General features: G+C 39.7%; 3 protein-coding genes and 2 pseudogenes across 10 annotated transcripts; 2 read left to right on the top strand and 3 right to left on the bottom strand.

The window, feature by feature from the left end:
- The first annotated feature begins 97,126 nt into the window (after positions 1-97,126).
- CDCA7L (cell division cycle associated 7 like) lies at positions 97,127-148,473 on the top strand. Of its 8 annotated transcripts, XM_072764530.1 has the most exons (11): positions 97,495-97,630; positions 129,635-129,726; positions 130,698-130,838; positions 136,074-136,211; positions 140,210-140,584; positions 142,124-142,195; positions 142,311-142,481; positions 144,785-144,910; positions 145,451-145,600; positions 146,466-146,602; positions 147,362-148,473. In XM_072764530.1, exons 2-11 carry the CDS (start codon positions 129,679-129,681, stop codon positions 147,390-147,392), a joined length of 1,389 nt encoding a protein of 462 aa, XP_072620631.1. In that variant the 5' UTR covers positions 97,495-97,630; positions 129,635-129,678; the 3' UTR covers positions 147,393-148,473. The 8 variants fall into 8 exon arrangements, with proteins under 8 accessions (XP_072620628.1, XP_072620630.1, XP_072620626.1 ...); XM_072764525.1 differs by lacking the exon at positions 129,635-129,726 and having other exon boundaries at positions 97,296-97,630; positions 142,314-142,481; XM_072764524.1 differs by lacking the exon at positions 129,635-129,726 and having other exon boundaries at positions 97,302-97,630.
- DNAH11 (dynein axonemal heavy chain 11) lies at positions 147,807-462,338 on the bottom strand. Its single transcript, XM_072764523.1, has 82 exons — positions 461,867-462,338; positions 460,463-460,606; positions 450,924-451,120; positions 449,903-450,101; positions 448,603-448,702; positions 445,291-445,502; positions 435,065-435,298; positions 433,824-433,991; positions 426,117-426,233; positions 419,951-420,088; positions 419,520-419,644; positions 418,750-418,945; positions 416,158-416,262; positions 415,618-416,010; positions 409,464-409,796; positions 408,992-409,246; positions 408,745-408,914; positions 408,261-408,483; positions 404,231-404,347; positions 404,017-404,103; positions 400,248-400,406; positions 399,255-399,338; positions 397,457-397,615; positions 394,487-394,609; positions 393,389-393,511; positions 391,924-392,148; positions 390,818-390,909; positions 389,139-389,265; positions 371,219-371,368; positions 367,713-367,946; positions 348,318-348,449; positions 346,323-346,483; positions 342,498-342,654; positions 342,235-342,380; positions 339,033-339,149; positions 334,351-334,489; positions 330,261-330,353; positions 328,203-328,397; positions 326,967-327,044; positions 324,828-324,960; positions 321,170-321,297; positions 320,009-320,157; positions 312,834-312,984; positions 309,401-309,532; positions 303,689-303,862; positions 300,217-300,421; positions 297,528-297,693; positions 296,760-296,862; positions 295,184-295,423; positions 292,877-293,038; positions 292,413-292,606; positions 288,784-288,946; positions 287,521-287,644; positions 286,943-287,085; positions 268,591-268,752; positions 260,506-260,739; positions 255,993-256,139; positions 250,298-250,411; positions 247,597-247,740; positions 246,792-246,974; positions 244,738-244,839; positions 238,684-238,818; positions 232,078-232,248; positions 219,667-219,902; positions 218,333-218,455; positions 200,357-200,561; positions 191,093-191,257; positions 189,221-189,361; positions 185,408-185,578; positions 183,779-183,901; positions 182,380-182,573; positions 181,053-181,201; positions 179,984-180,111; positions 176,097-176,324; positions 169,221-169,412; positions 166,425-166,544; positions 157,045-157,287; positions 154,246-154,428; positions 154,050-154,165; positions 149,666-149,778; positions 149,096-149,236; positions 147,807-148,385 (listed from the first exon to the last, which is right to left on the bottom strand). The coding sequence occupies exons 1-82, from the start codon at positions 462,209-462,211 to the stop codon at positions 148,138-148,140; spliced, it is 13,530 nt and encodes a 4,509-aa protein (XP_072620624.1). The 5' UTR covers positions 462,212-462,338; the 3' UTR covers positions 147,807-148,137.
- Positions 322,463-324,453, bottom strand: LOC112915789 (iron-sulfur cluster assembly enzyme ISCU pseudogene; annotated as a pseudogene).
- Positions 360,416-360,575, top strand: LOC112915886 (U4 spliceosomal RNA; annotated as a pseudogene).
- A 22,712-nt stretch (positions 462,339-485,050) lies between the features above and the next one.
- SP4 (Sp4 transcription factor) lies at positions 485,051-562,855 on the bottom strand. Its single transcript, XM_025993158.2, has 6 exons — positions 562,586-562,855; positions 562,050-562,174; positions 559,889-561,443; positions 517,906-518,134; positions 509,895-510,094; positions 485,051-488,495 (listed from the first exon to the last, which is right to left on the bottom strand). Exons 1-6 carry the CDS (start codon positions 562,590-562,592, stop codon positions 488,248-488,250), a joined length of 2,364 nt encoding a protein of 787 aa, XP_025848943.1. The 5' UTR covers positions 562,593-562,855; the 3' UTR covers positions 485,051-488,247.
- Positions 562,856-576,716: the final 13,861 nt, after the last annotated feature.

The following is a 576,716-nucleotide window of genomic DNA, read 5'->3' as shown; positions in this document are numbered from 1 at the left end:
TTTTTAAAATCGTAGTTACCATAATTGTCTCTGACTATGACTCCATGAAATCGGGATTCCTTGGGGACAATAGCCACTTACCATCTATCTTTGCAGCCCTCGTCTTGAACTCAGTAAAGGACAGCTAATAAGTTTACAAGGGGCATTTGTTAAGTGAGAGAACAGTGTGGTGGTGGTAAGGAGTAAGGCATCTTAAGCTATCTGAAATCAAACACTTCAGTACCTATACTTACTAGTTGTATGAATCAAGACAAGTTACTTGAACTGTGTCTGCTACAGTTTACTTGTCTATAAATTGATTAAGTAATAAAACTTATTTCATGCGATTATTACAAAAAGTAAATAAGTTAATAAATTCAGGCATTTTCTAAAATTCTATGAAAATACTCCCTCTCTTTTCTCCCCCTAGCAAGTACATATATGAATTCAGAGACCAGGTACGATCTTGAAATCACCTGTGGCACCTAACCCAGGATAGTGGTTAAGATCAGCTATGTCATAGGATGATTGTGAGAATGGATGAATTAACACATGTAAAGGACTTAAAATGAGGTCCAATACATATTAAGTGTTCCATAAATGTTAGTCCCTTATCCTAATGATAATTTTTGTTATTATTGCCATTACCTTCCCCAATTCCTTCAGTAGCATTCCAATTTTAACCTAGTTAAGTACAAAATCTGTGGCCCAAGAATATGCCTGATGTACATGCATCTCATTTATAATTAACACTTACTACTTTTGCAAATGCTGTTCTCTTGGGCCAGTATTCTTTGCCATTCCTAGTCTTCTTCACTTGTTAGAATCCACTCACTCTTTAAGGCTCATCTCAAATGTTAATTTCTTAAGAAAACATTCTTTGAGTTTCTAATTCTTCAAAGAAAACATTCTTTGAGTTACATATGAGCTCTTCTTCTGAATGCTCTGTGAACTTTCTTGGTATATATATATATATATATATATATATATATATATATACATATATATATATAAATACAAAACATAGGGGTCATGTCATTTGCGAGAAGGAGGATGAAGTGGGGCAATATTCAGACTGGACCATCGAGGGCATGCAGTGGGTAAGTAGGTTGTGGCTATGACTGTGCTTGCACCTGTGTCTGGGTTTGGCTTTGGCCTTTTTTTTTAAATTTTATTTATTTATTCATGAGTGACAGAGAGAGGCAGAGACATAAGCAGAGGGAGAAGCAGGCTCCTTGTGGGGAGCCCAATGCAGTACTCGAGTTGGGACCCCGGGATCATGACCTGTGCCCAAGGCAGACACTCAACCACTGAGCCACATGGGCATCCCTAGCTTTGGCCTCTTTTTTTTTTTTTTTTTTTTTTAATTTATTTATGATAGTCACAGAGAGAGAGAGAGAGAGAGAGGCAGAGACACAGGCGGAGGAAGAAGCAGGCTCCACGCACCGGGAGCCTGATGTGGGATTCAATCCTGGGTCTCCAGGATCGCGCCTTGGGCCAAAGGCAGGCGCCAAACCGCTGCGCCACCCAGGGATCCCAGCTTTGGCCTTTTATACAGAAAGTAATACAGGTATTATTTTCCTTGTTGGCAAAACAGGACCATTTATTTTTGTCTTGGAGGGCAGGAATTGTGCTTTACTCATCTCAGTAGAACCTTTAGTATGGAAATAGTGTATTTTGCAGCCGGTAAATTTTTTTTTCTTTCAAATTGAATAGTATATATAAATTTTACTAAATCTTAACATTAGAGAAAATGTAATATATTTTCTCTGTGATCCAGACATCTCCTCTGTCAATAGAAAGATCCACAGTTGGGCTCTACAAAACATACAAGTACAAAGAAAGATCTCTTCTTTATGTCACAAATGAGCTATTATTATATCCATTTGCATTTGTTCTTATTTTATTATATTCCCTGTCAGTGCAAAATATGCTGCCTCATTCTCTGATCAATCATCTATGTTCAAAGTATAGCCAGTTGGATTATTAAAACCCTAATTGTGGAACAGTTTGGGGATCAGAGCATCTCCAAATATGTAAATTGTCTGAGGAATTGGCTCCCCCAACTACCTGAACAGAGACTATATCATTCTTGGAATAATTCCTAATGTGCGTTAGCCTATGTGGAACGTTAAATATGTTGACATCTTGAGAGCATTTATAGAACTTTTTTGGATAGCCTGGTGGGCTGATATCCCCTCTCCTTATTCTACTCTGCGCTCTGGAAGGCTGACCTGAAATCAATGAGTTCCTTGATCTTCTGGTTCCAATTGCATTTCGGCCAAGGAGGAGCACCACTAAGAAATGGAAAGAGGACGGAAGTGACTGAGTCTGTCTTTCCTGGCTCCTCCCTGCAGCAGTCCCTTTGTGGTAGTACCCACCAGTTCACACACAGAGGCAGGGGGCTCTGGCTATAGATAACCACGCCCTCCCTCTTGTCTGTTGAAGCCTAGGGGTGGTAACAGCTTGAAGGGCACTAATCTTGTGCCCTGTTGACGTCTTTGCAAATGGTTCTCCTATCACACTGTCTTCAAATTCCCATACTTGGGTATGCCTTCTGTTTTTTTCTAGAGACTGATAACCCATTGTTGCATTTACTTCTCTTAAAGTGATTCAAAGGTCAGGTAGGCAACAAAAAGGCACTTAGGTGCAGCAAAGAAGCCTTTCCCAATCTTTAACAAGTTCTAACTTGAGGTCCTACAAAAGCTCTCAAGGAAAAGCCCTGAATGAGTGAGGAATTTCTCATACGGTTCCTACTGTGTCTTCCTTGAATTGGATCCTGAGCAGAAATGCCAGTGAATTTGTCCATTCAAATCCATGTTTACTTGAGAGTTTGTAGATTTGCTGCAGCATGTTTTGAGCAGAAAATATTTGTTTAAAGTGAAAACCTGGAAGCCAAAAACGTATGATTAGAAAATAGAAAATGTCATATTTTAAGTGGGGAAAGATGGTCGCAAAAGCAAAAAATTCCTTTCTGTCCTTAATTATGTGGCTGGGTCTTCCTGGACTCTTCATCTAATCTGCATAGATACAGAAATTACACAGCAATCTGGAAGCAAAAAAAAAAAAAAAAAAGAAAGAAAGAAAGAAAAGAAAAGAAAGAAAAATGGCAGTAATTAAATGACAAAAAACTATATTCACATAAAATTAAGGGTTTGACTTAAAGCCATGGGGGGGCATCTCCTTTTGTTTCTTCCTATGTAGCATTTAAAGGAGAATGAGACAAAAAGTGCTTTCTGCAAATATCTGAGCACTAACTTGTAGCCCAGCCTCAGGAGAGGTTTGCTGGTCACAGGTACTCTATATGCCCAGCACGGAGACTTGACAATTCTTGGTCCCATCCCTGGGCTTCATGCAAAAGCCCAGAAGAGGCCCAAGAGTCAGAAAGAAAGCAGAAATTCAGAATTCAGGCCTCTCAAGAGGTTAAAAAATCCATTTCTGACCAAAATGGAAGTTATGATAATTCTGAGAAAGAATAAATATCTCAGATATACAGAAAAGCACCTATATCCATGCCCACCCATATTTATGTATGTGAACATTGTGCCATTTTGCTTTTTTTTTTTCTTTATTTTTTTAAATAAAATCTTCTGGATATAGTTGGAGCCACCAGGGCAACCCTCACTCTCCCCACCCCTCCCACTCTCTCCAGAGGTAACCACAGTATTGATGGTCATGTCTACCTTTTCTGTTCTTTGTTTTAGTTTTTTACTTTAAGATTTTAAGATTTTATTTTTAAGTGATCTCTACACCCAACATTGGGCTCAAACTCATGACCCTGAGATCAAGAGTCATACCCTCCACTGACTGAGCCAGCCAGACATTCCCTGTCTGTTGTAGTACTTTGACTACATAGGTATATACTCAGAAATAGTGTACATAGTAGTAGTATTTTGTGAGCTTTTAAACTCTAGATGAATTGTGGTATACTCCATTGTATTTTCAAGAATTATCCGTGTTGATACATGTACCTCTAGCTCATGCATTTGAAATGCTGTACTGTATTCTATTATATAAGTATGTACGGTGGTTTGTTTCTTCACCTTCTATTGATTAATATTTAGAATGTTTCCTTTTCTTTCTGTCATTATAAACAGTGTTTTGATGAGCATCCTTGTAAACAACTTCATGTGTATATTTGTGAGAGATTCTCTAGGATCTATATTTTGGGAAAAAATGTTGAGCAAGTGTCAAGTATGCCATCAACTTTACTGCCATTGCTATACCCTTCCTCTCCAGAGTGACTAGACAATTAATGTTCTTACCACAGGACCTGAGAATATTCATTCCTATCCCATCCTTATTGGTAGTTTATATGATGAAACTTTTTAAAATTTTTAAAAATTTAAAAAATTTTGCTAATCTAATAGTGGTTTTATTTGCATTTCCCTGGTTATTAGTAGTGGAGTTGGGTTTTTTCTCAAATGTTTATTGATATCTCAAGTTTTCTTTTCTTTTTCTTTTTTTAAGATTTTATTTTTTCATTTGACACAGAGAGAGACAGAGTGCGAGCACAAGTAGGGGGAGCAGCAGAGGGAGAGGGAGAAGCAGGCCCTCCACTGAGCAGGGAGCTCCACGCAGGGCTCAATCCCAAGACCCAGGATCATGACCTGAGCCAAAGGCAGACGCCTAACTGAACCATCCAGGTGCCCCAGTTTTCTTTTATTCAATGATCCATTCATCTCCTCTTGCTCCTTTTTCTTTTGGGTTGTTCTTCTTTTCCTAACTGATTTGCATGGCTTCTTGTTGCTTCATTCTTGTCCTTTGGCAATTATATGTATCAAATAGTTGTCTTGAGGGATCCCTGGGTGGCGCAGTGGTTTAGTGCCTGCCTTTGGCCCAGGGCGTGATCCTGGAGACCCGGGATCGAATCCCATGTCGGGCTCCCGGTGCATGGAGCTTGCTTCTCCCTCTGCCTCTCTCTCTCTCTCTCTCTCTCTCTCTCTCTCTCTGTGTGACTATCATAAATAAATAAAAAAAAAATTAAAAAAAAAAAATAGTTGTCTTGGGGGAAGTTCCAGGTTCTGTATGCTAAGCAGCAAGCATCCCATATGCCTTTCTCAAATGATGCATTATTCCAGGGTTGATTCTAGGCTTTGCCAAAAGGAAGAAGCAAACCTTTTATGATATATATTCTCGAACATAATAGAAGGAGAGTAAGTCACAGTCCTCTGTGGATCAGGGCCTGAGTTTTGGGGATGAAGCTTCTGGGAATTTGGGAAAAATGATGGATTAGGAATATGTTGGAGAATGAGCCAAAGCTCATACAGTCAGGGGAAACCTGGACATTTACAGTGGGACAGAAGCAGAGGGGATTCTATGAAAGCATGTTAAGTGGTGGGGAGTGGTGTGGGCTCTGTGCTGGGCAGTGTGACTCTACAGTATGATGGCCTCTAATGGCTTTCAGGACTAGAGAAGGAGCCATCCTAACTCCCTACTGTCAGCCCAGTGTCACAGCATGCCAAGGTAGGCGGGCAGGAGGAGAGAAACCAAAAGGGATTCAAGAGAAAAGCTCCCAGTTAACTGCCATGCCCCACTATTAGAGACACTAAGGACTTTGCAGTGATCAGCCAGAGAGGATGGCCAAGAGCCCTCACCAGCCAACTCTCCTGCTGAGAGTGTGACAACTAAGTTGGGATAGGGAATGTGAGCTCTGATCTGTCACCAAATTGAAATTTGGCTTCAGACCATCAAGCTTTGTTTTAGGCCGCCTCCAATCTACAACTAGCAAAGAGCAAAAGTGAATGGTTTGCATTTTACCTTTGCTTTCCCTTCCTGTCCCCCTAGTAGAGGTTGTATTAGTGGCAAAATAATCCTCAAATAGGTGGAGGCAGGTCAGAGGAAATTCTCACTGTATCTGCCTGGTCTGCAAAAGGAGGGTTGATGATAGCCTATTAGCACCAGTGCCCCTCTAGCTTGTACAGTACAATGACCTGTGTTTTCATCCAAGATGGTAGGTAAAGGCTGAAAAGCAGTTAAACACTAAAATCCCCCCATCTCTTAGGTTTCTTACTATTACACGTTCAAATAAACTAATCTGCTGGATAAGTTTCTTTTCACTTGGGCAGTGAAACACCGTCTCATAAACCAACCAAGTAAAGGAACTGAATCAACCCGTGTCCTGGGCACAGTGAGAAAAGTTAGTAAATGAAATAGGGGCGCTCCTGCCGCTTCTGGCTTCAGCTAAGTGCACCCTTTCCTTGTTAAGCCAGTCTTCCATCTCTGCTGTTGTGTTGTGTTGGGATTTGTCCTGGTAATATCTGTGTTCTCATTTGAGTGAAGACTGTATAGCAGATGCAGTAAGGCTTGATAGAAGCACAAATATGGGTGCTAATAAATTAACTAGCCCTGCAGTATTGATGAATTCTCATGATGTGTTTCCTTTTGTTCTGTTTCATTCAGCAAAATCTGTATTCTCTTAACTTCTACCTTTCTGATCCATCAGAACCAATTCTGCATGTCCTCAAAGCAGGTTTGGAAAACAAACAAAAGCAGATGAGAAAATTCCCAGATTTCTTTCTGGCAGTATCAACTGGTTATTATCCCAGAGCCAAACAATGTTGCCAGAGACTATTAAAAAAAAAAAATCAACAAATAGGGGAGAATCAAATCAGTTTAGTGTCATAGTCTGCCAAGGAGTGAATAAGCATGTTAGAGCATGTCTCCTGCCTCTTCCAACATTTGGGAATAACAGACAAACAAAATCTTGGGTTAACGTGACACTTCAAACTAAGCAAATGCCTAGCTCATCCTTGACATTCATCTTTACAATCCTATTAAAAAATCTTGGTAAGAGTAGATTATTGGGTTTTCTGAGATGAACAGTCATCACGATGTACATTTCTTTTCTAAGGGTATCATTTGCACAGTCTCTGGAATTTCTCCTGCATTGCAACTTGTAAGCAAAATTTCCTTTGCCCAGGTCATGCTCCAAAGTATAGTGGGCTCTTAAGCAGCAGCCCATTGTAAATTCTACAGCCAGATCCCTTTTACAAGGAATCCAACTGTGTCTAATGTTTCTAATTGCACTTCTAAGAAAAGAGAAAAAACTGTGTGCTTTAAATTAGATTTTATGGAAAATCACCAAATCTGGTTCCCAGTCCTATCCTGATCACCCATTTGTGTACTTGGATCACATTTCTCCTCAAATAAAGCAACATTACCATTCTCTTCTCTCTAGAACCCAATGAAGAGCCTTCTCCCCTTAGCTAAGAAATCCTACAGAGACTGAGGGCTGTCCCCTTGCTGTGTGGGAGAAGGATGTGGGCTATGTTGGTCAGGTATGCGTAGGGAAAGTTTCTGCCTTACTCGAGGGTTCTCCAGCCTGGCTGCAATCACTGGAGAAATGCCGAGAAAGAAATACTCAAGTCCCACCACCTGCTGATTCAATCAGGTTCTCAAAGTGACAGCCCTAGACCAGCAGCAGCAGCACCTAGGAACTTATTTGAAATGCATGTTCTTGGGCCCCAGCCCTGAGCAATCGGAAATTCTGAGGTGGGGGTGAAAGGGGGGGCAGCACTCTGTGAACTAATGCTCCAACGTGATTTCTGATCACATTCAAGTTTACAAGGAAGTGCTCCTGCAGTTGACTTTTTTTTAAAGATTTTATTTATCTATTCATGAGAGACAGAGAAAGAGAGAGGCAGAGACACAGGCAGAGGGAGAAGCAGGCTCCATGCAGGGAGCCAGACGTGGGACTCGATCCCAGGACTCCAGGATCACACCCTGGGCACTAAACCACTGAGCCACCCGGGCTGCCCGCAGTTGACATTTTTTAAGTGGTGATTCTAATGTGTGACCAACAATGAGAAGCTTTCCGTTTTTCCTTCTCATCCTATTTATTTACTTCTACTTGGTTTCAGCGGAGCAAAGGCCAACTGCTTGTTTTGTTTCTGGTGCTGAAGATCAAACAGCCATAGCAGAGAGAGTTCTGGCTTCCTAGCTATGGTTCTAAAAAGCCATTAAGATTCTTAAAAAAAAATAAATAAATAAATAGATTGGAGAAGACTTCCAAACATAATGAAAACCCCAAAGTCAGCCTAAGATGTGTCTGGGAAAACCAATGTCCAGGACCTACCACTTAGCCAGAAATGAAACCCTCATCCCAGAGTACCAAGAAGTATTGCAAGACCCTTGGAGAAATGGGAAAACACAATATTATTTTATTAGTATAATATTAATTGCAACTTTTTTTCTTATTGATAATGTCGAAAATTTCAGCACAAATTTTCGGGCTAATTTTATTCTGGGAGGGATCTGAGAGTGGCTTCCTTACAGCTATTCACTTAATAAAACCTCCCACCTCTGTCACTGAGCTTGAAGTCTGATTGATATGCATTCTTGGTGCTTTAAATAGAGTCAACTGTGAGAGCATTTCCTTCTCTCCAGCTTCTCCCAGTTTTCAACCTCTCCCTTCCCATCCTTCCCATTAACCCTGGCCATTTCCATTCCATTGCCTTTATTGGCAAGCTTTCGTTTCTGTGTAAGACAAATGACTCTTAACAGAGTCCCAGTTCCCTTTCCAAAATCCTTAGGACCGGATATGTTTTAAAAACTCATACTCTTTTCAATTGAAAGAATACTATGCAGGGTGCATACTGTATACGGAGGTCCCCAGTGAAAGGTATGGATAATCGGACTAAACAGAATAGAAGCTATAAATTACTTTATGATGGATAAGTTTAGATTTTGCCATCAAGTGAATGACGACAAAAACTTGTGGGTTTTCTGAGCTTTTTGCATTTCAGCATGCAGAATACGAGATTGTAGACAGTGTTCTATTCTAGAACAGAGAGGCACCAACAGAATTGAAAAATCCTAGAATCTTGAAACAAGTTTAAAACATCTTGGTTCTACAAAGTAGAGATTTTTGACATTTAGGGACAGCAGTTATGAATATGTAGCTTTGAGTATTCATGCCTAGATCCATGATAAATCAGCAGGCTTAAAACACTTCTATGAGATGACAGTCTGGGGCAGTCACACGGCCCGTTAAGATAGACTACGGAACAGCGTTAGGATAATGGCCAACCATGTGGAAACAAAGTGAAACTGGTTCTTTCACTCTCTTCTCAACTACAACTCATCCCAGATGGATAAAGCCATAAACATTCTTAAATAAAGAAGTGACTATTTTTATAATACTAGAGCAGAGAGGACTTTTTAAACATAATTGAAAACTCTAGAAAGTCATGAGAGGTAAGAACTGTTAGATTTGCATAACTAGCCAAAAACCCCTTTAGGGTAAACATCATTATAAAAGAGTCAAAAGTGACCCAAAGATTCATAACACAAGCTGGATCAGCATGCATTAAAGGGGTGCTTTTATAAATCAGCAAGACCATCACCCAAACTGGAAAGTGGGCAAAGCAGTGAGCCACAGAAAGAATTGCAAAGGAAACACAAAACAATTCTCAACCTCATATTTAGTTAAATAAGACTGAAGTGGAAACCAATCACCTGTCATATTAGTGAGGATTATACTGTTTGGTAAGTCTGTTTTTAGGAATTCACCTTACAGTTATACTCATAAATGCATGAAAATATGCATACAAGGATTTTCACTAGAAAATATACTTGTTATTTTCAATAACACTGAGTTTCTAATTTCCAATGAGAACTGGAAATCCTTCAGTAGGAGAGTGGTTAAGTCCATGAACATGCACCCACACACCAGCCAAAGAATTCTAGAGATGTTAAACAAATGAGATAAATCTACATGTGTTGGCATGGGAAGGTGTCTGCTCTGTCTGGGTCAGTTGCAGAACAGGGTGTGGAGGATGATTGCCTCCATGAGTGCACTGGTTTAAGCACAGAAAATGTGTGGGATAAGGGTGCCTAGGTGGCTCAGTTGGCTGAGCATTCAACTCTTGGTTTTGGCTCAAGTCGTGATCTTAGGGTGGTGAGATCAACCTCTGTGTCAGGCTCCACACTCAGTGGGGAGTCTGCTTGAGATTCTCTCTCTCTCTCTCTCTCAAATAAACAAGTCCTAAAAAAAAAAAAAAAGTTTAGGATAATACACAACGTACCTCATAACAGTGGTTACTCTTGGTAAGGCAAGCCCAGAGGGACCAGTGTTTTATACAATTTTCTATACCATTCGATGTGTCTAAGAGAAGCAGGCATTAATTCAGTGTTATGGAAAGCTTTTGATATCTGTGCACCCTTCTTGCAAGTCAAAGACAGCTTTGTATTAGTCTTATTTTGATAGATCCGTCACTGTGCCCTGATGGAGGTAGGGTTGAAGATACAGTAGATTGTACTTTTGCAAGGACGCCTTATTGGCGATGGACCCCTTATTATCAATTTGCAAGAATGCCTTATTTTATATTAGCTTTTTGCAAGAACCTTGGGGAATTTGATCCCATCCACAAAGGGGTTCCAGACCGAGACATGAACTTTATCCAAAAGGAACTCTCTGATGTTCAAACTTTCTGGACTGAGGAATATTCTTCCTTTCACTCCTTGTATCACGTTCTATATTATCCAGTGTGTCAGGGAACGGTTGACACTAAGTTGTATCCATAAGTGTCCAGGAAGGCCTGTTCCTGGGGGATGCCAGAGCGTGGGCCCATGGACATCCTTCTTCACCCGCTCTCGCAGCTTCTCGGTGTACACATACAGCGAGGCTTGCAGTCAAGCCAGATTGCCCAGGCCCTTCCCGGGAGCTTTTTTTTTTTTTTTTTCCTGCTGCCTAAGAGGACATGATGCATAAGTCTGAAGCCAAATGGGGACTGCCAGAAAGAGGAAAAATAGGTGCCAGCTATGAGACCCCGTTCGGTTTTATTCCTGATGGTGTGGAAAGAAAATTGCTGGTGCGGTACTCCTTCCAGGCTGTCCTCCCACAACCCAGCAGTGTGACTGCAAAACAGTCAGAATACACTTGAAATCAGAAAGCTCGTGGTTGCCCTATCTGCCAGGGCCTGCAGTGGAGGAGAGCCAGGAGGGTTGGCAGCGGGAGCGCAGCCGAGGTGGAGACCCCAGGCCCGTGAGGAAAGCACCCCCTGCCCTGTCCCAGGACGGAGAAGCCGGATATCTGAAGTCTCAAAGTTTGAGACTATCGAGATTTCCCTGTCATCTTATTTTACATCCCCCCCCCACTAACCACCACCACACTCTTTTAACTCATTTTAAGCTTTACTTTAGCATGCAAGTCGGATTTCTATTAGCAGCCAGTCGCACTGTTTGCAAAATAACTGATGAATCAAAAGGGGGATCGACATGGAAAATAAAAGCCATGAAGCTTTTTTATCAGTGCGATTTGCATCCCTGGCTTCCTAGCAATCCATCTGATTTACAATGACGTCTTCCTGACTCCAAATTTAGACTTATTTATTCGGGAGCTTCGCTTCCGCCTCTTCACTGCTACCTCCTGACAAGGCACCGGAGAAGTGAACGCTGTATGTTTTGGGTTCGCTGATCCAACAGTCATTTCTGAGATCCATACAAATGGAAAACATACCCATAAGACACGAAACCCTTCATTATTCTAACGTATGTACCAGGCCCTGCTCTGGGCGCCTGCCCTCCCCTTCTCCCTCCACCCCCACCTTCCTTCCACTCCTCCGGGGGCAACCCAGAAACCCAGAGCCCAAGCATCCAGCCCTGCGCCTTCCCTTGCACGGCTGCAGGAAATTTGTTTTACAAGGCTGGTTTTAACTGAACTACCTGCTGTGCGGCACATTGCTACTGTTTGTGAAATGAATGATGGGAAAGGCAAGTCTGTGATTTCATTTGTTCAGACCGATTACTCACACGTTGCACACGGTATCATTTGCTTGTCACTTAATGACTGACCAGCCTGCCTGCATCATTAGTGCTGTGGCGCAGTGAAAGGAAGACCTCGCCATAATGAGGAGCTGAAGGAAGCGGAGTGCTGTTTTACCTAAAAGAAATGGTGCGCAGAAATCCAGCACAGCTGCAGGTGTTCCGATGACAATGTGGGAAGCAGTTAGCTTCCAATTTAGCAGAAAATTAAGAGCGAAAAAACTGTTATTTGTGAGAGAAGATCCTCATGGCAGGCAATCATCCTCGCTCTGCATCCACAAGATGAGCATTCAGCTGTCTTTGTCCTGACTTAAAACAATTGGTATCTTGGGCTGCATTCAACACCAGATTGGTGCTTATTATCTGCAGTTTATTCTTTCTTGGGATATTTTGTTTTTTTTCCCCCCCCTATTTTATGGTTAATTTGCTTGCTTGAATGTAAAGCCATTTAAGCTGAAAAATCTGGATTGTGGCTGAGCATTGTGCCAGGGCTCTGAGCTGTATGATACAAGATAATTGGCAATTTTCAAATTCATAATCCATTTTGTTTCCCTCACCCCCCCCCCCCTTCTTTGTCCCTTCTGCTAGCTTTTTTACCCTGGTCTTTGGCATAATCTTTGAAAATGGTAGTGGAGGGAAGGTGAGGCGGTATAGATGCCTCCAGTCAAGACATCTAGACTCCTTTCACTTGAGCAAAGTGAAAGGGCATGCAAACTGGGGTGTGCACCTCTGGGAAAAGCAAACTGGTGCTTTCCCTGGGGAAGAGTGAGGGCCTCTTGAGACCAAAGCTCCAAGTCCCTTTGTAGGATAATCCAAGGATCATAGCTTTCCTTGGGGGCTTTGTCGTGGAGACAGGCAGGAAAACCCTCACCTCCTACACACCCTACAACACCTTTCCAGGTTCCTGCTTGGTTCTGCTCCAATTGGTCCAACTAATGTAGCATCATCTGGTCCTCTTGCCCTTGGCCGGGTCAGTCAAGGTGATGACAGATACCTCAATCTGTGTCCGCTGATGCTCTTTTTTCTACTTTAAACAGGTCTAGCCCATGGGGTCGACTTCTTAGCGTGGGATCTCTTCTTGTTGCATTCTTTTCTGTGCTCCTGACATAACAGGGTCCCCAGAGTTCATTGATTTCAGCCAAGTGATTCCTGAGCAGCTGAGTCTCTCTTGGGAGAGTTCTTTAGGAATGAGGCAACTGCTGTTATTCTGGTCCTGACCCGGACTCAGGACTCAGGATGGTGGTTGTGCTCCTGCTGCACCCCCAAGCTCTCCGGGCTAGTTGCACGGCTGCCACTGCAAGCTGGTGGACAGGCCCGGAGCTCCCCTCCGGTGCTTCACTGCCTCGGCTAACCAGAGGAGGCAGGGATTTGCTCTCATTGAGACAATGTGCTTTTTGGTGATTTTATTCTTTCAAATGTCCAGGCCTTCTCTCCTGGAAAGCAGGAGAGTAGCATCCTTGCCACTTTTCTGCTCCTTATTAATTACAATGTGTTCATTTCCCCCATCCTGTCACTCTGCTCTTTCTTTGGATGTACCTGCTAACAGCACCAGTGAAAACCGTAAGACATTATGTTTCCCCGTTTTGCAATAATTTTCCACTTGGTTTGTAATGTTGTTTTTCGCTTACATTTGTGTAAACTCGCAGAAGGAAGATGCGAAAGCAAAAGAATGGAAAGCACGGTGGCCAAAGATCAAACAAGCAACAAATTAGTAGACTGAGGAGGAAACAAGGAGCGGGAAGGGATGGGGAGAAAAGGTTTTCCACCCTCAGCTTCTATTTGATGTTTATCTCTCATTATTCTGCCTTTCTGCATTCACCTTCCTCCCCAGCTCAGATGCACACATTCGCCCTCGCCATAGCTGTGTTTATTTTTCAAAAACGCTGGCAGGCCTCAATTTCCAATTTATGCACTGCTTTCTGTGGTCTAACTTGGATTTCCAAGTCCTCCCCATCGCATGTGTGGCTGTTCATTTTACTACTTCCTCGCGCAGATACTCTGCAGTCACCAGCTGGCCTGAGAACACACTCAGCCACGCTCTATTTTTGTGTCCACTAATAGTCACTCGGTCTTCTGTTCTGCCAATTTGGTGCATAATATTTTCATTTTCTCTATATTCATTTCCAATACTCCTGTCAGCCTTCAGCATCTACTTCATTAAGCTTCTCCTCTGGTTTAACAGCAATCAGCAATGAAGGATCCTTTGTGAGGCCGGGGGAGAATTGATCTTGCTTTCTTGCCACACTTGCCGACCTGCCAAAGCAGGAGGATTTACTACGTGTCACACAGATTGCCTGGAGGACGCTCTGTGTCCCCATTTGTCACGGGGCTTCCATTGCTCACCAGGCACAAGGGCTTGTAAACTTATTTCTGAAAATGTGAAAGGATTATCCTCGCTCATAAAATGCAAAATTTGCTTAACTGCCTTAGGAGATTTAAGGCTGCTCCACTTGTTTTTCAAGAGAGGCTTATTTGAATTACAAAGTAAGATTGCCCCGGTGTTGGGAGAGAGGGAGGTGATGGCCACCAACCGGTCATCCTCTTCGTAGGGAAAGCCAGGCAAGAAGTGATGTCAATGGCCCGTAAAGGAAGCTGTTACGTTGCCTATGTGTGATTCTACACTGTGAAACAAAGTAGTGGATGAAGGCTTCTCTTTCCTTTTAATTTAAGGATTCTTGGTCCGATCTGCCTAATTTTCCTAAAGGGTGAAGAAACTTCAGTGCAAAAGAGCACTGACAAGAATTAAACTCCATTTGCTATTTCACTTTATTAGGCTCCCAAGAAATCATGGATTCCAGAGGGAAGACGCAAAGGCCCAGAGCAACGATAGAACCTCCACATTTAATAAGTCCAGTAACAATTTCCTAAATATGCATATGACAGATTTCCTGTCTTTTATCATTTATGGAATCCCACAGTCAGCTTATTTTTGTGCCCAACCCAGACAGAAACCAACTCCTACAAACTAAGTTGGATGTGATGTTTGTAACACACTCCAAATATGACCATACTTTTTGTAAAACAACCAACTAAAAACACAAAACAAAACAAAACAAAACAAAAATCATGGCTCCTTTATTAAATCTAGATCCTTCAAAGAGCACACCTACTTGCACCAGCAATAAAATAAAAATCCGTATAAGAAGAAGGCAGTTCTCTCTCTTGATGGTCCTTTGTCCAGGGCCAACCTGGAAAGGCTGACTTATTCATCTCTCTCTCCCTGCAGATTCCTCGGCAACAATGATGAGGTCTTAGTGAAGTTTATATCCCAAGCACCTATATTGGCAATTCGTACATAGTAAATTGACAGCTGAATAAATGGCTGAGGAGTGTGCTTCTGTGCTCGTCTAATTCTTCCTCATTCTCAGCGGATAATTTCAGGTCAGATCTGTCCAATCACAGCATTCAGTGAATTCATGAATTTACAAAAGGCTAGGATACATAATTCTGGTAGGGAGTAAACTTTTCTTGAGGCAGTGTGAAAATGTAAAGAAGATTTATAGGGCACCTGGGTAGCTCAGTGGTTGAGCATCTGCCTTCCGCTCAAGGCATGATCTCAGAGTTCCAGGATTGAATCCCACGTCGGGCTCCCCACAGGGAGCCTGCTTCTCCCTCTGCCTATGTCTCAGCTTCTCTCATGAATAAATAAATAAAATCTTTAGAAAAAAATTTTTTAATTAAAAAAATAAAGAAGACTTATAAAAGAATTTTCAGGTGTAGTGTCATGTGATGGGTGGAATAAATGATAGCTGCAGATGTAGAAGAAGGAAACAAGGATGTTTATGTGACCAGCTGAGCCAAACATCCATCTTCATCAGAGGTGAGAGGAAGAAAACATATTGCGGCATGTGGAAGTGGGCATTTCAGGACCAGGCTGCATCAAACTCATGAGTCAGGGCAGCCTGGGTGGCTCAGCGGTTTAGAGCCACCTTTGGCCCAGTGTGTGATCCCGGAGACCCAGAATCGAGTCCCACGTTGGGCTCCCTGCATGGAGCCTGCTTCTCCCTCTGCCTGTGGCTCTGCCCCTCTCTCTCTCTCTCTCTCTCTCAATCTCTGTGTGTGTCTCTCATTAATAAATAAATAAATAACCTTTGAAAAAAAATTTTTTTAATAAATAAATAAAATCTTTAAAAAAATGTTTAAAAAAAACTCTTGAGTCAGGGGGACTGCTACTCTTTTCTGTCTTTCTTTAAATTTCTGGTCTTTACTCACGAGGTACACAGGGGCCTTAGGCTGCCACATTCCTCTATCACCAAGGGGACTGCAGGGCGATTCACTAAGTCTTACCAAGGCAGGACACCAGAAAGTCCTGTCATGTCACTGAAATTAAACAGTGTGTATCAGGAAAAGGAGCTGGGGATACAGAAACATAGAGAGCTATGCTGTGTGACACAATCAAGAGTCTCCTCTAAGCCCCATAGGGGCTGTATCCAACAAATGAATATTCTTTTCCTTCAGTTCTCTGTGAGGGTACTCAATGTTTGTCCCATCCCTTTTGCTGATTTCATTTTTGTCTTCAGTTTTCTTTGTGTGCCTTGCTCCTGACTGTCCCGTCAGCCCCAGCCTCTCATGGGGAGATCTGGTGTTCTGTGTCCAGCCCTCTCGGGGTGGCTCCCTTTCAGTGTCACTTTTACAGTCTAAGTGGCACCATTCTGTGCTTTCCCTCCTGTCACTGGTTTCACCCTCATAGGTCCCCCCAAGCTTAAATTGTGAAATGTCCTTGACCCCTCATTCCTTTTCCCTTAACTGATCGGTTCTGGCCAAATGAAGTCAACAGTTCACTGTTGAAGTCTTTTCCACTTTTGCTGTCCTACCCCGATTGCAATCTTGATAGCTTTATAACTAAATTACTGCCTTCTCATCACAAACACTGCTTCCCCACAAATACACACACACATCGTCCCCTTCTCATGCAACTGACATGCAGATGCCAGGTTAATAGTGCAAAAACACAATTTCTGTTAAGCTTATATCTTTCAGAGCTAAAAGCGGTTTTCTAATTGGGAGAATGGCATCAATCTTTATGTACTTAAAAAAGTACTATCTCTCAATATAAATCTACATGTGACTTTTTTGGTACCTTCATATCAGGAATATAATTCTCTACAGTTTGAAGTGCAACTAAAATGCCCCCAGATGGGGATCCCTGGGTGGCTCAGCAGTTTGGCGCCTGCCTTTGGCCCAGGGCCCAATCCTGGAGTCCCGGGATCAAGTCCCACATCGGGCTCCCAGCATGGAGCCTGCTTCTCCCTCTACCTCTCTCTCTATGTCTATCATGAATAAATAAATAAAATCTTTTTTAAAAAATGCCCCCAGATGATTACCTACAGGTTAAAAAAATAATACTTTTTTTTTTTTTAGAATTTAAGGATCTCCCCACTCTGATTCCATTTACCTGGAAGATGACTTTGTCTGCATTTTACCCTTTCTGCATCCCCACAAAGACAAAACTTTTCTCTTATCCATGTAGATGGTTTTCAATAGGAAGAAGAGGAATATAGATACACTTGGAAGATCTAGAAATTACATAAAAATTAGTACACATTCCACTTAGGAGAAACTTATCTTGATACCCAACTGACACCCAACTGGTTCTTTCTTTCCAAATTCTGCCAAGTTTTGGACAACTTCGTGCTTTATAAAAACTTTATTTATTGAAAAACTGTTTTACATAGAGTGCTTTTATATTCAAGACTATATTTTAACATTTCTCACTAATAGGTTGAACCATTCAATGTCATTAATATCTTTTTGTAAAAGAACTATGGATATTTTTCTTTTGGATTATTTTAAAGCACATAGGAACAGAGCAGTGTTTAAACATTTTTTTTCATAGTTTTGCACAGGATGAGAGGTACTAGGGAAGTAGAAGATGCTTTGTTCAGTAGAGACAGTGGCTGGTTTGTAGCTATACAGTCAGGCTGGGACTTGTGTCTGAGGCCAGAGGTGGGAGAGCTAAACAGTGGTGTGTAATAAGGAGAAAAGACTTTGGAACTCCAGAAGGCCAACCTGAGAGGGAGAAAAGGAAGAAGCAAGTACGTGGTGAGAGAGAAGTCTGGCAACTAGGCTGAGATGCAGTGTTGTGTGGATGGGTCAGCCCATGAGACATCCCTAGGGCATGGACAAATGAAAGGCAAATGGAAGGGCTATCAACAGGAATGATGGAACACCCTAGGAGTCCATCAAAAGGATCAACAGAGGGCAGCCCAGGTGGCTCAGCAGTTTTAACGCTGCCTTCGGCCCAGGGCGTAATCCTGGAAACCTGGGATGGAGTCCCACATCGGGCTCCCTGCAGAGCCTGCTTTTCCCTCTGTCTGTGTCTCTGCCTCTCTCTCTCTGTATCTCTCATGAATAAATAAATAAAATATATATTTTTAAAAAAAGGCTCAACAGATTTGGATGTATTCATACAAAGGAAGTTTCCATAGCAGAAAAAAATAAATTTAGCTATGCAAATTAACATGAACTTTATAAGCTTAATGTTGAGTGAAATGTTTGCCAAAGCAGATGTCATATGATGCAATTGGTACAAAATTTTAAAACATGCAAAACAATGTCATAAAGTGGAAATAATAAATACCAAATAAAGGGTAGTGGTTGCCCCTGGCAGAGGGCAAATGGGAGCATAAATGAGGAGGCGTACAAAGGGGCCTTCAGTTCTGTTGGTAAGCATCCATTCTTGAGCTGGGAGGTTGGTACATGGTGTTCATTTCTTTTAAACTTTTTTTGGTATTTCATAAGTACTTCATAATATATTTTACTGAGTAAATTTTATTTCTTAGAAGTTTCAGATTTATAGAAAGTGAAAAGTTTCCATACGCTTCAAACACTCAGCTTCCTCTATCACTTAAGCATCTTACTTCGGTCTGGAACATTTGTACAGTTGGTAAACTAATAGTGATACAGTATTTGGGGCTGAAGTTCATATTTTATTCACATTTCCTTGTTGTTGTTTTTTTTAACTAATGTCTTTTTTCAATTCTAGGATCTTATCCAAGAAACTATATTATAATCAGTCTTTATATCTCCTTGGGCTCCTCTTGGCTGTGACTGTTTCCCAGACTTTCTTGTTGTTGATGAGCTTGAGTGTTTTGAGAGTACTGGTGTTTTGTAGAATATCCCTCTACTGGGATTTGTCTGATGTTTGTCTCATGATTAGACTAGAATATGTGTTTTGGGGAAGAAGAGGTAAAGTGCCATTTTCATCACATCATATAAAGGGTACTCAACTTATCACTGTTGATGTTGACCATGATCACCTGGCTGTGATAGTCAGTGTCTGTCACATTTCTCTACTGTAAAGTTACTCTTTTTGTAGTAAAGTTTCCCCTTTTTATACTCTATTCTTTAAAAGGGTGTCACCATGTGCAGCCCCCACTTAATAATAAGTAGTACTGTGTCATGTTCTACCTCCTTGAGGGCAGAGTATCTACATAAGTTATTTGGAATTTAGAATGGGATACTTATTTCTTCTCCCCATTTATGTATTTGTCCAAAAATTTGTCAGTATAGTCTTACAGATATTTATTCTATACTTTGAGTTATATTCTAATACTAGTTTGTTCCTGAAATTTTTTCAGCCTTGGCATTGGAAATATTTTCAGTTGGTTCCTATGTCCCTTTGACATGTCCCCATGGTTGTGTTTTGTTTGTTTTTAAATCACTTCCTTACTTTCTGGTACTATAAAATTCTCTAAACTCACCTTGCATATTTCCTGCTCAGGTCCTAGAATCAACCCTTTCTCCAATGAGCCCTGATTACTTTAGTTTATTAATGGTATTAGAAAGCAAGATCTGGGTGCTAGGTGTGCTTGGTGGTACTGGGGTGTTTTTGCTTGTAGGTCTTCTCAGCAGACAGAGCAAAGAAATATATGTGCAACAACCCATGCATAGACACATTTATAAATATTTTCCATGTATAATTATCTGTATCTATCTTTTTTTTAAGATGTTATTTATTTGAGAGAGAGAGAGAATATGAATGAAGTGAGGGGCAGAGGGACAAGCAGACTCCCTGCTGAGCAGAGAGGTTGACAATGGGCTCAATCCCAGGACCCTGAGATCATAACCTGAGCAGAAGTCAGACCTGAGCTTAACAGACTGAGCCACCCAGGCACTCCTATCTGTATCTATCTTAAGCTAAATATGAATTCATACCAATGTCTCCAATTGTAATCTATTATCATATGAATCATTCTAATCTCTTCCCTTTACTAAAGGGAAGAGATTCTGATCACTTCCCTTTGTAAATTCTCATTTCAACAGTAAGAAAGTGGGCTCCCACCACAATGCATTTTTAAGCCAGTCTAAAAACTGGAAGAAGAAAAATGGCTGTATACATGTGGGGAGTGAATGTTAATAGTTCTTCCACTACAGAAAGTTAATTCTACCTATCTTAAGTCTACTCAGGGAAGTGAAAAGCACGGTAACGGAATTGTCATAATACTGTAAATTTCTTAGAAGCAGAATATATATATACATCCTACTTTAGTATACAGCTACACACAATTTTAATGTAGGATAAGAACACTGAACTAAATACGTACCTAAATGTCTCCTACTTACAGAAGAAAAAATTTACAAATCTAGTGAGCTTAAACATTTCCACATCAATTTTACGAATACTCAGTTAAAATTAAAATGTCAACTTGATATTATTTTTACCCTAAATAACTAAGAGCTTTCATATATTAAGAAGAAAAACTGACGTTCCTCATGAATATGTGGTAAGCTGGGCATTCTCCTAATGACCTGAGACTGATGTAGGTTGTTACTCCTTTCCTAGAGAGAAAGCTGGCAATGAGGATGTTTTTGTCCTTTGGCTCAATGATTTCTCTTCTGAAAGTCTTGTCTGGAAGTTAACACTCCTTCAAAAGGTAGGCAAATATTTTTGCTCAAAGATATTTATCACAGGATGATCTAAATCAGCAAAAGATGAAAACAGCCATGTTGGTGACTGAAAAGACAGCTTAGCTAATTTATGGCAGCCTCATAGAGACACTATTTTGCCCTGAAAATAATGGGTGTAAGGAGTTTTAAATAATATGGGAAAAGGATAATACTCAGTTAAGGGAAAAGAATCAAGAATCAAAATTGTGTTAGTATGATCTCATCTCTGTTATAAAGTAAATACCACAGGGCACCTGGGTGGCTCAGTTGGTTAGGTGTCTGCCTTTGGCTCGGGTCATGATCCTGGGGTCCTGGTATTGAGCCTTGCATTGGGCTCCCTGCTCAGTGTTGCAAGGGGTTGGGGGGAGTATCCTACTTTTCCTTCTCCCTCTGCTCTCCCCCACTGCTTCTGCTCTCTAAGTAAATAAATAAAATCTTTAAAATAAAAAAAAAGGGGATCCCTGGGTGGCGCAGCGGTTTGGCGCCTGCCTTTGGCCCAGGGCGCAATCCTGGAGACCCGGGATCGAATCCCACGTCGGGCTCCCGGTGCATGGAGCCTGCTTCTCCCTCTGCCTATGTCTCTGCCTATCTCTCTCTCTCCCTCTGTGTGACTATCATAAATAAATAAAAAATAAAAAATAAAAAATAAAAAAATAAAATAGCACAATTTCATAATATCTAGTAGAAAATTCTGAATGCATATGTCGCCCAGGAATTCATCCTACACTCTGTATTGGCTTAAGTGTCAGATGTGTATGTGCAATGAGATGTATTCTGGGACTGTTTGTGACAACAGAAGATGAGCAACAACTTCAAATATTTATCAAAAGGGGACTGATTAAATAAGTTATAATATACCCAAACGATGACTAGCATGCATTGAGGCAGTTTTATTGTAGAATTATATGTGATCTCAAAAATTTAGTATTAAATGAGAAAAGCAAGTTGTGGTATACAAACTTTTTTTTAAAGATAAGCATTCATTCATGTTGTTTTTATACTGATAGGACAGCTCTTAAGGATATACAAAACTATTAAGTGCAGTTGCCTCTGGGGAGGAGAACTGGTAAGCAGAGGGTCAAGGGGGTGGGAGAAAGAATTTTTACTTCTTTGACTTTTGCATATTTTGACTATTGCTGCAGGCATGCATGCCTTTAAGATAAAATAATGTTTTAATTTTAAAGAAAAGAACAAGGGTGTCTAGTAAATAGTTTTAAGTTGTTTGCGATGTGTTCCAGTCTTATAAAAAACAAAAACAAAAACTCTCAATCTCTCCCAAACATAACATCAAGGCTTCACTCAAGTGCCCTCTGGGAATAGGTCTGTCTGTTTGAAAATCAAGAAAAGCAGCTGAATTTCACATCTAGGCTAGAACAGTGAAGAAAGGGAGGGACAGCAGTTTTCAGAGAGTAAAGACATTCTCAAAATCAGGTGAAGCCACAGAAGAAGGAACCCAAGGGGCCCAGGATGACCATAAAAATGCAAGCTATCCAGAATGACAAATATCCTGAGGAGGGTTTCAGAATTCACACAAGACAAGAAAGAGCTGGAGAGTGAATGAGGTCATTTTATCTGCAAGGGTGGATGCCTCCATCTGGCAAGAGGATCTACATTTCTATGTAAAAGCTGTTGACACCCTTACTGATAGTTTCTCAAGGAAAAAGACCCTGGAAAAACAACTAACAGAAATATTGTCTCGTTTAAAGACAATGAAACAGCAGACTGAGCTGGGTTCAAAAGTTTCCCTTAAAATTCCAAGCAATGTTTGATACTCATTCATTGAAATTCTTTGATGCTTTTTCAGCAGATGGGAAAGTTGCATACACGGATGGGTGCATGGATCATAGTAATGCACAAATCTGACAGAAGTTTCACAAAAAACCATAAACCCATTAGACACCTAGCTAAAGAATATTTATAGCTCTAGTAATTAAAAAAAAAAAACAACAAAACTTTGGCTATAGATCCAAACCAAAGATTTAGCATGAATGGGCTCTTGGAAGATAATGAGAGAAATCTAATGCACTACTTTTTACTAATTTTTTTTTTCTTAAGATTTTATTTATTTATTCATGAGAGACACAGAGAGAGAGAGAGAGAGAGAGAGAGAGAGAGAGAGGCAGAGACACAGGCATAGGGAGAAGTAGGCTCCATGCAGGGAGCCCGACGTGGGACTCGATTCTGGGTCTCCAGGGTCAAGCTCTGGGCCGAAGGTAGTGCCTAAACCGCTGAGCCACCCAGACTGCCCACTTTTTACTAATTTTTGATAGATGACTAATTGTTCATAGTAAATACTAATAATAGAGCTAGAAAAAAATCATGAGTTGCTTATGGAATCAATGACTTTCAAAATTTGTGATGTAGAGAAAATTCCGAAACAGCTAACACACTGCAGTGACATGGGTCATGTAGCTAGTCTATCTGCAGTCTATTTGCAGCCCATGTTGGATTATCGCTGCTCTCAGAATAATAAACAATGCTCTGTTGAGAATAAGATTTTGAAACTGTCCGAAGCTCTCATGTTGGTTACTGCAGCAGAGAGAAGACAAAAGAAGGCTTGTGGCTTCCATTATAAGGAATCATAATGTGTTGGAGCACATGGGGCTTAGCCTGAGGCAGGAAAAAAATAAAAGTAAGTTCATTTGCAGTTCAGTTATGTCTGAACTGATTAACAGTAAGTATAATTTGTGAACTATTACTATTTCCTACCCCAGGCAGGTTTTATGATTTTCCACAATTATCTCAAACGTATTTTACAAACTTATGACAGCAATAAAAACATAAAGGTCTACAATTTAGGTGGGTAGAGACAAGCTCTGCAGTAAAACAATTTGACAAGTTTTCCTGCCAACGTAGAGAAGGGATTTACAACATAGTAACTGAGAAAAAACAAAGTGATTTTAGATCCACGGACATTGCTTCATAGTTTCCTTTTAATTAGTGGTTGAATTCCTTGTTAAATGGACATTCATATTTCTGATATCATATTATCTTTTCTAAAAGAGGGGATTTATATTATTTTTAACACACTATCAAATTTACTATAAAAAACGTAGACACTGAAAATTTTTCTAGGCACTGGCTGCAAATCTCGGATTATAAAATCAATGATAACGACTCAGAATTTGTAGCAATGCATTGAGTTAATGGCCTTCTTTGCTATTGCTAGTTATGAAAATATGTGATTTTAGAAATCACCAAGAGGAAATGTGACCCCTTAAATCACCAGTTTGGTCATAGGCTTTTATACAAAATTATTTTATTGAATCAAAAAGCCCTATTACGTTGAACAATTCTCCAAATATCATTAGTTAGAAAGGTAGTTATGCTGCCTTAAATTTTATTTATTTTTTAAGTCATAGTATCACATATGTATTGCTGCAGACAACCAATCCCAAAACTTAGTAGCTGAAAGGAGTCGCTTATTAATTCCCATAATTCTGTAGTTTGGCTGAGAAATTATTCTTCATGTTCAGGCATTTAGCTGCACTGGTCCAACATGAGGCTAAGCTTAGCTATGAGAAGGTGGAAAGCCATTCTCTCTACTTCTGACAGTTACCTGGAGCTGTCAGCTGGGACCCTGTAAATTCTCCTTTCCATGACCTCCCATCCTCCAGTAGGTTAGACTGAACCCCTGTATAGAGTGGCGGAAATGTACCAAAAGGGCAAAGGCAAAGCTGCGAGGTCTCTTGAAACCTACAGTTCTGAACTTGGACAACATCACTTCTCCCACATTCTATTGGCCAAACCATGTCACAAAGCAGCCCAAAGTCAAGGCATGAATAGACTCCAGCCCTTGATTGGAATAGCTACCAAATATATTGGCCATGTTTTCCAGCCTACAGCCCTATAATTGGAGATGCCAAAACTCAGTTCCTACAGCTAGTTCTGCAGATTGTGAAAAAGATGACTTGAGGTACTTCACTACTACCTTTTAGAAAATTGTGGAAATGATACAGGTGTATCAGGATTATTCGTGGGAATGATGTTTCCTGGAACCATGCAAAGCACATAAACGAACCTGACAATGGTTGTCCTGCCCACTTTCACATTAATGGGAACTACAGTAAAAGTAATACTGGCTGGAATATCAGGAGACACTTGGACATGATACAAAAATAAAGAGGGTTAGAAACCAGAAATCTGGGCAGCCCAGGTGGCTTAGCAGTTTAGCACAGCCTTCGGCCTGGGGCATGATCCTGGATGGAGTCCCATGTCAGGCTCCCTGCATGGAGCCTGCTTCTCCCTCTGCCTGTGTCTCTGCCTCTGTGTGTGTGTGTGTGTGTGTGTGTGTGTGTGTGTGTCTCATGAATAAATAAATAAAATCTTAAAGAAAAAAAAGAAATCAGAAATCTTACTCTCAAGTATTAATGATGACAATAGATTGTAATGGAAGAGCTCAGACTGTAGAGTCAGATGGTCTGAAATGAAATCCTGGTTCCATTGTTCATGAGCTCTGTGATCTTTTTTTTTTTTTTTTTTATGATAGTCACAGAGAGAGAGAGAGAGGCAGAGACACAGGCAGAGGGAGAAGCAGGCTCCATGCCCCGGGAGCCCAACGTGGGATTCGATCCCGGGTCTCCAGGATCACGCCCTGGGCCAAAGGCAGGCGCCAAACCGCTGCGCCACCCAGGGATCCTGAGCTCTGTGATCTTAAGCAAACTACTTCTGTGTCTCAGTTTCCTCATCTGTAAACTGGTGATATTAATGATACCCCACATCAGCTTGTGCTAGGAAAGTGGCCAACATGGAGTAAGTGCTGCCTCATAAGTACCCGTTGTTTACATTCCCATCACTGTCATCGTCATCAGTAAAAGGGAACATCCATCCAGTTCAGTACACTATTGAAAAGGGAGGGAAATAATTCTTTTAAAACCAAAATAATCATATTACATCAGATATCATCTTCATACCCAAGCTAAAGGGAGGAACATTTAAAAAGATCAAACTTTAACCAGGAATTTATCTAGAAATCTTCCAAATTGGGATACCTAGTTCACTTCATCAAATAATTTAAAATGGCATAATGGTGACAAGGATAGAACTAAAAGATAAAATGTAGGAATTGTCCAAGGGCTTTGGTTTGAATATTTTGTTGAAGAAATCTGAAGTTTCTAAGAAGCCTCTGAGTCATCTCCTAGAAATTGAGGGAATGAGTATCATAGTGAGTACTCATAGTGAGTATCAGTGAGTTTCCACAGAAAATATGCTAAATACGTATCTACATATTACATATTAGTAACCTACCCTGTCCTCTCCCCTCTAAATTTTGTTCCATGAGCATGGATGTATATATATATGTGGGTTTGTACTTGGTAAGAGTCCAGAAATCCATGTTTATTTTGGTTTTATCTTTGTTTTTGTTTCTTTTAGGAATCCAAATTTTTAATAATCACCTCAGGGGATTCTTAAAATTTACCATGATTGGGGTACACTACTCCCCCTCAAATAGGGTCTATGAGCCAGTAGTGTGGGCAGTGTCTGGGAGCTCATTAAAATGCCGAATCCCAGGCTCTACCTCAGACCTCCTGAATCAGAATCTGCATTTTTAACAGGATCTTCATTTGATACCTATATATGTTAAACTTTGAAAATACCTAGGTAACAACTTTTGTTTGGTTTCATTTTCCAAATTATTCTCAAGCACTACAGTTTGGCATTGAAATTATTAGCTAGGTGATTACTTGTAGTTTTCTCATATAAATTTTTTCAACAAACTGCCCACAAAATGATAAACCAAATGATCATTTTTGTCATACCTGGTGTTTATGCCTCAATATTATTAAGTCTTATAATGGTGGCTTTAAAATGCTATTTTAATAAATAATACAGTATATAATTATTCTGTATATAAAATTATTCCATATAGATATGCACAGACTGAATATAATTATATATACACACACACACACAGAATCTTCATTACTGATTCAAAAAAAGATACCACCACCACAACAGCTATCATTTTATAACATCTTTGACAACAGACTGTTGTATACATTTATATATGCTTAATAGGTATATTAAACACAAACCTCAAATTCTTCATAATGAAACCACAACATTATATTATTATATGGTAGTAATTTATATGCTCCTGCTTAATATATAGGTAAAATCCCCTATAGCTATGTTTTTCCTTCCTCTACCTTTTAAGAAACATTTAAAACTTCCGTACTTTAAAATTAATTCCCCTTTAATTATGTTCCTCAGTTATATATCACTTTACCACTAAGCAAGTATTTTAGTGGGTAAGGCATAGTGCAGTCTCTTTTTATGACTTTTTCCCCCTTTCTTTTTTTTTTTCCTCAAAGATTATTTATTTATTCATGAGAGACACAGAGAGAGAGGCAGAGACACAGGCAGAGGGAGAAGCAGGCTCCATGCAGGGAGCCCGATGTGGGACTCGATCCTGGGTCTCCAGGATCAGGCCCCGGGCTGAAGCCAGCGCCAAAACCCTGAGCCACCTGGGCTCCCCTTTTCCCCCCTTTCATTCACTAATTCACCTAACAAATTATTATTGAACTGAGCATGTTTCAGGCTTTATATTCATGCTGGAGACACAGAGGATAACAAAATATCCATATCTTTGAGGAGCATCATCTAATAGAAAAGACGGACAAGAAAGTCGGCAATCGCATAAGTGGATTCAATAACTAGTTTTTAAACAGCGTTTTCTGTGGTGCAGAGGAGAAGCTCACAACTGGGGAGGGCTCAGGGACCACTTGCACAGAATGAAGTGACCCAGGAGCTGAGGCCTAATGCATGAGCAGAGTTGGCCAGGGGATGTGGTGAGGAAAGGCGCTACAGACAGGAGAAGAAAAAAAAATTGAAAGTGTGAAAGAGCCTGATATGTTTGGGGGAATAGTTCAGTATGGTTGGAGTAAAGTATGTGCATGTGTTTAGACATGTTGAAAATGTTGGCAGAGGCTGAATTGTGGATGCCAGGCTAAAGAATTTGAACTGTATCCTGACAGCAACAGCAAGCTATTGAAGGATTTATTCAGGGGATTGGGATAATCAGAAGTACAGTTTGGAAAGATCATCCTGTCAGATATGTGGAAGATGGAATGGAGACAGTGGGGCAGCCTTGAATACTAAGCCCATGAGCCAGAGCAGTAGGCATAGACAGGAAAAGACGAATTAGAAGCCTAAAGGGCAAAATGGACTTGGCTTACTGTCCTGTTGAGTATAAGGGATGCAAGAGGGAGCCAACTTGCTAGCAGAGGTCCCAGGCGATGGTGGTGTCAGTCACCTGAGTGGGGAACACCACAGGAGAAGCAGGGGGAAGGGAGGAAAATAAGATATGTGGGTTGGCACAGGTTGAGCTTAAGGAGCCTGCCCATTACCCCCTGGAATTATGAGGTGCTCAGCTAGTGTAGGACCCAGAGGAGGGGCCTCAATTTATTTACAGAGTGTCTGCAATGGGTGACTGACCATGAGTCACCATTCTCCCTTGTAACCATGTCAGCTATCACACGTGGAAAGGGATTTTCTTCCCAAAGCTCTACAGAAGTTCCCCTAGCTGACCTCCACTGAAACAACGTGCAAACGTTTTTCTTTCGTGTAAATCATCAACACTGACTTCACCGAACACTGCCAGGTGTAGGTTCCTCTCAAGTAGGACCTGCATCCTTTCCCACCGATTGAGTTGAATACTTACCAGGAATTAGCTGTATTTGTTCCCAGATGTAGTTGCTATTACAATTATGTAATTTAATTAAATATTCTATGGAGCAATGAAATATAAATGTGCCAATAAAGAATAAAGTTAGAGTTTCTATGAAAACAAAAGATGAAACTTTGAAAAGACCTCATAAAAATATATTCAGTTAAAAATTGCTGTCAAATTAGTGATGAGACAAGTGTGATAGATTAGGGGAAATAATCATAGTCTGGAAGTACTCAAGTATTCAGATTGCTTGTGTATTAATTCTCTTCATTCCACTCTGAGGAAAGCAAGCTGGGAGCTGCATGAAGGATTGGGTGTATAGTTAATGCGAGAAAGACATTGAGGAATTCTAATCAGGGGACCCATTTTCAATGACAACGTCTTGGCCTTCCATCAAAAAACTAAATTGGCTGGTTAACGTGCATTTATCATTTTATATTAGAATGTTAAAGCTATGTATAAATCTTTTTTTTTTTTAATGTTTCCTCACTTTAACTTTTTGATTAAGTAACTAGTAGTGGTCCTGGTCCTTCTGATAACAGGGTTTCCAGTATATATGAAATCTGTGTCACATACTATCTACAGAATTTAAAGAAACAAAGCAGCCACAAAAGAACCTAACCTCAGGTCCCCACAAAGCAAAGGATCCTCTGATGGTAGCTCTGCCTTTCATTGTAAGTTTGAGCTCAACTTTTCCCAGGCCTCTACCCCAGTTATTTCTCTTGAAAATGGTAATTTTACTTTTTTCATTTTTTTGGAAGATGTATTTGAGAGAAAGTGCAAGAGAGTGTGCAATTGGAGGAGGGGCAGAGGGAGAGGAAGAGAATCTCAAGCAGACTCCTTACTAAGCATGAAGCTCAAAGCCAGAACCCTGAGTTCATGACCTGAGCTGAAACCAAGAGTCAGATACTTAACCGACTAAGCCACCCAGGTGCCCCCAAAATGGTCATTTTTAAGCAAGTAACTGCATTAAAAAAAAAAAAGTTTGATGTGTCAGAGGCAATGAAACTTTTGCTTTAAAGCAAGGCAACAGGGGATCCCTGGGTGGCTCAGCGGTTTAGCAACTGCCTTTGGCTCAGGGCGTGATCCTGGAGTCCCGGGATCGAGTCCCACATCGGGCTCCTGGCATGGAGCCTGTTTCTCCCTCCTCCTGTATCTCTGCCTCTTTCTCTCTCTCTCTATGTCTATCATAAATAAATAAATCTTAAAAAAAAAAAAAAGGCAACAAATTTCATCTCTTGCTCCAACCAGACCACAAGAGATGTCATTATTCAGTATCATTTAGGATTTCCTGCAGCATACTGATGTTGAGAGCTGAAGACTTCCTAGGAACATGACCTTGCTGCCTTATTTGCTTTCACTTTAAAAAAAGTGTGTTATGTAAACAAATATATACTGTTTGTTCAAGTGAAAGCAATTAAGTGCAATTAAGGCCTATCAGTCAATATTTCCCAAGCTTCCTGCATCATAACACATTATACCTGTCGACATGCAGGACTAATGGGGCTTAAGTGACACCCCAGTGGTTAATCCATTGGCTAAATTTGGAAACACAGGGAAAAATACTGTGCAATTGAACCAATCTGCAACCCAAACATCTCTAGAAGGAATCTTCTCAATGATTATAAGGAAATCAGCAAAGGAAATGCTTGGTTTTTCATTTTTTTAAAAAGGAAAAATGTCTTTCGTTACAAGCTAGTGGCTCTTGGATCAAGGATTTTATGGACATTGTTCTGTAAGACTGTTGTGTTTTGATTTGTTTTTTAAAACAATTGAGAGATTTCAAATAGGAATTCAGACTTTGAGGCTTTTTTCATATCAGAAGAACTTGCAAGGATCCACTAAAGCTGAGCTGTATCTGCCCATTTTGGCAGAGTGTATGTTCTTTCTTCACGATTCCTACGCATCACCCATGTGTTTGCTGTAGGCAATTAAGCTTGTTACTCTCTCTAGTTTTAGAGAGTTGACATTTTAGGGGTGCCTGGGTGGCTCAGTCTGCTAAGCACCTGCCTTTGGCTCCGGTCATGATCTCAGGGTCCCGGGATCCAGTCCAGTGTTGGAGAGAATCCCTGAGCTGACTCCCTGCTGAGCAGGGAGCTAGAGGCCAGGCTGGATCTCATGACTCTGAGATCAGCACCTGAGCCAAAACCAAGGGTGGGAGGCTCAACTGACTGAGCCCCTCAGGCGCCCCACCCCCATCATTTCATCCTAATTACCTCCAAAAGCTTTATCTCTAATACAGTCCTGTTGGGACTTAGGGCTTCAACACATGATTTCTTCCGAGGTATGGGAGTGAAGAGAGGATTCAATTCACAGCAGACAACATGTAAACAAATGAGCCTAACAGTATTTCAGTAAAACTTCTACTCATAAAAACAGGCAGTGTGGGCTGCTGGGCTGGGCCTGTGTGCTTGCTGAATTTGGGTGACCCCTGTCCTGCATCATTTCTTGATTCATTTTAAAGCTGTATTTTTTCAGGTTCACCTCTTTCTTTCCATCTCTTGTTGCTATTAACGTTGGTCTCTCCCTAAGCAGGCTCCCCGGAGCGCGGGCTGTGAAAAATGAAATGTGGGTTTTCTAATTGCCAAGACAGCTTTGTAGGGGTGAGGTGGAGGGCTCAGCCCCTTACCCCAACGGGCCTAATCTCCCATTTCCACAACAGGTTTCTTTAATCTGGGGGGGATCAGAGGCCTGGAGGAGGGACTCTTTTTCTTTCCAAGACACCTGGGGCGGGGGCCTGGCACCTTTCCCCCAGGCGCCCAGGAGACTCCTTGAGAGTGTGTTTCCGAGGATGCTGCCTTCTGGGCGGGAGGGGCGCGCGCACGGGCCCCGCGAAGCTGCAGGGGACCCCGCGCCGGGCTCTCCCTGTTTACCTTCTACCCACACAACCTTCCTCCACCAGCATAAACAGTGTCGCGGCAACACTCGCTGCTGTTTTCGTGGCAAGGATGTGTTGACAGGAGCTACCTAGCTGTGAATGCAAACACGATGCTGCCGCAGCGAGTGCAGACGGGTTAGCAGGTACCGCTTCCCGCGGGCAGATGTTTAACCTTGACGCGGGTAGTAATTAAGCAGAACCTTGGAAACGGGTGCATCCCCGGGAGCCAATTAATAATTTGGAGGGGGAGATGTTCTGTGCAGAGCTCCCCCACGAACCACCGCCGAGTGACATTCCCCCCTCCACCCAGTGGACTGGGCTGGGGGATCATTTGTAACAAAGCCCTGTGGTGCGGGTGTGAACAAATTGTAATTAGGCAAATTAAAGGAGTGTTGCATGTACATCAATTAATTTCTGGTCGCAAGATATACAGCGATCGGTATTCCTTTGGTTGCGCATCAGAGACTGTGGCTTGGCAGCAGGGCTTACCCTCCTTCCCCCTCTCCCCTCCCATCTACACCCCCAAGCCTTCGCCCCCCTAATTCTCCTAGCGCTACTTCGTCCCAGTTTATTTACTTCTTTTTAACACCAGTGTAGCAGTACACACATTTCCATGCAGTCTTCTGCCTTTTGAAAGAAAAAAAAATCCCTTAGCCTGCTTAAAATGATGTTTATAAAATGCATATGTAGCATATATTGCTCCTCTGGGCACAACAGTGATAACATCCATTTCCTCTCCCACTGAGGCAAAGAAAATAAAATAAGGCTTCTGTGAAAGAATGGCAGGCGCAAGTTGGGGACTTCCCCACAGAGTAAATTGTCTGTGGAAGGCGGGTGATTCAATGTAATTGTCCCAAGTTAGGTGCCCCTACTGTGGATTTCTGCAGGCCTGAGTCATCCGCCCAAGAAAAAAAGCCTTACAGGAAATGGAGTTAAATAATCAGCCTCTCTTCTTGCTGCTTAGACAGATTGTATGGCGTTAACCGCCCTTGCCCCCTGCACAATGCTGTAGTCATGCCCCTGTAGAGCTGTCTAAATTTGCACACTAAAATTTTATGGAAGAAAAACACAATAATTTCTTTTACTATATAGAGCCCGGCAGGCAAAGAATAAATAAAAGCAAAATTTAGGCCTCCACTATAATTTAGCCCTAATGGTTCCTTCATCTTTGACTGAAGTTCCTGGATGCCAAACATTCATTCATGTACCATTATTTCATTTTTTACAGAACCTATTATCCATTTTTTACTCTGGCAAAACTGAACGCTCAAGAGTTGGGTTGCTCTTCTGTCCTAAGCAGGTTGAAGAAGAAAGTTGTCTAGACCATGAGCGAAAGGATGCAGGGGCATCCTGTTCAGTCCTCGTGGCAGAACCAAAGCTCCTCCTAAAATCAAGCCCTCCAAAATAGCAGAATGCCCATGCTTAATTTGGAGACACTTTTTATAGCTAAGCATTTTTCATTTATACTTATTATATAAACATCAGTCTACATAGATGTGAGTATATGGATAAATGGATGGGGAAGTATTTACTCATATAGAAGTCCTCCTCTGCACCCCATAACGCTCCCCATTTGTGGCACTCACCTGGTCCTGTCATCCCACACTAGACATTGTTGCCTCCCTTTGCCATAAACACCTCAAACGCCAAGCCTTTCCTTGCTTTTGCATCACGTTCCCAGCCCCACAGCCACACAGTATCGGGTACAGCACCATACCATAGCATAGGTGCTCAGAAAACACTCATTGAATTGAATAGAGAAGGAAAGTAAAGCCCTGAAGAATTCTAGATGTCAGGGAGCTGGAGTTATATCATAGATACTTGGGAGAAAGCCCCTGGTGATGGGTACGCCCCACATGGCTTCCCCAGCAGGGCCAGCACCTTCTCCAACTGCTCCTTCCCTCTGCTCACTCTGCTCTAGTCAGATTGAGCTCTTTCAGTTTTTCAAAAAACAACCATGTTCTTTCCCAACACCCTTTATCCTTGTCACGTCAACTGATGAACAACTTCTAATTGTTTTTCATGTCTCAGCTGAAAATTCATGTCCTCCGAACCCCTCATTGCCTTCTCAGGGAGAGGTTCAAGTGTCCTGTACACTCCCATGGTGGCTGCTTTCCTCCTGATAAGCCTCACTCCATATGTAATGTTCAAGAATTGTCCTTACTGATGTACTTTTGATTTGCTGAGAGGGAAGGGACTGTGGCTGTCAGGCACACCATTTTATTCCCAAATATCTAACATAGTAGATATATTTGTTGGAATCTGGGTACCTGGATGGGTCAATGGATGGAAGGATGAACGGATGCATGAATGGTGGGATGGATAAGTAGTTGGGTTGATGGATTTGTCTGTCCTGGCCCCCCTTTGGGAGCTGGAGATATAGTGCTCTGCTCTGGGTTGACCTCTCTGGAGTTGAGCCCAGTAGGGACTTGGGCTGTGGGGACCATTTTACTATAAGTGGTAGGTCAACAGGCAGAACCAAAGATATGGAGGCAAAATGAAAAACCAGAAAACTGAAGAGAAGACCAAGAAGGAGAGAGAGGTGTGCTCTGAGGATGGGGGACCATAGCTAGGAAGAAAGGGAGTCTGAAAATTGCCTTGTGAGGGGCTATACTCAGTATTAGGCCCTATTAAGTAGAGGTTTTCTGTCTTCATCTGATGAAAAAAACTGTTGCTCAAACCAAGCTGTTTTAATGATTTTTTAAAAAAGATATATATATATATATATATATATATATATATATATATATATATATATATATAGTGGGGCGGGGGAGAGAATCTCAAGCAGACACCACACTGAGCTTAGACCCAGAAGCAGGTCTCAACCTCATGGCCTTGAGACTATGACCTGAGCTGACACTAAGACTTGGATGTGAGCATCCAACTGAGCCACCCAGGTGCCCCACACCAAGCTATTTTAGACAAGCATACAAACTTGGGAAAAGAGTCACCATTTAAAATATTTTCTCCCAGAAGTTAAACACAAGGATATCCTCTGTTGTTCTACATTTCTGATTTCATCAAGCCAGTGACTTATAATGGACTATAAATCTCCAATTTATCATGTCCTACCTGAGTGGTTCTCAAACCTGGCTGGAAACTGGAATCACTGGAGAGCTCTTAAAAAACACCCCCCTGCCTCGGTCCCACCACTGAGATTCTAGTATATGACATTGCAAAATTATCCCCTGTGACACTGAAGTGAAGCCACAGTTGCAAGGCAGCTACTCTTGCTCTTCAAGAATGCTACAGTCTTGCTTCCCAAAGTGTGGCCTATGGACCAGCAGCATCAGGGTTACCCGGGATGGAGTATCTCAGGTTTCACCCAGACCTCCTCTATCAAAATACATGTTTCAGCAAGATCCCTAGGTAATTTGTATGCACATTACAGTTGGGGGAACACAGCTCTGGTTAACCCAGGAGTTATGAGAGTTCAGAGAATGTCCACCAAGCCCTGGACCAAGGGAAATGAATATCTGTACTAGTGGGCTAGGGCTGCTGTAACACAGTACCATAAACATAGTGACTAAGACAACAGAAATTTATTTTTTCATTGTTCTGGAAGCTGAAGCGTGGGACATTAAGGTACAGCAGGGTTGGTTCTTTGAGGGCTATGGGGGAAGGATCTGGTCCAGGCCTCTCTCCTTGGCTTGACAGTTGACATATTCATGCTCACATGGTATTCTCCCTGAGTGTCTGTGACCAAATTAATTCCCCCTTTTCCTAAGCATACCAGTCATATTGGATCGGGGGCTACTCCTACCCCAGTAGGTTTCACCCTACCTTAAATAATTACATCTGCAATGACCCTATTTCCCATAAGGTCACATTCTGAGGGACTGGGGACTTCTACATAGGAATTTTTTGCATCAGACACTCCAACTTGTAACAGTGCCCAGGCCAAGGTCAATAATTAGGCATTCCTTCAAATACTCTTGTGTATTTTTCATAATCTCAGATCCAATCTAAAGCAACTTATTCTAAGTCATGAAAAATAAGAAATAAGGACAAAATGAGAACTTTATAGTTCTCCTTTCAGGATAAAGCATATCCCACCCTCCATTTCCTTCTCTTATTTCTTTGCTTCCACTTGCAGCATAAAGACAAAAGAATGATCTCAGCAACCAGGGAAATGCTAATTTACAACAGGATATGGTAACAGGAGCTTGCCATAGCAAAGTACCACAGACTGAATAGCTTAAACAATAGAAATTTTTAAAAATTATGTATTTATTTATTTAACAGTTATGGAGACTAGTGTCCAAAGTCAAGACAAAGGCAGGTTGTTTCTTCTGAGGCCTCTCCTTGGCTTGTAGATGGCCATCTTATTCATCTTCCTATGGTTTTTCCTCCATGCATGGCCGTGTCCTAACTTCTTCTTATAAGGATGCCAGTGATATTGGATTGGGGTACACCTATATGACATCACTTACCTAACTATTTTCAAGGCCAGGTCTCTAAATACCATCCTATTCTGAGGTACTGGGGTTAGGACTTTAACATATGAATTTTGAGGGGACACAATTTGACACAATGTGGCCCATGGCAAGCAAAGTTGGTGTCAACTGCTTCCAAAAAGCATAAAACCCAAAGATGAACCAGTATAGAGAATCAACATGTTGTAAACTCTAGTCATTTTGCTTAAATGGTGGTCCCTGTAAATTCAGTGCCCTGTTTGCTAATCGTCCTCTCCTGCAGGGAGGGGCCAGGGCTTGTATAGAACAGCTCCTTCGGGGCAGTCCCTCTACCTGGGCGGGCTGAATGCTCCTTCGGGGCAGTCCCTCTACCTGGACAAGGTGTGCTGACCAGGTGTGTGGTGGCCTAGGACCTCCAGGTGGAGGTGGGAGTGGGGGCAGAGCTTCTAGGCCTCTGTCTTTTTCTGTCACCAGAATCTCCAGTCCCACTAAAGAAGCTGCGGTCACAGAGCCACTATGGATGTGAAGCCCTGTTCAGTGAGGCAGAACAAAACCAGCTGCCAGCACCTTGGCGTGGCTCTCTGTTTATATCTTTCCCTTCCTCAGCCCTGTGCTGTGCACCAGGATTTCCCAGGAAATGTCAACTTGCTTTTCTGACCAGTTTCTCTGTTTCTGATGTGTGAGCAGCCAGAGGGAAAGATATGGAACAGGACAGACCAGGAAAAGGAGAAAATCTGAGATGAACTGGTAACCAGATGGGTTTTTTCACTTTTACAGGTGGCCTTAGTAGCCATTAAAAATTTTCATACCGAGGAAAAGGCTGGGAGGTTGGGGATACCCCCAGTCCCTCCCTTAATAATTTGCTTGAGTGGTATAGAATTACATTCAAAATCTGAATTTCAGATGAATTCTTGTTTAATAGGTATTCTATGATATGTAGAACCTAATTAAAATTCTTAATCTCAGTTAATGTATCTTAACATACATTTCTATAATGTGTGGGACTACTTAATTTTGCATAATTATCGAGATGAACCACATCTAACATTACAAGAAAATTGCAACCTGTCATAAAATAAGAGGGCCATATTATAGCAGAGTCCTCACCCTCTGAGATTCCCAGTTAGAAAAACCGAATAATGCAAATAAATCGTCACTCCCCAATTTGATGCTGCTTTGGTGATTTGATTAATTATTGTGAAGTGAAACAGCTAACAAAGAAGGATAAATAAAAATAACTTCTTGCATCCAGAAAAGGGTGTAAATTTTAACTGCGATGCATGACAGCAAATGTAAGCAAGAATTATAAACAATGGGGCGGGCTGAATGAATTAATATGCATCAGCCTTTATTGCTGGAAATAGGCCCCTATGTTGTACTGGTACACTGTGGTTTCACTCAACTGCAGATCTGGCATTTCTTTTCTACTTTTCTTGTGAATTCAGAAACTGTGTTCTCATTAACAACAATGAGGAAACACCAGGGCAAAAAGAGGAGCCTAGAAATGTGTCACATCTGTTTGGGTGCTTTGCCCTTTTTTCCTAGATCCCGCTATTTTTATAAAATGTTTCTGGGTTTCGTTTTTATTTCACTGGAAAGACAAATGAAATACAATCATTTCTCTTCATTTCTTAATATGGACCAGCTAACTGCCGACATTAAAGTCCCACTGCAAATTCCTGCTGGCTAATTTCCACTAGATCCTCAGTCATCTTTTCTTTGGTTCATTCTTCATGAGAAGTCAAATCCCAACCTCAAAAGCTATTCTAAACATTTTACCTTTCTTTAATCCCCTAACCCAGGCTGACCTCTAAGCACTTACTATATCAAGTTTAAGAGACGTGCCAAGCACAGACCCAGCAACTATTAAGCACTTAATAGTTATCTGTGGAGTGACCTACTACCCCAGTATATATCTGTCTACATATAGACTTCCCAGAATGCTCTGCCCCCAGTTTCAGCTCTTTCTGGTCCCGGGGAGACCTTCTGCCCCATATTTGCATCTTTTATTTTTTTTCAGATCTCTTTAAAAAGATTTTATTTATTTATTTGAGAGAGAGAGAAAGCATGCATACATCGTCAGGGGGGAGGGGCAGAGAGAGGGGGAGAAGCAGACTCCCCATTGAGGAGGGAGCCTGATGCGATGTGGGGCTCCCAGTGAGGCTCGATTCCAGGACCCTGAGATCATGACCTGAACCAAAGGCAGCCACTTAACTGACTGAGCCACTCAGGCGCCCCTAAGATTTTGTTTTTTAAGTAAACTCTACACTCAACATGCAGATCCACCTGAAGATCCCAAGGTCAAGAGTCATGAGTTCCACCCACTGAGCCAGCCAGGCATGCCCCTCACACTTGCATCTTCTGTAGCTTCTTAACTGCTCTTTTTCCTAACAGCTCCCTGTTAGTCTCCAAACATGTTACCAAAAAAACAAAAACAAGAAAACCCCTGATTTACAAAACAATCACAAAGCAACAATGACAACAAAAACCAACCAACCTACTAAATAAGCCAAAAAAACAAAAACCAAAAGCCAGAAGAAACCCCAACGTTGTAACCTGCCACTAAGGCTCTCAAACCCCTGAGATTGATTCCATCACAAAACACCCCCATTCCTGCTTGCCAAATACGTATGCACCTGGGTCCAGAGGAGGGTGTACGCCTTCCTCTACTGAACCTTTCAGCCCAGAATAGGCCACTTGCCATGGGTATCTAAGAGGGCCTCTCCCCGAATCTCCTCCTCTCCTTCCCTCATCCCTTTGTCATCTGTCTGGATGCAACCTGTCATAAAATAAGAGGGCCATATTATAGCAGAGTCCTCACCCCAAGCCTTCTCTTGAGCACTATGTGGATCTTAGCCAGCAACTCCCATTTGTCCTGGATTCTCATATTCTTCAGTGTGGAACACCTTCCACACCAACAGTCCTGTCTCTTGCTAGTATGCATCACCTCTCACCACATAGCATGGATGTATGATATCCTCAACACTGGATGTGAAAGAAAGATAATGGAAGAGAAATACAGCTTTACCTGACCTGACTGCTTGGTCCATCTGCGTTTCTATTTCTCTTTATTTCCTGATAAACTTCTCCAAATGGTCAACAACTGCAGCTCCCACCCCCTTATTCTCCAAGATGGGTTCTGGCCTAAACTATCACGTCCCTCTTCCTCTCTAGGGCCACTCTCTAGCACCTTCTAAGTGTGCACGTTCCCCAGCTTCCCCTTCGTCTAGCCCCCGGGCACCCCTTCCATATCTGTTCTTGGGCCCTCAGTCATTTCCTCTTTTCCCCTGTAAACCCATCCAGTGCCCATGGCTTAAAGTTTTCCATCTCTTTTCCTCATCAAAACTTCCATTCCCATCTCCTTGGCACAGGAATAGCTAGGCTGCAAATTCTAACTATTCACATTTAATAGCTCTGCCTGGTCCGCTAGGTTCAGAGGGCTTATGGACTGTGACTTCACCCAGACTCAAACCAGCTTGTCACGAAATCATCAGATTCAGTCACCTCTCCAAAAGAACTAGATGCCAACATTTTTCTTTGGCATTCTGTTTAGTGGGCATCTGGTCTTAGTATTGCTAAGTACCCAATTTCACCAAGCCAGTCATGCATTCCCCACATCATTCACTAAAGCCAGAAGTAGAGTAGGCATGGGTGCGTGCGTGCATGTTCACATGCACACACACATGCATAGACACACGTGTCTGTATGCATACACATAGCTGTGGAAAACTAACCTTGGCTTAAAAGTCTTTATATAATATGGAGGAAATGGAGCAGGGTCAGGCTAAGGTTTTCTTTCTTTCTTTTTTTTTTCTTTTAAGATTTATTTATTTATGATAGACATAGAGAGAGAGAGAGGCAGAGACACAGGAGGAGGGAGAAGCAGGCTCCATGCTGGGAGCCCGATGCAGGACTCGATCCTGGGACTCCAGGATCAAGCCCTGGGCCAAAGGCAGGCACCAAACCACTGAGCCACCCAGGGATCCCCAGGCTAAGGTTTTCAAAAACACATCATGTGTTTTCATTTTTCCTACTGTAACTGCAAAGTACAAAAGCCACAGCTTTTGCATTTAATTTTACTGACTATCCTATGTCATTCAATTTCCATTAACATTTTATTCCTAGTATCAGTCTTACTTTTGTTAGGGCACTTTGAACCCCTTCATGCTCAGGTGGCAGCTAACACCTTTCAACATCTCTCACCTGACAATTCTCTTGTGGCAACAGAGGTGTTTATCATCCTGTGGCCATTCCTCAACACCACATACATGTGGGAGGGCCATGGTGGGACACTATTGAAGAGCTCTGTACCAAGAAGTATGAGGTGAGGGTCCTGCCCTAAAGAGGCTATAAATATATAAAATGATAACTGAAAGTTCAAAGGATTATTAGAAGTAGAGTGGTAAGTGGGATTAAAACCATTAGCCAAAACATATGGATCAGAGCAGAGGGGAGAGGCAGAAAGGACGCTAGGGTTGAGTATGAAGGGATTAAACCTGTTGGGCTTAACATATCTAAAGAAATAAGCTGTTGGGCAAAAGGAGGTAGGCCAACAAAGAGGATATAGCTCACAGAGAGTCCATGAGACAATGACTGGCCGGGTCCACTGGAACATTGCCAGGGAAAGAAACCAGTGTAAGCAAGCGGTCTAGTGTGAGGATGGGAGCAGCAGGCTAGCAGAGCCAGATGCTATTATACACTAAGAGGTTTGCTCACCAAGCAACCCTCTGATAATTTGCGCCCCACCTCTTTTTCCAGTACAGCTTACATACATGAAACAGTCGTGTCTAAGACCACCCAGTGTCCTTGGAAAGAATATTTTTCATAGTAATTTTTATTGCATTCTGATTTCACACATCAAGCTCTTGTGACATTTGCAGTGTGAGTCAGCTTCCCTGAGCGTGATCAACTCTGGGATGTTGAAAAGATTAGATCTCTTTGAAGTTTTACAGCTGGTACCCAAACTCCATACTTAGGGCAGAGACTGATATTTTTTCCTGAAATTGATTCTCCCTTTTTCTGTAAGTAGCAGAACTTCGGAATTTTAGCTAGATATATGACCTTACAAATTACTCTATTTCCTGCCTCCCTATACCCGGTGGCCATATGACTTAAGTTCTGTAGAAGAAAGGTCAGTGAAAGTGCTGTACACAATTTCCAGGTCTTGACCTTACAAGGAAAGAATATGCTCATGTGCCCTGTCCTTGCCCTTTTTCTCCTTCCTACTTGCTGGAAGGTGGACAAGTAGACTCAAGATGAGATAAAAAAAAATGGCTTAAAAGATGGTGCATCCAGGAACCCAGGTCCCCAAGACCACCGAGTCAACAATGATTCCCTGAAATTTTTACTCTCAATGATTACATGAGAAATAACTAATGTCTATGCTGTTTAAGCTATTATTATTTAGTTGGATAGTGGAACCATATCTAGCAAATAATGAACCATAATCAGTTCTTTTGGAGGATAGTCACTATACCTTCTCCAGGCAATTTGTTTCCATTTATCTCATTGGGGGCCTTTCCACCAGAAACACCTACAGTAAGTCCAGTTAATACTGTAATCAAACAAGCAATATGATGAACATGGATACCAAAGTACTAAGAAAATATGCACAGGGATAAGTTAAAAGGGAAAAATGATAGCAACTACCTTTTTGGAACACTCATTATGCATTGAGCACATTAAAGGATCAGAATAGTCATTTTGTCAACAACCCAATTTGGTAGATATCTCTATTTTTTACAAATAAGTAAACCAAGGCACAGGGAGTTTAAAGTTCCCCCCAAAGTAACACAGCTAGAAAGTAGTAAACCTAGGATTATAATCCAATTCTGTTTGAATCCAACCCTGTATATTGGCCAAGTGAAGCCCCATGAATAAGTCAAAGTGGTAAAACAGCAATTCTCACACCTTTACACATCAGCATCCTGGCTGCAGCAGGAGGCCAGATGGGAAGAAGTCAAGATGATGTGTTTCAGGAAGACTTTATTCCTAACTTATTCAGTCCCCCAAATGCTTATGCACAGGAAGAAGAGGAATTGTTCAGGACAGCAAATGCAAAAAATTCATCACACCATTAACTTGTAGAACAAATAACAATTGCTTCAATTGAGAACTTCCTGTGGAATGACTCAGGAACCTGTGCTTGAAGTCTATTATCCAACCGTGTGATTAAATTTCATTGCCACCACCATGTTGATCGGCACTAATCTTTTTACCAGTTCCCAGAAAGATGTAAATGTTCTTAACCAAATCATTTTATCTTTAAATAACTCCCATATTTAAACTGCTCTGATTTTTAAAAATACTTTGTTAAGATGCTAAATTACTGTTTTCCCTATTTACTTGTTGCTTCTTAGAATAAATGTTAAAATGGAGTCCTCATCATCATGCCAGGCATTCTGCTAGCCTTTGGGAATGCAGGGATGAATAACCCCAGAGGGGCCCCTCAGAGTGGAAAATATTCATCCCTATAAATAATGAATCACAGAAAAATGCAACAGGCAGATCTTAGAGCATCCACAACATGGGAAGTCTTGGCCCTGCCTCGAATTAGGGAGGTTTTCAGAGCTGCCCTGTCTTTTCTCCTTTGGTATGAGACCATTCTCTGTTCCACCTCCACGAGTCTCTCAGGAAAGAATGCTGGGAGAGTGATTGCTCGTCAGGTAGATAGTTCTTTATCAAACATATTATGAAATGTCGTATTTGAGCCAACATATTTTAAATTGAAATATAGGCAGTCTGGTCAATGTCTCTTTCTTCTGGACTGGTGGCCCACCATTGTTGTAGGAAAGGCGAACTTTCCCAGTTTCCTAAGAAATACTACAAAGCTCAATTAACTTAGTAGTTTTTAGAAGATATAATTTGTTTAATTCGTTTGGGGACTAGCTTTGTATATCATGCTGCTTACCTTTATTAAATATACCTATGTGATATTTTGTTAGTGATTTCTTTAAAATCTCATCAGGAAAGAGACAACAGAAAAATCAACATCAAATAAGGACATATCTGGGGTGCCCAGGTGGCTGAGTCAGTTAACCGTCCAACTCTTTGCTTCCGCTCAGGTCATGATCTCATGGGTTGTGAGATTGGGCCCCACATCAGCCTCCACGCTCAGTGAGGGTCTGCTTGGATGTTCTCTCTCTAAAATAAATAAATCTTTAAAAATAAATAAATAAGGACATACCTTAAAAATTATTTAACTTTAGCTTTTTAGCTATAAAAAATTCCCAAAGTGATTAGACAGATGGCTACCTAGCTACCAAAAAAGGGTTGAATATGGAGTAGTAAAGGCAAGCGAATCCATATTTGGAGAGCAATAGCATCAATAAAGATTTTTGACATTATTATATCTATGGGCACAATAAACTACAGTGATTTTTGATGAGTGCTATCAAAATCCTATTGCAATCATCATCCCAAATATCATATAGTGGGGAAGCAGACCAAAGATAGGACTCAGAATGACAGTAACCAAAAGAATATAAAAATGTTTAAAAAGAAAACCTCTCATTTCCAAAATTCGTATTAAACTTCCATTTTTTATTTCCATGGAAGGTAATAGCCTCATTTATATGGGTTTATTTGAATATTGAACCAATTCTAGCTTGTAAGTTATGTGACATTTACACTAAACACAATAGAATTTAAAGCGCTAATAATAAGTTCCATATGTGTTATTACTTTTGAAAAATCACTGAAAGAATAACACCTCAGAGAAGAGTATCTATTTTAAACAGATGCATGAAAACAGTTATGAACCTAACAGTAGGAAAACGGTTCAAGAAGCAGTGGTATATTCAGAGAGTAAAATCTTACCTAAAAATGTTCTTTTCAACAGTTCGAACTTGTGAACACATGGGCAGTTGAAGGTGAATTGAAAAGGCAGGATTCAAAATTGAGTCTGTAGTGTGAACCAGACTCAGGTCCGTGGACCCAGCCACACATGTGAGGTAAGCATGTTAGGACCTGTGCTCTCAAAGGTCATGCTTCCTCACATGTTGCACACGTGTCTACTTCACATATTAAATCTCCATCCCTGAGTATGATTTTTAATATTATCCTGAGTGGGGAAAGTTCAGAGCTGGGGGCCATCTGGGTGCAGGCTGCTTCAGACCCGTCTGGGCTTGCTCCTCTGCGGCTGCTTTGCTCCGCAAGAAACATGATAACTGGCCACAGGGAGCTTTCCAGATGCCCTGGGCTTGTTCTTGTCCTTAGGGTCCTCAATTATCTCAACCAGAGCCTTGTCAACAGTGAACCAAAAAAAAGTGAGCCTGAGGGGACCTGGGTGACTCAGTGGTTGAGCGTCTGCCTTCAGCTCAGGACATGATCCCGGGGTCCCAGGATCGAGTCCCACATCGGGCTAGGCCTGCTTCTTCCTCTGCCCGTGTCTCTGTGTCTCTCATGAATAATTGTTGTTTTTTTTTTTTTTAAGAAGTAATCCTAGAATATGGCTGGAAGAGTAAAGAGAAAGATTCATTTACCAAGGTTATTCCTTGGTGGGATTCTGTGTGATTCTAATTTTCCTTTTTTTTTTTTTTTGTATCTTTCTGTGTTCCAAGTCTCCAGAACCAGTATATATTCCTTTCCTTCCCCTTTCCAGTCCTCCCCCTCCTCCTCCTAACCATCCTTCCTCCCTCTGTCTCTCCTTCCTTCCCTCCTTGTATTAATTACCCGCTAGGTGCCAGGTGATAGGCTAGACACAGACAAGAGGCAGATACAAATAACAGCGTCCCCTGAGGAAGATGCTGAGCCCCCGCCACGAAGCCTTGAAACTTCCAAAATGGCTGCAGATGGCCTGAGGATGCCTTTCCCATCCTGGGGCTGTGAGAAATGGGGGCAGAGAGTGGCATTCTGAAACCTGTAATAATGACAATTAAAAAACACAAAACACACACACACAAAAAAACAACCTTCCTTGCATTTTCAAGGGAAATGTAGCCGGCGGTTAATGTGTTGTAAATGGCGGACACCTCTGGACAAACACAGACTACAGACTTTTCCACACAGAGATGCATGACCTGGGGGTGTCGGCACCCATCTCCTGCCACGGGTGTGAAGAAGCACGAGTCATTTTGGGTTCTCCCCGGAGGATCCTGGTGAAGGCTGCAGCTGTGGAGGCTCGGTGGTGGGCGACTCCCACAGGGAGCTACTCAGCTTTGGCGCAGCTGCCACTTGTCACACACCTGCTCCTGACTTACTGCCTTGTGGGTGGACTTCCGGGACTCGGGATTGGAGAGGGAGGCAGCAAGGCAGCCCCGCTGGGTTCTTTTGACCCTCTGCAGCCTGGGGGCCTTTTGTGAAACCGCGGCCTGCCCTCCTGGACTCCCCTCTCAACGTCTGAGGGACCAGCTCCCCAGCTCTCCCCCCAGGGGAGCCCTCAGCAAGGACTCTGAAGGCCCACGGTTGGCAGAGACAAAAGCCATCTATGCCTGGTGACCGAACAGCTGTAGGAGAATATAAAAGCCTTCTCTTTCTCAGACCTTGCTATACAGTTTCTTTTTCTTTCTTAGTGTTCTTTTTCTGCCCCCCCCCCCTTTCTTTTTTCTTTTTGCTTCTGTTTTGGTCTGAGAAGCTGTTGTGAAAGACTAGCTGAATTGTAGCCCGGGAGAAGAAAAAAAAATTGAAAAGACAAGTAAGCATCCAGAAACCTGGAAAGAAAAAAAAATCTCATGAATAGGACTCTGACCTCAGCTGACTCAAATAAGGTGTTCATTACCAAACGATTAGAACCACCTACACAGGACAAAGTGAATTTCTAATCAACAGGTAGTAATAGCAAGACCCCCTCTCAACAGCCGAGAAGCATTAGAGTGGATTATCCATGAAGAGAGGATTAGAAAGAGAGAGACCCGGAATCCAGCAAAGGAAACCCCAGCGGGCCAGCTGGCTAATGTTTGGGATAATCATTCCAAACGTATTAAAATAAATTGTAAGAAAGAAAAGGCTGAAGGCAATAAAAGCAAGCTTCACACGATACTGTATATTGTGGATAAAATCATGTACATTTGCAATAATCACTTCCCCAGAGGCAAGCAGAAAAGGCACCGCCAGCAGGGAGTGCTAGAATTTAAAGACCCAATGCCTGATGTGTGCTAACAAGAGTTGCTAGAAGGTGGGGTGGGGGACTTATAATAGAGTCCGCTTGATAGACTTCCTCCTGGTCCATTTTTCTGTGGCCTGAGGACCATTTCACAATGCTGAAATGGGAAGGATTAGGCGTAGACGACTCCACTCCTCCAAGGTCTTAAAGTCAATCTTGCTGGAGAGGACTTCATTCCCATAAGCGAGGACAGAAATGTCTTTTCTTTTTTTTTCTTTTCCACTAGAAGGGAGTTCTGCCAGCACTGCAGATGTAGAGGGTTAAAACCCCCTTGCCCTCAGGGCTCTGCTCCACCAGGGGAAGCACCAGGATTCAGAACCCGACAGGAGAGTAGAGTGACCTGCTTTTGTTTTCAACTTATCCAGAGCCTGCCTTACCTTGACTGTCTGCCATTTTCTTGTTGAGTGTTTCTGGCCTATTTGAGGTGGTCTTGTTACATCCAGGAAATCTGTAAATGCTGTTTATTTAAATGCTCCTGAAATTTTTTCCAGTTTTAGTCTAGGCCAATAAAGTACACCAGCTGGCCTAAGCTGGGGGGATGTCGCTGGGCGCAAGCCCTTTGTTCCTGTAATTATAGGCTCCTTCTTAAACGTTTTCATTGTGAAATCTGAAATTCCTTTATCCTTAATTTTTGAGTGATTAAGGGTATCTTTACTGAGGAGGCTCCTTTCTGAGTTGATTTGAGAGTATGTCATGAGTCCTTGGCTCAAGTGAATCCCATCCGTTTGATTAAGTACCTAACCTGCAGTAGGCACTGTTTGAGGTGAAGTTGAGTACAAGATGGTTTTATGGTTTATTGGGAAATCAGACACACAATACATAATCAAAGCAGTGGGTGAAGAAAGAGTAAAGGCTTTCAGAGGGCTCCTTGGGCAGCCTAAAGAGAAAGCTCCTGATTCTTTTAAGGAGGATGCAAAGAGGTGTCTGGAAAGGATCTGAATGTGAACTAACCTGGAAGGAAAAGCTTATGTAAGAAGCCAGGGGTCGAGCACACCTCAGGGAAGAGCAAGAGGCAAATGCACATACAAGAGCTGGGAGGTTAGAGAGCTCATGACCTGTTCAGGGATCTGCAGGACATTTGCTGTGGCAGGATGGCAAGTGCGTCCTGGCATTTTGAGGTTGGCAGGAAGGGAGCAGAATAGAGGAAGGCTGCAGAAGATAATAGAACAGAGGGAATCAGAAGCCAGATCAACCTCATTGTTATGCCCCATAAAAGAATTTCACCAAAGCAGAGTTTGCTGGGTACTGAATGTCGCACCAACCTTACTTTGCTCCTATTCTACCTCCTGGCTAATTTTATGTCTTGCTAAAGTGTCCTTTGATTTGGATAGCTGCTCATCTGGTTGGGCTTGATTCATGCTGATACACGAAAGTGTCAGAGTCCCTGACATTTGCCTCCTTTGGGAGGTCTCTCAAGGAATCAGACCAAGGTTAAATCTATTTCCCCAAAACCAGGGATTGCCTTGCACAGCCATCTAACCAAAGAGCTTGAAATCTGTCAGAGTTTAGAACAGAAAACTGAAGACCTGGATCCACCAATACATTTCAAAGCAGAATGGTCTTTCCCCAAGTCTACCAAGTTATTGCGCTACAGAATCGAACCCCCGCAAGAGAGGTCTGTGTTTGTGAGGAGTAAGAAAAGTCAACGTGATAGGTTCAGGCTATTAACATAATAGTTTTTTATTTGTTCAAGATTTTATTTATTCATGAGAGACACACACACACACACACAGAGGCAGAGACACAGGCAGAGAGAGAAGAAGGCTCCATGCAGGGAGCCTGACGCGGGATTCAATCTCGGGTCTACAGGATCACGCCCTGGCAGATAGATGCTCAACCACTTGAGCCACCCAGGCATCCCTACGTAATAGTTTAGAACAAGAAATTTTTTAAATAAAAATTGCTTATTTATGGAATGATGCTTATTGCAACAAGTGAAGCAGCAGAAGTTAGATACCTAGGAAGACAAAATTGTAATGCCTATTAATCTACACTAAACACAGTAAAACAATATAAGAATGGAGACAGCCTGATAGAGTGGTTAATGGCCTGGGCATATTGGTCAGACAGACCAGGTTGAAAATCCTGAGCATGCCACTTACTAGCTAAGTGACCATAGACAACTTACTAGATTTCTCAAAGCTTCAGTTTTCTTATCTGCAAAATGGGAATAATGGCACCACCCCCTAGAGAACTGGAGTGAGATTTTAAAGAGATAACATGTCTTAGGTGCACGTGTGAGGCTGACCAGGTAATGGGCATCTGTGAGCTGGTGCTATTTTAAACCTGATGGGATGAGTGGAGTCTTAACTCCTCCATTAATTCCTCCAGGAAAAATTGTTGATATTTCTTACTCATCCCTTACCCCACAAGGCTGGGCTGGTGCCCCTCCTAGGAAATACATTCCCATAACATCTGCTTCTACCATTACTTGGGAACACTGTCCATTATGCAGTACAATTGCCCACTAGTGGTCTGTCATCCCTGCTCCCCCAGCCTGTGAGAAACTTGAACCCAAGGGTGTCTTTTTCATCTCTGACTTTCCAGGTCTTGGTGTAATGTCTGCCACTGGGTCCACTCGACTTTTCAGAGAATGATTTATCTTAAAAAAAGCTTTGGTTAAGAAGAAATCTGTCATGATCAGAAATGCATCTATTTCACTGTGAGCCAAACTATTGTTATTATATCAAATAAACAATGCACGAAGGTTATCAACATTTAGGATGCTGTCCTCTGGCTTATAGCTGGAACGGCAACAGGCTTTAGCAGTAGAGAAGTCTGGATTTTAAACCAGGTTTTGGCAGTTGGTGGCTGTGACCTTAGGAAACTGATTTAATTTCTTTGTGACTTTAAAATGGGGATAAACCAACAAATGCAAGAAAATATGTAACATACCTGACATATAGTAGACTCCAATCAAATGGAAGTTGTTGATTATATTAATGTCATTTAAATTGTGTTAATACTTTTGCTGATGTTTTTGAGTACCTGGAAAACTATTGATATATGATTTTATAGACTATGTCAAGAGTAGTAACTAATATTTATTGAAGGATATTAATTTGCCAGGCACTGTTTTAAATGCTGTATAAATTTATTCCTCATTATAACAACTCTATGATAATGTACCATCATTATCATCACGCCATTTTACAGATAAGAATACTGAATAAAGAGATATCAGCAATTTTCCCAATGCACAGTTAAGTAATGTACAGAACCTAGACACACAGCCAGGCATCAGGTCCATACCGTGGGCTATCACCCTCATCAAGGACAGACCGAGAATATGACTTCAGACAAGTGCATGGTGGAAGGAGGACCGAGATGCTAGCTGCTGCTCTGCTTCTTCGGAGACAAAAGTCCCCTGAGTCGGAGACTTCAGTTCCCTTCTGTAATATATGAGGACTCGTGTTGTCCTCACAGAACTCCAAAGTCAGGTACAAACATCCCACTTTTGCTTTCTACAACGGTCTTCTGGAAACCACACTGTGAAGTAAATCTTTGCCAAGTGTCGCATATTTTCCCATAGGAATGATGTTCTAATTGGGGATTGTATTCCTGAACAAGGCCTCAGAATCCAGTAAATCATTAATATGAGCCAAAATCTGTCAGGAAGGAGATATAAAACAGAAGGAGATATAAAACAACCATAAACCTGTGGCAGGCTTTAAAAAATAAAACTATCTTCCAAGTTCCTCAATATAGGCACATAGTACTGTACCCAGATCAAGCAACTATGTAAAGAGGAAAGCATTGCTAACAAATTAAACTCATATGAATTCAGTATCCTTTCTTTTCTTTCTTTTTTTTTTTTTTAAGATTTTATTTATTTATTTGAGGGAGAGGGTGAGCATACAGAGGGAGAGAGAGAAAGGGAGAAGCAGACCCTCTACTGAGCAGGAAGCCAGCAGAAGGCTGGATCCCAGGACCCCGGGATCAAGACCCGAGTCAAAAGCAGATGTTTAACCGACTGAGCCACCCAGGCCCCCCTGAATTAAGTATCCTTGCTACTAGCAACCTCTAATTTATGATAATATTGCTCTGTTTAGAGTAATCTCCGAGGAAATCATTCTCTGGCTTGTGGCTTCCAAATTTCTCTGGAAAAGCAGAGGCATTCAAAATAATTCCAATGACCTTCACATTGCTCTTAGAATGAGTCTTTCCCAATTTAGTCACTACAGCTTCTAAATATTTAAGGAACCATGGAGGACTCGTGGTTCAGAGCCTTTTGAAACTGGTCTTTTAATTTATTTTTTGTTTTGTGATTCAACCTCCCTGCCACCTCACTTCCCCTCATCTGTGTGAGGGACAGCCTGAAAGAGGGGGAAACTGACAGTTGGGGAATATTTAGCTTCTGGTTCCTTTGCATTCTTAGTAATGGATGGTGTTTTAGGGCTGATTGCACAAATACATACCCACGAGAGAGCCAGGCCCCTACTTAGAGATGTCCTCAGACCCTGTTGTCCAAATGGAACAGAAATAAAATAGTTATGTGCACTGACCTAAACCATGAGAATTGAAATTTTTGAAACAGTTGCATGTATTTTCATCAGAACAGTGATGATTGTATCATTATTACTAAGTGGAAGGAAGAGTTTATAGTACAATTGCTAGGATTTCACAATTGTGAATAATAAAAGTATAAAGAAATCCAAAGAAAGGATCGCTATTTTTTAGTGGAATTTTGATAATTGTGTTCCCCTTTGGCCCCTCTAAATGTTCTTATCTGCCTGCAAAGAACAATTTCTTTGCAATAATATTTTTTCAACTTCAAAAGAAAAATCCGGACTGCCAGATACACATCTGTTTCTCTTTATTCCAGTATGAAATCCTTGAGCGACATTTGCAGGCTGTTGTGTGGTTTCAGTGCATACCCAGGAACCGACCAGGTCTTTGCCTTATGAAAAAATATTTATTAATAAATAGATCCATTAATAACAGTAACTGAAACGTGGAGATTTTACTTTTTAGCTCATTTTAAAAGTAAAGGAAACCAAAAAGAGGCTGAAAATTTCTAGAGTGTTCTGTAATTCTAAGTTATTCCAGTAGATGGCACTGTTGTATAAAACAGCCCATCAACTGGGGTCTAAGGAAAGATTTTTGCTGTCCTACAAGAACCCTTTCTCCCCTAATGGACAAATCACAGGAGAGAGGTGAATAATGAAGAGAATATTTCTGTGGTACAACAGGGATGGCGCTAATGGGAAAGTCGTATTTGAATGTATATATATTGGTCATTCCAGGGACCATACGCTTTTATCTATGATATGAATGAAGTCTACAAGGCTAACCCTCTCTCTTCCCATGCCCCATCCCCAAGTTTAACAAACATTTGTGTTTTTTTAAAAGAAGAGGCCAATATACCTGAGCTGTATTTTGATTATTACCCATTAATTATTTCCCCATTATTACCACTCTTAGATAACAAGGTGGACAGACAGATTGACCCAATTTTTGTTGTGGTGGTGGTTCATATTTTCCTCAGCTTGCTCATATTTATGGAATTGCATGGTGGGAAGATGATATGCTCTGTACCCAAAAGACTTCACATCTTGGGTTTTCTGCTTGCTCAATCCCTCTTAGCCCCATGGTCCTTGTTTGGAAGGAATGAATCAATGACAAGTTCCAACTGTGCAGCTCTGAAGGATTAGACGTCTCCATATACACAGCCAGGCAACATACACTGCGCACAGCAGATCCTCAATAAATGGTGGCTATTGATATTAAAACTGATATTGCCACAGGATCTGAGTAATTGATTATTCGGTGACTAATTTCTGGCCTTATTCAAACTTTGAACATTGACTTAGGGGTAAGAAAATTGAGGTAAGAGAATGGCTAGCCTTTAGGTGGGATCAGTCACTTCTTCAAGAAATATAGACCCCAATAACTACTTCAAAGTAATGCGAGTACACCCTCATCAGAAACAAAATACTGTTTTAATAAATCAAGATGATCCTCACAGCTCAAACACACCCTGGTAGGGAGGTGATGTTTGTCCAGTATAGCAACTGGGGAGTAAGGATTTCATATCCAAAATGGGCCTTATAAAACACATGCTGCAAAGCACATATTTTTCAGATAAGAATCCTCAGGTTCGGCAAGGTTTTTTGTATTTATTCCCCTTTTGAAATAGTTTTAAATTTAGAGAATAGTTGCAAAATTGTACAGAGAATTCCTGTACACCGTTCACTCAGCCTCCCCTACTGTATAACATCTTATGTAACAACAGTAGGTTATGTAAGGAAATTAAACTTTGGTTCAGTACTATTAACTAACTGCTTCTGGGGTGTCATTGCTTCTAGGCTGTTCCAGCAGACAAAGAGTGTCATATATGTTTACTAACCCATACATACACATACACCTCTATTTATTTCTCTTTCTACTTACACACACGCACACATACACAATTTTACACTGATACCTCTGATTCTAGTTCAATACCACAGTGTTCATTCTTGTTGAGATTGTCTTCCTTCTTTCTTTATTGTGACCTCTTTCTCTGACGGTGACAACCTACTCTCTTTATCTATATCTGTTTTTTTGTTCAATTCTAGGATACACATAAAATAGTTTCAGAATAGCTAGCTCACATCCCTGTTAGAAATGAATTGACTAGTGAAGGCGTTTATATACAGGGTCTTGAGCTTTTAGCTTTATGATATCAAGTCAAAATCATGTTTTCCAAATGTACTCAGCTTAGTTCCCTTTCTCCCCACTCCCATCAGTATGATTGTGTTATTCACCTGTTATACAAGTAGGCTTCTTTGTTGCTGTTCATGTTCCATGTGGGGTTTTCTCCATGTTCCTGCTGATTTTAATTCTGTTTTGAGGTCTGTGGAATAGTTCATCATTCTAAGAATTGGAGCTATAAAAGATGTGTTCTGAGAGAAGGTGGCTTCCCCCTCATTCTTGCTACCCCATTCCCATTCTCCCATCCCTTTTAGCCCATTCCTGCTCATTCTCTCTGGAAACTTACAGAGTTTATATTCTGGTGTTATCATCCCTGTGTTTCTCTTTCACAAGGAAGCAGATACGTGTATGTTTTCTTATGTCCTTTTATCTGTGAAAGCTAATCATACTATATAGATAGGTTTTTGTACTTTGCCTTTTATACCTAACAGTGTATCCTGGAAATGACCTCATCTTGGTTCACAGAAATCTTCCTCTTTCTTTTTTACACCTGCATACTGCATAGTTTTCCACTAAGTGGATGTACTTTAGTTTATTCAATCCACTCTACTCCATGTGAGCACTGAAGTTGTTTCATATTATCAATTACAGACAACACTGCGGCAAATAACTTTGGACATATGTATTTTTACATTGTTGGAAGTATGTCTTCAAGATTCCTAAAAGTAGGATTGCCGAATCAGAAGATAATTACGGCTGTGAAAAGTGATTTGGTAGTTTCTTGAAGAGTTGAACATATAATTACCATAGACCTCGCAATTCCACTCCAAAAGAGTTAAAAACAGGACCCAGCAGGTACATGCATAACCTATTTACATAGCAGTATAATTCACAATAGCCAAAGGTGGAAACAACCCAAAAGTCCATCAAGAGATGAATGGATAAACAAAATGTGGTGTATACATACAATGGAATAGTATTCAGCCATAAGAATGAGTGAAATTCTGGTACATGCCACAACATGCATCAGAAACATTAGTCTTAGTGAAATAAGCCATATACAAAATGAAAAATATGATTCCACTTATATGAGGTACTTAGACTCATCAAATTCATAGAGACAGCAAATAGAATAAAGATTATCAGGGGATAGGGAGAAAGGGATTGGGGGTTAATGTTTAAAGGATACAGAGTTTCTGTTTGGGATGATGAAGTTCTGAAAGCAAATAGTGGTGACAGTTACACAATGTACTTGTGCCACTGAATTATACCCTTAAAAATGGTTAAAGTGGTCAATTTTGTCATGTATATTTTAATCACAATAAAAAACAATTTAGGGCAACCCCGGGTGGCTCAGTAGTTTAGCACCGCCTTCAGCCCAGGGCCTGATCCTGGAGACCCGGGATTGAGTCCCACGTTAGGCTCCCTGCATGGAGCCTGCTTCTCCCTCTGCCTGTGTCTCTGCCTCTATCTCTCTCTGTGTTTCTCATGAATAAATAAATAAAATCTTAAAAAAAAAACAATTTAAAAATATACACATGTAGTTTTGTTAGGTATCACAAATTCTCCCCCCCATCGCACAGGAGTTCAGTGCGTTTTCCCACAGCCTTGTCAACAGAAGATATTATTAGCTTTTTAATTATTGTGAATCTGATAGGTGAGAAATGCCATCTCAATATTGTTTTAATTTGCATTTCTCTAATTATGTGGGAATCTGAATATATTTTTAGATCCTCGAGGGCTATTTTATATCCTTTTCTGTGAACTGTATGTTCCTATTTTTTTCCTCATTTTTTTAGTGGATTTTTGGTCCTTTGCTTCTCCATTTTTAAGATATATATATACACACAAACATTTACATACACACCAGGGATATTAACTTTTTATCTGTAGTACATGTAGCAAATACTATCTTCCAGTTTGCCAGTGGTCTTTGACTTTGACTATAATGCTTTTGCCATGTAGATTTTTTTTATTTTGATGCAGTAAAATTTACTGAATTTTTTTCTTATATTGCCTCTCTATTTTTGAATCATATTTTAAAAGCTTCCCCCACAAGGGGCACCTGAGTGGCTGAGAGGTTGAGCGTCTGCCTTTGGCTCAAGTCATGATCCCGGGATCCTCAGATCAAGTCCTGCATCAGGCTCCCTGCAGGGAGTCTACTTCTCCCTCTGCCTGTGTTTCTGCCTCTCTCTCTCTGTGCTCTCATGAATAAATAAATAAAATCTTTTTTTTAAAAAGCTTCCCCCTCTCCCCACATACACTGAAGTTGAAGGAATCACAGTATATTCTTCTTGTATTTGTATGGTTTAATTGTTTACACTTAGAGTCCCTAAATTTATTCTTGGGAGTTTTGAGAGAAACGGACCTAATTTTATCTTTTTTCCCAAATTGTTTCCCTGTTTTCACAGCACCATTTATTAAAATGTCCATCTTTTCAGCAATAATTTGAGATGCCACTCTTATCATATATGTTTGATTTCCATATGTACTTATGTCTTTTTTTTTCTGGGCTTGTACTCTATTCCTCTGTTCTCTATATGCATGTACCATTATCATACTGTTCATCAATGCTTAATACTTTCATTGGGGTTGTATTAAAATTTATACATTAACTTATGGGAGAACTATATTTTTATTATGCTGAGCTCTTCTATCTGATAATAGAGTACATCTTTCCAATCATCTATTTCTGTATCTTTGAGGAGTGTTTTAAATTTTTTTCTCATACAGGTTTGCACATTCTTCATTAAATTTATCCCTAAGTATTTTATCTTTTTGTTAGTTTTATAAGTGAGTTTTCTCTACCACGATATAAATTATAGCTATTTATTTTACTATTTGATAATACTTTTGTAATACTAAAAAATCTCTTTTTCAGGGCACCTGGGTAGCTCAGTTAGTTAAGCATCTGAGCCTCAATCTCAGCTCACGTCTTGTTCTCAGGGTTGTGAGTTCAAGCACCACACAGGGCTCCACAATTTTAAAATCGGCATGGAGCCAATTTTAAAAAATAAGATAAATTAAAAAGTCTTTTTTTCAATTAAGGCATTTTAGCTACCATGAGCTAAAAAATATAAGTGTATCTGCACTTAAAAATTAAGTTAGAAGTTCTGTTTCTCATGAAAGTTGGTGGTGAACTTGTACCTTGCCCAAATTGTCAATCTTTACCACCTACTACGGTCTCATAATTGTATCATATCACTGAGCATGAAAACCAGAAGACACAAATCTACTTAAAGAGTCAGCATCTACTTCAAAAGTTACTGTTTTATAGGAAAAGTTTGCCTGAACTTAACATTCAACCTCAAAGATGCATATATATATATATCAATCTGTGGAGCACAACTTTTCAAAAGATTGTTGTTCTAAATCGGGAGTCCACAAAATTTTCCTGTGTAAGTCCAGATAGTAAATATTTTTGGCTTTGAAGGCTCCATATGGTCTCTGTCACGTGTTCTTTGGTTGGATCTCGACTTTGATTTTCAACCCTTTAAAAACACAAATACAATTCTTTCCTTCCAACTGTGGTCTGTGGTTTGCCCACCTCTGTCCTAAAATAATTTTACTCATTTTCCATCCCACATTTTCTTGTGCTTGTTCAAAAATAAAGCAATAGCTCTTACTGTGTTGATTCCATTATCAAAAGAAGAACTTCAAAAATAAATAACATTTTTTATATCAGTGGTGTTTAAAAAAAACAGTTAATTTGAATAATTGTCCTTTTTTTTTTTTTTTTTACCTAATTCATGGATTCAACATAGAGTGTTTGGAAGTTCATTCTGTCAAGAAACCTTATTGTGACATTATTATTGTGAATATTATTATTATTGTGACATTATTGTGAATTTGTGACATTATTGTGAATGCTACTATAAATTCCATTATAAAGTTTAACATAAAAAAATAAGCCCATAAGTTTTTGAGTTTTTTCATTGGTGATACGAATACAAATATTGGTGGACCTCAGTATCATAATATCATGATGAAAACAATATTCTTTTGCTTTGTTTGTTTATACTTATTTATTCAATAACCTTTCTTACAGAAAAAATACCACTTGGAATAATGTCAATTGCCGTTGCTCCTATAATAAGTTCACTGTGGTTTTCAACTTATTAATTGTCCTCTTGGTCTTATTACAGTCTTTTATTGGAGTATTAGGAACATGAAATTGCTATTTATACTTTACACCAAAAAAAAAAAAAAAAGCAGAAATCACACCAAAAGACTAGTTCATTGCTCTTAAGTGGATGAATCATGCTCTTCTTCTGAATATCCAGAACTTATGTATTTACTTATTTTTTTACACCAGAGATTTGCTGCTTATCCAGATTCTTAAAATGGGTTTAAAGTTCAGGCAGTTCAAATAATTCCACCTCTTCTAGTTGAAGAAAAGGTTCAGGGCAGGACTTTTGCAGAGTGGGGCTTCCACTGCTCACTCCTTGAGAAACTGAAGATAAAAATTTGGTCGTGTGCTGCTTAAACTACATATTACCACTGACATCGTATATTTCCTTAAATACTGCTGAAAAGGCCGATGACATGCTTGAGAGAGGACACTTCCTAGCTATTCTGTATTTAAAATCTGAAATCTGGGGATCCCTGGGTGGCTCAGCGGTTTAGCGCCTGCCTTCAGCCCACGGCGTGATCCTGAAGTCCCGGGATCCAGTCCCGCATCAGGCTCCCTGCATGGAGCCTGCTGCTCCCTCTGCCTGTGTCTCTGTCTCTGTCTGTCTCTCTCTCTCTCTCTGTCTCTCATGAATAAATAAAATCTTAAAAAAAAAAAAAAATAAAATCTGAAATCTCATTATTAAAGTGAAGCTGTAGTCTTGGCAAATTCAAGATGTGTGATCATAATATTGTGGTAAAAACACAATGTGCCTTAGCTTAATCCCATAAATAGTTGGAAAGGGAGAAGGAACCTCAAATGAATTTTGCCTCCAGTGAGTATCACATATCTTATTGAGGGGTTTCTTCGCAAAACCTTGAGGACCTCAGAATCATGTCATAAAATTTATTTTCTTTCCCCCAGCTTTACTGGGATATAAGTCACAAGAATACATCTTACATTATCTTACATGTGGAATGTAACAAAATTAAGCTCATGGAACAGAAGAGTAGAATGGTAGCTACCAGGGATTGAGGAGAAGGGGAAAGTGGGTAGATGTTGGTCAAAGAATACAAATTCTCAATTATAAGAGGAAGAAGTTCTGGGGTCCAATGTACAGTCTGGTGACAATAGTTAATAATACTGTGTTATACACTTGAAATTGGCTGAGAGAGTAAATCTTTCTTCTTTCTTTCTTTAGATTTATTTATATATTTGAGAGAGAGAAAGCGAGCAGGGAGAGAGGGAGAGAGAGACTCTCAAGCAGAACCCCCCCCATGGACCATGGAGCTCAACACGGCGTTTGATCTCAGAACCCAGAGATCATGATCTGAGCCAAAATCAAGAGCCAGGGCAGCCCAGGTAGCTCAGCAGTTTAGTGTCACCTTCAGCCCAGGGCCTGATCCCGAAGACCCGGGATCAAGTCCCATGTCAGGCTCCCTGCATGGAGCCTGCTTCTCCCTCGGCCTGTGTCTCTGCCGCTCTCTCTCTCTCTCTCTCTCTCTGTCTCAAATAAATAAATAAGTAAATAAATAAATAAATAAATAAATAAATAAATAAATAAATAAATCTTTTAAAAAAAAAAATCAAGAGCCAGATGCTCAACTGACTGAGCCACCCACGAGAGAGTAAATATTAAGTGTTCTTACTAAACTTAAAAAAAAAAAAAAGCTAACTATGCAAGGTGATGGGTATGGTACAAGCTTGATTGTGTTCAGACTGCACAATGTGTATATATATCAAACCACCCTGTTGTATACCTTTAAACAATAATCTTATGAAAAAATAAACCCAGAAGGCACAGAAATGTACTTGGAATTGGTTACATTACATATATACTTATAATTTCATTCACATAAGTTGCAATATTCTAATAAAAATGGAAGCAGTAGTTATCAAACAGATTTTTAAATGTAAACAGACTAACTGAAACTCAGAATTTTTGTGATGAAGCTGTTGACTTACAGAAAAACAATAGAGCATGCCAGTATTCACTGTCTCTCCTGCCTGCCACCAGTTGGCTTCTAGAAACTTTCAGCAGTAAGGGGGGCCTGGCTGGCTAAGTCCGTAGACCAGGTGCCTCTTGATCTCAGGATTGTGAGTTTGAGTCCCACACTGGGTGTAGTAGATTACTTAATAAAATCCTAAAAACAAAAACCTTTAGCATTTAAAGAACCACTTTATAAATCAATGTAGGTGTTCTGTGATGTGTAGAACTTTTAAATAAGTTAGTCGTCTATATTTTAGTTGTATTTTGTCAAAATCAGCTGGAAGTCTTTAATAATATACAATCCTCAATACACAAAAATAGAGCATCAAAAAACGTTAGCTTTTGACTTATTTAGTAAATTGCAATGACTAAAAATAGAGTTTGCGAACAGGAAGAGATTGGAATATATTCCTACAAAAGCAGGGGAGGACCTGGGCTAATAAACCAATAAGCACCCAAGAGGGGTACAAGATACAATTTTTATTTTATTTATTTATTTATTTATTTATTTATTTATTTATTTATCTTTTAAAGATTTTATTTATTTATTCATGAGAGACACACACACAGAGAGAGAAAGAGGCAGAGACACAGGCAGAGGGAGAAGCAGGCTCCATGAAGGGAGCCTGATATGGGACTCGATCCCAGGTCTCCAGGATCAGGCCCTGGGCTAAAGGCGGCACTAAACCGCTGAGCCACCCGGGCTGCCCCAAGATACAATTTTTAAATCCTTCACGTGATTTTGGAATATCGCCACATATAGAAAACATTTTTTGATGGTGCTCCTAATTTAAGTTGTATAAATTTATATTCTCTGCTAGAATAGAACATTGAGTAGCATATTAATTTGGCTTAATATTTAGTAGAATCATAAGTAGAGAAATTATTTGATCAGTGTTGTCTTACAAAAATATTTTTTTAAAAAAGTTATTCAGAGTGGGGATGAAACAGGACACATGAGATTCTTTGGGCTGAGAGATTTTTCACAATTTACTATGAAGTAATTAGAATTGTGGATAACCTCCATTTAGCAACATTTGCTCTGACCTTACCAGGTATAGCAACACTTGTAGAGAGAGTATCTTCTCAATGAAAAATATGGCCTACTTAGAAAGGTCAGTTTCAAATACATCAACCATAAAATATAAATGTGAAGAAGATTGATGGCAATTTTATGAAAAAGTTAAAAGTAGGACCACATATTCTCTCTGGAAAAATAGTAATGATTGTATAGACAGATATAGCCAAGAACTGGATTAAAATGAAGGGATATACGATTTTTTAAAAATACTTACATTATTTTTAATATTGTTGTGGTATCGGGACCCCTGGGTGGCTCAGACGTTGAGCGTTTGCCTTTGGCTCAGGGCGTGACCCTGGAGACCCGGGATCGAGTCCCACATCGGGGTCCCTGCATGGGGCCTGCTTCTCCCTCTGCCTATGTCTCTGCCTCTCTCTCTGTGGGCATCTTTCATGAATGAATGAATGAATGAATAAATAAATAAATAAATAAATAAATAAATAAATAAATAAATAAAATCTTTAAAAATATATTGTGGATATAATCTGAAGGATTGTTTTGATGATCAGTATAAAAAGATTTTGTTTCAATGTACATAATTTTTATTTTGGGAATTTTATTTTATTATTATTTTTTAATATTTTATTTATCTATTCATGAGAGACACACACAGAGTGAGAGAGAGAGAGGCAGAGACACAGGCAAAGAGAGAAGAAGGCTCCATGCAGGGAGCCCGATGTGGGACCCCATCCTGGGACTCGGGGAGCATGCCCTGGGCTGAAGGCAGGCGCTAAACTGCTGAGCCACCCAGGCATTCCTAGAATTTTATTTTGAATAAAATATCTGAATAGAACTATTATATACGTTTATCAACCTCAAAGAAGTTCTTTTTCTTTAAGATTGTATTTATTTATTTGAGAGAGAAGGAGAAGGAGCACAGGTTGCGGGGTGTGCAAAGAGAAGAGGGAGAAGCTGGTTCCCCACTGAGCACATAGGACTCAATCCCAGGACCCTGAGATCATGACCTGAGCTAAGGCAGATGCTTAACCAATTGAGCCACTCAGGCACCCCATTAAACAGTTCTTAATAAAGTAATCAAAGTTTGTTTGAAATTATATATTTACTTTGTTAGTATCTTCGTATCTTCTTCATGCTCCAGACTATCCTAGATGGTACAGCATGTGGTTATATATGATTATCCTGTATCCTACTTAAAGATCATTTCTCCTGCAAAAGATAAAACTCACCAGACAATTAAGAGAAATATTTTATTCAGGTTATTACAATAGGGAAAATGCTGATTAAGAGGAATGTCTCAAGAAAAGGAAGAGAGCCTGGATCATATTATCTGGAGGGAGGAAAATACTATACATTGACACAATGAGAGGTAAAGGCCTTTCTGAATTGCATAAACATACAACAAAGAGCTTCTGGCTTCTATTCTAAAATTTCAGCCATGGATAAAGTGTGAATACAGAATTTCAAACTTCACTGAACAGCATCGAAGGGCTCTTTTCTTCCTAGTGGGAATGACTTCTTAAGTGAATTGAGCTCTAAGCAGACAAATAGACAAAACAACAGGAGAGACTAACAATTAGATTCTATCTCGTTCACCCAATTGAGACAAGAACACTATGAACCACCAATCCATTTGCAAAGACCGCCAAATGGTGAGACCATAAAACCAAAAGAAGGAGGTACCAGAAATGAAGAAAGTACTCAAAAAGAATCCAGGTCAAATTCATATAAGCAATGGGTGAGAGCCTGCAGCACAGGGATGCCTAGGTGACTCAACGGTTGAGCATCTGCCTTTGGCCCAGGGCAGGATCCTGGGTTGGGGATTAAATCTCACATCAGGTCCCTGTGGGGAGCCTGCTTCTCCCTCTATGTCTCCACCTCTCTTTCTGTGTCTTTCATAAATAAATAAATAAATAAATAAATAAATAAATAAACCTAAAAAAAAAAAAAAAAAGAGCCCGGAGCACAGGTTAAGAAGTTGGACTCACCACTGGGTTTCCAGAACACCGGTCAAGAACAGAGCACAGAGGGCTCCCAGGGCCTCCTTTCTTACATGGAGTGATTGCACTTCTGAAGGTGAGGTCCAATCCTATCCAAGTCACAGACCAAAACGGAGCACGATGAAATGCACCCAAAACTAGAGATGGTTTTATTTAGAGTCTAGCATTCGGGAGAACCTTCAGTAATGCAGGACCTCTCAAAGAAAAGGAAGAGGATCTGGGGTCTTTTAGAAGCAAGTATTTTTCTGAAGAATTTCTTCTATAACACTGAGGTAAACAACTTTGCAGACTATTCTTGAAGACCTGCTTTTATGGGCACTTCCCCTTGAGACAGTTCGTTTCACACTGAAAGAGCATTCTTACTGAAAGTTTGAGCTAGAATCTGCATTATCTAAAGTCTAAAGTCTTCAACTCAGTTCACCTTCCGTTTTGGGAAGCACCTGGGCCAGGTCTAATCCCTCCTTCACAAAACAGCCCTTCAGTTATTTAAGGAAATCAATGAAATCTCTCTCTAGACTCGGCACCTCCATTTCCTTTCACTGGGGCCGCCCCACTCACCCCCATGCTTTTTACCTCCACATCCTGTGTTCTCTTCTAAGCTCAAACTAGAAACTGAAGTAAGTTTTCTGGCCCACACCTCAAATAACTTGCTAATTGGGGGTCAGGTGGATCCCCAGTTTTCATTTTAATTGTGGTAAAAACACATACAGCATAAAATTTGCTATCTTAACCATTTTTAAAGGAATGGTCCAGCAGTGTGAAGTATATTCACATTGCTGTGCAAGTACTCTCCCCAGCTGAAAACTCTGTACCCACTAAACAGTAACTCTCCAATTCCCCCTCCTCAGCCCTACAACCACAGGTCTACTTTGTGTTTCTACCAATTTCACTACTTTAGGTACCTCTTATCCGTAGAATCATACAATCCTTTATGGCTGACTTAATTCACTTAGTGTGATATTCCCAAGGTTCATCTGTGTTGTAGCACACGTTAGAATGTCCTTCCTTTGTGAGGCTGCATAATCCATTGTATGCGAACACCACATTCATCAAGAGACACTTGGGTTGCTTCCACCACTTGGCTACTTTAAATGACACTGTTAGGTCTGGGTATATAACAGTAATGAAAGACCTAATTGGCTAAAAAAAATACCAGGCACTTCAAGTCATACCTTACGTGCTCATTTCTTCAACATTTTTTGAGGATTTGTGGGTATGACACTATTCAGAGCACTGTAGGGAGGAACAAAGATTAAGTCAACGGTAAATTCTACTCTCAATGGGATATGTATCTAATAAACTTGACCATATGCTGTTATTCTCAGTAAGTTATGTTCCCCATGAATAAAGTCTGGCCATTTTCAGGCTTAATTTCAAAAAGACCACTAGAAGAATAACAGAGATCAAGAGATAGTAACTGAGATCAAAGGAGGAAGGAGAACTCCCCAAAATGGCGTTTGAGAGACTTCTGAGCAAACCCATTTCCACCAGTGTGTAAAGCCTTGCGCTCCGTTGTCTCTGAATGTTTTGTGGATTTCTCAAAAAGCCCTGGGATTTGATGAACTAGCAAATTTGAACTTGTGGATCCCCTGAGCTAGAGGATTCCTTACATTATCTGCTATTAGATAATATTCATCACATAACTGATAGATTATGTAAAAGTTCTAGGGGAGGGAAAATGATGCTAAGAAGTAGATATTCAAGAATGCTTAATGTAAGTTTTTGTGGAACAAGCACACTTGTATGTGTTTGGAGTTGCCCATTTTGTGTAAGTTGCTTTAAAAATAAGGGGAAGCAGGGATTGGAGACATATTAAGTTGAAATGGTGATGACTCACTGATACCACTAATAGAGTCCCTCAATTCCAGAATCTCAAGCACTTTACCTACTTTATGCATAAAAACTCAAAATCGTTTTGCCTGTTTCACATTTTAAAATTAATTCTGGTAAGTATATGCTGCTAATTATTTACTCCTACAATTTTGCAATGGCCTTTCGTCAAATGCATTTAAAATTTCTGTCCCTTACATCAAATCCTTTGGGAGATAGCACAATATAAAGGATAGAGAAACCAACATTCTACTCTGATAACCTAAGGTCTTTCTCCAGAGTGTAGCCATGTGACAAAGAACTATATCAGGCAAGCCACAGGACAGCACATGGAATAGCAGGTCTGTCAGGCACTGAGCACCCACCCTGGAGTCAACTCAAAAGTCCCTCTGGGTGTCTGCAAGTGCTAGGTGTGGTCTCTGCCCTCAGGGACCTTCCTGTCCAACTGGGAAAGCAGCTCTTGGATGAACAGGGGGCAATAACAAACAATAGAGAATAAAATTAAATGCAGAGTTTTCTAGTATGAGACAACAGTTATCGGAATCGTGACTAATTTGAGGATCTTAAATTTATTCCATCCATTGACTGAATCTATTCAGGAATCAAAATAGCACATAATTGAGATAAAATATCCAGGCCTTGAGTACTTCTTTGCAGCTTTTAAGCCAGGATGGCCTGTCTGGAATGACACTTGTGGTACAGTCTAACCCACTGATCCTCAACCTTGGCTGCATCTTGAAATCACCTGAGAGCTTTAAAAAAAATCCTGATGCTTCTGTCCTACTTCAGAGATGTCAATGTAAGTAGTACAGAGTGTGGCCTGGCTTTCTGGAATTTTTTAAAGCCTCTGTGGTGATTCAAATGTGAAGTCAGGTTGAGACTCTCTGCTCAAAATGCTTGCTACATCTCGTTCACTTTATGAATATTTATTGGATGCCTACTCTGTGCGTGGCTCCAACTGCTGTGCTAGTGTGGCTGTCAGGGAGGTTGTTCACAAACATCATGGTTTTCTTTCCAGGCACATGGTAGGATTATATTTCTCTGTTCCTTTAACTTAGATGTGAACAAATGACATGATTTGGCCAATGAAATTTGTGCAGAGATTCTGTGTGATGCTTCTAAGACAATCCTTTGAGAGCCAGCACACAATTTATCACATTCCTTTTCCCCCCTTGATTTGATGTAACTGTTGAGATGATCCCCTGTCATCCTGGGTCCTATCTTGGGATGCTACTACGAGCAGTGTCCATGCTGGCCTGTGTCAGACAGGCATGTAACAAGAATGAGCAAGTTTAGGGGGCTAACCCACTAAGATTTGGAAGTTATTGTTGCAGCATCACATGGGCCACCCCTTAGAGGAGATGGGTCACATGTGAACCTTGACCTCCATCTATTCTTCAAAATAGGTAAAATGTAAACCTAACTAACTATAATCTAGGTTGGTAGGTAATATGAGTTTAAAGCATTGGAGTCTTGAGTTTGTTGCTTTGTTTATTGAAATATTATCCATGTAAGCAAATCTGTGCCTCCACTTTCTCACATGTACTAGAGGAGTGTTACACAGATGCATGCTGTGGGGGGGGGGGGGGGGGTAAAGAGAATTAGCCATACAAAGGGCTCAGTCCAATGGCAGAGTCATTTTGCACGCCTGACAAATTATACCATTAGCTAATGCTTACATGGCATTTATTATGAGCCTGCTGTAATTCTAAGACCTTGACATGATGTTCATTCATTTAATCCTCATAACATTTCTAAATACTAATTTTAGCCCCAAATTAAAATGAGGAAACTGAAGCATGGAATGTATAAGTGACTCGCTTGTTTATTCAGCTTGTAAGTAGAGGAGCCCATGGCTCTGAAACCCATGCTGGTCACCACATCACTGCTACCGCTAATGATCACCAGTGGAGCTGCCTCTGCTACAGAGTCTTGTCTGGTAGTGATTAGTGTCTGGACTGTGAGGCTTACTTCTCTGGGGAGAGTGGTAGCCTTCAGTGCCATGAGACTTCTGGTTCTGAGCAATCAGAGACCACAGTAGCCCAAGAGTACACGGGGAAGACCCTACATGGTGGTGGCATTATGCATCAGAAGGTAATTTTAATGATATCAGGACATAGAAATTTAATAGATATTGGTCAGTGTTCAAGCAATTATGACTTTTTTTATTTGAGAGAGCGAGCTCAAGTGTGGGAAAGAGAGAGAGAGCATGAGCAAGGGGAGGGGTAGAGGGAGAAGCAGACTCCCCCCTGAGCAGGAAGCCCCATCAGGACCCCGGGCTCATGACCTGAGCTGAAGGCAGATACTTAACCGACTGAGTCACCCAGGCAGCCGGTAATCAAACAATTCTAAAATCAAAGCAAATGATCCTTCTTTCTATGTCTGAGATTATCCATCCCTGAAAGCCCAGAGCAAAATTTTAGAGAATCAGAGAATAGTCTCCCCAGGCCAAGTAGGGACCTGCTGACAAACCCTTCTTTTCTAACTCTCCTTCTGTGGTCACTTCCACTTACATTGATTGCATTTTCAATTTGTCTCCCAGTGACATAAGGGAGAGGAAACACAAATTTGCTGTTTGAGTTTTCATTAACTCCAGGCCAAGCTCTTAGACTCCTGCTTGGCTTTTACCAAGGCCACAGCTCTGCTGGGGCATTGCTAGTGTAGGAACAGAAAAATATTCCCTTCTGTTTCATGGCTCTTTGGCTGAGCTAATCACTAAATTGACATAAGACAAATTAACAGGAGAAAAACAAAATTACATACTTAGGGGAGCGCCATAAAGATGCAGAGACCCAACGGGCAGCCAGGTAATGGAAACTTCTATAACATCCCAGCTAAGAAAGTCAGGCTGCCAGTGAAGGAGCTCAGCCAAGGGGTAGGGCTGAGAGGATAGAATGGGGGAGGAAGGCCCTCCAGAGGAAGGCAGAAGCATTTCCTAGGGAAAAGGTTACCTCTGGTAATCGTCCCCAGTCGCCTTTCTCCCTGGTATACAGGCCCTTTTCCAAAGTCAATTTAGGCAGTTGTGGAGGAGATAGAGTTTTTCTGAATCTACTGGGTTTTGACTGCCTTTTCTTCAAAATAATCCTCATGCCCAAACTGACATATTTTGGGAGGCAAATTCTGCTTGCTTGCACTGGACCACCTTACCTGTTCTCTTCTTCCTCTCCTCTTTATTAGATCACACAGCCCTGTGAGTGGCCATGCCTCACCTCACGTTCTGCAGCACTTTGAAGATAGTGAACTAACCCATGCTAATTAAATTGAAAAGATTTAAAATTCATTTCCACAAATATTTATCAAGTTCCCTGTGTGCCAGGTACTCTTTAAACAACTGGCGATGAGGACAGAAGGATCTAGTATGGTGATGTACAATAAATATCAGCTCAGGTGATGTATGCAGCATGAAGGAAGAGCACAGTCTCTGTTCTCACGGGCTCAACATCTGATGGGAAGCATGGACAATTCAAGACGCCTACTGCCCAGGGTGGGACATGCTGTGGAAAGAGGTGAGCACTGTTTGCTCAGGGATGAGGCCTTGACTATACAAGGCCTGAATTCAGGACAAGCAGGAGACAAGTTACATAAACAGTGAAGGAGAGTGGCCTGGCCTATGGAGGCACACAGCGTATGCTATATCGGATCCTTTCTTTAGGGCTGCAGAAAGGAAGGAGTGTGTGTGTGTGGTGGGAGAGGAGGACAGAAGAGGCCAGCCCTGGATGGTCTCATTTGCATTTTATCCTGGGGAAGCTTTTAAATGAGGGGGGTGAATGATCAGGTTTGCGAGTGCAGAAGGTGGTTGTTATAGGTTGAAAGTTTGTGACTCCCCAAAATTCATATGTGAAATCTTATCGTCCAATGTGATGGTATTAGAAGGTGGGCCTTTGAGAGGTGACTAGGTGATAAGCCCTTATAGATGGGATTCATGCCCTTGTAAGTGAGGTCCCAGAGAGACCAAAAAGTGGATCCCCACCAAACACCAAATCTGTTGGTGACTGCTTTCCATTCTTTTGCATGTATATCCAGAAATAAAATTGCTGGATCATGTGGTAATTCTTTTTTTAATTTTTTGAGAGGTTATATATAGTACCATGCTATATTTGATAGTGGCTGCATCATTATACATTCCCACCAAGAGTGCGCAAGGATTCTGATTTCTCCACATCCTTGCCCAAATTTGCTATTTCAGTTTATATTTTTGTAGTAGCCATCCTAATGAGGTAGTATCTCGTGGTTTTGATTTACATTTCCCTAATGATTAGTGACATTGAGCATCTTTTCACATGCTCGTTGGCCATTTGTATATCACCTTTGGAAATTATTCAAATCTTTTTTTTAATCAGGGTTTTTTTTTTTTTTTTTGGCTGTTGAGCTGTAAAAAAGTTTTTCTATATTCTGGATATAACTTCTTGTCAGACATATGGTTTGCAAATGTTTCCTCTTATTACATAAGTTGTCTTTTCATTAATGTTAAATGTGTCCTTTAATGAATGGAAGTTTTTGGTTTTGATGTAGTAGTTTGTCTATTTTTACATTTCTTGCTTGCACTTTTGGTGTCATATGCAGAAAAGCCTTGTCATATCTAATTTAATGAATCTTGACCCCTATGCTTTCTTCTAAGAGTTTTACAGTTTTATATACACCATTCTTTAAGATGTTGGACTCTGTAGGAAAGGAGAAAAGAGAACCTAATGCCATGGGAAGATTATTTGGAGATAAGTAGAGAAATCCCATATTTATAAGCTAAGAGGAAAATGCCAGAATCGAGGTAGAGTTTGAAACACAGAAGAAAGTGGATGATAAATGGTGGATCAAGGTCTCAGAGATCACAGAGGTGTGTTTAGAGTGGAGGGTGGAGCATGGAAAGAAGTGATATCCAGAGGTCAGAAGAAAGGAGCAAAGCAAGGTACGTTGTCAGATGGTTTCCATTTTTTCCATGAAGCCATGCCCACATCATTTAATAAGAGGAAGGAGAGGGCAATGGTGAGTGGTGAAGACTTAAAGAAACTGCTGAGAGGATGGGACAGGGAGCTGGCCACAGACATGTTAGAAGGCCTGCAAAACAGCTAGTCCGTGCATGTGTGCTGATAGTGGTACCAACCACATAGTGTTATCTTACAGGTTCTAGCAGCTCAGGTGGAGAATGAACAAGTCAGGGTGTTGGATTGAATTTGGATAAGGGTTTTCATCTCAGACATCCTATTTTTCATTTTTTGATACAGGTCCAGACAGATACAGCCTCAAGTCTTAGTTTCACTAGTTCCTAGCTGCCTAACCTTGGGTAATCGACATAATCTTTCTGAGCTCCAGTGTCCTCACCCATGCAGTATAGATAAAGATTGCTGTATTACAGGAGATGAATGTAAAGTCAAAGGCATGTAGAAGTCTGATAAATTGTAACTACAGAAAATGTCATTTCAGTAACTCTCTATACTCAGTTTTATGATAAAGAGCTTTAGCTCTAGCCTAAAAAAATAATTCAGCAGCATTCTATAGATCATTACATTTTTTTTTATCGAGGTAAGATGTATATAACACATAATTAACCATTGTTAAATGAACAATGCAAAGGCATTCAGTACATTCGTGATATCTTACAGCTATCACCTCTAGTTCTAAAACATTTTTATTGTCCCAAAATGAAACTCCGTACCCATTAAGCAATGGCCTCTCCTCTCCTTAGCCCCTGAAAACCAGCAAAATGCCTTCTATGTCTAGATTTACTTACTCTGGATATTACAAGTAAATGGAATCATACAATATTGACCTTTTGCGCCTGTTTTGTTTTTTCATAGCATGTTTTCAAGGTTCATCCATGTTATGGCATGTATCAGCACTTCATCCCTTTTTATGGCTGAATAATATTCCATTATATGAATATGCCACAATGTGTTTACCCATTCATCTGTTGATAGGCATTTGGGTTGTTTATAATCTTATTGACATAAGAAGGGAGGAAACCCTCAAAAGGAAAAAAAATAAGCAAAAAGATTTGGCAACCATAGAATTGATGCTTAGAACTAAGGTAGATCTAACACCTACTCTAACCACATCATTTTTCAGAAGAACAAGGCCCAAGCTCTCCCAGGTAGTTTAAAGCAGAGTTAAGATTAGAACGTGAGGTCTAGGCTGTAGGAAGTAAACAACTGAATAAAATTATCTTAGGAAAAGCCCATTGAATGAGTATCATCAAGAAACACACATTCAGAGGGAAATGTATGAATGACGGTCTTGCCAAATGTGAAAGCAACAGCAAATTCAGCTCTGTTTTGGATTCTGTATGTCAAGACATCAAAAAATTACATCCCTGCCCATAATGGTCTGGAACTGCTTAGTTTAGTGTCTTATGACTCAACATCATGATTTTCCCAGAAGCAGATCCTGAGATCTAAAAGCATTGTATGCAAGGGATGTTATATTTGAGAAAGTTTAAGGAACATTCATAACGAAGTAGAGAAGTACTAAAGTCTCTACCATTAATTCTGCTGCCTTCGTGGGAACTGGAACTTCATCTTCTAGGAAATGGTGCAAAACACATAGAAAAGAATCCCTCCCCCCACCCAAGGGGACAAAAAACTGGGGTATTTACACACAGGTCAGTAAGCCCAGACAGGCGCGCAGACCAAATGATCCCTGGCTCAAGGAGGGAATCTAGAAAGTCGTATATTAAAAAGTGGAAGCAAAATATAAAAATAATTGCTACCAGTGTCAGGGAAAAAACTCATCATTTGCTGCTGCACGAACACCACCAAGGCTGAGTGACATCCCTCCTTCCCTTTACGTGCTCGCTTTACCACAAGTAAGAAATATCTGTCACAGGTGCACGAGCTGTCAACACTAAAGTATGTGGTATTTAGAAGAGATTTGGAAAGTGACAGGAAAATTCACTGCAAGACAGCAAGAGAGAAGAGGGCAGAGCTCTTTGCCTTCTTACTTAACTATGACCTTGTCCATTGGTGCCAAGAACTGATGACAATACAAATAGGGCCTTGGGTGGAAGCAGGAGGTGGTGGGGAAAGCACTAGAATAGAAATCAGGAGAATGTGTTCCCAGTCCTGATGCTGCAGGACAAGTCAGTTCTCTGAATCTGTTTCCACATCTCTGAATTGGTAGGTAGGGTAGATGTTTCAAAGAGGTCGTTCTTTTCCAAACAAAGCTATGTGATTCTCAGTTGGTTTTGAAAGCTCAGACAAAGTCTTTCTGAAAAAAAGAGATTTAGTTGATTGGTTTATTAATCCATTTAAGCTACTCTTACTGGAGGTGGAGGGGTTTAAAGGATCAATATTAGTACAGGTGTTGAAAGCTAGAACCTAACTACCTGGGTTCAGATCCTGGCTCTGACACGTACTTACTGTGCCATTCTGGGAAAATTACTCAATTGTTTTGTGCCCAGCTTACCAATCTATCAGTTAGGCCTGTTCCCAGGAACAGTCCCATGGACTCTCTAGCACTTTCAGCCATGCACAGGCTGACTGAGCCCCTTGTCATAGCCTAAAAATGCCCTCAGCTGAGAGGAACAAGAAGCTGTTGGCCTTAAGAGAACCCCGAGAGTGTGATTGAATACAAGAGGATATGGAGTGGGTCCTGACAGTAGCTGCCACATTTCAACCACCCCTCTATTTCTAGGAAAACACCCTTCCTATGATCTATTAGCTGTTGACGGGGGAAGAGTGTGGTGATAATAATGCAAAGAATAAAGGCTTTGGGATCCAGCAAACCTGAGTTCTAATCATGCCGCTGCCTCTTATTAGCTGTGTGACTTTGGGCAAGTTCCTCACCATCTTTAAGTCCTTGTTTCCTCATGTGTGAAACAGCTAAAAATATCTCACAGTAAAAACTCACTAGAGCCATGTATAAAGAATTGAGTAAGGCTAGCTCTCTGTCCTCTCTCTAATTCTGGGAGGTACCTTCAGTGACATGAGGGAAGAGGTTTTTTTTTTTTTTTTTTTTTTTTAAGGTTTTGTTTATTTATTCATTCATGAGAGACACAGAGAGAGGCAGAAACAGAGTTAGAGGGAGAAGCAGGCTCCCTGCAAGGAGCCTGATATGGGATTCGATCCCAGGACCCCAGGATCAAGACCTGAACCAAAGGCAGATGCTCAACCACTGAGCCACCCAGGTGCCCAAGGGAAGAGTCTTGATGCTGAAAGAATGGATGGGGAAGTGAGGGACAGAAAATGCTACATGGTGACATAGTAACCAGAACTCCTATTATTCTTGTTTGTGGGCATATTTTTTTCTTTCTGGACAGGCTACTCTCCTCTTCCACAAAATTCATTTATTTATTCATTTGTGTGCTTGGTTTTGCCATTTTTTGGGAAGGCCCTCAGGCTGGGACAGGATGAGGGAGAAAGGATAGGGCTAGAGTAGACTTTGTAAGAGTCTGTGCATGGATGTCACCTGTTGGGACCTGAAGAGACCTATGTAGGGAAAGAGGCCATGGGATTGAAACCACTGGCTGAGATCGGCTCCCTATGCTGTGACTTCATGTCCTATGATCCGTAAACACTTGATGAGCCCCAAACTCATGCTAGGCTTAAGTGCAGTTGGGTTTCCTATAGAACCAGGCAGTGGGGTATCCATGTCAAGTTAAGGCTGAGCCAGGATGGCCCATAAAGGACTTAATTTGTGAAATAGAGGAGTTTAGGAGAAAATATAGTCTGGGTTTGCAAGAATTATGAGAAGATGGAAATGGTATTGTCTCTCTTCCATTATATCACGTGGCTGCAATGTTTGAATTTGTTTATACATAGTAGATAAGTAGGGAAATTAAAACCATCGAGATGTGTGTGTTAGTTGCAATCTCTGAGAAGATGCCAAGATGAGGTGGAACATGCCAGAAATATATTAGGAAGAACATCTGTGACAGAAAATGGGGAGGGAGTCAGGGTAGAACCACACTGCAGGTCAAACCTCAAGAGCAGGAGAGGGGGAAGAAAGGGAGGACGTGTGGGTGGGAGCGTCTTAGGCTGCAGCACAGTTCAAGGAAAGTTTGGCACTGCCATCAGGGAGTCCTCCAGCCAGACACCATGTCTTCCAGAAGAGCACCTGCTCTGTTGTCTCTGTCACAAAAAGAAATGGGATAAGAAGGTGACTATACTTTTTTGCTAGTGAACACAAAAAACATCATCTAGCTGAAAATAGTGACCTATGGAGGAATATACAACACACACACAGGGACACCTGGGTGGCTCGGTAGTTGGGCATCTATCTGCCTTTGGCTCAGGGTCTGATCCCGGGGTCCTGGGATTGAGTCCTGCATTGGGGTCCCTGCAGGGAGCCTGCTTCTCCCTCTGCCTATGCCTCTACCTCTCTCTGTGTGTCTCTCTGAATAAATAAATAAAATCTTAAAAAACAGAACAAAACCAACACACATACACCCTCATCTTTTTTCTCTTAGCCCAGTTCACCTTCTCTGTGGTGATATCACACTGTTGTCTCAAGTTTGTGTCATTTTCTCGACGAAAATGTTTAATAAATGCATCAATGTCACTTTCCTGCTTTTGATCATGTCCTATAGTTATATAAGAAATTTTTACTGGGGAAGCTGAGTGAAGGCACGCCTACCGTTTTTGCAACTTGTTAGTCTGTAATTATTTTGAAGTTAAAAGTTTAAAAAGTGTTTAACACAGAATCCCAAACATGAGTAAGCCTACTGGTTTTAGGAACCCACATCATAAATGGGAAAGCCTTAATTATGGAGGAGGGTCTTGAAATAATAAATAATCTTTGAAAGAAATGATAAAAGATGAATGATACCACAAGAGCAACAGGCATAAAGGCATATGCATTTTACCTGCAGGGACAGGATTGTAAACCCAGCTAAAAGGAGAGCTTAACACATCAGTTTTCTCTGCTTTCAGTGGAGTTGAAAAGCACTTGCTGTGGACTGAAATTATTGATGATAATGCCAAGTGCAGCAGGCTAGCATTTCCTGGAATCTTGGTCTTATTTGGAACCATACCAGCTGCTTCTGTATAGAAAGGGGGAGACTGAAAACAACAACAAAAGGTTTCTCTCTTAATCCAGACTGGAAAAAAGAAAATCAAGACAATGAGTCACAACATTTGTCTGCAAATACTATGACCCCCTTCACTACATTTCTGCTCCACTGTTCCGATGCACTGCAGCCCATTACCAGGTCCACTTTCGCTACGCAAACTTCACGTCTTAAACCCAGGCAAAGGCTGGTATTAAATCCTACTAGGAATTTAAGATGTTCAAAACTGTGATAATATTTGGAGAGAGGGAAGTTTGTTTTATTTGAATTACTTTCTTAGCCTATTACTTTTGAGACTTTATGGTTTTTAACGTATGTTTGTAATGCCTTTAGCTTCATAGCCTGTTATTTATCTGGTACAAGATCCCACAATGTGGTGATTTTTTAGTAATACATACCCCAAATTAGCATTTCCTTATTCATTAAAATCATTCATATTTTCTTTTGTTTTCTGGACATTTGTGTAACTCTTTCTATATCCCTTTTGTCATGACACAAGTCATAAGCTTTACCCATTTTTCTATTGGTTTGTCATTTTTCCAATGTGTATGAGTTTTAAGAAATATATGCCAGATATTAATCTTTTATCAATTATGTATGATCCCGGTATTTTCCCAGCTTTGTAACATTTTTTTTTCTTTCCATTCTGTTTTTAATCAAGATTACATGTTCACATAATTTAAAAAAATAACAAATTCATATCCAAAGTAGATTTCCCCTGAAGCTAATGAAGCTTAAACTTCAGGGCCTTCACTTACATTTACTTATTCTTTCTAGAATCTGGGAGAGGCTCTAGCAAAGTAGACATACAGTCATGGGTTTTCACAAAGTTTATAAAAAGCAAAATATATTAATGACAATCTGTTGAGACTGCTCCCTCTTTCTGCTCCTACTTGCCTTCATGTTTGAGGGGTGGTGCTGGAATTATAAGGATCTGAGGGGATGTTGACTTGGAGACATATTTTGTTTGGGTGTAATGGGATATATTTATGTGGTTCACAGTCACTTGCATGTTGAATGAAGTTATTGTTGGCTATCATGGTGGAGAAGTGGCTTTCAGGGATACTTCTGCTTATCCTGCCAACTCACCTAGTATCATGTCACAAGGTCTGGGGTCAGACATCACACTACAACATGAACGTATTCCAATTTCCCAGCACTAGACATATGTAAGAGAGGAGAAACTAAATTTGAAATTTACAGAGACAGAAACCAGTCTATGGAACATCCTTCCAATGATAAGATATGTGAATTATAAAGAGAGGATTAGGTTATTCTACGCCTACAAATTCTTATTTGTCATAACAAATCACTACATTAATACATAATATATCACTGCAGGAACATGGATGACAAATGGGTTTAGGGGTATCTTCAAATTAAAGGATACTTTTTAAAAATGTTTTTTAAATCAAGAGTATTTAAGATTAGTCACTGCACGAGAAAATTTAAATGCCTTGACATTTTACTGCTCATACATTAAGAAAAGTAAATAGAGCTTTTCCCAGATTTGTCATAAATTCTAATAATTTAAATGATGTTATCAATATTAAGTTGTGAAACTTAACAAAACTTTTCTAAACTCAATAATAAAGAATGATTTCAGTCACCCATGTGAAAGGACTGATATAATCCCTGGTATTTACATTCTTCTTAAATTTGTAAGTTTTGTGGCATTTTTTTTCATTGTAAATATCCACTTTTTAAAAACGATTTTATTTATTTGTTCATGAAAGACACAGAGAGATAGAGAGAGAGAGAGGGAGAGAGAGAGAGATAGAATGGCAGAGACACAGGCAGAGGGAGAAGCAGGCTCCATGCAGAGAGCCCGATGTGGGACTTGATCCAGGGATTCCAGGATCACTCCCTGAGGATAGGCAGATACTCAAAGGCAGATACTCAACCGCTGAGCCACCCAGGCGTCCCGTAAATATTCACTTTTAAAATTAATTTTGATCCATAAACTTTATCCTTCCACTTCAAAGAGATAACTGCCTCCACCACCAACAATTATATGAACTTCCAGTGGCACACAACCTAGATCTCCCCTTGGTAATATTTTTAAATGCTTATAATAGAAACGAGAAGGCCCATCTATTATTTTTTCTTTCCTCCTAATCCCCGGAGTCCTCCATATTTTGCCTTTTTTTTTTTTTTCAGCTGTGATTCTATCAGGAATTTTCATATCCCTAAATAATATACTGGCACTGCTACTTCTTGATATATTTATTTTTTTTTGTTTTTATTTATTTTTTTTTTTTTACTTCTTGATATATTTAATTTTAGATATTATCCAATGGCTTCTTCCTGATGGATAAAAATGTGCACCTCTTTATATTGCAGTTGCTTCTCCCTCTTTTACCTTCTCAATATACTTTTAATTATTTTTAGTGTAATAATCAGTATTTATTTAGAATTCTTCATTCTCATACATTGCAGAGCCAAGATGTACATCATAATTACAGTTTCAGTATAGCACAGCTTTATGTTTTTGTTCAAGTTTCAAGTCACCTCTTCCCTTGTCTAAAGTGCTATCCTGTGTTTTCCCCAAATCCTTCATCTGATTCTGTATTTCTAAATTTCCCTCTTACCCCAGTGACCTACCCTTACAGCCCCCTTCTCTGCTCCAGTTTGACTTTTGCTTGCTGGGCCAGCTCTGTAGTCACTGTCCAGAGCTGTCCTGGCACCTGTCTTTCCAAGGCCCTTACTGATTTTATTCTGTGGTCTTGCGAAGTCCATCCTCTGCTATCTTTCCTCATACAAAAAAAATGTCTTATTTTACACTTACACTGAATTGTTAGTTTCGTCAAGTGTTTAGTTGTCGTTAAAAATCATTTTCTGACTGTATTTTGATAATATTTCTCCATTTCTTTCAAGATCCCTGCCTCTCCCAGTCCCCCCACCACTCCTTTCTTCCTCTCTATTTTATTCTTCCCTCTATTTTCTCTCTTCTCTCATTCTGAAACTCACCTTCAGCAAATATTGAAACTCCTACCTTAATTCTCTGTGTCTTAGCTTTTCTCGAATATTTTCTTTTTCTTTTTTTCTTTATTTTCCAGGAGATTTCCTGAACCTTATCCTCAAAATCTTTCATTGGTGGTTTTATTTTGATGATCATATTTTTAATCTCTGAGAACTATTTGTTATTGTTCCTTTCTCCCGGCATCCTGTTCATCTCTATGAGTATAATATCTTCTAGTACCTCCTTGAGGGTACAAAGATTTTAAAAATATTTCTTCTGTGTGGATTATCTTTTTTCTTTTTTTTTGCCAGGTTTATTTTTCCTTTTGGTTTATTCGAGTTTCTTTCATGTTGGACGAGTTCTTAAATGCCAGGTGTTCCTTGTTTTATTGTTTATATTCAAGAGGGGTCCATACAATGCTGATTGGAAGCTCTGATGGCCTGCATCTGACTTGGTAGCCAATGGCCCTCATGTTAGGACAGTAGAACAGAGCACTGAACATTGACTTGGGGACCCTCAGAAGTTAGTAGGTGGGGTTTCCCTCCTTGGCTTTCCAGTCTCCCTGAAGAAGAAAATGCTGATTTTTCTGCCCCCAGCTAGGATTCTAGGATGTGCAAGGAGTAAGGAAAGAAGTATGCAGGTCCATGTAACCACATTCTATGTAGACTTTGAACCAGTCTGCATGTTTTCAGAGTCATACCTCACCCTGCCCGCAGCTGTGCTTCACCTCCAGGCTGTGGAAACAAATTGATCTCCTTTGTCCCCATTCCCCTATGGATTTTCACTTCAAATTCTTCCACTCTGCTAGATCGATTAGCAGTCATCCATTTGCTGGGTTTCTCCAAAAATAGAAAGTGTCTCCCATTGGTATCTCCTATTCCCTTCTCTTTACCCCTGTGAGTTTATGCATTTGATTATGACTTCACAAGTATTTTAGTGGAGCCTTGAGAAGGAGGGAGGGTAAAAACAGTCAGTCTGTCATCTTTAACCAAAGGTTGCTTATCTTTAGCTTAACAAAGAAAAAAAAAATCTGATGGAGTTGAATTTGTCAGTATAATGTAAAATATTTCCCCCAGAAGACTCACCAATTATCCCAACAGTATTTACAGGATAGTCTTTTGTTTCCCTATCAGTTGAAAGTATTGATTGTATCCTGTACTAAAGTTGCATATGTACATCGATCTCCTCTTTAACATTCTACTCTATTCTTTTTCTGTATTAAAACCACAGTAATTATTCTATCTTCCTAGTATATTTTGATATCTGATAAGGAACATCTCCTCTTTGCTCTTCTTATATAGGATTAGCTTTACTATTCTTGAGGCCTCCTCTTATATATAAATTTCAGAATTTGAAGTTTGTCACATTGCACAAAAATTGTGTTGGCCTTTTAATAGTGATTGATTAATTTGTATATTACATTTATGGAGAATAGAGTGTTATCATTCACCAACAGTGTATAGCTGTTTCTTTATTCAGATCTTTTTTAAGTCCCTCAGTAATGTGACAATTTTCTTCACAGGCTTCATGCATTTGTAATGGTTCCAACCAGTAGAGCCATCTAGCCACCCATTTCAATTTTCTAAAGGCTATTTGGGCTTTGAAGGCAGTCTATGTGATGTAACCACTTGCCATTATTTCAGACCATGTTTTATATTGTTGACTAGTCAGATGTATATTCTAGATGGAGAAACTTGAGGCTTGAGGTCCTAGTTGATGAAGCGTTTGCCCTTGTATAGTGCTAGTGGCCAAGCCTGTGGGGGAAGGAATGCAAATTCTAAATCCAAAGAGATGTCAACTTCCTTTACTACACAGTAGGTGCCTCTTGCCCTGTGGACAGGCTCTGATACAGTCCATCTGCCAGCAGTGGGTAGTTTGTATACATTTGAGATTGTGCCAGGTTGTATTCACTTTGTTCCCTTTCTGCAGCAATATTTTGATTTTCAGAGATACAATGAGACCTACTGAGCAAGATGTGCAGCCTACCACGTCCTGATACTTTGTGAACCCACTTGATGTTCCTCAAGTTGATTGATAAAACTCTCATCGCTATGTACCATTCAAATTAACCTTGGTGGGCTCAGTTTTTTCAGCATCTATTGAGCCCAAACACAGTGTTACACTACCCAACTGTCCATCATCCACTTGGCCTTATTGGACTTTTGGCAGTTATTCAGGAGCTGGTATGAATATGTACCAGGTGGTCAGTAATGATGGCCAGCCACGCTTTGGCCTAACAGACTGGTTGTTCTCTGCTCTTTCCACTTACATACTCTAAACTTTTGGCCAGAGAAGGGCAGTTTACCAGCAATAGCTATCAACTAATATAATTGGTGAAACAAGCTATGGCTTGTGATTATTCGGGAAGGATCTCAAAAGTAGAGCTCAGTTGAGCCACAGGTGAAGACTGTTCATCCAAGGGCACTAAGGAGTCATCAGTCTTTGTGCTCTTCTGGCTTTGTTCAGGAACCCGGCTCTCCACCTGGTCTTTCCACTTGGCATATTCCTGACTACTGCCTTCCATTTGGAGGAGACACTCTGGAGTTCCTTTTTATGAGTTAGTTGCTCTGACGTACCTAGACATGATTGCACACTCCAAGAGGAGAGTAATAAAAGTGCCCATTAGTAGTTAGGGTGAGCTCCAGTGAAGCTCAGTAGAAATAACAATAAATGACGAAGATGATGATAATAATATTAAGGGTTTACTCTATGCCAGGTACTATTCTAAGTGTTTTACATATATTAACTCATATAATCCTCACAACCCTGTGAGGTAGGTTCTCTCATTATTCCCACTTTAAAGATAATAAAACTGAGGCACAGAGAGGGTAAGAAGTTTGCCAAAGGTAACATAGCAAATAAGTACAGAAGGTAGGATTTAAGCTCAAGCCAGGTAGTCCTGTGTCTGTGAGTTCAAATACTGTCTCCAGACTTAATTCAAATTGTGAGTATCAGTTTCAGGAAGACACTGAGTCCAGACCACAGTGTTTCACAGACCACTGTCAGCTGGAATAGTCGAAGCTGATACATCAAATGTCGTTGGACCTCAGATGTGCTACTCACATCATTGTCTTTTAGTAATAACTTAGCATAGTGGGTGTTCAGTTCTCCATGAGGTCACTCCATCTTCTTCCAGGTTACCTGAGATGTAGGACCCAATAGGATCCACAAGCGTGGGGTAGGATTTTGTCCAAATCCTAATAGTCCTACCAGGGGTCGGACTTCTTACTTGGATTTGAGGACTGTCAGGGCTAGTAACTTATTCTTCAGTATTCAGTATTCTTTGGTAGCTGTGTGTCCCTCCCATGCTATTCCCGCGGGCAGGACTGACAACCATTGGACTCAGAGGGCACAGTGCCTGGGGCCCAAGATACTTTAGGGCCTACAAAAATGTTTTAATTTCTTTTAAAATCAGAAGAGAAACATGAGCATCATAATAGTGAATATGTAATCATGAATCCAGGCAAGGTTATATTTGTCTTTATACCAACAAGATCACAAAATAGAATTTTTAAAAAGATTGTATTTATTTGAGAGAGAGAGAGAGAGAGAGAGAGAGAGAGGGATGGAGAGAATGCACGAGCAGGAGGAGGGGCAGAGGGAGAGGGAGAAGCAGACTTCCTGCTGAGCAGAGAGCCCTCTACTGATTCCATCTCAGGACCCTGGGACCATGACTTAAACCAAAGGCAGATGCTTAACCAAATAAGCCACCCAGGCAGCCCCCTCACCCCGCAAAATAGAATTTTTAATATTTATGGAGAAAGGCACCTACAAAGGTGAAAGTGCCTAGGGCCCACAGAAGTCACAATGAGGCCCTGTCTGTGTGCATTAGTTATTTTTGCTGCATGACACCCTCAAATTCAGCAGCTTCAAATAGCAAACCTTTAATGTCCGGTGCAGTCTCTAAGGGTCAGGAGTCTGGGAGTGGCTTAGCTGGGTTACTCTGGCTGCAGGTTCCTCTCAAGGCTACCATCATCTGATGGCTTCACTGCAGAAGATCTGCCCCTCGGCTCACTCCTGTGTTTGTTGACAACTCTCTATTCCACACTGGCTGTGGGCCAAATACTTCAGTTCCTCACCACTATGCCTCTTCATAAGCTTCCGGAGTATCTTCACGAAGTGGCAGGTGGCCTCCCTCAGAATGAGTGAACAGAGAGGGAGAGAGAGAGAGAGAGGGAGAGAGAGGGAGGCACCATGACAAAAGCCACAGTCTGTTTGTATTTTGTTTGTTTGTTATTTTTGTTGTTGTTTGTGGTTAACCCAGCAGAGCATATTTCACACATATGCTCTCCATCTACCGTGGGTGGGCAAGGAGGTCTGCTCATCACAGTCACCCAGAGACCCGGGCTGCTGAAAGTTCCATCTGGACACATGCTTCCAGAATTGTGGAGCCAAGAAAAAGAAAGTATGTCGAACTGCATGCTAGCTTTTAAAAAAATATTATTTTTTTATGATTTGAAATTATTATAGACTCACAGGAAGTTGCAAAAAGAATACTGAATTTTTTTTATTTTCCACTTAGAAAACAAGTATCTCTTCCAAAAAAAAAAGAAGTGCTTCTGAGACCCTCTCAACTCTGTTTTTAAAGCCTCTGTTAGCTTTACCACCCCATAGAGTTCCAAGGACTCTACTTGTCTTTCTGAAGCTAGAGGTTCTAATCTGAAAAGAGTAGGATGATTGACTCACAAACATTAAAACAGAAACTCTACTTAAAAGTGATCATGTAACACACATGTAGATGGCACTAAAAAGGAGGGGGAAAGATGATTCAAGATCCCCCCGGGAGCTGATGTGCATGAGTTGGGGGGCGGGTGACAGGAATAAAGAGGAACTTTAAAAGATTTTACTTTCTATATGTCTATATAGTTTGTTTTGTGAGAATTTATCATGTATATATAATAATCAGGAAGTCTTTAATTTTTTCTTTGTACCTACTTCCCTCTTTTGAATCAATCATGCAGGTAGAGTTACATTCAGTAAACATTTCTCAGGTTCATTCTTGCTCCTTCCACACACACAAAAATTGGCTCTGATCCGATTTTTGCCTACAGGTCTCCAATCACAAGTCCAGTGTGGGTGTGAGGAGCCCTCAGACCCTCAACCTTTCCTATTTTACTACCGTTGGGGCTCCAGGTGTCAGATATTGGTCCAAGACCCACACTCTTGGCGCCTCCAACTAGAGGGATTCTCTGTTAGCCAGACCACCTCCACCGTGTCTGAGAAACCAGGCAAGCATGTCTCAGGGCACCCTGCCATCAGCTCAGGTTTATGTAACTGCTGGGCAGAGCCAAGTGGTAGTCATGGGAAAGCTGGGTAAATTCCACTAATACACTCCTTTGGGGGTGCAAAGACTATCCTATCTCTCTCTCCCCAAGTGTCCTTGGTCTTTTCAACTTCAGATGGACCCTTCAAAATATAACTGAAGCAAGGTGGGGAGTGGGAGTGCAGCCAGTCCCAATGATGACACTGTGTGCAGTATTTATTGAACTGCAGATTGATGGAAAGGCAAATGCACAACACATATACAATACACACATACACATACATCCAGATATGTGCACAACACACAGATACATACACACACACAGTAAATTACCAGTTTACATTCCAAAATCCCAGCAGAAAGGATGTGGCCAGATAGGACCAGAGCAGGTGCAGTCTTTGGGCAGCTCTCCCCAATCCTGGAAATCTTGTAAGGAGGATGTGAAGCTGCCAGAAACGTTGATGACCCAGGAATGGTCTGGGACAACTGAGAAGGCTTAATTTCCTGCTTTACTGCTGACTTTTTCGCATTACTCTTCAGGAAGAATTTGCCTAAATTCACTGTTTACTGCTTCTATTTACAGAAATGCTTTAAAATATTGGACTTTCCCATATCTTAAACCAAGCGGAGCATCTGGAAGGCCTCATTTCACCTGGGGAAGAAAGCAGTCAGTTCCTTGGGTATTCTTTTTTTAATAAATTTATTGACTTTTTAAAAAGATTTTATTTATTTTAGAGAGAGAGAGAGAGTACATGTAACTGGGGGGAGGGGGTGGTGGGGTAGTGCGCAGAGGGATAGAATCTCAAACACTCAGCCCTGATTGCAGAGCCCAGCACAGGGGCTGCATCTCATGACCCTGAGATTGTGACCTGAGTCTACAGCAGGAGTTGGGTGCTTAATCAACTGAGCCACCAGTGTGCCCAGGATATTCTTAACCAGAACCTCCTCTAGCTTCCCGAGGCTCAGGAAAGGCTATTTCCCTGCATTTGCCTTTTCTGTGTCCAGTGTGTACAGGTGCCTTTTCTCTCTTTTTGCCATCAGCATTCTTGTCAGATGACTAGAAGTTATTTGTCTCTTCCAAGAATCAGCTTGGTTTTTCTATGTTACCACCATTGCTCATTTTATTCATTGTCGTTTTTATCTTCATTATTTTTTTTCTTCTATTTCCTTTGAGTTCAGTGCATTCTTTTTTTCTCTGATCTTTCAGCTGAGTGCTTAGCTCATTTATGTCCAGTATGTCTTATATTCTAACGCATTTTAGTTTAAGGCTATACATGTCCCCCCAATTTTTTTACTGTATCCCCACGTCGTGATTAGAAGCAGTTTGAATATTTCTTGGTACTATTTCATATTTTGTATTTTATTCCCTTTGAACCCACAGTTATTCAGAAGTAAATTTGATTTTTGTCTGTTTTGAGTTTCTTTATCCTTCTGTTTCTAATTTCTAATTTGTTTTGCATTGAGATTAGAGAACATGACAGGTGTGATTTTTGACTCTGCAAATATCTGATATCATCTTATTGCCTGCTCATAGTCCATTTTTGAATGTGTTTTAGTTGTATGTGTGTATTCTATAGCCTTCCTAATAATCGGTAAACTGGATAAAATTTGCCAGGAGATAGATATGTTTAAAGTTTCTAAATTGAACACCAATAAAAAAATAATTAAAAATAATAATAAAGTTTCTCACATTAGTGTTATGGATTTGTCAATTTCTCTTTGTAATTCTTAAATTTTTTAATATTTGAGATTATTGTTGCAGGTATGCAAAAGCACAATGATTTTACCTTCTTAAGGGATTATTCCATTTATTATTCTATAATCTCTCTTGATCCCTATAGTGCTTGTTATAGACTAAATGGTGTCCCCCTCCCCCACCAAAATTCATATCCTGAAATTCTAACCCCATCCTAGTACCTCAAAACGTAACTGTATTTGGAGATAGGGCCTATAAAGAGGTAATTAAAGTAAAACAAGGTCACGTGGGTGGGCTCTAATCCAACACGGCAGGTGTCCTTGTGAAAAGAAGAGATTAGGGCACAGACATTTACATACACAAAGGAAAGACCATGTGAAGACACAGTAGGAAGACAGCCATCTGCAAACCAAGGAGAGAGGACTCAGAAAAAAGCCAACCTGGCAAAAACCTGAGTTTGGATTTGTAATCTCCAGAACTAGGAGAAAATAAAGGTTGAGTCACCCAGTCTATGGTATTTGGTTATGGAAGCCCTCTCTGACTAATATAGTGCTTTTTATCTTTTATTAATAATGTTATGCTAGTTTCCTTTTTGTTATTACTTGTCCGGTACATCATAAAGATTGGTAAAAAGGAACAAGGGTATTCTTTATTTTTAAAATAAACTTATTGACTTTTTAAAAAGATTTTATTTATATTTTAGAGAGAGAGAGTGAATGTAACTGGGGGGAGGGGGTGATTTATAGATGCCATGATTTTCCTGATAGAAAATCCTATGGAACCTTACAAAAATCCCTAGAATAAGTGAATCTACCAAGATCTCAGGAAACAGAGTCAATATACAAAAATCAATTGTATTTGTATATACTAGCAACAAACAATTGGAACATGAAATTGAAAAAAATAATCCAACTGGAGATGAAAAAACAGACAAATAAATATTTAAATCAGGAGTCATGGAGTGAGACTGATTAGAGATGAGTAGAAATAGGCCAGGGAAGAGGTCTCAGGATCCAGCTCAGGGTGTTGCAACATTTACACATGAAACTGAAGAAGAGGGGATCAGCAAAGGAGACCAAGCAGGAGTTGCCAATTGGATAGAGGAACCAGAGGACATGGTGTCTCAGAAACTGAGAGAGGCCATGTGGCTGAATGAATCATTGCTGCTGAGCGCGCATGAGTGAGACAGAAATGACCATCGTTGTTGGTAACACTGATGTCTTTGTTAATGAGGACTGAAACCCAATTAATTTGGATTCTGGAGAGAATAGAAAATAAGGAAATAAAGATAGCTACTGTAGGCAACTCTTCCAGAATGTTTTGTTGTCAAGTGGAGGACAGATTTGGACTAGTAGCTGAACAGAGACTGTGTAATCAAGGGAAGTTTTTCTTCTTCTTTTTTTTTTTTTCTCTTCTCTCTTCTCACTTTTTCTTTCTTCCCTTCTTTCTTTCAAGTTTGGAGGCTTTTCACAGGCCATAGAGAATAATCCAATAGAGAGGGAGAAACTGATTACAGGAAGTAAGGAGATGATAGTTGCAGAAATGAAACTCTTGGGAAGAAGAGAAGAGATGAAAATCAGGGACCAAACAGAGGGGCTGATCTTTCATAGAAACAGAGTCACATTACCCGCTTTGCAAGAAGGAAAGCAAAAGGTCTACATTCAGATACAGCTAGCTTGGTCTAACCAGGGACAGCAAGTTGAGGGACCCTATTCTAGGATGGTTTTTGTTTCTGCCATTACATGGGAGAAAATGTCATTAGCTGGCAGTGATGGGGAGAGAGGTAGAGTGAATGAGAATGGAGGAGAAAAAAATGTTGTAAAATGTGAAATAGTATTTGGGAAGGGAGGGAAGAAAATACACCAGGAAGATATAGTCAAATTGTTGAGGAATATTGAGAATCTGTTTGAAATGTATGGTCATGAGATTAAAGTGAGACCAGTCAATGGTCAGCTGTCTTGGTGCAGGCGGGAAGTGGTTGGATTGTTTGGGCTTCACTAGAGATGGCATCTTGATGGGCAAGTAGGACACAAGGAGAGAAAATCCAGGGAGTTAAAAATAAGGAAGTGGCTCTCACGACATGGAATCCAGGCTAAGGAGGCAAATACAGTCAGAAAAAGAGGGATGGTGAATGTCTGTCAAGTGTCAGTGGATTGGAGGGCTTTTTTTTAAAGATCTTATTTATTTATTCATGAGAGACACACACAGAGAGAGAGGCAGAGACATAGGCAGAGGGAGAAGCAGGCTTCATGCAGGGAGCCCAATGCGGGACTCGATCCCAGGACTCCAGGATCATGCCCTGGGCCGAAGGCAGGTGCTAAACCACTGAGCCACCCAGGCGTCCCTGGATTGGAGGTTTTAATGAAGTTGATGTGGTGTCGTAATCGAGGTGTTGGAGTGAGTGAACCTTAGGTATGGGAGTAGTTGTCAGAGAGTGAGATGCTTGAGATGATTATTTCAGAGGTGGCACAGATATTAGTGGTGACAAGCTCAAGCACATGATCATGGGAAAGACTAGTGAAGGTGAAGTGGGAGAAGTGTCATAGGAGATACAGCCATTGCTACACCCTTGTCTTTTAGCTCCAAACTCACCTTCAATACCTCCCTTTGTCATACTGAGGCTGGAACTTTGCAGCTCACTTGTACTTTGCCAAATGGCTCCCTGTGACACTCTGCCCGTGAGGGAGTCCAGAGCAAAACTGCAGAGCTGGAGGAGGAAGAAGGGGCTTGCTCCTACCTGTTTCTCATTTCTAACACTGTTACCCCAGCAGTGTTTCTTCACCCAGGCAGCAGTTCCTTCCTATAGCAGCCAACGAGTCCAGTTTGTGTTTTCCCACTACTTGCAGAACCAGCTTTATGGAGCCCGTCTCAGAGACACCAACAGCAGCCAAGCAGACTGCCCTTCAGACGTGTGTATTTCAGCTCTGTAGGTCCTCTTCTTCTTAGCGTCTAATTTATTCATGAGAGACATAGAAAGAGAGGCAGAGGCATTGGTAGAGAGAGAAGCAGGCTCCCTGTAGGAAGCCTGATGTCGGACTTGATCCTAGGGCCCTGGGATCACGACCTGAGCCAAAGGCAGATACTCAAACTGAGCCACCCAGGCATCCCTAATTTTTATAATTTTTTATAATCCTGGCTTCCTCCCTTCACTCCACCCAGCCCTTGGGATGGTAGCTGTCTATTGCAGTAGTATCTTAGTGTTCTCTATTTACCCTTTCAGTTATCTTGTTAAGATTTTTATACCTAGCTAACAAGTCTTCATATTAAATTCTCTCTGTGCAAATAACTGGCGTGGTTCCTGTTTCCTGACTGCACTCTGATCGACAAAGAATGTGAGAAAGTCAAGAAACAGGACACCTAGATGTCGAAGTGACCAAGAATGATGCTAGGAGTAGGAGTAAAAAGCAAGGCAGTGATTCAGAGGCAAAGGTTACCATGAATGTGACAAATTGAGCACTGTGAGAAGAGGGACATTAGGTGCTGATGTCTGATTGATTTTGCGTGCTTATTTAACTTGCCATCTTCCCATCCACAATTTAGGCTTGAAAGTGACTACATTTAAAATCCACCAAGTTCTTTTCAGTGGTATATTTTATCACATCTTCTCCCTCCACCTGGTTAAAATTGTAAGTTAACATCAACTCTCCAGTCACATTTCTCAAAATATGGTCTGAAGATTATCCACATCCAAATTTACTAGAATGCTTGTTAAATGTCCAGATTCCAGCAGATTGATAGATCCAGAATGGAGGGGTTTCCTAAGTAGCGTGATTTTTGTAAAACCAGGACCGTTCTGGGCAAATTGGGATAGTTGGTCATCCTAATGCTGGACCTACTGAATCCACATCTTAAAGGGAAGGGCAGATAACTGCAATTTGAAGAAGCACTTCAGGTAGTTCTTAGGCACACTAACCTGAGAACCACTAATCTAGATATCCCTGGGCTTGGTGTGTGCATCGACCTTTTTTTTTTTTTCCCTCAGGCATCAGGCTATCTCCAGATTGGGGAGCATTTCTTGACTTATTGTCATGGAATATTGTGGAAATCCTAGCAATCTCTCCTGCTGCTGAATGAGATCTTGAGGGTAAAAAGTGAATCACACTTCTTTTTCTTTCTTCCCTTGGTCCTTAGAACAAGAGGTACCACAAATGCTTTCTCATGGTAGTGTGGGTTGACCAAGTGTAGTTGAGGGCTTCTGTGCCAGACTATCACTGGCACCTATCCAATGTATCAGTTAGCTTAGATTACCATAACAAAAAACCATAGACTGGGTGGCTTAAGCTACAGAAATCTATTTTCTCAGAGTTTCAGAGGTTGGGATGTATAAGATCAGGGTGCCAAATGATTCAGTGTCTGCTGAGAGCTCTCCTCTGGCTTGTAGAGAGTTGCCTTTTTCCTTGTGTGCACACATGGCAGGGAGAAGGAGTAGGAGAGAGATATCCTCCTCTTTTTTTAAGCCCATAGTCCCACGGCTCTGATTCTTGGACCTTATTCAACCTTAATTACCTGTTAACGACCTTATTTTCAGATATAGTAACATGGAGGTGAGGCCTTCAACATATAGATATGGGGGCAGGGACAATTAAGTCCTAGCATCCAACAAGAAATGTATCACTTTGCAGCTGTCCCACATGATGCTGCCATGGTGAAAAAATGTAAAGTGCTTGCTCATTAATCCCCACAAGAAATGCTAAACTTTCCTCTTTTTTTTTTTTTAACAACCACATCTGTTGACTACTACCTGACATTTTGAATAATGTGCATGGACCAGATGTTCTAGTCATCAAGAAGAGGGAGAGGGTACAAAGAAAGGGCTGCAGAGGAATTTTGCTATTTGCCAGAACCTATAGATAAAGCAATAAAAACTTAGAAAATCCAAACATTTAAAATGATTCTTTTACTCTTACTCATTGTACAAGAAGATCTAGCCACTGCAGTAAGGCAAGAAAAAGAAATAGAAGGCATATCATTTAGAAAGGAGGTAATAAAACTCTCTCTATTTGCAGGTAACATGATTGTCTATATAGAAAATCTCTAAGAATTTCCCAAAACCTCCTAGGAGTAATAAGCAAGTTCAGCAAGGTCAGAGGATAAAAGAACAATGTAGAAAAATTGATTACATTTCTATATAGTATCAGTGAACATGCAGAAGCTGAAATTAAAAATTGTTTGCAACAGCATTGTAAAAATATTATTTACAGTTGCTCCAAAGCAAATGAATACTTAAGTGTGCACTTAAAATCATGTATAGTATCTATATGCTGAAAATTACAAAATGCTGATGGAAGAAATCAAGAGATGTAAATAAATGGATAGATATAATTGATCATGGATTGGAAGAATCATACAGTAAAGATATCAATTCTCCCCCAATTAATCTATAGGCTTAATGCATTTCATATAAAAATTCAGTAATCTTTACGTTGCTATTGGCAAGCTTATTCTTAAATTTATGTAGAAAAGCACAGGCCCCAGAATAGCTAAAATAATCTTTACAAAGATGAATAAAGTGGGAAGAATTAATCCATCTGATACTAAGGTCTTAACTATACAGCTACAGTAATAAAGATAGTGTAATACTGGCTGAGAGGTATCAGTGGAACTGCATAGAGAACCCAATAGTAGACTCATACAAACATGTTCAACTGACTTCAACAAAGGTGCACAGGAGGGATAGCCTTTCCAAAAAACAGTGCTTAAAGCTACTGGGTAAAGGGGGAAAATATGAACATTGACCTAAACCTCGCACCTTATTAAAAAAGGAACACAAAACCGATCATAGACTTAAATTTAAAATGTAAAACTATGACTGTTTTTGGAAGAAAAAATGGTATTTTGGAATGGCTTCAAGACTAAAAACTTTTGCTCCGTGAAATCACCTATGCAGAGAATGAAAAGACAAACTACCGACCGACAGAAAATACTTGCAAATCACATATCTGACAGAGGACTCCTATCGAGGACGTAAGAAGAATTCTCAAAATTCAACAGTAAAGAAACAGTCCAATTAGAAAATGAGCAAAAAGAAAAACGACATTTTATCAAAGAGGATATGAAAGATGGTAAATAAGCACATGAACGATGTTCTACATTATTAGCCATTAGGGAAATGCATATAAAAAGCACACTGAACTATCACTACACACTGCTCGGAATGGTTAAAATAAAAAAAATTAATAACAATACCAAATACAGAAGAGGAGCAGGATACTGGATCCAAGAGAGGAGATCAGATCATTCACACACTGCTGATGCTAATGTGAAATGCTACAGACAGTCTGGTAAAAGTTGGAGTTTCACCTGAAACCAACTTACAACTACCATATGACCTAGTAGGCGCACTCTCAGGCAATTATTCCAGAGAAATGAAGAATACCATCACAGCAGAAATGTTCAGAAATGTTCACAGCAGCCTTATCTGTAACGCTCCCCAACTAGAATCAACCCAAGTGTCCTTCCACAATTGATGGTTAAAACCTGTGATACACACGTATCATGGAATCCTACTCAGCAATAAATAGGAATGCACTAATTGATAGATACAACTCTTTGGACCAATCTCCAGAGAATTATGCTGTGTTTAAAAAGCCAATTCCATTTTTTAAAAAGTAGACTCCACGCCCAACCTGGTGTGTAAACTCAGAACTCAGAGATCAAGAATTGAACTGGCCACTGACTGAGCCAGCCAGACACCCCTAACATTTTTGAAATAATAAAATGTTATAAATGGAGGACACATTTCTGGTTACTGGGGGTTAATTTAAGGAGGGGAGTGGGTGTGGTTATGCAAGGGCAACAGGAAGGATCCTTGTGAGGTTGGAATGTTCAGTACCTCCACTGCTGAGATGCAGGCACAAAGCTACGTATGTGATATACACACATGTGCGCACACTTGCAGGTCAAATGGGGGAAATCTAAATTCAAATGGTAAATTGTATCAATGTCAATATCCTCAATGAGACTGTACCTTAGTTTCCCAAAATGTCACTATTGGGGGAAACTGGGCAAAATGCACACAGAATTTCATCTCATTCCTCGTAAACTGCATATGAATCTGCCATGATCTCAATAAAAGTTGCAACCAAAAATGACACTTTTAGAGGTGTATTTCATCTCTTTGTGGATCCCTGGAGAGAAAGAAACAATCTACTTTTTAAAAAATGAAGGTACAGTCTGCTTAAGGGCTGTTTGCCACAAGACCACAACTGTGTTTATTTGCAGCTCTAAGGGATGCAGGGGGACTTTAAAGCTTAGAGGTCGGCAGTGATGATCAAATACTGGCTGAAATGTGAGGTTACACAGCAGTTGCCTTGCTGGAGGGAATTGAGAGCAAGATGCTGAAGCAGAAGCTGTCGGTGCAACCGTTTTTGCTCATTTCCAAGGTTTTGGTTAAATGATTTTGTGAGGATGAAAGATACTTAAACACTTTCAAGCAGTTTTGCCCAGAAGTTAATAAATCTCAGAAGCTAATTTTAGTATTTTAGTGTGTAACTTTTGCCTAATCTATTTCAATTGTTTAGTTTGCCTTTTTTTTTTTTTTTTGAAAGCAAGAGCAGAAAGCAAGTGTTAAATTTATGATGGCTTGCTTGCATTGCTTTTTCTGTTCACCGAATACCCTTTTGGCTGTAATGTGGGCACTGCTTTCCCTTCTCTCAGAACACATTTTTTTAGGCTCTGAGTATTAACCCAGGTACTCATCGTCAATAGAACACGAGCAGTTTCTGAAAAAGTACAACTCCATATATTACTATTATTATTGGCTTGGTTTCTGTTTGATTGTTTTGCTTTTCTTCCTGTTTTGGAAAGCATGTTTCAATTTTTCAGGTGTAATAGATTCCGTCTGGGTCATCACATACCCCAGCTTTTCTAAACAGTGGCAGAAACTTCTATTAGAAGGAATCCTCGGCCTTTCCTGGGTTCTATAGAGAACTGCAAGCTCTGGTATATATAAAATGCTTGACAGTTTTAGAGTGTTTGGAAAGAAAGTGAGGAGGAAATTGGAGTGGGAGCAATTCTAGGAAGGAGGCAGGGGAGCTGGTATGTTGTTTTTCTAAGAAAACAGAAAGACTGAATACGTAACATTTCAGTTTACTTGGTCATGGTTTGAAACAGTCCACCTCCTGTTTATGAGAGGAGTGTGCTAAGGCTGTGGGTGCAAAATGACATTCTGTAATAAGCCACGTTGAACATGCTTTCCCAGTATATGACTTCTAGTCCATATTTCATATACAGATATGACTTGCTTTGGAAATAACAGTCAGAAATGCCCAAGTCCTGTTGAATTCTGTTTCCAGAGCCCACCTTGGAATTTATGGTTATGGGTTTCATTACATAGTCTTAAGATGAGACCTTGAGTTTTTACACTGTCAGAAATTTCCTGGTACTGGGCTACAGTTAGCAAGGTCAGGAGCTCATTTGGACTCAAAAGCTATAAACAAATCCAGACGTGATAAGCAAAGTCAGAGCCCAAAGCTGTAGAAGACATGGTGATCAGATTATCAGCTGGGAGTAATCTTATCTCAGTTTAGCCACATGGGAGTCCAGACCACGTGTAGATTTTGGAAAAGAGAGATGATACAGTATGTGTTGTGGGGTCGGGAGGCAGGGGTGGGGGTGGGGTGGGGGAGACTCTTGAAAAGAATGCAGACACCTGCTAAATGTGCCCTGTAGAAGGAGAAATACTTTGAGAAACAAGGAAGGAGAAGATGACAGAATTCTATGGACAGTAAATAAGTAGGTTGCAATGATAGTACATAAGGAACTTTGTTCTCATTTTTTTAAATTAAAGGTTAAATTTCTCTTCCCACCCTCAAGCTACCTGAATCAAAGCAAAAAGTGAGAGTATCCCTTTGTGGTATGATCCATCTGGGTTCTCTCTTGTCTCTGCTGGGTCACCACAATCAAGTTTCTTAAACCCTTGCAACATCAGTTTCCTCACCTGAGAAATGAGGATTCTCTTACGTATATCACGTTACTGGTGGTAACTGAGTGCAATCATGTGTACACGGTTCCTGGAATGTGGTTAGTGTTTAATAAATGAAAAGGTTATTACTATCAATACCACTTTACAAGTGTCCACCACTCTAGCCTTCTCAAAATACAATCACATCTGATACTACGCGTTCCTCTTTGTAGCAATAGTGTTGCATGGATTGGGCAGGTATGCATGTCCCCATTTTACAGATGAGAAAGACGAAGCTCGGTGATTAGTTCCTAGGTAACCCAGCTGGTGAACAGTAGACCTCGGAGGACAGCCACAGTGGTTTTAAGCAAAAATCAGAATCACCTGGATAGTGATTAAAACCCAGATTGCTGAACTCCCCCACCAGAGTTTCCAATTCAGTAGGTTTGGGGTGGGGCCCAAGAATTTGAATTTTTTTTTTCCAAGTGATGCTGATATTGCTGGGCGGAGGATCCCACTTTGCAAAACACTGAGTTAGACGAGGGCAATAGTTGTCCAACATCCATGCTCACAAAATCACCTGGAGGCTTAAGGGAATAGATGAACAATAAATGAACCCATAATTGCCCAAGTCTGTGGATTTTCTATCGCAAAGATGATTTGATTATTCCAAGTAAAGTAATCTATAATAACTTTGGAAATTCAACAAAGTGTGGAAAACTGTGTTATTAAAAAATGCATATATAGAATTAATACAAAATATTTGTAGAGCCAACTGTTTAGAGAAATTTTACATTTCTGATCCCAAATTTTCCATTATGCAACATTTCCTATTATTGCTTACTGAATACAAAATAGGGCTAACAAGTAATTGAGATTATGGGCTTTAGCTAAAGCAATAAAATTTCCTTAATATTGTAATGAATAGTGACACTTTGAAATTCTTTTCTGAAATACTAGATAGTTGGTGTTTTAGCTTTGACAAAACAGAAATTCAAACTCTGTTTAAAAAATATTCTGCATTTCACTACCAAACTCATGAAATGTTTTAGGACTTTTAGTCACTTAAGAAGTAATTAAAAGTTATGTTTTATAGATATACTTCTTTCTGAACTCTTTATGTTGATATCTTATAGTTTATTTTTATTTATGTATTTTTTTAGTTTACTTTAAAATAATGTGACACAGGGGTGTCTGGGTGGCTCAGTTGGTTATACAGCTGACTCTTGGTTTCAGCTGAGGTCATCATCTCACAGTGGTGAGATCGAGCCCCAAGTCAGGATCAGGCTCTGTCTGTACTCAGTGTGGAGTCCGCTTCAGAGTCTCTCTCCCTCTCTCTCTGGCTTTCTGTGTATCTCAAATAAATAAATAAAATATTTTAAAAAATAAAATAATTCTGCACATATAATCTATTGTGAAACCCCTTAGTTCTTTAAAAACTGCATACCGCAGTACTTTTGTTGGTACTACTAATTAGAAATGGATCATTACTGTTTCTCTTGATAATACATTAAGTTCTTAGAAAAGTAAGGGCTTTGAATAATGTTTTCAATAAAAAAAATCTTTAAAAAGAAAAAAAAAAAGGGTTGCCTGGGTGGCTCAGTGGTTGAGCATCTGCGTTCAGCTCAGGGCATGATCCTGGGGTTCCAGGATCCAGTTCTCCATCAGGCTCCCCTCAGGGAGCCTGCTTCTCCCTCTGCCTCTCTCTGTCTCTCATGAATAAATAAATAAATAATCTTTTAAAAAAATTTAAAAAATAATCTGTTTTCATTTTCATCCCTTTATTGTCAATACCTTGTTATACTTGTTATAATTATATTTTATGTTCATAGACTAAATTCTTAAGATATATTTTCCAAAAGCCCTATGAAATATGGATTGCATTAATCATATTTTGAGTTTATATAGCATCTCTAAGAAATCTCAAATGCTTTGAAAATATTTTTTCATTTATTTTCCCAGCACTATTTTTGAGAGCAGATGGGTAACTGTCACAGTTGAAAGATTAAATGAGAGAATGCTTGCAAAGATGAACTCAGCCCAGGGTTTGGTGCCGAGCCAGGGCTCATTTAGTCAGCTGCTGTTACTGATACCATTACTACTATTGGCTTTTTGGTAGAACCCTGGGCATTACAGTTTCATCATGATGTGTACTCTTCTGCACCCAATACATGATGGCATCGATTGTTGGTAGTTCATGCCTTTTTCTCCATAGCCATTCAAGTGGTTATTATCAGAATGCATTTAAATTGGCTGTGACAGCAGTATCTTGACAAGCCAAGTCAGGAAGATAGAATACCAGCTTGTAATTAGAGAAAACTTTCCAGAACGGCACCCAGTTTCTGTTAGATGATGATTTTGCCACAAGAGACTTGATTTTAGATCTTTTATTCTGCAACAACTTGAAGATGTTACCTCTGAGTGTCGCAAATTTAGTGATGTCTTCCCTTCTAGGTGAGGTCTTATCTAATCTCAGTGAGATGGAAGTTTCAAGATACCAAGAGAGAGAGAACAAGTGGGGGTGTTATCTTATGTAATTATCACTTCATTTATTCATGATCAAATATAATCTAAGTCGTATTCAGATATTGCCCGCATTGCTTCCACTCCTCTGCCAAAGGTGGATTCTTCGCTGGGCGTCTAGAATACCAAACTGGCACACTTCTCTGTTATAAGGGGTGTGCTGAGGATTTGCCCAGAGCTGAGCTCTGTGGGAAGGGCAGAGATACTACTAAAGAGCAGAGGTGAAATGTTTGGACTCATTTTACAGAGAAAAAGTTGTGGACCAGGGCTGATTAACAATCACAACTATTTCATGTCATTTGAAGCATGTGTGGTAGCATTTAATCACACATTTCTTATCTTCTTGAAGGTACTATGGACTAAGCTTAATCTCATAGAAACATTTAAAAAGCAAGCATAGATTTCTAGACAGATTCTTAAAGAAATTCTGCAAATATGACATCTCTTTTCTCTCTGTTGCAATATGTATACTATTGCTTCTGGGAAGGGATACTCATTCTTGCATTCTTTGGGGGAGTCAAAAGCTCAACCTGGATTTTTGACTGTGCTGGGGGTTGGCACTCCTCACCTCCATGTTGTTCAAGGGTCAACTGTAAATGGAATGGAACCAAAATCTAACAACAAAACACACCACTACAGAATCAATTTCTAAGTACTATTCGTGTGCATGGGCTTTGCCAGACAAAGGGAGATTCGAGGTTGCCATGTGAAGACTTAGGACTAGTTACAGCAAATTCCTAAAGCAAGAAGGCTCAGCTACATACAGGTTTCTAAATAAGAACTCAGTTACTCCAGGTGCTTTGCAAAAACCTGACCTATTTCAATTTTACAATCCCTTTTGCAAAAGGGATTTGATGCATCCTACAATGAAAGGAAGTGAAAATAAGATCACTGGTTCACAGTGAAGCAAATATACCACCCCCCCACCCCCGCCAAAGTTCTAATGTAATAAAATTCACTTGAGTTTCCCAGCACCCAAAAGGTAAAGAAGAATGGAGACAATGTTGAATTTGGAGGCATAAGGAATGTTTTCCAGTTTGGCAATCTGCAGTTGTTATTTACTAGCAGGGGGACAGGGATCTTTCTCTTAATGTAGCTTCTTAGATCCTGTCTCCATGTTTAAAAAATGTGGGTAAAAAGAACCTGGAAGAACACTGGGAAGATTCAAGGAGATACGCTATATGAAGGAAAATTCTAAACCATAATAAAATCAAAGTGGCTATAATGAATCGTTTGCATGACCCAATAAAAAGAAAACATTTTTTAAAGAAATCATACCCTGTTTTATTTATTTATTTATTTTTTTTAAAGATTTATTTATTTATGATAGAGAGAGAGAGAGAGAGAGGCAGAGACACAGGAGGAGGGAGAAGCAGGCTCCATGCCCGCAGCCTGACGTGGGACTCGATCCCGTGACTCCAGGATCCCGCCCTGGGCCAAAGGCCGGCGCTAAACCGCTGGGCCACCCAGGGATCCCCATACCCTGTTTAATTGATCATTCTTCCCCCACAGTCTGTAACATGGGGAGCACATAGCACATGTTTGCTGAACCAATGAAAGTAGGAAGGGCAGTTCCCAGATGTTTTCTCCTCAAGCTTGGGCAAATGTTTGGCCAACTTGATTCACTGCTTCAACCAAAAAAACCTCAGTGTCATCACCAGGGAGGTCCGCCGAAATGTCTCATGGTACAGAGGTTTCCACTCTGAACTCCTGACCACAGTGCTCAACAGGCTTTCCATGCCGCCCCGCACACCTGCTATCACTTCAGGCCCACTTCATCTACCTCCCTCCACCAATACCTACTTGGAGCCTTCCGCAATCTCCACCAACTTAATTCTTCGCTCTTCCTACCTGCACTTCAAGAAGTCCTCCCTGACCTGTGCCAAGTTAAGTCTCCCTATTTTAAACCACCGTAGCACCACTTACCTTTTCCCTTGTGGCATCTATCACAGCTCCCAATTTACATGTATTTGCATCATTATACATGAACTTCTCACATTAACGGTATCTGAATGGTCGACTCATTAATTGTTACATCATTATTACGTTTGCTTGCATCATTATTAACACATATCATCGTGCTGGCGGCTGGCTCCCTGACTGTAAGCTCCAACAGAGCAGGGCTCTGTTTTTTGTTCCATCTTGGGTTCTGGCGTTCAACACAGTTGACGCATAACTGGTGCACAGCCGTTGCTCAGCCAATCCCTCACCTCTAGAACTCTCTGTCTAGTGGGGCCGTAGGCCTACACGTATCAAGGCATAGCAGAGGCTTTCTAAAGTCCGAGGGAATTTTGCAGCGCCCCAGCCCCAGGGCCTTGCTAAAGAGCTTGCTTTGCAAAGGGTGAAACCGCGTAGCGACTGTTTGGGGAGGCAGCAGGACCCCGCCCCTTTACAACAGCGAAGCCAAACGAGCTCTCCGAAGTTAAGCTCTAAGCTGCGTCCCTGGAGCAGACACTCTGCCGGCCGCAGAGGCGGGCGCTGCTGCAGGGCAGGACCTGGAATGAGCCCTGCAAATCTCCGGCGCGCGGAGCCGGGCGTGCCAGCTGGAGGCTGCGCCGGGACTGCCCCCTCGCCTCTCCCGCGCGCAGCCCGGCCGGACCGCTCCACTCCCTCCCTCCGCTGCAGGGGGGGAGCCCGGCGCCCCCGCGCTGGCCGCCGCCCCGGGCCGCGCCCCCCCGCAGCCCCCGTGTCACGCCGCGGGCGCGGCGGACTTCACCGGCCGCGGAGTTCGGTCGGAGCCCCGAGGCTCGCAGCCCGGGGCCGCGGCGCCGAGTGGGCGGCGCGGCGCGCTCCCCCCGGCCCGGGCGCCGAGTGCGCCCCTCCCCCGGCCCGCCGGAGCTCGGGCGCAGCGCGCGGGCTGCGCGGCCGCGGGGCTTCTGCGTGCGCCGGGCCCGTGGCGAGCCGCGTTCCCGGGGCCGCGTGCTCGGAGGAGGCCGCAGCGCGGGTGGGAAGAATGGAGCTGGCGTCCCGCTCCCAGGTGAGGGCCCCGCCGCAGCCCGGCCCGCCTGCCCCTCCCCCTCCCCTCCCCCTCCCCCTCCCCCGCCTGCGCTGGAAACGTGGCCCGCGGCCGCCGCGCCGTGGACCTGGCCGGCCGCGCCCCGCAGGTGTGCGCCCTGGGTCTCGGCTGCGCCCGCGGGGCTGGGGAGGCTGGGCAGGCCGGGCGTCGCCTCCGCCCCGGGTGGGGGCCGGGGTGGGGGCGGGCGCGGGGGTGGGGGCCCCGCGGGGTGGCCGCGTTTCGTGGGAGGCGGCGGGGGCGTGGAGCTTGCGTCTGCACCGGGTGGACCCGGCCTGGAGCCCGGGTTGTGCGCGGAGCCCTTCTGGTGCGCGCCCCCCGCTTTCTCCGGGGATTGGCACAGAGATCAGGAAGTTTCAGAAAAGTGTGATATTTTTCTAAAAAAAAAAAAAAAAAAGTCGGGAGTCCAGCTCAACTTGGATGATGGAGTGTAATTTACAAGGAATTGCTCTTGTATTCGTTCTAGAGCTTTTATGTTTTGCAAGGGATTTGTAACGCTTTGGGAGGGGGAGATGGCAACGTCATGAGACCAAGTTAAAAAACAAAACAAAGCAAAAAAAAAAAAAAAAAACCCGAGATCACAAACCGTAAACACAGCGGGACCCCGATTACGCTTTATGGTTCTAACTAGGTTTTTAAAGTCTCGTTAACAAACACTTGAAGAAGCCCCCCCCCCTCCATCCCCGTACCCCCTGTTCCAGTGGGCGGTGGGAATGTGGACCTGACTTCAGTTTTCTGTTTTACTTCTTAAAAGAGCTTTTCCTTACTTTCTAGTAACGAATGTACCTAGTATCTTCAGAGGTAAGCAGTACCAAGTTTTTTCAAATGGACTAAAAATAAAACTTTTAGAGGGGGAAGGAAGCAACTTGTGGGAGCCCAAGAGAGGCTTTGTGTGACGGTTGGGTCCCCCCCCCTAGTGTTTGTGAGTGCCTTTGACTCACCGCCTCCACTTTATCTTGGACTGGTGTTTCACCTCTTCTCCACCTGGGTGCTGGGCCTTGGAGGCGGGGATCCGGGCGTTGGCCTTGGGAGAGCGAAGCGACCCAGAAGCGACCCCGCGAGTCAGTGGTGCCTAAGCTCGGGCCGCTGTCACCTGCCTGGGTCCCGGCGCAGATGAAAGCAGAGCCACTCGTGGTCGCTTTGGCTATTGAGTGATATCCTAAAGGCCTCCTGAAAGTAGACATTTGAGAAAAAATTGTTGTGCATGTTGAGAGAGTACTATTTTTCATTTTCCCCAAATGAAGGGAGGTATTTAAAAGCAAGGGGAAAAAAAAAAAACCCAACAAGAGTAAGAATAAGAAGGACCTTGAGACAGGCTTAGTTTTTTGTTTTATTTTCCACTGACCTTGACCATATAGGTTTAGTCTCCTCTGCTTCTGGGAGGCTTGGGTTTCTCTAGGACTTAACCCTTTCTGCAAGGAGCCTTGCGGCCCATGTGACTTTCATCCGAAAATGTTTCTTGAGAACGTAAGCTGGAAACCTGTTGTTCTGCTCCACCTGTACTTCCACCACTTAACTACACAGTTCATGTTTAGATTTAAAATGTCCCGGAATGTATCTTCGGGAGTGAACGTTTTACCTTCGAATAATAAGGCTAATTTTTGATACCTCTAAAACGTTAAATAAACTATTTACCGGGTGGGGGTAATCCGCAAATTATATGTCCCATTATACACCAATTAGGGCAAATTACTGTATGTAAGATGATAAGGTCCCACCCCCCCCTTTCCAAAGACCTAATTGACAGCACAAATTAAGATGCGTGATGATTTTTCCAGTGGAAATGTTCCTGTTCATCATAATTTAAATGTGAGCAGATTATAGTCTCTTTAAATTAGTGGAGAGGTTCAATGGGGTGGGCAGGTGACTGCAAATAACAGCACTTAATGAACGTTTCAGGCACAGCAAGATGTTAAATTCATGTGGTTCTACCCTGTACCCCGGCCTTATGAATAAAGCAGTGTGATGCACCGCCTGAAGCGGCATTAGTGCACAGTGGCTTTTAGTCTCACACATATACTAAATATAATTTCCATCCCTTGGAAGGGGCACAGCCGGAACGGGTTCCAGCAAAGCAGCTTAGGCCCGATGTTAGGGGAAGACCGTGTTTTAAACTGAAGTCCTTTCTAGCTTCTGCTTTTTTGCAGCCCTCCCTCCCCCCAACCCCAGCGTCTTGGATTTGATGTCCAGCTGTGTGGGACCACACCTCCTGTGGGTGTAGACCTTGTTGGGCTGACCACTGTTGTCTTTGTGCCTTTTTGTGCAAGGGTAAGATTAATACCCCATAAAGGCGAGGGTTTGGTCCCTTTCTGAATGCTCTCAGCCGTGCAGCTTAGAATTGCTGGAGGATCAGACTGCTTCAGCTTCCTAGCAGAGGAATCAGAGAGTCCTGGATGTCGGTGTTACCCTTTTACTAAACCGTTCTTGCTCTAGGGTGCAGGTTGGACTCTTAGAAGGAAATGAGGCTAAACTGTTTCAGGAATAAGCATGGAGTTTGGGATTGAAGTGGTAAAGAGGAATTTGTCTGGTATGGTCCTCATAGCTACAGAGTATGCTCTCTGGTTCTCTGACTTCATGTCTGTGTCCAGAGCCTCAGAAGCTGCTTGGGCAGGCCGGGGTGTTGTGTGTGACTTCTTGGAAGGACAGCACAATAATTTGCCATTTTAATGTCCCATATATTTTTTTTAAACAAAGTATTTTTTTAAAAATTTTTTTTATTTATTTATGATAGTCGCAGAGAGAGAGAGAGAGAGAGGCAGAGAAACAGGCTCCATGCACCGGGAGCCTGACGGATTCGATCCCGGGTCTCTAGGATCGCGCCCTGGGCCAAAGGCAGGCGCTAAACCGCTGCACCACCCAGGGATCCCCTTTAATGTCCCATATTTAAAAAAGACTGGTGGGTGGTGGGTTTGATGTATTTCTGACAATCGCATCCATAGAAGAACTGAATTCTGAGTAATGAGAAATTTCAGAGATCACAGCAATTCTGATCTGGGCAGGTACGCAGGACAAAAATCCGTGAGATAATTGTGTGACTTAAAAACCACTTTATGACTATTACAGTAAACTAATGAAAGAGGTCAGAAAAGCCATTCAAATGGAACAGGCGTGTTCATTTTAAACTGTTCTTGCGAGTTCTGCTTTACCCATCAGCACTTTCTCTGAGCTACAGTTTAGAATTTTTACCTCCAAGATTTTTGTTTCATAAAAGACCTAGCTTTATTCACCAACGTGGGATTGACAGAGGCTGATGGAGGAGGGATAGAGATAAGAAAATATTAGTGGGATCATTTTATTTTCTTTTTGGAAAGCAGTGGTTTCTGAATGCTTTATTTATTTTACTTGAAGTTTTTAATTTTAAATCCTGTATCGTTAACAGTGTTTATTAGTTTCAGGTGTACAGTATAGGGAACCAACAGTGTCTGTACGTACATCAGTCAGAGCTTATCATGAGATGTGCGCTCTTAATCCCCGTCACCTCTTTGATCCATTCTTCCCCCAGCTTCCCTCCGGTAACCATCAGTTTGTTTTCTCTCTGAATGTTTTTAAATAGGACCATGCAGAGGCATATTTGGTAAATATAGCTGAAGATAGACATGCAGAATACTTGGTCTTCCACGGTGGTAAATGCTACCATCTGTATTCGGTGCAAAAATACCCGGTGGAGTCTCAAGGTTAGAGGGACCAGAGTTCGGGTGTAGACAGCTGATGGCTTCCTGCCTGTGCTTCTTCATAATCGCCAGCTGATGACAGAGGGGCTCCCTGACTGGGCTAGTCTGTTTGTCAGGTGTCCTTTGAGCACTTTCTCTGTGCTGGATATTACAGTCATTCTGGAACTCCTTGCCTCTTCTGCCTTTGCTGGAACTCAGCTGGCTTCTGCTGTGCTATGGAGGCCTACAAGTCCTTGGGGTTTGGGGAATGGGAGAAGACCTTAAGAGCCACCCCCTGCTCCCCATGGAAACTATCCTTTCCTTTTATTAGATTTGATCCTCACTGTAGTTCTGAAGTGTCTTGTATTAACTCTGTTTTAAAGATAAGGTGAACTAGAGTGATTTGCTCTGGGCAACCCAGCCAGGAAGGGGCTGAGCCAGGATTTTGTCTTCAGAGCCAGTGCCTGACTTGCCACTGGACTCACGAGATCTCGGCAAGGCACAATTTTGCGAGTTGGCAAGGCTGGGCAGTCACTTCACTGAAGTAGTATTAGGAGGATTGAAATCTCTGTCCACCTTCTAGTGCCATTGAATTAATCCAGGGCGGGCAGCCCCGGTGGCTCAGCGGTTTAGCGCCACCTTCAGTCCAGGGCGTGATCCTGGAGACCCGGGATTGAGTCCCACATCGGGCTCCCTGCATGGAGCCTGTCTCTGCCTCTCTCTCTCCCTCTCTCTCTCTCTCTCTATGTGTGTGTCTGTGTCTCTATGAATAAGTTAAAAAAAAATCAATGAATTAATCCAGGGCATGCTAAGTATAATGTATTATTTAAATATAAGGGGTTGGGGGATCCCTGGGTGGCGCAGCGGTTTGGTGCCTGCCTTTGGCCCAGGGCACAATCCTGGAGACCCGGGATCGAATCCCACATCGGGCTCCCGGTGCATGGAGCCTGCTTCTCCCTCTGCCTGTGTCTCTGCCTCTTTCTCTCTGTGTGTGACTATCATAAATAAATAAAAATTAAAAAAAATAAATATAAGGGGTTGTTAGCACTCGGATTTTCTCATAATACCTTTGCTCCTCCCTTTAGCTAGAAGGGCTGGACATTAATAGCAGCTGGTTCTGGTTCTTTTTAGACACTGGCCAGATTAGTCTTTGGACAGGCTTCTTTTGATACTGTATAAAAGCCAGCATGGGAATATGAATAAGACCCAGAAAGCTTTTACATAGCAATGATATTTAGATGAATTTTGTATTGTACAAGTACTAGAATGCTGTTCATAGAAGCTGAAATAAAATAGTTGGCACTAGTGCCCTACCTCCCCTACTCTCTGGGTGTCATTTTCTAGATCTTTCCCATCCAGTGTTTGCTTGTGTTTAGTTAACGTTTTTTGCCTAATTTTGCAGTATGATGGCAGTTAGAATTCTGCTGTCTTTAGCACTGTCCGTGCCATTTCTGGGTAGCTCAGAGTTTTTCATGGTTTTCATTTTTAATGACTGCAGCATTTCACTGACGTGTAAGTGTTTTATATACTTTACTGTTGAAAAACTTTTGCTTTATTAGAAAGACTTTATTAGAAGGAACTTTACAATAAATGTCTTGTGGTGGTACGTGCCTCGTGTTGGAGTCCAGGCTGTTTTTAATTATCATGTATTTAACTATCTCCTGAAAGGAATGTGCCTACTTTGCAGTGGATGGGAGTCTCTGATGGATGTTTTTTTTCCTGTATTGTGCTGTGTTAGCTAAGAGGAGTGTTGGCTCAGGGTAGAACACAGGCTCATGATAACTGGACTAAAACATTGTTTTATTCCTTAAATTAGAGCACCTCGCAGTGTATTTTTAGTTTAAGGGAATGTGGAGAGTAGTCTTAGAGGTGTGTTCTTTAGCATCTAGGAAATGAGAAGATGCAAGCATGTGCTAACGGATACAGAGCGGCAGTGCCTGTGGATTGGGCTGTCCTGGAATTTTGCAAGTTGGTCACGTGGATGTGGAAGGGCAGAGATAGCCTGCTCTTAGCTCCTCTCCTCTGTGGCACTGAATCACTTTGTTTTGCCTTCTTTTGTATTGCTTATTTCAACTATAAAGCATCTCTTAGATGTCTGAAAATACGTGTTCATCGAAGGTTGGATGTCTAAAGGTAAAACAGTAGGTTCATAATATGGGGTTTCTGAGAGCTAAGAAGAATGTATTTCTGGATCTGGGTGCTGGTTATAATGAGTTGGTGCCGTTTGTAAAACTTTACCAGGCTGTGCACTTAAGCTATATGCACTTTCTGTTGTACTTAAAACGCTTGAAAAATAGCGTGTCAAATCCCTGTGAGTCCCGAAGCCCATGCTTTCAGCCTGCCCAGGGGTGTGGGTGACGACTTCCCAGGTGGCTTGTGCCCTACCAGTTGTACCGATATCCTCAGCACTGGGTGTAGTCCAGGGATCCCTTCCCATAGACCCCCTCTGATGTTGCCCCAAGCCCTCCAGAGCAGCAGCACAGCTGTTTGGGAACCCCCCCGCCCTTTCCCCCATCTTTAAACCTCTGCTTACAGGAGGGTCCTATGTACCTGGAGAGTCCCTTGCATCTGTGATTGAGCTCTGGCATCTGGGTCTTTTGGCACAGAGCCTGGCCTGGCACTGCCTTAGCTGTCTGCTGGCAAAACTTCTTCTCCATTAGGAGGGCCCTAGCATTTACCCCAAGGTGGTGGGTGGTGACCCTAAATCATGTGGCAGGCCAAAATGATAATTATTCTGATCTGTGCAGAGCCTGGCATATAGCAGGTGTTAAATATTTGTTGGATTGTAAAAAAAAAAACCAAAACAAAACACGATAGTTTATGACTGTCACTGGGTAGCGAGAGGAAGTATGAGTTAGGACAGGTTTCAACATCATTTAGTGGGGTTTCTCAAATTCTTCTGTTGGACTAATGGCGGAGGCCAGTTCCAGCCTGCCCCAGAGGCCCGGAGGTGCAGCAGCTCCACCCTGTCAGTGCGGGGGATTTTTTCATCCGTTTCCAGTTTTATCTTTGAAAGTTAGGCCTACTTTGCATTCTGTTCCATGATATATTTTTATTTATTTTAACACAAAAAGGTTTTTAAAAATTATTCTCCTGGGGAAAACATTCCCCCTCCCCTATCCCACCTATGGTCTTGAAAGTCTTCGGGCTGTACTAAGTCCCTCAGTTTGAGAAGCGTAGAACTGCTTGCTGAGTGTAAAATTTAGAGAGCATACCTGTAATAAATCCTGAAATAGAAAAGCTACCTCCCCGCCTAGTCCCCCAGCCCATAATATCTTTGTATTGAAAACTCCACGAGTCTGAGGGGAGTTAAATGAGAAAAACAAAACAAATCAAAAACACTTCAATTGATATTGAAATAAATCCCTAAGCATATTTTTTTAAATGCAAAATATCTAGTGCCTTTATTTTGTTCTTGGTAACACTGGTTTAACATGGAAAGTGAAGAAAAATCAAAGTGTCTTTAAAATTAGTGCTTATTCTTGGGACACCTGGGTGGCTCAGTGGTTGAGCATCTGCCTTTGGCTCAGGGCGTGATCCCAGGGTCCTGGGATCGAGTTCTGCATCGGGCTCCACACAGGGAGCCTGCTTCTCCCTCTGCCTGTGTCTCTGCCTCTGTGTGTGTGTGTGTGTCTCATGAATAAATAAATAAAATCTTAAAAAAAAAATTAGTGCTTATTCTTCATCTTCTCTCTCTTGCCTTTTTTCCCCCCCTGACAATTGGTTCCAGGCATTTGTTGTTGTCGTTGTTATTGGGAGAGTTTTTAAATTAAAGTAAAGGAAGACAATGGGGTTTCATCCAGCCATTCCCGCACCTGCCCCGGGGCCTCTGACTTAAAGGCCCTCCTGCTGTTGGCCCACCCTGCCAGCTTCAGCATCTCCCTGCAGGGGGTACCTAGGCCCTTCATTGCACCTAGCGTGTCCTCCTCCTTGGCTGTAACTGGGACCCAAGAAGGGACGCACTCAGGAGCGCGTCCGTTCCCTGCGGCACAGAGCCAGGAGCTGAGTGGTGTCAGCAGCATGCACACGCGTGCAGAGGTTGCAGAGGTTGTTCAGAAGCCTTCTCCCGACGTGCATGCGTCAAGAGGACCCCTGTATCAGGCCCTGAGGCCTGGGCTGTGGGAGGCACATCCTCCCCCACTTCCTGTCACCGTGAAGGTCCCTTCAGTGCTGGTCTGGAGTGAGCCCAGGGGCGCTCGCTTGCCCTGAAGGACAGGCCCCTCCTGCCTGGCTGTTGCCCACATTCTTGGTTCTTGCTCCCACCTGTCCGCGCCCTCCTCGAGGCCGACTCTGCCCTGTGGCTGTGGGCACGAGGCGGCCTCTCTCACCTGTACCCCTCACCACCTGGTTGTTGCCCTCCTGCACTTCCCTGGCGGTCCCATATCTTGCAGCACATTGAAATTGTGTTGGAGATGGGACACCTGGGTGGCTCAGCAGCTGAGCGCCTGCCTTCAGCCCGGGGCCTGATCCTGGAGACCCGGGATCGAGTCCCATGTCAGCTCCCTGCATGGAGCCTGCTTCTCCCTCTGCCTGTGTCTCTGCCTCTCTTTTTCTCTCTCTCTCTTTCTGTCTCTCATGAATAAATAAATCTTTGAAATCATTGGAGCATTGTCTCACCCTACAGGGCATGGCTCATCCCTCATGGGACTCCTTCGCCTGGTGGTACCCTCGTAGTACTCCACTAAGGCAAACACACTCTCGAGTAACTTTCAGTAATGAACGTGGACATAGCCTGCTCACACAGTGCTTTTAAGTCCTAGTTGGGAAGCTGTCAGGGGTCTGTGCAAATGATCTCTCCTTTTCCTTCTGGGTGTATGAGGGGAATGCATTTTCCTGGTCCTCATAACAGGCAAGGTTGTTGGACCTGGTTTGACCTATAAGATGTAAGAAATGTTCTGTGTCACTTCTAGGTGCTGTTTTTTTTGTTTTTGTTTTTGTTTTTTTTTTGTTTTTAAAGAGAGACAGATGGGTGGGGAGAGAGGCAGAGGGACAAGGAGAGAGAATCTTAAGCAGGCTCCATGCCCAGCACAGAGCCCAGTGGGGGGCTCCATCTCACAACACAACCCTGAGATCAGGACCTGAGCTAAAATCAGGAATCGGAAGCTTAACCTACTGAGCCCCCTGGGCTCCCCTTAGGTGGAATTTTGGAATGCCAGTGCATCATTTGCCACGTCTCCTTCCCTCTGCTGCTGCATCTGCCAGCCTTCCAGATACTGGTAGCGGTGTCCGCCCAGGGCCTGTGTGGGGACAGTGTGGAAGAGTGTAGAATGCTTCACCTGGCTGGCCCAGGATGCCAGGTCATGAACAAGAGAGAAACCTTTTTTTGTCTCAATCCTTTAAGACTTGGAATTGTTACTGCTTTATAACCTGACATGTCCTGACACACAAAGGCTCTCACGTTTCAGTTGTTCATCCGAGTGAGCTGGGATTGTGGTAGCAGTAGAAATATGTGGGCTGCTTTTCGATTCTAAGTGAATGGGGTCAGGCCAGTGTTCCTGTATTAAGGGTTTGGTGTTCAGGGATGGATAGTGGTGCCCTGTGGTAGGCAGGAGAGTCCCACTGGAAGTAGTAGTCGTTCTGTCCAAAATGCTGACAGTACCTGGTTGAAAAACACTGAGAGCAGACTTGTCCAATTTGATAATCAGTCTTTCAGAGTCCAGTGAAATCTTGATGTTGGCTTCATATTTCTTGTCTGCTGACCTTTTTGGAAAAGGAAATCACCCAGCACTTCTCAAGTGGTTTGGCTCACTTCCCTCCCAGGACCTCTGCCAAAACTCCGGTTCCTCTTTTACTTACCTGGAAAACTCTTCTAAGCCCTCTGCATATCCATGTCTGTAAGTTTCTTCTTACATTATCACTTTTTGAAATAACAGTGGTCATTTTTTTTTTTTTTTTGCGATTTGTCTTGGAAAAATATGCATAACATATAATTTACTCTTTCACCAATTTTTAAGTGTATAATTTGGTGGCATTTGGTACAGTCACATTATTGTGCAGCCATCACCTTTGTCCATCTCCAGAACTTTTTCATGATCCTAAACCGAAACTCTGTACCCTTTAAACACTAAGTCCCTATTTCCCCCTCCCCCTCATCCCGCCACCAATGGTAATCACCATTCTACATTTCTGTGCCTATGAATTTGACTATGCTAGGTACAACATGAAGTGGAATCAGTATTTATCCTGTTGGGTCTTGTTTATTTCACTCAGTTTAATGTTTTCAAGGTCCATTCCGGGATGTGTGTATCATAATTTCATTCCTTTTTAAGGCTGAATAACAGTGCATTGCATGTATATACCATGTTTTGTTCATCCATCCATCCATGCCCGTTGGGCTGTTGCCACCTTTTGGCTATTGTGAATAATGCTATTGTAAACACTGGTATAAAATACTTGTTTGAATTTCTGGCTTCAATATTTTTGCACATATACCTAAAGTGGAATTAGTGGGTTATGTGCTAATTCTATTTTGAGTTTTTGAGGAGCTACTGTATTTTTGCCATTGCAGCTGCTTTTTTGTTTCACCTCCCCACCAATGCTGCACAGAGGTTCTAATTTCTCCATATATTCACCATCACTTAATTTGTTGTTGTTGTTTTATAATAGCCTCCCAATGGATGTGAAGTGGTATCTCATTGTGGTTTTGATTTGCATTTCCCTGATGATTAGTCTTGTTGAGCATCTTTTCACGTGCTTATTGGCCATCTGTTTATTTTTGGAGAAATGTCTATTTAAGTCCGTTGCTCTTTTAAATTGGGTTTTACTGTTGGTGTTCAGCTGTAGGAGTTCTCTATATATTTTGGATATTAATCCTGTATCGGATGTATGATTTGCAAATATTTTCTCCCATTCTGTAGATTCCCCTTTTCAATCTTCTTGATAGTGTCCTTAGGTGTAGAACAGTTTCTGATTTTGCTGAGGTCCACTTTATGTGTTTTTTTTTTTCTCTATTGGTTGTAGTGCCTTTGGTGTCATATACAAGAAATCATTGCCAAGTCCAGTGTCCAGAACTTTTTCCTTTATGTTTTTTTTTTAAGATTTTATTTATTTATTCATGAGAGACACAGAGAGGGGGGCGGGGGGAGAGGCAGAGACACAGGCAGAGGGAGAAGCAGGCTCCACGCAGGGAGCCCGATGCGGGACTCGATCCAGGGACCCCAGGATCATATCCCGAGCCGAAGGCAGGCACTAAACTGCTGCGCCACCAGGGATCCCCTCCTTTATGTTTTTTAAAAGAGTTATGTAGTTTTAGTGTCTAGTTTTAGGTCTTGGATATGTTTGTGGTTTTTTTGTTTGTTTGTTTTTGTGAGTGGTTGTTTTAAGGTAAGGATCTAGCTTCATTCTTTTGGATGTGGATGTCTAGTATTCCCAGCATCATTTCTTGAAAAGACCATCTTTTCCTCCATCAAACAGTCTTGGCACTTTGTCAGAAATCATTTGTTCATCGTGTATGTGAAGGTTGACTTCCAGGCTCACTGATTGTTCTAGTGCCCTGGTTTGTAGGTCTGTCTTTATGTTAGGACCACACTCTTTGGATTACGGTAGCTTTGCGGTAAGCATTGAAATTAGTAAGTATGAACCCTCCTTCATGTTTGTTCTTTTATTTTTTTAAAGATTTTACTTTTAATCTCTACTCCCAATGTGGGGCTCGAACTCAAAACCCCTGATCAAGAGTTGCATGCTCCACTGAGTCAGCTAGGCACCCCTAGTTCTTCTTATATATATGTATTTTGTTGTTGTTGTTGTTGTTTTTTTGTTATTCTGAGCCCCTTTAGATTCCACCACATGAGTTTTTTTTTTTTTAATTTTAACAGAGAGAAAGAGAGAGAGGCAGAGACACAGGCAGAGGGAGAAGCAGGCTCCATGCACCGGGAGCCTGATGTGGGATTCGATCCCGGGTCTCCAGGATCGCGCCCTGGGCCAAAGGCAAGCGCCAAACCGCTGCGCCACCCAGGGATCCCTACCACATGAGTTTTAGGAGGGGCTTTTCTCTTTGCGAAAAAATGTCAGGATTTTGATAGAATTGCATTGGATCGATAGATAGCTCTGGGGTTGTATTGCCATGTTCACAATATTTGGTGTTCGATTTGTGAATATGTGATGCTTTTTCATCTGCTTCTGTCTTTAATTTCTTTCAGGGATGTTTCAGTGTAGTCTTTTGCTTGTTGCCTCAGTTAATTCCTGAGTGCTTTAATTCTTTTTGATGCTATGTTAAATGGAAATGTTTTCTTAATTTCCTTTTCAGATTGTTCATTGTTATCATGTAGAAATGCAGCTGATTTTTCTGTGTTGATTTTGTACCTTGTAATATTATTGACTTAGCTAATTAGTGCTCACAGGTTCTGTGGAATCTTTAGGCTTGTGTGTGTGTGTGTGTGTGTGTATGATCGTGTCACTTGCAAACATAATTTTACTGCTGCTTTTCCAGTTTGGGTGTCTTTTATTTCTTGTATAATTGCTCTGGCTAGAGCTTCAAATACTGTGTTGAATAGAAGTAGTGAAAGTGGGTATCCTTGTCTTATTGCTGATTTTTAAGGGAAAGCTTTCAGTCTTTCATGGTTGAATGTGGGGTTACCTGTTTTTCATGCATGATCTTTATTATGTTGAAGTTTCCGTTCATTCTTTGTTGACTGTTGTTTGGTTTGGTTTTTACCATGAGAGGGTGTTGAATTTTGTCACATGCTCTTTCTGCACCTGTGAAGATGATCACGTGTTTTGTTTTCTTCCATTATGTGCATATGTAGTGTATTACGTTGGTTGATTTTTATATGTTGAAACATCTTGAATACCAGAAATATGGCTCACTCAGTCATCTTGTATAGTCCTTTTACTATGCTACTGAATTTGGCTTGCTGGTATTTTGTTGAGGATTTTTGCTTTGATATTCACAAGGGATGTTGCTCTGTACTTCTCTTGTAGGGTCGTTGTCTCTCTTTGTCCTTAGGGTAATACTGGCCTCATGGGATGAGATAAAGAAGTGCTGTCTTCAATTTTTTGGAAGACTTTGTGAAGGGTGGGTGTTAATTCTTTAAATATTAAGTAGGATTCACTAAGTGAAGCCATCTGGGTCATGGGATTTACTTTGGGGGGCTTTTGACTACTGATTCACATCCTTAGTAGTTAAAAATCTATTCAGATTTTCCATTAATGAGTCAGTCTTGGAAGGTTGTGGGTTTCTAGGAGTCTTTCCGTTTCAGGTAGCTAACCCAGTTTGTTGGCATTCAACTGTTTCATAGTACTCTTCAATTATCCTTTTTATTTCTGTAAAATTGGTAGTGATGATCCCACTTTATTTCAGTAATTTTTTTCATAATTAGTCTAGCTAAAAATTGATCAGTTTTGATGTTTTCAGAGAACCCAGTTTTGATTTTGTTGACATTTCTCTGTTGGTTTTCTGTTCTCTATTTATATCTGCTGTAATCTTCATTATTTCCTGCTTTCTGTTATCTTTGGGTTGAGTTTGCTATACTTTTCTAATTTTATGGTGTAAAATGAGTTGGGTTTGAGAGCTTTTTAATACAAGTGTTTACAGCTTTAAATTTCCCTTTTAGCATTGCTTTCTCTGGGTAGCATACATTTTGGTACATTTTGTTTTCATTTTCACTTGTTTGAAACTATTTTCTAATTTCTCTTTTGATCATTTCTTCTTTGGAGTAACTCTTTGGTTACTTGAATGTGTTGTTTCATTTTCAGGCATTTGTGAATTTGCTAGCCTTCCTTCTGTTACTGATTTCTAGTTCCAGTCCATTCAGAGCAGAAAAGATAATTTGTATGATTTCAGCTGTTTTAAATTTATTCTGGGGATCCCTGGGTGGCGCAGCGGTTTGGCGCCTGCCTTTGGCCCAGGGTGCAATCCTGGAGACCCGGGATCGAATCCCACGTCGGGCTCCTGGTGCATGGAGCCTGCTTCTCCCTCTGCCTATGTCTCTGCCTCTCTCTCTCTCTCTCTCTCTCTCTCTCTCTGTGACTATCATAAATAAATAAAAATTTAAAAAAATGTATTCTGACTTATTTTGGGGCCTAATATTTGGTCTGTCCTGGGGAGTTTTCCATGTGACCTTGAGGAAAATGTATCCTGTGTTGGTTGGGGTGTTCCATATATGTCTGTTAATTCAAATTGGTTTACAATGTTGCTGTTTCTGTTTCCTTATTGATCTTCTGTCTTATTCTATCCATTATTGAAAATGGGTTATTGAAGTCTCCAACTATTATCATACAACTATTTCTCCTTTCATTTCATTTTTTTTAAAGATTTTATTTATTTAGTCAGGAGAGAGAGAGAGAGAGAGAGAGAGAGAGGCAGAGACACAGGCAGAGGGAGAAGCAGGCTTCACGCAGAGAGCCTGATGTGGGACCCAATCCTAGGACTCCAGGATCATGTCCTGGCCAAAGGCAGGGGCTCAACCGCTGAACCACCCAGGGATCCCCTCTCCTTTCATTTCTGTCAGCATTTGCTTCATGTGTTTTGGAGCTTTGAATTTTTATGCATGCATATTTTTAATTGTTATGGCTTCTTGGTGAATTGGCCCTTTTATTCATATGCAATGTCCTTGTAATATTTTTTTACTTAATGTTTACTCTTTGTAATAGTAGTATAGTCATTATACCTTTTTTTGGGTTTCTATTTACATTTGTGTATCTTTTCGTCCTTTCACTTTTCAACCTAAATATCTTTTTAGGTATGAAGTGGGTCTTCTGTAGACAGTGTATAGTTGGATTCCATTTCATTTATTCGTCTTTTGATTGTAGAGTCTGATCGTTTGCATTTAAAGTGGTTACTATTAGGGAACTTTTGCCGGTTTTTTGTTTTTGTTTTCTGTATTCTTCTTATAGCTTTTTTGACCCTCGTTTTCTCCATTACTGCCTATTTTTATGTTTTGTTGATAAATGGCATGTTTTGATACCCTTCTCATTTTTTGTGTATTCTATAGATTTTTTCCCCTCTGGTCAGCATAGAGTGTCACATATAACATTCTACAATTGAAGTAATCTGATTTGAATGATACCAGTTTGTCAGAGGCATACAAAAACTCTGCTGCTATACAGCTCTGGCCCTCTTTTTGTTATTGGTATCACCAGTTACATCTTTATGTATCATACACCACAAAATATAGATTCATCAGTGCATTTTTACATTGCAGAAAAATAAAAACTAAAGTTACAGACCGAATTTACATTAATACCAGTGTTTATATTTTACTTAAAAACTCTATATTTCGGGATCCCTGGGTGGCGCAGCAGTTTGGCGCCTGCCTTTGGCCCAGGGCGCGATCCTGGAAACCCGGGATCGAATCCCACGTCAGGCTCCCGGTGCATGGAGCCTGCTTCTCCCTCTGCCTGTGTCTCTGCCTCTCTCTCTCTCTCTCTGTGACTATCATAAATAATAAAATAAAAATTTAAAAAAAAATAACATTAAAAAAAAAAAACTCTGTATTTCATATGGCTTTGCTACTGTCTAGTGCCCTTTCATTTCATCTTGAAGGACTCCCTTTAGGATTTCTTGTTAGGCAGTCTGGTACTAATGAACTCTCTCAGCTTTTGTTTATCTGATAATGTTTTCTTTTTCTTTTCTTTTTTTTTTTTTTAAAGATTATTTATTTATTCATGATAGGTGGAGAGAGAGAGAGAGAGAGAGAGAGAGAGAGAGAGAGAGAGGTAGAGGGAGAAGCAGGCTCCATGCCGGGAGCCCGACGCGGGTCTTGATCCCAGAACTCCAGGATCAAGCCCTGGGCTAAAGGCAGGCGCTGAACTGCTGAGCCACCCAGGGATCCCCTGATAATGTTTTCATTTTTCTCATTTTTGAAGGACAGGTTTGCCAGATAGAGAGTTCTTGGTTGACAGTTTTTTCTTTTGGTGCTTTAAATCTATCATTACATTGTCTTCTGGCCTCCAAGGTTTCTGCTGAGCAATCTGCTGAGCAATCGGCTGACAATCCTTTTGAGAATTTCTTGTGTGTGATGAGTTGCTTATTTCTGGCTGCTTTCAATATTCTCTTTGTCTTTCACTGGTTTAGTTAAAGTGTGTCTCAGTGTGGGTCTCAGGTTTATCCTCCTTGGTTTATTAAGCTTCAAGTTTTCCATCAAACTTCTGGAGTTTTTAGTCGTTATTTTGTCAAATAATCGCTCTGATTCTTTGTTCTGTCTCCTCAATTTGATTTTGAACTTCTCTAATGACATTTTCTGTTTGGGTATTGTATTTTTTAACCTCCAGAATTCCTGTTCATTTTAATAAGTTCTCCTTGTCAATATCATTTTGGTTATCCAGTTGACCCTAAATGACACAGATTGGGACTGTGTGGGTTCATTATGCATGGATTTGTTTACAGTACAGTATTGTAAATATATGGTCCTTATGACTTTCTTAACATTTTCTTTTCTCTAGTTTAGTTTATTGAGAGAATACAATGTATAACACACAAACCATGTTAATGGACTGTTTGTGTTCTTGACAAGGCTTCTAGTCAACAATAGACTATTAAATTTTGGTTTGGGGGAGTCAGAAGTTACATGTGGATTTTCAACTGTATGGGGGGGGGGTCAGTGCCCCTAACCCAAGGGTTCAGAGGCTAACTGTGTATCATTTTCCTGATTTGTGTGTGTGTGTGTGTGTTTTTTCCTTTTGTTCTTTGAGCATAGTTAAGGCAGTTGTCTTTATTTCTTTGCATGTCTTCGATCCTTTGTTGAAAAGTGGGTGTTTGAGGAAATAGCCACCTTTTCTAGTCTTTGCAGACTGGCTCTGTGCTGGGGAAGTCATTCATTGATTAGCTGGGTATGCTGTGAGCTTGGAAACTTAAAGTCTTGTCAGATCTTTGCTGAGCATGTGCCTGGCCTGGTGTGAGGTTTTCTCACTTTCCAGATGTACACAGCTGTTTTGAATGCCTTGGGAAACCAAGGAGTCTTTTTTTTTTTTTTTTTAAGAATTTATTTATTCATAAGAGACACAGAGAGGCAGAGACATAGGCAGAGGGAGAAGCGGCTCCCTGTCGGGAGCCTCATGTGGGTCTCGATTCCAGGACCCTGGGATCACACCCTTAGCCAAAGGCAGAAGCTCAACCATTGAGCCACCCAGGTGCCCCTCCCAAAGAGTCTTCCCCATGCTTCTCTTGGGGTTTTGGGTGGTCCCTTGTATTTCTCCATTTGTCAACTCAACTCTAGCCTCAGCCTTTTGTCATCTGTAGTCCCCTGCAACTTTTGTGAGCAATCGCTGGAGCTTCTTGTTTTGGAGCTGAGTTAGGTGAGGGAGGGCCATTCCCTTCAGGAGGTCCCCACTTGGTTAGAATGTTGCAGTCAGTGTCCACTTGGGTCTCTCTACTTCAAGGAACCTGGGAAATGGGCTGCAGCATCCTCTGGATCATCCTCCACCATGGAGGGGGACCAGCAAAAACAAATGAAAATGCTACATAATTTCTTACCATTTTGAAGGTGACTTTTTCCTGATTGGACATTTTCTTGGTTGCCGTAGACCTTTTATCATTTTCCAGAGTTCCTATAAGATTAGTTTAGCCAGTTTGTTGTTGTTTGTCTCCTTGTGGGAATGAAAGCTTGGAGCTTTCTAGTTCACCATTTTGATGATGTCACTCCCTGTTTGCTATTTGGATAAATTTTCTAAAGCTTTTAAGATACAGAGAAAAATTAAAGCCAACAGTTATTAAGAAAATAAATTGTTTATTGTATACTAGGTATTCTAGAACATTTTACATATATTATCTTATTCAGTTGTCAAAGTAATTACATAAAAACTACTACTTACATTGCAAATGAGGAAACTGGGCCTTGGTCACTCAACTTCTTCACTGAGCCATGAATGCAAACAAGGCAGTCTGGCTTAAAAACAACAGCAGCGCACCTCTTTACTACTCTGCTGACATTCATAATCTCCTTCTCCAGAAATCATTGCTATTAATTCTCTTAGGTGTAACCTTATAATTCATTTCTGTTGCATTAATGCCTATTTATGATCATACTTTTTTTTAATCCACTGGGTAAATATACTTTATTCAACAGATACTTGAGTTCTACTCTATGCCGTCCACTGTTGTAGGCTCAGACACAGTGAGGAACAAACCCAAGCCCCTGTCCTCATGGCTTAATTTGTGGGAGAGGCAGACAATGAATGAATAAATTTAAGTTATATAATGTCAGATACTAATAAATGGACTGAGAAAGTAGGGTAAAGGGAAGGAAAGGTAGTTAGTTATTCTTGGATAGTGTGTTAGGATAGACAAGGCTTGCTGAGGAGAAGAGACTGGTGCAGGAAGACCTGAACAGAGTGGGCAAAGGCCTGAGGCAGGAGTGTGCATGGTCCTTTCAAGAAATAGCAAAGGGAGGGTGCTTGGGTGACTCAGTTGGTTGAACATCCGATTCATGATTTCTGCATAGGTCATGATCTCTGGGTTGTGGGAACACATTCCATGGGGTGTCGGCTGGTGATTCTCTTCCCTTTCCCTCTCGGGGAAAAAAAAAAGAGCAGGGATCCCTGGGTGGCGCAGCGGTTTGGCGCCTGCCTTTGGTCCAGGGCGCGATCCTGGAGACCCGGGATCGAATCCCACGTCGGGCTCCTGGTGCATGGAGCCTGCTTCTCCCTCTGCCTGTGTCTCTGCCTCTCTCTCTCTCTGTGACTATCATAAATAAATAAAAATTAAAAAAAAAAAAGCAAAGGCGTTGGGGACTGGAGGCCATTGAGTAGGCATAGTGGAAAGGAATGAGGCCCCGGAGAAAGCCATGGTGGGAATGTAGGGTTTTACTTTTCAGTATGATAGGCCAGTGAGGACTGGGGTGTATGTGGAAGGGTAGAGGTCTAATTCAGGAGACTCTTCTGCTGCTATGCAGACTCGGGCCTGTAGAGGGAGCTCTGGGAAGCGCTTCACTGTGTGGCCAGTTGCGGCCCTGATGTGGAGCTGTATTTTACATTCTAAATATGATTTTCAGTGTTTAGTAAACCACTTGGCTACTTTTACACAATTTTAGACAAATTTGAATAGTAGAATAGTAAGTCTTTAAATTAATGAGTTTAGGTTTTAAAAAAATGAGGTGAAATTCACATCATGTCAAATTAACTGTTTTTAAAGGCTTTTATTTATTAGGGGCCGGCGAGGAGGGGTAGGGGCAGAGGGAGAGGGAGAAGCAGACTCTCTGTGAAGCAGGGAGCCTGACGCGGGACATGATGCCAGGACCCTGAGAATCATGACCTGACCTGAAGGCAGATGCTTAACGCACTCAACCACCCAGACTCCCCACAAATTAACCATTTTAAAATGAACAAATCATGGGGCCTTTTGTGTCTTATTTAGTATAATGCTTTGCAGGTTTGCCTACATCATAGTGTGGACCGATACTTCATTCTTTTTATAGCTGAATAATATCCCATTATATATTGTATATACTACAATTTCTTATTCATTTGTGATGGACCTTTTGGGTGTTATAAATAGTACTGCTATTAACATGCACACATATCTGAAATACTTTTTTGCAGTTCTTTGAATTATATACCTGAGAGTGAAATTGCTGGGTCAGATAGGAATTCTGTGTTTGACTTTTTTTTTTTAATATTTTATTTATTTATTCATGAGAGATACAGAGAGGGAAAGGCAGAGACATAGGCAGAGGGAGAAGCAGGCTCCATGCAGGGAGCCCAATGTAGGACTTGATCCCGGGTCTCCAGGATCACGCCCCGGGCCAAAGGCAGGCGCTAAACCGCTGAGCCACCCAGGGATCCCCCTGTGTTTGACTTTTTGCTCGACTGATACGAGCAAACCTGAGCTCCTTCTAGGACACAGGCCCAAATGCCAACATGACTGATGCCAGGGACCCAGGGAAAGCTATTTATGGGGTCTCTAACCAGGCCTTAGTAGTATAGCTGGTTTCCAAACCAGCTGTTGGAACCAAACTGTTTTCCATAGTGGTTAAACCATTACATTCTTACTAACTATATACAAGTGTTCTGGCTTCACGTATATGAGATGTACAAGAGTAGATCTTCTCCAACACTTTTTCCCTATGATTTTTGGACCCTAGACGATGTGAAGTGGTATCTTGTATTTTTTTTTTATTTGCATTTCCCTAATGACTAATGATGTTGAACATCTTTTCATATATTTATTGTCCATTTGTGTGTGTGTGTGTATTTTTGGGGGGTGGGATGAGGGAAGAGATATATATCAAGTCCTTCATACATTTTTGATTGGCTGATTTTTATAGTGGCATTGTAGATCTTTATATATGCTAAATGCTGGATCCTTATCACTTACATGTTTTGTTATTTTTCCCATTCCATAGGTTGCCTTTCACTTTCTTGATAATGTTCTTTGAAGAGAGGTATTTTTAGTTCTGATGAGGTCCAGTTTAATATGTCTTTTTCTTTTGTTGCTCATTCTTTTGGCCTCATAGTAAGTTTAGGCTTTTTGATTGAATTAAATACTAATTAATAGGTAATTATTTTATTGAAAGATAGCATTTGCCTAGAATGTCATTTGTAGGGGTACGAATGAGCTGTGTGCCCTTGAGTAAGTAGGCTAAGGTTTGTTCCTTTTTGAGGGGAAGTGCTCCAACTGATGGATGAGAGCTCGTCATACTTTGGTAATCCTTGACTTATGATCCTCATAGCTATTAATAAATAGTTCATGTACTCTATCACCCTGAGTTGAGCTGTATTTTCTGGAAGTTTTTAAATCTCACTGAATATACCTTTTTTTTTTTTTTTTTTTAAGATTTTATTTATTCATGAGAGACAGAGAGAGAGGCAGAGACACACACAGGCAGAGGGAGAAGCAGGCTCCATTCTGGGAGCCTGACGTGGGACTCGATCCCGGGTCTCCAGGATCACATCCCGGGCCAAAGGCGGCACTAAACCGCTGGGCCACTCGGACTGCCCTCACTGTATATACTTTAAAAACTACCCTGTTGTAGATGTACATGACTACGCTTTTGTTTGGAAACCTCAGGCCTGTCTGTCCTCACACCAGTTCTGTGTAAGAGAGCTTGTCACATCCTCCCTGTCATCAAGCGGGCCCTTCACTGCCAATGTATTGCTGAGTTGCTAGTTGAGAAGGAAACTTCTCTTAATTTCTCTTTTATTACTTACAGAGATTGAAGACTTAAAATATGTTTTAAGCCTTTTCTATGTTTCCTTTTTAGTGAAATTTATTTTACCTATTTTATCTGACTCTTGGAACATTTCATTTTGTATGAGCTTTTCAGTAACAATTTGTCTATTTGTGGCAGATCTTTTCTCCAACTTTTGTTTCTTTCTAATTTTTTTTTTAAAGATTTTATTTTATTTATTTATTTGAGAGACCGCATGAGCAGGGGAAGAGGGAGAAGGGAGAACAGGCTTCCTGCCAGGCCAGAAGCCCGATGTGGGGCTCCATCCCAGGACCCGGGATCATGATCTGAGCCGAAGGCAGACACTTAACCAAGTGAGTCACCCAGGTACCCCTAAATTTTTTTCTTTTAAGGACTTTAAAACTGATCCATGATATTACTTTTTTCCATTTTAATCTCCTTTATGTTGGTGCTTAAAGTCTTCCTCCTGCAGGGGCCAGCTGCATATTCACATGAATTATATTCTCCTTTGTAGTTTATTTTTTAACTCTTTGATCTTCTGATTTGTCGTATCAGGAGAGAGGCAAAATGGACTGTTTTTATTCACCTCAAATAGGCAGTTTTGCCAGCATCATTTATTGACATGCTGACATCTCTTTCTCATTGATTTGTGGCGTTTTCCTATCAAATTTTAATTATATGTGCTAGGATCCATTTCTAGGCAGTCTTTATGTTCCACTGTTCCTGCATTGTTTTCTTTTTTCTTTCTTTTCTTTTTATGTACAGTAAAATTCATCTTTTTCAGTGTTCGGTCCTATGAGCTTTTTGTGTAGTCACTATCACAATTGATTTTATCTCTTCTCAAAAAAAATTCCCTCTGACCTCTAGCGTCAGACAACCATTGATGTGTGTTCTCTCTCCTCTCGTTTTGCCTTTTCCAAAATGTCACATAAGTGGAATCAGACAATATGTAGCCTTTCTTACTAGGCCTAATGCATTTGAGATTTATCTGTGGTATTGTGTCTATCGATACTTCATTCTTTTTTATTGCTAGCAGTAGTCTGTGGAATGGATGTACCGTGTTTTGTTTATCCATCCCTAGCTGGTTTGGATTGTTGGGAATAAAATTGCTGATAACAAGTTTTTTGTGAACATAAGTTTTTATTTCATTTGGGTAAACACCTAGGAGAGGGATTGCTGCTGGATCATGGGGTAAGAGTATATTTGACTATATGAGAAGCTGCCACCTTGTTTTCCAAAGTGGCCCTACCGTTTTTTGCATTTCCACCACCCATTTTTGAGAGTGCTAGTTGGTCCAAATCCTTTCAGTCAGTACTTGGTATTGTCATGTTTTCCTAAGCAATTCTGATAGGTAGATAATCGTATCTCATCATAGTTTTAATTTGCATTTCCCTATTGGCTGTGGATGTCCCACATCTTTTCCTGTGCTTATCTGCCATTCCTGTACCTTTGGTAAAGTGTCTGCTCACATGTTTTGTCCCTGTTTAAATTGGGTAGTTTTTATTATTGAGTTTTGAGGGTTCTTTATATATTTTGGGTACAGGTCCTTTATTAGGTGTATGGTTTGTAGGTGTTTTCTCCCTTTCTGTTTTTTTTTTTCCCCCTTGTCATTCTTTTTATTTTTTCTTTTTATTTATTTATTAATGAGAGAGAGACACACACAGGCAGAGACACAGGCAGAGGGAGAAGCAGGCTCCACGTTAGGAGACCAACTCGGGACTTGACCCCGGGTTCCTGGGATCACACCCCTAGCTGAAGGCGCTAAATGCTAAGCCACCGGGGCTGCCCCCTTGTCTTCTTTTTAAAGCGTTTTTTGAAGAGCGGAAGTTTTTAATTTTGATTGTCTTAATTTATAAATTTTTTAAAAAGGTTCTGCTTCTGGTGTTGTATCAAAGATTTCTAACCTAAGGTCACAAAGATTTCCTCCTGTTTCTTCCAGAAGTTTTAGATTTTTTATATTTAAGTCTCCTCTATTTTGAATTAGTTTTTGTAAATGATGCAAGGTATGTCTGTATCTTATGGAACAATTTAATTGTAAGAAATTTAAAGAAATGACAGTGTTTGTGATAGAAAATGATGCAAAACAAACCTATTTGTGGAGGGTTGAAGGAAAGCTTTCTTCTGTGTAAAAGGTTCTTTCACAGATGCAAGATAGTACACCGGCAAATTCTACTTTCCTTGCTATCAAAATTGCTTTCAAAACACTTAATAAGGAAAATGCAAAAGTGTGCACAGATTTCTTTTGTGCTGTTCCTTAAGGCTACGAATGGAAATTTGTTTCTGGTTGAAATATATACAATGTTTCTGGGATAAGAAACCTTTCCTGAAGCTTTATCAAAATCAGCTCTGGAATCAGTTGGCTTTAAAAAAGAATCGCAGTTTCTTTCCTTTAAAAACTAGTTAATGATAAATATGTGCCTTCCAGCTAGGAGGTGGTATTTCTTAATCTAGGAAGAATACATTTATATATCACTGAGCTGTAGAAAAGCCCTAATTAAAAAAATTATATTTAATTTTAAAATACAAAATTTTAAATTGATACACTAATTTGTTTTCAAAGGTAAATACTTGATTGAAAAGCAGCTGGCAGTTTGAGGCATCTTTTTATGGCTTTTTTTTTTTAATTGAATTTTAATTGAGGGTTAGGCTGAGGTAGTTAAAGTGATACGAAGTGTCCCAGAGCACTGCTTTGTGTTTCTCAAGAAATGCTAGAAGGGCACCAACTAAGTAAGAAGCAAGCAGCAATTTGGCAGGGTTGATTTTTATTAGTATAGCTTAGTTGGGATAGAACAAAACTGGATTTTAAACCCAGGGTGGTTCTGCAGACAGCTGTGTCTCCCAGGCTTTCATTTAACTTCTGGGCTTAGAAGCCCAGATACCTGGGTTCAAGGTGTGATGCTGCCAGTCATGGAGGCTGAATACTGGACTCATGAGGTGATGTTTCTGAACCTGCCTTACAGTGAAGGGTTGGGTCCTTAAACCGTGTGCCCTTGAAGTGCTGGTAGCATAAGAAGTGGATGGAAATCTAGACTTGCTCTGTGAGTTTGGGAAAAGATTGTGTTCATTTAAGGAGGGAAGATTTTCATCGTTAGTGTATAGAAGTACACCAGACTTTTAAATCTTGTGATTTTGCTGAATTCCTGTATCATTTCTAGCAATTTTTTGATGGAGTCTTTTGGGTTTTCTATGTAGAGTATCATGTCATCTGTGGAAAGTTTGACTACTTTGCCAATTTGGATGCCTTTTATTTTTGTTGTCTGATTGCTGAGGCTAGGACTTCAATACTATGCTGAACAACAGTGGTGAGTGTACACATACCTGCTGTGTTCCTCACCTTAGGAGGAAAGCTCTCAGTTTTTCCCCTCTTTGAGGGTGATATTAGATTGATGGGTCTTTTGTATATGGCCTTTATGATGTTGAGGAATGTCCCTCTATCCCCACATTTTGGAGGGTTTTGATTAAGAAAGGATGCTGTATTTTGTCAAATGCTTTTTCTGCATCTGTTGGGAAGATCATATGGTTCTTCTTTTTTATAATGATTTTATTTATTCATGAGAGACTCATATAGAGAGGCAGAGACATATAGGGAAAAGCAGGCTTCCTGTGGGGAGCCTGATGCGGGACTGGATCCCTGGGCCCCGGGATCACAAGCTGAGCCAAAGGCAGATGCTCAACTACTGAGCCACCCAGGTGTCTGTGTCCTGATCATAGGATTCTTATCTTTTTTTTTTTTTTAATTAATGTGGTGTATCACATTGATTGATTTGTGGATGTTGAACCACCCCTGCAACCCAGGAGTAAATCCCACTTGTTTATAGCAGCAGTGCCCAAATATGGTAAGAGTCCAGATGTCCATTGACAAACGAATGGATAAAGATGATGTGTGATGTGTATGTATACACACACACACACTAGAATACTACTCAACCATCAAAAGGAAGTCTTGCCACTTGGAATGACATGAATGAAGCTAGAGGGTATTCTGTTAAGCGAAGTAAGTTTGAGAATGACAGATACTGTATGATTTCACAATCATGTGGAATTTAAGAAACAAAACAGATGAACATAGGGGAAGGGAAGGAAGAATAAAATAAGACAAAAACAGGGAGATAAATCGTAAGAGACCCTCAACTATAGGGAACAAACTGAGGGTTGCTGGAAGGGAGGTGGGTGGGGGGATAGGGTAACTGAGTGATAGGCATTAAGGAGGGCCTTTGATGTAATGAGCACTGAGTGTTATATGCAACTGATGAATCACTAAATTCTACCCCTGAAACTAATAATGCACTATGTATTCACTAACTGGAATTTAAACAAAAATTAGAAAAGGCCTTTCCCTCCATTTTTAAATTGCCTCCTAAAGTTGGTCTTTTTTGTTAAATTTTTTTTTAGATTTATTTATTTATTTATTTATTCATTCATTCATTCATTCATTCATGATAGACATAGAGAGAGAGAGGCAGAGACACAGGAGAAGGGAGAAGCAGGCTCCATGCTGGAAGCCCGACGCGGGAATCGATCCCGGGTCTCCAGGATCACGCCCTGGGCCAAAGGCGGGCGCTAAACCACTGAGCCACCCAGGGATCCCCTCTTTTTTGTTAAACTTTTAAAGGTTGTGGTAAGGTACACATAAAATTTTTCCTCTTAATAATTTTTAAGTAGCGTTAAACACATTTAAATTGTTGTCAACCATAAATTGTTGGGCAGGCAATCTCCAGAATATTTTCACTTTGTAAAACTGACACTTTGTACCCATTAAACAACCACTCCTCTCCCCCATCCCTGGCAGCCACCCTTCTACTTCCTGTGTCTGTGACTTTGAGGTATCTCACATGAGCAGAATCATAATATTTGTCTTTTTGTGACTGGCTTATTTCACTTAGCATAACGCCCTCAAGATTCATTCCTTTTATAGCATGTGATAGGCTGTCCTTTTTTTTCTTTTTTGACTTAAGCTGCTCATCAATTATAAATATCAATTAAAAACCTCTAAGTACTCAAGACTGTTCTTGGTGTGGGACGGAGTGATATGGTGAGAAAGATGCCAGAGAAATGGAGAGATGCTGTCCATTAGCTGTCCATTAAGGAGGATAAGATATGCACGTTAATAGCTAGCGTGAAGTAGGAAAAGTCACACTCCACAGGACAGAAGCAGAAAATGGGCCTGATCATCTCTCCTCTGAGTGTGTGTTCGGCAAACTAGTGTCTGTCACCAGAAGACTTGGCTAAAGATGCAGAGTCCCAGGCTCTTCCCCCGACAGACTTGATTCGGACTAGTTTTTTTGTTCTTCTAAAAAAATTTTTGGAGATATAATATATTTAAAACCTTAAACATATTAGTTTCATGATTCAATATTTTTAGAATTTCCTTCCGAAGGCTGAATAGTACTTAATTTGACGTGTATATGAATTTTGTTTGTCCATTTATGCATTGATGGATGCTTGGGTTGCCTCTGCTTTGTGGCTGTTCTAAACAGTGCTGCTGGGAATAAGGGAAGGGCAATTTTTAAATGAGTTAACTGATTTGTCTGCTCCAGTTAGTGAAAGGGAAACATTATTGAGGTGCCAGGGCCTTGAGGCAAGGGAAGAGCCAAGGGAGGGGCCTTATTTGAAACTTCTTGGGGCGCAGGTATGCAGGTGAGCAGAATGCTGGCGGGGGATCATCTGGTTGCAGTTGTGTCTTTGGCCAGCAGGTGGAGGGAGGGCTCAGTGGTGCCACCCTGCAGGCACAGCACCAAGTGCAGGCTGGACTCTTTCTGGATACTGTAGTCTGAGAGGGTGCAGGCATCCTCCAGCTGTTCACCTGCAAAAATCAGATGCTGCTGGTCAGATGGGCTGCCCCTCTTGTCTTAGATTTTGGCTTTGACATTCTCAGTGGTCTCACGGGGCTCGACCTCGAGGGTCATCACCCTCTTGTCCATCAGGGTCTCTGTGTCCTCAGGGCCTCTGCCCCTGCCAAACTGCTGTCCCACCTTGTTGTAGAGAAAGAGGGTGGCTGGGCTATCTTTAATTTGAAGTCTTTCTTCTTACTTAGTTTTCTTAGAACTTCAGTGTCCACTACTGTTAGTTCCAGACACTAGTAGATACGCTGTTGGTAATATTTGAAATTTTGCATTTAAAATTTCCTTGCTGTTCTGCAAAGCACCGTGAGTTCTGATGCACGCTTTCCCTGAATGAGTGTGAGATCCAAGCCCGTGTTTGGTTCTTAAATTATTAAAAGCTGACGTTTTACAGCTGGGAGATTTCTCACCAAGACCAAGATTCCTGGCTTCTCTGGGAAGGCTGAAGGTGGGGCACACTGGATCCCCGTTCCTGCATGGCAGCAGTCTACTGGGGTGGACGGTGGCCAACCCTTCTGGACTCGTGCTTGAGTTCGTCAGTGAGCCCTGTCCCATGGTGTCTTATCCTGAGCTGCTGCCGTGTCATCCTTCTGTTTAGCCCCAAAGCCTGTTGGGCTTGCATTCTTGTTCCCAAGCTGAACTCTGAGGTAATGTTTATAAAGGGCCTATAAGTGAAATCTGTCGTCCTTTCTGGAGGAGGAGCTGTGTATGTGACTACTTTGTAGGTAGATGGTCCGGGTGAGAATCTTTAGTTCCTCTTGGATAGGAGTGGTATAGAGTGCACCTTTTCATCCTATACACCTTCCCTAGGAAACTGACTGCAAGGGCAGATGCATGTGATACCTCCAGCACTCCAGCATGGGTTACTGATGACCTGCTCTTGGCCAGGCCCTGTCTTAGGCGCTGGGGACTCCATCCTAGTTCCTGTGTTCTTGTAGGGGATTTGACTCCTGGTCCCCAGTTGACTCTTGGTGATGCATTATTATCCCTGCAAGGACAGAGTGGGGAGATGTAACGAGGGCATATGAAAGGAATAGAATAAATTTGTGTCCTTTAAAAAATTATAAATCCATTAAACAGTCTTTTCACTTTTAGAAGGGAATTTCCTTGATTTCTTTTTGGTTAGCTGAATTGCAGTTTTCCTACTGTGCAAGTTTGACTAGTTATATATAAATGCACTGGTTGGCAGTTTTTAATATTTTCTTTCCTGTTACTTTAATTATTACCATTATTATCAGTAGTAGTATTTTGTGACACAATCAAATGGAACATAAGCTTTGGAGGAAGAAGTCTGTTGCACTCATTGCACGATGCAACTACCCAGTGAGTCACTGGTGATCTGCACAGAGAAGTACAAATCCTTGGGCCTAATATGTTATATTGCTGAACTGGTGACACACATTAGAAGGGTGTCCCTGTGAATCTTTTAGCAGGTTCTGCTAGAAATCCTGATATCTTCGTCAAGTATGTTAAACAGTGTCTTGCATTGAAGACACTTGAACATCTTACTGAAATTTTTGCTAAATCCTGGAGCTTGTGACTGAAACTCTTCTCTTAAAGCCGTTTGAAGTGAGGCAGCAAGAAGCAGAGCTCTGCATGCCCCAAGAATGCATAGTGGTTTTTGCTTTTTTGAAAATGTTTTTTTTTTTTTCCTTTTGTTCCTAATTGGTAATTACAGCCCCCCTGTGACACCTCTGGAGCAAACTCGAAGTCCTAGATGATCAGGCGGGAATGGGGAGGGTGGGACACAGGATTCACAGCCCGGCGAGCTGCAGCTGTGCCCAGGCTGATGCAGTTGCCGCCGGAAGCACTGTATTCATATTGCCAGCCTCTCCATTCCTTCCAGGTGCTTCCATTAAATCATGACAGGGTCTGCCCCTCCTCCTTTAACTTTCTATTTAAAAACAAGCTTTTGGGCCTGTGGAGCTTTCTGACTCTTAGAACGGTGAGAAATCAAACGAAGACAGCCGAAACCAATCACGGCCCCTCTCTGACTCCACTTCAGGGACTGAAAGGGTGGGTTACGTAAAATGTAGCACACTTACACTTTGATAAGTATTATGTATGTTTATCTCCTTACAAGCACTCTCTTGACCTATTGGTTTCATGAAGAAACAACAAAAAGTATCTTCGAAAAGATAACGGGTGCCAAATACCTTTTATTTATTTTATTTTTTTAAATTTTTTATTTAAAAAAAATTTTTTTTTAAATTATTTATTTATTTATGATAGTCACAGAGAGAGAGAGAGAGAGGCAGAGACACAGGCGGAGGGAGAAGCAGGCTCCATGCACCGGGAGCCTGACGTGGGATTCGATTCCGGGTCTCCAGGATCGCGCCCTGGGCCAAAGGCAGGCGCCAAACCGCTGCGCCACCCAGGGATCCCCCTGCCAAATACCTTTTAAATGTACCTCCTTATGGGGACGGCTGGGTGGCTCAGTGGTTGAGCATCTGCCTTGCTCAGGGTGTGATCCTGGGTTCTGGGATTGAGACCTGTCAGGCTCCCCTCCGGGAGCCTGCCTCTCCCTCTGCCTGTGTCTCTGCCTCTCTCTGTGTCTCTCATGAATAAATAAATAAAATCTTAAAAAAAAAAAATGTACCTACCTCCTTATGAAAAGTTTTACTTTTCCTCCCAAGAGTCATTTCAGGCTTTGTTAGAGTTTCTCAGCATAAATGTGGCAGGTTTTTTTTTTTTTTTTTAATTGTTTTTACTGGAATTTTACTTCGATGTTGGCCTGTTTGTCCCAAGAAGTAATTTCATTAGATGGTGTGAAAGCGTTTGTAATTAATCCTCTGACACTATTAAACTTGGCATATTCAGTTTCTGGATTCGTGCTCTGTATAAACCAAATGTTAAACTTCCTTTGTTTGAGCCATTGACTTTCTAATCATTTTTTAAACAAGAAACATAAAAAAAAACATTAAAATCATGGTAAAAATAAGATTAGAGATTAGTAATTTCTTAAATGAACCTAACTGTAAAATTAAGTCAATGCACAGAAAAAAAGAATTCAAAGAATTGAAGTAACTTTTGAACGCACAACTCTGTATATGCTAGTGCAACACAGTGTGGTCTGTGCAACCTCGGGGTTCCCCAGACACAAAGTTATTATAATAATTCTAAGTGCCAGTTTCACATAAGAATGTCTTATAGCATTTGGGCACCTGGGTGGCTTAATCAATTAAGCATCCAACTCTTGATTTTGGCCCAGATCATGATCTCAGGGTCATAGGATCAACTTGCTTAAGATTCTCTCTCTCCCTCTCCCCTTCCCTTCCCTCCTCCACCCCCCCCAAAAGAAAGCCTTATAGCAGTAAAAATTGTTTTATTAAAATCTCAATCCTTGAGGATGTCTCTTTAATATTCCCATGATGAATGAGAAGTACAGATAAAGTACATTTGCATCCCCAAGAACAGTGATTTACTGTTGATGATTATCGTTGGTAGTGGTGTTGATGGTGTAAGTTTGAAACTTTTTTGTGTGTATTGTAGATAAAGCAAATGGGTAAATGTGTGAGAAATACCGAGGGTAGGAATTTTCATCGTGGGGAAGGGAAATAATGTGGAATTGAGGGAGGTAAGGAAGACTCCTGCTGTGTTGGATTTGAATTCAAGGTGTTACTATAAACGTGTGACTTGAGACATTCAGATGTCCTTACTCTGTCCAAAAGCCTAGAAGCAATGATACTTAGCAAAGAGCGTATGAGTTCTCACTTCTGATTTCTAAATGCCTGAGTGCCTTGGTCTGGGGCAGGTAAAGTATAAGGCTAGCTTGGTACCCTTGTGCTGGAAAGCAAAGAGGTGCCCAAAGACCGTTAGGGTTGTGTCAAAAGAACATAGCAGCTGGCATGAAGGAGCTCCCAATGGCCAAAGTTAGAACAATTTGAACATCAGAAAGAACAGTGACAATGATGGATTATATGGCACAGTAAATTAAAATTCCATAAATCTACATGGGAGCGAGAGAAGCAGAGAGAGGGAGAGACAGCAAAAGAGAGAATATTGTGTTGGAGAAGAATGCCAGCTAATACATGAAGAACGAATAGAATTTGAAAACGACCATTGTACAATCGCTAATGTGTGGTAATTGATTCAAATAAGAGTTATCTATCAGTGGATGCTGAAACCACTCAGTGAATTGGTTAATCACCAATTAACCAGGGAAGGATAATCCCAGAAGGTCAACTATCACCCTACTTATTTCTTACTAAATACAAAGAGGAAAAGGTCTTTTTGCTAAGGAGAAATATGACACATCCTGCCGTAACTTGATCAGAGAGCATCACCACTGAAGACCAGAGATGGCCAGACATTAGGTGCTTTCTGAGTAAAGAATGCAGCACTACCTATGAAGTAGTCATTTTGCCAGAAAGAAGTGAACTTGAATCTGACAGCCTGTAACTCTAAATACCGAATCATAGGAAATCCCAGGAGATGTTGGAGTCTACTAAATACCATCTTGCAGCTGCAAAAAAACAAACAAAAACCCCAACCTTCCAGACTCTCGCAAACTTCACAGTGAAAGGACCCAGTTTTTTAAAAAAATAAGTTGCCAAAGGAAAAAAAAAGGACCCATAAGAAAAGACTTTTCTGTTGATCAATGTATGGACCTTATTCAAATCATGATACAAATAAACCGTGAGTTAAAAAAAAAATATATAGGTTGACGGAACTGTGAAGACAGACTATGTATTTCCTGATGATACAGGGCGAAATGCTGTTATCTTCAGTTGCTTCAGAATAATTTGGAAGGAGGGCAGTTGGATAGGGATACAGCTGGAGCAAGACTAGCCATGGGCGCAGGACTGCTTGATAGCTGGTCCCTGTGTGTGTTCACTATGCTGTTCTACCTACTTGGGATTATGTTTGAAAAATTTTATGATTACGTTAAAAGACACTACTAATTACTAGGGAATAACTTGTTATTTTGTGCCTCCTTATGCATTGCATTGAGAAGTGCATGTCATCTGTATAGAATTGTTGCCAAAAATATTTCAGTAAAGTATATCAGTGACCAATGAGATAAACTCGGAACGTATGGCATTCAACAAGGCGGTAGTCTTGGGTTATTTAAGTAATATCAGTGTTACGAAAAGCAGCAAAAAACAGTGTCATAAAAAAAATAAAATGCATGATCTTTGCTTGAATGGATCCCTTTAGCCCCCTTAAAGTTAAAAAAGACATTTTGGGACAGTTGTAGACATTTAAATATGAGCTTGTAATGAATGATACTATTGAATTAATGTGAATTATTTTAGGTATGATTGTAGTTTTACGGCTCTAAGGGGAATGGGGAATGTTTTTATTTTCAGGCGATGTGTGCTGAAGTATTTGAGGGTGAATTAGTATGATGTCTGCAACTTAAATATAGGTGGAATAAGCTGGCTCGTACTAAATAAATGGCTATTTCTTTAGGTCAAAAACTGTGAAATACTAGCAAATGCTGATGGTTCCACTTAATGTTTGTTGACAGAGAAAGCAAAGGTGGTGACACATGGGGACTCCAGGTAAAGAATATGTAGATGGTTGTCCTATTCCTTCAGCTTTCTATGTTTTTTTTTTTTTTTTAAAGATTTTTTTGTTTGTTCATAGAGACACACACACAGAGAGAGAGAGAGAGAGAGAGAGAGGCAGAGACACAGGCAGAGGGAGAAGAAGGCACCATGCAGAGAGCCTGATGTGGGACTTGATCCAGGGTCTCCAGGATCATGCCCTAGGCTGTAGGCAGCGCTAAACTGCTGCGCCACCGGGGCTGCCCGCTTTCTATGGTTTTGAACTTGTTCAAAATAGAGAGTTGGGAACAAATAGGTACTCAGCATATGAAAATGAATTCTGAACTAATACATACTTGTTAGATTAAGAGTGCTGATAACATTCCTTCTTGGAATACTTGCCTACAGTAGTGTTTACATTCTCTTGAAATTAATTTTGAAACTACTTGATTGAGAGAGAAAAAAGGAGCAACAAAGCTACTTATTTCATTGTATGAGTTTTCATGTCTGAATCAGCAGATGACAAAGAACAAAAAAATCAAAGAGCAATAGGTGGAAATGAGGAAACGAGCTTATTAGTATCATCTTATTTTGACATGGATGATATTTAAAGACAGATCCACTGCAGGAGAAAAATAGTTGTTTTCTCACAAATGATGACTGTTCCTTTATTTTTTGTGTAGAGATCACATAGGGTTTCCATCTAGATATGGCCTTGACATTCTCTGTAAGATAGGATATATCTCTAGAGTTTGAAAAACAGTCTAATCTTTCCCTCCCCTACCTTCTTTTGTTGCCATGAGGGATCAGCTGAAGCACATTTTGCTCCGGGGTATCTGGGGTCTTCTTGGCGACCATGGCAGATCTGCGACCTAGTAGATTGATAGAGCTAGTAGATGCTAATCCCTCCTCCTTTCTAGAAAATTTCCCTAAGTGATTATAACAGCCCTTGGTCTTATCCTTCTTCTTTTTTGAATCCAAAACAGATCCCTAAAGAAGTGGCTGACATCTTTAACGCCCCCAGTGATGATGAAGAGTTTGTCGGTTTCCGAGATGATGTTCCCATGGAAACCCTCTCATCAGAGGAGAGCTGTGATAGTTTTGACTCACTGGAATCAGGGAAACAGGTACAGATGCTTCCTTTCATGGAAGGCATGGTCTTCTGGAAGCCTGGATCTTGGTTCAGATATTCTTTTATTTGAATATGGTCTGAGATTGGTGATAGCAGTTAATTGTCGAGCATTTTATTTTATAAATGTTTTGCCTTCATGTTTTAAGAACCAATGAGGCTACCTAGATCACTTTTACTGTTTAAGCCCTTTCTATAATAGTTTTTTTTTTTTTTTTTTTTAAAATAGGGCCTCACATGATCAGATCTATTTCCTTTGCAACCTCAGGGCTTGCAGCCTGTGTCCAGGTTGTATTCAGAGTGCTCCCATGTGGCTGGGAGGGGAGAGGTGGTCCTGCACAGCCACCGTCCACACCGCAGTGCCATGCAGGAACATGTGGTTACCACGAGATAGTCGTGTCCCTGTGCTCCTGTAGCGGGTTTCTATTGACACCCCACTCTTGGAATTGCCAGGTCGAACCTTATTCTTTCTTGGATTACTTTGATCTCTGGCAAACACAAATTACGTTTCTCTGAGAGTTAGTTTCCTGGAGGTTTATATTATGCCTTAGCAGTGGTATGGCCAGTCGAAATAGCTAGCTTTCTGTAGCATTTTCTTCTGCATTCATTGTGGCTCTCAAAATTCTTCATTCTCCCTGGACCATAGCCTCTCTCAAGAGGCTGTAAATTAAACCCACCTTGCTTCAACTGGGCAAGTGTAGGAGGTTCTAGAAGCACTTTATGATACACTGTAAGTGCCTGCTTGATCACTTGGCTGCCTGTGTGTTCCAGCCTCCTGCAGCTCCCCTGATGCTCATGGCCCTTACCTTAGTTACAGCACTAAGGTCTGGCCGTGAGCTTTGCCTTACTCAGGAACCATTTGAGCATGGTCAGGCAGTGAGGGAGAGTAGAGCCCGTGGACCCGCCGTGAGGGGCATTCTGAGCAGCGCAGCATGTGTGTGAAGAGCTGAGCCTGGAGCCCAGCAGTGCAGTGGCATCCAGAAACAAAACAGCTTCCATATCTTGGCTGTTGTAAACAATGCTGGAATAAACATAAGTGTCAAATTAGTGTTCTTGTTTTCTTTGTGTAAATACCCGCTAGTGAAATTACTGGATCATAAGGTAGTTCTATTTTTAATTTTTTGAGGATCCTCCCTACTACTGTTTTCCACAGTGGCTGTACCAGTGTGCGCTTACACCAGTGGTATGTGAGGCTTCCTTTCTCTCCACATCCTCACCAACACTTGTTTGTTGTCTTTTATTTTAGCCATTCTGACAGGTGTGAGGGGATACCTCATTGTGGTTTTGATGCGCGTTTTCCTGATGATTAGATAGGGAAACAGCCTAAGTGTCCATCAATAGAAGAATGGATAAGGAAGATGCTAAATATGTGTTCAGTGGAATATTAATGCAGCCATGAAAAGGATGAGGTTTTTGCCATTTGCCACAACATGGAAGGACCTAGAGGGTGTTAAGCTAAGTGAAGTAAGTAAGTCTGAGAAAGACAAATACCATATGATCTCATTCACGTGGAATCAAAAAAATAAAATAGATAAAAAGCCGAATCAGACCTATAAATACAGAGAATAGACTGATGGTTGCTAGCAGGGAGGGGTTGGGGAGATGGGTGAGGTGTGGGGAGACGGGTGAGGTGTGTGAAGGTGAGTGGGAGGTCTAGGCTTCCAGTTACACAGGAAGTATGTCACTGTGGGGGACGGGGGGGTGTTCGAAGGCGCACCATAGGGAATGTAGTTGATACTGTAACAGAGTTGTGTGGTGACAGATGGTAGCTACACTGGTGAGCACAGTATCAAGAAGGTGAATCACTGTGTTGTACACCTTAAACTAATGTAACACTGTGTGTCACCTGTGCTCAAAAAAAAAAAAAAAATTTGTAAATGGGCAGCCCGGGTGGCTCAGCGGTTTAGCGCCGCCTTCAGCCCAGGGTGTGATCCTGGAGACCCGGGATCGAGTCCCACATCGGGCTTTCTGCATAGAGCCTGCTTCTCCCTCTGTGTCTCTGCCTCTCTCTCTGTGTCTCTCATGAATAAATAAATAAAATCTTAAAAAAACAAAAACTTAAAACCAAAGCAGCTGCTTTTGCTGCTCTGACCCCTGCTACTTCTGTGCATTCAAGCCCCCCCCCCTTCCTGCTCCCCACTGCCAGGTGTGATGCCAGCGTGCCTCAGATGGCCTGTGACCGTGTGCTTTTAATTCAGCTCGCCCTGAGTTCAAGCACCTCCCCAGGGACAGGGTCGGTGTTGTTACTGTCCCTGTTTCACAGGGGATGACACAGGCTCAGGGCAGCAGCGAAGGGGCTTGTCTCAGCCCCCACATCTGAGAAGCGTGTGGCCGGGATGTTTGAAATCCGGGAGCATCGCTTTGCAGCCTCCTCTTTTCTTCAACTCCCCTGTAGCGTGGTGGACCAGAAGCCTCACGGACACCCTCCTCGTGCACTGGTTTTGCCTGCATATATGCTGGTCTGTGCTCTTTGTTCTGCTTATCTGTCTTCTCTTCGTTTCTTCTAGAGTCCACCCCGGTTTGGATCCAGTTCAAATGCTGCTGCTCCTTGGAAGTTTTCCTGAATTTTCTTTCCTTTTTTTTTTTTTTTTTAAAGGTTTTATTTATCTATTCATGAGAAACACAGACTGAGAGAGAGAGGCAGAGACACAGGCAGAAGGAGAAGTAGGCCCCATGCAGGCAGCCGGATGTGGGACTCGATCCCAGGACTCCAGGATCATGCCCCAGGCCGAAGGCAGGCACTAAACCGCTGAGCCACCCAGGGATCCCCTCTTTCCTTCTTTCCATATGCCATCTTGCTTGCATCTCCCTTAGAACGAAGATCCTGACTGTGGTTACTGTGGACCTGTCCCACTGCCCCGCTAACCTGTTACCTCCTCAGTGGAAGGCGCCTCATACTTGAACAATGCTTTCTAGCATTCTAGGGCTGGACTGCTTACTCGTGTTTTCCTTTCCCCATGTTCCATATGCTCAGCTCCCACTGGTAAATGAGTACCCATGGGGTGGAATTGAGGTGGGATGCTGGTCTCACTCTTTAGCTTACCATCATTTTCCTGTCTGTTCCTTCACGTTACATGAGCTTCCAAATAAAAAGTTTAACCACTTTATTAGTTCCTCTTCTCATCTGTTCTTTGCTTACATTCTTGATCATGGTAGATAGATATAGGTGATCAAGGTCCAGAACATACTGCCTGGTATTGATTTGAAAGGACAGCAAATTCTGGAGAGCAAAATGCTATGTGAGTGTTGTAACCAAGATTGCAGTGAGACTGTGGAGTAGATACTTTGCTTTATAAAGACTCACAGTAAGGATGGTTTTTTGTACTTATCTTTTTTTTTTTTTTTCATTTTTTCAAGGAGGTTCCATATGTAGTGCGGAGCCCGCAGTGGGGCTTGAACTCCTAACCCTGAGATCAAGACCTGAGCTAACATGAGGAGTCCGACGCTTAACTGATGGAGCCACCCAGGCTCAGTTCTTGTTTATATCTTGTGGAATAAGGAGAAGAAAAGCAGGGGCCTTGGTTTAGGACTGTGGCTAAGTTGTTTTTGTGTTCTATCTGGTCACCAAAGATACTGATTTCTCTCAGCCTGACCATTTATTTCCCTGTGAGGCTTTTCAAAGGGAAAAGAGAGCCAGAGAGGACTGGACGGTTAGAACTTGCTGCTCTAAGAGGTGACTTGTTCTCTCTGGGCCCTAGGCAGGGACAGTGGGTATATGAGGAAATGTACACATAGACCCCCATTGCTCTAAACCCGCTTGTAGAGACCGGCTCCGGGCTCTGTGAGCCAGATGTTTCCTGCTGGTGGAGCTAGCAACTTCATGGTGGGTTTCTGCGGCAGCCAGCTGTGCACCAGTCTTCCTTACAAAAATAAGCCCCAGGACTGTTGCTTCCCCACCCCGACCCCACACATTCACAGTCCGTGTTAACCAGCCAAGAGGAGCTGCACAAACTTGTATGGAGTATGAACAATGTTGACTTTGGTCTTCCTTAAACACAATTTGAATTTCACTTTAAGGAAACTTCTCTTTTCTGTTTGTATTTTTTTTTTCCAAGCAGCTGCACCACAGCTATCAACAAAGGGACAAAGTAATTTAGCTCCAAGCACACTCACTCCAATTACCCATAATAATTCATAGGAGACATTTAAGCTTAAGAAAATGCTGGATATAGGCATTTCTTCCTCTATCCCCCTGTAAATTTTCCCACTCATCTATTATATCTGTTTTTCTCCAGAGATTATCTGAGCTTGAAGAAGTATATAATTAAAGTCAGGGAGAGGCAGTGGGGGAGATAAAGATTCCCCAACCAAATGTGGTGTGATGGGGGGTCATTGCTATATCGGGTGTGGGAGGAAGAGGCGTCAGAGGCAACTGGGGACACGGACTCCAGCCCTGGTTGCCAGCTTGGAGGAGGCTGGTCTGTGCGACTCCTTCCCGCACCGCAGGTCTGTCTGTCCCCTCCTTTCTTCCCGGAGTGCCATTTACGGAGCCCCGGTTTCTTTCCTTCTCTGGGTTCAAAAGACAGAAAGTCCTTTGAAAATGTCTTTCTTTTTTAAGGGTCCTGGCGCGTCTTTCCTCCTGCTCACCGGCTACCTGGTGGGGGCTGCTGGCCTCGCACCTCCCACAGGAGAGGCAGGAGAGGCTGTCCCGGGGGCCGGGGAGGGCCGGGGAGGGCTCCGGCCCCTTCCCGCAGAGAGCCAGGCAGGTGCGCTCCCGACGTGGGGGAGTCGGCCTTGGACAGGTGCGCGGAGGGCAGGCCAGCGCGTGGCAGGGAGCCGCTCTGGCCCCCCTCGCTCGGGATCGGTGCTGTGCCCGACCTTCCTCGGGCCCTGGCAGGAGAAATGGAGCCCACTGCCCCCCCCCCCCCCCCCCCCCCCCGGCAGCAAAGTAGCTGGCTCAGCCTGGGCCGTTCTGACATTTGGAAGTGGTGCAGTTGATCATCTCAGATTGCCCAGTCCTGTTTCCCTAATCTGTAGAGGAACGTGTGTGTGCGCGTGTGTGTGCGCTGGGGTAAAATACACATAACCTGCCATTGACCGGTTCACCCTCTGGTAAGTGTGAGCGAGCGCCAGGCTCTTGCGGGCAAGCTGCCAGGTGGTCCCCGTCAACCAGGGCGCTCCCCCACCTCGAACAGACGCTGCCCGTTCAACAGCCCTTGCCTGCCCCCTCGCCTCCCCCCCCCGGAAGCCTCCGTTCTTCTTCCTTTATGATGTTTGCGTGTTTTTAATGCAGCAAGATGTGCGTTTCCGTTCCAAATACTTCACGGAAGAGCTGCGAAGGATTTTTATAGAGGACACGGACTCAGAGATGGAAGAGTTTGAAGGATTTACACAGAATGAGCTGAATGGAAATAGTAACCCAGAAGTGCTGGTAATAATCCTCAACGTGGGAGAGCGCGGGTTCTCCTGTTCTCAGTCCTGTTCCTGAATTGTAGTTTCACTCGGAAGGAGGAGTCACGTCCCAAACCAATGACTTTTTCTTACGTGTGTGTGTCTTAGAAGCCGGTTACCGAGATTGAGAAGTGCTAGTCTAGGCTAATCCCTGGTCCACCAGTCCATTGTTCTCCTAGCGGAAATCCACTGGTACCTGCGAGTTCCCGGGGTGGGCGCGTGTCTCAGGTGTCCCTTAATTGTCCTCGTGAAAGAATTTATTTCAGGCTTTCTTAAACATCTTTTTTTTTTTTTCTTAAACATCTTTTATCTGAAAAGAGGACCGTCTGCCTAGGAGTAGCAAGTTCCTACAAATCCTTTCTTGTGTGTAAAGTCATGTTCTTACGTGTGGAGTTAATTTGGCCAAAACTGAGCTGTGGTACAAAGTTAGAGTTTTCCCTGTGTGTTCTTGATTTGGATGCAGAAATGCTCTTTAGGGCAGCGCAGGTGGCTCAGCGGTTTAGCGCCACCTTCAGCCCAGGGTGTGATCCTGGAGTCCCGGGATCAAGTCCCATGTCGGGCTCCCTGCATGGAGCCTGCTTCTCCCTCTGCCTGTGTCTCTGCCTCTCTCTGTGTATGTCTTTCATGAATAAATAAATAAAATCTTTAAAAAAAAAAAAAAAAGAAAGAAAGAAATGCTCTTTAAATGATAAAGATGGCCTGGCCATGTCAGATTCCTGAGGGAAATGTGCTCTCAGCACTTGCCTTTCGGAAGACTGGGGATTTCTTCCTTCACTGCATAGATTTAGGCTTCTGTGCTGCCAACTAGTATTTGAATCTCCGCGTAACTTTAAAGAACAGCCTTTGGGTTTTTTTTCCCCAGGCATAAAAGTATTTTATACTAACTGAAAAATAGCACACATTTATCCCCCCAAATCAGTCCACCATCTCCTTCTTGGGTATCAGGATAAAGGATGGAGGTAAAACCTCGTCACGTTCAGAAGCTCCTAAGGAGGAACCCTGTCTGGTGTGGAACTTGTATGGAAATCTAAATAAGCTGTAACTAGTAGGTTTGCTTTGTTCCTCACCTTTTCCTAGGGTGGTGGTGGGGGGGAGCTTAGGCCTGAAAGCCCTAATGGTAGGCTGCCTTGTTTGATGTTGATCCCCCCGGGAATAACAACACAGAGCTCTGCCAACCTACAGGCCCCGGCCCTCCTTTGGCTTTCTTTACTGAAGCTGCTTGTAAGGCCGTTGATGTGTTCTGGCCAGCCGGGCTCCACAGTTTTCCTTGCCAGCAAGGCACTAAAATCCTTCCAAACCTTAATGGTATCTTCTACTCCTAGTGACTTATTTATCTTCTGATTGTTAGCTAAGTGATCTCAGGGTATTCAAAGGATCCATGTTTTTAGCACAGTGAAGGCTACTCCAGAATTTTTTTTTTAATGGTCTGTATATTTAGGGTATGAATTGGGACATGCTGACTGCTGTCACTCGTATCGTTGGGCAGGTCCACCTGCAGATTTTATTTATTTATTTTAAAGATTTTATTCATTTATTCATGAGAGACAGAGAGAGAGAGAGAAGCAGAGCCACAGGCAGAGGGAGGAGCAGGCTCCACACAGGGAGCCCGGCATGGGACTCGATTCCGGGTCTCCAGGATCACGCCCGGGGCTGAAGGCGGGCGCTCAACCGCTCGGCCACCCAGGGATCCCCTGCAGATTTTATTTTAAAATTCAATGAACACATAAGCATTATTGCCTCCCTCCCCAGCCTCCTGCTCACCCTAGTGAAGGCGGAGGAGACTGCCTTTTCTGATACTAGGATGTTACTTGGTGTCTGGTGGTCTAGCCACACATGAGGCTACCACAGCAGTGGTGCGGCCCTTGAGTTCTTTGCCTCCCGTCTTTATATTTGCTCTCACCTACTGTAGTCCTTCAGAGAGTCCTTAGTAAAGAGATATGGGTTAGGGGATGATGAAGATAAATAAAACCAATTTGAGAGAGATTTCCTCTGAAGTTCTCCAACACTCTCTTTCTAAAATTGGATTCCTCCAATCCCACTGTTTTTGCATTCCAAAGCTACCAATGTAGAAAGTTCAGGATACTAAAAAACAAACAAAAGGATAAATCAATAACGCTATAGTCTTCTCTACTTGACTTGTTGTGGATTTATATATACACCAAGGTTTGGTAGTTGCATGAAGGGGTTTTTTTTTTCCTCCCTTTTCTTTTCTTTTCTTTTCTTTTCTTTTCTTTTCTTTTCTTTTCCTTTTCCTTTTCCTTTTCCTTTTCCTTTTCCTTTTCCTTTTCTTTTCTTTTCTTTTCTTTTCTTTTCTTTTTTCTTTTTTCTTTCTTTTTTCTTTTCTTTCCTTTTCCTTTCCTTTTTCCTTTCCTTTCCTTTCTTTTTTACGTAGGCTCCAGCCCAGCGTGGAGCCCAACAGAAGGTTTGAACTTAGGGCACTGAGATCAGGATCTGAGCTGAGATCAAGAGTCAGATGCTCAACCGACTGAGCCACCCAGGTGCCTCAATATATTTTTAAAAATTAATTTTCTTGGGGCACCTGGTGGTTCAGTGGTTGAGCCTCTGCCTATGGCTCAGGTTGTGATCCCGGGGTCCTGGGATCAAGTTTTGCATTGGGCTTCCCGCAGGGAGCCTACTTCTCCCTCTGCCTGTGTCTCTGCCTCTCTCGTGAATGAATAAATAAAATTTTATAAAAAATTTTTTTCTTTTAAAGTAGGTTCCATGCCCAATGTGGGGCTTGAACTCACAACCCTGAGATTAAGAGTTGCACACTCCACCAACCGAGCCAGCCAGGCGCCCCTCCTCTGCCTTACTTTTAACTTGAGTCAAGCTAGAATTCAGGGGGCGGTCACGGAGGGGGCAGCTGAGTCCTTTACCTCAGTCGTGGGCCCATCGTGGGCTATTCCCTGTTCTCAGAGTGGCCCTGTTGTCCAGAATCCCTGACAGAGGGTCTCAGACTAAACTTTCCAGCATGTAGTAAAGGAAAGATGCACAGGAGGTAGCCTTGATCTCGATGTTCAAGCCCAGCTCTGCCATTGCTAAGCGTCCCCTCGCATCTCAGATGTCACCCCCTCATCACCTGGGTAATGTCCCCACCCTGCCATTGCCTTATGTTCTGTGTCTCACGTGTAAGGCTGAGTTACGTTTTAGTGCCAGAAACCTGTACCAAGCAGAATTAGAAAATTCAGGGCAAGAATTTCCTGGGCTGCCTGAACAGGTGCTTCACAACAACCCAAGAGCTGTCGGCCTTGATTTCACCCCGCAGCTCTACGGGTTGCAGAAAAGGGAAGGGATATCCCTGGGAGTGAGGACCCAGCATGTCCTGGGGAGAAGTTTCCCCCACTGACCCCGATGGCCAGTCCTCTGCTTGCTCTCCTGTCACTTCACTGAGGTGAAGTCACCTCTCCTGTCCCTCCTGCCCATGAATCCTCTTCCTGTTCTTCGGGGCAGTATGGTCAGTATTTTTTTTCCCCCTCAGCACTCCATTTGTATTTGAAGATAACTCTAAGGCCATGCATTCCCTTTTCTTTGGCTCTTCCCCATAATACGTGGCCGGAGGAGGAGCCCTGCTTTGTCGGCGCCCCGCGTCCAGCCCGTGCTCCTAGGAGCCGCTGCCGGTGGTCATGGCCGGGGCACCGGGCTGCAGGAGGCAGTGGCTTTTGGACCAGATTCACCTGCAGACCACCCGAGCGCCTAACTGAAGAGTTCAGTGGGAACTCGGAAAAAGGAGCTTTCTTCTCATTTTTTCTCTACAATAATGTCAGAGTGCTTAAAAAAAAAAAAAAGATTTATTATTTTTTTGGGGAGCCTGATGGCGGGATTCGAGCCCAGGACCCTGGGATCACGACCTGAGCCAAAGGCAGGTGCTCAAGCACCGAGCCACCCAGGTGCCCCCAGAGTGCTTTTAAGTAAGGTGTTTTTGAAGGTCTGTTAGGAAACATTGTTTCTAGTCTTTCTCCTTTTCTCTCCTTTTGTTAGCTCGTGGAGTCAGATTTGAGTGATGCTGGTAAGGAGTCTTTGGTGAGTGAAGAAGAGGAAGAGGATGAAGGAGAGAAGGCTACACCCAGAAGAAGGAGGCCGAGGAGAAGCAGCATTGGTCTTCGAGTCGCCTTTCAGTTCCCCACCAAGAAACTGACGAAAAAGTCAGATGACAGTTCCTCGGAGCCACTGTTTTCTAGCACACGCTTACAGGACAATAAAAAAGCAATTCTTGGAAGAAAGAGAAGCTGCAGAAAGGGGAAGGAAAGGGAAGATTCGGTCTCAGAGTCTGAGGATGACTCCAGGGATGAGGCTCAGGAGGGCTCGGATGCTCTGCTGAAAAGGACCATGAACATCAAGGAGAACAAAGCCATGGTAAGGCCCCTGGGCGGGCAGTCCGGGCGCTGGGTGCGGGCACTGAACAGTGGCTCCTGAGGCTCACAGAACCGCCCCCAGAGCGGCTGCCCTCGCATCTTTCAGGAAATGTGCTCTGGGCATCGGGTGTCCTTTTCTGTGTTCTGGACCCCAACCAGTTATTAGCTGGTCGGCTCTGGTTCGGGATCAGAAAGCGACTCCCCAGGACCACTTTTAGCTCCGCTTCCTGGTACCGTGAACTCATGCTGCTTACTGTTTGCTATGAAGAGAAGTTCTAAATAGTAGTGGTGTCGGAGAGCAGAGCCAAGTGTACACAGGCAGTCGAGAAGCCCACTTAAGAACCGCAGTGTGTGCTGGGGCTTCAGGACGTCATACGGGAGAATGAGAGAGGCCTAGGTACTAAACTGAGTGGTTTTCAGCCACAGTAACCCATCTTTGCTAGGATGAATGGCAGTACAAGGGGGAAACCTTTGTCATGTGTATTTGGTTTTTCTGTATTTGTTCAGTAACAAATTTGCTTCTAATTTTGCATATGCAGAATTAATTCTACCACTCAACCACTGTTAGCATTTTGGTAGATTTTTAATATTTTCTTTTTAAAAAGCACAATATGATAGTGTGTTTGTACTCTTCTATGTCTAATAAGAACATAAGAAGCTTCACTTTTGAGTGAAATTTACCCTAAGACATATTTATGGTTATTAGCTAAGGGAAATTTTTAGCACTGTGTCGGCATCTTTAAAATAACTATGTTCATGAGTTTTGAGTGACACTTAAACGTCTGTATAACTCTAAAATTAAAAAGAATCCTCATTGGGGCAGCCCGGGTCGCTCAGTTTAGCGCCGCCTTCAGCCCAGGGTGTGGTCCTGGAGACCCGGGATCAAGTCCCATGTCGATTCCCCTGGATGGAGCCTGCTTCTCCCTCTGCCTGTCTGTCTCTCTCTCTCTCTCTCTCTCTCTCTCTCTTGCTCTGTGTCTCTCATGAATAAATAAAATCTTAAAAAAAAAAATCCTCATTGGCGTATTAATGCCTGTTAGTTGGTATTCTTAGGTGTTTATTTGGGAATATTTCCATAAATTATTTTTGTTAATGAGAAATGAATCAACATAAACAGTTTCTTTGGAGCTCTAAATAACTGTCAGAACAATCTAGTTGAACCTTTTGTTTTGAACATGATGAAACTTGATCTTGGTGTGTACCGTGATCTGTGTCGGGGTCACACTGCTAATTAATGGCCCCATCAGAATTCCAGCCTCGTGCAGCCAGCCTCATCATTCCAAGGACCCATTCATCTTATGATACGATCTTTATATGTAAGGAACGGGCATAGATTTTATTCCCATGAGTGATGATAGTAGCCTCTCACCCCTGGAGATAACAATCTTTACAGATGAGGTTAAAAATAAAACAACTGTTGCGATCTTACATGAACTACTTTAAGTCAAGTTTCTCATGTTGGCAAAACTGAAGACGTGTTACGAGGTGTTAGATGAATGAGGCATATTGATGTCGGTCCTTCTTCTGTTCTGAACTGCAGCTCGCCCAGTTACTGGCAGAACTGAACTCCATGCCAGATTTCTTCCCGGTACGAACCCCGAACTCAGCTTCTGTAAGTAGAATGCCTTTATAATTCTTTATCCCGAGGCTGCTGGACATAATCTGTCGCCAGATGGCTTTTGTTCCAGGAAGCACCCAGTTGCATATGTCTGTGCTCTGACTTTCAGAAGAAGAGAACAGCGAGGCGGGCCTTCTCAGAGGGACAGATCACGCGACGCACAAACCCGACCCGCAGCGCACGGCCACCCGAGAAGTTTGCCCTGGAGAACTTCACCGTCTCAGCAGCCAAATTTGCAGAAGAGTTTTACAGCTTCAGGAGGAGGAAGACAATTAGTGGGGTATTTTCTGAGCACAGTGAACATATTATGCTTTGTCTAAGGCCACACTGAGGTCCTGAAGAACCGGTATGTCTGGAGCAGCTGAGCAGTGATGCTGCTGATGGTGGTGCTGGTGGTGCTGGTGTTCCCAGGGCCACACTCCAGGAAGAACCCTCCCTTCCCCCCATCTAAGCTGTAGGCTGGAGAGTCTCCTTTACCTCAGTTGAGCAGAGGAGCTGCTCAGAGTTAGGACCCTCAGCTTAATCTTTGAGGGAGGCAATAAGGGCCTGTCGATGGCGTCCGAGGGCCTCGTGATTTGCCTTGTGGGAAAGGGCAGTGATTGCTCTTTGCCTTTCAGTTTTAGGAATGGGGCGTTTTTAGTGCCTTCAGAGTCTGGAGGGAGAAACTAGGTTCTTCCCATTTGTAGGTTTGGCCATTCATTGTGGCTCCTTTTCCTGTCCTCACAGAGTTTAGAGTTGGTGCCCGTTAATTGGGCAGGTAAAAACCTGAGCTGCTCCTGTATTGTTGTATCACCTTGCCATGAAGGAAGTTGGCTCCGTGTCTGTGGCAGGAGGCTCCGTAAATGATTGATTCCCAAGAAATAGAAGAGAGCTGTGGTTACCATTAATGGTACTAGAGCTCTGAGACTGTGGGTTTTTTTTTTTTTTTTGTAAATTTATTTTTTATTGGTGTTCAATTTGCCAACATATAGAATTAACACCCAGTGCTCATCCCATCAAGTGCCCCCCCTCACTGCCTGTCACCCAGTCACCCCCACCCCCCGCCCACCTCCCCTTCCCCCACCCCTAGTTCGTTTCCCAGAGTTAGGAGTCTCTCATGTTCTGTCTCCCTTTCTGATATTTCCCACTCATTTTTTCTCCTTTCCCCTTTATTCCCTGTCACTATTTTTTTATATTCTCCAAATGAATGAGACCATATAATGTTTGTCCTTCTCCGATTGACTTACTTCACTCAGCATAATACCCTCCAGTTCCATCCACGTCAAAGCAAATGGTGGGTATTTGTCGTTTCTAATGGCTGAGTAATATTCCATTGTATACATAAACCACATCTTCTTTATCCATTCATCTTTCGATGGACACCGAGGCTCCTTCCACAGTTTGGCTATTGTGGACATTGCTGCTAGAAACATCGGGGTGCAGGTGTCCCGACGTTTCATTGCATCTGTATCTTTGGGGTAAATCCCCAGCAGTGCAATTGCCGGGTCGTAGGGCAGGTCTATTTTTAACTCTTTGAGGAACCTCCACACAGTTCTCCAGAGTGGCTGCACCAGTTCACATTCCCACCAACAGTGCAAGAGGGTTCCCCTCTCTCCACATCCTCTCCAACATTTGTTGTTTCCTGCCTTAATTTTCCCCATTCTCACTGGTGTGAGGTGGTATCTCATTGTGGTTTTGATTTGTATTTCCCTGATGGCAAGTGATGCAGAGCATTTTCTCATGTGCATGTTGGCCATGTCCATGTCTTCCTCTGTGAGATTTCTGTTCATGTCTTTTGCCCATTTCATGATTGGATTGTTTGTTTCTTTGCTGTTGAGTTTAATAAGTTCTTTATAGATTTTGGAAACTAGCGCTTTATCTGATACATCATTTGCAACTATCTTCTCCCATTCTGTAGGTTGTCTTTTAGTTTTGTTGACTGTATCCTTTGCTGTGCAAAAGCTTCTTATCTTGATGAAGTCCCAATAGTTCATTTTTGCTTTTGTTTCTTTTGCCTTCGTGGATGTATCTTGCAAGAAGTTACTGTGGCTGAGTTCAAAAAGGGTGTTGCCTGTGTTCTCCTCTAGGATTTTGATAGAATCTTGTCTCACATTTAGATCTTTCATCCATTTTGAGTTCATCTTTGTGTATGGTGCAAGAGAGTGGCCTAGTTTCATTCTTCTGCATGTGGATGTCCAATTTTCCCAGCACCATTTATTGAAGAGACTGTCTTTCTTCCAATGGATAGTCTTTCCTACTTTATCGAATATTAGTTGACCATAAAGTTGAGGGTCCACTTCTGGATTCTCTATTCTGTTCCATTGATCTATGTTGTGATTTTTTAAAAAAAGATTTTACTTATTTGAGTAGGAGAGCAAAAGAGAACATGAACAGGGGGAGGGAGTGAGGGAGAAGCAGGCTCCCTGTTGAGCAGAGCACCTGATATGGGGCTTGATCCCAGGACTCCAGGGATCATGATCATGGTCATGACCAGAGCTGACGGCAGATGCTTAACCACCCAGGCATCCCAAGAGTGTGAAATCTTTATAGGTGTTTTTTAGCTACTGAAAATAGCTTATGCTTTGGCTTTGGCTCATTTTGCAGGGGAAATGCCAGGGGCACAGACGGCGTCACCGAATCTCCTCTTTTCGGCCAGTGGAGGATATCACTGAAGAGGACCTAGAAAATGTTGCCATAACTGTTCGAGATAAGATCTATGATAAAGTTCTGGTAAATTACATATGATGAGTCATTTGCATGATTGTGATTCTCATCTCCGTTGTTTGAAATCCTGCATGGTCTTTAAGCTGTACCTGGGCTTATACCCTCAGGCCTCCTCCCCTCTGAAAGGGCGGGTCAGCTGTAACGGGGAAGGGGAAGTCAGCTTCCTGCAGGAATTCTCTTCAGGAAAGTTCTCTTCAGGGGATGCATGTGATCTGTGGGAAGGCAGGAGTATGGTTTGGAAAAGCATATTTATAATAGTAACGTTTTAAATATTTATATGGCATTTCAGTTTTGAACAGTGAAAAAACATACTGTGGGGTTTGTGTATGCTTTTTGATTAATACAGGAACTAAAGGTTGACAGCATCTTTGGTCAGTAGGAAATGGGTTTAAATTTTTTTAAACATGATTTGGAGGGAGGTTTTGTGGTATCATGCCTCATTTTTTAGGTAAAACAGTGTCCTATTAGGGTAGTAGTGGCAGCACGTGGCCTTGTGGGTATCCCCCCATAAATCCCATGTTCACCCCCACCGCCTTCCTTCCCCAGGGCAACACCTGCCACCAGTGTAGGCAGAAGACCATTGACACCAAGACGGTGTGTCGGAACCAGAGCTGTGGTGGGGTGCGAGGACAGTTTTGTGGGCCATGCCTGCGGAATCGCTATGGGGAGGATGTGAGATCTGCGCTGCTGGACCCGGTAGGAACAGTGTTTGCATTTGTCATGGCTTGTACTGGCAAAGGGAAGCGGGTTGACTGTGAGGCTCCCTGGGCCCTTGCTCGGGGACCTGTAGCTGCGGAGCTCTGTGTACCCTTCAGCACTCTAGAGGAAATGAAAACTGCAGTTTCCTTCTGGAAAGAGAGCAAGCTGACCAGTAGGGCAGAAGAGATGATTGCGTTTTCCAGGGTCAGAGCCACATTTTCTTACAGTTCTGGTTTGGAAGGTGGACCTGTGTGCCTTTCTTCCAGTGGTGTGGTTACCTTGGGCCAGGCCAAGGGCAGGTGTGTCACCCAGTAGGGGGCTTTCAGTGTGCCCGGCCTTGGACTAAGATTTTTCTCTATTCACAGTTAACTTCGTTTCAGTTGTTACTAATTCAACCTTATAAAGTAGGTATATAACCTCCCTGTTCTTTAGTTCCCTCTGTAAAATGAGAAAATAGTATGCTTACCATATATGCGCTTGAACCTGGGCAGACTGGCTCCAGAGCCTGTGTCCTTAGGTGACCCCTGCGCTGTATGGCCTCTTTCACAGCAGGGGGTAAATACACTGACCCCAGTTTGTGGACGAATATATATTCAGTGGCTTAGGAAGTAGAAGAGCCTCATTGTTCTTTTGTATTCCAGAAATTCTCCACAGATTTTGATCAAGTGTCTATAATTTTCTGGGTTTCTGCACATGTGGGACCCCGGTGGTCAGCCTTTCTGGGCCTTTGAAACGTGGAGGGAGGAGACACGCTGGGTCACCCTGTGCCATCTACTAGAAGGGACACGGGACTCGAGGCTGGAGGAGAGGCTGCAGGAGCCAGGTTGGGGCCCGGAGGTCACGGGGGAACTTGCTCTTCCAGGATTGGATGTGCCCTCCCTGCCGTGGGATCTGCAACTGCAGTTACTGTCGGAAGCGTGACGGCCGCTGTGCCACGGGTATCCTCATTCACCTGGCCAAGTTTTATGGTTATAATAACGTGAAGGAGTACCTGGAGAGGTAAGTCTCACAAACCAGAAAGAGGCCTTGAGCCAGCCCCAGCCCCAGCCCCAGCAGGGAGACCCTGGAGGCAGGGAGTGGCTGCTACGTTGCAGAAGATTTTACTGATTTATTTGAGAGAGAGAGTGCACAAGCACGAGATGGGGGAAGGGGAGAGAGAGAAGCCAACTCCCCAGTGAGCAGGGAGCCAGTGAGCAGGGAGCCGGACGCAGGGCTCCACCCCAGGACCCCGAGATCATGATCTGAGCCGTAGGCAGACACTTCACTGACAGAGCCACCCAGGGCCCCGCAGATGTTTCTAAAACCCTCTGGAGTGCTGTCCATTCTGTGTCTGCTCATGTGGGAGCAGTTCAGGACCGTTACCTTCCCTATTGGGACATTCCCTCCTTTGCTAGCATTTTCTGCTTGGCACTACCCCTCCCATATTCCCCCTCATTGTGTGAAACAGGAAGCAGAAGATCCTGTGAAGGCTGAGTAGAGAGGCTGGGGCACTGTGCTCTTAGGACGCATGATGAGCTTCTGGGGCTGAGGCTACAGCACTGAACTCCATGGCCCGGTTGTGGGATGCGGGAGTGAGGCGCATGGCTCCTGGGGTCTGGCTCACTGAAGCGGGATGGGTCGGGACAGACCTTGCACCAGAGGATCCAGGTTTGGCTCCTTACTCCACACGTGGAGGTGGGGAACCTAGAGTGCAGCTTTTTTTTTTTTTTTTGCCTCCGTCCTCATCACACTAAAGCCCCCCTCCCCTCTCGTTCTCAGTTTACAGAAGCAGCTGGTGGAAGACAATTAGGAGAAAGAACCAGCCACCTCACTGTACAGCATATGCCAGCAGGACATGCCATACCACTTGTGCCTAAGATTTTTTACAGTTGTGTTTTTATACAGATATTTTGTAGATCTAAATGCTATTTTTTTTAAGGTTGTTTATATACTTAAAAAGATCTCTCAGGAAGATGGCACAGCAGAGCAATCTCTATACATGTAGCCATAGGCCCCTATGTATATTGAATTGTTTAAAAGCATCTGCATACGATGAAAAAGTTTAAATGGGGTGGAGTTAAAGTGCAGGTAAGTTCCAGAGAAGACACTGTATATCTATGTGGCCTTGATCTTTAGTTCCCAGTCAGTGACCACAGTTCTCTGGGCCATTGGAATTTGTTAAAGAATGTTCTGCTAAATTACGAAGTGCAATTAATCATAGATCTTGAGAGTACTAGAGTTTTATTTTTATTAAAACTTGAATGAACACAAAGTGGACTGTCCCGTTCCCGACACTGGAGGCCTTGGAGCACTGCCCCTTCATTCAGGATTCACCTGCTGCCTGAGGTCAGCGGCTTCAAGATTTAATTTTTAATTTAAAAAGATTTTAATGTCTGCAAGAACTAAAATCCTGCTTAACTGATGGGGAGACTTTAGTGTTTAATGCAAATGTTACATAAGTGGGAGGATGTTTTAGGGCTTTCAGTAGAACAAATTAATGTGCGCAGATGCCAGTTAAAATCCTCACTGTTCTGGCTGAGGCTGGAGGGGCCATTTCATGCTTCTAGAAGCAGAGCCACACCTGCCAGGACCCATTTGGCTGTCTTGTCTTGGCTCTTCAACCTGAAGGTCCACACATAATTAGAGCCCCTCATTTTGGTTTTATACACAGGACATTCATATGTGTGTTTGGTTTCTTGTCTGTCCACGGGTATGGCTTTTGCAAAGATGACTGGCATCACAGAGGTGACCTCCTTGAGGCAGGCTTCAGCAATGGTTCCTGACTGTGTGTCCCATCTGGCACCTATGGCAAAAACACAAGGGTTGCAATAGTGTGGCATGTTGGTGCTGCTCCTCTAACTGTTGGAGGCAATAAATGTTTGGTTTTGAAATGTTTGGTTTTGTCACGTTACTGCTTGTCAGGGGCTTTCTTACCCTTACGGGAGGTTAAGACAGCTGCTCCCCAGGTGCCATAGAAATGCTGGAGGCAGAGCTCACTGCTCTACACCTAAACTTTCCTTTGAGAAATCAACTAATTTGAATTCAAAAGGTGTAAGACTCCGGGCACAATGAAGCAAATGCATTTGTCCTCCCTTAAAAAAATAATGGGACTCTGACTTCTTCAGCTGTAGAAGTAGTCTCTAATCCAGTACATTCTCTCCTAACCCCCGCCCTTGGAGATTCACTGTTAATGACTTACAGAAGTTTTAGAGTAAAATAGCAATGAAGTTACAGTTTTTAATAAGATTTTGAATAAATTCAGCGTAGGTCTTAATACCACAGGGTAATTAACATTAGATATAGATGCAGGTTGAAGTGACAGCCATTACCCTAAATGCCTTGAAATTTGACTGATGTTGATCACAGCCTGGGATACAGTTTTTTGAAACTGGAAACAAGGCAAATAACCACTAGATGTAAGTAAACACTGACGAGTAAACAAAGGGCACATACCTACCCGAACTTAAGAAAGGTCTTTAATAACCTGTACATGTGCTTCTCATGGTATCTTACCTTCCAGGAGGAACCCGTGGAGATAAGCCCCTTCCCGTGGAGGATGGCCATAATCTTCCTTTGTTTTTTTGGTTACATCAACAGTCAGGCACATTTTATCCAGTGGCCATTCATTTTTTCGAGCCATGGTCTGCATGATTGCTGTGGGAGGAGAAGGATTAGGAATAGGATGAAGGTGGTACAAAGGTTTGCAGCAGCTGGTAGGAAGCTGGCTGTCTAGCCGGGCCTGCTCTGGTCCCACAGTGTGGTTCCAGTTTGTGGGCATCTGCACATGTCTCCATTAGACTGTGGCCAGCTCAGGCCTGCAGGACCCCCTCCCTGCTCTTGTAAAAGGAGTTTGACTGGAACAGCTATGCCCATTAGGTCACCTGGTGTCTGCTTTTGCACTGTTGAGGCAGAGGGGGGCCACTGGGGGAGGGGCCACGTGGCCCTGGGTGGAGAGTGAACTACATGCCACCTCACGTGGCTGTCGTGCCTGGAATGGGACTTCCTCTATTCTCCCCTTCTGTACTGGCCACGACCTGTGTGCTGGGGAGCAGGGCAGGCGAGGAGGGGGCCAGCAGCCCTTACCTGTTAGGAAGGACTGAGGGTTGAAGAAGCCAGAAAGCCACACCACAGCCGGGAGGGCAAGATCATGTGTCCATGTTTCGAGTTCCCGGCATCGCAGAAGGAGGTCATTAAACCTGATCAACAGAAGGTAGGGAGAGACAAAAACGTGCTTTTTAGTAATAGAGGAGTTTTCCTATAAGAGGAGGTAGACTTAGGGAACTGATAACCACAAAAATCTTACAGAACACTGTCCCTTTAACATTAGATTTTTTTTTTTTCCCTGTTGAAAAAAGGAACAGGGACCTTGTTCCTATCAGGGACAAGAAACACAGGAATGTGGAAAATTCATCTCTACTTAATTCAGCGATTCTTAGATACTCCCTAGTGCTGGTTGGTGATCACATACAGGTGATCTGTGTATGATCCAGCTGACAGGCTCCAGTGCTGAGTGAGGATGGGGAGGGGAGGGGAAAGGAGGGGTGCCGGGGAAGGCAGGGGTGGTGCAGCTGCGACCATGGTCTTCCCATGTACATGGTCACTGGAGGGGGGTATGGGGAGAGAAAGGTAATGAAGAGATACAGCACCTCCCAGCCTGGGCATGCCTGCTTTTGAGAAAGTGCTGTTTTTACCCAAGTTCTGAACTCATCAGCACAACAGTTTTGCAAGAGGGGAAGCCAACTCCCAGAGGCTACAAGGAGATGAACCTCTTTGATAAAATCAGAAATGATAACCCTTGAAATGTAGAATTGAGGGCTGCCAGAAAGAGTGGGAAGATGGAGCAGGGGTAGGAGGTGGAGGACAGGCCCGAAGATCAGAGCCAGCAGGCAGTTCTCCAGAGGGGAGAGCCACACAGGCTAGCTCTGAAGTGTTCTGGGACCTGGTTTGGATTACAGAAGCAGTAGGGGGGATAGGTCACCATGAGGGAAGTTCCTGCTGTCTTAGAACATGGCCCTTATCCTGCCCCAGTTATATTCTTTCAAATAGCTGGTTTAGGGAAAACATACTTGAAGATAGGTAAAGTGAAGACCAGGAAAAGCAAGGAGAGGAAAAGACTTTTTATCTAAAATTGTTGCCATGAGAATATACATTATAGCCAGTATGCAACTTTTTTTTTTTAAGATTTTATTTATTAGGGAGAAGGAGAGAGCATGAGCAGGGAGGAAAGGGAGAGAAGCAGGCTGCCTGCTGAGCAGGGAGCCTGTCGTGGGGCTCGGTTCCAGGACCCCGGAATCATGACCTGAGCTGAAGGGAGGCACCTAACCGACTGAGCCACCCAGGTGCCCCTGCAGCAGGTTTTTAAAAAATTGCTAGGAACGCTGTGGTGGTTCAGGGGTTGAGCGTCTGCCTTCAGCTCAGGTCGTGGTCCTGGGATCGAGTCCCCCCTCATCAGGCTTCCCACAGGGACAGGGAGCCTGCTTCTCTCCCTCTGCCTATGTCTCTGCTTCTCTGTGTCTCATGAACAAATCTTAAAAAAAAAAAAAAGTGATTGCTGTATAAATACATTGGGATTATGGTTTGGAAGTGATGAGGTAAAAAAGGACACTAAGTAGGAAGATCTCAAAGTAAAAGTTTTTTTTTTTTTTTTTAAGAAAAGTATTTTAAAATGAAATGGAAAAAAAGGTGAACACAATTCTAGGAAATTTGAGTTTTCTTCAATTACAAATTTGACTCTAAAATCAGGGACATAGCCGGTTTCAAGAAAAATTGACCACAAATAGTGCTAGCATATATCTTAATATAAACTAAAGACAGACTCCTCTGCACAGATAGAATAAACATGAAGTTTTTTTCTTTCCTTTCTAAAAGTTAGCTGCAGACCCCTCCACAGCAGCATTTGATCAGATAATGCTGCCTACAAAGCCTCCAACAATGGGTTAATTTTTTTTTTTTAAATAACCAGCCAGCTTGTCATTTTGACTATAAAGACAACTGATTATATGGCATAAAAAACTGGCAGCAAACCCAATGAACAAGAAGGTTGATAACCCTGTAGACAAGAATAAGAGGAATCTGGACAAAAGACTTTAATATGTTTAAACTCCCAAGAAACTGCAATAATAGTTGTAAAAACAGGAATTTATAAAACCAAGTCTGGCTCCCCCTCTGCCCCCCCCCCAATATAAAGAACTTGGATTTGAAAACTGACTTTTAAAACTTCCCATTGTCCAAAAATCAAGGGCAAGCACAGTAAACCAGCAACAATCGAAGACCTAATGAAGTTCCCTCCAATACTGATGAAATCAACATAGGATACAGCAGAGAAAGATATAGACTGATAAGAGATTTCAGGTACATAAATACAGTGAAGACAATGGGGGAAGGCAGTATTTGGAGAAATAAGGGCTAAGAATTTTCTGGAGTAGAACCAACAGACTTACACATTTATAACTGCACACGGTCCCAAGGACTGTTTTAAAAGTCCACACCTCAGGACAGCCCGGGTGGCTCAGCGGTTTAGCGCCGCCTTCAGCCCAAGGCGTTAATCCCGGAGTCCTGGGATCGGGTCCTGCATCAGGCTCCCTGCATGGAGCCTGCTTCTCCCTCTGCCTGTGTCTCTTCCTCTCTCTCTCATGAATAAATAAAATCTTAAAAAAAAAAAAAGTCCACACCTAAATGCAATAGGAAAATTGCAGAACATTAAGAGTGAAGAGAAATACCTTAAAAATGTCCCAAAGAAAGATTAGTTGTGAAGGGATGACAAGTACATTTAAGAACAGTCTCATCAGCTCTAATGCCAGAAAACAATGGAGTTACCAAATCTCAGGGCCAAGAGAAAAGCTCTCTTACCCTAGAATTGTATACATAGGTGAACCACTGAGCAAGAGTGCAGTGAAGAAAGTTCAGACACACAGAATGCTGTTTACTCCACGTCATGTACATGAAAAGTTGTATATTTTATCCTTTAGCAAAAAGATAACAGGGCTCAGAACAAAGGAGCCCAGAATGAGATATAAAAAGTAACAATGAGCGGATAAATCAATATATGTAGTTAAACCAAAAATAATTATGGTCTATAAACAAAACAAAAATACTATTGTCTAAAATAAGGTTGAATTACAATGGCAGACCAGAGGAAGCAGACGTTCAGAGGGATGTTAAAGTGCTGACTTTACGTTGTGTTAGAAAAATAAAGTATAAATTACAATGAAAAGTGTCTCCACAAAAATAATAGGAAATATACAGGGATGAACATGGAATAAAGAAAACTATCAGGGGTGCCTGGGTGGCTCAGTTGGGCATCTGACTTGATATTTGTGTGGGTCTTGATCTCAAAGTCATGAGTTCAAGCCTGCCCCACGTGGGCATGGAGCCTACTTTTAAAAAGGCAAAAGAAAACTATTAGACTGACAGAAGCCAGAAAATATTGGAATAAAAGAAGAAAAATTCACAAGTTAGAAGGCACAAAAGAAGATGGTGGAAGTGACTCCAACGTTACCATTACCATAAAATTTAGGTGTAATATGAATATTTTTGATAGGAAATAATAAAATCTGGTGTTGGACATCCATAGCATTCACAGAAATCCAGCGAGTAGCTCAACCCACTCTTCCCTGCCATGGTTATTTGCTGCCATCTGCATCCCTTCCACATTACAACTTCCATTATTAGGTTTGTACACATCCCACACAGCCAACACCTGGCTGCCTGGGGGGCAGTTCGAAGGTACAGTCATTGGAAATTCTTTGTAAGAGTTTATTTTTGAAAGCAATTTCTACACCCAACATGGGCCTCGAACTCAACATCCTGAGATCAAGAGTCACATGCTCTACAACTGCACCAGCCAGGTGCCCCTCATCTGGAATTCTGATGGAGCCTTCCAGTTTAAGGCTCAGAGTAGCATTCTGGTTCATGGAAAAAAGGACAGGAAAGCAAGGATAAAAAATTTCTGTACGAGGAGACAGGAATAGAGAGAATCTCCATCCCTGGCTTTGGAACACCTTTATGCACTCAAGTCCACACACTAAAGCAGTCAGTTTTACTGTATAACCTTTTAAAAGTTAGCTATGAGTTGGCATCAGTAATCATTAGCTTCGAAAGTAAGCATATGAAGTGACATGAAAGCAAACTCAAGTTGCCTCCCATGGCCATTTAAATAACGACGGAATTTTATTACCTACGGTTTCCAGGTGATAAACTGAGAAATTAGGAAGATCAAGTATTTTGTCCTAGATCAAATAGTATAGTAAGGGGTGGAATTTGAATCTTGCTTTGACTTTGACTTTTCACTGATTTTTGTGTTGAAAGCACACTAAAAATCAAGTGAAACTGGTGGTACTCTGTACAATTACAGGCCAAGTATACTTCCAGAATACAATCTTCATAGTTGTTCTGACATAATAGTAATAACACTGAACCAGCACCCAGGTGGACAAAGGCCAGTGGGAGCAGGAAGGGGGCAGCTTACCACTGGGCCAGGCCGTAAGTAGATGGATAAGCCACTTTGCTCCAGTTGTCTGGGACTGTGTCGTAACTCAGCTGGGACTGCTGGGCTTCCATCTCAGGAGATAACATCAGCTCCCCCTTGCATGGAGAAGAGAGGCCACATAGTGACTATCCTCCAATGTGGTAAAACCCACTCTAGGATCCCTTTTTAAACTTACCTTCCAACCAAGGTCTAATTGTTGAAGTGACGAACGGATTTCCCGAAGGAGAATATTCATCCTTTCACATTCTTGGAAGCAAACAAGAACATAGGGGCTTCTGTTTGAGTTTTTTTGCATTATCTCCACCATGTTGAACTCTTCTGGGAGTTTCTCCAAAATGTCATCCGAGACATTCTTAACCTTAAATCATTAACACATATAAGATTTAGCTCCTTTGTATTTCATTTTTAGTCACAGGGACTAATGTCCTTGACTTTTCAAAGTCCCAGCATATATTCTACAATTCCCCAAGGTGCTTGCTAATGCACTTAAAAGATACCCACTACTCCCTGAAGATGGGCAGAGAGGTGCTGCGGACTAGCTCAAGGACCTCTGCATCAATGCAGCCCCTTCCCCTTCTTTGGGTCCCATCAGGGAGGAGCTACTATTCGTTTGCAGTTTATTCACTGTTAGCAGTTAGGGAATAGAAGAACGTCATCAACTACATTTCACTTGTACGTAAAGATACAGAAAGAGGAAGTAAGATCCTGACATTTAGGTATTAAATAAAAATTTGAAAAGTCACACGAAGCAAAAATGCCCTTTAGGCTTGAGCTAATTCTGGTGAATCTATGATATTGCCTTCCCAACTGACATAGCCTAAAGTTTTGGGAGCAATTTGGATCAGCATTTTTAACAGCAAGGAAGCCTCTGTCTTCTTTTAATTATTGCTTTGAAGAAATAAAAAATTTATACATTAAAGATGTTCAGAATGTATGTAATACTTCAATGTGTGTATTTTTTGTCCTTTTTGCTGAGCTGGGGAAAACCAATAAGTACCTAAAATGGACAAAAGATTGAAGAGCATTGCCTGTTTTCCACCTTAGGCAGCTTTCCTTCTTTCCTTGATTTTTTGGATTACTGCCTGTGCTTCTGGTATCTTAATCCTAAAGTGCTTTAGCATGTTGGCAGGTTATTTTTCAGGTCCTGGAACCTTAAAAAACTCATCTGCAGCAGCGGTAGAAAATATGAAGCACAGTGTGGTAGGCAAGTTAGCTGATTCCAAAAGCCATTCTTTCACCTGGAGTTTGGTTTCCTTCACTGGCCCTTTGTAGCTGTCTGGCAAGTCACCATTAATTAATCCTGGAATAGGGATCCTGATATTAGATTAATTAGATGGCTTATCTGTAAAGCACGTTCTTTAGTGCCCAGGATATAGTAAACAACTAATAGAGTCGCTGCTGTTTGTCTATTTGGGGTGTTGAGGCATCTAAAGCTCATTGGCTTTGCAGTTTTTGGTTTAATGGTCAGCTTCTTTGTTGGAAAGATTGAAGCCCAACATGAAACAAAGACTTCATCCATCTTTCTGTTTCTATTGATACTATATAGCCTTTCCCAAATGGATGAATGTTTCCTTTTTCATCTTTGCTTAAAAAAAAAAAAAAAGGTCTAACATTCATAACAAGGAAGGTGTTAATATATAGGATAAAACACTCACAACAAATTCTAAAGCCCTTACATGTCAACCAAGGGCCTCAACAAATGGCCACATTTCAAGAAATAATGTAGTAAATTCCTCAGACCTCAATGCAGTTAAATTTGATGCTTAGTGTGTTCCAACAACCTGAATCTGTGTCAGTCAAATCCTGATTAAATTGTGAGGGGAAATAAGGGCTAATTTATCTGGGGGTGGGGGGATAAACTATTAAGGTTTTAAATTACTGAGAAATGAGGTTTTAATCTAAATGTAAAAAAACCAGCATTTGATGTCCATTTCTCATCATCATTTTAGGGCAATACATACCTTCAAAAGAATAATGCCAAGAGGAAAAAAAAATAATGCCAGTCTCCCAAGATAATGTAAGAAAGACACTGTAACAAAATGACAGAGCCAAAGACAGAGAAGGGCAAGTCACAGATTTGGAGATGTTTGCAATACATCTATCTGACAAAGGGTGCATGTTTAGAATAAAGGGTCCTTAACAAACCTGGAAGAAAACCTGACAACTCAATTTAAAAAATGGGCAAGCAACTGGAACAGGCATTTCACATAAGATTATAGCCAGATGGCCAAGATCAAATGAAAAGATGCTCAACATCACTCCTTGACTAAGGAATGTGAAATTAAAACCACAATGAAATGTTAACCTTAACAAAACCTCAAGGACAGAGAATGGGTGAAACTTGCACACTGCTGGTGGGAGTGTAAGTGGTACAAACACTTGTGAAAACTGCTTGGGAGTATCTACTGAAGCTACGCATTACAGTGCATGATTCAGCAATTTCACTTCTGAGCAAAGAGGGGTGAGCAGAATGAACGGACACCTTGTGGAGTTGCCAGTGCCAGCTGACAAAAGACTACAAGAATGTTCGTGGCTATGATAAGTCAAAATAGGAAAGAACTAGAAATAACCCAAACGTCCCTCTACTACAGACTGAATAAAGAACTATATATATTCAAACAAAAGAATACTAAACTAAATGAATCCCTGGTCCATGCAAGAACATGGGTGGATCTCACAAGTGTAACAGAGAGTGAAAAGAGCTAGATGGAAATCAGTACATAAGGTATGAATGCATCCATCTGGTGTTCAAACACGGGCAAGCCTAATCTGTGGTGATCAAGGTTAGAGTAGTAATGTTTGGCCAGCAGAGGGAGGGATATACTGACTGAGTGTTGGAAATTAAGTATTTTTATTTGAGTGATGATTACATGGGTATATGGAAGGAGAAACATCTATCGAGTTGTACACTTAAGATTAGTACCCTTCACTGTACAAAAATGTTACAGCTCAACAGAAAAGAAAGATCCTCTACCTTTTCTTCTGTGGACTGCCCCAGCTCCTCATGGGTGAGTGCATTCCTGGGCTGCAGCTCTAGCAAAGTTCTGAAGAGAGTGTTGGACATCATTGTCAGGAATTCTATTTCAGCATTTGGGTGGAGGCCATACAGTGCTGGGCTTTCTGGAGGAAGCTTCTCCTCTACATACTGATGGTAGCCTGAATAATCTAGGTTAGGTGGGGCTGCAAATCCTGGTGCCAGCATAAGTTCATCTTCAATCTTCAACCACAAAGGAAAAAAGTCAGTTACTCGGAAGTCTAAATGGATATGAATCTTCACACCCTAAGACATTAAGACATTTTGAGAACACTCAGTAAGAATGTCCTGTGCAATGCCAGATGGGTCGCAGGCTCCCTAAAATATTTCATGAGGCTTCTGTAATCAATCATTTTGTTCTGTGTGTGGCACCAGGCTGACCTCTGGGGAGGAGTCCAAGGAATGCACGCAAATCCTTGCTCCAAGAAAACCAAGTCTGCAGTTTTCTCGGAGCAACGTGATACATGCCCACAAAGGAATGACTGGGTGCTGAACCATCTCCTGCGTATCGGTCATCCATCACATGCTCCAAGTCATTGTCCCAAACTGCAAACATTTTGCAGAGAGAAGATGGGACTCTAACTTCCCCAGGCAAGATGTTTAAATCTTAATTCTGAACTCACTTTAGTAGACTCAGCTTCAGTAGGCTCAGCTTTCCTAATGTAGAGACTTTCCACAATATTGCTCAATTTTATATATGATACATATGAATTTTATAACCAGAGTTCTATGTACATATATGGAAAAATAAGTCTGTATGTAACATTTTATAGGGCCATATACACAGAGAGATCAGTGCTATGTCACCTTTGAGCTACTCAGGGCATAGTTCTTGTTGCTCATTTCAAGATCCATAGACCCTTTGAGCTACTTGGGGCAGAGTCCTTGTTGCTCATCTCAAGATCCAGTATTGTTAGCACATCCTGGTGCTCAATACACAAGTGCCTAATGAATGAAAGGCCAGAAAAAGGCATTTATCATGCCCATCTACTTCATTAAGGTTGGAGTAGAGGGTAGACATTCCATGTGGATGAAGGTTCTTAACAAAGGCAATGTGAGTAGCAATACCAAATCTCAGTGTGTGAAGGTAGTTCTTTCTTCTTTCTTCCTTTCTTTCTTTCTTTCTTTCTTTCTTTCTTTCTTTCTTTCTCTCTCTCTCTCTCTCTCTCTCTCTCTCTCTTAGATAGTCAGAGAGAGAGAGAGAGAGAGAGAGAGGCAGAGACACAGGCAGAGGGAGAAGCAGGCTCCATGCACCGGGAGCCCGACGTGGGATTCGATCCCGGGTCTCCAGGATCGCGCCCTGGGCCAAAGGCAGGCGCCAAACCACTGAGCCACCCAGGGATCCCCGAAGGTAGTTCTTATAAACACAGTCAAGTGCTTAAAATTTTCCAGTTCACTCAGCATAATCTCAGATTTTTTTCCTAATTTGTTTTTAATTCCCAGGGGCCATAACCACCTCTGTTTTCATTTTCCCTGTTTCTCTGGCTATAGATTGTCTACATATGCTTCAATGTACAGTGAGATACTTTTTTTTTTTCCAGTGGGATACTTTTAAAAACACTTACCTAATGAGCTCTTTTATGCCTAGATTTTATTAATCATTTTCTGAAACTGGGGTTTCCCTCTATAATTGTGTATGTTATGCCATCTGGTGCCCTCACTCTCACCCAGAGACAAAGTATTCACAAATTCTTACTTGATACTATGTACTCATCACCTAGTATGGCCTAACAAGCCTTGGAAGTGTAAAAGGTTCATGGACCCTTATTTCTTAAGAAACTCACAGTCTGATGGGGATAAAGGAATTGATTTTTACACAACCATTTCATCTGCAAGTACTGGCTGTTTGTTTCTTCCCAGGCCCGTTAGGCACAGGTTTCCTAGAGCGCCCGTGTCCTTAGAGACAATGCTCAGTGGCTGGCTGTGAATTCCAAAAGGCATTTTAAATATTTGAGTCAGCATTTCTCTTTTGGACTAGGAAGATTTCCAAGTCCATCTACTCTTTCATTTTGTGAGAAAAAGAAATCTGAACCAATGAATATGAGAAGCAGGAACTTGGCCCATTTCCCCACCAGTATCCATTAGCTTGGTTCATTTCACTCATTTATCCGCATTTTCTATCATTTTGTTTTTATAAATCAGAATAATCCATTTTTTAAAAAAGATTTATTTGAGAGAGAGCGTGCGAGTGCACAAGCAGGGGGAGGGGCAGAAGGAAAAGCAGATTCCCCACTGAGCAGGGAGCCCGACAAGGGGCTCGATCCCAGGCCAGGGATCATAACCTGAGCCAAAGACAGATGCTGAACCAACTGAGCCACCCAGGTGCCCCCGGAATAATCCAATTTCAATCTCACCTGTTCGGGTGACAGAAACAAAACTGTGGGGGAGACTTCAACTCATGTTGTAGTCAATGAGATAAATTAGCCAAAATAAAGATAAGGGCACAAAATACAAATAATGAAAGCAAAAGTTAGACTACATATATACAAACCAAACTTTGTGCCCTGCAAACAAGGACTTGGTCTTCCCTTAAGTGCTCACTAGACTGTTGAAAGAAACATTAAGAGCCACAGTTAAATTGTCTTTCAATTAAAGACAAAGTTAAAAACAGAGTTTCAAGCAAAGAAACAGACCAAAAAGTGGAACCACTTACAAATGTTCAAATGCATGCAGCCTGGAAGTCTGTCTGAATGCAGACTCCTGGAGTGCTGGTGGGCATGCAAATGGAGAGACCGTCAGGCTGTCTTTACAAACGCATGAAGAGTGCCTCTTACATGTTCGTTAATGAGCAGCACAAAAGAAAACCACGAAGGAAAGGCAAGGGCTTGTGGTTTACAGTCAGCCAGATGTAGTTCAGTTCCCATCCCTGAATGGGTTGGTGGCTCGGGGCTTTAAGAAATGGCAGTTTTTCTGAATTTCAGTTTCATCAGTGAAGCAGTGCTCCTGATAGCTACCTCATGATCCTGGCTGTGGGAATTTAGGGACCACGTATGCAAACGGCTAGGCACATAGTGAGTAGTCTTTTACATTCATTTGGATCTTTTTTGTGTCCTAGGAAAAGACATGATTATTTCAAATACATTTTGGTTTCCTAGAATGAAAAAAAAAAAAAGACTGCCTGAGGAATGTTCCACTGTAAATTCCTACTATGATGTCAGAAAAGCAAAGTTTGAAAAGTGAGTTCATATAGGTTCTTAAGTGTTCTCTTTCTCCTTTAAGAAAACTGTAAAGATTTCAGCATACTCCAGGAGCTCTGTGAATCCTGGCCTGAATCCCTTTCCACTCAAGGCTTTCACGAAAAGCTGCTGCTTGTTGATGGACCCAGAACAGTAGAGCGATCTGCATACTGACCACCTGTCTTGCCTTTGGGAAACATCATTTGAAGAGGTTATTGTTACTCTTAAAAGAATAAGAATCAATACTTCTAAACAGACCCTTCTCCAAAGATGATAAATGAACTGCCAATAAGCACAAAAAGATGCCCAACATTGCTAGTCTTAGGGGGATTGCCACTCAAAACCACACTCTGATACCACTTCACGCCTACCAGGATGGCTTAAAAAAAAAGTAGTGGATGGGATTACAAGAGTGTTGGCAATAACGTAGAGAGTGTAGAAACTGATACATTGCTAGTGGGGATATAAAATGGTGCATCCACTTTGGAACTATAATTTGGCAGTTCCTTAAAATGTTAAATAGAGTTATACCATATGATCCAACAATTTCACTCTTATGTATATACCCAAGGGGGAAATGGAAATGTCCACACAATGATGAATGAATAAAGAAAATGTATCCATACAATGGAATATTATTTGGCCATAAAAAGGAAGCACTGACACATACTATAGCATGGATGAACCTTGAAAACATGTTAAGTGAAAGGTAGCAAACATAGAAGGCCACATAGTGTATCATTCTACTTATTTTTTTTATTTTTTAAGATTTTATTTATTTATTCATGAGAGACACAGAGAGGCAGAGACACAGGCAGAGGGAGAAGCAGGCTCCATGCAGGGAGCCCAACGAGGAACTTGATCCCAGGACTCCAGGGTCACACCCTGGGCTGAAGACAGATGCTCAACCACAGGGACCCAGGTGTCCCTGTATCATTCTATTTATATAAAATCTCCAGAATAGGTGAATCCATAGAGACAAAAAGTCAGTTAGTAGTTGCCTAGGGCTGGGGACTAGGGAAGAGGATGATGAGTGACTCCTAAGGGATGCAGGGTTTCTTTGGGGGGTGGGGGGATGAGGTATCTAGGACTGTGGTGATGGCCGCGTAGCTGTGGATATACTTAAGACCTGTGGATTGTCCAAGTGAAATTGGTAAATTTCCATTTGAACTTGTCTCAGTAAAGCTATTGAAAAAAAAAATTGATGGTGTTGCGCTCAAGGAGAACGATCCTCCACAGTATGAGAAAAAAGCATCAAGGATTTGAAGTCATTTTTGCAGAAATCACTGTCCGGCACAATTATGAGAGACACCAGGAAAGCCAGCATCCTGCCACTCTGCTGACTCTGTCCTTCTTACATCTTGTTTTCTGATATTTAATAATCTCTGATATTTATTTATTTATTATTTATTTATATTTATTTATATTTATTTATTTATAAATATTATTTATATTTATCTGATATTTATTTATTATTTCTGATATTTAATAATAAATAGACCTATCTCCTCTGCTGCCTCTCCAAGTGGTCTCGCTTATTGACAAGAAGCTCCTAGTTCACTGTGGGTCTGAACAAGTGTATTTGTCCTTGGCCTTCTGAGTAAAATATGCCATGGCCCCAAAGTGCCGTGAGGGATTTTCAGAAATTACTCAACATTAATTTTATGATCAAGGTGTCTTGAGAGCTGACAGGTACATGAGTGATTTTCCAGACAGTACCTTCATTTTACAAATGAATAAATGAGGCACAAGGAGGTCTTGCTCAAAGCTGGACAGCAAGTGAGTGGCCGAATGAGAACCTAGAGCTCTGAGCTCCTGGGCTGCCCACTTTTGTGCACGGCGGCACCCCATGCCGCGTACCACACACAGTGCAGACGTGAGTCAGTGTTTGCTGACCCATGCCCCTAATACTACAATCAGATCAGCGTTCCAGCCGATGCAGCGTGCCATACACAGAGACCGTGGTCTGTAGAGTCCGATTTTGAGTTCAAATCCTGGTTTAGCTACTTACCAACTATTTGACCTCTGTCAATCGGGGTTTCTTTTCTGATGACATGGGGTATTAGTACCTACTTGGCAGGATGATGGTGAAGAGAAGAAATAATACACATGAGTTGTGTAGTACTGACCCCTAGCAAGTATTTAATAAATGGTTTCCACTGTTATAATCACAGATTAAATCTAGTCAAGTATGAAATATAGATCATGAAAATTTATACTTCATAATAAAATACCTTCCATTTAGTAAGCATGTTGGTCTAGTGCTGTACCAGTGTTTAAACCTAACAAAAATACCCACGAAATGGGCCATTCTTGTTTTGTAGAGGATGAAATGGAGGTTCAGGGGAGGTGTCTAAAATCAAAGCATATACAGGGAGAACTGAATTTGAACCCTAGTATTGTTTTTTATTTAAAGCCCAGCCTCCTGATTGTTATTCTCTATTACCAGAAGAGTTTTTAATATATGACAACTTTCATTGCAACCAGAGGTCCTAATTTCTAAACAAGTTAACCAACGTGAGAAGTGGTGAAGAGATGTCCTGCAGATGCACAAGTGCTAGATGGAGTTCCCAATATAAACAGCAAGAGTAGGACACATCTGCAAGAGAACAGAAGAACTGGGATTTTGCAGCATCTGACACCAAGTCGGCAAGTGTTTTAACTTCCTCTGTTGAGAAGGTGGCACCGTCTGGTGAGGATGCAAGATTTCAAACGGAGCATTTGGAGCCGAAAACGTCAGCAGGTCTCCATGGGAGCGTGGATACCTAAATTTCTAAAGGGTTCTCCCCCACTCCAGTGCTGCCCCTCTGGTTTCATCATTTATATTTATTGTCCAACTATTTGAATGGGAGTTCAGACTTGGGAAGGTTAATGGACTGTCTAGTTTGGCAACAGTAATTGGCTCCCTATCCTCAGGCCACAGCCAGAGAGGGAACGTCAGCATGAGCTTCTCACTCTGCCCCTTGACCTCCACCATCATTTGGAGAAATCAGCCTCTGTAAAGGTCACGTGCCTGACACTGTTTATCTTTCCCATCTCCATGGTAACCTGCTCCCAGACCTCTTCTGAGGAGTGACTTCCAATTGTATTAAATTGAAAGTGTCTTTCTGACCTGTGAAATCCTGCTCATTAGAACTAAGGAAAGACCAGGAGTCTCACGGCAAAGGAAACAAATAATGGTCACAGGCCAGGAAAGTTTTTTTTGTTTTTGTTTTGTTTTTTTTTTTTTTTTTTTTGGCATTGTCTCCAAATTGTTTAACATTATTAAAAGTAGTAAAAAAAAAATCTGTCTTCAATTTTCTGTATTAGACTACTTATAATAGACCATATTTTCTTTTCTTTTTTTTAAAGATTTTATTTATTTGTTCATGAGAGACATGGAGAGAGAGAGGCAGAGACACAGGCAGAGGGAGAAGCAAGCTCCACACAGGGAGCCCGAGGCGGGACTCGATCCAGGGACTCCAGGATCACACCCCGGGCTGAAGGTGGCGCTAAACCGCTGAGCCACCTGGGCTGCCCTAGACCATATTTTCTACGACAGGATTATTTCTCAAAATAGACTAAAGGAAATGATCAAACGATGTAATACTTTAATAAGATGAAGTTCTCAAAAATTATAAACAGGAGGTGTTCAAACCATTAAAAAATGTAGCACTACTTTATTTTTTTTTGCAGTCCTTTGCATATTTATTAAGTTTTCATTTAAATTCCAGTTAACATACCATGTAATATTAGTTTCAAGTTTACAATATAGTGATTCAACACTTCCACACAACACCCAGTCCTCATCACAAGAGCATTTCTTAATCGCCATCACCTTTCCCCCAACCCCCCATCCACTTAACCATCAGTTTATCCTCTGTAGTTAAGAGTCTGTTTCCTAGTTTGCCTTTTTTTTCTTTGTTCATTTGTTTTGTTAAATTTCACATATAAATGAAATCATATGGTATTTGTCTTTCTCTGACTGACTTTGTTTAGCATAATACCCTCTTGCTCCATCCATGCTATTGCACCTGGCAAGACTTTATTCTTTTTTTTATGGCTAATAGTCCATTGTTACATCGTTACTGCCTCTCCATCCATTTGAATGGACACTTGGGCTGTTTCCATAATGAGGCTATTGTAGATAATGTTGCTATAAACATCCGGGGGCATGTATTTCTCAGAAATAGTATTTTTGTGTTTTCTGGGTAAATACCTAGTAGTGCCATTGCTGGATCATAAGGTGGCATTTTTTAAAACATTTTGTTTATTGGAGAGAGAAAGAGTGCACATGCATAAGCTGGGGTCAGGGGCAGAGGCAGAGGGAGAAGCAGACTCCCCACCGAGCAGGGAGGTTGATGTGGGACTCAATCACAGAACCTCGAGATCACAACTTGAGCCTAAGTCAGATGCTTAACTGATGAGCCACTCAGATGCCCCTCTTAGGGTAGTTCTATTTTTACTTTTTGAGGAAACTTCATACTATTTTCCACAGTGGCTGCACCCACCAGTCTATATTCCTGCCAACTGGATAGGAGGGTTCCCCTTTCTCCACATCCTTGCCAACACCTGCTGTTTCTTGTGTTGCTGATTTTAGCCCTTCTGGCAGGTGTGAGGTGGTAACTCATTGTAGTTTTGATTTGTTTCCCTGATAATGAGAGATGTTGAGGATCTTTTCATATCTCTCTTGGCCATCTGTATGTCTTCTTTGGAGAAATGTCTGTCCATGTCTTCTGCCCATTTTGAATTGGATTATTTGTTTTTTGAGTGTTGAGTTTTATAAATTCTTTATATATTTTGGCTACTACTAACCCTTAATCAGATATGTCATTTGGAAATATTTTCTCCCATTCCATAAGCTGCCTTTTAGTTGTATTGTTTCCTTCCTGTGCAGAAACATTTTATTTTAATGAAGTCCCAATAGTTTATTTTTGCTTTTATTTCCCTTGCCTCAGGAGACCTATCTAGAAAGAACTTGCTATAGCCAATGTCAAAGAAGTTACACAGCACTACTTTAAACAGAGTTGGTATCTTGTTCAAGTGGGAAAAGACATAGCGTGGTGTAGTGTGCCTTATGTTTCCAAGAAATAGGCAATGGCCATGGCCATGGCAGCCTTTAGAGACGCAGCATGAAGGAAGTGTGGCCACCACTTTCAGCTACTTCAATATGGAAAACAGAGACAGAGAGCACTTTTGTCAGAAATACAGCCCTGGTCACAAACTGAACGGCTGTTTGGTCTTTGCCGACAGGGTTGTTAAAATAAGAAATGGGAAAAGGAGTTTAATCTCTCTCAACTCCAGTACAGGCGGTGCTCTACCCTTTCCTCACAGGTGGAAGACTGGGTTCTCGCATCACATGTTTCTTGAGCACATACTTAAAGAGTTAGTGATCAAAATTTAGAATTCCATGGCTTCTGTGACAGATTTCACTTATTTTAGAACCCTCAAATTGAAATCTAATTCCTGTCTTCTGGATGGAGCTCTTCTTGCCCATTGTAACTGATGGACCTGGGGCAAGCCATGCCACAGTCTCTCTCTATAAAAGTGGTTAACAGTGTCAGTTCTGCATACCTGCCAGGGTTATTCCAAAGATCCAGTCAGACAGTTTATCTGAGGGTCCTTCATCTGGGCATAGAACATGAGAATGATGCACAAAAATAATCTAGGAGGTCTTATTCAAACAGTTTCAGACTTCATAGATCTGAGATGGGGCCCAAGAGTCTGCATTTCTGGAGCACCTGGGTGGCTCAGTAGGTTTAAGCATCAGACACCTGATTTCAGCTCAGGTGATGATATCTGTGCTCAGCAGGGAGTGCTTGAAGATTCTCTCTCTGCCCCTCCCCCACTCACACGCACACATGCAAGCGTGCTCTCTCTCTCTCTCTCTCTCTCTCAGATAAATAATTAAAAAAAAAAGACTGCAATTCTAACAAATTTCCAACCTCTGTGACAGCGGGCCAGAAGTATTTATATAGTGGAATTAGTTAAAATAATTCTTACTAGAGGGGCGCCTGGCTGGCTCAGTAGGAGAAGCATGTGACTCTTGATTTTGGGATTATGAGCTCAAGCCCCATGTCGGGAGGAGATTAAATAAATAAAACTTAAAAAAAAAATTCTTGCTAGGATTTTCTCCTCTGTAAAATGAATTATTAAGTGTCTTACCAGAGATGGATTCATGAATTCTTCCAAATACACCCGACACAGCTTGCGATCCCAATCATCTGTGATGTGGCCCCCATACATGATCTCACCAAAGAGGTAACGGAGATCTTCCCATGGGACCTGGGAGAAAAATCACACAAATGTTCATTTCCAGGCCCAGTATATCTGCCTCAGAGAGGCCAGTTAGCAGCACAAGCCTCTCTCCAAGCTCCTCTAACACTGTGTCTCCCCAAATCCCCTCAACAGGAGGGCTTAAAAGAGGTTCAGTAATCGTCTAGGCTTTTACATAGAATTACATTCAGTCTGTTTAAACACCTTCAGTGAAAATTCACTAACACTGAACATTTAAGGCAGATTTTAAAGCAATCATTCCTAGAACATGATATGTAGGGAGACTTTATAAATTCAGAATCTCATCCCCAAATCAAGAAAACGTATTAGTTCACAGAGCCTTTGAGCTAGGTCCTGTTTTTATGATCCAATACCACGTTTTATTATCTCATTTAGGCAAATAAAGAAAATCTTGTACCATCTGAATTTGGGATGTACTTAGGAAACCATCCCCTTGCAAAAATCCAGGCAAACCAGTCTCCTTGCTACCAACTGACTCGAGGGCTCGGGTTAGGGCATGACTGGCCTACTACGCGGCTATTCTAAGGGTTCTAATGACTGTACCATGTAGTATTCAAGAAATATAACGGTGTCTCCTCTTTATTTGGCTTCGCAGGACTTGAAGCCTCTCTCTGCTACCCTTTAGCTTCCTCTGGGTTTGCAAAACATGCCAGTTTGTGATGAAGCCTTTCTAGACAGGAACCTTTATACCCTCAGGGGCAGTAGATTGCCTCCCAGCAGTTCAAGTAAAAACTTAATTATAGCCTTCATTTGTTGCATGATTTGACAGAACAAGTAAAATTGCTTCAACTGTTCCAACGTACTTGTTACAAGTTTATTTGAATTTGAATAAATGAACCTCAAATGGGTCTTTCTTTCAAGCTCGTCTGATGGGAGCGAGAAATAAGAGCGAAGAGCCTGGCCTGTAGCATGCTCCCCGTTCCACCCCATGGGCACCGTCCACGTCGTCCTCATGGAATGCACGGGAAACAAAGAGGTCTCCATTTCACTTCTCTGGTATGTTTTGTTCATACCTGCTATGTATCCTACCACCTGATATGTGGCTCCCTGGAGATTTTAATCAACTGGAGATCTATCCTTCTCAATAACTGACTCTCTCCCCTCACATCTTGCTCTTTGTTTTTAACATCTACCTCCTTGAAAAGGGCATTCTGCACCGCCCAACTCTGTGCTCATAACCTAGCTCTCAAGTCCTGGCAACTCGCTTCACTATGTGTGGTGAATGGCTTGGGTCTAGACATCTGAGAGAGGAGGAGGCATGAAAAACTGAAAGCTGTGTGGATCCTGGAACAACAGTGGGGGCGGCGGGCAGGACATGATTCACTTGGCCACCTGGGGTTGCCAAGTCTCAGGATGGGAGAGGCAGGGAGAAACAGGAGTCCGCTCCCTTATTTCTCCTCGTCATTTCTAACTCGACGCTGTACATGACACTCAGTTGGAATAGGGTAATATTCCCTGTCTCAGCCTCAGGGGACAGTTATGAAGCACCTGTATAAAAGAATTAAGTGGTCCATTTCACTTTCTACCCAAGACTATTACAACAGTCAATTTTGCCTGCAATATTATAAACAAAATGTGTTAAGGTCAACACAAAATATTATTTATTACAAGATCAAAATATGAGCAAATGTATATTTTAAAAATGGTAGATATGGAATATTGATCATCACATACCATACTAACGCCATTTGTTTTGGATACAACTTCCTCAAAATGTGTTCCTCAGGAGAACACACCCATATATATTAAGTGTACATATTCTGATAGCAGTCACATCACCTTTGAAGCTTGAGGAGACTTATTTGGTCATGAAAATTGTAACAATGATCGCCGAAAGAACATAAAGCAATCATTTACACATAGAAACACAGATGAGTCATTTTTAAAGGCCCTTTATAGAAAATGTAGCCCAGAGCATAACACCTGGTTTTGACAAATATATCTCAATTTTAACAGATTTAACTGAATGGGAAATGTTTCCTTTTGGAGGACGAAGCCAGAAAATTCTTACAAATGGTTCTTCCTTTTTTGAAATCCAATCACTGGGTTTATAAGAGTTTACACAAATGTTCTTGATGAAGCATTCCCCTTCCCATCTGTAAAACACATTTTAGCTATGAAATAAAATCATTCATCTACCTTTAACTTCCAATCAAGGGGAACATAACTGAGAAAGTCACAACAAGGTGGCATCCTTAATACATAATAATGACATATGCAGGAAATGCACCATTATTTATACATGTGACGCGCTGTAAATTGCTTCCATCATAAGAACTAATTGTAGTGATTATTAATGCAGTGTTATGAACTGTCAGAATTGCTGTATGTAATTACATTTGTGCAAATGCTTCATTACCTGCCTAATGAATCTGGCATATATGCACATGTAAACCACTGTTTTTGTTAACATAATGAAGGACATTTTTTTTTTCACTAAGCTGCTGATGTAGAACTGGTTTGACCTATCTTATGAAGTTCGAGCATCCACTGCTGGAAAACCTTTGATCTGGTTTATTTTCACACTTGGCAGAAGATGCATATATAGTGTCAGCTATTTCAATAATAGCTTCGAAAGAGAAATTACGGTCCATTTGATAGTAGCCAAAGACTGACAGATTCAGTACACTCTTGGGAAGAGGTTATCCGACCACTGGCACTTACGTTAGGGTTTGCCTCTAAGTAGTTGTAGAGGACATTGGCACAAATGGTGAGGTCTCCAGGACTGAAGGGATATCTGCGGCTCCAGCCCCGGGGGCCGAACCTCAGTCTCCCGGCGACACAAGCATGGAAGTAGCACAGAGAAAAGAGGATGCTTTTAAATTCCTGCTCCTTGGAGCATGCCTCAAGTGTATCCTGGGAGAAAAGGAAAATATTTGATTATCCTTCTGCATGGCTTCCAAGGGCAAGGGTCTGAATTTTCGATGATCTTGTATAAAACCTTGAGGGAGATGGAAGGTAGGGGTGCCAGACAGTTTTAAGCACGGCTGTATATCCTATCAGAGCATAATGGGAGACTGGCCATTTGGCGTTTGCCAGACTATTAATTTAAGAGGAATGCTTTGACTTTTTTTTAGTTATTTTACTGAATGCTTCTAACTTCACTAGACAATGACACGATTCATTCTAAGCAGTGATAATACTGCTTGACATCATTTTCCCCTGCAAAATTCTCCTTGAAAAATCTAGCTGACCAGAGGACACCACCTTAGTTTCATCAACTTAGCAGAATACTACTTAACCCCAGCCCTTCATTTCCTCTGGTTTCATAGTAATACAGATTACTGGGGCACATGGCCACCCATCAAAAAATGATTTCCCATCCTCTCTTGAAGCCAGATGTGCCATATGACCAAGTTCTTGCCAAAGGAATTTGCACAGAAGTGATGTGTACAATTCCCATGTCATTTACTTAAAAGGACGTTGCTTGCCCTGGTTGTCACTCTTTTCCTTTTTCTGTGGGCTAGAAATGAGGATGACCAGACAACCATGGAAGCCATGAGTGAGTTCCAGCAGAAGCATCTACCAGCTTGGGTGTGTAGCTAAGCTCATGAAACAGAGCTGCCAGTTACAGGTGAGAGAAGTCATCTTGTTTGGATCACTAATTTTGTAGTGTACCTGAGCAAATACAGTCACCCTGACAAATGGTTTCCTTCCAATGAACTTAAAGTAGAATTCACTGCTGGGTAGAAAGAATGGCATATGGAAGACTGGAACACACACACGCTTATACACTCTATCTATAACACGTTTTTGAAATTGTAGAGGGAAAATTAAATCTTAGCATGCTGATATAAATCCTTCCACAGCCATAAAATTAAAAGGTGAACAACAGCTATCCAATCTTTGCCTTAAAGATAGTAATACTTTATTCTCAAATTTGGCAGTTCTGTGAGGCAAACAAGGACTACTTTAACTGATGTTGGGCAGTAGAAGATAAGGCCAAAGCTGAAACTTTATGTCTTGTACTTTATTTATTTTTTTAAGATTATTTATTTATTTATTCATGGGAGAGAGAGAGAGAGAGAGGCAGAGACACAGGCAGAGGGAGAAGCAGGCTCCATGCAGGGAGCCTGACATGGGCCTTGATCCTGGGTCTCCAGGATCAGGCCCTGGGCTGAAGGTGGCACTAAACCACTGAGCCACCTGGGCTGCCCTGTCTTGTACTTTAAAATGGCCATATTATAGCCAGTCTATATTTAAAATGGATTGGACAACTTGGGCCATTTACCACCTTTCAGGTGGGAGATCAGATCTGATCTCCCAGGCAACTTCTAGTAAAAGTCTAAACAAAGACTAGACTTGCCTTGTTCTAAGACTAGAAGAAGGTTTGTTTTTTTTTTGTTTTTTGTTTTTTTTAAAGATTTTATTTGTTTATTCATGAGAGAGAGAGGGAGAGAGAGGCAAAAACACAGGCAGAGAGAGAAGCCAACTCCATGCAGGGAGCCTGATGCAGGCCTCAATTCTGGACTCAGATCATGCCCTGAGCTGAAGGCAGATGCTCAACAGCTAAGCCACCCAGGCATCCCTAGAAGAAGCTTTTTAGTTTCTTTCTGTATCAGTTTCATCAGAATCCAGGGTTATTACTAGCAGATATAGTTCTAAAACTGACCAGGCCATCCCTAGTGCTGACCCAACTAAATCACTAGGTCATTTGAAAACACTAGGCCATTTCTAGGCAATTTGCAGGGCTGAAGATACACCATCATTAAACATAACATTTCTACAACTAACATGAAATAAAACACAAGCTCATGAAAGAAGAAAATAGAAACTATATAACTATAATTAATCTTGAAGAATATAAAAATATGTTAGTTTTAAATGTAAGGAATTTCTAGGAGAAACTTATTTAGAAATTATGATCTAGGGCAGCCCAGGTGGCTCAGCGGTTTGGCGCCGCCTTCAGCCCAGGGCATGATCCTGGAGACCCAGGATCGAGTCCCACATCAGGCTTCCTGCGTGAAGCCTGCTTCTCCCTCTGCTTGTGTCTCTGCCTCTCTCTGTCTGTGTGTCTCTCATGAATAAATAAATAAAATAAAATAAAAAATTATCATCTAACATGTCACCTAACACCTCCCTGAATAACATATAGTCCACAGAAAACCAAGGTACTACAATAACCAAGTACATTAATTCCATAAATGTTTCATATAATCGATTTAGTTTTATCCTCAGTGCTTAAAAAATATATAACTTAGGCATCTGGGTGGCTCAGTGGGTTAAGCATCTGACTTTTGATTTTAGCTCAGGTCATAATCTTAGGTTGTGAAATTGAGTCCTGCCACTGGGCTCTGTCCTGGGCGTGGGAGACTGCTTAAGCTGGGATCCTGTTTAAGATTCTCTCTCTCTCTCTCTCCCTCTGCTCCTCCCCTGCCCTACTCCTCTCTCTCAAAAAAAAATTGCAACTCAATGCCATTTCATTATGCTCTGATAATATGAATGCCACTAGAAAAAAATATAAATTAAGTGTTTCTAATTAGAAAAAAGTATGAGTCTACCTGACATTCTACATTTCAGGTAATTTGTATTTTTACAAACCAAATGATGAGCAAATTAATATCAGAAAACACATGAATAGCACTGTGAACAGAGAACAGGTATCCACACTTGTAGAACAGTATTGTATGCACACAGATGCCAGTTTTATATGCACAACTACCAATTGTTTCTGCTACAAATCTTACAGGAAAAAGAAATCTAAGGTGCCTGGGTGGCTCAGTCAGTTAAGTGTCCAACTTTTGACTATGGCTGGGGTCATGATTTCAGGGTCATGGAATTGGGGCTTGTGTTGGGCTGCACGCTGAGCATGAGGCCGGCTTGGGATTTCCTCTCTCTCTCTACGCCTCACCTGCCCCTGCTAGTGTGTGCTCTGTCAAAAAAAAAAAAAAAAAAAAAAAAAAAGGAGAGAGAGAGAAAAGAAAAGAAAAAAATCTGTTTTTATTTTAAAAATGTGGTTATTATCTGGGTATGAAAGCAACCTAAATAGTACTCCCTTGTGATATCTTCAAGAGGTAGGTGCTATTGAGCTAAAACACATAGGGAGGCAGGACCCTACAGGAAATGCTTCTTTACATCTTGATCACTTAATGATTGCATTTATATAAATATTCTGGAATGCTCAGGAAAATAAAGGACTAATATTAAACTTGTTCATTATGAACATATGTATCAAAGTTCAAAGGTAAATTCTGATTTGGAGGTAAGATTTAAAATGCAAATTTAACTGATTTGAATATTAAAGCATGCAAAACAAAAACACCCAAAGAGAACAGTCCATTTGTCCCAAAGAGAACAGATCCCTTGGGTGCTTTTCTCATCTGAGGACGGTACCCAGACAACACAAGCAACTGGAGCTCATTTACCTAACCCAAATAAGTACCCAAAGTAAATGGCATTCACTACCCTTGGTCTATGTCACAAGCTTCAGCTACATAAGACCGTGGCAGCAACACAAAACACCCAGGATGATACAAGCAGCCTTGGGAAAGTGGGAAGTCTGTGATACAGATCACTAACTGCCTGTCCTAAAATGTCTTGTTGCTGACTTTTAGCTGGCCATATGGCTGCCCAAGATAAATGGACTTTTCCCAGCCTCTTGTGCAGGTAGGTAATGCAATGTGACTGTGTATAACCAGTGAGATGAAAGGAGAAATATTATATATTCTCTTGCAGAAAGCATCTTTAAAAAAGAGGCAAACATGTGCTCATGGCCGCCTTCTTTGTTCATTCTTTCATCCTACTATCAGGAACATGGATATGGGGGCTGCCACCTGGGACCCTGGCAAGCCCATCCCAGAAACAATGAACTGTAAAAGAACTAGACTGAGGACAACTTTGTGTGACACACTGAGCTCTGAATGACATACCTCCACAATTCTCATGTGGCAGAAATACTTTTTAACCTTTTTAAAGCTACTGTTGTTTCATACTTCTTTCACAGGTAGCCAAGCATAATTCTAACCAATAAAAGAGTGCTGGGGACCTACTCAACAGATGACCAGGGAGTACAGGTTAATACCCTTAAATTACATCATCTGAATAAAACCCACATTTTATTTTCTAACATAATGACAGGTAAACATTCACAAGACTAGTCTACAATTTTTAGATTTCCTTTAGAGTTTTTGTTGGGTTGGTTTTGGCTGTAATAGGTTTGATAGGAAGTTCATCAAGTGAGTAACTTTGATTAACTTTGCTTTTGCAACTTATGACCAAATTTAGTCTTAATATTTCAGAGGATCCTTTCTACTAGATAAATACTTCCCCCGGAAGTACTTGAGTCTTTCTGGTAGTTGTAATCTTTAGTTAATCTAAGTGGCTTTCCAGATAATAGTCAAAAGAACTGATACTTACTTTCATGAATAAAGTAGAACATGAGGAGGGATTCATGTAGAGGCTTTGGGGAATCTTCACCTCTGTCATGAAATGCAACACATTTGTTTGTCTGTTTGTTTTAATTTTTTTATTTATTTATGATAGTCACAGAGAGAGAGAGAGAGAGAGAGAGAGAGAGAGGCAGAGACACAGGCAGAAGGAGAAGCAGGCTCCATGCACCAGGAGCCCAATGTGGGATTTGATCCTGGGTCTCCAGGATCACACCCTGGGCCAAAGGCAGGCGCCAAACCGCTGCGCCACCCAGGGATCCCCACAACACATTTTTAAATGTGCATTTCCTTGGGGAGAGTGTTGTAGTTTTATCAGATTATCAGAAAGATCCTTACCAATAAAAAGCTTAAGGATGATTGGGGTGAAGCATATTTGTTCATGAAATCTCACTTTTTCACAAATACAGACAATTGTCCTAGGAGGTTAGATAATCCTACTTAAATATATCAAATTCTGGGCAGCCCGGGTGGCTCAGCAATTTTGCACCACCCTTGACCCAGGGCCTGATCCTGAAGACCCGGGATCAAGTCCCACTTCGGGCTCCTGGCATGGAGTCTGATTTTCCCTCTGCCTGTGTCTCTCCCTTTCTCTCTCTCTCTCTCTCTCATGAATAAATAAATTTTAAAAATCTAAAAAAAAAAAGTATATCAAATTCCTTTTGTGTATTTACTTTGGGAAAGAGTTTGAGAATATCATATGGTCAGAAATTATCAACTGAGGGATTAAAAAAATACATGCCTGCCATGGTTCACAAAAGAAAACATCCTGCAACTATGTAATAGACTCAACAAGATTTTTCTGAATGCCTTGTTTACACAGTCTAGTGTGTTTATACATATGCTTAATTTATAGGTAATTAACTGTATTCTTCAAAATTGTACTCTTAGGTGGCCAATTATTATTATTCCTTCATAATGTTGGCTTGGGTACTGGCCCAAGAGACACTAGCGAAAAAGTGAAACATGTTGGTATGCTTCATAGAGAATGTTAATATTTCTAACAAGAGGCTTAATATTTATACCAAACCATATACATTTCCACTTTGGGGTTCATTCTACTTCTCCTAATAAGAATACTGTTTCCTAGGGTGCCTGGGTGGCTCAGTTGGTGAAACACATGACTACTAATTTTGACTGAGGTCATGATCTCAGGATCGTGAGGTGGAGCCCTGGGTCAGGCTCTGTGTTGGGCATGGAGCCTGCTTGAGATTCTCCCTCCTTCTCCCCAGGCCCCTCCCCTGGCCCCTCACTCACACACTCTCTCTCTCTCTAAAACAAACAAACAAACAAACAAACAAACACACACACACTGTTTCCTAAGGGTGTCTAAGAAAGCAGAAGAACTGGGAACTCAGAGAAACAACAAAGGAAACTTGTTTGAAAGACTTGATTATGATACATGTTGTGATAATTTGGATAAGGAGAATAATTATAATGGTAGTATTTATGCTTGTATCAATTTATTTGTTTTATTTTGGAAGGAAATGAAAGTATAAATAAGGTGGCGCCATGGATATACTGCAAAAAGAAGACTTAACTCTACTAAAGTCAAAAGTAGATCTAAAACACTGAATATGATACTGGAACTCTTGCCATGTCATTACTGTTGTTGCCGTCCTCAGTAACAGCAACCGGAGTAACAGTGGCTGCTTCTCTTCCCGTGCTAAGAGATACTTGTCTGCTCCATTTGTCTTCAATAAGCAGGTTCCTCAGAAAAGGATGTAATTTATTCTCCTTAAACATGTGGCTGTTTTTGTTTTTGTTTTTTTTAAATATTTTATTTATTTACTTGAGAGAGAGCAAGCGTGTATGCAAGTCCGAGTGATGGAGGTGGGGGAGAGAATCTCAAGCAGACTCTACACTGAGCACAGAATGGGACTGGGGGCTCTATCCCACAACACTGAGATCACCCCCTGAGCTGAAACCAAAAGTCAGAAGCTTAACCAACTGAGTGTATGGCTGTAGTTTTAAGGCAAAACATAGATTTTCTAGTCACTGGGATAGGGAATGGCAGGGTGATCCTTTCAAGACATTAAGCCACACACTGATATTTCACTTCAACCCTCTGCATGAGATGCACACATTGGTAATGGCCCTGTGGTTTTGTGAGAAGACCCTGACTTTGCCCTCAGACCAGGTTCTGCTTTCTTACCTGATCAAAGTTGTAGAGGGCGGCATGCAAATTGGCCAGCATTCCTGTGGGGGGTTCATTAGTAATTTTAATGGAATCTTCCAGAAGTCCTTGAGGGATGATGTGTTCATTTGGTGTAGGTGCAGATTCAGCACTCATGAAAACCCTGTAATCTCTGTGGCCTCCTTGGCTGAATTTTTCGAGGAGTTTTTCCAAGGTTCCTAGCCACTTGGCTACCAAATGGACATTCTGAAAAACAATATGGCTTATAATTCTGGTGAAATTGAAGAATATTACTTAAATTATGGGATCACAACATTTTCCCATATACAAATGTGTAGAAAACTCAGAGAACCAGGATCTAATTTTTCCTGGATTATCATGTTAGGGAGCAAAACACCAAAACACAATTAACTGCACAGTGAACACAGACAGGGCTCTAAATCACCACAGGTCATCTATGCAAACCCAAATCTCCTTCCAACACAGCTTACCTACTTCCAACACCCACCAGTCACCTCTGAGAAGTCGGGTTCCTGACATTTTTCTTTATCACAGTTCAAACTCAATTATGGAGACTTATCTGGTTAGTTTAGTCAAGTATAAAAACTGAAAGCCAGAAATGTACCTCATCACTCACTTCATTGTTTCTGATACCAGCCTCCTCTACTCAATGCTTACTCATTAGTATATGAACTCCAAAGGATGTGAGGGGTGAATGGCTAGCTGAAAAAGAAGTTACTCTGTGTTAAGATGCTCTGAGGATTCCTAACCTGTTATTTTCATTAAACCCTAGAGCTGTCAAAAATCACTAAAGAAATATATGTCACCACCATCACTTCTTCATTTTCAGTTTTGTGATTCACAATCCTCCAACTCTCTCATCCTAAACACCCACAGAGTACATGGCTGTTGGCGCTATGAAAGCAGTACAGCGGCCCTAGCCTCACTGTTCTCTGGCGCCAGAGACATCCTAAATATAATGATTGCCACATTACTCCTAGGGATATGTAGCTTTACCCAACAAAGAAAAACACTTAATGTTATAAAAGCTACACACAGACACACAAAGAATAAATGCAAATAGGGAATGGAATAGTAACATAGGTATCTTTCTTTGAAACAGTTTTGTTGTAACCAGTCCTATGCCAATTTAGTTGTTCTCGTTATGAACCTTTTTCTTCCTTTGGCAAATACTGAACATTGGTAGGTGTCATAGCTGAAGTGTGTCCCCCCAAATTCATACGGTAAAGTCCTAACCCTCAGTACTTCAGAAAGTGATTGTATTTGGAATAGGTCTTTAAAGAGGTAAGTAAGAGTGGGTCTTAATCCAATATGGCTTGCATCCTTATAAAAAGAGGAGATTAGGACACACACACAGAGGGAAGATCATGTGAAGACACAGTGAGGAGACAACCAACTACACACCAATGAAAGAGGCCTCGGAAGGAACCAACCCTACTGACAACTTGATCAGACTTCTGGTCTCCAGAACTTTAATAAATTAAATTTCTGTTGCTTAAGCTATCTGATCTATGATATTTTAGTATGGCAACCCAGGCAAATTTACACAGTAAGGAAGGGCTCTGAGTTTCCCACCCTATAAGCTTGCTACTGGATTATAGCCATAGTACTCCTCAGACCTAACTGTGCCACTTGCACAAGCAAGCAGAAACAACAATGAAACCTGTTTTGCAAGCTCAAATATGACCTAACTTATGGTCTACAAGATCTTACTCGAGAAGTTTACTTGCAATGAGTAGAAGGATATTCTAAGCAGTGACTCTGGAGTCAAGGAACAGAAAAATCTCCAGGTGAGCCACCACTGACCACAGCCACACTCTGGAGTCTGGGCTGGGAACCATTCTTGAGGATCTTGGCTTTGACATTGGCTGGATTCTTGTGCCCACTTGTCCAAGGTCAGGGCAACAATGCCTGTGCAACATTTTTAGGCAATCCATGTACCTTGGAAACCACCCATTTTACCCATGAAAATAGATTTTTAAAATCCACTATGTCAATTCACAAACCATCTGGTAGGTATCTGAGACAAAGATAGCTTACTGCTACCTATGCAATAGTTTTCTCTGGAGTATGGGCTTCTGATAAAATACTAGCTAAGTATCCCTCCACGGGCTCCATCTGATCACAGTAACTGACCACTGGAGAGTCTGGCTAAGAGCTCACTAACATGTGCATACACATCACATGCCTATGCTGATATAATTCAGCGTTACATTACCAACAACATAATGAGTTCCCATTATGCTGGTCTTCCCTTTATTCAAAGTCCTTCTTCTCTTTTAAATGGCAAAGAGATAGCAGAGACCTCCAGAAACTGGGATAGCCACCAGCTCGGGGTGGTCTCTCCTCGCCAGTTACTCAATGTGTGGAGAGGAACAGCTCAACAGTTGCATTCTAAGTTACTGGCTTACCATTAAGGACACAAACCCAAGGTCTAAAAGAGATTTCCAAAAGCAGATCTTTCACAAGATAAGGTCTTTTGAGATTTTTTTTTTTCATGGTGAAACTTACTAATTGAATTTTTGGGGCCAATGGGAACTTTGCATAGATAGAAAAATAACAAACATTTTACTTCAAATACTATGCTGTGTTTAGGATGACCATACCTCTCCTACTTCCTTGTCAGTCTGAGCCGGTGAACACATGAAAATTCTCAAAGAACTTTCTTTTGCAGGAAGATCTCATCATCTACCCAACTGTCAGAGGAAGAACTGCAGTCTCTGAAGAAAACAAACCCTCCACTGTCACCTGCCTGACCTTGGGAGCCTCAGAGGGGAACAGGTGATCTCAAGTTACCTCACTGAAGTATAACCCAAGTGACAGGTATTGCTCTGCCAGAGGGTTCTATTCTGCTCAGACTCCGGGCAGCTTCTTCATAAATCCAATCCTATTTATGCAGAAATGCAAAATACATCAACCATGGATACTGGAGGCACTAGAGGTGGCCACAGGAGCTAGCAAAGAAAAACGCTGCTTGCTGCCAAGCCGAACTGAACTCAAGGACCAGCTCTGCCACTTTGCTGCTGTGTGCCCTTGAGGTTCTCTGATCATGCTGAGGCTCACTGTTCTGATCTGTGTAACAAGACAACAATACCTATCCCTGTGGTCCTTGCAGCTTAGCTGTCATTATTAGAGATAACATAGCCTATGAATTGCCTCGTAAAGGGTCTGGCATAAATGAGAAACTTTGGGTTCACTGTGCTGCAAATCAAAAGGCTATTTCTAGACCTGATGAGAAAGCTGGTATGCCTTGCTGGAGGAGGAGTCAGCATGGCTCCTAGATTGCCCTCTAAAGCTGGCCTGGGCTCCACCTGCCCCTGGGTTCTTGCTAGAATCCCCAGCCAAGGGACCCACTTGGGAGGATACTGGGTTAGAGACACAGACTCCTATAATGCTAGCCCTACAAGGGATAAAGGGGTTATCTACTCTAGTCCCCTTCACTCACAAAGGAAATGTAACACAACTAACTATTTAGGAGCAGAGTTAGAGTCGTATAATATATGTAAAAATGCTCTGTCAGCTTTAAAGCAACTTGCAAATGTGAGATATTGTGACAATGGCTCTGGCAATCTATACAAGCCTGTTTGTCCTCAAGCACTATTAGTGTTCCAGATATCTGTTAAGTCAGGAGAGTGAGAGAGTTCCCTCTCATATTTTTAGTTTTAAAGCACAATGGCTAGAAAGTTCCTCAAAAGATGATAGCTATCCTTGTCAGCAGAGTCCCTTGGCAGCTTTGGAGGTGTCATTAATACTGAGAGAACCCCGAGGACTCTGCAAATCACCGTGTGGCAGGAGGAAGGATCATTCCCGTTGGCCTGGACAACTCCGTACTGTCCATCCCTTGTGTTCATTCCCAGTGTCTTCCAAGAAGATGTAATACTCACTTGGAGTAAGACCCAGTGTCCTTGTTTGGAAGCTTTCTCCAGTGCCTTTTCTGCCACTGTCTCCTGACCTTGTCCTAAAGACACATTGTGAAATTTTCCCGAGTCAATGGTAAACCCCAGTCTTTTGCCTGTGGGAGGATACAACAGGGTAAGAGGAAGAGTGAATTGAGGAGAGGTAAGAAGAGTCTGGAATTCTGTGTCTTGGGTCCGTCTGTGGCTACTGCTGTCACCTTCTACGTGACTTTCCTGAAGAATTCGAACTAAACTTCTGTCGTTTCAACAAGCAGCATTTTGAGCTCTCCACAGCTGCCTCCTTGTGAGCATTAGCAAAGCCTGTGGAAATAAGTTCCTCTGGTTTTATGGTAATGAAGCTTTTGACATTTTGATAGATGGCAAGTATTGTTATTGAGCTTTATTAACTCTTGCAGGAGTAGCAAAGCATTTCCTTCATAAAAAGGAGCAACATGTGGTAGATATCACATCATTTTTTGAATAAATTGGCTCATTGGGTAAATGCAGGAGCCTCTCACCTTGTGGCCATGCTTGAATCGAGCACAGTCAGGTCACAGCTCTATTAACCTGGTATTCTCAGTGCAGGCTGTGGGGAATAGTAATCCAAAGCACAAAGCGACAGTGCCTTGCACAATCAAATAGGTTTGCTCTAATGACCACTATTTAGTCACAGGGGGCACCAGATTACACTAGCATGGAGAAAATTGCCCTCTGGCCCTTATATAGTCAAAAGGTGGAAAACAGTACAAAAGAAACTTGCATTATGCCAACCAGAGGAATGTTCCATTCGAACATTTCTTCAGACTACAGAGTTATTAGCCTTACATTTTCCATATACTCAATCTCTAACAAATGAAAAAGAAAGAGGGAGAGGGAGAGGGAGAGGGAGAGGGAGAGGGAGAGGGAGAGGGAGGGAGGGAGGGGGGGGAGGAAGGGAGAGAGAGAGAGAGAGAGAGAGAGAGAGAATAGGGAGAGAAACTAGCTGTGAATTGAGAGGAAGGTCAGGTGGGCACTGGGAGAGAGGGAGGGCAGGAAGGCCAGCCTCCTGGCTCCTCACCAAGAATCTCTAGGTCTTTAAGGGTATCCACCCCTGGAGACAGGAAGAAGAAGATGGGAGTGGCTGGGCTGCTTTCTTCAAATGCTTTAACTAAATCCAATCTGGTCCTTCCCACATACTTTGCACCCAATTTTTCCTCCACAAAATTCCTATAAAAAAAAAGATAATGCAAAAGACATGATCAGTCCTCTTTGACCTTGAAAAAGGCCACAACTTGGATCAGCATAAATCACAAGCACAGGAAGGAAGCCAACTATGTTCATTACATGGGATGTTTTCACAGAACAGTATGAATGTAGCTCGATTTATGCATTGATGTCAGTGAAATCCCTCCCTGCTTTAGCAGCTCTGAAAATCAAAAGCCTACATTCCATTTGGGGGGCTACTGAGACCCCCCTCTGAGTACCACCAGCTGCCTGTGAATGGCTTTGTATCCCCCAAATCTCCTGCCAGATCCCCCATTACTTATTAACAGTTCATTAGATTTGCCACAGTGCAATTTTCCGGCCTGCTGGGCTTCTCATGAATATACAAATGCTTTTTGGGGTGTTTCTAATATAGGGAAGCTCAATTAAGCAGGGAGTATTTTCCAGCAGCATCAGATTTAGCAGAAAGTAAGTACTACTAAGCAGAATTAACTTGTAAAGTAGGGTACACAGAGGCATCTGCAAAGGGGAAATTAGTTGGACAAAGTGGAGGAAAAGACTTGAGGTGTGTCAGTGCTCTTGAAGGAGAAGCACGAAAGGAAGGAAGTTGAGAACTCTCTGGCAAATTCAAGTGAGAACACGACTTGCGTGAATTAAGCAGCATATTACCATTTAGAAGCCGAAAGGGCAAAGAAAAAGGACACGGGGACCAAGACGTAGCCAGGGGTTCCTGTTTTAAATTACATTGGTTGTAAAGTTATAGGACTATTAGCGTCTCCATGAAAGGAATTCATTTTTGTTCGACGTGCAAAATTGTCGGAGCCCAAATGACACCGCTAAATAAAGACAGTGGAAATTGCACTGGGATAATGCGTGCTCCTGGCCTCTGAACTCTGCTGACACCCATCTCTCTTGCTAGAATATTTCCAGTGGTTCCCCATCTCCCTTCCTGATGTCAGAAGGAAGGTTTTCAGGAAGGATGGGCTCAGTTTCACTCCAGCCTGGCACACTAGTTAGTGTTTAGTGAGTTTCAACAACAGTAGTGATTACGGTCTCAGAATTTCACACAGAATTATGGCTCATCAATATGGACCACCAATGCCTACGCCGGAGACTCCTAGCCCCTAAGACTAAGTCTCCTCCAGGTCAATGCGCATTTCCAAAAATGCTAAATGCCCCACCTGAGAGCGTAAGTCATTCTGTCAGGGCGCACTGCTCTCAAAATAATCAGCTTCTGTATCAAACTTTTTTTCTTCCATTCTTGCGGCAACTTCTCTTTTTCTGGACACTCGGATTCTGCCCATTTCCTCCACTGTTTGGCAGATCCTTCCACATCTCGGTCTATGCCCCGAAATTCTTCCATAAGAGCTATTGCCTGTCATACAACAGGGAAGCAGATAGGAAGGGAAGAAATAGCTGAGAGTTTGAGATAAAGACTAGTGGATGTATCGAACCCCATGTGAACAAGTTGAGCTGCGTAGTCTTCACACCCTTTCCTGCCCTGCTAAGAGGGTGACCACTAAGCATTGTATGAACTGAGCTCCCCAGTTCTCTGGCCTGTTTGGGTTTGGCCAATAGGAGGCACCAGCACAAGCCAGGAGGGCTGGAAGAGAGAGAAGAGGGGGTATTTCTTCCTCAGCTCTTTCCTCATGGTGACGTCGCTTGGCAGTGGCTGTATTCCTCTACTAAATGCCACTGATCCTATAGGTTGGCTTTCACCCATAACTTCATTTCTCAGCAGTTTCAGGAACTACTCCTTTTCCCATCTCCATTTCTGGTTGATTCCCTTAGTCTTCTTCCCATACAATGAAAACACATTCTTTGTTAAACATTTGTTTTTTATCATCTCTTTGAATGTGCCATCTGTTTTCTGCTGAGATCCTGACTGATCAACAAATGGACTTGAATTTATAATTCTAAATAACCTAATTAAAAATTCGATTACAAATAAACCTAAATATACTATAAAAATAAGGAATAATGGTTATTTTCAATGGGCAGAAATGTTCCCTTCTTAGAAAAAGAGTAAATACAATAGTACGTTAGCATACAACAAACATCTTTAAGGAATTCCAAAGTCTAGGGGAATAAACTCTTAGCAGTAGGATCTTCTGACAGAAAAATGAGTTAAGAATTGGTATCTGGGGCTGATGAATAACCATCACTTTTTTCTCTACAACATTCTGACCTGCTTAAACCTTTCGTAATGAGAATAAACTACTTTGTTGTTATGTAATTAACAAAAAAATTTGGAAAAAGTAGAGAAATAATATAAAAAGATAGATTTAGGCAAACTGATAAAAAATGTTCATTTATATTCCTTGACTTTGCCAAAGGCCCTGCGGCCTATACATATTTATTAACTTTCCCACCCATAAGTAGGTCAAAAGTTCCTTTATTTCCAATTAAATTAATCACTTAATACTTTAGTAATGCAAAGATGAAGAATATCACATTACATACCATAATTCTACAAATGAAATGGTATATATCACTCGTATTTTTAAAACATTTCTACTTTTGCAAGAACTGATATTTGAAGTAAGTTTTAGAAACTGAAAAACCATCTCCCTAAAGTACCTTTAGAGCACTCCATGACTGAGTAGTTAGGAAGTCAACAGGACTCAGGTAGGTGTGTTCAACTGTGAAGCGAAGCAGGAAATCCAATTCAAGAGCATCTATCTCCTTCTTTCTCAACAAGATCTTGAAGGCACACAAAATTGAAAAGGGTCATTTAATTCATATCAAAATTAGGACACAGGAGGTAGTCACCATTTAATAGATATGAGAAGAGGCAGAACCAGGTCTGCTGACAGTTCCTGTCAATATATATTGTTCTAAAGCTGAAATAATAAGTTTTTGATTAATGCCTATGATCTCAAAAGCTTGACTAAAAATCAAATCATTATGAGGACTGTTTATGAGGACAATTTTAACACATGCCTATTAGCAAATTATTTGAAATATACCTTCATATTTAGTCTTTTGCCGTGAGCTCAAACTCGTTTTAAAACTTGTTACACAAATTGAGAAAGCCTCAGGTGATAATGGATCACATTACTACACAAAAGGTAGAACTAGTATTATAATTTAGTCCTGATACAGAAATTACATCTAATAACCTATGAGATAGGTGAAAGAATTTTTTTAAGAGAGGTGGGGGAGGGGCAGAGGGAGAGGGAGAGAGATAATTTTAAATAACTGGCGTGGAGCCCGACGAGGGGCTAAATTTCACAACCCTGAGATCATGAGCTAAGCTGAAATCAAGAACTCAATGCTTAACTGAGCCACTCAGATGCCCAGAAAGATTTTTCTTAAATGTGAGATTAAGAAAAAAAGGAAACTGTTGTTTTATAGATACAATTAAACAGTGTAAACTGAAATAAACTATTTTTATTTAAAAATATTTTATTTATTTATTTGAGAGACAGAGAGATTGAACACATAGACAGGGAGAAGCAGACTCCCTGCTGAGCAGGGAGCCCAATGCGGGGCTTGATCCCAGGATCCTGAGACCATGACCTGAGCTGAAGGCAGTGGCTTAACTGAAACAACCTTTAGACATCTGCATTAAAAATTGATTTTGAGTCAGGGCATGATCTCAGGGCCATGAGACGGAGCCCTTCATCAGGCTCCCTGCTCAGTGGAGAGTCTGCTTGAGATTCTCTCTCCATCTCCTTCCCCTCCCCCAGCTCTGCCTCTCTCTCAAATAAATAAATAAAATTGTAAAAAAAAATCTTTTGCTGAAGTCCATATTAAAAAAGATTAAAAAATAAAAGGATAGATCCCACTGAAGGTGGCAGTGTGAAACCTGGAGCTCTTTTATGTATTCATTGGTCTTTAAAGGGACAGAGAGACCCCTAGGACCACCCAGACCTGGACTCATAATTTTGATCTTCAAGAATTTCCCGGTAGTAATTGGGAAGCTCTGTACAGGACCTGAGAAGTGAGGAGGAAGTCTCATTGATCTGTTTTCAGGCTGATAGCTGATGTGGTCACTTAAAATGCATACCCACCCAAACCAAAACCTTGTGACCTACTTAAAAGTTGTACATGTCCAAGTTCACTCTGGTAAATTCATCCTCACCTCAGGCCACCAAGGGCTTCTAAGAAAGGTGTCATGTCTCCCTCAGTGGAAGTAAAGCAGCTAATAGACAGAGGTATGGGATTTTGGCTCTGAGGATGCTTTCAAGTGACCAATTTCCTTACCTGAAAAGCCATCTGGGACAGGAAGGTGAGCTTATCCCTCTCAAGCAGTGCCTGGTTGGTATAGAGGAAGACAGCATAGGTGATGTCCTCCATCAGGATTGAAATGCGCCCCTGCACATCCTCTACCTTGTCAGCCTGCTCAATTGCTCTGTGGAACAGCATGTTGAAAGCCTGGGGAATTTAAAGTAACTGGTAAAGGGTGGAAACTAATGCGTGATATCAAGCTAGCTCCAGACACACAGTAAAAATGTGGAATCACTTTGTTAGTTTATATTTAACTTTTATATGAACTTTATATGAAACTGGCACCTGTTTTCCAAAACAGTCTTACCACTTTGCATTCTCATCAGCAACATGAAAGAGCTGCAGTATTGTACCTGTGCTAATACTTGTTACTGCTGGTCTTGTACAATTGTAGCCATTCTTTTTGATATATAGTAATACTTCATTCTGCTTTTATTTTGCATTTTTAAAGCTTTTATTGATTTATTGACAGAGAGATAGAAAGAAAAAGTACAAGCAGGGGGAGCAGCAGAGGGAGAGGGAGAAGCAGGCTGTCTGCTGAGCATGGAGCCTGACGCGAGGCTCGATCTCAGGACCTGGGACCATGACTTGAGCCAAAGGCAAACACTTAACCAACTTGAGCCACCCAAGCGCCTCACTTTGCATTTTTTGATGAATATTGAGCATTGAAAAAATGTGCTCATGAGAAATACACATAACTTAGCACAAGACATGTCTGTTCAAATCTTTCATTGTCTGAGTTGTCCTATTGAGTTGTCCAAATTCTATATATATTCTGGTATAAGTTCTTTGTTAAATACATGTATTGAAAGGAAGTTTTAATAGTCTGTGGCTTGCCTTTTCAGTTTCTTAATATCTTTTGAAGACCATAAATTTTTAATTTGATAGGGTTCAATTTATCATTTTCTTTCTATTGTATCCTAAGAAATCTTTGCCTAACCTAAAGCTAAAAAATTCTCTCCTGGTTTTTTTCCTAGAAGTTTTATAGCTTTGCTTATCTATAGTTAATTTTGTATACAGTCTGATGTAATGGTTAAAGTTCATCTTATTCTGTGTGGATATCCAGTTTTTTTCAGCACTATTTGTTGTAAAAACTATCCCTCCTTCATTGTTTTGGTATCACTGCCAAAAATCAATTGACCATATATTTGTGGGACTACTTCTGGACTATTTTTCTTTAGGCTAAGTAGTATAAGTTTATAGTTAGTCCTGAAATCATGTACTGTAAGTTTTCTGAATTTGTTGTTCTTCAAAATTATTCACTAATTTTAAATCCTTTGAATTTCTACACAAATTTTAGAATCACTCTGCTGATTTCTATTTAAAAAGCCTTCAGGGATTTGATGGAGATGGAACTGAACCTATAAATCAATTTGCAAAGAATTAGCATCTTAATAATATTGAGTGTTCTAATCCATAAATATGGTATACCTCTCCAAGGTCTATCTCAACAACGTTTTGTAGCTTTTCGCACATGGATCTTGTTTTGTTAAAATTATCCCTAAAAGTTTCATTATTTTGGAAGCTATTATAACAGTACTGAGTTATTTCCAATTGTTTGTACCTGATATATAAAAACAAAATTTTTTTATATTGACTTTATATCCTGCAATCTTGCTAAAAACTCACTTCTTGGTCCTAGTAGCTTTTTTGGGTAGATTTCTTAAGATTTTCTACATACAAGATTAAGTCATTTGTAAAAAAAAAAAAAAAAAAAAAAAGACACCTTTTCTTTTCTTTTTAAATGTCTGTCCCTTTTATTGTATTATTGCACTGGCAGTAACCTGCAGGGTAGTTCTGAATAGAAGTGTTGAGAGAAGACATTGTTCCTGATCTTAGGAGAAAGCACTCAATTTTTCAACATTAAGTATATTATTAGATGTAGATTTTTGTAGATGCCCTTCTTCACTTTAAGAAGTAACCATCTATTCTTAATTTTCTCAGTCTTTTTTTCTTTTTTAACTGGGCATTGAAATTTATCAGATTCTTTGTCTGCATCCAATGAAGTGATCATATGGTTTTTCTCTTTTGTTCTATTCATATGAAGACTTGTGTGTGTGTGTGTGTGTGTTTTTTTTTTTTTAATATTTAACCAACTTGCATTGCTGGCATAAATTTCACTTGGACATAACATATTGTTCTTTTTATATATGGTGGGATTCAATTTGCCAATCGTTTCTTGAGTAGTTTGGCAACAGTGTCCATGAAGGGGTCTGCTCTGTGGTTTTCTTCTCTTGTAATGTCTTAGTCTGGTTTTGGTATTTGAGTAATGATGGGTTGGTATTATTAATTTAATTTTATTACTCTTTACACACTATGGTTGTTCCAAAATCCAGCTACTCTATGCTTCTCAGAATTTCTGCACACTAGCTCCATACTACTAGAAACCTGCTAGTTATTCCTGACTCTTTTCATTATTGTCCATGTCTAATCTATTTCCAAGGGCTGATTATTCTAGCTTCAAGTCACAGATCAAGTCTATTCACTTTTGAGTCTTGTGTCATCATATCAGTCATCTGCTTCAAATGTTTCAATGGTTTCTTTTCATAGACAAACTATAATCTAAAATCTCCCACCTGGCCATTGAGGTCTCCAAAGACCTACATTTTCCCACCTCTCTAGATTCCTGCCTTGTCATCTTCCCTCTCGCTCATTAATTATACCTCCAGGCACAAAGATTCATTCAGCACCTGAAATTCCAAACTCTTTCATGTCCCTCACATCTGTGTTTACTGTAAATACTCCATAGGAAGCTCAACTCTATAGGAATCAATTATAATGTCACTTCCTCTGAGAGGCCTTCCCTGAGCTAAGAGTGAAAGAGCCTCTCTCATCTATATTATTTTCTCATTGTATTTATTACTTTTATATATACACAAATAGACACACTCCTATGTATCTCCATTCATGTTTATTTTTTTCCTCAAAATTGTACACTCAGCACATCTGGCATGATGATTAGTCTCAACAGCTATTTGTTTAAAAAAATGAGTGACAGGGGATCCCTGGGTGGCACAGCAGTTTGGCGCCTGCCTTTGGCCCAGGGCGCAATCCTGGAGACCCAGGATCGAATCCCACATCAGGCTCCCGGTGCATGGAGCCTGCTTCTTCCTCTGCCTGTGTCTCTGCCTCTCTCTCTCTCTCTGTGACTATCATAAATAAATAAAAAATTAAAAAAAAAATGAGTGACAGAACGGATACTGCCCAGGGGCACAAGGGTGCAGAGTAAAGAGAATGGCCTTTGGGATCATAGCCATGAGATCAAATCCTGCCTCTTACCATTATGATGTGAATTCTTGGACAACTTATTTAAAATCTGAAAATGTTAGCTCTTTTTTTTTTAAATAGGGATAAAATAATATATTTTGTTGAGATATTGCAGGCATAAGAATGAACCACAGTATGAAAATGTCTTGGATATAACAGTGACTTAATGAATAGTTGTTCTCATTCGTTCTCCTGCTCTACCAAAATAATATGAGAAATATTTTTATAAGACACCTACATTTTCACAAAGTATAGGAGCCTCAAGGAGAATTCCCTTATAAACTCAAGACTCTGTTTAAAAACAGAAACAAATATATTATGATGCCACATAATTTAATGATCTCAAAGCCTTAATGGAAATTGTAAATAAAAGTTTCTGAGAAAATGAGAATTTTTTTCTTTCTCACTAGATCCTCAGGACTTCTTACTGGATATACTTATGCTTAAAAAATGAATTTTAAACTTCCAGAAATGAGTTGAACTCATGAAATTTAAAATTTTTCTTAGCCTATTCAGCATTACCTTCAAAGAGAATTGATAGATGGGGTTAATTTTTCTGAGGTCATTAATAACAAAATAAAGAAGAGATGCTCTTGCTGCCACTGGTCTGTAACATTCTCGGGCCTCGTTGATTTTTCTTTCATTTTCTTTAGCCTCAATCACCTATGGTAAGATCAAACAGGGTAAGTACCTTATTTTTCATATTCTTTATACTTACCTAACTGATGGAAGGAACATATCTGAAATGAAAATTTGTATTAAAATAGATAACATGTATGGCATCTATATGCTTCATTTTTTCTAAAATTATTAAATTCATATCTTAAAATACTTTTTTTCTAAACTGAGTTTTCAGTGAGAATGGATATTACTCTAGCTGCTCTGTGGTTATGGGTTAAAGAAATTAGATTGGTTTTGGTTTTACAGAATTTGTTCTGAGTAATGTCACCTTCCCTGCCTCCTCTCTTTTTCAGGTTTAATAACCCAGCTCTATCACCTCCCAGGGATAGCTTTTAAAAGTCTGCTGGGTCAATTCAATGCCGATAACTTTATTAGTCAACAAGGTATGCAAAAACAGCCAAGGTCAATAATATATCCAATACCCACGCTTACTAAAAAGGCATTATATGAAGACTCTCATGACTGTCTGACTTTGCACCAGATGATCCATATGCTCATATATTTCCATTTAGTTTATCTTTATGTAGTAGCCTCTGGGTACATTCAGAGAGATAATTAAAACAACAATAACACCACCAACAACCCATCAACCAACATACTCATTTTTATTCAAGGCTCAAAATCTTTTTTTTTTTTTTAATCTAGCACTACTGCTGGTCCTATAACTTTTTAAGTTAGTTTTTTTTTCTCCAATTGTTTTTTTTTTTTTTTTTTACAGACTTGATTCTTCATACTTGCATATAAAAGGAAATAAAATGTAGAGCAGAGGGGGGATTCCCTACATAGCAATATACTAAGGAGACAGGAAGAGGCATTTTAAAAGACAATTAGAAGCTAACTTCAAAGCTAAGACCTAATTTACTTAATTGCTCCAATCTTTACCATTTTAGGAGCTACCAGAATTCACTTACTTAAAAGGATAGATTAATTTGGGATTCCATTTCTTCACTTAAATTGAGACAAACATATAGAATGTGTGGTGACACAGCCTCAACTGGGTAATTAATAGATTACTAGTAATGAGGATATTCCAGAAAGGAAATACGGTTCCTCTCACTTTGAAACAATGGAATTTTAAGGTTCGTGGCCACTTGGTGTGAGTCCAAAGCGTACACGATGTGAAAGGCATATTGGGACATATGCTGGACATTCAGCAGGAAGTCTCCTCAATACAAATTTTTACTGGCATTCAGGAAATGTCATTGTTTCCCAGAGTGAATAATGCATCTGAGTACAGCAGGAGACCATCCCTTGCTCAGTCTCCTACTACTGAAGGCCCATAAACAAAACATCAGCTCTAAACATATTTCTCTAAAAGGCACAACAGCCTAGGAAGCCTGTGGTGGGACTGCAGGGTGTCAGTCTGCCAGAGCTGGACTGCTAAACCTTTTTAGATTTTAGACCATATAAGCCAGCGGGCTCCAATTTTCTTCCAATTTGGTCATTCAGAAAAAAAAAAAAAAAAAAAGGCTGACAGCGTTTCATGTGAATGACTGGATCTCCGCTGAAGAAAGACAACCACCTCTGAGAAGAGTTCAACCACCTCTGTCTTCATGTGGAGCCCCACACATTTTGAAGGGCAGTTTATAAATGACCTGAAATCCACAAGTCAGTGCTCTTAGAGAAACTGTCAAGTTTGATCACATTTTTATGCCAAACACTTGATTCAAAGGGAGAACTGTGACCCACCGGGTGTCCTTTGCACCTTCTTACCTTGAGCTCTATCTCTGCCGCGGTTGCTTTTGTCCTCTCTAGTCTCTCCACCAGCTCTGTGTCATCTAGAAAGCTCCCCTCTGCCGCAGAAAGGCGCAGAAGGAGGTCGTCCTCTAGATACTTCAGCTCGATCTTAAAGTCATTTTGGTGCTTTGTCAAAACCAACTAATACAAACCAGGAAAAGTGTGAGAAATGCTGGTTCAATTCATGCTTGTAAGCAGTTCTTTAATCACTGATTCCATGGAATTATATAGAGTAAAACACACTTAAAATTAAAAACATACTCATCAAAAAAAAAAACATACTCATCATCATCCTTAAAAGGTTATTTTAAAACAAGTCATAGAATATGTTAAGAACTACTCTGCAGGGTCCAGAGAATGAATATCTGTCAATCATTTAACATCAGAAACCTACAGGAACAATCTACTCTATTGGAAGAAACTTCTGATTCCTGCTTCAAATTTCAAGAGTTGGAAGTCATCCTTTCCATCCTCACAACAGGAAAAAAGCTAATCTTCAATTCTTCTAATATCCGTCAAAGAACTGAAGTCACAGGGCCAACTGCTACCCCCCCAAATGAGAGAGGTGAGGGAATACAGACAATCACAGCTGCTGGCAAACTTTCACATAGTCATTGGCTAATTGCTGAAGGCAGAGCTTGAGGGTTAAAAGTCTCTGTGGGATCTGCATTAGGAAACCCTTCAGGCTTAGGTGGATTTACCTCTAGGAGACTTACAGATTCTCACAGTAAAGATCAAGGGGAAAAAAAATCCACTCCTGCTTTGGGCAATGGAAGGGGATAAAGCAACCATTTTGAAATATGTCCAGAGGGAAGTAACCATTTAAAATGTGCAAAAACTTTCTGTTCTCATAACAAACACTCACCATCAAGGGAAATTATATTATCAGAGCCTCACCTGACCTTAGTGGGGAGGATGACTGGACAACTCAGCCTTCCCTAGATGTCCTTTCTCGCATAAGGGAGATAAAAATAAATGATAAACTCTTCTGAAGTTCAAACTCCAGTGACTCAAGCCTATTGGAAAATCCTGAGATTTAAACATAGGATTATAGAATACTTCCCACCCACAATGCCTTACCATCATACCATACCAACAGACTCCAGTATGATAACACTGGATTACAACAGAGAGCTGCAAGATACTGACTTTATTTAAGAAGGAGCATCTAGGGAAGTCCAAGGACACAGGAGACAAAAACAGGGATCTGAGAGAAAAGTGAAGCCTATGACACTAATAGCTCTGGCAAACACGACACACAGCCTAACTCCTAGCCACATGAACCAAATGCCAAAGCTCTATTTACCTCACTTCAAGTTACAAAATACATCATATCTGGCTTCTGACAAAAAAGTACAAGGCACACTGCAAGACGAAAAACACAGTCTGAAGAGATAAAGCAAACCTTAGAACAAGATTCAGGAAAGGCAGAGATTTTGAAATGATCAGACTGGGAATTAAAATAACTATGCTTAATGTGGTAGGAGGCTCTAATGGAGAAAGTGGGAAAGATGCCAGACTATATGGACAATTTAAGTAGAGAGATGACAGAAACTCTAAGAAAGGAAATGCTAGAAAAAAATATTATGACAGAAATGAAGGCTGCCTTTCAGGGGCTCATCAGTAGGCTGGCCACAGGGAATTACCAGCCAACTCGAAGATAAGTCAAACAGAAACTTTTCAAAGTGAAAAGGAAATAGAAAAGGAATGAGGAAAAAAAAGAAAAGACTGTCTAATAAATGTAGGAAAATCACAAAAAGCTTAACATATACATCATGAGAATACCTGAAGGATAAAAAGGAGAAGAAATATTGGAGGTAATGATGACTAAGAATTTTCCCAAATTAATGACAATCACCAAACCACAGATCCAGAAGCTCACAGCATATTAAGCTCCAATGAAACTTATTTCTTCTTCCCCTTCAAAGGCTTGGCGAATAGAGCGGGGTCAATCTGTTCCCTTGCCAGTTCCATGACAGAGAAGAGTCTCGCTGCCCGTCCTGCAGAGTGCCCCCACATTTCAGTCCCAGGGCCATCAGTTCACCCTTGAGACTGTTTAAACCCAGTGCCTTCATCTCAGCCACAGAGCTGAATGCCAGCAGATCAATCAGTGTCCTGACCCGGATCTGTGCTTCCTGACTGGCTTCCCTCTAGGCTGGCAAGCGGGGGGGGGGCGGGGGGGGGGGTGCTTCCCCCACCCTCTCCAGGCGCAGCCTCCGCGGCTCTGTCCCCACCAGGCATCTCCACCTGCTGTAGCTCCCTGGTCACTCCAGGTCCTGTGCCCTCCTCTTCCCTGGGCTCTTCACCTTCTGCCCCCCTCTCCTCCTGGCTTTTCTCCATTTCCACGGCCATCATCCCATCCACACGACCTCGGCAGAGCTCTGCCCCAACCTGGCACACCCGCCTTCAGAGACACTGCGCCCAGAGCCTGTCCCTGGGGCCGGCGGTGGCTCTGGGGACCGAGAGGCCACACTTGGCACACTCATTGAATGAAGTGCTGGGGAAGGAGCAGCAGAGAGGTGGAACGCCCAGAAATAATTTTTTTGCAAACTATATTGTTTGCAGTTTTACAGGATCATAGTCCACGATGTCAGAGTTAAAGCAGTGGTAATAAACGTGGCAGCTGGGGCCCACAGTTGGTGCCTCCGAGCTGTGGCTTCCTTCTCTGCACTGCCTTGGCTGGCATTCTCTGTAAGTGCGTGATGTGTGTGAGGGGGCCCTTGAGACAGAGTCCTCAGCTTCTCCTGAGGCTCTGCAATGTCACTTTCTTCTTTGTTTGAGTTATTACTTCACAGAATGGCACAAACTACAATTAAAGTGAGCACAAAGCCATTCTAAGTCATAGGGAAAGTTAGTGTGAGCCTTAGGTGGATTTGGAGCCAAGGCTGCAGGAAACAGGTAGCGGAAACTGTCATTTGTGAGCTGGCTGCAGCTAGGCAGCCCTTTGAGCTGCTGGGCAGAGTAACAAAAACACTACACCTAGACCTATCTTATTCAAACTACAGAAAATTAAATACAAAGAAAAACTCTTAAAAGAAGGTATAGGAAAACCTCACATCACTTATAAAAAAAAGAGGTAAAAAATTACATAGAACTTTTGAGAAATGATGCCAGAAAGAGTAAATATTTAAAATACTGAAGAAACAAAATAAATTTAAAAATCTGAAAAAAAAAAAAAAAAAAAAAAAGGGCAGCCCGGGTGGCTCAGTGGTTTAGTGCCGCCTTCAGTCCAGGGCCTGATCCTGAAGTCCCGGGATTGGGTCCTGCATCGGGTTCCCTGCATGGAGCCTACTTCTCCCTCTGCCTGTGTCTCTGCCTCTCTCTCTCTCTCTCTTTCTCTCTCTCTCAAGAATAAATGAATTAAAAAATCTAAAAATAAAATAAATAAAATACTGAAGAAACAAACCATCAACCTAGAATTCTATATCTTGCCAAATCACTTCTCAGAAATGAGGAAAAATAAAGACTTTTTCAGACACATAAAAACTGAAGGATTCTGTCACTAGGAGACACGTCTTATAGGAAATGTTAAAGATTTTATGTCACAGAGAAAAAAATGTATGTCAGAAACTCAGATCTCCATCAAGAAAGGAAGAATGTTAGAGAAAGAATAAATGAAGGAAATTTTTTTTCTTACTCTCAAGAGAACTGCTCCAAATAATAGAGACAACAATGTAGTAAGTGATTATAACTTAGGATAAATGAATGACAATAATGTTGTAAGAGACTAGAGGGAAGAAATAAGAAAACTCTTTTAAAAGATAATCCATGGGACGCCTGGGTGGCTCAGCAGTTGAGCATCTGCCTTCTGCTCAGGTGGTGATCCTGGAGACCCAGGATCGAGTCCCACATCAGGCTCCCTGCCTGGAGCCTGCTTCTCCCTCTGCCTCTCTGCCTCTCTCTCTCTCTCTCTCTATGTGTGTGTGTCTCTCATGAATAAATAAATAAAATCTTTTTTTTAATAAATAAAATCTTAAAAAAAAACAAAATAAAAGATAACCCACATTTCTCAGGAGGCAATATAATATGCTAAAGAAACCACTATATGTTTTAAAAAAAGTATAACTTCTATGCTGAGACAGGATATGTAATGGAATCATATAAAATGCTCAACTTAAATCAGAGAAGGCAGAAAGAAAAGGAAAAAAAAGGGTAAGGAAGATTGCAGTAAATTTTAAAAAATGACAAAAACGGTAGATTTTAATCCAAATGCATCAACAATAATCTCTTTGAATTTTCTAAATACATCAATTAAAAGACAGAGCCTGACATAGTGGATTAAAAAACCCAACTGTCTGTTGTCTGTAGGAAATCTATCTTGCTCCAACATAAAGGGATGGAAAAATTAAATAAAGAATCACTAATGGAAAGAGAGCTGGAAAAAAACACTTGTTTTTTTCCACACTTCTAAATAAGTAAATAAATATGAAAATACAAGTTAATAAAATGTGTGAAATATAGCAAAAACAGTGCTTGGAGGAAAACTTATAGTGCTGAACACATATATTAGAAAAGGAATAAGATTTAAAATTAATTATCTAAGCTTTTACCCTAAGAAACTAGTGAAAGAAGAGCAAAATAAACAAAGGAAATAAGATAAACAATACAAATTAGGGCAGAAATCAATAAAATTTAAAACAGGAAACCAATGGGAAAAAAAATCATCAACCAAATTTGATTCTTTACAAAAATCAATAAAATTTATAACCCTGTAGACAGGCCAATCAGGAAAAAAAGAGAGAAAGCACAAATTACAATGTTAGTAATTAAAGAAGGGCTATCACTACTGATTCTATGGGCATTAAAGGACAGTAAAACACTATGATGAATAACTGTATGCCCATAAATTTAAAAATTCAGATGCAATAGGCCAATTCCTTGAAAGACACATCTACCAAAAACTCATACAAATATAACAATATAATATGAATAGGCCTATGTCTAATTTAAAAATTGAATTGACAATAATCTTCCAAAAAGAAAGCACGTGGCTCAGATAATTTTGCTGATGATTTACAGATTTAAAGAAGAAATGCTATCAATTCTCTATAATTTCTTCCAGAAAATAGAAGGAAAGGGATTACTTCCTAACCAATTTTATGATGCCAGCATTAGCCTAATATCAAAACCAGGTAAATTATTAAAAAAAATAAACAAACCCAAGACTATATACCAATATCTTTCATGAGCATAGATGTAAAAATCCTCAACAAAATAAAAGCAAATCAAATCAAATGTGCGTGTGTGCAAGTCTGATTCAACACTGAAAAGTAATATAATTAATTCATCTTATCAGAAAGTTGATGAAAAAGCATATGATATACCAATAGATGAAAAAGAAACATTTGACATAGTCCAACATTCATTTATGATAAAAATGCTCAGCAAACTAAAATACAGGAGAACTTCAAGTTGATAGAGAATTTCTAAAAATGAAACCTCTAACTAATATCCCACTTAATGGTGAGAAATTACATGCTTCCCACTCCCCCACCCCCCCACCGACTGGAAACATGACGCAAATATTTCCTTTCACCACTTCTATTCAACATTGTACTGAAAGTCTCTAAGACTTTAAGTGCTTTAAGACATGTAAAATAAATAAAAAGTATACAGAATGGGAAGGCAGAAATAAACAGTCTTTGTTCACACATGGCATGGTCGTCTTTGTAGAAATTCCCGAGGAATTAACAAAAAGACACCTAACTAATAAGAGATTATAACAAAGCAGCAAGATACAAGGTTAATATACAAAAGTCAATTGCTTTTCTATATACCAGTGCTGCACAACTGGAATTTGAAATTTACAATACACACTATTTACATTACCACCAATAAACTGAAGTGCTTAGGTATAAATCTAAAAAGTTATACTGAAGATACATATGAAGAGCTCTCCATATTCTGATGAAAGAAATCAAAGATCTTAATAGTAGACAGAATTCATATTCATGATAGGAAAAGTCAATATTGCTAAGGTGTCATGTCTTCCTTTCTGTGATTCTACAATCAATCAAAATTCCAGCACATTATTTTTGCAAATATTGAAAACCTGATCCTAGAGTGTATATGGAAAAGCTTAAGATCCAGAAGAGTCAATAGTAGGTGTACGGAAGAAGGTGAAAGGTTGAAAATACTCAACTTAAAGACTTGCTATAAAGCTGCCACTAATAAGGAAGGTATCATATTCACAAAATAGACAATAGATCCACAGAAATATGCTATTGATCTTTGACAAGTAGTAAAGGCAATGGAGAAAGGATAGTCTTTTCAACAAATGGTGCTGGACAACTGGGTATTCACATGCAAAAGAATGAAGCTGGATCCCTACCTCACACTATATACAATAATTAACTCAAAAATGGATCATGAACCTAAATGTAAGAACTAAAACTATAAAACTCCTAGAAGAAAACATAAGGGTAAATCTTCATGAACTTGCGTGAAGCAATGGTTTCTTGGATATGACATCAAAAGCACAAACAAAAAGCAAAAACCACATAAATTGGATTTCATCAAAATTAAACACTTTTGTGCTTCTGAAGATACCATTGACAAAGTGAAGACAACCCACAGAATAGGAGAAAATATATAAGTATACGATATATGTCCAATAAGAGTATAATATTCAAAATATAAAAAGAGCTCCTGCAACACAACAATAAAAATAGCCCATTTTAAAAAATGGGCAAAGGGTTTAAACAGATGTTTCTCCAAAGATGACATATAAAAGGACAATAAATATATGAAAACCTATAATGAGGCTAACCTCATTAGCCTATAGGGAAAAGAAAATCAAAACCACAGTGAGATACTGCTTCATACCTACTATGATGGCTATTATCAAAAAAAGAGACAAGTGTTGGTGAAGATGTGAAAAAATTGGGTCCTTTCTACATAATTGGTAGAAATGTAAAATGGAGCAGTCACTTGAAAGCAGTCTGGAAGTCCCTCAAATATTAAACAGAGAGTTACCAAATGACCCAGTAATTCTGCATCTAAGTACGTACCAAAGAGAAATGAAAAATATACATCCATATAACAACTTACACTGAACATTCACAGAAACATTGAACATCATGGCCAAAAAGTGGAAATAACCTAGATGTCCATCAACTGATGAGGGCATAAATATGGTATATGATATCTACAAAGTATTATTCAGTCACAAGAAAATGAAAAACTGATACATGCTACAATATGGATGCACCTTAAAAACATTATGCTAAATGAGAGAAGCCAGGTACAAAGGCAAGATATTTTATGATTCCATTTATATAAAATGTCGAGGACAGGCAAATCTATAGGGAGAGAAAGTAGATTAATGATTGCTAGGAGCTAGGTGGGAGGGGATGCTGGGGAGTAACAGCTAATAAGCACGGATGTTCTTTTTGAGATGCTGAAAATGTTGTAAAATTGATACTCTGTGAGTGACCTAAAAAAACACTGAATTATACAATTAAAAAAGGTATGTGGATTATATCACAAACTTATAAAAAAAAGGTAGAAATATTACCATGTATTAATGAACAACAATGAGTGGATGTGTTTTAATAAAGCAGAACAGTATCTTACATAAATTCTACTTTTATATCACAAAAAGGAAGAATAGTATTAGTAGAAACTGAAATTGGGTTAGTGATATAGAGGAACTCTGTAATATCTTGCAACTTTTGTGTAAATAAATTAAAGTTATCCCAGAATAAGTTAGCATTTATTTTAAAAGCTTGCTTTTTTTTTTTTTTTTTAAAAAAAAGGTTTTATTTATTCATGAGAGAGAGAGGAAGAGAGGGAGTGAGGGAGAGAGAGAGAGAGAGAGAGAGGCAGAGGGAGATGCAGGCTCCATGCAGGGAACCTGACATGGGACTCGATCCTGGGTCTCCATTTCCTGGGCTTAAGGCGGCACTAAACCGCTGAGCCACCCGGGCTGCCCAAAAGCTTGCTTCTGATAAAGAAAAAAATAGGGGGAAAATGTTGCTAATAATTGAAGCTAAATGATGATCACAGGGAAACTTACAACTATTTTCTTTACGTTCATATATTTGAAAAACTTCACCATGAAAAAGTAAAAGCAAAGAAAGAAATTAACCAAACGATCAAGGCGTTAGGGAAAAAAAACCCCACGTGTAAATATATTACAAAACTGTTTTCTTATATGGTCATATGGTGTTTCGAATACGGACATGTTCTCTGTCCAGCTTGTCAATGATGTACAAAGCAGCATGCCTGTGGTCCTCTAACCCTGGCCACTTGGATCACTTGTCACTGGCAGGTTGCGATGGCACTGCACGTGAGCACGCCTGTGAGCAGACCTGAGAGCCCTGTGTCCACTCGCACTTAGCCTTGGTCCCAGGGCTGTCTCTGCCCGGCCTGTTGACTGGTGCAGAAGTAAATCCACCTGAAAGCCATCTCAAATGGACTCTGAACATGTGTGAGAACCCCTCGCAGGGCCTGTAAAACAGATTGCTGGGCCTACCTCCAGAATGTGACATTTAGCAGGATGTGGTCTGTGGCCCGAGATTTCGCATTTAAGGTTCCCAGCTGATGCTAATGTTCTAGGAACCACCACTTGAGAACCACTGATTTATAACAGGGGTGGCAAACGCTTTCCATAAAAAGCAACATGGTAAATATTTCTGGTTTTGCAGGCCATACCATCTCTGCGGCAACCACTCACCCCTGCCACTGACTTCTTTCTACATTTTCAGGCCTCCTATGTTGTTTTGGGGCTTTTTTTTGGTGTGCGTTTTTTTTTTGTTTGTTTGTTTTAATGGTAATCAACCCTCATTTTAATTATTTTTAGTGTTTTTTTTCTTAATCACTGTACATAAAACCATACATTTTCCTTTAAATACTAGTCATCACCAGCTATGATCCCCTGAATTTTTCCAGCATTATTCCATTACTGCTCCTTTTGGGTCTTTGCCCTGGCTGACAGGACACATTCCTGCTTCTCTACTTCTGTTTTCCATGACTCGCATCTCCTTGCTTGTCCTCGTCACCTTCATGAAAGCAGATCTAGAGCCAGCCCAACTCCAACTGGAGGCCCAATGCTAACTACCTGCTTTAACACAAGTACTCTTGAATTGTTCATTGTTCACGTACATCCTCATTTTTCTCAATTAGATTAGACATCCCTAGTGGGCAGGAATCCTATCTAACACTCCTGAGTCTAAGCACTATAACTTGTGCAAGGCAGATACTGAATAAATGTTGATCCAAGGTTTCTTAGTTTTTTACCTTAAGTTTCTCCAGATCCGGCCTTTCAATACTGACCACCTCTGCCAGGAGCTGGGCTTCTAGACCATCTTCTGTGACCGTGAAATTGAGGAGGGTTGTCTGAGCCTGCAATTCAGGCTTATAGTGCGGATTTGCCAGTTTTGTGTGAAGGATAAGACGAAAGTTCCTGTTAAATTCACATTCTTTGTCTCCAATCCTGATGTACCTAAAGAGGGCATGATACAAACATTCAGGAGATTTCCACAAACCATAACTGGTAATTAGGTGGCATTCCATTTCTTCTATTCTGATAATGTTACCTAGGCTGTAAGACCAGGTGATTCAAGATTATTCAAATACTGTCTCCCTAAAGTATAGAAGAAACTGGAATTATCCCCTAAACCTCTACATGATTGTTTACATGCAAAATGATGATAATACTACTCAACTCATGACATATTCATAACAAGAATATGCAATACATCACATGAAGGTTGTACAAAAACAAACATTAGCTTCTATTACACTTTCTGTGGTTAACCTTACATTAAACATTGCTATTCTTAAAGGATAAAATGAGTATGTGTTTGGATATATCTGTGAATTAACTGTATATAAATATATTCAAAATTTATACATATATATTAAAAATACGCATATACTTTAAATTACTTTCTATTTCAGTATTTTTGGCCCTGGCTCAAAAGCAAAGTTTAAGAAGCTTCCCGTGAGGGATGCATGAGGGTGGGATCTCAGTAGCCATGCTTCTGTCCTATATATCCCTGTTCCCTCAGCCACGGGGACCAGAAGTGGGCACTTCAAAATACTCCAATTAGAGTGAGCTTTCCTGGGATTTAGGATTGGAACAAAGAGAAGGGAGAGCTGCAAATGGAACCCATAGTTCATGTTGATGACACCCTTTCCTCCTGGTAAACCGGCATAGCAGAGAAAGACATTCCTGGTTTCCCAAGGAAGATTCAATCAATATTTGGGGTCAAGAGCATACAAAGGGAGCACGTTCTAGATTTTATGGGCTTCTGGGTCCCATCTTCCTCGACACCTGGCTGCATTTTTAACCCAGTTGCCATGACGCCTTGCAGCCTTGTGACACAGGCTTTGTTTGGTTTAAGCTAGACGGAGGTAGTTTCTGTAATTGCAAGCAAAGCTCTGAATGAATGCAACCCCTCCCTGAGCAGAGGGGCTTACTTTTTTCTACTCCAGATATATGGGTCTAACTTGTAAGGACTTCTTCACCCAGGCTCTGTTGCCCTCTGGATTGTGGAAGGGCTTTGGCCAATGGAAGCATTAGCAAGACATGGCAGGACAGGAGAGGGAGTTCAAAGCAGATCTCCTGGGCCTCAGTGCCATCGTCTGGTGGAGGTTGTGTCCTGCTATGACGGTATTCCAGGTTTGGGATGGTCCCCTTCCCACAGCTCCGCTCACAGGACCAAATAACACTTTCAGGCCTAGAGGTGGTAATAGCTTCCTGCTGTTGTACATCACTGGTTGCCTGGATTCTTCTACTGGGTTCCACTACCCTTCCCTTTGAAAATTCTTTCTGTGAAGGGTCACTGTATTAATTCTATTTTAAAAATTCCCAGCCTACTTTGTGGTCTTTTTTTCTGCCAGGAACCTGCTAGGAGGATCCAGGAGAGGGGTTTTTATTTTTTTTTAATTTTAATTTTTAAAATTAAAAAATATATTTTATTTATTTATTCATGAGAAACAGAGAGAGAAAGAAAGAGAGGGGAGCAGAGACAGAGGGAGAAGCAGGCTCCATGGAGGGAGCCCAATGTGGGACTCGATCCCAGGACTCCAGGATCATGCCCTGGGTCAAAGGCAGGCACTCAACTGCTGAGCCACCCAGGGACCTCCAAGAGGGGCTTTTAAGCTCACACACAGACAAATCACAAATACTGATACTTCTCAAACCCTTCCATCAAAGATGTCTGAATTGCATAGGAATAAAAATACATGTAAAAAGCCTAGGACTGAGCCTGAAACACAGAGTATCTTCTCCGTCTTCTATTTTATACTAAATACAAAGATTCTTCATTCTTCCATTGTCAGTGCATAAGGGATTTTTTTTTTTTTTAAGATTTGACAGAGATAGAGAGAGAAGGAGCAGGGGGAGGGGCAAAGGGAGAGGGAGAAGCAGATTCTCTGCTGAGCAGGGAGCCCTATGTGGGCTCGATCTCAGGATCCTGGGATCATGACCCAAGCCAAAGGCAGATGCTAAACCGACTGAGCCACCCAGGTACACCTAAAGTATTTTAATTATAGAGGTATCCTAATGATGACAATGTTATCCAAAGGCCATATTTTTTTCATGTAAATACAGTATTTTTTTAAAATACTACTTAATTTCACTGACCTATAGGGGATATGTTACTTTACTAAATTTATCAATTTTGGAAAATTGAATGAATTAAAAAGACAGACACTGAACATCAAGTTCAACATTCAGGCAACATCCTTTTTCTTAAAATGTCACAATACTTGCAACAACTTTTTTTAAACTTGAAGAGAGATGCCCCAAATTTGTGATGTGGCAATATTTTAGATTGCTGCTGGTGGATGTTTCACAATTTTACCTTGCTCTGAGGTTAATCTGTTGTGCCACATAGTGAGGAAAGGGCTTCTGAACCCCTGGCCATTTTATCTGACTAGGAACAATTTTGTAAAACCACCGTGGTGTGTAATGATTTTTCAAAAAGTCATCGTTTTCTTAAATCACTAAAGCTTTCATCACAAAATCCCTCTTAGTCACTACAGCTAAGAATCCCAAAAGACTGATAAGATTCATGACCTCTTCATCCAACTCTCAAATTTTGTTTGCATTGTAATGATCTCATATTTGTAACAAAAATTTCACAGTTTTTGATTAAGGGTCTAAGCTTGAAAAAAGATCTGCCAAACAAGCCACCATTGGAGAAATTCTTTATTAAGTTGAATGGTCAATCCATTCATGTTATCTAGTTTTGGGTTGTTTTTACTACGTCAAGACTTCCTACTCTTTTAATGTTACTTTCTAGAAGAGCAAAGACCAATTTAGGTAGCAACTTTCTTCTAAACCAGTATGTATTTGTATACCATGATTCCCTCTAAAAAAAATAAAAAACAGGGGTGCCTGGGTGGCTCAGTCTAACAAGTGTCTGCCTTTGGCTCAGGTCATGATCCCAGGAGTCCTGGGATCAAGCCCATAGTTGGACTCACTGTTCAGCAGGGAGTCTGCTGCTCCCTCTCCCTCTGCCCTTCCCTCCACTCATGCTCTCACTCTTGTTTGTCGAATAAATAAAATCTTTGAAAAAATAAATAAAAATAGAGTATTCACATCGCTATCAGAAAGAGTGAGAAAAAAAAGAGATGAATGAATTATGGGGCAAATGTTATAAACGAACTAGAGAGCAGCTGTTGGTGTATCCAATGAGAACAGGGGCCCAGAGGCCTTGGTTCACAGGTCATGGAAATGACACCATCTGTTCACATGTTTGCAAATATTTTCCAGCTGATATCATGCTCATCAAAATCATCATGTACCTTATTGATAATTTCTTCAGTTCTTGGTTTTTATAGTAAAACATGTTACACCCAAACATTTATTTACTCAAAAAGCAATTAGTGAACACCTACACTATGCCAGGCTGTCGGAGAGTCTTGTAGGCAGTGGGCATATAACCAACAGGCACACAATCACTCTGCTCTCACAAACATTACTTAACTCTCTCATAATAGGCATCATGACTATAAAATCTTCCATACTGATGCAGCCATTCTTTCTGTTTAGTCCGTTCCATAAATGAATATACTCTAAGTGCCTACAGTGTGACAGCCACATCAAGATCAAAGATCTGCCTCATTAAAAGATAGGAAAAGAATGCAAATAGACATTTCTCCGGAGAAGATATACAAATGGCCAAGAAGCATCTGAAAAGATGTTCAACACGATTAGTCATCAAAGAAATGCAAATAAAAGTCCCAGTGAGGTGCCACTTCACACCCACTGGATGGCTAGAATAAAACAAACAAAAAACCCCAATAGGTTGCAGCAGTGTTGGCAAGTAGAGAAGTTGGAACCCTCCTATGCTGCTGAAAGTAGTTTGGCAGTTTCTCACAACCTTATGCATATAGTTACCGTTTAATCCATATCGACTACTCCTAGCTATATACCCCAAAGAATGAAAACACAGGTCCATATAAGCTCTGTATACAAAGGTACATAGCAGCATTATTCATAATAGCCAAAAAGTGGAAACAACCCAAATGTGTGTAAGCTCATGAATAAACTGTGGTACATCCAAACGATGAACTGTTATTCAGTAACAAAAAGGGAGCAAGTCCTGATAATGCTACATGGATGGACCCTCACAACATAGTGCCAAGCAAAAGAATAGTCACACACGTCCACATATTTTATGATTCTACTAATAGGAAATGTCCAGAATGGGCAAATCTGTAGAAACAAAGTACATTAGTGAGTGCCTAAGAGTTTCAATATAAAACTGACTGTGGTAGGGGACCCTGGGTGGCTTAATCTGTTAAGTGTCTGACTCTTGGTTTTAGCTCAGGTCATGATCTCAGGCTCCCAGGATCGAGTACCGACATGAGCTCCATGTTCAGTGGGGGTCTGCTTGAGGATTCTCTCCCTCTTCCACTATTCCTCCTTCCTGCTCAAGTGAACCTACTCTAATAAATAAATAAAAATCTTTAAAAAAATAAAACTGACCGTGGTGATGGCTGCATATTGCTTGAATATATTAAAACCCACTTACTTGTGCACTTTAAACAATTAAATTGCATGGCATGTGATTAACAACAACAGTGTTCCCAAGAAAGAGAAAAAGGACAACAATATCAAGAGGTCAATTGGTAACATTTGGGCTTTTATCAATCTGCAAGGGAAGTAATTATGCTAACTACAGCTTCTCAGAGGTTCATCCTTGCCTTTTGAGCACAATGAGGCATGTCACAGGTTGCTCTTATATAAGAATATCTTTCTTGGTTAACTCACTTCTTTTGGACTAAGACATATTCAACCATAGTTTCATTTGGGCCATCATCAAAATTTCTCCCACTACTTGAGCATCTCTTTCCAAGGGTTTCCAAAATTGATCCTAAAGGTAGTTTTGAGAAAGCTCTTTTTTTGCTTGCACTACTCACTGACTAGCTTTTAAAGGAACCTTCAAGAATAATTACTATACCTCAGGTTCTCACACATAAGCCACACCAAAGATGATCCTCATTTATGACACCACAGTAATCAAATACAAACTTTAAATAAACCTCCGGTACGTCTTATGATCTTCTGATGGCTGCTCCATCTTGATCTGAATTCTTTCCTCCTTAGAGCAGCATCTCAGAAATGCCAGGCCTGTCACAACCGTTCATGACTTCAGATTCCATTTTCCCTAATTTGCTTATGAATTTTTACTTACACATTTACCTCATAAACTTCCTGTTTTAATCACAAACGTCTATCGCCAGATGAAAAGAAAATGGAACTATCTTTACAATTTAAAAATGTGCGTTTAAATGAAGAACACTGGACAAACCAACTCCACAGTTTTCCTGATTGTTGTCCACTAGGACCGCTCAGCGTGGCCGGCTTAGGAACTGAGGTAAGAAGTTTCATTTCGAGGTCTGTGAGGGTATGTGCATGTAATGTGAGAATCAAAACAAGTCCCACAAGATGACTAACTTCCTTTCAGAAGTCCTAGGATTCAGGCCTCAGGGAGAAATCTCTCCAGAGCAGGGGTTGGAGAACTATTTCTATAAAGGGTCAGAGAATCAATACTTCACGTTTTGTGCGTCACGTACATCTTTCCCAAATATTCTTCTCTGTTAACAACCCTTTAAAAACCATTCTTAGTTCACGGGTTGTATCAAGACAGGTTGTTCACCTATCACCACTCTAGAAGATCACATGGTTAGTGGTGTGAACATAATCTTCTTGCAGGGAAATAGAGGCTCATCACGCTTGATTTCCCAGTACCACCAAGCTATAATTTTTCCAATCAGCTACTACACATAACATTGCTTCCCTGCCTAGGCTCTCAAGAAAAACAAGTCTAAGACTGGCCAAAATGAAGTATGAGGTTTGAACGACTTTGCTTCTGGGTATAAGTGACAAATGCTTCCAACTGGTTAAATACTTAACAAATACCTAGGTCAAAGCAATGCTCCATAAAGTGGCTCAGAAATGACGCTGTGGCTCCAAATTTCTCCTGTACACCTATGTATACCCTGAAGTGTTCACAAACCCTGGTCTGAAAGTCAGAAATCAACCTGCTTGAGGGACAGGTCTGATTTTCTTGGTGAAGAGACAGTTAGTTAATCAGAGGAAAAGAGAAGGATGTCTGCCTCTAAAATTGGCTTTTACATTTTGCTCGGAAACATTATTTCATAGGTTCGAATTTCCCAGGGATAGTAAATTATCCTCATTTGGGGTGTTTATGATCTATGAAAGGCAAGAACTGCATAATGACTCAGTGGGTTTTATCATTGCTGCTAGGTTAATTTTTGGTTAATCTCCTATCTGGGAAAATTAAACAGACCGCTAGTGCTCTCTCATGATTTGAAGGATCCAAAAAACAACGGAGTTAACCAGAGGGGTGGGAAAAGCAAACAATCACTTGGTTGTTTCAGTCAAAGACATGAGTCCAGAGGTTATGACTTCTAGAATACAGCAGGCAACTACAAGCTCCTGAACTTGAACTTCAATGAAAAGCACTAGCACGTGTGAAGAACAATATAAAACTTGCAAGTGTGGCTATTATCTTAAAGCAGCAGTTCTTAACACATTTTTGGGCCCTGTTCCCTCCATGCATGGGATTTGCCCCTGACACCATATCTCAGTGAGAATCAAGTGGGGCAGAAATCTCTGAAGCTGGGATGGAGTTGCTCCCAGAGGGTTTTTTCATCTCTCCAAAGGAGTGATCACCACCTGCCCCTTTTTCTCAATGCCTAGTATGGAGGTTAGAAACGGATTTTATGACCTCAGATCAGAAATAAAATTATTTTCCCCAGTACGAACACTATGGTTTTACTGGATAGGATGAATCAAAAACATTGTTTTACCTAGCTGACTTATAGTTTTAGAGCAAGAAGGGCCCCTAGAGATTATTCTAGTTTCCTTTATGGACCCAAAATGTTTATGACGTGTCCCAAGGTCACAGAGCTTAGTGGCAGAGCTGGGACTAGAACCTGGGTCTCTAGACTCCTGGTATAAAGTCCATTTCACTGCATCACACCGCAGGTTAATTTGCTCTGTTTGATGGTGACAGCTTGTAACCCCAGCCTCCATCATTCACAAGAGGGTACTGAGAGGATATGATTGACGCAGTAACAATCTATGGCCACTAGGGAAAAAAATATAAAGATACAGCTCAGAGAACATGCCCTGCTGATCTCTGCTTAGAAATTCTGTCCTTGTTTATGAAGGAGAATAGCACTGATTGTCGAGATGCCCAGGGCTAACCAAAGAGTTGAATTTCTGATAGATATTTTCATAGAATGAATTAACTTACAAAAATTTTAAACCATTCAATGTGCAGAAAAATTTTCTATCTTCTGGCTTTAAGGGAAAAGAATACTCTTTCAAATATGCCAAAATGCTTACTAGTTAGCTGAATAAATTATTATATAAAAGGCCATCATCTGCATTTTAACCATTAATTCAGTTTTCCATATGTCACATTTACAAAAAAAGAAAATCAGGTACATTGGGAATTTAAAATTCTTTCAGAGTTTATTCAAAATCCAGCCAAAAGGTGTTTTAGGATAAAGATTCCTAATTTCTTAAAGTCACAGAAGGTTATTACTCCTGTAGAGGACTGATATAAAAATACGTAAAAATGAATTCATGTCTAATATTCACAGCACTTCTGTGACAAACATAGGGAAACATTTCTCCCAGCTATGCAATTTCCTTGAAAACAAGAATCTCTGTGAGTTGAGGGAGCATTAGCTCAACATAATCAAGATGAGAATCTCAAATTGGAGATTATAATCTGGATATTTTATATGTCACATAGGTATCTGGCAACTGTGGAAATATCTTTTACTTTCATTGGAACTCTTCTCAAGATTTAGTGTAGCTGCTGCTGCAAATGCCATCAGTCCTGGATCATAAAAACCTAAATGACTTTCTCTACTGATTAGATATTCTGAGTACATGAACAAACACCATCATTATTTTTTATTGCCATCTAAAACAAAACTTGGAAAGGTAGCATATTCAATTTAGAACAAGGACCTGCTGCAAGGATGACTGTTTTCAAAAAGATCTGCAAAACCTTTCTCACAATGCCCTTTGGAGAGACATTTCCTGTGATACCAGATTAGCATACCGAAGGTCCATGCTCTAAGAAGGGCAATTCAGGGCAGCCCCAGTGGTGCAGTGGTTTAGCGTCACCTGCAGCCCAGGGTGTGATCCTGGAGACCCTGGATCAAGTCCCACATCGGGCTCCCTGCATGGAGCCTGCTTCTCCCTCTGCCTGTGTCTCTGCCTCTCTCTCTTTCTGTGTCTCTCATGAATAAATAAATAAAATCTTTAAAAAAAAAAAAAACGGAAATTCAGACAGCTCACAAGTTCCCTGAACTGGAGAAGTCTCCAGCTCTCTGAGCAGGGCCTGTTGGTCAAGGTGAAGAGATTGCGGGGGGTGTTTTGTTTTTATCTATTCATGAGAGACACACAGAGGCAGAGACATAGGCAGAGAGAGAAGCAGGCTCCCTATGGGGAGCGTGATGCGGGACTCATCCCAGTGGGATCAGGACCTGAGCCCAAGGCAGATGCCCAACCCCTGAGCCACCCAGGTGGTCCATGCAGGTGGTTTGAGATAAGGAAATAATATCATTGCACTAGTGGGGGGGTGGGGAACCACACTCAGGAAAAGAAAAGGAAAAAAAAACTTTTCAAAGGACATCTAAAAGCCTTACTGCATGTCCTGCTGCTTAAAATGAAGCGCTTCTGGAGGAGGCCTGGGAGCTGCGACTGCTGGGACCTGGGAGCACAGTGGCAAGACCTGGTTGCACAGCGGGCAGCGTTACCTAGCAACCCCAGCAGGAGGGGCCGCCCAGTTGGTCAAACCCTGCTCCCCCAGAAAGGTCTGGGCTGAAAGCTGCGCAGCTGGCAAGACAGCCCAGGAGAAGGAGGAAAGAAGTCCTGAATAGAAATGAGTTAATTGTCTTGCTGCTTCATATAGTTAATATAACCAACACGTCCCTCTCAGAGAAAAGCAAACTTCAATTAGATTCTACAAAAAAAAAAAAAAAAAGACTCGTGTTGCAGGAACTCCAGGTAACTTTGAAAGAAAAAAGGAAGCTAAAAAAAGAAAATCAGAGATCATTTCTCTTCTGAAATATAGAATATATATACGCATTACATATATTATGATAAATATGATGGCACACATATGTCTTTTTTAAAATTACACTAATTCTTTTTTTTACATATGTCTTTCAATATATATTTCATATTTCAATATATTCCCATATTTAAATATTATAATGCAGCATGAAAAAGAAATCCTGGTTCTGTTTGCATTTTTTTTAAGGAAATTTGCTATTTATTTTTTTATAGAAAAGATTTGTAAAAGATTCTTTATCTGTGGCCTGTTTGGAATTTGCCTTCACCCAAGTACCACCCAAGAGGACTATGAGTGTGTGTGTGGACTATTCGCACACTCTGAATGCTATTCTTTAAAAAAAAAAAAAAAATCTGGACTGAATTTATGAATAGTAAGATCTTTTCTGTGGTTAAACCTTATTTTGAATTTACAAATTAGGAGAGACTAGAACGCTGAATTCTACTATATGAGGGCACGAATTAACTTGAAAATAGAGCAATTTCTATCTACAAGGGTTCTAAAGAAAGAACTATGAATGACCTGAGTTTATTTAAAAACCATATGCTTCCAGCTTGAGAGCACATTTTATCACAGTGTGGGATTTAATTTAATGTGATTCTCTATCTTAAGTCCCACCCAAGGCTTCATTTAAATAGATCTAACATCAGTTGTAATACAATCATGTAGCATCAACTGCAAAGGTAATAACATAAAAATACCAAATAAACTGAAAACGTGTTAATTGTAAACAATCCCCTTTATTAATAATCTTAGCACTTTTAGGGAATACAGTCATGGTAAGTATCTGTAAAATATCTTTCTTTTTTTTTTTTTAAGATTTTATTAATTCATGAGAGACACAGAGAGAAAGAGGCAGAGGCACAGGCAGAGGGAGAAGCAGGTTCCATACAGGGAGCCTGACATAAGACTCGATCCTGGGTCTCCAGGAATCATGCCCTGAGCTGAAAGCAGAGGCTCAACCACTGAGCCACTGGGCTGCCCTGTAAAATATCTTTCATTATCTTATTTCTGTAAAATAAATTTATAATTGTATAACTAATATTCCTGTTAGTTTTAAGTTCCTTTATATGACATGCTACTTAAGAACTATTATTAAAAGGACAATTACATGAAAATAAATGTAGGAAAAGTATAAAATGTTTTAAAAAATATTTGTAAGCTCAGAAACAATTCGAAATATATCTTACAGAAAGGTTACTCCAGCTAAGATTAAAGTTCAAAAATTACTTCAATAATACTTGTAGGGATTTGAAAGATTAAAGAAATATAATTTTATGAAGATGCTTCACAGATCAGCAACTTCTCTATTATGTAAGCCAGTAAATTTGCTTTGGAAAAAGTACATGTTGATAAATCTTCCCAGATATGTTTTCTGTCGATTGATATGATCAGATGTATTTTACTTAAAATTAGGATTGTCTGGAGTTTGGTAGATTTAATTATTTGTAATTACCCAGCTGTTGTCAGCCTGTGGCCATTTTATGACAGTGGTATCTACTATGTGGGTCAGGTTCAACTGTATATCTTCTCAAACACAGATTTAATGTGCTATTGATGAAACCATTACTAGAACCAAATTAAAGTCTGGGCTGATGTATTGGTCCATAGGGACCTGTCAGACATGAAAGGAGTAATTAGTATTCATTACTTCATACTCCACAACATTCCAATTATTAATGAACTTCAACTTTTGGACTATGCTATATCTATCACAAGCGTCTTCTCAGACATTTGTTATTAGGAAGAATAAACTAATATTGGTTAAAAAAAAAAAAGGCCCCTAAAACAAACAGAAGTAAAATAAACAAAAACACCATTAATGGCGGAAAACTTCATGAGGGATGTGGCTTTCAGGAGGATGCAAATGTTATCCCACTTGTGTGGGAGGAAGAGGATTGCAGTGAGGACAAGCTGGGTGAATGCTCTGGCCTTGAGTCCCCATCTTTTCCTTGTTTTCAATGCTATCTTGTCTTTACAATACAAGGGAAATGTCTGCAATCACAAAAGTAATTGTATGGACATAATAACATAGAATTGTAAAGACAGAAGGGAATAGAAAAATAATCAATGTTTATTTTTGGACATGAGAATAAGATGTCCATCAGAAAGTTTACAACAACATAGGTCGGTTTGGGATGTGATCAAGTTAAAATAAAAATTTTTCTGTTCCTGTTCTAATAATCCAAATGGTATCTCTATTATTAAAGCCCTGTTGACCTTTATCCATTAGTTTTCTTTTCCATCATTTTCTCCTTTTTTATTTACTGCATTAGAAGAAAAATAATTCTTACTCGACCAATCTATTTTAATCTTGCATGTATATGGATTTTTAAAAACAATTTCTTTTCTTTAGAGTTACATGAACTCACAAGGAAGCATTTGCTTTGGTGAAACAGACATTTGGCAGGTGGAAATAATGCTTTCACTAAAATATCAAACATTATTCCAAAGTACTTTTAAAGCTCTTATAGGCAAGATTAGTATCAAAATGTGGAATGTATTCAACTTTTTCCATTCAAAAATAAGAGCTGGAAAAAAAATAAGAAGTAGAATACTTCCTCCTAGGAAGAGGCAGTTAATCGTACTGCATACATAACTTGTATTAAAAAAAAAACAGCAGAAGTGCACAAGTCCCTACCTCAGCTCACACTAGTGGTGAGCATGCGAGTTTGTACTAATACTCTGGAAACCAATTTGGCATTATGTTTTAAAGCTGACTGTGCACACGCTCTACAACCTAACTCCAGAATATAAACTCTGAAGAACCTCTTGCTGTGTGTACCTGTAAATGTATATACAAATCTTCAGAGTACTAATATTCATAGTAGCATGGCTTGTAATGGTAGAAAACACAAACACAACTGAAATGTTCCTCAATATGAATACTGAATAAACAGGAACAGTTATGCCACTGGATATGAGAACAATGAAAATAAAACAGAACTAAAAGCAAGAATACAGGTAAGTCTTAGACATGTTAACAGTGGAAAATTCAAGTCCCTTTAGATATACTATGATGACATTTTTGTAAAGCCCCAAATCAAAAAAAAATAAAGTACTTTAAATAAAGTTTTGAAATGATAACAAAGTTTAGAATACTACCTTTGGGAGAGGAGGCCCAATGGGACCTTATTGGGAGAATAAGAGTGGCTTAAAGAATATTGGTAAATTTTCAGTTCATCGTTTGAATGGAAGATATATATCTAATTTATTATGCTTTATAACTTTTATATGTATCAGCATTAAATAATACAACTTAAATGACAAAAAACTCTCTCCTGTTCTCAGGAGTCAACTTAAAACATCAAAAGATGTATGACTGATTTTCTTGTTCACACATCCCACATCCAAAATACAACATGTTACTTCAGGATCTCTGGCTTAGTATCTGATTTATGCTCCCAATCACCAACATACCGCAGTTATTATTGGTTCAAGATTCAAGGGAAATAATATACTTTGACTACCTATTTGTGCTATGTTGTTCATAATTTTTTTTCCTCACCAGGTAAGAAAACATAAATGCAGAAAAAGAGCCTAAACAACTTACTTCAAATCACCAAACTAAAGGGGGGGCAGACCAAGATTTGAACCAAATTTCATCTTACTTCTTGTACCCCAGTATGCTAATTTCTAAAAACCATGTGCTAGCACATAAGCCCCACTTCATAGCCTTGAAGTTCTCTTGAAAATGCTCATGCAGCTAGTTCAAGATCATGGAGTCATCACTGTATTTATCTTCCCTCCCATGCCAAATCCTACAGAAAAGATGGAAAAATATATGTTCAAAGAAAGAATAAGTTCAAAATCATGCTGGAAAGAGTACAAGGAGTAGAAGCCAAAAAAAAAAAAAAAAGAATTTAAAAAACTGATGAAAAATCTCATGGAAAACATTAGCAAAACTAATAATAAATAATCCATGGAAGGCTAATAATAAACATGTCCTATTAACAAATCAAGGAAATATAAAACAAAGCAGCAATGAGAGAAGGATTCTGTTATCTGATGTTTCTATTGGCTCTCCCTTGTATGATGCCATATTTACTGTGTTCTGTGATTTTTGCCTGTGAACTCCTATACCTTGGAATTATATTGTGTACAGTTCTCTAAAGTCTGGGTTGATGTACATAATTCCAGACAGGATTTTTATTTTCTTCTGCCAAGTACACTGGGGCGTGACCAATCTGGTGCCTCTTAAAAATAAGTTATTGGTTTGAGATTTTTAGGGCATCTAAGTAGAAATTTGTCTTGAATTATTTTTTGTCTTGAATATTTTTAAGAGAGTTTCTGATTAGGAACTCTCAGGGGACATTTTCTCACTTCTCAGTGCCAAAGTACAGAAAGGAAAGCACTCCTTTCCACAGGGCTGGGTTTTATTTGGTTTTTGACAAGTTTACCCTCAAATTGAAGGCTTGGCCCCTTGAGGCTCTAGCATTATACAGCAGCCTCTTAGCAGACTTCACACCCTCAGCTGGCATGGTCCAGGCTCCAGGTATCCATCAAAACAGAAATTCTATGTCATCAGGTTTTAGCAGGTACCCTCAAGAAGAAAACGAGCTTTGGCGTTCCTTGTCTATCCAATTCCTGCTTTTTAGGTACACTCTTTTTTTTATTTTTTTGTCAACCAAGCGCCGGAAGGTGTGAATATTTTAACACACTTAGTTGTTTTTCAGCATTTACACATCTAATCTGCCTGAAATGAAAGTCTGTGTTTTTATTGTTTTATTTTGACTTTGGTTAACCATCTTTTAAAAGACAAAGATGTTTCTTATTCATAGAGAACTTGTAATCTAATACAGACATAGGGCTGAAAACAAAAACAAAAACAAAACATCACTTACAAGGGACAGATAAAGGCAAAATGTCACAGTGGCCCAGTACAGAATGGACTCGGCATAGGAAGACCTGAAAGTGGAAACTCAAAATTCCCATTTAATTAATTAAATGGCAGTTGGATCCTGAATGGAGCAGAATTTGGGATTTGTAGAAAGACCATGTAAGTAAAACATCATATCATACGAGGGGGCAATTAATCTGTGTGAATAAAGGGAGTAAGTTATCAAATAGGTAAAACATTTCATAGGCTTCAGAGAAGAGCTTCATTTTAATTTACTGTAACAGGCAACAGAGAATTCTTAATGGGTTCTTCAACAGGCCAGTGATAGAAGCAATATTAGGAAAAGATTATTTTAACCACTCTCTGGGCTGGAGAGGAGTGAGCATACAGAATGTCAGGACATGACTTCATGCAACAGTCTACATAGTCAGCCAAGATCTCCTTATCAAGCTCCACTGGCTTCTTAGACTTCCTTTCTAGCACCTTCATCTTTGAATGTCTTTGAATGCAATAAGTGAGCTCATTGCTTCTTTTCCTGCACTTACTCCTATTGCTGTACCACATCTCTCCATGAACCACACCATCATTTAACCTAGCAGAAGACTGTAAATCACCCTTGAACCTTCCTTTTTTCCCTTAACAACATCCCATTAATGACCATGAACTGATGAAACTAACTCCTTCAGAATTCTTTCGTGGGTCCTCTCTCTCTAGTATCACTGCCTTAGTTTAGGGTCATATCATGTCTCAACTGGACGACTGCAATTGTTTGGTAATTAGATCTTGGCCCCATGGACCCTGGTCCATGTCCCTTCCATCAGTACTTCATAATGCCGACAGCATGTCCTTCCAGACGCAGATCTGATTACATTACTCCTAGGGTGCCTAAAAGTCTTCACTAGCTTCCCCACTGACATGCTCATGGTTCTCAAGTGAAAATATGGGGACTCCAGATTTGTTACTCGAGGAAGGAAAAGTCTGTTGGTTAAGAACCACTGCTGCTGTCAACTAATGTTACTGATAGGAATGGGCCCCTTTAGTATGTTTGGGGAAAAGAAAAAGAATTATCAATCAATAGGAAAAGGTCAAATTTAAAGTCATCTGTGGGTACCCAAGGATGTCCACACTCTGGGGGGCCTGCCAATCTCTCAGGTCTCAACTTCCCCAGGCCTTACTGTCCTTTATCCCTTCCAACACAAGACTCTCCACTGATGTGGATCCTATTTGCAGTCCTGCCCAAAGCTGTTGGGCTGTTTTGCGTTTTAATATTTGGTTTATTTCTCTCATTCCAAAATTCTCTTCTTCTACTTGTGTATCTGACAAATGCCCACTCACCTTTCTAGATTCATATTAAATGTTAAGGTAATCAAATGTAATTTTTTCCACAAAGCCTTTCTTAGTCTCCACTATGGCAATGATGAATCCCTGCCACGTATACTTCTAATGTCACACCAATGGCTCTGTCTTTCTTTTATTGTTTACAGGGTCTGCCTCTCCCCTAAAGGAAACATAGCTTCCTGAAACCCAGGGTCTCTATCTTATCACGCTGAGGATCTGCAGCCCTTGTACTGTGCCTGGTATAACAGAGCTCAGAGAAGTTTTATCAGTGACTGATACAGTATGTAAGGACTCCACCAGCACTCAGATTCTCTGGAAAAAGATACTAAAAATATCTGCAAGAGAGAGGGAAGTAGGAAAAACTGGAGATACAGATATGAATTTATACTCATGTAAGTCATTGTTCCCATATGTAAGAGTTTAGGAACCAGGATCATTAACATAATAACTGCATGTGATAATCACCATTTGTTATATTCTTATGGATTATTTTCAATTCTCTTGGCCTTTACAAAAAAATGTTGGAACGATATGATCAGTTCTATAAAACCTAAAAGAGAGTACCTATTCCGGAAATAATATAATTTGGAATAAGTTGCTCTAGACTGTGATAAAGCTTTGATGTTCTAGGAAAATAATTTGTTTCTGAAATATAAGACTTCTGGGATTCACAATAATATGTAACTATATCTATCCTGAGGAAACATCATGACTCAAATTTATTAGTCCCTGGAAGTTTTAAATTTTATATACATATATATGTAATTAAATTTATGTTTATATCTGTTATATATTATTTATATTATATATTTAAATACATAACATATAAAATTATACATGTTTATAATATATTTAAATGATATAAATATATACATATATATATATAGAGAGAGAGAGAGAAGAGAGGAAGAATCACCAAATTCTTACCCTTAAATTGTGTTACTAAAGGTCCAAGTTAAAGCTAGAGAATGTGCATTTCACGATGAAACATTTTAGGCCTTCCTAATATAGTCAAAACCTTAATAACAAAGATTTCACTTCAGTGACATTCAAGATTTTACACTATATTTTTAACACATCAGACACGGCTACAATTATATTTATGTCAGAGTTGCAGTTTGTCAAGTAGCTTATTAGATTTTTCTAAATGCATGGCTGGGTAAATTTTGGCTTATTAAACAATTATAAGTTGTCAGTCACTATAAATGGATTTACTCATATAATAAATACTAGTTGGCTAGGGACCATTTAAAAAACACAAATCAGTTATCCTTAAGTAGACCTATTTCCACTTAAAATGGACAGGAATAAACTGGTGATGAGAAAGGAGACCGTTCACTTTGAGGCAGAGACTGGGTGTCAAAGCAGGGTGTTGGAGAAATTCTGAAATGGTATCTCTTTGAAGAAAAGAGCCCACCAACAAAGAGAAGGAAACCCAGTGAAATAAGTGTAGTGACTGTAGGTTCCACACAGAGCCCATGGAATGCCATAACCCCTGTGAGCCTACAAAGGCTTGGTCAGAGACACATTTGCTGAATGTGACCTTTGACACATGCATAGAAAGTGCTGTGATGGGGATTCCTGGATGGCTCAGGGGTTGAGCATCTGCCTTCGGCTCAGGGTATGATACTGGGGTCCTGGAATTGAGTCCCACATCAGGCTCCTCCCGGGGAGCGTGCTTCTCCCTCTGCCTATGTCTCTGCCTCTCTCTGTGCCTCTCATGAATAAATAAATAAAATCTTAAAAAAGAAAAAAAAAAAGAGAGAAAGTGCTATGATAACCCCTGGGAAATGGCTTCCCCACCCGTAGTAGAATGTTCTGGAGAGTGGGGTGTCCAGGGGAATGGCAGCTGATTGGAACATCACTTAGAGCTCTAAGCAGTTCTTAGTTGGTGGCATTGCTGCTGGTATGGGAATGATTTTCAGGGTCCACTAATGAATTAAAAAAAATATATATATATATTATATACATAGTGCAAACTTATTAGAAAAAAGAGAACTAGTCCAGTAAACCTCTCATTTTGTGGATGCCATTACTTTGGTTGAAGTGGAGTGAAACCAAAAACAGTGAATGGACTTTGAATTATCCTATTGAAAAATATTTAATAAACAATGATACAAAAGATAGGTGGTTTAGGTAAACACACAAAAGGTGTCTTGCCAAATCTTAAACTGCTTTGGTATGAACTGATAAAGGAGCAACTACTCTCAGATTTGTGACAGATTTTTTGGTTTATCAATCAGGGACTGGACAACATGAATCTAAATCTATCAAAGAAATAGTCTGAAAGTCTGGGTCATGTTGAGGTTGCTTCTGACTTGGAACGGAGCTGCCGTGGAATGGAAACTCAGAGACATCATCAAGAAGATTCCAATGGACTGCGCTGATTTTGAACCTAACAGAAGTTGCTGATCACATTCATATACAGCACAAAAAAAATTCAACAATACTTACTTCCCTTTTTTAATCGTGTTTCTGCCAAGCAGTGGATCAAGGACTGGGTCTATTGTTTCCTCCAGATTTTCAACTAAGATGACATCTCCAAAGACCAAAGCAGTTTCAATGGCATTCAAAAACCTTGAAATTCAATCAGAATTGAGATAATAAAATGTATATAAGCACAGGGAAAATGTTCAGAATTATTTATATTAAATTATATTTGATTTAATGTAGACTTTTTTTAATGAGACAGACTTAGAGAAATCTGTTTCATGAAGTATTCAAGTAGATTACATAGAAATCCATGATTAGATTTTGAGATGAATTACACAGTGATATTTTCCAAGTGAAATTCAACAGTATGAATAAGTCTATGTGTAAATTAGTTCTTTTGACAGTAACCATGGTTCAGACAAATGCAACTTACCCAAACATCATAAATTGAAATTCATTTAATGAGTCCTTTTTTGATAAAAAAATTCAAAATATATTGAATACCTTGTGGTTTTGTCAAATATTCATTTTTTTAAACCTTAGTTTCGGTCATGATAAGTGGTAAATTATCATTATACTACATTCTCCCTCTCCAAAAATAGGCTCTCCCCCTCAAAAATAATTTCCTCCAAGTATTCAGTATTCCTCCAGTATTCATCCAAGCTAGGAGTACATATATCTGTATGACAGAAATTTCTTATTTCGTTTTATATGTGAAAAGATGATAAAAGGGTCAAATCAAATACCAGTAAGTCTAAAATTATTTAATATTAAAAAAATAAAATAAAATTATTTAATATTAACTGAACACCAACTATGTACACAACAACTTTATTTATCAGACAGTATTGTCATGAGGACCTAATGACAGAAAGTCTTGGAGTAGACTCAGTTTTCAAAAGCAATATATAAAACTTGACTAAGAAACTCTCTTTAGGCATTCAACATTGGGACTTGCAGCCATGCTAAAATTCTACAAGAGGCGAGATATATATTCAGGAATAGGATTCTAATCCACTGACAATTCCTGTGTTGCCATATGCCAAATGCCCCAAAGGATTACAGTCCCTCCTATTCCATTCTTGGTCTTAAGAAACTGGCTGATTTTTCCACTCGGGTGCAGTGTTTGATTTCATCTTCAACCTAATTTCATCTTCAGGTAAGTGGATGCCATGTAATAGAAATGCCCGTTCAGCAAAGATGTTTTACATGAAAGATGAGCAAGCAGATAAACAAGAGATGTCATACTGTCACGTCACAATAGCAGAGCAGTCTAGCAAGTGCCTGGACTCTGTAAAAATCAGACCCATTTCACAGCAGCTAAACAGAAGGCCAATCCTCCCAATTTCACTTACCCTTTCTGGCCCAAATGTGTGACTTTCAAGTCAGTTCCGTACTTATTCTTGATCCACTTAATTCCCTGTTGCTGGGGATCTATCATCAGTGGCCAGCGCTCACAGTGTGTTAGGATGGTGGCATTTTCGGTGGACATCCTGTCATTGGGGAGCCCTTCGTTATTCCAGGTGGCAATGGTAGCGTCATCCGTCAACATAGCAATCACATCCAGGCCTTCAGTTATTGGGATGGAAACCTTGAAAATCAGAGTTGAATGCAATAAATGGCCAGCATCACGAGGCAAATGACTCACTGTAACAGACTAGAAAATGAGAGACCAAAACCAAGACAACACATGCAAATTCTCTTTGGGAGCTCTGAAGCCACTGTGAAATACAATCTGACCCCGATCAGCACAGTATTTACCTCCCTGAATTCTATCAAATGCAGTATTCAACATCTGGTTTATTACTGCATCTGATGTCAAGGGAAAGAGACTTCGCCCTACATCTATGGCTGCTCCAATAGGGAGGGGGGAACTGAGACACTAGGGAGGACTACAGGACCACAGAAGTCTACTTGCCCCATGGGCTAATCACCCCACATTAAGCAATGCCATACACAATATCTTGCCCAGGCAACTCATCCTGTGGTACAGGCCCCACACTATGAAGAGATGACTTCTCTTTCATGGATAGGTTCCATGGAATGTATTCAGTCTGCTGGCACTCCATCAGCTTACTGGTTGTACCTAGGAGCTGAGATTGGAGCCTCTCCACTGAGAGGGAACCACCTGCCCTGTGACTGTGGAAAGTAGCATTGCAAAATGAGGAGATAGCTCCTTTAAGAGAGAGGAAGAAACCTATTTTTAATTAATTAATTAATTAATTAATTAATTAATTATTAAAGATATTATTTATTTATTCATGAGAGACAGAGAGAGAGGCAGAGATATAGGCGGAGGGAGAAGCAGGCTCCATGCAGGAAGCCTGATGTGGGACTTGATCCTGGAACTCCGGATCACATCCTGAGCAGATGCTCAACCACTGAGCCACCCAGGCGTCCCCCTATTTTATTTTAAAAATACTTATTTACTTATTTATTTGGGGGTGGGAAAGATTGCGTCTATGTGCAAGCATGGGGCGAGGGTGGGGAGGTGGGTGCCAGCGGCAGGGGGAGGGTAGCAGACTCCCTGCTGACAGCACAGAACCCTACATGGGGCTTGATCTCACGACCCTGGGATCATGATCTGAGCTGAAATCATAAGTGTGCTCAGAACTGAATGAGCCACCCACATGCCCCAGACACCAGTTTTAAAGAATTAGGCTCATTCTTTACAAAAGTAGACTTTACAAAAAATAATTAAGATTATAGAAAGGAATTTATTAAGGAATTTATTCATTTGGTCATCAATCACCAATATTTATGGAGCACCTCCTATGTAGTAAACACTATCTGGAGGCTGGGTAGAGGGTAACATGGAAACATGCCTCAGAAGAGAGGGCAGTAAGAGCCCTACTTAGAGTGGGCCGGTGGGATGGGGTGGGATGGGGTGTAGCAGCAGCAGGAGTCAAGACCTGTTGGTTGGCCATGGATCTTCAGCGAAGAAAATGCCGGAAGAGTTCTTACAGTAGAGCTGCGATGCAAATTAATGTCAATACATCCTAGGGAAAGTAGCACAATATTCCTACTGTCTCTGACCCCGGTGTTATCTTAGAAATAAATCAAACTCTATCTCCTATTGATATGAGCAACAAGCTTTGCTATTGACACACAGCTTTCTTTTTTTTTTTTTTTAATTTCTATTTATTTATGATAGTCACAGAGAGAAAGAAAGAGAGAGAGAGAGAGAGAGAGAGAGAGAGGCAGAGACATAGGCAGAGGGAGAAGCAGGCTCCATGCACCGGGAGCCTGATGTGGGATTTGATCCTGGGTCTCCAGGATCGCGCCCTGGGCCAAAGGCAGGCGCCAAACCACTGCGCCACCCAGGGATCCCGACACACAGCTTTCTTAAAGACACAAGAAAATTGGTATCTTTTAGAATAAGCAGCCTCCCATTAGCAAGGGATCTGTGGCTTTACCTTCTTCCCTTCTACTTAATGCAAACAACCTGAAACAACCGGAGGCTTCAAATAACTTTAATTTCTGATGCTAAAAGAAATAAGAGATGGTATACATGTAGATCTTTGTGTCCAAATTTGATAGTTTGAATTGTTTGAGCACCCACTGGGCACACGGTTGAGTGCAGGGGATTAAAGAGAACCCCCTACCATGTTTACATGGTCAGTCTAATCTAGTAGGGGAAATCAAGCAGGTAGCTCACATTAAAGAAGATCATAATTGCTGTGCACTACTTTGAGACTTAAATTTTTTTTTTTGAGACTTAAATTTTTAGAAACAAATTTTAGGATATATTCTTTTTTTAAAGATTTTATTTATTTATTAATGAGAGGTACACACACAGAGAGAGAGAGAGGTAGAAACACAGGCAGAGGGAGAAGCAGGCTCCATGCAGGGAGCCCGATGTGGGACTCGATCCCGGGACTCCTGGATCACACCCTGGGCTGAAGGCAGTGCTAAACTGCTAAGCCACCCAGGATGCCCTTTAGGATATATTCTTGATAGTATTATGTTCAAATAGGTAGTTGCATCAGTACATCAAGAAATTTTCTTCATTAGAATATTTTTTTAGATATTTACCATACAGTCATTATTTTCACAATAAACTTTAACCTAGGTTTAGGTAGGGGAAAATAAACCTCATTTCACATGTATCTTCTTTTTAATTCATTCTTCTCTTCAGAATTCCTCAAAGGACTCTGCAGAAAGGAAAATAAATCTGGAAACCCAGTGCATAAAGGGAGCGCTTTAAGTCTCAAGTCAGCTTTGCAAGTCTGTAAGGCTTCATCTAGTTGCTTCATTAAGTAGCATCAATTTAAGTGTGACCCAGATGCTACTAGGAGATGAGCTGGCAAGGGGGTGTGGGAGAGGAGTGGGAGGGGTAGGTGGGAAAAAGAAACTCTCCTCTGCAGAAAGAAAGCTTCTACTGGAGAGAGAGGTCTGGAAGTACATGCCATGAGCTAACCCACACTAATCCTAACACCAAACGTGTATCAGAATCATCTGGAAGCTGACCAAGTGGTATATGCCAAAGGAAAAAAGTAAACTTCCTGATGAGGTCACACTTGCATATCTCAAAGGAACCCAAGCACACTATTGTTGGGATTGCAAACTGGTGCAGCCATTGTGGAAAACAGTAGGGAGGTTCCTTAAAAAATTAAAAATAGAATCATCATACGGTCCAGGACTTGTATTACTGGCTGTTTACTCAAAGAACATGAAAACACTAATCCAAAAGGACATATGCACCCTATGTTTACTTCAGTTATTATTTAGAATAGCCAAATTATGGAAGCAACCCAACTGTCTATTGATAGAAGAATGCATAAAGATGTGTGATATATTCAACAGAATATTATTCAGCCATAAAAAAGAATGAAATCTTGCCATTTGCAACCACATGGTTTGTGGTTAGAGAGTATAATGCTGAGTGAAGTCAGTGAGAGAAAGACAAATATCATATGATTTCACTCCATGTGGAATTTAAGAAACAAATGAACACAGGAAAAAAGAGACAAACCAAAAAAAGAGACTCTTCAATACAGTGAACAGACTGCTGGTTACCTGACAGAATCGGAGGGATGGGTGAAATTGGTGATGGGGTCAGAGACTACACTCCTGACGAGCACTGGATAATGTACCCAAGTGCTGTACCCCATACACCTCAAACTAATGTAACACTGCATATTAATTATACTGAAATCAGAATAAAAAGACGAAATGCGAAGTTGCTGAATTAAAAAAAAACAAAACAAAAAAGCCCCACATTTCTCCTCACAGGATGGTGACAAAGCTACTAATATTTAGAAGGCTTTAAGTGTTTACAAAATTTATTCATCTACATTCCCTCTTTTCAATATCTCATGTAACTTATAGTTCTCCAAAGCAGAGATCTCTGTTTTCGTGTAGGATGCTGAGGCTTAGAAAGGCTAACAGCACTAATAGCTCCATGTTTTGTTCTGTCTAGGAGCTGCTAGGTCAGGTTGATGAGCAGAGTGTAAACCCCTCCATGAACCTGTCCACGCCCCGTTTGTGTGCCCAGAGGACAACAACTCTGGATGAAACAACTTGGGATACCACTTTCCTTGGACGTACAGGCCCTGTATGCCCACTACCTCTGTCTTGTTTGGTCACCACCCTCTGAGCTACTCTTTGGATGGAAACAATTTTGAGTAACAGTGTAATTTGGACCCTCAAGGCCACACTGCTATGCTGCTGTTTCTTCTCCATCCATCTTCCAGACTCACGCCCCCGAGACCGCACATTCTGACAACGCTTCTTCCCACATGCCCTTTAGCATCTGGTCCTATGTGGACCAAATTGCCTTGCTCCCACTAGCTGCTCATCTTCACCAAAATTCCAGTTCTCACCAAGGGCAGTAATTCTTAACCCTATGCTGCATACTGGAATGTACGAGGGCTTTCAAACACTGCCAACATGTAGCCTCCCATCACTAATGACTTGACTTCAACTAACATGAATATATTTTAAAAGTTCCCTCCTACGTGATCTCAACATGAGGCTGGGGTGCAAGCACAAGTTTCCTTGGGTCTCACTTCACTTGAGGTTTTCTCAAGTAGACAGTTTCCTTAATACTCTCAATACTCAAAATGTGCATGGGAAAGAACTGTCATTTTTCTTACTTCCCTACAGATCATTCCAAGACCACTGGTCTTCCATTTTTCAATTAAAAAAAAGCCACTTTTGAGGCTCATGGAGTCCAGTTATACAATCCGCTATATGTCTCCTCATCTTCATTATTAAGGACATAGCTATTGGTCCTTCTCGCCTTTCTAAGTTTTGCTATCCATCTGTGGCAATGTCGGTGCCCACATCGATAACGAATCTAATTTCAGGCTTTGACATCCTTCATGCCAAAGCTCTGCATTTCCTTTCCACTCCAGCATTCTGGGAGAAAAAGCAGAGGGAGAGTAAAGTAACAGAACCACCTGGGAAGATGACACAACATCACCATCTCTGGGTTCCCCTACAGCCCCCCACTCCCAATGATGGTGACATGTTTTTGATAAGGGGTTATAATATCTCTTTCCTTAGATGACAAATGCTGTCTCAGACCTTGTAATAATCTGAAATCATTTTATTGAAATCTAAACACTTAATACCCACTTCTTTAAACATGATTGTCTATACCTCTCACCTTTAAATATAATATTTACTATAACCAACAGTAGTGAGATATCTAGTCTCTTACCTACCATGTATTTTTTTATTATGGATATATATATATATATATATATATATATACACACCATTGGATATATAAATATATAAAAATATATATAAAATATATTTTTATATATTTATATATATTATATATTATTAAATTTTGCCATTTGGTCCATTTTTCTGCATCCAGTTCAGTGGCATTAAGTACATTCACACTGTCATACAACCATTACCACCATCCATCTCAAGTTTTTTATCTTCCCAACTTGAAACTCCATACCCATTAAGCAAGAATTCCCCAACCCCCTCTTCCTGCAGCTCCTGGCAACTACCACTGTACTTTCTATGAATCTGACCACTTTAGGTACCTCACAGAAGTAGAATCACACGATCTTTGTCCTTTTATGACTGGCTTATTTCACTTAGCATAACGTCTACAAGGTTCATCCATGTTGTAGCATGTGAGAGGAGTTCCCTCCTCTCTAACACTGAATAATATTCCATTATATGTATATGCCACATTTGGTTTATCGTTCATCTACTGAGGGCTACTTGGATCGCTTCCACCTTTTGGCTACAGTGAATCATGCTGCTATGAACAAATATACAAGTACTCGAGTCTCGGCTTTTACTACTTTTGGGTGTATACCCACAAATGGAATTGCTGAATCATTTGGTAATTCTGTTTTTAATTTTTTGAAAAACTTTACGATATTTTTAACCACAAATTTCTGGCTCCACTTGCATCTCTATCTAGCTTAATTAGCATCTTCCATTCCTTAGCTGTTCCTCTGCCTGTCCCATGACCTTCTCTGCCTTTGTTTCCTTCTGGCTTATCTGACCTGGCTGTCATCTTCTGGTCCTCCCTTTTTGCTTTTCCACTTAAAAAAGAAAACAACATTTATGTATTTATATTAGACACACAGAGAGAGAGTGAGTGAGCAAGAGCAGGAGGGGCAGAGGAAGAGGGAGAGAGAATCTCAAGCAGACTCTATGCTCAGCACAGAGCCCAAAATGGGGATCGATCTCACACCCTTGAGATCATGACTTGAGCTGAATCAAGAACCAACTGTACCACACCATCCAGGAACGCACCTCCCCTCCTTTTTTTTTTTGCTCTCACACTCTATTACGGATGAAGACCTTATTACTATGACTACAAATTTATCTTTTTCAAGTTCATCCTTGGTTTCTTAAAGCTGCTTGGCAACAATTAACATCTATTTTCCTATTTCCCTCAATGGGCATTTTTGATGTTTTTACCACTCTCCTCACACATGCTCTCCTGATTCTAATTTGCTCATCTTCGGCCAGATGCTACTGCATTTTCCTAGCTTCCCAAGAGGAGAAAGACCAGCAGGTGAGGCTGCATCAATTTTCTATCAGTTTCTCTGCCTCTGACCACCTTTGTCTCCTCCCTCCCACCTGAGTTCAAAGAGTCTTGCTTCTCCTATCCGAGGGTCATTTTACTGACCTCTATTCTGGAGCCCATTTCCTCTCAGCTTCTGGTGGCTCATCCCTTTTCACCCTTCCATCCTCCACAATTCCTTTTCCATTTCTTCTCTGGAAACAGATCCATGCTCTCATCTCACTCACATTGAAGAACCAACCCTGCACACACTCCATGTCTCTAACTAGGTTCTCTGCTTACCTCCTTACTATCATGGGCAAATTCGTCCCAGAATCATCTGTCTTTTCCTTCTACTTCCTCACCTCCCACTTACTGTGTAACTCAGTGCAATCTGGCTTCCTGGCTTGTTACACCTTCGTGGTCACAGAAGACCTTCACATTTCCATGTGTCATGGCATTTTCAGTTCTTAATTCTTCCCTCACTTGTCTCTGTGGCTTTGGCATCACTGACCATTCCCATGTTTATACTCTTGTCTCCCATGGTACCCCATATGCCTGAGGTGTTCTCCAATCTTTACACTTTCTTCATCTTTCTCTACTTCCCACTTACATGTCAGCACCAAGTCAGTTCACTTTACTCTAAAGCTCCTCTGATGTAATGTCACCTCCCGAGTGCAGTTCTAACAATCACCTACACACATCGATGACTCCCAAAGCTGACTCTCCACCCAATAACTCTTACCCAGCTCCCTACTGGTCATCGACTCTTGAATGCTTCAGAGACACTGTGCAATCATCTTCCTAAAACCTTCAGCTCTTTTTCCAAACCAATTTCAATCTCTGAGAATGGCACCTGCACATACTATCCTATCTCCCCCTCACTCCAATATGCAATCCGACACTTTGTTTCACCAGCTCTTCCTCCATGTCTCTTCTGGCATCGCTCCCCTGCTCACCACGTCCACTGTCATTCACTTTGTTTAGCTCATTGTCTTCTAGATGGTAATCATAACACATGGCCTCAGTAACAATAGTCTCGTCCCCTTTCAAGTCACTATTTCTTCTGTGCCCAGTGTAAGATGTCGAAATGTATAACTCTGACCACAGGCCTACTTAAAATCTTTCAGTGACTCCTGATGTTTATGAGAAAATCCAAACTCTGTTTCTTAGTTTATAATATGGGAATTCAAATATGGCTTATTAATTATGTAATGTTCATCTACATTTTCCAGTCTATAATGATATATCAGCTTTACATTTTAAAAAACTTATTTACCATTCTAATACTTAAATCACTTGGAACTCTTTTTGTTTACTTTGAAGCTGTGTAGGAAGCACTAACTATAGTTTTGTCCAAAAGGTTGGTCAGCTGTTCCATCACCATTCATTGAAAAATCCATGATTTCCCCCACTGATATGCAATGTATATTTAAGCACATATTCCTTTATTTTAAAATATGTACTGACAGTCTGGTAGTTCCTCAAAGGATTAAACTTAGAATGACCATGCAGCCTAGAAAAATCTTACTCCTGCATATGTACCAAAGAGAAACGAAACACGTCCACACAAAAAAACCTCTACACAAATCATTCTAATGTTCACAGCAGTGTTTTTCATAATAACCAAAAAGTAGAAGCAACCCAAATGCCCATCAACTGATGAATGCATAAATAACATGTGGTACATTCATATAACAGAATATAACTCAGGCCTAACAAGTAATGAAATCCTGATACAGGCTATGCATTGTGGATAAACCTGGAAAACATGCGAAGAAAAAGAAGTCAGGCATCAAACACCACAAGCTGTATGAGTTCATTCATAGAAAGTGTTCAGAACATGCAAATCTATAGAGACATAAAATAGACTGGCAAATATCTAAGCCTGGAGAGGATCAGGTGACCGGAGCTAATGGACATGGGGTTTATTCTGGGCGTGATGAAAATGTTCTGGAATTCACTGTGATGATGGTTGTACAACTCTGAGAATACACTAAACACTCCTGAAATGTATACTTTAAATGGGTGAATTATATGGTATGTAACTTACATCTCAATGAAACGATATAGTGAACATCTACAATGTTCCAGGTGCCATTCCAGGCTAGAGCAGTTAGCAAAACATACAAAATTCTTGCTTCTATGTAGTTGAGGGAGAGGAAAGCTATTAACCACAGCAAATGAATAAATAAAATAATGTATCAGAAAATGATAAATGTTGCGGGCAACTGGGTGGCTCAGTCAGGTAAGTGTCTGTCTTTAGTTCGGGTCATGATCTTGGGGTCCTGGGATCGAGCCCTGTGTCAGGCTCCCTGCTCTGTGGGGAGTCTGCTTCTCCGTCTCACTCTCTCTCTGTGCTCTCTCTCTCCCTTATATAATAAATTTAAAAAAAAAATACAAAGTAACAAATGTTATGGTGGAAAAAAAATGGAGTGGGATGAGGCATATTGAAGGACGGAGGTTACAATCCTATCTAGGGATTTGAAGATGTTATTTGAACAAAAACTTCATGGATGGGAATGAGATACTTCTATGTCCTGAGAGAAGACACTAAGACAAAGATAGCAGCTAGTGCAAAGGGTCTGCAGTCAGAACATATCTGGTACATGCAAGAAAGGTGGCCTATGTGACTACAGCAGAGCAGTGAAATAGGAAGTGAGATAGAGTAAGAGGCAAAATCATGGAGGGTTTCATAAGACTCTGTATGATTTTTGGCTTTTGCTCTTATTGCAGTGGGGAGTCATCACAGGGGTTTTCAAAGAAAATTCACCTTATCTGACTTGCACTCTTAAAGGATCATGCTAGCTGATATGCTGAGATCAGACTATGGGGAAGAGCGACAAATGCAGCAACAGGAAAGCCAGTTAGGAGGTTTTTACAGTCATTCAAGAGAGGGATGATGGCTTGGCCCATGATGGAAGCAGTGAAGGTGGTGAAAACTGATCAGATTCTGAATATATTTTGAAGGTGTAGCCTACAGAATTTCCTAAACTCACTGCATATGAGTGCCAAAGGGAAAGTCACATCAAGATGACTCCAACATTTTTGGCCCAATTGAGCCATTGTTAAACAAGTTGGGAATACTTGGGCAGAAGAGCTTTTGAGGGAGAAGGTTGGGATTTCAGTCTGGATGTGCTATATGTGAGACATCTTTCAGACACTGGGGTGAAGATGCCAGGGTCTGGGCCACAGATACACTTTTGCAAGTATACTTGCTATATAAAAGGGTTCCTTCCAATGTCACTTTACATATGTCAACAGATCAGTAACAAATGACATGCTTGATTTAAAGATTTTAAAAATCATGGAAATCAAAGTGACTCATTGACTGATTAACTTACAACCATTTGAATCCTCAGGATACCTGGGCCAAACTGACAAGCCAGAGACACTCAGGAGACAGTTACCTACAGAGAGGTGGAGCTCTAGAAAACACCCTGATCTAATGAGGAGAAATAGCAACAGTTGCTTCTTGAGAGGACAGGACGAAGAAACACCTTTAGAGGAAAATTAATTTAAAAATTGAATTATTAAGTGATTTTAGCTCCTCTTGGACCCTGGCACAGGTTTCACATGAATGTGACTGTCCTCCCACTTTGCTGTGACTGAATCTAGAAGCCATCAAAGAAAACTAGCTCAGAAACTGGAACCTTCTTTCTAGAATGACAAACACTGGTTAGGTTTTATGTAGCACTTTCTGCCAGGTGTCCTAGAGACAGAGAATACTCTTCCAAAGGAACATCGCTCGTATAATTTGGAATCATCTTTTTCCTTTAGCCAGCTATGCCCAGAGATAAGTGCAAGAGTAAGCTGGTCGTGTCTTAGGGGCTACCTCTCAGTCTGCAGGGTGCCTGTGGGTTCAAGAGAGGAAGACAGAGCACTGCGAGGGGTGTAGGGCTACAGGAATCACAGGCCCGTAGTTAAAATGACAATGTGTTCAGCACATATCATCAGAAAACTGCTATTTTGCTTTGGGGATAAGGTCAGAATGTTGAGACATTTTGGATAAGTCAATCAATTCTATTGTTTTATTTGTATGACTTCTTCAAAACAAGATTTTATTTAATATTTGGGCTTTGGAGTAAGTGGGAAAATACCCATCGGCTGACAGGAAACTTCCTGGAAATGTACACCCTAAATAATCCTCTACCAGGGATTAAAGATCAATTTTAAAACTAAATTTGAGGGATCCCTGGGTGGCGCAGCGGTTTAGCGCCTGCCTTTGGCCCAGGGCGCGATCCTGGAGACCTGGGATCGAATCCCACGTTGGGCTCCTGGTGCATGGAGCCTGCTTCTCCCTCTGCCTATGTCTCTGCCTCTCTCTCTCTCTCTCTCTCTGTGACTATCATAAATAAAATAAATTAAAAAAAATAAAAATAAATAAAAATAAAAATAAAACTAAATTTGAGAAGGCACGTTTTCAACTTAAACACTATAAAATGACTGGTAGCTTAAGTTCCTACTGTCAGGACTATGTTACACCGAATTGTAACACTAAGATGACAAGGTGAAGTTCAATACTCTGGACAGAACAAGAAGAAGGTGAATTTCCTTATAATTTTGGAAAGAATGAGAAAGCTGGAGAATGCAGAGAAGACCATGCAAGAGGACAATTGTCCATCTGAATTACTTATGGGGTGATCCAGGCAAAGACACCCATAAAGAGGATCAAAGTTTGGTGAAGATGAAACAGAAAAAGGGAAGGGCAGAGTCAGGCAGCTCAAACTCTGAAGCTCATGACACAGCTGGAGTTGGACGGTATTAGTGGAACGCTTTATTCTCTTACGTGAAAGCCTATGTCTGGGGAGAAATACTTTAAGAGAAGCTTTGCACTTCCGAGCAGTATAGAGATAAGCTCCTTTTGAAAATCTTTGACATTAAAAAATGTGTGATACCACAGATATATTAAATCATTACAAAAGGATTGTTCTTTTAAAGTTATTAATTATGGAATGCCTTTAATAATGAACTTTCCCTCAATCATTTCATTTTATTTCATCTGCACAAGTTCCCCTGACATGTATTTATGTCAGGAAAACAACTATTGTGAAAATTGAGGTATTATTATTAACGCAGAGCATTAATTTACAGAGAGACATAGGATGTCGTAAGGGCTTTTGTCAAGTGAGATGCCACAGTGTTGCAGAGAAAACAAGGGCCTAGAAGTCAGACTTCCTGACTTCCTAGTCTACCCGACCTTACGACACCACCTTAGTCACTTAGACTTCTGTGACTTCATTTTGTCCTTTTTTTTCTTTTTTTCATTTTGTTTTTTGTACAAGGACTACCATAAACTAGATGATTTTAAATCTTCCGAAGCTGTGATTTCACTCTGCTCATGGGTTTGGATTCTTAGATTTAGGATGACTTATTTTGATAATTGCATACAAAATGCTCACTTTTAATCTGAAAATAGGGGTGAAAAAAAAGGCTTTAACAAATAACCCATCACATCAGGAAGAGAACTAAGTTTCATGCTATACCCCAACAATAACCCCAATTTGATTTCAGTTACCAGTTTTGTTAAAAGCAGTTGTGTAACTATATCGCTATAGCGTAGAAAAAGTAATTTATTATTTCTTCACCCCTGTGTTGAAACCATCATTTAAACAAGAAACACTGTGACACACAAGAAATGTCTTCATCATACTAGAATTTCTAGTCAGTCAGTCATGACAGGGGTACAAAAGAACCTGGTAGACATACTGGGTTTTTCTACTGAAATTCCAAGATAATGTCTCCAAATGCTGACAAGCTAAGGAGGGGGGCTTACCTTGTGCTGGAGAAAGGGAACCCACTTGCAGTCTACCAGTTCCTGGCGATACGGTTTTGTAAAGGATCCAACGTAAGACACAAATGCTGCTGTAAGGAGAACATCTCCACAGAGGGTCTTCTCTTGAGCTTCAAATGACTGAATAGACTGACACCAGCGAATCTTCTCTGACTGAAAGGCAAAGTTACTCAGATGTAACTGCAGGGTGAACACCACAACAAACGCTTAACGTAACCACCTTACAGCTCAGGTTTAGTCTACTACGCTGTGCTGCAAAGCCTTTAGAGGGAAAAGAACTCGACTGCATGACTGTCATCATCTTTCTTACATTTGAAACCCATGATTACGAAGGGAGCTCTCATACTCTCTTCAGGGTAATTTACTGCAATATGGCATTAGATCTTTCCCATCTCCTTCTTGTTGGGTGCTCTAATTGTCTCTTCAAAAATTGATAGAATTTCCCATCCCTTTGAGAGTGGAGGGCCAAGGGCTTCAGCCAGGACTGAGTGACATTCGGATTTTTATTTTATTTATTTATTTATTTTTTTACATTCGGATTTTTAATGGCAGCTTGGCTGCTCTGCATTCCTTCTGCTTTGCAGCAATGGTAGTACACCACCCTACACAAACATTATTTTAAACATATGGCTATCAGCTGATTATAGACCAAGGGAAAATGACAAATAGCACTCATATCAATAACTAAAATGTAAAGCTTAAAGAGCCATCTATCAAATGTAAAGCTTAAAGAGCCACCTATCTCGGCTGCTATTAATTAAAGAAGAACACTGGTAGTTACTAAACCCGGGTTATTTCTCTAATATGATCACTCTATTGGCAGAAGAACCTAGAGCCTATGTAAAAAAAAAAAAAAAAATCAGGAGGATTTCACTAGTCTTGAAGACAATACACTCAAAGAACGCTGCTGAAGTCCTTGTATCTAGCCATTGTATATAGCCATCTATATAGCCATTTAAAATCTGATTTCCAGGTTAAGTATGCAGAGGCCTCAATATTGGATTTGAATAAAATTGCAATAAATATCTATGGATTAACTGAAGTATAGCTCACTAACTCACTGTTTCAATGCATGCTAAAATTTGTATTCCATTCTAAGAACATGCAAATTAATAGCAACTGAAAAAAGTCAGCAATCTGATAGTACAAGCAAGGAAGAACCCTGTGGAATTCAGCTTTGCTTGTGAAAGAAGAGAGACAACACAGAAAGCAAAAATGATGTATGTCAGAACAGACTGGAATGCCAGTTCCCTGCAAACTACCATAATACCCACGACATGGAGGTTGTGAGACTACCAAGTGAGAATGGTTATCAAAGTTATTTGAAGATTGTCTCCTTGCTTTGCCTAATAAAGATCACCCCAAGTTAGCCATATAAACACTAAGGCACTTCAACTCTTTAGCCCTTTTTATAGAATTCATTACTTTCCCCCCTCAGCTACAGACCATATATCCATTAATTTTGAAGAGAAATTTCTCATTTGCCTTTCCTCCATCTTTGTTGTCTTTGGATAGCAAATGATAAACAATAAAGTGCACCCACCTCATTCTCCAAAACAGCTTTGAAATTTGAAGATTTACTAAACATAGACTTATTGGCTATTGAAATCGTCAATAATTTCACTATACCACCCGTGCAACATAAATCATTACTGACACTGGCTAACAAGGGTTTAAGAGTTGGAACATGTCCTGTAATAAATTTCTAGACAGTTAAAAATCACTATAATTTTATTCTAATGCATTATAGATTGCCTGTAATGTCATCCTGGCTGGGGTGACCCATTTCTAATTTTGAACAGCTGTTCAGCTCAGGAGTTAGTTAATGATTAAATATAAATTGCCTGATTTATTAGTCTGAATGGTTGAGACTATAGCTTCCAGGTCAATGCTATATAGACAAAATCATCAGTCTTGATGCTTTTCAGAAGTTAACTGTCTCCTGTTCTAGTCAGAAAGAATTTATCCTCAAAGAAAAAGGTCTGACATCTTCAATTAATCCTTAAAAAATGTGTGTATACAAATATATATGTAATTTGTTGTTTTTGGCTAGTTAACATGATTTCACCTTCTTTCCTCTCCTTGTCTACATCATCATGAGTAAGCGAAGACTTTGGAAAACATTGCCGTGTGTTAGAGACACATGGTAGAGCCTGTTTTCTCCTTCATAGAAGTTTTGGACATCCGATGCCTACTTACAAGGAAGCAGTCTACTTAAATGGCACTTTTTCATTTTCTTCGTTACCTCACAAATGACTAACACTTCAAACTACTTAAATCATATCACTTCCAATGGGAACAGGTGTAAACTCCACTAGTAGCAGTGGAATTTCTCAACTGATCTAAGAAGAGTAAATATTCAAAGGGCTACAGATTTTTTTTTAACCAGGAGGCTCCCCAAACTCAAGCATTCACTCATTCAACAAGTATCTCTGGGTGTCCATGATGTGCCAAGGATTATTCTCTCTACTTGGAATCGAGTGGTGCAAAAAAATAGACGTACTGCCTGTTTCCGAGGAGCTTATATTCTAGTTAGGGAAAAAAGACCTTCCCCAAAAATATATGCATTCATATACATACATATATAATTGTGTAATGTAGTGACAAATGCTGTGAAAAAGATAAAGCTAAGTAGGAAGAAGAGTTATGGAATGGGGTGTATGTGTTGGGGGGGGAGGGAGGTACACGTGTGTGTGTGTGGGGGGGTATGGGTGTGTATATATGGGCAGAGTGAAACCAAGTGATAAGGAGATCGTTTAGCAGCAACCTGAAGGAAGTGAGGGAGCTAGCGATGTCATTTGGAAATGTGTAAGCCATGTGAAGGAAAAAGGCAAAGGCCACAGGTATAAGAGAGACTGACAATATGAGAAAGCACAGGGAGGCCAGTGAAGGTGGAGCCAGAGGGAAGGGGACAGGCTTAAGGACAGAGAGGCATCTGGGAGCCAGATCATGCAGGCTAGGGAAAATCTTTGGACTGTACTTTGAGTTAGACAATGAGTTACTGGAAACTTCTGGGGAAGGGAAGACATGAATGAGCTTATTTTTTTTTAACTCAGCTGCGAAAAAACAAAACAAAACAAAACAAAACTAAAAAAAAAAAATTACTCAGCTGCAACAGGGAGAGTAGATTTGGGGGGGCAATGGTGGAGGCCAGGGCAGTACTTGAGGGATGAGGAATGGGTGCCTGAACCAGTGTGGGTTAGAAGGCTGGGATCTGGAATGGACTTCGAGGGTAGAGCCCAAACAATATGCTGATGGAGTTGGGGTATGGGTCATGAGAAGGAGAACAAAAACTCAAGACGGAGTTCACAGCTTTTGGCTGTAATCACTGGAAGAACAGACTTGTGATTACTGAGATGGAATGCAAAGAGAAGATTTTGCAGGATGGTCCATGAATTTATGGTCAATGAACTATGAGTGTTAGAGAGGTGACAGGTTTCAATTTGTAGTAAATTTTCATTTGATTTTTTCAAGTCCACTTTAAAAGTTAGGCAACTGCCTAACCTACCCTATCCTGACACACATTCTCCCTCCTTTGTTGCTAGGAGAAGTCTGCTTTTCATGAGTGGTGATGTTTCCATCCCCGTGAGATGAACTGTGATCAGCAGAGCCAACGATGAGAACTCTATTCCCCATCTTCCTGGGCTTTATAGATAGATGTGGTCAATCTAGTTCTGGCTAAAGAAGCATAAGTGGCTGTCTCTCAGATGGGTTTCAAGGAAAACTTCAGTTTTTCATCTTTTATTTATTTATTTTTAGTTTAGTTTTTCATCTTTTAGATGAAAAATCCAGCCACTACAGGTTATTTTCTCTCTCCTGTGAATCTGGAGGAGGAGCAGCCATCTGTGACCATGCTGCAGAATGCACGAGCGTGAAGAACCACATGCTAGGTATAGAGAAGCAAAAGGGTACAAAGAGATTCAGTGTCCAATCACTAATTCCCCAAATCAACACTGATAATGGCCTACCCGTGGAACTTTTTGGTCATATGTGAAAAATAAATTCCTATTTGTTCAAGTCACTGTAAACAACTTTTCTATCACCTTCAGCTAAATGCATTTCTAATAGTTCAGTTATATACTTTTAGGTAGCACTTAAATAAAAATAACAGCTTTACTCAGACTTAATGCACGTATTGTGAAATGCACCCTGTGAAGTATGTAACTGAGTGGCTTTTAATATATTCACAGACTTGTATGATCATCCCACTAATTTGAGAATGTTTCTATTACCTATTAGCAGTCATTTCAAACTCTGCCCTCTTGTCCTGCTCCTGGCAACTGGTAATCTGCTGTCTCTGGAACTTTGTTCATTCCAGACATTTCATATACATGGAATAATACAACATGTGGCATTTTGTGTCTGTTTTCTTTCACTTATTTTCATTTATTTTTATATTTTCAAGGTTCATCCATGTTGTAATATATATCAAAACTTCAATCCTTTTTGTGGTCAAATAATATTCTATTATATGAATATATTATACATGAAAGAGCAAATGAAATCTGTGCCTTCCTGAGAACAAAAGCTGTATGTTTTTCTGCCATTCATGTCCAAATAGGAGAACTTTAAAAAGAATTGTTTCAAAAACCTTTATTTAATAGGGGTGCCTAGGTGGTTCAGTTGGTTAAATATCCAATTCTTGATTTTAGCTCAGGCCATGATCTCAGGGTTGTGAAATCGGGCTCTGTGCTGGGCGTGGAGCTGGCTGGTCTCTCTCCCTCTCCCCCTGCCTGCTGCACTCTTTAAAATAAATAGTAAAAAATTTAAAAAATATATATTTAATTTTAATTAATTTTAATAATTTTAATAATTTTTAATAATTTTAATTTTTTTTCCAAGTCACATTGGGAGATTTTTATTAACTTAAATTGACATCATTAATTTTGTCTGCCAAGTCCTTAGTGAATATACCTTTATTTGATACAAACCTACTGGTTCTTATCAACACCACAGGATCATGAAGACTTACAGTAATCAGTGTTTTATAATGATTAAAACAATGTTCAAATAACAAGTTACTTCACTGACATACTTAAAAGAAAATTCTGGGGAGTGTTTGAGAGCTCTGTTTATAAATAGTAATTGATATACTTAGGTATTTGGTGTTGAAGATAAACACTTCTTATATAAAACATTGTTTTAATACATTGCTCTACTAATGAGCCTAGTTATTAGATATAATATATTTCTAACACTAAAGAATAAAGCTTTATCTTCATATTTATTTTATTCATAGGACTCTTATCAATGAGGAATGTTGAAACTAACAGTAAACTGGCATATTGCAAATGACACTCTATAGAAGTGAAAAAGAAAGCTGCAACAAAACAAACTAGATCACTGCATTACACATTCTTTATACAAACAGCCCACTCTGAACAGTAGAATTAAATGCAGACCAAATGCTTTTAAGTTTTTGTGCCTAGCTGGCAATTACAATCTCCACACACTAAAGAGAAAAGGAACAATAATAATAAAGAACACAGTATTTTTAATGATTTTTTTTTCTACCCACAAGACATTTTATTTGACTTTACAATCCAAAGTTCCCCGTTTAGTACAAAATAAATGCACCACGTTGTCTCTGATCGTCATGACTATTTGGCCGAGAAACGTAATTATCCCCACCTGAAGACTAGGAAAGCTGAGGCCGAGAGCACTTCTCGACCTGCCGCAAAGCCCCCTCGTTGTTTAGCTACAAAAACTACCAAACGTGCCCCACAAGCTGGTTAGTTGCTGAGTCTACAGAATCTTTCAAAATCCACCAAATCTTTCTACTACAGCCCATTTTCGCTCCCTGGGTCATTCTGATCTTTCTCGGGTCAAAGGTCTCATTCACCTCTGAAGCTTCGAGAAAATACTGAGTTTCTCATGAGCAGATTTTCAGGGAGGCCCCAAAGTCACCTTCTCCGGGCAGCTCAGGACAGAAGAACAGATGCAAAGGCTCCAAGCACGAGACGTGATGGTGTGTGTAGATGAGGGCGTAACTATTAACATTAGTATATCAAGTTACTTGTGAAAAGATGTCACAGGAAAAACCAACCAACCAACCAACCAACCAACCAACCAAGCCTAGTTTTAAAAACTGTTCTGATGGGGGCACCTGGGTGGCTTAGTTGGTTAAGTGTCTGCCTTCAGCTCAGGTCATGACCTTGGGGTCCTGGGATTGAGAGCCGAATCGGGTTCCCTCTCCCTCTGCCCCTGTTCACTCTCTCTCTCTCTCTCAAATAAATAAATAAATAAATAAATAAATATTTAAAAAAATGTTCTGATGGTAGAACTTAGTTGCAAGTGTGTATTAAAAGGATCAGACAACAGTTTGATTCCGCAGTTATCCAATACCTATCCTTGGTTTCTAATGTATCTTAGAAAACCACTAAGTTCATGGCTCTATACTAAAAAATGCAAAGAATCCCTCTCTTCTTTCTTTCAGACAGTTCCAACTACAGTATGAAAAGTGATTATTTCCTTTCATTGTTGATTCCACGTCTATTTAGTTATTATTGACAGCAAATAAAGATAAATAAAAAAAGGGGGGTGACGTGAATATTTTAGTTAGAATTTTGGAAGAAAAAGTCAACTTGCCTCAAGTTCCTTGACAAGCCTGTTAGCTAGTTCAATAGTTTTGTTCGTTCGGTTCACCTCTTCTTGACATTGGACTTTCTTGGCTGTTGCTTTTTCAAATGAAGCTGTGAGTCTGCTCAGATTTCGATCCAAATCCTAGGTAAGAGTTAAAATTAGCTTTTCAGCCATTGTTAGGTAAAATGGAAAGAGTATAATCATCTTGAAACATATATTACCTTCAGGTCAATGAAACCAACCTTCCTGCCTCCTTGACTTTTGCCCCTTTAGCATACGTATGTTGGAGAAGAAGGATTAGTGGTAACAAATACATCAGTGCCACTGGAGATAACCAGTTTCACCATGAGGTCTTTCACTTGCCTTCTGTACTCAAGCAGAGTGCACACAACCGCTGCGGGGAGGTGGATAGGCCCTCCAGAATCAAACACAGCCTGGGTGCACTGTTCCCTCTCTCTTTAACCTAAGCCTCATCTTCCAGTACCACCTTTATTCAGAATAATGGTCATCTTTTGGTTCTCCATCTCTTGACTCTTTTCTTATTTCTCAATGATCCATAACTCAGGCAATGAAGAGGGGCGTTAACGACTGAGTCCCTCCAGACTTCATCAACCTAACCCAGCCTGGGCCAATCAGATTTTATCTTCTGGAAATGGGTGACTGAAAGTCAGAGGTATGTCACCGTCTTTAGCATCAAAAGACCTGGAAAGAGGTATACATTTTGAAGGCCACCTGGGCTGGAGAGCAGGGGAAAAATCACATTGGAGAAAGAAAAAGAATAGGAGAAGTCACACAGCTCTAGAGAGACACTAAAAAATATTCATGGCAGCTTCTCATTTCCTGGATCTCTTTTCTCCTAAGACCAAATCACACTTCTTTCCCTCAGCGTTCCATAAGTTATCCTCAATTCCTTTTTGGCCTAGGTTTTCTAAGTAGGTTTCTGTTACTGATAGCCCCCTCTCCCCCCCAAAAACAACAAAAAAACCCCAAACCTTTGACTAAGCTATCAGTACTTGGGAGACTCCTTACTATAGCATCTTGCTATCTGCCAAGTTCTAACAATCCAAAATAAGATCCGTAACACTGCTTTTGTACGTAAGTGACAAGTTCCAAGAGAATTTAATAAGGAAACTTGTAGAACACATATCACTTGTAATTTAGAGGTTATATATATTTGTCAATGACCCAATTATATCATTATTTAGTTTATATCGTTAAAGCAGCACCTCTAAAAGAAAAAGATGTGTCCTATTTAACGTGCAAAATAAGATAAAATAGATGAGAAGTGGAGAAGATAATTACACATCAGCATCTAGAAATCAGATTAAATAATATTTAAACATCTGTTTTAGGTTATTAAAAGGGCTTGTGGCTTTATAAAACACAGGGGCATATGTGAGCTCTGGCATCCAACACCTGTGCTCACGTTTAGATTCTGCTACCAGCTAAGCAGCAGCCATGGCAGACTGGTTACTTAACCTCTCCGTGCCTCAGCTTCATCATCTGAGAAATGGAAATAATGTTACCCAATTCATAGGGCTGACCTACATACACACAGAACTAAGGGATAAAATGATTTATATCCATTCCCTTCATGAAGTTGGGAAGGGGAGCTGGATGTTGGGAGACCACAGTCTCTCGCATTTGTTTCTAGGCCTCTTGTGTGGAAGCATTGGCAGCTTTTGTTCTGGACTCTTTCCTAAGATACCTGCGTAGCAAAGAGGCTCAGAAGACAGAGGCAATGCTTCTCTCTGGGCGCCAGACAGAACTGTCTCCTGGGAAGATGAATAAAGATAGGTTTCTTTCCAGGGCAAAAGTTGAGCAGGTTTAGTTGCAGGGCTCTTTATACTGGGGGGCCCTGAGCTTGCCATTTCTCAGCTCTGACACTAACCCACTGGGTGTACAATGTCAGCTTGTCCCCCGTGCGTTAGGCTCGCAGGGACTGGGGACCAGAGAACCGACGCACAGCGTCAATGCTGCTGGCTGTGCATCACAGAGTCCCCTGGTCCCTGACCCCCAGGTGTCAGGTCTTCTGTTGCCTCCACGAAACTGTGGCAGGCTAACTTGTTAGCTTGCAAGTAGGTTCCGATCTTGGTTCCTTCACAGGTCTTGGCAGCCCTGGCCTCTCGGGTTCTAGAAGTAAATATAGTGAGACGGGAGGGACTCAGCCCAAGGGATCCAGCCCATCAGCTACCCTAAAATCAGTGCCTTGCAAACTTGAGCTTGCATCAGAACCACCTGAGAGGCTTGATAAAACCCAGACTCCAAGGCTCCCCCACCACAGTTTCTCATTCAGCAGGTCTGGGGTTGGGTCTGAGAATCTGTACTTCTAACGAGTCACCAGGTGATGCTGATGCTGCCACTTTGTGAACCAGGGACCTGACGAGAATGACTTCAGATTTTCTTTATGGCCATCTTTGGGTCCTGTATGTTTGAGAGACTCTGCAGCCTTTTGTCCACTCAAATTCAGTATTTTTTTTTCTCTCAACCTTCAAGTAAAGGCCATCTTTTAGGCTTAAGCTAACAAGTAAAGGGAACAAATGCATACAGACCAACACTGGTATAAAGGAACTGCTATCACAGCATAGATGCTGGTATCAACACATCCCTACTTTGTGAGGCAAGCAAGCAACAGGAGATGTAAAATCGGGAGCAAGGAAAAGTCAGAGGCTGCAGGAAACGAAGGCAAAGCTAGCAAAACTTGTAATTTTGCTTGGGCTCAAACATTTATCTAATTGGTACCAACAGACAGAAGCTATGCAGAGATACTTTGTCCTTGCCATGACCAGCCATGGCATCTTCACATAGAATTGAACCTTGGTGGGGACCACAGAGACTCTGTTGCATTAGTAACTACTCTTTGGAAATCCATTTGTGGTAGGGGGATCGAGGGGACCCATTCTTCATCAAGACATTTCAATTATTACTCTGTCTTCTTTTCTCTGTGTCTGCAAACTTAGCTCGGAGGCTTATTGATACGTGAGCCTCTGCTTGTACCGCGGGTCTCTGAAAACAACTGACACGAACAATTCTATTCAGCTAGTTGCAGGCTGTGTCCAAAGAATTACTACTCCTGCAACTGCACAATGTCTTATGTTTGGGATCACATGTGAGGCTGGCACCCTCATCCCTTCTTCCAGTAACATTAAATTGCTTACAATTTCCATGAAGCTATTCACAACAGACGACAACTTCTTTGAAAAAGTTTGACCGAGTTTTGACCAACGAAGATTATTTTTATAAAACTAGTATGTCTATCCTAAATTTGTCTAAAACGACAGTTGTGGACTTGTTTTTCTTTCAATAGTCACCAGGTATTTATTGAAAAGTATATATGGTGCTGTAATAGGAAATGTGTGTGGATTGCACAGAAAGGAGAGGATGGGCAAGACACATGGGTGAGGGGGCAACAGGAAGTCCAGGAGAGGAAGCAGTCTGGACTGAGAGGGAGGTGTGACTTACTGGGAGAGGTGCTGAAATTGTCCACATCTTAAGAAAACTTTTGGGGTTATTAACCATCTTATCAGAATAGGTATCAGAGAGAAGACATCTTTTAATTATTGAATAGTAAGATGAGAGCCCAAATTAATCCCTTCCTTGTATATTCAAAGGTCAATACCTTGGGCTCTGCCCTGGAAAGATGATCTCTCTCTTCTTTTGAAAACCTGCCCTTCAATCTGGGAGGTCCTCTCTATTAGGAAGTGCAACCCCCACACATTTTTTTTGGGGGGGCAATTTAATAAGTAGTGGCCTCAGACATCTGCAGGCCTAATTCAGGCCCCATTCTGTAAGAAGCTGAGTTTATCAGCTGCCTGGCTACTCTGAGCACCAGATTCCCTGACCCTCATGGCCTCCAGGTTACCAGCTAAGGGCCTCAGGGCAGGATTCGCTTTGTAGCAAGAACAACCTCAGAATATGGTGAGGTCTGCCCTAAGCTCCTGATGCTCCTTATTCTTCACACTCCCTCTGGAGAACCTCCCTACATTCTTAAATCTATATTCTTTTTTTTTTTTTTTAAAGATTTCACCTATTTATTCATGAAAGACTCAGAGAAAGAGGCAGACATATAGGCAGAGGGAGGAGAAGCAGGCTCCATGCAGGGAGCCTGATGCAGGACTTGATCCCAGGACACCGGGATCATGATCTGAGTCAAAGGCAGATGCTCAACGACTGACCCACCTAGGAACTCTCAAATCTACATTCCTGAGCCAGGCCTGCCTCTCAAACTCCAGCTCTTGACAGCTGAACACCTAACATACGGGTTTTCTATAGGAAGAGTGGAAACTCTCCCTAACATTTATGAAGCACTGACTATGTACTGCACACAGAATAGCATCTCTGTGCATCACGGTTCATAGATGAGGGGGTCACAGAAACCACCCCCAGCTAGTTTAAGCTGTAGGGAATTTACTGGAAGGAAATGGAAGAGAGACTATTAAGAGGGAGAGAAAAGGCAGAGAACCACACAACAGGCACCCAGGAGCTCCTGAGAGTCAGGAACAGGAACTCCTCCAACTGGACCCTATCTCTAGAATGCATGGACTTTGACCACAGTCTTTTTATTTTTGTGCTCATGGTTCAAGTTTTAGAGGCTGGAGTAAAAACTGGCAAAGTGTAGATCACGTAGCCAGCCTTCAGCTGGAGAAGGGAAGGGCGTTCTCTGAAAAAAGCATCACCAGAGTGCATCCAGTGAGGAGGGATCATTTCCTCCAGACACATCAGGCTGTTATCACCCAGAGAAGGTAGCCTGGATTCTGGGTGGCCATGAATCACAAACGCCCGCCTTGAAAAGTAGCTGCTATTATCACTATGTTACAGAAATAAAACTGAAGCTCCCATGGGCTCCCTAAAGTGGCCAGAGTTTTACAGTCTCATCACCCTGATTGTACTCCTCCTTGCCAAGCACCTAAAGTTCAACACTCCTCTTCTGCTTCTTGCTTCCTCCTCCATGTGCAATCCACCAGTCGGGCATGTATTTCACTCTCTCCATCACGGCTGCTCCTGCCCTGGTGGAGGCCCTAGAAGGACCCACTGCAGTGTCTCTAACTTGTGCGTCTGCATCTGGACGCTACCCTCCCTCCTGCCTCTACGCAGCTGTTTAAAAGTCAGTTTGATCACACCATTAACCTTTTTGAAATCTTTCAAAGTTTTAAGTTATCACTCATCAGATAAAATTTAAATTCTGTAGCATGAAAGGCAAAGGCGGCCTTTGCTCACCTCTGCAAGTTCAATCGCCCTCGCTCTGTGCTATTCCTGACCTTCCCCTGAATGCCTGTCTTACTTAGAGCTCTGGCCTATTGAGTTCCCTCAAGTGCACCAACTGCTTCCTCCTCCTTCTTTATTCTTTGCAAGGAATACCTTTCCCAGTAATCCCGGTGATTCCTAGGAAACTTTTGAAGCCCATATCAAGCATAGCTTCCTTCTGAAACTTTCTCTAATTCCCCAGGAAGACTATTTTTTTGGTACTCCAGTCACCATCTATATATAGTCATATATGTACTTACGACACTGGGCTAGGATGACTGGATGCGTACTTGTAAAAATAATGGCAATGACAATATTTGTAGTTAACATTCTGTAGGCACTTACTATGTGCCTAATGCTATGCTAAATCCTTAAATGAATGACTCTCATTCAATCCTTATAATTCTACCTAAGAAATGCAAGCTATTATAAAGTCCATTGCACAGATGAGAAAACAGAGGCTTGGAGAGGTGAGCTAACTCACACAGTGTGCAATAGTACATAATGGAGCCAGGGTTACAATCTAGGCTGCTGGGCTCCAGAAACATCGCCTTTCATCACCATGTGCTATCCTCCTCCTTCTACTACCAGACCAGGAAGGATTTTTAAGTGCAGAAAGCATGAAAGTTTCTACTCTTTCAGGTCAGTGTCTAGCATACAGCAGACATGAACTATCTATTGGACGAGTGTGTAGATGAATCTACTGATGAAAGATCAAGCTCCTTTCTGCTTGCTTGGACTCAGATGTGACTGTGTCTAAGCGGGGGGTAGGCACTAGCTCTAGGGAACTTTGTTAGTGTTACCTTTTGCACTCACCCCAAGCTTTTTCCTGATAGCCTCGAGTTTTTCAGTAGCTGCCGCCAATTCAAAGTTGGCTTGGGCTAATGCTTGCCGTTTGGGCTCGACGTCACAGTAGACCTGAAAATCCACATGGGGTTCAACTCATGGGGTAGTAAGAGACAAAGAGGACACACAATCATTCAATCCTACATCTGAGGGGAGCTTTGTCATTAAAATTTCTATTTCATCTACCAATTGGGGTTTTATTTCTTAGCAATGGTACTACCCAATGGCAGGGCCAAAATCTATACAGCCTTCCCAGTTCAGCCCGGTTTTCCATCTCTGGATCATTTATTCTGGAAATGAGAGTTATAAATCCTTGCATAAAGTGCTATGTACGTGAAACAATATTAAGATGCTACAGGAAGTTTGTCCTAAAATTTGGAGATAATCTTCCTATCATTAGAAATTGCCGTGGGGAAGAACTAGAAGAGCTCTAGTTGGGACTGAGTCTTGATTTTAAAGTGGTAAATAAATGTGAAGAAATTCTCTGAACCTAGAAAGGACCGTAGGAGACAGCCTCACAGTATTAACCATGCTTTCACCTTCTAAGTTCCTGCCAACCTTCAGAGTATTATTTGGACAGGTGGTTTGAGAATTTTAGGGTCCCACTTTTTTCCCTGTTGGAAAGAGAGGAAGGAAACTAATTTCTCTTATCTCTTTTACAGCAAAACGACACAGAACAGAGTCATAATCTAGCTCCATGCCCATCTTTCCACCTATGGTGCAAAGAGTGCACAGGAGTCACACATTTTCTTTTCTTTTTTCTTTTTTTACATTTTCTCATGAAGAAATGTTGACATGTTGACTACAATCTGTCCAAATGCTTACTCTATCCAGGCTTCCACTAACCAGATAGATCAGTAGGGTCCCATTCCTGTGGGGCCCCAATTACAAAGGCTAGAGGCTGGTTTCATGAAAATCACTTTGGGAATGTCACTGATTATACTTGGCATTTCCTCAGTAATTCTATTTTTTTTAAGATTTTATTTATTTATTCATGAGAACACAGAGAGAAAGACAGAGGCAGAGACACAGGCAGAGGGAGAAGCAGGCTCCATGCAAGGGAGCCCGACATGGGACTCAATCCTGGGTCTCCAGGATCATGCCCTGGGCTGAAGGTGGCGCTAAACCACTGAGCCACCGGGCTGCCCAGTAATTCTATTTTTGAATGTGACATATAACCTTCAAAAAAAAAAAAAAAAAAAAAAGAGAGAGAGAGAGAGAGAGAGAGATGGTTCTTCAGAGTTAAGGGCCACACACTGTTCCTTTTTTACATCCAGTGATCTGCGAAGTGTTGACAACACAGGTGGCACATAGTAAGTACCTGATAAATAAATGACTAAATGAAATGATAATCTCTTTATGCTGCCTGAAAATACAAACTTTAGATTAGACCATAATATGGTCAAAAGTGTATTTGTCATCAAAATACTAACGCAAAAAAAGTGGGGGCAGGGCTATTTCCTTATCTCATTAAGTCTACAATACATGGTGTTCATTTCTGCATTGAGAGCAGGGACTAAGGTGAAACATGAATTGAGACCTGCAGTTGGTTCAAGTCAATGCAAAATTAATATTTTTTTATTTTTAAAAATTTAAAAAAATATTTTGTTGATTTGAGAGACAGAGAGAGAGAGAGAGAGAGAGTGTGCACAGAGTGAGAGGGAGAGGAAGAAGTAGACTCCCTGCTGAGCGGAGAGCCTGATACAGGGCTCGATTCCAGGACCCTGAGATTATGACCCGAGCTGAAGGCAGATGCTTAACTAAGCTGCCCAGGGATCTCGCCAAACTAATATTTTAACATAAAGAAATATAATTAATCTACCAGCAAGTTTTTATCTAATCAAACCAAATTAACTGCTCTCTGATTTACAGTAGCTGATCACTCTACCTTAAAAGAAAGATAGTTTCAAACATCTCAAATGTTACTTTTTTTGGCCCGGATAGAAATTAGTGTCTTGATAGAAATTAGTATCTTGACGGTCCTTGCAAGGAACAGCTGGAACCCTGCAGGGCAGGGCTGATACCTGATAGAACTTCACGATGTTGATGACCCACGCACACAGACCAGCTGCTGCAAAGGATTTGGTCCGAATCAGGCTTGGATTGAACTCTGGGTCTCTCAAATACTGCTCATTTACTACTTTTAGACAGTTTTCTGGAATGTGCTCTTTGTCATAGTTAATTAACGCTTGCAAAAAGTCATCAACCTGTAAAGCAAAAAGACTGATTGCAACGAACCCATTCGGGCTGCAGAGAAAATTCCAAGATCAAAAGTTAAAACCAGCTTTTAGGACTCACATTACAAAGGCAAAATTGGCAAGCAGCATTTATCCTACTGTTTGACTTGTTCAGTCTTTATGGTATGAAGTGAGAATTAGCAATGGACACTTTAAAAATCTCTTCTCTCCCAGGGTAAAATATTCAATCCCTGCACAGGAGGCATTTCACATTTTGAAGAAAAAGAGAAAAGAAAAGGAAAAACACCTACCCAAAAGCCCCTCTGCCTCACCTTCTTGTGCATTAGTAACATTTTTCCTGCATAAGAAATCCATGTAATTTTCTCCCTCCTACACTTAGCTGCATTCATAATTTTGCAAATAATTAGCAACCTTCTGAGTGCTGCTAGTGTTGACTTGGGCATGCTATACCCCCAAGCTAACCTCCAACTTGGCAAACAAAAAATTGTGCGTTTAGAGAACACACGGCAGATTACACTCGACGAATGCAAAGATGATTCTCCTTGGTGTGAACATCTTTTGCTGTCAAATACAGCCAGAGCACTAGGAAGAGAAACTGCTGGGATCTTCATCTTGCCAGGTCGTCTGATACCTTTCCCATGAAGATTTTAGCGGCTTTCCAACTTCGGTCTTTAGGCACTCTGCCCCGGGGAGCCAGGAGCACCATCACGGCCGCAGTAACGTTGGTAACGGCGTTGGGAGGGTTGGGAAAGGCTTTCAGCTCAGTGAGATTGACCTGAAGAAAAGCACAGCCACAGTGAAGATCAGGAAAGGTCTGGAGAAGGGCCATGAAGTTATCAAGCTGGTCTTAAGGGGCCTCCTCCCTCTCCTTGTCCCACCAGTCTTTGGTTTGGCAGTGTTCATTGCCCAGCGATTCCATCTTGGGGCCCCAGGGGGTTCTTTTCACCCTGGACACTTTTCTGATATTCTGGAAACAGCACTGGTCTTTTTTGCTTCCAGAAAATTCTTCATCTGATATACCAGTCCTGCAGAACCTTGCTGACTGAGCGCAGGGAATTTAATACACAAACTTTTTAAGGTGTTACGGGTTCTATCCTAGCTACATAATATATCTGCATTTTAACCAGCCCCTCCCAGAAACATCACCCCCTTGGTTCAGAGTGTCTTGGTTTTGTTCTTCTGCCCAAGAAACCTCTTCTATTACACTATGATGACTCTCAACTGGGAACGTGCTCATATAGGCTGAACCTACTCTCTGTGCAATTCCAATCTCCTGTCAAAATCTTGATTTAAAAATTTTTTTTAAAAAACCAAAAAAACAAAATCTTGATTTAACCCACAGATGGTATTAATGTCTGCATAAACTACAAAGGCAAATACTTTGTGGCAGGAATTATTATCAGCAGTATATGCACAAGTTCATGATCTAGGATTTATAAAACTAAGTACTTTCTGTGACATCTCATGAGCTAATATATTCTTGCTTATAAAACCCTATCAAATGTTCAGCCTGATTCTTCTCCATTACCACAAACTGCCTATTTAGTTGGAAATTTAAGGATGGGAAAAATAAGGACAAAGGCAAAACTTAAAAATATGATAATGATAACTGGGAGCTGGCTATCCAAGATTCTTGCATAGTTCATAAATATCCTTATCTTTGGTAAATATATTGAGCTTTATATTTAAGTGACATTAATTTATTTTGTTTGGGCAAAAGATAATATATCTGGAGGAAAAGTTGTAACCGTAGAGAAGCACAAAGAAACATGCCAATGCTGAGAGAAAAATATAAAATTCCATTACTAAGAGATAATCAGTTATTATCTTTTATTTTTTTCCAATTTTTAAAAAGATTTTCATTCATTCATTCATTCATTCATTAATTTATGAGAGAGAGAGAGAGAGAGAGAGAGAGAGAGAGAATGCATGAGCATTGTGGGTAGGGGCAAAGGGAGAAGAAGACAGAAACCCGAGCAGACTTTGCACCAAGTGCAGACCTTGAGGGGCTTGATTTGGATGTTCAACCGACTGTGCCACCCAGGAGTCCCTCCAATTTTTATGCACAAACATGTTCTTACAAAAAAAAATTCATATAGTATATCTTGTCTTTAATCTGCTTTACTGAGTTAATAGATCCCAGACATTTTTTCATGTCATTAATTAGTATCCAACAATATTTTAATGGCAGCAGAGTTTGCCATTAAATATACTTGAATACATAAAGTCAGTCTTCTATCATGGTATATTTATATTCTTTTCATGGTTTCAGCTTTGGGGCACCTAGGTGGTTCGGTCGTTAAGTGTCCAAATCTTGATTTTGGCTTAGATCATGATCTTAGGATTGTGAGACTGAGCTCCGAGTTGGACTCAGAGATTAAGACTCTCTCCTTCTTCCCACTCCCTCCACTTGCTCTCTCTAAAATTGAATAAATCTTTAAAAAAATAATAAAATGACGAATTTTATAGTTTTATCCTGGTACTATAAGACATACTCATGTAGATAACTCTTCGCTCATAGTCAATTATTTTCTCCAACAAAAACCCCTCACCAACAAAACACCTTGAAAAAGGACTTGAATTATTTCTTTCTTTTTTTTTTTTTTTTTGGACTTGAATTATTTCTTTGAGGGGCAGTTGAAGTCTGGATCCTTTACTCTTTGAGGTTGAATCTTAAGAACTTCAGGCCTGGTAATTCCCTGAGATTTTCCCCAGAGGCCTAGTGGGACCCAAGTACAGAATTAGCTATAGGCTCCTAAAATAATAGTGCCCACAATTCCATTTTTCCTTACAATACTCTTCTGACTATCATACATTATTTTCTCTTAGGGGAATCTGAATGCTCAATGAGGTTTTGCTAATATGCTGAAGCTAAGAAAAACGATGTGGGCCCAACCTAGGTATCTTTGTTCCTAGCGCATTGTTCTTTTCATGAGGGCCTCTCATTAATGCCACTTTTCATATCCAGAGGAAATAAAGAATCTGCACTTAGTTCTTAAAGCAACACATAATATGAACAACTGGATTTGGGCCAAATCCAGCTGCTAACAATCAAACTGCCTCTCATGAGAGTATAAATCCCACAGGATTGGAAGTATTCAAGAGGAGATTGCTTGTCAGGCAGGGTGTGGTAGGACAGACTCCCAAACGAGAAAGAAGTCACACTATTAAGGACGACCTCAAACGTTTGTTCCCACTTCAATATTTTACGGGACTCATTTTCCTTTCGAAAACCTCTTTGGTTGCACAGAATTCTGAGTTCAGTTATTCAAACTCTAATAATCGTTAAATATTATCTGGAGGACTCCCACGAGCCAGGTAATCATCTTTACCCTGTTGAGTGTGTTGAGAGCAGCTGTTGCGGCCACCAGCGCAGGTTCAGCCTTGAGTACGTCAACTTCACACTCTCTCTGTTTCTGGGACACTTCAATCTGAATGGCTGTCACCTAATCAGAGAAGAAAGCACACAAATCCACAAACACAAATCACCCCCTTAGATATTGTTACTGAAGTGTGCAGGCTGACTTAGATGTACTGTTCAATAATTCATTTGTCTCTGTTGTGAACAGGTGAGGAGTCCGTCCTAAAGACCACTTTTTCTCAGGCACCACGTACACAAGCTTTATAGCTTTGTATAAGCACAAATACAGTCATAAACCCCAACTCAAATGAACTCAAATATTGAAGTGCTCCAAGAAGAGCTTTGACTAATTTAATTATAAGGTGCTGCTAATAATGAATTCAAGACAGAGATTCCTATGCTCTTCAATTTTTTTTCCTAAAGATTTTATTTACTTGAGAGAGAGACAGAAAGTGAGACAGCATGAGCTGAGCAAGAAGCAAATGGAGAGGGAGAGACAGACTCCCTGCTGAGAAGGGAGCCCAGTGCAGGGCTTGATCCCAGGACCCTGGGATCATGACCAGAGCCAAAAGCAGATGCTTAACCAACTGAATGAGCCACCCAGGCGTCCCTTCAATTTTCTTTTTGAGAATGTCCTGGACAAGAGGAAATCCAGGCTGGTTCTGTAACATAGAAGATATGCTTGCTAGAAATCCCTAGCTAATTTTTGTTTACATTTGCCTAAAAGCCATGTTGGCTATTCTTTAAGGATATATGTGAAGCTCTTTTTATTCAACTGACTAGAAGCTATTGTTCTTTCTGTGTATGCTTAAGAACAGATATAATTTTTATAAAGACTAATTATTGGTTTCTCTAAGGACCTGGTAAGAAACTACAGATAGGATAGCCCAGTTCTGTCTTTGGCAATGCAACGATCACCCTGATGTGCACCCCAAAGCTGAGGGTCCAGAGGCTGCCTTCAAATGCCAGAGAGGGTGCTACATCAGCCTCTGATACGAACATACATCTATGCCTACAGGGAAGCCATGCTGGTAAACTTGAATGAAGAGCAAATGAGAAGCTTTGGGGTTTTTAATTCCCTTCTTTCTCCCAACACACATACAAAATTCAAATGGTCAGGAAGAGTAAATTTTTGATCCTCAGCAAAAACTGGAGTTTCAAAGCTGTGGCACTGGGCACAGGATCCAATCACCATGGGGCATGTCTTTCAGGGACAGTGACCAAGGGATATAACACGAGAACAAAAGTGCATTTCTTCAGATGTGTTTGGAATGAACAGGTTTAACTATACCATAAATTGAACAGGGCTTACAACAAAAAATTATGTTGTCTAGTACAGCTTTATTAGCAGTAATTACTATTCTTCCAATTAACCATGATTTTGCTGGTCACTGTACCTTTTATGAACATAATTGGCTCAGAGTAGAGATGTGACCTCCTGCCAACACCCACACAGCTTCCGTTAACATAAATAAGAAAACTCTGCATGCTTATTGAGAACTACTCCAAAACCGCAGCCCTCAAAACTGCCAAGAATGTACTATGAAAACTCTAAGAATAGGACATTTTCAGTGTGCTAGATAACACCACTGAGGATGAAAGGGAGTGGAGAGGTGAGTAAATGAGTTAATGCCTCAAGGTTATTTATCTTCCATAAGGATACAGTCAGTCTATAAATGCAGTTTGTTACCATTTATAATAGCATCATTTTACTTTGGTCTCAAGATCACAGAGTTTTAGTACTAGAGCAGTATTTCTTTTCAGTGCTATTTCAATGAGACTGAAAGTTGCTATTTTCCTTCTGACTCCCTTACAGTTCATTGGAGTATTATTCTTTTGGGCAATTTTTATAACCAGAGCCATTTTGAACATTAATAAAAACCCAGAAATGAAAATGAAAAAAAAATACTGGTAGGTTAGTCACCTTATTTCTCATTTCCAATACTCTCTGTGCACTTTCGTTCACATGTCACACGCCACAGTTACCATTACCACAGGAGCCAGCGAAAATACTCCAGTGGCAAAAATACTGTGTATCTTAATGATAAGCCTCAGTGTTCAATTGGTTCAGTGTTCACTTGGAATGTGTGTTTTTTCTTGACTGCTGTTAAAGCAGAGTTTTGGAGATATTCCCATTCTTGGGTACACAGAACTTTTCTGCTCTCTACTTGTCGAAATCTCCTTGAAAATGGTTCATGAAATTTAGGGATGCTTACACTAAGAGAATAAAGTAACATTAATGGCTTATTATGAACTGAAGCATGTCGACCCAAAAATTGATATGGTGAAGCCCAAAGCTTAGTACCTCAGAAATATGACTGTATTTGGAGAAAGGCCGGTTGGCCTGCTATCTAATCTAATCTAGTCTAGTCTAATCTAATCTATCTATCTGACAGGAAGAGAAAGCACATGCAGGCCAACTGGCAGGCAGAAGAGGAAGGAGAAGCAGTCTATCCACTGAGCAAAGAGGCTGATGCAGGGCTTGATCCCAGGACCCTCAGATCATGACCTGAGCCATGAGCCGAAGGCAGATGTTCAACTGACTGAGCCACCCAGGTGTCCCTGGAGACAGGCCTTTTAAAGAGGTATTTAAGTTAAAATGAGCCTGTTGGAATGGGCCCTAATCCACTCTAACTGGTATCCTTTTAAGAGGAGGAAATCTGGACAAGAGCAAGGGACACTCGGGATGTGTGCACAGAGAAAAGACCACATGAAGACACAGCAAGAAGGTGGCCATTTGCAAGCCAGAAAAGAGGTCTCTCCTTGAGAGGCTTCTCCAAGGGGGGAGGGAGAAACCAGACCTGTCAGCATCTTGATCTTGGACTTCTGGCCTCCAGAACTGTGAGAAAGTAAGTTTCTGCTGTTTAAACCATGCAGTCTGTGGTATTTTGTTCTGGAAGCCCGAGCAAGCTAATACACTGCTCTTATCTGCCTTTGGAATATAAGCCCTAGACAGTCCTTCAAAATCCAGCCATACCCACATTTAGAAAAGAAACACATACAAAAACTGAAGACCATTCAAAATCAAGGAGGATGTCCAACCTTTGAAGAGATTATATTAGCCCTGTGATCTGGAAGGTACTTTAACTCTTGAGGATTACACTCAACAAAGAAAGCAGCATGAAAGGGCTCAGAGTATCCCTAGAATCTGGAACTGTAAGTCAAACAAAGGTGGAAAAACTCATTTTCATAGGCTTCATGGTATTTGTGTTGCTTGAAGTCACTGCTGATCATGTCAGTGGTTTGAATGGTTTGTGACTATTGTATGAATCTGAAGGAACAATTTCAACCTGCTGCTCTACAAGAGTTGTCAAGATGCATGGAAAGGCAGTCAGTATCTGCTTAGTTATATTAAATATAACAATGTACTTTTTTTTTTTAAATTTTTATTTATTTATGATAGTCACACAGAGAGCGAGAGAGAGGCAGAGACACAGGCAGAGGGAGAAGCAGGCTCCATGCACCGGGAGCCCGACGTGGGATTCGATCCCGGGTCTCCAGGATCGCGCCCTGGGCCAAAGGCAGGCGCCAAACCGCTGCGCCACCCAGGGATCCCAACAATGTACTTTTTAATAACTTCTCATGTGTTAAGGCTTGAGATCCCAATTTCATAGGATCACAGTGTCCACATATACCTGTTTAATAACTCTATCGAGTCTAGTACATTGCTGAACATATGACAAATGTGAACTCATAGTACATACATATTTTTTTTAATTTTTATTTTTTTATTTAAAAAACATTTTTATTTATTTATTTATTCAGAGAGATTGAGAGAGAGAAGCAGAGACACAGGCAGAGGGAGAAGCAGGCTCCATGCAGGAAGCCCGAAATAGGACTCGATCCTGGGTCTCCAGGATCAAACCCCAGGCTGCAGGTGGTGCTAAACCGCTACGCCACCGGGGCTGCCCCATGTACATGATACTGATTAGCTTCTTGACTCTATATACTCAGTACACTATTTCCATGACCAGTTTAAAATAATTCATTCCACCATTGCCTCGATTTGATTTTTATCTTAGTACTAATCCAAAATATCAAAAAAAAAAAAACAAAAAAAAAAAAAACAAAATATCTCATTACTTGTCTCCTGCCAGTCTTTCCCATTATAATGTAAGCTACATGAGGGTGCTTTGTGTGTCATATACACTCAAGAGCCTAGAATAGTGCCAGGGAAACAAAGTTGCTTAGTATTTGATATTGATAATTAAATTGATCACAATGAGTAAAGAGAGAGTACTTTTATGTTTTGGTATAGATATAAAAAATAGTAATTGTCTTTTTCATGTTTGAAGAACTTCATAAAATATCCAGTCAGATGAGTTCTCATTTGCTACATTTTTTCCTTCTTTGCAAGTATGATTTTGCCTTAGGAATTAATGTGCAAAATGTGAAAACACCTCTGGAGCATTTTAAGATCTCTAAAAGGTATTTGTAGAGACAGGTTATAGAACAATTACTAGAACATCACTTATTTGTGAATGCTTGAAAAATATCTCTTGGGAGGAAATGACTTATGATAATCACATCATATGTGATACCTAATTGGTTAACACAACATAATACACTTCTAAGGCCATCTTATCATTATCAGAATCTCAATGGAAACAATTATTACTAGAATTAGGAATTATATGCCCATCGGCCATGCCAAAGTAATTTATCTTTAACTATAAAAACAAGTTTTTAAAAAACCATTCAGCATCTTGATTTTCAAAGTATATTTCAATTCTTTAGGTGTGGAAGCTACAGGTAAAGATGCTCAATATCTATTAGAAAAAAAGATAAAACAACTCAGTTGTCTATGAATGAATGGCAACCCCATTGGAATAACTCCAGTATTTCTGGCATCATAAAAACCTAAGAATAATGCCATAAAAGCTACTGATTCAATAGCTATTAAATGTGTTCATAATTTATAATTTTTCACCAACCAAGCCCTGATCATAATCTTTTGTCTAAAATGAGAGAATTTATCTCAAATAAATATATTCAATTTTTAAACAAGTAAGATCCCTAAAAGTGAAATGCCTTCAATTTGTGGCTGAATTTCTGGTAAAAGAAGAGGACAAAGAAGTTATATTTATTTCAGAATTGCCAGTCATCCAGGTACAAAGAAAGCAGAATCTATATAATCTTCAAAGTAATTGTTTCCAACAGTAAAACGTAATACAAAATGCCAGGGCCTCAACTGAATCAAAAAGAACAAATTTGGCTTAGGATTTAATAATAAACTCGAGTTGTATTATTAAAATGAAAAATTTGAAAAACCATCTTGCAAAGTGATGGAATGGGCTTTGTTAACAATTGAGTTGTTCAATTTGCCTAAAAACTGAAAACCTTTAGAAACCTCAGAGGTGACTTCATGACCTTTACTGTATTACAAATAGGCCTGATGTTCAAGATCCACATCCATTATATGCTTGAATGAGCTCAGTATTTATTGTTCTTTCATATCATTAAAAGAGCTAAAAGGGTGGGAAAATGCATAATGTAAAGAAAGGTCAAGTGGTAATCATGGTGTGAAATGCTGTTACATGTGTAACTATAATAATTCTTTAGATTTTATGCTCCCTGGAGAGGAAGTTGTTCAAAATTGTTCACCTACAAAGGTTTATTTTGTGCTAAATATAGCTCAGCACTCTAAATGGTGGAATTAGCCTGACCTTTCGCTCCTCAGCATCGGCAATGGCCTTTTCCCGGCTCACTTTCTCCGTCTGGAGCCCAATCTTCGTGATCAGAGCTTCGGTATCGTGATTTCTCAGTTGCAGCTCAGCTTCTTGAGAGGCAAGTCTGGCTTTCAGATCTCCCACCTGAAGGAAAAGTCAGTGTGTGGAAGTGACTTCCAACTGTAACAACAAATACCAGATATAGCTTCTTTTTTGTGAAATGAGCTCACAGATCCCTATCAGTCTGCAGTTTTTAATCCATTTCTACCCTGTTCTGACTTTAGTCCCATGTGCCAAAATATAACCCCATCCTCTCCCCCCACCACCACCAATATAGGAGCAAAGAATAATGTTTTCCAGGGGCACCGTGGTGGCTCAGTGGTTGAACGTCTGCCTTTGGCTCAGGATGTGATCCTGAGGTCCTGGGATCGAGTCCTGCATCAGGCTCCCCGTGGGGAGCCTGCTTCTCTCCCTGCCTGTGTCTCATGAATAAATGAATAAAATCTTTTAAAAAAAGGTAATATTTTCCAGTGGTTTTCTGAAAACTGTAATTTATGTCTGCACTAACTAGACATTTATCTCCTCCAATAGTCTGTGAGGTCAGGGAAGTGCCAACAGCCATCCCCACCTGAGGACATGACACCTGAGCATACATCACTCATAGCCCTGTTTTTTCTGATCCTGTGAAGCTCAGGCTCAAGACAGCAGAAGCCACAGGAAGACTTGCTTGTAAAGATAAGCTGGAAGAAGTAGGCTTTGCTCAGTGGCAAGCCGGAGGACTATGGCTCCACCAGAACATCACTAAAGTTGAAGCCATCAGCACGCCCTGGCTGTTGGTTTTACCATCTGTTTATTCAACCTGTTACTCTGATGGAAATGCCCCCCACACAAGTCTTAGCTCTTCCCACAAAATAAGAAATGGTCCTCTTGGCGCCTTCCACCTCATACAACCTTCAGCCTAATACCTACTACACAAAGGCAAACCACAATCTGCTCTATAGAACAGTTCTGCTCACTTAGTTGGGAGTTCATGAGGTTCCGAAGTACTAGTAGGTTCCTAGGTTTGAGAATCACGTAAAGAAAATCAGATGTACAGTGCTGGAAAACAAACATGTCTCAGCTCTAGAGACACACGAAGGCAGCTTTATATACCATGATAATTAACTCTATTTCATTTCTTTTCCAGAAGTAGGTTATTATGTTTAAACAAATCATAGGGGATCCCTGAGTGGCTCAGCGGTTTGGCGCCTGCCTTTGGCCAGGGGCGCGATCCTGGAGTCCCAGAATCGAGTCCCGCATCGGGCTCCCTGCATGGAGCCTGCTTCTCCCTCTGCCTGTCTCTCTCTCTCTCTCTCTCTCTCTCTCTCTCTCTATCATGAATAAATAAAATCTTTTAAAAAAATAAACAAATCATAGAATCAGAGAACAATCAATCACATATGTTGACTCAATTGCCAAAGGCACTTCGGTGGTTTCATCTCCTGTGACAATATCTCACTACTGTACCAAGGACTCTTGTCACCTCCACCTCAACACAGTCTACTTGCACTTTGCCTAAATGGCACAATTACTATTACTGCTACCTGTACTATTTATTATATTTTAACCTAAGACTGATTTTTTAACCTAAGAACTCGAGGTACAGTGACAATGGCTTATCTATTCTTTTTAGCCATGTGAAACTAGACCTGTGTTAGGCTATAACCAAAAGAATCAACCAAGAGCCTCTGAACAAACTGTTATTATAAGCCCTGATTTTGGTTTCTAAGGGAGCTGTTAGGTTTGAAGTATCTAGTGACTCAAGCCCTGGAAGTGAAGTTATCTATGGAGAAAGGTTGCTAGGCTATCTATGATGACCTAAGCTCATATCTAGAGAGGGGATATGTGGCTCTAAGAGGAATTTATGGCTTTATTGAAATGAATAAACAGGGCTGAAGTTTAGATACATATTTCAAATGGCCTGGATATTCATCTCAGTGGAATTACTTACGGCAGATCTGTAGAGGACACACGCTCCAGTACGGTGGCATTCTGTTCCACACACAACCTGATCCTACACTATAAGGCTTTCCCATTGCCCACATAAGTAACTATGCTTCCTTTCCATAATAAGTAGAAAATTTTAAAACTCTTAGGGAGATATTAAATATTCCAATCACTCCTCTGATATTATGAACATTATATGCACAATTACCTAATGACAAGAAATCGTCAGTAGTCCTTCAATTAAGACTTCATGTATCTTCTTCTTAGACTTTCTGCCTGTACTTCTAGCCAAGGGGAAATAAGGAGACCCAAGCAACCCTGAACTTGGCAGACACCAAAAATAGCCAGTTCCTTTCTTTCTTCCTCTCCAATACCTCATCTTTTTCCCTATGGCTGAGAGGCTGCCACCATAGATGCGTACTCTGTTTTTATACTCTTAGCTCTGTTATTTGGGAAAGGAACTCTAAGTGTGCCACAGGGTATTTTTTCCCTTGCCAAGGGCTGTCCCATCAGTTATGACAGTTCAGTTTGTTTGTTTATTCGAGAGAGGGGGGCGGGGGATAGAGGCAGAGACATAGACAGAGGGAGAAGCAAACTCCCCACAGGGAGCCTGATGCAGGACTCAGTCCCAGGACCCCAGGATCACGACTTGAGCCGAAGGCAGACGCTCAATCACTGAGCCACCTAGGTATGACAGTTCAGTTTAGCTGGTGCTATCAAGTCAACATGTTGAGTTGGGGACATGATTCAAAGGTACACTGATGCTCTGGGAAACAGATCTCCTGCACAAATTGTCTTCTAGCTCAACAGGACTCTGAGGAAAGTCTTCACTAGGAAAAAGAATCTTGATTTAAGTGAGATGGAACTGGAGAGATTGTACAGAGAAGAAAAAGGAAAGAGAAAGGTGGCAGAGAGTAAGAGTAAGGTAACAAGTACACACACAGAGTAAAAAGAAAAAAATTTTTTGAAAGAAAAGGGAAAGATGCACCAATATGGATATATTCTTTGCGGACTTCCTAACAACTATTCTTTGCATCACTAGATGATGGCAACTGTCCTGGAAACCTCCTTACTCTGGTTCCTCTTTCCCAATTGTGGTCCATCTACTCACTATTCAGCACAGATCCGTTTCACCAAGGGCCAGTCCTGGTTTTCGAAATGATGGGTGCAGGAGGTGCTGTGGCCTACAGAATGAGTGGAGGACGTGGCCAGATAGGCCTTCAGAGTGTAAGGTACCACCGTGTGCTTATTTCTAGCCTGGGTACAGACAGGCCACATAGCACGCCTGGGGAGAAAACTGGCCCAATCTCTTGAAAAGCATAGGAGTATGACATGATGGCAATACTCTGAAGGAGCCTTCTGGAATTCCTGGTCTTGAAGGGACCACCATTGAGAATTTTTCTCTCCCCAACTTGAGTCCAGATGGCTTGCAGCAAGCTGAGCCAAAATCTCCATATTTTCTTATTCTAATTTTTTCCTCCCCTAGTCACAGAGAGGCAGCATGGGGCTATGGGTAACAGCTTTAGAGTAAGACACATCTGGGCTCAAACTCCAACCTCACAGGTTCTGTGGCTTTTAACTTTGCAAGTCCGATCTAAAACGTGATAGTAGCAACACCTACTTCATAAAAATGTTTAGTTTTTACCAATAAAATTAAATGGTAGATGTAGAGACCTACACATGGTTAACATTGGGAACATTCTAATTTTCTTCCGATTTACTTCTGAAGGTTAAGGGTACTGTCCTTCAAGGTAGCAGGGGTCTTATGACTGACACAAAGACTACCTCAGACCCTTTGTTCTAGAGAGATGATGGCCAAAAGCAGATGAGACACAAAGGTTGGAGAAAACAGCTATATTTCAGGACCTCAAGCAGAGTAAACCATGTCATGTCATCAGACAGGAAATAATGCCATCACTGGGGGGTTGAGAATCTGAGACCAAAAGGGATCCTACTTCCATTATTGTGTGATAAAATTCCTAACAGGGGGCAGCCCGGGTGGCTCAGTGGTTTAGCACCACCTTCAGCCCAGGGCCTGATCCCAGAGACCCGGGATCGAGTCCCACATCGGGCTCCCTGCATGGAGTCTGCTTCTCCCTCTGCCTGTGTCTCTGCCTCTCTTTCTCTCTGTGTCTCTCATGAATAAATAAATAAAATCTTAAAAAAAAAATTCCTAAAAGGAAATGCAGGACATTAAAGCAGGCAGACAGAAGATGGGAGTGAGCTATGCCTCCTCTTTGAACACTTGTACACTGCTTTGCACTAAGTCAGGCCAACAGTGAAAGGCTCTCTCTAAACCAGCATGAGAGAGGAATCGGCCAATCCTTTTCTAGACTTAAGAAAGCACAAAGAGTGGTTTTTGTTAGTTTTTTTTTTGTGTGTGTGTGTGTGGTGTTATTAAACTGTAAATTTTAGCATTTGAAATGCTAACATGGGTTGAAATGCTGCCTCAGAAGTAACTACTACATATTTCTTAATCTTAAAAGCATACATTTGACTCAGTAGTAACACATCCTGATCTTACCTGAGAGGCTGTGGTTTTTAGCTTTTGGATGCCATTCACCAGGTGCTCTTTCTTCTGGGATACCTCTTTTTGTTTCTTCTTCAACAGATTCTTAAACAGTGATATTTGTTCTAGAAAACTCTTTGGGGTGGTGTAGTTGTGTCTTCTCTCATTCTGGTAATACCTGGTACTCATTTCATTCACGCTAGTATGAACGTGGGCCATAAAGAGGCTAATAGAATCCTTGTCCAGTGGCTGCAAACATAAACATGGTAATTCATATGAAATTCTCTCAAGTTAAAATAAAAATATAATTAAAAAAAAGAATAATCCGCAAAATTATGCAGTATTTTTTTCCCTAAAAGCCAGAACAAATTACAGGAGGATCTGGGAAGAGTTACTTATTATTTAAGAGATATCCACAGGATTAGAGAGGTAACAATAAAGCATTCAGCTTTGCCAAGTAGGGCAAAGGATTTTTATGCACTCCACATACCAAACCCAAAAGCCAACATATAACACAAACAAAGGTTTTCACAACTTGATTTTTATCTATCAAGTGTGTGAAAGAAAAAAAAATGGAGAGATTGAGACACAGTATTCTGAAAGTATTTGTGGTGTGCCTCCAAACTAAACTATAGCAGTCACACATACACACAAAGCTGAAAGTGAGAAATACAGTTTTACAAGAACCCATGTGAAAATGAACAGGATTAAAAAAAAAAATAACAGGACTGTAAAGTATGAAAGTCACGGCTTCTGAGAGAAAAATATCATTTCTATTCTCATTTGGAAAAAAAAACCAACAGAAAACAAAAAAAAATGAGTAACCTCCCTTATAAGATTTACTAGAGAACCCCCCACTATACCATTCTTTCTATTTTGTCCTCTATGACTTCTGAAGTAGTTAACTTTTTAATTTGTGGAGTCACATCTCCCTCATTTTAATGATTATTTATTGCATTCTGTACAAGATGAACCAGGTTCAATTAATCAAGGGAAGCCTAAAAATCAATTAATATGAATTAAATGAGCTACACCAACTCTTAGGAAAGTCACACATAATTTACCAAAGTGTTGTCAATAACGTTCAGACATCTTTGGGAAAATTGCACACAAGTGGCTAGTGATGCAGTTGAACGTTTCAAACCTGCACCATTAATATTACAACCAGGGTGTGAGAAGAGACAGGCCAATTCTTGTTGGTGAAAAACAACTGCTTCCAAGCGACGTCTAAACACTTCGCTTTCCAACCTCATGAAAAATCCGTGAGTAGGTTTCAAATTTGTATATATAGGATGACCCTGCATATCAAAAATCCACCTCACTAGTAACTAATGTTTTTTTTTTTTAAGCAAAAGCTAAATACAGAATGAGGCAACTCCTGAATATTCCTTATTCTCTAGATCTGAGATATGTGTCTGTTACCCAATAGTGGATTCAGAATCCAAACTTATAAGGAAGTTCCATAACTCCATACAAGTGAGATCCCCTGAGGGATTTTTAAAAGACTTAATAAAAAGATTTTTAAAAGAGCTGCAATATGAACATGGATAGAAATTCATTTCTGTCCTGTCTTGTTTTAATGAATGAAAAGTGAGCACATGTCTTTCTACAAGATAAATACTTCTCTGGCCAAGTAGGACCTCCTCATGTGGGGTCGGGTTGGTAGGGGAGGATCTGGCCTCTGCCCAACCATGATCCTTATGAGGAGGCTCCTAGGCTGCCCTGAAAAGCTCTCTCCAACAACAGTTTCATTTGTAAATCTGCGATGGAAGAAGTGGTTTCCGGTAGAGCTGGAAGTGGCCCGAGACAACTTGTCTCAATGGGGCAAAATAACTATTGTTATCGGGCTTAACAAAATGGCACAGCATGGGAGACTTGCAGAGCCAGGGAGCAGCTGGTTGTAATTCACACTGTTTTTCAGAAAACTCTAATCGTTCCAGAACAGACCTCTTTGATGACTGGTCTTCCCTGCATTCTCAATTTGTCACTTTCTCTTATGATAAGGTCAGTAGTGACAGCACTTCCTGACATTAACAGCTGTGGCTTTTAAAAGGGTCATTGTAGAACTACTAATTGCAGTAATTTCATTAGCATAAATTATTTATTCCGCCATTCATTTATCTCCAGTTTTCTTTTTTGGTGGGGGGAGAGGGGGGTAAGTGCAGAGAGGATATGGAGGCTGGAGCTGCTGCAGAGAAGGGAAGGCAATGCTGAATTTTTTCGTTTTTAGAGACTCCAGTGAAGAATGTTGTTCCTGCTACATTTGGGCCCTTCGTGAAAAACCAGTGGATCCGATTCTGGAGTCATTCGGTGGCCAATCATGGTGAGAGCGACAATATAAATAAGCAAAGCGCCAGCATCACATGGTTATAAACCCAAGAGAGAAGCCCTGGACAACAGTGTTGTATTCACTGCATAGTCAGATATACACATGAAACTTTGTTTTCCCCTCGCATTTAGAAAAATGCTTCATTTTTGCTCTCTTGGTGGGTTCACTATAAGTGCAAAGACAAAGCTGTTATTTGGGGCGACGGTTCTCAAGTGGTGGCAGTCCCTACCACACCAAGTACCCCAGCCTCCTGACACGTAACAGCAAATGCCCAGTGTGTCCCTGCTGTTGAAAAGGTCAACTATCAGCAACCAGCAACCAACATCAGAGGCCAACGCTGAATCGAATATTCTAAATGCTATATAGGATTTTACACCTGCCCATGACTGGCTGGTCTCAAGATTATCCTGGTCTGTACTTTTAAATTCAGACTTTCAAGAGCACCGTATTCAAGGAAAGGGACGAGGGACAAAAGAAAATTGAGATGAAGGGAAAACTATTTTTTTAAGCTTAGCTTGGGATCATTTTGTAACATGTAATGTCATATACCTGCAGTCTGCCTTGAAAGTTTCTCTCAGAAATTACTTCTATGTTTATTTTTTACAGCTTTATTGAAGCATAAGTGATATACGAAAAACTGTACAAATTTAATATCTGTTATTTTATAGTAATTCCAAACCATGGGGTTTAAAAATCTATTATTTGTACTTTTTAGCTCCTTTGGGGGCACTCAATAATAGACACTAATTAGATACTGCGGTTGTAAAATTGGTTTATTAAATAAAGAAAATATAATGATACATAAAATGAGCAGTGCTGCATTGGAGCACTTCTAAGTTCCTCAAAGTGCTGATTCCCTCTGAGAAAAGATTCTGGAGGCAGCCAGGGATGCTGGATTTGCATCCCAGGACGCAGGGTAGATTCCCTGTTCTGTACAGTTGGGCAAATGACGGCACTCCCTGAACTGCCTTCTGTCCACAAAACTCCAAGGTTAGATTTTTGGCTCTCCTTTCAGTCTGTTTCTTTTCATCCTTGACTTGCATTCCTTTTTCAGAATAGTCAAACATTTCTACGACAGTCCAGAGCAGGATTTAAGACCGTGGTTTCTGGCATCCCAGTGCTGATGGGGCCCTTACCTGCTGAGTGATCTTGTGCTATGGCCTCCATCCCTTCACCTGTGCGGTGGGGAAGCCAAGGGATCCCTCCTTAGAAGGCTAGTGAGTGGAGGTGGTGGGCACCCCTGCTCTCGGCGACGCTAACAGTGCACCAGTGTGGGTCCCAGGAAGATGACCTCTACCAGAGAGAGCAGCCACGAGGGTTAAATGTGGCGCCCAAGAGTTTTCTAAACCACATACTTGTGTCTTGTTCGTGTTCTCGTTTTGTTTTTTTTTACTGTCTGGTGAATCTATTTTGTTAGCTTGCTTGTGTTTTTAAATTTTTGTCTCTAATTTCAGAGGCAAATTTCCAAGGCCAACGGCAAGATCAAGTCCAGCAAAGGCCAGTCATCTTCAAGAAGAGTTTCAGAAACCAAAAAGGTAGTCTTACTGGTTCTTACTGGTTCTCTGGCACAACATTCCGACAGAGAAGCAATTGAGGACGGCGGGGGTGAGGAGGTGGCAATGCAACCCAGCTATGCCCCCCAGAGCCAGCCGGACAAGGTTACAGATGTAGCTGGTTCTGGCAAGGCCAGGAAAGACACAAAACTACGACTAAGAGGGAGTGATGCCTCCATTTGACTGGCTTGGACTTTGGGCTTACCAGCAAGTACTGGTTCACAGGCAGCTCTAATTAAGAGGACTCTACTCTCAAGGTAGAGGGGATTCCTAAAGTTTATATAACTTCTACTGCTTTTTGCAATTCTGCTCTTAATTTGATCAATATGCACAGAGAAAGAAATGTATGATAAATGGTGTCTTAGTGCATATGCACAAAAGAGAGGTGGGCTGAAGAACAGCGAAGGATGTTAACAATCAAATGGGCCTTTCTTCGTCTGTCTGAATAGAGACTTAAGCCAGTTTGAGACCTAGGGAGATTCAGGTTAAATTTGATTGCATCTGTGTCTGTCTGGATCTTTTAAAATGACCTCAGTACTCTTCGGGAGGAGGCTATTTCCCCCCAAGTTCCCTGAATTTTTATTGCACAAGGCTCTCCACTTTATAAACTCATACTGAACCATCCTCATTTATATTTCAAAGAAAAAACTGTGCTAAAAGTCAGTAAGAAAAACAGTGTTAACATACCTATCACTAACAAAGTGCTGTTTACTGCTCTTCATGCTGCCCATATCATTTTAAAAAGGAACCCAGGGAATCACTGAAGAGATCAGTCCTCACATATATACAGTAAAGTAACTTTCCTCTTTGAGGGACATTTTTCCTCATCAGATTGGCAAATGGTAGTAAAACATGCCATTCATCTGTTACCAGGCCTTGCAAAAAGTTCTGAGTTGAAGAAGTGGAGGTATTTGGAAATGAATTAATTAATTGGAAAAGCTGATGATACTGAACTTGTGGAATTACTCAGTTGTATTGCACGCAAAGGATAGAAGGTTTTAACTTGTCGGTTGGCCAATATGGCCAGAAATGATGGGTTCCTCCATGGTGCTCAGATTTTTATGAGAATGAGACTCCACCCAATGTAAATCTCACTCCTTAGAGGGCTCATCATTTCATTTCCATTCAGTAATTTCTGCTTTCATCAGACCCAGCTGTCAAGTATGTCCATTATTCACTTTGAGTCAAAAACCAATAGCACTACTTATCTTTTAACACCCATTTCTCCTGCTTTTTTCCCTGAATGTTCCTATCTGGAACCCATGTACTTTTCAGGAAGAGCTCCTCCCCATCACCTCCTCACAGCATGTGCTACCTGGCTCCCAGGGATACCCAGGGCACCTTTCCTTCTCTCCCCGCTCACACCACGTGCCCCCATCTGCACTTCCTAACCTGAGGAGTAAGGAGTATATTTTGACACAAAGCTTTCATATAAATACCTGGTGATACTTAATGGTCAAACTATTTTGGTCATCGGCCAGCTGTCATTTAGTTCAACACCAGGGAGCAAAAAGGAGCACAAACGTTTCCTTAGATGTAGGCAGCCTACACCCCTGGGAGCGAAGTGCAACCTGACCGAAAAGTCTATGCCACCGCTCAAAAAACCTTGCCTTTAATGAATCCTTTCTCAGTGGTTAAAGGGGGTCACCTTGGATAACTATCTTACACTCAGCAAATAAGGTCAGCAACCAGGAAGTGCCTAAATTATGCAGATACCTTTCAGTCTTAATGATGAAAATTAAAACTAAGAAAATGATCAAATTAGTGCCCATACAAAAAATTTAAAAGCTATTTTTGACCTCTGCAGAAAAGGCACCACGCATTTTTAGAAGAAGATAGACATGTTGCCCTCTGAACGATAATTGCTGCTCCTAAGCAACAAATTGGGAAGGTGGGAAAGATAAATAAGCATGCAGGGCACTGCAATGAAATCATCTGGCTGATTTGTTCCCAGGCATCATTTCAGCTCAACAGAAATGGCTAAAACCCTTTTAAAATTCCTATTTGACAATCAGCATCCTATAGGAGGCGTCGTGATACCACGAGACAGAGCTTAGCACCTGCCCGGAGGCCTCTGGACTTAAAATGATGCAAGTCCTGCCTCATCCAGCAGATGTCAATGGTCACTGGCATATCAAAGCTCCTTCAGTAGGAATTGTTTTGGAACTGGCGACTAACTTTGCCCGACTAACTTTCCGCCTGCATCAGAGAAGCAAAGGCGAGAAACTTCAAAGAGCTTTGTGTCAAATACCAAGTGAAACCATGCTATTAGCCTTGGGTTACTCCTGTATGAGAAATGAATATTGAGACATGAAGTGCACTGGTCTTTTCTTTAGCAAACCAGTGTGATAAAATGAACTGTACTAAACAGAATTTTGTTACCGAAAGATACATCCTGATTCTCTTCCTAATAAATTGGTATTTTGAACCCTTCTTATAATGATCAGTAGACAAAACAGGGCCCTATGTTCCAGCAGATCTTAGCAAGAGCTCGGGAAGTTTGTGGTTTAATAACTGTCATTATTCTTTGTCTTATTTAATGGTTTTTCAGATTTTAAAGTAAAAAATATCTCTGGCAGATTTTATCTAATGCCAGTGTTATCTCCAATTAAATGGGGCTCCTTTGGTTCTTCAGGGAAACACAGTGAATGTAAAAGCAATGGTTCAGACAGAAATCCACCACTACTGGGAGGGTCTACTATTCTATTTTCCTATGCATGAGAACAAATGTACACGGATTTCCCCAAATCTAAGAGGTGCTGTGCAATGCCTCCTAACCAGTGGAAAAAAGTGGAAATCACTTAGGAAAACCCAGCTACACATTAATATTATTCACTCTTTACCCAGAACGCCAGCTGCCATTGTTTTAAATGTCCAGTTAAGTGCATCCAATGTTGAGTATAGAGACAGGCCAAAGAAACACTTTCTGGATGTGGAAAAAACATCCAGAAATGGAAGAAATCTTTTTTTTTTCATTTCCTTACAGAAATGTTTTGAGTGTGAGCATGAGAAAAGGAGAGAGTAAGTAGAAGAATTTGAATGTCATAGAGCCCTTATATACATGTTTTAGATGCTGTGCAACAGTTCGGCATCTAAGTAGATTAATGGGTGTTTCAGAAAAGACAATAAACCACGTTACAATACAGCTAGCTGCATACAAATAATTAGTTAAGTATGTAACTATGCCCAGATTTCTAACCATCCAGCCACCAAGAGATTCAACATTCCACAAAATATGAAAGGATGTTTTGGAGAAGTGACAGTGATGCTCTTGGAATGAAAGGAGAGCAGAGGGGGTTGTCTCTGTTTACAAGAGACTTTCAAGTGGAAGCAGACATCATTCCTTACACAGCCCCAATTCTATTTTTAGCTCTGAGAATCAGTTTTAGAGTCCGACCTATTCTAGCCTTATCACTCAGTAGAATCAGAAGACAAATCTCCCTAGGCAATGGTCCAACTACCACTTTTTCAAACTATCTAATCAGAAAGGCACTAGATACCAGTAAACTTCATTTCTAGGGAGACTGATAACCTTCCTATTTACATTTCTTTTTTTCTCTAAATTGGGAAGTGTACTGGAAGTGTTGGGTGGTTTTTTTTGTTTGTTTTTTTAGTTTCATACAACCATTTTAAAATGTAATAGGATCTGCACATTTCATTATGGCCAAAGGATTAATGTAATTTATAAAACATAAACCCATAAAACCAAGAAGCAGATACATTATTTGACTTAGGGACTGCTGGATTCATGGGGCTGATTTCTCACCCACCGATACTGTAATGAGAAAAACCACAATTAATTGCCTTACTTTGTTAAGATCCAGCATTGCAGGACTGCGGGTGACTACTCTGTTGTGGGCAGATTTAAGGGACTCATGTTCAGCAAACCCTATACTATGGTTCAAGGAAGTAACGATCCTGGCTTTCTGGTGAATCCGTCTAAATAAGAACATGCCTGTGTGCTGTGTGTGCACACGTGTGCGCAGACCTCTCAACCTGGTACAAGGAGGTCAACCACCATTTCCCACAGAACATGGTCTAACAAAGATGATCTTATCATGTTAAATAAGAGAGAGAACTTTCCCATTGGAGGTGTATTTTGGAAATTATTGAGGACTTTTGGTCAGAGTGAGTGTGTGTGTGTGTGTGTGTGTGTGTGTGTAGGAGAGGGAGGGAGGGAGAGAGAGAGAGAGTCAGAGGCTGACTGACACAACATACCTCAATTCCCTCGGTTTCCTCAATGAACCTCCTGCTGACGGAGACCAGGGCCTCTTGTGGCCACGCATGAAACCAGTCAATAGCTGTGCAGTTAACTATGGCTGGGAACTTCCGAGCTCTCCCTCTCAGTGTGTGACCAACGGGAGAGAAACACAGAATGATCTGTGGAGACACAAAGGGGGGCAGAAAGGGGAGGGTGATGGGTGAGCTGAGAATTATACTGCGATGCTCCACAGTGAAAGCAAGGAGCACAACCAAGCCTGACGGAAACTACCTGAAGCACCAGAGGGGAAGGGGGCATTACCCTCCTTGCTCAACAAAGGATAAACCTGCCCCCAGGGGCCACCCCATAGTAACCTACAGAAACACTGCCATGTACTTGCCTTCCAACTGGTTCCTCTTCTTTTCAGCATTTCTAATGATTATTATTAATAGTGAGGAATGTATTCCTTTCTATTACACAAGTAACTATAGAGCAACAAAAAAAGGAAATACCCAAACCAAATCACCAGGAGAAAATAACACCAATACTTTTCATCTTCTGTCTCCTTCCATTCTGTAATTCATCAGGTTCAATAAAACCTAGTAATTTACTTAAAAATGATTTGTATCATATTGAATGTTTACTTTGTTTTCATTTAAAACGAATCCACTTGCATTCTTCACTTTTTTTTTTAAGGAGGAAAAAATTCAGTTTATACATGTTCCTGATGAGAAAATGTTAAGTTTCTGGCTTAAACTTGAAGTTCTATTTAAGTATGGAATGATTTCAGGGTTAATTTACATCTGAATATGTTTCCACACTCTCTGTAGTGACACAGGGATTCACTTTGGCAGTGGTGTCAGAGCTTGGCTGTGATGGGGTCCACAAGCTGAATGAGGGAAGGAGGAAGGACCTCAGGAGTGACTGAGTGTCCCTTCTGGGCTTCTGAGTGTCATATGGCTCTCAGGTGAGACACCCTATGAGAAGTGCTTGCACAGAGGAGGTGTTCAGGAAGCACTCCTTTCATCCTCTCCGTTCTAAGTTCTTGTGGATTCGAGGGTATCAGGGGTAGAAGGGACGCCAGCTGGGGTAAGGTCTGAGAATGATGACCGTCCTGGTTTCCTCTTCTCTAGAATGGCATGGACTTAATATAAAACTAAGCACAGAATTCTCTTGACTAAGTCTCTAACACTTTGAGATCAGGCAACTAATGAAATCATTTTTCAAAAGGTATATTTTTGCTTTTGATATTTAAAAAACTTACATCATAAAAATCTCCAGCATATAGGAAGCCATATAACATCTTATTGAACAGGTGTCTTCACTATGTTTATTTTATGTATTGTGGCACTTGAGAAACCAGACAGATAAATCCTAGTATTTAACATGTTTACCAATACATGAGCTGACCAGTCATGTATTCATTATATGTGAGGGTCTAATTACAAATTGAACAATTGCTCTAATACTCCATGTACTGAAATAACAAACTTCAGTTACTATGCAAAATTTTCACTTACATCACAGTTCTTAAGAAGGACTCTCCCACCAGCCTTCCTTTCTCCCCATACCTGAGTATTTCTTTCTATCCTAGAAGTTCAATTTCCACACCTAATTTATCTCTCATTCCTGGCAATTTTAGAAGCTTCATTTATAAATAATTATAGCAATCACAAAGGGGAAAAAATATCCTTTGAGATCTTAATTATTTCCATCACTTCTATTTACTGCATTTCTCTTTCTGCTACTGGTACACTACCAGGTCTTAAGAAATTGTTGGAAAACAAAGTATCTGAGCCATGTGTGTTTAAACCTCAAGGAAAAATACTTTGTCTGAGTTAATATAATGATATCCCTTCATTATTTATTGAAAGATAATATAGATTCCTCATTGAAAGAATTATTTTCCTTTTCTACAATTTTACAACTGAAGACTTTTTTCCCTATGTTATTTATTACGGCTCAAATAACAATCCTCCTAATGCCAGCTACATTTTACACAGAGGGCAGTTGGCAGGACATCAATGATTCTCAAAGGATTATTAGGAGCTGGTTAGAAAAGCAAATTCTTGGACCCAACCTAGACCTAAGGAATCAGAAACTCTGGATGGGGTTTGGCAATCTGTTTTCAACAAGACCTCCAGGTGACTCGCAACACCCGCAGCTATAACCTTCTGGTTTCAAATTTTCTATGGGAATACTTAAGCAAAACACTTAACATTTTCAATGCCCCTGCAGTTGGTGAAATACTCATAGAATGCAAGTCTCTTTTTATACAGAGAGTGAAATGAAAAATTTTGAGGATTTTAAATAACTTAGATAATCATGAAGAACCTAAATTCCAGTGTTTAAAACAGACTCCGGGAACTAATTTACAGAAAGATGCTCGGTTATTAGTACTTCCTAAGATCAATTCACTACTCTATAACTCCTAGTTTTGTTAGAAATCTTGCACAGAATTTCACCTACCATCCAGCTTTCCTTGGTAGTGGTCTTATGTGAGATTTTTCTGAGAGCCCATGCTAATGTCTGGAAATTGGTGGCTGTTCTGTTTTTGTTTTCTTTTTGAAAGATTTTATTTATTTGAGAGTGAGTGACTGCATGAGCAGGGGAGATGGCAGAGAGGGAGGGAGAAGCAGACTCCTTGCTGAGCAGGGAGTCCCAGTGCGAGGGGGGTGGGGGGGGGGGAGAGGCTCCATTCCAGAACCCTATGATCACGACCTGAGCCACAGGCAGATGCTTAATCCAGTGAGCCACCCAGGTACCCTGTTCTGTTCTTTTCTCAAACCATCTCCACATTTTTTGATTATGAGCATGGAATGGAATGTCAACTCTGCTATCTGTTCATATATAGTGTGAGTACAGGCATGTTTCTCAATTGTACTGTACTGCCCTCATCTACTAAAAAGGAGAGATCACAGTCACCTCCCAGGGTCACCAGGAAAAGATACTGATCTATAGGAAAGTTCTTGTCACACTCGCTGAAGCCTAAATGGAGCTCCATAAACTCTATGCTGTGTTACTTAAAAAAAAAGTTTCCAAAACTTTATAGGTAAATAAATTTGAGTTGTTGCCTCAAGGAAAAATCGTGTGGGGGAAAAAAGCATCCTGGATAATTTTCCTGTTATATTTCCCTTAATTTCATGAGATTAACACAGCCAAGGATTTTTAAGTAATAAAAATACAAATGATTTTAAAAAGGGTATTAGGTTATCTATAATTTACTTTTTAAGGTTTACCGAGGTATAACTGACAAAGTTCTAAGATATTTAAAATGTAGAATGTAAAATTTTATACACCTAGACATTGTAAAAGGATTGTAAAAGGATTCCCCCACTGAGTCAATTAACACATCCATCAACCCATATATTTATCCTTTGTTGTCACCGTTGAGAACACTGAAGTTCTACTCTCTTAGTAAATTTCGATTATACAATACAGTGCTTTCAACTGTAGTCACCATGTTATACATTAGGTCCTTAGATCTTATGCATCTTATAACGGAGAGTTTATGCCCTTCTACTAATTGCTGCCTATTTCCCCCACCCTCTGGCAATGTTACACTTATCACTTATATGTAGTATTTCTTTCTCCGCCTGGTTTATTTCGCTTAGAGTAATGCCCTTGAGATTCATCCGGGATGTTCCAAATGACAGGATTTCCTTCTTTTTTAAAGCTGAAAATACTCCTTTCTCTTTGTGTCCAAGTGTGTGCATGCATGCGTACATATCTCACATTTTCTTATTCCATTTGTCCATTGATGGACACTTAGCTTATTTCCATACCTCGGCTATTATGAATAAATGTTGCTAGGAATGTAGGAGTGCAGGTATCTCTATGAGATAATGATTTTGTTTCCTTTAGCTATATCACCAGAAGTGAGATTGCTGGATCATATGGTAGTACTATCTTTAAGTTTTTACAGAACCTCCATACTGTTCTCCATAGTGGCTGTACCAGTTTACACACCTGCCAACATTGTACAATGGTTCCCTTTTCTCCATGTCCTCACCAGCATGTGTTAATTCTCTTCTTTTGGTGAGAGCCATTATAAATGATGTGAGGTGAAAAATACCAACAGCACCTTCCATAGAGTTAGAATAAAAATGTGTATGGAACCACCAAAGACCCCGAACAGCCAAATCAGTCTTGAAAAAGAAAAGCAAAGCTAGAGGCATCGCAATTCTGGACTTCAACTTATATTACAAGACTGTAGTGATCCAAAGAGTATGGTACTGGCATAAAAATAGATTCAAAGATCAATGGAACAGAATAGAAAATCCAGAGATGAATCCACAATTATATGGTCAATTAATCTTTGGCAAAACAGAAACTAATATCCAATGGGAAAAGACAGTCTTGATACATGGTGTTGGGAAAACTGACAGCAACATGCAAAAAAAAAAAAAATGAAACTGGACCATTTTCTCACACCATACACAAAGTAAGCTCAAAATGGATTAAAAATCTAAATAGGAGACCTGAAACCATAAAAATCCTACAATAAATCACAGCCAGTAGCTTCTTTGACACTGGCTGTAGCAACTTCTTAGTTATGTCTCCTGAGGCAAGGGAAACAAAAGCAAAAATAAACTACTGGGACTTCATCAAAATAAAAGCCTTCTGCACAGCAAGCGAATAATCAACTAAACATGAAAAAAAAAGCAACCTATGAAATGGGAGATATCCTCAAATGATATATCCAATAAAGGGTTAATATCCAAACCATATAAAGAACTGTTACAACTCAGCATCCAAAAACCAAAAAAATGGGCAGAAATCATGAATGGACATTTTCCCAAGGACATCCAAAAGGCCAACAGACCCCATGAAAAGACGCTCAACATCACTCACCATCAGGGAAATACAAGTCAAAACTCTAATGAGATATCACCTCACACCAGTGAGAATAGCTAAAATTAACAAGTTAAGAAAAAAACAGATGTTGGCAGGGATGTGGAGAAACGTGAACCCTCTTACACTATTGGTGGGAATATAAATTGGTGCAGCCATTGTGGAAAAGGGTATGGACGTTTCTCGAAAAGTTAAAAATAGAACTAAAAATAGAACCACCCTACAACCCAGCAGTCATACTACTGAGTACTTACCCAAAGGATACAAAAATACTAACTCAAAAGGGATACATACACCCTGCTGTTTTATGTATGTATGTATGTATGTATGTATGTATTTATTTATTTATTTTAATATTTATTTATTTATTTATTTATTTATTTTTCACCCTGCTGTTTTAGAAGCATTATCTATAATAGCCAAATTATGGAAACAGCCCAAGTGTCCATCAACTGATGAATGGGTCAAGAAAATGTGGTGTGTGTGTGTGTCTGTGTGTATACACACACAGACACACACACACACTGGAATATTACTGGGCCATAAAAAGGAATGAAATCTTGCCATTTGCAGTAACATGGATGAAGCTAGTGTATAATGCTAAGTGAAATAAGTCAGAGAAAAGCAAATACCACATTATTTCACTCATATGTGGAATTTTTAAAAACAAATGAGTCAAGGGGAAAAAAGGAGAGGCAAAGCAAGAAACAGACTCTTAACTATAGAACAAATTCAGTTACCCAAGGGGAAGTGGGTGCGGAATGGGTTAAATAGGTGATAGGGATTAGGGAGTGTACTTGTTATGATGAGTACAGGTGTTATATGGAAGTGTTGAATCACTAAATTGTACACCAGAAACTATTATACTGGATGTTAACTGGAATTTAAATAAAAATGTCAAACAACCAAACAAAAAACAATAAAAGGTGTAAGGTAATATCTCATTGTGGTTTTGACTTGGATTTCCCTGATGATGAGTGATGTTAAATACCTCTTCATGTACCTGTTGACCATTTCTGGATATTCTTCGAAAAAATGAGATTCAGGTCCTTTGTCCATTTTTCAATTCGGTTGTTTTTTTGCTATTTAGTTTTTTGAGGTCCTTGTAGATGTTGGATATTAACCCCTATTGAATGTGTGGTTGGCAAATTATCTTCTCCCATTCATTAGGTTGTCTTTTCATTTTACTGATGGTTTCCTCTGCTGAGAAGAAGCTTTTAAGTTTGATACAGTCCTACTTGTTTATTTTTGGTTTTGTTGTCTTTGCTTTTGTTGTCAAATCTAAAAGATCATCACCAAGACTTTCTGCAAAGGATCTTACCCTCTATGTTTTCTTCCAGGAGTTGCAGACTATTTTATCTTCGAGTCTTTAATCCATTTGGGTTGATTTTTGATTTTGCACATGGCCAGCCAATTTTCCCAACACTATTTACTCAAAAGACTGTCCTTTTCTCACTGTATAGTTTTGGCTTCTTTGTCGAAAATTAATTAACCATATAAGTATTGGTTTATTTCTGGGCTCTCTATTCTGCCTCACTGATCTATGTGTCTGTTTTTATGCCTATACCACACTGTTTTTCCCCCCAGATTTTATTTATTTATTCATGAGAGACACACAGAGAGAGGCAGAGACACAGGCAGAGGAAGAAGCAGGCTCTCTGTGGTGAGCTTGATGTGGGACTTGATCCCTGGACCTTGGGATCACAACCTGAGCCAAAGGCAGACTCAACCATTGAGCCACCCAGGCATCCCAATGCCACATTACTTTGATTCCTATAACTTATTAATGTAGCTCAGAATCAGGGAACATGCTGCCTCCAGTTTGGTTCTTTCTCAAGGCTGCTTTAGCTATTTGGGATCTTTTTTGGTTTCACACAAATTTCAGGATTTTTATTTCTATTTCTGAAAAAAATATCACTGGAATCTTGGTAAAAATGCACTGAATCTGTATATCATTTGGGGTAATATTTGTACTTCAATGATATTATATTGTTGTGCAATCCACAAGCACAGAATATTTTTCATTTTCTGTCTTCAATTTCTTTATTATCTTAGTATTTATTTATTTATTTATTTATTTATTTATTTAAATAAGATTTCTTTTTTTTTAAAATTTATTTATTCATGAGAGACTCAGAGAGAGAGAGAGAGAGAAAAAGGCCAGCATCACACTGATACCAAAGCAGACAAGGATGTCACAAGAAAAGAAATTACAGGCCAATATCCCTGACATAAAGATAGGAAAATCCCCAACAAAATAGGAGCAAACTGAATTTGATAGTACACTAGAAGAATCACACAACCATGATCAAGTGGGATTGATTATAGCAATGGTTCAACATCTGCAAATCAATCCATATGATACACCATATTAACAAAATGAAGGATAAAAATCAAAGGATAATCTTACTAGATGTAGGAAAAGAATTTGAAAAAATAGAACATTCACAAATTTAAGGAGATAGAAGATGTCTACACTAAAAACTAAGATGATGGGCAGCCCGGGTGGCTCAGCGGTTTAGCGCTGCCTTTGGCTCAGGGTGTGATCCTGAAGACCCAGGATTGAGTCCCACGTCGGGCTCCCTGCATGGAGCCAGCTTCTCCCTCTGCCTGTCTCTGCCTTTTTCTCTCTCTCTCTCTGCTGTTTTTATATGATCCAGTAAGAGTATCAGCTGAATCCAACCACGAGAATATTGCCACAACTGTCCCAAAGGATCTTTCCAGTAAGAGCTATTCAGTTTCCTAAAAGAACAGAGCTAAAATTACAGTAAGCTTACAGAGCTGGTTTTAATTTTTTTTTTTAATTTTTACTTATTTATGATAGTCACACAGAGAGAGGAAGAGACATAGGCAGAGGGAGAAGCAGACTCCACGCACCGGGAGCCCAACGTGGGATTCAATCCCGGGGCTCCAGGATCACTCCCTGGGCCAAAGGCAGGCGCTAAACTGCTGCACCACCCAGGGATCCCTGGTTTTAAAATTTTAAGACCCATGTTATGTGCTACGCACAAACTCTACGTGTATTCGAGTTCAGTTTCAGACTTCCTTTCCTTGAGTTGACATCCTGTGGGATAAGAGCTACCCCACCCCAGAACAGGTGCCATCTACCTGTAAGGACTGAAGGTCACTGAAATATACACCTCCTCCAAAATAGTTCCTGACAACTGCAAATGACCAAATTGGCTTCAGTTAGCTCCCAGCAGTGGAATGAAAGAAAAGTCTGCTAAGAAAATAAAGTTAAAAATGCCTCAGACAGCTCTGCTGCATTCTGAAAGCAAATTCTCATAAGTAAGAAGCAAACCCTAAAATCACCATCTATGTATTTCCTATAGCTCTAACATTTGGACGTCAGAATCTTGCTTTTGGAATCCATACCATAGAATTTTCTATCCCCTTTTTCCCGTACACAGATGTTATGACTCATTGGCAATAACCCATTTTTCATTGTGCTTTGTAATATGTTTCCATTTCTTTTGGATAAGATTCCATCATAAGGATGTATTTATTTGTATATCACTAACAGGACTCAGTCCATTTCCTCTTGTAATGGAAATTTGAATTGCTACCATCACTCTGTATTTTTTTCCAGTTGATATATTCTCAGATAGAAGTAACCCTCCCACATATTTACTTCAGAAGCTTCTATCCATAACTTAGGTTTGCATTTATCCTCAAAAGTCTTTTTCAAGAATGATAAGATCTGAATCTTACTGAGAGAATCCTCTTGGGAATGCAAGTTTAGTGTACAAACTCTTCCCTTATTTGACTGTTTCAGTACCATTTTATCATTATTATATTTTCCCTTATCAACCACCATCAAATAGCTTTTTAATTTCAATTATTCTCATGCAATCCAATCGCATCTTCATCATATACACAGTCAATACATTTTTATATTTTATTTTTAGGTAACATACAATGATATAATTCACACATCCTTTTATTTATGAATATTGGTATCAATTTTTATAAGAGGTAACATTTTACAGTATGGAGTTTTTGTTTGTTTTTTAGAGGGGTAAAGAGGCAGAGGTAGATGGAGAGAGGATCTTAAGCAGGGTCCAGGCCCAGTGAGGAGCCCAATGTGGGGCTCGATCTCACAACCCTGAGATCATGACCTGAGACTATATCAAGAACTGGATACTTAATGGACTGAGCCACCCAGGTACCCCTATGTTGGGGAACTTTATTTCTTTTCTTAAAAAATAAAACTCTTCAATTCATAAAGAATTGTATGTGGAATCCCCAAAGAGAACAAGAAGCAAATCCATTCCTGAGGACTAAAGACGTAGGAGTTACATTCCCCTCTATATACTTTGAACACATATATCTTCTATATGTTCCTATCTACAAGAAGGATGTATTCCTTCATCTTAGACACCTTGCTTAATGCCCGGGACTGAACTATCCACATACTACTTTTCAGACCAGTCTGCAACTCCATACAGTAGTATAACAGTGCTTTGTTTTTATTTTTAAATAGACAACTGGTACCTAATGAACTCCTGAATAGGCCCATATTTGAACCACGTCGTGCAAATTTTTGGCTAATGATGTATGTTGCTCTGCTAGTAGCATTTCTGCTGACACTAGGTGGTGACTCCACACACACGTGCAGTTCCAAGAACAAGTCCCATATCCAAATGTAAGCAGAATGTGACATATGTGACCATGTTTTTCAAAATGCAAAGTTTTTTTCAATTTAAGTGGATAAATCCTTTAGTCTTGGATTAAGCCCTTCACTGCTGGTATTAATAATTTTCTTTTATAATATAAAATAAGGGAGATCACATCTACAAGAATAGATGTGTTTGAGATACTTCTCAATCCCCTCTCCCCTTCAATGAAATCTTTCTTGTCTTATCTTTTGTTATCTTATATTCCCCTTACCGCTCGTGTACATAGTTTTAATTGTATGCTCAGTTGGCTTGATTTGGAGGTTCACGCTTGTCTTTCCAAAAGTGAGGTAGCCAGGTGCTGGATCTTGCTCACTATCCTATGCCCCAGGATCAGCACATCACAGACACTCAGTAAATAGATGCAGAGGCTCAGCATATAGATCAAGGAGTCAACAGATGGCAATGTGAAAAATTCTGAGCAATATGCAATTTTGATATCTGCATCCTAATTTGTTTTGAAGTTTTGCTCTTTTATGAAATTTCAACAATAGTGGACCTCAATACCAGGTCACCACTTTCATCTCTCTCTGATGTTCTTTGCATTTCTTTTATATAAATACTATCAAAAAGTGCAAGGACAGGAGGCAGGGTACTATAATCTGAGACATGTGGTCTTGATGAGCATAACACTGATGGCAGGGCAGAGTCTGGCAGGGCCTGAGATTGGTGCAAGCCAAGAGAGTGTGTACTGTTTTCCATTAACTCAAGTTTCAGGATGAGGGGCAGGAGGGATACAAGACAGCGCTTCTGAGTGATAAAGCCATCCTGGGTGGTCATCTACATGAAGGAAAGGAGGCTGGATGCTCTGTTTGTTCACTACATGAAGATCTGAAGAGATGAGACTTCATCATCATGCAAGGATAAGGTTTTGCAACATGTGATTTTCTACCAGATGGGTTAAATATTTGAGCTTTTTATATAAGATCACAGACATATCATGAAAGTTACCTGTATGAGTAGTGACTTGTGGTTTGTGCTCTGTCCTTCTGTGTTCCTCTGCTGCCTCAATGGAAGTTTTGCTCAACATCTTAGCTGAGACTGTCAGGCTCCCTAGATATCCTGTAAGTGAGCCAAAAGCGCATCACCAGCGCATCACACTGTCTGCTATCAAACCCCACATGGCAATTGCTTTCTATTCTGTCCAAGAAGGAAGGAGGAGGTAGAAAAGAGAGGGAGGAGAGTGGAAGGGAGAAGAAGAGCTCAAATGGGGCCTGTGGAAAAATAGGAAACCAAGAAAAATTTAGAAAGCATCCAGCAGATTTAAAGGATACTTTAATTCCATTGAAGTATCTAAGAACCTGAAGAAAAGGACAAAAACTTCACACTTCCAAGAGTCTAGAAGGAATGTTATAAAAACCCCATAATAGGAGAATAGGCTAAGATCTTTTAAAAAAAGATAAAACAAGGAGAAGAGTGAAAGGATATACATGATAAAATACAACATCTTTTCCTAAAAATATGAAAAATATCTTAAGCCTACATTTCATCCAATGTGATGATGGAAAGCTTAATGATGGGAAGCTAAAGGCATTTCCATCAAAATAAAAAATAAGACAAGGACACTAATATTGTCACTTAAAAGTTTTAAACAGCACGCAAAAATTATGGCTATTATAATACTCAGAAAAGAAGTAATTATTAGAAAGGAGAAGTAAAATTTTGAAGGTTATGTAACTACTCAACAAACTCTAGAGTGAAAATGCAAAATCTACTGGACTGTTCAATGAACTGGCTGGTAAAATAACAAATAAACCATCTATCCATCCATTCCCTCCCTCTATTCAATGGCATTCTTTTTTTTTTTTTTTTCCAATGGCATTCTTAAATGCCAACCATGATCTGTGAGAAAATTTGGCAAGAGCAAAAAATAATATAAAATACTGAGAAAGAACTTAAGAAATGTGTAAAACTTATCAAGATAGCAACTGCTTTAGTGAAGGTCAGTGAAGACATTTGGACTAAATTGCAAGGTGTGCCATATTCCCAGAGAAGATAATCTGTTATAAAGGTATTTATTCCTCTCACGTTCATTAACAAATTTTAAGCAATTCTAGTAAATGCCCAACGAGATGAGTGGAGCTTGACAGAGGGATTCTAAAATTGATATGGAATAAAAAGTTATTACTTTTAATAAAACAGTGTTTGTGAATGGAAAAATTCAATATTGTAGATGTAACCATCACCCTCAAATTAGTCTATACATTCTCATAGGATTTTTAAAAACATTTTTTTTATTGTGGAGAGAGTGGGAGAGAGCCCTTGCACGCACATGAGTAGGGGGTTGGGAAAAAGGGAGAGGAAGAGAATCTCAAGCAGGCTCAACACTCAGCTTAGAGCTCAACATGGAACTAGATTTCATGACTCTGAGATCATGACCTGAGCCGAAATCAAGAGTCCAACACTGAACCAACTGAGCCACCCAGATGCCCCTCACAGGATTTTTTAAAAAAGATTTTATTTATTTATTCACAAGAGACAGAGAGACAGATAAAAGAAGAGGAAGAAGCAGGCTCCCTGAAGGAAGCCTCATGTGGGACTTGATCCTAGGACCCCAGGATCATGACTTGAGTGGAAGGCAGACGCTCAACCACTGAGCCACCCAGGTGCCCCGGATTTTTTTTTTATGTTAAGCTGATTCCATAGTTCATCTAGTAAAGGTACAAATAGCTAAGTAAATGTAAGAAAGTAAGAAGATACTGTTTTACTAGATTCCGGAATATACTACAAAGCCACAGTAAGCAAAGCAGTGTTGTGGTATTGATGCAGCCTGAGATGAACAAATTTATAGAACTTAAGAGTCAAAAAGCAGACTACCACATATTTAAACATGAAGTTTATGATTATGAGACAGGTAGCCTTTCAAATCAGTGGTAAGACTTATATAATAAATGATGTTTGGAGAATCTAGGGGTTGGGAAAGTAGAAAAGCTACCTTGTACTATACACAATTCAGAGCTAACCAATCAAAGTATTTTAAGTTAAGATAGAATTTGGAATAATATTTTCATAACCAGGAAGTATGGAAATGCATCACTAAAAAAGTCTTAACATATAAGACCCATGTAAGAAAAATTAGATATTTTTAAATAATATAAATAAAAAGAGAAGTCATTGTGAACAAAGTTAGGATTCTGATGAGCTTTGAGAAACACTATCAACATATAAAATGGACAAGAACATTACGGACATAGGAATATTGTTCAGATAGAGAAAGAGTTCTTATAAATCAAAGAAAACTGTAACAAACCAATATGAATTTTGGTAAAAGGTATACATGAATAAAGATATTTTATAAGTAGATATCTAGAATAAAGTACGTGTGAAATATTTCACTCCATACACTGAATTCTTGGAATCATTTTTTTCCCTGTGAGAGCCTTCTAATAAAAAAGGCAAAGAGGAGTGTAAAGAAAATTGTGACAGATGTGAAAAAACATTTAAGTTTGGAATATGTACTTTGCACACATTTATATGCATATAGAAAACTGGAAGGATATATACCAATATGTTCTCAGTAGTTCTCTCCAGGCAATATAATTAAGCCTAATTTTTTCTCTTCATATGGTTCTGTATTTTTTAATTCTCTACAATGAACACATATATCTTCTATCATTAGAAAGGACTCTTTCATTCTCTAAAAATACAAAATTATATGAGTATGTATGTCTGTATATATGCACACACTCACATACACACATCCTCAATAGACAGATACATAACAGGACAGATGGGTATCTAAAGTCTTGGGAAACAAAGGGGCTGCTATATACATTAAGTGCTCCTTTCCCTATGGCATCAGATGGCCAAGAAGGAAGACAAGAATGCAAAGTTTGGGGCTAACTAAAATCAACAGGAGAGAAGATGAAAGCACTATACTCCAGCTGCAAGATGAGTATTATGTAGGAAAAGAGGCACGTATGCAAATATGAAGAAGAGAAGGTATTTGGCACTTATTCACTGGTTTATTTCAAGCAATCCAAGGGCTCACATCTGATTGTCATTAATGAAAACTGTCCTGTGGGATTCAGAGGTCACATTTTGCATGCCAACAGGTTTTCACTGCCCTTGCATTCCAAATGGGAACTGGCTCTGGGTGGTGAGCATGGGTAATGGGGTGGCAACTCCACATCATTGAGCCTGACCTACCAGGTGTGCTCACCAACCCTGTAACACAGTTAGCTTCCCATGCTGCCCAGCTCAGAACATATGCAATGCATGTATCAGCTCATCAAGAGGTCTGAGTCATTAGTACATGCTGGTGAAGATCGCAGTATATGAAACTAACACAGAACAAGCCAGAATTCTTTAAAAATAACCCAAGGATATGAGGGTAGTATTTATGTACCGAAGAGAAAGAAGTTGCCATTTTCTAGCTAAAAAGTGGCCCCTTTTTATGCCATATTACTTCTCCCTCAGGGTAAGATGCTGATCACTACCCTTTCATGATGCAGCAGACTGAGTGACAAGGTCAAGAAGGAGCAGAGTAGTTGAGGGAAATATCCTATTCCTCCTTCGCATTAAACAAAGAACAAATACAAAAACAAAAAAATCTGCTTACTCATTTTAGTAGAAAAGAGATAGATTATTCATCAGTAATCCTGTAGCAATGTGGAGAAAATGATCCATATCTAACTCCAAAATAAATTCTAGCTTGTACTGAGGTAAATACTGAAAAAGGGCCTCTGAAAAGAGATGAAGAGATGGTCTCAGCTTCGGAGAGGTCTCTTCAAGTGGAGTCAAAGAAAACAGGTGAAGGGAAAGACTAAGATTTATTTTTTAAAGATTATTTATTTGAGAAAGAAGGAGGGAGCTAAGGAGCAGGGTGAAGGGCAGAGGGAGAAGGAGAGAAAATCTCAAGTAGGCTTCCCCTGAGCAAGGAGCAGGATGCAGAGCTCCATCTCACAACCCTGATATCATGACCTGAGCTGAAACCAAGAGTCGAACGTTAATCAACTGAGCCACCTAAGCACCCCAAGACTTTATCTATCTATCTATCTATCTATCTATCTATCTATCTATCTATCTATCTATCTATTGAACGAGAGTGAGTCCAAGCTGGGAGAGGGGCACACTGAACACAGAGCTCCATCCCAGGACCCTAAGATCATGACCTCAGCTAAAACAAAGTCAGATGCTTAACTGACTGAACTACCCAGGTGCCCCAAGACTGACAGATTTAAAACAGTATAAAAATGTAAAACTTCTGTATATCCATCTGTATTGCATAAATATTAGTAAGTTCAAGGAGTAAAACCATATAATTACCTCAACAGATGTTGAAAAGGAATTTAATAGATACTTCCTTGACAAGATACATATTCTGAATCAAAAGCCAATGTAAGATATAATAGTGAAACATTAGAAACATCCTTGTTAATGTAAAAATCAAGACAAAATTTCCATGACCATCATAATTATTTAATGTTCAGTAGATTTACCAATGCAATGAGGGAGGAAAGAAGATAAACAGAATATTTAAAAAGACAAAATATTACTTGCAGGCTATGCGATATCAACCAACAGAAACTACCAGAGAGGCTGGTTATAAACATAGTGGGTTATAAAATTAAAAATCAATAGCTCTCCTATATACAAATAATACACCATCAGAAAATCTTCTGAAAGAAATATTTCTTCTATAAAAAAAACTTTATATAAGATTAAATTCTCTCAAACGTAAAATAAGCAGTCAGCACAATTTCAATCAAAATTAAAATGGAATGTATTTAGAATTTGACAAAATGATTCTGATGTTTTTCCAGATGTACAGACGTGAGAACAAAGAAAAAGTAGAAAAGAACAGTGAGATGATGTGATATAAAAATGTGTAATAAAACCTTAATAATTTATAAAGTATAAGGATGGGATCAGTAGTACAGAGAAAAAAAATAAAGGATCTAGAAATAGACCCAATATGACATATATAAAGGTATTACTCTAATTCAGTAAGGAAGGAATACATGGTGTTAAGAAGAAAATATACTGTTTTGGAAAAAAATAACTTGAAACCTCTCAGCTCACTCGTTACCATATATAATAATAAATGTATTTCAAATGTAAAGTTTTAAACATACACTTATATAAAGGTACTAGGATGATGTATTCTGCTGCTATTCTAAAATCCATTTCCAATTTTATTCATAAAGTCCACATGACAAGATAGAAAATTCACTTCCTCCCTGGTAGGCAAAGGTAGCCGATGACACACATGGCCACTAAGACATCAGCTTAGGGTCTGGGGGGGAAGCCTTGGTTTCCTATCCAGAGAGCCCCAAGGTTGCCTGTCCCTTCCTTCTTCCTGCCTGGAATACAGACCCCACTGTACTCGTGCGGTGGTCACAAGGCAGGAAGCATCAGGAAGAGTTCTGGCAGAAGGGAAAGATGAGAAAGCATGGGTCTCTAAGTTTTTGGATATTCTATTTGCTGCCCAGTTGAGTTCTAAATGCTTCTAGTGAAGAGTTTTATAACCTTGGAGAGAAAAACTTTGCTAAATTCATAAGCAGTACCAAAATCATAAAGGAAAACACGGATTTATCTAATAAAAGCTTCTTAAAATTATTTTTTTAAGATTTTATTTATTCACGAGACACACACACACACACACACACAGAGAGAGAGAGAGGCAGAGACACAGGCAGAGGGAGAAGCAGGCTCCATGCAGGGAGCCCGATGTGGGACTCAATCCGGGGTCTCCAGGATCACGCCTTGGGCTGAAGGCAGCGCTAAACTGCTGAGCAACCTGGGAGGCCCAAAACTTCTTAAAATTATAAACAAATATGTACCATATATACATTTAAAAGACAAATGATAAGAGGAAAATATACACAACACATAGGTAAGGTGAATTGCATAGTATACATAGAACTCTTATAAACAAAACCATGTCTGAGTCAATGGAAGAGTGGGCCCTTTGTAGCCGAGCTCTGGAAGTTTCTCAGCATCACGTCTGCTGTCCCACTCTTGCAAGCCCACCCTGATTTAATAAGAGAGGACAAAGATCCTACCTGTGAGTAGGAAGCATGTCAAAGAACTGGCAGGTGTATTTTAAAACCAATGTAAGCTGCAACTATTTAACCTAGCAATACCCCTTCTAGGAACTTGTCCCATGGAAGCAAAGTTTTGTATGAAAGACATCTGTATAAGATGCTTGGTTTAGCTTTTATTCTCTGCCCCGCCCCCCAAACAGAGAGCATGAAAGTGAGCGGGTGGGGAGGGGCGGAGGAAGAGAGAGAATCTTAAGTGGGTTCCATGCCCAGCATGGAGCCCAACATGGGGCTCAATCTCACGACCTTGAGATCATGAACTGAGGTGAAATCAAGAGTTGATGCTTAAGTGACTAAGCCACCCAGGCGGCCTTGCGTTATTTTAAATGATGGTTCTCAAAATTTCAGGGTGCTTCAGCATTACCTGGAGGGTTTATGAAAACATACATTGTGTAACTCTTGTAGGGTTTTTGTTTCAAGAGGTCTGGGGTGGGACTGGAGAACCTGCATTTTCAAAAAGTTGCTGATTCTGTTGCTCCGAGGAACAGACTTTGATAGGGATTTATAACATTACAATCTTATATTCTATTATTGTACTTGTTTTTCCGTTTCATAAAGAAAATGTGATCCAAATGTACCACCACAGAATAGGGAGAAATCTCTGGCCTTGTTACGATCTGGCAAAAATATTCTTAGTAACATTTTGATGGGGACAAAACTCTTTGGGCAACTGACCCCTAAATTCTGATCTAACATCAGTCTAGAAATGCTGAGTAAGATTAATGTGGAATTTCAAAGAGTAGGGCAAAAGAGAAGCTTATGAACACTTCACACCTCCAAGGAGAGGTATAGTCACGGCCAACCCACTGTCTCATCCCCTTTCCCTCTGTGCTCCAGGCTCTGCTGCAGCCTGGACCTTCTTACTAGCTCGATGCACCTAGAATACTAGAAAGAACAGTAAAGTGGAAATTTTTCTAGGTTACTAACCACCCAGGAAGTGTGGTTCGCCTTAAACTGGCTTCCTGCCATGAGTGTGGAGGCATTCCTTATGTTACTCGATCTTTACTGCTGCTAATATTCGGTTACATTACATCCCTAGGAGTTACACTGAAGCACAGAGTAGTCTGTAGGGAAAATCCTCAGGTTGAGGCTCAGTACATCTGGTTAATAAACCTCAATTGTTTGCCTTGAGGTTCTGACATAATTCAGTTCCTTAATTCAAACCTCTCCCACTGCTCCCTTCATGATTTATAGCCCCTTATTCCATCCTAATTTACTTCCCAGCCTGATCCACTTCCTTTTCCCAAAAGGAACCCTGTGTTGCAGACATTCAGAGCGATCTTGGGTTTCTCCAAAGGTGTAATGTTCAGTGCAACCTTACTTTTACATAGATGCTATTTTTTCTTCCCAAAGGTTCCTCTCTACCCAGGGCTTCCCCATGGATTCCAACTCAAGCCTGGCATGTGGCACATCACTTCCTCCAAAAGAGCCCGCTAAAGTGAAGGATGCTCCACTCATCTGTGACCCATGGTACTACTTACATCAGTCCTGTATTATAATGATTTGTGAGGGCCCTTGTCACCTAGACCAGTATCAGCTCCTCAAAGACAAAGAACATGTCCAGTTTAGTCGAGCACCCACACTGTGTGCTCAACACAATGCTTTGTAGATGCTCTGCATCACGGGAAACCTTAAGAAGGTTTACTCCTGATGTGGGGCACGTGAAAATGCAACTGTTCTTTCAAAATGAATGGCTGAAATTCAGACTCAAGAGTAAGAATCCTGAAACAGAACCATGTGACCGTTCTAATAGCAGGTTTTAAATATTATGCAAGTAAACAAATGTTTCTTACTTTGAGCTGTAGCTGCACCCTGGCCAGAAAGAATTTCCAACAATTTTCTCTAGAGTCCACCATGCCTAGGCCACGAACTTCATTACGAATTCCGGAAATTATGCTGTCTACATCTTCATCACTGAAGAGATCCGGGATTTCTCCTGCCCTCAAAGGAATGAATAGAATTACTGAAAGACAGTCACAATTTGCATTCTAGATATGATTTTTTAACACCTGGAATGCTTTATAATACAAAGTTCAGTTTAAGAGATAAAGAGTTTGAAATCAGAAATGCCATTTTTTTTTTCCATTTTCAAGACACACAACGCATGGAGGACAAGCCCTGATGGACACATCCATTAAGTTCATATATGTAGGAATAACATTTACTTCACTGAAGGCTCCTCCAAGGCACCTCACATCCGTATGCCAACTAAGAAAGCAATACACTCAAATTAGTTAGGTTTATAGGTTTCTCCCCAAAGACTGCCCCAGAAAACATCTCAAAGACAAATTATCTCTCTTTAAAGTTCACTGCAACTACAGATAATTTGTCATTGGGGAAGATCTTTCAAGGAATGTGTTGGTTTAATCACCTGATGCCAGTAAGTCATTAATCAGCACGAGAAAGCTCTCATCTAGAACCTGGGCATCTGTCAGTAGGAACACGGTGGGCATGTTCTTGGCTCCAGTTCTGATATACAAATTGGCAAGATCTACCTGTAAGGAAAGGAGGCCATCATTCATGCGTTGTTGAAATGCTGACGTGACGTTGGGAGTACGTGTGTGAGGGCTGGGAAGAAGTGAGTAAGTATAATGTGACAGCGGCATGTTGTACTGTCCCCATTTGCACATTCTTTCCTCTCAGCAATCCCACAGAGGGGCAAACAGCATGACATCACCTCCTTTTCTGGCATATAATGATAAGCGTCATGTTCGTGGCTTAATGAAGCATCGGGAAGAGGACCGGCAGCTGATGGACAACTCCCTCCTAATAGACTGATAATGAATTTGGTGATGCCTTTGCCAAGCAATGCAATAAAAGGAAGACCCTGCTCATTTCAACAACTCTTTCTTTGAAAACAGTTTTTGTTTGGTTATTTATTGAGCTCTGTTTAGTGATATTCAGGGCATGAGATTTCTTTTTTTGTTTGAAAATGGCCACGTTTCACCCACATTTCACTTGCCACAAATATTATGGCATATTTGAATATTATTTTGTAAGTACTCTTGTGATTAAAAAGCCAACTTTTAAAAGCACATGAGAGTTTCTTGAATGTTTTCCCATCACATTTTATTTTCCTGATTCATCCACAATGGAAGAAATCTATTTGGACTTGTAAAGGCAGTATTTTTTTTCGCCCCCTCCAACATATAGGAATACCAGCAGTGTTGAACAGCAGGTGTGATCAATACAAAGGAAAAACTCTGTTTTAAGCTAGTATTTAAATGATTTTTTTTTTTTTAAGATTTAAAAGGTTGATTGATTTATTTGAGAGAGATGGAGAGGACACACACACAGGGAGGTGGGGCAGAGGGAGAGGGAGAGAGAAACCCAAGCAGACTCCATGCTGAGCACAGAGCCTGACTTGGGGCTCTAACTCATGACCTTGAGATCACAATCTGAGCTGAAATCAAGAGTCAGACGCCCAAGTGACTGCACCACCCAGGTGCCCCCTACTAAATTTACTGTGAAGGAGATCCAGGTAAATGTAACTAAATCCCACAAAAGCTTTCCCCCTCTTGGTTGTGGAGGCTTTGGCCAAATCTGGGAGTCAGAGCTGACATGCGCACACTACCAGGTCAGGCCTTATCGGCAAGGCAGGAGGGGACAAGGGCTGCCTACTGCTCCTACTCACCCGGAATTCTTGGATTCCAAAGCCTTCAGTCAGAGTGATTTGGAAGACTTCAAGGCTGCAAATGTAAGCTGCCAGCCGGGACAAGCTCTGCTTGCCACTGCCGCCCACTCCAATCAAGAGTGCATGACCCTGGGGGGTCCGAAGGATTCGGCTGATGCGACACCTGCTCAGAGACAGCACACCTGTCTGAAGTCTGAAGAGCTGAGGGACTGTGTCTGTTTCATTTTTTAGAAAAACACCTAGACATTAAATCTGAATTTTTATTTTACACTTCCAGTGTTCCTTCATCCGTTTCTCCGTCAAAGATGCCCCCCACACTGATGCCCAACAAACTGTCCCTATGGAGATCACATCTAGAGCTCTCGTTGCTTTCTTACTGTCCATATACAAAGGCCTTTTCTTGAGGCTTCAAGTTTTTTGATTAGCAAGAATGACCCCAACTTTACACTGGCACCTATGTGCAGCAACATCAGAGAATGTCTTCATGGGCAGCCCGGTGGCTCAGCGGTTTGGCGCCACCTTCGGTCCAGGGCATGATCTTGGAGACCTGGGATCGAGTACCCCGTCGGGCTCCCTCCATGGAGTCTGCTTCTCCCTCTGTCTCTGCCTCTCTCTCTCTCTCTCTCTCTCTCTCTCTCTCTCTGTCTCTCATGAGTAAATAAATAAAATCTTTAAAAAACAAACAAACAAACAAAAAAGAGAATGTCTTCATGCCAGAAACTTCTGCGGTAGAATTACTTAGGCAAAAATGGATTTGTTTAGGCCAACAAACATCTCACATGTGATTTACTTCATGCAGATTCAATACTTGTCTCTAGGAGTCTTACTTCCTTTGCACTAAAGCTTTGTCCTCAAGCACTCTCAAAAATGTACTGAAACCTTTCAGAATCACTGAGTTAAATTTCTAGCAAGGTCAACTAATCCCTTGTTCTATTTTATTAAGGAGATTCTAAATGATTGCACTAATGATACTGCGACATTTTACAGTTAGGAGAAGGTTGGCCTAAACATCATCTTGATTGAATAAATAGGTCATAATTACGTTGTAAATATTGAGAAAACAAAAAAAATCGAAATAGAAGTATACAGATACCTAAATGCAAAAAATTAGACACCATTCTCTAGTTGCTTTTCTGAAATGAATGCAAACCTCTGGCCTTGAATGATCCATCTAGATGGGTTTTTTTGGTTTTTTTGTTTGTTTGTTTTTTTACAACACATCATGAAAAAACAAGGTTCGGGTACTTATAGTAGGACAAGCACATCTCAGCTGAAAACCTTCAATAACTGAAAAGACAGGTTATTTTTCCAGGCTCAGTCTTTCTATCAGATTTACTGTACATTGACATTACACACAGAACCACCTCAGAAAAGCCATAAAATTACTCAGAAGCAAATGAAAGCCAAAGTTACAAAGCAGAGTTTTCCTCTCATTTTAATGTATGTTTTGAGGTTTGTACCTCACTGGATTCTTGAAGGAGTCAAGGTCCTTTCTACAAGTCCTCAAGGACACATTCCAAAATTATCTCTAACCCTGAGTAAATCAGCTGCTAGCTCTGACTCCCTGATCAAAGAAAGAGCTTTAGTCTTTAAGGCTACTGAGAACCCCATGAGGAAGGATTACAGGAGAAAATTCTCTCCCTCAGTGGCCATGGGGGGCCTCTTTCACCTGCCCCATGACATACCTTCATAGTCAGTGTGTCTAAACCCAAGCAGGAACAGTGTTACTAATACTTCAGTTAGCACCACAGTCATAGATTCTAACTTAAAACCTTTGTATAACTGGAGGATTGTAGCTCCGGAGAGATCAATGAAACAATCAATACTTACCACACTGGTAGTAAGTCATGATGGGAGGTCTCCTGAGTTCTTCTTAGCTACTTGTGAAAATTGAACTCTCCACCTCTTTAGTGTGTCTCTTGGAATTTACCTCTTCTCATCCCTCCTTCCTTTTTGACTTATTTTAAAGCATGATTTCATTATTTTAATCTTTGCCCAAGTATCACTCGGTGGAAAGGCCAGCGTTACTTATTGAATGACATCCCCCAAAATTCACATATTAAAGTCCTAACCCCCAGTACCTCAGAATATAAGTTTATCTGGAAATAGGGTCACTGAGGAAGTAACTAGGTAAGGCAAGATAGTATCATTCTGGAGTAAGGTGTTTCCCTTATTGAGTACAACTGGTGTCCTTATGAAAAGGAGAAATTTGGACACACGTATACACAGAGGGAGAATGCCATGTGAGGACTGAAATTAAGCCACCACTAGCCAAGGAGCAACCAGAAGCTTGGAGGGAATTCTGGAACAGATCCTTCCTAGCACCTACAGAGGGAGCATGGCTCTCTGTCACCTCGACTTCAGACTTCTTGCCTCCACTGTGAGACAATAATACCTGTTTTTCTAAACCAGCCATAAGTGTTTTCTGGTACAGCAATGCTAGCAAACTAATACAGTCAGTGACAAATCACAGGGACGAGGGCAGTAGCATTGGACATGCAGACCCACCCAACTGTCCACACAGCTACAGCAACGGCCAGCTGCTTAGACTATTCCACAAATGGGGTCACTCTCAGGCTAAAACCTGTTGAAAAGCTTCTCATTGTACTTAGAATAAAATAGAAACTCTTTCCTCTTGTTACAAGGAAATACCCATTTTGGCATCTCCATGCTTGTCAAATACTTGCCCTCCATTCTGTAGCCATGATGATCTCTCTTCTGTTTCTGAACATTCAGCCTTGGGGCCACATGAAATTTGACCTTGCCTAGAGTATTCTTCCTTCAGATCTTTCCATGCTCTTGCTTACCATTTGTTCTCACCTTAAATGTCACACTTCCTCACAGAGATATCCAGACCCTTTATGGGAATACACATATTTATTTCTCAGAATTGATCTATTTCTCAGCAAGACATCACTTTCTGACACCTTGCTTATTTTTTTTTTTTATGTCCTTATAAATGTCCATCAGCATCACTAAAATGTAAGCTCAGCTAGAGTAAGGACTAGACTATCTTGTCTGCTGCTGTATTCCCAGTGCCTAAAACAATGTCTGACAGCAAGGGATCTATGGATGGTTGCATGTTTCGTGCACTGCACAAGGCACCCAGTCTAGGGGGTGAGACAGAGCCTTGTCGGCCATGCTCTACTTCTGGACAGCGACATCTCTTTAATTACCTGCCAAGAAAACATGCCCCCTTCCTTCTCTAATTTGCCCCAGAATAGTGAATAGGCTGGCATTATTCCTATTTAGCACTCAGTAGGCATAATTTCAATTAACATGCTTCACCAATGACCAGCAGTTTCAGTTCATCTTGTTTCTGCCAGTTGGGAGTTTTTTGGCTTTGTATGTATCACATGCTTTCCTCTTTCTGAATATTCTTACCTGTCAGGGCTATAGTGAAATAAAATGAGATAATGGGTGTGATGACACTTCAGAAAGTAGGCTACTGGCCTAAGACGTTACTAAGATTAGGACCTAGCTTAGACAGTCGTACCATTACGCTGCATGGCAAACAAGAGATGGGAACTGCCAGCTCAGAGTACTTAGAATGATCTACAGAAGAACAATGATTGTGGAGACCTAGCCATTTTCACTTTGTGAACAAGCATCATGACTCATCAACTCACACATGCTGCATGGCGTCTTCAAATAAAACCAGGTGCATGGCAGCATTCAGTTCATTGTAGTTGTCTAAGGCTTCCATAAGAACTTTCTTCAGCACCTCCCAGTCCTTCACCGGCAGGTAACATGGGTCTTGGCCACCGTGAGCAAAGTGGCAATAGATGAGGGGCTGTTGAAGCAGCATGTGACTATCTACACCCTGCAGGAGGAGGAAGAGAGAAATATGGTCACGACAGCCATCCGGAATGATTCATCTGGAAGCACAGTGGCCCATCGAAGGAAGAACTTGCAGGTCAGTGTGGGAGTTGGTGGGCAGAATGTCCCCGAGCCCAGACTAAGTATATTCTTGAATCACAGCTGTTCCAGCAAGGTAAGCATTTGCACAATTCATTCACATCCTTAGCAGACTCTGCCCCAATACCAGTTCGCACCAGAGCAAACGGTGACCTCTGACAGCCAACACACTCACTTCAAAACATTTACAAGCGGTTTCCAGTATTTTTTTCTGAAACAAATCGCAATCCTTTGGGTCTACCAGTTTGTCTCCATAAACACGAGAAGATTCATGAAGCCACAGGCGGATTAAATCATTCGGGCATTTTAAACATTCAGGAGAAGCAAATAAAATCCCCTACAAGGCAAAAACAGGAACAATTAAAAATTCAGAAAGTGAGGACATTCCCCAACAGCATTTTCCTTTAACATTTTAACTGTATACTAAATTTAGCAATGTATTAAGTTAAAAGAATTACCATAATTGGATTATTAGAGTAGTAGTTTTAATGTCTGATAAGTAACATCTTAAAAAGTTGACTATTATTATACCCAGTTTTGGAATGCAGGTAAGAATGTAGGGATTTCACAAGCCAGCCCAGGGAGTAAATAGCTCATCCGATGACTTGTGCCTATTAAGTCTCCCAACAGATGACATTTCCCAAAGTACCAGTAGCTAACGTGAATATTCCAGAATCTTGAATTGTTTTTATTCCAAAATCCTTTGCTAGCAGTTAATCTAACCCCTTCCATGTAGCAGGTGGAGAAGATAAGACCGAAAGTAAACTGCTTGAAATCACACTTTGTGGGTAGATCCGCAACTGGCCTCAAAACATTTTGGCTCCCACCCTTTTTTCACACAGCCCTTCAGTATCTTGGATTCATCCACACCCACTCCTTTGGGAGAGAGTCAGCTGGCTCTGGATTTAGAAGAGAACACAGCAGAGCTGGAGGCAAGTAGTTACAGCCTCAACAACTGTTTGGTGGCACGAGGTGTAACTGACAGACTAGATACAAGTGATGAGCAAGCCTCTCATCCCACATCACCTATGGCTTTCCTTCCCTTCTTTCCCTAAGATTAAAAATCAGCTTTGCAGCACCCAGGTGGCTCAGTTGGTTAAGCATCTGACTCTTGATTTTGGTTCAGGTCACGATCTCAGGGTCATGAGATTGAGACTAGGATCAGCATCCGTGCTCAGCATGGAGTCTACTTGAGATTCTCTCTCTCCCTCTGCCTCTCCCCCTGCTTGCTCTCAAATAAATAAATAAATAAATAAATAAATAAAGTCTTTAAGAAGAATCAGCTTTTATTTTTTTAAAACATTTTATTTATTTTTTTCATGAGAGACACACAGAGAGAGAGAGAGGCAGAGACACAGGCAGAGGGAGAAAGCAGGCTCCCTGCAGGGAGCCCTACGCGGGACTCGATCCTGGGTCTCCAAGATCACACCCTGGGCTGAAGGTAGGCGCCAAACCACTGCGCCACCAGGGCTGCCCCAAGAATCAGCTTTTAAACAACACTGTATTGGGATCCCTGGGTGGCGCAGTGGTTTAGCGCCTGCCTTTGGCCCAGGGCGCGATCCTGGAGACCTGGGATCGAATCCCACGTCGGGCTCCCAGTGCATGGAGCCTGCTTCTCCCTCTGCCTATGTCTCTGCCTCTCTCTCTCTCTCTGTGTGACTATCAAAAATAAATAAAAATTAAAAAAAATAAAAAATAAACAACACTGTATTGAGCACAGTCTTTCCAGCAGGTGCTAGAAATACAGCGATGACAACGAGGGGTCTGTGTTCTCAAGAATCTGGTGTCTGATGCGGCATTATAGTTTTAAGGCATTTGCAGAGTCATTTAGAAAAGAGGATTATAAAAATATAAAAAAAACAAAAAAAATCACCAAATATAAAGAAGCCTGAAATTTTTCACTACCTCTCTCACAAAAGAACTTTAGGCCATAAATAACTCTCTTCAACTGCTTTTACTGTAGAAGATGGATCACATCAGTTGATTTTAACTCCAGGTTTCAATTTCCTCTTTGGAATTTCCTTTCTAAACCAAATACATAAACAGCGTCCTTTTGCCAGGTAAGCAAAATAAGTGTCAAGGTCAAATCAAAATAATCTGGTGCCATAGGAAATTGAAGTTTCTCTTGACTTATTTAAAAATCATTATTGCATTAACATGAAAAAATAACAAATGATCTCCCTTACTTGGCACAAAAGGAGGCACTCAAATATTTATATGGAATACATGGACAGGGAGTCAGATTTCCACCCTTGCTTCTGTAGCTAAGTCTCTGCACAACCCAAGTGAAAACACTAGTCCCATTGATAAAATGGGAATAAAGCTGCCATACATCCTTCACAGAGAAGTTTATGGTATATAATCAAAGAATACATACAAAAGTACACAGTATCATCTTGAACTAAGTTCCATAATGGATACCATTAATGTTACCATAATCATTCCTCTACCCAAGATGCACAATCCAGAGCCATCAAGGTACCTGGAAGATGTTTGACAGGTCTCTCAGATTAAAGAGGTAGTGGAATTTCACAGCTGTGGGTAAAAAGTTATGTGTCATCATCTGATGGAAAGTGATTGTTGCCTGTATCAGAGAGGGGCCACTCTTGAGAACTGACGGATCAAATGCTTGCTGCTGAAAATGGAAGTTAAGAATTTGGCTATAGATGGTTTGCAGTGCATCCAAGGATGGAAAGTTGAATGCAAACACAGTGAAATGTCTCTGAAAAACAAAAAAAAAAATGTAAGAGTTACATATAAAAAGGATTATAATGGTACCTATTAGATTGAAAAAAAAAAAGGCCCTTTTTTAAATCCCTTCCTATATTCCATGCCCACTGTCATATAACTGTGGTACCTTCCTCTCTGGTTCTGGGCCTGGCTATGTGACTTGATTACACCAACAGAGTGAGGCAGAAATGATTCTGTGCCAGTCACTGTCAGAAGCTTGTGTTTTTCCACTTGCTCTCTGAAGGCTCTACTTTACCATGAATTGTACAAACCTACTAATGGATGAGACACATGAAGCAGAGCCACACTGTCCCTATCACTTTAATCAAGTCATCATAAATTCACTGATAGTCAACTCCCAGGCATATAAATGAGCTCATCTAAGATCAGGAGAGTCACTCAACCGAGCCCCCAGTGATTCCAGATAAGGCAGTAAGCAACACTTACTCTTCTATAGTGTTGTGCTATGCATGTTATAGTTGGTGGAGGTTATTGTTATTAAAAGCTATATGCACACATAAAACACACACGTAAATATTTATATGAGTTTTATTCATCATTCCAAAATGTGGAAAGAGCATCCTTCATAGATGAATGGATAAACAAACTGGTATACCAATACAATGAATACTACATGGTAGTAAAAAAAAAAAAAGGAGATATCAATATCAAGCCATGAAAAGACATGGAGAAACCTTAAATGTATATTTAAGCTAAGTGAAAGAAGTCAATCTGAAAAGGCTACATACTATGGGATTTCAACTGTGTGACATTCTGGAAAAGGCAAAACTCTAGAGACAATAATAGGATCACTTGTTTGACAGGGATTCGGGGTGAGGTGAGGAAGGATGGATGATTAGGTGGAGTATGATTAGAGGATTTTTAGCACAGTGAAACTATGCTGTATGGTATTTTCATGGTGGACACCTGGCATTATTCACATGCCAAAACCCCCAGAACACACAACACAAAGAACGAACTCTGTGAACTTTGGACTTTGGTTAATCATGATGGATTCATATTGGTTCATCAATTGTAATAAACGTAGGACACAGACACATGATGTTTGTAATAGAGTAAAATAAAGTAGGAGGAGTGTGAGAGGGTATATGGGAACTCTACGCAGTCCTTTCAACTAAAACTGCTAGAATGATCCGTAAACCTGTACTGGCTCTTTAAAAATAATCCATTAAAAAAAAAAAAGGCTTAACTCAATGTCCAGGAGGAGGAGTCCTAGTTTGTACTCAAAAGCATCAAGAATCATACTCTACAATGTCTGAGGTTTTAATTAGGGCCTATTTGGGAGACGACAGTAATCCACATCCTACCTGTAGTCTAGGATTGATCGTGAAACTGCCCACCATCAGATTCATGCAGGCGACATATTGACAGTTGCGGATTTCTTTAAGCATCGCCTTCTGTCTGTCGTACCTGAAAGAAAACAGAACCTTAACTTCAAAACCTGAAGATGACAACACAACAGAATCCCCCAGTTTCCAAAGGACTTCATCACCAATTGTCTCCTTTGATCTTCATAATGGTTCTGTGCTGCTGGGTCTCATCTCAGAGACACAAAAATTAAAGCTTAGACAACGGAAGGCTCCATACCTCCTCGGATGCCAGACTCAACCTAAGGAGCTGAACCAACACCTACTGCTACTGCTTCCTGATTCCCACATGCCTCTATTTCCGGTTGGAAATATCCAAAGCTAAGCTGGGGGCTTTCCCTCTAGTTAACGGCAGAGGTGGGCACACTGCAATCCCCAGCCGCTACCAGTTACATCCCACAGAATAAGGTGGAGAGTCTAAGCAATTTAGTGTGAATTAGTGTCTGAGATTTTAATGCTTCAACTAGACAATGCTTCAACTAGTAATGTTTCTAAGACACTTTTCAATCCAATTCTGCCAAAGATACAGAGGGAATTATGATTCCGAATTTTGGATGACAAAAAGGGGGTGTAAAATGAAACCCAAAAGTCATCACAGAACATGCTCCTCAGAAGAGGAAGAAGTTGGGGTGATTTCATCCTTCAGTGTTCACCCTTCATAACAAGAATTCAATTTCAGGAGACAAGAGGACACAGAAAATCACTTACCAGTGTCCATAATCAATGTGCTGACGAATCAGAGTGTGGGGCTGCACTGTGCCATATAAGTCCACTTCGGGCATATTCATGTCGTCGATGAAATAAACTAACTTTTTATTTCCTTCTGGACTATAGATACGACCAGCTTTTTTCTCTAGAGGTTTCTCAAGTATTCCTGAAACAAATGCAGCATTTTTGCCCACTGATCGGATAAAATCAGTTGCATCCTTAATCTTTCTTTCCTTCATTTTTCCTCACCTCTGTCCATTTCATGCACTCCTAAGTCTTCAAGTGTCAAATCTCTGCTGGTTAATATCGAGGATGACCCTCTGTTCACCTCCTCTGTGTCATGCTTTCCTGCCAACCTCCCTTCTACCGACAGAGCTCACCTCACCTCCTTTCCCACAGCGTCAGTACCTGAAGCAGGCTATCACGCAGGCAGCAATCTGAGGCAACGCCATTGCTAGCTTGTACACGTTTGTCCCTGAACCCAGTCTAACATGAGGCCCACTGCCGGTCCAGACACGGCCTACTCCCTTAGCCCTCTATCACGCTTGCAAGAGCATCTAGGGACAACTCAAGAGAGTCCCCCAAACCTCTCTTTCTGGATCATCCAGGGGCACAAGTGTAAGGGAATACTGTATGTAGACTCTATCCTGTGCACACATTAACTTACATTTCTTCCTGTGCCTAAATGACTTTGTTTGGACTTGAGAGAAAATCACGGGGGTAGAAAATCCTAAACAGAGTGTGTAAGATGTAGTATCTAATAGTTGCTGACTCTCCGAATCAACGATGAATAGCTTGAGGACAAGGAACTACATCATGTTCATGACTATATCCTGTTGACAACCACAACAAGCTATTTGTTAAATGAATGAAAGAACAAAGATGCATATTATGAATAGATTAACAAAGCCCTCTTCCAAGAAGTGGACTTGGCATTTCCAAACGTGTGCTTCCTATCAGCCATGGGTGCCTGGAGGTTTGGCCAACACCAAGCAAGCCAATCCCACAGACAGGAGCACAGAAGGCTAAAAGGAAGGAGGTGGGTTAACACTCTGTTAGTCAGCTAGGTGCCAAGCTGTAGTATCATCTTTCTCTCCTCATCCCAAATCTGCCTGACCACAACTTGTAAACAGTACCTCGTGCCTCTTCCCTTTCACTATTCCTTCTACAATTTTAGTCCAGAGCAACATTATATTCAGCTGGTACAATACCCAGGGAGACTGGTCTCCTCCAAAGGACAACCTGCATCTTTTTAGTTCCTACCTCCCCATAAATGGCTCGCCATTTCCTAATACCTGAAATACATTCTCTTCAGCTTGCATCTTAGCTCTTTCTACAGTTACAGTGACCAACCATTCCACGTTGCCTGGGACTAGTTTGTTTGTGTTCCTGTTTTCTGAGAGAGATAAAGAGAGAGCACACTCATAAGGGAGTATGAGCTGGGATGGGAAGGGGGTGGGAAGGGCATGGGAAAGGCAGAGGGGAGAGGGCAGAGAGAATTAGAAACAGGCTCCACTTCTAGCACAGAGCCCAACTAGTGGCTTGATCTCATGACCGTAAGATCATGACCTGAGCCAAATTCAAGAGTCAGATGCATAAGCTGCTGAGCCACCCAGGCGCACCGAATTATCCTGATTTTAACACTAAAATCTCCTCACTCTATGGCAAACCAGACGGTTGGGCATTCTATTCACAATATGACTCCAGCCCACCACTACAGTCTTTTCCCTGTCTTCTACTCCATCCCTGTGCTTCAGTTAACTGAGAGTTTCAATTAATTGAATGTGTTCTATATAATCTTCTCTTTCCTACGTTTGCTTATACTGATTTTTCTATCTCAGATCCCATCTTTGCCTGCATACCACCCCACCTTGAAGATTGGAAACCCAAACGTTCTTTAACGTACACTGGTCTTTCTATTTGTTGTACTAATAGGCAATGTCTAAATCTTACACAGCACCTAGACCCCTTCAGGAACTAGTAAGATGAACTCAGACAATCACAGAAACCAAAATCAGGGCAACCCAACAAGTTTAATCAACTACTAGAAAATAGAGATTTTTCACTGTCACCATCCCCAACATAACCCTGACACTCTCCTGGATAGTGACAGATCTACCAGTATCAGCTCTTTCTACACTACCTCCTTACTTCCCATACCTATTTAGCTTGCCCTTCCTAACTCAAATCTGCCCCAAATTTTGTTTACATGGATACATCAACTCAAAGGGTAAAGTTATTCTTACAATTTTTCTAAGATTTAATTAACAGCGTGTGGCCTGTCATTTCATCAATACAGTTTTAATGAAGTTCTCCTAAATCAATCCCTTCCTTGAAAAGGTAACCAGGGCACTCTTGCCGGTGTACACCCTTATGTCACTAGGGTTCCATAAAATTAATTAAAGGTGACCAAACTGTGTAGAGGCAAAGCAATGAACACTGCTGAGGTCAAGTCTTGCTGTTCTACAGGGTAATAACCCAAATAAAGCTATTAGTGATATAAAAAGCCAAAATCACAATATTGAAGCCAAGTATTTTTTGCCCAGATTGGTGATAAGTAAAAATTCATCTGAGGCCTAAGAAAAAGGTCTAAAGCCTAGAGAAAGTCGTCTTCCCCTTGGCCTACATGCCTCAGCCTTGACAGTTTCTGATCCCTCGTTTCTAAAATACAAGCAGTAGGAACACTTACTTTGCAGAGCTGCAGACGTTGTATAGTAGTTGAAAGGTACACGGGTCACTATGTAATCCTCAGAGAGACTTGCCAGCGTGTCACCTACGAAGGCTGTCTTTCCCACCCCAGCATTTCCTACTAGCATGAGGGGTTGTCCTTTCTCAAGCAGCAGCTCTACGAAATATCTGAGACGAGTTGTCTCTGTTGTGTGAACCACAACTCTCTGGGAACACAATGAGAGAAAAGTCAGAAAGGGAGGCATTCCAAAATTTCGTATCTGAACCAACACAGTAACTTGAGAATGAGACCCAAAGAATTCTTAACTCAAGTTAACACTCGGGAGGAGAGACCTTACCTGATCTTCAGTTTTGCACTGTCAGAGTTCAGACACCATAGCTTGAGGAGAGCAGCTGCTGAGTGCCATCAAAGTCCAGCAACATAAGCAACTGATTTATCTCTTCCAAGTTAAGTGTGAGCCAGAGCCCCCTATCACAGAGCACCTACACTCTGTCCAGCCTCGTGTTAGGCATACAAGGGAATACAATAAGCGTTTAAGAGACCAACCAGCAGTCTTCAGGAGGTGACAAAACATTTGAAAAGTCAAGCCACACATAAACAAAGTTGGCAGCAATGCCTCGGCTGGGTAAGATTAAGTGGCAAAATGGTGAGGGGAGAGTTTACACTAAAGGAGCTCAGCACAGCGAGTGACCCACTGGTGGGAAACAGTGATTTTATGTGAAATATTCCTAAGTCCAATGTACATGTCAAACATATTATACACTGTTTTATTAAAAAAAACTTTACAACAATTCTTCTGTTTTGAAAATTAGCTATTTATATATACCTTATTATTTCACAGCAAATCTAAGGTGGCTTAGGGGAGTACAATAAAATGAATGGAGCAAATGGTGGGTATTTGTGTTTCTAATGGCTGAGTAATATTCCATTGTATACATAAACCACATCTTCTTTATCCATTCATCTTTCGATGGACACCGAGGCTCCTTCCACAGTTTGGCTATTGTGGCCATTGCTGATAGAAACATCGGGGTGCAGGTGTCCCGACGTTTCGTTGCATGCTGAGTGAAATAAGTCAATCGGAGAAGGACAAGCAGTGTATGTTCTCATTCATTTGGGGAATATAAATAATAGTGAAAGGGAATATAAAGGAAGGGAGAAGAAATGTTGGGAAATATCAGGAAGGGAGACAGAACATAAAGACTCCTAACTCGGGGAAACGAACTAGGGGTGGTGGAAGGGGGGAGGAGGGCGGGTGTTGGAGGGGAATGGGTGACGGGCACTGAGGTGGACACTTGACGGGATGAGCACTGGGTGTTTTTCTGTATGTTGGTAAATTGAACACCAATAAAAATTAATTTAAAAAAAATAAAATGAATGGAAATAAACGCTAGATTCAGAGAACACAGACTAATATATAATATCATGGAAAGAGGTAGCTGGTGTAGACATGCAAGAAATAGAATCCTGCACTGTGATTAAAAGAGAGTTGACATTTCTTGCACTTTTGGTGGCCAAATTCAAAAGGGGGTAAAGGGGATTTACAGTGTTCTTTAAAACAAACTAACAAAGCAAGAAACCACAAAAATGAAACAAAACAAAACACACCTAAATGTTACAATATATTCCTTCTCTGTTTGGTTACCATATACTGAACACAACTGGGTCTTTTATAGGTCATTCAGGATCATTTTTATGATTATGAATATTTACACTAGAATTTTATTTTAATTCGGCAATACTCTCAGGGCCACTGAGAGCACAGGCCGTTCTATGCTACATCAAACAGTCCCAGAGGATTGTTTTACATCAGAGTTACATTTTATAATATTTTTCCCCCTCTTTTGCTGTTCATTGTCATCATGTGCTTTTTAATTTGGCCTTTAGCTCTTTTCTCTATACATCAATACCAATAATCCACAGTTACTGAGAGCTGAGTATGTGACAGGTACTATGTTAAGCACTTCATATGCTAGGTCGTATGATACAACCAATCTATAGGAGAGTTTTGTCATGATTTTCAGTTCAGAGACAATGAAACTAAAGCTTAGAGAACACTGATAACTTGGCCAAGGTCATAGCAAAGTAGTAAGGAGTAAATAGTGATGCTTGGATTAAAACCCAAGCCTGTCCAGAGCCTGAACCCTGTTTCACCTACCACACAGAAGATGTCAGGACATGGCTTGGACACACATTATATAATCTCTTGGTGTGCCCATCTTCCATATGTAAAAAAGGTTATTAAAGGTTATGCCTTATAAAGTTAAAACCCTGAAGGGAAGCACACCCACAGAGGCCATGTCAGGACACAGCAAGAAGGTGGCCGTCTGCAAGCCAAGCAGAGAGGTCTCAGGAGAGACCAAACCAAAGCAAACCAAACCTCCCAACACCTCAATCATGGATTTTTTGCCTCCAGGATGAAATTCATTTCTGATGTTTAAGCCACCCACTGTGTGGTATTGTGTTAGCACACTACTAACACAAGAAGAGGCGGCCCCTAATGCAATGACTGGTGTCTTTATATAAACAGGAATTTACATACAGAGACACACATGGGGAAAATACCACGTGAGGACTGGAGCCATGCTGCCACCAACCAAGGAACACCAAGATCACCACTGAACTGCAGACAGATGCCTGGAAAGGACTGTCTGACAGCCTCAGAAGGAACCACTCCCGCTGATGCTTTGTCTTTCAATGTGGAGCTTCCAGAGGCAGGAGACAATAAATGTCTGTTGTTGAAGCCACCTACCTTGCGGTGCTTAGCTCCAGCAGCTCCAGGCAATGAATACATCGGGGATTTCACACTAGCTGCCAAGTTAATACCATAGAAACCCCCTATATTCTACTCACACAGCACAGTAGGAAATGGTAAGCTCCAAAGTGAATCAGAATGACATGATTTTAAGATGTCTAATGAAAAGGAAAAGAGATTGGAGCAAAAGAAGATTGAAGAACAACTCAACAGCAGAGAAATGTAGAGCAACAATCTAGGAAGATAAATAATTTAAAAAAAAGATTCATTTAGATTTGTCAGCTGCCATGAGAATTCGAAACCTATGAGTTGGGGAGTTTAAAAACATCCATTTTATGCCTTGAGGGTTAAAGGAAAGACGTTCTATGTGGAAAGTGCTGTCTAATAAATTCACAATAAGGACAGATGTAAGAATCACTGGAACTAACAGAAATAGGACTTCTCACAAAATTTCTAGGAAGATAAAAAGAAAGCAGTTATCATAGACTTAAGTTGAAATAAAAAAAAAATGCATCAACGTAAGTGCTGTCTCACTAGTTGTTCTTGTAACTAAGATTCTTCTCTCCCAGGAAATATGGGATCATATCAACAATAATTTTTCCGTCAGGCAGGCAAAGAAAGTCTGCTCCAAAATGAAACAAAAAGAAAAAAAAATGAAACAAAAAGGCTCAAATTAGCACAGTGTGGCTTGAAAATCACTATGTTCCACCCACCTACCTGCAGAGGTACCTCTGGATCCATAGCAAATTTGGGGACTTTATCAGCCCAAGGCAAGAATTTCTTAGTTTTATGGTCCAAATAATAATCAAAGATTGTCCCCTGGGATGGAAATTTCACTGCTTTCATCTCCTTATGCCACCACCGACTGAATTCAGCTTGAGAGCCAGAAAGCTGAGGAGAACAAGAGAAATCCTTATTGTAGACTGAGAGGTAATTTTGAACACATATTAAGCCCCTTCACGTCCTGTTCAACACAGTATTTGCAATGTACACAGTTATAATTACAAATGGGATTGAGTAACTGACCCAAGAAAAATAAATAACTAGAAGTAACTTATAATGAGTGATAATATCAGAGTGGCAGAAAGCTCTAATTGCCATATATCCATCAGGTACAAATTTTCTGGAATAATTATTAACTTAAAAAGCAAAGTAAGGTTAGGCGAACCTTAGATTACCCCTGGGTTATTCAATTTAACAATGAGCTCTCATGCAAATTACCATGTTACGTACAGTAAGACTATTTCTCAAAGACTGGTGTCGATTTCGACCAATATTCACATCAATTGATAATAAAGATAAGAACAAAGGAATACTTAAAAAAAAAAAACTGGTAACATTATTTGATTTAAACACTGTCCTCTCTCTGAGTTTATAGCCTGCTTGGACCTTCTGGTGTTGAAAGAGCTTTTCCTTTATAAAATCTAGGTATTCGTTTTGGTCATTTTTTATAAATGTCCTTATTTAGAAAAGTAAACATTTGGTAACCCTATTTCATTTCTTCAAGTCCTTAGTTGAAATGTTTACCTTTGAAATTCTCAATTTGGAAACCCCTACCATGAGGGATGAGGAAAGGCATGTAGTCTGGCTAAAAACTCTAGAGAGACAAGCTGCTGCCCTACAGAAAGGCCTGATGGTGGTAGGGACCAGGTAGGTTCTCTTTGCTAGGAAGTGCTTCTTTCTGTATGATGATAGGTTCAAGCCCTTTGTTACTAGATCAGGGTTTGGCAATGCCTATCAGCAGCTTATAAAACCCTTCTGTATCTCTATCAAGACCTGGCCCTACATCCACAGAATAACCCGCAGTGATTTCTATATCGGCAAGATAATCTATCAGAGTGAGTTTCGGTGAACTCGAAAAACAGTGTGTGAGTGGCCACTGCATTCAGTAGTCTCATACTTTCTAAGTCCTTAACCCCCATTTTTCTCCAGTGACATTCTTAAAACTACTTTCTCTTTGGTATCCTGTGTCCTTGGACAACAGCCCACTTCCTGCACTGGACTGATTGCACACATGAGTAAAGACAGGATGGCTGCAGAACACGAGCGTGTGCTGAGGGCAGAGAAGGGTGAGGGAGTCTTAGCAGGCAGAGCTTGCCTCCAGCCTCCAAATACGCTGAGCGCACGCTCCTACTTACCACCACTCGTGGGTTAGGGATTCTAGGCTCATGTGAGTTATTTTCAAGTTGGTGGCATGGTTTATTTAATCACCCTACAAAAGTTGGTCTTAAATTAGTGTGGAAAATAAAACACCTAGCACCATTCTCTGTAGGCAAAATACATAGGATTTCTACTTCACATCAAAATCTGCTAACCACTGCATCAACAAGATCATTTTAGTGACAAATCTTTGATTCATTAGTTTGCTCAACTATAATGCAATTGTTCTACAGTGGGGAAGAAAACCAACGGAATTTCTGCCCTCACTGAATTCATCGGGATATAGAAGCAGAGACATGAGGATGCATGGTGGAAGCAGGGGCTAAGCCAATAAATACAGAAATGAACAGGTGTTGTGAAAGTAGAGTTTGCTCTAAGTGAGAGTAACAGAGGTGAATCTATTAAGGTCATGAGAGTCATGTTGGTTTCAGGAGTAGAATTCAGGGATCCCTGGGTGGCGCAGCGGTTTGGTGCCTGCCTTTGGCCCAGGGCGTGATCCTGGAGACCCGGGATCGAATCCCACGTTGGGCTCCCGGTGCATGGAGCCTGCTTCTCCCTCTGCCTATGTCTCTGTCTCTCTCTCTCTCTGTGTGTGACTATCATAAATAAATAAAAATTTAAAAAAAAGGAGTAGAATTCAGTGATTCACCACTTATATAGGGCACCCAGTGCTCATCACAACAAGTGCCCTCCTTAATACCCAGTACCCATTTGACCCATTCCCCCACCCACTTCCCTCCATCAACCCTCAGTTTGTTCTAAGAGTCTTATGGAGGTACCTGGGTGCCTCGGTAGGTTAAGCCTCTTCTTTGCATCCTCACCAACAAGGGATGAATCTATTTTAATTGTATGTTTAGGTGAACCACCTTTGAGAACAGGCACAGATTAGGGAAGAGACCATTTCAAGAAGCAGCAAGAGGTCATCACAGGCAAAGATCCTGTGGTATGAAAGACCTTGTGTTCTAGAAGATGACACTGCAGCTGGTGTAGGGGGGTGGCAGGTGCGGGGAGGGAGTAGCAGAAGAAACAGGGCAAGACAAGCAGGACCAGATCCAGAGGCCTTGTAAATAGTATTAAATTTTTCACTTTATCCTAAAAGCAAAACAAATCCATTAAAGTGTTTTAAACTCTCAAGTGTATCATATAATTCAACTTACATTTTTAAAAAATCATTCTGGCTGCTGAGAGAGTAATGGATTATGGGGGAGGTACAGAAGCAGACCAGTGAGGTTGTTACCTTAGAAGCCAAGAGAGAGGTGATAATAGCGGTTTATGGGAGCTCAGGGAAAGTTGGTCCAAGACCTATTTTGGAAGCTGCCTACAATGGCCTGGCTTAAGAACACAGGTCCTGAGTCAGCGTACTCCAGTCTGAACATGGCTTCGATGTTACCTGGGCATCCTCAAGCAGGCTATGTAAATTCTGGCTCCTTTTTTTTTGTAAAAGGGGAGAAGGATAGTTGTACTTATACAGAGAAGTTTTATTTATTTATGTTTGAAAATTCAGTAAAATAGCCTACTAAGAGGCCTAAGCACATTCTCTGACACCCAGCAGGCACTCAGATTTATTCAAGTAATAAACGTCTCTTAAGAATATTTCTTCTGTTTTTTTTCATTTGTGTTTCCAACTTTATAGTCTCTGTTTTGAATGCTTCACAGTTAGAGCCCTTCTTGAAAATGTGAAGGTAATGGTGATGAGGAGGAGGAGAAGGATGAAGATTAGGATGCCTGGGTGGCTCAGCAGTTAAGAGTCTGCCTTCAGCCCAGGGCGTGATCCTGGAGTCCTGGGATCGAGTCCCACATCGGGCTCCTTGTATAGAGCCTGCTTCTCCCTCTGCCTATGTCTCTGCCTCTCTCTCTCTCTCTCTCATGAATAAATAAAATCTTAAAAAAAAAAAAGAGAGAGAGAAGGATGAGGATGAAGATTCTTATTTAGGGAGAGAGTGTCTGGAGGAGCTAGGTGACCACTGTGGTGGTCCGGTGCCTGGCCTGATGGACGACGGCCTGGAAGGCAGCCGTGCTTGAAAACTGGCAAGATGAGAAGGCAATCAACTGAGAACGAGGTGGTCAGGAATGGAGGGATCTCAGCTGTCCACATCCTACGCACACAATTTTACCTGGTTTACATCCTCACAAAGGAAAAACCTTGTGGAGAACACAAGAAAAATAAAACAAAAACAAAAACAAAACATGGGGGAGGGTGGTCGGAAAAGGAGAGGTGAGAGTCTGCACTTGGCCTCCATGGAGAAGTCCATGCATGCTGTAAATTGTGCCAGAGAAAAACCACATCAAGTCACCCCCCCAACACCAACTCTCGACAAAGCAACACACTTGGAGATTATAGAAGGAAATGTGGCTTCTGAGAAGGATCAAAATCAGGCCAAGTGAATCCCATGCCTATTTAGAGAGATGATTGATGGTAACCTAGTGACAAGAAGCAGACTGGCCCACAGGTTTTAGCAACTATGTATTTGAGGACCTACGACAAGTAAACCAATGGAAATATGGGCCCTCTGGGGCTGTAATGCCTTCCAATTTAAATTCCGTATTTACATCCAAAAACACTTGGCCAAATCGGGAAGATGCATGCCATTTATTTTTAAGGCAAAAAATCAGGGGTACTCGTAGGATCAGTTAGGACTGTGGGAGATCCTGAGGTCCTTTAGAAGGTGTGGTCTTCAGAGATACACAGGTGTGAATCCTGGTGCTGTCATTTCCCATCAGTGTAACCTCGATCAAGTTCCTTTGCCCCTCTGAGCTTTATTTACACTATGAAGATACTCCGAACAATTATTGGAAACATTATACGACAAAAATCTACATACAGAGGAGCATGGTGGAGGTCAGATGTGCCATCTTCTAATGTTGAAAAAAATCCCACTTTGCACTTCAGGAAGTCTAAGGTGTGAGTACACATGTGAGTGTGCACATGTATGCACGCACTTGAGCAAGCTCATCTCAAGTGTTTGCCTAAAAGCAATCAGCAGCCATGGATGAGCAATACTAGGAAGGCTGTGCAGGCATGGTAGCCTCATGTTAGGCTGAAGCCAAGACCCTGTTGTCTGGTCCACAAACAATTACTCCGGGAATCATGTAAGAGACTAGTGACAAGGGCACTAATTTCAAGATTCTCATGTGCTGTATATTGAATATACTCATTTTCATATCAATATTCATATGTTGAAGCTCTAACCCCCAATGTGATGGTATTTGGAGATGGGGCCTTGAGAAGTAACTAGGTTTAGATGAGGTCATAAGGTCTGGGCCTTCGTGATGTCTTTATAATGAAGACATCAGAAAGATTTTTACTGTTCTTTCTCTGCCTTGTGAGGACCCAGCAAAAAAAGCACCTGTGTGAAAGCCAGCACGAGGGTCCTTGGTAGAACTTGACCATGCTGGTACCCTGACTGTGAACTCTGGCCTCCAGAACTGAAAGCAAACTTCTTTCTGCCAGTTAAGCCACCCAATGTATGGTATTTTGTTACGGCGGCTCGAGCTAAGACACCATGACAGCCCAGGACAATCTAAAGATGATACATTCCTGGGATCCCTGGGTGGCGCAGCGGTTTGGCGCCTGCCTTTGGCCCGGGCAGGGCAGGTCCTGGAGACCCGGGATCGAATCCCACGTCGGGCTCCCGGTGCATGGAGCCTGCTTCTCCCTCTGCCTGTGTCTCTGGATCTGTCTCTGCCTGTGTCTCTGGCTCTGTCTCTCCTTCTATCTCTCAAGAATAAATAAATAAAATCTTTAAAGATGATACATTCCTGAGTTAAGGCTGGAGGGATGGGCAGGTGGGGACAGACTTGACAGCTGTTGTGTGAATGAAAGGATCTGATGACCACTGGTGTCTCCTGGGTTTTTAACTTGAGCAACTGGAAGAAATATGAGTATCTCTGAGGATAGGAGAGGGTCAAGAGGAAGAGCACATTCAGGGGTGGAGCACATGAAGAGCTCAGTCTCTGGCACAGTGAAGAGTGGCTGATGACTGGAAGAGCATGCAGCTGGCACCGCTCCAGAGGCAGGTGCAAACAGCGAACCCTGAGCTCAGAAGGGAGATCTGGGGCACGGTTATGGGTTTGGCAGTGTCAGCCAAAGTGAGAGCTCCCAGCCTGGATGAGCTTGCCTAAACACATTGGCTTACAAGAGAACAGGGCAAACGGCAGAGATTTATGATTATATTAAGTAAAACAAAACACGGGGATCACATATAAAGACCTACCCCCCAAGTAAAACTGGTTCTATGAATTATTTCTGTCAACTATTTCTAAACATACCTGATCTTGCAGCAGAGTGCCTCCGAATGCCCAGATACAAGCAAAGACAAAGTAGACTTCATAAACCTCTTTTGGGCTGTCAGAGGGCACGTTGTCAGGAGTCAACAAACATTCCAGAAGGGCACAAATGGTCTAAAGAAAAAGAAATAGCCATTCATTTTGTGCAACAATTCCTTAATAGCAGCATAAGGTCATAGGACATACGTAACAAATCTATTTGGTCCTTTAGAGATTAATAGAATTTCCCCCAATCTGTTATTTGCTACACTGAGACAAAAATCACTGTCGTGGATTTCCAAGTTGATAATGGAAAACCTTTGCCACTTTTAATGAAATCGATCTTCTAAGTAATCAACTATTTTCTAAAAATGACTACCTTACCCAATTCATCATCACTAAAATGAACACGAAAGCATATAGGCAAAAAGAAAAGATAATGGGGGATTTTTTTTTTATAAACAAGGAGTCACAGTAAACATAGTATTCTATAGCTCACTTTTTCACCTAGAAACAAACTAAAGATACCTTGCCTTATGAGTAAGTGCTGCCCTACACTATCAGTGGGAATGAGTGCTTAAGATTCTACTTAACAGAAAGGTATTTATTCATTTCCCTCTTGTTGGACATTTAGATAAGCCACTTTCCCTTAGTGTTCTGGCAGTGGGTTTTTCCCACCTGTTGTATAAACTTAGAAAGTTGGACTGGCAGCCTTTGCCTGTGACTTTTTTTTTTTTTTTTTGAACACCAAACTAAATTTAACCGTGAAAGAGATGCTATTCAGGAACCTGTCCTTCACTCCCTCCACATGAGACAAAAATGTGTTTTTGGTCATAAATTTAGCCTGAGCTCAGGACAATCAGGTGAATAAAGAGGGGAAGGCGGCTGCTTGCAAAGGCCTGTCCCAATGTAACAATAACCGGTACTGATCATGTTTTTGAGCTACTTCTCCGAAGCACACAAACAGTTGTCACTTAGTAGCATTATTTCAGAGGCTCAGAACCCTCCAGAGGCTCTGGTACCCTTCCTCTGGTTTCTCAAGGCAGCACTAGATTTGATCACTATCATATAAGCAGCAATGCAAGCTGCAACAAAACAAGTCAGGATTGGTGTGTCTTTCTTTCCTAGCCATGAAAGCTGGGGAAAACCCATGGTGACACGGAAAATAGGTCCTGGAAATAATTTTCAAAGGTTTTCAATTTGAAAGTTGAGCACTTATAATATTTTGCAATCTTCTTTCTTGACTTCTATTATGTCATATAGTTCCATATTTGCCAATTTAAAACAATCCTCTAAGAGAAATAAAAATCATCCATTTGTTATCAAGAAAATTAATTTAAGACTCTGAGGCTTTGGGGATCCCTGGGTGGCGCAGCGGTTTAGCGCCTGCCTTTGGCCCAGGGCGCGATCCTGGAGACCCGGGATCGAATCCCACATCGGGCTCCCGGTGCATGGAGTCTGCTTCTTCCTCTGCCTGTGTCTCTGCCTCTCTCTCTCTCTCTCTGTGACTATAATACATAAATAATAAATAAAAAAAATTAAAAAAAAAAAAAGACTCTGAGGCTTTGCTATTTCTAAGTAGAAACTCTGGTGGTCTAGGGGACTGTTAAAACCAAAACTTCAAAAGGGACTGGAAGGTTACCATGTGATGTTATCTACTGATCTGGAGACTCTACCAACTTGTAACTTCTCTGCTTTCTCCCAAACACCAGTACTTGGAAAACACAGTTTTGTGTCAGCAATTAGTAACATGAGACTCTGGTGCCTATTATGAAGGAGTTAGTATATGTAACCAAATTTAAAGCAAATACATTTCATATATTGAAAAACAGAGCCCATTAATTTCTTAAAGTAGTCATTTGAAGGTATTCCCTTTTGTACTCCTGTTTGTCTCAAATTTTGTCCTTACAAGTAATTACAGAAAAGAGACTACTCTATAAAACAACAGCTGAAAAGGAGCTGAGGATAAAATGCCATTTCTGAATACTACAAAAGGAGGAAGCGAAAGGGAAAGTCATATTAATTCCTACTGACCTATTTTCACACTACTCTTGAATGAAAAAATTCACACTACAGAGAATCACACAAATACATAAGTCAACTTGAGAAAGAACACAATCATGCTTTTGCAAGTACTACACCAGAGGAAGTCTAATTAGGCTAACCACATAATTAATTCATTATGAATAAATTCAGACCTGCTTTCAGAAATAAATTATACCTCAGATAATTACTGTTGAAGACTATCGTTTACTTAATTGGTGTGTGAATTATCCAAAAACCTGAACTTTCTCTTCTTATTATGCTTGTGACTATTTCTAATTTAGCTTCAAACAAATCTGGTAACATAGGAACTTAATGGTAACAAAGTACTCCGAAACCAATTTTGTTCCTAGAGAAAGAAAGAAAAAACAAAAAGGATTTCTAATTGTAAACCTCTTGTTGTGAAGTTTTCTACTTATAAAGGCTGGGGACTGTTTTTCTTCATGCTGAGATTAAGATCACAACCTTCATTTCTGTGTGCTGTGAATTATTTTCATTTGCTTCCATGACAACCTATCATATATGCCCTTCCATCTTACCAGCTGTCTCAGAATGAGGATCAGAGCAGATCTGTTCCTAGAGTATTATGACTTCTCTCCTTGAGACTGACCTGACCCTATGAGTATCTGGGGTGGTGAAGGCAGAGGGGAGGGTGGAGGTGAGGTGGGGGTGGGGGCAGAGGTTGGTGAGAAGATAAAGGAAGAAGAGGATGGGAGGGCCATGGGTGGACAAGCTCAGAAGCTTTCTCTTACTGGCCAGTATCTTTAGTCTCTGGGTTAACTGTTGTCCAAAACCATCCTGAGCACCTTCTCTGGGCCAGTTACTTAGGAGACAGAAAAATAAATATGGTTGTTCCTACTTTGTTCTTCTTATTCTACTCCAATATACCGGGAGGAACACAATGATTAAGGAAACACATGCTCGGCCCCAACTATGTGCGAGGAACTCTGCAATATCTGGGGACATGAAAATAAACACAAGACGGCTTCTGTCCTCTAGATGACAATCTCATGAAAAAAACAGACTACAACCCTGGGTGATAACAGAGTGTGACAGATGTGTCATAGAGGTTTGTAAAACTCGCTGGGGAATATGGAGCTGGGGAAAGAGAATTGGAGCAACCAGACGACTTCAGAAATCTTTGCGTCCTCTTCTTTTATTTTTTATTTTTTCAAGTGGGCTCCACCCCCAGCATGGTGCCCAACATGGGGCCGGAACTCACAACCCTGAGGTGAAGACCTGAGCTGATATAAAGAGTGGGATGCTCAACTGACTGAGTCACCCAGGCACCCCTCTTTGCATCTCCTTAATCAAGCAAAAGCTTCTCCCGCTGTGATCAAGCGCCACTACTGCATCAGGACTAGAACATAAAATGGTGTTGCCCAAGACAAACCTGCACCAGGCTGTTCTCTGGAATTGAAGTGATGGTTTTAAAGCTTGTTCTCAGTTTATCCAAGCATGCAGGAATGTATTTATCAAAAAGAATAGTTAAATTGGCCTTTTCTGATTGATGCCGCCTTCTGTCTATCCAACTGGCCACATACCTGAAAAAGAACACAGAAAAGCTTTTATTGAACACTGGGCTTGAAGAGCAGAATTTCACCAACTCAAAAGCTTCCCCCCCCCCCCCCTTTCAACACAGCTTGGTGCCATCCTTCAGGGACATGTTTAGTGAGTTCATTCTATTTCTCAAACTGCAAATATTTTTAAATGACCCCTTAAAAACTTGTTCTAATGGCCATTTTTACCTTAATGAAAAAAAATGTAAAAGAAACTCCTAATAGCACTTAGAAGGCAAACATAATAGAGTCTAAGTAGGCCATTACTGAGCGTTTATAAGGAGGTGCAGCGTGTCATTTCCTAAGGGATTGAAACTAGTTTCATAGGGTAGGCCTTATTTATGAAAACAGCTTGGGATTTTTCTTGATTAATCTTGGCATCAATTACTTGGAAATGACAAGTCCGTTACATATAAAAAGGTGAAAATTCCATAGGGGCTATTTCAAAGTCCCTCCTTTTCCACTGGACTGGAAGTAACTCCACCCTGATAAGCAGATAATGTGTTTCCAATAAGTAGCTCTGAAATGGTATCTCATGCTTGGGTACATGTGTATTAATCTGAAGCTTATAGAATGTTATCCATTTTGATACATTAATACCCCTAACATATTAATAAAATCATACTTATCAATAAAACGAAACATAGCCTAGTAGCTCCCACAGTAGTCTCCAGAGAGAAACTGTGTGATGTTAAATGAAAAGCAATTGCTTGAAAAGTTCTCATCAAACAGGAGGCAGTGATAATAAATACATTTAGCTGCCAGCAGAGCAGCTATACAATTACAGCTGTATCTTGCTATAAGCAAATCAGATTTCACATTTCTACCATCAGAAGAAATTAAGGCAAGATAATTATCCTATAAAAGTCTCCCTTTGGTTTTTACAAAGTGCCACAATAGGGCTCTATTAACCGTTCAATCACATTTACACCATAGTGAGATTTATAAAATATCAACTGTCAAAACTTCTTCAGTTCCAAGAGAAATGGTTTTCAGTTGAAGTCCAGTTGCGTGACAGTAATTTGAGAGAGCATCTCTGGGTGGTAGGGACAGCAGGCAACCTGTCCCATTCCATTGCAACAATGGAAAACAAGGGTTAGTTATTGGAAGTGGAGGCACTAAGGCCTCACCTACCTTTTAGCAACTTGTTCAACTGCACAGCAGCTGCCGGAAGTAGAATCTTAGTGTCCAGATCTTGCTGGGGCCATGGGGGTGGCAAGGGGCTTGCTCAGAGAGAGACTTCTAAAGTCAGACTGCCTGGATCAGTATCCCAGCCCTACCATTTTTAAGCTCACATAGGGTGAGCTGCTGAACCTCTCTGTGCTTCCAGTTTCTCACAAACTTCCTAGATTGTTGAGGATTAGGTGGTTTCTTGTGTAAGTGTTGGGATTACAATCTGACACACAACAAATTCTCAATAAATGCTATCCAGTAGAGAGATGGTTGAAGTCAGAGAACTGGGTTCAGATCCTGGCTCAGCCTATGTCTGCTTCTGCTTGAGGCAGGATAGTTCTATAGGGCAGCCCAAAAGTTGGCGGCCAATGCTCTGATAGGTACAACAAATTCTACCTTCACCCCCTGCTCTTTGGTGTCAGTGGGAGCAGAAGCCTATGGGGGATAACCAGGGGCTGAAGCCTCAAGAAAGCCAAGAAGGGGAAAAGGGATTTGCCCTTGGGGACAGGTGAGAGCTACCTCACTGATCCACCCTGGCAGTAGCCCAGGTCTCAAAGAGAAAACCTACCAGGCCTATGAGCAAATGCTGTCCTTATAGAAATTATCTCTATAGGGAAGGACTTGAATTCAACCGAACCAGGAGACATGGCAAAAGGCGATCTTGCATGCCCCCCTAAAAGGCCTCAAATGACCCCTGTTAGGAGTCAACCATACCATATAGCATAGGGAGTCAAAAAGTCTATATTATCAAATATAAGCAGTTTAAAATTTCTCATATAAATTATGGATAAATTTTCATAGTTTGGAATAAAAACAGACATTAAAACATAGTGAATTCAGAAACAGACACTATAATCTTCAGCAATGGCAAAAATTGAAGATAGAGATCTTCGGTGACAATTCTTTCTACCTTATTCCATAAAAAAGTCCCTTATGGTTTCTAAGAGATGCTATACATTTGAACATGACCCAATGGAAGTTAGGGCTATTAGAGGACATACAACTGAAAATGACATAGTAAAATGGCACATTTTATTTCTTACCTACATAAGAGATCATTGGTGCCCCTGTCTTAGAAAGTAGCCACACTGTGATGCCTTAATGCATCATCTTCATCCCAATATCCAGGTCACTGGACTCTACGGCATTTTTTAATGTGTTCCATATAATCAACTGTGTTGCCCTTCCCTTCTTCAGAGGTGCTATTCACATGAATCTAAGACCTTCTAGTTTGGAACTAACTAGGCAGCCAAAGTTTTCACACTTCTAAACAGTTTTCAATTTATTACTTAATAGTCTGGGACTGCAATAGTGTCCTGTAGGAGAACAAGAACTCATCAGAGCGCTCATTATATAATGTGCCCCCAACAGCAAACTGCAGGTTCTCTATCTTTCACGGTGGCCTGGAAAAATGGCAGAAGTTATGGTGTGCTGACTGGTAACTGGTACTGCATGTCAATGATTTCTGAATCTATATGTTTGCAAATATAAACAGGATGGAAGGATGGGATTGCAGGGGTAAAAGACAAGAAGCTTATCTGATGCAGGTGAAAGGATGAGAGAGACAGAGTCAAAAAGATATTATCAACTAAAGTAATAAAGGAATAAGTATGATCTAAAGATGTGGCTCCTAAAAGTTATCTTCCAGTAATCTCTTAGAATCAGACTAAATTCCAGAGATATCCCCACTGTTTCCTATCATTATCTGTGGGTTGAGGAACACACCATTGGGTAGATCTCATTTTCAATTATGTTTGCTTTAAATAATTTTAAATTAAGTGATTTAAAAAATTTTAAGTGGATTCAATAATTCTGAATAAATTTAAATAATTCATTGCCTGTTTGCTTTTCCTTTTCTATGCATTTAATCCCTTTTTTTTTTTTTTTTTGCATTTCATCCCTTTCTAATGGGAAAAAATCTTGCTGATAATATTTTAGAAATTTTCTTCTAATTCTGGTTCTTTTTCTATTTCTCAAGATCTCAACAGACATACATGAACTGTCCAGCATTCATCTAGTAAGCTTACTTAGGACTGAGAAGTAAAATAGTATTTGATCTCTATAGCCAGTCACATGTTCATGTGATTTTAAGGATGTTTGTTGTCTGGCACAATGTGTTCTGTGTCTGTTAAGTGTGAATAAAAAATTATTTTTTAGAAGAACTCAGTGAATTTAAAAATATCTAAGAAGCTCACTTGATAATGACACTACCTTCAGTCCTTGAATAGAATCACAGAAAGACACCATAAACAAAGCATTTTATCATCTCTTCTATCCACAATAACTTAGGATTTAAAACAATATGAATTAAGAATGTATTTGCCAGTTCTGTTTACTGAAAGAGCTTAAAAGCAAGGACTTATTGGTAGCAATGAGCACACCTAGCATCCCTATCTTGGATTCTAAATACCATTCCTTATACAAAAAGTAGTTTCTTGTGGTTCTTTGGAGAAAGGACTGAATCCAGCGAGTGTCAGGGAAGAATGAAATGAGCCAGAATCATATTGGTTAGCCAGAAAGCCAAGCACTCAAAGATTGAGAATGAAAAGTGAAAAAGATCATGTAAGGGGGCTGCCTGGAAGGGGCTCTTATTGGCAAATTTGGGACAAAGTGAGTATCCAAATAGGATAATGTTCATAATGAACTATGATCCACTGAACTAAAAGAAAAGAAACCATGAATAGAAAATGATACCCATGAAGAAAGAGGGAGAGGGGGAGAGAAAGTGAGAGACACAAACAGAGGGAGGAAGAGGGATGCAGGAGGGAGAGAGAGGATGGGGAGGAAAGAAGAGGAATTATTTATAGGAAAATATCACCTCATATATATAAATAGAATGAATGAATTAGGAAGTTCACCACTTTGTAACCACCAATGGGTCACTCTTCTAGGCATCTGGCTTATTACCCTCAAAACTGTAAATGTCATGAAACAAAAAGGTGGGAGGCTAGTCTACATTAAAGGAGAATATACACACAATTAGAGGCAGTGTACGGTCCTTGTTTTGACAAGGGCTTTAAAACAGACAAATCTACCGAGGAAATTTCTCAGTTAACTGAGAAAATTTGAAAAATTACTGTTTATTAAATAATACTGTATCAAGAACAAATTTCTTAGGTATGTGAATTGTACTATGTTCATGTAGGACAGTATCCTAGTTCTTAGGGGACAGATGCTCAAGTACTCAGTGGTAAAGGGGCTAATGTCTTCAGATAATTTTGTAAAAATAAATAGAAGTAGAAAATGCGCCTCTATGTCCATGAGAGAATATGCACATTCAGAAAGTTAATGTAGTAAGATGGTAACAATTGGTACTGTAGAAAAAAAAGCATATGGTATACTACTAGCATTTCAAATTTTCTATAATTTTGAACACTTTCAAATTAAAAAGTTGGGGGAAATTGAGTCCTAAGATATCAGTTTAGAAAACAGTTAAAAAAAAAAAAAAGAAAACTGGGTTGATAATTTTATCTCAGAAGATAATTAAGGATTGAATGAGTCAATACATCAAACCTATCCCGTAATTAATATTATGACATTAAAGTAAGATAGCAATGTATCCAAAAAATATGGAGTGAAAACATATCCCCCAATCTGAAAAAGCCACTTTTTTGTAGTTCATTTAAAGATTCTGGTAGTAGGAGGTAAAAATATAAAAATATCCTTTAGAGAAGATATCTATTGTTTTGGATAATGACTGTGGTCACACACATGAAAATTAAAACTTACCCATTAATCTTGGATAAAACAAAAGCCGCCATAAAAACAAAGTGTAATGGTGAAGACAGAGTTGTTTAACTTTCTTAAGGAATGCAAATTGGGTGTCTTTTCTAATCAAGTAAGACTCTTTGACTTATTAGATAAAAGTCCTCCTTGAAATAAGGATTTAGACAGCTTTTATTAGCACAAATCTCCATGTGATGTTACTGAGACTGAATTATAGACCTTGGGAATTATGAGGTTCATGATTGAAATCAGACAACACCCAGGGCGGGTGAGGGGTCCCCTGAAGGAAATGTGGTGTGTGGAATGCCTCTGCTCTCTGTATGGGAGGGAGACAAGGCATACTGGAAATTCTCTATTAGGCAGCCCCCAAACCCATAGAAGCATCCTTAGAAGACAGTCTGAATCCTAGCCAAGCAAAGGACTTACTAGCTCAAGAAGACCTTTCCATTTTAGGCTTTTGAAAATCACCCTTTCCCCAGACAAATGCAATAAAACACTGTTAAACACAGAAGCCTGGGCATGGGCATACTTGGCTGTAGACTCAAGGAATAAGACTTAATGAACAAATCAGTACCCAAAGTAGCCTGGAGAAGTGCATCAGTTAAGCATCTGGGCAGGGAACAGAGGTCATCCTCAAATCAGGGTCACAGGGAAGGATCACAAGCAGGACTTGGCTTGCCAAAGGTGGGCATGGAGCTGGGAAACTGGGAAGGAGAGAGCCATGCCACAATTATTAATGGAGCCTGCTTAGTGTACCTGTGCTTGCAGGAACAAGGGAATGAGGGACTACCAAAATGTGGAAGGGATGGATCTCACACTGAAATTTAGAGGAAGATGACCTGCAGGTGAGGGACACAGTCATCCTGATGTGACATACTTATTCTGAATCAAAGCATTACCACTGTTCATGCATGGCTGTTCATGTATGAACATACATGTTTATATGACATTAATATATTTATATAAGTGACTTCTTTATATCTCAGTGCTCCATATGACCTATTATTATTACTTATTCACTTATTGGACAAATACTGAGTTCTTAAGATGTACAAGGTACGAACGACTAAAACTGACAAATGCATACAGGTGCTAATTTTATTATCTTTAAGTCAGCCTACTCAATTAGCTTTCAATTTATTTGCTAATACCTTCTTCAAATGATCGCATTAAATTTTAGTTTTTAAAACTAAGATTGAGAAAAAGAAACATTCACAACAATAAAAACAAAAACCAAACAAGATTTAAAACATGGGCAAAAGATTGAAGTAAACATTTCTCCAGAGAAAATATGCCAACGGCCAATAAGCACAAGAAAAGATGCTCAGTATGACTAATCATTAGGGAAATGTAAATCAAAACCAGAGTGACATACCATTTCACACCCAATAGGATGGCTGTCATAAGAAATAGAGAAAATTACAAGTGTTGGTGAGAATGTGCAGAAATTGGAGCCCTTGTACACTGTTGGAAGGAATGCAAAATGGTGCAGCCACTATGGAAAACAGCACGGTGGTTCCAATAAAAATTAAAAATAGAATTACCATATGATCTAGCGATTCCACTTGTGAGTATACATCCAAAATAACTGGAAACAAGGACTCAAAGATATATCTTATGCCCATGTTCACAAAAGCATGATTGGCAACAACCAAAAGTAGAAGCAGCCCAAGAACCTATCAACAGATGAATGGATGAGTAAAATGTATACATACAATGGAACATCATTCAGGCTTAAAAAGGCAAGAAATTCTGGAACATGCTGTAACATGGATAAACTTTGAAGACATTATGCTAAGTGAAATAAGCTTATCACAAAAAGATAATTACCGTATGATTCCCTTTATAAGCAGTACCTAGCAGAATCAGATTCACAGAGGTAGAAAGGGAAAAGGCACCGAGGGCTGGGTGTATTGGGTAGTTACTGTTTAATGGGTATGGGGCTTCTGTTTGGGAGGATGAAGAAAGTTATGAAGATGGCTGGTGGTGATGGTTGTATAACAATGTGAACGTACTTAATACCACTGAACTGTACACTTAAACATGGTTAAAATGTTTTCTGTTATGTATATTTTATCACAATCAAAAAAAGAAGAAAAGCAGTACTCACGGATTCCAGCCCAAATCTTGTGGGTTCACATACAGAATACCGGCTCTGGAAACAGTAGCTGGGGTTGCAGTCCTTAAGTGATGAACCTCAAAGAGCAGCCTCATGGAGGGAGTAAGTGCTATGCGCTCATTGCTGGCCAAGGTCAGCACCTGGAGAGAGCAGCACAGCATAACAGACTAGCTGTCAAGTTCCGGGGCAAAGGCTATGCAGCTAACTCACCATCACAACACAAAGTACTCCCTCTCCCGCGGCCCCCTGTACAAGTGCCAAAAGCAATGAGCTCACTGTCCCAATGGAAGGGTGGTCTGAATAAAGATCTCAGTTAATCCCAGAGGGCAGCTCCTTGACCCTTGAGGAACAAACTCACCAACATGGACTCATTCATGCCAACCTTTCAATATCTGTAGTAATTACTACTAACAGAAGACATTGGCTCTAAATGCTCATTACATTTAAAGGCCTGAACACCATAAAAAATAAACTTTGTTTAGAATCTGAAATTCCACAATTATCAATTGTCTTGTAGAAACTCATGCAAGTATAAAGATCTCAGACCTACAATTTATGATGAACAATGTCTTAATGCAGAAAAGCAGTAATTACCGCTTATTTAAGAGGGTTAGTAATTCTGTTCTGTAGCAAGGATGATTACCTATTTCTTTCACCTGACCCTAGCCACAGACCTTGTGCTGCTTTAAGTGGTGTCTCATGGACTTGGAACATTGCTTTTTGTTTTTGCTGGGAATGCTGGATTAGCCATAGCAAATGCTTAGAAATGCATTTTGTAGCCATAGGAACTATTTAATTTTAATGGCAAAATTTCATCATTTTTTTCTTTTTATTATCCAAGTATTACAAACTTGATCAAAGTTTTAATAATTTATGCCTGGCTCTTAGAAAATGGTAAGGCGTGTACCAGCTTCTCAGATATATCTCTCTTTAAAGATGGTTACACTTATACAGATAAGAAGAATGTATTTCCCTTCAATTCTTTAACAGTGAAATTCCGAGCATTATGAGGATAGTGGCACTTATCAAAATAGCAATTACATAAAGAACATTAGGTTCATGATTAAAAACTAGTATTCAAGTCAACAAGTGAATAGATCTTACTACACTCCAGGTGTGATATTTAAGATTCAGCACTAAGGTATTATTCACCTTGTTATCATCCATGACAGTATTTAGGGACTCAATCCACATGGGATCAATATCTCCATCCAGGATGATCCATTTTGGCCCATCATGCTTAAGATTCGCTTGTTCTCGCAGAATGGATGAGAAGAGACCTACACATTAAGAGTAAATGATCCTAATATAGAATGGATTTGAGTGCTGTTTATGTCTAAAATAAACTGCAATTATGTCTATGGGAAGCCCTTTTATTAAATAAATAAATTTGCTGTACATTTGCTGCCTTTTTCTGATGGGGATGTGGGACACCTTTTGAGCTATATCTGGACTGCAGACCAATGGTAAGTTTTACTTCCATGAGGATGCACCTTAACTTCTCTGAGGCTTTCCCACACATCAAACAAAGATGATAGTAGGGCCACTGGGTGGCTCAGTTGGTTACATGGTTGCCTTCAGCTCATGATCCCAGGGTTCTGGGATCAAGCCCTGCACCAGGCTTCCTATTCAGCAGGGAGTCTGCTTTTCCCTCTTCCTTTGCCCCCCTTCCAGTTCATTCTCGCTCAAATAAATAAATAAAATCTTTAAAAGAAAATGATAGTAGCTTCCTTGAAGAACAGTTGGAGGGATTTATAGAAGAAAACATACATGCAATGCAAAACTTATACCCAAAGAAGACATTATCCTCTCCCCTATATGTATGCTCAGTATCTATTTTAGGCCAAGCATTAGTTTATTCCATTGTTCTCCATTTTTCTCTAACAATATTCATGGGAGAGAATTCTGAAGTTAACTCAGAAGTGTTTTTTTACACTTCTTCGAGAAATTTGGTCATTGGTTTATGACTTCATAAGATTAGAAGATAAAAACCTTTTATTTATTTATTGGTCTTACATTCTTTTATTATATGTATATGCAAATCTGTTTTATGTACAATAATTGGTTCTATCAAATCATCATACTGAGGTCTTCTACTGATAATCTTCCCCAAGATAGATTCAGGTGAGATTAGGTATTTGCACACTTCATGGACTAACGACACTTGAGACTTTGTGACTGATTTCAGTTTTGAGGTCATGCACAAAATTCAAACTAGACTCAATACAATATTAAGGTGATAAAAGAGGGCTGAAAGCTAGCATGGGACTTGGAAGGAGTAAACTATGTATTTTGCTTGCACTGGAGCCACCACGTGACCAGCAACCACTGTGCATGTCTCAGAGCTCTTTTTACTGAAGTGTGAGGCACTTCTGAACATCTACAGTGACTATGTGGCAGGAGGACAGATAGCAGATGGGACACGCTGTACGCTTTGCTGGAGGCTCATTTCTTCTCCACCTCTCCTTTCTTGGGTTCTTGTTTCAGCTTGTCATCAGCCAGGGCAGCTTCGATTACATCTTTGGCCAGCAAGGAGCAGCACAGTTTCAGGGGAGAAGCAGAGCTCCTTGTTGATGTCGGTGTTCTCCATGGTCAAGGCTTCCTCCACCATCTCCCCTTTTACCCACTCAGGTGCTAACAAGCTGGAGTCAACTGCAGACCCACAGCCAAATGTTTTAAACCTGGAGGCCACAAATTTCCCCTTTTCATCCACTTGAATCTGCAATTTCATTATATCACCATATGCTAGGGCCCCTACCAATCTGGTTCTAGCATTTTTGACGTCTTGTCAAGGGACCCCACATTCCTAGGATTTTCATAATGATCAACAACCTTCTTGTGAGAGCTGGGCCAGAGCCAACAGTTCCTGGGCAGGCAGACGTGGGCTCCAGAGCAGCAGGGCCAATACCACTCACTGGCTCACCCGACTCAGCCAGTGAGCTCCAGCCACCGCCATCCCCCGGGATTGCGTTTGTGCAGACCCATGCCTATTTATTTTTTTAAAATTTATTTTAGAGTGGAACAGAGGGGCAAAAGGAGAGGGAGCATCCTTAAGCAGACTCCCTGCTGAGCATGGAACTGGACCTGGGGCTCGATCCCACAACCCTGACGTCATGACCTGAGCTGAAATTAACAGTTGGATGTTCAACCAACTGAGCCACCCAAGCACCCCAATAAAAATATTTTAAATCCATAAGCCTTTTTGCTGTCACTACTTATCCAAGTATTGCGTGTGTTACATGATGTATTTAATAACTACTGCTTTTTCAAAACTCAGGTATATAATATTGTAAGAAAAACTGTTTTGATACATGTATGTGGAAGGTTTTGTTTCCTCTGTGAAATATTTTGTGTAAACAATAAATGACAGTATGTAGAATCTACTACCGTGACTCATTTTTTAAAAAGTGTGGGGGGCACGTGGGTGGCTCAGTTGGTTAAGTGTCTGTCTTCAGCTCAGGTCATGATCCCAGAGTCCTGGGATTGAGCCCCACATTGCACTCCCTGCTCAGTGCGAAGTCTGCTTCTCCCTCTCTCTCTGCACCTCCCCTCTGTCCTGCTCTCTTTCTCTCTCCCTCTATCTCAAATAAATAAATAAAATCTTTAAAAAAAAAAAAAGCCAGCATCCTTTTCTAATGATCACTGATCTGAACGGTTTCCACAGGTTTTCAGCATAAACCAGTATTATTCCCTTTCTGCCACAGTCCTTTAAAAAAAATGATAGAAAGGCTAAGAGTAAATTTTGATTGTCCCCAAATTAAGGAAATGGTGTATACACATGGTAAGAAAACAGAGAATGGCAAGGCGTGCTCCTATAGGATCCTTAGCAAAGTCGTTGAATTGACCAGACACCTAAGGCATGCGGATTACCAGTAGCGCTGCAAATGGTGGGAACACCAAGTGCAGAGGCCCCATGGAGGGAAGATCCTTGGCATGTTTAAGGAGGAGCAAAGACGCCAGAGTGTATGGATTATGATAAGTGAGGAGCAAAGCACAGGAAATGAGATCAGAGATGGGGATGGGGGATCTAATCACAATGAACCTTCTAAGCCTGGGATAAAGATTGGATTCTAAGGGAAATGGAACCCACTGGAAACTGCAAGCAGAAAACTCCTATTTTGAAGAGGGCCCTCTTGTCTGTTGTATGAAAAATGAACTGCAGGGAGACTAGAGCGGGGACTACTCCACAAATACAGACAAGAGGTGACTGTACAGGCTAACGGGGAACAGAAGAAAAGACAAAAGTTACTGGGAGACAATAGATTATTTAAAGGTAAAGCTTGTAGGATTTGCTGTGCGGTTGAACGTATGGCATGAAAGGGGGAAAAGGACTCAAAGATGATGCCAATATTAGTGTATTTACTGAAATGGAAAGTAGTAACAAATTTTAACAAAAGGATCTGCTTGTCTGCAAAAACTTTCAGGACAAGAAACATGTCCCATTAACTTTTATCCCTGGTGTCTAGAACAGAGTCTGCCTGAAACTCCATCTGTGCCTTGTAGCAGATACTTTACAAATTCACCTGAGGCATTCAAGTTCATTTCCTTCTTGGTTTACAGGGTGTCCTGACATAATTGACATGGGATAAAATACACAGCTCTGAGCGCAAACTTGCTGAATGCAAATCGACCACTTATTCAAATCTAATTTTAATTTATTGGTTATAAATGCTGTTGTGAGCTACTATATTTCCAATAATGCCAACACATAAACAATAAATCTACAGCTATGACTGAAATTGGCCTGAACCGAGAAATGGTTTTCTGGATAAAGAAATTTTAGCACTTGTAAAGGGGAAATACTACTTGCCATCTTTCCATTCTCGAGTAGCGTGATGTATGAAACCAAAGAGTTCATCTGTTGTCACAGCTTTGGGGTTTAAGTCATTCCAAGTAGGTTTTAGTTTCATGTTAACGTATGTTCGGTTCAGCGTTCTCAAAATCTTAAGGGAAGAAGGAAAGAAGCTAAGAAAATTAATACTCCTGTAAGGCAAATGTAAAGTAAATGATTTCTAAAGGATTTTCTTTATTCATTTTATGTTTCTAGAAATTCTTCGGGTGTTAAGTATGGGAAAAAAAATTGACGTGGAAACATTTTCATTACCATTGTCAAAAATTTAATCCTACAATCACTTAGGATCTCTTCACGTGATTCTTTGAATCCTGTAGACTAGAGGAAGTCACTCTATCATTTGAGATTTTTAAACATGTATGCAAATAAGTAAACAAATGTTCCTGTTTAGGTTATTAAAATCCACTCCGCCTGTATGTAGGTGCATCAGAATCGCTTAGTGGATGTTAAGACTCGGATGGCCGGACCTAATCCTGGAATTTCTAATTCAGTAGGTCTAGGGTGGGACTGAGGATTTGCATTTTCTAGTAACATCCCAGGTGATGCCTGTGATGCTAGTCTGGACGTGCTTTGACACCTAGTGACCTAGAGCAATAGTTCTCAGCAGGAGATGCCCTGGACCTGAGGAAGAGGCGATGCTACTGAACAGAAGCCATGGATGCTGCTCAATATCCTACAATGGATGCACAGGTCAACCACCACAGAAAAGAGTTATTTGACCCAGCACGTTAACAGTGAATGAAGCTGAGAAACTCTGATCTAGGTAAATTGAGAAAAAGAATCCTTGAAGCTAAGAATTTACTGGATAGATGCTTTATCTGTGTCTGTTTAATTAACTGACACTTTACCCCAAATATCTGCCCCAACTATCCTTTTTTGCTTTCTCTGAAAAGCCATGATTTTTATTTTAGATATTTATCATCCTGACCTACTCATAGGCGTTTGAAAGACTGATAAACAACTGCCAAAGACTTTGGAAGAGTAAGTTGCTAAGTAACATGGCCCTGAGCTCCAGCGTTCTAGTTCTATCAGCTTAAGTAAAGGTTGAATAGAACAGAATCAGTGAAGACTAGATGAAAGAAATTGAATGCCTTAGGAATATTAAGCTTGTATTTTTAGAAACCATTAATCTACTGGAAATTACAGAATTTAATTTTATCCTTCCCTGAACCATGGCCCACATCTGAAACTTACTCTAACAAAATAATTACAGGTCTATCAGTTATCTACTTCAATATTTCAGTTATTACATTTTTCACTAGAACATCCCAATACCGGGCCTCCCTTTGCAATTGTTCTACTTCGGGTTGTGATCTAAATACTGGCAAGTTCCATAGGCACCCGTGTTCTAAAGTCTCATATGCCTACTGATTATTTTTAGTCTTTGGCTACTCAACATGTTTATACCTAAGCACCCTGAATTAAAATGCATATAATTCTGCATATATGGTCTGCCAACCAAGAAAATAAGTATGTTGCCAGGATTGTCCACAAGATCAAACAAAATCAAGCAGTGGAGTAAAAATGGGGGAAGAATAATACCCAGAATATATCATCGCTGTGCACAATAAATCACACATAATGCACCCAGCACAGCACATAACAGGTACCCCCCAAAATGTGGGTTTTGCTATCTCCCTTGCTTTTCAAGTTTTCTTTTGCTCCTTATAGAGGGCTGCTTGTCTGAGAACATACCAAAGGAAAATATTTGTTTTTTCTTAGTGATATGGGAAAGAGAATCTAAACTAGCTTGGAAGAGATCAAAAAAAAAAAAAAAGTAGTTTTGATAAATATGGAAAGCCCAATCTTCTTCCAGATTGCTTTACCTATTTGAACACAAGGTTCTATTTGTTAAATTCTCCTTGCCACGGATATGAAAAAAAAAGAAGAAAGAAAGAAAGAAAGAAAGAAAGAAAGAAAGAAAGAAAGAAAGAAAGAAAACAATGTCAACTGATCAAAAAGCAGTATTAGGGTCCCAGATTCTAACTCAAAATTATGGGGAACTTCAATGAAGCGAACTCTTAAACAGAAAGGAAAATATGCCCAACCAGCGTTTGTTCCTTCTGTGGCTGAAAACTAACAGGCAATTTACCATACCTTACTCTTGCCCGTGCCTGCGTTGCCAACCACAAACACAGAGTGCCGCACAGCCAACAGTTCCTCAAGCTGGACAACCTGCCAACCGAACAGTCACCGGTTCCTTTCATGAGTTGGTGATTTAACAACAAAGTAAAAAACAAAAAACAAAAACAAAAACAAAAACAGGAATCCCCCTTCCCCCCTCCACAAGAAATCCCTACCCCTCCACAAGAAATCCCTACCCACTTCTGGTTAATTCTTTACTTAAAACTCAAGCCAGGGCAGCCCGGGTGCCTCAGCGGTTTAGTGCCGCTTGCAGCCCAGGGCATGATCCTAGAGACCAGGGATGGAGTCCCACGTCGGGCTCCCTGCATGGGGCCTGCTTCTCGAAGCTCTGCTTGTGTCTTGGCCTCTGTTGTGTGTGTGTGTGTCTCTCATGAATAAATAAATAAAATCTTAAAAAAAAAAAAAACTCAAGCCAGCTCCCACTGACAAAATTACGTTCCAGGAAAGTTATGAGAGATGACAAGTGTCAACTCCAGTTTCTCCTGGATCTCCCCAACTACAACATGGGAGCAAGAATGAAGAAAAACCATTACTCAGTGAGTCACTGATAACAGGCAGAAGGGAGGTCCATTAGTGCTTTCACATGGCAGGAAGTCCTGACCAAACCAAGGCCTCCTCACAAAGTGCTGAACGCAAAGAGTACACAGCTAATTACCGACCCTCGAGTAATGACTTCCATCCTTTAAGATACCTAAGATAGACACCGAGTGTATTTTAATGTCCAAGTATTCACTACACCCAAGTAGAGCAAGCATATGCACAAGCCCTTGAGGAGTCGGATGTCATACGTGCCAACATTTCTTTCCCTACTCAAAGCACGTGCTAATGATTCACTTCCTGTTTTCTCTAAGGTGGAGAGAGCAAAATTAATTTCTGAGCCATGTCACTAAGAACAACGAAGAGATTTTTGCCAACTACTGAAAAGTATGCTTACGCTTACAACCATGTTCCATAGAAGTTCCTTCCATAGTTCCATAGAAGGAACTATGTTCCTTCTCCTGGAATCAAACTATAAAATATCTCTCTTTTCTATCATAAAGCCTGTCAATTTAGAATACTTTAAAGAACACATTAAGTATAAAGGTCCGTGGCATATGTAAGTTAACATTTTGGCTAATGACCACTTAGATAGAGTCATTCCCATTGTAAATCTCAAGAGCTGCCATGAAAAGCACAAGCTGCTTTTACCTTAAGGGTGAAGCTCTCCTCAGGCTGCAGCCGGAGCTCCAAGGTGGACTGCCTAACCACCTGTTCAAAGTGTGGCGCCCTCCTCCGGGGCACATCCAGGGCTGGGAACAGGTCACCAACCAGTCCCAAAAACACAGGAATGTCATCCGTCACTATTTTAGGCAGGTTGAAGTCCCTTAATGCTCTCATGAGTACCTGGAAAGAAAACACTTTATTGAAAAAGCCAAGACAGGGTGTAACAAACATCTCCACAACTGAAGATGTTATTTTTAATCCTTACATCTAAAGCATGGAATTTTGATACTGGTCCTCTATTAGGATGGCCTTCGGGGATCCCTGGGTGGCTCAGCGGTTGAGCACCTGCCTTTGGCCCAGGGTGTGATCCCGTGGTCCCGGGGTTGAGTCCCACATCAGGCTCCCTGCATGGAGCCTGCTGCTCCCTCTGTCTGTGTCTCTGCCTCTCTCTCTCTCTCTCTCTCTCTGTGTGTGTGTGTGTGTGTGTGTGTCTCATAAATAAATAAATAAAATCTTTAAAAAAAAAAAAAAAGGATGGCCTTCTACCTAGAGGGAGGGTCAACGCTTACAAGTTCACCTATCCGAACACGAGAAAGCTCTGCTGTTATCACAAACCTCAGACTCCAGGCAGCAAGGAGGCTCTGATCCTCCAATGATCTATTCTGATCTTGACAAAGGGTCTGAGGCTCTTCCCTCCTTAGTCCTCAAACTCCAGGATATAAATTAACCAGGCCCATCAGATCATTTTGTTCAAAGAGAATCTCTGAGAATCTCAGACTGACAAACTGAACTGTTTTTAGTTTGGCTATTTGTTCTGTATTGGCTGAAAACTAAAGAGGGCTTTTGATTTTAAAAGCAGTAACCTGAACATCAGGATGACTTTTACAGAAAGAGATAAGCAATTAAAACAGCAGTAACAAGACAGCAGAACAAAGAAATGCAAGAAAATCCCAACCCAATTATGAATTATGACTGAGAGGAGGAGAAAGAAGTATCATAGAAATAGAGAATTAGGGAAGTATCCTTTAACATGAAGAGAAGCTCTAAAGAAATCGATCTTTTTCAGCCTCTCAAGCCGTATGGAATACATACAGCCCTGCATATCCATGTTCTCGCTACTTAATAAAGGAAAAATACTTCAAAAAGATTAGAGCAAAAGGCTGTTATTGTTTCTCCCCAGCAGAGGTAAAACAGTCCCCTAGCAGCTGTGAATGACCACCTAAGGATTTCCCTGGTGTCAGGCGATCATTCTTCCTATTCATTGTTCACACTCATCTTCCATCCCACAGAAGGAACACACTTTGCTCCATTAGACTCTGTTTTCACTGAGTTTTCAGGATTCATATCCCAACTCAATCAGATTTTCTAAATGGTCCTCAGAGGAAATCAACCAGCAGTTGCTGAATTATTTGAGTATAACCTCCAAAATATTTTTTGTAGCTGATATTTCAAAAGCACCTAGAAGGGTACTTGACGGGATGAGCACTGGGTGATAATGCCATATGTTGGCAAACTGAACTCCAATAAAAAATAAAAATAAGGGCAGCCCGGGTGGCTCAGCAGTTTGGCGCCGCCTTCGGCCCAGGGCGTGATCCTGGAGACCCGGGATCGAGTCCCGCGTCGGGCTCCCTGCGTGGAGCCTGCTTCTCTTTCTGCCTGTGTCACTGCCTCTCTCTGTCTCTCCTCTCTGTGTATTCTCATGAATAAATAAATAAAATTTTTTTAAAAAAAGATATTTAAATAAAAAATTAAAAATTTAAATAAAATTTAAAAATTTAAAAATTTAGGAAAACAAAAACAAAAGCACCTAGAAAAATCCCATTTTCATTCCTCTAGTCCTATCCTTATGCTCCAGAATACTTGCCTTTTGTAACGTTAAGAAATGCCAGTCCTCAAAACAGTCTACATGAAAGAGAGAGTCTGTTGAAAGTTGCGCTCGTTGCGCGCCGCGAGGCCCACCTTCCCAGGACGCGCCTTCATTGCCGTGAAGCCGCCCAGCTACTCAGCTGAGCACCACAACCGTGTCAGTTAGCACTGCCCTACCTGATCTTCGGGCCTGTTTTGATCCCCGCGTTTCAGGGAGCCAGCTACAACCAAGACAGATTTGATAGCGCGAAGTCCCCAGTCATAGTGATCCTATAAAAACCAAAACATAGGTTATATTTTCTCAAAACTTCTATGAGGGAGTAAGATTGTCACTTCAGAGGTAAGAGTCAAAAGCTCTAAGGAAAGAGTTCAGACAAATACATGCTTTAGGGATGGGAAGTAGGATCTTCTTCTCTGGGAAACTATAAAAACCATGTCCGTTCGGCATCCTCCTGCCTCATGCTCCTGGCTCTGTGCCTCTGTCAGCAGATCTCTTCCCACCACACTGAGCTGCCATGTGTGCCCCTGGCTCCACCTGTCTTCCCCGCTCTTCTCCCCCATCAAGCTAACTCAGAGGTTGAACTACCAGAACGTTTTCACCTCCAAACACGCATGCTTCTCCAGTTAAATGGACAACCCTGTGAGTCTACCCCTCCCAGCCCAGATCTCTATCTGCCCTAAATACCCTAAAATCAAAATCACTTGGATGCTCCTGTCCTGATGGTGGCATTTAATACAGTCCAAGCTGTGTTATTACAATTCAGTGACAAAATAGTACCTCTGCTTTGAGACTTTTTGCATAATCCTGATGGAAGATTCCTTTCATAGGCTCTGGGATCCTGGAGGACAGAGCCCAGACCCACTCCTTTCTATCTTCTAGGTCCCAGCATGGTGCACTGCTCAGGGCAGGTGCTCAGTAAAGGGACAATGAATTAACGGACTGATCACATATAACTGGCCCACTGTCTTTTGCCTTTCATCTACAACCCACAGAGTGATGGCTCTTCTCTAAAATATCTCCCAACTGTGCCTCTGGGAAAATCTCCACCCTCTCCAAGTATCATCATCTATATAAAAAGGCACATAAAAGAATCTAACCACTTTACAGGGCTATTGTAGGAATAAAATTGAGTTAATGCTTTGTGGGCAGTGAAACAATATATCCGTGTATAAATATGTCCTTCTTCAATCCATTAGTGAATAAAGTCAATTTGGTAGGTCTTGACCATCATTCCTGCTGGTAATAAAACAGAAGAGAATAGAATGAACAATTCCAGAATGTGTTGCAAATAAGAGGGCTAAGAAGTGTTTGGTGAAAATGTTTGTTTCAGCTGTGCATATGACACACATGGTTGCGTCCTAAGTATCAACAGAAGTAGTATTTTTTACTGTGAGTCATGGGGAAAAGAAATCAGTTGAGAGCCACTGATTAAGAAATTGACTAGAGCTTGTAGAGAGGAAGAAAGGGGGAAAAACTGGAGTGTGGAGGCCAGAGAGATTAGGAAGGAGGTTAGGTCAGTGCAGTAAAAACATGAAAGGAAAGGAGTTAGAACAATTCTGGACACAGGTTGAAGAGAAGTTGGTGACCCTCCAAACATGTAACTGTGCTAAGTGCTAAAATAATCTTCACAATTTTCATTACATCACTCCCTTAGTCAAAAATGTGCACTGGTGAGGCACCTGGATTTTAGCTCAGGTCATGATCTCAGAGTTGTGAGATCAAGCTCCGAGTCAGGCTCTACGCTCAGCAGGGTGTCCGCTTGAGAGTCTCTCTCCCTTTCCCCCTGTAGCCCACCCCCAGCCACCCACGTGTGTGTTCTCTCATGAATGAATGAATGAATGAATGAATGAAAGAAATCCTTTAAAAAGTCCACTGGTTCTTTTTAAATTCATCCCTACAGCTTAGAATAGCAACTGTTCCTAACTCAGGCCTTCTGTCCTGGCCTTATGGCCTTCCCTCATCTTAGCTAGGACACCTGTCTAGTTGGACAACACTTCCCTTGCCTAGAAGTTGTACCTTACTCCCCAAACCTCCCTCTTATAACTATGATAATCTTCTCATCCTGCATTTTCTTCTAATTTTTATTTCTTGTAAATGCAATCTCCTAAGTTTTCTGAACTTCAAAATCTGAGTGGTCCTATTTCATGTGTTCTTGTATACCCTCATCACCACCAACAACAAACTATTACTTGGATATAGTAATATAGTCTCCCTAAATGTCTAAATGTCAGCCCTGGAAATGGATGTGGCTACAACTCTGTGTTGCCTGGGTTCAATGACATTTTTTTTCTTCCGACTTCTGCCTATGATAAAATAAAAATGAACTCCTTGTCAAAATAAAAAGGATATTACAAACAAGGAGAAAAATATAAAAATCCTCACAGTCTGATTACCCAGAGACAAAAATGAAAAACCACAATGTATTTTCCAGTCACTTTATATATATATAATATATATTATACATAAATAATATATTTAATATATATATTAAAAAATACAGAGTATCTAAAATGTAAAACATATGCAAATTATAGATCACATCTAGTCTGGTATGCTGTTTTTTGTATATAACACTGTCATAAATGTTTTTCCATATTATTAAATTTGTTATGAATTCCCTCTAGATTGTAAATTTATAGTTATTAAAATGACAACATGAATTTCTCTCTCAGGTCCCAAATTCCACCTCAACAGCAGGTAATTTAAAATGAGTACATCTGTCAGTACAGGTAACTATGTGGTTCTGTGGTATTTTAATACTTCCATGCTGGAAATCTGCAAAATAATGTCACCAGGACCTAATGAAAGGTCATCAAGAGACTGAAGTCAAAGGTGACCACAAAGCTGAATTCAAAAATAACAGTACTAGTACCTATGTCATTTTTGTAGCACATCAGCAACTTCAGTGAAACATCCAGAAGCTAGTGACTAGACAGGAATAAAAGGCACAGCACAGAGAATACAGTCAGTGGTAGTAATACTCTTGTATGGTGACAGACCGTAGCTACACTTGTGATAAGCATAGCATAATGTATAGAGAGATCAAATCACTGTGGTGTACACCCAAAACAAATAACATCACTGCCAACTATACTTTTAAAAAAAGTTTAAAAAGTAAGCTAGTGAGGAGAGTTAAAAGTCTGACCCACTTCAGAGACTAGGGAACTATAGAGAAAAGTAAAAACAAAAACAAAAAAGCCAATCCCACCTTCAAGGAAAACATTATCACCAAAATGAGAGAAATTTTAATTTAACATGTATTTTTTTTAAAGATGTATTTATTTGAGAGAGGGCATGCAAGAGAGCAAGAGAGAGAGAGAGAGCAGGAAGAGGGCAGAAGGGTGTAGGGGAGAGGCAGACTCCCCACTCAGCAGGGAGCCCAAACTCAGGGCTGGATCCCAGGACCCCAGGATCATGACCTGAGCCAAAGGCAGATGCTTGACGACTGAGCCACCCAGAAGCCCTTAATTTAACATTTCTTGAGAAGTCTTCAGAAAATCAGGTCTTAAGAACACTCCTGTCATCTCTCTCTAGAAAATAATGTTCTTACCAAGAAAGGAAGACATCATAAAATTCCATGTGTAATTATAGCATTGTTGAAAGTTAAAGAAAATCACATAGCCCATTGATAAAATCACATACCATTGTACAACCCATTGGTACTGTACGAAGTACCAATAAAACAGTCAACTTAAGGGGTGCTTGGGTGGCTCAGTGGGTTAAGTATCTGCCTCAGGTCATGATCCCGAGGTCCTTAGATCAAACCCCACATCGGTCTCCCTGCTCAGCAGAGAGTCTGCTTCTCCCCCTCCCTGCAAGCACCTTTCCCTTCCCACTGCTCATGCTCTCTCTAATAAATAAATAAAAATTTTTTTAAAAATCAACTTAAGGGATGCCGGGATGGCTCAGTGGTTGAGCATCTGCCTTTCTCAGGTCACGATCCTGGGGTCTTGGGATCAAGTCCTGCATCAGGTTCCCTGCAGGGAGCCTGTTTCTCCCTCTGCCTATGTCTCAGCCTCTCTCTCTGTATCTCTCAGGAATAAATAAATAAAATCTCCAAAAAAAGTCAACTTAAAATATCTCAAAGTTTAATTTTAGAAAAAAATAAGAACTATAAAATATTTTCAAAATGTTATGGAAAATCAAAAATTACTCCAAAATGTCTGATGCAATGTGTGTGATAAATTACCCAGCATCTATATATCCAAAGCAGCTTTAATGGGATGTAAAAACCAAGCAAAGGAAAAAAAAAGAAAAGCCCCTCACCTGCTTGGAGAGGAGCCCCCTGCAGAGCGTGTACAATGTAACGAACTTGCGGGCTAATGAGCGGGCCTCGGCAAACCCTTCAGCCACTAACATGATTTCACAGATTAGCTCAATGTCAGGGGCCACCATGGCACAGGGCCTAAAATGTAAATAAGAAATTCAACTTCACAATGTTATAAGGTGGTAAGTGCCAATTGCTGAAATCAAGTGATTAATTTGTACCAACATTCTAACCATTCCCAAGCACCTCTGTCCATCACAGCCAACAAGCTCCTTCACTTCAACTACAAAATGTCCCCTCTGTTACCAGATATGTAGACAAAGATGGAACATGGGAAATTGGTAGAAGATTGGGTGTAGGAGTTTAAGGGAAATGTGTGGTGTATCCAGGAAACTTCTAGAAGTTGTCACTTTGCAAAGATGAGTGCTATCTGGTGCTGGAGGCCACTTTTTCCCATGGCCAGTGCTTGGCTGGTAAATGTTTAATGACCGGCTCTCCAAAAAATAGCATTGCTGGTTTCCTGAAATAAATACCTCCACCATGGCTAACTTCAACCTCTCAATACATCACTAAATGTGGGCCTAGCAAGAGATGCGCAGCAGCACACCGCCAAGCAGACAAAATAGATATGAAGGACCCAAGAGCATCAATATTAACAAAATAGTAAAATTTAATTAGGAAGCGATGCATTTTGAGTATTTTTCGCCTTTGTTTTAAATACAGTCACGTGTTCATATAATTTAGTTTCTATCAGTGGCTGTGCTTAAACAACAAACTCAAAAATTTCATGAAAATTTAACCCTCAGCTCTTTCAAAGTGGTACAGGCCATTTCCAGCATACCACTGCCTCAGGCCAGCTTTTTTAGGCTTTTAAGATCAAAATTTACTGAAACATAACGTTTAAATCCCCTTTTTGGAGGGGGACTTCCAGAAAGGCCTCCCCAAAGACCACTGCCATTTAATGCAAAATCTCAAAAAAAAATTCCATGCAACTGAAGTTTAAAGAAGGAACCAAGAAAGTAAGTAAGCCTGTGTTTTGAGACTTCTTAAAGCACACAGTCCAATAATATTTATCCACCTGCTCTTGTAAATATAATTATAGTCTACTTCATGCATATCTAATTTTCACACTGAACATTCCTAAGTTTCTTTGGAGCTGTGCCACGAGAACTTCTACTTAAACTGAGCCCACACTTTCCCCAAATTTTGTACTCTAGCATATGATAGAAGCAATAAAGATGAACAGAAGTAGGGGAGAGAACAAGTGGTAACTGACTTGCTTGGTACGTGTGTTAATATTAAGGACTTGTATTTACTAGCACTTTCTTCATGCCATAGGGGGTGCTAGAAGCTTTTCATGCACTTTCTCCCTTAACTCTCACAACTCTAGGAAGTGGCTATTCTTCTCACTTGTATTTTGGAGAGGTGCAGACCAAGGTTCTGAGAAGGGCAAGCACATGCCCAGGCCCCATAGCAGAGAGATGGTGGAGTCATGGTGCTCTTAAGGCTCAGGCATTCTGCCTCCACTCATGAATCCTACCTGCATCATCCAAATTGTCCTTCAAACTTTGCTGATGCAAGTACTAGCACCCCAACATCAATAATGCTGTCCATAGTTAAACCAAATTTATGAAAACATCACTAAACAATTCCAAGTTTTAAGACCCGAGTGAAAACAGGTAGGAGACGAACTGGGATACAAATGTAAAAATACTGCACAGATGTAAAAGTTTCAAATAAAAGCATTCTATAATCATTACATTTCTAGGATCGTTATTCTCTAAGATTATTTTTCAAGAAAAACAGATATTACAGAACTGTTGTGCTAGACAAAGCTGTTTTATGAGGAAAGGAAAACATTCAGTAAGCATGCTAGAGTAGTTGACTATTTGGGAAAAGAATTCTGTTTAAATACTCTTGTTACCTACCAAAACAAGTTCTCAATAAATAAAGTACTAAAATTAAAAAGTATAAAAATTAGGAGAAAATACAAATGAAACATGGTTATGTAAGCTTATGTAAGTAAATCTTTTTTTTTTTATGTAAGTAAATCTTAAGCTTAAAAGAAATGAAAGAAATCTCTAAAAGCTACAGAGGTTCTTACTTTGTATGTTAAGTGGCATATCCTTTTGAGGGCAGACAGTGAAAAATACATAGTGTGAACACCCGAGAGCTCTTTAAAAATGTTAACTGATAAGCCTCAAGCTCAACAAAGCAAGAAAAGGAGAGAAGACACAAGTTATCCATGACACACATGGACTTCAGGACCTCACTATTAATAAGGGAATATCATGAACAAATGAATGCCATTGCATTCAATAATCTGGATAATGTGAAGAGATTTCTTAAAAGATGCAAATTATCACAACTAATTTGAGAACAAAAAACATCTGAAAGACTCCATATCTATTAAAGAAATTGAGTTTAGCTTGAAAAAACTGCCACAAAGAAAAATCTAGGCCCAGATGGCTTCACTGAATAATTCTATCATATATTTATGGGATAAATAATACCAATTCTACACAAACTCTGAAGAAAATAGACAAGAAAATGGCCAACTCATTATACCAGTTTAGTATCATCCCAATATCAAAACCAGGTAAAGATATTATAACAAAGGACACTACAGACCAATATCCCTCTGGTGTAGATATAAAAATCCTTAACAAATTAGTAGCATATTGAATCCAGCAACAAGTATAACTATAAAAATAGTATCTCCTGACCAAGTGGAGTTTATCCCAGGAATGCAACACTGAAGAACTGTTTAGCATTTGAAAAATCAATCAATATCATCCAGCACATTAACACAAATAAAGATAAAACCACATGAAAACTGTAAACTAGAACTTCTGGAAGAAAACATACTTGAAAACTTTTACAACATGGGGCTAGTCAAACTTTCTTCACTAGCATATTTTAAAAAGCAAATTGCTAAACTATATTATGCCAAATTTAAAACTTCTTTCATGGACCCCAGTAAGAAAGTTAGAAGGCATGCCACATGTTAAGAGAAAAATATTTGCAATATATGAATTTAACAAAGGAAGCACATACAATACAGCACTTCACAAAAGTGAAGTATGGGAATGGCCAGTAAGTTATATGACAAAATGTTCAACATCATTAGCCATCACGGAATTGCAGCAAACTAAACCCACAGTGACCTGCTATTATGTATCTCTTAGATGGTCTAAAACTGAAAAGACTGGATATACGAAGTTTTGCTAAGAACGTACAGCAAGTGGAATTCTCATACACTGATGGTGAGACTGTAAAGCAGTAAAACCATCTTGGAATCCAGATTGGCAGATTCTGATGAAGTCAAACACACATTTGCCATGAAACTTTCACGCATATATACCCAAAAGAAAATGTATGTTCACACAAAGATTGTAGATGAATGTTCACAGCAGCTTTACTCATAAAAGCCCCAAGATGGAAACAACTCAAATGTCCATCAACTGGCGGATGGATCAACAAACTGTAGTATGTCTCCACAATAGAGCACACATCAGCTTCAAAAAGGAACTACTGCTATGCTCAACTTGGAAGAATTCCAAAACCTTCACGTTCAAGGGAAGAGGCTAATAGAAACAAGTACATGCTGTACAGGGTCATTTAACATGAACTCAAAGAATGACAAATTTAACCTAAAGTCATAGAAAGCCCATCTGTGGTATGGGTGTTAACCTCAAAGAGGCACAAGACAGCTCCCCAGTTGTGTTGGAAATATTCCAAACCTTGATTGTGGTAATTTTTTCACCAACGGTACCCTTAAATGCATGCATTTTATTATATGAAATTGTACCTGACAAGGTTGATTTAAAATAGGAGTTAAACATAACTGGTTCAGATCTAGCACAGCTTCTCTAACAGACTGCTAGTAAGGATATATGTTGGTAAAATGTTTTGGGAAAGCAGGTCATCAATAGGTCATCAATCATTCACCAGGTAGCTCTACATGTAGGAATCTATTCTGGGTTATAATCTGAAATAGGTAACTCTTCATGTGAAGAGATGTTTATAGCCTGTTATTTTATGATCATAAAAAAACTGTAAAGAAAAACACAAACCCTTCATGTCAGACAATAGGGAATGGTTAAGAAAATTATGGACAAGCCATGAGAGAGACTATTTTGAAGCTACATAAAAGAGCATTTCCAAGGAATTTCCAATAATACAATAAATTACTTATGTCAAAATAGTAAATGAGAACAAAATAAAAATCACACCTCACCTGGTATCTAAACTCCATAAAATATGAATTATAAAAGAGACCAGAAAAAAAATATAACAATCATTTCTGAGACCAGAAAAAAATATAACAATCATTTCTGGGTGTTAAAGCTGTCATAGTTTCTTTATTCTTTTCTATATTTTCCAAATATTCTGTAACTGGTAAAAACTATTTGTATTAAAAACATTATTGCAAAAGGGCTGGTATTAAGTGTTCAAATGTACCATGTAACCTTTAAGTAATGATTTTAAGTTCTGGCTTCATATTTCAAAAGAGTTAATTTATTATGATGAAAGTTCTCACTATCAGGGAATCCCAGAGAAATAATAAGGGGTTTTCCATAGGAATTCTCAAGAAAAAACAAATCATTTAACAGTGCAAACCAGCAACGTTAGGTGGCATGAGTGCTCCAGATGCTAAACCATGAAGCTTAACACTTGCCTGAAAAGAGCTTTGAGATTTTCCGGTAATTCGGTTCGACCAGCATATCCTGGGTTCATTGTAATAAATATTCCAACTGATGGCTTCAATGTGATGGCTTCCCCAAGAAATACAAATCTACCAGAAGAAGAATGTTGACGGAATTAAATGTGTTCCTTGAATGTGAATACACATTGACAAATGCAAACCACTGCAAAATGCAAATTATTATTAGGGAACTGTTGATTCTGGGTGATTTTCTTTAAAATTCATATGCATACATATTTTGAAGATGTTTTCAAGCATGTTTATTAAAAATGCACTCCCTTTTCCCTGCAAAGAGTGACAAATATAGGAGGTACTCTTTTCATTTTAGCACAGCCAGATAGGCTAAACTATAAAAATGAGGACTTGACTACTTTAATAGTTATTGAGAGGTGATGTCATTTCTGCCTTCAATGTGGGCTGTGATTACTTGAATGGGATACTACACAGATAGAAAATAACCATGTTAAGAGGACAAAGTGGCTTCTTTGTTCAGTCTTCATTTTGCCTATCTGCTCACCCTCTCCCCTCACTCCCTCCCACCCTTCTCCCCACTTATTCAGCAAAAGTCTCTGTTGAGTACCACTGAGAGACAGAATGTGTGGTGGTTATGACCCAGTCAGAGCTCCAGTCAGCTCTGGAGCCAGAATGTGAGTGTTCAGAGACTAGCTCTATCACTTAAGACATGTGCCAATTCCTTCCATCTCATAAGAAGGCAAGAGGGAGGGGGATAATATTACCTACCTTATTGGATTATATGAGGATTAAAAGAGATTATGCATATAAATGGCTAAAAGGACAGTGCCTGGGAAATGGCAACTACTCAACAGACATTAGCTATGACTATTGCTACTGTCATCACTTAAAGGCACTGGAGAAGAAGTAAAAACTTTGTAGAAAGATCTGCAAGGGACCAGTTAGATGCTGTTGGCCAGGGCCATGGAATGGACAAAGGCCAGAGGAGTCAAAGTGAAGGATAAGTGGAAGGAGATTTTCAGATGAGGGTAAATGACAAAGTATAAAGTTTTCTCTTATTGAGAAACAGAAAGGCTCAAGTAGTTAAAGAGCTGGGCCTATGTCACAGAATGGAGAGTGAAATGAGAGCCGAATTTTTAGGATTAAGGGTTTCTGAAGCATTAGACAATTAAGAGAAGATGGATTTTGTGTAGCCAAGGTAAGAATGAAGAAAACTTCATTGCCAGCCTATCACACCAGGGAAGGCAGACAGGCCTAGCGCTGCTCACAGAGAAGGAACTAATCTAACTGCTCTCCCGTGACACACAGCAGGAATAACCACAGTCAAGAGTATGGACTTTGAGGGGGTAGAGCCAGCAAGATGCTTGTAGGCTTCACTAAGGCATGATCCCACCTATCAAATCCTTGGATATAAAAATTATGTAATAAAATTAATGCAATCATGAAAAAGCCTAGCCATCTGTCATTGAGCTAGCATGAGATGAACAGGTACAACTCACATATACACAGACATGGACAAAGAATAAACTATCAATAAATATGGTTGGGAGTGTCCAAGAAATACTTGCATGGATCAGTTACATAAATCTCCGTAAGAAAGGATGGCCTCCAACAACATATGGGTCACATCAAATCATAAGATTTTGATTAAAAACTAAAAATATGTCGGGGGGGGGGGCAAAGAGCAAATAATCTAACTTCTCTAACATGGCCTTAGAGCAGGGGGAAGTAAGGCAGCAGACATGTGGTCACAGGCAACTGATATCCTAGAGCCATGCAGTAGATGGACTGAGGGGTTTTCTAGGAGGTAGAAATATCCAGATGTTGTCTACAATAACTGGAAACCTCTATTATATAGTTTCAAGGGGGTAGACAATCCTTCCCTCACTGGGAGACTGATATGTTCCTGTGGACAAAATAGCTAGCTGAGCAAAATACCCTAACAGGTGGGGTAATTGGGTAGGTCAGATAAATGGGATTGCCCTTTATTCAAAAAATGTTACAAAGAAAATCACAATTGAGTACTGTAATACTTATTTAGGATTTAAAAATATTTTTTTTTCTAGAGAGAAAGAACCAGTGTGGGGAGGAACAGGGGAAGGGAGAGGGACAAGCAGACACCCCACTGAGTATGGAGCCTGATGCAGGGCTCAATCTCAAGATCCTGAGATCATGACCTGAGCCAAAATCAAGAGTCAGATGTTTAACCCACTGAGCCACCCAGGTGCCCCCATACTTATGTCCCAAATTAAGCCATCAGATCCCAAGTGCCAGTCATGTTTTATCTTTTAGAGTATGGCATCATGTTGAGAAGTTATTAGGCTCTGGAGATATTTGGGAAGCTTCTGAAGTAACTAAGGGAGTAGCAGAGTGTGTGGGTGTTATCTACTGTGATGGAACAGTGATCAAGCAGGTGTTGCTGGAGAGATCAGGATTTTGAATTTGGATCTATTAAATCTAACAGGCCTATAGGACAAGTGCAGCCTTGAGATGCCCCTACCGATATAATCTTTGGAAATCAAGGTATCAGAGAAACAGTGTCTGGGCATTTAGCCTCCAGCAGCAAGCAGAGGATTCTCAAAGCCATGTAACTGGGTGAAATCATGAAGGAAACAAGACCCAAAGATTGAGGCCTGTGATATCAAGTATTAATAAGATCAAGAAATACTAACAAGAAAAATTAACAGCAAACACTGACACAGTGCTTACTACATGTCAGACACTTGTCCAAATGCTCTGTATTTTAGTTATCATAGTCATCTGTATGGTAGCCACTGTACTTTTTCCAATTTTATAGAGGAGAAGTAATCAGCTCAGGAGCATCCCTGAGGGTGGGAGAAAAACCAGGAGAATAGTGGTGTCCTGGAACCTATAGGAAGAAGTGTGCCCTACAGAAGGAAGGGACCAGTGGTGTCCAGTGCCACCAGAAGGTCAAGTTAGATTACGACATGTCATTATGATTATTTAGATTAGAGGTGTTTATTTTTTTCAGTATTAAGGTAGTACACTTTTGTTGTTCAACCATTAAAAACCACTAATAAAAAATGGGAAATCATTCTTCAAAATAAACCAGTCTGTTTTCTTTTATCCATTTCTTGAGACCAAGAGAGGCAGCAGGAGAAAGGAAAGGTGAGGTTTTACTGCATTACTTCATGTTCCTCCTTCTATTTGTAACAACAGAAAGAAGCAATTCTCTACTCACCTCTTTTTCCTGTTTCTGATGGCATCATGTATCATTTTCACTTGTACGGCCACGACTGACAGAACTTCCACAGAAATTCGATTGAATTCATCAAAGCAGCCCCAAGCTCCTGTCTGCACCAACCCCTTATAGATATTTCCTATGGACTAAGTCATAGAGCAAGGCATTAAGAATTTAACAGAAGGGGGTTTTGAGCTATTAGTTTCAATCATTCCAAATCAGGGATAATATTGTTAGAATGTAACATTTTCTAACTCACTTACTTTGTAGTCCATTTGCTCTGAACAGTTGAATACATAAACCATCATGCCAAGGGCACGTCCAAGATCTTTGGTAGTTTCTGTTTTCCCTGTACCAGCAGGTCCAGCTGGAGCTCCACTCATGGTTAAATGAAGTGATTGAGTTAAAGTAATGTAACACCTTTAAACAATTGAAAGCGCAAATATTATAGTCTGGTATGAGATTTTTAGAAAACATTAGGGGCAATCTAATTTTTCTTTAGTTTAAAAAGTCAGGCTCTAGAATGTGGAAGTAATAAAAAATATTGATATACCCATAACTTGTTCATGGCAATAACAAGAGTCAAAATGTTTTATATCAAATTTAATTTTAGGTTGGCTATTTAAAAATAATAAAGCAGATACTGCTGTATTTGTCTCATTTCCTAAGAACTGTGTATCAATACAAATAACACTTGATTTGCAATGCTACTACCGAATTTCTGATGTGGGTAGGCAGAGATACTATTACTGTAGCAGACAACAGCTCAAACTATTGTTTATAAAGGAAAAAAAGAGAAATCTTGGAGGATGAATGAATTAAACATTGACTTCATTAAGCTGCTACTTAATGAATACATTAAGAGATATGTAAATATATATAAAAGCAGAACATGCAAATATATACATATTTCAATGTATAAAGTAAATAAACACAAGACAACTTGTTACATTAAAATACATGTCAGGAATTCATTTTAAATGTGTTGCTACATGCATTTAAATTATGATAATACCTATTTTTGCAGGAAAGACTCAAGAGGTTCTCAGACCGAGGAGAATTATGCAAAGACAGAATGTAATACTCATAAAAGAAGAAAAGCTAACAAATGGCAAGGATCTAATATGAAGTTTCCATAAATTATTTTTGTCTTAGTATGGACGGTGGACCTAATAAAAAAGACATCCACATGGAGGGCTGAAGATCAGGGACTAGGGTCTGCTTTGCTAATCACTAGATGTTAATCTTAAATAAGTCTTTTGCCATCAACATGCCTCGGATTTCTCCTCCATAATCCGAGGTTTATTATAGGGCTATATTATCAATACCAAAGGTAAATGCCTTAAGATATTCAGAGTACAATGTAAATAGAAGCAGTTACTTAGGAAAATGTAAAGCATCTCTGGATTTTAGGGCCATCACATGTTTAATTGCATTTTACAATGAATATGGAATGGAAAGACCCTGGAACTACGAATTACAACATTTTTTATACGACTATCCCCTAGTAATTTTTTCTCATGGTTTCACATTTGGGCTGGACACGTGGCTGTCTGCTGTACCTACCACCTTCTTGTCAGAGCTGCCAAATGACCAAGCTCCAACCAACATACTATGTGCTGAAATGAAGTGTACAAATCCCACAACGCCTCCTTCCTGATATTTTGCCCTTTTCACTAGCTGACACAAAGGTGGAAGTCACATCTGGCATGTTGGCCATGGGCTGGTCTATATCACTGAACCACTCTCTTCTGGATTGTTACGCAAGTGACACACCAGCTTCTCTGTAACTGAAGCCATTACGTTTTGGGCCTCTCTGTAACAGCTTAGCCACCCACGCTCCACACCAGTCCACCCATGCTCCAGGCCAAGTATCTCAGTTATAAACTGAGGACCTATGTCTCTCAACCTGCCCATGGAGGGAAGCAGGAGACGCTGCCTGCCTTGCCTACCACACAAAGGGAAGGTCAACATCAAATGAGATGTAATTAGCATATGTCAAAAGGTATCACTGTGTTAAGGTAAACAATAAACAACACAAAAAGTGAAATGGAAAAGACATGTACACAAAGTGAACATCTTCTGCAGCACCACTCACTCCATCAAAATGAACATTCAGCTTCCTTTTAACTTGCAAATAAACCAAATAAACCACATAGTGATTTTTTTTAATTAAAAAGCTAGTAAGCTAGTAGGCCTCACATACTGGCACACTTTGAAGTGTCTCTTCCCTTTTTCTCCTACACCCTGTGCCTCTCTTCTTCTCAGCTTTATTTATACTGGCAAGGATGCAATAGACTCTTAGCATTTGCAGTTTTGACTGTTCTCAAGTGATTCTGTCAAGGTACAAGTTTTAATCTCTCACACTGAAAGAAGTATAAAAATTAACCAATTAAGATAGTAAATACTGCATTTCAGTTAGAGACAAGGTAAAGAGAACTGAGTTAGAAAAACAGAATTACAGGGGCGCCTGGGGCTCTGTCAGTTAAGCATTCGACTCCTCATTTCAGCTCAGGTCATGATCTCAGGGTCATGGGATCGAGCCCCGAGTCTGGCTCCATGCTCAGCAAGGAATATGCTGGAGATTATTTCTCGCTCTCTCCCTCTCCCTGTACTCTCTCTCTAAAATAAATAAATAAATCTTTAAAAAAAGCAAAAACAATTACAATCTATCTGTGATGATATCATGGGCAGATTAATACAAGCAAGAACAATCACAAAGCTAATGGCACAATTTCACTGACTTCCCAGGTCCATCAACATAAGTGTTAGCTTTACTGATATATTTAAAACTGTCTATACTTTCATTCCCAGATAAATTGTATGGTATAGTGACATTGCATAATTGGGAATACTCCTGTGATTGTGAGATGTTTTTTCTTTCAGGAATGCCAACAGACAAATGTGCTTTCTCCCACCAAGTTAATTCTGCAGAGGCTGGAATACTAATAAGGAATTCTTTATTAATGTGACATATCCCTATCTCTACAACATTCATTGTGTGTATATCCTGATTTAGAGTCAAATGGCAATGAACTTCTAGTAACGGTAGCCCCCTGTCCCTTGACATACTTGAGACACACTGACTCTGTCTCTTGAACTGGCCAGTCTCTTTTCCCCCTTAGGAACTTTGCACTTGTCTCTACCTGTCACTTTCTGCCCTATGATGTTTACATAGCTTCCTCAGTATCATTTAGGTCTCACTTCACACAGTCTATAGTGGACTCTCCATTCAAGATACTTTTTAACATTATCACCCTGTTTTATTTTTGTCATAGCATATATTATTACCACCTAAAATAACGTTATCAATTTGTTTTTTGTTCCTCTTCATTCCCAGCCAATCGCTTGCCATTGTCAACTAGAAAGTGCATTCTTTGGGACCAGGAATCATGCCCATTTAACTCTGGAAGAATACTCAACACACTGCTTCCTAAGTGTTTGTTAAATCATTGAATGGATGTATGTTCCCACTCTTTTCTCTCTTTCACTGGAGGTAACCCTTCAAAAATCAATCTGCATGTAGGCAATTCCTATGTTTACACTTTAGATGAAGGGATGCAGGGGTGGGAGGTAGTTACAAATCCTGGCATCAGGATGTTAGCTACAGATAATGAGATAGAATGGACTCAATGATCAAGAGTGCTGTCTTTGACCATATTAATTTGCTCATGAAGGGGACCTGGGTGGCTCAGTCAGTTGAGCGATTGCCTATGGCTTGGGTCATGGTCCTGGGAACAAACCCCGCCATCAGACTCCTTGCTCAGTGGGGAGCCTGCTTCTCCCTCTGGCTCTGCCTCCCCGCCATGCTCTTTCTCCCTGAAATAAAAAATTTTTAAATCTCATGATTTCATGATTTGTAAATTGTCTAGTGCCTGTACTTCTGCTTCTCTGATTTGGTTCTTTTTATCTCTAAAGTCAACATCTGCTATGTCACTTCAGTAGTTCATTTACACAGTTTTCCTATCTTCCAAGTTTGTTCATCATTTTCTCTTACTCCATTCTGCTCCATCTCACACACCTTTGCCCACACTTGGGGACTTTTCCAGCTCGCTTTCTCCCATCTGACTCCAACTTATCATGGTTACCTGTCAGTCAGAGGAGTGATCACAAGCCGAGGACTGTTGCCTAAATATTCATAGAAGTACTGGAATTGGGCATCACAAATATGAACAAAGCAGTGTTTCTGGGTATCCTCCCACTGGTGACGAAGCTGACACAGCCAAGCAAAGGCTTGGGGACTGACAACCTGAAAACATCACATGATCATCACACACAAGACACTGGTAGCTTCAAGGCAACAGACTTTATTAATCTAATCAATTCTGCTGATTCACATCTCTAGAATCTGTGTAATTGCCCTTACAAAAGGGCAATCTCATATATGCTATTGCAAGTTGCAATTGCATATAGATGGTTCAATACTTAATCTGAACTACGTGTCATCAAAGTCTTCAATTTAAGATGGCTTTTACTGTCAAACAACATCAATTTGTTCAACAATGCTTTTTTTCCCCCTTTTATGAATTAGCTCTGGGGATTTCATCACTTTTCTAACTTTATACTCATATCATTGAAAACAGATGGAAAAATACACTCTGTAGTAATACACATAACCTGTAATTTCTGCATGTCACAGATATAAACAAATTATACTTTCAGCAAAGTCCATTCTAAAGCCAGTTTTACTTTTAGGGCAGATTTCACACTTCATTTTTCATTAAATCAAGTTACAGTATTTTTTTTTTCATTGCTATTCCTTATTTTAATCCTATCCACTCTTTTTCCAATTTGAAAAAATAATTCCAGTCTCATACTCTTGTGACCGACCCTAGGATTTCTCGGGGACCATTTAAGTTACCCAAATTATTATCTACTATGTATTCTGACATCGACATAAATCTCCAAGTTGCACATTTGAACATTTTAGATGATCAAAAATTAGGCAAAGTCTTTACCTCTTGGAGTACAAAGGACATGTTTTAAAACATAACTTACCCTACTCCAAGTAATCACCACTAATAAAACATAATCAAATATGTAAGAAGGTACAAGGTCATATTCAAAGAGTAATTATCAATGGTTCATTGCCAAAATGAGAATACATGATAAGTGACATTTTGCAAGGATCGGTTATGGGTTAGCAATGAAACAACATCATTCACTAATGGTCCAAAACTTGGATAAAGAAGTATTTTACAAGTTTATGGCTTACACAAAGAATCAGTGCTTGCACTTTCTGGAGAGAATTAAAATTCACTTTCATTTTGATAAAGTGAAAGTGAACTAGCAAAACAACAGGAAGCATCTCAAAATACACACATGCATTCAAATTGAGAAGGGAAAGGTCTTGCTTTAGAATACCACTCAAAACAACAAAAGGGGTGTGGAGAAAGTAGCTGATAGGCATGTTATACCAATGCTGTTCAAGAGACCAGCACACTTGTGACATTTCTAAGTAGGAATGTATTTTAGAAAATAAGCTGAGGAAATTCTTCCTTCACATTAAACACTGTCAGTATTTAAGAGACACAAAGGCTTTGTAAAGAGGTAAGAAGGGTATTAATGCCCTGCAAGGATTAGAAAATGACTTCCCTAAAGTCTGTCATTTAGCCTTAAAAACAAAAGACAAGGGATGACCAATATTTCTCTTTCTTCAAAAGGAAGCCAATCAAAGGCACACAGAAATGGTTTAAATGACAATCTTTACGCTATGGGCTGGGAAGCCACAGAGGTGAGACTAACAGGCCAATGGACCAAGTGGATGACGTGTAGAAAAGCCTGAAGACAGGGAAATGAAAACGGTGACTTTACAAGGTTCTTGTATACTGGGTTAATTATTTGGATGATATGCTTTAAAGGTTCCAGAGTTGGCCAAACCTGTGGGATACCACTTGGGATAACTTTCATGAAAATAATTAGCTAACTTAAATCAAAGTCATTCATAGTAAGACAACTAACTTCATAGGACTAATTAAAAATATGCAACTTTTAAAAATGACTTCTTTAGAAGTCCTCTTGACAATAAATACCACTGTTAGGAAACAACAAAAAAATACATGGAGTTTCTGTGAACAACTTGCCTTCTGGGAAATAAGTTTGGCCACCACATCTCTGGCATGGACATCGATGGTACAAATTGTCATGATCTTCTGCCTTTCTCCAGGTAGAAGTTCTCCCAGTAGAAGTGCAATCAGGGTATTCAACTGAGAAATCTAGAAGAAATTGTGTAAAAAGAGGGGAAAGATTACAAATAGTCTAACAGCCCAACAGCCTTCTTATTTGTGAAGAGCCCTGTCGTTTATAAAACCATTTCAAATATGTATCTCAGCTAGCATTTAAACAACCCAGGGGTAAGAGAGAAAGGAAAGGATGTTATTAAATTAAGTGCTTAAATACAATAAATATTATAACCTCCATCTCCACCCCACCCTTGTGCTGAGAGTCAAGAAGGCAGGCAAACTCGAAAGTAATGACAAAGTCAGAGTTAACAGCAAAGTTTTCTGGTTGCACTGAACTGATTCTCCGTCCTCATGACAATTAGTCCACAACTTTGCTGGGACAGAAAAGATGACAAATTTTTAAAGATCAAATTGAGCTAACCTCTGTAAAAGTACAGTAAGAACTAAATATCAAGTGTTTTTTGTTGTTGTTAAAGATTTTTTTAAGATTTCTTTTTCGAGAGAGAGAGAGAGAGAGAGAGAGAGAACACATGAACACATGGGATGGGAAGGGAGAGAGATGGAGAATCCTTAAGCAGACTCCTTGCTGAGGGCAGAGCCTGATGCAGGGCTCGATCCCAGGATCCTGAGATCATGACCCAAGTTGAAACCAAAAGTCAGATGCTTAACCAACTGAGCCACCAGGTACCCTCTTATTTGGGGGTTTTTTTGTTTGTTTTTGTACAGCAGACAGGATAATTACTAGAAAAATATTTAAAATGTAACCTGAAGACTGTTGCACTATTTTTTCTTACTCATACTATTATTTTTAGGTCCATCGATTTCTTACATCAATATTTTTCAAACTAAAGGTCTCTTTTCACAGAATGCAAGGGAATGAAATGGAATGACAAGGAATAGAATGGCATAGAAAATGTTGCATTACAGAGTATGTATCATCTTGTGAAACTTTCGATTTCAGACTTTTGAGTGTATACATAGATGTGTAACCTAGATCTGACACAAAATATTTCCCATTGTTAATTGTATCAGAAAGCTCTCAAAGATCCTCACTTAGGCGAAACGCCAGGACACCTGCACCCCAATGTTTATAGGAGCGATGTCCACAATAGCCAAACTGTGGAAGGAGCCTCAGTGTCCATCGAAAGATGAATGGATAAAGAAGATGTGGTTTATGTATACAATGGAATATTACTCAGCCATTAGAAACGACAAATACCCACCATTTGCTTCAACGTGGATGGAACTGGAGGGTATTATGCTGAGTGAAATAAGTCAATCGGAGAAGGACAAACATTATATGATCTCATTCATTTGAGGAATATAAAAAATAGTGAAAGGGAATAAAGGGGAAAGGAGAGAAAATGAGTGAAATATCAGAAAGGGAGACAGAACATGAAAGACTCCTAACTCTGGGAAACGAACTAGGGGTGGTGGAAGGGGAGGTGGGCCGGGGGTTGGGGTGACTGGGTGATGGGCACTGAGGGGGGCACTTGGCAGGATGAGCACTGGGTGTTATGCTATATGTTGGCAAATTTAACTCCAATAAAAAAATAATAATAAAAGAAAAAAAATGAAAAAAAAAATCCTCACTTAGGTGGTCATTTGGTTAGCATGCTTATTTATTCAGAGTATGCCTGCTTTATTCAAGGCTTCTTAGCTACACACTCCTCTCCCACCAATTCTGTTCTATTTTAGGGTAACACAGAGTAAAACAATGCTGCCTTTTTCCTTTTTTACTCTGCAAAGGACAGTCAATTACAAACTGTTAGCTCCTGAGAGAATTGGTAATGCATGACTATGACACATCACCAGAGGCTCTCAAACCTTTGTGGCCTACTGTCAAAAACACGCTCCCTATAGCACTATTATCACATCCCAGAAAACAGCCAGCACTGCAGACTTCCCTGGGCCTGCTGGGCAGCTGACCTGGAGAAGGTTATGTAATTCTAGTAAGGATGGAGAGGGAAGGCAGAAAGACAGGAACCATAATAGGCAGTTTATATTCAATTAGAATATGCAAGGTGCCAGGCACTAACCATGTTATCTATAACATTTCATTCAATCTTCATAAAAATCAATTATTATCTTAACTTTGCAGATGAGGAAATTGAGTCACAAGCATATTAGCAGGAGAGGGTTAATTCAAACCCAGACAGTCTGCCTTCAGAGCCTGAGCTCTTACTGGTCACATCCATTAAGACCCAGCTACCATCTTTGAAGTGGAGAGACCCACTGTCCAAGAGGCATTCAAGAGAGACTTAAAATAAAACACAATGGAAGGCTGGTTCAAAGGAATAAAAAATGTACTTTATACATTCAGAACATACAACAATCTCATAAGCATTTCTCTACTTTTAAGACTTTACATCTACAAAAAGTAGCCACATTATAAAAAAACAACAGAGGTGATCATTATTTCATATAAGCCATGTTCAGTGTTCCCGTGAAACCAAATCTTTGGCTGTCTAGTACACTACTTTGTACGCAGAGCCTCTAAGGAGCTAGCTGCTAAACAGCAGGTACTCAGTGTTTGCTGAGGACATTAATGAATGTACATTAGCCTATGCACATGGAAGTTCACCTACAGAATTCATATGCGTGTTGGTCAGAAAAGAGGTATTTTGGCATTGGCTATCTTCTCAACTGGATCATGATATCCAGTCTTTTACATCTCACATCTTACACCAGTTCCAGTATTTGGTTAAAAACCATGGGCTGGGGGATCCCTGGGTGGCGCAGTGGTTTGGCGCTTGCCTTTGGCCCAGGGCGCGATCCTGGAGACCCGGATCGAGTCCCACATCAGGCTCCCGCTGCATGGAGCCTGTTTCTCCCTCTGCCTATGTCTCTGCCTCTCTCTCTGTCTCTCTGTGACTACCATAAATAAATAAAAATTAAAAAAAAAAAAGCATGGGCTGTAACAACATTAGTATCTTATGCCTTCTAAGAACATTTATAATTTCAAGTGTTTTCACATGCATTGTCTTGTCTGAGGCTCCTACACCTTGTGATTTCTCCATTATTGATTCATTTGTCACCAAAGTTCAGTCAAGTGAAAGATGATTAGAAGTATAAGTCGTAAAAAAAAAAAAAAAAGTATAAGTCGTCAACATTATCTGCTCAGCATCATAGGCTGGGGATCTGATGCTGTCTCTCAAGATTCAATGTTCCTGGCCATGCTCTCTTATAAGTAATAAAATTCTGTACCCACAAAAATAATGTTATAAAATGTCTATCATTTGGGCAGTAGCATTAGGCACTGTCACCATCTGATCAAACTGTAAATGCATACATTTTAATGGCCTACGACATATAAAATGTATCTTGGAAGCTTTTAAAAAAGAAATACCCTCTCATGTAATCAGCTCTTATACTTGCCCTTGATCAAAGCAGTGTTACATGATGTTCTGCTAGGATCATGGATGTCTGTCTGCCTCAAGTCAACTGTCTGTCCCCACCTTGAAACACAAGTGGCTGTTTTCCTTGTACACCTTGCCTTCGGCTGGAGCTTAAGCACAGCCTATATCCTGAACTGGAAAGAAGCCTACCATCGAATATAATCCAAACCCCTCATCATGAGCACAAACCCCTTCATGACCTCCCAACATCCCTTTCCTACCTCTACCTGTACTGGCCTTCTTGATGCGCTTCCATCATGGCTGTTTCAAGGCCAGAGAAACTGTTTCATCTGCCTGGAGACATTCTTCCTCTGATAAACATACGGTTGGCTTCCCGTCATCATTCATGTCTTAGTTCAAACTTACCTCCTCAAATCGGCCTTCCCTGGCCATCGCCTTTACCATTAGTTCCTACACCATTATTCTACAGGCTCCTATTTTATTTTCCTCACAGTACTTACTAGTATCCCATCATTCACTTACTTATTTCCTTGTTTACTATTTGTCTCCTTCAGCTGACTATAAGCTCTAAAGTAACAAGTTAATTCAGCAACAGCTTGAGAAAGAACTCAACACTTTACAGGTCACCTGTTCTGCGGCCCCCAGCACACTGGACAGTTCCAGCACTGCCCCTGCTCAGCTAGGAAAGAAAGGCAAAGAATTTGAGTTCTCACAATTGCCCCTCAAAGTGGAGTTCCTGGAGTACAGTGCCAAGGGTGGAAGAGGGGACACTGGCTCCGCTGACATCCAGGACTTGGAGAAGTGGCTGGCTAAAATCGCCTGAGGGGCAGAGGCAAAGCGCAGGACGTGATTGTGTGTATGTGCGTGTGTCTGACAGTTTTGGAAAAGGGTGTGGTAGTCTGGAGTTGATAAAAAAGGGGTACAAAATGTAATTAGAAAACATTTTCTTGTTCTGGAAAGAAGAAATTATTGTTTAAAGTTAAAAAAAAATTGTATTCAGTCCTACAATCCCAGACCCAGTACAGCGGCCAGCAGAAGGCAGGATCTCAGTACACACTCATCATTTGAATGCAGGGAGGAAGCAATGAACAAATGAATGGCAGCAACAATCCACACCAAATCCACATTTTATTTTCTCCCATATGGTAAGACAAATGTGATTACTGTCTTCAGAGGTTACAGGTCAGTGCAGAAGGTAGATACGTAATTATAATCATTTTGCTGGAGTTAGAAGAAAGTGCTATGATAGCACACAGAGAGAGGGTCTTGCCTAATTGAGGGCTTGGAAAGACATTTTGGAGGGAAGGGTATTTAGGTTAAGACTTAAAAGATGAGGGGATCCCTGGGTGGCGCAGCGGTTTGGCGCCTGCCTTTGGCCCAGGGCGCGATCCTGGAGACCCGGGATCGAATCCCACGTCGGGCTCTGGGTGCATGGAGCCTGCTTCTCCCTCTGCCTGTGTCTCTGCCTCTCTATCTCTCTGTGACTATCATAAATAAATAAAAATTAAAAAAAAAAAAAAGAAAAAAAAATAAAATCAATGATAAAAACAGGTGCTTCTTTAAAAAAAAAAAAAAAAAGACTTAAAAGATGAGTACAATTTAGGTTGTAAAAAAAAATGTAAGAGGCTGGCCACCCACGGAGGCAGAGTAGAAGCCACCAGATGAGGCTCATATGAATACCCAGGAAATAGGGTGACCCCATCAGGGAACTGAAAGAACTGTGTAGCCTGGCACAGGGGCAGGGCGAGGTAGACCACACACATGCTAGAGAGAGAAGGGTGCCAACACGCAGGGCTTGGCCAGCTTACCAGAGTCTGAACTTCAAGGGAGGGATGCCTGGGTGGCTAAGCAGTTGAGCGTCTGCCTTTGGCCCAGGGCATGATCCTGGGGTCCCAGGATCGAGTCCCACATCGGGCTCCCTGCATGGAGCCTGCTTCTCTCTCTGCCTCTGTCTCTGCCTCTCTCTCTCTCTGTCTCTCATGAATAAATAAATATAATCTTTAAAAAGAAAATAAACTTCAAGGGAAATGACAAGGTGTCTACCATCTATGAATTATTATATTTGGATAAAAATAGAAACAGTTGCTCAGGGCAGCCCGGGTGGCTCAGCGGTTTAGCGCCGCCTTCAGCCGAAGGTGTGATCCTGGAGACTCAGGATCGAGTTCCACGTTGGGCTCCCTGAGTGGAGCCTGCTTCTGCCTCTGCCTGTGTCTCTGCCTCTCTCTCTCTCTCTCTCTCTCTCTCTCTGTGTGTGTGTGTCTCTCATGAATAAATAGATAAAATCTTAAAAAAAAAAAAAAGAAACACTTGTCCAAAATAGCCACATGAATCATGACCGCCACTGAGGTTTACAGGTTACAGATGCCTAAGACACTCAGGTGTTTGAAAAGAGGGCTACTTGTTTGGTGGATGATGGTGTGCTCACCATGAAGGAAGGTATCAGGCACAGAAGGTTATAGACTCCGGGTCAGAGAAAAGGACCAGTTCTTGATCCACGGTGGTGGCTGATTCTCAGTTCTGTCCTGACTCACCTAGCTCCTGTGCTGGTATGGTACAAAAGAGACCATGTATGTGAACTTGAAGAACTATGAGGCTGAATACTACATGTTTAAGTAAGTTGACACAAGAACATCTTCCTTATAGCAGAAGTGTGCAATTTCCCCATCAGGCAAGGCAGATTTCTCAACTGAGGCACACCAAAGCCACAGTGGCCGAGAGGCTGGAAGGGCCCCTCTGTTGAAACATTAAGATCTGAGCTTACAGTCCTCAGCACACATTGCAAGGGAACTACTATAGCACTTGAGGGGTCAGCTTCAGAACCCTCAATTCCTTTCCAACAGGAAAAGGAATGTAACACAGAAGTAATGTTCTTTTCCTTTTATAACAATAGCAACAAGGATCTTGAATCCTGAAAATGACCCCTGTTTCAGCTTCTGCAGTATCAGAAACAAAGGATTTTCTTTTCAGCTGGAACAAAGCAGAGTTCCAAAGAAATCAGGTCCGATGGGCTCTTGACACTATCAGGGCATGTGTTGTGCAGCCCCCATTTGTGGTCTTCCTTTCCACTGTTCATTTCCTACTTCTCCATTAATCATATTGCTGAAACCAGCACAATATTGAGCAATGAATGTCAGGGACAGTGAACGTAATTACCTCATTCTTGACACTAATGGAAATGATTCCTATGTTTCACCATTAAGCATGATTTTCTCTGCAGGTTTCTAGTAAATATTCTTCATCAAGTTATAAAGTTTCCTTCACATGCTTGCATTAGGAAAGAAAAAGGTGTAAAATCGGTAAGCAACAATGCTAAGAAACTTGAAAAAGAGGAGCAAGTTAAGGTAGAAAGAAGTAATCCAGATAAAGCAGGAATCAGTGAAAAATAAAACAATAGAGAGAAATCAACAAAGTCATAGTTCTTTGAAAATGTAAAGAAAATTGATAAACACACAGAAAGCCTGATTTCAAAGAGACAGAGAGAACACACAAATCACCAATACCAGGAATGCAAGAGGGACATAATGTGAGATCCTCTAGTTGTGCTAAGGATAATATCAAGAAACAAAAACCAATTCACATCAATACATTTGAAAACTTAGATCAAGGCTGAATGTAAAGGTCCTATAAAGGTCCAGACAGTCAATGTTTGAGGCACTGAGGTCTGTCTTCAAGGTTTCTATCGAAATGACTCCACATGACTCCAAATGACTCCACGGCAGCATTAAAGCACCCAAAGTCATGAACCAGATTTGGCCAGAGGGCTATAATTTGCCATTCCCTGACTCAGATGAAATGGATAAATGCCCCGAAACACACAAATTTTTACAAGTGATGTAAGAATAAAAAGAGGAAAAGCTACAGAGCAGCATATATATAAAAGAAATTGATTTATAACTAAAAATGATCCACAAAGAAAATTCCAGGCCCAGATGGCATTGCCAGTGATTTCTATCATAAACTGTTTCACAAAGTATATGAGAATAAAATATTTTTCAGTTCCTTTTAAAGAGTATTATGCTGATCCCCAAACTGGCAGTAGTATTTTAAGACAACTATAGATAAATGTCCCTTATGAACATATATAGAGAATTCCTGGACAGAATATTAGCAAGTGAAATCCAGCAAAAATACATATAGACATATATAAATGATAATCCATTATAACCAAGTGGAGTTTATTTCAGGAATGCAAAGTTGGCTTAGCATTCAAAAATTCACCACAGTAACAGAAAAAGAGAGGCAGATAATCTCAACAGATTTGAAAAAGATCAATGTCTCTTAAGGTAAAAACTCTCAGTTTGAGGCACCTGGGTGGCTCAGGTGGTTAAGCATCTGCCTTTGGCTCAGGTCATGATCTCTGGGTCCTGGGATTGAGCCCTGTATTGGGCCCTCTCAGAGGGGAGTCTGCTTCTCCTTCTGCCTCTGCCTCTCCCCTCTGCTTGTCTTTCTCTCTCAAAAACAAACAAACAAAAAACAACTCTCAGTACGTAGCAATGGAAGAGCTCTCCCTCTATTTCAGAAAGGACATCTACTAAAACCTACTAGAACAACTATCATACTTAATGGTGAAAATTATTTTTTTTAATTATTTATTTATTCATGAGAGACATGCAGAGAGAGAGGCAGAGACAAAGGCAGAGGGAGAAGCAGGCTCCACGCAGGAAGCCCGAAGTGGGACTCAATCCTGGGACCCTGGGATCACACCCTGAGCCAAAGGCAGACGCTCAACAGCTGAGCCACCCAGGTGAAACTTAATGGTGAAAATTTAAATTATTCTTCTCTGAGACTGGAAATAAGTTGGGATGTCTGCTCTAACTACTTCCATTCAACATGGCACCAGAGGTCCTAGCCATCATTAACTCAAGAAAAGGCAATAAAGGGCAAAAAAAAGAATAAGAGGCAAGAAGTAACACTGTCATCACTGACAGATGATATGTCCATGAATACAGCAAACCCTATGAAACTATTAAAAAAAAAACCTTACTAAAACTAATAGGCAAATTGGACAAAGCCCTAAGACACACGGTGAATATTAAAAAATCCATCTCTTTTATATATCAGCCTCAAACATTGGAAAACAAAATATTAAGCATCAAAACATAAAAACTATCTAAAAGTCCAGCAAGAAATGTGTAAGACCCTAACATTGAAAACCACAGAAAATATTTTGAGAGAAATTAAAGACAACCTTTGTCAAGACATATACCATGTTCTTCAATAGGATGCATCATGGCTGAGATATCCACCCTCCCAACATTCCTATTTATATCTGATACCAGTTAAAAATTAGGTTAAAAGATGGGGCTTCTGAAAATAATATGTTAATTTATGAAGATATAAACAGAATCTATAATGGCCAAAACAATTTTGGGAAAAAAAATTTTTTAATAGAACTAATGGGAGGCTATATACAACATGATTTCAAGGCTTGTTATGAAGCTACGTACAATTGTAATACATACAATGTGGATTTGGCATAAAGATACAAAAGAGATGAATACAACAGGAGAGTCTGGAAACAGATATATATATATATATCAATTGGCTTTGACCAAGGTGCCAAGTTAATACAACGGAACAGAAAAAGATTTACATATGGATCACAGATCAAAATGAAAAACCCAGAACCATAAAGCACCAAGAAGGAAACAGGTGAATCTTTTTATGACACTGTGATAGGCAAGAATTTCTTATACCTGACATAATAATTATCAACCACAGTAGAAAAACTTGATACACTATACATTAAAATGAAAACATTCCATTCACAAAATGTACCATTAATAAAATGAGCCATCTGTTCATTTCCTTCCCAGGAACTGTAACCACATAAAGAAATCCTCCAACCAAAGGGGAACCCTTGTACATTGTTGGTGGGAATGCAAACTGGCGCCCCCACTTTGGAAACAGTGTGAAGTTTGCTCAGGGAGTTGAAAATAGAACTACCTTAAGACCCTGCAATTGCACTACTGGGTATTTAACCCAAAGACACAAATGCAGTGATCCAAAGGGGCACCAGCTCCCAATAGCCAAACTATGGAAAGAGCCCAGATGTCCATCAACAGATGAATATATATATATATATATATATATATATATACACACACACACACACACACACACACACATATATATACACATAATGGAATACTACTTGGCTATCAAAAATAATGAAAAAGAATGAAAATTTGACATTTGCAATGATGTGGATAGAACTAGAGGATATTATGCTAAGCGAAATAGGTCAGTCAGAGAAAGACAATTATCATATGATCACACTCATTATGTGGCATTTAAGAAACAAAACAGAAGATCATGGGGAAGAGAGGAAAAAATAAGACAAAATCAGAGAGGGAGACAAACCATAAAAGACTATCAACCATTGGAAACGAACTGAGGGTTGCTGGAGGGGAGGTGGTTGGGGAGATGGGGTAACTGGGTGATGGGCATTAAGGAGGGCACATGATATAATGAGCATTGGGTGTTACATAAGACTGACAAATCACTGACCTTTACCTCTGAAACCAATAAACAGTATAATTAGTTGAATTTAAATAAAATTAAAACAAAAACAAACTGGAAAAAAATACTCTAACAATAAAAAGACAAACATCCCAATTTAAAAACAAACAAACAAAAAAAACAGGCAAGTTATTTGGACAGACACTTCACAATAAAAGATATATGGATGCCAGAAAACATGTGACATTACTCAACATCTTTAAATATTAAAGATAAGCCAATTAAAACCACAATGAGATACTATTTCTCACCCACTAGAATGCCTGCAATCATCAGTATTGACTGATGACACCCAATACTGGTAGTATATGAAGCAACTAGAATTGTGTCACCTTGTTAATGCGAATGTAACAATGGAGACCTGTCTGGCAGTTTTTTAAAGGGGTAAACATATACCTTCCCTATGATTCAGCCATTTCACTTTTAGATGCTTTATCCGGGAGAAAGGAAAATCTATGTGTATCAAAACAACTGGGCAAGAAAGTGTCAAGCAGCTTTAGAAATAGTAGCCTCAAATTGGAAACCCCAATGTCAATCAACAGAATGGATAAACAAAGGGTGGTAGAGTTATACAATGGAATACTCAGCAACAAAAAAAGAATGAACTTTTAACACATGCAACAACATTCTTAAGAAATGAGAATGGTCTGAGACTTTATTTTATTTATTTATTTATTTATTTATTTATTTATTGGTCTGAGATTTTACTTGCACGCTAAAGTCAGCCTGGTACTGCTAAAGGGATGTTAGCAGAAGACACAGAGCCTCTGGGTCACAGATAAAGGACAGTTTATTAGTCACACTGACAGTATTAAGCAGTATCAAAGTATCAGCATTTGCACCCGTTTCCAATCCCCAACTTTTAAAGGATAACCCCAAAAGAGCCACATAATGCTTATATACACAGTGAGTTGTGTTACAGGAGAGGAACCTTGAGTTTAAGGAACCCAAAATCTTTTCTCACAGATAGTAACCATGTCTGAACTTTGCCCTGGAGATTTTTAAATTTATTATACTGGACAGTAAGCCAATCTACCTTTTGCTCTAGAGAGAAAACACTATAGAGGCTATCTCCCAAGAATGTCTGTATAACAAATAATCTTGGAAGATACTCTACAACAAAAGTGGTTAAGTACCTCTGCTCAAAAAAATGTACAAAATTTGAGATCCACAAAAGATGGTCTCCTAACAATAAGTGAAAAATCCAGACCAAAAAGAGGATAGATTAATTAATGAGATTGGCCAACAGAATTTTCTTTTGTACTTTATCAATGCCCACTTTCTCTATCAAGTTTCTTAGAACTTTACAAAATGAGTAAAAAAATTCCATCTTTTTCTACACTCTAGAACAGGTGATATAACATGGTATTTATCTTTTTTAAATATCTGATAAAACCACTGTAGTGGGGCTCAACTTTAGGGCTAGGTATGCAAATTCAACTACCTTGATTACCACTTCAATTACTTCTGTGGTTACTGGTCTAGTCTCCACCTCATTTTGAATTTATTTCAGAAACAATGTTCATGGAAAATCATCCATTTAATTTAAATTTCAGACTTAATACTTAGCATAAAATATTAAGTCACACATAGTGTTATATGATCTTTTTAAAATCTCTTCTCATAGGAAATTATGGTTCCTTTCCCTGATCTTTTCTCTCTCTCTCTCTCTCTCTCTTTTTTTTTTTTTTTGCTTTCTTCTTTTAACTGCAAAAGTTTGTTGTTATGGTCTATTCAAAGAAATAATTCCTGGATTTATAGATCAGACTGGAATCACACCACATATGGGTAATAAATCTCTTTTTTTATTATATCTGTCACTGTAGAGATCCTGAGTTACTTCAGAATCTGTTCTGCTACTTTCTCTAGAACAGGGGTTGGCAAGCCACAGGCCACTAGACAAATCTGGTTCACTCTGGTTTTTATAAATAAAGTTTTATTGGAATCTTAACATGTCTATTCATTTAAAAACTGCCTATGGTTTCTTCTCTACTACAATAGCAGAAATGAGTAGATGTGAAAGAAACTATACAGCCAAAAACCCCTAAAATATTTCTATCCCACCCTTCAAAGAAAAAGCTGCCAAAAAAAAAAGAAAGAAAAAGAAAAAGCTGCCCAAGCTTTGCACAGTGGCAGTATTGTAGCCAATGAGGTTTATCTGAGGTGCGATTATTGTTAATTGAAAAAGCTGCCCAAATAGAGCTCTAGGGTCAAGATGTAGTACTAGCAGAAGTTCCCAGTAGATACCTCACAGTATTTATGAAGCACTTCTCAGGGCTTCATCCTTGGAGCAAACACACCCATTGATAAATCTCTTAGGCTATACAGGAGACAGAAGGTTCCAACTGTCCACCTCTTCTCCACTTACTCCTTATCCATGACCATGGACCCCACAATATTTTTTATTTATTGAATCTGAGTCTGTCACTTCCCTGGAATTTCATCGGATAAAATAAGCTTATCACTGTAATAGTCTCTTTTTGTTTTACCTGTGGTGTTCTCTGCTCTTAATGATCAATTTCATCTGTCATCAACTTCTAGGCATTCCTCAAAATATCTGGTCCAGCATATCCAAATATGATTTTATTGCTCCCTTGTCATTCCATAAAATTTTGGCTGTGCTAAAGTAACCAGGTTAAGCCCAAGATGGAGTCGCTCATGCTAAGCCCTGTGTTAGCAAACCAAAACTTAAGTTTCTGTGGTCAGCTTTCTCAGAGAGGCAGACCTAGGTCAATGACTCAGCACCTGCCTGCTCAGTGCAAGTTACCTGATCCAGATCTAAGACTTCCTTTTGATTCATAGGAGGAAAGTAAACCCGATTTAACCAATCAGCAAATGCCCAGTATAATTTCCTTGTTCCTGCTCAGTGGGACTATAAAAATCTCTTGCTTTGGGGCACCTGGATGGCTCAGTGGTTGAGCGTCTGCCTTTGGCTCAGGGTGTGATGCTGGGGTCCTGGGGTCGAGCCCCCACACATGGGGCTCACCTCAGGGAGCTTGCTTCTCCCTCTGCCAACATCTCTGCCTCTCTCTGTGTGTCTCTCATGAATAAATAAATAAAATCTTGAAAAAAAATAAAAGTCCCTTGCTTTATCAGCTCTCTGGTGCTCATTTCTATTAGACTGGGTACTGTCTGATTCATGAAAGATTGAATAAAAGTCTCCTAAATTGGTAAATTATGGAAAAGATGACCTAGCGTCTTTTAATAGATGAGAGGGGGGTAAAGAGTATGTGCTCCAGCATGGGTTCCTGCTACATTACAAAGCATGAAGCTATCAGATCACACTTTTCTAGAGAGGCGTAAACAAAAATTTGTATCCAATATACACCGAGTAGCTTCAGGCTTCATAGGCTTTCCTATTAATGCAATAAAATTGGAATAAGGTAGGAATACTATCAACATTGTATCCAATTGGTTGTGAAAGAATTTCTCAATGACTAAAAATGAGGCCAAACACCAGCCCTAAGAAGCAAAATTAGTCTCTTTCTTATATATATTTCTTAGTCCTTGTGGAAGAAGGGATGGATGATTTTATATTGCTCATCTTGAGTCTTACTGAGAGGATTCTGGGTCATGTCCCAGCACAGTAGCAATTAAGCTTTTCAAGTCCAAAATGTTTCCATCTCTTCTTTGATGATTTTCACGGGGCTTAATAATAAAGTAAGAGCAGGAAATCCTTCTTACCAGATCCCAAGCCTCCAAAACAAAATATTTTGGCCAAGGACCCCACAAATCTGAGAAGTTAAATTTACTATAAGTGTAATATTTTACACATATAAATGTGAGGAGCAAGCAAAGAACTTTCTCGTATAGGTAGATCATCAATTATGGACAACTCTGATCTCAGTTTAAAATGAAGCGATTTTAAAGGACTAACATTCATTTTAAAAAACTGCTCACAGTATTAGCACAAGTAATTTTAATTAAAAACAAACTCTAGCAGATGGTTACATCCATTTTTGAATAGAGAACACTAAAGGGGTTTCAATTTAGATGAACACACTTCTCATGAACCACACTACAGCTTCAACAGTGTTCAAATGTTAGTTTCTCTAAAATGCATATTAGTATCAGTTGCAAAATTGAAACACTGTATGGAAGGCATCTGTTGGCTGGTCTGTCAAACATTTCAATTTGTGCTAGAAGTGTTTCATAATTAAGCAGATAAATGCCTTCTTCATAAACCTTTCTTGTCTGCTTCCCATTCAGCATGAAAACATTACATAACTCTTGAACAGAATGGAAAACTTTAAAACTATTTTAAGGGAGAAAAAACCCTAAATTCTGTTAATTAGTGGAATATGCTGAGCTTCTGGGATATGAACAACTTTAGCTCTAAGAATAAAAAGAAGGAACCCAATGTTGCTGACAGGGGAGAGAGTGGACACTTCTCTTACAGTGCTACCAGGAAGGTAAATTTGCACAATGTTCCAAAGGCTTAAAAGAGGCATAGTCTTTGACCTAGCAATCTTACTTCTAGAAGCTTATCCTGAAAAAATAAAAATATGTACAACATGTATATATGCATATACAAGGCTAGTTACTGAAGTATTATTAATGACAGCTAAAAATAAGAAACCAACCTAATCGCTAAGGTTTAAGTAGTATTAAGTAGTAGTAATAATAGACCCCCTGCAACATACTGGATTAAGATGAATGGGAAACTCCTTCATTAACACACACACATACACACAAACTTTTAAATAAAGCAAAAAATACACCCACATGCAAAGTCTATAACAAAACATGAGAAAGGTGGAAGGAGACAAGGGGATGGAAGGAGGAGGACAGGGAGGGAGGGAGTGTGTGATAGTCCCTGATGCCAGGAGTGTATCTCAAAGTAGAATGTGGTTAACATGCAAATGTCATGGCAGCCTAATGTAGGATTTGGGTACAGATTCAAACATCTGGGGACTGAGGTTTAAACTGCCACCTGGGAATGCAACATTTCTGTCTCCTGCCTCTTACACTCCCTGAGCAAGGCTGGAAGTTGGAACTGAGATGCTGAAATGTAGCTGAGATTCTTAGAGTCTTACACAGTCCAGTAAAGGGCTCTAGAAAAATTCTACCCACCAGCTCAGAGAAGCAAGATGAAAGCCTTTGGAGAGGGAAAAAGTCCACTTAGAGATATCAAAATTTCAAGCCCATGCCATGTGATCTGGAAATCCTTGACTGAGTAATCAACCCCAAAATTAATCCAGCATCCACAAAACCTGTGGAGACCTCGAAGAGGCATGGAAGAAAAGCACTATGGGGACACATGCTCTCTCTAGGGCACACAGAATTTGTACAGAAAGACTAAACCTACATCAACTTTAAAAATGAACACACAAAAAAATTCAGTTTAAAAGAAGAACCAGCCTTAAAAGAACTAGCATTACAACAGTCTAAATGAGACTATTATAAATGTCTCTTTCAAAGAATTCAGAAAAAAAAAAATATAAACCATAATGAAGAAACAAGACATTATAGGGGGGGTGGGGTAAGTCATCCTAAACTGATTTTTAAAGAACCAAAAAGAACTTCGGGAAATTGAGATACAATAATCAAAACTCAACTGATGAAATGAGTATTTATACTAAAATATTTATAGGTTAAGATTACTGGCATCTGCAATTTCCCTTGAAATGAGTCATAAATATAAGGTGGACTAAGGGATCTATAGCAGGGTGGATATAGCATAGATAATGTGATAAAGAAAATATGTTCTTTGTAGAATCTTGGTGTTAGGTTTGCACATCATTATACAATTCAATTTTGTGTATATTTTTAATGTTATGATAAATTGGGGGAATAAATTAATTATGCATCACATTAGACACCATTGTTATTGTCACTTTCTTAAGAGTAACAACAGCTAACACAAAGCTAAGAGTTGGACACTTAACCAAATGAGCCACCCAGTTGGTTAATTAGTGGAATTCTAAATTCTGCCTGGTTTGTCAGGCACTTTTAAATTGTATTTCAAATATATTAACTAATTCTAGTCATAACTAATCCTAATTAATAAATATATTAATTAATCCTAACAATATTGTGAATATAGGTGCTATTATTATTGCTGTAACACTGAGGCACAACGCGGGTAGATAAGTTGCCCAAGGCAGCACAACTAATAAACTGATGGTAGAGATGACATTTGAAACCACATAATATGGACCTCAATACTTTTTTCTTAATCATAATCTCTAAGAAAAAAAGTTAGTGAAATGGAAGATAGATTCTACAAGTCACCTAAGGGGCACCTGGTTGGCACAGTCAGGAGAGCACGCAACTCCTAATCCTGGGATTGTGCATGTGAGGCCCACAGCGGGTGCAGAGATTATTTAATAATAAGCTATTCAAAAAATTACCTCAATTATAGCACAAAAACCCCCGAGGGTTTGAAAATATGAGATAGAGGGAAACGAACTGGGGGTGGTGGAAGGGGAGGAGGGCGGGGGGTGGGGGGGAATGGGTGACGGGCACTGAGGGGGACACTTGACGAGATGAGCACTGGGTGTTTTTTTGTATGTTGGTAAATTGAACACCAATAAAAATTAATTTATTAAAAAAAAAGAAAATATGAGATAGAGGTTAAAAGACAGGAAGAATGGCATGGAAAGTTTCAACATATAGCAGATAAATTTCTCAATGAAGAAAATAGAGCAAATGGAAGAAAGGCATTGATCCAAAAAGAAATGGAGGGGAATCTTCCAAAATTGTAGACAGACATGAAACTGAAGATTCAAAAAGTTCACAGAGTCCTTAGTAGGCTAAATTTTAAAAGCAGGGAGAAAAAAATCTACAAGTATATACAGTAAAATGAAAATATCACAATCACAAAAAGAAAAAAAATCATAAAAGCAGCCAAAGACCAAAGACAGATTGCTTATGAAGGAAAAATAATTTGACCTGAATGTTTACAACAATGAAGGCCATAAAGTAACAGAGTATTTTTCAAATTCTGAAAGAACATAATTCTCAACTTAGAATTTTAGGCCTTAACTGTAAAGAATTCAAAAGAAAGACAAGGAATCAGCCAATGTCCTACTTATCATCCGTCACTGTACAAACCACTAAAAGATATACTACAGGAAGAAGGGAAATGGATTCTAAAACAAGAAATGGAGTGAAAAAAAAAAAAAAAGGACCAAAGTCATTCCTAAATATGTTGGTAAATCTAAGATTTAGAATAACATTAGTAATCATTGATTAAAAAAAAAATTTACATTAGGGCTGCCTGCGTGGCTCAGTCAGTTAAGTGTCTGACTCTGGTTTTCGGCCCCGGTCATGACCTCAGAGTCATGAGATCAAGGCTGACATCTGGCTCCACATTAAGCACAGTATGCTTGAGATTCTCTCCCTCTGCCCCTTCCCCTGCTCATGCTTTCTCCCTGAAAGTAAATAAAATCTTTTAAGAAAATTAAACGAAATAGCAGCATGTAAAGTAGGAAGTGGAGATCAGAATAAAGATTTCCAAGGTACTTTGTGAGGAAGAGGTAAGATCTACTAACAGTTAACCACAACATAAGCACCATAAAATCAAAACCTTCACTGCTGGAACCACATGACCTGGAACAGTACTTGATCAGCCCTCAGACTATCAGAGTAGCCCTAGAGAAGGAAGAAACAATTCTGCATACCCATATAAAAGAATTCTATTTGGCCATTTTTATTGTCAATTTGATATTTATTTATAGCAAGAAGAAAGGTAAATATAATATTGAGTGAAAATGAAAATACAAAATAACAAAATGTATGAAATGTAAAAAAATTTTCTATATATTTAGAAATATTGATAGATATCAGCACAAATACACATTTATGTAAACAGCTGCACACTGACACATACAGAAAGGGACAGATAGATGTCTACACATTCACAAAGAAAGAGGAAAAATGTTTGATGTCAATATGCCAAAATGTTATCAATGGTCACCTGTGGGAAGAGAATCTATGAAAACTTAAAAAAAACTTAAGTTTGAGCAAGATTGATAATACTGGAAACTTACGAGAGGATGTTATAACTATTTTTAAAAATCCTTATTTCAATAGATAATGAAAGTACTTTTAATAAAAGCATAGATATCAATAAATTAACTAACTAGAAAGTTATTTTTATAATAAAGCCATATATGGTTAATTGCAATTTAATTATTAATGTCCATGAAAAAAAAATTTACCTATTTAGCTTCCTCATCCAAGTGGCATTGACTAGAATCATAGAGCTATTGCCCTAAGAGGAAATCAGTCACTTTTAAAAATCCAATCTTGTAACTTAAAGCCTACTAAATATAAAACCAACGCCCTATTTTCCCAAAGATGTACATGAACAATATTTTCTCTCCAAAAGTAAACAATACAAAGACTTCTTTGGTAACATAAGTAAATCAGGAGATCTCTACTCAAGATTCGAGCAAAATTAAAAGAATCAAAACACTAAACCTGAAATTCCTAAATGTGTAAATGATACAAGTACCTTTCATTCTCTGAATCTATTTAATGTTTAAGGGGCTGAATTAAAAGTACTGCTAAGAGGGATGCCTGGGTGGTTCAGTGGTTGAGCATCTGTCTTTGGCTCAGGGTGTGATCCCAGGGTCCTGAGATCGAGTCCCACATGGGGCTCCCCACAGGGAGCCTGCTTCTCCCTCTCTGTGTCTCTCATGAATAAATAAATAAAATCTTTTTAAAAAATGTAAAAAAATAAAACTACTGCTAAGAGGACAAGCAATGGAGAGCAGTGGAAAGCAATCTGAATTCTGCGGGTCCTGCCAGTGTTACTTACAAATTGTACAACATTGGGAAAATTGCTTAGTGTCTCTGCATTTGTACTTTATCCAAGAAAGGTAGACACACTAATATTTAAATGCCTTTCAAGCCTAATATTCTCTTAATCTAAAAGCCAACAGAAAGTCTGAATTATGCCACAAATACTAGCATCCCTTAAGATGGGAGGCTTGAGGAGAGGTCACAACCTAAGTGGGGTGAATAAAATGGAATTCAAAATAGACCATTTTCCAAAATTGCTCATCTATGATTTGTAATTAACCAAAACCCAAAATACATGAAAACATCTGTCTTTGCCCAACAGCCCTCCATCTTTCTGAGTCATGCAGATCGTGTACGTATTTTGTAATAAATACACCATTAGCCTAGATGGAGAGTCTTATACAGAAGGACAGAAATAGGCACCATATCTAAGGATGTGTGATATCCTAGAGACGGGGGGGATAATGGATGTGATTTTTTTTTAAACCATGTAGCAAACCGGAAGGATAACACAAAGCTAGAAAAAGAAAAGTCAAAGCAATGGTTGCTAAAATCGTCCCAACATAGCGCCCAGCACACAGAAGACACTCCGTAAATGATGGAGGAATCAATGTTTACCTCTTCAAATCCCTTCAAGTCTCAAAATCACGAATCTATAAAATACCTGTTTTTTATGGAAATCCTTTAGGGCCGTTTCATAGCCTTCCTCCAGTCTACTGAAGGCTATTCCTACATCTGTTGTCCACCAGATCTGTGAGCCTGTTAGTGCAACTTGTGCCGGGAAATCCAAGATCCACAGTTCCCTTGGTTTTTCCTCATAGGCCACTATGGCTTCTGTGATAGAATGTCGCACTGTACTTTGCATAGTCTGTTCAAGTCGCAGGAGCCATGTCTCCACCTTTTGAAGCAAAGTGAACCAATTTAGCACAGACTTAACTACAGAAGAGAGATAATTCTAGCTCCCCATGGGTTCAAAGGCCCCCTGAGAGGCCTCAGGTAGACTTATTTTTAAGATTTATTTATTTTGAGAGAGAGAGAGAGAGAACTCAAGAGCACAAGTGGCGTGGGGGAGGGAGAGAGGGAGAGGAAGAGAATCTCAAGCAGACACCCTACTGAGCGCAGGGTCAGACTCAGGGCTCGATCTCATGGTCTGAGGTGAAGTCAAGAGTCAGATGCTTGACTGACTGAGCCACCCAGGCACCCCAGATTTATTTGAAATCTGGATTGAAAACTAGAAGAGGTATAACTCAAGGAGTAAAGTGAACAACAATGCATCAAATCCATTGAACCTGATTTCTCCTAGAACAGTGCTCATCTTATTTCACCCACTGGATGGCAAATAACTTTCTGCAGCTTCAACAGAGGAAGTGTTCTCAATTATTCATTTTCAGACCTGAAGACAAGGGGGTTCTGGACCAAGATCCCCTGTGGTAAGGCACAGTGTTCTGAGAAACCAAACTCCCAGCGATCTACAGAATAATATGTTAGAATAATATTCTGGAGCTTTGGGGATAGTGGTAGATTGATTTTGAAAAACTGGGTTTTTTAAAAATAATTTTTACATATACTGAACATTCTTCTTTAAAATCTTCTTAGTTCTTAGTCTTAGGACAAAGTGTTTCCAGCAAGTGTCTTAATTATATTTCCTACTGGTTCTCATCTTCACACTTGTCAAAACTTAGACAGCAGGAGAGTATAAGAGATAGGACAACTGCTGACTTGTGAAAGTTAATCTTTTTTTTTAATTCAAGTTTATTTTATCCCCACAAATATATTTTAACCAGTTTTCTATCCTACCCAAATATGCTTTGTTGTATTTACCCATATATCTGTTTCCATTATATAACAAAAAGGGTATGTATACTATTTGTAAATAGTTGACCTCAGCAATAAAAAATGACTATTAAAAATCAATTCTCTAAAAGATAGAGATAGAGATCGTGAAGATGGTAAAACTGTTTTTTTGAGGGGGGCGAGGGTGCCTGGTTGGCTCAGTCAGTTGAGCATCCAACTCTTGGTTTCAGCTCAGGTCATGGTCTCAGGGATGGGGAGATCAAGCTCCACACCTGGCTCTGCTCAAGATTCTTTCCCCTTCCCTCTCCCTTCCCCTCTGCTCCCCATCCACTCATGTTTGTTCTCTCTCTCAAACAAACAAATAAGTATAGTCTTTAAAAAAAAAGAAGAAACTTCTTTGCCCTTCCACTATGAAGATGGCAGAAACATTCATTCCTAGAATCTTTCTCTGGAGAACTGGGAAGGAGTATTGTGTAGTTAATGAGCTAACAGCCTTGCCTACTGAAAGAAAAAGTTAGCACTGCCCTAGCAATGTCCTCAACATCCAAAAAGCCTTCACCCCTGATTTTATAACTGGGTTTTATTCACATGCCTGAGTTCAAGGTCTCTGATCTCATCACTACTTTAGTCATGAAGCACAATTCTTTTTTTTTTTTTTTTTTTTTTTTTTTTTTATGAAGCACAATTCTTAATGCTTCCCAGCAACTAGTTCCTTCGGGAAATCAGGTATCATTAGAGCATTTCCCAAATACTCGGATCCCTGTCCTCAATATGGCCACCTATTCTCAAGAACTTTCCAGTCCATTTGGGAATACCATATACATTGGTATACCCTCTCATGTTCAGATGACTATGCCAACAATGGCTTCTTAGCTCAGCATGATTTCAGAACTAAGCTCTGATGAGATGTTGTTTGATCCCTTCCCTTTCTGGTGTTTCTTCAGCTTCTGCCCAACTCTCTATAACAACAATTACCACTTCCCATCACTGTCAATTATCCATTTCTTCAAAGAGCCTAAAAGCTCCTCAAGGACAGGGATCATGTCTTATTCATTTCAGGATCCCCAGAAACTCAACCCAGCATCTGGTACATAGTAGGTATTCAAATAGCACTAATCAAAGAAAATACAAATAGTCTAAATTGGGAGGAGCAATCATAAAAGTGTAGGGGAGAGACAAGACCAAAAGGAAAAGCATCTTTTAATCAAACAAAGGCAATCAGAGGATGAATGTGGTATATAGCTCGAGTCTCTGGCCTAAATTGCTTACACTGAACAAATTAGAAAATGTGAAAACTCTCAGTACCAAGGGTTCCTACTAGTGACAACCATATCCGTCAAGTGGCCTGTCCTCCTTCTGGGCACTATGCCAGTCGGCTAGCAGTCTGCTGGGGAGGGAACAGACAGCAACACACTTTTGTCAAGATAGGTTATGGTGACTTTTTCTAATCACTGTAATAATATCCTAAAGAGCCCAAGAGATCAAAAAATATATTTTAATCAAAGTAATCCACCATCTGTTTCCCCTTCATTTGGCTGGATTTCTTGGTACAATATTAAAAAGCAGCAGAAAGAAATAAATAAAGAAAAAACCCTGGTTTTAAAAAAAAAAAAGGCTCCCATCACGTTTCTGCAAGGGACATTTTAAGGAACCCCACCTCAACCCAAATAGCTCTGTAATGGAGGCTACTGCCTCAGGGACTCTGCGGATTATCTCAAGCTGCACAAGCATCATCATAAAAAGATGCAATCCCTCTACATCATCTGGAAACACCAAGAGCTCTTTCATAAATCATAATGAGCCATTCTTGCAGTTAACCGTTAAGAATATTTTCGAGGTATTTGGCTGTGCGAGGAGAATATGCTAACTTAACTGTCTGTGCACATGGTAATTAGGGAACGTGACATCAGCACAGTAGACTCCATCAACTTTATTTATGAGCAGCCATTTAGAACATTCACATCACAACCCTGAGCCACAAGCCTCTTTAAAACACGCTTTCCTGCAAGGTGCTGTTTCACCCAAACTCTCAGTGGCGAAACCAGTAAGCTTTGCAGGAGGCTTAGTCGCTGAGGTCCCACCTGCTTCTCTTTTTGGGGTCCACTTACTCAATCTGTGACAATCCTTCCTGACCAGTTCAACTGCTAGCATTTCAGAGACTCTACAGGGTGCTGAAGCCACATGAACACAAAATGGGAAGCACAGTCGATGATGACATGGCACAGTTGTCACACTGGCCATGGGTAAAAAGGAAACTGAGCACAAAACTAACCAGGGCCTGATTTGACAGGAGGTGATTTTTTTTCTTGTTCAATTCAGCCTTTAAAAATTATCCCCAAAATACTCCCATAGCACAGAAAATCTCAGAAATCTTACATGGCCCATGCATTCGCATTCTGCTTGGAATGGGACGTATTCCTTTTCTTTGCTGTACATTCCAATCGCTCTGTGGGTGGACACATCCTGACCTTCTTCAAACTGTAGATCTGCAATGCTGTCAAAGAGTTTGGCAAGGTGACGTGTTACCTGAGATAATTTAAAAAGATAAGCACATTTCTTACTGAAGATATATTCAGGTAATCTGCTGATGATGCCATATGAATTCACAAAATTTTCTTTATATAGTCACAGAGTTGTCTTGAAATGTTTTTCTTCAAAATAAAAACCACTTCTTAAATTCCAGAGTTTAAATGACCTTGATGGCAGTGCCTGGGTGGCTCAGTGGCTTGGGCGTCTAACTTTTGATTTTGGCTCAGATCATCATCTCAGGGTGATGAGACTGAGTCCAGCATGGGGCTCCATGCTCAGTGGTGAGTCTGCTTGAGATTTCTCCCTCTCCCTCTGCTCCTCCCCTTACTCTGGGATGCATGTGCATGCATGCATGGGCTCCCTCTCTCTAAAATAAATATTTAAAAATAAATACATAAATAAAATTACCTGGATGGAGAAGTAGCCAGACACTGGCTGCATCATCAGGCGTTAGATGGTAAATGCTTACCATAAAAAAGTTACCCATTTTTTTTTTTACTTGAAGTTTGGACACTTACTAACTTCTCTGTACCATATACCTGTAGCAATCATCCTGCTGGAAATTTTGTGGTCATGTTTTTAAAATGCAAAATATAATTATACTATAAAAGGTCATTTACTACAAGAAAGCTGTGTTAAAGTATCTGAAAGAAAAAAACAAATTAAAAAAAAAAATAAAGTATCTGAAAGGAAATTTTAAGTTACATACAACCATACTCTTGTGTGGGGTCTTATGTTATCGTGCAGTTGCTTTGACACTTTAGTGAACCCTATGGTGTATTTGTTATATAAGGAAAATGGATATGATTTCCCCATTTTTAGTGATAAGGAAATTGAAGCTGAAATACTAGAGGACTTTATCAAGTTGGCATTACTAAAACTAAGTGGTTTTTAGATTTTAAACCTCCAAATCCAGGCCATATCTATGAAGTTCAAATTCTGGCACCATTAACTTTTATATCCTAAATTATAGCATCTCCAAAGGAACCTCCAATAGCATAGTGAACTCTACTGTAGGCCCCAGACTAACTGATAAATACAACAAACCAAATCAAAAGACACAGATCATCTTTTGTTCAGCCAGAGGCCAATGTGGAAATTAAAGCCTAATTGGAATACAGAATACCAGAAGAGGAATACTTGTCCATGTAGTTATGTCAGCACAGACCAGGACAGGGCTCTCCATCTAGAGGTCCTGGCACAGAGGACCGGAGAAGACAAAGTGCATTCTGGAGGTGGACTCACAAGGAAAACCAGGAGATGAGCCACTCTACCTCTTTTGGGGCAGACTGAATGGCAGAAAGTGAACCTGAGGCAGCATCAAGAATGGGAAAAAGAGGCTCCTCCTTACACATGATACAAATAAATGCTGCTGAGTGGAAAAGTTTGGTGTTCCTCAAAAAGTTAAACATAAAATGAAGACCCAGCAATTCCACTCCTAGGTATATATTCAAAATATTTTAAAACAGGTATTTGTACACAAATGTTCAAATCCTTGTACACAAGTATTTACAGCAGTCTTATTCACAATAGCCAAAAGGTGGAATCAACCCAAACGTCCAGTGATGGATGGCTGGACAAAATGTGGCACATATGCACACAGGGATATTTTTCAGATACAAAAAGGAAAGAAGTTCTGTTATGTATGACCTGGATGAACCTGGAAACATCATGCTAAATGAAAGAAGCTCATCACAAAAGACCATACATTGTATGATTCCGTTCAGATGAAATGTCCAGAATAGATCAATCCATAGAGGCAGAAAGTACATTGATGGTTGCTAGGGGCTGGAGGGAGGAGGGAATGCAGAGTGACTGCCTGATGGGCATGGGGGTTTAATTTTGGGGTGATGAAAATATTTCGGAACTAGAAAGAGGTGACGTTTGCACAACTCTGTTAGTGTACAAAATGCCACTGAATTGTACATTTTAAAATGGTTAATTCTATGTTATGTAAACTTTGTACCTCAATAGAAATGAAAGGTGCTGATAACCAGGAGATGGTTTAAAGCTATATAGCATTTACCAGCAGCACATAGATGCCATCTCTGTCATGAGTTTTTCTTGAAATACAGTTTAACTGGACTTGAAAACTATCCCAATAGTACTTCTAGGAACAACACCAACCTGCTTAAATTTCCTGTGTGACAAGACCAACAACAATATTAGTAAGAACTCCTTAAAGGTGATTTAATCTTTGAAGCTTTTGGCCTTAACATTTGTGCTGTATTTGCAGTTTTAGTATTAAAGGAATTCACAGCTAGAAATTGGAGTTTAAAATAGATGACTTTTTGAGACTCTCACTTACTTTAAAGGTAGACAGAGCAAGAGCTGATGATCAGTGCTTGGGTTATCATATCCTCCTCCATCCCTGTACATTACTCAGAGGACATTTATACACAGAAAGTGTCTCCAATAATCTAACAATTCACTGTCACAGCTGAAGTGGCCAGGAAGTACACAGATGTTTAATGGCTTCTACTGTGTAATGGGCCTAAATAATATTCAGGTGAAAAGCTGCAGGATAAATGAGACCTCAACTATTAGACACTCTCAGATATTATTGCTTTGGTGAGAAAACAGTTTCAAAAGGACTTTTAGTCTTGTAGTCTCTCAATCCCAGTGACCAGGAAATGCAAAACCCATGGCTCGCAGTGCTCCTATACTTATCCCCGGCTTGTTTGAAGTTGGATGTTTTCATATCTTGTCTTCCATTGAAAACTTCTGAGAAAATACAGCTGTTTTGTTTGTTTTTTTAACTAATGGGGCCCTGGTGTCCTCCATTTGTTCTATGAAGATTTCTTTGTATTTTTTAGCAGTAAAATAAAATTCTTTACTAGTTTGATGTTAAGAATACCTTTATATATTAAGAAGATCAGTGCTTTATAGGCCTATTTTTCTCACTAAAGAAATAGAAAGATTTGAACACTTCAAATCATAAATAATCAGAAATGTCATTATACCTTACACAGGTTTCTAAAAGGTTAGCAATAAAAGAAAGGTCATACTCCTTTTGAAATTTGGATCAGCTGCCAACATTTTATCCTTTGAGTTTTCAATGTCGTCAAATTTCTTTTAGAGTCTCTTTAATGTGAAGCTGTTTTAGAGAGAGAGGACTGGTATTTCCCACATTTCCCTTGGGACATTTTCATCCATTTTGGCACAACTGTGTTCATTTGTATCAGTAAGTTCATTTTCACCAAAATCCTCTGGCTACAAATCTAGAATTTCCAAAATGGTAAAGAGCCTTCATTCCCAGTGAACATCTTCTGTAACTACATCTATCTTTAATACAAATTTAACTTTTAGCATGATCAATTTTCATTGCTTTGCTAGGCTTCCAATTTTATTAAATTCCCTCCATCAGTTAGGTGTATCCATAAAAATGTTACAGGTTTCATTCATCACTGAGGACAAGGAGGTAACACACTATATGCTTTGTTACCTGGGTTTACGCAGAGTAACAGATGCGTGATGGCCAGTTATGGACACACTTCGAAAGGTCTATCTTAAATGCCCATAAGGTATGACGCACATTTGTTATTCACTCAGTAATTTTTGTCAAGAACTATCAATGAAATCTATGTCTTTTGCAATTACTCGCATTTAATATATACCGTAGTATCTTAACTTTGAACCATGTTGTTGGGGCACTGGTGTTATTTAACCAATCCTTGGTAACTGAAATATCTATACGTGGGAACTGTGCACAGGAAGAGCTCCCAATGAAAGAAATCTTAAAAATCTCTTAAGATTTTAACTCATAAATGAGTTAATATTTTTTAACTAATTAAAAAATAACAAACTAATTAAAAAATATAAACTCATTTATGTAATTTTATAATGTAAGATGAAAACCAATACAGTGATCACATCAGCTGATCTACCCTATGTTCACCTAGAAAACAAAGGCAAAGAAAAATGAAATTACTATGGCTTATTATTACATTCTTAAAGCTTACCACTTGCTTTTTGTCTGTATCTAATTTCATATTGGCTCCATCTATGAAAGATGCCTCTGCTGATTAACTGAGATAAACATAAAAGCCTAGTATCACTCCTGGCATGGAGAGTGCTTCAAGATTTATTCCTGTGTAGTCATTAACTCATCTATTCATATTTATGGATAAGAGTTTTGGTATGAGTCATAATAGTAAGATAATTATGATAAGAGTCATGATGATAATGTTTGTATGGACATAAGTAATGTCCAAAATGAAGGCAGTCCTGTCCATTGTCAATATTATCCCTCTAGAATAAGATGGAAATGAGTCTGTAATTTGTATATAAACAACAATTTAAGCCAATCTGTCAAAATGTTACTCTTTTGTTTAAATATTACTCCATATCAGTGACAGTGTACAGGGAAATGGACATGCAACATCATTCAAAGTCTCAATCTGCCAAAAATTCCTAGAAGGCGATTAAATCAATTATGGCAGGAGCACCTGGGTGGCTCAGTGGTTGAGTGTCTGCCTTTGGCTCAGGTCATAGTCCTGGGATCCTGAGATTGAGTCCCGCATCGGGCTCCCAACAGGGAGCCTGCTCTGCCCATGTCTCTGCCTCTCTCTCTGTCTCTCTCATGATTAAATAAAACCTTAAAAAAATTATGGCATATTCATACAATGAAACCTTTTATTGACACTAAACATACTGTAGAAGAACATTCCAATTTTGATTAAGTATATATGACATAAACATAGACACATTAAAAACTACAATCATTCAAAAATAGTATCTAGCAGTGTATTATTCTGATCTACATTTTTCATATTTTCAATAATGGATGCAATTACTTATATAATCCAAAGAGACTAAATTAGTTTTTTATAAATTTTGTACATCACTATAGTCAATACTAGGTAAGACACATTGCTTTTACTAAAATGCTTTTACTAGTTTGCTTTTACTAAAAATAAGATATTTAATATTTTTCCATTTGACTCTCCACTTATGAATATAACTTGGACATATATAGATCACTGCTGATTCTGTTTAACATCTTTAGCATGCATACAAAAATTTATATATAGTCACAATACAAGTGCTGAATTTTTAAATAACCTTTTCAAAGTTGAGAGAAGTAAAAAGAATCATGTGTGTACATCTTAATAAATTTTAGCAAAGTGAACACAACACTTATAATCACCAACAATTAAGAAACAGGATATATATATGCGCCCAGAAAACACTTCATATGCCACGATAGCCACTCATCTCTCCTCTCAAAAATGGACATTATCTTTAGATAATGTAGATTCATACAATATGTACTTTTGTGTCTACCTTCTATAATTCAACATTATGTTCATGAGATTTACTCATGTTATTAGGTGCAGCACTAGTTTGGCTTTTTCCATTGCTCTGTGGTATTCCACTGTAGGAATGTTAACACAATTTATTTATCCATCCTACTGTTAAGGGACATTTAGACTCTTTGTAGTTGGGCCTATGATGAATAATAATGATGTAGCTATGAAAATTCTTGTATACATATTTTTGGTCCACATATGTATACACTTCTTCTGAGCATACACTGAGAACAGAAAATGCTGGAAAATAATGTATTCTTACATTCATTTTTATTAGACACTGTTACATAGATTTCCTGAGAAGTCATATCAATTTATAATCCCACTGGCTAGATAGGAATATCTCCCTGTTCCACACTCTTGCCACTAGTTAGTATTGGCTCTTTCATTTTAGCCTTTTGGTGGGTTTGATCTCGGTATCTTGTTGTATGAGTGTATGTGTTTTTCTAATCCCAAGTCACGTCAAAGCCTGAGGAACTAAATGTGCAAACTGACAACAGGGGGAAATAATAATTCATGATATTCTCATCAATCCCCCTGTATTCAATGACATCAGAACAATGCCACAGTTGTTATCCAGGTAGCTGCAGCAAGGAAAACAAAAACAAAAACAAAATACAAAGAAACCAGAAAAGACTAGTTCCATGGGTTGGCGTTTGATAGTCATTTTCTTGTTTAGTTTCTAAATTTCAAGTAAAATTTTCTACTTTAAATCAGTAGTAGCGCGTAAAAGTCCTCGAGATCGGTGCATGTATATTCACGTATTTACACATGTATATGTAAATACCAGCTAATGTGTTTTAATTTGCTTCTGCAGTGTAACTAACTACTCCAAAGTTCAGTGGCTTAAAACACCGACAACTTCTTTGCTCACAGCTCTGTGTGTCAGCTTTTGAGATGCCTCAGCTGGTCTGTGATCATTTGTGGTTCGCTTGTGATCCATGGCTTCTCTCACGTAGGTGCTGGTAACCCAGCTGGTAGCTTGGGCACGGGCATGTGCTTACCATCCAGCAGGCTAGCCTCGGATCATTCATGACATGGTAGTCAGAGGTTTCTGAAAGCAGCCATAAAGTATGCCCTCATGTGCATGAGCTTGTCCAATCTCTTGCTAAGGATACCTCGGGCCAAAACAAGTCACGTGGCAATACTCATGGAGCTACAAGCTCTAGCCCAGATGAAAACACACCATCACACTGAAAGGGCATGGATGCATGGAGGGGAAGAATTTGTGGCTGTTTTTATAATATTATAAGTACTTGTCTTGTTTCTTTACATACTTTTACATGCTTGGTTTTGTGCTCAGAAACCAGAGATAGTGCCTATTCTTTTCCCAGTTTGGCATACAAGGAAACTGATGTTGGGAAAAGTAAAGTAGTAACATAGCCACTAAGCAACAGAACCAGGATTTGAGCTGATGTAGGATCAAGGTCTCTGTTTTTTTTTATCATTCTGCTTTCTGATGGATGGCTGGTATGCCTGTTTTGTCTACTTCCATACAATTAACATTTCAATGCTCACAATTTTTGTGTAGATCCCGATTTCCATCTGGTATCATCTTCCTTCTGCCCGAAGCACTTCCTTTAACATTTCTTGTATTGCCAGTCTGCTGGTGATGAAATCTTTCAGCCTCTGAATGTCTGGAAACATCTTTATTTTGACTTTACTTTTAAAAGATATTTTCATTGGATAAAGAACTGTAGGTGGATTTTTTTCCTTTCAGTACTTTAAAGCTGTTGGTCCACTATTTTCTCATTTGCATTGTGAAGCCTTTCATCATTCTTACATTTACTCCTTTGTACATAATGTGACTTTATGAATGATCTTTGGATTTCTTTATCACTGGTTATGAACAATTTGAGTAATCTGATACAGTTTTCTTTGTAGCTTCTGTTTGGGGTCACTGAGCTTAAAGCTATGTATGACTACTTTTTCATCAAGTGAGAAAACTTTTAGCTGTTTTCCCACCAATATTTTTTTCTGTCTCCCTTCCTCTGCTTGTGGATGTCCAACATATGGAACTTTCTTTTCTTTTCCCTATCTCCATTTTTTTGACTATACAAATATAGCTGTAACTTTCATGTTTCTGTCTGCTAATCCCAATGTTTTTATCAGTTTTTTTAAGTTTTTTTAAAATTTATTTATTCATGAGCGACAGAAGCAGAGAGAGAGAGAGAGAGAGAGAGAGGCAGAGACACAGGCAGAGGGAGAAACAGGCTCCATGTAGGGAGCCCGACGTGGGACTCGATCCCGGGTCTCCAGGATCATGCCCTGGGCTGCAGGTGGCGCCAAACCGCTGCGCCACTGGAGCTGCCCTGTATCAGTTTTGATTGATTTGTTTCCTCATTATGAGACTGAAATATTCCTGACTCTTTCCATGCCCCGTCATCTTTAATGGTATGTCACACATTGCGAAGTTACCCTGCTTGGAATTGAATATATTTTTATTCCTAACTTCTTGAGTTTGTTCTGGGATGAAGTTGAATTACTTGGAAACAGTTTGGTCCTTTTGGGTCTTGCTTTTAAGATTTGCTTGGAAGAACTGGCATAGTGTGTAATCTAGTGCTGATTATTCCCACTGCTAAAGACTCTAAGAAGCCCCTCTAAAAGTTTCTGGGGGTTCTCTCTCCATAGTTCTTTCCTCTTTGGTACTCAGTTCTGCAAACTAGCTAAATTGCTCTCCTTGGACTCTCAGCTCTGAGCCCTCAACTCTGTGAGCCCATCAGATGCTTCCTGGTTCCCCCTCCCTGTACCATGCCTGGAAACTCACTCAGGGAAGCAATTGGAACCATCACAGAGCTCCTTTGCTCCAAGTCTGTCATGAATTGCTATCCTCTGTTGTCTGTTGTCCAGTGTTTAAAAAAGTCTTATTGCCTATATTTTGTCAAAGTTTTGGGTTCTTTGAAGAAGGTGGGTAAATCTAGCTCCTGCTACTCCATCTTGGCCAGAAGCACAAGTGTATCTTTCTTTGTTTACTTTGCATCTCTCTGCTGACTTATGAAGTCAAGCAACTTTCCCTGTTTACTGGTCATTACAATACCTTCTTTTGTGAACAGCCTGGTTATGTATTCTATCCACTTTTATATTGGATTATCGATCTGTCCTCATTTCTTTGGATGTAGGAGCTGCATATTCTGCATAAGAGTCTTTTGTTTGTTCGAGGCATTGCTAACATCTTCCCCACTTTGTAGCTTATACTGTTAGTGCCTCAACAGTATCCTTTGATAAGGCAGTTTTCTTTTTTTTTTTTTGTTTATTTTTTTGATAAGGCAGTTTTCAACTTTAATACAGCCAAACCCGTCAGCCTTTCCCCTACACTCAATAGTTTCACGCCCAACTTAAGAAATTTCTGCTTAAAGATCGTCCTTTCTTGTATGTTATATATTTCATCGAACCTTCATTTTTACATCTACATTCCCCCTAGAATTGATTTTTTTGGATACAGTATGTGGTAGATGCCCCCTTTTCCCATCCCTGCACATTTATATCCAAATGACCTCAGAACCGTTCATTGTCATTGTCATAGATTCTAGGCACAGCATCCTCCTTGGTGATGCCGGATTCTAGTTTTTATTTTTTCTCCTGCTTTTAGTTCCACAATCCTGATGAAAGCTCTGATCAGCTTTTCAGACTCTGTTATGTCTTGTAAATAGCCAAATGTTGCCAAGGGAACATCAGGCAAATCTCTCTATGGTTTCTTTCTGCTCACATGTTAGCCTCTGAACTCTGGACTATTCTTCGATGCTCCTTAAGAACTCTGTGAAGCATTTAAAAAGATCTAGTTAACTATTTTACCCAGCTATTCTACTTGTTCTCAGAATCAGAATGCACAGTACTCTGTGAAAAGCTCATCTCTTACAGCCAGAAGCCCCGCCAACTCAATTTAAGCGGAAGCCGAGCAACTTCTATCAGGTGATACCAAACAAAGGCTAGGACCAGGAGTTCTAGATGCTACAGCAAGGCTGAAAACTCCTTGGTGGCATGATTCCACATTTATAAGACTTAATTTTTGGATCTCATAACATTAAGGTGATATTTTATTTCTACATTGTAATACCCCTGATTTTGTATAAGTTTCAATTGGCTGTGGAAAGAATTCCAATGAAGGGGTGGTAAACAAAAATCTAAGCAGTGACAAACACACTCACAAAATGAACAACAAAAAACTATCTGAGGCTAACCATTTGGTCTACCATTTGAGGTTAACCATATATTAAGTATTTTGTTAGGATAATCAAGGATAATCCCCATGGGATATATAATGTATAACATTTAAAATTAGATGGTCTATTTTCTTGGCACACACCTAAATGCCTGTCCTTTTGAGCATGAGGCTGCCCTTATACGAAGGCATCCATTTACAACATGATATAGTCCCAGACTATGCCATGTGAATCTGCTCTCATATGGCCATTTCTATGACAAACTATACTCATGTGAGCAGCTTCTTTTCCTCACAATCGACTTGAAGTTCAACAGAGACAATGGCAAGATGGTCGAAACCCTGACCATCTGTGCCTGTTTCCTTCTCCTTCCTCTTCCCCACTGCATCCTCAGTCCCCAGCCTCAACTCAAGGGCAACCCTTCCCTCCACTTGACTTATCTCACAGCCCTCTAGTTTTCTACTTCCTCTAAGAAGTTGCAACTTTTTATAGATTGTATTTCAACTAAAACTCATTCACTCTTACATGCCCTCCACTCACCACTTGAATTTTGAGCCCTTTTCACCTTAGTTGTTGAAGGAAGGCTAATCCCATGAGAAAAGACGGCAACACACTATGAGTGACTGTTGGGCTCCACCATCCTGATTTCTGGAATTCATATGGTGAGACATATTCACTCAATGGAGCAAACACTATACAGTAACACACTGTGCTTGTGGAAATGAAGGGTCTTACATACATACTCCGAAGATCCAGCAGGGCTTTTTGTCACCTAATATCAAGCCCATGCCTCATAAGCACCTTTCAAAATGCCCATATTTCTAGTCCATTAAAGGTATCAGTTTAATGCAATCACTGAAAATTTGGGCATTTCTTAATAGACAAATTGGCAGATTTCCTCTTATGCAGGTTTGGGTTGACACTACTGAAGGACATTTCTTGATGAAAACATTAAACATTTCGTAAATATGTATTCCTGACTTTCTCACTTTATTTTTTTAAAGATTTTATTTTGGGGCCCTTGGATGGCTCAGTTGGTTAAGCATCTGCCTTCAGCTCAGGTCATGATCCCAGGGTCCTGGGATTGAGTCCCACACTGGGCTCCCTGCTCAGCGGGGAGCCTCCTTTTTCCTCTCCATCTGCTGCTCCTCCTGCTTGTGCTCTCTCTCAAATAAATAAATAAATAAATAAATAAATAAATAAATAAAATCTTTAAAATATATAAATATATATATTTTAAAGCTATCTCTACACCCAATGTGGGGCTTGAACTCATAACCCCACAATCAAGAGTCCCATGCTCTACAATAGAATCAGCCAGATGCCCCCTGATCTTCTCATTTTAGAGAATGCACTGTGGCCTCGATTTCCCCAACAGTGGAATCCTAGTGGCCACATTAAAACAAGTAAAAAGAAAAAGGTAAAATTAATGCATTTTATTTGACCTAGTATATCCAAAATACTTTCAACATATAATAAAAAAATTAGATATTTTACATTCTTTTCTTCATAGTTAATTTTGCAAGTCAGGTATATATATTTATAGCACATCTCAATTTGGATTTTTCTTTTTTTTTTTTTAAGATTTTATTTATTTATTCATGAGAGACACAGAAGGAGAGAGAGGCAGAGACACAGGCAGAGGGAGAAGCAGGCTCCAAGCAGGGAGCCTGATGTGGGACTCGATCCCAGGTCTCCCGGATCACACCCCCGGCTGAAGGCTGCACTAAACCGCTGAGCCACCAGGGCTCCCCTCAATTTGGATTTTTCATCACAAATACTTGATCTGTATTTCAATTTCATAAAACATACTGTTGCAAAAGTAGATTTACATGCTCAAGTTGTTCCAAACACATTTACGCTTTCCAGTGACTGAATCAAATGTCATTATTTATTTATTTTATAAATTTATTTTTATTGGAAATGTCAGTATTTAAATTTAAATTAATTAAAATTTATTGAACTTAAATATTCAGTTCCTCAGGGGCACCTGGATGGCTCAATCATTTAACGGTCTGACTCTTGATTTTGGCTTAGGTCGTGATCTCAGGGTCATGAGATCGAACCCCTGCTTAAGTTTCTTCCTCTCCCTTTCCACCCCTGTGCTTTCACATGCTCCCTCTCTTTAAAAAAATCAATAAAAATAAAAAAATAAAAATTTCCGTTTCTCAGCCACATTTTTTTAAAGATTTTATTTATTTATTAATGAGAGACAGAGAGAGAGAGGCAGAGACACAGGCAGAGGGAGAAGCAGGATCCATGCAGGGAGCCTGACGCGGGACTCGATCCCGGACCTCCAGGATCAGGCCCTGGGCTGAAGGCGACGCTAAACCGCTGAGCCACCTGGGCTGCCCAGCCACCACATTTCAAGTGCTCAATGGCCACCACTGGTTCATGGCTACCCCACATTAGACAATACAATGTAGCACATTCCTTGCAAGTTTGTCTTTCTTTAGTATAGATCCATCATGGAGAAGCTTTCACTCATTAGGCAGTGGACAAGCAAAGAAAAAAATGTGTAAACTCTCCAAGAACAAAGGGATCTTTCAAATTATTAGGATTCAGTGGCTAAAAACATCTTGACTACACAAAATTTTCAGCTATTTGAAGGCACTGTGTAACAAAGGGACTGTTATTCCATCTGCCTTTAACCACTACACCAGCCACTTGAAAAATATAAAAGGATGCTTTTCTAAAGGGGGAAAAAAATCAAAGGATGTGAATAATGAATGTGTAACTCCAAACCAGTTGCACATAACTATTGCACCATGCCAATGAATCCTGCAACTACACCTTTAAGTTTGTATCTCCACAGGCAACTACCAGAGATTTTGATCACTGACGTTAAACAGGGCCCACACACAAGTCCTTTAGATCGTTCATGCCATTGGGAGGTCAGGTGCATTCTGGAAAGAGAACACCTTTAAAACGTGATCTTAACCAAACTCCCCAACAGCTAACAATCACCGAAGCCTCTCAGGACACTGATTTCATCCCTCTGGCATTCCCATTCACTTGGGAATTTCTGCTTACTGGATGGAGGCTGTAGTGGTATCAGACCTCCCGGGCTGAGTTGTTCAGGCTGATCGAGTTCCATAATTAACTGCAGAAACTCCCACTCTGAACTAACACTCTTAAATTCAGTGCGGCAAGTGGAAGAAGGTGCCTGAAGAATTCAAGTCATTCACAAGATGTCAACATGAGTTATCTACCCACAAAGGGTTTCTTTCCTGGCAAAACTGCCTTGTTATGCCACAAGCTGCAGTTCCCATATTATTTTGGTCACACTATAGGGAACACATTCAGGAATCGAAGGACCAAAGGCAAAGACGAAAAGTGGTGGCTGGTAGTCCAAAATGGATTCTGATATTGGAAAGAACGTAAGAGTGTAGCAAGGCCAGACTATTTGGCTTAACTGCCAAAACCACTGACTATTCCCTAGTAAGAGACCAAGAATTCTGAGTGTCTCTTCACTTTGCAGAAGCACTTGAGGGAAAGCAGCAGACTGAGACTCTAGAGGACTCAAACTGCCCTTAGCTCCTTCTTGATTTCCTGCCCACTTTAGTCACTCCTGACTGGTCATCTGCACCACAGAGGAAGGGAAATACTTTTTTCTAATAATGTACTTTTACTAATGGTGGGATATGATTTTATGTAAATATGAAGTTAGAAGTTTCATTTAATGTAACTACAAGATCTCAATGAAATCACTTTTTGAGCACAATTATATCAAAAATCCTTTAAAAATGCTCAACATCACTCAGCATCAGGGAAAATGCAAATCAAAACTATGATGAGATACCACCTCACACTAGTCAGAATGGCTAAAATAACAAGTCAGGAGGGCAGCCTGGTGGCTCAGAGGTTTAGCGCCGCCTTCGGCCCAGGGTATGATCCTAGAGACCCAGGATCAAGTCCCACGTCAGATCAAGTCCCACGTCAGGCTCCCTGCATGGAAGCCTGCTTCTCCCACTGCCTGTGTGTCTGCCTGTGTCTCTGCCTCTCTCTCTCTGTGTCTCTCATTAATAAATAAATAAAATCTTTAAAACAAAAAAAACAAGTCAGGAAATGACAGCTATTGGTGAGGATATAGAAAAAGGAGAACCCTCTCACACTGTTGGTGGGAATGCAAGCTGGTGTAGCCACTCTGGAAAACAGTATGGAGGGTCCTCAAAAAGTTGAAAACAGAGCTACTCTATGACCCAGCAACTGCACTACTAGGTATTTACCCAAAAGATACTAATGTAGTGATCTGAAGGGCACCTGCACCCCAATGTTTATAGCAGCAATGTCCACAATAACCAAACTATGGAAAGAGCCCAGATGTCCATCAACAGATGAATAGATAAAGATGTGGTACATTTACAATACCACTACTACTCAGCCATCACAAAGAATGAAATCTTGCCATTTCCAATGATGTGGATGGAACTAGAGACTATTACCTTAAGCAAAATAAGTCAGTCAGAGAAAGACAATTACCATATGATCTTACACATATGTGGAATTTAAAAGACAAAGGATCATAGGGGAAGGGAGGGAAAAATAAGACAAAATCAGAGAGGGAGATAAACCATAAGACTCTTAATCATAGGAAACAAACTGAGGGTTGCTAGAGGGAAGGGGGTGGGGGGATAGAGTAACTGGGCATAAGACTGATAAGGGGCACCTGGGTGGCTCAATCCGTTAAGGGTCTGCCTTTGGCTCAGGTCATGATCCCAGGGTCCTGGGATTGAGCCCTGCATTGGGCTCCCTGCTCAGTGGGGAGACCGTTTCTCCCTCTCCCTCTGCTGTTCCCCTCACTTGTGCTCTCTGACATTCTATCAAACAAAAAAAGACTTAAAAAAAAAAAAAAGGCTGATGAATCACTGAACTCTACCTCTGGAACTAATAATACACTGTATGTTAATTAATGGAATTTAAATTTTAAAAATGCTGTGGAATTAGAGGGCAAATTCACTGAGTAAAAAAGAAAAAAATTAATCCTTGCAAGAGCTGGCAGGTCAGGACATCTATAAACCATGTTTACATTGTAGCCACATGGCTGGACCCTTTTTTTTTTCCTGAAGATTTATTTATTTGGCCACGGGTGGAGTGCAGTGGTGGTGCAGAGGGAAATGGACAGAGTCCCAAGCAAAGATTCCTTGCCGGGTGTGGAGCAGGACTTGGGGGCTTGATCTCATAATCCCAAGATCATGACCTAAGCCAAAACCAAGAGTTGGAGGCTTAACCAACTGTGCCACCCAGTCACCATCTCTGGACCCTTTTGCTGGTAAAGAGCAACATCTGCCTCCTTTGGTTAGCACAAGGTAGACAACACTGCCAGTGGCACTCATCAGCATAGATGTGAGCAATTTTGGAGAACTCTGTGCTGTGATCTTAATATTCAGCTTCATTTTTATTTAAAATCTTTTTAATGTCTTATACTACCCTAGTCACTCATTAGAGAGTGGTAGCAGTACTAGGACTGAGCAATGTACCTGAACTGGAGATTTAGAACTTTTGATTAAAATGCTAGGAGGAGGGGTGAGAGCTTCCACAGTGAATCTCACAGATGTGAGAGAACATACTAATATTAAAGTAATACTGAAAACATAAAAAGAATGATCTAAAAGGTACATCTTTGAAGTGTGTGTATATATATATAAAACCAACTCATCCTGTAACTTAGGAAGGATAATTAAAAAAAAAAAAAAGTTGGCATCAGGGATGCATGTACCAGTGAGCCAACAGTTTGTCTGGCTAGGGCATGAAGCATTTTTTGATTCTTTGGACCAAAGAATCAAAATGTGTGTGTGCATGTTCTGAAGATGGCAAACATGGGTTAGGACAGGTGAGGTTCTCCAGAGCTTGTAAGATACATCTCAACCCCTTACCATCTTCTACTTCCACACACCCTTTCTACAGCAAGTATTGCAGGGAGGAGGGAACTAGGGTAGCTGTGTCACACCTGCAAGTTATCAGCCCATGAGGGGATGCTACAGCTTTTCCTCACTCCCGACGGGGCAGGACTGCTTTGCCCAGCCCCCATCCTTAAAGCTATTCAAGTGAGAGGGGTGTTGGGAGAATCACTCGTAGAAGCTACAGGTGCCTTCAGGACATGTCCCTTGTTGGCCATCTGCTGAGGTGGAAAATGAGAAAGATATAACCCAATGGCTGATTTCACTGATTTCAGAGCAATAATTGGAAGCACCAAGACAGAGCTAACTCTGAAGTATATATATGTCCCCTAGAAGGTTCCCCCCTGCCCCCTGAGAACTGGCACCCATTTTTCACAAGAGACCCAACATGTGGACGCTTACCATTGGGGATAGAGAACAGTCCATCATTGCTGTTGAAAGAATCCATCAGTGCTGGTGAAAGTATGAAGAAATGCTATTGACTGGCTGATGACAACCCTACCCTTCTCCACGATAACTGAGTGGGAAGAGGATATATGATAAAATAATCAGTGTCTCCCTCTGCCAACTCCAAATTTATTATGTGAAAGCCGGGCCTCAACAGACATAAGATTGATTTTTAACTAGTCCTTGCTGAACTGCCTTTGGTTTATTTTCTTTTTAATAAGAAAAAGAGACCAGGTTGTAAGATACCTACCCAGAGTGTTATGAAGGGGTCTGCTACTCAGTTCAAGGGCATATACCAGGGCACATTTGTGATTAATAATCATAGAAAAATAACACTTCTTCATGTCTGTATTCCCTGTCATTAATACTGTTCAATAAACCAGTCACACACATATTTACTATGTTTAAAGAATGTAAATAAAAGAAAAACAATGTTACCCATTTACAATGTATGCATCTCTCTTCTAATTTATGCATTGAGAATTCAGAATTGTAAGTATTTTGGATTTGAAAATCTTTAGGAACATATACCTGTAATGGAATATGATACCGTCTATCTCAGTCATGTGCAAGGGTCCAGCTGCTGGTCATGAGAATGTTCCCAGGAGGCTACTGAAGCTTAAGTGTGATTCTGACCACTCTCTTTGAAACTAATTAAAAAACAAAACAAAACAAAAACACCTCAAACATCCAATTGTGTGATACGTAAATGAGAGATGGATATATGGAGTTGCTAGCCAATGTAATCAAAGGGATTTTATTTACAAAGCCATCTGGAAGTTAGCACAGATATAGGAAACTGGAACTGAGGCTGGCTCTGGAAATACTGCCCAAGTTCAACTAACAAGTCTGTCATTAATAGCATGACTGCCACCAACAAGAGCCATCCCATCAAATTTAGGTTCAGAGAGAAATGAGGAATCCGAGAGAAATAATCACGATAAACACCATGTCCAAAGAACAGTAGAATTCAGCAAACTGTAAAGAGATACATATTCCAAAGACAATGCATAAAAATATCTAGAGAAAGAACACGGAGAGAAATCCTCGATGATAAAGCACAACTTATAGCTTTGCAATAATCTTATATACAGTCCATCCTAGAAGGAAGAGCCTATGTCAGCTGTCCCCACGAAAATACCTAAATGGATGTGAGCAACTGAAGAGATGCAAGTCCAAGGCAACATCCTCTCCATGTTTACAGGAAGGAGTGCTTTGGGATTGGTACCAAGTCTGTTCTGTGATCTGAACCCTCAGATTACAAAAGATAACAGCTGTTTTTATTTGCTTTAAATACTGTCATGGGTGTTATGCTGTTCCTGCACAGGCAGGGTTACGTTACAGGGTTACATGGATGATGAGCACGACAAGACACCAGTCCACCGCTGGCACCACTTAAGACCAGTCCAACTTAATCATTATGAAGGTGACTTGTGAGTCAGGGAGCAGTAGGAGACCCAGCCGTGGTCTTGTTCCAAGTGACCCTTTCTGCCCTAGGAAAGCTGTTAACCAGGCAACAGATGCTCCAGCCCCTGTCTGAGAATTCTGGGGTATTTGGAGCCAGTGTTTCTGCCAATAACTCCTTGCAGGTCCCTAAGCCTTGTACATTTGGCACCCTTTTCCTTTACTGAGGACCTAGTTCCTTTTTTTTTTTAAAGTATGCTGCATGCCCAGTGGGGGGTTTGAACTCATGACCCTGAGATCAAGACCTGAGCTGGTATCAAGAGTGGGACACTTCACTGACTGAGCCATCCAGGTGCCCCATGGACCTAGTTCCTTTAGCACCAGCTTTGACATCCCTCTGTTGCTGCACTACAAATTTTTATTGCCCGTTTTCTAGTTCCTGACACATGTAACATGGTAGGTGGCATCTGACAATGACAGAGAAACTATAGCATTCCTTAGCTAATGTAGTCAAACAGGGGACTTCCAAAAAAATATACATTACCTGTTTAGGCTGAGCTCCCTTTGAGAGAATGTCAAGTAAGTCTGCAGAAGAGATGAAATAGAACCGCGGGAAAGCCACACGCTTAGTCTCTAGGTACTCAGCAAGAGCTTTTTCACAAAGAGAAAGCCTATGGGAATGAAATATCTTTTTAAGTATCTTGTCCATTCAGTTATTAAAACATCAACAAAACGAAAACCAGCTCTTCTCATCTGTTCACTCACAACAATAAGCTTACTGTCTAACACGTAGCCTGACTCCTCCTCTTTGACACTATGATCTTTTTTGTGATGAATCTATAAGTCATGCCAAGTTGGAGGAGACAGGTACACATACCATGGGCTGAGGCTAAATAGAGTATTAGACCTAGGTTGATGTCATTCCTCACCTTTTTTTTATGATTTATTTAATTTGAGAGAGAGAGGGAAGGAGGAAGGGAGGGAGGGAGGAACAGAGGGAGAGGGAGAATCTCAAACAGACTCCCAGCAGAGCATAGAGCCTGATGCAGGAGTCGATCTCAAACCCTAAGACCACAACCTGACCCAAAATCAAGAGCCAGACACTTAACCAACTGAGTCGCCCAGGTGCCCCAGTCCTCTTTTCTTAATGACATTCCTACTCAGCAAGGGCAACTATGTTTAGCATCACGCATTCTGAGCACAAAATGCATTGGTTAAGATGTATTAGGTATTACATCTTAATTATACATTATAATTATACATTAAGATGTATTAGGGTAAAGGTCTTCCTTTACCCACTGAATGCCTACAAAACACAAGTGGTTTCAGCTCTCTCTGGTATTTGGGGGAGTCCTAACAGAATCATTTCTGCTTTATTGTTCTTAGCAGAGATGACCCAGAGACCAAACTCCCAAACCCCCAAGGTCACTAAGAAGTAATTAACTTCTGGGGCACCAGGCTGGCTCAGTCAGAGAGCATGTTTGACTCTTGATCTCAGGATTCTGAGTTCAAGCCCCACATGGGGTAGAAATTACTTACATAATTTAATTCCGTGCAAATCCACCTTTTTAAAATTATGGCTAACTTATCACTAGAAACTTCAAGATTATGAAATAATTTTGCTTACATAATATTCATTTTTATCTAGAGCTCTTCTCTACTTTGCAATACAAAGTCATCAAAATTCTGTACAAACCTCTTCTTTTAGTAGCTGGTTGCCTATTTTTAATCAAAAGCCAGAATATTCTTACCACCACTAGCTGTGTAGACTTCTATGCGAAATTACAAATGGCCCTGAAGGATTTCCTAAGTACTAACGTGCATTCTAAGAATAATTTCTAGTATAAACTAAATACAAAATAAACGACTTGAGATTACTAAGCGCAATCCAAGTTCCTGGAATAGAGTAGACGCTTAATAAATATTTGCACAATACTTCAATAAAAGAAGTGATTAATACTCTTGATAATATTTCAATTTTACTACTATGATAGTCCTTTCAGGAAAGAGAAATGTATTTGATTTACATTATATACATACCATCTATTATGCTCAAGGCAACTAGACAACTATAAACAAGACTGTAAAGTAATTTGGTACTGGTGTATCTACAGTAACACGATGCTAGATACTATAAGATACTTAAAAGCAATCTCATAAAAATTTAACAAACTGATCACTTTATAGTTATAGTTTTATAGTTTACAGGTATAGTACACTTACCTGTACTGTAAGTCTTTAAGTTTTTCATAGAGATTAGGTCTGCATGTTGCATCTAGAACATTCTTTATTTTAGCTGTCTTCAACATTAAGTCCTGTATGAAAGTATAAGATGGAGCCATTGATATTAGAAATTACTTTATTCCATCTTTCACCCATTTGGGGAATTTAAAAATGAGGAACAAACTGTAAGAGAGTAAAGTTAAAGAGACTTCCAACACCATGCCTATTCACTTTGGCTTTAAACTTTTAGCTAAAGGTCAAAAACCAAGTATAATCACACAATTCTTATCAAAATAAATCTGATGGGCATCATCACCATTCTGCGTCAAACAAACAAAAAGAATAGAGAACCCAGAATCTTCAAAAGTACATTCACTTATGAAAATGTGATGAACACGAAATCAATTCTTTCTTTCTTAAAAGTTAAAATAGTAGCCCTCTGGGTGGTGTTCTTTACATAAGAATAAAAAATAGTTATTCATTTCTCTATAAAAAGGTATAGCCATTATTCTTTGCTGGAAGCCTTTCAAGTCCTTCATCACCATCATATGCACATCTGTGTGTTTTCTGTGGCTCTTAGGAAATAAACAGGTAACTAGTGGTATTGTGACTGGCATGCCCTCTGCAGTATTCACTTCACTAAGATGACCGTTATCAGTCAGCAACTTACGGTTTAAGGGAAACATCAGACCTGCTGCTTCTTATATGGCCAGAAGCTAAAAATGGTACTTACGTTTTTAACTGGTGGAAAAAAAGTCAAAAGCTGCTTAATATTTTGTAGAACATGAAAATTATAAGAAATTTCAAATGTCAGTGTCCATAAGTCAAGTTTTATTGGTGCACAGCCACACCCATTTGTTTACTTAATGTGTTTTCTTTCACACTACAATGGCAGCATTAAGTGGTTGTGACAGAGACCATACACAACCACAGAGCCTGAAATACTTATTATCTAACCCTTCACAAGAAAGAGCTTCCCCATTCACTTCCTAAAATGCAAAGGTGTATTTTTATAAATACAATGCCCCAAATCATGGTTCTTTACAAGATTTTCATATTGTTTGGAAAACCTTGCTAGGATAGAAAACAGTCTATCTTCTATGAACCTTAAATTCAGCATCTACTCCATCGAATCTTCTAGCATCTTTCACAAGCTGGATTCGAATGTCTTCTGAACAAACAAAGATGCTTTCCAGGTGAGACCAAGTTCGCTGGACTTCCATCCAAGTAAAGATGACCAAGTCAGCTATGTTTAATTTATTTTGCCAGCTTATCACTTGTTCAATAAAATACTCCACATACTTGCTTTGAAGCAGACTCTGCAACTGAACCTAAGAGAAAGACAGAATTTTAAATAACAGGTCAGTTGGGAGATGAAGTACCATGAGGGAGGGACCATACCTCTTCTGTTTCTTCCTGGATTCCTATGATCTAGCATGCAACACCTGGAACAGGCATTCAGTATTTGCTAAATAAATCAATTAATGGCATTAAATACTCATACTGCATTTTTTTTCCCAAGGGGAAAAAAAAATAAATGCAAGTAACTGCATTTCCTGTGTCTTCCTCAAGACGGCCATGTATTCTCTTTGCAGGCAGAAAAAAATACTGTGTTCCAGGGTGCAGCTTTAGGAATTACATTTTATTTCTTCATCTTTTCTCATTCTCTCCTTTGGGTCCCTGCATATTAATCATTGCAAGGTTATAAGTATTTTTCCCCAATACTGAAAAAACAAAACCAATTTCTCTGCAACTTCCTAAGCCCTCAGCTGCCCACTTTTCCTCTCATGTTGGTTGACTACCAAGCATTGATGCTGAGCAGTCTGATGAGCACTTGTCACCATCCTCTGAGGTTGAAATCTCAGAAAATTGCTGAGTAGAAAGGCCTCTTCTCATTCCCTTTCACCTCTAAGTATTTAATACATTTGACTCTTCTCCCCTACCACCAATTTTATTAAGCTATTATAGACAAGAAGTTTAAAGTGTACCAGGTGATACTTTGATACACATATATATTGTAAAATGGTGACTACAATGAGGTTCTTTAACATCTCCATTCCCCATAGAATAACCATAGTATTATGATCTATTCTCCCAACAAGTTTCAAGTAGACAATAAAGTATTGGTAACTATAGTCACAATGACATAATTTAGATCCACAGGACTTGCTCATCTTATACCTGAAAATGTGTATCCTGTGGCCGACATCTCCACATTTCCCTGCTCCCCAGCCCCTGACAACCACTGTTGTCCTCACTGCCTCTAACACCCTTCTCTGATTGCCATTCTTTACTGACTACCAACTTACAAAGCTCTCCCAGAGTCTTTCACCCTCCTCAATACAAAGTCTCTCTCTCATTTAGACCCTTGGAGCCCTAATCTCGGTCTCCCTGCTCAAGTCCAAATTCCTTGAAAGTAAGCGTTTATGTCTTTTGATCCTAAATGGTGCCATGCCGAGTCCGGGACAAGGAGAGACCCAGTGAATGAAAAAATATTAAGTACTGGAACTTGGAAAAAGTCTAAAATTGTCATTCAAAAGAAAAAATCTGTAATAAAAACACTCATCTTACTTGGTTGTGCTCTAGAGTCTCAAAAAGTTGTTCATCAGATTTCAGTAATGGAATGCCCGTCCGATAGTGAACTTCGTAAGAGAACTCCATGGTTGCCCAGGTCTGACTGATTTCAGTAATGGCCTAGATGTAAACAGTATTAAGTTATGTGAATGGAAGTTTAATTTATGATGAACATCTATGCCTCTGAAATTTTAAAGAAAACTTTTATAATTCTAAAAAAAAAAATGCTATCCAATATTAGCAGCTTCATTTTTTTCCTGTAAATAATTCATGGTGATGAGATTCAGAGAATGAATTCCATCTCACAAAAACAAACCCACTTATCAAATTTCTGTTGGACCTGAGTTTTATATCCTTCCCTGAAACAGGATGCTAGAACAGAAAGGGACTTCAAAAGTTATCTACAGGGATCCCTGGGTGGCGCAGTGGTTTGGCGCTTGCCTTTGGCCCAGGGCGCGATCCTGGAGACCCGGGATCAAATCCCACATCAGGCTCCCGGTGCATGGAGCCTGCTTCTCCCTCTGCCTGTGTCTCTGCCTCTCTCTCTCTCTCTCTCTCTGTGACTATCATAAATAAATAAAAATTTAAAAAAAATTAAAAAAAAAACAAAAAACAAAACACAAAAGTTATCTACAAAAAAAAAAAGTTATCTACAGGTTGAAATTATGTACACAACAGCCAGCAGGAGACAGGCAGTGCTTGGAGTGTCTGAATGTGCACCTGGGTAAGTCAGTTACCCCGGTGTACCTCAGTTTCCTCATCTGCAAGACAGGGTAAGAGTATTACCAACTTCAGGATTAAATAATTTAAAGCACTTAGAGCAGTGCTTGCAACAAAATAAATGACATGTGTTTTCTGCTATCACTATCACCACCACCACCACCACCCTTATCACCTGGGCCAATCCTCCTGTTTTACACGTGTACTGTGGCTTAGAAGGATTCAGTTTCCTGCCCAAGTCACACACACACCCTAGCAGCAGAGAAGAAAATGGGACTCAGCTGTCCACATGCCAATGGCAGGGGAATTTCCGAGTCTTAGGGGCTACTGCACAGAATGAGTTCAGTGTAAAGAGGAACAGCCCAAAGACCCCACCTTTTCGGTTCCCAGTTCCTTCACTGCTTGGTCCACAATGCTCCGGACATCATCTTCCACTTGGTGTAACCGCAATGCTAACAAATCTGCCAAAGTTGTGGCTTCATTGATTGAAAATCTGACCTAATTAGGAAGAGAAAAGGGCAGAATTTACATTACACATGTATTAATGGTTCTTGTGCCTAATGGACAGAAGAATGAATCACTGCTAAATATATTCAAGTGGGCTGCTGAGCACACCTCTAGTTCTGGAAGGTGGGGACCATTAAAGACAAAAGCTAAAAAGCTCATAGTTACTGAGGCATCAGCCACCAGAAGCTAGGGCCAAGGTTCAGGCCATGTTCACACTCCACTACTTTCTTTTGTTTCCTAGCCTTCCCTTGTCAGCTCATTTCTTATCTCTGTGCCCACAAAACCCATTTTTAAAGAGAATCACAGTGTTCATTTATTTTAATTTGGTTGAAATCCCAGGAATCAGGGAGTAGCTCATTTGTCTTTTCTTCCTCAAGTACTCTATTCACCGGACATAATTCCCAGTTGCTTCCGTGATTTAACTTCATTTTCTCACTAATTTAATCTTCGTTCCTTGGCAAAAAATATTTTTACTCATAGTGTCATTATTCATATTTACCATGTGACGAAATAATTCACATTTCCTCATCTTGTTGACTGTCGCCACCCCCTTCCTACAACCCCAGTATTTGCTAAGAAGCTCTCTAGTCTTCCTAAGTGCTCAAACTCAATCACACCCCTCACACATGAAGACCCAACCCTGCTACATGGGTGCAGGGAAGCCCGTTCCTTTCCTGTGGTTGCTGCTAACCAATGCCTGCCTCTTGAGAGCCATAGCCCTCTCTGACTCTCCCCAACCTGTGACATTGCTTGTCATCTTCTGCCTCTCTGCATAGGGTGACTAAGCATTCCTGTTTGCCCAGGACCAGGGGTTTCCTGGGATGTAGGATATTTAGGGCTAAAACATGCAAAGCCCTGAGCAAACCAGATGAGTCAGTCACCCTCTATCTACATTACTTCTGATCTCACTCCGGGGGTGACAGGTCATGGACCCAGGTCTGTCTCCAAAAAAAGAATAAGCAGGAATATCTAACAGGGCCACCTTGATTATTTGTGCAGTTTGTGCACAGAAATGCAGACACGCACCCAGCCAGCTAACAACTGGAGGCTGAGTCTAGCTGCTGCCCTGACACCCGAGGAAGGCCTGCAAGGAGGTGCCTTTTTCTAGCCTGTACAGAGGCCTGATACTGTGAAGAGCAATCTCATTGCAGGAAAAGGAGAAGGGGGATACACGGTTTATCATATATTAAAAGATTCAATAAAGGTTTTCAGAATGAATGTATCAATCTAAATACCCAAAGTCTGAAAGACTATGGAAAGCATAATAATATTAGCTTCAGGGACCATTTACTGAACACTTACTATATAATCTCATTTCCAATGTGCTAACTACATCTGCATGGGAAGCATAACAGGATTAGTTCTATTTCATAAAGGGGGCAAGTGGAGTCTGGAGAGCAGGTAACTTGCCCAAAATCCAGACATGTTAAGTGGTAGGGTTGGACCAATAAAGCCTCGGCGATCCCCCCCTTCACCAGGCTGTCCCCTTCCTCAGCTTCCCTACTCTACTAACTCTGTCTTCAAGTCCTGAGAGCCTTTCTTCACAATGTTGCCTAGGAGAAAATGTACACCTCAGGCTGACTTAGTATTTTAAACTCATAAAGATCAGCTTCTCTGAAAAATAAAGTAAAAAGTTGGTCTATCTGCTCTCAAATAAGATGTAGAAAGGCAAGAAAATATAACCTTAAGAGGCATGAACACAGGATAATTTCATACTTTCCAATAAAATCAAAAGACCATCAAAAAAGACACCATTATTAGATGCACCAGGGGCAGGGAGAGGGGGGTACGGAGAAGTCACAATTTCAGAATTCTCTCTTCCCCTAAATTCTCTTTTATACCCTCTGGTTCCTTCCACAATACCCAAGGCTCTTTGTAGCCATGTTGTGCTATATACAAGGCCCTCACATTATCTCACTTGATCCTTAGGAGAGTCTTCTGAGGGGATCCCTGGGTTGCTCAGCAGTTTAGCGCCTGCCTTTGGCCCAGGGTCTGATCCTGGAGTCCCAGGATCAAGTCCCACATCGGGCTCCTTGCATGGAGCCTGCTTCTCCCTCTGCCTGTGCCTCTGGCTGTGTGTGTGTGTGTGTGTGTCTGTGTCTATTATGAATAAATAAATAAAATCTTTTTTTTAAAAAAAAAGGAGAGTCTTCTGATGTATGAGAGCACACAGCATCCTCTCATTTTATTAATAAAAAACAAAACTCAAAATAGGGAAGTTAAGTGTCTTGTTTGAAGTTACATAGTAAGAAAAAAAAACAAAAAAAAAAAGAAGTTACATAGTCAGTAAAATGAGGGCATCTTAAGTTCAGCTGCTGTAAGAGAATACTATAAATTGGGTGGTTTAAACAATAAACATTTATTCACGAGCTCACTGTTTTAGAGGCTGGAGTCTGACACCAGGGTTCCAGCATGGATGGCTTCCTGGTGAAGGCTCTCTTGCTTTATGGATGTCTGTCTTCCTGCTGTACCCTCAAATGGTAGAGGGTAGAAATTTCTGGTCTTTCCATCCAGTTCTAAAGGCACTAATCCATTCACGAGAGCTCTACTCTCCTGACCTAATTATCTCCCCAAAGCCGCACCTCCAAATGCCACCACAATGGAAATTTAGGCTTCAATATATGAATTGGGGCAGGGGAGGGAGCATTTAGTCCACAACAGGAGCTGAAGGGGGATCTCTGCACGGTCAGTATTGGTTCTATCTTGAGGAGCCTGACATCCAACATCTGACTGGAAGTCTTTTCACAAATCCCACCTCATCCCAGATGAATAACGTAAACCAAGGAATAATCCTTACAGACACAAAAATATTCAATTAACAAGACCCAGGAAACTGACCCCAGTGGCCTTCATCAGCTGGTGCCAATGCCTGTCTCTGAGAGCGGGGCTCTGTAACTCCATGACAGCTCTCAGGGAAGCCGCCATGTCCTTCACGGTGCTTTCCAGGCCTGCATAAGCATCCCACACACGGACTTCCTTGTCTAGTGACCAGAATTCCTAAAGTAAAAAAACAACAGACCCCCAGATATATTAGTACATTTGATAATTTGTGTTCTATGAAAGAATAAATATACCTTTCCCTGGATTATGAAAGAGTGGAAGCATTTAAGCCCCTTGGTTAAGGGCAAAAGCCAGAGAAACAGAAAAAGATCCACTCATTTGTACAAGTCCTCTGTGTACAAGCCGCTTGGATACACTGTTTTTTTATTCACAGGCTCTGACCGGGTGTCTCATGAGGAAACCCCAGGGACACTCAGTGTAGGGAAGTTAACCTCTGAATTTCCAGGATGTTAACAAAGAAGAGCGTTTCCTCTGGGAATATAAATAAACAGGAAATGGAAACTGTTACCTGGATTACTAAGATCTTCCTCTAGAGACCTGACTGTGTAAACGATAGCCTTGAAATATCGATTACCATTGAGTGTGTGTTCCTTGGCACTTAAATATTTCATGATTTTCAGATGTGTCAAATAGGGCCCTTTGACTTGGCTCTCTTCCTGGCCCATGAACCATCAAAAATTATAAATGAGAAAACCCATAATGAAATGCTAATTCAGCACAAGGAGAACAGTGCCACTAGTTTAAAAAAAAAAAAAAAAAAAAAAGCTCCAGCCAAGAGTGGGGGTTTAAGTGTCCCCCTGAAGTGAGATAAACTATAGAAGAGTGATACAGGGACAGGCACAATAATGAAATATAATGACCCCCTGACATCCAAAAGAATCACAGGCTATTTTAGGGTCTTTAGTTAGGTATAAAGGATAAAATGGGGGAAAATGGGAAGACTTAATAGGAGCTGTGCACAGGACTGAGTTAAAGCAAAGATGTTCTGAGAAGAAAGTAAAAGGCCTTGCCACTTTTTAGCTGCCTTTCACTTCTGTGCATTTTGGCTTTACGCAAAGAGGTTCTACGCTCTTTAGAGCATATATGGCTATGGGGACTAAATATCAAAGCATGACCTTCAGCTCTATTCTGTATATACTGAGCCATGTTGGGGTATCAGAACAGTGAATAAGAAGAACACAGATCAGGGACACTTGGGTGGCTCAGTGGTTGAGTGTCTTCCTTCAGCTCAGGTTGTGATCCCAGGGTCCTGGGATTGAGTCCCACATCGGGCTACCCACAGAGAACCTGCTTCTCCCTCTGCCTACGTCTCTGCCTCTGTCTCCCATGAATAAATAAATAAAATCTTAAAAAAAAATCACAGTATTCCGTATTTCTTCACAAGTGGCATACTTCAATTAATTGCCCCAAATTCCAGAATCAAAAGATATCTTTTAATACAAAATAATGGTTGCCACGGAAATAATTCAAAAGCTCTCATAAACCTAACTTCTCAACCCTGGTACTTTTAATCTTAACATCCTCCATTCTACAGAGCCAAAGAAAGTTCAAGATGATAGACACTACTAATAAATTCATTTGCCCTAATACGCTTTCATCCACTCATTCACAAAAAGGCAGGCTTGATTAGAAATGCAACTGGCTCAGGGTTTAAAAAAAAAAAAACTGTCTCCTATCATCCTATTTGAAGTAAATATGGACACACAGCCTAACACACCAGATACTGGGTTAGGCAAGATGGGAGGAGGTGGGGCTGAGAAAGAGAAATGGTTGAATCGACAGTTATGAAACTTGCCTTGGCAAACCTTCTGAGTTCTACATCCATCTGTTCCACATTAATCTGTCTCCACTGGGTTTTAGTCCAATTATCAATGCTTCTCTGGAAACGCACAAGCAGATAAAAGTGTCAACAACATTTGGTGAAAGCAAGTCTCCACAGCAAAATATATAAACTGATGATACACAGTGATTCCATCATCCAGTGAAAAGTCAATTATTTAAATATTAACTGCACTTGTCAAAACTTCCCTATCAGCAAAACAAAAAAGTTGTCAGGACATGTCAAACTTAAGGTGAAAACATTATGATATATTAATTTCTAGTAGCAGTGACAAATTCCATTTACATACCATCATTATCATTTAATCCTGAGGACTCTGAACTGATAAGCGTATTGCCATAAAATACCAGATTTTTAAAGTTTATATGTAACGTAAAATGAGCTTCTATAAGGCGATCTTCATCCATTATCAACAAAATGCTCAGTAACTTTTTGACTCTATTCTATGTTCCTTAATACATTTCTATAAGGCTTTCAAATAACTTCAAAGCAACTATGTGTAATACATGTTGCAATATACCTGGTTCCCCAGAATTTATTTTTCACTTAAGTTTGTGACTTAATTAACAGCATACAAATTAACTTCAGTCAGCTCCATTATATATGCACATACATGAAGTGGGAGTGTATACATAAATTTGCATGCACAGATACATACACATGTAGTATACATTTATATATTAATTTCACTCGTATCCTACATAATCCCTGAAAAGAATCTGAACTCACTACACAGTTCCATTCAGATCCAAAAGGAAAGCAACTGATAATTCAGAAAAAAATCTTCAATAGATATCTACAGATTCTAATTTGGGGGGCAGGGGGTAGGGAATATAATGCCCACATATTTTAAGAAATTATAAAACCCTAACAGAACGATATAGATGCTAAAAATTGCCTTTTTATACCAAATAAAATTAAAAAAAAAAAAAACAGGCAGTGTCTTACTGTAACATAAGTAATGACATCCCAGAGTTCCTTTAGCAATTTTATTTCTTTGCGACACTGCTTCATTTGTTTGTAATCTGGAAGAGCCACTTCAAAAAGATGGGTAGATTCTTGCACCTGTAACATTTCTTCTTCCAGTAACTCAAGCTCTTGATTTGCCTAAGGAGAAAACACACACACATGCACACGAACACCTTTAACATCCAATGAATTGCCAGAGAAAGAGAAGCCACGTGGTTCTGTACACCTCTGGTTATGTCAACATTTGCAACCTTTATTTTAAAGCAAAAATTTTAAAAATGAGCAGTAATTATTATTGATAAAATGTAGGTTTTTGATGAGCCTACTTGTGAGAGCAGACTAGTCATAAACACAATCATGTCACCAATAATGCCCCATACATATTTCAGCAAAATTTGCTCTTGCATCAGATTTCTACAAAAACAGTCTTTTTTCTTGATTTTCATTGTACAGCTGGGGGCTTGGCTGGGGGAAAAACAGGGAGCCTCTAGAGCTTCCACTTAAGAAGCAACCACTTCTTTAAATAAAAAAAAAGAAGTAGTAATAGTAGCAATAGTAGTTTTGGATTTAAAAAATATCCCAGAGATTTTCAATAGTATAAAATGTACTGAAGAGAATTCATGAAATAAAATACTGGAGCTAAAAACAGTACAGCAGGAGAAATTTCACTGTATGACGATCTTTCCCGAGGCTCATCTACCAGCCCATCTTTGTAGAACAGTGTGTGTGTTATGCCAAAGGTAAGTGGGGTCATTCTTTTCTTTCTTGATAATCCAACTCTTGGGGATCCCTGGTTGGCGCAGTGGTTTAGCGCCTGCCTTTGGCCCAGGGCGCGATCCTGGAGACCTGGGATCGAATCCCACGTCGGGCTCCTGGTGCATGGAGCCTGCTTCTCCCTCTGCCTGTGTCTCTGCCTCTCTCTCTCTCTGTGACTATCATACATAAATAAATAAAAAAAATTAAAAAAAAATCCAACTCTTAATCTTAGTTTTTATTAACATAGTAGTGTATTCACATGGTAAAAGTTAAAGAAGTATGGAGGAGCCTGCCATACAGAAGTAGCTGGTTCTCTCTCCAGGTCTTCAGGGCACCATATCTCTAACTCTCAATTCTGTGCGCAAGCTTCTCCTTCATTTATCAAGTGGAGACATTACACTAGGTTACTGCTTTGCAAAAAAACCGACTTGATCATTTTTCCACTGTCTGTACTTTCCCATCCTCCTCCCAATACCCAAGTATTATATTACTTTAGTTGTTCTGATTTTTTTAAAATTTAAATATACATACTTACTCCTTTTGTGCTTCATCAGTTGTCAACTCTCCTAATCTCCTACTATGTCAAGAAGAGTATCTGCACTTTCATCCTCTTTCATTATACAAGTTACGGGCTTTGTTTTTTTAAGTTATGCCTTTATAAACTACAACTGCAATTCTCTTAGTTTTATCAATTCTTTATTATGAAAAGTTCCATACACATCCAAGGGAGCAGGTGTGTGTACACACCATCCAGCTTAGGACCAGGTTATCAGTAACTTTTAATAGCCTCCTCACTTTAATTTCCCACCTTCCCACTACAGATTTAACCACCTATTTTTTACTTAATATTCCCCTTTAATTTTTTACTACATATGTATGCACTGCTAAATGCTAAAATGTTAAAATTTGTTTTTGAAGTTTACATGAATAATTTTATACACTACATTAAGACATTTTATTTATTTTTGAGGTGTACTTCACATATTCATGAGGCTGTATAAACTTAATTTCCACTAACTGTGTAAGTACTACCTTGCATGAATATTACATGTAATCAACCCCAATTAATGTACTGTCCTTCTGATGGTCATTTAGGCTCCCTGGGTAAGCAGTACTCACACTCCCAAGCATCTTCATGTACCCTGGTATAAATGTTTCATTTGCCCCCACAGCAGTGAAGGCTTCTATGTTTGCCTCTGCTTTTGCTTTCCACCGTAGATTCAATTACTCCATTTTTTAACCTGCCCTTTAAGAGCTTCCTCTCATTTTCCAGGGAACTCAGCAATACACTTCAAGTTGCACATTTGTGAACATGTTTTGGCCCCTGTCTTACAAAAGGATTTTCAAAGTGTCTATAGACTATCATGCTCCCCAAAGTCAGCAGCACTTCTAGTCACCATTTTTTCTGATTACTTATATACTAAATCATTCCTAAATATATACACCTAGTTATGTTAATTCAAGTGTTTCTTGTATATTTGGCCACAAAGAAACAAAAGCACTTAATTTAAGTTTACTGAGGAATCATTTATAAAGGAGAGATTCACCATACTATTCCCTTTGACTCTGGAGGGTCAAAGGTTTCTGCCTTGTGGAGTGACATGCCTTGAGTTCTAGGACCTATCATACTAGCCAGAGCAAGCACATACATGCCTCCAGATGAATCCACTTAGATGAGTATTAGACATGCATGCACACACATACACACACACACACACACAACTTCAAAATAAAGGTAACCCAGCACTACTACATTCAAAACAGCCCTTGACACATTCTGTAGGTACAAAGATAAATATCCCTGACTTTTAAATATTTAGCTACATGCCATTATATTACAGCATGCAAATGGTAGCATTCAATAAATAACTATAGTAAATGTTTACATACAGCACATTGGTTAGTCAAGTAAAAATGTCTCCCCTTCCACAATCTGTTCAGACCACCTGCAATTTAGAGAGAATCTTTAAAAACTCCACAACTCCATTAGCATATTCTAACCCACAACGAATACATTAACCAGTTTTCTACAGCCAAGTGCAAGAGAAGATCTTCTGCTCCAGAATGGTGTTTTCTGAAAGGGGTGTAAAGCAGTTAAATGCAATTCAACCCAGAATTTGGACAGAGAGGTACAAGCTATGTCTGCTCTAAGTTTTATCCCAGTCTAAGGAGTAAAGACCATCTCTAGTATGAAATAAAAGCAGGATGGCAACCTCCATGAAGATCTCAGAAAGACTCATGGCTCCTGAATATAAACTTCACCATAATTGCTCATTTTGGCTGTTGGTTTAAGAATTCCTCAAGAAACACAAGTGTTATTTTTCTAATGAACTTTTAAAACATTTTTTTCAAGTGTGAACAACTACTCACCATTTTGGGTTATTTGCCCATTATATTCACCTTTATAGTCAACTATAATAAAGCAGTTCATTAGAAACCAGGCATAATATTTGTATCCACAGTTAAGAGGAAGTTATGGGCTTTCTTTACTATGGCTAAAAGTCACTAGCAAAGTATCACATGGCAAACAATAATAGAGCTTAAAATTCCTGATTTAAAAAAATTGGACAGCCAGAATTTTAATACTAATCTGTCACTAACTGTGTAATCTCCAAAATTACTTAAAAACACATACATGATGCTTTATCTGAAAAAAAAGAGAAGAGCCGCTGTATCACAGGGCGGCTTTGTAAAAACCAGAAGAAATAACATAAGGCAATAGGCTTAAAGTTCTTGACACAGTTACATAGTAAGTGCTTAAAAAATAGTACTTGTTACTTTCACTAGCATGATCACTTTGATAACAACGGTGGTTTGGGGAGATGCAATTTAAAATACTATTGGGGTGAGCAGTTCATAATCCAGTTTTTAATAGTTAATTCTCAACTGCTATAACTGACTGCCAAAATAAGGCAAAATATCTCAGTACCTTAGCATCTAATTTGACTTTCTACAAGATATTGTAGCAAAAAAAAGTTGAGATCAGCATTACCTTATCAAGCACCGTGTAGGGGTTTTTTGCATTAAAACCAAGAGGAGCATAGAGTCTGAATCTCTCTCTGAACTCGGCCTGCTTCTGCTGATGAGGGCAGAAAAAACTAAAGGTAAATTTAAGAAATAGCTTCAGTTACCCTCATAAAAAAAATCTTTCTTTAAAACAAAAGGAAAACGAACATAATACCCACAAAACAGGGTAGCTAGCTTACATCAAATGAAATACATTTTTTCCTTAGGAGGGTGACTTCTGCATTTTGGAGAGGTGAGACTGCATGTCTGACAGTTACTGCAATCTTTTTGGTAGTTTCCCATCTTTCAGGTAATTCCTACAAAAACAAAGGTGCAAACAGGAAATTACTTTAGCGCCCAAATCAAATCAACTCCACAAGATTTCCATTACTCCAACCTCTATACATTAACCCATGGCATCTTCACATTCTTCTAGCAGAGGAGGAGTTTATCTCCAGAAAGATACAAGCAGCTAAAAGGCTGCAAGCCAGGCTGACCCCTGGACACCACTGATTCCTATCTTCCAAGAATAAACCAGAGTTGTCCTCTGTTGTAATTAGCTCAGAATACAGAATATCTTTTCCAAATACACACCAATTTCCAAAACTTTTTATTGTTAAGGGAATAAAATTAAAGTGCTCTAGAAAGCACTTTACCCTGCTAACAGGTGGAAATGGAATGGGGTTTAGCAACTTAGCAAGTGAAGAAAGACGCTTTGAATCTGGTGGGGCACAGAGGAAAACGTTAATCTATCTCATCCTGCACTGTTCTCTGGCTTCCACAGCTCTGTGTTACTTTGTCTTGATGGAGAGTTTGAGCATTCAGATTAGGTTCACTCTAACCAGGATTTCTAAAGCAGAGAGAGGCCAAGGGAAGGGAAGGTTAATTTCTACTTGATGTAGAACAAAAGCAGCAATAAATAGTTCAGGTAGCAACTCAACTCTGCACTCCCTGACTACAATGCAAATAGGACAAGAGCAAATTATTTTCTTTGAAGAGCCGTTGTGCATAAATGCTGTTGAAAAGCATTCCTTGTGCCCAGACTAACAAAGCATTGTTTCTCTGGGTGATCTCCTAGGACACTGAAATTGTTGTGTCATACAAAACCACTCATAGTGGGGGACTCTACTTGTGTAGCTCAAGTGCAAAAACAAAGGTTCTAAAGACTATTTTGTAAGCCTCAATAAATATTTGATGAATGACTGAGTAGTTGCCAATTATGAAGAGTACACCGTGCTAAGTGTCAACTATATCCATGTGGGGGATGGGTACTAGAAAGATAAAATACATTCTTCCAACTTAAATTGCTTTGTAATCTGTCAGAGTAAATGGGAAAGGAAATATTCCATGGGACAGGATGTGTTAACTTCCAGCAGGAGGCTTACGGGTTATGGAAAGAAAATGCTCTGAAGGCAACATTCCCTACAGGAATTATCAAAACAGACCAGGGAACAAGAGACCTGGGCTTTACATGTCTTTGTCCTTCATCTCCTCCTTCCACCCTTCTCATCAAAACTCTGTACCTTCATCTGTATGGTCTCACTTTGCATTTCCAATTGATCCCATGGAACCCAAGTATCATTTGGAGTCCCTTCAGGAGTAATGGGTACAAAGGTCACATCCCTGGGCTCAAACACCTTAAGCCCTTACCGGTTACAGTAGACCTGCTATTACCTGCTTCATATTTAGGGATTCCAAGTAAGATTCTACTTGATAAAGAGATTTTCCTTGAAAACCAAAAGATCAGATAATCTCCAAAGTCTCAATGATACGATCCCCACAAAGAGGTAGCACTGATTCTGTGACTGAGTGTAATGACTGGGTTACAGCAGGCAGAAATTAGGGCAAGATCCCTTGAGATCCTGTAAGGTAAGACTACCAGCGCAGGTTGGATAGAATAGAGCTCCAATGGCAACTGGACAGTATTCAGAGGCTAAAGGCAGTCAGTGAAGGCTTCTTAACAAGGAAAGGACTTGATAAAATCTATACATTAACGTTTAATCCTGCCTCAGACAGTACTGTAGATACGGAGTGAGTGAGGACACAGCCACAGACCAAAGCATTGGCAAGTATTTGGGAAATGTTATAACTGCTAATGACTGTGAAGAAGAAACAGTAACTATCACAAGCCAGTTTAATTAAAATAAAATTGGGGCACTGCTATCCTCCACGTGCCATTTGTATTGTCTACAAATTTTATTTTTTTCTCTTGAGCAGCCTGAATTACTGACAGAGGCACACGTGTAGCTAGAAGGTGGCCCACTTTCAAAATATTAAAAAGCCAAACATTTTCAATAATTCATGAACTGCAATGAGCCTCTTATAATACAAATTCTAGAAGCCATAGCTAAAATCCCCCATATTGAAGGCCTGTGTCATAACTAGTTTCTTTATTTTAAGGTCCAAGACCCGGCTCAAAGAATACCCAAAGCTTTCTAAAAACAAATATTTGCAGTGTGCCTCACACTATTTCTTCTCTCACTCTTGTTATGTACCTATTATTCCACATTTCATCTCCGTGTCTAAGTAGATTTAGTTTAGGGACAGCTTTATAGTTAAATAGAATTTAGTAATGCATCTGTATTAATTCTTTATAGTTTCTATAGTCAAAAGAGAGCAACTGTAAATACACTGTTGCATTTAATCCTCACAAAACAAAACAAGAGCTAGAAAAGGCAGTAGCTGCTGTGAGAAGTTTGACGTTTTCTCAGAAAGTTAAACTTGGAATCACCCTAGGACCCAGCAATTTCACTCCTGTGTTACAAAAAGAAATTGAAAACAGGTACCAAGGGAAAAAGAAAGAAAGGAAGGAAGGAAGGAAGGAAGGAAGGAAGGAAGGAAGGAACGAAGGAAGGAAGGAACGAAGGAAGGAAGGAAGGGAGATAAAGAAAGAAGTACTCAAATAAATACTTGCGCACCCATGCTCATAGCAGCATTATTCACAATTGCCAAAAGATGGAAACAACCCAAATGTCCCCAAGTCTGACAACAGATGAAAAGCTTAACAAGTTGTGGTAGATGTAAACACAATGTACCGGTGTTGAGACACAAGGAAGAATACAGCATTCACATGCCTCAATGTCATTGAACCTCAACAATATTATGTCAAGTGTTAGAAGCCAGACACAAAATACCTGCTATTGTACAATTCCATTTACACGAAGTTTCTAGAATAAGTAAACCCACAGAAACAGGCAAAGACTGGCAGCAGCCAAGGACTGGTGGCAGGGCGGTAGGGAAGAGTAATGGGGAAGGGTGGCTAATGAGTGCAGAGATTCTCTTCCAAGTGATAAAAATGTTCTGAGATCAGAGGTGGCAGTTACACGACATTACGTACGTACTAAATGCTAGGCACTTGTATGGTATGTGAACTGTGAATCTGACCTCAACAAACAAGTGGGAAACTGGAGACCATACAAATTTTAAAAGTGAAGGATCTGGAGCAAGATTTCACTGAACAGGAAGCATGCTCTGAGGCAAGCTGATGGAGTGGACTCATCTGGTCTTTGAAAACAAATTCGAGTCCCAGGCTCCGATCGTAAGTTTTCTTAAGTTAATGGGTCCACTACTCACATTTGCAAGGTTAAGTGTCAGCCCATTCTGGAAGCTAGTGAGTAATGCAAATATCTGTAGATCTTCCACATAGGCATGGGAATAGAAGCTCGATTGTGAGAATCTGATTCATGGTTTCAGTTCTAACTAAAAAGACTTTGATCGTCACTGAGCACAGAGCAGCCACCAAGTCTTTCCAGAGCATGGCAACAGAAGAATGACACAGAACTCTTATTTAGAAAACAATGATTTCTCCATCCAAATTGGGCTTTATTTTTTATTAAAATGTCCATGATAGGTTTCCAAAGACTAGGACCCTTCCAAAGACTAGGGATATGTTTCATGTCTGAAAGGGATGGTTAAGTGGAACTCCAAGGAGCAGCTCAGAGGCTGTTGACTAACTACCTCCTAACACGAAGGCAGTGAGCACAGTGGTCAGATGGAGTATGTTGGCATGAAACACACCTAGATTCATGCTGGCTGGATCAGTGATTCGTGTGACCTTGAAAGATGTATTAAATCTCTTTAAGTTTCCAATTCCTAACGTGTCAAGTGCCTACAGTTATCTACAGTACAGGGTGTCAATAGGATGTCCTAAGAGAGGGCATGTAAAGAACTAGGATAAAGGAGGTGCCAACTTATGTTAATTATGGGTCTTTTACGACTACACTTACTTACCTCCAACTGAATATAGACTTGCTCAGGCATCTTCTGGCCATAGTTTTCCAAGAGTATGATGGTCTGTTTTAGTGGCTCAAAAAGTTCATCCGTAGTTCTCTGTCGGCTTCTTACTGCCAGAAGATGCCCCATCATATCAACTAAGCCATCGTGATCACCCTCACTTAAATTTTTCTGAAGTCCAGCATCTGTCTCCTTTATAAATTCTTGTAGCTCGTTCAGACTATTAAATACATATTGCAGATATACATACACACATACACATACATGAACACAGACAAACCCAAATTAAGCTCATTAAAACCTTTAGAAGTATAAGACTTCTGATAGGGAAATAATGAAAATAAGATTCTACTTAAACATTACTCATTATCTCTGTTAAGAAACTGGCAGTTTTTAATGTACTTAAGATTTATGTCTCAACTTTAGAAAGCAGCCTGGTGTTATAAGTTGTAATTTCAAACAATGAAGCATAGAAGACTACCTGTCTGTGACAAATCTCAAAAGATGCTCCTGAAACATCCAGCTCCATTTCTTAATAATGTTCAGCAAGCTCACTTTGAAAGGCTTCATGTCCACTTTGAACCAACTATCAAATACTCTGAAGTCATCAAACTTGCTCATCTGAACATACAGAGCTTCATAAATGTCGATCTATAATTAGAAAAAAATTCCTTTAACAGTTGAATCAAAAATGAGCAACTCCATCGAATACTAAGTGTTTTCCTTGCCTGCTCTTTGAATTGTTCGAGAGTTGGTGGTTGTGCAGGGACTTCTTCATACACATGAGCATCCACTTCCTCAGATGACACAGTCTGGCCATACAGGAGAAAATGCTTCATAAACTCAGCTCGGTCATCAACCCAGAGGTATGCGTATGTGTCCAGGGTATTTCTGAAGTCCAAGACTTTGTTGATGACCTCTGCCACTCTGTTCATTATCTCCTGCCTGACCTCTACCAGGCCCAACATATTCTCCATGTCATTCTAAATGACAGGAAAAGCAAGCGTTTGTTAAAACCAACCCGCTCTGTCAATTACATACAATGTACCATCGCCCAATGCCATTCTTCAAAGGGAGAATAGTTGGTAAAATCAACAACTGTGTTTTTTCCCAACTTTTCCTTTCCTTGTGCTCCCCATTATCTCAATTCATTGTTAAATCATTAATATGAAAGGTCATACACATCTTCAAAGGAAATACCTGATAATTTGCTATTTCCAGATGTGCTGCTACTCGCTTCATCTGAGCAGACATTCTACAACTGCTGCAAAGCATTTCTTCTACGAGATCATAGAAGCCATCCCCAGCCTCTCTTTCTAAAGAAGGTTTAAAAAGAATATCAGGGGGCAGTAAGATCATCTGTGCTTGAAAAAATGGTACGGGTTTCAGCTGTTTCTCCGTATTCATCAGAAAGAAGTCTAAGTCATGCATTATAGCTTGAAAAAAGCCTTCTACCACAATGTCATCAATGAATTCCACATAAATCTTCCAGGTATCCAGAGAAGGATTGGCTTTGAAGAGCTTCCTGTTTTCCTAGAAACAAAAATATTAATAGAGGAGTACAAGCAATAATGAGTACAAAGATGAAAGCCTTCCATTTAAATGTTTTGTTAAAGAAGGGACTGCATTTTTGTGCACAAGATAGGAACATTTAAATGCCAGGTCATAGAACCTTAAGCTGAACACTAAATATCTGAGCAGGATTTGGTAACACTTAGTATCATTTATAAAATACATTCAAAAGTCATCCTTTAAAGGAAAAATCATTATGAAAATTGCTGTCTTCAAATACAAACAACAAATCCATGAGTTTTTAATGTTTTCTATATGTACTGGACATTTAGAAGGCATTCATGCTCTATCCCTAACTCTATGTGGCCTTGGGCTTTGTCTTCCAGGCCCTTATGTGTAAATGAGGTTTCCCGAATTGGTCTTTCAGAGAACACTGCTCTGGACTATCCAAAGATCACTAAGTCAGCAGAGTGCTAAGTACTCTAAGCCTTTTTTGGAGATTCACTCTGCTACAATTAAAAATCAACTTAACTTGGTTTACCCAAAACAACCAAACAACACTTTGTGCAAACCACCTATAAGCAACCTATGGAACAGTAACTCAACTTGGGGAACACCAGCCCAGTGTGGTCAAAGCTCCCTTTGTGTTTCAACAGTATTAAGTTCTTCTACCTTGACATCTCCCAAGAGTATGGGTCATGAACAGGTCAACAGGGCATGACAAGGTCAGACATGGATTATGGTTTAGGACTGCTAGAGGTTGAGCATACAGTGTGGCAGGACTAAGGACATAGATTTGAAAAGGTCAGGTGGGTAGCGAGGGTTGATTCCAGAGATATCTTTCTGAGTGGTAAAGCTTACATAGTCATACAGTCCAGAGGGCAGATGCCTAAGGCAGAAACTAGAGCACAGAGAAGAGGGAGTACTGAAACGAGAGCTGTTTATAGGGTTGACTATACTCTGCCCTTTCTTTGATCATTTGCTACTGTGGATATATGATCCAGATTCAAAGGTGTGTGTTACATGCAAGAACCATAGCTACAGAAGTAATAAGATACGGCCAAGATTGGAAAGTTCTTTGAGGGATTTCTTGCCCTCAACAAATTTAAGGACCTCTCCTTTCACGATGCCGAATTGCCCAACCAGGTAGAACCGTTCACAGCTCTATGTGTCTGTAGTGTATGTGACCCACACCCCCAGAGTCATGTGTTGTGCCACAGATATCCTGGGCAGCTGTACATAGCAGTCCTGGCTCCTTTGTAGGCACTAAAAAGGAGAAGTATAGATCTTAGAGCTGGAAAAAAAAATCCTTAAAGACCATCTTGTTTAGCATATTCATTTGAAAGATATAAAAACAAAGACCTAAAATACACCAACAGTCACACTGGTAGGAAGCTAGCACCTAAGCTAGGAAAAGCAACAAGACCTCTTGACTCCCTTGGGCAGTCCGGGTGGCTCAGCGGTTTAGCGCCACCTTCAGCCCAGGGTGTGATCCTGGAGACCGGGGATCGAGGCCCACGTCAGACTCCCTGCATGGAGCCTGCTTCTCCCTCTGCCTGTGTCTCTGCCTCTCTCTCTCTTTCTCTCTCTCTCTCTCTCTCATGAATAAATAAATAAAATCTTAAAAAAAAAAAAACCTCTTGATTCCCTAAAAAGGACTCTTCCAAACATTCACAGTACAGTATCTGTGACTGCCTCTTTGTTGATACTTTTTCATCCCAAGATATCCAGTTTATATACTGCAATGCCATTCATAAGAATTGTTTTTATTTTCAACATTTTAATATAAAGAGAAAAAGGGAAGAAGGGCTCGGGGTCACTCAGTGATGGCTCAGGTCCCTTCCAGATCCAAGCTTTCATGGTTCTACCCTTCTTTCTTCATCTTGGACTCTGCCTGCAAACTATTGCCTGGGATCCCCCAGCCACACAGGGTGCAGCATGAAAAAGCAGAAATGACCTATGACCTACCCTCTGTAATATTTCCACAAATTTCTCCCCAGTGACACTCCTCAGTGGAAATCTGAGGACCAGGCTCAAAATCATGGGCTGATATGGGGGGTGGGGGGTGCGGGGAACAATTTTATCCCTATTTTGAAGTTGACTTCTCTCAATTTAGAGCTTTTCCTCTGTTCCCACACTGAGAACAAGGTCTCCAGAGTTGCTTAGTTTTTGACTTAAGGAAAAAAGAATAGAGCCCATCTTTTAGTAGAAAACTTCCAACCTTATCTTCTGAGGGGACCAAATTCTTAGAATAATCCTCAATGCCTCCCTCTATGATGCTTCACATCCAGCCTGTTAGGAAATTCTGTTTGTTCTACTGAAAATATATCCAGAATCCAGCCACTTCTGACTGGCTCCGTCATCACCGCCCCCAGCCCAGGCATCGCCCATCTGTCACCTAGGTCACTGCCACAGTAACCCACCAGGCCCTCTGCCTTCCCTGTGCTCTAGTTGCAACACGACAACACGCCAGTCTCTCTTCCAAATGAAAGGCAGATCATGTTTACCTCCCTCTCTTCCAAGTCCTGCAATGGGCTGCCCACGTAGCCCAGAGTAAAAGCCCAAGTGTGTACAGAGGCCTGCGAGGACTTCCCTGATGTGCCCGTCCCCCTCCTCACACCCCGTGAGCATCTGACTTCAGCTCATCGAACTCTCCACCCCGCTACTCCCTCAGCTGCCCCACATGCACCTCCCTGCACGGAACACACGCCATGGTCCTCCCTGAAGCCTGTTTCCTCTGTCTGGAATACTCCTTTCCCAGGGCTCACTACGTGGACTCCGGAACTTCCTACTCATCTTACCTTCTCATTTAGGCCCATGCTGATCATCCTACTTAAAACCCCAGCCCAGCACTCCAAAACTCCTGCGCCCTGCTCTTATTGCATCTTCGTTCTGCAGCACTCAACCAATTCTAACATCCCTGCCTTACACCTGCTGCTTATTCCGTCTCTCCCCTCACTAGGATGCGAGCACCACAGAAGCAAGGCTCTTTATTCTGTTCACTCAAATATCTTAAGAATCTAAAAAGGGTCCTGGGGCCCTTAGGAGGCTCACCTTAAGCGAATGACAATGGAATACTAAACTACGTGATTGGCTATAGTCAACTTCAGGAGAAAAACCATGGTCTGTTGCTTGTTCTCCCACTGAGAGTTAGCCTAGAGACAAGTGTCTTCACTTAACGCCTGAGAAAATTCAGGCCTGGATTTTGGAAAACACAACACTAAACACCCTGGTTTCCAACCTCTACAGGGGGCAAACCCCAGGCCATGGTGCTCTGTGATGGTGGTGTGTGTGCACAGTGAGGGTGTCATTGCCCTGGCCAAAGGAGAGCGTCATGGTCTGAGGACCACATACATCTATAGAGATGATGCCGTGTAATGAACATGCTCCAAAGGAAATACGGAATATGCTTTTTTGTTCCCATCCTTTTTTTCCTTAATAAGAGTGAAAATGAACTTCCCTGTATGTATCTCCCTCCAGCTGCCCGGCTATGAGTGCCTCATTCCTGTCCTTTGCCCTCCTCCCTCCAGTTACTGCAGATGAACTCTCCAAATTCTTAGCTACAGCCAACTCCCACATGCATTTACAAAATCCCTTTCCTTCCAGGACTTACCTCTGACAATTATTTTCCCTCTACTAGATCACTCCCATCAACATACAATCACTCAGAAACCTCCACCAACATTAAAAATAAAATCCTCCCCATCTCTGACACGCCCCAGGCCCTGCAGAGTTTTTAGTTCCGGCCACCTCAGACATCCTCAGTTTAGTGGCTTTCTGGTCCCATTTCTCCCATTCTTGTCAGCCACTCCAATCTAGCTTCCACTGTATCAAGTTAGCTCTGTCACAGCCATCAAAGGCCTCCACGCTGCAACATCTGCCAGCCTCGGCCCTCATTTTCAGGTCCTGAAGGAGTATGGAAGAAAGTCAAATACTTTCTCCTCCTTGGCATCTCTTCTTGACTTGTTTTCCAGGACAGCATCTCTCTCGATTTTTCCTTCGGCTTCACTTGCCTCCTTTTTAGCATCCTGTGCTGGACCCTCCCCTTCTCCCTGGCCTCAGAGATGACTTCAGGGTCAGTCCTTGGACCTCTCCTCTACCTATTAATCCCTACATTAATCCCTACATGAACTCCTCTAAGTCCCTGGCTTTACATATGACATACGTGCTTCTGGCTCTCAATTCTATGTCACTGGCCTGGTCTTCTACCCCAAACTCTAGGTCTGTGGGCATATGTGTCTAATTAACATGGGCCAAACCAAAGCCTCTCTTTTCTTTTTTTTTTTTTTTTAAAGATTTTATTTATTCATGACAGACACAGAGAGAAAGAGGCAGAGACACACACAGAAGGAGAAGCAGGCTCCATGCAGAGAGCCCGATGTGGGACTCCATCCCGGGTCTCCAGGATCATACCCCAGGCTGAAGGCGGCACTAAACTGCTGGGCCACCGGGGCTGCCCCAAGCCTCTCTTTTCTATACAAAATCCACTCTATCTATCACAGTTCTCCCCCCATATCAGTAAAGGCAAACTCCAATTTTCCAGTTGCTCAGACCAAAAAATTTGAATCCATCCTTGAATTCTCTCTCTCCTGACTCATCATAGCAAATCCTGTCGGCTCTCCCTTCAAAATATATCTAGCATGATTGTTTCAATCACTACCATTCTGACCCAAGCCGTTATCCCCTGAATTATGATAATAATCTCTCAAAGGTCTCTTTACCTCCTACCACCTCCTTGCTCCCCTCTGATTTACACTCAACAGGCTAGCCTTTGAGTAGAGAGTGTCTGGCTGCTATTTCACCTCATGGTAAAAATCCAAGTTCTCATAACGGCCTGTCAATACCATATATCTGTCCTTGGTCCCTTCCAAGCTGCATCAACTACTACTATTCCCCTTGCAAATTCTGCTTCAGGCATCCTGGCTCTCTAACTGATCCTTGGATAGACCACCTATGCTTCTTCCTCAAACTTCTATACTTTTTTGCTACCTAGAACACCCTTCTCCTGATATACACATGGCTCATTCTCTTTCCCTTTCAGTTCTCTGCAGAACTGCTACCTTAGTATGGAAGGGTTTCAGATCACCGCATATAAAATACACTGCATACCAATGATTCCCTATCCTACCTGCTGTGTATATATAATATATATATATATTATATATATATATATATTTTTTTTTTACCATTTCTCCTATGACCAATTGACCTATTCCATATATGTCATTTTCTCTACCTTTTCCAACTAGAATGTAAGATCCAAGAGATAAGGGACTTTTTGTTTGGTTGCATTGTTTTCTTTTTCTGCCTTGTTTCTTTGGTTTTATTTTTGTCTTCTCTTAAATTGATCACTCTAGAAGAGTGCCTGTTGCTGTGTTTGAAAATTCAAATAGTGACTATTGTCATTATTAAAAGTAAAAGGAGAGTGACTATTGTCCACCATTACGAGAAGACTGAGAGGGTGGCAGGAGGTGACACGGTCAAGATGGCTGGCACCTACAGGCATTCTTCAAACAGCGCCAGCTATGAATAGCATCCAAAAGAGCATGTAGCTATGACAAAGACAAGGATTCCAGCTTTAGGCTTTCTGTTTCATCAATATATCTCACATTCCAATCTCTTCCCTCAGGAATGAAAATAAGCAAGGGCTGCAGAAATTGTAGGCCCGTGAAAAAACTGGAGGTGAGCAATGCAAATTCCTCCATTTTAAATGCTTAACAAAATCATACATAAAGCTCTCTCCAGCCCAATAAAGGAATCCAACATTATTAGGTTACGTCTGCTCTTTTGTCAACTAATTGAAAAGATCTTCAGTCAATGTCAAAACCTTAAAAGCAATTACCTCCACCAAGTTATGTATCCTGCAGCCATCTTCTTGAATTAGCTTGTATTTTTTCGTAAACAAATCAGCCTTGTCCTCCAAAGTAAAGGCAGTCTCCCTTCTGTGCTCCCTCCTGGGAAGGAGCGTACACTCTGCCCAAGCTTTCATGGTTTGCTGGATCACTTTAACATTGCTCTGTGTGTGCTCCACTCTGTGTGCCAATTCAGACGTGGCTGCTTTCACCCTCTCGATGTATTCGCAGCAGTCATCCTGCCATGTCAGTGACGTCACGGCTGCCTGCAGTTGCTCATCCAGGGCCTTCAGCTCATCTTCAACCAGAGGGTATTCCACTTCCAGAAGAGTCTGCTTCAACTTATTATAGCCTTGCACAAGAAGTTCAAGATTTCCAATGTACTGGGAAAAGGAAATCCCAAGACAAAAAGTACCAAATATTTAAAGCTACATATCTTAGAGGCATAAAAGTATTATAGGTCTACATGGTCAGCATTACAAATCAAATATTTCTGTTCAAAAAATGCCCTAATATCTACAAACACTAACCTTTAAAATAGTGTTTCTTTTTTTGAAGATGGCTAAAGCTGAATCCGGTATGTCGGACTTCTTCAACATCAAAAGGTATTTCACTTCTCTCAATACAGCCACAAGCTATCAAAAGAAAATCAAGGATTATTGTGTATTTTAAGAATGTCATTCTCTTTTAACACGTTAAAATCCAAACGTTTAAAATTTTATCCAATGATTATAATATTTTCAAATCCTCAATGTAAAAAGGCTATTGTTTCATGTGTTTTTTAATAGAAGTAATTATACATTCTTATGACACAGAAGCATAAATAACAAAGGTATAAATCACTGGCTGTGGCCCACAGTCAGAGAAAGAATTCAAGCAAAAGAGTGACATGTGCACATAGAGATGTGAAATGGAAGGCTATACAGGGACTCAATCTTTTCCCAGTGCTGTTCTGCTACAATGTTTGTTTTGAAAACATAAATTTGTTGCAATATAACTGACAGACTAGCAATGTGGGCCTACCACAAATTTTGTCTGCTTAACTACAATTTCATTAGCAAGAAACACTAGGTAAATGCTAAAAACTGCACTCAACTCAACTGAAAGGCTCAGAAATATGCAAAATGCTCCTATGCCAACAGCCACCAAATACCTCAGTTCACTCAAGTATGATGAGCCACTCCCATTCACACAGGGGGTACAACTTTCTGCCTGGTATCAGACAGCCCTCCTTCTATCACCACAACAATGCACAAACTGCCACCTGTCCAACACCCACTTCCATGAGCAAGCTTCTGGTCTTTGTCAAGGGTAAGTGGCAAATTTGCTGTAGTATTTCAGTATTATTTGGCCATTTAAAATGTATAAAGTGCTGTTCTTCCTAGTTTCCTATTTTCTAATGCACCGCTGACAGCTTTTAAGTGCGCTAGCCCTAACCCCCATCTTCCCCATAAGTGCTATACTTTTTATTGTGCAATCTTTCATAGCACAGTGATTTTTAGGAATGCATATGTCATGTTGTAGCAGAAGTGACTGTATCTATAAATCACAAGCTCCAAGGAAAAGACTGCATAACATGCTTAAAAGGTAAACCAGTTGACTTCCTTAGGCTGTCACACCACAGGTGAACTAGTACCATACATGTTGTTTTTAGAATCCCTTCAGGTACAATCACAGGAATTATTCCTGAAACATCTCAAGAATTTAGATTCTTTAAGCAGGTTTTATGAAATCAGACATAGAAGGAATCCTAAGTTCTTTTTTTCTTAATATTTTATTTATTTATTGAGACACAGAGAGAGAGAGAGAGAGAAGCAGAGAGAGAAGCAGGCTCCATGCAAGGAACCCTAGGTGGGACTCGATCCCGGGTCTCCAGGATCACACCCCAGGCTACAGGTGGCGCTAAACCGCTGCGCCACGGGGGCTACCCAAATCCTAAGTTCTCTCAGTCATATTTATATATGTGTGCTAAGGTTTGTAAACATAATTAAGTGATGCTATTTTTTGTAATAATTTAGGACAACAGATGAGAATTTGGGTGCAGATTATAACAAATCCACTAAGGCTTTCTCACTTCTTACCTACACATACATTTGAACTGACATGAAAGACAGGACAATCACTAAAAAAACAGCATGTAATCTCCACTATCTAAAAAATTAGCCAAATGTTTACTAGTTTTTTTGTAATGACAACAAACAGATATTTTGTTTGCCCTTTCCTGTAAAACATATTCATTTAAGTAAACAGAAAAGGTTTATTTTGTGCCTCCTACCAAGCTCTTAGAGTTGGAGACAAGTTAAAATATATACATACACATATATCATTTATCAGTTATAAGTACATATAGTATGTTACGTATAAATATATATACATATAACTATCTATATATATAATTGCTATTAAAGTTCCTGCACTTTCATTATCACATAACATGAAATTTTGGGAAAATAAACTTATTCAGATAATCTATGAAATTTCTTTGTTAGGTGGTTTATCATAGGATAAAAACCATCTCTTCAATAAAGGTAATTTTCATCCTGGATATACTTAACTATTCATATTATTTGGGGCATTTATATGTTGTTTTATGTTTTTTTGAAAACCATTATATAAAAATGACCAATTTAACCAACATATAACAGTTTATTGCCCCCCTTGAAGGATATTCTCATTCCATGTTTTATGGATTCTCCAAATCTTACATGATAAAATTTTAATTAACTAAAAACGATATGTGTGCTACAAATATAATTCATGCCAGAAAACTCTTATAAAAGACTAATGACTACATTCAACTGAGCTAACATTTATTAAGTATTATCAAGTGCCCAACACTATGCTAGAAACACAGAACACAAAGATAAAATGAAATGTACCCTACTTTCAGCTCATTATCCAGTAAAGGTGGAAGCAGTAAATAATCGCCAGGCAAAAAAAAAGTAATTAATATGGCATTTGGGAAACAAATCTCTAAAACAAAGACTCATTAGAAGCTGATTTCAGTTATAATCCTCATAGGACTAACATTCTCCCAAATTAATGTAAATGACAGGAAGTATCAGGAATATACTTGTAATAAAAATAAAAATATATAAAACCTAGAAACATCAGACCCCTACCTTTGGGTCAAAGTTGACACTGAGAAGACCATTTATGGCACTGAATTTAATCAAGGGTTGGTTCAAATTGAATTCACAGATTTCATCCACGTTACTTTTCCATTCATCATAGATATGATTTTCAAATTGCTCTAGCAAAGCGACCATTTCAATATACTTCTGATAAACTAGGGCATCATCAGGACTTTCCAAGAATCTGTAGGAATATGATTTTTCTACTTTCCTACATATTAGATGTCAGCTTAACTACTTTACAATGAAACATACAATAGAAAGTAAAATTAAATGCACTACAGAAAACAGGAATAGAAATAAGAAACGCCAAATAATGCTTATGAATTGTTTTTGCCTTAAAAGATAGAGTTACAAAATGAAAGCAACTCCAGAGATGTAACCAAAGTACAAGAGCAGAAAGTTACCAGTTCCTACAAAGAAAAGAGGAAGGTACAGAAATCTGTCAAATAAAAGGAGTGCTAGTAACTGAAGAAGAGGAACCAAAAACTACCAACATACTGCAGGTGCAAAGGAAAAGTGGGAAGAAAATATGTAAGGACCTGCAACGGGCAAACAGATGGAAGTTTTAAGGGTCCCACTGAATGTATTCTAAAACGATGGGGGGATGGATCTCTCTCGATGAACTCAGCCAACAAAAAGTTAAATAGGGCAATGACTCTTCAAGGGCTGAAATGAACAACTCACTACCCTCTAAAAAAAAACTGCCTGTCTCATTAGGATAATTAATTTACCATGAAATAAGCCCAATAACTTACAAATACCGGAGAGATGCAAAGTTGGACCAAAATGTCTGAAGTCGTTCAAAGACCTCTTTAGCCCATTTGATGTTGCCTGAAGTAAATGGCATATTCCTGTGAAGAATGACATTTCCGCGCTCGATCTGCAAAATCATATTTTGGTGAAGAGGGAGGAAGGGAATGTTTAATCAGCATGCATTTCCAACCTTGTAAGCAATTGTTCATTTCGGTAGTTTCACAGTACAAAGACGTGAAATGTACGTGTTAAGTAATCTCAATAGCAGTTATGGTTCCTAGAGCAGGTTCTTCATCTGCAGAAGGCAATCAAATAAAGGCATAAAAGGTTTACCTTCCTTATCTAATCTTTAGATCTTTAGACAAATTCTAGCTGATGGCCACCACCCACAAAAATGATGCTGGGGATGTGCTCAGCTTCATCCCCTACTTACCTGTTTCACGTGGTCATTATACAATTGCTTACACGTATCCAATTCTGCATTAAACATGTGCACCAGTGTGCTGTAATGTGGGCTGAAAATTTCCATGACAACTGGTTTCTCTAGAAAATTCCCAAATACAGTCAAAAGCTGTAAAAATCAAGGTTAAAAGGTTAAGAACCATGGATTTTTAATATAGTTACTCAGTTATCTCCCCCATTAAACCTCCTCCATGACTGGGGTTAAAGCAAAAATCCAGAACCCGACAAGAATCAACTATCTCCAAATCTAAAACAGTTTTCCAATAAAACAGATACAAAATGTAATTTCTGTTCCTTAGAGGAGTCCTAAAAGAACTGTCTGTCAGCAATCCCTGCTCACGGTAACACTACTTCTTCCTGCTGGGCGCCAGGAAATGTGGCTGAGGATGCTTTGCAGATATAAAAGCAGAAGCAAAATCCATCCTTATTCACTCTCCCCTCCTATACAAGTGCTCTTTTGATGCAAATATCCCTAGTGAGGACCTCCAGGTCACACCACTAATATTACACTGAATGTTATCAGTTACTGTGACTGTCCTGTCCCTTGCAGCCTGTGTTCCAGGTCAGACCATGTAGTCACCCCAGCTGGCCTCGGGCAGCAGTGACCTGTTCCCAGGACAAGCACTCCACAGGCAGACAGTTCCTTTGACGTAAATGTTCTACCTCAAACTAATGCCTTGAACTAATCACCTTCTCCCTTGCTCAGGAAGAGAACCAGGACACAGCAGCTGAACCTACAGCAGTCAAACTAGTAGGGAACAAGCCTACCAGCAAGGAGAAGAGGCCAATCAGTAGGGAGACCAAAAAAACAAACAAAACATGTGGCCTTAAAAGGAACACATTACCAGCAGCAAAAAGGTAAAGGTCCTCCAAATGTCCTTGCACAGTCCATGACCCCCTGCCCAGATCCCAGCTAACTTTCCCCACCAGATTCCACAAAGCTCAGCTACTTGCAAGCCTAACCTTGGGTATCCATTAGCCTCCAGCCTTACTTTTGGCCCCATGTGGACCCTGTGTGAGACAGCTTTCTTTGAAAGCACAACTGTGTAATTAAAACACGTATTTCTCCATAAGCAGTGTTTATATAATGCTGACAAGGTGGCCAGGTGCTGTATTTTAACGGCCTTAAAATACTGTTATCATAGGTTTCAGGTAAGAAAATGGAGCGGTGGAGAGGGAGTATGTTCCCCAAATTCACACCGCTGGTGGCAGAGCTGGCATTTGACATTGGGCAGTCTGGCACCAGGGTCTGTGCTTCCCTGTGTGGGCTCTCAACAACCACGGTGCCACTGAAAATTATTTTTGTCACTTGCTGACTGTGTGGGCTTCATAAAATGTTAGTTATTAGGCCTGCTATAGAGGTATTTCTTTAAAAGAAGATACTTCCTTGGGGTGCCTGGGTGGCCCAGTCGGTTAAGCATCTGCTTTTGGCTCGGGTCCTGCTCCCACGTTCCTGCCTCAGGCTCCCTGCTCAGTAGGGAGCCTCCTCCTCCCTCTCCCTCTCCTCCTCCTCCCACTCATGCTCTCTCACGCACACACTTTCTCTCTCAAATAAATAAAATCTTTAAAGATAAAAAAAGATACCTCCTCAAAGTAAGAAAATACTATGAGCAGAAAACCATATACCAAGCTTGGTCTGTGCCTTATTAGCAACATGCCCAAAAAGAAAGCTTTTTTAATTCCTTCTAGGGAAATAATAGGTGTTCTTCAAAATTTGTTTTCCTTAAACAACAGTTGACCAGGACATGGAGAAAAAAGGAACCCTCGTGCACTTTTGGTGGGAATACAAGCTGGTGTAATCACCATGGAAAACAGTATGGAGGTTCATCACAAAATTAAAAATGGAACTACTATATATGTTCCAGTAATTGCCCTACTGGGTATTTACCCAAATACAGTAACACTAATGTGAAAAGATATATGCACCACTATGCTCACCATAGCATTATTTACAACAACCAAACATGGAAGTATCCCATCAAGAGGTGAATGGAGGGGCAGCCCCCGTGGCACAGCATTTAGTGCTGCCTGCAGCCCAGGGTGTGATCCTGGGGACCTGGGATCGAGTCCCATGTCGGGATCCCTGCATGGAGCCTGCTTCTCTCTCTGCCTGTGTCTCTGCCTCTCTCTCTCTCTCTCTCTCTCTCTATCTCTATCTCTATGAATAAATAAATTTTTAAAATCTTTAAGAAAAAAGAGGTGAATGGATAAAGAAGTGGAGCATATTTTTTTTCAATGGAATATTAGACATAAAAATGAATGCAATCTTGCCATCTACAACATGGCTAGATCTAGAGGGTATAATGCTCAGCGAAACAAATCATGCAGAGAAAGACAATACCCTATGATTTCACTCATATGTGGAATTTAAGAAACAAAGCAAAGGAAAAAAAGAAATGAAAAACCTCTTAACTATAGAGAACTGGTGGTTATCAGGGGGAGGTAGGTGGGGGTGGAGATGGGTAAAATAGGTGATGAGGAATAGAGAGGTACACTTACAATGAGTGCTGAGTAACGTACAGAAACTGTTGAATCACTATATTGTACACCTGAAACTAATATAACACTGTATGTTGGTTATGCTGGAATTCAAGTAAAATTATAGGAAAAAATATCATTTAAAAAAAAAAACTCCCTCATTAACATTCTCTAAATTTTTACATCAACTACATTCACTGAAAAAAAAAAAACTCACAAAGAAAAAATTGTATAAAGTAAAATGCAAATCTAACTATGTTTTAGAGGTCAGTTTAGACACATTTGGCTTTTCCCCCTACCCAGTCATATCCACTATAACCAGTATAGAAACTGCTAAATATTTAAAGACCTGCTTGGTTAGCTGCTACCTAGCAAAATGCAAATTAACTTTCTTCTTCCAACCACTATTTTGTTGACTTCGGATTTCAGGTTACCGTTCAAAAGCCAACACTGATTTCACAAACAAGTGCAATCTACCAACACTGGGGAAATGCATTTACTCCACAACTTGTTCTTTCAAATGCTTACTGTACTGACCACAACTCAAACACTAGGAGCTTCCCAGCTGCCTCTCAACTTGCCTACCTGATATGCTTATTGAGATTTGACTCCAAGTACACAAGAGAAAAGATACAGAAAAAAAATACTCTTTTGAGATACTGAAAAGCCCACAAATGGTAGTAAAGAAAAGTCTTAACCTTTTAGGTAGTACACATTGTCCTAATTTTTCAGCATTACAGATACATAAAAATTACCCTCTGGGATGAGAACGGGGGGCATATGAACCTCTTGCTTCCTTGTCATCATGAAACTGAGAGCTATTTTGTGAAGAGTTTAGACTTTTTCCCTCTGATCAGCCTCAAAAGATGAAAAATGGACTCCCACCACATGCTTCTTGCCCTGAATATACCATCTGAGATCCATACAGTTTACCTTTTCTTCTACTTCTCTGTTTCACTACGTAACATGGCTTTTCATAATGCTGTTGCCACTACTGAAGTAGTACGTCTTTGTATTTATCCTAGGTTTGCCTCTTCACAAGATTTCTTCAATCTGTTACCACCTGAACCACTGTACACTTCATAATTTTCAAGCTTTCAATTTTACTGCCTAAAGACTTTTCTGGATACTTTATCTTATACATTTCAGTCTACCTTCATGCAGACACTGTAAATTCTGGAGAAACATCTTTTAGTGTTGTGCTTTGTCTTGTTTTTTTACTCAGTGCCAACACTGTAGGCTTTGAACTACAGTTTCCTATTAGGGTAGAACACCGTTTGGTCCCATTGCCCTTCCTGGTCATGTCTTTGCCGAGAGCAGGCATGAATCATGGTCTTCAGAAAACTGTCTGTAACTATTTATTCCCTGGGACCTAAAAGCAAAATAGAGATCATCATCCTGTACCTACGGTAGAAATAATTTTTCTTTTTTTTTTTAATTTTTTTATTTATTTATGATAGTCACAGAGAGAGAGAGATAGAGGCAGAGACACAGGCAGAGGGAGAAGCAGGCTCCATGCACCGGGAGCCTGATATGGGATTCGATCCCGGGTCTCCAGGATCGCGCCCTGGGCCAAAGGCAGGCGCCAAACCGCTGCGCCACCCAGGGATCCCTAGAAATAATTTTTCCTCAGTATGTGACCCTGTAATTTTTTCTTTCTGCTACTACTATTCCTGCTCTGACAAGCAGTCGGTCCACACAACTTCAAGCAGTGCGTAGATGTCTGCTTTATAAGACACAGAAGAAGGGGATCTAAAGTAACAAAACCTGTAAGATGATGTCCCAGGCCTGCAGAGCTACTGGGCAGGGGGGCTCTTGCTGTATGTTTCCATAGACAAGATACAAATATGTGCAAGGTTAAAGACAAAAAACACGACAAAAAGATAAAGTTGTTTAGAAACATAAGTGGCACCTACTAAAATAGAATCCATTATTAACGGCTGTGCTACAGGAAGGAGGGAGACATGAATTAGAAAAGGTATGAGCCTCTGTAAAAAGATCTATACTCTTTCCTCCTGTTATTTATAAAAGCATGTAACAAAGTAGTTCCAGTAACACAGAGTATGATACATGATGTAGCCATTACAAAAGTAGTGAATTCTGCTATAAAACCAGGAAAATTTTTATGATCCATTCCTAAGTAAAAAAGGTTATTGAAGAGGGTCAGCCAGTGATATCACTCTTGTCAAAGGGATACATGTATGCATACGTAGCCAAAGAAAAGCAGTGTCAGTATTAAATAGTAATTTCTGAGAGATGGGATCACAGGCAGCTAAATTTTACAATAATAAGCTATATATTTTGGCGAATAGCATCTCAGTTTCATCTACCAGCTCTTACAAAACAAAGAACTATTTGATCCTTATGAATGCTTTTCTTTTTTTCAAGTAGGCTCCATGCCAGTGTGGAGCCCATCATGGGGCTTGAACTCGCAACCCTGAGATCATGACCTGAGCTGACATCAAGAGTCAGAGACTTAATCGACTGAGCCACCCCAGACCCAATCCCTGTGAGTTCTCTGTGATAAAAAGCTTGACTGGGGCCAGAAGACACTTGCACCTTCACCACCACCCAACCAGTCATGTGAATTTAAAGGTCGAAATCAAACAGTAGCCTGTGTAAAGTCTGTGTCTGTTCTATTGTTTTGCACTGTCATTTTCAATGAATTGTGCCCACGATTCCCTAGGTGTGTTTCTTCGGAAACAAAATTCTCCATTCCTCTTTTGGGATGTCATCTGAATTTACACCTGACTTGCAGTTGACAAGCCAGTTTCACACAGTGTCCCTCGTCCCCACATCATAAGCTGTCCATTTGGGAGGTCTAAGAAAATGTGTTTCTTTTATCCAACGTGGAATACAAATATCCCATACCACATTTCTTCATCTGTCCAACATTTTTTTCATTTCCTAACATCTGAAAGTGGACTATGTTATATAATTGATGGAATCATCATCATTATCTTTTTTTAAAAAGATTTTATTTATTTATTTATTCATGAGAGACACAGAGAGAGAGAGGCAGAAACATAAGCAGAGGGAGAAGCAGGCTCCATGCAGGGAGCCCGATGCAGGACTTGATCCTGGGACCCTAAAATCACACCCTGAGCCAAAGGCAGGAACTAAACCGCTGAGGCACCCAGGCGTCCCTCATCATCATCTTTTGGCAGCATTTTAATTTATGTACAAAAATAATGGTGTGTGTGATTACCAACGGTGTCTTATGCCTGATGAAATGTACATTTGTATACAAATTCCTATTTGTTTCAATCAGAGTAGCCAAGTGGGTAGGTGAACCCAACACACATAAGCAACAGTAAAGAGAAAATCTTGCATTAAGTCATTTTTCACTTTTCACAGTGGCAACATTTTGAATGAGGATTTCAGAGGCCATGCCAAACTAGCTCTAAAGGTAACAAGAGCTCAAACACTGAATTTGAGAAAAGATCAATAGTCCAAAGTCCTAAAATGGACCTTGTCCCAAGCAAACACCATTCATTAGTGCCTTAAGTAAAATGTAACTCAGTGAGGGGAATATCAACAGAATGTGACCAGTTAATAGTTTGCCTGGATCAGAAAGGAATGTATTCACTCCTCTCATCTAACAATCCGTATTATTCATTAGTAAAATATTCTTTAATGATAGCTTCTTCAGAACTAACCTTGAATGCAGCTTCTAAACCGTTGCAGTTAAAGAAACCTTCGCAAAGAATTGTCCCAAGCCTTCTGTCAAAATCCAAAGTTTTTGACTTAAACGCGACATAATCACTTTCAAATTCCTGGAAGAGCCAAAGTAAGATGGTTTATGGGAAAGTATCCAACAGTGAAAATAGCCATCACATAGGCATGACGTGGCTCCCTCCCTCTCCCTCCCTGCCCCTTCCCTCCCCATCCATGTTTCATATTGGGATCCCAGGCAAAACCAAGAAAGAGCTATATCTGGCTAACTGTTCAAAATGGCAGCCTTAGAGGAACCTGGAGCACTTAGCACTGTCAGCCTGTCCTTTCCACTGGCTCAGAGCCCCAGTGACACAACTCTGACCCGCCAGCCTGTCCTCCCTCTCTCCCAGTCCATTGTGATTATAAATGATAAAGCAAAGCCTGGCAAAAAATCAAAAAGAAGCCACTGTCATCACAACTTCAGTCCAAGTTTAAATAGGAGAGTTTTTTGTTTTGTTTTTCATGGAGCAGAAAGCCTAGCAAGAAGCACTTTCTTCAGGTGAGAAGTAAAATCACAGGTCTGTAAGAAAGCATCGTTGGTGATACAGATCAAACACAACGCTCTTGTGTTTTCCCAGTGTGTTAATACGCAGTTTAACAGCTCCCAGTTTCTTCTTAATACTTACCACCCACTCTCATAATCAGAAAGAATGAAATCATGGAAGAGTAACTATCATCCGTATGGCAGCGCAATTCACGGTGAAGAAGCCCCAGAAATTCACAAACACTGTGGGCTCTCCAGTCAAATGGCCCCTACAGCACACACCACACATTTCACATCATGAAGTCCTCTGTTACCTCTAGAAATCAAGCCTCATCTATTAATAACAGCAGTAATAAGGACAGCTAACATTCAGTTTTCTCTTCTAAATGCTTTAACTCAATTTGCACAACACATGGTGTAGGTAGTATTGTTTTTTTTTTTTTTTTAAGATTTATTTATTTATGATAGACAGAGAGAGAGAGAGAGGCAGAGACATAGGCAGAGGGAGAAGCCGGCTCCATGCCGGGAGCCCGACGTGGGACTCGATCCCGGGACTCCAGGATCGCACCCTGGGCCAAAGGCAGGCACTAAACCGCTGAGCCACCCAGGGATCCCCGATAGTATTATTTCTATTTTATAGGTGACAAAACAAACTCAGAGAAGTCAAATCATCTGCCCACAGTCACACCATTGCTAATTGGCAGAATCAGAATTTAAAGCCTGGCAACCGTGATGTTTCTAATGTCTCTATGAAGGACTGCCCCCTTGTGTGGACTTTCACACATCCTGAGAACAGAGTGTAATGGCAACGATCTAGGGCACTATGTGTCATCTACCACAATGTTATATTTAGCATCAAGAGGAAGTCCCCAGGTCTGAAAGAGAGACAGTCTCTTCATTCAAGGATCACTGACTTTCAAAAAAGTAAACAAAACCTCCCAACAAGTCCTAACAAGCCTAACTTATCCCTCCTCTCAGTATGGCAACAAGGAACATACAACTTGGGCAGCCTAGGTGGTTCAGCAGTTTAGCACCTCCTTGAGCCCAGGGCATAGTCCTGGAGACCCGGGATTGAGTCCTGGATCGGGCTCCCTGCATGGAGCCTACTTCTCCCTCTGCCTGTGTCTCTGCCCTCCCCCCCCCCTCTGCATCTCTCATGAATACATAAAAAGAATCTTAAAAAAAAAAAAAAAGGAACATACAACTTGAGATGCTCAAATATTATTTAAACAGTTAGTACTTAACATATCAGCAAGGGGAAAAGGCAAATCTCTATCCCAACTGTCTCTCTTCCTCTCTCAAACTCTGTTTTACTCATTTAACCCAAATTCAGAACAGGCAATGGCATCTCTCCCCATGGAGTCCCACAGATAATCCCAACTCATTGTACAAATCTCAATTCATCATCTACTCTATGAAGCAGCTCTTTTAAGACACCCAAACAGGAATTTCAGCCATCTCCTTTGCTCCCTTCTCTCTGAGTCAAGTGCTATCTCTTCTCTTTAACACCTCTTGAGTACACCCACTGTGCTTCCTCTCTCAGTGTCACTCTGGTCCAGATCACCATTACCACTCACCTGGATTTCTGCTAAGCACTTTCCAACTATTTCCTTCACCTCTGTTATTGTCCCTCTAATTCTTCAAAGTGCCATCTATACAAGCTTCCTAAAATAGAAATCTTATGGGCACCTGGGTGGCTCAGTCGACTAAGCATCTGCCTTCAGCTTAGGTCATGATCCAGGGGTCCTGGAATCGAGGCCTGCATCGGGCTCCCTGCTCATCGAGGAGCCTGCTTCTCTTTCTCCCTCTGCAGGTCCCCCTGCTTATGCACGCTTGCTCTATCAAAATCTTTAATAAGATAAAATAGAAATCTTATGATATCACTCTAAATCATAATTCTTATTTTTTAAGATAAAGTCTCAAAGTCTCACCATACTCCACAAAACCCTATGTGATCTGGACCGTATTTATTGCTCTGAACTATTCCAGCACCTTCTCCCCTCCCCCATTCACAGTAGGCTCTTGCCACACCTGCCTTGTCACATCCTCTCTCTCTGCAAGATACAATTTTCTGCTAATCCCTTTCTTTTTAACTATGCTTCACCTGCTTAATTTCTATTTATTTTTCAGTTCTATTTATCCTTCAGTGACTTTCTCAGTTTCCTTGCACCTCCTTTGGCAGGGGGCCTTTCACAAATGCTCTCACAGCACTCTGTACTTTTCATACCCTAGCACTGAGTACACTGGGTAACTGCCTACCTCTATTCTCCCCTGGAGTCAACGCTCTGGGAGTATAATGAAGAGACTTAGTTTTCAGAGTTATAGTACCAATATTTAATAGGGTTCTTATAGCACATAGATGTTTCTCGTTAAATACTTACTAAAGCATAAACAAAATGCTGGTATTACTCAAGAATCATTATACACATTATACACTGCAAAATACAAACACATAGAGATTAAATATGCTACTAAAAAACCAATGGGTCATTAAAGAAATCAAAGAGGAAATAAAAAAATACCTGGATACAAATAAAATGCAAACATAATGTTTCAAGATCTTTGAGACAAAGCAAAAGCAGTCTGGAAAGACTAAGAGGGAAATTTATTGTAATATAGGCTTAAATCAAGAAACAAGAGAAATTTCAAAGAACCTAATCTTACATCTGAAGGGACTAGGAAAAAAGAACAAAGTCCGAAGTCAGTAGAAGGAAATAAAGATCAGGTAGGAAATAAATAAAATAAAGACTTTAAAAATGGAAAAAAAAAAAAAAGGATCAGATTAGTGAATCTAAGAGCAGGTTCTTTGAAACAATAAACAAAAATGATAAATCTTTAGCCAGGCTCATCAAAGAAAAAAGAAAACTCAAAATCAGAAATGAAAGAGGAAAAGTAACTAACACCACAGAAATATAAAGGACTAGAAGAGACTACTATGAGAAATAATACATGAACAAAGTGGGCAACCTGGAAGAAATGGAAAAATTCCTAGAAACATGCTACCTTCTAAGACTAAATCAAGAAGAAATACAAATCTGAACAGATCAATTACTAGTAACAACAACAACAAAAAAGCATCAGGAAAAAGAAAACAAAACCCAAACAGAAGTCCAGGACCAGGTAGCTTGACAGGTGAATTCTACCAAACATTTATTTTTTTTTTCTACCAAACATTTAAAGAAGAGTTAATACTTTTCTAACTATTCTAAAAAAATCTGAGAGGAAGAAATATTTCCCAGTTCATTCTATGAGGTCAGTATACTGATAACAAAACCAGACAAAGACACAACAAAGAAAATTACAGAGCAATATCCTTGATGAACACAAGTGCAAAAATTCTCAAAATATTAGCAAACCAAATTCAACAACACACTGGAAGGATCGTTGATGATGGTCATCATGACCAAAGATGCATTAATGAAATAAAGGATAAAAATCTTATTATCATCATCTCAATAGATGCAGAAAAAGCAATCGACAAAATTCAATATCCACGCATGATAAAACTCTCAACAAAGTAGGTTTAGAGGGAACACACCTCACATTAATATAAGCTACATATGACAAACCTGCAGCTAACATCATTCTCAAAAGTAAAAAGATGAAAGCCTTTCTCTTAAGATTAGCAACAATACAAGGATGTCCACTCTCACCACTTTTATTCAGCAGTTTAGCACCTGCCTTCAGCCCAGGGCGTGATCCTGGAGTCCTGGGATAGAGTCCCTCTGCCTATGTCTCTGCCTCTCTGTCTCTCATGAATAAATAAATAAAATCTTAAAAAAAAAAAAAAGTACCTTTGGAATATTACAAGAAACTCATTAAGGTAGAAACCACTGGGGAGAGAAAGTGGAAGATTAAAGGAAGAGACAGCAGAGTAAGAAGAAAGGGAGTACATTTTTGCATGTGTTACACTTCCAAAAGAATGTCATGCTTTTAAAGAATAAATTTATCTTGAAAAATAAGCAGGTAAGGCATATGAAAATCCTGTAGATAGCTACTAAATTTCTATCACTAAAATTAGAAAATGCTACACATAGTAATAGAAGAATCAATCATTCAGTAGACCAGAACAGAACAGAGGACTAATTATAGGAATTAGAATACAACCCAGTATAGATTAACTAAATAACAACTCTGAAAATGTATTCTACATTCTGGTATAATGACAGACTAGAAGCAAGACACACTGCATCTTGGATCAGTTCACCTTGGGGCACAGGTGCTCAGGTAAATTCCTTCAACTGCCCCCCCCACCCCCCATGAACTTATTCCCTTCATTTCAACGAGGAGACAACAAAGGAGACAAATACTAAAGAGTCACAGTGGCACAGCGGAGAGCGTGCTAGGCATGGGCTGGAATCTGTTCCACCCCCGGGACAGTGTCATCTCAGGTAATTTGCTTGTTATCATCTGCCTGGGTGTCACTCTCAGGGTTATAGTGAGAATGAAGCAGGAATGTATTAAGGTTTGGCACGATTCCTGGCACTCAGCAATTGCTCAGTAAATATTAATGGACTCTGATTCACAGAGACTAAGTGGAGCCGAGATGTTACTTTCACAAATAGCCACCACCTTTGCTTAGTTATCTGGAGAATTTTATTTAATCAACTAATACCTCAAAATGTCAGCAAAGCTGCTGAGCTTAAAGTCACCAGATTTGCTGTTAAATACAAACAATTAATAAAGCAAAGCTCTTAACAAGTTTGTTATTTTAATATATTGTGTCCACATTCATTTAATATCAAACTTGCTAAAAGACTAGAACATAATGATTCCAACAACTAAAAATAAACACAATTATGCAATGCAGTAGCGGTGCTAATTATCATTACAATGACAATCACATTACAATATATAAATGTATGAAATTAACAGGTTGTACACCTTAAATCTACACAATGTTGTATGTCAAATCAATTTCAATTAAAAATAAATAATCCAAGCCTCTCCCCATAATTGTCTAACTCCCAAGAGTTCCATAGGAAGAAGTCAAGGAAAATACCTAAAGTGATCTTTCCATTCAAAAATAATTGAGAAGCCCAAGAATTTTTTTATGGATACGCCTGAGAAAATCCCTATGTTCTATAAATGGACCACAGTGGCACACCTCTTTTGCCATAGCAATAAAAGCTCAAAGCCTGATTATAGGCTTGAGATTGATTAAAAGAGAAAAACAAATACTAGCGTATCCAAAAGCAAATTACTAGCAATTATTTCTTTAATTTACTGAACAATATTTAAACCATTATTATACCAAAATCATGATATACTCAACTGTTATGTTAGCACTAGCGTATATTCAAAGGGGACCAGGGAATATGCAGACGTATACACAAGGGGAGGAGAAGAGCAAGGGGTAGGCATGTGGTAAACCTATATGAATATACTAGGTTGGAAGTAATTTGAGAAAATGTCTCATAAAAATTACCAACTGATTTCACCATAAAAATCAATAACGTATTCAGCTAAAAAGCACCAAATAAAAAGCTTATTAAGCTAAAAGTATGTAATCATTCCAACATTCTGAAGCAACACTGATAACCAGGACATGGTAAAAAAAACAAACAAACAAACAAACAAAGCTCTTCAACATAAGCAAATCAATTAAATGAACTTATAGTTAATTAGCATTTTAATTTTAAGAAAGGATCAAAGTCAAGGAGCTTCTAGATTCTACTCTAAAGTGAGATTAGCAGATAGGAGGATGAAGGAGCACTTCAAGGGCAGGTTACTGGGGTCTCCAACCTAGACACAGACATCAGAAGTAAGCCTGGGGGCACCTGAGTCGCACAATCGGTTGAGCCTCTGACTCTTGATTTCGGCTGGGGGCATGATCTTGGGGTTGTTAGACTTGTGTTGGGCTTTGCAATCAGCAAGTAGTCTGCTTGAGATTCTCTCTCTCTGCCCCTCTTCCTGCTTATGAATGCTCTCTCTCAAAAACAAATCTTTTTTTTTTTAATTTAAAGGAATAAGCCTTGCCTGTTTTACTTGTAAAATAAATGGGGCTTCAAAACAGTCAATACCAAAATACAAATACCAAGCAAATATGTATGAATGTCAAGAGCAAATGCAATTTTTATTCCTCCTTGATTGGGACTGTGCCAGGCTTTGGACAGAGAGGATAAATTCAGGAGCTTTGGTGTTGCCAAGGTAGTGACATCAGCTAGACCTAGCCTCATTCTCCAACCCTGGCACTCTGAAAAACTGCCAGGTTTTCTAATCATGAGGAAATCCAGACTTTGCTACTCAAATGCACCTGAGGATCCCATGCATGCTGGGTCTCGCACTCCTCTGCCAAGCTGTGCAGGAGAGCTAAGCCAAGGCGCTGCAAGAGTTCTATTCCATCCAGATTTACTGAATGCCTGCCAAGTGTGAGACATCTTACCAGGCTCCGGAGATGAGCTCAGGCTATTTGTCACCAGGGCCCTAGGTTCCTCCTACTTTTCTATAAAACAGCAGGACACATCGTGGCTGTGTCCTCTCATAATTACTTTCACTTCCCAAAAGCTAAGTACAGTTCAGAAGGATGAAGTTTGCTGACCTTGTCTTCAATAAGGCTAAGGTACTGCATCTGTGCATTACAAAGCAAGGATGAGCAAGGATGCTCACAGGTATCTCTCCCCAGCTACTAACCTGCTGGGAGTGGCACAAAACAGAACCACCTACGTCTGAAAGCTTCCCCTTATTTCCTTGAGACTGAAATTATGAGACTACAAATAGCACTATAGAATTAAAAAAATATATAAGACAACATACATATTAATAATATATGTAGTGAATGGACGGAAACTAAATGTTCAAACAGACCAAAAAATTATCCAATGATTCCAGAAAAGGCTAAAATAAAACACACAAGTTACAGAGAAATCAGATAGTCCTATGAAAATGAGTTAAGGTGAAAAGTTCCTTTCCAGTACACATAAGCCAGAAACAAATCCAGACTGAGTCCACTGTTGTTAAAAACAGTTCTAAATGTTCTAAACTTCTAAATGCAAAGGCCTAAGCTCCAGTCCCTGATCTACCACTAAGTAGGTAAGAGACTTCGTAACCTTTCATCCTAGAGAGACTGTACCAGATAGTACCTATTACCACTGTGACCTTTCATCTTTCCCAGCTTTAAAATTATAGGGTTCTATGAAATGAAGATGCAAAGGTACAGTGTTACCATATTATTGTAATCAGATGGGTCATAAGTGCTCTGTTTAAAAACTTCACGCAGTTCCATAAATTCTTCCATCATCTTGTTGATTTGTCCATTTAAAATCGCTCCTTTGGTACCTCCAAATTCAAGTCTTTCCAGTTTTTCAAATTCCAATATGGTGACAAATATATCCTTTGTAAAAACACAATACAATAAAGATCATCCCACCATTTTGACCAGGACAACAGCATTTCAAAGTTGCAAAGAAAAAGCACTATCAGACATTCAAAATCAGTGAGTTAATGGATGCTTACATGACAGAAAATTATAAATGATTTAAACGAACAAAGTTGGGGCAGCCCAGGTGGCTCAGCGGTTTAGCGCCGCCTTCGGCCCAGGGCCTGATCCTGGAGACCCAGGATTGAATCCCACATCAGGCTCCCTGCATGGAGCCTGCTTCTCTCTCTGCCTGTGTCTCTGCCTCTCTCTCTCTCTCTCTCTCTCTGTCTCTCATAAATAAATAAATATATAAAATCTTTAAAATAATAATAAAAATAATAAATGAACAAAGTTACTGCCTCTTTAAAAACCACATTCCCATTTTTCATGAGAATTTTCTAGCAGTACAAGTAATATGTACTTTGCCATAGCTAAACATATGACTCCCTAATTTTATGTCCTTCTAATCCTAAATCAGATTCCCAGGTAATACATACAACTCCGATTTGTAGACACTTACACTTTGCAGTGAATCACCTCCCTTTCTGGGAGGGGGTGTAAGACCTGTTAAAGAAGGAGGACCAGTTGCCCGTGGTTAGGTATTTAGCAGTCATATTTTAAGAGGCATTCAGACTGGTTAAGAGGATGAGAATTTTTGAAAAATGAAGCTCTAGTTTGGGATCAAATTCAACAAATTTTATATTAACAAGAATGTTCAAACTTGAAAGAAGTTTAGAGAGTCCAAGGCACTGCTAATAGTTCTTGTTTAAAAACAACCGTTGGCCAGTTGGCTCCATACAAATGTGTGTGTGAATGTGTGTACATGGGTGTATTCATTCAAAGTTCGTTTTTTAAGTACCTGAAACACATTTATACACAAGCACATATTTCCATGTTCTTTTTTTTTTTTTATGAAGGGCTTTAGTAAGGCTATCTCCCACTCTCTCATCCAAATAGGTTAAACTGTCTCCTGAATGACACAGAAAACTACAAGATTTTGTAACCCACCCACAATATGAATAAATTACAAGTCCATAAATTAATACCTTTATTTTCATGAAACGGTCCAGAAATTTGTCAAATCTACAAAACACCAGTTGAGAGTGGAAATCCCATAGTTTTAGCTCCTTATTTCCCATAAAATAGCTTGCCAATTCTTTTCTATAGTTGAAAAAAGACTTTTTGAAAGTCTTTAGGATATTAATAGCCACCTGAACCTTTTCCAGAGAGTCTTCAACTTCTCCTTTCAGAAGGTCTTCAGGTGAAAGGTAAGCTGTTGCCTAGGATTTAATGAAAGGAAACTGATTAAAACTATGTTTTTAAAAATGTTTACTTTTATAGTGAAAATACCTGTTTCAATGAATGATTTTTTTCAATGAATCGCTTTTTTTAAATATTTTATTTATTTATTTGAGAGGGAGCATGGGGGGAAGGTACAGAGGGAGAGGGAGAAGCAGACTCCCTGCTGAGCAGGGATCCTGACACAGGGGTCAATCTCAAGACCCTGGGACCATAATCTGGGACAAATGCAGACACTTAACCAACTGAGCCACCCAAGTGCCGCTCAATGAATCATTATTTTTTTTAAAGATTTTGTTAATTTGAGAGAGAGAGAGAAGTACAGGGAGAAGCAGAAAGGTGGAGTAACAGAGGGAAAGGGAGAGGGACAAGCATATCCCACACAGAGCACCAAGGCGAACACACGGCTCAATCTCAAGGACCTGTTACCATGACCTGAGTCGAAACCGGGATCCCTGCATGGAGCCTGCTTCTCCCTCTGCCCGTGTCTCTGCCATTCTCTTCTGTGTCTCTCATGAATAAATAAATAAAATCTTAAAATAAATACATTAATTAATAATAAATGATAAATGTCTAGAATTGGGCTAGCAATGCTGTGAGACAAAAAGTAAATTCTAGAAATTCAGACACTTGGGTTTCAATGACATACTTGTATACAATGGGATAATCAACAGGAGACTCTACAATTTCCAAATTTATACTTTCTAGCAATGACTGTTTGCTAAGCTTTGCAGGTATGACAACTGTATAATCAGAATTTGCATGAGTATTCTCACTACAAATATTCTGCATAATTTTTCTTTCATGTAAAGAAATATACAACCCAGAAGGGGGAACTCTCTGAGACCAGAGACTTCAAAAATATGGTTACCTTACCTGGCAGCACTGGGTCATTTGTAAAGATGAGAAAGAGCTAATAAAGGTAAGTGTATCATGGCAATTTTTTTAGGTTGGCAAGCATCTCTCCTGGAAACATTATAGGACATAAAATCTAGTGGAAATAATGTCACATAAACTAGTTTTAAGTAGATAAAATGGAAAGGTAAGAAGGGTTTTTAAAAGATTCATAGAGGGGCAGACGGCTGGCTTGGTCAGTAGAACATGTGACTCTTGATCTCAGGGTCAAGAGTTCAAGCCCCATGTCAGGCATGAAGACTACTTTAAAAAAAAAAAAAAAAAAGACTCACATAGCAGATTCATGTAGCAGTGGCCAAATTCTCACAGGACAGTCACCAAGTGACTTCACCTGGGGCCTTTCAGTCCTTCCCTATCCATACTTGTTAGGGAAATTCAGAATTTCCCTCTTTAAGGACCTCAAGAAAATATAAATTCTAAAGGTTCTTTTGTATACTATTTCTTCCCGATGTACCTTAAATTCATATAAATCATAGCCTTAAATTGTGAGCCTTGAATTTTTTGATTGGTGAGAAAGTTGTTACATATCTCAGTGGAGTATGTAGTGAAAGCCATTGAGTTTAACCCACCAGATGGAAGAATTTTTTTTCCTAAATGTAGACATATTATTCTCCTCCCATTAATGGCTACAGTTTTACATGTAATATAGACTGTGCCATCAATTTTAAGTAAGAAAATCATGTTTAGTTTCTAAAATCCATACTGATTAGGATCCTTGGAGTTCAAGCTGTGGATTCCCAATCTGTACTCTTACTCTCCACTCAGACTGCATGGAAAATTAATTTGTGCATGTAATCCCTTAGCCATGTGTGTTATAAAGGCGTTCACATTTTGGTATGGGCTAGGGATTCCAGAGACCTTTTATCTTTATTTATTCTTAATAATAAATGTGCCCTGTGTCCTTTTATAAAGCTTAAGAAAAAAAAGACTATGGAGACAACTCAACTGCCTTCTCTGTTTCAGGAGACCCCTCTGACTCAATTACTCAACTATTCAATTACCTAACAACTTCCAGACAAGCCATCCTTTGCTCATTCTTATTCTTCCTGATGGATCTTCACACAAATGACACAATCACAACACTTAACCTCCCAAAGACAAGAATATAGTACTAAATACCCTAGGTCAGAAAATCCAATCTATAACCTTTCAATAAGGAACAGGATGTGGGAAAACAATCAGTGGGGGGGGCGGGAGACCTGGCTATGATCCAGTAAGGGACCACTAACAGCCTTTGTAATATTGGCTACATTATCTGAGAGCATCTCAGTTTCCTCATTTATGAAATGAGAGATGAATTAAGTGAACCTCAAAATCCCTTTTAGCTCTTTAACTCTGAATTCTTTTCTGCTTCCTATAGCAAATTTCTGGAGCATACCCAACCATGAGCACTCTCTTCTCTCCTACTCGATGGTACTGGCACAACCCAACAAAAAAAACCCCACGGGATTTAGGATGAATTTGTCCCCACTCCAGGGGCCTTATACACTAAAATACTGCTAACCAATGTATTTAACAATAAGCCAATTAACCAATTATTAATTAATTTATCAGTGATACTATGTTAGTTGGACTTCTGTCTCCTGGCTGTTGCTTTTCTTTTTTTATGTGCTTTTATGGATTCTTCTTTCTGCTCAAACCTGACATCTCTTTTCCAAGCTCACCTCTCAGGCTTAAACTTTTCTTCATCTAGGATCTTGAACAACAATATCCACAAATGAGATACCAAGCCACAAAATGGACAGAACGGTTGTCCTAGAGTGGTAACGAGGTACACCAAACAGGGAGTGGAGTCAGATTACCAGAGAAAAGCTGCCAGTGATTAAAAAAAAAAAAGACCCCATTATCAGAACTCCAGTATGCCATCACCTGAGGTGGCCAGATGATGAGATGATGCCTTTTTTTAAATCTGACTAAATGATTAGAAAACAAGAGAAAAGAAACACATTTTCTTCAAAAACAAAAAGGATCTGAAACTGAAATGCCTAGAAGGATCAGCCATATCATGAAAATGAATGAAACCAAAATAAAAAAAAAAAAAAGAAAAGAAAAGAAAATGAATGAAACCAAGAAGGAACAGCAACAAATAGTGGAGACCACAGTCACCTAGACAGCACATGACCTTTCTGCAGGGGTACCTGAAGCTCCCGTAACTGACTCTGCCAATAGCAGTGGCGGAGCCAGTGTTGTGAGATCTCTGACTTTCCAGGGGAGGTTGCAATACTGAAATTAAAGTAAGACCACCTCCATTGAAGCACTATTTTTCTAAAATTTTAAAATACCACAGAAAGGGGCGCCTGGGTGGCTCAGATGGTGAAGCGTCTGCCTTTGACTCAGGTCATGATCTCCAGGTCCTGGGATTGAGCCCCACAGCAGGCTTCCTGTTCAGTGGGGGTCAGCTTCTCCCTCTCCCTCTGCCTCTCCCCCTGCTTGTGCTCTCTCTAATGAATCAATAAAAAATCTTAAAAAAAAAATACCACAGAAGATAAAAACATTGTACTGATGTATTAGCTAAATGCAGATGAGAGAATGCTAACTTATTACCTCTGATGTTTAACACAGCAAGGGTTCGAATGTTTCAATCATAAACACATTAAGGTCAATAGATTTATGGAACACAGAGTACATGAAAGCTGCATGGTGAAATTATAAAACACACAAAATGCGTAACTACATAAATTGTGCAAGGTACAAAATCAACAAACAACATAGTACCCCTGTATACCCAATGAATCACCCCACTTTTAAAATGGTAATGCTCAACACTGATGAGTTACAGTAAAACGTTTTACACATTGAAAAATAGCAATGTAATTGATATAACCTTTTAAAGAAGAATTTGTAAATATAAAAATTGTTAAGAGTCATTAAAAGATTGTACCCTTTGATCAATATCAGAAATTTATATTAAACCATTTATCCAAGTTAAGGAAAAAGGATTCTCATATAAAGTGGTCTTCTGTATGTTGCCTATAATAGAGGAGACTGGAAGCAAACTAACATCCAACAGTAAAATAATTTTTCAAGGAGCTAGTAAAATAAAAACTTGTATGATAAAATGCATAAATGTGTAAGTTTTCAGAGAATGAAAGATTTTTAAATGGCTCAATTTTATGGTGATACATGTGCAGGACTATTTCTATAATACATTTTATGCAATTAAAATATTTTACAATTATCATTGGTACACCACATATTACATTATAATTAAAAATCAAAACTGTTATTTTAAAATATGGAGCCTACTACAATGGGTAATAAACTGCCACTTAAAAACTGAGTGACCACAAGAAGGCTATTTATCTTCTCTTGACCTCAAGGGATTTTTTTTAAATTATAAAATGGATCTACTAATATTATTTATGTCATAGCATTGGTAGAGAATTACATCTATAGTTTTTGTAAAGGCTTAGAAGAGTTCCTAGCAAATAACAGGCACTACACAGTGCTTGTTAATATAAGAAATAAACTAGACAGCAAATGACTGGGGAAGAGTTGGGAGAGTTCAGCTCTTCAGGGAACCCAGGTATGAAAGTTGGCCCATTACTGACTTTTGATTTCTCTCATGTTAGGGCACATTTATTATGAAGTCCACTTAAGAATCAAGGAAATCAGGTCATTACAACATTTGTACAAAAGCCAGAAATAGTAACTAAGCAACGAGGGAAGCTACATTATTTCCTTGGGAGCTTGGCAAACTGGCCACTGACATAGACCAGAAGCCAGGGATAATAGGTTTACAGGCTTACAGGACTTCTTATAAGCCACCTACTATAGTAAATAACCACCTCTGGATTATACATTAGCAGGGCTTTGTAATAAGTTTTTACAAATCTCAAAATGAGATGAGTATCCTTTAAAAGAGATATAGAAGAAATTGTGAGTATAACTGTTGACTCTTCAATAGGGATCACGATCTTTAACATGGAGCTCCAAAGCCACTAGGACCCAGCACACTTGCTTAACAACAAAGAAAGAAATAGAACAAAGCCAGAGAGAGAATAAAATATAGCAAGGAACCAACCTATTATCTGTATCAATAGCTGCAACTGAAAAAAAAAAAAAATAGCTGCAACTAGTTTGGAGGTCAATAGCTTAGAACTAGCCTTGACTGAGCCTCCATTAAATGCCACACTGGGCATTCAACTTAGGATATCTCTTCATCCTCAAATAGTCCATGAACTGGACATTATCTTCACTTATAGATACAAAAACTGAGGTTTGGAGAAGTAATTTAACTCCCCTTAAGTATTTCAATTAGAACTGAATCCAAGTTGTTCGGAGTCCAAAGTCCTTTTCCATATACTCCACCTCTTTAAAAGCAGAAAGAAACGCACACATCACTAACTCAATCTCCCAAACCAGAAACTCTAAACTGCAAGTTAGGAGATCTATTCTGTAACCTGCATTTCACCCTAAATTCTCAGGGAAATCCAGCAAATGATGTTATTTTTCAACAATCAGGTAATTCATCTAAAAAAATATCAGGGACTGGATTAAAACACATTTCCCAAACCACTGTTGTTTATTTTTTTTTTTTATTTATTATTATTTGAGGAGGGGCAAGATGGCGGCAGAGCAGGGTCTCCAAGTCACTTGTCCTCAACAAATTACCTAGAAAACATTTAAATCATCCTGAAAATCTACGAATTCGGCCTGAGATTTAAAGAGAGACCAGCTGGAACGCTCCAGTGAGAAGAGTCCGCGCTTCTATCAAGGTAGGAAGACGGGGAAAAAGAAATAAAGACACAAAAGACCTCCAAGGGGGAGGGGCCCCGCGAGGAGCCGGGCTGAGGCCGGGGCGAGTGTCCCCAGGACAGGAGAGCCCCGTCCCGGAGAAGCAGGAGCTGCACCAACCTTCCCGGGGGAAAGGCCTCCCGGGGAATTGGAGCAGGATCCCCAGAAAGGCGGGGATGCCCTCGGGCTCCCTGGGACAGTAACAGAGGAACCGCGCCCCGGGAGATGCGCCGAGCTCCCTAAGGGCTGCAGCGCTCGGCGGGACCCGGAGCAGCTCGGAGGGGCTCGGGCGGCGGCTCCGCGGAGGGGGCTGCGGGGCTCCGGGAACAGCTCGGAGGGGCTTGGGCGGCGGCTCCGCAGAGGGGGCTGCACGGCTCCGGGAACAGCTCAGCGGCGGCGGCTGGGGCGGAGGAAGAAGCTCCGCGGAGGGGGCGGCGCGGCTCCGGGAACAGCTCGGCAGCGGCGGCTCGGGCGGAGGAAGAAGCTCAGCCCGGAGGGGGCGGCGCGACTCCGGGAACAGCTCGGAGGGGCTCGGGCGGCGGCTCCGCGGAGGGGGCTGCACCGCCGGGAGCGCGAATCCAACAGCGCAGGCCCCGGAGCACAGGGCGCCGGGACACAGCCCAGGATCCGGCCTCCCCCCGGGACAGGCAGAGGCCGGGAGGGCCCAGGACAGCGAGGACGCTCCTGCCTGGAACTGAGCAGATCAGCGGCCCCGCCTGGGAGCCTCCAGGCCCTGCAGACGGAGAGCCCCGGAGCTACTGCGGGGGCTGACTCCAGGTTCCCAGAGCTGCCCCCGCCACTGTGGCTTCCTCCCGGGGCCTCACGGGGTGAACAACCCCCACTGAGCCCTGCACCAGGCAGGGGCAGAGCAGCTCCCCCAAGTGCTAACACCTGAGAATCAGCACAGCAGGCCCCTCCCCCAGAAGACCAGCGACACGGACCAGTTCCAAGGGAAGTCAAGGGACTTAAAGAACACAGAATCGGAAGATACTCCCCCGTGTTTTTTTTGTTTTGTTTTGTTTTTTGTTTTGTTTTGTTTTGTGCTTTTTTTTTTTCTTTTCTCTCTTTTTGATTTCTGATTGCGTCCCCCACCCCCCCTTTTTTTTCTTTTTTCTCCTTTCTTTCTTTTTCTTCTCTTTTTCCCCCCCTTTTTTTCTTCTTTCTCTTTTTTCTTTTTCTCTTTTCTTTCCTTCTCTCTCTTTTTCTCCTTTTCCCAATACAACTTGTTTTTGGCCACTCTGCACTGAGCAAAATGACTAGAAGGAAAACCTCACCTCAAAAAAAAGAATCAGAAACAGCCCTCTCTCCCACAGAGTTACAAAATATGGATTACAGTTCAATGTCAGAAAGCCAATTCAGAAGCACTATTATACAGCTACTGGTGGCTCTAGAAAAAACCATAAAGGACTCAAGAGACTTCATGACTGCAGAATTGAGATCCAATCAGGCAGAAATTAAAAATCAATTAAATGAGATACAATCCAAGCTAGAGGTCCTAACGACGAGGCTTGACGAGGTGGAAGAACGAGTGAGTGACATAGAAGACAAGCTGATGGCAAAGAGGGAAACTGAGGAAAAAAGAGACAGGCAATTAAAAGACCATGAGGATAGATTAAGGGAAATAAATGACAGCCTGAGGAAGAAAAACCTACGTTTAATTGGGGTTCCCGAGGGCGCCGAAAGGGACAGAGGGCCAGAATATGTATTTGAACAAATCCTAGCTGAAAACTTTCCGAATCTGGGAAGGGAAAGAGGCATTCAGATCCAGGAAATAGAGAGATCCCCCCCTAAAATCAACAAAACCCGATCAACACCTCGACATTTAATAGTGAAGCTTGCAAATTCCAAAGATAAGGAGAAGATCCTTAAAGCAGCAAGAGAAAAAAAGTCCCTGACTTTTATGGGGAGGAATATTAGGGTAACAGCAGACCTCTCCACAGAGACCTGGCAGGCCAGAAAGGGCTGGCAGGATATATTCAGGGTCCTAAATGAGAAGAACATGCAACCAAGAATATTTATTATTATTTATGATAGTCACACACAGAGAGAGAGAGAGACAGAGACAGAGACATAGGCAGAGGGAGAAGCAGGCTCCATGCACCGGGAGCCCAACATGGGATTCAATCCCGGGTCTCCAGGATCGCACCCTGGGCCAAAGGCAGGTGCCAAACTGCTGCGCCACCCAGGGATCCCAAAAACCACTGTTGTTTAGCCTGCAACAGTGTTCTCTTCACCACTTAGAACAGCAAGGTTCTGGGACCTGGGTAGCAGGAGCTATAAACTGTTTGCCTTGTCTACGAGCTGTCTGTCTTGTCTATGAGCACACTTTTAGGGTTCCAAATGCCCTCCAACTTAGCCCACTGTACTGTAAAGCATTTTTATGTTCTATGCAAGTTACAGTGTCAACACGCCTGGGAGGCATTAGTCTAGATCAGAGATGTAGGTCAATCACCCTCCTCTGAGCAAGTGACCCAAAACTGTCGCAACTATCCTATCTCCACTGCCACAATGATTGCTCCCGGAATGGAATTAGAACCCACTGGACCAGAACTAAGAAAGAAGGACAGCGTCTTTCCAGGGAAGTTCCTCCACTAGAAGGATATTCATCTGCAGCGACTAAAAGCCATCTTACTTAACAAGTAATGACAATTAAGTCTAACACAATGACCAAAATGGAAGATGGCAGGGAGCTTCGAAATTATTATCTGAGACTTCTGAAACAAGCTATTCCAGAAGCTACTGCATTCTTAGACTTGCCAGTTCACATGAATTTATACTTTTTTTTTTTTTTGCTTCAGTTTGTCAGTTGCAGCTGGAGGCGATCCACTTCTCATGGAAAGCATTCTTTTTTTTTTTTTTTTAAGATTTTATTTATTTATTCATGAGAGACACACACACACAGAGAGAGAGGCAGAGACACAGGCAGAGGGAGAAGCAGGCTCCATGCAGAGAGCCCGATGTGGGACTCGATCCCGGGTCTCCTGGATCAGGCCTTGGGCTGAAGGCGGCGCTAAACCGCTGAGCCACCCGGGCTGCCCCTCATGGAAAGCATTCTTAACTCAAAGTCTAGGCCACATACAGATTCTGCTTCTCCAGCATTTGTTTCACACAAACTCCTTAGGTGTTCCGATATACACCTGCTTATGGAGCTTGCCATGGCATGAACTATGTCTTCCCCAAAATTCACATGCTGAAGCCCTCACCACCAGTGTGATTATCTAGAAATAGGTCTTTAGGAAGTCATTAAGGTTAAATGAAGTCATAAAAACAGCACACTAATCTGATTCGACTGTGACTTTGTAAGAAGAGAAAAAGAGCTCTCTCCACACCATGTGAGGAGGACACAGAGAAAAAAGGCAGTTATGGCAAGCCAGGGGAAAAACCTCTCACCAGAACATGACCATACCGGAACCTTGATCTGAGCCCCAGTCTCTGAAATGGTGAGATAACAATTTCTGAAAATAAAGCTACCCGGTCTTCAGCTCAAGCAGACTAAGACATCCTCAACTGAGAACCACTGGATTATGTACCCTCCAAGTATCTTTTAGCTTTCAAAATATATAATATTCTCTGGTTTTATAGATCCATGAAGAATTAAAGTTCATACAGAAGATTTAAGAAAACAGCCCCATTTCAAAAAAGCATTTTCCAAGTGAAGAATAGAGAGATATAAATAAGAGATTTTTAAAGATCAACTATGAATCAATTTTTAATGCAATTGCACTATTTTTTTAGAATTTTTTTTCCAACCAGGTCTCTTACTTTACTTTCCAAAAGTCTTCTCTCAGTGTTCCTGTGGAAACCAAAGGGAAAGCCACAAAGAAACCACTATGCCTATCTACTTTTTTTTTATCTTTTATATTTTTTGGTGGGGAGGGATTGAGGGTGGGGTAGAGGGAGAATTTTAAGCAGGCTCCACGCCCAGTGCTGGAGCCCAACCAAGGCTCAATCCCATGACTCTGAGATCATGACCAGAGCCAAAATCAAGAGTCAGATGTCTAGCCAACTGAGTCACACAGGCACCCCACCTATCTGCCTTTTATTAGAAGTTGCCTTAAATCTCTTTGAAGAAAGGTAGGGTATTAAACAAATCCAGTAACAAACTGTCCTTTGAATGCACCAGACTGATTTCCACAACTTCTCTGCCATGTAGAGTAAAAAGCCACCTGGCCTTTGCTACCATTAAAGTCCTTTCTGAAAAAGGAAAGGAAAATGGTGTTCTTACTGTAGACTAGTTTTATTTGTTCTTCATTGGTTTAATAAAACCTACCACATGGCAAGGATTCTTCTTCCCTTTTTTTTTTTTTTAAATATTACATACCTGGTCAATGAAGAGATTACAAAACTCTTGCAATAAAACTATAATCCGAGCAGGAGTATTATAAAACTTGGAATGACTCCAGATGAGGCAGATGGTATGAAATAATGGGGCGATTAGCACACGGATCTGTGGGAATTCCATCTCCTGGAGACATTGAACATGTCTTCTCAGGGGTCTCAAGTAAAGCTCTACATCCTGGGCTTCTAGGAGTGCTAAAAGGAAAGAAAACCACCATTAATGTGATGCAGTCTCTTTTTCTAAATTCACTTTACAAGTTCAAGAAAACAATGCAAAACAACATGGCTATACTTAAATGTGGTCCTCTTTCTTTTTATATGGCTTATTCCACAACTGAGCTATGAGTTTGGAAGGCTTTATATACAGTCCACGTGTAGCAGCATTCAAGAGAGCCCTGGTGTACTTAACCTACACAAGTAAACCGTGATGTAAGACTTGGTGGGAAAATACACCTTTAAGATCTAAAGAAATTTACTCAACTCCATGAAAGTGCAGGAATAAAACATGGCAGCAAAGTTGTAGTCACTTTATGATTGAGGTTACAAACTCATCACTAGGATGTTAATTCCTATTAGGTTCTTGGTATCAGCACAATTTCAGCATCTCATTCCAGTGTCCAATGAAAGTCACTCAGGCAATGACTGGGGAATTTTATATTATTCAGAATATAACTACTAAAATTGTTAAGGACAGGTGATAAATATTTTGAAACTAGAGGGGGGTGAAGGTTGTATGACATTGTGAATGTAATAAAGGTCACTCAACTCTACACTTCAAAATGGTTATCTTTATGTTAAATGAATTATATCTCAATCTTAAAAATCCTTAAGCAGGTTGAATAAGGAGTATTTTTCAAAAATGCTGTGTGTGTGTGTGTGTGTGTGTGTGTGTATGGAGGAAAAATATATATGAAGAAAAATATTATTACTGTTTAATGTAATCCAAATTTTCTCTTGATTAAAATTGGTCATTTTAGGGACTCCTGGCTGGCTCAGTCAGTATAGCATGCAACTCAATCTCAGGATCATGAGTTCAAACCCCACATTGAATGTAGAGTTTACTTTAAAAAATTGGGATGCCTGGGTGGCTCAATTGGGTAAGCTTCTGACTCTTGATTTCAGCTCAGATCAAGATCTTGGGGTTGTGAAATCCACCCCCACATCTGGCTCCGTGCTGCGTGACAAGTTTGAGATTCTCTCTTTCTCCCTCTGCCTCTCCCCCTCACCCTCCATCCTGCTCTCTCTTAAAAAAAAAAAAAAGAAAAGAAAATTAGTCATTTAAATGTCCCCTAAATGGATCTCCATTAACTGCATTTTGCTCCTGAGACTACACATACCTTTGAGTAACTGAAAAAAGGCTTTACTTATGAAAGTAGGGAATGAAGTAAATTCTTATTTTCTGGTTTTACCCCCAAAAGACTCCATCTAGCTGTGGGCGGAGTTAGGGGAACAACACAAACAAACCTGGCAACTTTTTTTGGCTGTCAAGAGTCAGGAATGCACCCATTCATATTATCCCACTTAGCATGGAACCAATTTATCTGTTCATCTAAACAATGAAGAGCTAGGAAGAAAGAGAGCAGCCATGAACTCTTTTCTTCCCTGGTTGCACTCATGTTTTCAAATGATGTTAATTTCAAAATTAAATAATTGCATCTGATAAGGGCCTTTAAAATGTGGTAAGCACATCTGGTGATTTCACAAGACCTCAAGTGTGTCCTTGAGCAGTGTCCTTCCACCTCTAACTCAAAATGGCTCTGGGCCACTTGTTCCACTGAAAGTGTTTTTATCTGAATCTCAAAGTCCATGTACTCCTGAGGCCCTGAGTACCCCCCTAGGATCTGTTCCTACAGAAGCTTTATCCACAGAAAAATATTCATCTTATACTAACACAGAAAAAATCTGAGCAGCTTCTACTTACTGAGGACATGTTTACTGTGTGCCCAGTGCTATGTACCCTGTATACTTTATCTTTAATCCAATGGTTCTCAGCCAGAAAAGATTTTGCCGCCAGGAGACATTTGGCAATATCCTGCCCAAAATGTCAATGGTGATAAACACTGATATGATTGAAAAAAAAATGATAAGGTTGAGAAATATTGCTCTAATCCTCAGAACAATTCTGCAAGGAAGGTGTTACTTTGCCAGTTTGGCCAATGAAAACCAGAGGCTCAGCAAATTGAAGACATACTGAGTGGATCTGGGACAGGAATCCTCGTCTGATAGAACTTCAAACCCAAATATTCCCATCCCCCCATGATCCTTTCCCTACAGAACTCCTGAGGCAAACCCTGAGGAGATAACCTAACATTCAAGTGTATTTGATATATTTCCCAACCTTACAAATGATATATAGGAAGAAACTAAAATAATTTTCTAAAGTTAGAAACCAAAAAAGCTATACATACCAATTAGATTACAATTTCATCATTTAAAACTGCAGTCTCAGGGTGCCTGGGTGGCTCATTGGTTGAGTGTCTGCCTTCGTCTCAGGTCATGATCCTAGGGCCCAGGGATCGAGTCCCACATCAGGCTTCCTGAAGGGAGCCTGCTTCTCCCTCTGCCTATGTCTCTGCCTCTCTCTGTGTCTCTCTCATGAATAAATAAGCAAAATCTTAAAAAAAAAAAAAATCCCTGCCAGGATGTGCCAATTTGCTTAAATAGGCTTCAAGGAACATGAGGAAAAATCAAGAAATGAGAGGGCTGTCACCCCTGGGTGGAGCTGAAACTAGACAGCAAGGGGACAAGGAGACTTTTCACTGAATATCTTCTTGTAACTTCTGGTTTTTAACCACATCCAAGCATCTATTCACAATTCAGCAAACAAATCCTCCTCTCTGTATGTTTAATCCTCACCAAAACTTCAATGAAGACCTGGAGCTCTTTTGAGCTAAGTAAGTGGTAGATGCCAGGCACCACAGATTCTATCAGAACATAAGAGGACTAAGCGTAGCCACCCTGTTGACTAGGAAATCCCCACGTTGGGCTGCCACTCACCCCCTGCAAAGGCCTTGCCCCTACACACACACACACACACACACACACACACACACATTCCCCTCAGAACTTCCATCTGGAGCCTGTTTGGTAGGTCCCTACAATTTATCCTGAAAATCATTTAATATAACTGGAGAATGAAGTACTGATGAAGATGAATTTATTCTTCCAAAGAGCCAAGTGACATCACTTCACGTACATGTTAATGACAGAAGGGTAGATTTGGCTGGGCAGGCAGGCAGGCAGGGGTGAGACCATGAAGGACACCAACTCCAGGCCAAAAAAAAACAAGTCTTACCATTTTTCACAGCTGTGAAAATGCCCTTTAAAGTTGGAAAATAGCTGCTTTGTTTAATTTTCAGGATCCTAACCATGTTGAGGACAACAGGAGCTCGAAGCTAAATTGAAAAAGAAAATGTAAGAGAAGCTGGATTAATGACTAAATAGATGCATTTGGTAATAAAATACTTAAGTTCTATTCCACTCATGCACATCACATATAGCGTTCAGTATACAAAGACTTTATCTGCTTTCAGATTGAAAATAATTTTTAACAGCAATTTTTCCTTAAGCTTGAATATTATTTTACATTTATAGCTCTTGAGTTTTCAGAAAGTGTGTCAATTTACACATTATGTGAAAAATGTTAAATTTTCCATATAAAATTTCTTGCTATATTTCAGAAAATCTGAGAGACATGTGAACATGCAAATGAATGTCTTAGTTTTCAGAACATTAAATCAAGTAATATTTAAGGCAAACACCAGAAGAAGCAGTTAGCTCTTCTAAAGCTGCATGAATACTCCACCAAGCAAAACCCTACTCCTTCCTAAATCAATTCAATCAACTAGATTGAACTTAAATTTTAAGTTTCAACTTAAATTTTACCATCTTCAACATTTCCCTGGGGAACCTCCCTATCTATGCCACAGTGTTTCTAATTATCAAATGCTGTCAAAATATTCTCAAAAAGGCAAAATTAGGGCAGCCCGGGTGGCTCAGCAGTTTAGTACCACCTTCAGCCCAGGGCGTAATACTGGAGTCCAGGGATCGAGTCCCACGTCAGGCTCCCTGCATGGAGCCTGCTTCTCCCTCTGCCTGTGTCTGCCTCTCTTTCTCTCTCATGAATAAATAAAATCTTTAAAATTAAAAAAAAGGCAAAATTACCTTTAATCCCCATTCATTTTTACTTTTTTGTGGGAGAGAGAAAGAGATCAAGAGAGAGGACACAAGCTAGGGGGTAGATGGGATGGAAGGGGCAGAGGGAGAAAGACAGAATCCCAAGCAGGTTCCTCGGCCAGCTCTAAGCTCCATGTGGGGCTCGATCTCAGAGCCCTGAGATCATGACCTGAACTGAAATCAAGAGTCAGATGTTTAACCAACTGAGCCACCCAGGTGCCCCAATCCTGATTCATTTTTAAAGTGCACACCATATAGACCTTTAAAGTGCACAACAAGGAATGAAAACAGACTATTAAGTCATCAAAGACCATATTTCAAACTTTTAAAGTGATTAGAAACCACTGCTCTAGAAACCAAATTCTACAACTGAGTTTGCAAAGTCAGTTTATAAGCAATTTGTAAGGCTGTCCACTTACTTGATCATAAACGCAGGAGAGATTATCTCTCCTCATCATCCAGAAATCCAGTTCAGTCTGAGGACCCGAATGAAAACCATTCAGCAAAGGCTGCACTGAATCTTTTTCTACAATCTCCTGGATTTGATGTGACCATTTAATAACTACAGACTCAATTGCGTGCAGTAGTGTCCTTTCATTTACCTCTAGTGCACAAACTCTGTAATGATTAATAAAATAATTCAAAAATCAATGATCTTATCTAAAGAAAGATAGAACTTGGATTTTAAGAGGTTATTTTTTCCATGAACTAGTATTCCAAATATAAATATTTCAAAATCAGATCCTTTATTTTTATTGTCTCTATTTTAGCTATGGCATAAACACTGTAAACATGATCATGGGCAGCCCAGGTGGCTCAGCGGTTTAGCGCCGCCTTTGGCCCAGGGCCTGATCCTGGACGACCTGGGATCGAGTCCCATGTCGGGCTTCCTGCGTGGACCCTGCTTCTCCCTCTGTCTGTGTAAATTTATTTATTCTCTCTGTGTGTAAATTTATTTATTCTCTCATGAATAAATAAAATCTTAAAAAAAAAATCATATCCTCAAACCATTATGGCCCAAAGAATACCGTTGACAACATGGCAATTGTTACAGCTTGCCTTTTAGGCAATCTGCTTGCAAGAAGTATACTTTGTAATGAAATAATATACATGGTACTCTGCACAACATTTAAAAATATGATATAGTTTTTTATTAAAGATTTTATTTAATTATTCATGAGATACACAGAGAGAGGCAGAGACATAGACAGAGGAGAAGCAGGCTCCCTGAAGGGAGCCCAGCATGGGACTTGATCTTAGGATCCTGGGATCATGCCCTGAGCCAAAGGCAGACGCTCAACCACTGAGCCACCCAGATGCCCCAATAAATGATATAATTCTAATAATTCTCTATCTTGCTAACAGTTCTGCAGTGATGATGTTAATTGGGTACGTGGGCTCTCCATTTTAATGTCCTTTATAAACCGTATCATTACATACTTGGTCTCAGAGTGTGTCCGATCCAGGTCCATTTTCTCTGCAATCGTGGGAATTGGGAGAAGAGTTCTTCTCAACATTTTGCCCCGAAAAACATGCATTTTACATTTCATAACTTCTATGTGGCGTTCCATGTCTTGTGAAATAAAACAGGACCAGAATTTATGGTTGTTCCTATTAGAAAGAATTGGCACTAAAATCTGCAGAAAGAGAAATATTTTTCAAAAGAAGTTAATTTACAGACAATGTACTCCTCCAAAGAGTTTCTTGTCACACAAAATTGGCCACAAAACCACTCAATTTCTTAAGTATCTTCCTAGGATACCAATTCACAAAAGGGAGGACAAAATCAGTATCCCATTTAGACTTAATCAATTAGACAAAAATCTCTCAAAATGGAAATATGATGTGACTTGTTCATTCACTTACCCATTTATCAAGCATTTGAGGAGGTTCCCAATAACTCAAACATTGCATAAAACAGAAACAATTGTGTCAAGTAGGCAATCTGCTCTCCTAATGCAAACTGAGCACACTGGCAGGTACATGAATGAAAAAAATCTTTTTGAATCACATCGAGGCAAAAGTGAATTAATCTTCTCAAGCCCTAGGTGGCACACCGGTAGATTAAGTTTCATAGTCAAAAACGTGTTTATTAATTATTTGGACCTCTTTTGGAAATCCCTCTATCATTAAATTGGGAGTATCATGTATGTGACACCATGTATGTGAAAGCCCTCAAAACTCATTTTTGAATTCCCACGGCCCAGGGGAATTATATATTAATAAGAATTATATATATATAATTTATAATTAATTATATTAATTATATATAATTTATATTAATTATAATTTAATTATATATAAAATTCTTATATGTTAATAAGAATTTAAGTGAAGTTATTAGCCTCTTTTTGCTTTCCCACTCCTTTTTAGTATCCACTAATTTTAGACACATTTCATTTTTCTGATAATGCATCAGGTTTACCAGTATTATAAAATTTCCATTAGCTAAAATGCTCAGAAAATAATTACTCCACCTTTTCAAAGTCTATTTTGACAGTACGATCACTTTTGTTTTCTAACGGGGTTGAAACAAATCTTTCTGAATTGTATTATTACATTTTCCTGCTCAGCGCCCACTACACGTCAAGCTAGGAAAACAGCAGAGTAAGAAACAGTAAGAAGATGAGCTCAGTAGATTAGGTCCCTTGGTCTAAGAACTGCCATAATTAGAAGCATTTCAGGAGGCAACGTGGAGACACAGGATAGACACCTGGCTCTGGCAGAGGCAGGTGTTAGGGAGGACTTGCCACGAAAGTTGCCAGGTGATTAAAATGCTGAAGATGAAAAGTCAGACCAGACATCCCAGAAAACCAAACACTGACATATAAAATCCCTCAGGACTCCACAAGTATAGTGCTTCTGGCAAACTGCCAGGCTGGCCTGCTGGAATTAGCTTCGGGGACGGCAGGGGAGTTCATGAAGAGCTTTGGAAATCACACTGAAGAGGTAAAGTTTGTTGGGCAGGACATGCATTGACCCACTGGAAAATTTTCTCTACCACGTCCCCGATTTCAACAGCTCTTTCTAAACATCAGGCGTGAGGAAAATTCTGCTTATTTGGCATAGCTAATTTACTGGGTATGGTTTCAAACGTTAACTCCATTTATGATTCTCTGACGAAGCCAACTTCTTTTAAAATTAAGTATTTCTGTCACAAGCTATAGATCAAACAGATTCTGAGCCTTGTGCTTTGCAGAGCAATCCGTCAAAGAGCTAGAGCATCACTATAAACATCATTTGAAACAGACCTGGGATGTGCTTTTTAATTACAACACATCTTGCTAAACTATATACAAAGCAATTCAATTAACTGGGGGGGTTTGTTTCAGTTTTTTGCCTACTTTTGGGGGTTTAGAGGACAAATTCCCCACTTTTTCTGAGAACTAAAATAATTTGAATGTTTATATATTCAACATATACACAATGTATAACTACAGATTAAAGAACTATGGAGCCTTTGCTATAGTTTTCTTTACTTACTTTCTTTGATTTTTTTTTAAGATTTTATTTATTTATTCATTTAAGAGAGAATGAGCAGAGAGAGAGGGACAAGCAGACCCTACACTGAGTGTGGAGCCTGACCCAGGGCTCAATCCCACAACCCCAAGATCACCACTTGAGCTGAAACCAAGAGTCAAAAACCCAACCGACTGAGACACCCAGGTGCCCCCCTTCTTGAATCCTTTTTTAAACTGAGGGTTTTCTTTTTATCATGGTTCTTAAGTCAATAGAGACTATCACGTGGGCAATAGTTTCAAAAGGTAGGAGCCAGGGCTTCTCCCAGACTTCTTAAATTGGAATGTCCAAGGATGGCGCCTGGACACTAACTACAAAAAACCAAATCACACTTCCATTTGGGATCGATAAGCCAAATGGATAATAATAACTCACAATTGGGACACCTGGATGACTCAGAGGTTGAGCATCTGCCTTCGGCTCAGGTCCTGATCCCGGGATCTGGGATCGAGTCCCGCATCGGGCTTCTTGGAGGGAGCCTGCTTCTCCCTCTGCCTGTGTCTCTGCCTCTCTCTGTCTGTCCCTCATGAATAAATAAAATAATAATAATAATTCACAATTATTGTTTCTTTAAGGATTCAGGTCAATATGTAACTTTTTAAAAAAATATTTAACATTTTAAATACTTTTGCTAAATATGATACAGCTGCCATAATATCGTATGGGCCCACATAATGTTGAGGAGCAGACTGAAAGTTCAACTTTGGATATGTTAGATTTAAGACGTTATATACTAAGTGGCCATGTCCGCAAGGAAGGTGGACATCTAAGCTTGGAGTTCAGAGAGAGATCCAGACTGGAGACAGAAGTCTGGGAGGCCCCACCACATCAGTAATAATTCCCATTACTCAGTGTGTATCTGAGTCAAACTTCAAAAACTGTCAACATTGAATATAAGTATCATTTAAACGAGAAAAAAAAAGAAATACGAAGACACAAATGACTTTCCCCATCTTCCAGTTCAAACGTTTGATCCACCCCTTCCTGATTCTATCCCATTTAAGAAGCCAAACACTGGGCAGGCCCGGTGGCGCAGCGGTTTAGCGCTGCCTGGAGCCCAGGGCGTGATCCTGGAGACCCGGGATCGAGTCCCGTGTCGGGCTCCCTGCATGGAGCCTACTTCTCCCTCTGCCTGTGTCTCTGCCTCTCTCTCTCTCTGTCTCTATGAATAAATAAACAAAATCTTAAAAAAGAAAAGAAGCCAAACACTGGGAAACTCTCTCAGTACTTTCAAACCAATCACTAGGTCGGTAACAGGCTCTACTTCATTCAACAGAATTATCAATTCACCAGTCCTCAAATGTAGTGTTTATCCTTAATGCACAAATCAGAAAGTTACAAGGTGATTAGCTTGGAACGCAAGTCATGAAGGACCACTGGCCTTCCATTTGGTTCTACAACTTCCAAATTAAGCCGACCCTGATAAAAACCTTCCCAGACCATGCATTACCACAACCATCTTTGAAGCAACACATGAATTTGGACTTGGCCACTGCCTTTACTGGCAACCATCTGAAATACATGGCCATTTGTTTGTTTGTTTTTTCCAGCCTTGTTTCTCACCAACTTCCAACTCTGGTTCCCCAATCCAGCTACATTAATCTATTCCTTTTTTTAAAAAAAGGAACCTGGGATACCTGGGTGGCTCAGTGGTTGAATGCCTGCCTTCACGCTCAGGGCGTGATCCTGGAGTCCCGGGATCGAGTCCCACGTCGGGCTCCCTGCATAGAGCCTCCTTCTCCCTCTGTCTGTGTCTCTGCCTCTCTCCATGTCTCTCATGAATAAATAAATTTAAAAATCTTAAAAAAACAAAACAAAACCCTGCATTTCCTCATCTCTGTGCCTTCACATTGCTTCTCCCTCTGCTCAGAATGCCCTTCCTCCTCCTCCATCTAGCTCTCTCCTCTTGTCCTTCAACATATAATTTACTATACAACGGTGGCTGCTTTCCAGAGTAAAAAGGAACACTAAAAATTATTAGCAGACATTAACTAATCTGTAACAGGTGAAAACCAAGTGCCCCAGGCACATAGAGACCTGTGATCATCCTATTACAGTCCCACACCCCTGCCAGCCCTCCAGGTGATGGAGGTGGGGGGGGGTGGGAGTGCCACTAGGTTCCCACAGCATGATGCTAAAGGCTCTATGGTAGCCCTGACTCCTGTGGCCTCCCACCACAGGCTCAGCCATCTGCGTCCCTCAACAGACTGCATACTCTGAGGGCAGAAGCTACAGCACTAATTGCCACGTCTGTCCAGTCACCAGCACCAACTAGGTCTTCAATAAATATTGATTAATAACTAAGATTAACATAAAATTCCCCAAGGGTCCTTTTCACATGCTGAAAAAGATTCCAATGGAAATATTAGAGTTCACATACCAAATACTTCTCTAAAGAAATACTTTGAAGCCTCAGAGCTTTGTCTCTTATGAGAACAGGACATCAATTCACCCTTAACTGACTTTCTTTTTTTTTTTTTTTGAACTTGGCCACAGCAACTTTATTTATTTATTTATTTATTTATTTATTTATTTATTTATTATTGGAGTTCAATTTGATTTGTCAACATATAGCATAACACCCAGGGCAACTTCTTTTTTTAATAATAAATTTATTTTTTATTGGTGTTCAATTTGCCAACATACAGAATAGCACCCAGTGCTCATCCCGTCAAGTGCCCCCCTCAGTGCCCGTCACCCATTCACCTCCACCCCCCACCCTCCTCCCCTTCCACCACCCCTAGTTTGTTTCCCAGAGTTAGGAGTCTTCATGTTCTGTCTCCCTTTCTGATATTTCCTACCCATTTCTTCTCCCTTCCCTTCTGTTCCCTTTCACTATTATTTATATTCCCCAAATGAATGAGAACATATGTTTGTCCTTCTCCGATTGACTTACTTCACTCAGCATAATACCCTCCAGTTTGTCCTTAACTGACTTTCAATCATTGAACAAGTACTGAGCTCCTACTACAGGTCAGGCCATGTCTTAGGTGTTTGGGCCACAACAGGGAGCAGAAACAAAGATTCAGAGCAGGGACCAGGTGAGGCAAGTGAGGTATTCACACTGGGAACAGAATGTCAAAGGGCACCAAAAACTCAGAAATCGAGATGAGTAGTATTTTAAGATTTTCTTTTTTTAAGATTTATTTTACAGCGTAAGAAAGCATGCGTGCACACTCAGGCATGCAAGTACACGGGGAGAACCCCCAAGCACACTCCCGCTTTGAGCACAGAGTCCAACACTAGGCTCAACCTCATGACCCAAGAGATCACAACCTGAGACAAAACTAAGAGTCAACTCTTAATTGACTGAGCCACCCAGGTGCTCCTTAAGGTATTTTTTAAATCAAAACACCAAAAAAATTCATGATGAACAGATTATCAACATTTTAAAATAAGGACATGAGGATCCCTGGCTGGCTCAGTGGTTTGGTGCCTGCCTTTGGCCCAGGGCATGATCCTGGGACCAGGATTGAGTCCCGCATTGGGCTCCCGGCATGGAGGCTGTTTATCCCTCTGCCTGTGTCTCTGCCTCTATCTATTATAAATAAATTTTTAAAAAATATTTTTAAAAAACATAAGGACAGCACCAGTATTACTGACTTATTTTTGCCTCAGGCTCCAATATGATCTAGTACAGCCCTGTTAGCAATCCGTTTTTTATTTCAAGTGTTGACTTTTCATTTGATTTTTTTAAAATACTGCACTAAAATTTTATCTTGATTACTGAGTTGGTTTTTTTCCCCCTCACCTCTCTGTAAATTTTGCTCTTGAAATGGGCACCTCATTTGCTAACCCTAGTCCCTATCCTGCAAAAGATCCTGCCCTCCCTCCCAAAGGGTAGCTTTCCTAAAAGGAGTTATTGATGCAAAAAGAAGTGAGGACATGAAGGGGATGACTGAGTGAATTCTGGGGAAGATAAAAAACCAGCAGGGGCAACAGCATACCTGAGACAATTAAGGAATAGCAAAGAGGTCCCAGCAAGTGAGAGGAGTTTAAAGAGGTCTTTGGGAGGTCAGATGGTAGATTTGGACTAGGGCTTTCATCCAGTAATAAACCCAAGAACCACCTGATGATCCTGATTCAGTAGCTCTCAAGGTCTTGAGATTTCTACAGTTTCAACAAGTTTCTAAATAATCCTGAGAGCTCTGGTCCACACAGAGAACATGCAAAGTCTAGACAACTACAAGCACTTCGGCCCTTATTCAGAGTGAAAGGGGGCGGGGGGGCCTGGGCAGGGTCTGAGTAGAGAAGGGACATGTTCTGACTCATGCTTCAACAGAATCACTCTAGCAGCTATGTTGGGAATAGGTTCTAGATGAGAACCAGGCAAAAGCAGAGCGACCAGTTGACAGACTAATGAGAGACATGTGAACCAGCCCAGAGTGGTAGCAGTGGAGGAGAGTACGGAGGCTGATTTTCAAGGTAGAACTTACATGATTTCCTACCAGAATGGATACCAAGGTTGACACAAAGAAAGTAGTCAGGGATGAATCGGAAGTCTTCTAGACTGAACAACTGGAAGGATGAAGTTCACAACTACTATTCTGGAGATTACCACAAGTAATGCAGATTGGGGAAGATCAGTTCAACTTTGTATAGTATGTTTGGGATGTTTATTACACAACAAGCATGAACTGCAGGAAAACAAATGGATCTCCAAGTTTGAAATTCAGGAGAGAGAGATCTTGGCTAGAGAAAGAAGTTTAAGAGTACCTTGCACATCACGATAAGTCACTGTTAATCAGCCAATTTTGTGAGCTATACTGGATACTAAGCAAAGACAATCCTTATAAAATCCTTTAAAGGGACGCCTGTGTGGCTCAGTGGTTGAGCATCTGCCTCCGGCTCAGGGCATGATCCTGGAGTCCTGGGATCGAGTCCCATATCGGATTCCTTGCATGGAGCCTGCTTCTCCTGTCTCTGCCTCTCTCTGTGTCTCTCATGAATAAATAAATAAAATCTTAAAAAAAAAAATCCTTAAAAAAAATTTTTTTAAGGAGAGTGAGAGTGCAGATATGTGTGGGGAGAGGGAAAGAGAGAATCTCAAGTAGACTCTCAGCTGAGCATGGAGCCTGACTCAGGGGTCCATCCCATGACCCTGAAATCACCACCACCTAAGCCAAAATCAAGAGTCAGATGCCCAACATCCTCAGCCACCAGCCCCCCCTCCCCTTACAAATCCTTTTAACCTAATTTATGGTCATGCCTTAGGGCCTTCCTTGTTCATACTGAATTGAAGTCTCGTTCATAAACTCCAGTGACTTCATAAGTGTGATCTCACTTTTTTTCTCTTCCCAATACTCAGATCCTCAAGGATAATTAATTTAATCTTCTAAACCACTTAAACTCTGAGGTTCTGAACAGTTTATCCCTATGATAAATATACTTGTTGACAGCTTACTCTCTTTCGTTTAACCTTTTCCAGACCATAATGCAGACCCTGAGACTGAGACAAATCGAGAGAAAGATCAGAGGAACTTGAAAAAGCTGTGAATCTTCTGCTAAGAGACACTGATGGTAGTGTACAAATTCCAATGAAAAGTGTATGCTTGCCCTTCCAAGCCCCCAAAGGATGGCAATCTCAAGTCAAATGACCAAAAGCTATTCACATTTCATATGAAATCCTTTCATCAGGTTCAGTTCAATAAAAATTTCTGAAGCTCCTGCTACAGAACAAAAAGCACCCCAGTGCTCTGGGGGATGAAAATCTTAGTGTCTCCCTGAAATCATCTAAAACCAATCCAACAGGAGGAGAGGGAAACTGAGGTAGGGTACTGAAGTTGGGAGTGAGAGACCGTGGGTGGTCCCAAGGCAGCAATGACACAGAGAAGTAGAAAGGGCAAGAAAGAGGGAGATTGGCAAATCATTAGTAATAAATACGCTGGTAATTATTCCTATGTTAAGCATGGACCTTAGCAGGACTGCACTGATTGCTGAGATCTGATTTCCTTATATCTAACCCATATTTCCTGAAGTCTGGGGCACGTTAGCATCACTGAGGATCTTTAACTGCCACCAGACTGCCATTCCATTCTCATTTTTTTTAAGATTTTATTTATTTATTCATGAAACACAGAGAAAGGAAGAGACATAGGCAGAGGGAAAAGCAGGCTCCCCACAGAGAGCCTGAAGCAGGACTTTATCCCAGGACCCCAGGATCATGTCCTGAGCCAAAAGCAGGCTCTCAACCACTGAGCCACCCAGGTGCCCCCTTCTCCATTCTCATTTAATTGGTATTAGGAGTGACCAGGGCAGGAGCAAGTTAGAAAGTTCCCCAGGTGGGATGCCTGGGTGGCTCAGTGGTTGAGATTAAGCATCTGCCTCTGGCTTGGGGTATGATCCTAGAGTCCCAGGATGGAGTCCCCCATCGGGCTCCCTGTGGGGAGCCTGCTTCTCCCTCTGCCTGTGTCTCTGCCTCTCTCTCTCTCTCTCTCTCTCTCTCTCTCTCTGTGTCTCTCATGAATAAATAAATAAAATCTTTTTTAAAAAAAAAAAAAAAAAGAGAGAGAGAAAGTTCCCCAGGTGATTCTAATGTTCAGCAAAGTTTAAGAACCAATGCTCTGGTTCTATAGAACCCAGGCATTTGGCATGTCTTTCCTCAAAGCTGGTGTGTGAGCAAGCACCAAAAGTATGAGGTTAGACGTGTAAAAAAGATCAGCTACACCTCAGACCTACTGGAGCAGCTTGCCTTTAATAAAATCCCCAGATTTCACATTAAATCTCATTTTAAAAACCTCATGTTAAAAAAAAATCCTGTATTAGAAGTGTAAGTAACCCGGGTTCAAAGAGCATTTCTCTGATTTAAGGGGAGAGAAAGAGGAATTTTAAGGCAACCATTTCTAAAACTTTTCTTCCATTACCCTTCACCATTATCTGACCTGAGTGACACAGAAACCAAAAGAAATCTGAAAAACTTATAATACTCATTTCCGAAGTGTAAGTTTGTCTCTAGTCAACGTGAAACTTCATTTATTTATTTATTTTTTAAATTTTTATTTATTTATGATAGGAACACAGTGAGAGAGAGAGGCAGAGACACAGGCAGAGGGAGAAGCAGGCTCCATGCACCAAGAGCCTGACGTGGGATTCGATCCTGGATCTCCAGGATCGCGCCCTGGGCCAAAGGCAGGCGCCAAACCGCTGCGCCACCCAGGGATCCCATCAACGTGAAATTTCAAACTATAGCTCATTACAGGAGCCTACTAAATTGTTTTTTACTTCCATTATTTAGAAACAAAGAGAAAAAGGATGATCCTACACATTATTATCTATTGAGTATTAGCACTGGTATCATCTCATTTCAGAAACAGTCTGTTAATCACATTCCATCTACCTTGGCTAAAGAGATTCTATATTTATATATATATATATATATTTTTTTTTTAATAGCCAGAGTTTTTCTGAATAATTCCAAGGGTCAAGGGATAAAGATTCAAATATTAGAAATAGACTAGTACCTCATCTAAGAAAGCAGTTACATGTCCAAAGGAGGAAGTAGTTAACTCTCCAAATAAAACCGTTTTAGAAAAATCATTTACTCCGATGTTTTCGGTAATCTTCTTGGTAATATAAACAAGTTTATGTTTTGCATCTTTTGGAATCTGAAACAAGAGCAAGATAATTGAAGTTCACAGTGTAGTTTCCATGCTAACAAATAGGATTTGCTTTATCTAACTTATAGCTGGATTGCTAGGAAAAGAAAAAACTTGGCATCTTACCTACCTTTATAAATGAAGTAGTTCCGCTGCTCTTTCACACCCCCCTTTTCTGCAAAATGTATACAGTTTCCTTTGTTCTTTTATAATGCTAATTTCACAGCATTATTGGTGTGGAAATATTACCTTTAAAGGGCAGGTCAATTACCCAAGATCATTACATACCATAACATCTCGTAATTAAAAACAAATAAATATAAGGAGAATTTAGAATTTTCCTAGCTCAGGAAAGACTTATTCCTTTTTATAATTTTTTGTTGTTGTTTGGAAATAAGCCAAACTGACGAAGACCAGGCAGAGAAGTTTAATTTTTATTTCTATTCTCAAGAGAAAGTGTTTAATGAAGATATTCCAACATTTCCACAACTACTGAGTTATTTCTTCAGATATAATCATTTAACTTAGGTAATACTAGAGTTATGTGTCCTACCTCCTTGCTTGACAAATTTTTTAATTAGTGATAATCGGGAAAGTAGCAAAACAAAGAATTTCAAAACTCAAAACACTAAGGCAAACTCTTGTTAGTCTCTTTCTTCTCTGGGATTCCATGAATACAAATGCTGTACTTGTGATGCCTTAACCTTCAAGTGGAGGAGCAGTCTAAATTTTTAAAAATTAAAAAAAAAAAAAAAAAGGATGGAAGGAAGGGCAAAGAAAAAGGGGAAAAGGTGGAACAAAAGGCTTGTCCCCCTCCACGGCTGGTAAATACCTTGGGTGTGCAGATTACCCTCCCTTTTTAAGAACTAAGTATTTCACCTCTGAGATGAAATGTGACAAGCAGTCACACCGAGCGCATGACAAATTATTCAGGCTCCGTGATACATTTTTTCAAGACGGGTCCCGGACTGACCCAAGAGCGACTGAGACGAGACCCGGCGCGCCCCTAACGCCCAGCCTGGGCAGCTGCTGAAAGCGCAGCTTGTCCCGCTCCCTGCAGGTCCAGCAGGCCCACCTTTCAGGAAACTAAAGCACAGCTGCTCAGCTGCAGAGTGGCGCCGTGCGGGGTTTTGCAGACTCCAGGGCGAGAGCTCCAAAGAAAGTTTCTCCGGGGGCCGGAGCGCGTGCGGCCCGGGAACCCTGGGAGGCGCCTGTCCCCGCCCAGCCGCGCAGGGGCGACACCGGGTCCCTGGGCCGGTCGCCCCTTACCTCCCTGGACACCGCGAGCGGCCCCGCGGGGGCGACGCTGAACGCAAGGCGGGCGGGGCTCGGGCTCCCCAGGAACTCCCCCAGGACCTGCCGGTGGTCCTCGCTCTCCAAATACTGGCTCCATTTCTCCGCCGGGACGCCCAGCATCAGCTGCAGGCGACTGCCGAGAAAGCGCACCCGCGCGTCCCGAGCGAAACTCCGCGCTCTTCTGGCCGCCGCCGCCTCCTCCTCCTCCTCCTCCTCCTCCTCGTCCAGCTCCACCACGCCCGCCAGCTCCAGGCGAGCGCCCGGGGTTCGGCGAGGGGCCGGAACTCCTAGGAAGTCGCGCGCTTCCCGGGCTGCCATCCAGCACGTCCGAGAGGATGCGGGAACGGCCGGCTCCGCCCCGGGCGGGCGAGGACCCCGCTCCCCTCCCGCACGCGCCGCGAGGGGCGCCCACCTCCTCGGGCGAGGGCGAGCAGCCGGGCCGATCCCCCCCACCTGCTGCTACTCGGCTGCGAGGGATGCTCGCAGCGCGGGCTCCGCGGGCAGAAGCGCGGGCCGGTCCCGAGCGGCGCGTCCCGTTTCCCGGGAGACGGCGCGGGGGGCGGGGCCAGCGGGGGGCGGGGCCTGCGCGCCCGGCTCGGAGCCCGGCGGGAGGAAGGGCGCGTCCTCTGCAATGCTGAGCCGCCAGGTGGGCTGCCCTCCTGGCCTCCCGCTGCTTGGCCTTCTGGAAGTTTCCTGGGGCTCCCGGCGAGCAAGAGTAACAGTCCAGCTCCGATTAATCATGATTTAAGTAGTGCTGTCTGGTGCAGAGCTGTATCCTGCACCTTGATTATTTCATATAATCCCTAAAAAATCAGGGCTCTGAGTGTTCAGTTTGTTTTATGGGCAAGGGAACTGAGTCATAAAGTGGCTGAGCAACGAGGAGAAAGTGGAACAGGAATTCAGGCCCAGTGCTGCGGGCTTTTATTCACCTTGTTGAAGGTGGTCCAGATATTACCAGGAAAGAGCTAACCTGGCAATGCAACTTTCCTAGTTGTGGAAATACAAAATCTAGGTATCCGAAATCCTGATTCTGATCCTCACCTGCCACTTAGTAGAATGTTAATACACCCAATAAGAAAATGCATAGTGCTCTTTGTACACTACGAAGTAGTACTTAGAATCATCACGCAATCCAAGAGTGCGAGGTCTGGGGAGAAAAGTTTCAGATTAAAGACAGTCTCCATGATATTGCAATGGGATATCAGTACAGCCCATTAATGACATCTGTTGAGACTCTTAAGGAAGCTCTGAATCCTGAAGTAGCCAGAATTTGGAGGGAGGATTTCTTGAACTAAACTTCTTTTAATGGGTCCTCATTCCTTGTTCATTTCAAAATAAAAACTTCAATCCTCTCATAGTTCTGAAGAGGTGTTGCCCTTGATAATCCATTATAATTACTGATTATTGATAAATATATGTTTTTAGCAAAATTAGGACCTTCAATAATTTCTCTTTTGGGGATTTGAGTCTGATGACAATCTGTAAGCTTTTTTTTTTTTTTTTTTTTTTTTTCTGTAAGCTTTTCTAGTGACATGATCAGATTCTTGAATTAACACAGACTCCTGGAAAGCCTTTATAGAGTTCGGCCATCAAGGGTGCTGGGTATGGGCCACACCAATCTTTGATCCTCCAATGGTTGGTGTGCAAGTCTAGGAATCACTGCAAACACCTTACAGAGGGCTTCTTCCTCTCTTCTCTCACCCCTATATTCCAGAGAAACAAATTCTGTAAATAAGAATTGACTTAAAAGTGAAAAAGCACTTTCAGATGCAGGAAACAAAACAAAACAAAAAACAAAACTAGATAATAGTGCTAATATTAAAGTACAATTTTTAAAAAATTAAATATGTAACTCAAAATATAGAATGAAGACATATCAAAGATCCATTCAGTCATTGCTGAGAAAACAAAATGATGAAGTTGTTCACAGGGAATTAGAGGAAAATATTTCTTGTCAGTGGAGGAAGACTGCAGGTTTGATACAATACTCCTTAATGTCCTTCAGAATACTATAACATTAACTTTTGTTTGAGTGGCTTTTTAAAAATAATTTGATTTTAGAAATAATTTAAGTCTGTAATGAGCAAAAATCTATAAATAAAAATATAACTTCATAAAGTTCAGATCTGTAATCAGTAGTAAATAATGAGTCAATGATCCCAGGGTCCTGAGATTGAGCCCTGCCAGGCTCCACGAGTCTACTTAAGATTCTCTCTCCCTCTCCCTCTGACCCTACACCTCAAATTAACAAATAAATCCTTTTTTTAAAAAAAGGAGTCGGGATCCCTGGGTGGCGCAGCGGTTTGGCACCTGCCTTTGGCCCAGGGCGCGATCCTGGAGACCCGGGATCGAATCCCACATCAGGCTCCCGGTGCATGGAGCCTGCTTCTCTCTCTCTCTGTGACTATCATAAATTAAAAAAAAATAAAAAATAAAAAATAAATTAAAAAATTAAAAAAAAGGAGTCAAAAGAGGTACATTTCCCTAGATAATTAAGTAATCTCTTGGTTAAATGATGTTAAATGACACTGAAAAGACATGCTGCCTTTCATTTACTTTTTTCCCAAGTTTTGAACAATTTTTCTTAATAACAGTTAACATTTATCTATTGCCAACCAGCCAAGGGCTGTGTACTGTGCTGAGTTCATTTATTTGCTCCACAAGTATTTACTGAATGCCTTCTAAGTGCTAAGCACAGTACTGGATGCTGAGAATACAACAGACTAAGTTCTTACTCTCATATCACTGGCAAAAACTAGAGTTATGTAGGCTAGACTAGAGCTTTACCAACTCAGTGTGCCTTCACTTCTACCAGTACTGATAATGTGACCTTGACCAGCTATTGACCTTCTAGGGGCCTCAGTTTTATCATCTTAAATAGGTATAATAAGATGGCAGATTTGATTATTTTTTCTGCAAATATTCCCTCTCCCCCACCTTCATGATTGAGTATCTTTTCTGTTCCTTTCAAGTGGCATTTGGCCAAATGACTGGCTTTGGTCAATGGGATGTTAGCAGACATGACACAAAGGCTTGAATGCATTTTCATGGTGGAGCTTGCCCTCTTGTGCCCCTGCCATTATCATGAGCAGAATATCCTCAGCTAGCTCTCTGGTGCAAGGAACCAGCCTGGACCCAACTTGAGCTTAGAGGCAAGTCCAGCTACACCTGCTCTAAATCAGTTTATCCTTGGTCAACCTACAGATGCGAGCACAATAATAAATGATCACTGTTTGAAATCTCATAAATGTGGTAGGTTTGTTAATGCAGCAATACCATGCGCAATAGTCAATGAAAGGGTTGTCCCCAGAATTAACTCAGTTCAAATATATAGAAAGCATGAGCACTTAGGTCAGTGCCTGGTACACTTAAGCATTACAAAGAGTTTATCATTAGTTAGGGAGTGCAAAACATGAGAAACTGAAAAAGCAAAGGTGCGATATGTTTATTATGTCAGATAATGATAGATTCTAAGAGGAAAAGCAAAGGAGAGTCAAGAGTTGGAAAGGACAATGTTAATTAATATCAATGCTCAAGAAAACTTCACTTTTGAGCAGAAATTTAAGTGAGGAAGTGAGCCATGGATTCTGGGAGAAGACTATTCTGGGTAGAAGAAAAAGCAAATAGACCCAGAGAGATGATGCTTGGTTTTTGGAGAAACAGCAAGCCCAGTAAGAAGGAATATAGTAGGAGATGAGAATAAAAAGAAACATGTTGTGGTACCTGGGTGGCTCAGTCAGTTGTGTCCAACTCTTGATTTCAGCTCAAGTCACAATCTCAAGGTTGTGATATTGAGCCCTCTGGCACCCAGCGTCAGGCTCCACATCCAGCCTGGAGCCTGTGTAAGAGTTTCTCTCTCCCTCTGCCCTTCTACCCCACCCCCTCATTCCACCCCTGCTCCCTCTCTAAAAAAAAATTAAAAGAAGAAGAAGAAGGAAAAAAAAACATGTGACCAAATCACATAGGGCAATGGTAATGGCTGGGTTTTTCTTAAAACGAGATGGTGTTAGTAGAAACTGCTAACTGTCCCCACTGTCTATTCACCCTTTATTCCTTCAGGTAATAGAACACTTAACTCATTCCAGGTTTTAATGGAACTCATGGTCACCCAACTGGAAATTTCATTTCCTAGTTTCTCTTGTAACTAATGGAAAGTCAAAGTTATGAGGTACAACTCATGTGTCATGTTTTTAAAAAGGATCTGCCAACCTCCATTTCTTTTGTCTTTCCAGCTTGCTCACTACTATATGAACATGGTTTCCTGAGTCATATTCATTCATACAAATGATCCTTAAGCATATGAAAAGATGCTCAGCTTCCCTCACAAAAGAAAAATACAACTTCAAACTATAGTACAATACTTTTTTTTAACTTATTAGCTTTAAGATTGACGTATTCTTGGTATGAGTAGGGAAACAGGCACACATCACTGCTAGGAATTCAAAATGCTGTAATTCAAGAGAATATAGTCAATTCAAAAAACAAAACAAAACAAAACAAAAACCAATGCATTTTGCCCTTTGACCCAGCAATCTTTACACAAGGAATCTATACACAAAGCTGGTTATCACAGCACTACATATAAGTAGAAATGACTGGAAGCTACCTAAATGCTCAGGAACAGTTGACTTGTTAAATAAACTACAGAACATCCATATAAAGGGGTAATATGCAGCTACAAAAAGAATAAGGATACCTCTATATGCTTTATTTTTTTCTATATATATGCTTTAGTAGAATGATTTCCAAGATATATTTTCTTTTTTAAAAAAGATTTATTTATTTATTTGAGAGAGAGAGAGCATGAGTGGGAAGGGCAGAAGGAGAGAGAGAGAGAGAGAAGCTCAGACTCCCCACTGAACATGCAGCCTGACTCAGGGTTCCATCTCACAATCCTGAGATCATGACCTGAGCCAAAACCAAGAGTCAGAGGCTTAACTGACTGAGCCACCCAGGTGCCCCTCCAAGATATATTTTCAAGTGAAAAGTGTGTATGCTTTGCTACCATTCATCTATGAAAGTGGAGATGGGGTACCCCTGCCCTCCCCCACAGTATTTAGTTATGTGAAAATGTAATTACCACAATGAAAGAATAAGCCAAGAAGTTTTAAAAATGTTTACACATGAGAAAGGATGGAGAAAACAGAGATAGAAGCTAGACTCCTGAAAATATTCATCATTTTCTGTAGTTGATAGGAATCCTGTAAATATTTTACATAATTAAAAAATAAGTTTAAACTTTAACCTCTAAAAATAAAAAATACAATGAACCAAATGAACTTACCTGTATATTGAGTTACTGGCATAACTGTACAGAGAAGAACTATTTCAAGTAATTTTAAAATAGTAATTAGTGTATCCCTAAAAAGATAAAACATAAGAACAAAAATAAATGCACAAAATAAAAATGATATAAACAAATAATTTTACATTGTAGTATATTGCTGGTAACAATGTGGATAATATTATAAACATGATTATGTATTGTGAATACAAAGCTGTCATAGATTGGATTCTTAGATAAATAGATTCTAAGACTATGGAGTTCACATGCAAACTAATTAGGGACTGTGCTCAGGAAAAAAATATATCTTTAAGGGAATAGAAGTAAGACTGGGCAGAGAGAGCAGTTGAATTGTCAGGCAGCTGCAAGAGAAGCTTTGGTTGATCCCATGGGGAGCTCTTTTTTTTTTTTAAAAAAGATTTATTTATTTATTTGAAAGAGAGAGAGCAGAGGGTGGGGGCCAGAGAGAAAGAAAAGCAGACTCCCTGCTGAGCACGGAGCCTGATGTGCAGCTCAGTCCAACGAGACTAAGATCATGACTTGAGCCAAAATCAAGACTTGGACACTTAAACTGAGTCACCCAGGTACCCACCATGGGGAGCTCTTAAACTGTGATGCCCCTTTAGAGATGTCCCAAAGTAAGGAAAGAGAACCACACCTTTGTAGCTTCATATTGCACCAGGGGAGGAGGTATAATCTTGGCCAAGTGAGGATCCATTGGCCTAGGGCAATTCTGGGGAAAGTCTCAGCAGGAGGCCTCAATAAGCAATATTTCCAGCAGATGGGGCAATGAGCTCCTTATTTCCAAGAGAAAAGATCTGGGCAGCATGAACCATAAAAGCAAGTGGATGATAATTTCTGGTGTCCTTGGAAACCAGGAATTTGGGCATAGTGAAACAGACATAAAATAGATGAGGCTAAGTAAAAACACTTTACACTTGATTTTAAAATTCAAGTTTCAATGTATAGTCATGATTTCTTTTGTCTTCAATAAATATTTATTACCTAGTTTTGCTCACAGAAGAGTCTGAAACAAGAAGTAACCCTGTGCAATGAACATCCCTAGTGTTTAGACGTTGGTCTCTAAATACCATTTTCCACACAAACAGGGAAATTTGGAGAAATGCCTGATTCCAGCTATGGGGCAGAAAAAGTACAAGTTGGTCTTGGAACATGCAAAAAGCAGAAAAGCTATCAAATACTCATGACAACATGACAAAATTTTTCAGGAGTCAACTTGAAGAGGCTTCCACTACCTTAAATTTGAATCTCAATAAAAATAAAAACTACAATAGCTTGAAATATTTCAGGTATATGGCAGTCTATGAATGTGTGATGGAAGTATGCTTCTGCTTATGATACAGAAATTTGAGAAGAGCTTTGCTCTCACCCTCACTACAACAATAACAAAATATGTTGAGAAATCTGCAAAATCACAACTTTGCTTGAACTCAATCAAACACCTATGACCAGGTGAACTTGCTGACCAAATGAACTTACTCTGAAGCCTTTGAAGAGATGGGCCATGAGCCCTTGATTACCTAGAGGTGATTCCTCTAGGCTGGTGTCTGGGTGGCTTAGTCAGTTGAGCATCTAACCTGTGATTTCAGCTCAGGTCATGATCTCATGGGTCATGAGATGGAGCGCCACGTTGGGTCCCATACTTAGCAGCGAGTCTGCTTGAGATTCTCTCCCTCTACCCCTCCCTCCAGTCATGCACATGTGTGTTCTCTCTCTCTCTGTAAAATAAATATATCTTTTAAAAGTAGGAAACACTTTGCTTATTTTACAAATTACTATTAATTGTGTGTGTGGTCTATTTAGAGAATATAGGGCAGCCCGGGTGGCTCAGCAGTTTAGCGCCTGCCTTCAGCCCAGGGCATGACCCTGGAGACCCAGGATAGAGTCCCATATCGGGCTCCCTGCATGGAGCTGCTTCTCCCTCTGCCTGTGTCTCTGCCTCTCTCTCTCTGTGTGTGTGACTATCATAAATAAAAAATATATATATATATTTAAAAAAAAAGGAGGACTGGGTGGCTCAGTTGGTCAAGTGTCTGGCTCTTCTTGATTTCAGCTCAGGTCATGATCTCAGGATTCTGGGACCAAGCCCAATATTGGGCTCTGCACTCAGTGAAAGTCTGCTTAAGGATTTTCTTTCTCTCCCTCTACCCCTCCTTTGACTCATGTGCATGCATGCTCTTTCTCTCCGTCTCTCAAATACATACATACATACATACATACATAAATAAATCTTAACAAAAAAAAAAAATAAAGAAGAAGATAGATCATCCAAAAGCTGTGGGACATTATCAGTCTAAATGTGTAGTTGGAATCTCAGAAATAAGAGAGAGAATGAGGCCAATGAAATATTTTTTAAATCATGGCTGAGACTTATTTTTCAAAAGTAATGAAATATACTAACCATAGTTCTAGGAAACTCAGAGAACACCAAGCAGGATAGATACCAAACAAAGCAAAACAAAACAAACAAAATCCCACATACACACCTAGGCACATCCTATTCAAACTGTTTTAAACAAAAGATAAACAAAATAAAATAAAATAAAATAATAAAAAATAAATAAACAAAAGATAAAAAGAAAAATCTTAGAGGCAACCAGAGAGGGAAAAAGAAAACGTTGTATAAAGGAAAAAAGTACAACAGATTTATTTTTAACCCAGAAGATAGTGGAGCAACATCTTTAAAGTACAAGGGAGGAAAAAAAGGAATTAAATGAGAATTCTATAGTGGGCAACAATATCTTTCTAAAATGAAGGACTAATAAAGAAACTTTCTCCAATAAACAAAAACCAAGAGAATTTCATTGTCAGCAGAATTGCACTATAGGGAGGTGGCAGAAAAAGATAGATGAAAACTGGCTTTCAGGACACATTGAGGGAGCAGTGCTGCTTATCCTTCTGTACTTCCTTCATGGTTTTGAACTTCTGCATAAGAGAAATAACTGTTGTTGTTTTCATGTGTGTGTGCACGCGTGGTTTGTTTGTTTGTTTTTTTTTTACTGTATTTTCAGTCTCTGTGTTATAGCATTTTAGCTTGTATTCTAATTTGTACAGATGAGAGCCAATCAGGGTTCTTAAGCAAAAGAATGACATGATCTCACTAAGGTTTTACGAGGATGATTCTAGCTGTTTGCTGTGACTAGACAATAAAGAATCAAAGATTATAGTAATAACCCAGATGAGGGATATTGATGGTGGTATTTAGTAGTGGAAGTGGTGAGTAGTTATGAGAAGTGGTTAGATTTTGGATATGTTTTCAAGGTAAAATGAACAGGATTTTCTGAAAGTTGTGGAATATATGAAAAGAAATAATTATGGATTAATAGAATTGTCTTTTTTTTCTGAAAAGATGAGAGATGGCTTTGAGATGTGCTAAGATAAAGGAGCCTGGAGATAGAACACATTTGAGGAAGGAAACCAGAAGACTGATTTTGGACATGTTACATGTGAGATATCTAGTAAATGTCTAGCTGGAGATATTGAAATGTCAGTTGGATATATAGTTTTGGTTCAGGGGAGAGATGAAACTTGAGAATCATTGGCATAGAGATAATATTCAAAATTATGAGACTAAGGGCACCTGGGTGGGCCTTAGTTGAGCATCCGACTGTTGGTTTTGGTTTAGGTCATAATCTCAGGATTGTGGGATCGAGCCCAGGATTGGGCTCCAAGCTCAGCAGGCAGTCTGCTTCAGATTCTTTCCCTCTGCCTCTCCCCACACTTGCTCTTATGCTCTCTTTCTTTCTCTCTAAAATAAATAAATAAATCATTGAAAAATTAAATTAAGGTATGAGACTAGAGATTACCTGAGATAATCCAAGGACCAAACCCTGGGACTGAGGAGGAACTCGCAAAGGAGACTGAGAAGGAGAATCTAATGATGTAGGAGGAAAAAAGGGGAAAGCAGAGTTCTAGGAGCCAAGGTGGAAAAAATGTTTCCAGAGAAAGGGAGTAGGCAACTGGACCAAATGCTTCTGAGATGTCAACTGAGGTAAAGACTGAGAATCAGCTGTTGGACTTAGTCACACAAAGTGGTAATTAACAACCTTGAAAAAAGGTTTGTCAGAAGAGTGGTTAAGTAAAAAACCTGATTGGAATGAGTTTAAAAGAGAATGGAAAAAGAAAATTTGGACACTGTAAGTATGGAAACCTCTGTTTAGGAGGAGCAGAAAAATGGAGTAGGAAGTAGGTGTGGGAAGAATTTTCTTTTTCTAGATGTTTTCTTGTTTTCTAAATATATAAATGCATTTTTTTTTCTGATGAGAATGGTTTAATAGCGAGGGAAAATGTTGCTGATGCTAGAGAGAAAGAGAAAGGATTGCTGTCTGTAAGCAGGTAAGAAAAGGATAGAATCCAGCTTTAAAGAGGGGTTTGCCTTAAATAGGAACACAGATTTCATCCACAGAAGCAGAAGAAAAGGCAGAAGTAGCTTGGTACATGTAGGGATAGGAATTTACAGAGATTCTCTTCTGATTGTGCTTATCTTCTGATGAAGTAGGAACAAAGTCGTCATTGGAGAATTCCAATTAGGGATGAGGTATTCAAAATTTGAGATTAGTGAAGGTGGTAAAGAGTGGCTCAGGAGACTGGAAAAGTGAATAAACTATGGAAGTAGAGGTTTGCAGAGCGGCCCACTTGAGTTTAACTGGTATGAATTTGGGTGTTTTTCTTCAAGCCATATTCAACTGCATGGTTTTTGGAGCTAAGTTGGCTGGATTTAATATTGGTTGGTTGGTTTTTGCCAGGGTAGTTTGATGAAGGGAGACTGGAGTGGGAGAGTTCAGGTTGTATGGAAATTAGTCATTAATATATATATATATATATATATATATATATATATATATATACACACACATTACTATTTTACTACAGATGCAGTATCACCTTATACCTGTTAGAAAGTCTATTATAAAAAAAGATAACAAGTATTGGGGAGAATGTGTAGGAAAGAGAATCTTTGGACACTGTTGATGGATGGGAATGTAAATTGAAGCAGCCACTATGGAAAACAGTATGGAAGTTACCTGAGAAAATTAAAAATAGAACGACCATATGATCCTGAAATTCTACTTCTGGGTATGTATCTGAAGAAAATACAATCACTGTCTCACTATCTTGCAGAGATATCTGCACCCCCACGTGCACTGCAGAATTATTCACAGTAGCCAAGATGGGGAAATAACCTAAATGTCCATCTATGGATGAATGGATAAAAAAAAATTGAGATGTATTTAAACATACACACACATATATAAACACACATACACACTCACACACATATAAAGAAGGAAATCCTGCCTTTTGAGAAAACATGAATAGAACTTGAGGGCATTATGCTGAAATAAGTCAGACAAAGAAGAGTAAATATTACATAATATCACTTAAATGTAGAATCTAAAAAAGCTGAACCTATAGAAATAGAGAATAGAATAGTGATTACCAGGGCCAGGGTTCAGGAAAAATGACAAGATGTGGTCAAAGGGTATAAATTCCCACTTATAAGATGAATCAATTCTTAACCAGCATGATGAGCATGGTTAACAATGCTGTATTGTAATCCTGAAAGTGGCTAAGAGAGTAGATCTTAAGTGTTCTCACCACACCTAAAACAGCAACAACAAAAAAAGGTAATTATGTGAGATGACGGAGGTGTTAATTAATCTTGTTGTGGTAATCATTTCACAATATATATCTGTATCAAATCATGACATTTTTATCTTAAACATACACAATGTTACCTGTAAATAAAGCTGGAAAAAAATTTTTTACTATGGTACCTAAACTGAGTATGGAGAGAAATGAGGGGTGAAGGAACAGTAAAAAGGTAATACCGATGGATTCTGACAGGGAGAAAGGTGAATAACTTGCCTGGAGTATGTAAATATTCAATTTCCCCCCTGGAAAGTAGGATTTCTGCTAAATACATCCAAGGATGAATTTAGACTTAGCCTTCAGGACCAGCCTCATAGGTAATAGTATGTGACTACTTTCACTGTCCTAAAAAGGTCTCCTCCTCTGTTTGCTAATGTCCAAAGTCCCCTCAATGTGTTTGCTCCAATCACACAATTATTCTGTGAGGATAAGTGATCCAATTTCACAACTTTTCTCAAGTGTGATGAATAAAGTATTTAAAAGAGCAGGAGGAGACCCAACAAATGAAGGAAAAAGGAGTGAACAACAATAGAAATGAAAAATAATTTAACAATCCCACCAAGAGGGATACGTCAGGGAGGATGCTTCACTTTCAACTGCAGTTAACCAAAAACCCAACTGGGAGTGGAGTGTAATAAGGACATTTATAACCTTACAGAACTCTCATTGTAGTGAAGTCATGGATTGGTTATTTCAATGACTCAGGGATGAGACTTTGTTCATCTCTCTTTTCTGTGGTCTACAATACGTCAGTGATTCTCCTATCCTGGCTGCTAGGTGCCAACCATGCTTTCTAGCGTTCTGTGTAGGTTCTTGTCCAGAGGCAAGAAAAAGGAACATCTTCATTTCTGAGTCAAGAAAACTTCCAAAGCCTTCCTGAAGTCTTCCCCTTACATCTAATCAGCATGAGAACTCCTTGGTTAGTTTAGCTAATTAAGACCCAACTCTAACCTCCTCTTAAGGATATAACCACTAGCAGGAGTCTGAGAAAATCTGGGTTCTGTTAGTGAGAAAAAAGGGAAAAATAAGCCTCAATTTAGTAGTTAACCAAGAGAGATATTGAAGGTGTTTTTTTTTTCTCAGATGTCATTAATAACATAAAATATCACAGGAAATACCACCTTGTGTTAACATAATTGCCCATGAATTACAAAGACTATCATTTTTGGGGGGATGCCTGGGTGGCTCAGTGGTTGAATGTCTGCTTTTAGCTCAGGTCGTGGTCCTGGAATCCCCAGAGTCTCACATTGGGCTCCCTGTGGGGAGCCTGCTTCTCCCTCTGCCTGTGTCTCTGCCTCTCTCTCTGTGTCTCTCATGAATAAAATAAATAAATTCTTTTTTAAAAAAGACTATCACTGTTTTTTTTAAGTGTGGCTAAACATTTAAGGGAATTTATTCTTGGAGAAGTCCTTGATGGAGGCCATCTTAAGATTTTGAAAGGAGAAAAAGAAAAATGGTAAAACTGTGAAAACCATGCAATTTGAAGAATTCAGTTATCTGGATTTCCAGAGATATGATGCCATTAGAACAAGTTGGTGAAAGACAACTATAATAGGAAGCTGCTCTCTCAGCCCCTAAGATACATAACATGGGTATCCAGAAGAGTGACATGCCAGTGAAGATACATATGCAAATCAGACAGGAATGTCAACTCATAAGGTCAAGATCATTCAAAGTAGATAGAAAACAATAGTTATTTTTTTCTTACCACTGTTTGATTTGATTAAAAAAAAAAAAATCCTTCCAGAAAATAAGCATGAGTTTAAGAGTTAAAGGCAGAAATACAGTAGAAAATTAAAAGATTTGCAGAAAGAATAATTTCATAATACTTAGAAAATACTTAGTTGTACTGGCAATGACTGACAAAAGCAAGCAAGAAAGCAAACATAACCACAAGACTCTCAGGACAGGAAATCCTCACCCACTACTTGGTGTAATCTCTTCCTGTACAAGTGTCATGCGCTCCTCTTGACATTATAGTTATCTATGGAGTTTTCTTATTTTTTTCTTATTAGCACCTAAGCCCTTTGAGGGCAGGAACCATCAGAGACTTGGCCATTTATTAATTTTATTTTATCCCCTACAGCATCTAGCATAGACCTTTTAGCACTACTATTGTTCAAGTATTTGTTGACTTGAAATAAACCCTTTGAAAAAAATGCCAGCAAAGGGAGGACTTCTGTTTCCTGAGAAATTCTAGTCAGGGAAAACGTCAAAAGTCTCTGAAGGAAGAAGAAAAAAGTAAATCTGTAAAAAGAGATTAAATTATAGGTGATCAGAACAAGAAAGCAGCTTTATTTTTAAAGCACTTGTTCCAGAGGAGAAAGACGATTCAGAAATTAAATAAATTCATCAAAAGAATATGAGAGGCAGTTAAGTTGTAGAGGGTATAAACACAATTATTTCTGAATGTCTTCTAAATCATATTAAACATTATTATTTCTATTCCTATTTGTTAAACCTTTCCTTGAAATCAGCAATGAGGAGAAAGCCCGAGGGAAGTACTCAGCATCATGCACAGGTGGGAATTAAATGAAGATTAGTGATCCCTCCCAGCGTGGAGGCAGCAGACGTGTTTGGAATTAAGTCTCAGGCTCAAGTTTAGCATTCAACAGTTGGCAAAGCCCTCTCATATAAGATGTCCTATTTAGTGGAGAGAGATTTAAGGAGGAGAGCAGTGTGCTTAGGTCAGATAAATATTTTTCCTTTCATACTTACATTGCTGATATATCCATTGTAATGTTGCTAAGGTTTCTTTCTGAACCAGTAAGCACTGTTTGTTGTTCTCCCTAAATATGTATTTATATTCCTAATAGATTGGTAGTGAATTGTTCCAGGATATAGAACTCCTCATAAAACTAGAATATTCTCAAATCTCCAAGGATGAGCACACCCTTTTATAATGCCCAGCACCAAAAAAACCCTACCACTTTCCCAGCAATGCCAGCCCCTTACAAATAGGGCATCCTCTGTGACTCTCTCAAGGGCTGCGTGGGCTGGGAGAGGTTAAAGTTTATAAAATGTTCTTTCAGTTCACACCAGCAGACTCTTTCTCAGTTGTCCAAGCCCTTTGTTTCCCATGTAAACAATGGTGCAAATGCAGCTATCCTCCTCCCATGAACCTCAGTACTTTTGTCCCGAAATGGTCAATAAAATTGCCATTGGCAAGATCAAGGACTTCGAGAAGAAAGAGGGCAGATGAGAACAGAAGAGAAATCACAAACACAGCTGAAAGTATATTTCATCAATTCTATGGTGCACATTTTTTCACATCTCTGAAGTTGGGGTGTGTGTTCTATTTGTGGTCTGCCAAGAACCATGGCTGTTATTAGTGCTCCTACCATACACATCTGCAGCAAAGATTGCTAAGAAATTCCTGGAGATAAAAGTCAAGCATTCTTTTATGAAATGTTGCATTATGAATGCTGTTAATGTCATAGAAAATAATATTGGTTGACTATTCATGACTTCTGGTTTATTAATTATCTATTGCTGCAAAACAACTCCACAAATGTAGCAGCTTGAAACAACATTCATTTGTTGACTCACCAGTTCCTGTTGGTCAAGAATCTGAAAGGGGTTTAGCTGTGGCTAAACACCCCCCTTTAGGGTGCTGTGGCTCAGAGTTTCTCATGAGGTTGTAGTAAAGATGGCACCTGAGGTGACAGTCATCTGAATGCCTTACTGGCCTGGAAGGCCCACTTCAAGCTCACTTAGGTGGTGGTTGTCCAGAGGTCTCAGTTACCATGTGGGCCTCTCCACAGGGCTGCTTACAACATGGGAGCTGGTTTCCTCTGAAGTGAGTAATCCAAGAGAACAACTAAGAAGGAAGCCACAGTGACTTTCTACATCCTAGTCTTGGAAGTCCCACACTGTCATTGCCACTTTATTCTGTTCATTGGAAGCAAGTCACAAAGCCCAGCCCACACTCAAGAGGAGGGAATCAGGCTCCACTTACAGAGTATCAAAGGAAGGAAGGAGTATCAAAGAATTCATGGACATAGTTTTAAAACTACCACTGTTGGGCACAAACATGATTGAAAAGTGAGTCACTGCATATGAACTAACTAACTTTCATTTGGATTATTTACATTCCTTTTTTTTTTAAAGATTTTATTTTTTAAAGTCATTTTTGCACCGAAAATGGGGCTCGAACTTATAACCCTGAGAACGAGAGTCACACGCTCCACAGACTGAACCTGCCAGGAGCCCCTCATCCAGATTCCTAACATATGTACAGGAGTGATATATGAGAAAATATCTGTCTAAATAAGAGTTCTTTCATAAATGTAAAATAAAATTTCTAAGTAATATTAAAGCCTTGTGCTGTACTGTTATTGGCAGGTGTTTTTTTTGCCATATATAAATTTATATATATATATAAATGTTTATATATATATATATATATATATATATATATATATATATATATAAAACAATCAATTGTGTCTCAGATTCAGCAAATACAGTTAATAGGCTTTTAAAAACCAGTGAAAATAAAGTTTAGGAAGCAATCACCTTAAAAAAAAAAAAAAAGAAGCAATCACCTTTGTTGATGAAACAAACCCTTTCTCTGATTTGCTTTTTTTTAATTATTAAGTCATCATAATCCTCAGAAACTATCTCACACAATTACAGAAAAATTTTAAATCAGTCCTATTTTTAAGTGAAATGACTTTTCCACTTGCATTTTTGATTTTTATATGCCCTAGTAAAATGCTTATGTAACTGCTTGAGCTTTTTCATAAATCCAACAATTAAAAACATAATTTCAAGACTGGGTTTTACTACCCATATATTGAAAGTTTGGAGTAAAAACGTGCTGTCTAGGGCCCGTATTCCGCTGTATAGCCACAATGGTTATTATGATATTAAGATAATTCCATACTAAGAAGCATATAGGCACTATGGCTCCTGATTGCTCTCCTACCATCCCATGACCTCCCCAGGATCCAGCAATAGAAACAGTACTGCGTGGCAGTACCTTGGAACTTTTTCTCTACTACTATGCCTAGCATCTTTTCTGACTGATGCAAACTGTGCTGTTATAAGTACTTTGACTATCACACCTGTATCTATGATAATGAGAACCAATAATTAATTTTTGTATATTTAAGGGGAATGAGCTAAACGTGTCACAGAGTAACTGTTAGTTTGATATTTAAACATGTCTGATTTTTTATTGGGTATTGTAGGTTCCTGAAAACAAAGCACTATCCTCTGGATTCATGAGCTCAGCTACAAAAAATTAAAGCAGGAAGGTTACTTCCAATTATTCTGGAAGTATTCTGAACAAAGCCAGAGTTAAAAAACATCTTGGGGATCCCTGGGTGGCTCAGCGGTTTAGCACCTGCCTTTGGCCCAGGGTGCAGTCCTGGAGTCCTGCAATCAAGTCCCACGTTGGGATCCCAGCATAGAGCCTGCTTCTCCCTCCTACTGTGTCTCTGCCTCTCTCTCTCTCTATGTCTATCATAAATAAATAAATATTTTTTAAAAATCAAATTAAAAAAAGTCTTATATTTTTCTAAGTAAGAGACATAAGTATTTAAGTCATAAATCCAACCAGTATTTCTTGTAGAATGCACTGTTATAAATTGAAAATGAATATTTTATTTGAATATATTCTTTGGTAATTATCAGCTCTTTTTTCCTTTTCTTATACCAGTAATTCTTTTAAGATCATGGATTCAAATAAGGATATTTTAAAGAAAATTAACATTTTTAAAAGGTTTTTATTTATTTGACAGAGAAGACAGTGCAGAAGCAAGAGGTGCAGGAGAGGGAGAAGTAGGCTCTCCGCCAAGCAGGGAGTCTGATGTAGGGCTCAATCCCAGGACCCTGGGACCATTACTTGAGCTGAAGGCAGATGCTTACCCGACTGAGCCCAGACACCCCAAAATTAATATTTTAAAAACATTTTATGGGGATCCCTGGGTGGCTCAGCGGTTTAGCCCCTGCCTTTGGCCGAGGGCGCTATCCTGGAGTCCCGGGATCGAGTCCCACGTCGGGCTCCCAGCATGGAGCCTGCTTCTCCCTCCTCCTGTGTCTCTGCCTCTCTCTCTCTCTCTCTCTCTTTCTCTCTCTCTCATGTCTATCATAAATAAATAAATAATCTTTTTTAAAAAAAAGAAAACATTTTATAAACAAGGTAATGCTTCTCCTAAAAATATAGAAAGTCTATTTATGCCTGCAAAATGATCAATTTAATAAAATTCTTTAGGTAGGTTTGGCGTTTTTCCTTCCTCCCTCCCTTTAATAGATTTTATCCCTAAGTAATCTCTACATCCAATGTGGGGCTTGAACCCACAACGGTAAGATTAAGAGTTGCATACTCCAATGACTGAGCCAGCCACGTGCCCCCTTTTCCTTCTTTTATGTCAAAGTTTACATTTACAACTTCATGCAAGAATAAAAGTAAAATAAAGGACTTGGTGGACATACTTACAAAGACTTTTAATACAAATCGACATCCCCACTGTTCTGAAAAACAAAGCAAACAAGAAAACATATGAAGAAGAGAGGCTCTTTCCATAGGTTCCAAAACTCCATTCTAGTCATGATTTATTCCATAAAAATGAGAATTAGAGGCACCTGGGTGGCTCAGTGGTTGAGCATCTGCCTTTGGCTCAGGTTGTGATCCCAGGGTCCTGGGATTGAGTCCTGCATCAGGCTCCCCAGGGGGAGCCTGTTTCTCCCTTGGCCTATGCCTCTGGTTCTCTCTCTGTATGTCTCTCATGAATAAATAAAGTCTTTTTTAAAAAATGAGAATTAGGGGATCCCTGGGTGGCGCAGCGGTTTGGCGCCTGCCTTTGGCCCAGGGCGCGATCCTGGAGACTCGGGATCGAATCCCACATCGGGCTCCCGGTGCATGGAGCCTGCTTCTCCCTCTGCCTATGTCTCTGTCTCTCTCTCTCTCTCTCTGTCTCTCTCTCTGTGACTATAATAAATAAGAATTAAAACAAAAAAATTAAAAAAAATTAAAAAATGAGAATTAAAATAAGGTTATATATTACCATCAGAATAGGGCTTATTTTTCTCACAATCTTTTTGTCCACATAATTATAGAAAGTGAGAAGAAGCAACTATAATAAAAACCACAGTAACTTATAAACTTACTTCTGACTTATGAACTGTATTTAGAAATAGACATGATGCTTCACCAAACATGCATGCACACACACACATTTCATATATACATATATAAATTTGACAAAGAATAAGCTGACACAAAGAGAGCTTCAAAGATGTCAAACAGTTAAGTTAAAGTTGTAACCATTTACAATTTCCTGAACTGAGCTGGAATCTTTTTTCCAGTTAGCTTATTGCTTGCCTTTAAATTTTTCCTCTATAGTGTTTTCAGACTTGTTAGTGGGACCAAACTCTTGGAAGCTATGATGCCCTTTACATAGCACCATGAATTACTGACATATTTAATTCTAGCATAAAATAATACAAGCTAGGAACGATTTTACCAGCAGAAGATGTAACCTTTATTATGGCTCCCACATCTCAAAAATAATACTATCAATAAAACAGTTATTAAACCACATTTCATAGCAAAATAATAAATAACACAACTTGAGCCAAGCCAACCATCTAGAAATGCATGATTCAAAGACGGATGTGTGACTGAGACAACTGCTTACGTTCCATTTCCTCCTCTTCCCTGTGATTTGCTTTTGTCTGATCTTTGCTCCCAGGATCTGACTTCTTGGCCTACTCTGACTTGAAACCTGTTCATCTTAACTTGGCCCAACATGATTTGAGCCTTGGCTCCTCCCTGTAGATGCAGGCTATTTTAACACACTCCCACACTCCCACCGGCTGGCCTGCCAGTACCTTGGATTGTAGCTCTGGGAATCCAGCTGAGGTATGGATCCAAGGAGACAGGGTTAATGCAGGAAAGAGGAATAGCATCCTTTGTGCCTGAACTTGGCATACAAAAGGCGCTCAATAATGTACTGACCGATTGGAAAAAGTATCTTCAAAAGTCAGCTTGGGAATGAGAGGGGTAAGTCAGAATAAAGGACAGTATCTGAAGCCAAGTAAAAGGATAAGGTGGCTGAAAGTGGAGAGTGGGAACTAGCTTGAGGTGCTCCTGAGCCTGGCAGTACACTAAGCCAGTTTGGACAATTTATTTACTTACATCCTATCTTATTCCACAAAGAATCTGAACAGCTAAGTCAAAGTAGCTTGGAGCTCATAAATGTGGAGCAATCTATTATTCTTTTTCTGAATCGAGTTTGAAAGGTGGTTGTCTATGATAAGAAAGCCGTTTGGACACCAAATGGCACATTTTCTTTTCGTGGCTATAATTTGGCAGGGAGCTGAAAACAGGAGTACTTTTGCCCTGTAAGCTCAGATTCATTTTGTCTATTTAATAGAGAATGTTTTAAATACAAAACATTTCCCATACATGTCCACAAAAAAAGGTTATCAAATAAGTGGGCAGCTGTTTTTTTCACTAATTGGTTTGTTTATCTGGTTGTCTGCTCTCACCTTGAGGTAGGCAAATTGTATTTGGAATTAACATTTTAAAATTAGGTAAAAACTAGAGGCATCAACTCTTAATTTCAGCTCAGGTCACAGTCCGAGAGTCGTGGGATTGAGCCCATCAGGCTCTGTGCTCAGCAGGGAGCCTAGCCTCTCTCTGCCTCTCTGCTTGCTTTTTATCTCAAATAAATCTTAAAGTTATGAAAAAAAATGACTTGAAGCTTTAATTTTTACACTGGGAAACATAACTATCCTCTAATTTTGAAACAGAGCAACCCAAACTCCATCATAAGCACATAGTTTGAGAGAAATATACAATTAAATCAAGAAATTCCTACCGAATTTTGCCCTCTTTTCCCTTTATGGGACATTGAGAATTAACTTTTCAATGTATTTGTGTCCACTTTCAAAGCTTTTCAGCATTGGTCCAACTGAGCAGTATTCCATGCCTCTCCCCTTACCGTTTGGATTAATTCATAATTAACGGTAACTTCAATCGAACACTCTTGTATCAGGAGCTTATCTTATTTATCTTATTTGATCCTCTTAACAGACCTGTGAGGCATAGTGCAAAGGAGGAAAAGAGGATGCAGAAAGGTTAATATGCCCAAGGTTGTGTGGCTAGTAAGCGGCCCAACCAGGAATGAAGCCCACACCCCTCTGGCTCTCAGTTGGTGATCTCTGGATCACAGGGCTGTGCTAGCACTGGGAAATCCGCCTACTTCATTGTCAACAGGCCTCGACACTCAGTGGCAAAGCATACAGGTCCTGCAGGGTGTTGCTGTACTGCTGTGTCTTCTCTCTCTCCTGTTGTCTTTTGCCCCCTCTGGACTGCCGTGCTTCAGCCATAGTCCAATCTCAGGTCTCATCCCTCTTGCTGGAGTCCTCTTCTCCCAACTGCTCCTCAGGTGCCAATTTGCAAGGTTCGCCCTTTACTCCAAGTTTTGCTCAGACATCACCCTCATTACAACTGCAGCCTTGGCACTCCTCATCACCAGTACTCCGCTTGCCCTCCCTCGCCCTTACCACTCTGTAATATGTGTGACCTCTGTGAGAACAGCAAGAGGTCTTCTTGTTGTTCCTGGTCTCTCTGCCTTCCAGATTAATGCCTGGCACAAAGTAAACAGTAGGCTCATGGAGTGGAGACTCAAAAAAATTTAACCTATTAGCTTTTGCTATTGTCAAGTCCTATAGCAAATTAGTGTCCAGAAACTGATGGAGAGGGAGTTAGGTAACAAGGTAGTTTCATGGCAACTGTCGGTACAAATTTTCATATAGTATTTTAGTCCTACTATCTGTAATTTCTTACTTTTTTCCTTTAAGCATCTTTAAAAAGTTGTATTTTGAAATTTTAACTTCTTATCCAATGCAAATGTTGTATGTATCTGTAATATTATACATAGCATATACATTATCTATATAAATGTACTTTTTATTAAAATATAGGGAACATTGGGGCATCTGGGTGGCACATTTAAGCATCTGACTCCTGGTTTCCACTCAGGTCATCTCCTCAGGGTGGTGGGATCGAGCCCCAGGTCGGATTCCCTGCGCAGTGTGGAGTCCACTTAAATTTCTCTCTCCCTCCCTCTGCCCCCCCAACCCCTGCTCAATCTCTAATATATAAATCTTGAAAAAAAGTATAGAGGTAACAAAAAACCCCTATGGATTATGTTTACATTGAACAAAAATTTAAACAGTGCCAGCTATGCAAGGGGAGTATTGTTAATTGGGGGAAATGCAGCTACTGTTTCCCTGAATAAAATTATTATGGTATTTTGATTTTATGGAATATTTCAGATATAAGCTTATATGAAAATTTGGCTGGACTGTCATCCAATTTTCCTGGGTGACTTCACTAGGCAATGTACAATGTATGTAAGTCTTCAGTATCTGTGCTTAATTGTGGACAAAATAGTGATACATGATTTATTGTAAAAATACTTTTTTTAAGGAGAACGGATTTTTATGTCAGTATGGTCTAACACATGTACTGCTAATTTAAAACCTTATTACGTACATGCATACATAAATTGCTTTTCTGGGCCAAAGTACTACAAGCAGCACTTTTTTTTTTTTTTTTTTAATACATGACCACTTGGGATTATTATTAAAATTCTGAAATCTAGGAACCTAATTGGAACGTTTTTTCTTCCAGGAGAAATTATCCAAGCACTATCCAAACAATTACCTTAGACAAAATAGAAGTTTACAAGATCTATCTTCTTTCCTCTCTTCCGCTCTCCTCCTATTTGTACTTGAGATTACTTGCAGGTATCCAAAAATAAATTATTTCATTGCCACCTGCTTCTAGGAGGAACACAGCCAAAGATGCTAATTAGTAAATCTGAAAAGAACGAAAACACATACCTTAAAAATCCTGCTACACAATTACAAGTTGGTTGTGTGTATATTAAACAGATATTATTGCCTGGCAATAAATACAGTTAACACAATTCAGATGTATTGAATAAACTAGTTTGCATTTCTTGCACATACCTTCTCTGAACCCCTTAAGCATCTGAACTTTTAAATAGAAATACTAAACAAATATTTTTTTTGACTTGTGGTCATCCTTACCAACAGCACTGTGAACCACACCACATTATATTACAGTCTTGCTCTTAGCACTGCTTCAACCTTCCCAGCTTATACCAATGGTTTCATGTCCACAATCTAGGAAAATGTAAAAAGTATCATTTTTTTCTTCCATCCAGTCTTGTTCCTAGACATGGTTGTTCCTAGAAGTCTCAAGAATCAAGCTAGTACTATCATACTAAAAGTAAAAATAAGAGGACAAAATCTTTATTTTCTAATTTCATTATCATCTTTTATGTGGTATCATCCTGAGGCTTCCAAACACGAATTTTTCTGTTAATTCTATCATCTTTCATTTTGATACAAATTTTTTGAAAATTCTCTTGCTGGTTTTGTTTGGAAGAATAGCATACATTTAACGGTTTCTTGGTTTGGTCATTGTTATGAACACATTACCCTAAACCACAGTGTGACATACACATACTTTTTACCTTAGGGCTTTCCTGTACAAGACAATCTATCCCCACACTCTTTAGCTCCCATTACCACAGACGTAAAAAGACTCTTTATGGAGAGTCTTCTGTCAGCGGGTCAGTGTACTTCCCCTGCTGCCTAATATCCCCTGCCCCTCACTTTACTGTATCATCTAATCCGGCCTGGGCTTGGAAATCTGATAACTGAAGTTGTTACAATAACATATTCATTATGTGAGTAAGGTTCTTCATGAGATTTGCTGGGCTCTCCCCGGAGGAAAAGACAACAGCTTTTGCTTACAGATTTTGTGGCATTTATGTGGCACACTCTGCTTCTTAGTGTTTCTGTGAGCTTAAATAATATTTTAATTATGTTTTCGTTTTTAGCTCTTCCTACAATTTCCCAACATTTATTGCTTAAAAATATTTAAGTAAAAAATGTCCCTAAATCAAATTTTAATTTCCATAAATGTCTAGAGCAATGGCTACAAATTAACATGAAATCTGCATTGGTGTTCTTTGGCAGTATGTTCAGAGAAATGGTGACCAGATCTTAATACCAGGAATTATGAAGAGTTGCCAATACGTTTTCTAGTGAGAAGCATTTACTTGCCAGTGTTCATCGTGATAAGAAGGTTGATACTTCAAATAATTTATTGCTGCTTTATAGTATACATAATTAAATGAAGAAACATGTTAAACTCAAGGGAATTTTTAATAGTTACTTGCAATTGTTATTGCAGGCAACAACTTGTACATGATTTTATTTCCAAATCCACAAAAAAACAAATTTTATACAAATCAGCACTGTAAAAATGTCAATTACAGCCCCAGAGGCTTTGCTGGCAGAATAATTGTCTAAATTCTAGGATATGGGAAACAGGTTTTTTCTGGAATCATCTTTTTTTTTTTTCATTTTCTTTCTTTTTTTTTTTTTTACAAAAAAAAATTTACAAGTGAAATGTTACTACAAAACTTTTTATAAGGAATTTTTGCAAAACATTTACATTTTACCATCAACTATTTCTGTTTTAAAATCATTATGTAGATTTAATACCCTATGCTGCACATCAATTTATGTGGGATGACAACTTAGTGACATGCATAAAAAAACACCACAAGGCATTAAAATGAAGACTTAAATACAAATATTGTTGCAATAAAACAGTTATAAAATTGAAAAATAGGACCTAAACATCATGCTTATCTAAGTTTGACAAATTAACTTTTTCTCCTAGATTACACACTTTTATTACTGCTCTCATGAGAGTGTGATAAATAATGACTTAACATCAAGTTCTAATGTAATCAGCAACACATACACAAACCTAACCAAAGAAAGTATACTGTAAGAAAAAACTATTCTAACACTGGAGTTCTACCATGATAAATACATAGCTTTGCACTGATAATTACAATAAAGAAAAGTTTTATAACGGTGGCAAAGGGAATGAACAGTGAAATGCCATTAAATATGACTCTACTGCACATCTGTGCCCTATTACTTATAACAGCTATATCCCACTGAGTCAAATAAAGGACATTGAAATTTACGATTCTTATAAGACAGAAAAGTGGATTCAGAATGGTATGCAGAACAGACTGTCAAAATATTTCTAATTTCAGTGGTGAAATGTGCACCTGCTAACACAAATTAATGTATTTTATATGCCATAAAGCTATCCAGATTCCGTTTGTTAAATTTATAATAGGCCTCATTGTTGATTAAAAACAACTTCCATTTCTGATGATCATACCCAGGTATGCATTAAAACTGGTTCATGGAATAATGGTGCAGAGAGCTCATACTTGGTATTAACAACAACAAAAAGTGTCACTTTGAGGAAACATGATTCAAACATTAGGAAAGTTTCTTTGCATAAAAAAATTTATAGCACTGATTGTGTAGCATAATGATAAAATATATATTTGATGTTTCAGCTCCTATATAATAAAATTAAAATTAACACTACCAAATGCTCCTCTGTACCAAACAAAACAACAAACTGATTCTGATGTTTTAAAGCCAGATACATCAGTTGTTAAGAGTACATTAAATAAAATATACAAAACAATTTACAAAATCCAACTAAAATTTAAAGACTTTGTTACAAGTCTACAAAAGCTTTAAGAAACTTGAAATTTATAACCACAGTGTAAAAATTTTTTTTTCCTTTAATCTCAAAGCTTTTTTATACAAACTGAAAGCACAAAAGACCTTCAGTTTTATATAACGCTACAAAGGGCTGGCCTAAAGTGTACATAGTGTAAACAGTGATCATTACAGTATTTCTCCTTCATCAAAAATACAAGAAACATCACAATTTTGGAAGAGAATTCGCAAGAGTAGTACTTTTCCTGAAATAAAATAGAGAATGCACAAGAAAACACGTACCTTTATTTAAACGGTCCCCAAACGAATAATGTTAATAAACCAGGCAGTGAAAAATTTTAGTTTTCAAATGGTCAATTCCAATTCCATTATGTTTTCACATAAGTACATTTTTAAAGTAAGAAATATCTTACTAAATAAATACTTAAGCTGTTGGTATAATCCAAATTTTTTTTTCAAGACTTTTTGGCCATCTTTCCTATAAGACCCTTGCATAAACAATAAAATACAATGGTTTCCTTTAGTCACTTATTTGAAAATCATTCTGATTTTTAAAAAATAACCTGCTTCATAATATCACATTATTATAAATCTGTTAGGCTGTCTTTTTAGGGAAAATTCAGTTATTGGCATAACATAAAGACATTTCTATGTTATAAATTCGTAACCAGCCTTCTAACACAGTACTAGAAATAAATGAGATTGGCTAAATTTTAGTAGAGAGGAAAACAGAAATTGTAATGTAGTTAAAATAACTTTCTGCCGGCCTTAAAAAAAAGGTGTGATAATTCCTTCTTTGGCTACCAAGTCAAAGCATAAAGAATTCTGCACATTGTCAACATAACTCATATTTACAGAATATGAAACTACAGAATGATTTATACTCTATGCAAATATTTCCAATATAAACATTTAAAATGAATTTTGTGGTTCAACCTAGGGTTAGGAATATAATCAAATCCTAACTTCAAAACTTTACATGTTAAGTTGCCTCATTTTATTTTTCTGAAGCTATTATGAGTTTTGTTTTAACACCCTCCCCACCCCAGTATTTTCCTAAGGTTTCAATCTAAAATTTAACCTAAAGTTTAGCTCTAAGTTCCTCTTGTGTCTCCAAATGGAGAAAGTAATTGGACTTCACTGATTGTCTGCATACACACTACTATAATGTAGTGGTAATAAAGATCTGAGCTGCATCTCAGATTACTTTTTTGGAACTTACCTAATTCAACTGTTGAAGATTTTCTAACATTTAGAAAAGACGGCCAAAACTATTTTCAGTTGATTTTCCAAAAACAAGCTAAGGAAATAAAGTATTATCCCTATCATCAATTAACTATCTGTTTTCTGTGCTATAGGAAAAAAAAAAACTACATAAAATTATTACTGACTGAATTTATAACAAAGTACTTCCAAAGAAAACAAGTCTAATTAATTAAGGTCCAGCCTGCAAACTACTGAGGTCTGTCTTTTTAAACAGGTTAACACATGATGTTAAGAGAGGGGGAAGATTCAGATTAAGGATTATGTGATTTATTTCCAAGTAACTACAACTTATAGTATGGAGGAAATACTTTTCTGTTTCCAGTACATCAGTTTGATTTTTGTATTTTTAAAAATTCGACACTTCACGTGTTGACCCAAAATCTTGGAATACTTAAAGAAGCCAAGAATGAAAACATGATTTCCTACTCTAATCCACTCGACCAGCCCATTTCCAGATTTTCAAAGGTGTGTAAACTTAAGTGCAGCACTAGAGGTCTCTGTTATAAATAACTTTTCAGAATTCTTCCATGTTGGTTGAAACATTGGGAGTTGCTGGGTTTGAATCTTGAGAAATGGCTGCAACTGTGACAATTCTTGGAGAGCCAAGCACCTCTGTAACAGATGAGTCCAGTTCTCCCGAGGTAACAATGGCAAGAGCTGTCCCACCACCTTTCTTATTCTGGTGCGTTTTGACATGTTTGGAGAGGTGATCACTCCGCATAAACCTTTTGGAACATTCTGGGCATTCAAATCTCTTTTCACCTGAACAAAAAAATAGTAAATGAAGTCATACACATTTTATTTAAACGAAATTATAATTTTAAATAATTTCTCTTTTGATCATACTGTACTTTTGTTTAATTTCTGACTAATTGCAAAATAGTTTTTTCCTGTTTTTATTTTAAAATGCCATCAAACAAGAGGTGCCTGGGTGGTGCAGTCGGTTAAGTGTCCACTCTTGGTTTCAGCTCAGATCATGATTTCAGGGTCATGAGATCAAGCAGCGTGTTGGAGTCTGTTTAAGCTTCTCCCCCCGCCCCCGACCACACTCTCTCAAATAAATGAATCTTTAAATAAAAATTAAAATAAAATGCTATCAAACAAGCAGGGCTGTATAGGAGAAAGAGCATGTGATTGGCAATCAATGACCTGAGTTAATGTCCTGATTCTACTAAGGCCTGGAAGTAGAGCTGGAGCAAATTCAATAACTACTCTGTTTACCCATCTACGAAATAAGAGGATTTCTAACAGATAATCTCAAAAAACTCTTTCAGGTATAATATATAATGTTCAAGGCTTATGTCTACTCTTCCTTAAAAACTGTCTCCGTTTTAATTATAATGCCGAGAGACATAAACTATCTTAGAACTACTTAAAATAAAGCCAGTTAATAATTTAATAGTGTACTGAGTTTCTTCATAAGGCAAAAATGAGAGTCAGGCAAATACTCCATTTAGAATTTAATTGAGTTTTGAGGTCTTACAGAGTAAGGCTGTTAGGTTCTTGCATACAAAGTGATCTTAAATATGCTCTCCTCAAGACGTAAGACAGTTGAGAGGAACTAACTACTTCTCTGTTTTGGAATAAAAACTAGATGTTAACTAAAGAGAAAAATGTAGGACCCCTGGGTGGCTCAGTGGTTGAGCGTCTACCTTTGGCTCAGGTCGTGATCCCAGGGTCCTGGAAATCAAGTCCCACACAGGCTCCCTGCAGGGAAGCCTGCTTCTCCTTCTGCCTAGGTCTCTGCCTCTCTCTGTGTCTCTCATGAATGAATAAATAAAATATTTGAAGAAAAAATAAAGAGAAAAAACGCATTTCACTTGTGTGTGTCATGAGTGTAGTGAACAAAAATTTGGTGAAGTGGTATAACATCATGTTTACCATGGATCAACTATTTGCTGTAGTCTTTCCCTCTAAAAATTGTTACGGGAAAGAAATGTTTTCCAAGTCTGATACTAGAATTTGAATCCTAAGAAAATTCAGTTTGGCTGACTTCTTTACTTAGCTCTACTTTTAACTTATCAGTAGAAAATCTGCAGGCTCAACTTGCTCTATATCAGATAATCTCCCCTCTTTGTGTTTGCTTTTATTTTAAAAAAAAATTACACTGACAGTAATTCACTGAACTTTTCTCTTTCAGTCTTGGAAAATTAGATGAAAGGATAAATACATGGTTTAGACAAAATTCTCAAAAAAAATTTGGATTTTCTGAACACTGATACTTAGACAAGGGCAAAACATGATTAAATGCAGTTTTTAGGTTAAGATCAATCTTGAATTCTACCTTCAAGTCTCTCATTTTATTTTAAAAGAGAAATTCACAGCTTACAAATTTTAAAGCTGGAAAAAATCTTAAAGATCTTATTTTACATTTTTCATCTTATAAATGAGTAAGCTGAGGATCAGAAATTAATTAATCTTCTTGGGAATCATACAACTTATTAATATCACAGCAGGATTCAAGGCATTGTAATTCTGGTTTGGGCTTTTTATGCTAATCATCAAAGTGCAATTAGAGACCTCCATTCTTTTACAGCAACAATGGCGAAGAATAGAAAGAAATCAGGTGGATCACCTGATCAGGTGGATCTTGTGTCTTGCTTGAAGACACAAGATCATTTAGTAAGTACTGACTCAACTGGCTGGATCAAGCTGTACATAGCAGCTGTTTAGTCTTTGCTAAGCTGTAATGTTCATGAACTCAATCATTTTGAACAAATATCTGTGCAACATCTATAATGTGCCAGGCACTAGTGATACAAAAATGAACAAGAAGAGACTGACACTTTAAGAAGTTCTATTATTTTGAGACAGTCATTTGCAATCACGTGGAGCTCTTAATATCAACTGAGAAATAAATTCAAGTCCCCAGCTACTATAGTGGCAAACTGCATGGGATATCATGGTGACATGGTTTGTATGTGGACCTTTTAGTCTGTCTACTTCTAACTGGTGTGGGTGTCAATTAATTTTAAGTAATAAAAGTTGGCTAGAATCTCAAGTTTAATAAATTATGTTGCACAATTTAACATTAGGGAAATGACATTTCAGTTTGCTACTCCTTTCCACAAAGAAGTGTGTTTTCTGTAATGGCAGACAATTTCTAAATTTCTTACTGTTAGCAAACATTATCAATATACTTTATCTCAAGGAGGTCAGAGTTCTGGTACTAATATAATACAGTGTCTCTTCCTTATATTTATAACTGTCTTAAATATTTTATAATTATTCTTGAGTTTATTACTTTTATGATTAGTGCAACAAATTACTGCAACTTGGTATTAATTACTTATTACTTATAACTTGGTATTATAATTAATTACTTAATTACTTATAATAAGCAGAAATGGCCTCCAAAGATGTCTATGACTTAATCCTTGGAATTTGTGAATGTTTTATTAGATGGCAGAAGGGATGATATAACTATTACAGGGGTTAGTACAGAAAGATTATTCTGACTTATTTGAGTGGGCCCAATCTAATCACACGAGATCTTAAAAGCTGAGTTTTTTTCAGCTGGAGTCAGAGTTGCAACAGGAAAAATCAGAAACATTAGAAGTGGAAGGGACTTGACTTGCTATTGGTGGAGGGTACCACATGGAGAATATGACAAAGAATGTGGACAGCCTCCAGAAGCCAACAGCAGCTTCCAGCTGAAAGAGCCCAGATAACACCTTGATTTTTGACTTTGTGAGATGCTAAGTGGAGGACCCAAGCCCAAACCTACTCAGATTTCTGACTTAAAGAAATTGTGACATAAAAAAAAAAAAAATACGTGTTCTTTTACACTTAAATTTGAGACGGTTTGTTATGGCAGCAATAGAAAACTAAGAGTTACATAAGTTATAATCTTGAAAAAATTAAGGCCTAATAAGGAAATAAATGATAGCTGATCTACTATAGGATTCAAAATCTGTGAAGTATCTTCATTACAAGTATCCAAAGGTGATCTAGGATCATTCCCAAATTTTAGTTCTATAAGAAAATATCAAGAACATAACCCAAACAATTCTGGTTTAATAAACTGAGTACAGAAAGAAAGAATTGCTTGGGGCACCTGGATGGTGCGTCGATTTAAGCATCTGACTTGGTTTTGGCTCAAGTCGTGATCTCAGGGTCCTAAGATTGAGCCCCAAGTCGGACTCTGTGCTCAGCGTGGAGTCTGCTTGAGATTCTCTCTTCCCTCTTCCTCTGTCCCTTCCACTCATGCTCCACTCATGCTCTCTCTCTAAAATAAATAAATCTTAAAAAAAAAAAAAATGCTTCTTTGACCTAGGTTATTTAGAGAATGCCATGTTATATTACATGATTGTTAAAATATAGTAGTCTTTTACAAGAGGACTTAAGTAGAAAATTCATATTTAGAAACTACATTAGATTACTTCCTAACGTAATATTCCTAACAGTAATTTTTCTCAAAAAAACCTGCTGAGGGGTACCTGGGTGGCTCAGTCAGTTAAGCAAGTGCCTTTAGCTTAGGTCATGATCTCAGGGTCCTGGGATCAAGCCCCATGTCAGGCTCTCTGCTCAGTGGGGAGCCTGCTTCTCCCTGCCCCTGTGCCCCTTCCCCTGCTTGTGCTCTCTCTCAAATAAATAAAATCTTAAAAAAAAAAAGAAAAGAAAAAGCTGAGATTTTCAATGGAATCACAGGTTTGAATGAATGCAATAGACCAGATCTTTTAAGTTTAATTTATTTGAAGTACCATCAAGAGCCAACTATCTCGCTGTCATAGTTCTGCCTGTAATCTGGTTTTCAACATGCTGCCTCAAATCTAAGCTAATACAATGTATAAAACATACTTTACGAATTAATGTTATTTCTGTTTGTAATGGTAACATATAGACTAAAATTAATTTTTAATATTAATATTTATAAATTAAAATTTACAAATTAAAATTAATTTCAGGAACAAACTAAGTGACTGTATTGGTTTCCCCAGGCATTTGTAAGAAAATAACACAACCTGAGTGGCTTCAAATGATAGATATTGATGTCTCTCACAGTTCTGGATGGTTAGATGTCAAAAATGAAGGTGTCAGTAAAGCAATGCTCCCACCAAAGACTCTAGAGAAGAATTTTTCCATGCCTCATCCTAGCTTTAGTGACTTCTAGCAATCCTTGGCCTTTATTGGCTTGTAGCTGTATCTCTCTAATCTCTGCCTCTGTCTTCACGCAGCCTTTCCCCGTGTCTCTGCATCTTCTCCCTTCTTACAAAGATACCAGTTTATTTACACCCGCTAGGTCCTAAATCTTAGGTACATGGTATGACTTCATCTTTATTTAATCTGCAAAAAACTTATTTCCAAATAAAGTCACATTCATCAAGGATTAGGATTTGAACATCTCTAAGACACACAATTCAACCCACTAGATTCTTTTAAATGTCTGGCATTTGTTATAACTAGGTAAAAAAACATACCCCTTAGCTCATGAATTACTTTCACCAAATATTCACAGGTAGCATATACAGTTGATCTTTGAACAAGGGGTTAGAAACACTGACCCCCTATATCTACAAGTTGAAAATTTGTACATAACTTTTCACTATCCCAAAACTTAGCTATAAAGGCCTATAAATACTGACTGGAAGCCTTACCAATAGCACGAACATATTTTGTGTTAATTATATATTGTATCCTAACAGTAAAGTAAAGAAAGGAAAACATTACTAAGAAAATCGTAAGGAAGAGAAAATGCACTTGCAGTACTTTAGGGTATTTAAAAAAAAAATCTACATATAAGTGGACCCATATAGTTCAAACCTGTGCTATTCAAAGGTCAACTATATACAATTTTTTAGTATATAGTATATAGCTCTGCACAACTTTTATAATCTACATTAAAGATGTAATTTTTTTGATTTGTTCTAAGAAGCCTAGTTATTCAAACTGGGAGGCTTTTTGGATCCCTTCAACTCTCTCCTCCAATACATTCAACTTAACAGTCCCTCTTAGACACATTCTTTTTTTTTAACCTACCCAGCCTAAAGTATCTAAACAAATCTCTTCATGAGCACCCTCAATTCTATCATTACTTGGGGATAAAAGTAAATTAAAAGGGGGGATCTATAATAATTTCAGAGAAATCATGTGGCTTAAATTTTCTTGAGGTAGAAGAATTAAGAGTAAAGAGAGGCTGAGTGGGAAAGACAATGGAAATAAGACTTAAATATTTTTAAGTCATCTCTGCCCAACACAAGGCTCGAACTCACAACTCTGAAATCAAAAGTCTCACACTCCACCAAACAGACCCAGCCAGATGCCCCAGTAAGTTTTGGATAATTATTAAAATAATGAAGAATCTGACCAAAAACAAATAGGAATCCAAATGCTATTCTGATTGATAAGCTGACATTTGAGACTGACTTTATAGGGACATCAATTTACATAATGAATAACTTCATTTCCTCCTTCAGCAATTATTCATTTGAATATAGAAATCATTTGGTCAATTTTATTACAAATGCTTATTTATTTATTTATTTAAAAGATTTCATTTATTTATTCATGGGGGGGGAGGGGCAGAAACACTGGCAGAGGGAGAAGCAGGCTCCACGCAGGAAGCCCGATGTGGGACTGGGTCCCGGGTCTCCAGGACCACACCCCAGGCTGTAGGCGGAGCTAAACCGCTGCACCACCGGGGCTGCCGTGTCTCTCTCTCTCTCTCCTTCTGCTCCTAAACCCTGAGCTTGCTCTCTCTGTCATATACATACATAAATAAATATTTAAAAGAGAGGAGGAAAAACTCACATTCCCAGTTTAATAAAAACTGAAGAATGTATTGCTAACAGATTTGCAGCTTGATTATTTTAAAATGTGAATTGTAATCCTAAAAGCAGGTGGGCACTAAGAAAATATATTAATACTATAGAGAAATGACAAGGGTATTAAAAAATAACACACAAGGAATATTTAATACCAAATACTAATAATAGAGGAATACAAGAACAAAAAAGACAAAAGACATGTAGAAAACAAATACCAAAATGACAGAAGTCCTCATCAGTAATTGTATCACTTGCGAAAGTATTAAAGGTTCTGATTAAAAGGCAGAGGTTGCCAGAATGAACTAAAGAAAAACATGGTCCAACTATATGCTAAAAGAGGCTCACTTTATTTATTTATTTTTTTAAGATTTTATTTATTTATTCACGAGAGACAGAGAGAGACAAAGAGAGGGGCAGAGACACAGAGAGGGAGAAGCAGGTCCCATGCCAGGAGCCCGACGCAGGACTCGATCCCGGGACTCCAGGATCTTGCCCTGGACCCAAGGCAGGTGCCAAACTGCTGAGCCACCCAGGGATCCCAGAGGCTCACTTTAAACTCAAACATGCATAGGCTAAAAGTAAAAGGATGGAAAAAAGATGTATCATGCAAAAGAGAGCTGAAATAATTATATTAATAACACAGCAACGTGATAAAAATAGTTACTACTGACAAGAATCCTTTATAATGATAAAAGACTCACTCCCTCAAGAAGATATAGCTACTATAAATATATATGCACCTAAGAACAGAGCCCCAAAACAAACTATGAGAAAACAGAATTGAAGGGAGGTAGACAATTCTACAATATACTTATCCTTCTCCAATAAGCCTCTTTTTAACTGGTAGCAGTGATCACTATTATCTCTTTTCTCACATTTAATAATCACCAAGTCCTGTCAATTTTTTTACACTATTAATTTTTGATCTGGCCTCACATATTCTTACAAATTTGGTTCTAGTTAAGATCTTGTCAACAATCCCTATCGTCTTCACTAAGTGGTTTCAAAATTATTCCATATAAGTCTCTTCTCCCTACAAATACCAAATGTCTAAAATAAAAAGATGACCATCTGATTAACTGCTGAAAACTTTTAGTGGTTCCTCATTTCCTAAGGCTGTGGGAAAAACAAAATTAAATAGTGTATAACATACTATGATAACCAATCTCTGTCTACCATTAAAAAAAATCTACTGTCATAAATATTATCGTTCCAAACACTGAACTGCCTGCCTGCAGGTCCTGACATATGATACTTTCTTTTTTTTTGTAGGAACTGGGATTTTAGTTCAGGCTAAAAATTTTGACTCTGCTCTACTTACTTACTAGCCATGTAATTTTGGGCAACTTCTCTCTTCAATTCTGTTTCTTCATTTTTAACTAGGAATAACAGAGATACCTATTTTATGTTACTGGTCAAAGGATTAAAAGAGAAAATGAATGAAAAAAAAAAAGCATTTAGAAAACTCCCTGGGCACTGAAAGGACTCAGAAATATTAGTTGTGGCTGTTGCTGCCTGTCTGAGTTTGTTTACTCTACTGTTCCCATGGCTCCTTCTTACTCATCAATAATCACTTAACTTGGCTCAAGGAATGAAGTTTGGGCCTTAGTAAAGAAATCAACCTCATAAGACTTAAGATTAGTCCTTATTTATAAAACGATAGGGTTGCATGAAATCATTTTTACGAGTTCCTCTAGCTATAAATCCTATTATCCTTGGAAGAGTTAAGAGAAGTGCTGTATGTTAGATACTGAGGCATATGTATGAGGCTGAAAAGAAAATGGTTTTGGATTTTTAAAAAGAGAGAGAGAAGAAGAAGAAAAAGAAGAATCATAATCTCTCCCTTTTTACGTTACAATTTCTCAAAGAGGAGTTTGTCTCCCACTTCAAAACCTTATGTTTTCATTTATACAGAGTAAAATCACTCTTTTTTGGTATACGGCCCTATGAATTTTGACAAATGTATTAAATCACTTAGTCATCATCAAAATAAAAATATGGAAGTTGGTATCACTTCCAAAAATTCTTCATGATGCCTCCTTATAGTTGGGTTCTTTTCTCCCTTATGCCCTAGAAAACAATAATCTGTTCTCTGTCTCTGTAGTTTTTAATTTCCATATTATGTCATATATAAGTGAAATCATACAATAGGTAGTCTTTTGATGGTGGGATCGCTCACTTAACACAAAGCATCTGAATTTCATCATTGTGGTTGTATTAATAATTCATTACTCTCTGTTGGAGGCAGTACTGTTGTTTTCTACATGTGGCTGGTCAATTCTGACAAATGGTCAAACCATTTCTTGAAGACTGTTCTTTCTCCATAGAATTATTGTTGCATAATATGTGTGTGGGTCAATTTCTGAATTCTCTTTTTGGTCTTATCTATGTGTCCTTCTTTTTCACCAAAACCTCACAGCATTGAAATACTGTAGCTTTAACTTTTTTTTTTTTAATTTTTTTTTTTTTTTTTTTTTTTTTTTTTATGATAGTCACAGAGAGAGAGAGAGAGAGGCAGAGACACAGGCAGAGGGAGAAGCAGGCTCCATGCACCGGGAGCCTGATGTGGGATTCGATCCCGGGTCTCCAGGATCGCGCCCTGGGCCAAAGGCAAGCGCCAAACCACTGCGCCACCCAGGGATCCCAAAATACTGTAGCTTTATAAGAAAATTTAAAATCATTTAATGTCAATCAGCTAACTTTGTTTTCTAAAAACTGTTTTGACTATCCTAATTGTTTTGCCTTTCATATAATTTTTAGAATCAACTTGTTAAGATCTACAAAATACTCCTGCAATTTTAAGAAGGAATGCACTGAATCTGCATATATATATGGAGAACTGATATCAAAACAATATGGGCCATGGAATCCACTAAATGGTATATGTCTACATGAATAAATCATCTTTAATTCTTTCATCAATGTTTAGTTTTCAATATAGATATCTTGCATATATTTTGTTAGACTTACAACAAAGTATTTTATTCTTTTCACCCTATTAAAAATGACACTATTAAGCTACTTGTATCTAGTTGTTCATTGCTAGTATGTAGTTAAGACAATTCATCATATATATATTTTTCATATAAATTTATTTTTTATTGGTGTTCAATTTGCCAGCACATAGAGTAACACCCAGTGCTCATCCGTCAAGTGCCCATCACCCAGTCACCCCCACCCCCCGCCCACCTCCCCTTCCACCACCCCTTGTTCGTTTCCCAGAGTTAGGAGTCTTTCATGTTCTGTCTCCCTTTCTGATATTTTCCACTTATTTTTTCTCCTTTCCCCTTTATTCCCTTTCACTATTTTTTATATTCCCCAAATGAATGAGACCATATAATGTTTGTCCTTCTCCGATTGACTTATTTCACTCAGCCTAATACCCTCCAGTTCGTTCCATCCATGTCGAAGCAAATAGTGGGTATATTAACCTTGTATCTTGCAATCTTGCCAAACACACTTATTAGTACAAACAGCTTTTTTGTAGATGCCAAGGTATATCTAAATAGACACTTATTGTTGTCTGCAAATAAAGACACTTATTTTATTAGAATCTGTGTGGTTTTTTTTTTCCTGCTTATTGCACTAGGTAGGACTTCTAGTACTAGTGAAGAGAGTGATAAAAATCAGCCATCTTGGGGCACCTGAGTGGCTCAGCCAGTTAAGTGTCCAACTTTAGATCTCAGCTCAGGTCTTGATCTCAGGGTTGTGAGTTCAAGGCCTGTAATGGGCTCCATGCCAACTTAAAAAAAAAAATCAGATACCTTTTCCTCATTCCTGATTTTATATATAAGTATTAGGTCCTTCATCTGTAAGTATGATATTAACTATAGCTTTCTTACAGGGACGCCCAAGTGGCTCAGTGTTTGAGTGTCTACCTTTGGCTCAAGGCGTGATTCCAGGGTTCTGGGATCGAGTCCTGCATCGGGCTCTCTGTGAGGAGCCTGCTTTTCCGTCTGCCTAGGTCTCTGCCTCTCTGTCTCTCATGAATAAATAAAATCTTAAAAATATATATATATATATAATTTTTTATAAATGTCCTCTACTTAAGAATATAACCTTAAATTCTTAGTATGCTGAGAATTTGTATCAAACTGAATGCAGATATTACCAAATACTTTTTGTATATATATTTAAGTAATCATGTGATTTTTTCCCCCTTCTGTTAATACGGTAAATTATTTCAACTAATTGACTTTAAAATGTTCACTCAGCCTTTCATTCCTGAGTCATGATACATTATTCTTTTAATATATTACTGGACTTGGTTTGATATTTTGTTGAGGATTCTGACATTTGTATTTATGAGGCTACTGGTCTGCTTTTTTTTTCCCCCTAGTAATGTCTTTGTCTGGCTTTGGCATCATGGTAATGAAGGCCTCATAAAATAGTTACGAAGTGTTCCCTCATTTAGTCTCTAAAAAAGATTGTACAGAACTAGTATCATTTATTACTTAATACAGAATTTTTCAATAAAACCATCTGAACCTAGGATTTTTCTTTGTCAAAAGTTTTCCCTAAAACTCAATTTCTTTAATAGATATGGTACTATTCATGTTATCTATTTCTTCTTGAGCAAGTATTGGTCATTTGTGTCTCTTAAGGAGTTGGTCCATTTCATCTAAGTTCTCTAATTCAGAGTATAGAATTATTCACAGCATTCCTCTATTACTATATTGTCTATAGGGGCTCTCCTCTTCCATTCCGGGCATTGATAAATTTTCTTTGTCAGTCTAGCTAAAGACTCACCAATTTTATCTTTTCAAAGAAAACTAATTTTCGATGACTAATTTTCTCTATTAGATCATTTTTCTATTTTCAATTTCATTTATTTTATCCTACTTATTAATCCCTAACTTCCTGTTTTGGGTTTAATTCATTTGTTTTTTTCTTAGTGAAGACAGAAACTTATTCTACTGAAGAATTATTGACTAATGGTTCTTTGTTACTTTGTTACCCTTTGTTACTAATAAAAGCACTCACTGCCATAAATGCCCTCCAAATACTGTTATATCTATATCCCACACATCTTGGTATGTCTTTTCATTCAGTTGAGAGTATTTTCTAATCTCCCTTGAGATATCCCCTTGACCTACAGGGTTAATCAGAAATGTGTTGGTTAGTTTCCCAAATTTGGATTTCTCAGATGTTTTTATTACTGACCTCTAGTTTAATTTTCTTATGATCTGAGCATACTTTGCATAATCTCTATTCTTTTAATTTGTTAAGGTATAACTTATGGCACAGAATATGGTTTATCTTCCAGAATGTTCTATGTACTTATGAATAAATTTAAGTATTTTTGCAATTGGCTTGAGTACTCTATGAATGTCAATTAGGGCAAATTGACTGATAATGTTCCATACTCTTTCTACTTTTCTACTTGTATCAATTATTATGAAAAGAGTATCAACTCTACAAGAGTAATTTGTGGATTGCTCTAGTTTACCTTTCAGTTTTATCAGGTCTTGCTTTATAGATTTTAGAACTGTTACTAGATGCTTATTACAATTAGAATTGTTATCCCTTCATGTAAAACGAGCCATTCCATCATTACAGAATGTCTTGTCATACCTAGTAATTTTCACTGTTTTATGAAGTCTACTTTGCTATATTAATATAGAACTTAAGTTTTCTTTTGATTAGTAGTCTTTGCATGGCATGTATGTTTTTCCTATACTTTTAAATTTATCCATATTATGATCTTTTAAGTGGGTTTTTCGGTACACACTATTTAATTTTAATTTTTAATGCAATCCAATAACCTCTATATTCTGTTAGGTTTAGACCATTAACATTGTATATAATCACTTATTTGATTAGATTTAAATCCATAATTTTGTTGTTTTCCATTTCTATCCTGTTTTTCATTTTTGTTTTTCCTTTCTCTTTCTTTTTGATTATGTGAATATTGTTTAGCATCCTATTTTAATTTATTACCCTATCACCCCGGAATCTCTGTATTTTTGGTAATTGATAAAGGAATTACAATATATATAGCTAACTTTTCACAATATATATACTGTGTTCTGTATTTTCACACTAAAACAAAGAAGCTTTTCAATCATACAGGTTTCCTTACCCTCCCCACTTTCCATTATATTTACCAAATATATTATATTCACATATATTAAAGACTCACCACTACTAAAATTTTTCCTTTAAACAAACACATTTTTTAAAAATTTAAGCAGAGGAACAACAGACTGCTTTATGTATTTTGTTTTTTTTGTGTTAAATTCCCAATTCTCATCTGATATCCTTTCCCTTCAGCCTAAAAAAAACTTTAAGTACTTCTTTTGGAGTAGATCTGATGACAACAAATTCTTAGATTCTCTTCATCTGAAAATCTTTTGTCTTTCTTATTGAGGACACTTTCGCTGGGTATAAAATGCTGAGTTGGCGATTCTTTTTTTCTTTCCTTTTTTTTTAAGTCCTCCAGTTTCTTAAGAGCATCATCCATCACTCAAATTTCTATTCCTCTATACGTTACATGTTATTTGCTTTAGGTTCCTTTCAGATTTTTTCCCTTATCTTTAATTTTTAGCAGATTATCGTGTATCGGGCAGGATTCCTGTCAATTCCGGTTTGATATTCAATGAGCTTCATGAACCCATAATTTAGACCTAATATAGGAAATCTCAATCATTATTTTGTTAAATATTTTTCTATATCAATCATTCCCTCTTCTCCTTCTGGGACTCCAATGACACTAATTTTATAAGTTTCGCAGTTCCCTGAGACCCAGTTAATGTTTTCCACCTGATCTTTTTCTTCTGTTCTTCACACTGTGTAATTTCTAATGATCTGTTTTCAACGTCAATGATTCTTCCCTGTTATCTCTGTTGTTAAGCACATACAAGGAATTTTTAACTTTGCATAATGCATTTTTTTTCAGTTCCAAAATTACCATTTAGTTCTTTTTCAGAGCTTCAATTTTGCTTCTGGAAACTTCTGCCTTTTTATTTCAAACATATTTACCTTTACTCTATGGCTGATAGTTCTAACAGCTTCTTTATAGTCACTGTCTGATAATTCCAACATGTGGATCATCTTGACACAGTGAGATTTACTTAGGTTCACAATATGTCCAATAACTTTGGGTTGTATCCTAGACATTTTGGATATTATGTTGTAGTCACTCTGGGTCCTGTGGGGAATGTAAGTTTTTGTTTTAGTAAGTAACTGACCCATTCAGTTTCAGACTAATTCTATCTTGCCTTCTTTGGGCATGAGTTTCAATATTAATTTGTTTTCAAAGACTGTTATGTTAGGTCTGCTCAGCACATGCTGGCAATCAGGTGATGGGTTTATAAGATAGTTCAGTTCTTGAAGCCTTTATTATTGTTCTTTGGATCTGTTCTGTGAATGTACAGCTCAGGGGCGAGCACAGAATTTTTGTTCCGTTAATGAAATCAGGGATCACCTTTTACAGATCTCTGCAAAATTGCCCTCATGCCTTCTCAAATCCCAGGTGTCCTTCTTGGTTCCTCTGGCCAGAAAGCCAGAGTTCTTAGGGCTTCCTATACTATTCTGCACATACATATGATTGCCATAACCTTCAGAGTAAAATGGCAAGAGAGAAAAATAAGAGTGATTCCCTCACATTCAATGAAAAACAAGGTTCTGGGGTCCTTTGGTCAGAGATACGAGTATTTTCTCAGGTTTTTTAGGTGTCTCTGCTGCCACTACTGCAGTGCAACCTACAAACAGGGCTGGCCTCAGAGCACAAGGGCCTCTTTTCTCAGTCCTCTGGGTGGATATATATATGGTGTTTGCTGTGACACTTGCTATTCAGTGCCCACAGGGTCGACGATAGGAGATAAAGGAGGGAAAAAATCCTATGAAACTCACTTGTGTTATGGAAAGTTATACAAGTTTTGATTGCATCAAATTTCTGAAGACTAGAATAGAGATTATTAAGGAAGAGGATGTATCTAGAAGAGAGCCAATCTATCTTCTGTAGAATTATGTAAAAGTTTCAGACTCAAAATGGGAAGAACAGGATATAAAATATATAATAGTAAATTAAAGTCTGTACATGGACTATTAATCCTACCATCAAAAAATTGGGTCAGAATATTTGATGGTTTGTATCTACTAAAATGTGGTCCCACAGTATATTACTGAATTTTGGTAATTAGGTATCTTGCAGTATAACTCACAGTGTCCCTATCCAATTGCCTAGAATGAAAGTCACCAGTTCATAAAACTTGTTCCTTTACTTAAACATAGTTATCACAATCATCATCAACTTGAATAAAAGCAAAGGACCCTGGATAATTGAGGAAAGCCTGCAACATCAGAAAAAGGTAAGGTACAGACCAAAAAAAATTACCTTGGAGAAAATAGAAGATTTAAAAATATATATCTAGCTGGAAAACTCCGAGATTTTCAGTAAGCTCCTGTATTTCTACAATAAGAAGAGTATGCTATAAAAAATAATAGAAAGCACTCTTGGAAATTAAGAAAATATTCAAAAGAAATATCTGAATATAAAGTTAAGAAATCTCACAGAAACTAAAAGGTAAAAAGACAAAAAAATAAGTTGTAAGATATTAAAAAGAAATCAATATAGGGAGTCCAACTTACACGAAGTAAGACTGCAAAAAGAATAGAGAATAAAAAAGGGTGAATGAAAGAGGGTAGGAAGGGGATGAGGGAGAACCCAAAGTTGAAGAGTCCAACCAGTCTGCCCAATAAATGAAAAACTATGCAACATACATAATTAGGAAATTAATTAGAACATAAAAATTATTAACAGAAGCTCTTACAGTCAAAAGAAAACCAGAATGGGAGTATGTCAAAAGCACAAAGAGGTAATCTAAAACAACTTCTAAAGTGGCCAAAGATGGAACAATCTGAGCAAGAAAATAATGACAATATTGGATTATAACCCCAAAATAAAATAAATACTCATGGGTCCATATAAATGAAAGATTAAATAAGCAAATAACTGGGGAAAAAGGTATAAATCTTCCTTGCACAAGAAACGAAACTGAAAATTGTACAAGGAAAGAGCAAAACAGAAACCACTTTTAAAACAGCAAAGTAACTGCTGTAGGCCAGAAATAATGAGAAATGCTAAAAGGGAAACATTAGAATTTTCTTTACAGAGAAATATGATATTTGCATAGACTCAAAGAATCCTCCTTCCCTAACCCACTCTTCTAATAAAGAGTATAGAAAGTACCAGAAAAAAAAAAAAAAAGAGTATAGAAAGAAAAAAAACAACAACTTCACAGTGGAGATACCTGGCATACACTATCTTAATGAATTCACCAGCAGTAAGACACACTGACATCGTATACTTCTTGATGAGATGAAAAAGCACAATGATGTCCATGATATACTTCTCAACAGTTCATAATCTCAGTCTAATCATGAGAAAATAAACCCAAATTGGAGGGTAGCCTACAAAGTACCTAATTTTCAAAACTGCCAAGGTAAGAAAAAACAACAAAAAAAGAGTAAGGAAATTTCAGATTATAGGAGACTAAATAACCATAAGAAATGCAATGTGGTATTCTGAACTGAATCGTGGAACAGAAAAAGTATTATTTGTGGAAAGGTCTATAATTTAATAACTAATATTATACTAATTGTTAGCTTCTTAGTTTTCATAAATTATGTGGATTATGTAGTATTAGACGAAGCTGCATAAAGGGTACATATGAACTCTCCATACTATTTTTACAACTTCTTCTGTAAGTGTAGAATTATTTCAAAGTAAAAATACAAATAAATAAGTAAATACGCTCTTAAAAGTTGACAGGAAAATCAGATCATCTACAAAAAAGTAAGAAAAGAGTAACAATGGACTTCATACTATTAAAACAGATGTAAGAAAAGGATAGAGTACTGCCACTAATGTTTCAAGTATCATTTACAACCTAAGATTCTGTATTAGCCAAGCCATCTATTAAGTTGGAAAGCAATATAAAAACATTTTCAGACAAGTTACTTCCTAGAGCTGTACTGTAGGAAGCATTTCAGAATGTTTTACAGAATGAAGTAAACCAAGAAAAATGAAGGCAGAAGATCTTGAGAACACTTTATCAAAACAAATACAGCAGGGAAGAGAAGTCTCAAGATTATACCTATGCAAACTTATTAGAAAGCTGGAACCTTTGGATGGAGCTGATATTTTTCTTGAAAAGGTGAAGTAACAAAAGGAGGTGATAAAGTTAGCCAATGCAAGGGGGGGAAAGGCAATCAGAAACTTCAAGAAAAAACAGGAAAGGATATATAATCACTTATCACATCACATAGTATAAACATAATTATTGTTTATTTTGTTTATTGGTGTTTCACTTTAAGAACTAAACTAAGCTAGATGCCTGGTGACTAAACTAAACTAGGGATGCCTGGGTGGCTCAGTCAGTTAAGGGTCTGCCTTGGGCTCTGGTTATGATATCCGGAACAGGCCAGGGATCAAGCCCCAAGTTGCACTACTTGCTCAGGGAGGTGTCTGCTTCTCCCTCTCCCTTTGCCCCACTCATGTTCTCTCTCAAATTAGTAAATAAAATCTAAAAAAAAAAAAGGAACTAATAAGCTACTGAACAAAGGAACAGTGCTTATTGGAAAAAAGTAAACATTTTAACATCAAGAGAAAGAGAAGACGTAAAATGTTATGTAAGAGAGGTTAAGAGGTAAAACAATGGGGAATGAATGAAAGACATACATGCTAACATCTGTACCACAGAGTGGTGAGTCAAGTGATAGCATGAGGCCTGCACTTTTAAAAAAATTTGAACATCATCAGATGGTGTAAAGTGAGGTAAATTCTTAATTCTCAATGCAAGAAGGGTTAGTGTCTAATGCTGACATATGGGTAACAGTAAGAGTATTATTTAGATATGTAACAATTATCACAGGGAGAATAAAAATGCAAAAATAGTTACTAAATTAAAAATGGTTCTCTTAGGGATTAGAACATGGGATGGGGCAAGAAATCCCCTTAAATATTTGTTTGTTTGTTTTTTTAAGATTTTATTTATTTATTCATGAGAAACAGAGAGAGAGAGAGAGAGAAAGGCAGAGACACAGGCAGAGGGAGAAGCAGGCTCCATGCAGAGAGCCTGACATGGGACTCGATCCTGCGTCTCCAGGATCACGCCCTGGGCTGAAGGCAGTGCTAAACCGCTGAGCCACTCGGGCTGCCCCCCCCCCAAAATATTTGTAAACGATATATCGAATAAGGGATTAATATCCAAAATATATAAAGAATTCAGACAACACCAAAAAAAAAAAAATCTGATTTAAAATGGGCAGAAGACTGGAATAGACATTTTCCCAAAGATGATGTACAAGTGACCAATAGATACATGAAAAGATGCTCAACATCCCTAATTATCAAGGAAATGCAAATCAGAACCCCAATGAACTATCACCTCACAACTGTCAGAATGACTGGTATCAAAAAAAAAAACAAAAAATAATTGGTGAGGATGTAGAAAAAGGAATCTGCATGTACTATTGGCAGGAATGTACTGTGGAAGCCACTATGGAATATAATATGGAAATTCCTTAACAAATTAGAATAAAAATTCCATATAATTCAGTAATTCCTCTTCTGAAAAGAAAGGAGCACTAATTTGAAAAGCCCTATGTATCCCTATGTTTACTGCAGTGTTATTTACAATAGCCAAGATCTGGAAGCAACCCCAGTATCCTCTGACAGATAAATGGATAGAGAAGATGTGGCATATACTGACAGTGGAGTATTACTAAGCCATTAAAAAAAGAATGAAATCTTGCCTTCTTGCAAAAGATGGATGATAGGAGGCATTATGCTAAGTGAAGTTACACCGAAGACAAATACCATAGGATTTCACTTAAATGTGGAATCTAAAGAACAAAACAACAAACTAACACAAAACAAAAAGTGACTCATAAATCCAGAGAACAAACTGGTTGTTGCCAGAAGGAAGTGGGGTGGAGAGATGGGCAAAATAGGTGAAGGGAATTAAAAGGCACAAACTTATGGTTATAAAATGAGTATGTCACAGGGATGTAAAGTACAGCACAAAGAATACAGTCATAACTTTGTACAGTGACAGATGCAACTACTTATTGTGGTGAGCATTTCATAATGTATACAGAATGTCAAATCACTGTGTTGTACACCTAAAACTAACATATGTCAACTAAAATTTAAAATAAACTAATTTTAAAAAGCAATCCCCTTAGCATTGTAACCACTTTATGATTTAATTGTTTTGGTAGATTTTATTTATTTTTTGAAGTAAGCTCAACGTGAGGCTTAAACTCACAACCCTAAGATTAAGAGTTGTGTGCTCTACTGACTGAGCTAGCCAGGTGCCCCTATGATTATGCGTTCATTTGGAAACTAAAAAAAATTCTTTTCCAAAAAGCAAAAGCAAAAAAAAAAAAAAAAAAAAAAAACCACACTATTTTCAGTAATCAATAAAAGTAACTCATATATTCATTCATATTAAGGTACTGAGTTTCTACTTAGTGTAGTGGTTGGCCTTTAAATAAAACATCGTTCTTAAAATGAATGGCCAAGGCTTTCAACTTAACATATTAAATGCTTAATCAATACTTATTCATTTCAAAAGATATTGTTTCATATTCTCTTCAAAAACTTTAATACTTAGAAGTTACTATAATCGGTCACTAAAAGTAACAGCAGCATACTGATTTAAGCTTAACAGTTTTCAATGTAACGTTTAATTGCAAAATTTTGTGTATAATGTATTCAAAAGGTCTGGAACACTGAAAGTAAGCTTAAAATACATTAAATTCTGAATTATTCAGGCTAGTAGATTATAATGATGTGAATCTTTTTTTGTAAAAAGAAAATATGCCTCCAAACCATTAATAATTTGGTTTTGAAGTATATTAGTATATAAACCCTTAGATCAGTTTGTTTTTATATATCTCTTGGGTTGTGGATATGTGATAAGAGAGGCTTGAGAGACTCATATTTCTCAAATAAAATGATAAAATCACAATGTGAGGTTCCAAATCAAAGAAAGTGGCAATTTTTCTTGGCTTCCCTAACTTGCCCCACTGCTAATCCAGAGCAGAAATACTGTATCCTATCATACTGATATAAACAGCAGAGCATTTTTTAAAAACAGACATCAACAGTTATGGGATTAATCACACTATGTATGTATGTATGCCAGTATCAATGGTGAGGTGGCATTATTAGAAGCTCCAATGCAATACCATATGGGAACCTTTTAAAAAAATGTTTAACTAAAATTCTTAGTTTTAGCATTATGCTAACTAAGGGATTCAGCCAGTATACTAAGACTCATCTGCCTACTAATTTATGTACATATCAAACTAAACTTTTAATAAATTTAACAACTATTTTTTGTTCTCTGAGACTATTTTCTAATCTGTAATCTAATCTGTAAAATGGAGCTAATATCTCACAGTGTTACTGTTAGAATCAAAGGAGATAATTTATTTGAAACATGTGATGTATGGTAGCTGATCAATACACGTCAATTCTATTTCCTCTTCTCTCCCCCATGTACCTTGGTATAAGTTCAGGGGTAAAGTCTAATTTGAAAGATTATCCCAACTATTAATTTATTCAACAATTAAATACTGAAACTCAAATGTGTATCAGACATATTCTAAGTAGAGAGGGTAGTGGTTCTATGTAAAACTTAGAAAAAGGGACAAAACCCACACACAAAAAAACCACTTTAAAGCATTAGAAGAAAATGTTTTTAAAAAATTTTATGATCTTGAGGAGTGCCTAGGTGGCTCACTAAGTTAAGCATCTACCTTTGGTCAGGTCATAATCTCAGGATTTTAGGATTGAGCTCTGTGTCAGGCTCCCTGCTCAGCAAGGAGTCTGCTTCTCCCTCTCCCTCTGCCTCCCTCAACACCCTGCTTGTGCTCTCTCCCATATACTTGCGCTCGCTCTCTCTCGCTCTCAAATAAATAAAATCTTAACAAAAACAATTTTATGATCTTAGGATAGGAGAGTATTTCATTAAAAATAAGTAAAGCAAAGGACAAAAGAAAAAAACATATCTGACTAAATAAAAATGTAAAATATCCATGTGACAAAAAATAGCAAAAAGATAAAGACTAGCAATATAGGAAGAAATTTTAACATATAAATCAGTAAGAAAAAGGAAAACAACCCAAAAGAAAACTGAGGAAGGAAATAATTAACAGAAAAAGAAATATAAATAACCAATAAACATAAAAAGACGCTTAATCTCATGGATAGCCAGGAAAACGACTACTTAAAAAAATGAGAAACCATTTTAGATTTACAAAAATGTTTTTTCTTTTAAGCAGTAAGAGTATTTATCTATTTTTTAAAGTAGGCTCCACACCCAAAGTGGGGCTTGAACTCATCACCCTGAGATCTAGTTACATGCTCTACTGACTGAGCCAACTGGGTGCCCCACACCGACAATTTTCAAAAGCTAACACTACTGCATATTGGTGAACATATGGCAAAATGGAAACTCTCAGTTACTGCTAGTGAAGCAGAGATGGTAACAGCAACTCTTTAGAATTTTCCATGGTCCAATAATTCTACTTCACATACATGTTCACTGTATTTTCATAGTAACAAAGTTTGTGACAGCAAAAAATCTAATGATGATTTAAGCAGTAGAAAGGAATGGATTAATACAGTATGGCAGAGTCATATTAACAGAATACTAAGTAAGTAGCAGTTAAAGTACTACAAACATATATACATATACTTATATGTACACATATATACTCGATACATCTTAAAACAATGATAACTGAATTATGGTATTATATCATTTATGTAAAATTTCTAAACATGTAAAACCAATATTTTACATATACATCCATGAACAGTATATATGAGAGTATTAAAGCTGTACCAACAACTTACAGTGTAAATTCATGGTAGCTATTGTCTTTGAAAGGACAAAGATGATGTCAAATTTATATAATTTGTCTTAAAAAATAACAAATATATTAACAGCTGTAAACTCTAAATGAGAAGCATATATTTGTTACATTATTCCTTACACTTTAGTCTTTTTTCTAAATTGTAAAAAACCCCAAAAACTAACAAAGGTCACCAATAACATCATAATTATACTCTCTTCACCTATTTAAATACTGCAAAAACTAATATACATGAATTCAACAAGCTAATACAAAATAATCAAATGGAATGAATATATTTCATGTTACGTACTTATGCTGATAAACCTTACAAAAAGTAGAATAAAACATATCTCGGAAATGAGGTAAAAATTTTTTATCTTAAACATCTCATAAAATCACTAAAGTGAATTGTCTTTAATTTGCATATTTCCAATTTCATAGCTAAACTATCCTACAATTTTCAACTGAACACTAAAAAATTAGTAAAATGTACAAGCCCTAAAATAAGCCAACTAACCTGTATGAGTTCTTCTATGTCTCTGAAGCTCATCACTCCTTGTGAATCTTTTGCCACAAAACATCCAGTTGCATACAAAAGGTCTTTCTCCAGTATGCCAGCGAAGATGTGCTCGGAGGTGAGATGTTTTGCCATAAACTTTTCCACATCCTTCAATATGACAGATATGCTGTTTCTTTTTTCCTGGTTCATTACTGCCTCTAACAAAAACAAAAGCCAAACATTAATTACATCCCAAACACCAAGCTTATAATTATGAAAAAAAAAGGGGGGGGGGGATGAGGATCAAGGTTCTTAAAGGATGCATTTCTAAATTGGTTTTAAAACTCATGATGCCACAACTGTAGTTAAGAATCAGAAAATTTTCAATTAAAAAAAGAGTTATGTACTAAACTCAAAACTAATATGAAAACATGTTTATCTCATAAAATTCATGTTATACCATGGACTTCATGTTCCTTCCCTAATAGGCTCTCTTCCCTTGGGAAAAAAAAAAGTCTCTAAGCTTTTCAAGACGCTTGAAATTCTTCTCTAAAGAGCCAAAGAATGATAATCCCTATTTAAATTTTTTTTTTTTTAATTTTTATTTATTTATTTATGATAGTCACAGAGAGAGAGAGAGAGGCAGAGACACAGGCAGAGGGAGAAGCAGGCTCCATGCACCGGGAGCCCGATGTGGGATTCGATCCCGGGTCTCCAGGATCGCGCCCTGGGCCAAAGGCAGGCGCCAAACCGCTGCGCCACCCAGGGATCCCGATAATCCCTATTTAAAAGAGTAAGGTTCAGAGTTTCACTTCCAGCAAGACAGCATGAAGAGCTCCATGGGTCCACTCCCCAGTGAAAATTATAAAACAAAAAAACAAATACCATCTACAGTCTCTGGAAACGGTTCTATGAGAACACAGCACATAAATAAATAGATACTCAATAAAATAAGTGTAAAAATAGTGAAAGTCTATGGTATTTGAACTAAAACCCAACCCTCTATCCCTCTGCCTCGTCACTTCCCTTGACATAGAAACACTCTAGACCGATACAGCCAAGGAAAGGGTTCCCTTTTCTCACCTCCCAATTGGAGGGATATCTCCCCAGGAACAGGGAAGATGTCAGCATTTTTCATTCTACCCCCACTTATCTGTTGCTGAGGCTAAGTTCCAGGCAAGTATGGCTGACAGGTAGGGAACTCTCTTCTATCCAAATCCAACTCAGAGACTCCAGCTCTACCTTGGATAGGGCACGATGAGAATACTGCAGGACAGATCATCCTTGACTCAGCTCATTTGCCGGGCATACATCAGAACTTCTAAGCCAGCAGAAGCAAGCCAAGAAAACCTGAGGCTACTGCTGCTCCCCTGCCACCAAAACTCAGCTCCTAGAACAAGGATGCTCCTCAAAGAATGTACCAGTATCCCAAACCCAAGTTCAAGAGCCATGACAAAGAGATCTTGGCCAGTGAGGAAGCACAGCATAAAAGAGAACTCCAAATCTCTTCCCAAAGGAATCAAATTCATTTGCAAACACAGTTTGAAAAATTTTGAGCCTAAGAGCACTCTTAAAAACAGTGGAGTCTACTGCAAAACACAATTGGGAGGAGACTAACAGATATACTGGAGAAACAGGCAAAACTATAGGCTAACTAGGTTGTCAGAAAGACCCGAGGAAAGAGGCAACTGGAGTAGCTCTCCAAAGTCAGAATAAATCTCAAACACAGACCAGATATACTGGATAAACAGGCAAAACTATAGGCTAACTAGGTTGTCAGAAAGACCCGAGGAAAGAGGCAACTGGAGTAGCTCTCCAAAGTCAGAATAAATCTCAAACACAGACCAGTGGATCTAGTCCTTAGGAAGAATCTGATTAAGGAGGGCGGGTGTTGGAGGGGAATGGGTGACGGGCACTGAGGTGGACACTTGACGGGATGAGCACTGGGTGTTTTTCTGTATGTTGGTAAATGAACACCAATAAAAATTAATTAAAAAAAAAAAAGAATCTGATTAGATCAGTCTGTAATACAGGTTACAGGGCATTTTGCAAACAATGAAACAATCAGCTGACAATTAGGAGAGTTTAACAGCTGGGTGTGGTCAGGGACAGGACAAAGATCCCTGCACAAACCACTGTCATCCAGGGTCACTAAGCATACCCAATTCTACAACCACTGAGGAGCAACATGCTTCATTCTGGAGTTCACCAAAATAACCCAGTCAGTCACTACATAAGCAAGCAAACAATAAGTCAGGAGTGCGGAAAGGCAGGGGGGCAGTACTAAGTGTTGCTACAATACATTAAACCATCCAGTTTCCAACAAAAAATATGAAACATGCCAAAAATAAAATAGGGGAGTATAACCCATACACTCAAAAACAAACAAACAAACAAAAAGAAAACAAGCAAGTGAAACTGTGAGAGCAAAGAGATTAACAAGACTTCAAAGTAGCCGTTAATAAATATGTTTAAAGAACTAAAGGACACCATGATTAAAGAAGCAAAGTATAATAACAATGTCACATCAAACAGAAAATATCGGTGAAGAGTTACAAGTGATTAAAAAAAAAACAATAGGCAATTGTGGAGACAAGAAGTACAAGTGAAATGAAAAATTCACTAGGGGAATCAAGAGAAGAAAGAAATAGCAAAATTCAAGATAGATCAATAGAGATTATGCAATCCAAAAACAGACAAGAACAAGAACAAAGGAAAATGAAGAAGGTGCCTGAGAAATGTGGGACACCAAAGTCTGAGTGAGGAAAGCAGAGAGATGAGAGAAAAGGGGAGGAGAAAAGGCAGTGGAAAAAATATTAACTTATTGAAAAAGATGGATCTATACATACAATATTGCAAGCAGTATAACTTCACAGATCCACAAACACCTCATATACTGAAAATCCTAAAACCCAAAGTCTTGAAAGCTGCAAAGGAAAAATAACTTGTCACTTACAAGGGAACTGCGGTAAAAGAACTACTTCTCAGCAGAACAATGGAGGTCAAAAGACAGAATGAAAACATGTGCAAAGTACTCAAGAGAAAAAAACTGAAACAACACGACTCTATCCAGCAAAACTGCCTTTCAAAAATAAAGGTGAAATACAGATATTCCTAGATAAACAAATACAGAGAATTTGTTTTGAGCAGACCTGCTTTGCAAGAAACTAAAGAAGTTCTTCAGGTTGCATCAACTGAACCCAGAAAGTAATTCAAATGCACACAAAGAAACAAAAGAGCACTAGCGAGGATAATTATGTAATTATAGAGGACAATGTAAGTGCATATTTCTTGTCTTACATGATTTAAAAAATAATTTTATAAAACAGTAAGTGTAAAATGTATTGTCAAGCCCATAATATTATAGAAATGTAATCTATTTAACACATTTGCAGTAAGAGCACAAAGCAGGGAAGTGGGAGCAAAGTTGTAGTGGGATAAGAAAATGATGCCAGAAAGGAACTCAAATATGAGGAATAAATACAGAGAACTAGGATAAAATTAACATAGCAAAAGTTATATATACTTGCTCATCTTCTCTCAACTCCCCCCACCCCACCTCAAACATCAGGTGTGAAAACACTTTAAAACGAGGCCCTGGCAACCTCCAAATTATTCTTGGTGACCCTGAAATCCCTCTGGTCTCTCAATTTCTTTAAATCACAACATTATGTAAAGCAATAATTTATAACAATGTACTGTTGGATCTGTAACACTTGCAGACATAATATGTATTATAACAATTTATATAATATGCAATAACAATATCACAAAGGGAAACAAAAGGAAACAGACCTATAAAAATAACATTTCACTGGAATTAAGTTAATAAACTTTAAGCTGATTATGATAAGATATATATGGTAAGGCCAAGAACAGTTACTAAAGAAGTAACTCAAAATAATACAGTGAAAAAATCATTAACAAAATTAAAATGCTACTTTACAAATTAAAGTGCTGTATTTGCTTAATGCAAAAGAGAGCAGTAAAGGAAGAAGAAACAAAAAGACATGAGACACAAAAAACAAAATGAAACACACAAATTCAACTATATCAATATCAAATGTAAATGGATCATACAATCCAATCAAAAGACAGATTTTGTCAGATTAGATTAAAAACAAACAAACAAACAAACAAACCAAGAGGGGCATCTGAATGGCTCAGTCAGCCAAACATCCAGCTGACTCTTGGTTTTGGCTAAGGTCATGATCTCATGGGTCATGGGACTGAAACAGCATCAAGCCCTGTACTTAGCAGGGATGCAGGGAGTCTGCTTGAAGATTATCTCCCTCTGCTCCTCCCTCTACTCTCTTTCTAATAAACCAATCTCAAGAAAAATACAACAAACAAAAAACCCCAATATCCAACTACATGCTGTCTACAGGTGACATAGTTGACATTCAAAGACAGAAAGATACAGGGAGATTAAAGCCAATCAATTAGGCAAAAAAAAGCAACAAGGAAAAAAGACATGATAAACTTGACCTAACAGACAACCACAAAATACTCCACCAAACGGTAGCAAAATATACATTCTTCTTAAATGCACATAAAATGTTCTCCAAGATAAGCCACACACTAGGCCATGAAACAAACCTCAATGAAAAACAAAGACATGAGACTAGAAATCAATTATAGAGGAAAGTGTAAAACTCACAGATACCTAGAAATTAAACAATACACTCTTACATAAATAACCAGTGGGTCAAAAAAGAAATCCAAACAGAAAGCAGGAAATACTTCGAGAAGAATGAAGATACAACATACCAAAATTTAAGGGATACATAGAAGTAAGCAATACCTACAGAGAAATTTTTAGCTCTAAATGCTTACATTAATAAAGATCTTAAATCAATAACCTAACCTTCCATCTTAAGACAATGGAAAAAGCAAATTAAATCTAAAATAAAGCAAACAGAAGGAAGGAAATAATAAAGAACAGAGCAGGAACTAATGAAATAGCGAATACAGAAACAACAGAGAAAAATCAATGAAACCAAAAGCTGATGTGACTTGATTTTTGAGAAGGTCAACAAAATTGAACAAGCCTTTAGGTAGACTGACCAAGAAAAAAAGAGAAGAAAAAAATTACTAGACTCTGAAATGAAAGAAGACTCATTACCAACCTTACAGAAATAAAAAAAATTATAAAAGTATACCAAGAATAATTGTATACCAATTACTTAAATAACTTAGATGAGGTGGATAAATTCCTCAAAAGATACGAAGTATCAAAACTGACTCAAGAACAATCAGAAAAAAAACCTTAACAGTAAAGAGACTGAGTTAGTAGTTAAAAATATTCCAGAAGAAAAAGTCCAGGCACTAGATAGTCACTGGTGAATTCCACAAAACATTTAAAGAATTATTATCAGTTCTTCACAAACTTTTTCAAAAAATAAAACTGGAGGGAACACTTCCCACCTCATCCTATGAGGCCAAATTACCCTTACCAAAAGCAAACAGACGTAAGAAAACTGAACAGTTCTCTCTCATGAACAGAGATGCAAAAATCCTTAACAAAATATTAGCAAATAGAATATAGCAACATAAAGAATTATATGCCACGACTAAGTCAGATTTATTCCACAAATGCAAAAGTACTTTAACATCTGACAAGTAATTAATATAACACATCATACTGATAAAGAACAGAAACTATGTGATCACCTCAACAGATGGAGAAAACCATTTGAAACAATCCAACACCCTTTCATGACAAAAACACAATGAAGGAAGAATAGAAGGGAGCTTTCTTATTTAAGGGCATATGTGAAAAGCTCAGAGCTAATATCATACTTAATGGTGGAAGATTGGGCATTTTTCCCTAAGATCAGAAACAAAACAAGGATTTGTCCACTTTTGCCACTTCTATTCAATGTTACACTATAGGTTCTGGACAGAACAATTAGGTTAAATAGAGATAAAAGTCATCCAGAGTGGAGAGGATGAAGTAAAACTATCTCTATCTGACATGATCTTACATATATAAAAACCCTAATGAATCCATTAAAAAACAAAAAAAGAGTTCAGTAAGGCTGCAGGATACAAGATCAATAAACAAAAGTTAACTGTATTTCTATGCACTTGCAATGAACGATAATAAAAAAAAGGTTCCATTTACAAGAGGATCAAAAAGAATAAAATACTTAGGAACAAATTAACAAAAGTGTAAACCTTATACTCTGAAAACTATAAAACAGTGTCAAAAGAAATCAGATCTCTAAATAAACAGAAAAAACACATACCATGAATAAGGATCAGAACACAATACTGTTGTCAATATTTCCTAAGCTGATCTAAAGATTCCGTACACCCCCATCAGAATCCCACCTGTCTTCTTTGTAGAAACTGACAAGCTAATTCTAAAATTCACAAAGAATTGCAAGTGTCTCTGTCATTATCAAGAAAGTAAAAAGATAACTCTCAGAATTGGAGAAAATATTAGCAAATTGTGTATCTGATAAGGAACTTTTATCCAGAATATATAAAGAGCTATTACAATTTAACTTTAAAAACTAATTTAAAATGGGCAAAAGATCTTAAAAAAAAGAAGAAAAAAAAAAGACACCTGGGTGGCTCAGCAGTTGAGCATCTGCCTTTGGCCCAGGGCATGATCATCCTGAAGTCCTGGGATCAAGTCTTACATCAGGCTCCCTGCGTGGAACCTGCTTCTCTCTCTGCCTGCGTCTCTGCCTCTCTGTGTGTCTCACGAATGAATAAATAAAATCTTTAAAAAAAAATAATTCATTCACTCATTTTAGAGATAGCAAGCAGGCAGAGGAGCAGAGGGAGAGAAATCTTCAAGCAGACTCCCTCGCTGAGTGTGGAGCTCTACATGGGGCTCATTCCCAGGACTCTTGAGATCATGACCTGAACAGAAATTAAGAGTTGCCTGCTAAACCAAATAAACTACCCAGGCGCCTCTTTTTTTTTTTTTTTTTTTTTTTAAGATAAATGGGCAAAAGATCTCCATAGACATTTGTCCAAAAAAGATATACGAATGGTCAATAAGCACATGAAAACACACTTCACTAATGAAGTCATCAGGAAAATGCAAATTAAAACCATACTGACATACACTTCACACACATTAAAAAAGCTATAAACAGAAAGCCAAATTATAACAAGTGTTGGCAACAAGTGGAACTTTCTCATACACTACTGGTGGTAATGTAAAATGGTATAGCTATGGAAAATAAACAGTTCCTTAAATGGTTAAAGTTACTATATGGATCGTTAATTCCATTCCTAGGTATACATTCAATAGAAATGAAAACCTATGTCCACACCAAAATCTGTACAAAAATGTTTATAAGCAGCATAGTAGCCAAAAGGTGGAAAAATTCCAAGTATCCACCAACTGATAAATAAATGGATAAGTAAAATACTGTGTATCCATATAATGGAATGATATTTATTCATTTAAAAGAATGAAGTACCAATACCTAATACATGCTATAACATGGATAAACCTTAAAAACATTACGTTACATAAATGAAACCAGGTGCAAAAAAAATCACATAATTGCACGAGTCCATTTATATGCATGTCCAGAATGGCAAATGCATAATGACAGAAATGTGTTCAATGGTTGCCTAGAGCTGGGAGGACTGGAGGAGAAAAGGGTGATGACTAAAAAATATAGGTGTTTCTTTTGGAGGTGATGAAAACGTTCTAAAATTGTGATGACAGATGCACAACTATGTGAATATACTAAAAACCAAGGAAAAGTACAATGAGTGAATTGTATGGTATGTGAATTTTGCATCAATAAAATTAAAGTTTTTACATAATAAATGAAACATGGAAACCATTTTTTTAAAAAGTATAAACTATATGTTAGTAAACCACTAAAACTCCATTCTTCGACTAGCTCAATTTAATCCCTGTCATAACAATATTGTATCTCCACTTCTGTGTTACAAAGCTAGTGACATTCTAGTGATCAAAGTATCAACCAATGACTTGGTTTTAACTATTTTATGCCATCCAGAGAGATAAAGTTGGTAACAGAGCATTTACCTTCCTTCTCCTTCCCTACAATTAGGACAGGAACAGGCAACTCTTCGAAGCCTCTTGCCAGGTTGTACCTCTTGATCAGAAGCTTGCTGGCCTTGCTGCAAATGCACTTGTGTGAGTTGGTCAGGACTAACAGCACCTATCGTTGCGTTAGCAATTCCTCCAACTGCTACAGTTACAGGAGCTATCGTGGCTTGTTGGACCTTTACTCCATCTTGTCCTTGCTGCTGACCTAAAAATTGGGGAGGGGGGAAAGAGTATTATATTTTCTATTTCTAAAGAAAGGATTAAAAAAATTCCATATGGACATTTTAAAGCTACCATATTTGTTCTGATAGTTAATCTGTGTCAAATAAAATAGCAAAGGGACAATGATTTAATGATTTTTACTATGCAAATCCTCCTAAAATACAGTATTCTCATATAAGTAGCTCAGGCTGCCTCTATATCAGGTTGGTGGGACTACACATAAATCATTTAACCCTGTGGTGGCTTTAATTTCTCCATCTGTAAAATGAAGATAATAATACTTGCCACCTACCTACCTCACCAAAGTGCTGTGAGGATTCATGAGACATTATTTGAAAAGCACTGAGACCCTCAGATGAAAGATGCTATATCCATTTCCACAGTAAGCAATAGATCTCATTCACTCTAGAAAATACAGGAATGAAAACTAAACAAATGATTAAGTTTTATAGATATTTCTCATTCGTCCATACTTCAAAATTAAGCAAACATCTCTTTATTGAGGAATTTTTTTTAATTATACTGAGTTAAATAGTTTTTTAAAAAGTAAAACCATGATAATTACATACTATCACTATAATCATAAAACAGACGTTTAGGCAATTACTACTTTATTCACTCATGTTACGTAGCTTAGACTTACTTCACTTTTCAGGTTACACATATACCAACTTGGTTTCTTCACTTAGAGAAAACTATGATAAATAATATATAATATGACCCAAAAAAACCATCTACTTTATCTATGGTTTAAATTGATCCTGAAGTGCATATGAATATACCTTATAATGATCCTTTCTTTCAACACAGTACTTTCTCCACAACAGGTTTGGAATAGCAGAAAACACCAATTTATAAAGGAATGCTCCTACCACCAAGAATTGATGTAAGAATTAAACAAGTTAATTTACCCCTTACCACAGTGCCTGTCACAGAATTGTTCACTATTTGTTAGCTATTATTGCTATGAGTCTCCCCTGAGTTGGGTGGCAACACAAGAATAAAATATGGTAGCAGAAATAAACAGGTGAGTATTGGGTGTAAAATAAAAGGGCTTATTTCAAAGCTGCATATATAGTACTTTAAACACACAGAGCTACCAAGAAAATAATAAAAATTAGCGAGTGAGGAAAGAGTACACATTTTCCAAACAAAACTAAGCCTCTGATTCTCTCAGCCAACGTCAATCTCATTCTCCTCTGTGTATTCAAAACACAGTAACTATAATACAAATGAAAAGCATGTCTTTTGTATTGTTTTAATAAGGACACATATTTTAGTTTTTTCTGCTAAAATTTAAATTTCTGATCACCTTTGAATAAACATGCTATGATAGGCAAAGCAATGCAAGTAAAGTCAGATGTAGTTAATTCATGTGCCATTCAATGTCCATGCACTTAAATATCCTCAAGTTTCCTCATCTCTTAATAATTCTGACCTCCCTAAAATTCCTTTCCTCTATCTACTTCAGAGAGTTCTTTATCAAGATCAAGTAGATTTCCTAAAGGGTAAAGACTTTGTAAACTGTAAAACAATATGCATAGGCAAAGTATATTTCTTATGCCTTTATGTATCTTCTGAATGCTTAATTTTTCCAGCTGTTGTTCATACAACACTAGGTCTTTCCTTTCAATCTGCAATGGTATTTAAGAGGTCCTTCATTACGTTAAAGTACTAGGAATTCCCAATCACTGGCTGATCATTCTCAGATCCCTTGACTACTTCCTAAATAGACTTTTAAACTCTTCACATTATGAACATTTGTCAATGCCTAAACAACTTGGCAAGTTATTTCCATGAAAAATATCAAGCCAATCATATTTGAATTTATATATTTAAGCCTGACAACTCTCTTGACTTCTTTACCTAGCTGTCCTAGACAGTTCGACATAGCTCAGTATTATTTTTCTTTCTTTTCCACTGCTACCAGTCAAGTATAAGCCACTAAATTCCTTACCAAGGCTTCCAGGCCCTGCTCAAGTTTAACCCTACCCCCTCAGACCTCATCATGTATTATCAATCTCTCCTCTGTTCACTCTACTCCTGACACACCGGCCTTTTTTTTTTTTTTTTTTTTTTAGCCCTCAGACATATCACACTCGTTCCCTTCTTTGGGCCTCTGCACATCCTCTCCAGTCTGGGTGGCAATGTCTTGGCACTCAAATCTTTGCACAGCTGACTCCATAGTAATATTCAATTCTTTTTTTTAAAGATTGTATTTATTCATGAGAGACACAGAGAGAGGTAGAGACATATGCAGAGGGAGAAGCAGGCTCTCTGCAGGGAACCTGATGTGAGACTCAATCCCAGGACCCTGGGATCATGACCTGAGCGGAAAGCAGCTACTCAACCACTTAGCCCCCTAAGGTGACAGTAATATTCCTATCTAAATTTAAAACTCTCCTCTTTACAAATACCATTCCTGATCACATCATCTAAAATGGTACCCTTTAGTGTATTTCTGTATCATCACCAAGTTTTGTCTTACTGGGATTAAATTATCTTGTCCTTTTTAACTTTTTTCTGTCTTTGCCTCACTTTTGAATGTTAAGTCCCTTGAGAACAGGGATCTTGCCTGTCATGTTCACTGCGGTCTCCAGGATGTGGAACACTACTCAACACACAGCAGCCACTCCATAACATAAGCTTAATAAAGGCATGTTTAAAAATTAATTCATCTTCAAAACCTGCTCCTACTAAATGTTTTTGTTTTGGCAAATACTAAGTACCACTCTCCTTATTAGCTACACTAAAACTTTAAAACATCAACTTTGAGGCTACTTTTCCTTTACCCATTAATTACATCCATATGATAGCCAAATTAAAGAGTGCATAAAAGCATAATAGCTCTTGAAGTCATCTTATCTTTCTGTTACCAGAAAGATTAAAAAAAAAAAAACTCTATTGTGTCCTGTTCCTTTTTACTTATTTAACAATAGAAGTGCTTCAAAAATATTACAAATTCTTTTAAAATAGTATAATGATTGTTTAATATTCCATTATACACATATACTATGACTTACAAAACCACTACCCTAGTATTATACATTAACGTTCTTTTGAAACACTACAAGTAATCCATAAGCAACATAAATATGAACAACCTGAACAAAATATTTGTTCTTATTACTTCCAAGAGATGGAGGCCTAGTGATCAATATAAGTAATACATACAACAGAAAGCAAATAGCTTTTGGAGTTAGCTAGACCTGAATTCAAGTACCAGCTCTGCCACTTAGCTGTTTTGTGACTTTGGGTATTTTATGTACAACTCAAGAATTGATCCCAGGACCCGGGACAACCTGAGCCGAAGGCATATGCCCAACTGAGTGAGCCACCCAGGCGTCCCCAGAACTTTAGTTTTCTTAACTTAAAATTGGGACAGCAGTACTTAGTGCAGGGGGGTGTAAAGAGTAGGTAAAATAACAGATATAAGACATCCAGTAAATATAAAATGATAGCTGCTATTGTGGAGGATAAAGGAAATGGAAGAGAGTTAAGAATGGCTTCAGGTTTTCAGTTTGGGCAGTGAAAAGGAGCTGGTTTAAGAGTGTGGGATAACCAGTCTGATTCCTAGAAACACTGTCTGTGAGATCTTTTGGACATGTCTCTTGCACAAGAGCTGCATTCACTTATACTTCCACTAGAAGTATACATGAGTACTTTTGCATTTCATGCACAAGAGAAATTCAGTAAGATTTAAAAAAAAATTAAGACAAAAAAACTGGTATCTCACTGTGGTTTCTAACAGAAGTGATCCCCTACTCCTTTGATATTCTATGTATCATGAAGGTATAAGTCAGTGCAATAAGATAAAGAAGTAATACTTCTATATGAGAAAAGAAATTTGAGAATATCAACAAATTATTAGAACTAAGACATTTATAGACAAGATCAACATAAAAATTAACAGCTTTTTTCTAGATCAGCAATAACTAATTCAAAGAAATAAAAGAAAGAATATTACATTTACAACAGCAACAATAACCATGAATACCCAAGAATCAATCTAATTAGAAATGTGCAGGGACACCTGGGTGGCTCAGCAGTTGAGTGTCTGCCTTCGGCTCAGGGTGTGATCCTGGGATCTGGGATCAAGTCCCATATCTGGCTCCCTGTGAGAAGCCTGCTTCTCCCTCTGCCTGTGTCTCTGCCTCTCTCTCTTTCTCTCTGTCTCTCATGAATAAATAAATAAATCTTTAAAAAAAATTAGAAATCTGCAAGTCTCATGTGGAGAAAGGGGAACCCTCTTACACTGCTGGTGGGATTGCAAGCTGGTACAGCCACTCTGGAAAACAGTACAGAGGTTCCTTCAAGAAGTTAAAAATAGAGCTATCCAATGACCCAGCAATTGCACTACTAGGTATTTACCCCAAAGATACAAACATAATGATCTAAGGGGCACCTGCACCCCAATCTTTACAGCAGTAATGTCCGTAACAGTCAAACTATGGGAAAAGCCCAGGTGTTCATTAACAGATGAATGGATAAAGAAGATGTGGTGTGTGTGTGTATATATATAACACACACACACACACACACACACACAAAATGGGAGTATTACTCAGCTGTCAAAAAAATGAAATCTTGCCATTTGCAACATGGATGGAACCAGCCGTATTATGCTAAGCAAAGTAAGTCAATCAGAGAAGGACAATTACCACATGATTTCACTCATATGTAGAATTTAAGAAAAAAACAGGAGCATAGGAGAAGGGAGGGGAAAAATAAAACAAGACAAAATCAGAGTGGGAGACAAAAGTAAAAGACCCTTAATCACAGGAAACAAATTAAGGGTTGCTGGAGGGTGGGGTAGAGAGATGGGCTAACTGGGTGATGTGCATTAAGGAAAGCACGGGATGTAATGAGCACTGGGTGTTATATACAACTAATGAATCACTGACCTCTACCTCTGGAACTAATAATACACTACATGTTAATTGAATTTAAGTAAATGTAAAAAAAAAAAAGAAATGTGCAAGTCCTGAGGAAGAAGACATGAAGGACATAAAGATATGAAAAGAAATATACGTCCTTATTATAAATGTGTTAATTTCTCTAAAATCAACCCATATAAAGTAAACACAATCATAACAACAAATTTTCCACAAAAATCTACTAGCTGATTCAAGATGTGAAAAATCAGCAAAGACAATTCTAAAAAGGTAAACAGTAGAATAAAAATGTATTACAAATCTTAAGTAATTAAAAACAATGTAACAATGGCTCAGAAAAACCAGAATACAGGATCTAAAATAGATGCACATCTACATGAAATTTAAATATATAATAAAAATGACATCTAAAATTAGAGGGAAAAGAAGAAAATGATTTGTTTTGGCTTGATATGCTTTGGAGTTGGGGGTGGGGTGAGGAATTTCAGATCTTAATCTTACACTATTTACAAAAGTAAAATGCAAACAGGTATTTTTAAAAAAACCCAACTAAATGTAAAATCAAAATTATAACAAAATTACAAACAAAAAATATTAGAAGAGAATGCAAAACTAAAGGGTTTTCTTAAGATTCCAAAACAAAGAAAAATATTGATAAATTTGACCATTATTAGAATTTTATATTTCTTAAGACAAAGATACAACTTCATCTATGTAACTCTACCTTTACCTAGATCAAAACCTGTGAAGTAATCCTTATTCTTGATTCCTTTCTCTCATACTTTATTCCCTATCCTGCTGAGTACTCCTTCAAAACAGATTCAGGATCTGAGCATTTCTCTACCACCTCCATTATTTGCACCTTAGTCCAAGCCTTTCTCCTGCTTGATTACTACATAGTTAACTGCCACCACTGCAACAGAGTTCACAGAAAGTGTCGCTTCTCTCTAAACTGCTACAGTGGCATCCTACTATATTCAAAGTAAATGCCAAAGGCCTTATAATCACCTACAAGGTCCTATATATAAACTGGCCACCCATCACCTCTTCAATCTCATCCTCTAGTTCACTCAAATTCAACCATGCTAACTTCTTTACCATCCCTTGATCATCGTAGGCATAATCCCAATTTACGGCTCTTAAACTCTTTCTGCCTAGAATGGTCCTTTCTCAGCACAGCACATGTATGTTCAATTTTCTCACTTCTTTCAAATCCTTATTCTAATACCACCTTCTCAATGTGTCCTATCTACCCTCACTGCTCTGTAACAGTTTTGCCCCTCGCTCCCCAGCAATCCTGTTTTGCTTAACTTTACTTTTGCCAGACTGTGAAGATGAAATACATTTTATCAGTGTTTAAAATAGTAAAAAATCAGCAACTACCTAAATAGCTATGAATTGCAGAATACAGACAATAGCAATGTTGTGTAGTAGTTAAAAAGAAAGTGAGAAATCTACATACAAACCTAAGACCTCTAAAAAACATGACAGACCTCTAAAACAAAGTTCCTGATGTTTACATTCAAATATTAGGTATCTCCTACAATGATATTCACATATAATAAACAAACTGGAAAAGGTCTGAAAGGACATGTAACAAATTGATTAAGAGTGCTTACTTCTAGGATCCCTGGGTGGCTCAGTGGTTTAGCGCCTGCCTGCGGCCCAGGGCATGATCCTGGAGTCCCAGGATCAAATCCCATATCGAACTCCTTGCATGGAGCCTGCTTCTCCCTCTGCCTGTGTCTCTGCTTTGCTCCCTCTCTGTGTGTCTCTCATGAATAAATAAATAAAAATCTTTAAAAAAAAAAAAAAAAGAGTGCTTACTTCTAAAAGAGGATTTGAAGAATGGAATGTAATCAGCAGGAGCCTTTTTAGCTTTACTTATATCAGTTGCATTTTGTTTTAAACAAGGAAAGTAAAAATAAATAAATAAACAAGGAAAGTGTTTCCATGTATTACTAACATATTAAAGATCAATTTTAAAAGGAAAAAAGTTGGCAATTCATAAATCCAATATAGCATTTCATTATTACTTTTATTTGCATTTTTAAAAATTCCTAATGGAGTTGAAATGTTTAGAGGCCATTTGAATCCTCTTACGCATTCACACCATTGCCATTTATCTACTAGGACTCAAGTCTTTCTGTGTGGTTCTATTTATTAAGGACCTTTGTCTTATGTCTTATTTGTTGAAAATATTTTATAGAAGTTGCAACCACACACATTAAAGCCAAAGGAAATATGGCCTGGTTGATTCCCATGAAGTCGGCTATAAATGACATTTTAAAAAATTAACATTTAAACATAATGGAACATGAGGGGAAAGGATAAATAACAAAAAATGAAGGTACAATCTTCGTGTCCACTTCCTTCAACTATTACTGATTTGATTCTTTCAGCATTTCATACCAAACCTTTGAGGCAAATAGGACAGTCATTAATATTACCATATTATTGATAAGAAAACAGAGTCAAGGTAATCCAACTGGCCCTTGCTTCTTGTGTGGAAAACAATGTTTTACATGTTTTTTTCTTACATAGTGAGTACTAGGTAACATTACTGTGTAGGTAAAATAGACCCACAAATCTGAAAAACAAAGGGAACTATTTATCTTTTAAAAAATTAACCCAACTACCAATTCACTGAAAATCATCTACTTTGTAAAGCAACAGGTTCATGATGCTAATTTTAGGTATATGTGTTTCATAGTTGTATTTTTTATACATAGACTAGGAATAACGTTTATCTCCTAGAACTGAACAGGAAAAACAAAACTGTTTATTTCTATAACATAAAACCTGTCATGGAGGGCCAGGGGGACTTCTCATTCTTCTGAATAATACTAAAATGAGTCTTAACTCAGCCTATTTAGGTTTATTTCCTCTAAAGATTAAACTTGACATCTCCCTAAACAGAACTAAGGGCCTCTTAGACATAGGAAAGAATATGTCTCTGTACATTTCAAATGATTTTCAATAAATATACTATGAAATAGAAGTTGGTTTGCTTTACACTGACTTAAAACAGACAAGGAGAATGTATATTCCTAAACATAAAAAGATAACCAGGTATGTCTCAGGCTGGAGGACAAGGAGGAGAAATGGGAAGTGAATGCTAATATGCCTGGGGTTTCTTTATGAGGTTATGAAAATATCTTTAAAATTAGATTGTGGTGATGGTTGCACAACTCTGTAAACATACTAAAAACCACTGAATGTAATCTTCAACTGGCTGTACTGTATACAAATCATACCTCAATAAAACTATTCTAAAAAGGAATGGGGGTGAGGGAGTATGGATAACTGGAGAAAAAAAATCTACTTTTGTTGGTTCTAAATTTCCTCAAACTAGTGATTCTCAACTAGAGGTAATTTTGTCTTCCGGGAGTATTTGGCAATGTCTGGAAATATTTTGGGTAGTCACAATTTGAGGGATCATTACTGGTATTTAGCAAGGAGAGGCCAGGGATGCTGCTAAACACCTTACAATATATAGGACAAACATCCAAATTGAATATCTGGCCTAAAATAGCAATAGAACTGAGGCTAAAAAAAAACTCTGACTAAACTGAGCTCCCAAATAACTACCGTTCATGGCTCTCATATGTTCATATCATTATAAACTATAACAAAAACTGAAATTATGAAAATTAGAATATATTTGTATGATACTCATAAAAACTATTAAAAAACTACATGAGTCTTCATAAAAAACAGAAATCACATGACTCTGAATTAAAGCCCTTGCAAAGAGAGTAATATAAATTTGGGAATGGGCTTTGACAGCTTTGACAGATAATAACTTGGATAGATTCCATAGCACAGTGGCAATACAAAGAATAATACACTAAGCTTGGAAATTAAGCCCATTAACTGCAAAATACTTCTTTATTTAAGAGCTATAACAAGTGTGTTCTTTTTTTTTTTTACCAAGTGTGTTCTACAGAAGAACTATAACTTGAAAATATTAAGAAATAACTTGTTGTTCTCTACATTCTTTAAACGAAGATGAACCATATGAGCCAATGACTTCTGAGACTATTTGCACATCATGGAACACATGGAGGGGTGGGAATTAACTGATATAACAATGTATGGAACACATTAACACAATATCCCCAATATGATAAATACTCAAAGAATGCTAACTTCAATACATTTGAAATTGCATGATTTATTAAGTACAAATAACTTACTTAATAACAGCCATTCAAATTTGTGTAAGTCTTAGATCTTTAAACGGGACCCTAGGGTACAAGTGAGATTTACTCATTCAACAAACATTTCCTGAGTACCTGCTATGTGCTTAACACTGCTGGGTAAATAAAAATGAATAAGATCTAACCTGAAATTCTCACCTGTAGCGGAGACAAGTAATTATAATATGTACAATAAAAAGCATAAAATAAGTAGTACAGAAGAAAGGAATTCACTGTTCAGAAGAAACATAAAGGCTCCATGAAGAGAAAAAAAACCAATGACTGGTAAGAGTAAAGTCAAGTAGGAAGGCCATGGGAAGAGCACATTTAAAAGTATAATTCCACATACTGCCAGAGATTAAAGTTCCAGAAGTGAGGAGCTAAAAAGAGAGTTGGAAGGACAGATGAGGAAGGACCTTATTTAATTTCTTGAAACAGTGACTTTTGGGGGTGCGTGAGAAGTGGATTCTTATTAAGGTTATCATTCAAACAATAGATGCCATATAATACTTATGTTTACTCAATTTACAAAATGGCCAGAACTGTACTCAAATAGTTTACACTTATACTTTGTCATCTAATGTTCTCTCCTAAGGTTCTGAGGAGTTATATAAACTTCGCTATTACATAGCAAAGCCAAAGTGTGAACCTAGGTCAGTCTAAATCCGATGCCCTCTACTCCTCTTCTATAGACTATAACATCCTCCGTAGGAATCCGGGATATTGTTTGGGCTCTGGAGGCAATATAGTAATAAATGGTTTTAAGTAGGAAATTAATGGGTTCAAATTCACAATTAAATTATAGATACAACACTGCCAATTGTTCTGAATTGAACAGAGTATGGAAGTTCTATTCATTTTTAAATAAGACCTGAAGAGGATCTATCATATCCTCTACATTACATTATAGACATGATTAAATCTATGTGCTAATATGACCTTTACTCAGATTAAACAGGAAAGTTGCTTTGACCGAAAATATGCATAAATTTAAGATGTAGGGTTTTCATTATCTTTTATTAAAAATGACTAAGTCAAACTTGGTTTACAGGCCAAATATTTCTTAAATTAAGGATCAGAAATTCAAGAATGTCTAAGACACAGTGGCTGTTCTAGAATAAGTATCTCAAGTATACATAGGCAAAACCTGACTATCAATTCCAATTCTTTTTTTTTTTTTTCAATTCCAATTCTTGAAAACATTGCTCTTTTTGATCCTCAAACTAGAAAGGAAAGGCAACTCTAGTCATGAGGCATAGTAGGTGGTACTTAAACTTTTTTCTACTCATTTGAAGGCCTAGAGAAGTTGCCATTATTCATGAAGAGCAGATGTGGGCAATGAAAAGTATATGGGGGGATCCCTGGGTGGGCAGCGGTTTGGCGCCTGCCTTTGGCCCAGGGCGCGATCCTGGAGACCCGGGATCGAATCCCACATCGGGCTCCCGGTGCCTGGAGCCTGCCTCTCTCTCTCTCTCTCTCTCTCTCTCTGTGACTGTCATAAATAAATTAAAAAAAAAAAAAAGAAAAGTATATGGGGGCATTTTTTTTTTTTATGTTAGCCTGATACCTGCCCAAATTCAAGAAAGTGTAAGGAAAAACTAACATATTCCTAACAAAATGAGTATACTTAGGGATCCCTGGGTGGCGCAGTGGTTTGGCGCCTGCCTTTGGCCCAGGGCGCGATCCTGGAGACCCGGGATCGAATCCCACGTCGGGCTCCCGGGTGCATGGAGCCTGCTTCTCCCTCTGCCTGTGTCTCTGCCTCTCTCTCTCTCTCTGTGACTATCATAAATAAATAAAAATTATTTAAAAAAAAATGAGTATACTTAGGAAGGACTTCTAAGCAGAATTAAGCACAGAGAATACTGATTTTAAGAAAACAAATGCCAGCGGGCTCCAAACTTTATTATATAACCCCATCAGTAAAAATACCTTAACTTCACAATTTTATATATTTATTTATAACTTACATGCATAAGTGCATATCAATGCATACATTATAAGATATACAAAGATTTTGATTAGAAAAATAAACTCTAATACCTTCCTACTTTCAGTTTTGGAGATCAATGCCTTTCAAAACAACATGAATAAGACATAAACAGAGAAGTACTAAAAAACAAAACCCAGCTAGACACATACTGGCAAAGGTTCACCTATAGAAACTGCTAAAAGCTCACATCAAGTCTGCTTAAAACTCACTGTACTGATACGGTTTGAGATGGTTATGATTTGCTTTGGAGATCTATCTAAAATGCTTAAAGAAAAAAAAAAAAAAACAGTGCACCATGAATACACAGAACAAACCTGGTGGTTGCCAGAAGGGAGGCAAGTGGAGACACTGGCAAAATAGGTGAAGGAGAGTGGCAGGTACAGGCTTCTAGTTATAGAATAAGTAAGTCATGAGACTGAAAGGTAGGGCATAGGGAATATAGTCAATGGCATTGTAAAAGTGTCCTATGGTGACAGATGGTACCTAGTTGAAGTGAGCATTAACAATGTATACAGTTATCTAGAGAACTGTAGAAATCACCATGTTCTAACACCTGAAACTAATATAATGTTGTGTGTCAAATATACTTCAAAATATAAGTAAATAATAAAAGCAGCCCAGCCATCACAGGAGAGTGTGCATTTCCCCAAAATGTCTCATCAATATTTGAGGACACTGCTAAAAAAAAACACCAAAAAAATAAAAAATAAAAAAAATAAAAAATAAAAAAAAAAACACCAGCACGTAAAATTGCTTCTGATAAGAAGAAACATTAGATTAAAACAGCAATTGTGAAAATAATTTTTACTACAGAATTTCACATGCAGCATTATAACTAAAGTTTAATTTTAAGAAGTCCCTCTTAAGGAAATCTAATGACATTTTTTAATGTTTGTTATAGAAAATGGGAAAAAGTAAACAGAAGAATTTATCACTATTTATTTAGAATGATCATATTAAAAAAAAAAACTAACCAGAAGGCAACTATATCCTAGTTATTAGATGTAGAAAGATGAACTCTGTATTAATGGATACAGCTTCAATCACAAGGCAAATCATAACCACGAAAGGCATCATGTTAAGCACTTTCACGTATTTCACACATAACCTGCTGAGACAGGTTATTACTCCAAAAGACTATCTACCCCCTAATGCTCCAATTCCATGCTCACCAATTATTTCTGATTATTACTTGGTTTCTCAGGTACCCTGACAACAGGAATAGAATATTAACAGCATTCCAGTAATTGGAAAGATTTATCTCTTAGCTTATATTAGAAAGAAAAAAACAGTATTCTAGTTTATAAATCAGCCTCTTATCAATCCTGATTTTATAAATCAATTTCTCTAGGATCTGTACTGAAAACCAGTTCTTGAAATTTCAAAGCTACAAACTAAATCATAGCCTCTTCTATCACAGAACACCTTAGGAAGCCATATTCTAAAAGAGGAAAATACCTAATCATCTTAACTACAAATAATTACACACGTGCACACACATACACTCTCTTCAATAATGCAATAATAATAAATTATTTTAAAGGCAGGCTAACAACTTTTAAGGATTATATGAGCAAGTATAAATAGTATGCAAATTATGCAAAAACATACAAAATACATATTGAGTCATAAGGATTCCATGTGCCTATATAAGAACTTTGGGAAAATAATGGTAGAGGACCCCCAAATTAATGCCCCAGGGACTGGAATATCCTAGTGTCATGAGAAAGTTAATAGAACTCCCTAACTGCCTAATTTTAAAAATATGACACTGGTTTTTAAATAAGGTTAAGTATTTAAGTGTGTCCCACTCATTTCCTAAAGCCCGTGTTCCACAGAATCCCTTATATATTTTCTTATACTTAACTTGCAGCAGTATTGTTCCTACAATCCACCACTGATAATGATTTTTTAATGATGTAAACATCTGATGTTGCTTTGTAATAAAAATTCACATTTTCCTCTAAAATTACTCGATTACAGAATACTATTAGGCAGTTTTCAGGGTTACAAATAAATAACTGGCACATAAACCAAAGGACTCAATTTGTATTTTCCTCTTCATAATTTAGAAGCATGACACACAAATAATACAACGTATAAAGCAGCTCCACTTCATGTACTCAGGTCAATTTACTATAGTAAATGTTTACTGAGTGCCTCCCATAAGTGAGGGAGTAAGCAAGGCAGGAGTTGGGGAGCAAAGCTCACTGAAAACAAAGACATACACTTGTCTTTGACTCCTAATTATTTCTATTTATTCTGGCCTTAATGCAGATTAAGGGTCAACTCTTCTTTTTTATTTTTATTTTTTTAAGATTGTATTTATTTATTCATGAGAGACACTGGGGGTTGGGGGAGAGAGAGAGAGAGGCAGGCAGAGACCCAGGCAGAGGGAGAAGCAGGCCCATACAGGGAGCCCAATGTGGGACTCGATCCCAGGTCTCCAAGATCAGGCCCTGGGCTGAAGGCAGCTTTAAACCACTAAGCCACCTGGGCTGCCCTTTTTTTATTAATTTTAATTTTTTTTAATAGGGTCAACTCTTTTCAACTCTTTGTCTACACAGGGGGGACTGTACATTATAGAAACCCTTCCCAGGAGGCAAACAACTGACCCAGAAGAATATGAAGATCTCCTTTAAAATTGCAATATTAAAAAAAAAAAATCCAATTTCCCAGCTCCCATTCATTCTTTATTGAACCATATTCACTTAAGAAAGTGGTAGAAAAAAAAAATCAAAGGAAAATCTGACCCCTTTTACATGGAATTTTAATAGTTTTTAAAGATTTGAAGCTTGTTTCAGTTCTTCAGAGGTAAACAGAGTTGCCATAGATTGTCATGATCTATCAAGAGCCACTGTCACAAACTTTATTCCACATTAGGCTCTCTCACTTCTTGAAAATAAGATGTATGAAAGTTTAATAACCTAAAAAGTCTGCAGTTGTAAATCTACGAAGGTTTGAGGAAGGGAAAAGGAGTATACTTTCTAAATAATGAAGCCCTGAAAAAGACTGACACGAGAAAAAGAACTAGATAAAATAATTAATAGATGCTAATAATAAATAATAATAATAAATAGATGCTAACAGTGAAAAATCTTTCTGTGTTCTAAGCACTGTGCAAAGCACTTTACATATATTATCCCACTAAACCAACATGATTATTGCCATTTTATAGATGACACTCCTATCTAGAGAAATATCTGATCAAGATTTAAGTGGCAAAACCAGACTTCAGTCAAGCTCTAATTTTAAGATTCAGGCCTAAACCTAAAAACTTCAGTTAAAATCACTGTTATAAAGATCAAATCAGTCTCTAAGAATTCTGGTCTGGGTCACAAGGAAGAGGATGAACACTTTAACTGAGACAAGGGAACTCAGGAGGGGAAGCAGCTTTGGAAAGGAAAATCGGTTCTATGCTCTATGCTCAAGATGTCTTCCAATGTGCAGAGCCCCAGATCAAACTCTGTTACCATTTAGACCTATTCCACCTCCAAGAAGTCAAGCTCAGCACTGACTCTTCTCTGACCACTATCATTCAACCTTTTACCATCTTTTCTCCCAATACTCTTGAATTTCATCCTCACTTTGTTCTGCTGTCATCTAACTGAACACACAATCCAGCAACCCTCCTGACTTCATCTGGCATCCTCTACTAAACCCTTCCCCCTCTGGACATCTGTCATATCGGATGGCAATTCTCCTAAGAAATGCCTCAGGAAACAATACTATTTCATCTCCTACCACTGCCTCAGAAAACATACTCAGTTGTTCTCTTGTCTCCACTCTCTCTCTCTAGTCCTTCTCTTTCCTCTATGTTCCTACTGAACCTACCTAGCCTCATCCCATCCATGTCCAAATTGTGCAATCCAAAATGGAGATTCAACCATGATATTCCAGTTCTCAGGGTCCTTCAAAGGTTTCCCATTGCTTTCAGAATACCATTAAAATTCCTTATTATGGCTTGGGAAGAATCTCCCATGACATGGTGCTTGCCACCATGACTATAGCCTACAAACTCTTGATCTGAACACATAAAACCATCTGTGTTCTCTTCCCTGATCACATCTTGCTACTACTTGACTCTGACCTTTTGCCTGGAATATCTTTTTTCTCTGCCAAACCTGGATAATTTCTAGTCATCCTACCTGAGCTATCCTATATCAATCACCTCCTCGAGGAAACCTTCTTCACAAATTCCTTCATCTGATTATACAGTACACTTGTGTTTTCCACAGAAGATAGGTAGGTCCTGCTGTTTAAGCATTATCACAGTATATCATAACTCACCTGATTTCTAACCCCCAACATTCTTTCTCCAATTATATGTCTATATAATCCATAATAACTTATGCATTGTGGTGTCCATAAACCACAGTACTTGGTAAATAATAGGACCTCACTAAGTATTTATTAAATGAATAAACATAAATCATAGACTTAAAAGACTTTATCAGCTCCCAAGATATTAGCCTCTTCCTGTTTTTATCAAACTTTTCCAAATGTATCCTATGCTTGATCAGTATTTTCACCACTTATTCATGTAAATGCTTTCAGTTTTGCTGTAGTATTCCCTAAATTGTATAAAATAACTCTATCCTATAGAACTTTCAATATTCTGAATCAGCACTGTCCAGTATGGCAGCTTCCAACCACATGTGTCTATTAGCTATTGAGATGTGGTCAGTGCCACTGAGGAAGTGAATTTTTCAATTATAATTAATTTTACCTTAAGTAGTCACAAGTGCTGGTGGCTTTCATATTGAACATCACAGTTATCAGGTCTTTTCAAATGATCCAAACAAAATCCACCAACTTTTCCCAAATGCTCACTCTTCAACTCATCTTTCCAACATTCAACATCCTCTGAGATTCCTCTTAACTGTTGACCTACCATCCTATTCTCTTCCTATCTCTGTGTTCACTTTTTTTTTTTTTTTTTAAGATTTCGTTTATTTATTCATGGGAAACACAGAGAGAGAGGCAGAGACATAGGCAGAGGGAGAAGCTGGCTCCCTGCAGGAGTCTGATGTAGGCCTTAATCCCAAGACACCAGGATCATGACTTGAGCCAACGGCATTCAGGCATTCAATCACTGAGCCATCCAGGTGCCCCTGCTTTTCCTTCTCTTGATTCAACATTCTACTTCTGTTCCCAAATGATTGAGTATAACCCTAAGGATAGTTCTTATCCTTCTGACGTCAAACCCCAAACTGATTCCCTTCACAATTTCACATAATTTCACATAATCAGTGCCATAATTTCAATCACCACCTGTACGTACAAAACTTCCAAATCCAGATGCTCACTATGATCCCTCTTCTCAGAGTCACACTCCAAATACAAACTGGACATCTCTAATGAATGTCAAACTTGACAAATATAAAAATTCAGGGTCTTCAACTTTTTTTTTCTCAATGTCATTTCTTTTAATGGTGGAATCACTCTCATGGTCACCTAGGCTCAAATTCTTAAGAATTACCTTTAAGTTATTTTTCTTCTCTATACTCATGAATCAAATCCTGTCTATTGTTTTCTTAGTCTCTTGAGCCACACACTTTACACCCAAGTTCAGATTTCCCATCACAGATATGTGAACTAACTCTATGGTCCCAAAATTGGCTTTCCTGTATTTCCTATGTCTGCTAGGTAATAAAATTAAAATACCACCTCATACATGAAACTTCCCTTCCTCTAATCCTCCAAAACATACACATTCACACACACCTTCAATGATGTGTCACTTGTCTTTGGTCTGACATTGTCATTCTAAAATCAGATTTTTACCAACCTTGCCAACTTCATCTTCTATCATTTCCCTCAAAGTTTCCACTAACTCAAATGGCCTACCAATTCTTTCTTAAATATGTAAAGTATATTCCAGCTTCCTTTTTTACCCCTATTGTTTCTTGAGCCTATAATACCTTCTTTATTCTTGCTTTGGGTTGGGGGACTGGGAGGTTTTCCTTTGCCTCAAGAATTACTTCATGCCTCATAGGCTTTATAAAGCCTTTCATTTCTGCTCTCGCTCTCAGTGCTTCTTCCTGTTCCTAATTTCAACACTGCTACCTTTTACCACTCAGTCTGCTTTTAGCATATATCATTGCATATTATTTCTATGTACTACCTTTAATTTTAATGAATATTCTGTCTCCTCAATTAGGACAGAAGATTTTCGGAAGCAAAGACTGTTTCTTACTCATTTGTTCTAGAAACTTAAGGAATAGTCACAAAAAAACAGATAAAATGTTGAGAGGTTGTAAATAATAAGACAAAGAGAAAATCAGCAACCAAGGACACTAACTACTAAATGGACAAAATAGGAAATAAGAGGGGAATAAGTAATCTAACACAAGAGCCAAGAATACAGGCAAAAGCAATCACAGAATCAGGATTAGTATAATAAATGCCCCAAAACAGCAAAATCTTGGAACAGTTATCATCAAAGGACTCTGAGTTTTTCTGTTTTATAGGCAGTTCACTCAAACAAGCAATGGTCAAAATAAATAGGTAAAAGATAGGATTTCTGTTGTGTTTTTTCCCCCCACAGTAGTATGTATCTTAATGAAATCCTATATATCAAGGCAAGTTAGCAGTTTGTGCAGGTGGGTATGAGAATTCCCCAAATATTAGAATGATAGCCATAATTGCATAGAAATTTACAGCTGATCTGTCCAGCCCTGGAAATACAGAACTGGCACTCAGTGCTATGAGGGTACAATATGCCCTGTCTGTTCTTAAGGTCACAGCTTAAAATAGTTACACAATCCAGGGCCAACAGAGGCTGGGCCAACACTGTTAGGCTGTCAGGGATCAGTCTAACCCCACAGATGTCTATTTTAAGCTACATCTCTAAACACCAAATTGAGCAACCAGGAAATACTAGTTTTCTACTATCAAATGCAGGTGAACAAGTCATAGATTATCTCTAAAAATGTGCATGGGATCATTCCAACCGTGTAAGAACCATACATTGTCTACCATGCAATCCAGACCCATCTTCAGTTTTGGGGAACTCAGTTCTAGTCATCTTTTCACTTCCAATGTAGACAAGAAGTATGAGCTAATCTTTGTGGGGAAGAGAAGATATTTTAAAATTACACTTACATTCTTGAACACAAATTTTGGCATATTTGGTGGGGAGAGGTTAGAATACAAACAAAGAAAAAGTTTTATTCACTCACATGAATTCACAATCTGATTTAAAAGAAACCTCATTTATAGAAATAAACCTTTAGAAACAGATAAGACAATTCTGTTCATTTGATAGAAGAGACTAACTTAAAGATGTGTGATGACGAGAAAAAAACACTTCACTATAAAATTGTAGTCAAAGCCTAATACTTTGAACAAATGATCTCTATATTTTCTTCAAAAGTTATAAAAACTCTTGGGGCACCTGGGTTTTCAGTTGGTTAAGGGTTTGACTCTTGGTTTGAGTTCAGGTCATAGTCTCAGATACCTGAAATTGAACCCTGAATCAGGCTCTGCTTGTTCTTCTCCCTCTGCTTCTTCCCCTACCTCACACTCTCACACTCTCAAGTAAATAAATAAAAAATCTTAAAGAAAAAAAAAAGTTATAAGAACTCTTCATATTAACTATTTTGTCCTTTCAATTTCTTCATCACAACAAAACTCCAAAAGACCAGGAATTTTTAATACCTCTACTACTATTTTTTAAATTAGTGGTTTATTTCATTATGCTCACAGTTTGGGTTAGGTCTCAAGATTACATCCACATGTGAATTCAAACATGAGACATGGGAATAGACAGAAAGTAAATAATATAAAGCAAAAGAACTACTGAAAAGAAAAAACAATGGATCACATTTATATGCCTTTCCCCTTTACATATTAGGGTACTTATTATTTTATATTTCTACTCTGCTCTCCCTTGGAAGAATTCAATGTGCTTTATCAGTTTGGGGAGGCAATAATCTATTCATTATCTAAGAATACTCTTCATGATTATCAAAAAATACCCTTGATGATTCTGAAAAGGAAAGAAACATACAAATTTCTAAACTTAGTAAATACCATATAAACTTAGAGAATAGCTTGGAAAAAAAAAACTACATTTAATTATTTCTTAGAAGAAGAATTATTTCTTATTTCCACTAATAGTTAAACTATTAGAGGATCCCTGGGCAGTAGCCTAAAAAGTTTCTAAGTTTTTTTTTTTTTCTTAAAAGATTTTATTTATTCATGAGACACACAGAGAGGCAGAGACATGGGCAGAGGGAGAAGCAGGCTCCCTGAGAGGAGCCTGATGCAGGACTCAATCCCAGGACCCCAGGATCATGACCTGAGCCAAAGGCAGATGCTCCATCACTGGGCTACCCAGGCACCCCTCTAAGTTAAGGTCTTTCAAAGGCTACCAGATTTATATCACATTAAAATTTTACTTTCAATTAATATACAAAAAATTGTGAATGATTTTAATATCCTAAACAAGAAAGTGTAAATTTTGTCTAGATTTACAGTATCTGGAATATAGATGTCCAGGTGAATATCTAATGTTTCAGTACAAAAAGGAACTATAATATAGAACATAAGAAAAAACTTAATGTTAATTTTCTTAGCAGTTATAAAACACAAGGTCAATTTAAAATTGATACATATCATTAAATAAAATCAGAAGATTTTACAGTAACAGAATACTGAGATTTTCATACTACCAAAGGGTTATTAATAAAATGATTATCTCTTATTCAGTTAACAAAAAAGCAAAGCATTTCAAAAGTTGAAATCCAAAGTTTCTGTATACTACACATGAAATAAATATCAGTCCTTGAAATAACTGACAAGTTTTAAAGAATGCCCATATACTTCTGGAAAATGAAATCAAATCATTAAATATAAAGCAATTTTTTCAACAGAGCTACAAATATTTACCAAGCACCAATTATATGCAAGGCACTATCTATGTACACTGGAGGAAGCGAAGATGATCACAGTACTATCAGTAGTAGTGTAGTAGGCCTTAACTTAGTTCCCATTCACAATTGTTTGTTTTCCATTACAAAAACTGAAAGCTTTGGCAGTAAGAGCATTTGGCAATAAGAGCATCTCAAGGCCTCTAGATCAGGTAAAAGCTGGCAAGAGAAGGGTACATGGGAAATCAGGCAGGGAATGGAAAATTTTTTTGAAAATTCAAATGCACCAGATTATTCTAGATCGTTCCTCTATGATTTAAGGTCATACTATAAAGAAGTTGCTAAGTACTTTAACATATGATCAAAAAAATATATAATTTCTCTCATCCAGAAAATTAGAGGATCCCTGGGCAGTAGCTGACATGCAATTCTAGAACAAGCTAGACGGCAGTTAGAATATAACAAATTTTCATGGGCATAGATTCCTCAGTAAGTTGTACCTTGTTCAATTACTTAATGTACTTCTTTAATCTAAACCAAATTTCACCTTCCAACATAATTAGATTTTGTTCAGTTTTCTAAGAAAATCACTAGTATCTGTAGAGAGAACCAATTTAAAGCCACCTCTCAGACTTTCCTTCTTGTTTCTTTGATGTGGAAAACCAAACTCAATCCAGTATTTACATAAAGATCCAGCAAAACAGAACACAGCAGAAAACTATTTCAACCCAAATCTTATTTTTTTTACCTCTTAATATTAAGTCTACCGAAAAACAAAAAAGAAACCAAAAAAAAAAAACTAAGTAAAATTCACAAAAAGCCCTAACTCATTCTTTAACTATAATACACCGTTCTCAGTAATTTCTCCCCATACTATCTCATTCACAGTATGATTATTTGACCCAAATATATCAAAGAAGAACAAATACTGGGAAATGTTCACAAGAAAGTAGCTAGCTTAAAGGCCATTACAAGTTTCTAAGTTTGTAACTCTAACACCAAAAAAGAAAATAAAGGGGGGAAAAAAGAGATGAGACACAAAATAGGTGAATTTTGGATATAAACATCTGGATGAGGACATAAAATATCTGAATATTTGGACATAAAATATATATTAAAATAGTTTATGAAATAAAATTTAAATAAATACATTAAGTTTTAGTTTTGCTAGATGAAAAAATTATTTCAATAAGAGAAATTACTTAGCAACCAAACCACTGCCACTTGGGAAAGGAGAAAACAAAATTAACTTTAGATCTTAGTCCCTTGAGAAAGAGAAGAAAAACTTGCCTATAATTTTCTTTTTAATAAAAAAAACTTATTAACACATGTCAAGTCTTGAAAGGTTAAACCTAGGTTATCTGGGGTTTGCCAACAACTAAAGGTGTGAGCTGGGGTAATCTATAGATCTACTTTGGGCCTTAGTTTTTTCACTTACAAATAAAGGGAGCTAAACCAAAAACCATCTGCAAAGGTAGCTTGGAAATCAAAATTTGTCATCTTTCAATGAGGTTCAAAAAAGTTGTATACACACACATACATAACTGTGTGTGTGTATATATGTATATATGTGTGTATATGTATATATGTATACATGCACACATTTAATTACACACACGTACAATATCTCAGTATCATCCTGAATATTCCAGTTAATTCTAAAGGAAACTTCATATTTAACGATATTTAATACTATTCCTTTCTTTTTTCTTAGAGAGAGAGAGCACGTAAGTGGGAGAGGAGGAGGCAGTGGGACAGGGAGAGAAGCTCAGGTAGGCTCCATGCTGAGCTGAAGCCCAACACATGGTTCAATCTCAGGATCCTGAGATCATGACCTCAGCTGAAATCAAGAGTCAGATGCTTAACTAAATGAGCCACTCAGGTACCTCAATACTATTTCTTAATAAGTTCTTTGCCATAAACAGCAAAAAAGAAATCAGCAGCTCATTGTTTTAAAATATAATGTGTTAAAAAAATGTGGGCAGCCGAGGTGGCTCAGAGGTTCAGCGCTGCCTTCGGCCCAGGGCGTGATCCTAGAGACCCGGGATCAAGTCCCATGTCAGGTTCCCTGAATGGAGCCTGCTTCTCCCTCTGCCTGTGTCTCTGTCTCTCTGTCTCTCTCATAAATAAATAAATAAATAAATAAATAAATAAATAAATAAATAAATAATTTTTTTTTTTTAAAGTGGATATAGTAATACTGACAGATGAGAAGATTGCCTTGAAAAGACAATTTGTTGTTCAGTTTCCAAGAGGAAGGGGCAAGCCATGCCACAGGGGGCTATATAGAGAAGCACCAGAATTAGTAAGAAGGCAGAAGGAGGAGGAATTGTGGTAAGAGCTTTTACTATGTTTTCCACAGGAAGGAAAAGGCAAGACAGGGGAAATAGGCTTAGGATTGGCTAGTCTGAATAATTTCAGAGCCCTGGAGCATTGAGGCTGTTCCTCAATGTTGTCTAGGCAGGTCACCTAAACTGTCAGAGCCTATAAAGAATAGATTGGGGAGTGGGCTCTAGATTGGTTTGTACCTGAAAAAGCACACATAAGGGGGAGTTGTTTACTATCTCTAGGAAATGAGTAATCCTGAAAGGGGCAGTCCTCTCCAGGGGCAGCAAGGCCCCATATGTCAAAGCATCAGAATACAAAAAATAAAACATAGTTAACATATGCAATTAAGCTGAGTAATAGAGAAGTCTCATTACTGCTGATATAAATTTATTGAACAATCAGTATATACTAACACTACATATGTACTACAGATATAAAAATGACCTTGTAATAGAAACTGAGACTGAAAAATGCTCAATACACACATCTATTAATTTAGAATTAAAATAGAAGGGTAAATTTATAACAATTAATAGTTTACCTCTATTTAGTGCTTACTCCATTTAATCCTCAGAAAAACCCTGTGCAATAGGCAGTTTAATCTTCATTTTACAGGTGCTTACTAATTGCTCAAGAAAGCTAAAGGACATCACCATATCACAGAAAGTAACTAGCAGACCGGGGGACTGAAGCCTGGTCTTGATTCTTGTCCACTGCTATTTTCACCAGCACCACAACATCTCCTTCATTTTAAAAGTTATAGTATATTGTATAGTATTATTGTGTAGATTCCTAACCACTGAGGACTGACTGCTCAATGGCCTCTAACTGTAGCGACTGGGCTAACACATGGAAAAGCATGTATAATTCTTAGTAACTAATGGACACATAAATCACTTACTGCATACTTTTAATAGTATTTGAGGGCACAATCTTTTTTTTTTTTTCTTTTTAACTTCTGTAGAATAGTAAAGTACTACACGCCACATAACTTAAGACACGATTTCCAAAATAGCTTTTTTATACTCTTTAGGAATAAGTGGTAACTAAACACACTTTTTTTTTTTAAAAACACACTTTAAAAAGTGTTTCTATAAATTTAAATTAACTTACCAAATGAAATCCAAGCAAATATTAAAAAAAAAAAAAGAAAGAAAGAAAGAAAGAAAGAAAGAAACCCAAGCAAACATTGTGTTTTAAAACTCAGGTTTAAGGAAAATCATGTTTTATCATTATGTAATAATAATAATAAAAAAAAAAAACCTTGGGGCTCCTGAGTAGCTCAGTCCATTAAGCATCTGACTCTTGACTTTAGCTCAGGTCAAGATCTTAGGGTGGAGAGACCCAGTCACCTGTCGGGCTCTGCACTCAGCGAGGAGTCTGCTTGAGATTCTCACTCTCCCTCTGCCTCTGCCCCTTCGCCCTTAAAAAAATCTTCACAGAAGACATTCTACAAATGCAGCTTGACATTAGTATGATTCAGCATTTAAAGTACTTTCTTTCCAAGGTGGCAAACTGGAATCTGTTATTAAACTCTAATTGTGCCAGCAGTTGTGAGGGTGAAAATGGTGTTCTTCCTGCTATAATACTTTTAAGCTTAAAATTCTAACATTCTAGCAGATGAAATATACTACTACTCTCATGAGACATCTATGGACTACGAATCGGCTGTCATATCTGTCACCTTCCAGGATAGGTAGTAAAAAGTTTTCTCCTTTGAAACTGAGATACAAAGATTCACTTGACTCTTCTATATTTCTAGATTTGACTCTACTGTCCCTGGGGCCGGCTGACTAAAAGTCTAAGTTATGAGGTGGTAAGGTAATAAAACATATAGCTGAGATGATCATTGTTAAGTTGGAGAGAAAAAAAGAAGGCAACAAGGACTGTGGTAAAATCATTGGTCTGAAGATCAGGATCTAGCTTTTGGAAAAGTTAGGAGGTAATATTAAATGAGAGAGCTCTCTGTGTAGTTACTGTGGCTGCAACATTTATTCTCACAGGGCTAATCTATGCTGCTTGTTAGTTAGAAGAGCTCAGGTCTAAGCAAATATACTCCCTGGCTTAAAGGGCAGCTGGTCTCTGACTAGGCATCTTCAATGTCTATACCCAAATGCAAGAACATTTTGAGGAGTCAGAGGAGTTCCCAGATGACAATCTGAATGCCCAAGGGTATAGAGTCTTGGCCCTCATTTTTTCTGTTGCTGAAGGCTAGGCATGCGCTTAGTTTAAAAGGATGGTGGCTTGGGCCACCCAGGTGGCTCAGGGGTTTGGCTCAGGCTTCAGCCAAGGGCGTGATCCTGGAGTCCCGGGATCGCATCCCACATCCCCACATCGGGCTCCCTGCATGGAGCCTGCTTCTCCCTCTGCCTGTGTCTGTGCCTCTCTCTCTGTGTCTCTCATGAATAAATAAATAAAATCTTAAAAAAAAAAAAAAAAAAAAGGATGGTGGCTTATCATTTTCTAAAAATTTTGCAAATCCTCAATAACGCCTCAAACTTAAAGACTGACCTTTTTTAAAGGAGAGTAGCATTAGACTCAATATTAGTTTTGGCTTCAAAAACTTTGCCATTAATAAAAGCAAAACTTGACATATTTAGAAATACGGACATATCTCATTCACAGTTTTACTCCCAAAAGTAATAAACCTGATTTAGAAACTAGAAATGCAGCTAAATGATGTTTTTCCTGAGTTTTCCTCTTGGCTCACTGAAATAAAATCTAAGTTCAATTTGGTTTTCATATAATTGTGCTTAAAATTATAAAATATTAACACCAAAAATATCTCAAATACCTTATTTTACAAAATACATATACAAACATTTCATTGTAACTAAAGGAAAAAGCCAAGACCTCCATTTCCAAAGGTGACACAACTATTTAGTGGCAGAGTTAACCTGCTACCCAGCAACAGAGCTTTTTTCTTAAATATATCATGGTTACCTCTGCTCATCAAACTGCTTATGGAATGAAACATGTTTGCCTTCCACTTTGAAAATTATACATAGTTATCATTACCTGTTCAGATAGCTATCAGAGAATCTTTTTAAAAGCACACTGAGGGATCCCTGGGTGGCTCAGCGGTTTAGTGCCTGCCTTCGGCCCAGGGCGTGATCCGGAGGACCCAGGATCGAGTCCCACATCAGGCTCCTGCATGGAGCCTGCTTCTCCCTCTGCCTGTGTCTCTGCCTCTCTCTGTGTGTCTCTCATGAATAAATAAATAAAATCTTAAAAAAAATAAATAAATAAAAATAAATAAATAAAAGCACACTGAAAGCTGTGAACATTCTGATTTCAACAATTTACTCTGTGACTTGGGGTAGGGGTGGGAGTGTGAGAAGTATGTTAGTTAATTTTTTAGAATTACCCCAAAATGAGTTGGTATCCTTAAAGGATAGTGTTGAGAGAACAAGGAAGGTGATAAACAGGTTCATAAATATAGAATATAATCTCCTTTTTACTCAATGTTTATAAACAGTAAATATATATATATAAATGTGTACACACACACCAAAATAGAGACAGGCAAAATGAACTCAATCTCATCTTTTCAAAATATAGAGACTGAACTAAATTTACTCCATTCTCACAGACTATAAATTTACTTTAGTGTATCAAACTCTTATAAAATGTAAACTGGTCTTCAATTTTCTTTGGTAGTTACTTTATTTTTTAAAAGATTTTATTTATTTGAGAGAGCAGAGTGAGAGAGAATGAGAGAGAGCATGAGCAGGGGAAGGGAAGCAGGAGTAGAACAAGCAGACTTCCCACTGTAGGGCTTGATCCCAGGACTTTCTGGGATCATGACCTGAGCCAAAGGCAGACACTTAACTGAGCCACCCAGGTACCCCTGGTAGTTACTTTAAAAAGGAGAAAGAAAAAAAAACCTTTTAAAAACTTTTCACAGAAACTAATTTTCCCAGCCCTAAGGATTTATGATTAAACTGGAGTAAGATTTTTGAAGCCAGATGGAATTTGGGTTCTTTTCCCAGTATGCCCATGTATTAACTCTATAAAAGCGGGCAAATTAACTTTTCTGAGCTGGGATTTCTTCATCTATTAAAAACAGCAATAATCTAATTATGAGATAAAATTCACCTAAAGGACCCTAAATAAATTAATTAATTAATTAATTAAAACAAAATAAAATAAAATAAAAAATAAAATAACAGGACCCATGATTATAGAACATGTATGTTTTGTTTGCCTCAGCACCCAGAACAATGTCTGGTATATTATAAGGTAGATATTCAATTTTGTTTTATTATTATTTATCCACTAGACAACAATAATAAAGGTAAAGCACCAAGGCTGTGACCTGAACTAATGGTACACAAAAATGACAACAGAATTGTCTGAAGAACCTAAGTTCTATACATATAAATCTTACTGCCTTCGGGTTTTGTCAAAGTCATTTCTTAATATTTCCTTCAGAAAGTAAATTCCTATCTACTGACTTGTCACATGCAGTTTAAGAAGTTATGAAATGTAAGCCTCATAAAGCATACACTTTTTTGCATACCTGACAATTTTATTGATTTTTGTATCAGTATAACATATAGTTAATATAGCATAACATTAACTACTATATTGATTATATTTAAGTGTTTAATATAAATATCAATGTTACATATTAAATATTAATATTACACTGAATTTAATATTACTGTACTATAAATGTTAATGAAAATGAAATATAAGACTCTTCTATGGCTTATAGTCTTAGAATCTGTTTTTAAAAACTCATTCAAAATTGATTTATGGTACACATATATTTAATAAAGGAAAGGTTCTTGCTAACTTCAAATTCCCAATCAACATAGGATACAAAGTAATACAATCTCTTTCTAATCCTCTCTGTGGCATTTATGCCCTATGCCCCTAAAGGTAGATAAAGAGTAGAATGCTCAGCTAAAGATACAGGAATCTATACCTTACTGAATATTCTGCATTAATTACAGTAAGTTATTTAAAATAGCACTGCTTAGCTGTAAAGATAGGTGATAGTCCTGTTCACCCAGACCAACCTTAAAAAAATTACTTTAGGGGATCCCTGGGTGGCGCAGCGGTTTGGCGCCTGCCTTTGGCCCAGGGCGTGATCCTGGAGACCCAGGATCGAATCCCACGTCGGGCTCCCGGTGCATGGAGCCTGCTTCTCCCTCTGCCCCTCTCTCTCTCTCTCTCTCTCTCTGTGACTATCATAAATAAATAAAAATTTTAAAAAATGTTTAATCTGCATATGTCTTTAAAATAAATAAATAAATTACTTTAGCTTATTAGTGCTTAATATATTGGCTGTATGATTATGGCCAAGATATTACCTCTGCTAGCCCTGGTTTCCTGTTTTATAAACTGAGGTCACCATCATTACCTTCTCCATAGAATTGCAAAAATTAAATGGGTTAATAAATATAAAATGTTTAAGCACAGAAGACGCATAAGAAACAATTTCACAAATGACCACAGGAAACATACACTATAGCACGTGGGGAGTGTATTGTGAGACAATTTAAGTACTAATGGACAAAGTGCAGCATTCTAGAGACAAAATGTGTTTATTAGATTATGTGACCTTGACCATGTTATTTACCATTCTAGACCTTAGCTTTTTTTGCACATAACCACAATGCTTAACTTTATACAGTGTTCTGAAGAGTAAATGCAGTTTCTGGCATACTACAAATATACAATAAATGTGAGACAAACATAAAAGTTAAAGAACTCTTTTACTTATTTCATTCATAGAAGAAAAATTAATTTTTCCCCATTAGAACATTATGGAAAAGGGAGTTCAGTCCCATGTATTTGACAGTATAAGGAAGACGTCAAGCCTCACAAAACAGATGCTGAATATCCAGTTGCTGAATTTATAAATGTAGTCTCCCAGCAGACAGTCCACAAAATGGATGAAAGTCTATCAAGAGATTACTAAATCCATATACCTGCCCTACCATTAAAATCAACATACAGGGCAGCCCAGGTGGCTCAGCAGTTTAGTGCTGCCTTCAGCCCAGGGCCTGATCCTGGAGTCCCGGGATGGAGTCCCACGTCAGGCACACCTTTGGATTCTCCTCAAAACTCCCCTCACTGAATGGAGCCTGCTTCTCCCTCTGCCTGTGTCTCTGCCTCTTTCTCTCTCTCACCCCGTGTCTCTCATGAATAAATAAAAATAAAATCTTAAAAAAAAAAACCTCCCAGTGTTATACTTAAAAAAAAAAAAAAAAAAGCATACATACTGATATCCTGCCAATGAGAACAAAGGGTGAGAGAAATTCTAGAAACAAAAATACAGTGTGTTCTAACTTTATAAAACTGTTAAAAAAAAATCACAATTATGGGGCTGCCACAGTGGCGCAGCGGTTTAGCACTGCCTGCAGCCAGGGTGTGATCCTGGAGACCCGGGATCGAGTCCCACGTCGGGCTCCCTGCATGGGGCCTGCTTCTCCCTCTGCCTGTGTCTCTGCCTCTCTCTGTCTCTCATGAATAAATAAAATCTTTAAAAATAAATAAATTCAATTTAGAAAAAAAAAATCACAATTATGATAAAATTAAAATAATCAAATTACTGCTTCAACAAGCATACTATAATTTGTAGCATTTATGACAAATATCTGTCAAATGTTAACATCTCAAATTAGTTCATCTGTAGATTTAAATATATGGGAAAATGTACAGGATTTACAAACCACTTTAAATATAATCATTTCTCCTATATAAATTCAGTCAGTACGTGTCACCATATGCACCTACTCTTTTCTTCTTCCCTCTTCCTCAACTCCTTGGCCTAGGCACCCTCAACTACCACCAAACAAGGATTTTCCACCCCTTCTCCCACCCCCCACAGCAGGGACAGGTACCCACTTACCACAGCACAGATCACTATCTGGTTCCTATATTCCTGTGCAAAAGCAGCTCCGCTTCTGTGAACAAAAAGCTATGGTGACTTGACTCATTATTTACAGAACTATACTAAACCCTCTCTGGCCACATTATGAGGTACCTTCATAATAAATTTAGAGGGACAGAAACAACCTGTAAACTTTAAACACCTTTGGATTCTCCTCAAAACTCCCCTCACTGCTAAGATTCTCAACCTGCAGCTCCAACATATGGAACAATCAGATATAATTTCCTTTTATTTCATTTTACTAATCACTTTTCCTTTTATGATCATAAAATCTCTCATTTTTTACTATGCACGTAGAATCTATTCCAAGGACCTATTGATCCCATTCTCCTATGAAATCAAAGTTCTCCACCTGTGTCCTTTTCCCTAGTTCAGTATCAGGATTATAACGTACCAGGCAATATTCATCAATGTGCAAGTTGAAAATATTTTTATATATATATATATATATATATATATATATATATATATATATATATATATATATGACACAGCCCCTGCCCACAGGTTTACAATTCAACTTTAGTGTGTTAATATTTCTTGATTCCAGTGTGAATTTTGTAACATTTGTAGAAAAATTCTTAAATGAGTTCCAAACTGCATGTAAAGTCCAACATAACCATTTAAAATGGCCTTCCTCATCCTGACCTCGCAAAACTTGAGTACTCCATTAAGGTCCAGCTCAGTTATAACCCACTCCACGAAAACATTTCTGGAAGCCTAGAAACAACTAGTTTTTCTTTCCTGTGGGCTTCTAGAACACCTCACTCATAGCCTTTATAAACCAAATGCTATGTTGTAATTTTAACTATATATTCATCATATTCCATGGAGTCTAAGATGCAAGTGACTGTGAAGACAAAAAATCTGCTAATTAAATTATGACACGCCTTTGACTATATGACGCATTTCAATTTCAAAGATGTTAAAATGTTTTTAAAAAGTACATTTTAGAAGCAAAGAAATAAAATACAGTAGGTCTCTGTAACAGATAATATATTCTATGAGAGGGATCCCTGGGTGGCGCAGCGGTTTGGCGCCTGCCTTTGGCCCAGGGCGCGATCCTGGAGACCCGGGATCGAATCCCACGTCGGGCTCCCGGTGCATGGAGCCTGCTTCTCCCTCTGCCTGTGTCTCTGCCTCTCTCTCTCTCTCTCTGTGACTATCATAAATAAATAAAAATTAAAAAAAAAAAATATTCTATGAGAGCAGCAAGCATATCTCACTTCATCTTCAGTTTCTTAAATGCCTGTTGCTATACTTGATACGGAGTAGAGGAAAAGAACTAGCAAATTTCATGTTTTTACCTAATCCCTTACCACTTTTTTCAGGTTGACACTCAGCACTAAAGGGTACTTTGACAACCTGTTTTCTATATTAAGCAAGTTCACTGCCATAGCCTTTCTAAAGGCCATTGTGAATTCATGACTAAATTAATCAACAACATGCTTTTTACTGGCCTCCTGATTCTAACTTTTCCACACTTTTATCTATAGAAAAACACTTTAATATCACTTGCTTCACCAATCTTTCCATTAAATCTCTTCCATCGGGATCCCTGGGTGGCACAGCGGTTTGGTGCCTGCCTTTGGCCCAGGGCGCGATCCTGGAGACCTGGGATCGAGTCCCACATCGGGCTCCCGGTGCATGGAGCCTGCTTCTCCCTCTGCCTGTGTCTCTGCCTCTCTCTCTCTCTGTGACTATCATAAATAAATAAAAATTAAAAAAAAAAATCTCTTCCATCCACTAGATGTTTTTCAAACTTTTTTTTTTCAAACTTTTTTTTTTATTATTTTGGCAGAATCCTTTCTTCAAACAAAACATCAGGAAACAGTCCAATAAACACACAACTTCTGTGAAGCAAAGGTGGCAGGCTGCTCACTGGGTGTACCCTGAGATACTCTGAGACCGTCACACTGCTACGGCAGCACAGACGAGAGAACGTCACTCACTGTGTTAGCTACATGCTTTCACATGAGGGCTTTGTGCTTTTCATTTCAAGTTCAGCTACTTGGCTCCCTCTCTCTTTACCTTTCCATTGTCAGACTCAAACGTCCACTTTCCAAACCAATCTTTGAGACTTGTTTCAAGTCTTCACCACAGGAAACCTTTCTTGTTTACTCCAATCCACTGATCTCAGCAGTCTCTGAGTTCTCATAACTTGTTTTCCATATCTTAAAACCCAGTATTTAAGTATGAACTCTCATACGTAATTGTAGCTGCTCTGTAATTGTTTAATGCATGCTAGCCTCATCTCCCCAACAGGGGCATCCTTTCTTTTAAAACAGGTAAGTACTTTCAGAGTCTAACAGACTGAGCATGCAGCAAACACTTAGCTCTTGTGCAATGAAATACATGGCTTCTTTTCCACCAGTAGATACACCTCTTTCTATCCTTAGTTGGACTTCAAAGGTTTCTGATATTCCTTTTGTACAACTTTCTCATTTGCATCTAATATTTAACTCAAACTAATATTCACAGCTAAAACCACTCATTCTCCCACTGTATCTTCTGATTTTCTTAATAACAATTTCTTTTCTCTGGTTTACTTTAAGAATACAGCATATAATATATACAACATAAAAAATGTGTTAAGTGACTTTGTAAGTCATTGCTAAGGCTTCCAGGTAACCATAAGCTATTAGTAGTTAAGTTTGGGGGGAAATTAAAAGTTACATGGGAATTTTTAATTATGTGAAGGTCATCACCTTTAACCCCATGCTGTTCAAGGGTCAACTGTAGAATTTTCTTTATAATATTCAAACATTTTTTGCATGTATTATGTCATTTGATTTTTGCAACTCTATGAGGTAAAAAGGGAAGGAATTAATACCACTATTTTACAAATGAGAAAAGGAATAAAACTCCAATTATAATATGTTTGCCCAGGATTGATAAACTAATGAAGAGCAGTACCCAAGCAAAAATTTGAGTTCTAATTTTCATTCCCGTTGTATTATAAAATTTAAAATGTTTTCCTGCAGGCTATACAACTTCTCAAGCAAATTGTGAGCACCCCACCCAGGCACTCAGGTGCACCAACATGATAAGGGTGGCTCCTGCAGCAGTTTCCCTTCTTACCTTTCCCAACTGTGACATAGTAATATTTAGTAAATGACATTCTCTCACTTCTTTTCTGTGTACTCCATCCTGACTTTTTCTTTTTTTCCAAAAAAGCATTTGCCCATGGGTTCTCGCTCTCTGCTTCCCACCTGCTTAGCTGATCCAGCTCCCTTGGCATTCCCTCTCATGTGATCCCCTCTCAGTGTACAGTGACAGTCTCCCTAGGACATGTGAGTATAATATTCTTTTTCCTGTGCCTCTTTTGTTTCCTCTTTCAACCACACCTATCACTGAGAACACAAAATACCTGTGCTCTAGAAAGCTTCTCAGTACCTATGTCTGCAGCAGTAATAAACCTACTTGAACCACACCTCTCCGATAAAGCAGATAGTCCCTACTCCTAACTTTATTACCATACCTAAAGAAAAGAGAATCTTCACGTACCTCAATTAATACTTTTTCTATTAAAAAAAGGTCTCAAGGGGTGCCTGGGTGGCTCAGTCGGGTCGTAATCCCATGGTTCTAGGATTGAGGCCTGCCATCGGGCTCACTACTCAGTGGAGAGTCTCCTTCTCCCTCTGCTGCTCCCCCTATTTAAGCATGTTTATGTGCATGCGTGCACACTCCTCTCTCTCCGTAAAGTAAACTCTTAAAAAGAAAAAAGGGGTCTCAAGTCTCAAAGACTTTTTTTTAAAGCCTTTCTCCTTTTAAAATAAAAAGGATTTAGCAATAAATAAAATCCATTTAGCAATGGATTCTGGAAAATTGTAATCTTATCTTGACATGAAAATACTTCAATGCACAGTGATCTTGCCTGATAGGTTTAGTATTTTCTGCATAATTTTTTTTAAAAAGACCTATGTGCTAGATACTCTGAACCAAAAAGAAAGACATACTGGATCTGTTTGCTCTACAGGGTAAATTAACAAATTTGAAGCTATGAGTGCTTCCAGAGTTTGAACTCTATCAGCATCCTAGATTTTCCAAATGCTCTCCAATTCTACTAAAGAAAAAGTAATCATGTTGTGCATACTAAAGTGACAGTATCAGAAACATAACTAAGAGCCACTAAGATAAAATATCCTAACTACAAATCACTGTTGGACAATGAAGTATATGTCTAAAACATTAATGCTTTGGTAGTCACCAAATAAATCTACAAATAACATAAAAAATAGCATCTAAGAGTGCAGTAAGTCTAATAGTGAAGAATGGAAATCTATTTATGAATCAAACTATTACATTTATTGCTTAATAAAGTTCACCTTAATTATACTACCACTATAATAAGAAAAATGGTAAATATGACCCTCAAATCCTCACCACCCCAATCCCTAAATATTTGGTCAGTCATTTATGTTTAAGACAGAATTCTCACCATATGCTGGATGGAAGTACCCAGAATAGGACCATATAATCAAATATTCATAGACTCTTCTATTTTAGATTAGAAGAAGACTTGCAGTTTACCTAATCAAACTTTTGATACAAGAAATTCTTCTATATTCTGCAGGGTCTCTGACAGATGACATCCAGCCTCAAAGAAAGATCACTACTCTGAAACAAACCATTCCATTACTTTATGGCACTAGTCTCTGTAAAGATACATATTCTATTAGTTTCCTAGGGCCAAACAAAACAGATTTAAAAAAAAAATGCTTTTCATATATCCAAAGATAGTGGTCACACTTCCTATTTGTTTTAACAATAAAACCCTCCGCACTTCAATTATTGCTAATGTGAAATGTTTTCCCACACTCTGCATCTCAGAAATACCTCCTGATATGCTTGCCAGTTTCATTTAAAATGTGGCACACCTAGCAATGCACGCAATACTGTATAAATGGCCTGACAAACACAAAGTAAAGGAGGAGCTTTACTCTACTTAGTTCATATTAAGCCAATAAATCCCAAATCACCTTCACATGTCCTGCTGCCAACCTAGGTTTTTCATCTTGTGGGTATACAATTTCCCCCACCCCTTTAAACAGAGGATCTATTGTATTTATTTTGCTAATTCTGACCCAGCATTCCAGACCATTAAGATCACTTTGAATCTCAAGTCTATCCCGATCATAATTAATAGCAAAGTATCCCAGCTTTCCCTCATCTTTAAATTCATTTAAATAGACCATCTTTCACTATTTGTTTATTTGTATATTTGTATTGTATTGTAAATATTTGTATATTTGTTTAAAAATATTCAACCGGACTGTGTTCCAGGATAGAATCCTATGCCATAATACCAAAGACTTCTATCAAAGGAAACAATCATTTTTCATGTAATTGAGCAATCAGGTATGAGCCTTAAAGAAATCATGACAGGTGCATTGGTGGCTCAGTGGTTGAGCGTCTACCTCTGGCTCAGGGCATGATCCCGGGGTCCTGGGATGGAGTCCTGCATAGGGGTCCCTGCAGGGAGCCTGCTTCTCCCTCTGCCTATGTCTCCACCTCTCTGTATCTCATGAATATACAAATAAAATCTTTAAGAAAAATTAACAATAAAGAAATCATGACTATCAATGCTGGAATCAAAACATATTGTGGCGACATTATTTCTTTTCTCTACTCATCTGGAAACTCTAGAGAAAGAATAAATAAACCTAGTTTCTTAGTGAACCCCTATGGGTTCCCAGTGATCCCTGAAGTCCTTTTTAAATGCTCAGAAGCCAACTACTAGATAATTCATTCAGCAACTTTGTTAAAGACGTTATGAAACTCATCTGTCTGCAATATAAGATGTTTTCAAAAAGTAAGGTACTTATTCATGCTCAATTCTTCGATGCTGCACAATTTTTAAGTTATTTATACCAGCCTGAAACTGAATTTGAAAGTTCCTTCTGACCCTAAAATGGCACTTTATCTGGATCATTCTGACTTCCAGAAGGTAACTAAATGTCCCTTATCTCTTCACTTACCTTGAACAAATAATCTCAGTAAATTACAGGTCTAGTCATTTCAGCTGGAAGTGCATTTTCCTTGCTGGTTAAGAGAGGTAGAGTGCAGCAGCTTTGTCTTTTTTTCTTACTGCACCATTATACTCAAGTAGTAAGTGTCTTTTGCTGTGATCTGAAGCCTTAAAAGTTGTTTAAAATTATTTTAAAAGCCTACTTTATTATGAGTTTCTGCTTTCCTGACATTATTCTTAAAATGTCAAGCTGCTATGTTTTCATTCTTAATCCTGTGTCCTTTCTTCTACCTTTCATGTATTTTAAAATGTGAGTTTAACACAGAGATCTCCATGCAGCCACAATAGTTTCTACTCACCATGTCTTTTACTACCTTTAGTCATAATTGTCTGCCAGTGCCACAGGATGTTAGGACTAGAAGAAACTTTAACTGCATAATCAGCATTTCAATTCTCGAAACCATTTACTCTTTGTGGGACTTAAAGATATATCAGACACAAAAGGGTGAAAAATAGCCTTTACCTGCGAACTCATCCTTTTATCTTAGATCTCCTGAACAAAAACCTCAGAATCACAGAGGACTTTAAATCATGGTTCTACCACTTACTAGAGAGCAAATTTTCTTAAATAAAGCTCACGAGGCTCTCTGTAAAACAGGCACAAGATCATCTTACAAAGATATCGTGGGTTTTAATGAGATAATATAAAATATCTAACCTAGCACCTGACACACTCTAAGGGAAACGATAAATGTTTTTCTTCCTCCACAACTCTCTTAAAAAAAAAAAAAAGCCATTTCTAAATATAGTTTGGGAAAAGATACAGTATCTGGACAGCCTGAGAATTTGCTTACCAACATATAGAATTTATTAATCTCATTAGTTCTGATTTTGCTCTTTCAAGAGAGGACAAAATACTACCACTAAGATTCTACCATTAAACTCAATAACAAGGAGACCTAGGGAATTGTGCTTTTTACCAACACTATATTCAATTACTAAAGCTGAATATCCAGTGACAACAGACACAATTCATCTGGAGAAGACAAAGTCAAGCTACTCTCCCTGTCTGGTCCCTAAACTTCAACTACATTTACTCATCTACTAGCAAAAGATTTGGATAACGAAGCCAGCGATACAGCAGAAAGACAAGGGGAGCACCATTAAAATTCTAGTCCTGGGGATCCCTGGGTGACTCAGCGGTTTTGCGCCTGCCTTCAGCCCAGGGTGTGATCCTGGGGTCCCCAGATCAAGTCCCGCATCAGGCTATTGGCATGGAGCCTGCTTCTCCCTCTGCCTTTGTCTCTGCGCCTCTCTCTCTCTCTCTCTCCCTCTCTCTCTCCCCCTCTCTCTGTGTCTGTCATGAATAAATAAACAAAATCTTTAAAAAAAAATTCTAGTCCTCATTCTGCCAAAAAGTACAAGACATTCAACTTTTCTGGGCTTCAGTTTCATTTCTAAAATACCACTAAGGAATGAGGGAGGGGAGAGATGCTCAATTATCTTTAAATTACATTGGTTAACTACAGTATCATGCGTTTATCTCACCATATACATACATAAGCAATTTGTAGTTCAACAGGTTCCCCTTTGCCACAATCTGCTCATTCATTAGGTAGCAAACTGACAAGTACTATGAACTAAATAAGAGTACAGAAGAGCCCACAGATTTCCCCTTTCACTGTCAATTCTTTCTATGTCATCCCCCAAGTACTTCATGTAGCACTGTAGAACCTCTGACCCATATTTCTGCTCTTACTTATAACAGAAAAATACAAAATTCCTTTATAAATAGACTTTAGCAGTGATACCAAAAAGCTATAACTGGTGGCAATAACCTCAAAGATACTTTCAAACTAAAATTCTATCATCCTGTAAATCTGTTATTTCTCTAAGACCTATCTATGGCACTTTCCCCTATCTTCTTTCTTAATCAAGCTTCCTTTTTTTTTCTCTTCAACTTGCTTTTATGCCTGCTCCAGTATTCCTCAAGTATTACTTATTTATGTTCCTTGATTCAGATTCAAAAAGCAGATAATTAAAGCTATTTTCCCTTGTGCCCCTCCCTATCCTGAAATCCTCCTTAAAGATGCCTTTCTAAAAATTAATGTGGCTCTACATTGGATATATTTTCATCGTCCGTGAAAAACTTAAAAAATTGGTAATGATATTGTTATGTCATCAATAAATCTTAAAGGTCATGCTATATATCATCTAATGAGTAAAAACAACTTGGTAATTCAGAACCTAAATCACTTGTACAGGGTACGAAATATAAGTTCCTCATAACAAGTTCAATATGTAACAAACGGTACTGTAAGATTTTAGAGAAATAAAAACTACAAGAGCAAACTTGATTAAAAAAAAGAAATAACTAGATATCTATATAGTTATGCACACAAATGTGTTTATATATCTAGATATATATACAACCCATGTATGTTATTTTAAGATGCCTAAGAAAATCCAAATTAACAGACTATATGTATAGTGAAGAAAAATCATATTAGCATTAAAGTTCAAGTCAATACCTACTTTTAGTAGCTCTGTAAAAAAGGTTTGGTGTAAGAGGCTGATTCTACTTCACTGTTCGGTTTCTAAATTAAATATAAACGTCAATTATTTTGCTTGGGCCCCATTTTCCCTAATTATGAAGAACTGGCCTTCCCATTCCTGATTCTGCTACATCCCCAGGTTTCATACTCTAATTCCAAAAAAAAGTAAAGTTAGCTAAGTTTTTGAAGGGCCAGCAACATCTTATCTTTGAGTCTGAACTTTTGTGTAAGAATTAAACATTTTAATTGCCCCTAAAATGAAAAAAAAATATCCCTCCATCACAAGCAAAAACATGATGTTACCCAAAACCAAATCAAATCCTGTCAATGAAGTTAATTACAGATTTAGATATCAATGGTCCCCTAAGTGTTCTAAATTCTTTAAGCAGATGTTAACTTCTAAAGTTCATTTTATTTATTAGGGCTCTTTGGCTACCTGAGTACACCCTGCAAAATAGGTAGTTTTTTAGCGCAAATATCTTGCTTTCCTAACTTAGTTTAAACTAAAGATGTTCTTAAACCAGCAGTACGATGTTATCTTTGTTATTAAGAAGGAATTCTTTTCCTCCAAAGTCAAACTCCTAATTCTAACAAGAACAAACAGTAAGTATGTAGAAGGAACATATACTTAGTTCCCACTACAATTCCAACTAATTAAATGCTAGATGCTCAGCCTGGAAGTCAAGATTCTGAGAGGAGACCAAACCACAGAAACACATTATGCTGAATTCATTATCAAGGAAAGAGATTCCTCCTAGGTTGTCACTAACATTCTCATTTCATAAAATCAAGTATGAAGCTCCCTAGCTTCACGAACTTCATATGATTACCTTAAACAATTTTTTTCCTGTCCATATCATCCAGACCCTTCCCACATTTCTTCAAGAGTAACATGAGGATGGATGATAACTTAGCCTGTTGTTACTGAGCTAGTCATTACAATCTGCCAAAGCCAACTATCGTTAGTAATTTTTTCAAGGCTGGTAATAGTGTCATAAATATTTACAGCAAAAATTTTCCCATGAATTAAATAAATTAAATACCAGTCAGGAGGAGGGGACACACACAAAAAAACCAAAAAACCAAAAAGTACCAAAAGGTGGGGACACAAAGCAGAAGATCAGAACTTCAAGGTCAGCTATAAAAGGGATCTATGGGCACTCATTGCTCATTTTCCCTCTTTTAGAGATAGTGAAGTACCTGGTGTCCCACTCTTAATGTCTTAAAAGCTCAAAGCCAAAAGAAATTAAAGAAAAAAGAGCCATTTCATCAGCTTCATTAAAACTACTCCACAGGGATCCCTGGGTGGCGCAGTGGTTTGGTGCTTGCCTTTGGCCCAGGGCGCGATCCTGGAGACCCGGGATCGAATCCCACATCAGGCTCCTGGTGCATGGAGCCTGCTTCTCCCTCTGCCTATGTCTCTGCCTCTCTCTCTCTCTCTCTCTCTCTCTGTGACTATCATAAATAAATAAAAATTTAAAAAATAAATAAATAAAATAAAACTACTCCACAGCATCACTCCCAATCCCAAAGTGCTATCTTCTCCATCTCCTCTACACCTTAATTTAGCAAATATTTGTCAAGCACCTACTATATTAAAAACGTAAGGTAAAAAATCCGTCAACAACTAGGCCAGATTAGTTACATTGACTTGTAGTAGTTGGTAAGTTTCTAGTCTTTAAAACATGGCTATCTTCTTAAAATGACTGAGCATATCTATTAGAATATAAACTTTTCAACATCAACGAGATTTAAAATCTTTTAGTTCAGGAAAAAAAAAAAATCCAACTAGGTAAAGTTTAAATTTCCTGATACACTTAAGTGAAACCCAAATCATGTAAACTCCTTTAGTAAAAAAAAAATTTAAAAACTAGTCCTGAAAATGAAGACTAAACGTACCTCTTGGGAATGCTCAGCATATTGCTAGTTAATACATGCTTGTGAAATTAAAACCCTAAGTTCTTTTTGCCATCAAAATCCATTCCTTGAGGCACACGTGAACTAGCTCCAACACCCAACTGCTTCGGTATTTTGCTTTATGGTTCATGACTGATGTCTAGATCCTTGGTTCTCAAATCTCAGTGAGATTTAGAATGACGTGGAAAGTTTATTTGAAAAGCAAATTCCTTGACCACACCCCCAAAGTTACAGTTCAAGAAAGTGGATCCTGCCTTCCTAACAATGTATCATTCAAATAAATATGAGTTAGGCAGTCAGAAGATCACACTTCTACTACCAATGACTTACCCTCACAATGGGTAAAGGGAAAACTATGGGTTGTAACTGATACTAATTGCAGCACAAAATTAACTATTCCTTACCTAAGTTATAAATTATTCAATTACCTTAATCATAATTCACTAATGGTTAATACGCAAATCAAAATAGAAGTGAAATAACTTTTGCTTTGATAATGCAAACTGTCATTCAACCCATTAAAAACAGACATTTTTTCAGAAATACTTAAGATATTGTCAGTTTTTACTAAGTATGAACAAAGCAAGCTATGGGTTATAATCTAGAAAAATACTTATATAATTGTGCTGTAATAGCGTTAGGAGAAAAAAAAAAAAAAATAGCGTTAGGGGAAAAAGTACCACAGTCAAAATACTCTTTGATCAGGTTATTGTGCTGTCAGTACCGAAGCCACTAATCACATGTGGCTATTTAAATTAAAAATTAAATAAGCTAAAAATTCAGTTCTTCAGTTGCACTGTCCACATTTTAAGTGCTCAACAGCCGCATGTGGCTAGTGACTAACATATCAGATAGGATATACAACACTTCATCATCACAGGAAATTCTACGGAATAGATTTGGTTTAGAGGTAATAGGCATCTAAATAAAACTCATAATCTCTGTTATTCTTAATCAGAGAACTCTATCTGGTAATACTCAATTACAACTATATACATCAACTTTAGGTATTAACTGTAAAACAAAAACCCTAGCATAATTTTCCTGAAGCTTGTTTCAAGAAAGGTCATTAAAAAGTGATGTGCTTATTCATTTCAGATTATCAAAATAAAAATATTTAATTAAACAGATCTGACAGTATCAAAGGCACTAAAACACAACTAGGTTTTCACCAAATCAGAATCAGTAAAGTGTTTAATTATGAGAAAACAAAAGCTATCAGATAAAATAAGACGAGTTGAGAAAATTTAATACTTAATAAGACTAGTTTTCCAAATAATTCAGAAGTCCCTCTTTATAGAACAAATAATTGCTTTACAATTGGTTTTAAAATGACCTTATTAGAATTCAAATTAGTGGCATTCTACTATTTTCATTTTTAACTGCTTTTCAACAACTTCACACTAAAAATAATGGAACCATAAGATTTAAATATAATTTTATATGTAAATAACTATTCAAAATCCTGAGAAAATCCTGGTTTTAGCAGAAAGCACACATAAAAATTGATTTGTAACTTAAAATTGTTCTCTCTAGACTGCATCAATATCTAGTTTAAAACAACACTGTATACTAAAATGCAAAAGGATGAGCAACAAGATGCCCGAAGCAAAAGTAACTTCCAATTTAAGAAAAAGCTAGCCTTATTACAAAGTAGAATTAAAACTTCAACAAGTTCACAACTGTATTACCAAGTCAGCTTTAAACCCACTTCCTTTTAAAGAAGATATAACCATTTTTATTAGAGTTCATTCTGAAGAGTTCAAGTGTATTCAAATATGATCTCTAAATTACAGAAGACACTCATGACTCTAATCAGGAAGTTTTGCTCCACGGAAGAGTAACTTTATAAAAGTGTCTAGCATAATTTAACACATAAACCCTAATAGAAAAAGGTACAGGTGTGAATGGGTCACACTGATGACTACAGTTATGACAGTTAATATAATATTCCTTTGATTTTAGATTCCTTATGATTATGTTTATTTCAGATGTCTACATCAAACCTAAGAGTTAGCAAGGAAAAGCAGTAACTAATTATTATTAAAAACCATATAAAATGATCTTATAGAGAAAAGACCATAGTAACTTACCTGCAACACTAGTGATTGTAACTGGAACTCCTTGCACTTGAACACCTGCAGCACCCAGGTTGGCAACACTCACTGTCTGAAGGTTAGGCACTGATGCAAGCTGGGCAGTATTCAAAGTTATTGGGGCACCAGCAACAGCCACAGGAGCAATCTGAGCAAGAGTTGTGCCACCACTTGAAGACACTGGGGTGATGGTTAATTGTTGGGATAACCCAGCATTCTGAACTTGCAAATTTGAAAGACTCTGAATATTCTGAACCTGTACAGTTTGCCAACTGATTTGCCCTGAAGGTGTTAAAGTTGGAGCCCTGATAAGCACCTGAGTCGGATTTACTGCTTGAAGTTGAACATTCTGCAAAGGCTGCTGCTGGATGGTCTGAATGGTCTGCCCTGACTGAAGTTGAAACGACTGCGGTGGAATAGCCTGAATAATCTGTTGCTGTGGCTGTTGGATCTGGATCTGCTGTAAGATAGGCTGGCCTACAATCTGCACCTGCTGAAGAGAATTTGATTGATCCTGTGTATTCTGTATTCCATTAGACTGAAGCTGACTGGAGCTCTGTGCTTCAGACTCAGTAGCAGCAGGTGTTTGAGATTCTTCAATAGTGCGTTCAGAACTACTGGCTGATGTGCTTGCATACTGGCCCGTGTCTGCTGAGCTCACTAACGTGTCACTGCTCGTCAGAGACGTTGAAGCAGTGGTTGTGCAGGTAGTGGAGGAGGAGGGAGATTCCGGCATAGTACTGGCAGAAGCAGTGGTGGTGGTGGGTGTGGAAACTAACTGACTCCCGTTGGAAGTCCCACTATCAGTAGTAGTAGCAGGCTGGCCAACCTGTCCAGTCCCTCCTCCAGCAGTCACGTTGTTTATCACTGGCAAAGCTAAAGTCACTCCTCCAATGTTAATTGGTAGGGTTGTTACAACTTGAGCCTGAGTACCAGGAAGGGTCTGTAATTGCAGTGGTATTGAGACACCAGGTCTAATTTGGACTGGAACGGTCTGATTTGCCAGGTTTTGAGCAAGAATATTCCCAGAAGCTGTCCTATTAGCAGCTGTGAGTATAGCTTGATTATTACCTGCAGAAATGAGCTGAATTTGACCCTGCAAATCCTGTAGAGATGAACTACTAGTTGGATTGATTTGAATTTGCTGGCCTTCCACTGTCTGAAGTTGAGGAATCACTTGGTACTGTACACTACCACTTGGATTTTGCACTTGTATGACTTGAAACTGACCAGGGGTGGAAGAATTACCTGATTTAGTTTTTGTAGGGGATGCACTCCCGTTATTACTGCTGGAAGAACTAGATGAACTAGAAGCTGGTTGAGAAACGTTATTTTCTTTTGAAGCAGGAGGAGTGGAGGCAACAAGTTGCCAAGTGTTTCCAGCAAGCTGTGTTGTTACCAGTTCTAGCTGTTGCGGTTGATTTTGAAGTTGCACCAATCCTTGGCTTGGATCTATAATTATTTGTTGTTGTCCAGTTGCTTGATTTTCACCAGGAGTCCCTATTTTGCTGCAAGTAGCTGCCAGTAAAGCCAGAGGAGAGGGCTGAGAGTCCTACCCAAAATGAGATGGTAAAGGAGAGGGGGGAAAAAAAAGTGGGCGGATTTAGTGGAGGCTAGTAGTTGGAAGGGTTTTGTTTGTTTGTTTGTTTATTTGTTTATTTATTTTGACAGCTCTACACTTCAGAACTTACTCAGGAAGTGACAGAAACCAAAAAAAAAAAAAAAAAAAAAAGAAAGAAAGAAAAAGAAAAAAGAAAAGAAATAGCAACAAAAGCAGTAAGACAGAAGGATAAGGAAGCAGATATGTAATATAAAGTTCAAATAAAAGGAAATTTCTAACAAACTTTTCTTAAAAGTACATTCTCATAAACTCAAAATGCCCTTGGGAAAACACACACACACACTGTCTTCCACTAGTCTTGAGTTCCCGATGTCATTTTAAACAACGTTACCCCTCAAACATGTGAAATCTTTATGAAATTACAATTTAACTTCCTCACTCTCAGAAAGATGCTTTGAGCGGATGGGCATTTGTATTCTGTTCTTCAGTTCTGGGCAATTAAAGGACAGAACTCCCTCTCTCCCCCTAACGTTTCGTGATGAATTTTGCTTTTTGTTTGTTTGTTTTTTATATCTATATACATATGTTTGCTTTTACCTGGGAGCCTGAGGTTTTGGGTTTTTTATTGTTATTCTCTGGCTCAGAGGTTTTCCCTCCTTCTGTAGCCATCGCCGCCGCTGCTGCCGCCGCCGCCGCCTCCTCCTCCTCCTCCTTCTTCTGATCTGCAACAGACCCCCCCCCCACGACAACAGGTTATTAGGATTATTATTATTCGCCTTCCCCCCCTTCCCCTCCTCTCCCCCTCCCCCGGAACATTAATCTCCATAAACCCGCGATCCACGCACACGGGCAGGGGGTGGGGGAGAAGGAGGGAAGGGAGGAGGGGGATATCACAAAACGTGGTTTGAAACCCGACCCATCCGCTCCAGAGCAACACCCAGAAGGTTGTTCTCTCTCAGACATTAAGACAAAACACAACCCTCCTTCCCACCCCCTGATACCCTCCCTTCGTCTCCTCCTCCCCTTAAAGCATCTCAGCGGCCCCGGGGGAGGGGGGAGAACCGAGCAGGGTCTGGGGAGGGAGGGAGGGAGGGAGGCGGCGAAGGAGACCGAGGGGGGTGGAGAATACGTACCGCTCATCCCGCATTAACAGGACAAACCCTCCGCCGGAGACACAGGGATAGAGGTGGGTGGGGGTGGGGGCGAGGCGGGAGGAGAGGCCGGTCCCGCCCGCCCGCGGTGGCTCGGAGGAGGCTGTAGCTGGCACAGGCTCTGCCTCTTTTTCCGCGAATGGCCGCCGCTGGGCTGTGGCGTAGCAGCTCCTCTCTCCGCCCGAGCCCGGCTGACTCGCCCTTGATTGACAGCGGCGGCGCGCGGCGCGGGCGGCGGCGCGGGCCGGGGGCGGGGCCAGGGCGGCGCGAGCCCGGCCGATCCCCACCCCCCTCGGCCTGCCTCCGCCGGAGCCGCCGACTCTCCACCCCTTCCCCCAGCGGATTGGCCGCCGACCTGCCGGGGGCCGGGGCGCCGGGGCGCCGGGGCCGCCTCCTCCCCACCCCCTTTCCCGGGGTTATCCGTTCAGCCGCTCTCCCGTGCCCCCCGCGGCCCCTCCGGCGCGCCTCGTCTCGGCGTCCCCGCGCCGGCCGCTGCCGGCAGGCCCTCCATACAGCCAAGCTTGTTGTCTCAGGATATCCCGCCCCCTACTCATTTCCCGGCGCCCTCCCCTCAAAAACCTGCTCCAGCATCCCTCAGAACTGCCGCCAGAGGAAAGAAAAGTAGGGCTGTCGCTCAGGGGAAGCGACGGGGCCGGGGGAGGGGGCGCGCGGACCACCGCCGCCGCGGCGCGCCGGGCGCACTGCCCGCTGCCCCCTGCGCAGGGAGCATGGCTTTCCTGAGGCGCATCCGGACCCGGGCGCCCTTTTTCCCTGGCTCGGTCCCCATTGGCTGGGCCCCTGGTGACGCGCTCTGAGTGGTGGGAGCCAAGGGGCGGGTCGCTGCCTCAAAGGCTGTCGGGTCTTGTAGTTTCCGGCGGCCGCGGCGGCCCCCGCCGAGGCACCGCCTTCCCTCCCGCCCCCGGCCGAGGCCTGGCTGCGGAGCGGAAAGCTGCCCGAGGGGGCGGTGGCGGCAGGGCGTGGCCGGGGCCGAGTGGGAGTTGAGCTGAGCGAGGGGGAGGGGGAAGGGGTGTTGTTTGTCTGGGCCTATCCGCCGCGCGGGGCTGCCCAAACCACCTCTGCCACCGCCTCCTCGGCTGCAAGCCGCTCCCCGCGGGGCGAGCTCACACCCGGAGCGCTTGGCGATTGAGCGGGCGGCGGCGTGGGGAGGCGGGGTTTGCTGTCCTCCGGGTTTGAATGAACCCGGTTTCTAGGAGCGGTGCCTGCGCTTTTCCTTTCTTTGCTCACCTCCCTGGCTCAGGCCTTCCGTTTCAGATACGAGGCCTGCTTTTTGCCACGGAGAAGCATCTCCCATTTTATTTGTTGTCTCCGGCTGGCGCGCTGGCACAGGCCCACGACCCACCTGCCCAGGTTGCACCGTGTTTTGCCAAATAGCCCCTGCGGTGGGCGGACCTTTCCGTCCTAACGGGTCTCCCAAGATTTTGGAGGCCAAGAAAAAGCCCGGCCCCGTGTGAGTCCGCCCCGGTCACAGTGGAGCATAAGCTGCTGGGCAAGGTGGAATCCACATCTGGCTGCACAAAGCGTTCTGATGTCAGATGCACTTGAGCAGCCTTCAGAGTCCCGAAGTCATGATGACCCCACGGAACGGAACAGGCGCCTGATCCGAGTGGACCAGCACCGGCACCGGCGGTGGACGTGAATTGCTAACGTAGACACTGGCCCTGGGGACAAGGCGCTCTTACACACCCAGGCTCATAGGGGCTTTCACTCCCTTTTGACCTGGGCTCCACACACACAACAGAGCCTCGAGCGGTTTTTGTCTCCGGCTTTGAGGCCTAGTGCGTTGCAAGGATGAGGAGGTCCCAGGTGCTGCGCTTGACTGGCATTTCCTTTGCTTGTTAAAGTAATTGCAACATTGGCTGATGACAAAGCCAGCAGTGCAGAAAGACAAAGCATTTCAAATAAAGAATTACGTGGTATTTATTGCCTACCCCTTCTTTAAAAAAAAATTAACCTGCTTTGTTCCCCCCCTCACCCCGCCGTGTGCAATATGGAAGCTCAGAAGTGCTTCTTGGATTTACAGATAAACTGTCTACCCCTGAGTCTTTTTTTTTTTCTTTTTCTCAATCCCCTATGGTAAATGAAGGAAGACATTTTGCAGTCTTATGAGTTGGGGCAATCCTTGGCAGTTTTCTTACCTTACAAAACCTGCTTCAGAGGGAATGTATCACTGGCTCTGAACCACAGATTTAAAAAAAGAACGCTTATCCGTTCAGTATAGATCTTCGAAGTGTTTTAAATATTCTGATTAGTGGTATTGCTGTATTCATGAAACACGTTGGAGAGGAGGAAAACCCTCTGGTTTCTTAGTAGAGACTTCTGTAATAATGGACAATAATAATAACTGACAATTCTGGCAAAAAAAAAAAAAAAAAAAAAACCACCAGAATTTTATTTACATGTATAACTCAAGTATGCATGAGAGAAACCCAGGAAAAAAATGATTAACTCCCCCAAATGGCTTAAAATTCAAGGTTAAATATCTTAATAGGGAAATGGGATGTAGACCTCTTAGGGGGAGGGTAAATAATTTTTAGGAAAGACAAATGGGCTGATAGCCAAATATTGGAAGGTATGATAGTTTGTGAAAAAGTTTTCTGGGTATGGTTTGACTTACAGTCTCTTCTGTTCGGTCTTCCCTGGTTGATGAAACTCCTTGGGAGATTGATGATAATTGAGTTCCTTTTAGGGGATCTGTCTTTAGGCAGATAAGCTGGGTTGAGAGAGCCTCTCTCTGCATTTGCTGTTTTTCAAGTGCTTACAGCTCAAAATAATCAGGATAACAAAGTGCCATACTTGGGATGGCATATTTGGGATTCTGCTACTCTTCAATAGTTAACAAGCCCAGCTTTTTATGGTGAACCAAAAGCCTCTCATCCACGGCTGAGCCATAAGACCTGGGGCAGGTGACCTAGAGTAATGACTTCTCAGGTACCATCATTTTACCTAACAGAAGATTTAGCTATATGAGACAGTTCTAAAATTACAGTCATTCTTATACCACCTTACTAATTTAAGCTAGGAATCACCTATACTATGATATATCTAATATTTCTCTTTAAATCGTTTTACTTTTATTCTTAAGGCAATTAATTTAAGAAGTTGATATCACCATGGTAAATGGAAAGCCAGTATCATTCTCTGTGTAGGTAAATATAAATTCAATAAAATTCTCAGCCTTACACCTGTGAGAATGGTATCCTGGGAGGAAGTAGTTGGTTTGAAAAGTCTCCTTCCTACACTCATACTGCCCGTAGAACAGTGGCTTTCACACCTTTTTTTTTTTTTTTAAATTGTGTCCCAATGTGTATACACACAGAGAAAAATGACCATTTCTATTCAAAATGTTTAACAACTGAGCAGTGACTACTCAGATAAAACACTGCCTCCAGGATCTAATTAGTACCCACCCTGAAGGCCCCCTGCCATGCATTATCCCTGTAGTTGCTGGGTAGAGCTCCAGAGGGTAGAGAAACAATGTTGGGCATGGGGAGGGGACCTAGACACCACCTTCCTGGAGCAGAAAGTTCATATTTCCAACTGCACTGCAGAACAAGTCTAGAATCTAGGTAGGTATCCTGTGCATTGCTCTGCATTCCTAAATTTACCCTTAGTCTACATTTGGAAAAATGCTGCTGGAAATTTTTTAACAAGTCTCTTTAAGATATAAAATATCTCCTGGTCCCCACTTTCTAGGACCTGGCATTTCTCAACTGAGCATTCAATCAACAACCCTTGGATGCTCATATGATTAACAGTGAAACCACCAGCTTCTTCCACACCCTCTCCCTCGCTGCTCTCAGTATAGCTCCCAGTATAGCCCTTAGCTCTTTGAGGGCCAAGGCCAAGGCTTTAATCCCCTGCAATGCTTAGGAAACATTTAGAAAAACTTCAAAAAACATGCTTATAGGTGAATATGATAGAAGCAGCTCCAGATGATGCTTAAATATTACAGGAAGAGAAACCAAGGCCCAGACATGACAGGTGACTTGAATGACAGAGACCAATTCCAAATGTCTCCACCAGGAAGCTTCTTGTTGAAATAATTGTTAAACTGCTTCATTTTGTTTTGGGGAAGCAGAAAGCCAAAGTTTGGAGAGGCTACAAGCCAGAGAAAGGTCCAAGTTTTACATGCACCTCTGCTTCAAAGTGTATTGACTGAGAATGTAGCCAATTAGGAAACAGACATAGATGCAATGAGCATACTTTGCTGAGAACAAGTGGCTTCATTAGTACATCTAGGAGACCATGCATACTTGCTATGGTAACAAAACCCTGGTAGTGTACAAAATAACATTTAAAAATAAATTTCTTGGGCAGCCCAGGTGGCTCAGCTGTTTAGCGCTGCCTTCGGTCCACAGCCTGATCCTGGAGACCTGGGGTCTGGCTCCCTGCATGGATCCTGCTTCTCCCTCCACCTGTGTCTCTGCCTTTCTCTCTCTCTCTCTATGAATAAATAAATAAAATCTTTAAAAAATAAATACATTTCTTAAGTACTAATAACAATTGTTTTCAGGAAGCAGGGAAAGTTCTGGAAATTTAATTGTAATGTAACTGAGACCTTGGATATAGAACATTTATAAGGGAATGGGTAGGCCTTTTAATTAATTCATAATAAATAATGTTTGTAAAAATAAATAAATAAATAAATAAATAAATAAGTTTGTAACTAACATTGTCAAATAGTGAATAAAGAAAGATAGGCCTTCAGACTGTGTTTCCTCTAGCAAGAGGTGGATGGCATTATTGTTCCTCATATGCTCTTATAGCTGTTTCATGGTTTGCTCATGTAAAACTTCAGAAGATTTAACAATTTTTAAATGTGTAATATTTGTGATTTTAACCCAGTTACATTTACTGTTAATTTATATGAGAACACAATTAATAGCTATTGGTAGTTAATGGGTATAGTATAGAAATATAGTCAATTTTTATATCAATTTGTATGTGTCAAGGAGTATAATGAGGTTCATTGTCACCACAAAATGAAAGATACTTGGTAAGTGTGGAAGTTAAGACAGATATATTAATTTTCTTAGGACTGTATATAGTGATTAAACATCATGGAAACATAGAGCACAAATGCCCATTGTGTTTGCAATTATAACTTTCTAAAGGATGCCAAGTCCACATACTCAATTTATATTTTGTACTGTTATTATTTACTTATTTTAAGTAGGCTCCACATTCAATGTGGGGCTTGAAATCACACCCCCAAGATCAAGAGTCAGTAGAACACCAACTGAGCCAGCCAGGTGCTCCTTGTATTTTTTATTAACAAAAAAATCTTTCATTAGATTTTTGTTTAAAGAGAATAAGCATTGCAGAAAACTCCTGGGATTTAAATTCTGGTCTGCCTGTTAATAAAAGTGCAGCCTTGGACAAGTGACCAACCCTTCAGAGCCTCATTCCTTTATCTACAAAATGGTGAAGACAATAATATTACCATCCTAAGAGATTAAAAGTTCTTAAAACAGTCTCTGTCACACCTTACTGTCATTTAATGTTAGCTATGATTTATTTTTTTTAAGATTTTGGGGATCCTTGGGTGGCTCAGCAGTTTGGTGCCTGCCTTCGGCCCAGGGCATGATCTCAGGGGCCCTGGATCAAGTTCGGCGCTAGGCTCCCTGCACGGAGCCTACCTCTCCCTCTGCCTGTGTCTCTGCCTCACTCTCTCTCTCTCTCTCTCTCTTAAATAAAATCTAAGATTTTATTTATTTATTCATGAGAGACACAGAGAGGCAAAGACATAAGCAGAGGGAGAAGCAGGCTCCGTGCAGGGAGCCGGACATGGGACTCGATCCCTGGTCTCCAGGATCACTCCCTCGGCTGAAGGCGGCACTAAACTGCTGAGCCAAAATAAATAAATAAATAAATAAATAAATAAATAAATAAATAAATAAATAAAATAAACTGCTGAGCCACCCGGGCTGCCTTGTTAGCTATGATTTTTGTCATCATTATATATATATATATATATATATATATATATATATATATATATATATATATTTTTTTTTTTTTTTTATGATAGTCACAGAGAGAAAGAGAGAGGCAGAGACACAGGCAGAGGAAGAAGCAGGCTCCATGCACCGGGAGCCCGACGTGGGATTCGATCCCAGGTCTCCAGGATTGCGCCCTGGGCCAAGGCAGGCGCTAAACCGCTGCGCCACCCAGGGATCCCCTTGTCATCATTATTAATATTATTACTAAGATATATTATTTGCAAGAAGCCAAGTACAGAGTAAAACTCTTTTTCCATTCACCTCCATTCCTAACACTAAGCAGCAATAATTAATTGGCAAATGCTTTCTTACTTTTACCTAGCTTACAAGAGTTTTATATATTATACATGTATATAATGTGTGTGGTTTTCTTTTTTTTTTTTTTAATTTTTATTTATTTATGATAGTCACAGAGAGATAGAGAGAGAGGCAGAGACACAGGCAGAGGGAGAAGCAGGCTCCATGCACCGGGAGCCCGACGTGGGATTCGATTCCGGGTCTCCAGGATCGCGCCCTGGGCCAAAGGCAGGCGCCAAACCGCTGCGCCACCCTGGGATCCCCTGTGTGTGGTTTTCTAATGTAAAATGTCATGCATGGATGTGACATATAGATACATATATATGCAAACTTGATTTTCTTTTACCTTAATATATAATGGTCATATTTCTAGTTCAAAATATAGAAATCAAAATCACTATTTGCATAGAATTTACTGCTGCATGGTATGAATATATTTTATTCAATACAAATATCCCTACTGATAACCTCTCAAGTCATTTACTATTTTCACCCCATCATAAACAGTTTGCAATAAACTTATTTGTACTGGTACTTGCAAAGATAGTCTTTTATGTTGGCATTTTTGTTTTAGCAGAAAAATTTTTGACAATGGGAATGCTGTCACTAGGTGTATGCATATTTAAAATACAAATAGTAAAAAAAAAAATACAGATAGTAAGATCATTGTACAGAAAGTTATTAAAAAAAAAAAAGAAGAAGAAAGTTATTTCATTTCACAAATACACCTGGTAAGCATGAGTACTCATTTCCTTATAATTTCTTCAGCACTAACTATTCTCAGCCTTCTAAATTACTACAGATCTAGTGAATGAACAGTGTATTTACCTGACTGCTAGAGAGGGTGAGCCTCTTTGCATTTGCTTAGTAGCCATGTGCATTTTCCACTGAAGCAAATATTCCATTCCTACCCTTGCCTCTTTAATTTCCTATAGTATTGTTTGTTTTTCTGTTATCAATTTCTAGGAGCTGAATATATACGATAATATTAAGACTTTGCTTATCATTTATATTGCTAATATATGTCTTTGGTTCTTTGCCATATATCCTATGTAATAATATATTTTGTACCCTATTTCAGAAAGGATAATACCAATCTGAATACTTTTCCTAATTCCTTAAAATATTCTTTATACATGGATAAGATACTTTTTTTTGTACTATTTAGTAGAGTTGTTTTCTCCACTAGAGTAGCAATGGATTATCATCTCCCCACCTACCCTCTACACCTCCATGACCCACCCCTCTCCTGTCCAGGAGTACATAAGCCTAAATGTGCAAAATGATGCCTGGACCGCCGTAAACATTCAATACATATTTATTCAGTCAGTGAATTTTAAAGTTTCAGTATATGATCTATACAAATAAAGTGACCCTGTCACAACAAATGGCTGGAGTTATTTTATATCAAATTTGGAAGATATGTGGAATGGTCTGAATTAAAACAGACTATCCAATTCACTAGGAGTGGGGTTAGAGATGTGGATACCTATGGGAGCACCCTAAATATTATAAGCACTTATTCTTTCTGGTAGCTGCAAGTATTGATTTTTTAATGATAGTTGTGGATTCTCTCAACTATCCCAAGGATTGTAATCCCAAGCTCTATTTCTTCTGTTTCATTATAACATTTTTCTTTTCACAAAGACCTGAATAATATGAAATAAAATGGTGAAATAGAAGTTGAAATTAAAACCAAGGCCATGAAAAAGAGAAAACAAATATGATCACCAATAGAGTCGACAAATATGTTTTATCTGAGCTTTAATTTTGACACTGAGTTTCCTAGCAGCCAGAGCTTATAGAGAAACGTGATTAGTTGTACAATTCTCATCAAAACAGAGAAAAATGCCAGTGATTAGTTGTACAATTCTCATTATAAAAACAGAGAAAAATGTCAGTTTCTCAGAGAAAGTAAAGGCCTTCCTAGCTCCAAAGGTTGATAGCTGTTTTATAAATGCCACCAGCATGTTAGGGCTGCGAATTTGCCAATTTTGAGCATTTAAAATGCTTGGAAGGGGGTGCCTGGCTGTCTCAGTTGGTGGAGCATGAAACTCATGACCTCAGGGCTGTGATTTCAAATCCCATGTTGGGTGTAGAGATTATTTAAAAATAAAATCTTGGGGCACCTGACTGGCTCAGCTGGTTAAGTGTCCAACTCTTGTTCTCAGCTCAGGTCTTGATCTCAAGGTTGTTAGTTAAAGCCCTGCACTGGACTTCCCACTGGGCCCACAACCTGCTTTAAAAAAACAAACAAATACATAAATATAACCTTAAAATGAAATGCCTGGAAGAGTTAGTTATATTTAATTTAAGAATATGATCTGAAATATTTATTGAATTTAGTTTCCTATATGAGATTAGACAAATTTTATGTACTTAAAATTTATAGAGCATTAATCAGAGATCAAATAAAAGTACTTATTTTATTTTATTCAAATACTTCTAGATTTAAAAATTGTCCAAAAAGACCTGAAAATTGGGCTTGAACACTTGAGAAAATTTTTTTTTTTAATTTATTTATGATAGTCATAGAGAGAGCGAGGCAGAGACACAGGCAGAGGGAGAAGCAGGCTCCATGCCCCCGGAGCCTGACGTGGGATTCGATCCCGAGTCGCCAGGATCGCGCCCTGGGCCAAAGGCAGGCGCTAAATCGCTGCGCCACCCAGGGATCCCAAAAATTTTTGACTTTAATAAATTGAATGTTAATTTAAAACCCAAGAGTCGGGCAGCCCTGGTGGCGCAGCGGTTTGGTACCGCCTGCAGCCTAGGGTGTGATCCTGGAGACCTGGGATCAAGTCCCACATCGGGCTCCCTGCATGGAGCCTGCTTCTCCCTCTGCCTGTGTCTCTGCCACTCTCTCTGTGTCAATAAATAAATAAAATCTTTAAAAATAAATAAAATAAAATCCAAGAGTCTATAACTTTATTTTTCCAAATTATCCAAAAGGCTCCCTTCAACATTAAAAAATATGCCCTTAAGATCACTAAATGAATCAACTCAGAACTAGAAATCTAAGAATTTGTGTCAATGCAAAAGATTTAAATTTTTAGATTTTAGTTTTAGTTCTTTCTATAATATCAAGAGCTGTTATTTACTGAAGCTACTCTGTTATAACACCAAATCCTTGGTCTAAGCATATTAGCCAAATAGGGCTCAGCAATACAAATAGCCAGGTGATCTAAGAGTGAATACAAAATTTAAAGGTATGGTATAAGGAAGAGGTGAGAAATGTGAAACCTAGCATTTGTTTTAAATTGTTCAGCATTGGGGGATCCCTGGGTGGCGCAGCGGTTTGGCGCCTGCCTTTGGCCCAGGGCGCGATCCTGGAGACCCAGGATCGAATCCCACGTCGGGCTCCCGGTGCATGGAGCCTGCTTCTCCCTCTGCCTGTGTCTCTGACTCTCTCTCTCTCTCTCTCTCTCTCTCTGTGCCTATCATAAATAAATAAATAGAAAAAAAAATAAATTGTTCAGCATTGGGATGTTTGGGTGGCTCAGTGGTTGAGAGTCTGCCTTTGGCTCAGGGCATGATCCCAGGGTTCTGGGATCAAGTCCTGCCTTGGGCTACCTATGGGGAGCCTGCTTCTCCCTCTGCCTATGTCTCTCATAAATAAATAAATAAATTTAAAAATCTTAAAAAAAAAATTGCTCAGCATTGGGGCCCCTGGTTAAGGCTCTGATTTCACCTCAGTTCATGATCTCAGCTCAGGTCATGATCTCAGGGTTATGAGATCCAGCCCCTGGTTAGCCTCCTTGCTCAGCAAAGAGTTGGCATGAGATGCTCTCCCTCTGCCTCTTCCTTTGCTTGCTTGCTTGCTTGTGCTCTCTCTCCCTCTCTCTCTCAAAGAAATTTCTCAGGAATGTTTTCTAGTTTGTCATGCTGCTACTCTTCCTGACTACCCAGATTTTCGTGGGGTTATAAAAATGCAGGTGTCTTAAGAACATTAATAATGGAGTTCATGAAGCTTGGCTAATAGCCACTGTAGAGTAAGGGAGGTCAGGCAGGATAAGCATTGGCTGCTTTGGAACCTGGAGAGAAGCGCAGCCATGTGGCTCTCCTCAGGCTGGTTACTTAACCACTCTAGGTTTCCTCATCTATATGTAAAGTCTTCATAATTCTTCCTCTTATATAGGTTATTAGCAAGATTACATGAGGTAATCTCCATGACAGGCACTTAATCATTAATTTAGATATCCTTCCTTTCTGGTTCACAGTGTTTTATCTTCCACAAAAATTAAGTCTTCGGCTACCTGGATGGCTTATTTGTTGTGCATCTGCCTTCAGCTCGAGTCGTGATCCTGGGGTCCTGGATAGAGTTCTGCATCAGGCTCACCTCAGGGAGCCTGCTTCTCCCTCTGCCTGTGTCTCTGCCTTTCTGTGTCTCTCATTAATAAATAAATAAAATCTTTTTAAAAAATTAAGTCTTCATTTTGCTATTCTTCTAGTTCTAAAATACACTGAGTAATCTAAGGGAATGAAAAGTGTTTCCCATAAGCAAATAGTAGCTTCTGGGATCATCAGTGGCCTTTTTGGGTCTTAGCATCCATATGTTTTTAATTTTTTTTTTTTTAAGCACAGGGAAAAGGGCAGCAAGTGTACCAAAGCTGAAACCCTGCAGGGAATACATTGTTTGGCTTCCCTCCAAAAGGGCATATCACCTGAGTGTGATGTGCTTACCCAGGGTAGAAAATACATGGGCTTGGGGAGCTTCTCTGCCCCTACAACGTCAGGACAGGACAGAGGGAATCCTAAAAATAGATAACTAAATAAATGAACACACAAAAAGAGGAGAGGAATTCATGTAGAAAATAATATAAGTGGCAAATGGAACAAAAAGGAAAAAAAAGTAATAATTGTCTTTGTCAATGAGCCCTTTCTATGAAGATTTTTTTTCCATATGTGACAAGTGGCTTGAGAAAATCTAGACTAGAGTGTGAACTTGGAGGGGGAACACCCACCAAGAGGTACAGACATGGTCATAGTAAATGCAGGCACAGCTATAGGTGTGCTATCTTCCCATAACACGTGTCTGGAATGTGCCACGAAGCCTTCTTGCCAAATCTGGCTAAATCCAACTCCTGAAAGATCATGTGATACGAATAACAACACCACAGTAAAAGTAGGAAGCATCTCTTGCGAAGATGAAGCCTGGGGGTAAAAAAAAGGAAGAAGAAGAAGAAAAAGAAGATGAAGCCTGGGGAAAGAAACAAAATAAGAGTACAACACGACTGGGCAAACTACAACAAAGAGTCAAATATAACAGCAAAGATAAATTTCCACAGTGGTAAATGCAAAGTCTTCCACAAATAAGTATAGCGAGGATGTTGCTTTGTTCTGTCAGTCCAGACAAACCTAGAATGCTCTTTAACAAGGACATCAACAACTAGAAGAGAAGGTAGACCAGGATGGCAAGCGATGAGAAACCGTTGTAAGCGTTCAGGATGACGTGGGAGAGGGTATTAGAACAGCCTTTAGGTACTGTCAGACCTATTAGGTGGGGAGGAATTAGATGTACTTTATGTAGTTTCAGAAGGCTGAACAAAGATCAATAAGTCTATGTTGTCAGGAGGTAGATTTTGGCACAATATAAAAAGAACTTCCAAAGAATGAGAACTGTCTGAAATGAAACAAACTCCCTATGGAGTGGTGGGCTTCTCTTAATTGGAGAAATTCAAGTACAGGTTGAACTACTACTTATTAAGAATGTTGAAAAAGATTTCTATATCTGATAGCAACAGAAGCAGATTCAGCTTTATGGGGCTCCAGCTTTTTAAATTTTTTTTGAGAACAAAAAACAGGGCACCTAGCTGGTTCAGTTGGTAGATAATGTGACTCTTGACATCAGGGTGGTGAATTCAAGACCCATGTTAGACATGGAGCCTACTTTAGGGGGGAGGAAGAGAGAAAAGAAAGAAAGAAAGAAAGAAAGAAAGAAAGAAAGAAAGAAAGAAAGAAAGAAAGAAAGAAAGAAAGAAAAGAGAGAGAAAGAAAGAAAGAAAGAAAGAAAGAAAGAAAGAAAGAAAGAAAGAAAAGAGAGAAAGAAAGAAAGAAAGAAAGAATACAAAACTGGGAATAAAAATTAGAGAGCTTGGGGATCCCTGGATGGCGCAGCGGTTTGGCGCCTGCCTTTGGCCCAGGGCGTGATCCTGGAGACCCGGGATCGAATCTCACGTCAGGCTCCCTGTGCATGGAGCCTGCTTCTCCCTCTGCCTGTGTCTCTGCCTCTCTCTCTCTCTCTCTGTGTGTGACTATCATAAATAAGTGAAAGTTAAAAAAAAATTAGAGAGCTTTGGAAGGTACTTTTATAAGTCAGGGATCCTTGAAACTTAAGCTTCATTAGCTTTGTCATAAATTCACACCAATGGAGTCCATTGATAAATAAATGTATGATTTAAATGTTTTAAAGGACAATTCTTAATGACTGTGTGCATATACTAATAATAATCAACAGTAGGGCACCTGGGTGGTTCAGGGGGCTAAGCACCCAACTCTTGGTTTTGGTTCAGGTCACAATCTCTGGGTGACTCTGGTTGTGGGATCGAGCCCCACTCGGGACTCCAGGCTGTGCTCTCAGTGCAGAGCCTGCTCTAGGTTCTTTCTCCCTCCTCCTCTGCACCTCCCCACTCGTGTTCTCTCTCTCTCAATAAATAAATAAAATCTTTTAAAAATAGTATATACGTATTTAGCACTCATGTATATTATACCATAAGCACATTATGTATATTTACCCACAGTAACCCTATAAGGTAGGTACTATCATTGTTTCCATTTTACAGATGTGGAATCAGAGGCACTCAGAGGTTAAGTACTTTGCAAGGTCACCCAGAAAATAAGTACTAGAACTGGGATTCAAATCCAGACAACTCGAGCCAGAGGCCTTGATCTTAGTCTGCCTCTGACACACATATCTCGGGAACCCTGTAGGTAGGGCTGCCTGGTTTGGGTGTTCTCACTCCCCCTGCCAGTTACTATCCTAATCGTATTACCATTTCCTACAGAGCTCCTTTGTCAAAGCACAGCAACAGATTTTAAACCACAAAGATATGTATGACTGCAGTTGTTTGTTTAATAGACCAACCAGATTTGCAAACAAGAAAAGAAAGCAAAGTATAGACACAGAAAGACTTCTCACAGCACCAGTAGTATTTAAAAAAAAAAAAAAAAAAAAAAAAAAAAATGAAGGCCACATAAGATAATCAGGATAATCCAATCAAAGTGAGACAAAGAGTTACTCTTTTCCTGAAGCAAATTTTCTAAGGGTAAGATTTTCAAAACAGAACCAATTTAATTTGTTTCCTGTTATCAACCATAGTTCCTTGCTTTGGGTAAAGCAAGCTGCTATTTAAAAAGGACTTTCACAGATGTTTACTCTTCTATCTTTATGACACCCCAAAGAGGTTGAGTGTCTTGCTTAACACACAAACTAAGTGGCAGAGTTTAGATCACAGCCTGGTTTCCTGAGGTAGACACTAGAGCCTTCTAGCTTCACCCCACCCTCCTTCCTTACCCATAAGAGGAGAGTGGAAAGAGGTTTGAGAGCCTCATATTTTAAATCTGGAAATTTCTAGTCACTCACAAAAAACAGCTAGTGTGGGCTTTATCATGCACCAATGTCAACCTAAGGATGTCACAGGGTACAATCCACTTAGTTATCTTTATTTTTTTTTTCACTTAGTTATCTTTAAATCACAATAAATCAATGAGAAGTATATTATTATAATTCCATTTTGCAGATGAAGAAGCTGAGGTGAGGAAAAGTTAATACCTTGCTCAGGCTCAACCTCCTAGCA

The sequence above is a fragment of the Vulpes vulpes genome, chromosome 7 (assembly GCF_048418805.1).
Source record: "Vulpes vulpes isolate BD-2025 chromosome 7, VulVul3, whole genome shotgun sequence".
Lineage (NCBI taxonomy): Eukaryota > Metazoa > Chordata > Mammalia > Carnivora > Canidae > Vulpes > Vulpes vulpes.
The sequence above is the reverse complement of the archived record's forward strand: the minus strand, read 5'-3'. Positions and strand labels throughout refer to the sequence as shown.

Excerpts from the sequence above, each read along its gene's own strand:
- DNAH11 (XM_072764523.1), bottom strand. The coding sequence starts at position 462,211 with ATGGCAGCCCGGGAAGCGCGCGACTTCCTAGGAGTTCCGGCCCCTCGC. Across the intron at positions 397,616-399,254 it reads AACTCAGAAGGTTTGCCAAG|GAATTCTGGTCACTAGACAA; the intron begins GCAAGTTTCATA and ends TTTTTACTTTAG. Across the intron at positions 295,424-296,759 it reads CGATCAATCCTAGACTACAG|AGACATTTCACTGTGTTTGC; the intron begins GTAGGATGTGGA and ends TTTGTTTTTCAG.
- CDCA7L (XM_072764527.1), top strand. The coding sequence starts at position 97,154 with ATGAGCCCTGCAAATCTCCGGCGCGCGGAGCCGGGCGTGCCAGCTGGA. Across the intron at positions 140,585-142,123 it reads TCAAGGAGAACAAAGCCATG|CTCGCCCAGTTACTGGCAGA; the intron begins GTAAGGCCCCTG and ends TCTGAACTGCAG. Across the intron at positions 142,482-144,784 it reads GGAGGAAGACAATTAGTGGG|GGGAAATGCCAGGGGCACAG; the intron begins GTATTTTCTGAG and ends CTCATTTTGCAG.
- SP4 (XM_025993158.2), bottom strand. Across the intron at positions 561,444-562,049 it reads CCAAAACCTCAGGCTCCCAG|GACTCTCAGCCCTCTCCTCT; the intron begins GTAAAAGCAAAC and ends CATTTTGGGTAG. Across the intron at positions 488,496-509,894 it reads ACATAGAAGAACTCATACAG|GTGAAAAGAGATTTGAATGC; the intron begins GTTAGTTGGCTT and ends TTTTTTGTTCAG.